This window comes from Chiloscyllium punctatum, chromosome 3 (genome assembly GCF_047496795.1).
Source record: "Chiloscyllium punctatum isolate Juve2018m chromosome 3, sChiPun1.3, whole genome shotgun sequence".
Taxonomy (NCBI): Eukaryota; Metazoa; Chordata; class Chondrichthyes; order Orectolobiformes; family Hemiscylliidae; genus Chiloscyllium; species Chiloscyllium punctatum.
Genome location: NC_092741.1, coordinates 159,827,580 through 160,404,295, shown reverse-complemented (window position 1 = coordinate 160,404,295; position 576,716 = coordinate 159,827,580). Strand labels below are relative to the sequence as shown.

General features: G+C 41.9%; 4 protein-coding genes and 1 pseudogene across 11 annotated transcripts in view; 1 reads left to right on the top strand and 4 right to left on the bottom strand.

Annotated features, from left to right (window-relative positions):
* The window catches only part of hadhb (hydroxyacyl-CoA dehydrogenase trifunctional multienzyme complex subunit beta), a 66,365-nt gene extending 64,593 nt beyond the window's left edge, over nucleotides 1–1,772 (bottom strand). Inside the window, exon 1 of one of the 3 annotated variants that reach the window (XM_072563414.1) lies at nucleotides 1,644–1,772. The gene's annotated coding sequence lies outside the window, so the exon portion shown is untranslated. Of the gene's footprint in view, nucleotides 1–983; nucleotides 1,185–1,349; nucleotides 1,481–1,643 lie in introns of those variants that run through there. The other 2 variants (XM_072563420.1, XM_072563430.1) reach the window with 2 other exon arrangements.
* A 12-nt stretch (nucleotides 1,773–1,784) lies between these two features.
* Nucleotides 1,785–127,754, top strand: LOC140467200 (trifunctional enzyme subunit alpha, mitochondrial-like). The gene is made up of 20 exons (XM_072563399.1): nucleotides 1,785–1,919; nucleotides 36,993–37,034; nucleotides 44,617–44,687; nucleotides 54,202–54,335; nucleotides 64,483–64,621; nucleotides 65,810–65,929; nucleotides 66,699–66,801; nucleotides 67,647–67,769; nucleotides 77,618–77,736; nucleotides 77,834–77,890; nucleotides 80,402–80,511; nucleotides 87,823–87,957; nucleotides 88,290–88,461; nucleotides 91,047–91,133; nucleotides 92,413–92,553; nucleotides 120,612–120,680; nucleotides 123,499–123,694; nucleotides 124,896–125,010; nucleotides 126,417–126,562; nucleotides 127,545–127,754. The coding sequence occupies exons 1-20, from the start codon at nucleotides 1,853–1,855 to the stop codon at nucleotides 127,688–127,690; spliced, it is 2,292 nt and encodes a 763-aa protein (XP_072419500.1). The 5' UTR covers nucleotides 1,785–1,852; the 3' UTR covers nucleotides 127,691–127,754.
* A 31,267-nt stretch (nucleotides 127,755–159,021) lies between these two features.
* gareml (GRB2 associated, regulator of MAPK1-like) lies at nucleotides 159,022–423,626 on the bottom strand. 6 transcript variants are annotated; one of them, XM_072563343.1, is made up of 6 exons: nucleotides 423,371–423,626; nucleotides 356,785–356,925; nucleotides 270,434–270,564; nucleotides 249,587–250,774; nucleotides 204,495–204,664; nucleotides 159,022–161,087 (listed from the first exon to the last, which is right to left on the bottom strand). In XM_072563343.1, the coding sequence occupies exons 1-6, from the start codon at nucleotides 423,477–423,479 to the stop codon at nucleotides 160,061–160,063; spliced, it is 2,766 nt and encodes a 921-aa protein (XP_072419444.1). In that variant the 5' UTR covers nucleotides 423,480–423,626; the 3' UTR covers nucleotides 159,022–160,060. The 6 variants fall into 6 exon arrangements, with proteins under 6 accessions (XP_072419444.1, XP_072419454.1, XP_072419461.1 ...); XM_072563353.1 differs by lacking the exon at nucleotides 423,371–423,626 and adding an exon at nucleotides 322,150–322,233 and having other exon boundaries at nucleotides 356,785–356,896; XM_072563360.1 differs by lacking the exon at nucleotides 423,371–423,626 and adding an exon at nucleotides 322,170–322,233 and having other exon boundaries at nucleotides 356,785–356,896.
* Nucleotides 257,204–258,203, bottom strand: LOC140453711 (malate dehydrogenase, mitochondrial pseudogene; annotated as a pseudogene).
* Nucleotides 423,627–444,862: 21,236 nt separating the features above from the next.
* Nucleotides 444,863–526,997, bottom strand: rab10 (RAB10, member RAS oncogene family). The gene is made up of 6 exons (XM_072563331.1): nucleotides 526,562–526,997; nucleotides 467,825–467,885; nucleotides 460,147–460,285; nucleotides 455,385–455,474; nucleotides 450,641–450,742; nucleotides 444,863–446,497 (listed from the first exon to the last, which is right to left on the bottom strand). Exons 1-6 carry the CDS (start codon nucleotides 526,686–526,688, stop codon nucleotides 446,414–446,416), a joined length of 603 nt encoding a protein of 200 aa, XP_072419432.1. The 5' UTR covers nucleotides 526,689–526,997; the 3' UTR covers nucleotides 444,863–446,413.
* Between the last annotated feature and the right edge of the window lie 49,719 nt (nucleotides 526,998–576,716).

Sequence of the window (576,716 nt, the reverse complement as noted above, 5' to 3'; positions counted from 1 at the left end):
AGTTTGGATCAGTATTGGTCCTTGGCTGTCTTAATGGCTCTGCAAAGGTCATACTTGTATTCCTTATATTTGAGTGGGTCTCCTGGCCCGAAAGGTCGATTCTCCTACTCCTCAGATGCTGCCTGACCTGCTGTGCTTTCCCAGCAACACACCTTCGGCTCTCACTGTCCACCCTATTTAATCCTCTGATCACCTTGAATGCATCAATTAAGCCACCTCTTAACCTTCTTCTCTCCAATGAAAACAACCTCCAGTTCCTCAGCCTTTCCTCATAAAATCTTCCCTCCATACCAGGCAACATCCTAGTAAATCTCCTCAGAAACTTTTCCAATGCTTCCACATCCTTCCTATAATGCAGTAATCAGAACTGTATGCAATCCTCCATTTTGTTTTGCGTAGCTGCAACATGACCTCCTGGCTCTGAAACTCAATCCGTCTACCAATAAAAGCTAACACACTGTACGCCTTCTCAACCACCCCATCAACCTGGGTGGCAACTTTCATGGATCTATGTACATGTACATCTCTCATCTCATCTCATCCACAATGCCAAGAGTCTTACCAATAGCCTGGTACTCCGTAGTCCTGTTACTCCTTCCAAAGTGAATCACCTCTCACTTTTCCACATTAAACTCCATTTGCCACCTCTCAGCCCAGCCCTGCAGCTTACCTACATCCCGCTGGAACCTGCGACATCCTTCAGCACTATCCACAACTTCACCGACCTTAGTGTCATCTGCAAACTTATTAACCCATCCTACTACGCCCTCATGCAGGTCATTTATAAAAGTGACAAACAGCAGTGGTCCCAAAACAGATCCTTTTGGTACACCAGTAGTAACTGAACTCCAGGACGAACATTTCCCATCAACCACCACCCCGTCATCTCTGAACTCGCCAATTTCTGATGAAAATCACTCGTTTACCCTCACCCCATACCTTCGTAAATTATGGAACAATGTAATTCATATGAACGTACTTACCACTGCCCTATTGATCAAATAGGAGAAAATTACAACACGTAATCGATTTTTAAAATTCTGGGTGAGAAAGTTGAGTGCAACGTTTTCGTTTCACAGAATCGTAGTTGTTATAAGACTCCGACAGTGACAAAAGGTTGACACATAACGTTCACTCACTGATGAAAGTATCAATACACTTGCTCAAAGACACTCTTCAGGCCCAGTTTAACAGTTTAACACAGTCACAGAGGCAGGGCCAGCAAACTGACGCAACAAGCAAAGTTTAAAAGACTTAAACTTGCAGCGTCGTTTGACGGCGCGGCCCTTCCTCCACATTGAGGAGGGGACGCCTCTCCATGACAGCCCACCCCACCCCACCCCACTCACCGAATACTGCCAGCCTCACTCTCCGTCCATAGACTGTTTCTCAACCGTCACCAACAGCTTCTCGCACTGTTTTTGAGCCGGGATTTCCACAACACCCCCCCGAACTCTGTACACCCTCCCGGTCCCCCTCCCTCTCCCGGTCCCTTCCCGGACTCTGGGCCTCTCCCCCTGCTCCAGGCTCCGAGAAAGTTCGAGCCCAGTAGCGCCCAAGCCCCGCCTTGATCACATTCCACACACGCCTGAACAAATACTATCTCCAGCCAAAAAAACCGATTAACGTAATAAATCTGTTACCAATTTGTAGTCAATAGAACCAGGTGTTTTTTTTGTTGTCGGCGGTAGGTATTTTGCTCAGGCAGGATGAGGGTTTCCCCCGGCCGTCGATAAGCCCACAGCCGAGTCGGGCCGGGCCGGGCCGGGTTGGGTTGAGCCGGGTTGGGCCGGGCCTGTGAGGGGCGTGGTCCTGATTGAGGGCGGCTCTTTGGCTGGAGCTGCGAGTGGAAATGGCGGTGTTTCGGGCGAAGGGTATCCTGAAGCGGTTTTCGCTGTTTAACCAGTTCTGTTATTCAGGTACTTTGTTGTAAAATATTTCTTGGTGTTAATTTCAAACTTCCGGTGGCGGGAGATAAATAACTTTCTGTCCTGAGTTACTCTTGTGTAACTTTTTGGTAACGAAGTTAGTGGTTTCTAGAAACAGGCCCGTTCACTGCTGGTGATGTACGCTTTGTGCCACCTAATTCACTTCATGTCGTTTAGATAGTGAACAGTAGGGCTGCATTGTTAGCTGGGAGTCTGGAATAAAAATACACACACGCACATACGTTTAATAATCCATGTGGCTAAATTACTTCCGTAAGGCAAACCCTCAAATAAAAATAAACGCTAAGTATTTTGATTTAGAATAAACCTGATTGTTGTCGGCCATAAAAGTAAACATTTATGGTACTAAAAATAAGCTGCTGGAAAGATTCAATAAATATGGTAGTACTTGTCGAGAGAGATCAGAGTTAAAATTTCGAACCTCATATGACTTTGGAATCCACTTATGGTATGTGTCTTAAAGGAATGAGTCTTATTTTGTTTTCATCTCTAGTGTTCTATTTAGTCAAGGCGTGCTTCGTACTAAGCAGACAGATGGCCCAAAGTGAAGGATGAATATTTCTTCTTATGTTCTTAGAGACTATATCTCTGTAGAATTAGTGTATATGCAGAATGAAAAATGCAGTTTTCAATGCCACCTGAGAATGAGTTTAATTGTTGGGTTAGTTCCATTAGTGCTTAAAAATGTGTTGCTGGAAAACTGCAGCAGGTCAGGCAGCATCCAAGGAGAAGGAGAATTGACATTTCAGGCTTATGCCTTCTCCTTGGATGCTGCCTGACCTGCTGTGCTTTTCCAGCAACACATTTTTAAGCTCTGATCTCCAGCATCTGCAGTCCTCACTTTCTCTTAGTTCCATTAGTAGCAACATTTGAGTCAGAAAGTTCTGGATTCAAACACTGATCAAATGATGCCCAAAATGAATGAATAACTCACTTTTGACATGCATTATTTATGAATTAGGTCTGAAATTAAAGACTCGCCTGGTTCATTTGGCTGTTACAGCCATATTTGAAAAGAGTAGGAACTATTCTCCACCTTTTGCTGACCTTGGATTTCAGGATGATTTCTGCTCAGGGCTGAGAGTTCCTGTCTTCTCAACCTGTCTTCTCAGCCAACCTCAACCTGCAGATCTGTGAGCACATAGGACAGGATGCTCGACAAGGTTCCCCATGGGAGACTGATTAGCAAGGTTAGATCTCATGGAATACAGGGAGAACTAGCCATTTGGTTACAGAACTGGCTCAAAGGTAGACGACAGATGGTGGTGGTGGAGGGTTGTTTCTTAGACTGGAGGCCTGTGACCAGTGGAATGTCACAAGGATCAGTGCAGGGCCCTCTACGTTTTGTCATTTACATAAATGATTTGGATGCGAGCATAAGAGGTCTAGTTAGTAAGTTTGCAGATGAAAGCAAAATTGGAGGGCGTCCTCCAATTACAACAGGATCTCGACCAGATGGGCCAATGGGTTGAGTAGTGGCAGATGGAGTTTAATTCAGATAAATGCGGGATGCTGCATTTTGGGAAAGCAAATCTTAGCAGAAACTTATTCGCTTAATGGTAAGGTCTTAGGGAATGTTGCTGAACAAAGAGACCTTGGAGTGCAGGTTCATAGCTCCTTGAAAGTGGAGTCGCAGATAGATAGGATAGTGAAGAAGGTGTTTAGTATGCTTTCCTTTATTGGTCAGCGTATTGAGTACAGGAGTTGGGAGGTCATGTTGCGGCTGTACAGGACATTGGTTAGGCCACTGTTGGAATATTGCGTGCAATTCTGATCTCCTTCCTATCGGAAAGATGTTGTGAAACTTGAAAGGGTTCAGAAAAGATTTACAAGGATGCTGCCAGGGTTGGAGGATCTGAGCTACAGGGAGAGGCTGAACAGGCTGTTTTCCCTGGAACGTCGGAAGCTGAGGAGTGACCTTGTAGTGGTTTACAAAATTATGAGGGGCATGGATAGGATAAATAGACCAAGTCTTTTCTCTGGGGTCACGGCATCCAGAACTAGAGGGCATAGGTTTAGGGTGAGAGGGGAAAGATATAAAAGAGACTTATCGGGGCAGCTTTTTCACACAGAGGGTGATACGTGTATGGAATGAGCTGCCACAGGATATGGTGGAGGCTGGTACAGTTGCAACATTTAAGAGGCATTTGGATGGATATATGAATGGGAAGAATTTGGAGGGATACGGGCCGGGTGCTGGCAGATGGGACTAGATTGGGTTGGGATATCTGGTCGGCATGGACGGGTTGGACCGAAGGGTCTGTTTCCATGCTGTACATCTCTATGACTCTAAGTGTTGAAATTGGGAATGTAGGAACTGCTTCTGTTTTTCTTTTCTAACACAATGGTACCTCTGCAGCTTGATGGACAAGCTGCCATTTTGACTGATTAGTGGCAGACTCCTGTCATTTTTTACTTGGAGTGTTGCCACACTTGATGGAGAGTTTGAGTAAATTGTAGCATTTTTTATTCTCCCCACAATGCTAGCCATCTAAGAATTGAGAGAGCGGGAGCTGCGGAGGAAGGTGCTTTTCAGTCATCCCAACATGCTGTCTGGTCCATTATACTTTGATGTTTGAATAAGTTTTGTCAGAATGTTTCAAGTAGGATTCTCATGTTTGTTCACTATTTTCACACTTGAATCAAGAGTATAATGGTGGCATTGCTGATGGAATTTTTTTTATATTATGTGTTGCTCATATAAATATGGGTGACACAGTGGCTCAGTGGTTAGCACTGCTGCCTCACATTGCCAAGGATCTGGGTTCAATTTCAGCCTCTGGCAACTGTCTGTGTGGAGTTTGCACATTCTTCCCGTATTTGCGTGGGTTTCCTCCGGGTGCTCCAGTTTCCTCTCACAAGCCTAAGATGTGCATATCAGGTGAATTGGCGTCGTGTTAGGTACATTAGTCAGGGTAAAAATGTTGGAGACCTGAATGAAAAACAGAAGTGCTGGAGAAATGATCCCTTTAGCTGCGTATGTTGAGAGCTAAACAGATTCAAGACTGGTTGTGTGTCTTCTATACAGAATTGATGAGATGAATGGTTTGAGTGTGTTGTGGAGTGAGCAACAACATTATACTCATCTGGACATCGTAGGTCCCGTATGTCTATGGTGGTTTAATCTTGGCACACTGGCAGATGAGGTTAAAGAGTTTTAATTTCAGTGGTATTTAATGCTCACACCAGAAATGTTCTCAAGGGTTGTAAATCTCTGAAACTTTTGCTGAAAAGGTTGTGGAAGCAGAATCTTTGGATATGTTTAATGGAGAGGTGGGATATACTCATGGTAAGTGAAGATTGAAAAGTTATTAGAGGTTGGTCGCAATGTAGAGTTGAGGTTACAGTTAGATCAGTCATGATATAACTAATGGTGGAGTAGGCTGGAGGAGCTGAAAGGTAAAAACAATGACTGCAGATGCTGAAAATCAAATACTGGATTAGTGGTGCTGGAAGAGCACAGCAGTTCAGGCAGCATCCAACGAGCAGCTGAAAGACTTAGTCCTGCTCCTTGTTTTTAAACATTCCTGAAATTGTTCTTAACAGTTTTCATGAATTTATTTGGGAACAAGGCCCACGTCAGAGGTTCCTCTGGAAGGTTTAAAGCCACACTCTTTCTGAAATCCATGATGTGGAGGTACTGGTGTTGGACTGCGGTGGGCAAAATTAAAAATCTCACGACATCAGGTTACAATCAAGCAGGTTTATTTGTAAGTACAAGCTTTCGGAGTGCCGCTCTTTTACCAAGTAGCGAGAGGGGCAGGATCATAGAATTGTGTCCTACGATCCTGCCCTACTAACTACCTGACGAAGGGGCAGTGCTCCGAAAGCTTGTACTTGCAAATAAACCTGTTGGGTTATAACCTGGTATTGTGAATTTTTTTTTTGTTTCTGGGATGTCCTGAAGAGGATCATTCAATCAGAAATGTTGCTGCCCAGAAGTGCCTCTGGCCCAACAGAAGTGTTCCACAACATTGCATCTGTCACCTGGTGTGCAGATTCTTGATTCGGGATTAGCCAGATTCATAGCCCTGTAACTGTTGCCAGTTGCATAGATTTTGCCATTACATATTTAGCATAATGCCTCACTCGATCTGTCATACTTATTTCCTTTAAAATGTGAATTGGCTAGAAGATCTGAAAATTGTCTTGACTTTGTATTTAAAAGTCCTAGATTTTAATCAAACATATATAGAGCTCTTGTGATCAGATTTAGTACTGAAAAAGTTTTGTCTATTTGTGACTTTTTATTATAGACCATTGACTGAGGATTTTGTGATAGATTATACACCAAAGTAGTTTCGTAAAGGGCGAAGTCCTAAAATATGTAAATTATTCACTCATGGTGAAGCCTTTGGAATTACTCCTGTGTGATCAGACAACTGAATACAATGTCACAGAAATTTACAATAAGGATATAAGAGTAAAATAGTATTCTAATATTTAGCATGAATACTTGTATCAATGTTAAATATCTCCAGAAACAAATGAGGTTTTAAAACATGAGGGGATCTGGTGAATGCCGTTTTTGTTCTGCTTTGGAGTGCAGTTCTTTGCATTTGTTTGTGGATTGTCACAATCTGCAGGATACACCTTTATGTTGAGTGCAATGATCTTTTTAAAATATAGTTCTTGTGCATGGCCAAATCTTTTCAGTGTGTGATATCTTTAAACTTTACAGTGGCTGTGCTTGCACTAGCATCAGCATAGAATAAGGCCTGCATGGAAGCCCTGGACTGTTACTTGGCTGCAACTTGTGTAGAAAGTGAGGACTGCAGATGCTGGAGATCAGAGCTGAAAATGTGTTGCTGGAAAAGCGCAGCAGGTCAGGCAGCATCCAAGGAACAGGAGAATCGGCGTTTCGGGCATAAGCCCTTTTTCAGGATATGCTTATACCCGAAACGTCGATTCTCCTGTTCCTTGGATGCTGCCTGACCTGCTGCGCTTTTCCAGCAACACATTTTCAGCTCTGCAACTTGTGTAGCTTAGAAAAGCATTGGTTAAATGCTTCTCTTTTTAGCCCAGTTTAAACAATATGGTCATGAGTTCAAAATTCATGAATGACGACATTATTAGAGCTTTTGAGGAAGTCTCAACAAGAGTGGATAGAGGGAAGCAGCAGATATATTGTATTTGGACTTCTAAAAGCTATTCGACAAGGTAGCTCACAAAATATTAAGTCATTAGATAAAAGCCCATGGTATCGAAGATAACATTTTGGCATGGATTAGCTAATGGACAGGGAGCAGCAAATGAAGATAAGAGGTTCTTTTTCAGGTTGGGGACTTGTAATCACGTTGTATCCAGGTGAGCTAGCCATTTGGGTACAAAATTGGTAGGAGACAGAGGATGGTGGTAAAAGGTTGTTTTACCTAAGAACGGTTGGTGCGGGCAGAATTGAAAAAAGTCAGTTTTTGTTTGTTTATTTGGTTTTCTTTTTCCAGAGTCACTGGAATTTAATTTTTTGGCTCAAAAGGCAGGGAAGCCTTTTTACTTTCCTGTTTTGAAAGAGTATAACGAGCTGGGCTGAACCTGGTGCTGCCGTCATCCCAGGGAGGGAATGGGGGTTGACCTTTTTGTTTAAAAGAGTGGAGGATTGTTGTTCCGGCTGGAGCTTAGAACCAGCGGTGTGTAGCAAGAATCGTTGCTAGGTCCACTGCTTTTGATCATTTATGTAAATGATTTGGTTGTGAATATGGAAAGAATGTTTAGTAAGTTTTCAGATGACACCAAAATTGATGGTGTTATGGGCAATAAATAAGATCACCTCAGTGTAAACAGGACCTTGATCAGATGCGCCGATGGGCTGAGGATTGGCAGATGTCGTTTAATTTTGATAAATGTCAAGTGTTGCTTATTGGTAAGGCAAATCGCCACAGGACTTTGATTGACTTAATGATCAGGTCCTGGGGAGTGCTGCCTAACACAGACCTTAGGGTGTAGGTTCATAGTTCCTTGAAGGTGGAATCATAGGTACACAGTAGCAAAGAAGGCATTTGGTACACTTGCTTTTATTGGTCAATGCACTGAGTATAGGAATTGGGATGTCACGTTGCAGCTGTGCAGGACATCGGTTAGGCTACTATTGCAATAATGTGTTCAGTTCTGGTCTCCCTGTTAGAGGAAAGATATTAAACTCAAAAGGGTGCAGAAAAGATTTGGAAGGATGATATGGAGTTGAAGGGTTTGAGCTAGAGCGAGAGGCTGAAAAGGCTGGGACTATTTTCCCTCAAGCATTGGAGGCTGAGGGGTGACGATATAGAGGTTTATAAAATCATGAGGCGCATGGATAGGGTGAATACCTCAAGTCCTTTTTCCCAGGGTAGGAGAGTCCAAAACTCTGACATCTGTTTAAGGTGAGGAGGGGAAGATGTAAAGGGGACCTAAGGGGCAACTTTTTCACGCAGAGGGTGGTGTGTGTATGGAATGAGCTGTCAGAGGAAGTGATGGAGGCTGGTACGATGGCAACATTTAAAAGGCATCTGGATGGGTATATGAATAGGAAGTGTTTAGGGGGGTATGGATTAGAGTTGCATTGGAAAGGCATAGCAGGGCAGACAGCATCCGAGGATGCAGCCTGACCTGCTGTGCTTTTCCAGCACCAGTCTAATCTAGACTCTGGTTTTCAGCATCTGCAGTCCTTGTTTTTACTTAGAGGGTTATGGTCCAATTGCAGGCAAATGGATCAAGATTAATTTAGGAATCTGGTTGCATGGATGAGTTGGACTGAAGGGATTGTTTTTGTGCTTACATCTCTATGACTCTAACCATTGGGATTCCACAGAAATCAGTATTGAGATTGCAACTGTTTACAATATACGTTACTGACTTGGGGGAAGAAAGCAAATATACTGCAGTCCGATTTGCATATGACACAAAATTAGCTGGAAAGCTAAATTTTGAGAGAGAGATGCAGATAATTAAGAGGGCGATATCTATAGGTTAACATAGAGCAGTGATGCACAGTAAGGCCCTTCAGCTTTTCCAGCAACATCAGCTCCAAGTCAAATTGGGAGATGTGATCAGATGACCAAAAGCTTTGTCAGTGGGGTGGATGGATTTTAATGAGCACCTTTTAAAGAAGGAAAGTGCAAAAGAGGGGTGAAGAAGAAAGCTATTCCCAAAGTTGACGCAAGACCTTAACGGAGTGGACTCCGGATTAGTTTCAGATGGTTGTGGGGCTGGAAAGGATTAGGGAGAGGTGAAATGAAGCCTCAGAGGGCTTTGAAAACTAGCGTAAGACTTTTAAAATCAGTTATTTTATTGACCATGAGACAACTTAGATAATCAGTTATTGACTGTGAAAGGTTTTGGGTTTCTTGAGAACATGCACATGAAAGGCTCTGTTCCTTTTTGGTCTTTCTCTTTCTTTAACCATGCTTTTGCTTTTGATTCAGATGTGTTTGACCACAGTAAATTATGTCTTCCCAGTTCAAGCTCTGAGTCAGTTTGGAGCCATTGGATATGTGTCCTGGGATTTTAAGAAAGGAACATTTTCTTATCCCATTTTGTTGTGCTAGATCAAGATGAGATTATTATATAAAATACTCAATACTGAAAATGGCCATTCAGCTCAACAAGTCTCTGCTGGTGTTTGTGCTCCACTTGCATTTCCTCTTTATTCTAGCGAGTTTTGAGAAGATGTAACACCCCACCAGCCAAAAGAATAGCAGGGCAGAAACGCTGCAGGATGAGTAAAGAAATGAATAACGATGCCCACAACATACTCCGTAAATACACCCAGGAAATTTTGCACCAAAAAACATGACTCACTAATGTGACAGACCATGAATGGACAGACTAAGTACAACAAGCCATAGACATCAGACTGTGGCAAACACAGAAAATGAAGCAACTAGACCTGCAGAAAAAAAACTAGACAAGCTTACACCAAATAATGGCACTGACAACACAGAAGCCTGGATTTAAAAAAAAGCCTATCAAACTGAACCTTAACTGACACTGAAAAAGCCGTCTTAGTAAGAGGATTAAATTACAACTTTCGGGATGTGAACAAGGATTTCTTAGTGGCATTAGAAATGAAACTGACACAACTAACTCTCAGAAGAAACCCAACAAACCATCAGACAGTCTCTCCAAAATTATCCAGAAAAAAGGAGGGATACACACTCAATACACAAGAAAGGAAGGCACTAGAAGGACCCAAGAAGATAAAAATATGTTATCCTATCTGCAGACAAAGGATGCTTGACAGTCATTTTAAATCGATCAGACTACATTGAGAAAGTGAGTGCACTGCTTGGAGAAACCAACACTTAGCAACAGGTGGCGATAGACCTGACTCCACAACTAGAGAACCGAATTACAATCTTACTCAAGAAAATTCAGAAATCTGGAGAATTAAACAAGGCAGACTCCCAAAATACGAAATCCGATGTATCCAACATACCATGCTTCTGTGGATTACCTGAAATCCACAAACCAGGTGTCCCTCCTTTAAACCCATAGTCTTACTGCCTGGAACACCAATGTACAGACTAGCCAAGGAACAATATCAGAGACTAAAACACTGAATAGAAGACTCAAGCCACTGCATTCACATCACCCAAGAATTCCTGAACACCATCAAAGACACCAAGCTAGAAGAGGATGAAATAATGGTCTCCTTTGATGTAACAGCCCTGTTCACATCCATCAACAACACCCTGGCCAAGAAACACTGACTATACTACTAGAAGAACCAAAGAGACAATACACCAGCCATCACCAACTTCAACTTCATCAGCAAGGACAATGTTATCAAACTAGTGGACCTATGCCTTACCACCCACTTCACTTTCAATAACACAACTTACAGACAAACCAACAGTACAACAATGGGATCTCCAATATCAGGGTTCTTAGAGGGAGTAATGCAGAAATTCAAACAAACCGCTCTGTCAACCATCCAAGTGGGTCCACTACGTGATGACACCTTTGTCAGCACTAAATGAAACAAATTAGAGGAAGCCCATAACACCAATAATATGCTCACTGGCATTAAGTTCACAAAAGAAGTGAACAACAACAAACTGTCATTCCTAAATGCCACAGTAGAGTGAACAATCAATGGGGAACTTCAAACCTACGTCTACAGGAAAACAACACATACTGACCAAAGACTGAACTACACAAGCAATCGGCCCAACACACACAAATGAAGCTGCATTAGAACATTGTTTCAATGAGCCACCACACACTGCAGCACAGAGGAACTACAAAGAGCAGAGGAAAACTATCTAAACGGCGCATGCAAAAAGACCGGGTATCCAATGAATGCAATCCGCTGACTTCTTGGCAACAAATGCAAACAAGCAGACAAAATGTGTCCAGAAACCCTAGCCACTCTTCCCCTCCATCAAAGACATCTCTGAAGTGACTGTCAGACTACTCAGACTTTTTGGCATCATGGTAGCCCACAAGCCCCCAACACACTAAAACAGCAGATAATAGATGTAGAGAGATTGAAGATCTCGTAGGCGGACAGATTCTGGAAAAATGCAAAAGTTGTTATGGGTGATTTCAACTTTTCCAATATCAACTGGAACCTCCTAAGTGCAGGTGGTTTGGATGGAGCTGTTTTTTGTCAGGTGTGTTTCCTTACTCAGTATGTAGACAGACCAATGAGGGGGGAGGCCATTTTAGATTTGGTGCTTGGCAACAAGCCAGGACAGGTGTCAGATCTCGCAGTAGGAGAGCACTTTGGTGACAGTGATCACAACTGCCTCACATTTAACATAGCCTCAGATAGGGAAAGGAGCAGTTACCAAGGGAAGATATTTAATTGGGGTAAAGGAAATTATGACACTATCAGACAGGAGCTGGCAAGTACAGACTGGGAGCAAATGTTCCACAGAAAAGGCACAGCAGACATGTGGAGACTATTTAAGGAGCAGTTGTTGCGAGTGTTCCTCTGAGACAAATCAGAACGGGTAAAATTTAAGGAACCTTGGATGACAAGAACTTCCTCTGTTCTCGTCAAAAGGAAGAAGGCAGCATACATAAGCTGGAGGAAGCAAGGATCTAGCACAGCTTTAGAGGATTACAGGCTTGCTAGACAGAAGCTCAAAAGTGGACTGAGGAGAGCCAGGAGGGGGCACGAAAAAGGTTTGGCAAGAAGGATTAGGGAAAAACTAAAGGCATTTTACTCAATCGTGAGGAATAAGAGAATGATCAGGGAGAAGGTAGGGCAGATCAGGGATAGCAGAGGAAACTTGTGCATGGAGGTTTTGCACTTTGGAAAAAAGAATACAAGCATGGACTACTTCCTAAACGGTGAAAACATTCATAAAGCCGAAGTACAGAGGGATCTGGGAGTGCTAGTTGAGGATTCTCTAAAGGTAAACATGCAGGTTGAGTCCGTGATTAAGAAAGCGAATGCAATGTTGTCACTTATCTCAAGAGGGTTGGAATATAAAAGCACCGTTGTGCTACTGAGACTTAATAAAGCTCTGGTTAGGCCCCATTTGGAGTACTGTGTCCAGTTTTGGTCCCCACACCTCAGGAAGGACATACTGGCACTGGAGCGTGTCCAGCGGAGATTCACACGGATGATCCCTGGAATGGGAGGTCTAACAGATGAGGAACGGCTGAGAATCCTGGGATTGTATTCATTGGAGTTTAGAAGATGAAGGGGAGATCTTTTAGAATCTTACAAGATAATACATGGCTTGGAGAGGGTGGACGCTAGGAAATTGATTCCGTTAGGCGAGGAGACTAGGACCCGTGGACACAGCCTTAGAATTAGAGGGGGTAAATTCAGAACAGAAATGCGGAGACATTTCTTCAGCCAGAGTGTGGTGGGCCTGTGGAATTCATTGCCGCAGAGTGCAGTGGATGCTGGGACGCTAAATGTCTTCAAGGCAGAGATTGATAACTTCTTGATGTCACAAGGAATTAAGGGCTACGGGGAGAATGCGGGTAAGTGGGAGTTGAAATGCCCATCAGCCATGATTGAATGGCGGAGTGGACTCGATGGGCCGAATGGCCTTACTTCTGCTCCTATGTCTTATGGAGTCTGAGCAGATAGGGGAAGCCCTAAATGAGTTTTTTGCTTTGGTTTTCACCAAGGAAAGGGAGCTTGTTGTGAATGAGAACTTTGAGGAGCTGGGATACAGTCTTGACCAGATCAAGATTGATGAAGTTGATGTGCTGGAAATTTTGGCAAGCATTAAGGTTGATAAGTCCCCAGGGCCAGACCAGATTTATCCTAGGCTGCTCCGGGAAGTGAGAAAGGAGGTTGCTAAGCCACTGGCGAGGATATTTGCCGCCTCACTTTCCACAGGAATCGTACCGGAGGATTGGAAGGAAGCCAATGTTGTTGCTCTTTTCAAGAAGGATAATAGGGAAATCCCTGGCAATTACAGACCAGTCAGTCTTACGTCTGTGGTCAGCAAAGTTTTGGAAATAATTGAGGGATAGGATTTATACTATCTGGCAAAGCATAGTGTGATTAAAGGCAGTCAGCATGGCTTTCTGAGGGGCAGGTCATGCCTCTCAAATCTTATTGAACTCTTCAAGGTGGTGTCAAGACAGGTTGACAGTCGAGCAGTGGATGTGGTGTATATGGACTTCAGCAAGGCTTTTGATTAGGGTTCCCCATGGTACACTCATTCATAAAGTCGAGGTAAAAAGGGGTACAGGGAGATTTTGCTATCTGGATTCAGAATTGGCTGGCTGACAGAAGGCAGAGAATGGTTGTAGATGGAAAGTATTCTGCCTGGAGATCTGTGTTGAGTGGGGTCCCACAAGACTCTGTTCTTGGGCCTCTGCTCTTTGCATTTTTTATGAATGACTTGGATGAGGAGGTTGCGGGGTGGGTTAGTAAATTTGCAGCTGACACAAAGGTTGGAGGTGTCGTCAATAGTATAGAGGGCAACTGTAGGCTGCAGCGGGATATAGACAGGATGCAGAGCTGGGCTGAGAAATGGCAGATGGAGTTCAACCTGGCTAAATTCGAAGTGATGCATTTTGGAAAGTCGAACTCGAATGCTGAATATAGGATTAAAGACAGGATTCTTGACAGAGTGGAGGAACAGAGGCTTTGGAGAGGGTGCAAAGAAGGTTTACCAGGATGCTGCCTGGACTGGAGGACATGCCTTATGAAGTGAGGTTGACTAAGCTTGGACTTTTCTCTCTGGAGAGAAGGAGGAAGAGAGGAGACCTGATTGAGGTGTACAAAATAATGAGAGGAATAGTTAGTCAATAGCCAGAGAATTTTCCCCGGGGCAGGATTGACTGGTACGAGGAGTCAATTTTTGAAGATATTAGGAGGAAGGTATAAAGGAGACATCAGAGGTAGGTTCTTTACTCAGAGAATTGTGAATGCATGGAATGTGTTGCCAGCTGTGGTGGAAGCAGAGTTATTGGGGACATTTCAGCAACTGCTCGGCATGCGCATGGATAGCAGTGAGTTGAGAGGTGCATAGTTTAAGATACCATATTTTACATTAGGATTAAATCTCGGCACAATGTTGTGGGCCAAAGGGCCTATTCTGTGCTGTACTTTTCCATGAACTTGAAAGACCCTATACAGCTGACGAGCAAAACGAATGTCATTGACAAAATACCTTGCAATAACTGTAACAAACACTACATTGGGCAAACAGGCAGAAGGCTAGCTACCAGGATACATGAACATTAACTAGCCACAAAAAGATGTGACGCACTATCACCTAGTATCCTTAGGTACAGACTAAAGAGGACACCACTTTGACTGGGACATCACATCCATCCTAGGACAAGTCCAACAGACACACACAAGAATTCCTAGAAACATGGCACTCCAACTGGAACTCTATCAGCAAACACATTGATTTGGACCCATCTACCACCCACTGAGAAAAAGAACCGGAAATGATGTCATCAACACAAGGAAACCTAAACACACAAATAGGGACATGCCACCAGTGCTTTTCTGGAGGCTCAATGATGTTACCTGGTATGGTGATGAAACATCTGAAAATGAACTTTCCAGCTCTGCAAGCAAACTTAGATTCAGATCCTCATATTCTATTTACCATCTCTGTCATACAATATATATTTCTATTTCTCTTATCTATTACAATACTGAGCAATGCGTAAGCATGTAAGTTAATGGCCTCATCTATGCTCTGTGATAGAGTTTCAAATTCAAACCAATCCCTGTAAAAAGAAATAACTTAATTTCTGTAAAGACACTATCATACCTGAAGATGCATCATGACTCTGCAGAGAAACGAAATTCCACTCCTTCTGAATTTGCACTTTATTCCAGATACCAACCGTTTATTAAGTTCTTTTTAATATTATGATGTTTACACCATTTGTCTATTAAAAATTCAGTCCATCATCTTAGCTGATTTTGTTGTCAAAATATTAGCCTTTGAAAAGAAAGCCGACGTTGATTTAAAAAATTGTGCTGCAAATTTATAACCGATGCAGCACGTGTAATTGGCACAATTGATGGGATGGTAGAGGAATGATAAGAGTTTTCATCTCATGGACAAGCATGATTCAGAGTATAAATGAGTTTAGTATTCTTTTACGCAAAGAATATTAAGGAATTGAAAGCAATTAAATATAAATAAAACACGTCAGTTATGATGGGTTACTGGATTTAAATTGACCTCCAGTGTATTGGCAACTGAGGTATCTTATGGATGAAATTTTTTGTTGGTATCCTGACCATTTCAATAGTTCATTTTTGTATCGAAGATTTTTTTTCCTCTGTAGATAGGTCCTCTGAATATTCACCATCAACTGTTTGTGAAAAGTTAGGTTGCAAAATGTCTGCTACACTTGACACTTCACATCCTAAACTCCATCCATTTCAGTCTTGAAAGATCTTAATTAAATCTTATAATGACTTAGATACATTTTTGTTCATACTTTTAGGACAGAATAACTTAATTGAATTTCATTGCTTCCGATTGCAAGAGGCAGCATCCCCAATTGACTTGTAAATAGCTCCCAGTTTGGGGTGTATATTTGTTATATATCTAAATGTATTCTGTAACTTGCACAAGTTTAGTATTTCAAAACGCAAGGGATGTTTAATTTTTGTAATTTTCCTCCTGAATGACTTAGCCAGAAAATGATACAGGGATAGCCCAATGGTTGTGGAATCCATCCTTTCCTTGTTGAGGAAAATAAAGCCTGATCTGAAAATGTATGAAAGTCTAGAACATCAATAGCTGTTAATTAATCGCACTGGACCAACTGGTCTTGGTTCTACATTTTTGTTTCCATTTTCTTTGCAAGCAGGATTTTATGGTACAAATTTAGAATTTAAATAATTTTGGTTTTGCCTCCACTTAGGACTTCAAGTGTAATTTCTGCCACCAGAGACTCTCTTTTTTTCACTTGGATTCAGGATGAATTTGGAGTGTGACTTCTTAACAGTAATGCTGTGGCTATTGCATAAATGCAGCCATAAAGGCAACTTTTTATTTTACTTTCTGCTGTTCTTGCTCAGTTCATCCTCATGCAATGAAAATGTTTTAGTTGTAAACAATATCTGACAATTAATTTTAAGTTGAGCAAAATCAGATTTGTGGGCGTATCAACTAACAAAAGGGCAGATGATTTAATCTGAAAACAAGTGTTCATGTGGAAGTAGGACAAAGGTTGTCCCTGCTGTCTTTTTACAGCTGTGTACGTGAAAGTGGAAAGAATCTGTGCCAAAGTTCAAATGTTCAAGTAGTATGATGGATCTAGCAGATAAGCATGATTCAGAGTTTTGACGAGTTTAATATTCCTTGCTGTCAGTACTTCGCATTGTACATTAATGCTCTTTTGTATATTTAGACCATCATTAGAATTTCTAGAAAAAAATAAATGCAACTTTATTTATTATGTTCAGTTATAGAATATAGTTTGGGAGGGGGAGAAAAAAATCCCTTAAGATATGATGTTTTTGTGATTTTAAAAAATACATCAAACTTAGTAAGTTAAACTTTTTTCTGTAGACACGAATACCCAAATACAACATTGCAAATCACTTCCTATTAGCTTGCTATGATTAAACAAACTTGGCGAGAATATCAGATATTTGTATTACATACTGTTTTCATGCTTCGTATATTCTCAGTGTTCTTGCTCAATGTACATGGCCTTCAGGCAAAAGACCAGAGGATTTAGCCTTTTTATCTTGTTTACTGTTGGTCCAAGATACTGTTCTTGCACAATTGATGTGATTGATGTAATTTACTTTGCTAACTGAACATTTGCATGGTTATTTAGTAACATCATTAAATGGGGAAAAGGTCATGCAGGAGAAAATATTAAATATGGCAGTCTCCTATTTTTCTTCAAATAATACTACATTATGCCTCTAAATTCCAGAAGTAACATTTTGTTTCAATAATTAAATAATAGGCTTTCTTTTGAAAATCGGCATGGTTGTAAGAGTCAAGTGTTACGATTTTTTTTCTGAGGTTCTTATGCACTTGATACAACTGCTATATGCCAACTTGTGTGACCAACCAAATTTTATTAAGCAAATACAGTACACACTTAGGTGAAACTCTTAACACGCTGATCCATGTTTGCGAAGCATGTCAAAAGGTCTCCCTGAGCAAAGGAAATAGGTCTTCATTTATACAAAATCTTTACATCGAGTCAGTAATGCCCAGAAGACAACCCCCAGCCACTCTGTCACAGTCACACGGCACTCAAGACAAAATGCAGTGACCTAATCATCGCCAAAACCATATAACGTAAATCATCCGTTCATGGTCAAATCTGTTGCAAGTCTTTTTTTTAAACTACAGAGAGTAATCCAAATTCCAGCTGCAATGTTCTTATTGATTTTCAATAGGATTAGATTAGATTAGATTAGATTAGATTACTTACAGTGTGGAAACAGGCCCTTCGGCCCAACAAGTCCACACCGCCCCGCCGAAGCGTAACCCACCCATACCCCTACATCTACATCTACCCCTTACCTAACACTATGGGCAATTTAGCATGGCCAATTCACCTGACCTGCACATCTTTGGAGTGTGGGAGGAAACCGGAGCACCCGGAGGAAACCCATGCAGACACTGGGAGAACGTGCAAACTCCACACAGTCAGTTCCCTGCGGCGGGAATTGAACCCAGGTCTCTGGCGCTGTGAGGCAGCAGTGCTAACCACTGTGCCACCGTGCCGCCACAATGATGATACAAATGTAAATTATCTTTGAATAATAGGAGATGGCCATGTAAATGGCTCTGAATGGCAAGGAATGGGAATGTAAGTTCACTTTCTACCTGTAGAACAGAAATATCCCATCCTGCCCCAGGCATTCAATTTCTTGCAGGTAAGCAGAACAAAGTTACTCCTTAATATCACAAAAGGGATTATGTTTAGAAACAAAATTATAGAAGAAGTTGGGATGCTGAGCGAAAAGCAGTGCTAGAAATTCTCAGGTCAGGTAGCATCCATGGATGTCAAAACAGAATAAATATTTCATTCAAACATTATGGAAAAAGACTAAGAAATCTTGAGTTAAAATAATTTCCATTTTCAATGGCATGATAACAGATCAATCTAGGTAAACTGGATTTGAAAACTAGAAAAGAAAAGAGTTTGCGTGCAGTTGAAGTGCCTGGTTAAATTAGGGGGATATAAGGTAAATACAGCTGGAATCAGCTGAATGACAAGGGAGAGAGTGTAAGATGAAGATTTAAGGAACTATTAACAAAATGAGTGTTGTCCTTTGCAAATTGAAGCTGGAGGACTAACAATGGAAATTGAAGAAATGGCAACTGAATTTAAGCAGTTAGTAAGCTTGCAGATGACACCAAAGTTGGAGATGTAGTAGACAGTGACGAAGGTTCCCTCCGTACAACGGGACCTTGATCAGATGGGCCAATGGCTGAGTGCAGATGGAGTTTAGCTCATATAAATGCGAGGTGCTGCATTTTGGAAAAGCAAATCAGGCAGGACTTATACACTTAATGGGAAGATCCTAGGAAGTGTTGCTGAACAGAGAGACCTTGGAGTGCAGGTTCATGGTTCCTTGAAAGTGAAGTTTGAGGTAGATAGGCGAGTGAAGAAGATGTTTGGTATGCTTTCCTATATTGGTCAGAGCATTGAGTATAAGAGTTGGGAGCGGCTGTCTAGGACATTGGTTAGGCCACTGTTGGAATATTGTATTCAGTTCGGGCCTCCTTCCTCTCTGAAGGATGTTGTGAAACCTGAAAGGGTTCTGCAAAGATTTACAAGGATGTTGCCAGGGTTGAAGGGTTTTGAGCCAGTAAAGGATTAATTTGCTTTGCTTACCTGCAGGAATTTGGAAATCCCAAGGGTAGGTTGGTATGTCTCTGTCTCACAAGTAGAATGTAAGGAATTTACTTTGTCATGTCTTGCCTTTCAGAGCCATTTGCATGGCCATTTCCTGTTTATTCAGAAGTAAATTTACTTTGTCATCTCCTGCCATTCAGGATCAATAAGAACGTCGCAATGAAAATTCTGACTAGACCCTGTAGTTAAAAATACGATTTGCAGCTGATCTTGCCCTTAAGGGATAATTTATATTACTTTGATTTCTGGAAATGATGTGATCACTACATTGTGGGGAAATAGCTGAGGCTTGTCTTGTGGGTGTTACTGACTGTAATGTGCAACTCTTGTATTGCATAAAGGAAGGACTGTTTCTTTTGTTCAGAGAGACATCTTGACACGGCTCTGCAAGCCCTGTGAAGTGTGTTAAGGGTTTCTCCAGAAAGCTAGTATGTGCTTTATAAAATCTTGGTTGTTCACCGAAGTTGCCGTATTGCAGTTGCATCAAGTGTCTAAGAATCTCAAAAAAAGAACTTCACTGTTTGAGCTGTAGGAAGAGGCTCAATAGGCTGGGACTGTTTTCCCTGGAGCGTCAGAGGCTGAGGGGTGATCTTATGGACGTTTATAAAATGATGAGGGGGATGGATAGGGGAAATAGACATAAAGTCTTCTCCCTGGGATGGGGAGTCCAGAACTTGAGGGCATAGGTTTAGGGTGAGAGGGGAAATATTTAAAAGGGACAACTTTTTCACAGACAAGTTGTGTATGTGTATGGAATGAGCTGCCAGCGGAAATGGTGGAGTCTGGTACAATTACCACTTTTAAAAAGCATCTGGGTGGGTATATGATTAGAAAAGGTTTGGAGGGATATGGGCCAAGCGCTGGCATATGGGACTAGATTGGGTTAGGATATCTGGTCGGTATGGACGAGTTGGACCGAAGGGTCTGTTTCTGTGCTGTACATCCTCTATGACTCAATATATTTGGCATCAGTCTTTAGATTACATTACTTACTTGCAGTGTGGAAACAGGCCCTTTGGCCCAACACGTCCACATCGACCCGCCGAAGCGCAACCCACCCAGACCCATTCCCCTACACCTAACACTATGTGGAATTTAGCATGGCCAATTCACCTAACCTGCACATTTTTGGATTGTGGGAGGAAACCAGAGCACCCGGAGGAAACCCATGCAGACAGGGGGAGAACGTGCAAACTCCACACAGAGTCACCTGAGGTGGGAATTGGGTTTCTGGCGCTGTGAGGCAGCAGTGCTAGCCACTGTGCCACCATGCCGCCCACTAAAAAAAAGGTTGGCTCGAGGGATGACTTTAAATAGATTGCAGTGAGGTAGCTTCTCTGTTACGAAACCCTGAGCCAGAATCGGGTCATCTACGAATGATTTAGCACCGGGTTCCCCATGAACATGAGGTGCAAGTAAAGGAGAGAGGCGGCGCCCATACGGCCACACTCCAGACCAGAATCGAATGGCGATACGCACCGACCTGAGTCGGTTATCCTAGGCCAACCAGTGATCCACGGTGCTAGGGTATCGTTACATTTAGGCAGGATTCTGACTTAGAGGCGTTCAGTCATAATCCCACAGATGGAAGCTTCGCACCATTGGCTCCTCAGCCAAGCACATACACCAAATGTCTGAATCTGCAGTTCCTCTTGTAGTGAGCAGGATTACTATTGCAACAACACAACATCCTTGTGGTAAAACTAACCTGTCTTCACGACGGTCTAAACCTAGCTCATGTCTTCTTTGTACAGCTTAGAAGTAACATTCGGAAGGGGTGGAAGAATTGCTAAGTACATTTTTGAAATATCAGGGAGTCGAGTATTATGAATGAGCTGGCATGAAAAAGGGAGTTGAGGCCCAAGGCTGATCAGCCATGATCTTGTTGAGTGGTGGGAGGACTGAGGAGCTAAATGACCTTGTACTACTACTACTACTACTATTTGTTATGTTTTATCTTCTCTGGAATAGCTCAATAACCAAAGAAGCAACACTTAATAAATTGTTGGAACTGCTGGCTGGCAAATGTTTGTTCATGATGAACATTAGATTAGATTAGATTAGTTACAGTGTGGAAACAGGCCCTTCGGCCCAACAAGTCCACACCGCCCCGCCGAAGCGCAACCCACCCATACCCCTACATCTACCCCTTACCTAGCACTACGGGCAATTTAGCATGGCCAATTCACCTGACCTGCACATCTTTGGACTGTGGGAGGAAACCGGAGCACCCGGAGGAAACCCACGCAGACACGGGGAGAACGTGCAAACTCCACACAGTCAGTCGCCTGAGGCGGGAATTGAACCCAGGTCTCTGGCGCTGTGAGGCAGCAGTGCTAACCACTGTGCCACCGTGCCGCCCATGTTCCTAATGTCTTAAAAGAGATGGCTAGTTGGATAGTTGATTCGTGTGGTTTTCATTTTCTCAAGCCCCCTTGATCTGGGGTGACCCTAATGTATTGGAAGATGGCAAATTTAATTCCTTTATTCAAAAAGCATGAAGAAAGCAGGAAACAGCAAATGTAGCTGAACGTGTTGTAGATTATTTTCATAAGTGTGGAAAGGCTTTGTAAATCTCAAGAGACTTAAAAATCCTAGTTCAGAATCCCCTTTGAGGTTCACTTGACAGGAAGGCAAATGCAGTGTTAACATTCATTTCAAGAGGACTAGAATACAAGAGTAGGGATATACTGCTGAGGCCGTATAAGCCTTTGATCAGACTGCAGTTGGAATAATGTGAGCAATTTTGGGCCCCAAATCTAAGGAAGGATGTGCTGGTGTAGGAGGGGCTCCAGAGGAGTTGTCAAGAACGATATAAGGAGTGAAGAGCTTGTGAGGAATGGTCGAGGAATGGTCCACACTTAGAGTTCAGAAGGACGAGGGCGGGATCTGTTTGAAACTTACAGATTACTAAGGGGCCTGATTAGAGTTGATTGTCGAGAAGATATTTCCATTAGTATGAGAGACTAGGACCCACGGGTATAGCCTCAATGTAGGGACAACACTTCAGAATTGAAGTGAGGATCTTTCTCAACCAGAGAGTAGTCAATCTGTGGAATGCAGTCTTTTAGAAGGTTGTGGAGGTAAAGTCATTGAGTGCATTTAAAACTGAAATACGTTCTTGATCAGTAAGGGGATAATGGGAGAAGACAGGAGAATGGGGTTGAGAAGCTTATCAGTTATGGTTGAGTGAGTGGTAGAGCAGACTGAATGGGCAGAATGGTCTAATTCTGCTCTTATATCTTGTGGTCATAGGGGAACTACTGCTCATTAAGTGAGAGGCAGGCGTCTTGATAAGTTTAAGGTAATCTGGCAATGCCAACATGATTTTTGCAAACTAAATCATGTTTGACCAACGACTTTTGAGGAGGTCACACTTCCTGTGGGTGAAAGGTGCGTGTACTATATTTATATTTTCAGAAGACCCTTAATAAAGTGCATTATCAAAAGTTGTTGCAGAAGATACAAGTGTAGAGGCTAATATATTAACACAGAAGATTGACTGGCTAACAGAGAACAAAGGCATAAATGGATCTTCAGCCTGGCAAGATGTAATGAGTGATGTGTCACAGAGAGCTGTGCTGATGGTCAACTGTTTTCATCTGTGATTTACAGTAGTCTGACACCCCCGTCCCCAACCCTGGTATACATGGGGGAATAGGACCTACCACGGAAGCCTGAAATCACAGATGGGAGCAAAACATCTTGTTGCATTGGGAGGGGTGGGGTTCAAGGGTGGTGGTGTGTGAAGTGGAGATGAGCTGGAGGGCATTGTCAACTACATGGGTAGGGAAGTTACAATCATGACAAAAGGAGGCCATCTGGGACTTTCTGAGGTGGAATTAGTCATCCTGGGAACCGATGCAGTGGTGGTGGAGGAATTGGGAATAAGGGATGGCCATAAGGAACATCACCTGCTCCTCAACATGGCATCATCCTCTGCCATTTCCCTCCCCTCCAAACTGATCCGACCACCAAAGATATATTTTCCTCTCTACCCCTATCAGCGTTCTGGAGAGTCCATTCCCTCCCCGACTCCCCCATCAGGTCCACACCAACCCCCCCCCCCCCCAGCCCACGCCCCACTCCTGGCACCTTTCCCTACCATCGCAGAAAGTGTAAAACTTGCGCCCACACCACTACCCTCACCTCATCAAGGCCTCAAGGGATCCTTCCACATCCATCAGAAATTTACCTGTACCTTTCCCAATGTCATCTACATCCATTGCACCCCGTGTGGTCTCCTGTACATCGGGGAGACAGGATGCCGCCTTGTAGATCATTTCAGTGAAGGTCTCTGGGACACACGCACACACCAACCCCACCGCCCCATGGCTGAACACTTCAACTCTCCCTCCCACTCTGTCAAGGACATGCAGGTCTTGTGCCACCTCCACCACCAAACAGTTATCACCCGACACCTGGAGGAAGAACGCCTCCTATTCCACCTTGGGACCCTGCGACCACATGGAATAAATGTTGATTTCAGCAGCTTCCTCATTTCCCGTTGCACCACGTTATCCCAGTCCAAAGCCATCCAACTCAGCACCGCCCTCTGGACCTGTCCATCACTCCCCCTCTGACCTTATCACCTTCTCCCTCACCTTCATCCACCTATCGCTTTCTTAGCTACCTTCCCCTAACCCCATCCCCTCCCATTTATCACTCAGCCCCTGGCCCACAAACCTTATTCCTGATGAAGGGCTTATGTCCGAAATGTTGATTCTTCTGTTCCTTGAATGCTGCCTTACCCACAGTGCTTTCCCAGCAACACACACTCAACTGCAGAGGGTTATTTACAAGATAAGTGAGTATTTGAAGATGTGGTAAATGGAGTATGATCTGGGAAAATGCAAACTTGTTTATTTGGCAGGACGAGTAAAAAGGGAGCAAAAACAAAACCCGAGAACTGTGGATGCTGGAAATGAGGGGAAAAAAATCAGTGCAGGAGGATTTCAGCAGGTCAGGTGGTATCTGCGCAGAGAAAGCAGAGTTAGCATTTCAGGTCTAGTTGTCATCCTGTTTCTCTATTCTCGGTATCAGTCGAAGCAAACTCTGAGACTCGGCGTAGTTTTACTTCCTTCATCTTTATTCTGTGTCCTGGAGGGAAAGAGAACTGTCTCAATCTGTTGCCCAATTCCTAAGCATCTCTATCCCTCTGCTCTCCACCTACTCATGCATCCTACCACCCTCTCTGTAAAGTACTTGCCGCGTGGCCCATGTGCACAGAGACGTGAGTTCTCTGTCCTCTCTCGAATGGCAGATTCTCTTTTGTAGTGATATGAAATTGGCTGAGTGATAGCAACTGGAGAATAGTAGAGAGAAGTGGAAGAACTGAATATTACTTAAATAGGTGAAGCTGCAGGACCGAGGAATTTGGGGTCCATGTGCTCGAATCACAAAATGTAACATCCAAGTTCAACAGGTTATAGAGAAGGCAAACCGAACATTGGCCTGCATTTCAAATGGAATGGAGTGATTAAAAATAGGGAAGTCTTGCTAAACCTGTGCAAGGAACTAGTCAAATCAAACCTGGAAGACTGAACAGTTTTGGTTTCCTTATCTAAAGAGAGATGCTGGCATTGGAGGTAGTCTAGAGAGTGTTCATTGTTTGATTTCTGAGGAATTTTCTGAGCAGTTGAGTATGTTGGACCTGAACTCATTAGTTAAGAAGAAAAGAGGCAATCTTATCAAAATATACAAGATCCTTAGAAGCCTTCACAGGATAGAAGTCGAAAGGTTGTTTCGCTGTCGAAGAGTTGAGGACCAGAGGGCATAACCTCAGGTTAAGGGGTTGCTCACTTAGGAGAGAGATGACAAATAATTCTTCCGAGGATCTTGAATCTTTTGGAATTGTTTGCTGCAGAGAACTGCCAAGCCTGGGTTGTTAAGTACATTCAACTTGGAGGTATAGTTTTTTTCTGACAGTAAATCAAGAGGCATGGGGAAAAGGCAGGAAAGTGGACACTATAATCTCATTGAGTAGTCAAGCAGACTAAATGGACCTTTTTTTGCTCCTACAATTTATGGATTTTATGGCTTAAATTAATAGTGTAGGTCCAAGCAGCCATATGACCTAGTGTTGCTCCTGTTTATGGTGTTGAAGTGTAAATGGGAATAGCTAATAATTTACCAATAGCAATCATCTGCCAAAAAATAACCAGGGCAGAGATTTTGACTTGAAATTGTTAAAATCAGTATTGAATTGGGAAGAATGTGAAGTGACTAATCAAAAGATGCTTCTGTACCTTTTTATGTTGAGTTCCATTAAAACAGTTGGGAACCTGAGCCTCAAGTGGCACAGAGAATGACAGGTGACTAGGAAATCAGGTTCTTCATGTGGAAGGAGTGGCAATGTTCTGCAAAGTAGTCACCCCATTGGTATTTGGTCTCACTAGTTGAAGTACAACTCTCATAACAGTGTAGTAAAAATGGGAACAGTAAATCAGTGTACTAAACTGAGTGGGGGAATAAAACAAGCAATATGCTGTTTCACTGTAAAGAATCTTGGGGAACTTGAGGAGGCAGGAGAAAAAAAGGCAGGGATTGCACCTTGAGCATGTGTTTGTTGGGAAAATGGAGGGAGTTTTAAGGTTGATAGCGATGTGTAGGAACACCCTGGTCCACAATGTTGAAAGGGGATTGTGGATGGATGGCAGATTCAGGGGATGTTTGGTAGTGCAGACATGTGGTGGATGATCCATTTGACATGAAGGCTGCCAGGGCTTGAAGGCCAAGGAACCCCAGGTGATTTTCTTTACTTAGACCACATTTCATACCCCATCCATCAATAATTAGAAACTACATTTGTATGTTGTTCAAAAACTTAAGGAATGAAATTTGATTTTTGCTAATTGACAAATGACTTCTGTCATCAGGCTGAACTATAAGATCATTAGTCTTTTTGACAAATTTGCCAATAAAAAAAAAAACTGTTAGTGTCAAAATATGAATTATATTGTGTTTTTTTTTGTCAAGTACCAATTCCATAGGTGGATGACTAGTTCAGTTGCCTGGATGGATAACATGTAGGTCAGAGTAACATCAACAACAGAGGTTTCAATCTTTATGTTGGTTGAGGTAGACTCATGACTTACCACCTAACCCCATCCTTCGTAAAGTGAAGTAATTCTCTTGTGGTGCTCATGATAAGGTCACAAGATGTAGGAGTAGAAGTAGAAGTAGTCTCTTCAGCTCATTGAATCCTCACCATTCAATGAGCTCATAGCTGATCAGATGATCCTCGACACCATTTTCCTGTTTTATCTCCGTCTTGATGAATGAACATGTTGTTTTCTTGATGGGTTTGTTATTGCAGAGGGATAATGAATATATTTGTGAGAAAAAGTTGTAAAGGCATTTTTAAATCACTCAAAAGAGTGGTCCATAATGAAAAGAGGCTCTTCAGCCGATCATATCCAAGCATTTCATCAAACGCCTCTCTACTCTATTTTCCAGTATTTGGCCCATACCTTTTATGCTATGGTCCTTTTAAGTGTTTGTCTGGATAATTTTTAAATGTTATGTCAATTCTTGCTTCTATCACTTTTTCCGGAATTGAGTTTCAGATATCCACCACCTTCTGGGTGAAATAATTATTTCTTAACTCCTCTCGGAACTTCCTACTCCATGGCCTTCCGGCTGTTGACACTTGTAGTCAGTGGAAGGGTTCTTACTATCTATTTCCCTCAATTTTATAAACCTCAATCAGGTCAACCCTCAGCCTTCTTTGTCATGAGGAATATATCCCCAGTCTATCTCTTTTTTTCTACACAGCTGAAAGATTCTGGCCTGGGCAACATTCTGGTGAACCTCCCCTGCGCCATCTCAAGTGCAATCACTTGTTTTCTATAGTGCAGTGACCAAGAGTGCACATAGTATTCCAAGTTGTGGCTTAACTAAATCTTGTAAAGTTTTATTATAACCTCATCACTTCAGTATTCCTTTTGCCTTCCTAACCATCTTATTCACGTATCCTGTTGCTTTCAAGGTTCGATTATCATGTGCACAGTTACCCCTGTATTTCCAGGGGTCCTACCATTTATCGTCTACTCCCTTGTCTTGTTAGTCGCACTAAAATGCATCATTTCCAACTTGTCAGGATTAAATTCAATTATCACTGTTCTGCCCATCTGACTAGACCAACTATATTAGTCTGTATTCTCAGGCCTTTCTTCCCCTCATTTATGCCTTTACTTTTTGTGTTATTTATGAATTTCTTGATCAAGCCTCTTAGACTCATGCTTAGATCACTAATGTACACTACAAACAGCAAAAGATCCAGCACTCATGTTACGGTACAAGACATCTGTTTCCACTTGGAAGAACTGCCTTCAGTTGCCACCCTTTGCATCCTAACACTAAACTAATTTTTTAGATCCAATTTGCTAAATTGCTTTGTATACCATGGAGTCTCATCTTCTTGACCAGTCTCGTTCAAAACCTTGAAGTCAGTATGAAGTGCATCATCTGCACTACGCTCATCCTCATGCTGAGTCACCTCCTCAAAATAACCTCAATCTAACTTGTCAGACATAATCTACTCCTGGCAAAGCCATGTTAACTATCATTGATGAATCCCTACTTCTCCAATTGGAGATTAATTTTGTATCTCAGAAAGTTTTCCAAAAAAGTCCCTCATTAGTCTATAATTTTAATCCCTACCACCTTTGAAAAATGGTACGACACGAACTGTCCTCTAGTCCTTGTTCAGTATCCAGAAAGTATTGTAAAATTAACCTCCGCACTCCTGCAGTCTTGCCCCCTAAACAGCCCAAGTTGCATCTCATTTGGGTTTGGTGATTTATTAAATTTTAAAGCCCACTTAATACCTCCTCCCTCTCAATTGTAATTTGTTCAAGTACATCACAGTCCTGATTTCCATACTGACACAATGTTTCTCTACAGTGAATACAGATGCAAATTACTCATATAAAACCTACCAACATCTTGTGTCTCCACATAGTTTGCCACTTTGATCCTTAATGGGCCCTGCTCTTTCCTTGGTTATCCTCTTGCCCTTAATGAACTTGCTTCTGGACTTTATTTTATCCGTGAGTGTTTCTTCATGTGCCCTCTTTGCTTTCTTAATTTGTTCTTTCAGTACCTCCTTCACTTTCAATCAACATCTTTGGCTTCAGGTATTTTGAAGCCTCGGTATCTACCATAAGCTTTCTTTCATTTCCTTATCCAGTCTTGTATAATCAACATCCAGGGTTCTGTGAACTTGTTTCTTCTATCCTTCATCTTCATAGAAACATGTTGACCCTACAGTTGCACTCTTTCCTATTTGAATGACTCCCATTGCCCGGGCGGCACGGTGGCACAGTGGTTAGCACTACTACCTCACAGCACCAGAGACCTGGGTTCAATTCCCGCCTCAGGCGACTGACTGTGTGGAGTTTGCACATTCTCCCCGTGTCTGCGTGGGTTTCCTCCGGGTGCTCCGGTTTCTTCCCACAGTCCAAAGATGTGCAGGTCAGGTGAATTGGCCATCCTAAATTGCCCGTAGTATAGGTAAGGGGTAGATGTAGAGGTATGGGTGGGTTGCGCTTCGGCGGGGCGGTGTGGACTTGTTGGGCCGAAGGGCCTGTTTCCAATCTGTAAGTAATCTAATCTAATCTAATCAATTTTCATCCAAGTTGTTGCTCCGAATCCACTTTTAGTCAGGATCAGTTTTATCACAATGAAATTGGCCTTTCCCTAATACAGAACCTTTATTTCAGGTTCATTTGATTGTACTAATTAAAAGTACTCTAAAGGTTTAAAGCTTTTTGTCCAATTACCAATGAAGGTTGTGAAAAGTAACAGCCTAACACTATCCCTGTGGAACTCCATGATTGTGTGATATTAATTCCTTGTATAACTAAAATCTACCAGTAATTCTACCATACTCAGTTAAAATATTTAACTGTATTTTGAGAAGTAAATAGAAACATTTTGGTAAAATAGTACCTTTTGTGGAAGCCTTGTTGATATTTGATGGGAAACATTTTCTTGAATTATTTTTAATCAACCTGTTCAGATATATAATGACATAGGTTTGGGCAAGTGAAACTTGAACCTGGCCCAGAAGTAGGGATACTGTCACTGCATCACTAGAGCCCTGAAACTTTTTCCCTATCCAGATGATCATAGAATTTGTAAAAGAGGGAGAAGGGCTATTGAAGTTGTAGTATCATTAGAATAGTAATGTAGAGGCCCAGGTAATGTTCTGGGGGCACAGATTTGAATTTCAGCAGATGGTTACATTTGAAATCAATAAAAATCAGGAATTAAAAGTCTAACGTTGATTGCACTTTTCTGACAAGGATACAGGCACATTGCTGGACAGCTGGGTCTGCAGACAGTGGTGAGAGAACCAACCAGGAACTTGTGCTGCAGATGCACTTGTCCATGATAGCGACCACCTCTGTCCTTTATAGTAACTAAGTCTTTATACCACATTGAGAATACCTTATCATGGAATATGGCACTATTAACCTGCTAAATGGCGTAAACCTCAAATGGATATAGGTGACCAAGACTTTGCTTCCATGAGATGCTGTAGTTCAACAGAATTAGAATTGTACGACAATACAATCTGCAACGTCATAGTTTGGTATATTCCACACACTCTACCATTGCTATCAAGCTGGGCAATAAAGCCTGGTTCAATGAAGATTGTAAAAGGGCATGCCAGGAGCAGAACCAGGCACAAGGTAAGATCTCATGGAATACAGGGGGAACGAGCCATTTGGATACAGAACTGTCTCAAAGGTAGAAGACAGAGGGTGGTGATGGAGGGTTGTTTTTCAGACTGGAGGCCTGTGACCAGTGGAGTACCACAAGGATCAGTGCTGGGTCCTCTATGTTTTGTCATTTACATAAATGATTTGGAAGCGAGCATAAGAGGTCCAGTTAGTAAGTTTGCAGATGAAAGCAAAATTGGAGATGTAGTGGACAGCGAAGAGGGTTACCTCAGATTACAACAGGATCTTGACCAGATGGGCCAATGGGCTGAGGAGTGACAGATAGAGTTTAATTCAGATAAATGCGAAGTGCAGCATTTTGGGAAAGCAAATCTTAGCAGGAGTTATATACTTCATGGTTAGGTCCAAGGGAGTATTGCTGAACAAAGAGACCTTGGAGTGCAGATTCATAGCTCCTTGAAAGTGGAATCGCAGGTAGATAGGATAGTGAAGAAGTCGTTTGGTATGCTTGCTTTCATTGGTTAGCGTATTGAGTACAGGAGTTGGGAGGTCATGTTGCAGCTGTACAGGACATTGGTTAGGCCACTGTTGGAATATTGCGTCCAATTCTGGTCTCCTTCCTATCAGAAAGATGTTGTGAAACTTGAAAGGGTTCAGAAAAGATTTACAAGGATGTTGCCAGGGTTGGAGGATTTGAGCTGTAGGGAGTGGCTGAACAGACTGGGGCTGTTTTCCCTGGAGCGTCGAAGGTTGAGAGGTGACGTTATAGAGGTTTATAAAATCATGAGGGGCATGGATAGGATAAATAGACCAAGTCTTTTCACTGGGGTCAGGGAGTCCAGAACGAGAGGGCATAGGTTTAGGGTGAGAGGGGAAAGATATAAAAGAGGCCTAAGGGGCAACCTTTTCACACAGAGTGGTGCGTGTATGCAATAAGCTGCCAGAGGATGTGGTGGAGGCTGGTACAGTTGCAACATTTAAGAGGTATTTGGATGGGTATATGAATAGCAAGGGTTTGGAGGGATATGTGCCGGTTGCTGGCAGGTGGGACTGGATTGGGTTGGGATATCTGGTCGGCATGGATGGGTTGGACCGAAAGGGGAAAAAGTGAGGACTGCAGATGCTGGAAACCAGAGAAGAAATGAAGGGCTTTTGCCCGAAACGTCGATTTTCCTGCTCCTCGGCTGCCTGACCTGCTGTGCTTTTCCAGCACCACTCTGACATCTACTCGGGTTGGACCGAAGAGTCTGTTTCCATGCTGTGTACATCTCTTGTCTCTACTTAAAAATGAGGTATGAAGTCGGCAAGACACATGAAATGGGGCATCTTGTGTGCCTTAAGCAGCAAATTATAGACAGACCTAAATGGTAACTGAACCAACAGATCAGATACGAGCTCAGCAGCCCTGACACACGTAGCTGTGAATGGTATTTGCCGATATAACAACTGTCAGGGGGAGGAGGCTCCATGTACATCCTGATCCCCACTGATGGGAAAGAGAGGAAGCTGAAGATCGATGCAAAGGCTGAACAGTTTGCAGCAATCTTCAGCCAGAAGTGCCCAGTGGATGATCCATCTCAGTCCAGTTTAGAGGTCCCCACAATCACAGTTGCTAGTCTTCAGCCAATTTGATTCACTTCATGTGATCAAGAAACAGCTGAAAGCACTGAATATTACAAAGGCTATGGGCCCTGACAACTTTGTACAATAAGTGGGCGTGCTCCATGAGCAAAGCTGTGTTAGTACAGCTGCAACACTGGCATCTATCGGACAGTGTGGAAGATTGCACATAAATCAGGATAAATCCAACCTGGCCAATTATCATCCCATCAGTTTACTGTCCATTATCAGTAATTGCTGGGAGATGTCATCAATACTACTATCAAGCTACACTTAATAAGCAATAAACTACTGACTGCCACACTTTTGGGTTCTATCTTGGCCCCTCCAGCTCAGTAAAGCCTCAGTTCAAGATAGATAAAAGAACTGAATTTTAGAGGTAAGATGAGTGTGTCTGCTCTTGACATCAAAGACACGTTTGTTCATGTGGAATGTCAAGGAGCCCTAACAAAATTGGAGCCATAGGAAGTCAGATATGACTCTCTGCTGTTAGGATCATAGTGCACTTTGTTGATACTATCTGCAAGATACACTGCTGAAATTCATGAAGGGTCCTCCGATAGCACCTTCTAAACTCCATCCATTTTGAAGGACAAAGGCCACGGATACATGGGAACACCCACATCTAAGCATTCCCTTCCAAGCCATTCACCACCCTGAATTGGAAATGTCTTGCAGTTCATTTTAGCGTTGTTGGGTCAGAGTCCTGGGACTTCCTCCCTAATGGCATCGTGAGTCTAACTGTAGTATATGGACCACAGCGGTTTGAGGGCAGCTCACCACAGCCTTCAGAAGGGCATCTAGAAATGGGTGCTGACATGGCCAATGACTCCCACTTAGAGTCATAGAGGTGTTCAGAAAAAGATGTCTGCTAATTTCTGATTAATAAAGTTAATGAATCTGTAATGACCTAATTCTGACTTTGTGCTCTTTTGTAATTATTGACAGCACGTGAATCCCTGCAACCAATCCAAGACCCTGTGGATATGAAGATGTAGCTCTTGTGAAAGCAGCTGCCATTTGTCCCTTACTGTTTGAAAACTGTGAAATCCAGCAGCCTGAGATTTTTTAGAAATCTGTCGAATATATGGGCTTCAATAAGGCATTCAACAAGGTTTCTCATGGTTGACTGGTTAGCAAAATTAGATCACACGGAATACAGGGAGCACTAACTATTTGGATACAGAACCAGCTTGAAGGTAAAAGACGGGAGGGGTAGAGGTGAAGGGTTGCCTTTCAAACTGGAGGCCTGTGACCAGTGGTGTGCCACAAGGATCGGTGCTGGGTCCCTTGCTTTTGGTCATTATATAAATGATTTGGATGTGAACGTAGGAGATACAGTTCGTAAGTTGGCAGTTGACACCAAAATTGGAGGTGTAGTGGACAGCGACCGAGATTAGTTCTGAGTACAATGGGATCTTGATCAGATGGGCCAATGGGCTGAGGAATGGCAGACAATTTAACTGAGATAAATGTGAGCTGCTGCATTTTGAATAGGCAAATCAGGGCAGGACTTATACACTTAATGGTAAGGTCCTGGGGAGTGTTGCTGAACAAAGAGACCTTGAGTTGCAGGTTCGTGGTTCCTTGAAAGTGGAATTTCAGGTAGATAGGATAGTGAAGATGCTGTTTGGTCTGCTTTCCTTGATTGGTCAGTGCATTGAGTATAGGAGTTGGGAGGTGATGCTGCAGCAGTACAGGATATTGGTTAGGTGGTTTCTGCAATATTGTGTGCAATTCGGCTCTCCCTCCTATAGGAAGGATGTTGTGAAACTTGAAAGGGTTCAGCAAAGATTTACAAGAATGTTGCCAGGGTTGGGGTGTTTCAGCTGTTGGGAGAGGTTGAATAGGCTGGGGCTGTTTTCCCTGGAGTGTCAGAGGCTGAGGGGTGACCTTATAGAGGTTTATAAAATCATAAAAGGCATGGATAGGGTAAATAGACAAGGTATTTTCCCTGGGGTGGGGGGAGTCCAGAACTAGAAGGCATAGGTTTTGGGTGAAAGGGGAAAGATTTAAAAGGGACCTGAAGGGCAATTTTTTCATGCAGAAAATGGTGTGTATATGGAATGAGCTGCCAGAGGAAGTAATGGAGGCTGGTACAATTACAGCATTTAAAAGGTATCTGGATGGGTATATGAATCGGAAAGGTTTTAGGGGGATATGTGCCAAATGCAGGCAAAGGGGACTAGATTAGGTCTGTTTCTGGGCTGTATATCTCTATGGCTCAAAGTTAATCATCAAATTATTGACCTGCCTGCACCCAAATTTAATTTTTTAAAAACTGGTGTTAAAACTGGAATTTGTAGTGCATCTATCGTCCTTGAACTTGGCAGACCTTTAAAAAAAGGTTAGGTAAGGAGATGTATACGCTTAATGGTAATGTCACTGAATTAGTAATTGAGAGGCCGAGACTGACTGATGGGGGCACAGACTGAAAAAAGTTGATGGAATTTAAATTCATTTATTAAAATTAGGAATTCAGCTAATGTCCTTCAGCAAAGAAAATTGGCCAACCTTATCTGATTTGGCCTGCATGTGAGTTACAACCCTCAATAATACGGTGGTAAATTCTTTCCGTCTCTGACGTGCTCTAGTAAAGCACTGAGTTCAAGGGTATTTGGGGATAGGCAGCAAATTCTGGCTTTACCTGAAACCTATGAAAATTTTTTTTAAAAGCCTATAAAGGGATGGTTTCTCTTTTTAGTTGCCTCTTCATGATGGTTCAGCTGAATTAGTAGTTAGTTATCTTTTGATTATCATAAACTCAGTGAGCCCAAATGCATTTGATTAATTTGAAGGGAGAAAATAGACTTTTGCATAGATTTTTAGTCAATTATTTTACATATATCTTGACTTTATAGAGTATAGTATTATAGAATTAACATCTGCATCAACTTAGTTTGTGAAAAGTAAATTCTTAACAATCTGAGGAGCCTCTTCTGCTAATATGCATAATTCATGTTTTTCTTGTCAAGAATTGACTTGTCAAGACATATAAATTCATTAAGGTAATAAGAAATAGGAAGACCAACTGGCCACTTTGGAAATCTGGACCCTTGAGAGGGGCCTCTCGGTTCTTCGATCAGTCAAATAAACATTAGCAGCTCGGTCTGATTTCAGTAAGATTTAACAATTATGACACCGGGCATAAGTTATCCAGCAATGCAGGGGCTAAGCACCTCTGTGTACTCTGGAAAAGCTGTGCACAATCTTAAAACACAGACAACTTTTATAGATTTCTTAACAAACAGAACAGTCTTAATTACAAAATGAATCCAATAAAATGACAAATAAATATAAAATTAAGCCAATGTTTTTTCCTGGGAACTGATTTGTTTTGCACTTCTTTATCTCTGGGACACCTGGTTTCCAAGGTCAATTAGGATACTTTAATAACGTCATATACTATGAACAGGGCATTGTTTGCTAATCTCTTTCAATTAGTTCAGGACTGCAGTTTTCAGCAGAGTTTGATGCCGTTGATCCTAGAAGCCATTTTGTTATGTTGTTTTAGAACATAGAACATAGAACAATACAGCACAGAACAGGCCCTTCGGCCCACGATGTTGTGCCGAACTTCTAACCTAGATTAAGCACCCATCCATGTACCTATCCAAATGCCGCTTAAAGGTCGCCAATGATTCTGACTCTACCACTCCCACGGGCAGCGCATTCCATGCCCTCACCACTCTCTGGGTAAAGAACCCACCCCTGACATCTCCCCTGTACCTTCCACCCTTCACCTTAAATTTATGTCCCCTTGTAACACTCTGTTGTACCCGGGGAAAAAGTTTCTGACTGTCTACTGTATCTATTCCTCTGATCATCTTATAAACCTCTATCAAGTCACCCCTCATCCTTCGCCGTTCCAACGAGAAAAGGCCGAGAACTCTCAACCTATCCTCGTACGACCTACTCTCCATTCCAGGCAACATCCTGGTAAATCTTCTCTGCACCCTCTCCAAAGCTTCCACATCTTTCCTAAAGTGAGGCGACCAGAACTGCACACAGTACTCCAACTGTGGCCTAACCAAAGTCCTGTACAGCTGCAACATCACTTCACGACTCTTGAATTCAATCCCTCTGCTAATGAACGATAATACTCCATAGGCCTTCTTACAAACTCTTTTTTTTAATGTCCTGATTCTAGAGTCCTTAGGTTTGAAAAGGAAGAGTTATCATCCTGAGAAAACAAAACGCTACAAATTAGCACACTAGTTCCCTTGACGAGTACGACCACAAAACCCTATTTCCTGTAGAAACACCCAGCGACAAGGCATTTAAGACAACAAATCATGAACCCAATGTGGACTTCTCAGGCAAAGGAATCTTTTGTGGGTTGAAAGGACAAGAAAGGAGCTACTGGCAATTTCTTGGTTGAACCACACAGCCACTAATTGTGAATACTAGACAATTATCAGGTCACAGACCTTAAAAATGAATCGTGTCTTACCACAGACCCTGCCAGACTTGTTGAGTATTTCCAGTATTTTGTATGTTTATTAGTACACAGTACCATCCAAATATATTTGCTAAAATATTCCCCCGTGTCGAAATCGGATATCGTTGAAATGTATAAAAAATTGCATGCCACCATTAACACAAGATCACAGCTCATGCCATGGTAAAACCTGTTAAAATTTAATTGAGCCTAATTCACTCCATCTTCCACTAGTTTTGTAAAATTATATTTCACGCATTTGATGAAGGGTCCACCTATTCAACATTCTTAAATGAGTTATCCTCTATTTTTACACTGCATTACGTAATGTAGTACGAAGCTTCTCTGGGTGTAAACCGACCCCGCAAACTTCATCAACTTGGGCCTGGAAAACATGATCTCAGGAGGCCCGACCTGCTTGCGAGGCCGTGAACTGAGAGCGACGTTCAGCAATGGAGCGGCCAGACTGTGAAGACCGGACCCATTGGGAAAGCCGAAGGCGGCAACTCGAGCTGTATCGTTTATCAGGAAGCGAAGTCCGTTCGCAGGAATTGAAAATGAAACTCGAAAGAAAATGTTTTTTTTTAATCGAGTAATATGATGGATGAGAAACTGGCACGCGAACCGTCGAAATGGCATTCGGATTTTTCTTTGTTTAATGGAAAGGGTGGCAATGTTACTTGCATTAAGAAGCCATGTTGTAGTTAGTAAAAGTATGCATTAAATGGTTGTTCCTGACAACAGCCTAAATCCAGACTTTAGATCCTCAACTTGATTTATTAAGATTATCACTGATGTGATTGTGGCCTTGTGGACTTTATTGCCAGCCCGCGAATAATTCTTGACTTTATTGCAAATATAGACTCTGGAAACATTTGAGTAGCAGAGGTGTTGTTCAAAACAGTTGGATTGTTTGAAATTAACTTTGCCTTTTTGAAAATGAAATCCATGTTTTAAAAAATAACTTGAACCTGCATTCCTAATTTTTAAAACATTGTAATTACAATGTTATTTTTCTCACAGGCAATGGCCGTCGGCATTTTGCAGTTTCTTCAATTATGATGGGTATGTATTTTTAACAGAGTCAAACTAACTGTATGCAACTTGTTTTTGCTTTTCTAATGTTCAAACTTGGGGACACATGACTATTTGCAAACTAAAATATTGCCTCCTGTAAATAGCCAGTTTAGGAAAATGTTTCATATTATTCCATGTAAAATAATCATGTATATGAGGGGCAAAATGCTGTGCTAAAATCTACAAAACTGGATTCTCATTTAAAATGCTGAAAAACAAAAACTGTGGTGAGCAGAAGTTGTTTTCGATATGATTTGGAGATGCCGGTTTTGGACTGGGGTGTACAAAGTTAAAAATCACACAACACTAGGTTATAGTCCAACAGGTTTAATTGGAAGCACATTAGCTTTCGGAGTGCCGCTCCTTCATCAGGTGATTGTGGAGGACACAATTGTAAGGCACAGAATTTATAACAAAAATTTACAATAGACAATAGGTGCAGGAGTAGGCCATTCAGCCCTTCGAGCCTGCACCGCCATTCAATATGATCATGGCTGATCATTCCTAATCAGTATCCTCTTCCTACCTTCTCTCCATAACCCTTGATTCCACCATCTTTGAGAGCTCTATCCAACTCTTTCTTACATGAATCCAGAGACTGGGCCTTACAGTGTGATGTAACTGAAATTATACATTGAAAAATACCTTGATTGTCTGTTGAGTCTTTCATCTGTTCGAATACCTTGATAGTTTCACTTCTTTCTTGAGTACATCACAAAACCTTTTTTTAAAAGTTGCATTCTCAGGTTAGCTGTAACAATTGGTGTTAACTTGACAATATGTTGAAGGTGTTAGCCCCCTGTGTTCTCTGTCTATGCCATGATGTTTGGATTGATTCTGTTGAAGGAGTGGCGCTCCAAACTCTAGTGTGCTTCCAATTAAACCTGTTGGACTATAACCTGGTGTTGTGATTTTTAACTTTGTTTTTGATAGTTATTAGAACACAGTCTAAAATAGTAATTAGTCATTGGATTTAAATATGAATTGGATGAATTTGACTATTTTCTCACAATTAAACAAACAGATAACTTGCAGAAGCCAAAAAAGGTTAGTCTAATGTCATGTAAAGGATTATAAGTTTAAAAAAAGTTTGCATTTATACAATACCTTTCACAACCACAAAACATTCCAAAATATTTTATGGTCAATGAAAAGCAAAAGAAATCAGTGAAGTATTCTCCAGACGTTTTGTTTTAATGTAATCAAGCAGTTTACGGTTTCAGAATGAAATATGAATCTTGTCTTTCCATAGATGCAACACAGTCTTACTACAGATGCTTCACTGAAAAAGTGCAACAAATGTAATATGTGCAATGTATCCAAATGACTCAGCCATAATGAAAGAACTGAAAGACAGAGCTAAGATAGTCCTAGTTTAGTTGTATCAGAAATCAATTTGAAAAAGAAAAGTAGCCATCCATATTAATAATTCCATTATTTTCAGTTATATTGTAATGAATTATATTTTGTGATGGTTTATTCCTCCTCCACACTTTTCATTTTACAGGCATTTGACTTGGATAAAGGGAAAGAAGGCTCTGTTGTCAAATCTATGGATGACGCAAAAATAGGCGGGACAGTAAATTGCAATGAGGAATTTAAAAACCTTACAAATGGACCTAAGTTAGAGTGGGCCAAAATGTGGCAGTTGGCGTTTAACGTGGATAAGTATGCGATCATGCATTTTGGTTGGAATAGTGGGGAAGGTGACCTATTCTCTAAATGGAGAAAAACTTTGGGGTGCTCTGGTGCAGAGGGATCTGGGTGTCCTTGTTCATGAGTCACAGAAAATTAGCATGCAAGTATAGCAAATAGTAAAGAAAGCAAATGGAGTGTTGGCTTTTTATGGCCAAAGAAATAGAAAATAAAGGTGAGGAACTGTTGTTGCAACTATACAAGACTTTGGTGAGATTGTACCTGGACTATTCTATGCAGTTTTGGTCCCCTTATTTCAGGAAAGATGTAGTGGCATTGGAGGTTCACTAGATTGATCCCAGAGATGACGAGTTTATATGAAGAGAGTGTGAACGGTTTAGGCCTATACACTCTGGAATTTAGAAGAATGAGAGGAGATCAAATTGAGGTATTCAATAAAAGGTGTGGATGAAATAGATGTGGACCAGATGCTTCCTCCTGTAGGGCATTTATGGATGCAAGGTCATAGTCATAGGTTAAGGGGTAGAAAACTTAAAACAAAAACTGCTTCTCCCAAAGGGTTTTGAATCTGTGGAATTGGATACCCCAAAGTGCAGTGCAAGTTGGGTCAGTGAGTAAATTTAAGGTGGAGTGAGACATTATTTAAATTGGTAATCGGTTGAAGGGTTATGGAGAGAAGGCAGGAAAATGGGTTTGAGGAGTATATTAGCCGTGATCTGTTAGGTTCTTTTTCCTCTGATTCTTACATGCTTGATGCAACTGCAACACGCCAACTTATGTGAACAAAAATTTTAATAAGCACAGTACAGGAGAAGCTTTGGAGAAGCCCTGAAAACTGTTCGCCATGCTTACGATGAGTGTCCAGGGAAGGTCTCTCTGAACCAAGGAAACAGTCTTCCCTTTGTACAAAATCTTTACACCACAATCAATAATGCTCACAAGACAGCCCCCAGCCACACTCCTGCAGTCACATGCCACTCAAGACACAATGCAGTGACCACATAGAACAATAAAAGCGCAGAACAGGCCCTCGTGTTGTTGTACTGACCTGTGAACTAATCGTAATGTCTACCCTATCTAATCCTCTGATCATCTTGTATGTCTCTACTAAATTCCTTCTTATCCTCCTCCTTTCCAATGAGAACAGACCCAAGTCTCTCAGCCTTTCCTCATAAGACCTTCCTTCCAGACCAGGCAACATCCTCTGCACCTTTTCCAATGCTTCCATGTCCTCCCTGTAATGGGGCGACCAGAACTGTACACAATATTCCCAGTGATGCCGCACTAGTGTTATGTACAGTTGTAGCATGACATTATGGCTTTGGAACTCAATCCCTCTACCAATAAAACCTAACACACCATATGCCTTCTTAACAGCACTGTCAAGCTGGGTGGCAACTCTCAGGGATCTGTGTATGTGGACTCCAAGATTCCTCTGCACATCCACACCACCAAGAATCTTTCCATTGACCCAGTGTTCTACCTTCCTGTTGGGGTTCTTCCCAAAAAGCATCACCTCACATTTAGCTGCATTGAACTTCATTTGTCACCCCTCAGCCCAATTCTGCAATTTATCCATGCCCCCCTGCAATCTGCAACATTCTTCCACACTGTCCACTACTCCACCAAAGTTTGTGTCATCTGCAAACTCTCTAACCCATCCACCTATGCTTGCGTCCAAGTCGTTCATAAAAATGACAAACAGCAGTGGTCCCAAAACAGATCCTTGTGGCACACCACCAGTAACTGAACTCCAGGTTGAATATTTTCCATCAACCACCACTCGCTGCCTTCTTACAGAAAGCAAGTTTCTAATCCAAACTGCTAAATCACTCTCAATCCCATGCCTCTGCATTTTCTCCAACAGCCTACCGTGTGGAACCTTATCAAAGGCCTTACTGAAGTCCATGCATGCCACGTCAACTGCCCTACCCTCATCCAACTATTTGGTGATCTCCTCAAAAAACTCAATGAGGTTTATGAGGCATGACCTGCCCTTGACCAAACCATGTTGACTATCTCCAATCAAGTTGTTGCTTGCTAGATGATTATAAATCCGATCTCTCATAATCCTTTCCAAAACTTACCCTATATCATCTCTGGAAACCATGTAATGCAAATCATCCTTGAATGGCCAGATCTGGTGTGAATTGAATTTTTTAACTGTAGGGTGCGGTCAGAATTTCAACTGTAATGTTATAGAATATAGAACAGCACAGAACAGGCCCTTCAGCCCACTGTTGTGCCGACCATTGATCCTCATGTAAGGTAAACTTAATGTACAAACCCTCAAATTTCTGTGACCATATGCATGTCCAGCAGTCTCTTAAATATCCCCAATGACCTCGCTTTCACAACTGCTGCTGGCAACGCATTCCATGTTCCCACAACTCTCTGCGTAAAGAGCCCGCCTCTGACATCCCCTCTATACTTTCTGCCAAACAGCTTAAAACTATGACTCCTCGTGTTAACAGTTTCTGTCCTGGGAAAAAGTCTTTGGCAATCAACTGTATCTATGTCTCTCATTATCTTGTACACTTCAATTAGGTCCCCTCTCTTCCTTCTTTTTTCCAATGAAAAAAGTCCGAGCTCCGTCAACCTCTCTTCGTAAGATAAGCCCTCCATTCCAGGCAGCATCCTGGTAAACCTCCTCTGAGCCCTCTCCAAAGCCTCCACATCTTTCCTATAATAGGGCGACCAGAACTCGACACAGTATTCCAAGTGCGGTCTAACCAAAGTTTTATACAGCTGCAACAAGATCTCACGACTCTTAAACTCAATCCCCCTGTTAATGAAAGCCAGAACACCATCTGTTTTCTTAACAACCCTGTCCACTTGGGTGGCAATTTTAAGGGATCTCTGTACCTGCACACCAAGATCCTGTTGTTCCTCCACACTACCAAGAATCCTGTACTCCACTTTTAAGTTCGACCTTCCAAAATGCATCACCTCGCATTTTTCCAGATTGAACTCCATCTGCCACCTCTCAGCCCATCTCTGCATCCTGTCAATGTCCTTCTGCAGCCTACAACAGTCCTCTATACTGTCAACGACACCTCCAACCTTTGTGTCGTCTGCAAACTTGCTGACCCATCCTTCAATCTCCTCATCCAAGTCATGAATAAAAATTACAAACAGTAGAGGCCCAAGGGCAGAGCCCTGTGGAACACCACTCACCACAGACTTCCAGGCAGAATATTTTTTTTCTACTACCACTCGCAGTCTTCTGTTGGCCAGCCAGTTCTGTATCCAGACAGCTAAATTTCCCTGTATCCAATTCCTCCTGACCGTCTGAACGAGCCTACCATGGGGAACCTTATCAAATGCCTTGCTGAAGTGCATAAACACCACATCCACCGCTCGACCCTCAACAACTTGTCTAGTAACATCCTCAAAGAACTCAATGAGATTTGTGAGGCATGACCTGCCCCCCTTGAAGTTGTACTAACTGCATTTAATCAAGCCATGCTCTTCCAGATGGTCATAAATCCTTTCTAACACCTTGCAGATGACAGATATGAGACTGACTGACTGACTGGTCTGTAATTGCTGGGGATTTCCCTATTTCCTTTCTTGAAGGGACGAATTACATTTGCCTCCCTCCAGTCCTCCTGTACGACTCCGGTGGAGAGCGAGGATGCAAAGATCTTCGCAAGCGGCAAAGCAATCACATTTCCCACTTCCCAAAGCAGCTGAGGGCAAATCTGGTCTGGCCCTGGCGACTTGTCAATCTTAATGTTTGTCAAAATTTTCAGCACATCAGCTTCCTCAATCTCTATCCGTTCCAGCATGCTTACCTGCTCCTCAATGGTTTCATTCACTACAAGGTCCTTTTCTTTAGTAAAGACAGAAGTAAAAAACTCATTTAGGGCCTCCCCTACTTCCTCAGACTCTATACGCAAGTTCCCTATGCTATCCCTGATCAGCCCTACTCTTTCTTTGATCATTCTCTTATTCCTCACATACGTGTAAAATGCTTTTGGATTCTCCCTAAACCTTCCTGCCAACCTTTTCTCGTGCCCCCTCCTGGCTCTCCTCAGACCATTTTTGAGCTCCTTCCTCGCCTGCCTGTAATCCTCTAGAGCTGAGCAAGACCCTTGGTCCCTCCACCTTAGGTAAGCTGCCTTCTTTCTATTGATGAGAAGCTCCTCCACTCTCGTCATCCGAGGTTCCTTTATCTTACTCCTCTTTGCCTGTCTCAGAGGAACACATTTATGCATCACTTGCAACAACTGTTCCTTAAACAGTCTCCACGTGTCCGTGATGCCCTTTCCATGGAACAATTGCTCCCAGGCCATGCTTCCCAACTCATGTCTGATAGCATCATAGTTTCTTTTTCCCCAATTAAATATCCTCCCATTGTGCCTGCTTCTCTCCTTCTCCATAGCTATGTAGAATGTGAGGCAGTTGTGGTCACTATCACCAAGATGCTCTCCCACCGCAAGATCTGACACCTGCCCCGGCTCATTGCCAAGCACCAAATCCAAAATGGTCCCTCCCCTCGTCGGCCTGTCAACATACTGAGTTAGGAAACCCTCCTGAACGCACCTTACAAATACAGCTCCTTCCAAACCATCTGCTCGAAGGAGGTTCCAATCAATATTGGGAAAGTTAAAGTCACCCATTACAACAACCCTACTACGTCCACACTTTTCCAAAATCTGCTGACCTATGCTATAATTTCAATAGAATCCCTACACTGTGGAAGCTAGCTGTTTGGCCCATCCACTCCACACTGACCCTCTGAAGGGCATTTCACCCAAATCAAACTGTGTAACCCTACATTTGGCACAGTTAATCCACCCAGTCTGCACATCCCTGAACACTATGGGCAATTTAGCATGGCCAATGCACCCAGTCTGCACATCTTTGAACTGTGGGAGGAAACTGGACCACCTGGAGTAAACCCATATAGACATGGGGGAAAGCGTACAAACTCTACAGAAACAGCCGCCTGAGAGTGCAATCGAACCTAGGTCCTTGGTGCTGTGAGGCAGCAATGCTAACCACTAAGCCATCTTGCTGCCTTATTGATTTCTGAATAGGGGGTGAAAATGTAAATAGTAGGAGATAACCATGTAAATTACTCTTAATGGTAAGGAAATGGCCATGTAAATGACTCTGAATAATTGGAGATGATCATGTAAATTTCTTACAATCTATCTGTAAGTCAGAGGCCTCCTACCCTAGTCTCGGGACATCAGATTTCCTGCAGGTCAGCAGAGCAAGTTTAACTTTTTAATATCACAGATCGAATGGGCCAAATGACTTAATTCTGCCCCAATATCTTGAACTTCGGAATTTATGAACTGATGGTGATTGGAAATTTAACTTGCATTGTCTGGAAACCACCCATTCCAATATGTATATTATGGCTGGATTGTAATCCACCAATCTACGACTATATCTTAATCGTATTGAAGAATATCATGATTGTGGTACATTCCTCATCAGCAAACTGGTAGAAGTTGAGCCCATGACTATTCTTCTGTTTGAAAATCCAGGAAGAATATATTGATCGTATCCAAAAATGAATAGCCCTGACAAATTTCACAGTGATTGAAAATTACGTTTCATAATTTGGATGGGGTTGCAGTTGCCAAAAATTCCTCTTGGTCATAAGGACTCTTAACTGTGATTCTGGTTCCAATATTATTGTAATTTGTTCATAAAAATCCACACTTTGCTGTTCTGGACTTAGTAGTAAGTGTATCTGCAATTGTTCATACTGCTTGCTTCAGGGAAACATTTACACTTTCATCACACTGTGCTCTGGGCATCCCTTTGGCTCAAAAGACCGTGATAAATCCCGAGTATACTTGAAATTGCATCACGCAAGGTACCGAATTGATTGTATTTTGCGTTTTTAATAAAAACGCTCCTGCTTTTTGTAAACTTTCTATATTTCTTATAGAACGGACTCATGTCAACTGTGAAATTAAAGGTGATGTTGCAGTTGTGCGATTTAATACTCCAGATTCTAAGGTAATAGCTAATTTTGCCTTTTTAATATCATTTATTTAGTGCTAATATTGAATGAGTATCATAATCAATTTGTTCGTTCTAATAAAAAAATGAAATTTGCATTTCATTTAGCAAGTTGCATGTTGCTGAATCAGAAAATATATTTCAGTGATATACATCATTTATGCAGAATATTGATTCTGATTTCAAAAAGGCAATTCCTTTCAAGTTACAGTGGTATTTGAGGTAATGCAAAATTTACAGCCTGTGACATAAACCTAACATTTGCTTGAATGTTGCGTCAAGGGACCTTGACAAAATTGAAATCAGTGGGGAATCGGGGAGGAGGGGAAGTCCTCCACTGCATACAGTCATACCAAATATGAAGAAGATAGTTGGTCTCCAATAAGCGCAACCATTCCAGCCCCATGAGTTCTTTAGGATCATTACCTTGGCTCAGCTATCTTCAGATCAATAATATTATATCAAACTTCACATCAGAAGTGGAGTGTTCTTTGACTATTGCACATTCACAACTCTTTCTGTCCTTGGCAGCAAGACTTGTACAACATTGAGACAAGGACTGATAATGGAAAGTAGCGTTTTGTACTAACCAAAAAAAATCTCCAGTGGAGACAATCTCTGATTTCTCTTGAACATGGCATTGGTGAATTCCTCCATCAACATCCTCAGCATTATCATTGACTGGAAACTGAATTAGACCAGTCACCTAAATACTGTGTCTACAAGATATTTCACAGTTGCTCATTCAAACTCTTATGCGATTCTAATAGTTTTGGGCAGGTGCCTGGGCCACACTTACTGCAGAAGCTCAAGGACATTTAGGGCCATGGAGTCATACAGCACAAAGAGATCCTTTAATCCAATTCATCCATGACAACCAGATATCCCAGTCACACCTACTCTTATTTGCCAGCATTTTGCCCACATCATTCTAAATTCTTCCTCAACAGGTACTCATCCATGTTGTAATTGTACCTGCCTCCACCACCTGCTCTGGTAGCACTTTTCATACACATGCCATCCACTCCATGAAAACATTACCCATCGCATCCTTTTTAAGCATTTCTTCTCTCACCTTAAACCTATGCCCTCTAGTTTTGGACTCCCTCACCCTATCTTGGTATTGAACGTAATCATGATCCTCATGATTTTATAAACTTCTATAAAGTCACCCATCAGTCTCCAACGCTTCAGAGAAGAAAAACACCAGACCTAGTCTTGAACAAGGACAAGAGTAGTCCTCGGGTGAAAATGCTTAATTGGGCAAGGGCCAATTGCATCCTTAACCTTTTTACCTCTCACCTTGAATGCGTGACCTCTTGTTATTGAATCCTTCATCCTGGGAAAAAGCTGATCTCTATCTACCCTTTCTGTATCCTTCATGATTCTGTAGACCTCAATCAGGTCCCCCCTCAATCTCCTTTTTTCTAATGAAAACAATCCTAACCTACTCAACCTCTCTTCATAGCTTGCACCTTCCGTACTAGGCAACATTCTTGTAAACCTTCTCTGCACCCTCTCCAAAGCGTCCACATCCTTATGGTAATGTGGCAACCAGAACTGTACACCGTATTCTAAATGCAGTCGAACCAATGTCTTGTACAATTTTAACATGACCTGCCAGTTCTTAGACTCAATAGCCCGTCCGATGAAGACAAGCATACCATATGCCTCCTTGACTACTCTATCTGCCTGTGCAGCAACCTTCAAAGTACAATGGACATGAACTCTTAGATCTCTCTGCTCATCAACTTTTCCAAGGCTCTTTCGTTCATTGTATAATTCGTTCTAGAATTAGATTTCCCAAAATGCATCACCTCACATTTGCCTGGATTGAACTCCATCTGCCACTTCTCCACCCAACTCTCCAGTCTATCTGTATCCTCCTGTATTCTTTGACAGTCCCCTATGCTTTCTGCTACTCTACTAATCTTTGTGTCATCTGCAAACTTACTGATCATACCAACAGTGCCCTCTTCCAGATTATTTATGTATATTACAAACAACGGTGGCCCCAGCACTGATCCCTGTGGAACACCACTGGTCACCTTTCTCCATTTCAAGAAACTCCCTTCAGAGACTACTACTCTGTCTCCTGTTGCTCAACCAGTTCTTTATCCACCTAGCTAGAACACCCTGCACACCATATGACTTCACTTTCTCCATTAGTCTACCATGGGGAACCTTATCAAACATCTTACTAAAGTCCATGTATATGACCTCAACAGCCCTTCCTTCATCTATCAACTTGATCACTTCCTCAAAGAACTCTATTAAGTTGATAAGGCATGATCTCCCCCGCACAAAACCATGTTGCCTATCACTGATGGGACCATTCTTTTCCAAATATAAATAGATTTTATCCTTCAGTACCTTCCCCCGCAACTTTCCCACCATTGACATTAGGCTCACTGGTCTGTAGTTACCCAGAATATCCCTAATACCCTTTGGGTGGGGGAAGAAACAATATGAGCAACTCTCCAGTCCTCCAGCACCTCACCTATGTTTAAGGATGCTGCAAAGATGTCTGTCAGGGCCCTAGCTATTTTCCCCCTCACCTCCCTCAGCAACCTGGGATAGATCCCATCCGGTCCTGGGGTTTTGTCCACCTTAATAACCTCTAGCCTACCCAACACATCTTCCCTACTTACGTCAACGTGATCCAGAGTAATCAAACTTCTATCTCTAATCTCAAGATTCATCATGTCCCTCTCCTCAGTGAACACTGATGCAAAATAATCATTCAGAATCTCACCCATTTTCTCAGGTTCGATACACAGCCTTCCTTGCTTATCCTTACTGGACCAATCCTTTCTCTAGTTACCTGCTTGCTTCTTATATAAGAATAAAAGGCTTTGGGATTCCCCTTAATTCTGCTTGCTAAAGCTATTTCATGACCCCTTTTAACCCGCTTGATTCCTTGTTTAAAAGTGGTCCTATCCTCCTGATATTCTTCCAGGGCCCATTCTGTTCTTAGCTGCCTAGATCTTATGTACGCTTCCCTTTTCCTCTTGGATGTGGATTGAGAGCAGTTATTTGAGGGCAAATCCTCGTCTGGCATGTGGGAGGCTTTCAAAGACCAGTTTACTAAACTGGAGGATGTGCATGTCTTTGCAAAACTGAAGGTTAGGAAAGGCAGGTTTCAGAAACCATGGATGATAACGGAAATTTTAAGCTCAGTTAAAAGGAAAAAGGAAGCATATGATAGGTCTAGGCAGCTCCAAAGTGACAAAGTCCTTGAGTATCGAGAACTTAGGAAGGAAATTAAATGTGGTATTAGGAAGACTAAAAGGGGCCATGAAATGTTTTTAGTAAACAGGGTCAAGGAGAATCCCAAGGATTTTTATGCATAAATTAGAAGAAAGAGGGTAGCAAGGGAAAGAATAAGCCCACTCAAGGACTAAGGAGTAGGATTATGCATGGAGCCACAGGCAGTGGGAGAGATCCTGAATGAATACTTTGTATAGGCATGCAGAAGGACATGATTGATGCTGAGGTTAGGGACGAGTGTGTGAATATTCTAGAGAATGACACTACATTGAAGGAGGAAGTTTTGAGTATCCTAAATTGCATTAAGGTAGATAAGTCTTCAGGGCTAGATGGGAACTATGCACCTGGACTCCAAGGTCTCTTTGGACTACACTCGCCAGGACCCTACATTAAATTGTGAGAGGATAGGGTAAATAGGCAAAGTCTTTTCCCTGGCGTGGGGGAGTCCATAATTAGAGGGCATAGGTTTAGGGTGAGAGGGGAAAGATATAAAAGAGACCTAAGGGGCAACTTTTTCACGCAGAGGGTGGTACGTATATGGAATGAGCTGTCAGAGGATGTGGTGGAGGCTGGTACAATTGCAACATTCAAGAGGCATTTGGATGGGTATATGAATAGGAAGGGTTTGAAGGGATATGGGCCAGGTGCTGGCAGGTGGGACTAGATTGGGTTGGGATACCTGGTCGGCATGGACAGGTTGGACCGAAGGGTCTGTTTCCATGCTGTACATCTCTCTGACCTGTCCTAGTTTGTCTTAACATTATCATAGATCACAGAATTCCTACAGTGTGGAAACAGGCCCTTCGGCCAAATAAGTCCACACTGACCCTCTAGTGAGTAACCCACACAAACCCATTCCTCTACCCTATTACTCTACAATTATGCCTAACCAACACATCCCTGAACACTATGGGCAATTTAGCTTGGCCAAATCACCTAACCTGCACATGTTTGGATTGTGGGAGGAAACTAGAGCACCCGGAGGAAACCCAAACAGACATGGCGAGAATGTGCAAACTTCACACAAACGGTCACCTGAAGCTGGAATTGAACCTGGTTCACTGGTGCTATGAGGCAGAAATGCTAGCCACTGTAATGTCCTAAATGCAAACATTTTTCATTTATCTAAATTGAACCCCATCTGATCAAGTTTCATTGTATTGAGCTAACATTTGCTGTCCTCCACACCACCATTTTTGGTCACATTTGCAAACTTAGCAATCATTCCTCCCATATTCGCGTTCAAATCCTTTTCATAAATGATGAAGAGCTGTGGACCTAGTTTCAATCTTTATGTACACAGCTGGTCATAGGCTTCCAGTCCAAAAAGCAACCCTCTTTCTCCTACCCTCAAGACAATTCTGTATCCAATTGAATATCACTTTACTGGCCAGTCTACCTTGCGGAACGTTGTCAAACACTTTGCTGAAGTCCATATTGACAAAATCTACTGCTCTGCCTTCATCAGTCATCTTGTCACCTCTTCAAAAAGCTCAATCCGGTTGAGACACAATTTCCTACCACAAGCCAGTTGACTATCCATATTTAGTCCCTGCTTTTCCAAATGCATGTAAATCTTATCCCTCAGAATTCCTTCCAACACCTTACCTACCAAAGACTAAAATACTTAGTAGAAGACTCACGCCACTCCAACCACTCAACCCAAGAATTCCTGAAGACCGTCAAAGACACTAAGATAGAAGAGGATGAAATAATGCTCTCCTTTCATGTAACAGCCCTGATTCCAACAATCAACATTAACCAGGCCAAGGAAACACTGACTATTCTATTAGAAGACCCAAAGACACATACACCAAACACCACCAACTTCATGAGCAAGGACAGTATCGTCAAGCTACTGGACCTAAGCCTTACCACATGCTTCACTTTCAACAACAAAACATACAGACAAACCAGTGGAATGCCCATGGGATCTCCGATATCAGGGTTATTAGCAGAGGCAGTAATGCAGAGACTCTACCAAACAGTTCTGCCAACCATCCAACCCAAGCTTTGGGTCCACTACATGGATGACATCTTTGTTATCACTAAACAAAACAAATTAGAGGAAAGACCATCAATAATACCCTTGTTGGCATAAAATTCACTCGAGGAGGAAAACAACAAACTGCCATTCCTAGATGTCACAGTAGAGTGAACAGCTAAATGGGGAACTTCAAACCAGCGTCTACAGGAAAATAACACACAGACCAAATATTGAACTACAGAAACCATCATCCCAACATCCACAAACAAAGCTGCATCAGAACATTATTTCAACGAGCCAACACACACTGCAGCACAGAGGAACTATGCAGAGCAGAAGAAAATCGCCCAAACCATATGTTCAAAAAGAATGGGTACCCAATGAACACAATCCACTGATATCTCAGCAATAACCCCAAGCAAGCAGACAAAACATGTCCAGAAACCCTAACCACTTTCCACTATATCAAAGACATCTCTGAAATGACTGCCAGACTACTCAGCCCCCTTGGCATCACGGTAGCCCACAAACCCACCAACATGCTAAAACAGCAAGTAATGAACTTGAAAGACCCTAAACAGGCAACAAGCAAAACTAATGTCATCTGTAAAATAACGTGCAAGAATTGTAACAAACACTACATTGGACAAACAGGCAGAAAACTAGCCACCAGGAGACATGAACACCAACTAGCCACAAAACGACATGACCCTCTCTCACTGGTATCCTTACATACAGATAAGGAAGGACACCACTTCGACTGGGACAACACCTCCATCTTAGTCAAGTCAAACAGGGACACGCACGAGAATTCCTAGAAGCATGGCGTTCCAACCGGAACTCTATCAACAAACGTATTGTGTTAGACAAAATCTACCACCCCCTGAGAAAAAGAACAGGAATTGACATCACCAACCCAAAGAAACCCAAACATATGAATAGAAAGCAAGAATCATGTACAGTACTTCGCCTGAGGCACACTGAAGATGTTACCTAATAGGGTGATGAAACATCTGGAAATGAACCTTCCAGCTCAGTGAGCAAACCTACATCCAGAACCTTACCTACTACTGACATAAGCCTCATTGGTCTATAGTTTCCTGCATTTTCTTTCCAACCTTTAAATAATGGCAGCATATTAGCCAACCTCTCGTCTTCCAGCACCTCATCCTTGTTTGCCACTGATGCAGATAACTCAGCAAGGGGGCCAGCCATCTTTCCCCTAACTTCTCACAATGTTTTTGAAATACCTGAATTCCTGGTGATTTATCCACCTTTATGCATTTTAAAACCTCTAGCACCTCTTCTGTAATATGAATTCTTTTTTTTTCAAAACATCACTATTTATTTCCTCAGGTTTCGTAACTTTCTATGGCCTTTTGCACAGTGAATACTGACACTAAATATTCATTTAGTATCTCACCCATTTCCTATGGTTCCACACACATTCTGTGCCTAGTTACTCTTTTGCCCTTCATGTGCTTATAAAATCTCTTTAAATTCTCCTTCACTCAATTTGCCAAAGCTATCTCCTGTCTCCTTTTTGTCCTCTTGATTTCCCTCTTAAGTGTACTGCCTTTATGCTCCTCTAGCTGTTAAATTGATCCCAGCTGCCCATACCTGACACATGCCTCTGTTTTGACTGTAGCTTCAATTTCTCTGGTAATCCAGCATTCCCTACACCTAGCATTAAAGTGGATACTAAATGCTAGCCTTACCAGTGACTGACTCCCTCTTTGGATAGCTTGTCCCCTTTCTCCTGTCCCATGTTTTTTTTTGTTACTAGGGTTTTAAAACAACAGGTTTTTTTTCTTCAAGACTTTTACCTGGAGAGGCACCAGTACCCTCTGTCACTGTTTTCTCGTTAGTTTCAATCCAAAAATGAGAAAAATATGAGTGGAAGTTGAGATTTGAACTTTGTCCACCAGCTTCCTTGTAAAACAAAGGAGAATAAACAAACAAACTGATGTTCTCATATGGAACTGTTCTGGAAAGATAATTACAAGTTCGTTACTTTTCTAAGAACATTTCAGACATATTGGCACCTTCAAGATTTGCTATCTTGAAGGATTGGCAGTTGGTTGGATATTGCATTGGTTCATCAAGGGGATGATGGTGCTGCCAGCCAACCAGTCATAGAGAATATGGATAAAAACAAGCAAAACTATAGATTTGTTTCTTTTTGGTCAATGCTTAAAATCAGTGGAGAGACAACAAGCTAATGTTTTGAGTGTAGATGACTTCTTCAGAAGTGTGATGATGATCAGAGCCATAGATTGAACTGGTTTTCACTGGGTTTTTAGGCAGAAGGCTGTGTGCTTGGAAACTGTTGGGCTGGAAAACTATGTTCTTGACCTTTACACTGTGTAGTTCATATCCCGTTCAAGAATTGTTGAATGTTCTGAGAAACAAATGCTAATTTATATAAAATAAGTGAATATTCCTCAGAGCCTGTTGGAAGATGTATGCATTGACCAGTGTGACTTCAGAATTTCAGCAACATATTTACCTGCATACAATGCATTGTACTAGGCTTCTACAAAGAACTGGTACTTGGCGAATTTTGAGAAGATTTTGTAGCTCAGGGTGAAGTTCTGGATGTAGGTTTGCTCGCTGAGCTGGAAGGTTCGTTTTCAGATGTTTGGCCACCATACTAAGTAACATCTTCAGTAAGCCTCCGGATGAAGCACTGCTGCTGTTTCCTGCTTTCTATTTATATGTTTGGGTTTCCTTGGGTTGGTGATGTCATTTCCTGATCTTTTTCTCAAGGGGTGGTAAATGGGATCCAAGTCAATGTGTTTGTTGATAGAGTTTTGGTTGGAATGCCATGCATCTAGGAATTCTCGTGCATGTTTCTGTTTGACTCATCTGAAGATGGATGTGTTGTCCCAGCCAAAGTGGTGTCTTTCTTTTTCTCCTCGTAAGGATACTAGTGAGAGAGGGTCATGTGAGGGAAACATATAAATAGAAAGCTGGAAACACCTGCAGTGCTTTGTCCGGAGGCTCACTGAAGATGTTATCTAGTGTGGTGATGAAACGTCTGAAAATGAACGTTCCAGCTCTGCAAGCAAACCTATATCCAGAACCGGTACTCATCATTGAAACAATGAATAAACTGGCAAATTTACTGCTCTTTTACTTGATTTGTAATTTATTCTTTTTACTATGTACATGTGTGTGTCACTGTGTGGGTGTTATGATCAAAAAAGACTGGGTCTTACAGCAAGTTATGGGGAAATTTGTAGAGGTTTTTAAATTACTAAGGAGTTTGTTAGGTAATTGAATAAAAAATGTTTCATTTTAGAGAATTATTGGTAACCATAGGATGCAGGTTTAACATAATTGCCAAGCTAGCTAGAAGCGGCATGAAGAAAAGTAAGATTTATTCACTGGATCATGATCTGGAATCTGATGGAAATAAATTCTATAGCAAATTGAGTAACTACTTCTGAAAATAGTGCAGGACTATAGGGTAAAAGTATTGCATTAGAACTATTTGAATAGCTTCGTTAATGAACTTTAACAGGCCCAACAGGTAAAATAATCTCCATGTGCTTTGCAATTCTATGACATTCCTATTTATTGTACATTGAACAATCTATGACAGATCTGACTTGAACATATCAAGTTCTATTGGGCTTTACTGTCCTGTCTCAAAGCAGCTGGTGTCTTACTCCAGAATCCTCCTGGGAAACAGACTTGATTATACTCCCAAATTCAACCCAATACTCACTGAGCAAAATAGGGTTTGAGCTTCTAGTGGTCCAATCCTCCCTGGTCAAGCTCTTTCCCCATTTCTATAACTTTCTCCAGCGCTGAATCTTTGCGTTCTTCCAAATCTGGTCTCTCATTCTCTTCCCACTCTCAGTTTTTTCAATCCGGTTAAGTTGTAAAATACATTGACACACAGTAAAATTACTTTCAAAAGTGCTGGTAAAAGTCTTGTGTAATATTTGATATGTTTCCACGTTATGTAACTCCTACATTGAAGGGTCATGGGATAAATCTGCTGGTTAAATGCATCTTAATTCTCAGATGTGTTATTGGCAGAAGACCAACAAATATTTTTTACCTGTGATGAACGTCCTTCACTAAAGATGGATGGATGGATGGATGAATGAATGAATTGATGTTTATGGGGATATATTGTTCTTTCGCTGTCTCAAACAAGAACTAATGAAGTGTGTATTGGAAATTAAGGATTGTGTTTTTCAAAGAAAGTGATGTATTTGGATTCCTTTTGATGCTGTATAGGTCAACACCCTATCTAAAAAGCTACAATCGGAATTCACTGAGGTGATGAATGAAGTTTGGGCAAATGATGGTGTTCGAAGTGCTGTTCTTATTTCATCGAAGCCAGGCTGTTTCATTGCTGGTGCTGACATCAAGTAGGTTGCATTTTGAAATCTAGTTTCAGAAATGAGATTCAGTTTAAAATATGCTTTATAATGAACATTATTTGTGTATGATTCTCCTTATTTTAAAGGAGATGCAGAAGCAAAGGTGTTTAGGTTCACAAATCTTTATTTGCTGTGAAGGTTTTCATTTCTTAGGATCTTCTCAATTGTCCCTTGGTCAAAGTGACTTGTGAGGACCACTTTAGAAGGCAGTTAAGAGTCAACCACATTGCTGCAGGTCTGAAAGACTGTAACTTGGATGTGAGCAGCAGAGGTATGGTTAGTAAGTTTGCAGATGACACCAAAATTGGAAGTGTAGTGGACAGCAAAGAAGGTGGCCTCAGAGTACAACAGGATCTTGAGCAGATGAACCAAGAGATGTGGAGAGGTAGATAGTGTTCAATTTAGATAAATGTGAGGTGCTGCATTTTGGAAAGGCGAATCAGAGGAGGATTTGTAGACTTAATGTTGAGGTCCTAGGAGTGTTGCTGAACAAAGAGACCTTGGAGTGTATGTTCATAGCTCCTTGAAAGTGAAGTTACAGGGGATTGGATAGTGAAGAAGGCATTTGGTATGCTTTCATTTATTGATCAGGGCATTGAGTATAGGAGTTAGGAAGTCATGTTGCAGCTGTACAGGACATTGATTCAGCCTCTATTGGAACATTGTGTGCAATTCAGGTCTCTCTGCTATCAAAACGATTTTGTGAAACTTGAAAGGGTTCAGAAAAAATTTACAAGGATGTTGCCAGAGTTGGAGGGTTTGAGCTAAAGGGAGAGGCTAAATAGACTGTGGCCATTTTTTCTGCACCATTGGAGGCTGAGGGGGTGACCGTAGAAGTTTATAATGTTGTAAGGGGCATGGGATAGGTCTTTTCTCCAGGGTGGGGAGAGTCCAAACCTAGAGGGCATAGATTTGAGGTGAGAGGGAAAGATTTAAAAGGAACCCGAGGGGTGGTAATTTCCATGCAGAGGTGTTATGTGTATGGAATGAGCTGCCAGAGGCAGTGTTGGAGGCTGGTATGACTGCAACATTTAAAAGGCATCTGGATGAATATATGAACAAAGTGTTTAGAGGAATATGGGACGAGATTTACCTTTTGATATGTGATCAGCATGGACGAGTTGGACCCAAGGGTCTGTTTCCGTGCTGTATATCTCTTATCAGTCTAGAACTGTATGACTGATCTGATTACTCCACATTCTTGCCTATCCCTGATAAAGTAATTTCCAGAATTTTGCTAGTGTAGCTGCCCTTCAGAACCAACAAGCATGGGTAAAATAAGTTGTGATCATATGGTGATCCTACCTCTTTGGGGAAGGCTAGTGATTAAGAGGGTATAAAGCTGACTTTCAAGTTGACCCTTTCCCATACCTATTTCATCTCTTGACTCATTGCACATAGTTGTTCTTGGTAAATGATATAGTGATGTAGTTGATTTCACGAGGCACTGATTTGAGCATTTGTCTGACAAATCATCTGTGCATCACTGTCATTGCAGGAGCTTTATCAGTTGACAGACTACAAAATTTGTCCTCTGAAAGATTGAATTTCACCAGCATGTGTCACTTTGTTGAAAAGGTCTTGCCTATTTGGTGTACCATTTTTGATTGGGCAGCGATCAAGAACTGCTGAATAGTTTCTAATGTTCTTTTAACTCTTATAGGCCAATTAGCCTAACCTCGGTTGTTGGTAAAATTTTAGAATCCATCATTAAGGATGAGGTTTCTAAATTCTTGGAAGAGCAGGGTCGGATTAGAACAAGTCAACATGGATTTAGTAAGGGGAGGTCGTGCCTGACAAACCTGTTGGAATTCTTTGAAGAGGTGACAAGTAGGTTAGACCAGGGAAACCCAGTGGATGTGGTCTGCCTAGACTTCCAAAAGGCCTTTGATAAGGTGCTACACGGGAGACTGCTGAGCAAGGTGAGGGCCCATGGTGTTCGAGGTGAGCTACTGGTTTGGATTGAGGATTGGCTGTCTGACAGAAGGCAGAGAGTTGGGATAAAAGGTTCTTTTTCAGAATGGCAGCCGGTGATGAGCGGTGTCCCGCAGGGTTCAGTGTTGGGGCCGCAGCTGTTCATATTGTATATAAATGATCTGGATGAAGGGACTGGGGGCATTCTAGCGAAGTTTGCCGATGATACAAAGTTAGGTGGACAGGCGGATAGTACCGAGGAAGTGGGGGAGGCTGCAGAAGGATCTAGACAGTTTGGAAGAGTGGTCCAGGAAATGGCGAATGGAATTCAGTGTGAGCAAATGCGAGGTTTTGCACTTTGGAAAAAAGAATACAAGCATGGACTACTTTCTAAACGGTGAGAAAATTCGTAAAGCCAAAGTACAAAGGGATCTGGGAGTGCTAGTTGAGGATTCTCTAAAGGTAAACATGCAGGTTGAGTTTGTGATTAAGAAAGCGAATGCAATGTTGTCACTTATCTCAAGAGGGTTGGAATATAAAAGCACCGTTGTGCTACTGAGACTTAATAAAGCTCTGGTTAGGCCCCATTTGGAGTACTGTGTCCAGTTTTGGTCCCCACACCTCAGGAAGGACATACTGGCACTGGAGCGTGTCCAGCGGAGATTCACACGGATGATCCCTGGAATGGTAGGTCTAACATATGAGGAACGGCTGAGAATCCTGGGATTGTATTCATTGGAGTTTAGAAGATGAAGGGGAGATCTTTTAGAAACTTACAAGATAATACATGGCTTGGAGAGAGTGGAAGCTAGGAAATTGTTTCCGTTAGGTGAGGAGACTAGGACCCGTGGACACAGCCTTAGAATTAGAGGCGGTAAATTCAGAACAGAAATGCGGGGACATTTCTTCAGCCAGAGAGTGGTGGGCCTGTGGAATTCATCGCCGCAGAGTGCAGTGGAGGCTGGGACGCTAAATGTCTTCAAGGCAGAGATTGATAAATTCTTGATTGATATCACAAGGAATTAAGGGCTACGGGGAGAATGCGGGTAAGTGGGAGTTGAAATGCCCATCAGCCATGATTGAATGGCGGAGTGGACTCGATGGGCCGAATGGCCTTACTTCCGCTCCTATGTCTTAGAACATAGAACAACATAGAACAATACAGCACAGAACAGGCCCTTCGGCCCACGATGTTGTGCCGAACTTCTATCCTAGATTAAGCACCCATCCATGTACCTATCCAAATGCCGCTTAAAGGTCGCCAATGAATCTGACTCTACCACTCCCACGGGCAGCGCATTCCATGCCCCCACCACTCTCTGGGTAAAGAACCCACCCCTGACATCTCCCCTATACCTTCCACCCTTCACCTTAAATTTATGTCCCCTTGTAACACTCTGTTGTACCCGGGGAAAAAGTTTCTGACTGTCTACTCTATCTATTCCTCTGATCATCTTATAAACCTCTATCAAGTCACCCCTCATCCTTCGCCGTTCCAACGAGAAAAGGCCGAGAACTCTCAACCTATCCTCGTACGACCTACTCTCCATTCCAGGCAACATCCTGGTAAATCTTCTCTGCACCCTCTCCAAAGCTTCCACATCTTTCCTAAAGTGAGGCGACCAGAACTGCACACAGTACTCCAACTGTGGCCTAACCAAAGTCCTGTACAGCTGCAACATCACCTCACGACTCTTGAATTCAATCCCTCTGCTAATGAACGATAATACTCCATAGGCCTTCTTACAAACTCTATCCACCTGAGTGGCAACCTTCAAAGATCTATGTACATAGACCCCAAGATCCCTCTGTTCCTCCACCTGACCAAGAACCCTACCATTAACCCTGTATTCCGCATTCTTATTTGTCCTTCCAAAATGGACAACCTCACACTTGGCAGGGTTGAACTCCATCTGCCATTCCTCAGCCCAGCTCTGCATCATATCTAAGTCCCTCTGCAGCCGATAACAGCCCTCCTCACTGTCCACAACTCCACCTATCTTCGTATCATCTGCAAATTTACTGACCCACCCTTCGACTCCCTCATCTAAGTCATTAATAAAAATTACAAACAGCAGAGGACCTAGAACTGATCCCTGCGGAACTCCACTTGTAACTGGACTCCATGCTGAATATTTACCATCTACCACCACTCTCTGACTTCGACCGGTTAGCCAGTTTTCTATCCAATTGGCCAAATTTCCCTCTATCCCATGCCTCCTGACTTTCCGCATAAGCCTACCATGGGGAACCTTATCAAATGCCTTACTAAAATCCATGTACACTACATCCACTGCTCTACCCTCATCCACATGCTTGGTCACCTCCTCGAAGAATTCAATAAGACTTGTAAGGCAAGACCTACCCTTCACAAATCCGTGCTGGCTGTCCCTAATCAAGCAGTGTCTTTCCAGATACTCGTAAATCCTATCCCTCAGTACCCTTTCCATTACTTTGCCTACCACAGAAGTAAGACTAACTGGCCTGTAATTCCCGGGGTTATCCCTATTCCCTTTTTTGAACAGGGGCACAACATTCGCTACTCTCCAGTCCCCTGGTACCACCCCCGTTGCCAGTGAAGACGAGAAGATCATTGCCAACGGTACTGCAATTTCCTCTCTTGCTTCCCACATAATCCTAGGATATATCCCGTCAGGCCCGGGGGACTTGTCTATCCTCAAGTTGTTCAAAATGTCCAACACATCTTCCTTCCTAACAGGTATCTCTTCTAGCTTATCAGTCCGTTTCACACTCTCCTCTTCAACAATACGGTCCCTCTCGTTCGTAAATACTGAAGAGAAGTACTTGTTCAAGACCTCTCCTATCTCTTCCAACTCAATACACAGTCTCCCACCACTGTCCTTGATCGGACCTACCCTCGTTCTCGTCATTCTCAGGTTTCTCACATACGCATAGAATGCCTTGGGGTTATCCTTGATCCTATCCGCCAAGGATTTTTCATGCCCTCTCTTAGCTCTCCTAATCCCTTTCTTCAGGTCCCTTCTGGCTATCCTGTATCCCTCCACTGCTCTGTCTGAACCCTGTTTCCTCAACCTTATGTAAGCCTCCTTCTTCCTCTTTACTAGACATTCAACCTCCCTCGTCAACCAAGGCTCCCTCACACGACCATTTCTTTCCTGCCTGATCGGTACATACATATCAAGGACACGTCGTATCTGCTCCTTGAAAAAGTTCCACATTTCCACCACATCCTTCCCTGACAGCCTATGCTCCCAACGTATGCTCCTCAAATCCTGTCTTACAGCATCGTAATTTCCCTTCCCCCAATTGTAAAAACTTCCTTGTTGTGCGCACCTATCTCTCTCCATAACCAAGGTGAAAGTCACAGAATTGTGGTCGCCATCACCAAAATGTTCACCCACTAACAAGCCCACCACTTGTCCCGGTTCATTACCGAGTACCAAATCCAATATGGCCTCCCCTCTGGTTGGACAATCTACATACTGCGTTAGAAAAGCTTCCTGGACACACTGCACAAACACCGCCCCATCCAATCTACTTGATCTAAAGAGCTTCCAATCAATATTTGGGAAGTTGAAGTCGCCCATGTTTCCCAATCTGTTTCTCCACATCTCTGCTGCTATTGGGGGGGCCTATAATAAACACCCAACAAGGTGACTGCACCTTTCCTATTTCTGACTTCAGCCCATACTACCTCCAGAGGCAGATCCCCCTCAAACTTCCTTTCTGCAGCCGTTATACCATTTCTAATTAGCAATGCCACCCCCCCCTCCTTTTTTACCACCCTCCCTAATCTTACTGAAACATATGTAACCAGGAACCTCCAACAGCCATTCCTGTCCCTCATCTATCCATGTTTCCGTGATGGCCACAACATCGTAGTCCCAGGTACCGATCCATGCCTTAAGTTCACCCACCTTATTTCTGATACTCCTTGCATTGAAGTATACGCACTTGAGCCCATCTCTGTGTCCGCAAGTAGTCCCTGTCAGTGCTACCTTCTCCACAGCCTCCCTACAGTCTTGGACATCCTGACACTCAGCTAGCTTACTTGCCGGACTACAAGTCCGGATCCCATCCCCCTGCCAAATTAGTTTAAACCCCCCCGAAGAGTGCTAGCAAACCTACCCCCCAGGATATTGGTGCCCTTCTGGTTCAGGTGCAACCCGTCCTGTTTATACAGGTCCCACCTTCCCCAGAATGCAGTCCAATTGTCCAAATATCTGAAGCCCTCCCTCCTACACCATCCTTGCAGCCACGTGTTCAACTGCACTCTCTCCCTATTCTTTGCCTCTCTGTCACGTGGCACCGGCAACAACCCAGGGATGACGACTCTGTCTGTCCTAGCTTTTAGCTTCCAGCCTAACTCCTTGAGCTCTTGAATGACCTCCCCACCCCTCTTCCTACCTATGTCGTTGGTGCCAATGTGTACCACGACTGGTCTAGAACACACCCACTCAAATACTAATCACTTACCTTCCCGCCCAGCTATGCGCTCCAACCTCACTTCCGCTGCCCGCTACAGGTAAGTAATTTTGAAACAAACTGTCTTACCTTAGCTGTAGTCTCCCGGGTTCGTTTTTCCTCGGCCGCTGCTCCCACTCAAATGACCGTTGGTGATTAAAGGGTGAGTATTTATACTCACCGTTCTCCTTCCCGGCTGCCCCTCTGTTTACCGTCACTTCCTCTGCTGCTCCCGCTCTTTTTGTGAAGAGAGAAAAAAAAACCGCTGCCCGCTACAGGTAAGTAATTTTGAAACAAACTGTCTTACCTTAGCTGTAGTCTCCCGGGTTCGTTTTTCCTCGGCCGCTGCTCCCACTCAAATGGAGTCTTATGGTCTTAACTCTTCATATGAAGACTGACAGTTGGGTTGTATCATATGTCTGTGCTGCTTTCAACTCCTAAACTATAAAAATGACGTAAATGAAGTTTTGCAATCAGGGCGCCAAACGTTGGATGCTAGGTCCTCTACTTTCCGAGTGATTGATGTCAAAAGTTGATTTTTTTTTGTACTATCTCCTTTTTCCCAGAGCATGCCACAAATATAAATGTGCCTTTCCTAAATTTCTCATCAGACGGTGGCTTCCCTGTTTTTGCTGTTATTTCAGCTTTTAGGAGACTGATCTTGATTCTCAAAACTCTCATTTGCAGCTTTGAAGAAAGATTGTTAGCACACAAGGTGCTGTTAGTGAGTATTGATTCTCACCTGACCTCTGAGACTGTCATAATTGCCAGCATACTTTATGCAATAATGCCATTTGGTATTGTACTCCTTAGAAACTTTCTTTTTCCTGACTTATGAAATGCAATTGGGTTTCATTGTGCTCCATAACAAAATAGTAATTGTTCCAAGAGCCTTTGAAGACTGGGCTTTCAGTGTAAATTTTCTTGAGACTAGGGGGAAAGGGTCAGTATCTTTGTGTTTCAGTGTACTAGATTAGATTCCCTACAGTATGGAAACAGGCCATTTGGCCCAAAACGTCCACACTGATCCTCTAAACAGTAACCCACCCAGACCCATTTCCCTACCTATATTTACCCCTGACTAATATGCCTAACATTATGGGCAATTTAGCATGGCCAATTCACCTGACCTGCACATCTTTGGATTGTGGGAGGAAACCGGAGCACCCGGAGGAAACCCACACAGATAGTCACCTGAGGTGGGAGTCCAACCCGGGTCCCTGGTGCTGTGAGGCAGCAGTGCTAACCATTGAGCCACCGTGCTGCCATGGGCACTACTACAATGAGTAGTAAATCTGAAATTTTCCAGAGGAAGAATTTTCCTGTCATAGGCATGATTTCATTAAAGATAGTCAGCTTTCTCAGAGGGAGGTCATGCCTAACAAATTTGTTAGAATTTTTTGAAAATGTGATCAAGTGTGTGGATGTGGAAAGTTCAGTTGCTAAAATCCATATAAACTATATCAAGGCTTTTAATAAGGTCTCATGTGAGACTGAGAAGATTAAAGCACATGGAATTGAGGGAAACATGGCACGATGAATTAGAAACTGTCTTAGTAATAGGACAGTGTCAGGAGTCTCTCAACACCAGGATTTAGTCCAATGGGTTTATTTGAAATCACAAACTTTGAAGCACTGCTCCTTTGTCCGGTGAAGATTGCGATTATCACAGCATTATAAGATATGGGACAAGTTCAGGGAATTGGGATTCGCATGCCTTTAATGGTATTGATGTCAGTGGTGACTTGATGGGCCAAAGGGCCTTTTTTGCACTCTATGACTAGAAACATCACATAACTGAATTGCTCTTTCCACCAACTGTAATTGAGTGAGTGCAATAATGTAAGCTTTGTAAAGGCTAGAAAGAGTGCAGCAATGACTTTTCCAAGGCATTCCACCTGTCTGTTAGCAATATGGACAGATTCTTCCTGGCTGTTATTCGACTTATATACGGGCCTCTCCTATATTAGAGTTGATCTTTCTCTGCACCTCTGTAGCTGTAACACTATATTCTGCATTTTGTCCTTTAACACTGATGTACTAATGTAAGGTGCAATTGATCTGCGTAGCAAGTAATACTGTACTTTTCACTGTCTCGGTGCATATGCCAATCCAATCAGATCAAATATATGTAGCTATCTTTGCAGATGAAGGCTGCCTCCTCCAGTACCTCTGACTGCCATCACTCCCTCTCCGTACCTGCACAAGCAGCTCTACGTACACACTTGCATTCCAGGGTGGAGCATTGGACCTGGGCCTTGAAATCTGCTACCCTCCCTCCACTTCAGAATTTCACCCAATTCGGACCTGAGCCTGCACCACTGCTAACCATTGCCTTCCCCCACCCCATTTATTCATCGCAAACATTCAGTTCTATGAAATTGAATGTGGTTAGCATTTTCATTTTCTTATCTATTCATTGATTGAGGTTCTTGCAGTCAGGGGCTTCTTCTCAACTATTTTTGCTGTGGACTCACCAGTAACCTGACAGTAGCGGATGCTGGTAGGGAGAAATAAAAGATAAGATTAACTGAGCAACTTTGCAGCGTTTACCAAAGACAAATTTCTCTTTTAGTCCACTTACATCTGGGGCTTAGACAAGGGCTCTTGTATGGGCCAGATCCGTAGCTTGTTGGGCAATACTGGTTTAGAAGGTTTTGGAAAATTTAACATAACTTTTCAGAGTTTTGCAACATTTTGGGAAAGAAAAATTATGCCCAACTAATGGAGCGCTAAACAGCTGGAAGACTTGGAGTTTAGCAAAATAACCAAGGCAATGAGGCGGTTAAAGTTGAACAGTTTAATTATACAGCAAATTATGCACCGCCTGAAATGGTTTCAGAAACTGATTCAATGGCGACTCAAATGGAATTTGCAATCCACACCATAAGATGATTTACAAGGTTAAGGGAGAGCAGGTACGTGAGACTAAATGATAAGATGTTTCAAAGCATAATGCAGGCAAAATAAGCCATTTCTCGTGAGGTGCAATTTTATAACTTGCCATTTTGTTTTAAATACAACTGCATTCAAAGTATCAGATTTTTGTTTTGGTGTTTCTAACTTAATGAATTACTTCTGACCTCGAACCCTGATTTTTTTCACTGGTGGTGACTTCAACAAACTTGTGAAATTTACTTCAACTTTTCTGATAAGATTAACCTGTAAGGCAATTTTCATGGGGGAGCCTTCTTTGCTTGTTGCACAATTTCCAGAACTGGAGAAAAATCAAAAGATTTTTCTCGACTATAACGGAGGGATCATGAATCTGGATTAAACACTTGGTCACAAAGTCAAAAAGACAGCTTCTTATTTGATCATAATGAGTCTATTATGATTTTGTAAATGTCCATTGGATTATTGCACTCCATGTCCACTGAACAAATGAGCAAGTGAATAGTGCAAGTGGTGAATGATGTACCAGGATGGAGTTGTCTAATTTGTTAAATTCCTGCCACTGCAGTTATTATTTATACTTTTCATGACTAATATAAGTAGCTACAGTATGTACTGCAACAATTTTCCAAGCTTACTTTGTCAATATCTCCCAGTATCTATTATTGAGGAGAACTGACAAAGTCCTCCCTTCACATTTTCTTTTCAAGTCACACATTTACTGAACTGTTCAGTCATTGCACCTGAAACAAAGTTGTGGGATTTTTAAATAACATGGGATCCTATCAGTCCAGTACTACATTGACTGCGGCATTGTCATGTGCCATGGGAAAGGGCCATGCCAGCTTTACAAATTGTCATACATGAACTTTATTTTCAGTATGATAGGAGAATGTAAATCTGTGGAGGAAGTGATACGATTATCTCAGGAGGGGCAGAAAATATTTCAGAAGATTCAAGAATCGCCCAAACCTGTTGTAGCTGCTATCAATGGTTCCTGCCTTGGAGGTGGTCTTGAGGTATGGGATATATTCCAACTTGAAATGCGTAGCCTAAGTCATTTATAGAGAAATATGTAGCTAGCGATTGAGGCTAAAAACCAGCATATTTCCAATGTTGAAAAACTCACTTTTATTTGTATTGGGTGTCTATGAATGTTTAAAAATCTCCTTTTATTCTATCTGCTACATTTAAAATTTGCCTGAGCTGAAATTTTGAGCCCTTATGTAGTGTCTTTTCTGGAGCAATTTCTTTTCATAATGTTAAAAATAAGTCCGGTGAGGACCTTTTTCACTATGGAAACGGAGTTGGAAACAATTTCTGGGCTTTTTCTCATGAATTCCAACTGGCTGAATTTATCATTGTTTTTTCCTCAAAGGAATCATTATGTTATCCTATTAATTTTAACACTGCATTTTCAAATTGGGACTCAACACTTTGCAACACAATGTGTGATTCTTTTTAAGAAGGAGTATTTTTTTGAAGATTGTCCTCTTCAAGTCATTTACCTTCTGCATTTACAATACTAACAATGTCTGACAAGTAACTGCAATGTATATTGCACGTGGGGAAGTGCGTGCGATTGTGGTGGGGAGTGGGAAAAATCCCCCAACATGAGAATAGGAGTGTGAGTGTCGTGAAGGGCAGGATCCAGGAAGCCCTCTTTCGCCTTTGTCTGTCTTTCTCCCCATGATCCCCTAGCTCTCTTCCTGACCTCCAGTTCTCTCCTGGGTCTCAATATCTCTACTCCTCAATTCTAGTTTGTGTCATCTCGCCTAATAATTTGACCCTTAGAATCTATAATTTGGCACCTATTCAAGATCTTTCATTTTACTATGAGGACATGATTAGATAGCATGTTTGGAATATGAATGTAAGACTTTTACGCTGGTAGAAGAATTGCTTTCATGGATAAGACACAAAGGAATGAAGACAATGTTTAATATGTATTCAAAATATTGAAAAGCTTAATGTATTCTTTTTCGAGATGTGCAAAGAGATGAAGTTGGCTCCTATAAACTAAATTTTTAGATTTTATTGTATAATCGTTAACTGAATTATAAATCCTTTTGTGTATAATAGAGTTGGTGCAAAGCTTTCACTGTAGGATGAAGTACATAATCAAAACCATTTGTGTCATTTAATCAAACAAGTATAATTATTTTTGTACTCTGTCACAGAAGCTAAGTTCTTGCATGTGTTTGTAGGTTGCCATTGCCTGCCATTACAGGATAGCAACAAAGGACAGAAAGACAATATTGGGCACTCCGGAAGTCATGCTTGGTTTACTGCCAGGAGCTGGTGGTACTCAGAGGCTACCAAAGATGGTGATTTATTTTGAATATTTAAATTCAGTTGTAATGCAAACTGCAATGACTGCATTTTTTTTAATCATCAAACTTAGCTCAAATTTCAAGCATTAACACAAGTGGAATCAGTATAATTTTTAGAAAAATACTATTGTAAACATAATGGACCAGAGGGCCTTTGATTGAAGTGCAGTATATAATTGTGTCACAAACTTTAGATGGTGTTCTGGTGATACCTTAGAAAGTGTGTTGCTAACTAGGAGAAATACTTGTGTTTGATTGGTTGAACATGAATTCAGGAGATTTGATCAGTAGGTTGATTCTTGAGTTTGTAAAGAGTTTACAGCAAGAACAATCTTGGCCACAGTACATACGCATCAAAAATTAATGAAGAGGTGCCAAGACATAACTTTACACACTAAATAAAGTATATGTCGGAGGACTGATTCAGGCTCGTGCTACTCCTGTATCTAATGATGGAGATAAAACAAGTCTCAAGGATAATAGATCGTTTGCTTGTTTGTGTTGGGAAAATGATGGAATCGTTACTTCCCAGCACAAGGGATACCTGAGAGAAATAGCACTGAGATATGAAACTGCTAGCAAAACACATGGAGGAGTAAGGATTAACAGCATCTGCTTCTTGGGATAAAAGGAGTAGGTTTGGTGAACACTAGTGTGGAACTTTAAATACTGGTATAGATTATTTGAGTTGAATGACCCATTTCTGTGTTATAACTCTAGTATGTCAGTGACCTGATTTTCCCTTTGAATTGTTTACCGTCAGGTTGGTCTTCCTAATGCTTTTGATATGATGTTGACTGGGAAAAATATCCGTGCAGATAAAGCTAAGAAGATGGGTTTGGTTGACCAACTTGTTTCTCCCCTTGGTAAGCTTCTCCTCTTCAAAACAAAATTTGTGAATAATTATTCCTGTTTAGTAACTTCAAAAGTGCATTAAATTACCCATTGATAATTTTGCTTATCCCGAGCTAAGTTCGACAATATTTAAAACAAGCCGCCTCATAAAGCTATCAGGTTTTCTTTCCAGATTTTGTGTAACAATAATTTGATATTGCATTGATCCTTGTAATTATATTTCACATGATGGTATTTAAAAAGATCTTCAAAATGTTTTATATCTAAAACGAACTTTTTTAAAATTGAGAGTTATCTAGAGAATTAGAGGCCTGCACTGGACAGAGTAAATGGGAAGAAGCTGATGCTACTCATGAAATGATCAGCAACAAAGGTGCACAGACTTAGTTATTGGGAAAAGAAGCAAAAGCAATATTATAAGTTAAATATTTTACGTGCAGCAAATTGTTAGGCTGTGCATCCTTTTGCACTCTATTAGATCTGCACCGGCATTATGATTTATTAATTCACTTCGTGCTATTCTCCTGTCTTCTCTCCGTAATCCTGCACATTCTTTGTTTTCAGAGAATAATCTTTTTGAATCCTTCAATGGAATCTGCCTTCACCATGCTATCAGGCCCCCTAACCACTTGTTGCATGGAAATCTCCTTTCTCATATTACCCTGGCTTCTTTTGCCAATTAATCCCATAAAGTTTGAGCAATATTTAGCAAAGTCCAAAAGTCGATGAGGCATGATTAAAATGTTTTGGCAAAAAACATTTGTATTCATGCTAGAACTCATCTTGTGGTGGTTTCTTAGAATGTGAATAGTTTCTTCAAATAGAACAATATGCAATATTTTGTAAATTTCTATAGGGCCTGGCCTGAAGAATCCAGAGGAGAGAACAATAGAATACTTGGAAGAAGTAGCAATTGGTTATGCTAGAGGAATAGTAAATAAGCAGATCTCCCTTCAAAAGAAGAAAACGCTTGTTGACAGTAAGTATTTGCGACTACAAGGCAGTACTTTTTTTTGCGTGCCTCATAGTTTTGTTATACTTATGTTGATTTCTAACTGTTCTCGCATGCTAAGTCTAACAAGCTCCTATAAAACGTTTCTGGTTTGCAAAATGGGGTGCTTCACTGTGTTTAATTTTGAAATCCTTGTGGTCATGTATTTGAGGTTTTAGCGCCAAGCTGATGTAGGTCTAATTTTTAAATGAATCAAACCCCATCCACCCCCCCACCACCCCACATACACCTTTCCTTCATAGTTCAAAATCAAGTCCTGTCTCCATATTGCAGTTTCCCATGAAAGCTGGTTTCTTAACAAAACTGAAAAGACACTAAATATATTATAATAATAAATAAGTTCTTCTGTTGAAGTTTTAATCCTGTTTGCTGTTCTGAAGGCTGACTTAATGCATCTTTCCAGTGAGTAGCTGAACTATAAAGATCAAAAATATTTGAGGCTTAACTCCTTTGCTGAGTTGAAAAAGAAAATGAAGTTATCATGACAATAGGAAATCTGTCTGAGCCACTGAGTTAGAAATGAACTTGAATCAACCAGAGACTCTGTTCTTGGTACTTATTTGTTGATCCTTGTTAGAATTGGTTGCTTGTGTAAGTTTTTAGCCAGAATTTTTCAAGTTGAGCCTTAGTTGCAATTTTCTTTTTTTTACTTCCTGGTCCAACTACCTGTTAGATAAATTCACTTTAACACTTAACTTATTTTTTGCTCAGTTCAAATTGTTTGGTTATTTGTATGTAACATTGTTAGAACATGAATTGGGAAGTACTTTATTCATTCTCAGATGTGTCATTGACAAATCTACCATTTATTTCTCATCCTTGAGTGTCTTTGAGAAGATAGTGTTATATTGGTGCTTTTGAACTCCTGCTATCTGTGTTCTCAGTACAGTTTAATAGAAAGTTTGAGAATTTTGAGAGGGAATAGCAAAGTATTTCCAAATCAGGATAATGTATGGTTTGAAGTTGGTATTATTCCCATGCATTTGCTCCTCTTGTTTAAATAGTTGTTTGATTTGGTAATGACATGAAGTTAAGTTAGAGCCGTGCATTGCATACTTAAGTCACAGTATGCCAGGAGTAGTCATGCTGGTGATTATGGTAACTGCGTTTTGTTCTCAGTTTATTTCACAGTACATTGTATGTTTGTTTTATACTTGAGATTTGTACTCTATCCGCCAGGCTTAAAACCTTACCTTCTTCATCACTAGGACACTGATTATAAATACATACTGTCGACATGTTACCTTACAACATCTCACTGTGCAAGTTTGAATAGCAATCTCTCTCATGCAGGATGAGGGCAAGAGTTGCATAGAAGGACCACTACCTCCAAATTTCCACCCAAAGTTGCATTACCATCTAGACTTCAAAGTATGTTATCATTCTTTCATTATTGATAGGACAAAGTTGTAGAACTCTTTAACTGTGCTCTGTAGGATTGCCTTCGTCTCACAGACTGCAGTAGTTCAAGAAAACAATTCACCATCACCTTGATGACATTTGGGGATGGACATTGTGTTTGCCTTGCTAATGTCACCTGCAACCAATTCATATATAAACTTTAAAAAATTCAGTTTGTGCATATGAGGATACCAGAATGGTGATCAGGAGAAAGTATTGGTCCATTAAATCTGTTTTGTGCAGTTGTCATTCGTAAGTGATCACTATATACGTGTGAGGGGTCTAGATTGAGTGAAAGCAAAAGTCAAATCCCAGTAAGCTGAGAGTGTTGGCTCGGGGTAAGGAATAGGAAATTTAAAGGCATTTCAAGGAGGCTATTTTTAATTCAGGAGAGAATTTTTCAAGTTGAGCCGTAATTGCAATTTTCTTTTTTTATTTCCTGGTCCAACTACCTGTTAGATAAATTCACTTTTACACTTAATTTATTTTTTGTTGAGTTGTAACTGTTTGGTTATTTGTATGTTACATTGTTAGAACATGAATTGGGAAGTACTTTATTCATTCTCAGATGTGTGTGTCTTTGACAAATCCACCATGTATTTCTCATCCTTGAGTGTCTTTGAGAAGATAGTGGTATGCTGGTGCCTTTTGAACTCCTGCTCTAAGGATAGTCGAGGCAGAAACTCTCTTGCTATTTGAAAAACGTTTAGGTGTACCCTTGAAGTGCAGTAATTTACTGATGAAGTCTAGAAGGGGGAATTGGGCTCGATCAGCTGGCAGCAGTATGATGCGCTGAACTGCCTCTTTCCATGCTGTAAATCTCTGATATATTCCCCACTAATTTTGAGCCACGTAATCTCAGGAAATGGAAATAAATATAAAAACCCCAGGAAAAGTGGAAATTCCTTTGCCACTCACTTCAGTAATCAAAGCTCATCCAGAAGATTGCATTGTCCATTATTTGCTTTCCAGGAAACCTTTCTGTTTCAGGAAGTGATCCCAACCAAGTCAGCAATTGGTTTGGATCTCCCGAAAAAGGATACAATGCATTTGTGTTCTTCATGCAATTCTCAACCTGTTTTACAATCTACTATACTCTGTGAATAGAAAAGAGCATCCAATCCAGTTCTACCCTTACTTCATAAAAGTGAGTCGAGAGTGTGGTGCTTGAACAGCACAGCAGGTCATGCAGCATCCAAGGAGCAGTAGAGTCGACTTGTCAGGCAAAAACCCTTCATCAGGAATTCATAAATGTGACCCTAGTCCTCCATAATCAATTTATTTGAAGTCTTAGAATAGTTGCAATTCAGAAGAGGGCTTTATGTCTATGCCAGTTCTGCAAGAGCAATTCAACTAGTCCCACTTGCCTGCTCGTTCCCGTATCTCTGGCAATGTTTCTGTTCATACATTTGTCTCATTAACAAATGATCCGCAATAGTTGATCCTCGTGCACATTCCTGTTCCTTCATTACTTTATAAATTTTGATCAAGCCATTCGAAGTAAGTCAGCTTTATTGAAGCGAAATGACCCAGTTCTTTTTGAGCCCATTTAGGATACTGAACTGTTTTAAATTTGCAATTAACCTTGTGGCACTGTTTTGGATCCTTTCCAAAGCTCAATATCCATCATCACCTAGCAAGACTTAAACAGGGTAAACCTTTTAACTTTGGCCTAACTTGACAAATATTTTGTTTTGCAGAGGTTGTGATACCAGTGATGTGCTAGTAGAATTTTCCAGTGTTATTTTATTTGGATTGTATTATAGACCCTCTAATAGTCAGAGGGAAATTGAGAAACAAACTTGTAAGGAGATCTCCGCTATCTGTAAGAATAATAGGGTGGTTATGGTAGGGGATTTTAACTTTCCAAACATAGACTGGGACAGCCATAGTGTTAAAGGTTTAGGTGAAGAGGAATTTGTTAAGTGCGTACAAGACAATGTTCTGATTCAGTATGTGGATGTATTTACTAGAGAAGGTGCAAACCTTGACCTACTCTTGGGAAATAAGGCAGGGCAGGTGACTGAGGTGTCAGTGGGGGAGCACTTTGGGGCCAGTGACCATAATTCTATTAGATTTAAAATAGTGATGGAAAAGGATAGGCCAGATCTAAACGTTGAAGTTCTAAATTCTAATTTTGACGATATTAGGCAAGAGCTTTCAAAAGCTGATTGGGGGCAAATTTTTGCAGATAAAGGGACGGCTGGAAAATGGGAAGCCTTCAGAAATGAGATAACAAGAATCCAGAAAAAGTGTATTCCTGTTAGGGTGAAAGGAAAGACTGGTAGGTACAGGGAATGCTGGATGACTAAAGAAATTGAGGGTTTGGTTAAGAAAAAGAAGGAAGCATATGTAGGGTATAGACAGGATAGATCGAGTGAACCCTTAGGAGAGTAGAAAGGAAGTAGGAGTGTACGTAAGAGGGAAATCAGGAGGGCAAAAAGGCGACATGAGATAGCTTTGGCAAATAGAATTAAGGAGAACCCAAATGGTTTTACAAATATATGAAGGACAAAAGGGTAACTAGGGAGAGAATAGGGCCCCTCAAAGATCAGTAAGGTGACATTTGTGTGGAGCTGCAGAAAGTAGGGGAGATACTAAGTGAGTATTTTGCATCAGTATTTACTGTGGAAAAGGATATGGAAGATATAGACTGTAGGGAAATAGATGGTGACACCTTACAAAATGTCCATATTACAGAGGAGGAAGTGCTGGATGTCTTGAAACGGTTAAAGGTGGATAAATCCCCAGGACCTGATCAGGTGTACCCGAGTACTCTGTGGGAAGCTAGAGAAGTGATTGCTGGGCCTCTTGCTGAGGTATTTGTATCATCAATAGTCACAGGTGAGGTGCCGGAAGATTGGAGGTTGGCAAACGTGGTGCCACTGTTTAAGAAGGGTGGTAAGGACAAGCCAGGGAACTACAGACCAGTGACCTGATGTCAGTGGTGGGCAAGTTGTTGGAGGGAATCCTGAGGGACAGGATGTACATGTATTTGGAAAGGCAAGGACTGATTTAGGGATAGTCAACATGGCTTTGTGCGTGGGAAATCATGTCTCACACACTTGATTGAGTTTTTTGAAAAAGTAACAAAGATGATTGATGAGGGCAGAGCAATAGATGTGATCTATATGGACTTCAGCAAGACGTTTGACAAGGTTCCCCATGGGAGACTGATTAGCAAGGTTAGATCTCATGGAATACAGTGAGAACTAGCCATTTGGATACAGAACTGGCTCAAAGGTCGAAGACAGAGGGTGGTGGTGGAGGTTTGTTTTTCAGACCGGAGGCCTGTGACCAGTGGAGTGCCACAAGGATTGGTGCTGGGTCCTCTACTTTTTATCATTTACATAAATGATTTGGAAGCGAGCATAAGAGGTGAGGTTAGTAAGTTTGCAGATGAAAGCAAAATTAGAGGTGTAGTGGACAGCGAAGAGGGTTACCTCAGATTACGACAGGATCTGGACCAGATGGGTCAATGGGCTGAGAAGTTTAATTCAGATAAATGCGAGGTGCTGCATTTTAGGAAAGCAAATCTTAGCAGGACTTATTCACTTAATGGTAAGGTCCAAGGGAGTGTTGCTGAACAAAGAGACCTTGGAGTGCAGGTTCATAGCTCCTTGAAATTGGAGTTGCAGGTCGATAGGATAGTGAAGATAGCATTTGGTATGCTTTCCTTTATTGGTCAGAGTATTGAGTACAGGAGTTGGGAGGTCATGTTGCAGCTGTACAGGGCATTGGATAGGCCACTGTTGGAATATTGCAACTTGAATAGTACAATTCTGGTCTCCTTCCTATCAGAAAGATGTTGTGAAACTTGAAAGGGTTCAGAAAAGATTTACAAGGATGTTGCCAGGGTTGGAGGATTTGCACTATAGGGAGAGGCTGAACAGGCTAGGGCTATTTTCCCTGGAGCGTCGGAGGCTGAGGAGTGACCTTATAGAGGTTTACAAAATTGAGGGGCATGGATAGGGTAAATAGGCAAGGTCTTTTCGCTGGGGTTGGGGAGTCCAGAACTAGAGGGCATAGGTTTAGGGTGAGAGGGGAAAGATATAGAAGAGACCTAAGGGACAACTTTTTCATGCAGAGGGTGGTGTATGTGCAATGAGCTACCAGAGGAAGTGGTGGAGGCTGGTACAATTGCAACATTTAAGAGGCATTTGGATGGGTATATGAATAGGAAGGGTTTGGAGGGATATGGGCCGGGTGCTGGCAGGTGGGACTAGATTGGGTTAGGACATGTGGTCGGCATGGACGGGTTGGACCGAAGGGTCTGTTTCTGTGCTGCACATCTCTTATAACTCTGACTCTTAAAGAACCAGAGCTGGGTTAAGTGTGTTTTTGAATGTTAAAGATGCCATGAAATTCATGAATGAGTTGCCTGAAAACAAGGGCAATTAGAGATGGGCTACAAGTGCCAGTCATCGTCAGTGGTGCTCACAAATTTAAAAGTGAAACCGATAATAATTTTCAAAAAGAAATTTGATAAATACTTCAGACAGAGAAGGAGGGCTTAGGCCATCTGTGTGGGGGTGGGTGGAGAGTGGAACTAATTGGCAGACAACCCTTTCAAAGAGTCCACATGGGCTTATTTTTATTTTGGAGTGTTACTTTTTTGACTTTGTATGGAGTGCCAGGTTATGGCAGTCTGGAAATTCTGTAAAGCAGTTTTCAAGTCCTGTTTTCATTCTTAATTAAGTACTCTTTTGTATAATATTTAGCTTATTCTCGTAGTTCACTCATAATTACTAATATTCTAGTAATTAGCTTCGGGTACCCTTGGTTGTCCATTTCTTCCCAGGAACGGAGAAACTACTCCGTGTTCTTCGCAGCCTGCAACACATTATTGATGAGGATGAGCACCTCACCAGGACGTTCCCGACACCTCCATCTCTCATATTTCAAACAATTGCCACACCTTAAACAGACGATTGTTCGCAGCAAACTATCCCACCTTCAGGGCAATATCAACTACAACACCGAACAACCCTGTCAGGGCAACCGCTACAAGTCGTGTCAGAGTGTTGCCATGAGTACCACCATTACACATGGGTACACCACCCACCACATACGTGGCAGGTACTAATGTGACTTGCCAATCGTTGTCTATCTCATATGGTGTAAACAAGAATGCCCGAGGCATGGTACATAGGCGAGACCAAGTAGACACCACACCATCGGGTGAATGGACACCGTGCAACAATAGTCAGATGGGGATGTTCCTTCCCAGTTGGGGAACGTTTCAGCAGTCAAGGACATTGAGCCTCAGATCTTCAGGTCACCATCCTCCAAGATGGTCTTAGGGATACACAACAACGCAGCTTGGCTGGACAGAGGCTGATAGCCAAGTTCTGTACCGATGAAGATGACCTCAACTGGGACCTTGGGTTCATGACCCCACTACACTATACAGTCTTACACGCATACTTTCACACGTATACACAAAAACGCGCACATACACACTCATGCAAAACCTTTGTCAGACACCTGCTCTCGCTCTCTCCCTTCTCTCCCCACCCCCATCATCCCCTGACTTCCCACCTCCACCCTCGCATGCAGACAAACGCACATGTAAGTCTATGGGGCACATTTCCAGAATTGTAATTGCAGATACGTTCTACTTTGTTCAAAAAACGCACAATCTACAGGCAGTCAATCAGTGTAATATTTTATAAATTCCTACATTAGAAAGTTATCTCGAGAATCTGATTTGAAAGAAGTTCTGGTCATATTAATGAAGTGAAACTTGCAATCCTTTCTAAAAGATGAAAGACTTAACAGCAAACTAGTTTTGTTCAATATATTAGATCAGTTGTATGCATGACACTCTGATGTTTTGCTATAAATTCTGTCTTATGATCCTGTTCCATAGTTACCTGATGAAGGTGTAGCGCTCTGAAAGCTAGTGCTTACAAATAAACCTTTTGGACTGTAACCAATAAAAGTAGTGTATTTGATTTGCAGAAGACATTGGATACTGTGCCATATGAAACGTTAGTACACAAATGAGTGGTTAGGTCAGTGTGTGATTTTTAGCTTATTCTAATATCCAATATTTATACCAAATAGTTTGTTTTTCTGCACCTTCCAGTTGTGGCCCTAAATCAAGGCTGTCCATGAAACAAAACATCCTCTCAACATCTAACCCGTTAAGCTCTGTTGAAACATTTTAGATGTTTAATTACGATGACCTCTCACTCTACTAAACTCCCACATTTATTAGTCCATCCTTTCCTCATAAAACAACTCCTTCATCCCAGGAACTAACTACATTAAACTTTGCTGAACTGCTTTCAACACAAGTATATCCCTCAAGGGGACCAGAACTGTACAGTCTCCAAAGTGCAGTCTCACCAATGCCTGTACGATTTTGGCTAAATTTCCCTCATTTTATACTTTATTACCCTTGCAAATAAGGCCAGTATTCCATTTGCCTTCGTAATTAGCTGCTGAGCCCACCTGCTAATCCTTGTGTTTTAAAGTACAAGAACAGCCAATCTCTTTACTGTAGCATTCTGCAAATATTTCTTCATTTGAAATTGTTTTTCTTTGTAATTAACCATGTCAAAGTGAACAAGCCTGTATTTTCTGACCTTGTACTCCATCTGCTAATTTTGTTCCAACTCACTTACCCTACCTGTATTTATGCAAATTATGTCATCCTCGCAACTTTCTTACCTATATTTGAACATGAGCAAGTTTGGCTGCATTATAGTCCATCTTTCCACCAAGCTGTTAATACAGATCTTAAGTGTCTGCGTGGGTTTCCTCCGGGTGCTCCGGTTTCCTCCCACAGTCCAAAGATGTGCAGGTCAGGTGAATTGGCCATGTTAAATTGCCTGTAGTGTTAGGTAAGGGGTAAATGCAGGGGTATGGGTGGGTTGCGCTTCGGCGGATCGGTGTGGACTTGTTGGGCCGAAGGGCCTGTTTCCACACTGTAAGTAATCTAATCTATTCTAATAAATGGTTGTGGCACCTGCAATCTGTGGCACTCGATTAGATAGAGTTTGCCAAACTGAAAATGACCCATGTATTCCAACTCTGCTTCCTGTTACGTAGTCAATCCTCCATCTATGCTATTGTCCCTCAACAACATAACCACTCACTTGTGTACTAACATTTTATGTGGCACTGTATCCAATGTCTTCTGCAATTCACATACACTACTTTTATTGGATTTCATATGTCCATTCTGCTAAGTTACATCCTCAAAGTACCCTAGTAAATTTGTTAAATGTTACATTGTTTTGTGAAAAGGAAATTGATTCTGCCTGAAACAAAAAACAGAAATTGCTGAAGAAACTCCTGCAAATCTGGCAAAATCTGGGGCGAAAAAGCAAAGATAACATTTTGGATTCGGTGAAATCTGCTTTCTCTGTGTAGATACAGTCAGATCTACTGAGTTGTCCAGCAATTTCTGATTTTTAAAAATATTTTCAGTATCTGCAGTTCTTTGTTCTTTGACTTTGTCTGATTGTCTTATGAATTTCTAAATGACCTGGTATTCCTTCCTTCAAATGGATGCTAGCATTTTGCCAATGTCGATTAGGTCACCTAGCTCAGAGTTCCTAGCTTTCTGTCTCCCTCCTTTCTTGAATAGTGCTGTTACATTTTCAGTTTTCCAACCCTGTGAAACCTTTTCACAATCTAGGAAATTTTGGGTGATTATAAACAATGCGTGTACAACCTCCTCAGTCATTTATTTCAAGTACCTCGGATACTAGCCATCAGGTCCAGATTTCACAATTGGGCAAGTGTCTATGAATGGTTTATGAAATCACATAGAAGAGATTAGTGAGGTAGCAAGCAGGATGGATGATCGTGGTTGTGAGAGGTAATTCTCTGGTCATAGTGCTGTCCCAACAAGTCCCCAGTGAAGCTTTTTTTAATCAAATATAATAGCTTTTTAATTTTTTTTATTTTTTGTACTCCGTACTTATCATTTTGTCATATAAAACCATTTCCATTCATATTCACCAATCCAATGTTCCGTTATTCCCATGCCAACCCTCTTATAACAAGTCCATGTCATTTCCAAACCCTCTTGCCACCTGCTCCTAATCTGTATCTGAAAGTATCTATAAAACTAGGCTTCTCTGCAACAATCCTTGCAAAGTGCTTGTTGGGAATTGTTCATGTAGTGGCAGAATCTTGACCATTTGGATTCAAGTACTTCTAACTCCCTACCTAAATTGCAGCCTTATTTTGACCCTTTTTCTCTCCCCTTTTAACAGCGTCCTCAAGAATTCCTTTTAGTTAGCCCTTATTCAAATTCTGTTTCATCTGTTCTTTTCTAAAGCATTATGTGATATTTTAAAATTACTATGTCAATACAAATTGCAGACTATCATGAAGGTTTGTATTCTGAGTCATAAAAAGAATTTCTTTTCTAAGCTTTATTTTATTTGTTGCAGCGGTGCAGTCGTGGGCATTTAAGTTCCCTATAATCAGGGAGCAAATTTATAAAATGGTAAGAAAAAAAGTGATGGCACAATCCAAAGGACTTTATCCTGCCCCACTGAAGATCATTGAGGTAGGTTTAGGTCAATATTTCTTGAGATTTGTTAAGCTTGGACAAGTAAATGATTATGCAATTCAAATCAGTCATTTAACATATCACTTTATTTAAGGTTGTGAAAACTGGATTAGAGCAGGGATCGAATGCCGGTTATCTAATTGAGTCACAGGTAAGGTAAAAATGCATTGCACATATAAAATCATGGGATTCAGGAAAAGTATTTGAGTGATTAGAACCAAGTTATGTCAAGAAGATCTCTGTGGTTCATAGAACGTGGAACATTTACAGTGCCCTTCGGCCCGCAAGGTTGCACCAACCTAATGTATTCTACACTATTGCACTTTCATCCATATGTCTATCCAATGACCATTTAAATGCCCTTAAAGTTGGTGAGTCTATTACTGTTTCAGGCTTTGCATTCCATGCCCCTACTATTCTGAGTAAAGAAAGTACCTCTGACGTCTGTCCTATATCTATCACCCCTCAATTTAAAGCTATGTCCCCTCATGCTAGGCATTGCTATCCAAGGAAAAAGGCTCTCACTGTCCAACCTATTTAACCCTCTGATTATCTTGTGTCTCAATTAAGTCACCTCTTAATCATCATTTCTCTTATGAAAACAGCCTCCAGGCCCTCATCCTTTCCTCATAAGACTTTCCCTCCATACCAGGCAACATCCTAATAAATCTCCTCTGAACCCTTTCCAAAGCTTCCACGTCCTCCTTATAATGCAGTGTCCAGAACTGTACACAATACTCCAAATGTGGCCATACCAGAGTTTTGTACAGCTGCAGCATGACTTCATGGTTCCGAAACTCAATCCGTCTATCAATAAAAGCTCACTCACAGTATTCCTCCTTAACAACCCTAAAAATCACACTGCAAATGTGCTGTAGAAATGTAATGAAAATTGAAGGAGATTTAAAAACCAGTGCTAGGATACTCAATGTCAATATGTCTGTCCCTGACCAAGCGCAGCAGGTCAGGCAGCATCCAAGGAACAGGAGAATCGACGTTTCGGGCATCAGCTCTTCTTCAGGAATGAGGAAAGTGTGTCCAGCAGGCTAAGATAAAAGGTAGGGAGGAGGGACTTGGGGGAGGGGCGTTGGGAATGCGAGAGGTGGAGGGAGGTCAAGGTGAGGGTGATAGGCCGGAGTGGGGTGGGGGCAGAGAGGTCAGGAAGAAGATTGCAGGTTAGGAAGGCGGTGCTGAGTTCGAGGGATTTGACTGGGACAAGGTGGGGGGAGGGGAAATGAGGAAACTGGAGAAATCTGAGTTCATCCCTTGTGGTTGGAGGGTTCCTAGGCGGAAGATGAGGCGCTCTTCCTCCAACTGTCGTGTTGCCATGGTCTGGCGATGGAGGAGTCCAAGGACCTGCATGTCCTTGGTGGAGTGGGAGGGGGGGTTGAAGTGTTGGGCTATGGGGTGGTTGGGTTGGTTGGTCCGGGTGTCCCAGAGGTGTTCTCTGGCTACGGGTGGTTGGGTTGGTGGTCCGGGTGTCCCAGAGGTGTCCACCCCGTAGCCAGAGAACACCTCTGGGACACCCGGACCAACCAACTCAACCACCCCATAGCCCAACACTTCAACCCCCCCTCCCACTCCACCAAGGACATGCAGGTCCTTGGACTCCTCCATCGCCAGACCATGGCAACACGACGGTTGGAGGAAGAGCGCCTCATCTTCCACCTGGCAACCCTCCAACCACAAGGGATGAACTCAGATTTCTCCAGTTTCCTCATTTCCCCTCCCCCCACCTTGTCTCAGTCAAATCCCTCGAACTCAGCACCGCCTTCCTAACCTGCAATCTTCTTCCTGACCTCTCCGCCCCCACCCCACTCCGGCCTATCACCCTCACCTTGACCTCCCTCCGCCTCTCGCATTCCCAACGCCCCTCCCCTAAGTCCCTCCTCCCTACCTTTTATCTTAGCCTGCTGGACACACTTTCCTCATTCCTGAAGAAGGGCTTATGCCCGAAACGTCGATTCTCCTGGTCCTTGGATGCTGCCTGACCTGCTGCGCTTTTCCAGCAACACATTTTCAGCTCTGATCTCCAGCATCTGCAGTCCTCACTTTCTCCTGTCCCTGATCAAAACTTGTATCTGCAACTTCTGTCAGTAAGGCTTTGCGAAGATTCTCATATTATTCCTCCATTCTTACTCAGTATTTTGCAATATAGCAATGTGTCAAATGTTGCATCTGCTTCCGGAATGGGTATTTTATAATGAATATAACTTAATACAAATTCATGAGTTATTTTGTTTCATAGATTTAACACTTTGCAATAAATCAGTGACTGCAGCAAATGTGCTACAAGTGAACTATACCTTGTAACAAGAGATAGTTTATCTGGAACATCTCTTTTCGACTCATTGCGACTACCTTAGTTGCAGTATTATAGAAACTTGATGCCTATAGTTGCAGATAATTAGTGGAATAAAATAGGCCTTTATCACATCGAAGGTATGTCGCCATACTCCAGCGGTGGTGACAACCTGAGGGGCACCATGCCTCAGGCAAGGGGCAAGTTTGAGAAGGCCAGACTGACGTGGTATGATTATCGTGTGAGAGGTTATCATACGTATTGTTGAAGTTGTTAATAACCTGCAACAGAAATTCTTGATATTGCTGGTAGTATTTTTATTTATCGGGACCCTGTGAATGTGTTTCATATTTTGTCTAGAAATTTGGAGAACTGGCAATGACAAATGAATCAAAAGCACTTACTGGCCTTTATCATGGTCAAGTGGCATGCAAGAAGAACAAATTTGGAAAACCGCAGAAGGAAACTGAGTATGTATATTTCTTAAATTACATGGATATCTAGTGTTCTATTCTTCTAATCTTTTAAGGAACGTTCATACCTGGGCAATTTTTGCATTGAAGGGTAGATGCTAATGGTTTAGATAATCAGAAAATGAGATCATGGGCTTCATTTGAAGGAGAAACCGGTCCTGTGGATAAAGGGAATCAGTGGTATGCCTCCGGGATCAGTGTTGGGCCTACAACTGTTGGCAATTTACATAGATGGTTTGGAGTTTGGGGACCAAGTGTAGTGTGTCAAAGTTCGCAGATGACAAGAAGATGAGTAAATGACAAAGTGTGTCGAGGACACAAAGTCTGTGGAGAGGTATAGATGGGTTGAACATAGAACAATACAGCGCAGAACAGGCCCCTCAGCCCTCAATGTTGCGCAAACCTGTGAACTATTCTTAGCTCATCCCCCTACACTATCCCAAACTCATCCATGTGCTTAGCTAAGGATTGTTTAAATCTCCCCAATGTGGCTGAGTTGACTACATTAGCAGGTAGGGCATTCCACACCCTTAGCACTCTCCACGTAAAAAACCTCCCTCTGACATCTGTCTTAAATCTTTCACCCCATAATTTGTAGTTATGCCTTCTCGTATAGGCTGAGTGAGTGGGCAAACGTCTGGCAGATGGAGTATGATATTGGTAACTGTGAGGTCATCCATTTTGGTTGGAATAACAGAAACATAGGCTATTATTAAATGCTGGGAAAATTGCAGCATGCTACTGTGTAGAGGACCTGGTAGTGCTTGTGCAAGTATCGCAAAAAGTTGGTTTGCAGGTGCAGCAGGTAATTAAGGCAAATGGAATATTGATTTTCATTGTTAGAGGGATGGAGTTTAAAATGGAGATTATGCTGCAGCTGTACAAGGTACTGATGAGGCTGCACCTGGAGTACTGCATGCAGTTTTGGTCTCTTTACTTAAGAAAGGATGGACTGGCTTTGGAGGGGATGCAGACGAAGTTCACTAGATTGATTCCAGAGTTGAGGGGTTTGGCTTATGAGAGATTGACTAGACTGGTATTATGCTCATTAGAATTTAGAAGAAAGTGAGGGTTATCTTACCTCTTCCCTTCATATTGTATATATTTCTGTAAGAGAGAAGCAGAGAGGTTGTTTCCACTGGCAGGTGAAACTAGAACTAGGAGGTAGATTTTTGAACAGAAAGGAATTCAGGGTTATGGTGAGTGGGTGGGTAGACAATAGACAATAGACAATAGATGCAGGAGTAGGCCATTCAGCCCTTCGAGCCTGCACTGCCATTCAATATGATCATGGCTGATCATTCCCAATCAGTATCCTGTTCCAGCCTTATCTCCATAACCCTTGACTCCACTATCTTTAAGAGCTCTATCCAATTCTTTCTTAAATGAATCCAGAGACTGGGCCTCCACTGCCCTCTGGGGCAGAGCATTCCACACAGCCACCACTCTCTGGGTGAAGTAGGTTCTCCTTATCTCTATCCTAAATGGTCTACCCCGTATTTTTAAGTTGTGTCCTCTGGTTCGGCACTCCCCCATCAGCGGAAATATGTTTCCTCCTGCCAGAGTGTCCAATCCTTTCATAATCCTATACGTTTCAATCAGATCCCCTCTCAGTCTTCTAAACTCAAGGGTATACAAGCCCAGTCGCTTCAGTCTTTCCGTGTCAGGCAATCCTGCCATTCCAGGAATTGACCTCGTGAACACTGCACTCCCTCAATAGCCAGAATGTCTTTCCTCAAATTTGGAGACCAGAACTGTACACAGTACTCCAGGTGTGGTCTCACCAGGGCCCTGTACAGCTGCAGAAGCACCTCTTTGCTTCTATACTCAATTCCTCTTGTTATGAAGGCCAGCATGCTATTAGCCTTCTTCACGACCTGCTGTACCTGCATGCTTGCCTTCATTGACTGGTGGACAAGAACACCCAGATCTCTCTGAACAGCCCCTTTACCGAATTTGATACCATTGAGGTAGTAATCTGCCTTCCTGTTCTTGCCACCAAAGTGGATAACCAGACATTTATCCACATTAAACTGCACCTGCCATGCATCTACCCACTCACCTAACTTGTCCAGGTCACCCTGTAATCTCCTAACATCCTCATCACATTTCACCCTACCACCCAGCTTTGTATCATCAGCAAATTTGCTAATGTTATTGCTGATACCATCTTCTATATCATTTACATATATTGCAAAAAGCTGTGGTCCCAGCATGGATCCCTGCGGTAGTGGAGTTGAGTCTACGAAAAGATCTACCATGATTTTATTGAATGGTGGATCAGGCTCAAGAGGCCAGGTGGCCAATCCTCCAATTTCTTATGTTTTTATATCTATATATATATTAAATTGCCCGATTGGCAGGATTTGATATGTGGAATCCAAACTATTCGTGTGGGACTTAGTTCTTAACTGAAATCGTTAGAAAGTTTAGATGGGGTTATCAAAGGCATGATAGCCACATTCGCAGAAGGATATAAATGGGTTGAGTGAGTAGATAACAATCTGCCAGATTGAGCATAATGTAGGAAATATAAAGGTACTTGCTTTGACAGGACAAATGAAGGAAACATACTACCTAATTTGAGAATGATTGTGAAATTTGTAGGTGTAGTGGGATTTAGATGTTTTAATGTATGAGTCACTAAAGATTAGCTTGCAGTTATTGGATGTAATCAAGAAGGTTAGTGGTTTGAGAAGCTGGGCTTGTTTCCATTGTAGTTTAGAAGAGTGAGGAGCGACTTAATGAGCAGAAACTTGCAAAAGATCATGGAATTGGTATCTTGAACTGGGGGCCACTGTTTTAAAAAATTAGTGGTTGTTCTTTTAGGCCATAGGTGAGGAGAATTTTGTTTTCTTTTGAGGTTTGTGAAACTTTGGAATTCTCTGCCTTAGAAAATTGTGAAATCAGGGTCTTTGAATATTGATAAGGCAACAGTAAATAGTTTTTTTTGTTAGCAGGCGAATCAAAGCTTACTGGGAATATGGAATTTGAAACACAAACAGCTGAGACACTACCTTATTGAATAGGAAACAGGCTTGAGGGCTGAATAGTCTATTTCTTATTTCATATGTTCCTGTGACCTGTTTGTTTGCTTACTCAGAGTTGGTACATTGGTATCAAAAATGAGGGAAAATGAAGGATGAACCCCTTAAGCAATTGGGGCGAAATTTAACTGAATGTTGTATGTTACTCAAGTCTAGATGCTATTTCCATAGTTGCGCTCTGTCTGATTTATATACTGAAATGTCCAATTATTTTGTTAAGTCACCTTTCTTAGACCTTCTTTTGGATGTAAAACATTTGTTTTTGAACTTCTTGCATTATGCACTTTTTAAAAATTAACTGTTTAATTAATATATCTCAACAATTAACAGTAAGTGACTGTGACTAATCATGGATTAAGTTAAAAATCACAACACCAGGTTATATTCCAGCTAGTTTATTTGGAAGCACTAGCTTTCGAAGCACAACTTCTTCACGTAGTTGTGAAGCAGAACTGTAAGGCGCAGACTTTGTAGCAAAAGATCCTAAAAATCATCAAAAACACCAAAATAAAGGAAGACGAAGCAATGATCTCACTTGATGTAGCGGCACTGTTCACCTCCATCAACATCGACCTGGCAAAGGAAACACTTACCACACTTTTAGAAGAGACCATCACACACACCAACCACCATCAATCACATTACCAACGAAAACATCATGAAGCTAGTGGAGCTGTGCCTCACCACCCACTTCACTTTCAACAACATAGTCTACAAACAAACCAACGGCACACCCATGGGATCTCCGCTCTCAGGATTCATAGCAGAAGCGGTAATGCAAAGACTAGAACAAAAGGCCCTACCAACCATCAAATCAAAACTCTGGGTCCGCTACGTAGATGACACATTTGTCATCACAAAACGAAACAAGATAGAAGAGACATTTAACATCATCAACAACACCCTCACAGGCATAAAGTTCACCAAGGAGGAAGAAACCGACAACAAACTCGCATTCCTGGACGTCACAGTCGAAAGAAAGGACAATGGAGAACTACAAACCTGCGTATACAGAAAACCGACAAACACTGACCAAATACTCAACTACACCAGCAACCATCCCAACGCACACAAACAAAGCTGTATCAGAACACTATTCCAATGAGCCACCACACACTGCAGCACAGACGGACTACGCAAAACAGAGGAGAACCACCTATACAACGTATTCAAGAAGAACGGATACTCAAAAAATACAGTGCGCAGATTCCTCAAGAACAAACCACGACAAGCAGGCCAAACACAGCCAGAAACCCTAACCACCTTACCCATACATCAAAGAAGTTTCAGAAATGACAGCCAGACTACTAAGACCCCTCAGAATCCTAGTAGCACACAAACCCACCAACACTCTCAAACAAAACTAACAAACTTAAAAGACACAGTACATCCCATGGACAAAACCAACGTCATCTACAAAATTCCATGCAAGGACTGCCACAAACACTACATAGGACAAACAGGAAGAAAGTTAGCCACCAGGATACACGGACACCAGCTAGCCACAAAAAGACACTACCCTCTCTCCCTCGTAGCCCTACACACGGATGAAAAAAGCCACCATTTTGACTGGGACAACACATCTATCCTGGGACAGGCTAAGCAAAGGCATGCCAGAGAATCCCTCGAGGCCTGGCACTCCAACCACAACGCCATAAACAAACACGTAGATCTAGATACCATCTATCAACCCCTCAGCAAACGAACAGGAAATGACATCACCACAAACCCCAGGAACCCCATCCAGGAGAAAGTCCTAATTAGAAAACAGGAGACAACAGCTTCACTTCGCTTGGAGGTCGCCACTGATGATGTTACCTAGCCAGGTAACGAAACGTCTGGATATCAAACCGACAGCTCAGCAAGCAAACCTACACCCTAAATCTCAACCTGAGCTACAAACCTTCACAAACCTTGCAAACATTGGTGTCATGCAACTGAAATGATGTATTGAACAAACCCTGGTTAAGTCTGTCATCTTCTAGAATGGATTTGCTGGTTTTGGTTCTTTAATATGTAAATTCCAGAACTACATTCAAGTCACATTCTCATGATAACTTAAGGTTTTATAACAAAAGGTGACACCTCAGCTCACACAATGCCTTAAAGATGTGAGGTTAGAGTCTGTCAGTATCCCAATCTTGAGTCATATTGGTTCTATTTCCAAAGTGGAATTTACAAAATATTACATGCCTACATTGACTGCCTGCAGGTTCTGCATTTTTTGAGCAAAATAGAACATATCTGCAAATAAAATTCAGCAAATACAAATTAACTCCATAAATTTGTGTGTGCGTATGCAGGAAAGAGAGACTGTGTGCGTGTCCGTGTGTGTGTGTGAGTGAGTGAGAGAGAGAGATGAGGTATAAGTTAGTGTGAATGCAGGGAGCTGTATGTGTGTGCATATGAGAGGGGGTTTGTGTGTGTGTGTGAGAGACAGAGTGTGGTCATCTGTAGTGTGACATGAGCCACAGGTCCTGGTTGTGGCCACCCTCATGGGCACCGAACCTGGCTATCGGTCTCTGCTCGGCCACCTTGCATTGTTGCCTGTCCCAAAGCCCAACTCTTTTACTACAAATTCTGTGTCTTATGGTCCTGCTTCACAACCACCTGATGAAGAAACAGTGCTTAGAAAACTAGTGCTTCCAAATACACCTGTTGAACTATAACTTCACGTTGTGTGATTTTTAACTTTGTCCATCCCAGTCCAACACCGGCTCGTCTAAAACATAATTATGGATTATTCACTTTTAATTCATACCAGAAGTGTCATGACAACTAGATCTGTCCATGAACTACAGTTTAAGAGCTTGTGTCGACCCCTCTTTAATTAGCAATGATTTGAGTTAAAGCAGGTGAGCAGTCAAGCTTTTATTTAAAGGGCTAGCTTATTCCAAATTATTACTGAATGTAAATTCCAGCTAAATTCTTTTAGGGTTGAAGAGAGCAAGTTACATATACCAAGAATAAAACAAGCACAAACAAGACACCAAAGAATGTTTGTAAGAAAAACATTGCTGAATTAAAGAGATTAATACAGTACTTGGAGTCAGATCCAGCAACTGTGTTGGCCTCTAGTTGAATTGTTAATACACTCTTAACCAGTGAACAAAAGAACAGCAGATTTTAAGGGAGAAAGTTTTTATTCCACACTACCTCACTTTGTTTCAGCAGAATAGTGTTTGATTTCCTCCTAACTCTTATTGTGCTCCTAAAGTCAAAATATTCAGCTGTACCGGTGGTTCTCAAACCCACCTTCTGAGTGCCACAAAACAAACAGTCCATTATCCTGAGTCTCAAGTTTTTCTTGCTTTCTGCTGTTCTCTGCAGGTCGAATTCACACATCTCCATAGTCTGTTTGTAAGCTGATATTTCAGTAGTCTTTACAAGTTTTGGCATATCTCTAAATAATTTTGAAACTTGCAGCTATATACTCAAGTAATTCACAGTCACCAGTATTTGTTTTAGATGCTTGGGACTGAATCAGATTAGTTTATAATAACAAAAATCTATAATGTGACAACTCCATAGTTCATGGTGAGGAAAGATCAATTTTATTTCTTGTGCAAAATGATCCAATGGAATTTAGCTACCATCTTTGACCTCTAAAGTGCCTTTGGATATAAACAAAGATCCATATTTTACAACAAACAAACAGCCATTCAGTATTATTTATGCTTATTGATTCATTTATTCACAGAGGTTCAGTCCCTGTAAAGGGCTTCTGGACTTTGTGTTTAGAACAGTTTCCTGTCAGAGCAAACTCATGTTTCAGTGCCTTCTGTTGGGAATATTGAAATTTCATCAATAAAGCAAACAGAAGTATGTCTTCTTCAATCAGATTGGAACCATGAAGAATCTGAACCAAGTGTCAGTTAAGTATATTTAATTCCATGTCAATTCATGTGCAGGAAGCCAACTAGAGAGAAAGAAAAAGTTCTAAGAAAGGGGGGGGGGGTGCGCAGAAAGGACAAACAAAAAAGCAAAAAATTTGTTAATTAAAAACATTTCATCAATAATTAAAAACTAAAAGAATGCCACTTCATAATTGTACAATTACTACTGGCAGAGAGGTTTCACAGTAATTGAAAATTTGATGCCGGTACCTACACTGGAAGCTTTTAATGAGTACTGCAGACTCACTCTATTCCATTTGTTTTGATGCCTACAAGCTAAAGAAATACCAGATCCGTTTTTATTTACAATTTCATTAACTTGTTAATGGATTAATTGACCTATTGCAATTTTCTGTTTTCTTCAGGACAGTTGCCATTTTGGGTGCTGGTCTAATGGGTGCTGGTATAGCACAAGTCACAATAGACAAAGGTATTTTAACTGTCTTAAAAGATACAACAATGGAAGGCCTTGATAGAGGTCAACAACAAATCTATAAAGGGTATGTGATCTATTGATTATGATACTCTCTAATTCATAGTTTTGGTAAATATCTTTTGAATTCAGATGATGTAAATGCTATTGCATGTACTAATAGTTTTATTTGTCATGCTGATTTGAACGATCAGTTCAAAAAATAGGAATGTTTCTCCAAGAACATTTTCTTGTTTTTCTATAACCCTGTCATATTGAATTGTAGAATCACTGCATATTTTTAGCCTTTTTGGTGCAGAACTGCAGCAGTTCTCCAGTGCTTAATGTAACATGAGTTATATCATTATTTACTTTGGGTTATAGTTTTGCTCTAATCATGTCCTTGTGGAATCCTAACAGATTGAATGATAAAGTAAAGAGAAAGAATTTAACATCATTTGAGCGCGATAGACTGTTATCAAACTTGATTGGTCAGTTAGACTACAAAGGATTTGAGAAAGCTGACATAGTAATTGAAGCAGTTTTTGAAGATATGAAAATCAAGCATACTGTACTGAAGGAAGTTGAAGCTGTAAGTACTTTTTAAAAAAAAATCAAACTATATTGAATATTATGTATTTCACAATAATTGAATTGAAATTGAACAAGACTTTTCTAGATTTGGATTCTGACATTTTGAACTTTGACCTATTAGGCTGATGTTTAAATTTCATCTGTGACAATACTATAGCTTTAAGAGATGTGTTTTGTCATTTTTTTTGAAGACCAGTTTTGAGACAAAGATGACAAGTTGTGCCTTCCAAGACGATAAAGTAAACCGTTTGTGAGGCCCTGATTTTTTTTTAGGTAGAACAATAGAAGCAACATGAGTGGGTAGAATCAGGCTCCCACAGAACCAGAGTTTTAGTTGTTAGGGTTTTGAAGTTTGTTGTGGAAGCTGCTGCACATGGCAAAACGTTTGAATTCTCTTTCCCTGCCAGAATTTTATCTTGGTGTTCTTTTCTCCTAGACTGGAGGATAGAGCACATAAGAACATTTATTTTACTGATTTTGCTTTTATCAAAGGTGTGTTTATGCAATATTACCACATTGGAACAGTTGCTGCTTAGTGGTTAAATAATCTATTATTCTTCTAAGTTCTTCAATAGAGTTAAAGTTAGACCAATTCTTCTTTCTTTTTGTTTGTATTTTAACTGGGTGTAAGAATAAAATGTATTTTGTTTAAAACTAAGTAGCATGACTATTCAAATTACATTTGGAACGCGGTAGCTATATTTGCCTGAAAGTAAGAAAGAAGGTGGATCTAGGCTACCTCCTTCATTTATTTGAAGGGGGTTTGCTCTGGTCTATAACAAATTGGGGGCTGTTGACAGAATCAAAATCTTTAATTCCAGGTTGGGTTGAGGATTATTGGACTCAAAAGTGGTATGTTGTATTCAGTTGGTTTCGGGAGGGAGAATGGCCTAGCAATATTATTGCTGGAATGTTAGTCAAGGGAGTCAGATTATATTTAAATCTACCATGACAGATGGCTGAATTTGAGTTGAAGGGAAAAACAAATCTGAAATTGAGTCTAATGACGACCATGAACCTATTGTTGATTATTGGCAAAGCCCATCTGGTTCACAAATGTCCTTTAGGGAAGGAAACTGTTATCCTTACCTGGTCTGGCCTAAATGTAACTCCCAGATCCACAGCAATGTGGTTGATTCTTAACTGCCCTCTGGGCAATTATGGATGGGCAATATAGGCTGGCCGAGCTAGTGATACCCTTTTCCCCGAACGATAAGGGGATAAGAGCATCACTTACATTTTCCAGGAATGCAGTCAAAAGCATTGGAAATTGCTAAAATTGAATTGAAAATGCAATGGGTTCAATTAGAGGCAATGGCATCAGAAAAAGAAAAAGAAAGAATAGCCCTTTCTTTAGTGGGAAGGGCCTGGGTGTGATATTGCTGCTACGGCTTTAAGAGGTGTATTTTGTTTTTTGTTTGAAGAGAGGTTTTAAGACAGAGGCGCAGAGTTGTCTCTCCTAAGCCTTTTACATAAACAGCTTGTGCAGCCCTTGGTTTTTTTTTTAAAGTTAAAAAAAAGAAGCAACATGAGTGGGTTGAGTCAGGCTCCCACAGAAAGATGGTTTTAATTTAACTTCCAGTTGTTGGTTGTGGAAGCTGCTACACATCTGTCTGCCAGAGAGAAAATGCTTGAGTATTCTGTCTGTGCTAGAATTTTCTCTTGGTGTTGTTTTCTACTGGACTGGAGAAACCTCACATGTGAGACAATTTGTTTTACTGAGTTTGCATTTGCCGAAGTGTATTTATAGGATGTTACTGTACTGGAACAGTTGTTGAGTGGTTAAATAATCTGTTATTCCATAGAATTAAAGTTTATCCAATTAGCTTTTTTTTTTGTTTGTATTTTCACTGGGTGTAAGAATAAAATGTATTTGCTTAAAAGTTGAATAGCATTACCAATCAAATTACTTCTGGAACACAGCACCTTACACTTGCCTGTAAATAAGATGGAAGTTGGGCTTCAGGCAACCTCCTTTGATATAATTGTCCATAACATACTAGACGAAAACCTGGTATGAAATTGCACAGCATGTTTTGCTATTAAGAAACCAGTTCCACAGCTGTCTTAGTACTGGTTGAGCAGTCAAAAGTGTCCGCATCAAAAATCTATTATGCAGCAACATTGCTGAGGCAATTTTGCCATCCACTTAATTTGACTCGAATGCTCCAATCAATAAAACCTGCCGGCAGATGTTGGTGTCCCCAAACCAAAAAGTAGAAAATGTATTGCTGCCTTGTAGCAGCTTTCCACCTGGCAATTTAAGTTCCTGTTATTTTGTTATATGATAATCAGTTCTAAGTAATTTAACTTAATCGCACTTCAGATTGAGAAGTAGATTTTTATAAATAAATAAGAGTCTGTTTTGTGTTGCCTTCTCTGATTTTTCTTCCTCATTTGTGAAACATTAACCTGCTCTGTGAAGTTGGCGAGAACTCTTAATGTGTTTATCTATAAACACTTAATCATGTTCAGATGAATTTGATTGTAGATCATACAGATTTTTAAATACAGGATTTATTGATTACTGACACCTTATTTTGTTTTTTTTAATTGAAGTCCTGTATTATATTTTTCTGACAGGTGGTAGCTCCTCATTGTATATTTGCTAGTAACACATCAGCTCTTCCAATTTCTGAAATTGCTACTGTCAGTAAAAGACCAGAGAAGGTATGTTGTGAATACTTGAATGTTTGTTCACTAATATGTTATGAAATACTTAAGCACTAAAAGTTCAAGAGAGCAAGAAAATGCAAAATATAAGCCAACATTTGCAAATTATGGTTCCTTATTGAGAGAAATAGAAATTTAGCAATCTTTGAAATGAGCTTTGTAATAAGTTAATCCATTAAATATATTTAGAATATCAGTGAATATTTTTTGTGCAATTGTTTCAGATTTATAAAGACTTTGTTTTAGAAAGTTAAAATTGGGCAAAGGAAATAATAAATTGCATCTGAAAACATGCTGAATTATATTGCAGTAGTATCTATTTTGAGATATGACTTAGTGCATATCCTACACCAGAACTGCTTCACAATGGATCTGTATGATCAGAGTAACTTGTCCTGATTTATAATCCAGTACCTTCAAATTCACTTAAGTACCTGAGTAATTATCTCTCCTTGGAGTTTAGAAGCCTATATACTTCCCAATTTCCAATCTGCTAATGGATTTTCTTAATGTAAGTAGAATTTACTGTTGAAAATATGTTGCTGGAAAAGCGCAGCAGGTCAGGCAGCATCCAAGGAACAGGAGAATCGACGTTTCAGGCATAAGCCCTTCTTCAGGAATCCTGTCCAAGTCCTTCTGCTGCCTCCTTAACGCTACCTGTCCCTCTACCTATTTTTGTATTGTCTGCAGATATAGCCAGAATGCCCTCAGTTCCTTCATCTAGATGGTTAATGTATGAAGTGAAAAGTTGTGATTCCAACATTGAACAATTAATAATAACAAAGTTCTGTATGCTGGACAACTTGTAAATCAATGTCCATGGCATAATTTATATATTTCTTGAATGGCTTGAGAATTAGTTTGCATCCTAATCAAACACATGTGATGGGTTCAAGTTCTAGTAAACCTCCCATTCTGGGGTCACCCAGGACGTTAGTTGCCCCGCTAAAGAATTTCTGTAGAATTTTGAGCAATTACTCATAAAACCATGCTGACTACTCTCAATGATGCCAGTATGTTCAGATTGTTCATTATTATTATCAACACAATACCTTCCAACATTTCTACATCATGGCTATTAAGTGAACTGCCCTGTAATGATCAAGTTTATGTCCCCATATTTCAGAATGTTGGAAATAGATTGACAACAACTCGATATTTATAAACCTGAAAAAAGTTAGCTGATGGAATCTCTATCATATTTGGGGATTAATGTGGTTTTTGATCTTATTGCTAAGAGCTAATGAATATGTTTCCATTATCATTTGGTTTCTAGGTAATTGGAATGCACTATTTCTCACCTGTAGACAGGATGCAGTTACTGGAAATTATCACCACAGATAAAACCTCCAAGGATACAACTGCAGCTGCTGTAGCACTTGGCCTTAAGCAGGGAAAAGTCATAATTGTAGTCAAGGTAATTTACTTCGAACACTTTTATATTTCACTTGAGCTACATTTTCAAAATCGATTTCTGTGCTTTTAAGCAATAGCTTATTGTCAACTATGTAAAGATAAAATTATTCATATGTGGCTAAATCTGTCAAGTTGTAATTGTTATTTTAACCACAAATTAGCTAAAAAAGGCTCTTTTTAAACTTATGATACTGGGATTTTATAGAATATCAAATCCATTTTGTAAATTTTCTTTTTCCTCTACACTATTGCACTTTCATCTAATATCATAGTAGTTTCTGTCATCACTTCATTTTAATGTGTGTATAGCCTTTTAAATATTTAGCAACCATGTAATGATAGTTGAGCATCTGCTGTTTTAACTTTACAGATACTGGACAAAGTTAATGAGCGACTTGTTGATAAGTGGTGAGGGAAAGAAGCTGGCTTTATAATATTAGGTTAGGAAAAAAGTTTATTCTACTCTGAATCCATGGATAAAGTTCCACTTCTTTTCTGTAAATCGTTCTTTACTTAGACCATGCAATAGATTTACAAGAAAGATAGCTGGACTTCAATGATTGAGTTCTGAGAAGAAAGTTTACAAATTAGGCTTGTTTTCTCGGAAGTTTAGAAAGCTAAAAGGTAGTCTAATCAAAGTCTTCAAGATTTTAACAGGAAAAGACAGGGTAGATAAACATGAACAATTTCTGCTAGTTGAGGATTCTAAAACCGGGGGCGTAGTCTGAGAATTACAGCCAGACCGTTCAGGAGAGATAGTAGGAAGCACATCTATACAGGGAGAAAGTGAGGACTGCAGATGCTGGAGATCAGAATTTAAAAATGTGTTGCAGGATTCCTGAAGAAGGGCTTATGCCCGAAACGTCAATTCTCCTGTTCCTTTGATGCTGCCTGACCTGCTGCACTTTTCCAGCAACACATTTTAAAGTACTTCTATACACAAAGGTTTGGGATGTTTGAAACACTCTCCCACAAACAGCAGCGGATACTGGATCTGTAGTTAATTATAAGCTTGAGATAGACATATTTTACAGCTTTTTCACTGTTGCCATTTAAAATAGGTTAAGAATTTTTCAAAAATATATAGCTTAAAGACAGTCCATCAATCCTGACCCAGCTCATCAGTGAAGCCTATGCCACATTTCCTCTTCCTCTGCCCAGCTGCCATCTGCAACTGGACCAAACAGGACTGAAGTCACCACTCTTCAGGTGCCATCTTTTGCCACTGGGCTGTGGGGAGGGCCCTGGGGAGCATTGTTGAACAGAGAGACTATGGGGTTCAGGTACATAATTCCTTGAAAATGGTGTCAGAGGTAGATAAGGTGGTGAAGAAGGCATTTTGCATGCTTGCCTTCATCGATCAAAGCATTAAATATGAGTTGGGACATCATGTTGTGGCTGCACAGGAGATTGAGACCACTTTTGGAGTATTGCATGCAATTCTAATTGCCCTGCTACAGGAATGATATTATTCAATTGAAAAATGTACAGAAAACATTTAAAGATGTTACTGGGCTTGGAGGCTTTGAGTAATAATGAGAGGCAGGGTAGTCTGGGACTTCTTTTCCCTGGAGAATAGGAGTTTAGTGGTAACCTTCTCAAGGTTTTTAAAATCATGAGAGGCATGGATAAGTTGAATAGCAAAGGTCTTTTCCCTAGGTAGGGGAGTTCAAAACTAGCGGACATAGATTTAAGATGAGAGGTGAAAGATTTAAAAGGAACCTGGAGGAGCAAATGTTTCACGCAGAGGATGATGTACATACAGAAAAAACTGCCAGAAGAAGTGTTTTTTAAAATTCAGTCACGGGATAAGGGCATCGCTGGTCAAGTCAGCGCTTATTGCTCATACCTAATTGCCCAGAGGGCAGTTAAGAATTAACCACTTTGCTGTGGGTCAGGAGTCACATGTAGGCCAGACCAGGTAAGGATGGCAGATTCCTTCCCTAAAGTGCATAAGTGAACCAGATGTGTTTTTTCCAACAATCGACAATGAATTCATGGTCATCATTAGACTCTTAATTCCAGATTTTACTGAGTTCAAATTACAACATCAGCTGTGGTGGCATATGAACCCAGGTCTCCAGAACATTACTTGGGTCTCTGGATTAACAGTCCAGTGATAATACCACTCTGCCATTGCCTCCACTTATGCAGATACAATTACACTGTTAAAAAGACATTTGGACAGGTACATAAATAGGAAAGGTTAAGAGGGATGTGGGCCAATGAGACTAGTTTAGTTTGAGAAACCTGGTTGACCTGGATGAGTTGGACCAAAGGGTCAGTTTCCGTACTATATGACTGTATGTAAAACTTCAATCTCGGTTTCCATTTATACAATCCTTGCTGCAGGGCGAAAGAAATTTTGCCTTAGACTTAATGTGAATCTGATATGATAGCAACTGAGTCTCAGAGTGAAGGATTTCCAATCAAATGTCTGATCGCAATTTGTATTTGCATTGTTTTTCACTCTTTAATTACACCTTTATAGATTTGCAAAATAGTGGAGCATTGTTATGTCTTAGTCTTGCAATACTGAACAGTTTTCTGTCATGTACATTTATAGTGTTAGTAGGCCTAACTTTTGACAAGTGCTATGGGGCTGATTACTTTGATATGTTTTGACTAGTGCTTTGGATTGGATTGGCAAAATAATTACTGGATTTTGCCCGAAACGTCGATTTCGCTGCTCGTTGGATGCTGCCTGAACTGCTGTGCTCTTCCAGCACCATTAATCCAGTATTTGCTTTCCAGCATCTGCAGTCATTGTTTTTATCTCATTGGCAAAATAATTGTAGAGTGCTGCAGATTCCTAATGAAGAGTAATTCCTGTTAATTACTAACCTGTAGTGCGGTTTAGTGTGTTAGTCTACTTTTAAATCTTGTCATCAGCAAGACGTTTGATAAGGTTCCCCACAGTAGGCTATTATACAAAATATGGAGGAATGGGATTTTGGGAGACATAGCAGTTTGGATCAGTAATTGGCCTGCTGAAAGAAAACAGAGGGTTGTAGTTGATGGAACATGTTCATCTTGGTGTCCAGTTACTAGTGGCGTACCGCAAGGGTCGGTATTGGGTCCACTGCTGTTCGTCATTTTTATAAATGACCTGGATGAGGGCTTAAAAGGGTGGGTTAGTAAATTTGCAGACGACACTAAGGTTAGTGGAGTTGTGGATAGTGACGAAGGATGGAGTAGTTTGCAGAGAGACATAGATAGGATGCAGAGCTGGGCTGAGAGGTGGCAAATGGAGTTTAGTGTGGACAAGTGTGAGGTGATACACTTTGGACGTAGTAATCGGAATGCAAAGTACTGGGCTAATGGTAGGATTCTTGGGAGTGCAGATGAGCAGAGAGATCTGTGTCCATGTACACAGATCCCTGAACGTTGCCACCCAGATTGACAGGGTTGTTAAGAAGGCATACAGTGTTTTAGCTTTTATTAGTAGAGGGATCGAATTCTGGAACCATGAAGTTATGCTGCAGATGTACAAAGCTCTGGTACGGCTACACTTGGAGTATTGTATACAGTTCTGGTCACCGCATTATAAGGAGGATGTGGAAGCTTTGGAAAGGGTGTAAAGGAGATTTACTAGGATGTTGCCTGGTATGGAAGGAATGTCTTACGGGGAAAGGCTGAGGGCCTTGAGGCTGTTCTTGTTAGAGAGAAGAAGGTTGAGAGTTGACTTAATACAGACATACAAGATAATCAGAGGGTCAGATAGGGTGGACAGGGAGAGCCTTTTTCCAAGTATGGGGACGGCAAACACGAGGGGACACAACTTTAAAGTGAGGGGAGATAGGTATAAGACAGATGTCAGAGATAGTTTCTTTAATCAGAGTAGTAAGGATATGGAATGCATTGCCTGCAACGGTAGTAGATTTGCCAAGTTTAAGTGCGTTTGTCGTCATTGGACAGGCATATGGACGTACATGGAAGAGCGTAGGTGGAATGGGCTTCAAATTAGTATGACAGGGTGACGCAACATCGAGGGCCGAAGGGCCTGTACGGTGCTGTTATGTTCTATGTTCTATCTAATCAGTTTAGGTGCATCCAGAAACACTGTTACATTGGTTCTGTTAAATATGTGGCTGGCAAACAAATAAAAACAATGTAATTGCAGCAATCTGTAATTTAACACGCTGAAAAGTTGATTCGAAACAATCTAGAGAGCAGTTTTTAGCTTTAAGTAACCAAACGTGAAAAATATGATCCCTTCAACTTTGTGACAGTAATTGAAACTTAAGCCAAAATGAACAGTAGTTGTCTGTAATCTGTTTAGGAATATACAGAAACATAAAACACAGGTGCAGGTGCAGACCTTTAGATATGATCATGGCTGATCAAGTAATTGCAGTATCCCATTCCTGCTTGCTGTCCATACCCATTGATCCCTTTAGCCAGAAGGGCCATGCACAGCTCCCTTTTGAATATATCTAATGAACTGCCCCCAAAAGCTTCCTGTGGGAGAGAATTCCACAGGTTCATCACATTGAAGAAATTCTTCCTCATCTCAGTCTTGAATGGCTTACCCCTTATTCTTTGACTATGAACTCTAGTTCAGTTCTCCAACATCATGATCAGTCTTTGCACATCAGGATTTTAGATCCTGCTATGAAATTCCTTCCCCAGCTCCCAATCATTAATTCGTCTAAATTTCAGTGAATACAGGCCCAGTTGATCCAGTCATTTCTCATATGTCAGTCCTGCCACCCTGGGAATCAGTCTGTTGAACCTTTGCTGGACTCCCTCAATAGTAAGATTGTCCTTCTTCAGACTAGATATGGCCTCACCAAAGCTCTGTATAACAGCAGCAAGACATCCTTACTCTGCACAAATCCATTCACTTAAAGGCCATCATGTCATTAGCTTTCCTCACTGCCTGCTGCACTAGCATGTCAACCTTCAGCAACTGTTTCACCATGACACCAAGGTCTCGTTGTACCTCAACATTTCCTAAATTGCTTCCATTCTGACAATAATTTGCCTTCCTATTTTCATGACCAAAGTGAATAATCTCACATTTATCTACATTATATTGTATATGCCCACTCAGCCAGTCTGTCCAAGTCACCCTGCGGCCTCTTAGCATCCTCCTCACAGCACACACTGCAACCCAGCTTACTGTTCTGTGCAAAACTGGAGATATGGCATTCATTTCTTCCATCCAAATCGTTAATGTATATTGTGAACAGCTGGAGTCCCAGCACTGAACCTGTGGTACCACTCTTGTCACGGCCTGCAATTCTGTAAAGGACCCATTTATTCCAAATCTCTGCTTCCTGTCTGCCAACCGTTTCTCTATCCATGTCAATACATTGCCTTCCATACCATGAGGTTTAAATTTGCTTACTATTCTCTCATGTGAAAATATGTCAAAAGTTTTTTTGAAAGTCCCGATACACAACATCTACTGATTCACCCTTGTCCACTCAACTGGTCAGGTTCTCAAAACATTCCAGATGATTTATGAAGCATGATTTCCCTTTAGTGAGTTCATGCTGTCTAGGACATTGACCACCTCAACCTGTCCACCCCTCTCACCCACTCCAACCTCTCATCCTCGCAACGTGCAGCCCTCCACTCCCTCCGCTCCGACCCCAACCTCACTATCAAACCGGCAGACAAGGGAGGCGCGGTGGTAGTTTGGCGCACCGATCTTTACATTGCTGAGGCTTAAACGCCAGCTCGCGAACACTACCTCCTACTGCCCCCTTGATCATGACCCCACCTCCCACCACCAAACCATCATCTCCCAGACCATCCATCTCCTCATCACCTCAGGGGATCTCCCATCCACCGCCTCCAACCTCATAGTCCCACATCCCCGCACCGCCTGTTTCTACCTCCTGCCCAAAATCCACAAACCTGACTGCCCCGGCGACCCATTGTCTCAGCCTGCTCCTTCCCCACCAAACTCATCTCTGCATACCTCGACACGGTCCTGTCCCCCTTAGTCCAAGAACTCCCCACCTACGTTCGGGACACCACCCACACCCTCCACCTCCTCCATGATTTTCGCTTCCCCGGCCCCCAACGCCTTATCTTCACCATGAACACCAAGTCCCTATACACCTCCATCCCTCATCACGAAGGCCTCAAAGCTGTCCACTTCTTCCTTTCCCGCCAAACCAACCAGTACCCTTCCACTGACACCCTCCTTCGACTGACTGAACTGGTCCTCACTCTGAACAACTTCTCTTTCCAATCCTCCCACTTCCTCCAAACCAAAGGAGTAGCCATGGGCACCTGCATGGGCCCCAGCTATGCCTGCCTCTTCGTAGGATATGTGGAACAGTCCATCTTCCGCAGCTACACTGACACCACCCCCACCTTTTCCTCCGCTACATCGATGACTGTATCGGCGCTATGTCGTGCTCCCACGAGGAGGTTGAACCGTTCATCCACTTTCCTTACACCTTCCACCCCCCTCAAATTTACCTGGACCGTCTCAGACTCCTCCCTCCCCTTCCGAGACCTCTCCATTTCTATCTCAGGTGACCGATTCAACACGGACATTTACTATAAACTGACCGACTCCCACAGCTACCTAGAAACGCCGCCTCCCAGCCTGCTCCCTGTAAAAATGCCATCCCATTTTCCCAATTCCTTCGCCTCCGCTGCACCTGCTCCCAGGAGGATCACTTCCAATACCGAACAACCCAGATGGCCTCCTCCTTCAAAGACCGCAATTTCCCCTCCGACGTGGTTGACTATGCTCTCCACCGCAAGTCCTCCACTTCCCGCTCCTCCGCCCTTGAACCCCGCCACTCCAATCGCCACCAGGACAGAACCCCACTGGTCCACACCTACCACCCCACCAACCTCCAGATACATCGTATCATCCTTTGTCATTTCCGCCACCTCCAAACAGACCCCACCACCAAGGATATATTTCCCTCCCCTCCCCTATCAGCGATCCGGAAAGACCACTCCCTCCGTGACTCCCTCGTCAGGTCCACACCCCCCACCAACCCAACCTCCACTCCAGGCACCTTCCCCTGCAACCGCAAGAAACGCAAAACTTGCGCCCACATCTCCCCCCTCACTTCCCTCCAAGGCCCCAAGGGACCCTTCCATATCCGTCAGAAATTCACCTGCACCTCCACACGCACCATTTACTGCATCCGCTGCACCCAATGTGGCCTCCTCTACATTGGGGAGACAGGCCGCCTACTTGCGAAACGTTTCTGGGACACCTGGACCGACCAACCAACCCAACCACCCCGTGGCTGAACACTTTAACTCCCCCTCCCACTCCGCCAAGGACATGCAGGTCCTTGGCCTCCTCCATCGCCAGACCATGGCAACACGACGCCTGGAGGAAGAGCGCCTCATCTTTTGCTGAGGAACCCTCCAACCACAAGGGATGAATGCAGATTTCTCTAGCTTCCTCATTTCCCCTCCACCCACCTTATCTCAGTCCCAACCCTCAGACTCAGCACCGCCTTCTTGACCTGCAATCTTCTTCCCAACCTGTCCACCCCCACCCCTTCTTCGGCCTATCACCCTCACCTTAATCTCCTTCCACCTATCGCATTCCCAAAGGCCCTCCCACAAGTCCCTCCTCCCTATCTTTTATATTAGCCTGCTTGGCACACCCTCTTCATTCCTGAAGAAGGGCTTATGCCCGAAACGTCGATTCTCCTGCTCCTTGGATGCTGCCTGACCTGCTGCGCTTTTCCAGCAACTCATTTTTCAGCTCTGATCTCCAGCATCTGCAGTTCTGACTTTCTCCTAGGACTGATTCTGTCACTGTTTTCCAAATGCTCAGTTATTTCCTTCTCAATAATTGACTCAAGCATTTTCCTCACCGCTGTCAAGCTAACCCGATCTATAATTCCCCATTTTCTCGCTCCCTCCTTTTTTAAAGAGTGCCAGATCTAATAGCATTTTCCCTTGTGTATTTAGGTTTTGTGTAAAGTTGCTGAAAACAGGAGCTGCTAATGTATAATGAAGGAAATGAGGTATCTGGGACATGATTTGAAGTACCCTATTAGATTGGAAATGATTGTGAAATGAGCAACACAAGGAATTGGAGGGAAGTGTAAATTAGAATAGGTGAATTGAATGCTAAGTTATTTATAAAAAGATAAAGATAGAAAAAGATGAAGAGAAAATTTAAAAAAATCAAATTTTATTTTCCAATACTCAATAAGTAATTGCTTAAGGAATGAGACTCCATCCTTGTACCGTTAATATTTGGGACCAGAGAGGTTTTTTGGCAGTTTTCATCATTTGGTATGTCACTTAGAATAATTTCTTACAACTAATTCAAGTTTACTGAAACATTTGACTCCATAACAGACTATTTGCATCACTTCAGTCCAGATCTTTCTCTGGCAAATTTAGTCTAGGTCTATTGTATAATAATAGCAACTATTTGTTTCATTTTAAACTGTGCATTTTTTTAGGAAATTAGTGGTAGAGCTGCCCATCATGGACAGTAGCGTTTTAAAATCCGGTTTTAACCACAAATCTGCCTTGCCTAAAGTTATGACTTGGGGATGCGGTGTTGGACTGGGGTGGACAAAGTTAAAAATCACGCAACACCAGGTTATAGTCCAACAGTTTATTTTGAAGCACTAGCTTTCAGAGCGCTGGTCTTTCATCAGGTGGTTGTGTGGAATAAGCAACAGCGCTTCGAAAGCTAGTGTTTCCAAATAAACCTGTTGGGCTATAATCTGGTGTTGTGATTTTTAACTTTGGTCTAAAGTAGTACAGCATTTTCACATAAGTAAAAAGCACTGTTACTCTTGCTTATACATCAATAGCAAAACTACAGGCAATTATATTTGTTCTTTAAACTCCTAACATTAGCATTAATGTAAAATGGTACGTGAGTAATTTGGATAATAGTTGCTACATGGAGGGTATCATGTATATGGAGCGAACTGTCAGTTGAAGTGGTAGAGGCAAGTACAAATACATTATTTAAAAGACCTTTAGATGGATACATGGCTAGGAAAGATTGAGAGGAATATGGATTAAAATCAACCAGGCAGAAGTGGGTACTGCAGATGCTGGAGATTTAGTCAAGATTAGAGTGGTATTGGAAAAGCGCCTTTCCTGATGAAAGGCTTTTGTCCGAAAAGTCGATTTTAAAAAAAAAATTTTTTTCTCTGCTCCTCGGATGCTGCCTGACCTGCTCTGCTTTTCCAGCACCACTCTAATCTTGACTCTAATCTCCAGCAACTGCAGTACCCACTTCTGCCTTAGAGGGATATGGTCCAAATACAGGCAAATTGGATTAGTTCAGTTGAGGAAACCTGGTCGTCATGGGCAAATTGCGCCGAAGGTTCACTAGACTGATTCCCGGGATGGCAGGACTGACATATGAAGAAGGATTGAGTTGACTGGGCTTGTCTGCACTGGAATTTAGAAGAATGAGAGAAATTTGAGAGATAAATGGAAATATATATAAAATCCTGATGGCACTGGACACACACACTGTGGGAAGAATGTTTCTGATGTCTGGCAAGTCCAGAACTAGGGGTCACCGTCTAAGGAATAAGGGGTAAGCCATTCGGATAAGGAAGAATTTCTTTACTCAGAGTTGTTGGGAAGCTGTTGGGACCAGTTTGTTAAATATATTAAAGCGGGAATTAAATGTGACCCTTGTTTCTAGAGGTATCACAGGCTATGTATAGAAAGTGGGAAGGGGGTACTGAGATTGCATGATCATATTGAATGGTGTTGCAAGCTCCAAGGGCTGAATAGCCTACTCCTGCATCTGTCTTCTATGAAGGGCATGTTTTCGTGCTGTATACTTCTATGACTCTATATCTGTTTATGTCACATGTCAGCATGAAAACCAAACTGTTGGTTTATCCATAAATGTATTGTGTGTATAGTCTTTGAAACTATTATAGTTTACACACTAGAATGGGGGGCACTTATTTTTTGACTTCTCATTCAGTTTTATTTATTTTTTATAAGCCTTTTTATGTTTCTAGTTTTAAAGAATGCTCTATCAAAAATCATAGCTTATATGTGGCTTGTTTTATGCATTATTGAGCCAGAATTTTGTTCATCTATTCATTCATGGAGTGTGAGCATCACTCATTAGTGAGTATCTTCTCAAAACTTGCCATCACTTATTAGACCAGCATTTCCTGTCCATTCCTTATTGCCTTTGGGAAGGTGATGTTCCGTTCTGAATTGCTGTGGTCCATAAAGAGTAGTTGCACATGGAACTCTCTTAGGAAGGGAATTGCAGATTATGGCCAGGTGAAGGAACAACAATGTTGTTCTAATCCAGGATGTTGTATGGTTTGGATGGGAATAATTGGGTGGTATGATCCCATGCTTGTGTTGCCCTTGTCCTTCTGGGTAGTAAAGATGCTGTTGAAGGAATTTTGATTTACTACAGTATGTTTTGTAGATCAAATACACTGCTGTCACTATGCATTTTGGTGGTAAATGGAATGACTTTTGAAGGTGGTTATCAAGATGCCCTCCCAGCATTTACCCTGTCAAGGGATTTAAGAATCCTATAGGTTTCAATGAGATTGTGTCTCTTTCTTCTCAATTCCAGTGAGTCAAGTCCCAATTTGTTGAGCCCTTGCTAATAAGACAATCCCTCCATACCAGGAATCATTTTAGTGAGCCTTTTCTGCACTACCTCCAATGAAATGATATATTTCCTTAATTAAGGGGATCAAACTGCTCGCAGTACTCCAGATGAGACCTTACCAGGACCTTGTGCGGTATGACTTCCCTACTCTTTTCGGGAATAAAAGAATGACTAGGGTAGGAATAGATCCAGTCAAGGATAGTAGTGGGAAGTTGCGTGTGGAGGCTGAAGAGATTGGGGAGACACTGAATGAATACTTTTCGTCAGTATTCACTCAGGAACAGGACATTGTTGCCGATGTGAATACTGAGTCACAATTAATTAGAATGGACGACTTTGAGGTATGTAGGGAAGAGGTGTTGGAAATTCTGGAAAGGGTGAAAATAGATAAGTCCCCTGGGCCTGATGGCATTTATCCTAGGATTCTCTGGGAAGCAAGGGAGGAGATTGCAGAGCCATTGGCCTTGATTTTTATGTCCTCGTTGTCTACAGGAATAGTGCCAGAAGACTGGAGGATAGCAAATGTGGTTTCCTTGTTCAAGAAGGGGAGTAGGGATAACACTAGTAACTATAGGCCGGTGAGCCTCACTTCTGTTGTGGGCAAAGTCTTAGAGAGATTTGTAAGGGATAGGATTTATGAACATCTGGATAGGAATAATGTGATCAAGGATAGTCAGCATGGTTTTGTGAAGGGCAGGTCATGCCTCACAAACCTTATTGAATTCTTTGAGAAGGTGACTAAGGAGGTGGATGAGGGTAAAGCTGTAGATGTGATGTATGTGGATTTTAGTAAGGCATTTGATAAGGTTCTCCATGGTAGGCTACTGAAAAAAATACGGAGGTATGGCATTGAGGGTGAGTTGGAGGTTTGTATTAGGAATTGGCTGGCTGGAAGAAGACAGAGGGTAGTAGTTGATGGTAAAGGTTCATCTTGGAGTGCAGTTACTAGCGGTGTTCAGCAAGGATCTGTTTTGGGACCATTGCCGTTTGTCATTTTCATAAATGACCTGGAGGAGGGGCTAGAAGGTTGGGTGAGCAAGTTTGCGGATGATACGAAAGTCGGTGGAGTTGTTGACAGTGAGGAAGGATGTTCAGGTTACAGCGGGATATAGATAAGCTGCAGAGCTGGGCAGAAAGGTGGCAAATGGAGTTCAATGTGGGTAAGTGTGAGGTGATTCACTTTGGTATGAGTAACAAAACGATGGGGTACTGGGCTAATGGTCGGCTACTTGGTAGTGTGGATGAGCAGAGGGGTCTTGGTGTCCATGTACACAGATCTCTGAAAGTTGCCACCCAGGTAAATAGTGCGGTGAAGAAGGCCTATGGCGTACTGGCTTTTATTGGTAGAGGAATTGAGTTCCGGAATCCTGAGGTCATATTGCAGTTGTATAAGACTCTGGTGCGGCCGCATCCGGAGTATTGTGTGCAGTTTTGGTCGCCATACTATAGGAAGGATGTGGAGGCACTGGAACGGGTGCAGAAGAGGTTTACCAGGATGTTGCCTGGTATGGTAGGAAGATCATATGAGGAAAGGCTAAGGCACTTGGGGCTGTTTTCATTGGAGAAAAGAAGGTTTAGGGGTGACTTGATAGAGGTGTACAAGATGATTAGGGGTTTAGATAGGGTTGACCATGAGAACCTTTTTCCACATATGGAGTCAGCTATTACGAGAGGGCATAGCTTTAAATTAAGGGGTGGTAGGTTTAGGACCGATGTTAGGGGTAGATTCTTGGATAGGCATATGGAGAATAGTGGGCTAGTGTAGGTTAGGTGGGCTTGGATCGGCGCAACATCGAGGGCCAAAGGGCCTGTTCTGCGCTGTATTTTTCTATGTTCTATGTTCTCTTATATCCATGGGAGACTGATTAGCAAGGTTAGATCTCAAGGGGAGAATGAGCCATTTGGATACAGAACTGGCTCAAAGGTAGGGAAGACAGAGGGTGGTGGTGGAGGGTTGTTTTTCAGACTGGAGGCCTGTGACCAGTGGAGTGCCACAAGAATCGGTGCTGGGACCTCTACTTTTTGTCATTTGCATAAATGACTTGAATGCGAGCATAAGAGGTACAGTTAGTAAGTTTGCAGATGACATCAAAATTGGAGGTGTAGTGGGCAGCGAAGAGGGTTTCCTCCGATTACAACAGGATGGATAGGGTAAATAGGCAAAGTCTTTTCCCTGGGGTCGGGGAGTCCAGAACTAGAGGGCATAGGTTTAGGGTGAGAGGGGAAAGATATAAAGGAGACCTACGGGGCAACATTTTCATGCAGAGGGTGGTATGTGTATGGAATGAGCTGCAAGAGGACGTGGTGGAGGCTGTTCCAATTGCAACATTTAGGAGGTATTTGGATGAGTATATGAATAGGAAGGGTTTGGAGGGATATGGGCCAGGTGCTGGCAGGTGGGACTAGATTTGGTTGGGATATCTGGTCGCCATGGACGGATTGGACCGAAGGGTCTGTTTCCATGCTTTACATCTCTTTGACTCACTTGAAATGAGGGCCAACATTCCGTTAGCCTTCCTGACTATCTGCTGCACATGTGTGCTGGTTTTGTGTTTCATTCACAAGTCCCTCCATCCTGGAACAAGTCTGGTGAATCTTCATTGCCATTATGATGATGATACCTTTCTTAGGGTAAGGAGACCAGAACTACACACACTAACCCAGGTGCAGTCAAAGCCTTTATACAATTGAAACAAATGGGCGGCATGGTGGCACAGCAGCTAGCACTGTTGCCTTGCAGCGCTAGAGACCCGGGTTCAATTCCCACCTCAGGCGACTGTGAGGAGTTTGCACATTCTCCCCACCTGGGGGCTTTCTCCAGGTGCTCTGGTTTCCTCCCACAATCCAAAAATGTGCATGTTAGGTGAATTGGCCTTGCTAAATTGCCCGTAGTGCTAGGGGAATGGGTCTGGGTGGGTTGCGCTTTGGCGGGTCGGTGTGGACTCGTTGGGCCGAAGGGCTTGTTTCCACACTAAATAATCTAAAAGACTTCACTGCCCTGTACTCAAATTCTCCTGCAATAAAGGCTAACATTCCACCCGCCTTCCTAATAGTTTGCTGAACCTGCATGTTAACCTGCAGGAGACAGAGGGTAGAGGTGGAAGGGTGCTTTTTGAAATGGAGGGCTGTGTCTAGTGATATTCCACAGGGGTCAGTGCTGAGACCTCTGTTCGTGATCTACATCAAAGATTGGGAGGAAAGTGTTGTGGAAAGCGGGGAGGATTGTCAAAGGATACAGCAGGACATTGATCAGAAATGGCTGGTACATTGGGTCCAGGTCGATGTGTTTGTTGATGGCATGGCACTCATCCACCGATTCTATTAACAAACACATCGACCTGGACCCAATATACCGGCCACTGCAGCGGACAGCTGGAACTGACAACCGGAAGCGGCAGATTCAAACCACTACAAATGCCGGAGGAAACAACACAGAAGTGCTTCACAGGAGGCTCCCAAGCACTGAGGATGTCACCTAGACAGGGGACGAAACGTCTGCAACACAAATTCCCAGCTCGGCGAACAGAACCACAACAACAAGCATCCGAGCTACAAATCTTCTCACAAATTTGTACTACTTAGGCCACACTTGGAATATTGCCTACATTTATGGTCACCACGCTACCAGAAGGATGTAGATAATTTGGAGTGGGTACAGAAAAGGTTTACCAGGATGTTGCTTGGTTTGGGGGGAATGTTAGCTATGAAGGTTGGATAGACTGAGTTTGTTTTCACTGGAACACAGGAGGTTGAGGGGGCGACCTGATAAACGTTTATAAGATTGTGAATGGCATAGATAGAGTGGAAAGTATGTGGCTTTTTCAGTGGGGTGGGGTTAATTACGAGGGGGCACAGGTTTACGGTGCAATGGAGCATGTTTTCAAGAGAGATTTTTCACACGAAAGATGATACTGGGGTGGTGATGGCCTCGTGGCATTATCGCTGGACCGTTAATTCAAGGATGCACATAATGTTCTGGGGATCTGCTTTCGAATCTCAGCACAGCAGATGGTGGAATTTGAATTCAATAAAAATGAAAATCTGGAATTAAGAGTTTAATGATGACCACAGATCCATTGTCAATTGTTAGGAAAAACCCATCTGGTTTACCAATGTCCCTTAGGGAAGGAAACTGCTATCCTTGCCTGGTCTGGCTTACATGTGACTCCAGTGCCAAAGCAATGTGGTTGACTCTTAACTGCCCTCTGGGCAATTAGGGATAGGCAATAAATGCTGGGCCTAGCCAGTGACGCCCTCATCCCGTGACTGAATTTAAAAAAAGAATGAAAGGTGCCTGGAATGCATTGCCACAGGGCATGGTGGAAGCATGACAGCAGCATTCAAGAAGCACTTGGACAAATACATGAATAGGAAGGGAATAGAGGAATATCGATTTGTGTAAGTGAAGTCAGTTTTAGTATGAAAGGGCAAAATATGGTGGCACAAGCTTAGAGGGCTGAAGAGTCTGTTCCTGGTTTATATTGTTCTTTGTTCAGTGACATATTGACATGGACAGCCTTTGTACATTTACATTTTCTAACCTCTTACCATATTTTTAAAAAAATTCTCTGCACATCTGTTTCTCCAACCAAAGTGAATAACCACCTGTTTTTCTCCAGTATGTTCCATCTGTCATGTTCTTGCCGATTCAAGCACTGTAGGTCAATCCACAATGCCGTTGGGAAGGGAATTCAAAGATCAAAACCTTGGAATTCCCTTCCCAACGGCATTGTGGATTGACCTATAGCACTTGGACTGCAGCAGTTCAAGAGGTCAGTGCACCACCACTTTCACAAAAGCAACTAGGAAAGGGCAATAAATACTAGCCCAGCCAGTGATACCCACATCCCACAAATGAATTTTTAAAAAAACACTTTAAATCTTTCTCTCAATGCACTTTCCTGCTTAGCTTTGTATCACCTGCAAATTTGATGATGATTTATTGTCAACTGTACCAAAGTACGGTGAAAAGCTTTGTTTGTGAGCAGTAAAGGCAGATCATAGTGAGCAAGGACATACAGATCATAGGGTGAAAAAAACTTGAACAAAGTAAGACATAGAAGTTATACCTTGTGCTCGGCAAGATCAACATTAATAAGACCATAAGACACTACAACAGATAGTGAGGACAACTGAGAGGGTCGTCGCGGTCTCTCTTCCCTCTATTACAGACATTTACACCACGCTGCATCTGACAGGCTAAGAGCATTGTGGAAGACCCCACACACCCCTCACTCAAACTCGTCTCCCTCCTGCCATCTGGCAGTATCTGTGCAACAGTTTCTTCCCCTGAGCCATCAGGCTCCTTAACACTATGATCAGACTCTATTCCATCGAAAACTCTTTACACAATTTGGAATTGCTGCTAGAATAATGTTTTATTAATTATCTTTCTTTTATTACACTGCAAGTTGCACACCACTGTATCTATTGTCTTGAATTAATGTGCTCTGTGTTTCGCACTGTTTATGCACTTTATACCACCCTTTGTATGATTGTGTAGTTTGTGCTGTCCAGGTAGCGCCATCCTGGAGGAACGCTGCCTTGTTTTTACTGTATCAGTTGTACATGGTAGAAATGACAAATAATGTTACTCCTGACTCATCAGTCTAATAATGGCAGGGAAGAAGCTGTTATTGAACTTGCTGGTATGTGGGTTCAAGCTTCTGTATCTTCTGCCTGACAGAAGGGATTGTAGGAGAGCATTACTAGGATGGGATAGTTCTTTGATGTTGACAGCCTTTCTGTGACAACAAGACATGTAAATTGAGACCATGGATGGAAGGTTGGCTTGGGCTGTGTACACAAACTTCTGTAGTTTCTTAGGATTTGAAAATACTCTCACCTACAAATAATTGATGTGATATTTATGTTGAGCTTCTTGGCTATTGCTGGAGCTGCACCCATTCAGGCAATAGACAATAGGTGCAGGAGTAGGCCATTCTTCCCTTCGAGCCTGCACCACCATTCAATATGATCATGGCTGATCATCCTTAATCAGTATCCTGTTCCTGCCTTATCTCCATAACCCTTGATTCCACTATCCTTGAGAGCTCTATCCAACTCTTTCTTAAATGAATCCAGAGACTGGGCCTCCACTGCCCTCTGGGGAAGAGCATTCCACACAGCCACCACTCTCTCTCTGGGTGAAGAAGTTTCTCCTCATCTCTGTCCTAAATGGTCTACCCCGTATTTTTAAGCTGTGTCCTCTGGCTCGGCACTCACCCATCAGCGGAAACATGTTTCCTGCCGCCAGAGTGTCCTTTAATAATCTTATATGTCTTAATCAGATCCCCTCTCAGTCTTCTAAACTCAAGGGTACACAAGCCCACTCGCTCCAGTCTTTCAGTGTAAGGTAATCCCGTCATTCCAGGAATTGACCTCGTGAACCTATGCTGCACTCCCTCAATAGCCAGAATGTCTTTCCTCAAATTTGGAGACCAGAACTGCACACAGTATTCCAGGTGTGGTCTCACCAGGTCCCTGTACAACTGCAGGAGAACCTCTTTGTTTCTATACTCAATTCATCTTGTTATGAAGGCCAGCATGCTATTAGCCTTCTTCACTACCTGAAAGTTTGGGAGAAGATCTGTAGCTCAGGCACTTGTTGTTGTGGTTCTGTTTGCCGAGCTGGGAATTTGTGTTGCAAACGTTTCGTCCCCTGTCTAGGTGACATCCTCAGTGTTTGGGAGCCTCCTGTGAAGCGCTTCTGTGATATTTCCTCCAGCATTTATAGTGGCTTGTCTCTGCCGCTTCCGGTTGTCAGTTCCAGCTGTCCGCTGCAGTGGCTGGTATATTGGGTCCAGGTCGATGTGTTTGTTAATAGAATCTGTGGATGAGTGCCATGCCATCAACAAACACATCGACCTGGACCCAATATACCGGCCACTGCAGCGGACAGCTGGAACTGACAACCGGAAGTGGCAGAGACAAGCCACTGTAAATGCTGGAGGAAATATCACAGAAGCGCTTCACAGGAGGCTCCCAAGCACTGAGGATTCTTCACTACGTGCTATACCTGCATGCTTACCTTCATTGACTGGTGTACAAGAACACCCAGATCTCTCTGTAATGCCACTTTACCTAAATTGATTCCATTGAGGTAGTAATCTGCCTTCCTGTTCTTGCCACCAAAGTGGATAACCATACATTTATCCACATTAAAGTGCATCTGCCATGCATCTGCCCACTCACCTAACTTGTCCAGGTCACCCTCTAATCTCCTAACATCCTCATCACATTTCACCCTGCCACCCAGCTTTGTATCGCCAGCTTTGTGGGCGGCACGGTGGCACAGTGGTTAGCACTGCTGCCTCACAGCGCCAGAGACCCGGGTTCAATTCCCGCCTCAGGCAACTGACTGTGTGGAGTTTGCACATTCTCCCCGTGTCTACGTGGGTTTCCTCCGGGTGCTCCGGTTTCCTCCCACAGTCACAAAGATGTGCAGGTCAGGTGAATTGGCCATGCTAAATTGCCCGTAGTGTTAGGTAAGGGGTAGATATAGGGGTATGGGTGGGTTGCGCTTCGGCAGGGCGGTGTGGACTTGTTGGGCCGAAGGGCCTGTTTCCACACTGTAAGTAATCTAATCTAATCTAATCTAATCTAATCAAATTTACTAATGTTATTGCTAATACCATCTTCTATATCATTAACATATATTGTAAAAAGCTGCGGTTCTAGTACTGATCCCTGTGGTACCCCACTGGTCACTGCCTGCCATTCCGAAATGGAGCCGTTTATCACTACTCTTTGTTTCCTATCAGCCAACAACTTTCAATCCAAGTTAGTACTTTGCCCCATGCGCCCTAATTTTGCTCACTAACCTCCTATGTGGGACTTTATTAAAAGCTTTCTGAAAGTCCAGGTACACCACATCTACTGGATCTCCCTCGTCCATCTTCAGAGTTACATCCTCAAAAAGTTCCAGAAGATTAGTCAAGCATGATTTCCCCTTCATAAATCCATGCTGACTCTGACCTATCCTGTTACTACTATCCAGATGTGTCGTAATTTCATCCTTTATAATAGACTCCAGCATCTTTCCCACCACTGAGGTCAGACTAACTGGTCTATAATTTCCTGCTTTCTCTCTCCCACCTTTCTTAAAAAGTGGTATACATTAGCCACCCTCCAATCCTCAGGAACCAACCCCGAATGTATCGAACTCTGGAAAATAATCACCAACGCATCTACGATTTCTCGAGCCACCTCCTTCAGTACCCTGGGACGTAGACCATCAGGCCCCGGAGACTTATCAACCTTCAGACCTAACAGTCTCTCCAACACCAATTCCTAGTAAATATAAATTCCCTTAAGTTTGGGTCCTTCAGTCACTGTTACCTCAGGGAGATTGCTTGTATCTTCCCCAGTGAACACCGATCTGAAGTACCAATTAAATTCTTCTGCCATTTCTTTGTTCCCCGTAATATATTCCCCTGTTTCTGCCTTCAAGGGCCCAATTTTAGTCTTCACTATTTTTTTTGTTTTTCACATACCTAAAAAAGCTTTTACTATCCTCCTTTATATTTTGGCCAGTTTATCTTCGTACCTCATTTTTTTCTTTGCGTATTTCCTTCTTAGTAATCCGCTGTTCTTTAAAAGCTTCCCAGTCCTCAGTTTTCCCACTTATCTTTGCTATGTTATACTTTTTCTCTTTTAACTTTATATGTTTCTTAACTTCCCTCGTCAGCCACAGCCACCCATGCCTCCTCCTAGGATCTTTCTTCCTTTTTGGAATGAACTGATCCTGCAACTTCTGCATTATACACAGAAATATCCACCATTGTTCCTCCACTGTCATCCCTGCTATGGTATTGCACCATTGAACTTTGGCTAGCTCCTCCCTCATAGCTCCACAGTTCCCTTTATTCAACAGAAATCTTGTCACTTCTGATTGTACCCTCTCCCTCTCAAATTGCAGATTGAAACTTATTGTATTATGGTCACTACTTCCCAATGGCTCCTTCACTTTGAGGTCCCTGACCAATTCTGGTTTGTTGCACAATACCAGATCCAGAATTGCCTTCTCCCTGGTGGGCTCCAGCACCAGCTGTCCTAAGAATCCATCTCTGAGGCACTCCACAAAGTCTCTCTTGATGTCCAATACCATCCTGATTCTCCCAGTCTACCTGCATGTTGAAATCTCCCATAACAACTGTGGTAACATCTTTGCGACAGGCCAATTTCAGCTCCTCATTCAACTTACATCCGACATCCAGACTACTGTTTGGGGGCCTGGAGATGACTCCCAAGAAGGTCTTTTTACCCTTAGTATTTCTCAGCTCTATCCACACTGGGTCTACATCCCCTGAGTCTAGGTCCCCCCCGTGCAAGGGACTGAATACCCTCCCTTACCAACATGGCCACCTCACCCCCTCTGCCCGTCAGTCTGTCCTTACGATAGCACGTGTAGCCTTGAATATTCATTTCCCAGGCCCTGTCCACTTGAAGCCACGTCTTAGTTATCCCCACAATATCGTATCTGCCAATTTCCAAAAGAGCCTCAAGCTCATCCATCTTATTTCTAATGCTTCGTGCATTCACATATAGTATTTTTAATTTGTTACTGCCCTCACCCTTCCCATCATCTCCTATTTCACTCAACCTTACAGCATGATCCCTTTCTGAGTTTTCTGCCTCATTGATACAGTTGTCTTTCTTGACTTCCCTTGTTCTAACTTTCCCTTCAATTTCCTTCTTAAACATCCAGTTCGTTCCCCCGCTACTTAGTTTAAACGTAACTGTGTTGCAATAGCAAACCTGCCTGCCAAAATGCTGGTCCCTAACCCATTAAGGTGCAAACCGTCTCTCTTGTAGAATTTATGCTTACCACAAAACATACCCCAGTGATCCAAGAATTTAAGGTTCAGGAAACAAGGTTCAGACAGAGTGTTGGAGGGATACAGGATAGCCAGAAGGGAGCTGAAGAAAGGGATTAGGAGAGCTAATAGAGGGCATGAAAAATCTTTGGCAGGTAGGATCAAGGATAACCCCAAGGCCTTTTATGCATATGTGAGAAACGTGAGAATGTCGAGAACAAGGGTAGGTCCGATCAAAGACAGTAGTGGGAGACTGTGTATTGAGTCGGAAGAGATAGGAGAGGTCTTGAATGAGTACTTTTCTTCAGTATTTACAAATGAGAGGGACTGTATTGTTGAAGCGGAGAGTATGAAACGGACTGGTAAGCTAGAGGAGATACTTGTTAGGAAGGAAGATGTGTTGGGCATTTTGAACAACTTGAGGATAGACAAGTCCCCCGGGCCTGACGGGATATATCCTAGGATTATGTGGGAAGCAAGAGAGGAAATTGCAGAACCGTTGGCAATGATCTTTTCGTCTTCACTGTCAATGGGGGTGGTGCCAGGGGACTGGAGAGTGGCGAATATGGTGCCCTTGTTCAAAAAAGGGAATAGGGATAACCCCGGGAATTACAGGCCAGTTAGTCTTACTTCGGTGGGAGGCAAAGTAATGGAAAGGGTACTGAGGGATAGGATTTATGAGTTTCTGGAAAGACACTGCTTGATTAGGGACAGCCAGCACAGATTTGTGAGGGGTAGGTCTTGCCTTACAAGTCTTATTGAATTCTTTGGGGAGGTGACCAAGGATGTGGATGAGGGTAGAGCAGTGGCTGTAGTGTATATGGATTTTAGTAAGGCATTTGATAAGGTTCCCCATGGTAGGCTTATACGGAAAGTAATGAGGCATGGGATAGTGGGAATTTTTTCCAGTTGGATAGAGAACTGGCTAACCGGTCGAAGTCAGAGAGTGGTGATACATGGTAAATATTCAGCCTGGAGCCCAGTTACAAGTGGAGTTCTGCAGGGATCAGTTCTGGGTCCTCTGCTGTTTGTAATTTTTATTAATGACTTGGAAGAGGGAGTCGAAGGGTGGGTCAGTAAATTTGCAGATGATACGAAGATTGGTGGAGTTGTGGATAGTGAGAAGGGCTGTTGTCGGCTGCAAAGGGACTTAGATATGATGCAGAGCTGGGCTGAGGAGTGGCAGATGGAGTTCAACCCTGTCAAGTGTGAGGTTGTCCATTTTGGAAGGACAAATAAGAATGTGGAATACGGGGTTAACGGTAGGGTTCTTAGTAAGGTGGAGGAGCAGAGGGATGTTGGGGTCTATGTTCATAGATCTTTGAAAGTTGCCACTCAGGTGGATACAGCTTGTAAGAGGGCCTATGATCTATTAGCGTTCATTAGCAGAGGGACTGAATTCAAGAGTCGTGAGGTGATGTTGCAGTTGTACAGGACTTTGGTAAGGCCACATTTGGAGTACTGTGTGCAGTTCTGGTTGCTTCATTTTAGGAAAGATGTGGAAGCTTTGGAGAGGGTACAGATGAGATTTACCAGGATGTTGCCTGGAATGGAGAATAGGTCATACGAGGATAGGTTGAGAGTGTTAGGCCTTTTCTCATTGGAACGGCGAAGGATGAGGCGTGACTTGATAGAGGTTTATAAGATGATCAGGGAATAGATAGAGTAGACAGTCAGAGACTTTTTCTCTGGGTACAACAGAGTGTTACAAGGGGACATAAATTTAAGGTGAAGGGTGGAAGGTATAGGGAGGATGTCAGGGGTAGGTTCTTTACCCAGAGAGTGGTGGGGGCATGGAATGCGCTGCCTGTGGGAGTGGCAGAGTCAGAATCATTGGTGACCTTTAAGCGGCAATTGATAGGTACATGGATAGGTGCTTAAGCTAGGACAAATGTTCGGCACAACATTGTGGGCCGAAGGGCCTGTTCTGTGCTGTATTGTTCTATGTTTTAAATCCTTGCTTCCTGCACCAGTTCCCCAGCCACACGTTCAAGTCCATTATTTCCCTGTTTTTGGCCTCACCAGCCCGAGGAACTGGAAGCAAACTGGAGATAACCACCCTGGACATCCTGTTTTTCAGCCTTCTTCCTAGTTCTCCGAAGTTCCGCTGTAGTATGTTCCTCCTCCTCTTCCCGACATCATTTGTGCCGACATGTACCACCACCTCTGGCTCTTCACCTTCGTCCTTGAGGATTTCCTGCACTCTGTCTGTGATGTCATTAACCCTGGCACCAGGAAGGCTACACCCCATCCTTAAGTCCCGTCTGCTGCCACAAAAATCCGGGAAGTTTTTCCATCTCACATGTTCCTGACTTGTGTCCTGTGAAGGATGGACAGACATTGGGGAGACAGGAGGTCAGTGGTGCAGAATGCCTAGCCTCTGATCTCCTTTCATAGCCAAATTATTTATGGGACTTCTTTAGTTTCTGATCAATGGTAACTCCTAGGATGTTGATAGGTGGCGTTCCCATCACACAATATCGCACTGTCAGAGATACAAATGTTGTTTGGTTTAGTTAACTTTTTTTTAAACAACACCATTCATCTAATTATTAAGGCTATTATTCAAGAATATTGGTGCTTACATTGGCGACTTTTTGGATTCTGTTTGTCTACATCAATAAAGACTCAATGTCATTTTATCTTGATTTGTTTTTAAACAAATCATTGTTTAGTTCTATTCTGAATGATAGGTATGGACTTATGCAATCATAAATGTCAGTGATCGATCAGCTAATTGTTTGAGATTTTATATTAATTCTTGCATTAGAGCTAACAAGGTTATAAGTCTAACAGTTTTAAATGTAATTTTTAATTAGTCATAAAGATGTACAGCACGGAAACAGACCCTACGGTCCAACTCGTCTATGCTGACCAGATATCCCAACCTAATCTAGTCCCACTTGCCAGCACCTAGCTCATATCCCTCCAAACCCTTCCCATTCATATACCCATCCAAATGCCTTTAAATGTCGCAATTGTACCAGCCTCCATCACTTCCATATACGTACCACCCTCTGCGTGAAAAGGTTGGCCCTTCGGTCTCTTTTATATCTTTCCCCCTCACCCTAAACCTATGCCCTCTAGTTCTGAACTCCCCCCACCCTCAGGGAAAAGACTTTGTCTATTTATCCTAACTATGCCATTCATGATTTTATAAACCTCTATGAGGTCACCCCTCGGCCTCTGACGCTCCAGAGAAAATAGTCACAGTCTATTCAACCTCTCCCTATAGCTCAAATCCTCCAACCCTGGCAACATCCTTGTAAATCTTTTCTGAGCCCTTTCAAGTTTCACAACATCCTTCCGATAGGAAGGAGATCAGAATTGAACTCCATATTCCAAAAGTGGCCTAACCAATGTCCTGTATCACCACAACATGACTTTACAACTCCTGTACTCCATGCTCTGATCAATAAAAGAAAGCATGTCAAATGTCGCCTTCACTATCCTATCTACTAGTGACTCTACTTTCAAAGAGCTATGAACCTGCACTCCAAGGTCTCTTTGTTCAGCAACATTCTCTCGGACCTTACCATTAAGTGTGTAATACCTGCTAAGATTCTAATACCTGCTTTTCCAAAATGCAGCACCTTGAATTTATCTGAATTAAACTCCATCTGCCACTTCTCAGCCCATTGACCCATCAGGTCAAGATCCTGTTGTAATCTGAGGTAACCCTCTTCACTGTCCACTACACCCCAATTTTAGTGTCATCTGCAAACTTACTAACTATACCTCTTATGCTCGCATCCAAATCATTTATGTAAATGATAAAAAGTAGTGGACCCAAGGCCAGTCCTGTGGCACTCCAGTAGTCACAGGCCTCCAGTCTGAAAAACAACGCTCTACCACCACCCTCTGTCTTCCACCTTCAAGCCATTTCTGCATCCAGATGGCTAGGTCTCCCTGTATTCCTTGAGATCTAACTTTGCTAACCAGTCTCCCAGGGGAACCTTGTTGAACGCCTTACTGAAGTCCATATAGATCAGACCTACCGCTCTGCCCTCATCAATCCTCTTTGTTACTTCAAAAGAACTCAATCAAATTCGTGAGACATGATTTCCCAAGCACTGTCTTGTTGATTATCCCTAATCAGTCCTTGCCTTTCCAAATACGTGTACATCCTGTCCCTCAGGGTTCCCTCCAACAACCTGCCCACCACCGATGTTAGGCTCACCGGTCGAAAGTTCCCTGGCTTGTCCTTACTACCTTTCTTAAATAGTGGCACCATGTTAGCCAACCTCCACTCTTCTGGCACCTCACCTGTGACTATTGATGATACAAATACCTCAGCAAGGGGTCCAACAATCACTTCCCGAACTTCCCATAGACTTCTAGGGTACAGCTGATCAGGTCCTGGGGGTTTATCCACTTCATTGATTCTCGAGACATCCATCACTTCCTTCTCTCTAATATGGACATTTTTCAAGATGTTACCATCTATTTCCCTACATTCTATATCTTCCATGTCCTTTTCCACAGTAAACACTGATGCAAAATACTCATTTAGGATCCCCACCACAAACCTCCCCCCTTTCTCCCCCCCCCCCCCCCCCCCCGCCCCTCCACCCCCAACCCATCTCTTGCAGCAGCTCCAAACAAAAGCTGGCTTGCTGAAATTTGAGGGGCTCTATTCTCTCCCTAGTTACCCTTTTATAATGTATTTGCAAAAACCCTTTGGATTCTCCTTTAACTTTCATTTGCCAGAGCTATTTCATGTCCCCTTTTTCCCTTCTGATTTCTCTGTTAAGTATACTCCTACTGCCTTTATACTCTTCTAAGGATTTATTTGATCTATCTAGTCTGTACCTTACATATGCTTCCTTATTTTTCTTAACCAAACCCTCAAATTCTTTCATGATCCATCATTCCCTACACCTACCAGCCTTTCCTTTCACCCCAACAGGAATATACTGTCTCTGGACTCTCGTTATCTCATTTCTGAAGGCTTCCCATTTTCCAGCTGCCCCTATACCTGCAAACATCTGCCCTGAGTCAGCTTTTGAAAGTTCTTGCATAATACTGTCAAAATTAGCCTTCCTCCAATTTAGAACTTCAACTTCTGGATCTGGTCTATCCTTTTCCATCACTATTTTAAATCTAATATTATAATGGTTGCTGGCCCCAAAATGCTCCCCTGCCCTGCCTTATTTCCCAAGAGTAGGTCAATTTTTGCACCTTCTCTAGTAGGTGCATCCACATACTGAATCAGAAATGTTCTTGTGCATGCTTAACAAATTCCTCTCCATCTAAACCCTATGGCAGTCCCAGTCTATTTCCCAGTTTGGAAAGTTAAAATCCCATAACCACTCTGTAAGAATAATAGATAACTGCAATCTCCTTAAGTCTGTTTCTCAATTTCCTGCTGACTATTGGGGGGGGGGGGGGGTCTATAATATGATCCCAATAAGGTGATCATCCCTTTCTCATTTCTCAGTTCTACCCAAATAACTTCCCTGGATGTATTTCCAGGGATCGCCTCCCTCAGTACAGCTGTAAAATTATCCCTTATCAAAAACACCACTCCCCTCCTCTCTTGCCTCCCTTTCTGTCTTTCCAGTAGCACTTGTATCTTGGAACATTAAGCTTCCAGACCTGATCATCCTTGAGCCACATTTCTGTAATTGCTATGATATCCCAGTTCTATGTTCCTAACCATGCCCTGAGTTCATCTGCCTTCTCTGTTAGGCCTTGTGCTTTGAAATAAATGCAGTTTAATTTATCAGTCCTGCTTTGTCCCTGCCTGCCCTGACTGTTTGACTTTCTTCTGTTCTCAAGTGTACCAGTCTCAGATTGGTCTCTTCCTTCACTATCTCCGATTCCCACCACCTCCTTTCCCCCCAAAAAAACCTATTAGAGCAAATCTCCCTGCCAGTATATTAGTCCCTTCCAATTCAGGTGCAATCCGTCAATGTCCTGCTCCTTTATTTCAAAACAGAATTGCTCTAAATGGCAAGAGTACATTTATTGATGAAGCTCCTTAATGTCACACTGTCACCTGCAGATTTGATGTCAAGTTCAGTCCCTCTCACCTCACCTCACCTCACCTCTTGGAGTTTAGCTTTTTAATCATGTTTAAACCAAAGTTGTATTGCAGTTAAGAGCTGAGTGACTCTGGTTAAATCGGAACACAGCAACAGTGAGCAGGTTAATACTTAGCAAGTGCTCTGTTTTTAGCACTGTCGATGACCCCTTTGGTTACTCATTACTGAGACTACACTGATGGGGCAATAATTTGACCTGGATGGTTTTCTTTTTCAGGTAGATAACAATGTTGGAGCAATAATGCAACAGCTTGCAACATGGTCTGAAGCAGTGCCTGCAGTAGTATTGGCACATGTTGTCAGGGCTGCTACCCTTTGCAGTATCTAGTGACACAAGTCATTTCTTGGTGTCTTGTGGATTGAATCAAGTTAGCTGAAACCCAGCATCACAGATGCCAGTCATCTATGGAGAAACCAGTTTGGGAGCATCAACCTGGCACCTCTGGCTGAAGATTGTTTCAAATTATTCAACCTTCCTTTTACATTGAAGTGCTGGGCTACCTCACCATTGATAATGGGGTTATTTGAGGAGCCACCTGCTTCAAAGAATTGGTAATTGTCCACTGCCATTCAGGGCTCAATGTGGCAGGACTGCACATCCTTGTGTGCCAAATAGCATAAGCAATGATTCCACACTCTAGATCTTATTTATTGGTTGTGGAATCATTTAGCCTTGTCTGTCTCTCCTTGCTTAGGCTATTTGGCACACAAGTAGTCATTGTTTTGTTCATTCAACAGGTTGATATCTCATTTTTAGATATAACTACTGCTTCTGGCATGTCCTCCTACAGTTTTTATTGAACTAATGTTTAGCCTCTGGCTTGATGATAATGTTAGAGTAGGAATTGACTAGTCTGTGAAACAGCTCTCTCAATTTTGGGACTAGTTTACAGATATTAGTAAGCAGCACTTTAAAGGGTCGATTGGGCTCAGTTTGCTCACTTCCACAACCTAGGTCAAGATCAGGTGTTTGGTCCAGTCTTTTTTTTTTCAGGCTTTCTCGTGATTAATGAAATGGAGTGGCTTGCTAGGCCTTTTCAGAGGGCATTTAAGATTCAACCACATTGCTGTGAGTCTCTAGTTACATATAAGCAAGATCAAGTAAGAACAAGTTTTCCTTCCCTAAAAGGAATGAGAAACCAGAAGAGTTGTTATAGCAATGGTTTCGCAGTCATTGTTAGACTTTTCCAGATTTTGGTTGATGTTAAATTCTGCCATTTGGGATTTGAACACAGGTCCTGAGAGCATTGCCTGTGTCTTTGGATTACAAGTCCACCAAATGTAACACTTTGATTCCTGTGTACCCTGTTTAGTTTTAATCAAAGCTTCTTAATTCAAATCATCTTCTACATTGATTTAACTTCGACCACATCACTCAAGTCAGAGACCTATCACAATTTATAAGATTAACCACCGTGTCTAAGTACTGCTTTGAAGATTTGTATAAGTTTTTGAAACTTCAAGGGCTTTTCATTCACTCCAAAATTTTCCCGATTTATGGAAGAATATGTTCTGGTTAGAGGCCTTGAAGCATCTGTTTCAAGTGTTTGTTTTTATGTGATCAAGAGACTTTTGACCCTCAAATATTTGAATTAAACGATAACTTTACCTTCATTAGGATGGCCCTGGCTTTTATACAACAAGATGTCTTGCACCTACATTGGCAGAAGCACTCAGAGTCTTGCAGGTAAGTTTCTTTAAAACATTTTAGATTGAATTAAAAATGTTGTCTGCCATAAAGGTTTTCCTTTTTATTTATTGAAAAATTGTTTAACATGTAATTTTAGCTTTTCGTGAACGTAATCTTTTTCAAGACATTCCAAACAAAAATGCAGCATTGTATTAAAAGTGTGCAGTGTTTCTGCTATAATCCTTGTAAATTTTACACTGCGAAAGAAACTTACTCTGTTCAATCATAGTTTATTCATTAATTATTATAAACTCTGCTCAAAGCCATAGAGTTATACAGCTGAGAAACAGGCCTTTCGGCCCACCATGTCTGTGCTGACTGACAAAAGCCAAACTACACTAATCTCATTTACCTGCACTTGGTCCATAGTCTGTGGTCTAGTTCCTGACATTTTAAGTGTTCATCCAGATGCTTCTCAAATGTTGCAAGAGTACCTACCTTCAACACCCTCTCAGGCAGCATGTTCCATATTTCTATCACACTTTGGATTTTTTTTTTCCCTCAACTCTCATCCAAACTAAATGCTGCTTACCTTAAACCTCTGCACCAGTCTTAGACTCATTTGCCATGGGGAAAAGATTCTCATGATCTATTCTGTCAATGCCTTTCATGATTTTGTACACCTCAGTCAGATTTCCTCCTTCAGCCTCCTTTGCTCCGGGGACTCAGTCAATTAGTCTCTCCTTATAACTGACACTTTTCAGCCTAGGCAACATCCTAGGGAATGTCCTCTGCAATACAATCGTGTCCTTCCAATAGGGTGCAGCCAGAACTGCACGCAGTATTCCATCTTTGGTTTAACCATTATTGCTCCTATATTCTATGTAATCTGTCTGCTACCTTCATCACCCTGTGTATCTGTGCTGATACCTTCAGAGGTCTGTGGATTTGTGAACCAAGGCCCCTTTGTTCCTTAGTCCTCGAGAAGCAGAGAGACCTACCATTGCCTTATTAGATTTCCAAAAATGCATCTCCTCTCATTTGTCAGCATTAAATTCCATCTGCGATAGCTCTGCCCAGTTTATCAGCTGATGAATATCAGACTGTGACCTGAAACCATCCTCATTATCAACACCACCACCAATTTCTGTGTCATCTGCAAGCTTCTAATTGTACCTTCTACATTGGCATCCAAGCTATTAATACCTATAACAAGAGTCCCAACAACAATCACTGTGGTACATTGCTTATCACAAGCCTCCAATCACAAAAACATTCTTCCACCATAACCCTTGCCTCCTATTTGCGAGCCAATTTTGGTTCCAGTTTACAAACTTGAGTTGGATTCCATCGACTCTTACCTTTTGGATCAGCCTTCCACATGGGACATTGTCAAAGACTGTTAACACCAGTCTAGAATACCATGGTTCTGGATGTAGGTATGCTCGCTGAGCTAGAATACTGTAGTTCTGCTAGTGAAAATTTAAAGTCCAGAAGACACAGGAACAGAAGTAGACCATTCAGCCCATTGAGTCTGCAGCACCATTCAGTGACATCATGGATAATTGTGATGATGCTGTCACTTTAAGAAGGTTATTTTGTCCTTGGGCTTTGTTCAAGAGAGGTCATAAAGGCAGAGGTGTCGAAATGTCTACTTTAACAATGACATGGGAGTGACCAGTTTTTCCTGTCCCATTTATTTTCTAGTTTGGCATAGTTGGAGCAGTGAGAAACTGCTGCAGTACAGAAAGGTTCCATGCTTCAGCTGTTTCCTGGCTGACTTGTCTCTCTGAAATCTGTCCTGCCTGTAAGAACTTGTGTTGAATTTAACTTTTGCCAAGGGGTGTGTTTATGGGACATTATGAGAATCGGAACAGCTCCTTAGTTAAATTGCTGTGTCGGGTCAGTTAAGTTTTCCAAGAGTTAAGTGATTCTAAATTCCGTTTTCTTTTGTTCGTGTTTCAACTGTAGTGTAAAAACTGTTTTAAAAATAATGGATAGGCAATTTTGAACAGAGTTGAGGAGCAACCTCTTCACCCAGAGAGTGGTGGATATATGGAATGCTCTGCCCCAGAAGGCATTGGAGGCCAAGTCTCTGGATACTTTCAAAAAAGAGATGAATAGAGCTCTTAGAACTAGTGGAATCAAGGGTCATGGGGATAAGGCAGGAACAGGATACTGATTGTGGATTACCATGATCATAATGAATGGTGGTAATGGCTCGAAGGGCCGAATGGCCTACTTCTGCACCTATTGTCTATTGTTTAAATAAACTCTGTTTTGCTTAAAGCCAAGTGGTTTGACCAGCTGCATCAACCTGGAATATCCACTTCACATCTGCCTTTAAAATAATAAAAAGTTAGGCTCTGGGCTGCCTCCTTAAAATATTCTGAGAGGGTCTGGCCTGGTCCACAACATAATCTAATCATATACTTTCTTTTGATACCTCTTACAATCTTTTCCCATCTTTTGCAATCACAAGTCACAGTTTAAGTGAACAACTTCATTTGTCATAGTGTAGCTACAAATGCTGTAAACATTGCTTTAATAATAATGTCATGAAATTTTGTGGACAATTTAAAATTTGGGCTCTGCATGAGCTTTCATTTTGACAATTTTTCAGAAGGGTTCTGTTTAGGCTTTTCCATGTTCATTTTACCATTGCCAATTTATTTTGAATTTAAGAGGGCTATTTGTCTCTCACTCCATTAAAATTCTCCTAGCTGTACTTCACATTAGTTATACAGTACACTTCTTCATATTTAATATGACATTTTCTGTTAATGTTTTGAGGTATTTGGATGATGTTTGTGAGCAAAATGCACTTTTGTTTATTGGAATTTGCACCTAAGATACTAATTACTTGCATTTCAAGGAGCATGCTGATCCAAAGAAACTAGATGCAGTTACAACTGGTTATGGGTTTCCTGTCGGCACTGCCACACTGATTGATGAAGTTGGTATTGATGTCGCAGCACACGTTGCAGAAGATTTGGGAAAAGTTTTTGGCTCTCGAATGGCAGGTGGAAGTGCTGAACTTTTAAAGGAGATGGTGGCAAAGGGATTTTTAGGTAAGCAAATTCAACTGTGGTGTGAAAAAAAAACTATAGATACCATTATGGAGAAAATTCTTTATTAACAATACGACTGAATAGGATGTTGTCCCCAAATATTTGGAGTCACCTACAAGTTGTTTCCTCAAACCATGTGCTATTTGTTTTCACCTAGCTCTGGTGCAGTACACAGTCAGATTCTAGAGCTGCAGCTCAGCTGTGTTTCACAGTAAGAATAAATTCAGCTCTTTATTTATCAATGGACTGCTTTACAATCCGTTATCTAGCTGTCTTCAAGTTTTCCTTGCTCTTGCTTTCGTAGCTGATTCAATACTGCTGCTCCTGTTTTATGCATTAAATTCCTTTGTCAATTTGTGTTGTTGCATCCAAATCTTACACAGCATCTCATATGAGTTGATTGATCAGAAGAATTTCACTTGCCTATTTTTCATCTAGCCTGTTCTAGCTGATTCCGTGTAATTGTCCATAATTTGTCTTAAGTGTTCAGTTTATTCCTAATTCTTTTCTTGACTATCCAAAAAAACCTATTGCAAAACTAATTCTGAATGATTTGGTGTTACTCAATTTTCCACCGTTTTGTGGGCTTAGTCTCTGCAGTTGAGTACCTTCCATTGTTATGTACATGATGTAACAATCTCTGCTTCAGTAGTTACTTGTGATGGAAGCATTTTGTGCCAGAGCCTTCTATTCTTCTACCCTCCCACTATAGTTACTTTCAGTGAGGTTACATGATCTCCATTATTCCCATGGTAGTAACAATCTTTCACATTTTTTTTATCAAAGTCCTCAGATTTCACTTGATTCTTCATTGTTGATTTCTGAATATTGTTTCCACTCACCCCATTCTGCAGTCTGCATGAAATTCTGGACACCGTATAGTAGCCATTACCAAACGTTCGCCTGCATCCCTGATGTGCATTGCAAAATAAGCAGAAATCAACTGAACAAGGAGTAGATTGTCAACCCTTTCATAATCATCTCTCGAACTTGGTTCAGGGAAATTATTCACAACGGTAGGGATTTCAAATACCAGTGAACCCAACTTAAATTTCATTAGTTTTGTATTCCTATTTTCATTTTTATCGCTGCTGAAACAGTTAGATGTTACTCTAACAATTGAGAGTTGTTGGCCTCTGATTCCAATTTACCAGAATTTTTTTTAAAAAGTCGATTTCAGTTTTAATGCCTTCAATTTCAGGTCGTAAGACAGGGAAAGGTTGCTTCATTTATCAGGCAGGTGTGAAAGGCAAAACTTTGAATCCAGGTGCGAAGGAAATTTTCGAACGTTTTAAGCTGCCTGCTAACCTTGAAGTGTAAGTAAAATGCAAAATACTTTACAAATATAGTTTAATCTGTATTCACTGTAATCTGTATTCCATAGTTCATGATAACCCTGGCCAACAAATAGCTGCTAATAAATAGTTCAGTAACTTCTTTTGAAGTCAGCATTTCTAAAGCATCTTTGTCCTCAGAATGTTCTAATGGGCTTTTACAGCCAATGAATTATGTTTGAAATGCTGTCACCATTGTTTAGAACCAGATCTGTGTAGGGGGCCTGTCTGCCTGATGTGAGGAGATCAAGGATAAAGAAATAAGTGGCTTGCATTTATGTAATGACTTTCATAACTAAAGGATTTTCACAAATATTTAGCAACCAGTGACATATTTTTTGTGAGCATCAGTTAGCTCAGGTAACTGGATGGCTGGTTTGTGATACAGATTAGTACCAACAGCGTGGGTTCAGTTCCCACAGTGAGGTTACCATCTCATCATCTCCCTTCTCCTGAGGCATGATGACCTTCAGGTTAAACCACCACCTGAGAGAGCAGCCCTATGATCTGGTAAGACTTTTACCTTATTTTTGAAGACTATATATATTGTAACTATACCCTCTAAACTGTATTGTTGAGCATCTGGTAGAAATCCACACAGTACCACACATGGCACAAATAAGGATAAAAACAAAAAATGAAGGATCACTTAAGAACTACTTCCCACCTGGGCTGCAGGTGGGACAAAAAGATCTTGCCTGATCAGTTGGTAAATAGTTCAGGCTGATCTGCACTGATCTGCACACGATTTGGTCGTGAAGAGAATACGGGACTGCTTGAGAGCCACCCTTGTTTCACCCTATGACTCCCAATCAACAATGCTCGCCTGTTCCTGAATGGCTTTCCATTCTGCAGATTTGGGGATGCTGTACCAGCATCAGCCACAGCCACCTCCACATTGCTGTCGAATGATGGAGCTGCTACTCTGGCAGGAAATTCTTGGTGGGCAAACTACCTCATTTCAGGTCCTGATCCTAGTCTGAAGGCTGCTGGCAATCAATTAGGTGCCTGAGATGACTAGAAGATCTGGTGACAGGGTGTGGGTTTTTCTCTGGCAAAAGTGAGGACTGCAGATGCTGGAGATTAGAGTTGTGTGGTGCTGGAAAAGCACCGCAGGTCAGGCAGCATCCGAGGACCAGGAGAATCGACATTTCAGGCAAAGCCCTTCATCAGGAATGAGGATTCTTGTGGGTTTCTCCTACTAATCTCATCATGTTATTGGACCAAGTCTGAAAGCCATATGTTCCATGCATAGTGTACTTTGATTTTGTGGGGAAAATGTGCAGATTTGTTGGCATGCAATTTTTGGACCAACAATTTGTAGTACTGTATTCTATATTCTGTTTGTTTAGATCGAGAATTTATTGACTCATTTTCTTCATTTTCAGTTCATCAGATGAAGATATTCAGTTGCGACTGGTGTCAAGATTTGTGAACGAGGCAGTATTGTGCCTGCAAGATGGAATATTAAATGACCCCACTGAGGGAGACATTGGTGCTGTTTTTGGACTAGGGTTCCCACCTTGCCTTGGAGGTAAACTAGTTGCTGCAGTGGAAAGGATCCATTACTCTGCATGAGCTAATTTGGGGTTGCTCAGTGGCTAACACTGCTGCCTCACAGCACCAGGGACCTGGGTTCAATTCCCATATTGGGTGACTGCCTGTGTGAAGTTTGTACATTCTCCCCACATCTGCATGGGTTTCCTACAAGGTGCTCCAGTTTCCCCTCTCAATCCACAGATGTGCTTGTCAGGTGAATTGGCCATGCTAAATTGCCTATAGTGTTAGGTGCATTAGTCAGGGGTAAATATAGGGTAGGGGAATGGGTCTGGGTGGGTTACTCTTCGGTCGGTGTGGATGTGTTAGGCCGAAAAACCTGTTTCCATACTGTAGGGAATGTAATCTAATCAAATCAGCCATTGTGTTTTTCTAGAACTGAAAACTTAAATAGCAATTTGTTTTTTTACATTGTGTCAAATGCTCCCAATGGATCGTTTAAAGCATGTTCACCTTAATTTCGATAGAAAATTCCATGAAATTTTATCTAAGGAAATAGTTTGTAATTGTACAAAATTGCTAAACTTATTTGTCCTTTTATTCTCTTCAAGTTCTAAACACTTTTCTGAAGTGAAGTAATAATTGCAAGAGACCAATTGTTTTCATTTGTTACATTTTCTACTTAAAAATATAGTGTTAGAAATACATTGATTAGAATGACACTTGCAAAACTTTTTCTCAATATGGCCCCACTTTGAGTCTCAAATTGTGATAACCCCTCAGTGAGAATTGAGAAAGCATGGGCCTGTTACAGTGGTAGCACTGTGCTGCCTCAGATTACAATCTTAAAATTTCAGATCGTGACCTCAAATGGTTTCCAAACCCCAATTTTAAAGAAGCCTTGGTCTAAAATATCAAAGGTCCTAACAAAGTGGCCAGCCCAGTGGTAATGATTTTACTTTTAAATTAAATGGAAATAGAATGCAACTAATTTTTAAATGGGGTTTTTTCTACTTTAGGACCATTCAAATTTTTGGATGCCTATGGAGCAAACAAACTAGTTGACAAAATGAAAAAATATGAAAGTGTTTACGGCAGTGAATTCTCACCTTGCCAGATGTTGCTGGATTATGCGAAGGACACAAGCAAAAAATTCCGTCACTAAGATGAAGATGAAACGTGTACCTAACTCCAGGACAAATCTAATAAAAATATATATAAATGCTGAATGTGATTATTTTCAAAAGTTTGCAATCACGGTTCTTGTATACATGAGAGTTTTATCGAAACATTTGATTAACATCAAATGAGATCCAGTCTGAGTATAGCCATTTTTAATACAAGATATTTTAGCTTTAGTCCGTGCCTTTAATCACAACTTATTTGCCATCACTCCTGCATAATTTTTAATACTGTTCAATGTTCTTAATATTTTTAAAGATTTGTTTCCTGCAATTTGTTTGTGAAGTCTGGGAAGTTCATATCAAATTTGCCTACTCCTCGTGAGTAGCAGTAAGGCCATTCCAATGCAATATTTTAGACATTTAAAAAATTATCATACTTTTACCATTATTTAACAATGCTAAACTGCCATTGTTTTTTACCATGTTTTAAAGAAATGTGGGTTGGCAGTTGAGCACTAAAATCTTTTGTAAGTGGAGGAAGGACTCCTTAAATTTGTTTACCATTGGATTTAACAGTTGAACATCGGTTTTAAATGAAGCAATTTAATGATTTAACTAGAGAGAAATTGTTGTTGTGTTTCCAAAGCTGTTGTCCAGATTTAGCATTAATTTTCTATTGATCAGCTAAAGACATACCAAACACTACTTATAACATTATTTCATTTTTAAAAAATTGATACCTGCTGCAAGGCTGCTCTTTCATGATTGGGCTAATGGAGCTGTCACACAGTTTAGTTAGTATCACTAATAATGATTTTGCTAAGGCACATGAACAAGGACAGTCTAGCTTCTGATGGGAAAATAGCTAATGCTCTTTTGCCAATTTCCCTATTTGTATTTGAAATACACTGGAAACTGCACATAAGGTGTGGCTTTGATGTTGCCATGTTTAGGCGACTGACTGTGTGGAGTTTGTACATTCTCCCGTGTCTGCGTGGGTTTCCTCCTGGTGCTCCGGTTTCCTCCCACTGTCCAAAGATGTGCAGGTCAGGTGAATTGGCCATGCTAAATTGCCCGTAGTGTTAGGTAAGGGGTAAATGTAGGGGAATGGGTGGGTTACGCTTTGGTGGGTCAGTGTGGACTTGTTGGGCCGAAGGGCCTGTTTCCACACTGTGTAAGTAATCTAATCTAATGGAAGCATGGCGGACATAGTCTTCTAGGCTTACACATGAAGACTTGAAGATTGTAGGGTGGTCTGCAGTTTGTGATGTCCAGCCAGGAGGGCTGTCCCTCAACAGAATCTTAATATGAATCTTCATAACGTGTGATTTTTTTTTTAAACAAAAAAATTAATCAGCTTCTAGACTAGGTAGTCTGATTATGGTATATTTAAATATTTGGGGAATCATTTACCTCAGTGTAGATTTTGCATTGGTAGAATTCCTGAATATCAAAATACATTTGGAAAAATGCACATATAATATGTGAATCATTCCATGACATTGGTTATATTTTTGTTTTGTACTTATCAGGTGGAATTTAAAATTCCATCTGATCCAATTTACTTGCAAGGTATTTAGCCGAATTGTTTATAAGATGTTTTCAGTTAGTATGTGTCAAAATAAAGAAACGATCCTGGCTAAAACAGATTTGAGAGTCAAAATAATTTACATTACATTAACAATGTAAATCAATTTTTATTTGCCACTAAAGATAAGTAATTCTGATTCAATATGTTGATGACCTAATTTTAATGGCAGGAGTCCTTCTTATCAAGCCATTTCCTTCACATTTGTAAATTGAATAATATTGGATCTCTCCTTATTGACGTATTAGACATGTACTTTTATTCAGTTTGAATTATTTGTAAGTTAGTTGAATAACAATTAACTCTTGACAATGCGCTGACTTTCCTTTTCTGGTCCTGATGTAAGCTGATAGTGAATTGTTCCTTCCCCTTTGGTCCTGTGCTCCCTTTAAAAACTACCATCATTGCCCTCTTGCTATTGTTTAATAATCATCTTGTGTTGAACATACCTCTCCCCTCAAGTCCTTGAGCGTGTTGTTGCTTCCCTCAGCTCACCTTTCCTGTTTAAGGCTTGAATCCTGTTTCTGTTCCTGTCACAGCAGAAATATGAAAGTCACTAATTACACCCTTTGTATTTTTGCCATGTTAATTTCATTTTGTACTCTCAGTAGACATGCAACCTTGGTATAATGCACCATACTGTTGCTTTGATTACTAGTTTAGTGGGATTGCTTGGTTTTGCTCATACTTATCCACTTGTACCTAGGTCATGTTCTGCAATGGCTCTTTCACGCCACATCTCTGCTCCTGGAGTCTGGAGGACCTATCCTCATCTCATAGATGAAAATGCTGGAGATTGCAGCAGCATCCATGGAGAGAGAGCAAACTAATGTTTTGAGTCAAGATGACCCTTCATTAGACCCTCCATCTGACGAAGGGTCACCTAGACTCAAAACGTTAGCTTGCTCTCAGTCCATGGATGCTGCCTGACCTGCAGTGATCTCCAGCAATTTTTGTTTTCGGTAAAGATTCCAGCTTCTGCAGTAATTTGCTCCCTCAACTTATTTTCTAATTACATTATTACGCACCTTTGTAACGAATGGGAGCTTAGAGACAAAGGCAGTATCAGTGCTCGACAAAACTGTACCACAAGAGTGCTGCAAAACCACCTGCAGCTGTGGGTTCACGTATGCCAAGTTCTACTTCTCCCAGCACTTCTTTGATCCTTTCACTGCTTTTACTCTAATATTCAGATGTGGGTGAGCCCTAATTTCTTCTGGCTAGCCATATGGTTGATTGTAGCCTCTGTCGTTTGGTCCCTTGCTGTTGATTCTGGCTGGATAAGATTTAATGCAACCTTGGCATTCTATTCAACTCCAAACAGAGTGTCTAACCTCAAATTTGCTCTGTCACAAACACCACCAACTTTCACTGCAAAGTAATTCCCAGCTCTACTATTCCCGTGCTGTCTTGGTGCAGCATTGAACTTGAGTTTATGCAAAATTCTTCTGACAGGTACTACTGTAAGTTCCTGCAGCAGTCATTTCACTTAAAATTCTTGTTAGTGGCATACATTGTCTCCCAGTATTCCTAATAGATCTAACTTTAAATTCATATACCCATGATTAATTTTTTTTAAAATTGCTTGACCTTCATTTTGTTCAAATCCACCCCCTGCTATTGGCAACTATGCCCTCAACTGTTGAGACTCCAAACTGGAATTCTGTCCCCAGACTGCTCTTTCTTCCCTTAACAACCATCAAAACTTCTTTGATTGAGCCTTTAACTGCATTTCTAGTATCTGAATGTCCATTGAATACTTCTATGAAGCAATTTGGCTTTTTGTTTCCCCTGTGAGCAACCGCAGAGAACTGCAAGGCTTGGATCCAAAGCCCTTGATAGAAAACAAAGTTGACACCATCCAGATAATGTTTTTTCTTAGCTTGCTGAATTCTAAAAGCAGGCTTCAATGATAGTAATATTGGGATTACTGTCAGTACTGCGCACGAGCGAGGATAGCACAGATGCATGTGTGGCTGGAAAAATGAGATAGGGTTCTCGTTTTGTGAAATATTAGGACTTGGCCATCTGTGTCTGCAGTCATACATGTGGCAATATGACATAGTGGTAATAACTGAAAACTGGCTCAAAAAAGGGCCAGACTGAGTACTAAATGTTCCTGGATGCAAAGTGCTCAGGAAAGGAAGGTGATGAGGTGGTATTGCTGATTAAGGAGTATATTTTAATGCTGGAGATAAATTGTCCTGATGGAGCACGGACAGGATCCATTTGATTAGATTTAAGAAACAACCGAGAGAGCTATGGGTATTCTGTAGGCCATCAACAAGTAGAAAAGGTATAGAGGAATAAGTTTGAAAGGAAAGCATGGTGATACAAGAATTTGAATGGTTATAATACCGCAGACTGGGATAGTAATGGTATAAAATGTTAAGAGGGCAAAAGTTTCTCAAATGTGTTCAAGAGACTTTTCTATATAACTATTTCCTGTTCAATAAGGAAAGAGGCATTGCTAGACTATTTATGAGAGTAAGGTGAATCTGGTATCATAAGGGATAGATTAGCTACAGTAAAGGAGAAAACAAATTTAGAGAAAGATCAACATCACCGGATTGAGAACAAATCTGGCACAGAAGTGGTGGTGGTGTCCCAAGCCTGTTGTTTTGGATGACTAGTCCCATCTAAACAAAGCGAGCTCATGGTGATTGTCAATTGTTAAAAACCTGTCTGGTTTACCTTTTAGAGAAGGAAATCTGCTTGGTCTGGTTGCGTGTGACTTGAGACACACACTGCAAAATGATTTAACTCGTAAGTGGCCTCATGGATGCTCAATAAATGGTGGCCTTGCTCATGATGCCCATAATCCCATGAACAAATGAAAAGGAATCAAAGTTTGTCAGGCAAAAATACAGAAAAAAAGGCTGCCTTGAAAGAGAAGATGGTTTGGGTACAGTTAAGGTACATTCTGAAGAAAATTAAACAGAAGGCATATCAGTCCACAACTCCCCCGCTGAAGAAAAAGAGAGCGACGATAAAGAAGTAGGAAAAGGACAAGTAGAAAATAGTACACATCAGTTGGATAATACATTTGAAAACCAGGCTGAATATGGAAGGTTCATATCTAAAAAGGCTTTTATAGGCATGTAAATGGGTAGTAAAATGACTAAGCCAATTAAAACCTAAAAGCAGAGGAACTAAGGTGGCGAGGTGAGAGCAGATATGTGCACAAATCCTTGGGAGATAGAAGGTAAGCTAAGAAACTGGTCAGTGAAACAAAGAATGGACTGTTAAAATTGAGACATGAGCCACAGGAGCAAGGAAGGTATAAATCTGACTAAAATACTGGTTCAACTTGAACTGGACAGATTCAAGAACCTCAGCCTCTCTCAAAACACTTTCATATATAATTGATTCCAGAGAGTGCTTCAAACTAGTCTTGAGCATACAATTCTGGTGTTTTAGTGGCTTTTATCCTCCTGTCTGGGTAAAATGCTGATAGCCTAGAATAGTGTCTTTACCGTTTCCAGAAGAACTTTTCACTCATTCATATTCATTACATCTCTGATGCAACTTTACCACTATAAGATGCTGAATATTTTTTCCACTTTAATCTTGAAACAATATCATGTTCTAGAATCTATATTAGCAACATTGTATGGTATTGGTGGGTAGGTGGGAGAGAAGGAGTGCGAAAATCAACTTCCTGCTGGGTAACATTATGCGATGTTTAATGTTTGTAACCATTCTGATTATATTTGAGTTTGCGCTCTATTATCTGCATTTGGTCAACATTAACACTGCAAAAACGTTACAAATTCTTCCTTATTCAAGCAATTAAAGGGGACATGTTTTTCCAAAACCTTTTAAACTTAGGGTGGGAAGTCAGGTTGTGTACCATGTTTTCTTTTTAATTTTGGCGACTGTTGTGGATCCTGTTTAGAGTCATAGAGATGTACAGCATGGAAACAGACCCTTCGGTCCAACCCGTCCACGCCGACCAGATATCCCAGCCCAATCTAGTCCCACCTGCCAGCACCCGGCCCATATCCCTCCAAACCCTTCCTATTCATATACCCATCCAAATACCTCTTAACTGTTGCAATTGTACCAGCCTCCACCACATCCTCTGACAGCTCATTCCATACACATACCACCCTCTGTGTGAAAAAGTTGCCCTTTAGGTCTCTTTTATATCTTTCCCCTCTCACTCTAAACCTATGCCCTCTAGTTCTGGACTCCCCAACCCCAGCGAAAAGACCTTGCCTATTTACCTTATCCATGCCCCTCATAATTTTGTAAACCTCTATAAGGTCACCCCTCAGCCTCCGACGCTTCAGGGAAAACAGCCCCAGCCTGTTCAGCCTCTCCCTGTAGCTCAAATCCTTCAACCCTGGCAACATGTTTGTAAATCTTTTCTGAACCCTTTCAAGTTTCGCAACATCTTTCCGATAGGAAGGAGACCAGAATTGCATGCAATATTTCAACAGTGGCCTAACCAATGTCCTGTACAGCTGCAACATGACCTCCCAACTCCTGTACTCAATACTCTGACCAATAAAGGAAAGCGTATCAAACGCCTTCTTCACGATCCTACCTACCTGCGACTCCACTTTCAAGGAGCTATGAATCTGCACTCCAAAGTCTCTTTTAGATTAGATTAGATTAGATTACTTACAGTGTGGAAACAGGCCCTTCGGCCCAACAAGTCCACACCGCCCCGCCGAAGCGTAACCCACCCATACCCCTACATCTACATCTACCCCTTACCTAACACTACGGGCAATTTAGCATGGCCAATTCACCTGACCTGCACATCTTTGGACTGTGGGAGGAAACCGGAGCACTCGGAGGAAACCCACGCAGACACTGGGAGAACGTGCAAACTCCACACAGTCAATCGCCTGAGGCGGGAATTGAACCCGGGTCTCTTGGTTGTGGTTCTGTTCGCTGAGCTGGGAATTTGTGTTGCAGACGTTTCTTCCCCTGTCTCGGGGACATCCTCAGTGCTTTGGAGCCTCCTGTGAAGCACTTCTGTGTTGTTTCCTCCAGCATTTATAGTGGTTTATCCCTGCCGCTTCCGGTTGTCAGTTCCAGCTGTCTGCTGCAGTGGTCGGTATATTGGGTTCAGGTTGTTTGTTGATTGAATCTGTGGATGAGTGCCATGCCTCTAGGAATTCCCTGACTGTTCTCTGTTTGGCTTGTCCTATAATAGTAGTGTTGTCCCAGTCGAACTCATGTTGCTTGTCATCTACATGTGTGGCTACTAAGGATAGCTGGTCGTGTCATTTCATGGCTAGTTGGTGCTCATGGATACAGATCATTAGCTGTCTTCCTGTTTGTCCTATGTAGTGTTTTGTGCAGTCCTTGCATGGGACTTTGTACACTACATTGGTTTTGCTCATGCTGGGTATCGGGTCCTTTGTCCTGGTGAGTTGTCTGAGAGTGGCTGTTGGTTTGTGTGCTGTTATGAGTCCTAGTGGTCGTAGTAGTCTGGCTGTCAGTTCAGAAATGTTCTTGATGTATCGTAGTGTGGCTAGTCCTTTGGGTTGTGGCATGTCCTCATTCCGTTGTCTTTCCCTTAGGCATCTGTTGATGAAATTGCGCGGGTATCTGTTTTTGGCGAATACATTGTAGAGGTGGTGTTCTTCCTCTTTTTGTGGTGCTGGTGTGCTGCAGTGTGTTGTGGCCCTTTTGAACAGTGTCTTACAAAATCCAATGCAAGGACTGCACAAAACACTACACAGGACAAACAGGAAGACAGCTAACGATCCGCATCCATGAACACCAACTAGCCACGAAACGACACGACCAGCTATCCTTAGTAGCCACACATGCAGATGACAAGCAACATGAATTCGACTGGGACAACACTACTATTATAGGACAAGCCAAACGGAGAACAGCCAGGGAATTCCTAGAGCATGGCATTCATCCACAGATTCTATCAACAAACATATCGACCTGGTCCCAATATACCGACCACTGCAGCAGACAGCTGGAACTGACAACCAGAAGTGGCAGAGACAAGCCAATATATATGCCGGAGGAAACAACACAGAAGTGCTTCACAGGAGGCTCCAAAGCATTGAGGATGTCCCCTTGACAGGGGACGAAACGTCTGCAACACAAATTCCAAGCTCAGCGAACAGAACCACAACAACGTGCACCCGAGCTACAAATCTTCTAACAAACTTTGAAGGTCTCTTTGTATAGCAACACTCCCTAGGATCTTGCCATTAAATGTATAAGTCCGACTAAGATTTGCTTTCCCAAAATGCAGCACATCACATTCATCTGAGCTAAAATCCATCTGCCACTTCTCAGCCCATTGGTCCATCTGGTTAAGAGCCTGAGGTAACCCTGTTTGCTGTCCACGACATCTCCAATTTTGGTGTCACCTGCAAACTTACTAACTATACCTCTTATGCTCGCATCCAAATCACTGATGTAAATGACAAAAAGTAGAGGACCCAGCATCTATCCTTGTGGCACTCCACTGGTCACAGGCTTCCAGTCTGAGAAACATCCCTCCACCACCACCCTCTGTCTTCTACCTTTGAGCCAGTTCTGTATCCAAATGGCTAGTTCTCCCTGTATTCCATGAGATCTAACCTTGCTAATCAGTCTCCCATGGGGAACCTTGTCGAACACCTTACTGAAGTCCATATAGATCACATCTACTGCTCTGCCTCATCAATCTTCTTCGTTACTTCTTCAAAGAACTCAACCAAGTTTGTGAGACATGATTTCCCACACACAAAGCCATGTTGACTATCCCTAATCAGTCCTTGCCTTTCCAAATACATGTACATCCTGTCCATCAGGATTCCCTCCGACAACTTGCCCACCACTGAGGTCAGTCTCACCGGTCTATAGTTCCCTGGCTTGTCCTTACCACCCTTCTTAAACAGTGGCACCACGTTTGCCAACCTCCAATCTTCCGGCATCTCACCTGTGACTATCGATGATACAAATATCTCAGCAAGAGGCCCAGCAATCACTTCTTTAGCTTCCCACAGAGTTCTTGGGTATACCTGATCAGGTCCTGGGGATTTATCCATCTTTAACTGTTTCAAGACATCCAGCACTTCCTCCTCTGATCTGGGCATTTTGCAAGATGTCACCATCTATTTCCCTACAGTCTATAACTTCCCTATGCTTTTCCACTGTAAATACTGATGCAAAATACTTATTTATATCTCCCCCATTTTCTGCGGCTCCACACAAAGGCCGCCTTGCTGATCTTTGAGGGGCCCTATTCTCTCCCTAGTTACCCTTTTGTACTTCATATATTTGTAAAAACTCTTTGGATCCCCCTTAATTCTATTTGCCAAAGCTATCTTGTGTCCCCTTTTTGCCCTCCTGATTTCCCTCTTAAGTCTACTCCTACTTCCTTTCTACTCTTCTAAGGATTCACTCGCGCTATCCTGTCTATACCTTACATATGCGTCCTTTTTCTTAACCAAATCCTCAATTTCTTTAGTCATCCAGCATTCCCTGTACCTACCAGCCTTTCCTTTCACCCTGACAGGAATATACTTTTTCTGGATTCTTGTTATCTCATTTCTGAAGGCTTCCCATTTTCCAGCTGTCCCTTTACCTGCGAACATCTGCCCCTAATCAGCTTTTGAAAGTTCTTGCCTAATATCGTCAAATTTAGAACTTCAACGTTTAGATCTGGTCTATCCTTTTCCATCGCTATTCTAAATCTAATAGAATTATGGTCGCTGGCCCCAAAGTTCTCCCCCGCTCACCTGCCCTGCCTTATTTCCCAAGAGTAGGTCAGGTTTTGCACCTTCTCTAGTAGGTACATCTACATACTGAATCAGAAAATTGTCTTGTACTCACTTAACAAATTCCTCTCCATCTAAACCTTTAACACTATGGCAGTCCCAGTCAATGCCTGGAAAGTTAAAATCCCCTACCGTAACCACCCTATTATTCTTACAGATAGCTGAGTTCTCCTTCCAAGTTTGTTTCTCAATTTCCCTCTGACTATTGGGGGGGGGGGGGGGGGGGTCTATAATATAATCCCAATAAGGTGATTATCCCTTTCTTATTTCTCAGTTCTACCCAAATAACTTCCCTGTATGTATTTCTGGAAATGTCTTCCCTCAGCACAGCTATAATGCTATCCCTTATCAAAAATGCAAACTCCCCCTCCTCTCATGTCTCCCTTTCTATCCTTCCTGTAGCATTTGTATCCTGAATATTAAGCTGCCAGTCCTGCCCATCCCTGAGCCATGTTTCTGTAATTGCTATGATATCCCAGTCCTACCTTGTCCCCTGACTGTTTGACTCGCTTCTTTTCTCAGCTGTACTAGTCTCAGATTGATCTCCCTCACTGTCTCCCTGGGTCCCCCCACCCCCGAATCTTACTAGTTTAAATTCTCCCAAGCAGTTCTAGCAAATTTCCCTGCCAGTATATTAGTCCCCTTCCAATTTAGGTGCAATCTGTCCTTCTTGAACAGGTTGCTTCTACCCCAACAGAGATTCCAATGATCCAAAAATATGAATCCTTCTCCCATACACCAGCTCCTCAGCCATGCATTCATCTGCTCTATCCTCCTACTCCTGCCCTCACTAGCTTGTAGCACTGGGAGTAATCCAGGTATTACTACCCTTGAGGGCCTCCTTTTTAAATTTCTACCTAAAATTTCTGTAATCTTCCTTCAGAATCTCAACCTTTTTCCCTTCCTATGTCATTGTTTCCAGTGTAGACATGGACCTCTTGCTGGCCCCTCTCCCCAGTGAAAACATGCTGCACCCTCTCTGAGCCATCCTTGATCCTGGCACCAGGGAAACAAGGCACCATTCTGCATTTTTGCTGCTGGGCACAGAAACATCTGTCTATACCTCAGACTGCAGAATCCCCTAACACAATTGATCTCTTGGCACCCGACATACCCCTCGTTGCATTAGAGCCAGTAACCCTTAAACCCTGACAAGAAGTGCACATCACTGTACTAAAGGCCATTTTTGCTCCTTCACAATCTACAGACCCAGAAAATAACACCATCTTATTCCTCCACCAAACACTGCCCCAGGTTAAGTTAATAGTTATGGCTTATGTTTTAAGTTTAATGAAGAGACATATCTCCAAAAACATATAATCAAGAAAGAACCCACTCTACTCACAACTGCAGCCTTTCTGTTGGACATACTTAAAACAGCCATTAACTTGTCTGATTCTGTGCTGTGAGTTCAAAAATAGGGACGTTAAGCTGCAGCACTGTAGAATGCTGGTGAGGCCACAGCTGGAGTACTGTGTGCACTTTTGATCTCCTTAGTTGAGAAAGGATGGACTGGCACTGGCGGGGGTGCAGAGGAAGTTCATGAGGTTGTTTCCTGGCTTTGGAACTGAAAGCATTATTTTTAAATTTTCACATCGTAATAAATTGTAGGTGAGAAGGTGAGGTGATGTTGAGGAGTACCGCAACAAATTACAAGAAAATATTAATAACCTACAGAATAGTCAAATAATTAGCAAATGGCATTCAATACAAGTAAATGTACTTTAAGACCATAAATTTAGGCTACCAATAAGAGTTCCACAAAAGCGAGTAAGGAATTCAAAATAAATCAAATGTTTTTTCTTCAAGGTGTCATGAAATGAATGGAACTCAAAGTCTCAGGGAGTGGTTGAAGCAAATATGTACTTATGAAGAAAAAATTGAAAAAGCACACAAGCAACAAACAGTAAAGGATTATAGTGATAGATTTAGAGGAGGAAAATTGGGAGGAAGTTTGATCAAAGCAGAAACTCTGGCATAGAATGGTTGAGCTGGAAGACTTGATTCTCTGCAGCTAATCCTATGTAAATAGCCTAAAAGATTCCATTCCATAATACATATATCCTGACTGATAAATGTAATTGCAATTGCTGAACCAAAATTCTGGGATTCCTGAAGACCAGTGTAAGTGCTGTGCCACCATAAGGATGATAGTCACCTTAAGGTCCATAAGAGATAGGCAACAAATACTGCTGTTAGTAATCCATGATTAAAACTTTAAGATGGAGTATATGTTCTTACAATGAGTGATCTAACTTTATGTCCAATACACAATTTACTAAGTGAACCTTTTTTCTCGTGAACTCCTTTTAAAGATGATATTGACCAAATAATGCTTAGTTATCTTGCTTTAATCTAGGCTCCCAATTGAGTCTAGGACCAGTGCATATCATATAGTTGGTTCCTGGAGGGAATTCCCACAATTCTCTATTGATTGCTTATGGTCATCTATGTTCTTGCTCCCACCCATCAGCCAAAAAGTTTCTACTGAGACTAAGTATGGAGTTAAAATCCCTTTGGGAATGCCCAAGCGAAATTCACTAACCTCACTTCTTGAAAACTCCTCCCACAATACAATTCTCCATATTAAATGCCTGTCTCCTCATGGAATTTTACTGCCTAGATTATCTTCAAATCTATGTCCTTTGTACCCAAGTCCTGATTCGTAATATAGTATAAGGGGCTAACTCTGATTGTGACATGCTAATGAGACAAGATAAACCATTACAAGAAGGCTTTTTCTCTTGCTTGCAACCTTGTGGCAAAATGAATTGTCGGGCATTTCAACTGAGCAGACAAGCATTTCTGTTGCAGAAAAAGGGACTTTAGAGTGGCTGTTAGTTCCCTGATACCTTAATCAATGATGGCTTGGAGAGGCTGCAGAGTGGAGATGGTGAATAGCTAGTGCTTCCCTTACTGCCCCGGCCGACCCATTGTCTCAGCCTGCTCTTGCCCCACCGAACTCATCTCTGTATACCTCGACACCGTCCTATCCCCCTTAGTCCAAGAACTCCCCACCTACATTCGGGACACCACCAACACCCTCCACCTCCTCCAAGATTTTCGCTTCCCCGGCCCCCAATGCCTTATCTTCACGATGGACATCCAGTCCCTACACACTTCCTTCTGCCATCACGAAGCCCTCAAAGCCCTCTGCTTCTTCCTCTCCCGCCGACCCAACCAGTACCTTTCCACTAACACCCTCCTTCAACTGACTGAACTGGTCCTCACTCTTAACAACTTCTCCTTCCAATCCTCCCACTTCCTCCAAACCAAAGGAGTAGCCATGGGCACCCACATGGGCCCCAACTATGTCTGCCTCTTCATCGGATATGTGGAACAGTCCATCTTCCACAGCTACACTTGGCACCATCCCCCACCTTTTCCTCCGCTACGTCGATGATTGTATTGGTGCTACCTTGTGCTCCCATGAGGAGGTTGAACAGTTCATCCACTTTACTAACACCTTTCAGCCCGACCTCAAATTTACCTGGACCGTCTCAGATTCCTCCCTCCCTTTCCTAGACCTCTCCATTTCTATCTTGGGCGACTGACTCAACATAGACATTTACTACAAACTGACCGACTCCCACAGCTACCTAGATTACACCTCCTCCCACCCTGGCCCCTGTAAAAACGCCATCCCATATTCCCAATTTCTTCGCCTCTGCCGCATCTGCTCCCAGGAGGACCAATTCCACTACTGAACTACCCAAATGGTCTTCTTCTTCAAAGACTGCAATTTCCCCTCCGACGTGGTCGAAGATGCAGTGGAGAGCATCACCTCCACTTCCCGCACCTCCGCCCTTGAGCCCCGCCCCTCCAATCGCCACCAGGACAGAACACCACTGGTCCTCACCTTCCACCCCACCAACCTCCAGATACATCGTATCATCCTCCGTCATTTCTGCCACCTCCAAACAGATCCCACCACCAGGGATATATTTCCCTCCCCACCCCATCAGCATTCTGGAGAGACCACTCCCTCCGCGACTCCCATCGTCAGGTCCACACCCCCCACCAACCCAACCTCCACTCCCGGCACCTTCCCCTGCAACAGCCAGAAGTGCAAAACCTGCGCCCACACCTCCCCCATCACCTCCCTCCAAGGCCCAATGGATCCTTCTATATCCGTTGCAAATTCACCGGCACCTCCACACACATCATTTACTGTATCCGCTGCACCCGATGTGGTCTCCTCTACATTGGGGAGACAGGCCGTCTACTTGTGGAACATTTCAGGGAACACCTCTGGGACACCTGCACCAACCAACCCAACCGCCCCATGGCTGAACACTTTAACTCCCCCTCCCACTCCACCAAGGACATGCAGATCCTTGGACTCCTCCATCGCCAGACCCTGGCCACACGACGCCTGGAGGAAGAGCGCCTCATCTTCCGCCTAGGAACCCTCTAACCACACAATATGAATGTAGATTTCTCCAGCTTCCTAGTTTCCCCTCCCTCCACCTTATCTCAGTCCCAAGCCCCGGATTCAGCATCGCCCTCTTGACCTGCAATCTTCTTCCTGATCTCTCCGCCCCCACCCCCTCTCCGGCTTATCACCCTCACCCTCACCTTCTTCCACCTATCGTATTCCCAGCGCCCCCGCAACCCCCACCTTTTATCTCAGCCAGCTTGGCACACCAGCTTCATTCCTGAAGAAGGGCTTATGCCCAAAACATCGATTCTCCTGCTCCTTGGATGCTGCCTGGCCTGCTGCACTTTTCCAGCACCACACTTTTCAATTCTTCCCTTACGTATTGGTAACCAAGAAAAAGGGATGAGGTCCTACAATACAAAATCTCAGGATTACTACCAGTGCTATGTGCCAGCAAACACAGAAATGACAGGATATATCAGATGAATACGTGGTTGAGGAAATGTCATTGGTAGGTATTCCGATTTCTGGGATGTTGGGATCTCTTCTCATAGGACAATCCTGCAATCCCTGGTATAGCTTATTCTACCTTCACTGCACCTCATCCATAGCAAGTATCAAAAGAAACCGGTTTAGTTGCATCTAGTAGGACTAGGAGCAGGGTCCTCATGGAGGAGATCTTTTTCCAGTTGGCAGACAGTGACTACTGGTGATCCCCAGGGATCAGTGCTAGGACCCCACTATTATTCACAATATATGATTTAGGTAAGGGAGTTAATCTGATATCTTTAAATATGGAGGTAATACAAAGCTGGGTGGGAGGTGAACTGTGAGGAGGATGCAGAGCAGAGATGCTTCAGTGTGATTTGGACAAGCTGAGTGAGTGGGCAAATGCAATATAAAGTGGATAAATGTGAGATTTGAGAATTGTAATTTGAGAGGAGAGAATGACTGATGAGACCTATGTGTCCTTTTATACCAACAACTTAAGGTAAGTATGTAGCTGCAGCCAGCAATGAAGGTGACAAATAATATGTTAGCCTTCAAAGTGAGAGAATTTGAGTTCAGAAGTGTTTTTTTTAATTACAAGGCTCTGATGAGACTGCACCTGGAGTATTGTTTGCAGTTTCAGCCTGCCTCAGAGACAATATACTTGTTATGGATGGGGTGCAGTGAAGGTAGAATAAGCTATACCAGGGATTGCAGGATTGTCCTATGAGAAGAGATTAGTTTGACTGGGCCTGAATGCACCAGAGTTTAGAAGGATGAAAGAGGATCCAATTGAAATATAAAATTCTAACAAGGCTAGAAGATTGCATGTAGGTAAAACGTATTCCCCCCTTTGGGGAGAGGGAGGAAGGTTTAGAACAGGGGTCACAATCTCAGGATATGTTAGAATTGAGATGAAGAAACATTTTTTCACTCACAGGGTGGTCATCCTGTTGAATTTGTTACCATACAAGACTGGGACCCTGAGATATTCAAGAAAGAATTATTAATTTTTAGATATTAGAAGTATCAAACTGCACAGGGAGAAAGCAGGACTATGGAACATACTTTCAACTGTATGATCATTTTGAGTGGTGGAGCAGAATCAAAGAACTGAATGACCTACTTCTGCTTCTAGTTTCTATGAAGCTACAGTAAGATGTTTCTAAAATAATTATATTCTCCTAACCTCAACAGACTCTGTAGATATTTAACAGCACAATGACACCAAGAATATTACAGTTAAAATACATGAAATGAGCAGTGGTCTTGTGACTGACTCCTGGAGACACCAGTTTACTTCCCTTTTGTGAAGAAAACTATCATTTAATACTGCTCTCTGCTTTAAGATAAATGGAAATGCTTAAATCTCTTGTTGATACAAATATATGATTTATACTGAAGCAAACAAGTGTCAAAAATATTCATAAATATGGGTTAACACAAAGTTCTTGAGAAAATTGTGATTGTTATTTATTGACAACTTTATTGGAATTTGAACACTGCAAGAATATAAACAGCATTCAATTTATTGGTCAGAAATTCAATTCCTACTCATTATGTAGAATTTTTCCGAAGGGAGAATTTGCCTTCACACAGCTTGTCAAAAGATAAGCAGCTTAGTTCTAACTCCCAGAGAGAATCCGCATATCATTGAAACAGATTTCTTAGAAATTGAAGTTTTTCTAGTCAAGGATTGCAGTCAAATCTAACATTATTTTAGAAACTGTAGTCTGAGTATCCAGCAGATGGTGCTCATCTCATACTTCTTTTTCTGTCTTGCACTCAATGAAATTTATATGCTTCAAAAACCATTTCTTCAGAATAGTGATTGCTGATTTTAATGCTGTCAGATATTTAAATAGCATGGATCCTAGTGAGTTTTGAGAAGATTTGTGGCTCAGGTTGAGGTTCTGGATGTAAGGTTGCTCGCTGAGTTGGAAGGTTCATTTTCAGACATTTCATCACCATACTAGGTTCACTAATGATGTTACCTGGTATGGTGACAAAATGTCTGAAAACAAACCTTCCAGTTCAGCGAGCAAATTTACATCCAGCATGGATCCTATTTGAAGTTTTAAACTAATTATAACTTGAGTTTTGAATTAATGGTTAAACAATAAAACAATATTACCTCACTCCCATTTCCCTTGCTTACAAAACACTAATAATCATTTTACCTGTGGAAAATAAAGAATGACATTCAATGAATGTATTGAAGAAGATTTTCAAACTGTTGAGATTACCTCAATACCATTAAAGGATGCTCATCTGACAAATAAAAAGCAAAAGAACGGAGAGATTCAAGATGGCGGCAACCCAGTAGGTCTGAGTCTGCTAAAGTGGGCTTCCTACCCTCCCCTCACTTTTTAAACTGCTAAAAATACCTTTTTCTCCCTGCAGCTGTAGTATTTCTGCATCAAACTTTAGCAGTTTGATACATTTTAAAATTACCAAAATAAAGGACAACAGAATTCGCAACAGGCAGGAACCCCTCCACCGCCCCCGCAGCAGATGTGTCCGCAGCCACCCCAGGGGACTTACCTCCAGAGGCGAGCCTGATCTCAAGAGTTTGTTAAGCTCCAAGAGAAGATTGACTCATCGAAGAGACCCAGTCCAGGTGGGAGTCGATCTTGGTCATGCTGCGGCCTCCAAGACCGATGCTAAATCTTCTGTGGGTCAGGTCTGGGGTCTGGGTTCTGGGCTCTGGAACATCAAGTCCGGGTCTTAGAAGAGAATATCAATGACTTTTAAAATCGAGGTCATTGGAAAATTACTCATTTGCTGGGCCTTCCCAAATGGGTGGAGGAAGGCCAGCTTCTTGGCTTTTTGGAGCAATGGCTCCCACAACTACTGAAGCTGAAGTCTGATTTAGGCCAGGTGCGGGTTGAGCAGGCCCACTCGGTCCCAGTGCAACTCCAGCACTACAGGGAAAAACATGTTGCTGGAGGCCTCCAGAGTTTTGGTATACAAGTCATGGTATACAAGGGATCCAAAATAATGCTGTTCCAGGACTTTTCTTCGGTCGTAGCATCTGAGGGATTTAAATATTTAGTATTCCATGTGATACCTGGCAATGCTGCGCTTCAGTCATGAAGGGTCTGTGTATAACTTTGGATCACTGGAAAATGTAAAAGAATTTTTGGATGCTCTCAAATAGACTGATAGACTTGAACTATATGGACAATGACTTTATTTTAGCCACTTTTTTCTCTCCTCCTCCCCTTTTCTCTTTTCCATCCTTCCTTGGGGAGGGTTCTTTCTTTTAACTCTTATCTATAACTCGCTTGGTTTATCTGGCTGTTGGGGGATGTTTCTGAGGTTTTATTTTCCTTAATATTTGCTGGGATTGTAATTTTATATATTTTATTTTACATTGCTGTTTTGTTAAGAGTGCTGAGGTAATAATATGGAGGGGGCGAGTTGGTGGTCCACTTCTAATTCTTGTACTATAAGACATTGGCATTTGTTTATTTTACTCTGTAATGTCTGGGTCAAGGGCATGGCTCTAGCTGTGAGGTGTTATGGTGGGATTATTGGAAGGTGGGAATGCCACCTGTGGACAAGGGGGAAAGTCTCCTTTTAACTTTAAAAGAGAGAAAATGCTGGAAAATCTCAGCAAGTCTTGCAGCATCTGTAAGGAGAGAAAAGAGCTGATGTTTCGAGTCTAACTGACCCTTTGTCAAAGCTCTTAAGTCGGAGGCGAAGACAGTCACTGAGGAAGGAAATATGGCTGTGGAAGCGAGTCTTAGTAAATACCTTGTCTAACACTGAGAGAGAAAAGGAAAGCGGTGAAGCTGGACAGAGAGAGAGAGAGAGAGAGAGACAAATGAAAATCCTGTCGGAGATAAGAGCAGTACTTCTTCAGGGTAGGCATTCCTGGAAGAGAGGTGGCGATGGGTTAAACACTTGGATAAAAGCAAATTACTGTCGATGCTGGAATCTGAAACCAAAAAAGAGAAAATGCTGGAAAATCTCAGCAAGTCTTGGAGCATCTGTAAGGAGAGAAAAGAGCTGACGCTTCGAGTCTAACTGACCCTTTGTCAAAGCACAATAACCATCATGGCTAGTCATTCGTTTAAATGGTGCACCTGAAATGTCAAAGTGAACCACTCGTCAATTAAAAGGAAAAAGATACTTTCAAGTCTTAAAAAAGAGAAGGTTGATTTAGCCCTTTTACAGGAAACACACCTACTTGATAAGGAGCATTCGAAGCTGCAGCAGGAGGATTTGGTCAGGTGTTCTTTTCATCTTTTAGTTCAAAAGGTCGGGGAGTGGCCGTTCTTATCCGGAAGAACCTTCCCTCCCAAATGTTAAGCCAGATCAAAGACAAGTCCAGATGGTATATATTACTTAAAGCCCTAATATATGGAGAGGAGTACAGAATTTTAAATGTATATTGCTCCCGACACATTCTTTTAAATTTCTATCAGATACGGTCTCCAAGTCGATGGCTCTCTGGGTGCGCAACATAATTATAGGAGGAGATTTTCATTGTGTTATCGACCCTGAGGTGGACAGGATATCTAGGAGCTTTGTGGGTATATCTTTGAGATCTAGGCAGTTGATTGATCTGAATAGAGAGTTGGTTCGGGTAGATGCGTGCAGGTGTTTTCAGCCTGAGGGTAGAAAGTTTACTTTTTATTCTAACCCACTCAAGTGTCATACCAGAATCGATATGCTTTTTGTCCCCTCAACCTTTCTGAATTTGATGTTGTCTTGTAAAATAGGGAATAAAACTATTTCTGACCATGCAGCAGTGTATATGGACTAGTGATGACAAGATGTGTTCCAGACATTGGCGTATGGACCCTTTCCTATTGAAGGATAGTAAGTTCATAGAATATTTCTCGCAGGAATTTAAAACTTTCTGGGGTATCAATTCAAGTACAGCCTGTAGCTAATCGGTGATGTGGGAGACTGCTCAGGCATATGTGCGCAGCTTGGTTATCTCATATTCTACCCGGAAAAGACAAAAGGGAGAACAATAACATCTGCTTGAGGCTCACCTGAAGGCAGCTGAGTCAACGTATGTAGATAGGCCATCCATTACTAAATTACAGTGAACTACAGCCCTCAGGGCTACTTTGAATACCGCACTTAAACAGCAAAGAGGGAGTTACTAGGTGCGAAGCAGAGATTATTTGAGCAAGGCGATAAGCCAAGCAGGTATCTAGCATACCTTGCCAGAAAGAAAAAGGCTCCCCAATTCATTACACCTATTAGAGAAGGTGCTGGTACTTTGACTTCTGATCCTAAAATGATCAATGCAGCCTTTAGAAAATTCTACTTCGAGTTGTTTAAGTCGGAGGGCTTGGAGGATAGAGAAGGAAGACAGAGTATGTTTTTTAAGAATCTGGTCCTTTCAAGCTTAACCTCGGAGCAGGTGTCAGGTTGAGTTCTATAAAGAGTTTATAGATTAATTCATCAGACCACTTATAGATATGTATAACTATTCATATAGTCAGGGTAGTCTCCCACCCTCTCTAAGAGAAGCAAATATCTGTCTCATTCTTAAGAAAGGAAAAGCCCCAGATGACTGTACTTCGTACAGACCTATATTCTTATTGAATGTGGACTTTAAAATCCTCTCATAAATGCTGGCATTAAGACTGGAGAGGGTTTTACCATTTATTATTGTGTCAGAACTTCGGGTTGCCTAGCAAGGACCTTTTTCGATATTTTCAAGTACGAGATTTCATACAAAAAAAGATTGAGGAACATCAAGTTGACTTGAGATGTTAGTGACTGTTGGAGATTTGGAGGAAAAAGTAACAAGCTGGATCATCAGGTAACTATCCTGAATTTCAGGTTGAGAATTTTTGCTGTCCAGTTTCCATCTGGCAGGGGGGGGAAGTGAAGTAAACAGCACATCAACATCAATGAGATGACGAAATAATAACATGTGAATACAGCTGCAGATCCTAATGGATGAAGTGTCTTAGCTGCTGCACAGTTTGTATGTCAAAGAGACAGAGGTAGTAGGAACACTCTCTGATAGCCAAAGTGGCTGCAGTTTCCTACTGAGCCCTTAGCCTGTCTCTCTATATAAATTCCACTCCAGTCTTGTCATGTTAGAGACCAAAAGGAACAGCAACGATTGCCCACTAGTGAAAGTAGGCTGTTTGTTTACTGGCCTTCAAAGTCCTCAGCATTAGTTGTTAAAGTTTGACAACACTGCCTTCTGACTCCAATGCCTTTACAACACTTCTTTAATAACAATGAACATAATACCTCAATGCACATTGTAGCAACAAAGAAAAGTCATATGCAGCTTACCTGAAAGTCCCATGCTGATATCTTTAAATTGAATTACTGTAGTAGTAGGTCCCAGATACAGATGAAGAAACATATGGTCAATAGGAAGTATTTGAGAGGACAACTAAAGGGCTAGCAAGGTGCAAAATGGCAGATCCAGCATCCAACCAGCCATTTGATGTGGAGTGATTTTTATAGTTCTAATGTGCTAGCACCCCTAGTAAGCATGCTTTGCCATGTCAGAGCATGGATAGGGTAAATAGGCAAAGTCTTTTCCCTGGGGGAGGGGAGTCCAAAACTAGAGGGCATAGGTTTAGGGTGAGAGGGGAAAGATATGTTTGACTTGAAAGTAGGTGAGCACTTTGGTGATAGCGATCACAATTCTGTTATGTTTACTTTAATGATAGAAAGGGATAGGTGTATACCACTGGGCAAGAGTTACAGCTGAGGGAAAGGCAATTACGATGCGATTAGGCAAGATTTAGGAAGAATAGGATGGGGAAGGAAACTGCAGGGGATGGGCACATTAGAAATATGGAGCTTTTTCAAGGAAAAGCTACTGTGTGTCCTAGATAAGTATGTACCTGACAGGCAGGGAGGAAGCTGTAGAGCGTGGGAGCCGAGGTTTACGAAGGAAGTGGAATCTCTGGTTAAGAGGAAGAAGAAGGCTTTTGTTCGGATGAGATGTGAAGGCTCAGTTTGGGTGCTTGAGGGTTACAAGGTAGCCAGGAAAGACCTAAAGAGAGAGCTCAGAAGAGCCAGGAGGAGACATGAGAAGTTGTTGCCAGATAGGATCAGGGTAAACCCTAAGGCTTTCTATAGGTATTTAAGGAATAAAAGAATGACAAGAGTAAGATTAGAGGGAAGTTGTGTGTGGAGTCAGAGGAGATAGGGGAAGCACTAAATGAATATTTTTCGACAGTATTCACTCTAGAAAATGACAATATTGTCGAGGAGAATACTGAGATACAGGCTACTAGACTAGGTGGGATTGAGGTCCACAAGGAAGAGATATTAGAAATCCTGCAGAGTGTGAAAATAGATAAGTACCCTGGGTCAGATGGGATTTATCCTCTGATCTCTGGGAAGCCAGGGAGGAGATTGCCGAGACTTTGGCATTGATCTTTAAATCATCATTGTCTACAGGAATAGTGCCAGAAGACTGGAGGATAGCAAATGTGGGGTTCCCCTGTTCAAGAAGAGGAGTAGAGACAACCCTGGTAATTATAGACCAGTGAGCTTTACTTCAGTTGTTGGTAAAGTGTTGGAAAAGGTTATAAGAGATTTTATAAGATGATTTATAATCATCTAGAAAAGAATAATTTGATTAGGGATAGCCAGCACGGTTTTGTGAAGGGTAGGTCATGCCTCACAAACCTTATTGAGTTCTTTGAGAAGGTGACCAAACAGGTAGATGAGAGTAAACCGGTTGATGTAATGTATAAGGATTTCAGCAAGTCATTCGATCAGATTCCCCACAGTAGGCTATTGTGCAAAATGTGGAGAAATGGGATTGTGGGAGATATAGCAGTTTGGATCAGTAATTGGCTTGCTGAAAGAAGACAGAGGGTGGTGGTTGATGGGAAATGTTCATCCTGGAGTCCAGTTACTAGTGATATACCGCAAGGGTCGGTGTTGGGTCCACTCCTGTTTGTTATTTTTATAAACGATCTGGATGACGGTGTAGAAGGGTGGGTTAGTAAATTTGACAACACTAAGGTCAGTGGAGTTGGAGATAGTGATGAAGGATGTTGTAGGTTACAGAGAGACATAGATAAGTTGCAGAGCTGGACTGAGAGGTAGTAAATGGAGTTTAATGCGGACAAGTGTGAGGTGATTCACTTTGTTCGGAGTAACCGGAATGCAAAGTAGTGGGCTAATGGTAAGATTCTTGGTAGTTTAGATGAGTAGAGAGATCTCGGTGTCCAGGTACACAGATCCTTGACAGTTGCCACTCAGGTTGACAGGGTTGTTAAGAAGGCATACAGTGTTTTAGCTTTTATTAATAGAGGGATCAAGTTCTGGAACCATGAGGTTACGCTATAGCTGTACAAAACTTTGGTGCGGTCACACTTGGAGTATTGTGTACAGTTCTGGTCTCCGCATTATAAGAAGGATGTGGAAGCTTTGGAAAGGGTGCAGAGGAGATTTACTAGGATGTTGCCTGGTATGGAGGGAAGGTCTTACGAGGAAAGGCTGAGGGACCTGAGGCTGTTTTTGTTAGAGAGAAGAAGGTTGAGAGGTGACTTAATAGAGACATATAAGATAATCAGATGGTTAGATAGGGTGGACAGGGAGAGCCTTTCACCAAGTATGGTGATGGTGAGCACGAGGGGGCATAGCTTTAAATTGAGGGGTGATAGATATAGGACAGATGTCAGAGGTAGTTTCTTTACTCAGAGTAGTAAGGGTATGGAATGCTTTGCCTTCAATGGTAGTAGATTCACTGACTTTAAGTACATTTAAGTCGTCATTGGACAAGCAAATGGATGTACATGGAATCGTGTAGGTTAGATGGGCTTCAGATTGGTATGACAGGTTGGCGCAACATCGAGGGCTGAAGGGCCTGTGCTGCACTATAATGTTCTATGTTCTACATAAAAGAGACCTATGGGGCAACTTTATCACTCAGAGGGTGGTACGTGTATGGAATGAGCTGCCAGAGGAAGTGGTGGAGGCTGGTATAATTGCAACATTTAAGAGGCATTTGGATGGGTATATGAATAGGAAGGGTTCAGAGGGATATGGACCAGGTGCTGGCAGGTGGGTCTAGACTGGGTTGGGATATCTGGTTGGCATGGACGGGTTGGACCGAAGGGTCTGTTTCCATGCTGTACATCTCTATGACTCTATAAGTGGGAGAATGAGTTTTATTTGTCATTTGGATCTCTTCAAAATTCCACAAACATGACATCCTTTTCATAGATGTCTACTGACTGTGCCTGAACATATCCTATCTATCTAAATACCCAATACGATGTCCCTAATATCAATATGAGAGCACTCTGGGGCCAGAGACCATAGTTCTAATAGTTTTAAAATAGTGATGGAAAAGGGTAGGCTGGATCTAAAAGTTAAAGTTCAAAATTGGAGAAAGGCCAATTTTGATGGTATTAGGCAAGAACTTTCAAACGTTGATTGGGGACAGATGTTTGCAGGTAAAGGGGTGATTAGAAAATGGGAAGGCTTCTAAAATGAGATTACGAGAGTACGGAGAGTATATATAATCTGGTTGGGTAAAGGGCAAGGCTGGCAGATGTAGAGAATGCTGGATGACTAAAGAAATTGAGGTTTTGCTTAAGAAAAAAAGAAAACATTTGTCAGGTATAACCAGCAGAGATCGAGTGAATCCTTAGAAGAGTACAAAGGCAGTAGGAGTATACTTATGAGGGAAATCAGGAGGGCAAAAAGGTGACATGAGGTGTTTTGGCAAATAGGGTTAAGGAGAATCCAAAAAGAATTTTATAAACATATTAAGGACAAAAGGGCAACTAGGGAGAGAATATATGCTCTCAAAGATCAGCAAGGCAGCCTATGTGTGGAACCACAGGAGATGGGGGAGATACAAAATGAGTATTTTGCATCAGTGTTTAATGTGGAAAAGGACATGGAAGATCTAGAATGTGGGGAAATAGATGGTGACATCTTGAAAAATGTCCATATTACAGAGGAGGAAGTTCTGGATGTCTTGAAACACATAAAAGCAGATAAATCCCCAGGATCTGATCAGGTGTATCCGAGAACTCTGTGGGAAGATGAGGCAGTGGTTGCTGGACCCCTTGCTGAGGTATTTTTATCATCGACAGTCATAGATGAAGTGCCGGAAGACTGGTGGTTGGCTAATGTGATGCCACTATTTAAGAAAGGAAAAGCCAGAGAACTATAGGCCAGTGAGCCTGACGTTGGTAGTGGGCATGTTGTTGGAGGGAATCCTGAGGGACAGGATGTACATATATTTGAATAAGCAAGGACTGATTAGGGATAATCGACATGGCTTTGTGCATGGGAAGTCATGTCTCACAAACTTGATTGAGTTTTTTGAAGAAATAACAAAGAGGACTAATGAGGGCAGAGTGGTGGACATGATCTATACAGACTTCAGAAAGGTGTTCAACAAGGTTTCTCATGGTAAACTGGTTAGCATAGTTAGATGACATGGAATACATTTGGATGCAGAACTGGCTCAAAGGTAGAAGAAAGAGAATGGTGGTGGAGGGTTGCTTTTCAGACTGGAGGCCTATGATCAGTGGTGTACCACAAGCATCAATACTGGGTCCACTGCTTTTCATCATTTACATAAATGATTTGGATGTGAACTTAGAAGGTACAGTTAGTACATTTGCAGATGACACCAAAATTGAAGGTAACCTCAGAGTACAATGGGATCCTGATCAGATGGCCAATGGGCTGAGGAGTGGCAGATGGAATTTAATTTAGATAAATGTGAGGAGCTGCATTTTGGAAAAGCAAATCAGGAGTTGGGAGATCATGTTGTGGCTCTACAGGATGTTGGTTAGGCCACTTTTGGAATATTATGTGCAGTTCTGGTCTCCCTCCTGTAGGAAGGATGTTGCAAAACTTGAAAGTGTTCAGAAAAGATTCACAAGGATGTTGCCAAGGTTGGATGGTTCGAGGTATAGGGAGAGGTTGAATAGACTGGGGCTGTTTTCCCTGGAGCATTGGAGGCTAAGGGGTGACCTTGTAGAGGTTTATAAAATCATAGAGGTTCGTGGATAGGGTAAATAGACAAGGTCTTTTCCCTGGGTTCAGGGAGTCCAGAACTAGAAGGCATGTTTAGGGTGGGAGGGGAAACATTTAAAAGAGACCTAAGGGGCAACTTTTTCACTCAAAGGATGGTGCGTGTATGGAATGAGCTGCCAGTGGAAGTGGTGGAGGCTGGTACAAATGCAACATTTAAAAAGGTGCTTGGATGGGTATATGAATATAAAGGGGGTTTTGAGAAGATTTGTAGCTCAGGTTGAGGTTCTGGATGTAAGTTTGCTCACTGAGCTGTAAGGTTCACATCTCGTCACCATACTAGGTAACATTAGCAGTGAGCTTCCGGTGAAGCACTGTTGTTAATGACCCGCTTTCTATTTAAGTGTTTAGGTTTTGTTAGGTTGGTGGTGTCATTTCATGTGGTGATGCCAGTTTCTGTGGGGATGTCATTTCCTGTTCTTTTTCTCAGAGGATGGTAAATGGGGTCCAAGTCAATGTATTTGTTGATAGATTTCCAATTGGAATTCCAATGCCTCCAATGTATCCTTGTTTCCGTGCTGTAAGTCTCTGAGTCTATGATTCTAAGTAATGAAATCAAGCAACAGTTAGCCAACTAATGGCTATTCCACAGGAAGTAGGCAAATTACACTTGAACTTAGCCAAAAGGCCGAGAAGTAAATTAATGGCACAAACAGAGATCTGCATCTAAACTGGTGTCTAAGCTAAGATGTCCTGTGGCAGAGGGGGGATATGCCATGAACAGCAAGTCCTCCACAGGAAGAATGGCATGATGGCTCAGTGGTTAACATTGCTACCTCACAGCACCAGGTTTGATTCCAGCCTTGGATAATTGTCTGTGTGGAGTGTGTACATTCTCCCTGTGTTCGCATGTGTTTCCTCTGGGTGTTCCAGTTTCCTCCCACAGTCCAACAGTGCAGGTTAGGTGGATTGGACATGCTACGTTGCCCATAGTGTCCAGGGTTGTGCAGGCTAGCTGGATTGGCCATGAGAAATACAGGGTTACAGAGATAGCATGGCCTCTATCTACACTGTAGGGATTCTCTTTTTTTCCCTCTATGGCAGGCTGAAAAATTTAACCAATAAGTCCAAAAATACCCAGTTGTTACGAGCTTCAGCAGCAGAATATGCTGCTACATGCAGCCACATTCCCAGTGGTAGATATTTCACTCTGTCCTTGTTGCATTGCTTAATACCTATCATCTTTTTTTTATATACAGGTATATGGTTAAAAGCAAAGTCCCATGCAGGCGAACTGAAATAAAAACAGAAAATGCTGTAGAAACTCAACAGGTCAGACTTCATCTTTGGAAAGTGAAAGAGAGTTAATGTTTCAAGTCAAATATGACCCTTTTTTGGAATTTTGGCACTTTCAAATTTTACTTAAGTGGTTGCTTCAAAAATTAGGGGAGACCTTCCAATTTTGGCACCCAGTAACATCTGAGACTGTTGTGAAGGACTGATTGGCAATTTTACCTCATCACATCATTTTGTTTTGTCTCATTACATGTGGGAGCACCCAATTCTTTGCCATAAAATCCAGCCCTATAACAAATGATAAGATTCTGGAGGACCAGTTGAAACAGAAGGACTGGAAAGTATAAGTGCATAAGCCAATGAAAGTGGCAGGACAGGTTGAGGGATGGGTTAATAAAAAATATGATATTCTGGGCTTTAACAAGAAGGACACACAAGTTAAACACTGATTTGGTTTCAACTTGAGTACTATGTCCAGTGGAGAAAGTGAGGACTGCAGATGCTGGAGATCAGAGCTGAAAATGTGTTGCTGGAAAAGCGCAGCATGTCTGCAGCATCCAAGGAACAGGAGAATCGACGTTTTGGGCATTCCTGAAGAAGGGCTGATGCCCGAAACATCGATTCTCCTGTTCCTTGGATGCTGCCTGACCTGCTGCGCTTTTCCAGCAACACATTTTCAGCTCTACTATGTCCAGTACCAGGCATCAGACTTTACAAAGGATTGGGAAGCATCAGAGAGAGTCAGAAAGGATTTCCGAGAATGGTTCCAGGAATGAAAAATGCCAATTATGTAGAAAGATTGGAGAAGCTGGCACTGCCTTCTTTGGAGAAAAGGTTGAGGAGATTTGATAGAGGCTGTCAAAATCATAGGGTGCCTGGAATAAATAGGATGAAACTGACCCTGTGATGAAAGGATCAAGAAACAAGGGATACCAATTAAGGTACTTGGCAAAAAAAATCAACGGTGACATGAGGAAGATCATTTTTATACAGAATGATAAAAATCTGGAAAGCAGAATCTGAGAGAGTGGTGGAGGCTGGTAAAGGGAAATTGGATCACAATCTGAAAAAGAAGCATTTGAAGCACTAAGCTTAAAAACAGGTGTGTAGCACTAACTGAATTGTTCCTTCATAGGAACCATTACCACCATTACCCTCTAGGGAAGAGTGTTCCAAAGACATGTGAGACTTGCACCCTCAAATAAAAATAATGACTTCTCCATTGTAAGTAGTAGACTCCTTATTTTTAAGGTAAAAACAATGACTGCAGATGCTGAAAACCAAATACTGGATTAGTGGTGCTGGAAGAGGACAGCAGTTCAGGCAGCATCCAACGAGCAGCGAAATCGACGTTTCGGGCAAAAGCCCTTCATCAGGAAAAAAGGCAGTGAGCCTGAAGCATGGAGAGATAAGCTAGAGGAGGGTGGGGGTGGGGAGAGAGTAGCATAGAGTACAATGGGTGAGTGGGGGAGGAGATGAAGGTGATAGGTCAAGGAGGAGAGGGTGGAGTGGATAGGTGGAAAAGAAGATAGGCAGGTCGGACAAGTCAAGGAGACAGTAACTGAGCTGGAAGTTTGAAACTAGGATGAGGTGGGGGAAGGGGAAATGAGGAAGCTGTTGAAGTCCACATTGATGCCCTGGGGTTGAAGTGTTCCGATGCGGAAGATGAGGCGTTCTTCCTCCAGGCGTCTGGTGGTGAGGGAGCGGCGGTGAAGGAGGCCCAGGACCTCCATGTCCTCGGCAGAGTGGGAGGGGGAGTTGAAATGTTGGGCCACGGGGCAGTTTGGTTGATTGGTGCGGGTGTCTCGGAGATATTCCCTAAAGCGCTCTGCTAGGAGGCGCCCAGTCTCCCCAATGTAGAGGAGATCACATCGGGAGCAACGGATACAATAAATGATATTGGTGGATGTGCAGGTGTAACTTTGATGGATGTGGAAGGCTCCTTTAGGGCCTTGGATAGAGGTGAGGGAGGAGGTGTGGGCACAGGTTTTACAGTTCCTGCGGTGGCAGGGGAAAGTGCCAGAATGGGAGGGTGGGTCGTAGGGGGGTGTGGACCTGACCAGGTAGTCACGGAGGGAACGGTCTTTGCGGAAGGCGGAAAGGAGTGGGGAGGGAAAGATATCCCTGGTGGTGGGGTCTTTTTGGAGGTGGCGGAAATGTCGGTGGATGATTTGGTTGATGCGAAGGTTTGTAGGGTGGAAGGTGAGCACCAGGGGCGTTCTGTCCTTGTTACGGTTGGAGGGGTGGGGTCTGAGGGCGGAGGTGCGGGATGTGGACGAGATGCGTTGGAGGGCATCTTTAACCATGTGGGAAGGGAAATTGTGATCTCTAAAGAAGGAGGCCATCTGGTGTGTCCTATGGTGGAGCTGGTCCTCCTGGGAGCAGATACGGCGGAGGCGGAGAAATTGGGAATACGGGATGGCATTTTTGCAAGAGATAGGGTGGGAAGAGGTGTAATCCAGGTAGCTATGGGAGTCAGTGGGTTTGTAAAAAATGTCAGTGTCAAGTCGGTTGTCACTAATGGAGATGGAGAGGTCCAGGAAGGAGAGCGAGGTGTCAGAGATAGTCCAGGTAAATTTAAGGTCAGGGTGGAATGTGTTGGTGAAGTTGATGAATTGCTCAACCTCCTCGCGGGAGCATGAGGTGGCGCCAATGCAGTCATCAATGTAGCGGAGGAAGAGGTGGGGAGTGGTGCCGGTGTAATTACGGAAGATCAACTGTTCTACATAGCCAACAAAGAGACAGGCATAGCTGGGGCCCATATGTGTGCCCATGGCTACGCCTTTGGTCTGGAGGAAGTGGGAGGATTCAAAGGAGAAATTGTTAAGGGTGAGGACCAGTTAGGCCAAACGAATGAGAGTGTCAGTGGAAGGGTACTGTTGGGGACGTCTGGAGAGGAAAAAATGGAGGGCTAGGAGGCCCTGGTCATGGCGAATGGAGGTGTAGAGGGATTGGATATCCATGGTGAAGATAAGGCGTTGGGGGCCGGGGAAACGGAAGTCTTGGAGGAGGTGGAGGGCGTGGGTGGTGTCTCGAACGTATGTGGGGAGTTCCTGGACTAGGGGGGATAGGACAGTGTCAAGGTAGGTAGAGATGAGTTCAGTGGGGCAGGAGCATGCTGAGACAATGGGTCGGCCAGGGTGGTCAGGCTTGTGGATCTTGGGAAGGAGGTAGAACCAGGCAGTGCGGGGTTCCCGGACTATGAGGTTGGAAGCTGTGGGTGGGAGATCTCCTGAGGTGATGAGGTTCTGTATGGTCTGGGAGATGATGGTTTGGTGATGGGGGGTGGGGTCATGGTCGAGGGAGCAGTAGGAAGAGGTGTCCTCGAGTTGGCGTTTGGCTTCAGCGGTGTAGAGGTCAGTGCGCCAGACTACCACTGCGCCCCCTTTATCCGCTGGCTTGATGGTGAGGTTGGGATTTGAGCAGAGGGATTGGAGGGCTGCGCGTTGTGAGGGTGAGAGGTTGGAGTGGGGGAGGGGGGACGACAGGTTGAGACGGTTAATGTCCCGGCGGCAGTTGGAAATGAAGAGGTCGAGGGCAGGTAATAGGCCAGCGCGGGGTGTCCAGGTGGATGCAGTGTGTTGGAGGTGGGCGAAGAGTCCCCTTGTTCTAGTCTGTTGTGAAATCCTTTCAGCATTCACCCTGTTAAGTCCTTTCAGGATCTTGTATGTTTTAATAAGATCATCTCTTGTTGTCAAGACCCCAATAGATTCAGGTCCATCTTGAAATCATGAGGTGATCCCTCAATGCCATGTCAAGTGAAACATCTTTGAACTGCTTTTATATCCTTTCTTAAATAATGAGACCAAAATTTTATACAGTACTCCAGATGGTTGTCATAGATACATGAAATATTTACCTTTAACCTATTCCCATCCCTCTGTATGATACATTGATTTCACAATCAGATGCTCAATGCCTTTGTTCCCTTTTCAAACTGTTGCTATTCCATGTTCCTGTTTTTTTTAAGAAATAGCTGCTGATGCCTGTCCTCCATTTTCAAACTCTTCAAAACAAAGGACTCCAATTTATATGGCTGTTTTTAACTATTTTTCTGGTAATTGTAGAATACTTCCCAGCCACTGAAGTTACATGCTCCAGGAGTCGGTAGTTGCATAACCTGCAGAGACCTGGCACTTCACCCATGTTTCAAGAATGATCTGGACTCTTAAGCAATCACACCTGACTAGCATCAAATTGAACTGCTCATGGTGATAGGTGCCCCATTCTCATGAACATTAGTGAACCAATTGCGAAAACGATATGCCAGCACTTTTAATGGTTACTTTTTTGATGACATAAAGTTTAAAATAAGTTGAATTTAGTTTAATAATTGGCCATAGTGAGACGGCATGCCAACCATAGCTTCTAGCTTGGTCGTTCAATACCAGAACAATAGGCTTTTGTACTGATATTTTGGCTATATCTGCAACTGGGAGAAAGTGAGGACTGCAGATGCTGGAGATCAGAGCTGAAAAATGTGTTGCTGGAAAAGCGCAGCAGGTCAGGCAGCATCCAAGGAGCAGGAGAATCGATGTTTCGGGCATAAGCCCTTCTTCAGGAATCATCGATTCTCCTGCTCCTTGGATGCTGCCTAACCTGCTGTGCTCTATATCTAAAACTGGTTTACTTCTGGAGCAGCAGAAAGCACAGCTAGTTGTGCAGAAAATATTAACTATTATATTAATCTGTGGCCATTACCACAAGCTATAATGACACTACCTTCTCAGTAAGTGAACTACAATGAAATTGGAGATTGCAAGATTGCTAACACTGATTGAAGAGAAATGTTTCCAATCACATGTACTTCTATGAGAAAAGCAAAGCCTATCCCATGCAAATAGAGAGGTTTAAACAAAAAATGCTAAAATCATACATTGATGCTTTTTCTTATTTGTGTTCTATTCTCTATTGATTTGTTTAGATTAAATTATGCATAAATTTAGGCATTTCAGTACAATTATAGTATTATCAACATTCAATGTTAAAAAAGAAAATTATATCAACATGAGCATCTGTACTGAGAAGAGATGCTTGTTCATAAATATACATACACAGAAATTTTCCAAAAAGTAGTTGGAAAAACCACAGCCATTAAACTGCATAATGTAGAGTTGTCTTCTACAAATAATAGACTAACAGTTTTTTAAGACAGTAGTGATTAGTACAGTACATTTTTAGATCAAATTACTGGCTAAAACAATGTGCTAAATTATAGGTATATTCAATGTACTATGGAAAAGGCCAACTGTATATTTGCTCCCAGATGTGTACTTAAAATTTTCTTCTAGCTGTCACAATAACCACATGCTGCACAAGAATTATTTTACTTTGATCATTTTCTTGTGTTTGCTATTTTTGTTTGGTGGAATCTGCAAGTACAGGAAAACAGTATGGGTAATAAAATGTATTTAAAATTGGAGTTCCACAGTTTTATTAATAGAAGAGTTTAGCTATCAATAATCTAGTTCACCTTGGTAACAGTAGCAGTTATCTACTGAAAATGAAATTTGCATTTCAGTTTCCACTTTTGTAGCACATTAAACATTAATGAAAATGTACTGAATTTGACTAAGAACCATTATGCTGGCATAACCTGAAGACTATTCTACTCCAATAAGGCATCAACAGCAATTCAAAAATAATTTAACTCTTTAACTCACATTTATCTCTAAAATAATTCAATCTATTGTGCATTTAAATTTTTCTATAACGGGAAAAGAAATATAGCAATTTTAAAGCATGCAATGTTATCAACAATGGAAATAACAAGTTGATAACAGCTCTCCTTCATACCAATCTACATTCCTGTTATTTTCTATGGCAAAAGAAGATCTGAGACATGTTAAACATCTGGAGGTGTTTTTTTTAAAGAAAACCACACAAATTACCATAATGTTCAATGAATTAAAGCTACCCCTTAATTGACTTGACTAAAAATAGTATCAGGTTAAATCTTCGGTCTCCATCCTTTAATAAATTGCATGATCTTTTTGACTTGCAACTTTGTCAGTTTAAAATCATCAGATAGGATTTCCTCAGTCAACTGAACAAAAATGTTTCCATCAATTCGCTCACGAACAAAGAACGTTAACACATCTTCTGAAAGGCCTATGAACCGTAGGCATTTGGAAACTTCCTCCACAGAAAGAGTAGATAGATCAGATGGTGGGTACCAGTATAAAACACTATCATTTAATTTGGGCACACTTGGGGTATTAGATGAAGAGACAGAAACTGGTATATCTGTAGTACTTCTTGATGACACTGGAGGAACCTCTATAACTCCTTGTGTGAGATAGACCCTTGTGACTCCACCTTCAGCACCTCTCACAATAGTAGGAGAAAGAGAAGCTGTACTTCTTATGATGATGTTGTTGTCCGAATCACAGACTTTTGGTGGCCGGGATGATGGGACAGGACAAGATATGCTTTCATTCTGTTTATATAATGAATCCTGTACACAGTTTCTAAATTCCTGCTTGTACCTTAGCTCTCCAGAAACACTGACGGAGCCTGGATCAGGAGAAGTACTACGACTGACTGTAGGATCAAAAGGATCAAATTGCTCTGACGCAGTGGTTGGAGACTTATTATGATCAGAAGATTCCAACCAATTTCTTGCTGATGAACTAGATGAGTAACTAGGATTAGAAAAAGGATTTAGTGCTCCAAAAGGAGCAAACCGTTTTTGAGAACTTGGAGGTTTCAGTCGAGGACAACTGTAGTAACTTTTGTGAACAGCATCTCCTGATAATTGGGATATAGATCGCCCACTGGTCGTGCTTTGAACATTGTCTGAATATGCCCATGGATTTGACCAGGAGGTTTGTACATTCTGGATATTTGTTAAAATATTCCCTGATATTGGACGGTTGGAAGAATCTGTAGCCTTGCAGTCTCCCCATGTGCATGGGTAACAGTAAAGTGAATACGAGTCTGGGGATGGTGAACAGCTGCCACTGTGGGTTCCAGAACTGCAAACAGGAGGAAATAAATACAGTATTATAGTCATGGTTGGTAATGTGGAATACTTCTCTGAAATATCATTACCAAACTGAAAGAAGCCTCTTCAATGGAACTATCATTTCTAATCACAAAGAAGGAACATGCACACAATTCTTAGTGAGCAAAGGTGGCATGAAATTAGGCAGGTAAATTCAACTCAAAATGAGAAGTTGCTGCAACATCCCAGGAGAGAATAAAATTTCTATGCTCTCAAATAAACTGCTTAATTTTGAGCAATTTAACTGGCAAAATTGTATTCTATTCACAAATCATCTCTTTCTCACCCAACCTGCTGGACAATTTACATTATTGAAGGTATCACATCACTCACATTATTACTTCTTTAGCAAATTCCAGCCTAATAGTTAAAGCACAAACTCATGAAGTGAGAAGTTCTGTAAGATATTAGTTGTGTCAATTAATGCAATAAACCATTGAGATTGCATTATCTCTTTCAGTCAAAAACACTCACACTGTTTAACAACTTTGCCTCCTTGGTGGATCTCCAATCCTATCAAAATTAAACTGATCTCCATTTCAAGAATTACCAGGCATTCAGGATCACTTGAAAATTGTCAGATTTTTGATATATCAGCAATTGATGGGAATTCCAGAGATACACAAGGAACTGTTTGACCTTTATACTGAAAGGCCTAGTGGTATTATTGCTAGACTGTTAATCAAAAGACCCAGTAATGTTCTGGGAACCTGGGTTCAAACCCCACAATGGCAGATTGTGTAATTTGAACTCAGTAAAATGTGAGATTAAGAGTCCAATGATGATTGTGAATCCATTGTCCATTGTTGGAAAAACCCACCTGGTTCACTAATGTCCTTTAGGGAAGGAAGCTGCCATCCTTACTCGGTCTGGCCTACACGTGACTCCAGACCCACAGAATGTGGTTGACTCTTAACTGCCCTCTAGGTAATTAAGGATGGGCAATAAATGCTGAGCCAGCCAGTGCTGTCCTCATCCCATGAATGAATAAATAAAACAGTTAGATTGCTTGATCGCATTACGGGAAGCATTAAAGGGTCATTATTACACATGCATTCGGAATGATTTCTCTTTCTTTATATTCGCCAGATCTGAAATGACATGAAAGCCAAATCTCCATTTCACTTTCTTTAAACATGGGAATCTTGACTCATAATATAATACAAAGAAAGTCTAATAATTGGATTAACTCCCCAGTGGCTGACTATAGCAAAGCAATATGCTATCTGTGTAGAAAGAAAGAAGTTGGCTTTCTAAACATGACAGAATCTCTGAACTAGAAAAAGCCACCAAATGGTTTGTATTATTAAACTACTGTGCTCTAAGTGGTGGGAAGTCAGCATTACAATTAGCATTGGGTGGGAAATAATCCTCTATACCCTATTAGTGAAAATTCTGACAGTAATTACAAAAGATTAAAATGTCCATAGGCATCCAGACAAATTGCCTGCCATACTAAAGCACTAAAAAAAAAATCATTGAACACAACAGGAAGCAAGAATTCAGAAAACACAAGTCATAAGCTTTTCAAAATTGAATTTGCAATATTAAGGAAAATATATTTGTCATTCAATTGGCCATTCATAATAGCATCAACTGACACAAATGCCCTTTACATTACTCAGTATTAGTGTTTTGTCAATTGGGCTTTAACAATATATTTATTGTAGATTCTCATGCACATAAACTGGAATAAAAGTGTGTTCTTCAATAGGGTATGGTTCCACAGAAATTCAGAGACATTTCAATTACAAATCCCTTCAAAGACATTTAAAGGGTCTTCACATTATGACATATATTATTTTGGATGGCCTCAGTTACTGTAACACAAAAAAACTGTGAAACCCATACCACAAGCATAGTATCAATGCCAGACTTAACTTATTCAGATCTTCAGCAGTATTAAAATCGACTCCAACTGTTACAATCAGAGATATAAACATTGTAGTTGTGGTTCCTTTAAACATCTTGACCTAAATAGGTAGGTCATTAAATATCTTACACCACTGAGTATTCATGTGTGGTTCGTTGAAAAGATTTACAAGGATGTTGCCAGGGTTGGAGGATTTGAGCTATAGGGAGAGGCTGAACAGGCTGTTTTCCCTAGAGCATCAGAGGCCGAGGGGTGACCTTATAGAGGTTTACAAAATCATGAAAGGCATAGATAGGATAAATAGATAAAGTCTTTTCCCTGAGGTGGGGGGAGTTCATAACGAGAGGGCATAGGTTTAGGGTGAGAGGGGAAAGATATAAAAGAGACCTAAGGGGCAACTTTTTCACACACAAGGTGGTATGTGAGGATGTGGTGGAGGCTGGTACAATGGCAATATTTAAGAGGCATTTGGGTGGGGATATGAATAGGAAGGATTTGGATGGATATAGCTCTGGAATACCAACCCTGTCAACCCTGATAAATGCTCCTTGCTTATTTCTGGATGCTAGTGTCAAAATTGGCAGAGCAGTCTCATATACCAGTTAGGCAGTAACCTGGCATAATCCTACTCAGAGAATCATACTTCACAACAAATGTCCCAGACAACATCACCATTCCTGATGCACCACAGACCCACAGAGGTAGCAGTACAGAAACATGAGTCGCGTTGGTGTCTCAATACTGTGAACCCCAAGAAGTCTCATGGCATCAGCTCAAACATGGGCAAGGAAACCTCCTGTTTTACTATGAACCACTTAACCCCTTCTCAGCTGATGAGTCAGAACTCCTCAATGTTGAACATTATTACCAAGAGTGGCTTGACAGCACCACTACTAATCTGGTTGAGTCCAACAATACCTACACCTCATGAGTATATTATAAAATGTCAGAGTTGATCACCTTTTATATAAAAATACGGGGCAGCACGATGGTTAGTCCTACTGACTGACTTGCTAGACAACTTCAGATGTTCTGAAACAGACATGACCCATACAAGATTGATGGGTTGCTCCTAGTAGGACTGGGACTAATATCCTGCACCTTAATTGGCCAGAACTGCTGGGGAGGATTTAAACTAGTTTGCTGGTGGGATGATAACCTAGAAAGGAATTCAGACAGAATAAAACCAAAAGCTGGCAAAGGAAAGTGGAAGTAGCGACTGGGTGACCAAAACTGGACAATTAATATTAAAGGATATTTGACTTTTAGAGGGGATAGGTATAAAGGTAAATGAGGTAGGTGGTGGTGCTGATAATAAAGGGACAGAATTAGTACATTAATAGTAGATAACCTCTGATCAGAACAACAGGATGTAAAATTTGTTTGGTTGAGGTAACTTAGTGAAGGTATAATCATTACACCAACAGTACTGAATAAAGTGATGGAACTGTAAACTGACAAGTCCTCAGGTCCTGATGGACTTCATCCTAGGGTTTTAAAATAGGTTGTTAATGGGGTAACAGGTGAAATGGTGTTAAGTTTCCAAATTTCATAGACTCTGGAAAGGTTCCAAAAACCAGAAGGCAGCAAATACAACTCCTCAATTCCAAAAGGGACAGAAGATAACAAATAAGAAATGATCGGCCAGTTAGCTAGCCGATGGCAGGTTTGCATAGATATTTATTATATGGAAGGTGGAGGCACTTTGAAAAACTTGAGGTAATCAGGAAACATTAGCTTGCTTTTGTAAAAGGGAAAATCAAGTCTTAACCAACTTATTGGAGCTCTTTAAAGGAGTAACATGCATGGAGGTTAAAAGGAAGCCTGTAGATGTACTGTGCTTAATTTAAGAATAGCACTCCATTAGTTTTCTTATGACAAGAGAACTAAACATAAAAGTAAGGGTTTTACGGTTCAGTTACACAGGGCATTGCTGAGAACGCATCTCAAATACTGCATGCAGTTTTGGTCTCCTTATTTAAGAAAAGATGCTATTATTCCAAAGGCATTTCAGAGAAGGGGTATGAGATTGATATCTAGAATAAGCAGGTGGTTTTATGAGGAAAGGTTGGATAGACTACTTGTTTCACCAAAGGCTTATAAGAATAATGGGTGTCTGGAAATAAAGTACACAAGAACCTGTTGGGAAGCAATGGCCTAGTGGTATTATCACTGGACTATTAATCCAGAAACTCAGCTCATGTAGCTGGGGGCCTGGTTCAAATCCAGGTGGAAGATGGTAGAATTTCAATTCAACAAAGAAACTGGAATTAAGGGTCTAACAGTGACCATGAGTAGGGAAGGAAACTGCCACTCTCACCTGGTTGGGCCTACATATGACTGCAGACACACAGCACTGTGGTTGATGCCCACATTCAATGAATGAATAAACAAAAATCTAGCACCCAGTTTGGAAGCACCACAATGCTGTAGGAGCAGAAGTAGACCATTCACCCGAATGAGTCCATCGTTCAATGAGATCGTGGAAGATCTTATCATACACAATTCCATCTTCCTGACATTTTCCCATAACCCTCTATTCCCTTACTGCTTAAAAATCTATCTCAACCTTGAATGTTCTTAACTATCCAGCCTCGACAGTTCTGAGAGGTGTCCTTCCTCTTTGCTTCTATCTTAATGTTTGAAGAAAATATTTCTACAAAATCAGCAATTGCTGGAAAAGCTCAGCAGATCTGGCAACATCCATGAAGAGTGAACAGTTCGGCTCCACTGACCCTTCCTCAGAACTGATGGTAGCGAGGAAAACATTGGTGTATATGCAGAATATAGGGTGGGGGGAGGGGTTAAGGCATAAAGTGGGGATAGAGCCCAAAGAGAGAGAAGAACAATTGGACAGACAAAGGAGTGGATAACGATCTGTCCAGGAGGGTGAATAACTGTTAATGGAGACTGTTAATGACTATCAATAGGCAATGTGTAATGGCAGACTATGTGATAATGCCTGGTGTAAGAGGTAGGGAACCAGGACATGGGAGAGTTCAGTCCCCAAAATCATTGAACTCAATATTGAATCTGGAGCACTGCAGGTGGAAAGTGAGATATTGTTCTTCCAGTTTGTGTTGAGCTTCACTGAAACACTGCAGCAAGCCTGAGACAGAAATGTTGGCCAGGGAACATGATGGGGTATTAAAGTGGCAGGCAACTGGAAGCTCAGGGCCTTTTTTGCAGACAGAACATAGATGACCCTGTCTACACTTCATATCCTCAATGTAGAGGAGACCACATTCTGAGCAGCAAATGCAGTAGGCTAGATTGTGACAAGTGCAGGTAAAGTGCTGCTTCACCTGGAAGGTGTGTTTGGTCCCTTGAATATTGAGGAGGGAGGAGGTAAATGGACAGGTGTTACACCTTCAATGGTGGCAGGGAAAAGTACCTTTGGTCTGTGGAGGTGTGTTGGGAGTGAAGAAAGAGGGAACGGTGCCAGTAAAAGGGAGAGGAGGGGAATTTGTGTGTGATGGTGGCATCTCACTGGAGGTGGCAGAAATGGCGGCTAATGATCTTCTGGATGTGGATGCTGGTAGGATGGTTGATAAGGACAAGGCAACCCCTATCACTGTTGTGGGAGGAAGAGAGAGAGTGAGGACTGAAGGAGATAGGTTGGACCCTGTTGAGGGTCCTACTGAAATGGTGCTAGGGAACCCTCAGTTGAGGAAGGTGGACATTTCAAAGGTTCCCTTGCTGATGTTGGCCTCATCAGAACATGTGTGATGCAGACAGTGGAACTGTGAGAATGGAAACGAGTCTTTCAGGAAGCAGGGTGTGAGGATTTATATTCCAGGTAGCTGTGGGAGTCACTGAGTTTATAGTGGATATAATGGCCAGTTTATCCCCAAAAATGGAAACAGAGATGTCAAGGAAGGGAACGGAGGAGTCAGAGGTAGACCAGTGAGGGCAGGGTGGAAATTGAAAGCAAAATCGATGAATCATACTTACCCCACAAAGAGACAGGCATAAACTGGGGCCCATGCTGGTACCCATGGCCACCCCTCTGACCTGAAGAAAATGAGAGGAGTTAAAAGAGAAGCAGTTGAGGGAGAGAACGAGCTCAGCCAAGGGGAGGAAGGTGCTGGTGGAAGGGGACATTTCAGGCCATTGCTCCAGGAGGAAGTGGGAGCCCTGAGACCATCCTGGTGGGGGATGGACGTGCAAATGGATTATCTATTGTTAGTCACTGACAATCTTCTTTAACAGCAATTCATCCTCCCAATCAGATCCACTTCTTTGCCTGTCCAACTGTTTTTATCTCTCTTTGGGCTCTATCCCCATCTCTCATTTATTCCTTACACTACTGCATCCACCCATCTTATCTTCTGAATAAAAACTGACATTTTCCTCGCTACCATCAGTTCTGAGGAAGGGTCATCAGACCCAAAATGTTGACTCTGACTTCTCTTCACAGATGCTGTCAGAACTGCTCATCTTTTTCAGCAATTTGTGCTTTTGTTTCTGATTTACAGCATTCATAGTTCTTTCGGTTTTTATTTATACACATGAGATCAACATAATGAACCTTCTCGGAATTGTCTCCAACGTCAGCAAATCTTTTGTTGGACAAAGGGAGTAAAATTGGTTACAGCATTCTAGATATGATCTATCACCTTGTACAGTTTCAGCAAAACATCCCTATTTTTATGTTCTTTGGAATAAAGGCTAACATTCTATTTGCCTTCCCTATTACACACTGAACTTGGACACTAACCTTTTGTGATTCATCTACAAGAACTCCAGATTCCTTCATTGTAGCTTCCTGCTATCTGCCTCTATTTAAATAATATTTAGCTCCTTTATTCTTCTTCCCATACTCTATTCCATCTACTGAGATTTTGCCCATTCACTTACTTTTATATCTCTCTGTAGACTCTGTGCATCATCATCATTATTTACTTCCCTACCTATTTGTGTACCATCCACAATCCTGGTTATAATATATTCACTTTTCTGATCCAAGTCAATAATAAAGATCATAAATAATTGTGGATCCAGCACTGATGCCTTTGGCACTCTATTAATTACAGATTACCATCCTAAAAATGCTCCTTTTTTTCTTTTGCTAGTTAAGTCAATCCTCTATCTATGTTAATATACCACTACAACAAACTTTTTATTAACTGGCACCTTTGGGACCAGGAATGTACTGTTTGATCAAATATTTCGGTTGATCAAGAGATCCACATAATCAATGTAAAAAAAACCACTAAGTAATAGAAAATTAAGATTGGAAGCATACACATCATTGTTCACGGTTATCATTTATTTATAGCATAAATCACTTAAATAATAATACAGCTTTACCTTAAATAAAATTTATCAGCAGAGATGCTTCTTACTCATACCTTCAACTCACTAATCAAACATTGTGGAGATTGTGATAATACAGTATGCTTCCAGTATTTCAGGTATATACATTTTGCCGCTTTATCAAGAGCCCCACTTCATGCCAGGGGCAAAACAAAGTTTTCTATCTTATCTTATTAGGTAGTCTAATGTGCAGCATCTTGTCAAACACCTTTTGGAAATCCAAACATATTGCATCTATTTGTTCCTCTTTTGCTATCCTGCTTGGTAAGTCCTTACAATTACTTTGACCAGAGGGTAAATTAAATTCTTGAAAAAAAGCAAAACTTAACAAAAATGTTCAGCATCTAGGAGAATACACAGATAATTTCAAAAATGATCTTTACAGATTAGTAGAAAAATGTGAATATCAACCCTGGAAATCAGAATTCCATAAGATAAGGATTATTGGAATTGTTGGAATTACTCAAAAGTCTTTGACAGTTTTATTACAGTCCAAAGAAGATTTGACTTTGAAGAAAGCTATTCTGTACTATCTACAAAATGCATTGCAGAAATTCACCATAGCTCCTCAGGCAACTCCTTCCAAATCCAGGACTATTATCATCTAGAAGAACAAGAGCATCAGGAACATGGGAACACCACCACCTGCACTCCAGTCATCACCCTACCTTGGAAAAAATCCTTTAGCATAATGGGGTGCAAATCTTAGAATTCCCACCCTAATAGGATTGTGGGTCTACCTACACAAAATGAACTGCAACGGTTCAAGAAGACAGCTTACCACCATCTTCTTCAGGGCATTTAAGGATGCAAAATAATGCTGGTTCATTAAGTGACACCCATTTCCCATGAATGTAGAACAATAAAATTGAGATAGAATCATTGAGATGTACGGACAGAAACAGACCCTTCAGTCTAATTTGTCCATGCTGACCAGATATTCGAAATTAATCTAGTCCCATTTGCCAGCACTTGCCCTGCATCCCTCTAAATCCTTCCTATTCATATACTCATCCAGAAGCCTTTCAAATGTTGTATTCTGACAGCTCATTCCATACATGCACCACGCTTTGAGTGAAAAAGTTGTCCCTTAGGTCCATTGTAAATCTTTCCCCTCTCGCCCTAAACTTCTGCCTTCTAGTCCTGGACTCCCGCAACCCAAGAAAAAGGCCTTGTTTATTTACCCAATCCAGATTCAGCTATAGAAACGATCAATCTTATCACAGGAGATCTTCAGAATCCATTCACTTCATTCGGTATAAAAACCCCAAAAACATGTAATAATCCAGTACAGAGAGTAAATGAGACAGTAGATATTAAGAGTCACTCACAATGCTGCAGATTCAGGAAACCTCACAGGCACAAATAGTGCCCAACAATAAAAAAAAGCTATATCTGCAAAACAGTAGGTTACTTCCAAAAGATATACAAAATAGGGTGTGGTTATCAGGCAGCAGGGAGTCAAATAACTACTTACAAAGATGTTCATGCAATACAGCAATCTGCAATAAAGGAGACATCTAATATATTTCTGGAGGAACTGGTAATCCATCCAATTCATTTTGTCAAGAGGAATTTCTATAAATGGATATCTCATTTATTTTCAGCCTGATACAGGGGCAAATATCAGTATTTATCAGATTGTACACAACGGGTGAAGAAACATAGGTTATAGTGCATAACAGTGAAATGACATGGTCCAGGAGCTGTAGGCATCATGTTTAAATGTATGTGACAAACAGCTCCACTACACGAGAGATGTCAGAGAATAGAGAATGTATACTTCACAATTTCTGACCTTTGCATCAGAATTTGTCTTGACCTTAACTTAATCAAATGGAAGAAAGAGTTCAACTAGTCATAATCAATAGTGAACAGGTCAAACTGCAGCCAATTATACTGTCTGTTCAGAGATGCCAGTCAAGCAACAAATGGTCAAGAGTAACCAGTTAGGGAATCATTTGTTTTAATTTGATTTATTATTGTCATGTATTGAGATACAGTGGAAAGTATGGTTTTGCATACTATCCAGACAAATCATACCTTACACAGGCAAATCAGTGTAATAGAACAGAATGCAAAATATAGTATTACAGCTACAGAGAATGCTCAAAGAAAGATCAACTCTAATATATGTGGCGTCCATTCATAAGTCTGAAAACAGCAGGGAAGAAGCTGTACTTGAATCTGTTGGTACATGTTTTCAAACTTTTGTATCTTCTGCCTGATGGAAGTGTTTGGAAGAGAATATATCTGGGGTGAGACAGATGCACCAGGCCAGATTGTTGGTGATATTTACTCCTAGGAACCTGAAGCTCTCAACTATCTCCATCTCAGCACCATTGATACAGGTAGCGTGTCCTGTACTCAACTTCCTGATATCGATGATGAGCTCCTTTGTTTTGCTGACACTGAGGGAGAAATTGTTGCCTCTAAGCTCTCTATCTCTTTCTTGCACTCTGTCTTGCTGTTTGAGATCCAACTTTCTACTGTGATGATCAGCAAATTTATAAATCAATTTGGCCACACAATCATGACTATGTAATGAGTACAGTAAGGGGCTGAGTATGTAGCCTTGCATGGCACCAGTGTTAGGAAGAGGTTTTGTCCCTATCCTTACTAATTACGGTCTGTGGGTTAAGAAATTGAGGATCCAGTTGCAGAGGGAAAAGCTGAAACATAGGTCTTGGAGTTTGGAAATGACTTTGGTTGGAATTGTGGTGTTGAAAGTGGAGCTAAGTCAATAAATAGGAGTTTAACATTTTCCAGACTTTCTTTGGCATCAGATGTTTCAGAGATGAGTGTAGGGTCAGTGATATGGCATCTGCCATGGACCTATTGTGATGGTAGGCAAATTGTAGTGGATCAAGGTCTGGGAGGCTGGCGTTGATGGGTGCCATTACTAACTCTCAAAACACTTCATAATGATGGATGTCAGAGCCACTGGGTCATTAAGGTATATTGCCTGATTTTCCTTGTGCTCTGGGATGCCGATTGTTTTCTTGATAGACAGGCAGGAGGCTGGTGAGATGCTAAAAGGTTAATTTGTATTGTTGACTTGTAAGCAATTGGTTGTCCCGGGGTGGGGTGGGGGAGCGGTGGGATGTTTCTATGTCTTAAAGGCAGAATGTAAAAATTTACATTGCCAATTCCTGCAATTCAGAAACAACTTACATAGCCATCTCCTGCAGTTAAGACAGAATAAGAACAATGCAGTTAAGAATCTAACCACATCCCGCAGTTAAGGAATGATCTAATCACATTGTGTTTGGAAATAATCAAATCATTGCATTGTGTCTTGAGTGGCATGTGACTGTGGGGAGTGGCAGGGGGTTGTCTTGTGGGCATTACTGATGGCGATGTAAAAGGGAGGACTGTTCCCCTGTTCAGAGAGATCTCTTGACACAGCTCTGCAAGCCCCACAAAGAGTAAGGGTCCCTCCAAACCTGTGCTGTACCGGGCAGGAAGATCGCTGAGAGTCTCGTACTTCTCAGGGATACGATCGCTTACGTGCAGGACAGAGGGTTGGACACCTGCCTCATCAGCCTGGACCAGGCGAAAGCCTTTGACAGGATATCACACATGTATATGAGAGATGTTCTCTCCAAAATGGGCTTTGGGGAGGGAATCTGCAACTGGATCAGACTGCTCTACACCAACATTGTCAGTCCAGTCTCAGTCAATGGGTGGGAATCAGATAGCTTCCCAGTCAGATCTGGAGTCAGGCAGGGCTGCCCTCTCTCTCCCGCCTTGTTTGTGTGCTGCATAGAGCCATTTGTCGAGTCCATCAGGAAGGATGCGACCCTGAGAGAGGTGACTATTCCTGGCAGCGGGGGCCTGCAGGTTAAGGCCTCCCTGTACATGGATGACGTCGCCGTTTTCTGCTCGAATCTGCTGTCTGTGCACAGACTCATGTGCATATGTGACCAGTTCGAACGGGCCTCGGGGGCCAAGGTAAACCAAGGCAAGAGCGAGGCCATGCTCTTCGGGAACTGGGCCGACCAATCCTCCATCCCCTTCACCGTCAGGGCCGACCACCTGAAGGTGCTGGGTATTTGGTTCGGGGGGGCTGGGACGTGCGCCAAGTCTTGGGAGGAGCGTATCAGCAAAGTGAGGCAGAACCTGGGCAGATGGAAGCTACGGGCGCTCTCCATTGTGGGAAAAAACCTGGTCATCAGGTGTGAGGCACTGTCATTGCTATTATATGTGGCACAGGTCTGGCCTATTCCCAGAACCTGTGCCACTGCAGTCACCCAGGCCATCTTCCAGTTTATATGGAGGTCAAAGATGGACTGGGTCCGAAGGGACTCGATGTATAAAGATCTGGGCAATAGGGGAAAAAACACACCCAATGCCACCCTCACCCTGATGGCCACCTTTGTGTGTGGCTGCATCAAGCTGTGCGTGGATCCCCGGTACGCAAACACCAAGTGTCACTAAATACTGAGGTTCTATCTGCCCCCGGTGTTGCGAAGGATGGGCCTGGCCTCGCTGCTGTGGAAAGCTCCAAGTAGTTGGACCGTTCGTATCACCTGTTCTTCATGTAGAAGTTTATGAAGAAAAACACCTTTGACCACAAGTCCATCAGGAAGTGGTCAGCACGTAGCGTCCTTGAGACCCTTCGGGAAAAGGAGAGGGCGGATCCTGTCGAGCGGTTCCCTGAGCAGACTGTCAACGTCATTTGGCAGAATACCTCATCGCCAGAACTTTCCAACAAGGACCAAGACATGGCTTGGCTGGTGGTGAGAAAGGCTCTGCCTGTGAGATCCTTTATGTACGCCCGGACTCTCAGCTGCACCACACGCTGCCCTCGAAGCGGATGCGGGGGGGACGAGACTGTCACACACCTCCTTCTGGAATGTGCCTATGCAGAGGAAGTCTGGAGAGGAATGCAGTGGTGTTTGTCAAGGTTCGTCCCGAGCAGCTCCGTGACGCGGGACTCCGTGCTCTACGGTCTGTTCCCCGGGATTCACACCGAGACGAACATCAACTGTGCCTGGAGGATCATCAACTCGGTGAAGGACGCTCTCTGGGCGGTCCGAAACCTGTTGATCTTCCAGCTGAAGGAGTTGACTGCTTCAGTTAAAGGAAGTTAAAGGTCCCTCCAGAAGCTTGTACTTGCTCAACAAATTTTGGCTGTTCCCAGAAATTGGCATATTGCAGTTGCATCAAATGTGTATGAATCTCAAGAAAAAGAACCTAACACTGGGAGAACAGTGTTGCAGACAGGCACATTCCAAGGTCCAGGACTACTACGTGCTGAGGGACGCACTGAAGCCTGGGGCAGCTGCCGCCAAGGCGCGGTGGGGAAACACCACCGTGTAACGTCTGTCTGCCTAAGCACAGGGATCTGATGCAGTAAGGGGGCTCTGCTGACCCCCCAGCTAAATATGTGGATAGTAATTGTACAGACCTGTATATATGAATGATTACTCTGTCTCTGTATGCCAAGAAATGGAATGTTTACGTATGTATGGCATGACCAATTGTACAGATCATCAAAATATTTTATGAATAAAGTGTATTTTTGAAATTAAAAAGGAAGTTAAAGGTCCCTCCAGAAGCTTGTACTTGCTCAACAAATTTTGGCTGTTCCCAGAAATTGGCATATTGCAGTTGCATCAAATGTGTATGAATCTCAAGAAAAAGAACCTAACACTGGGAGAACACAACAAACCAGGCAACATCAGGTGGTGGAGAAGTCGACATTTTGGATGTAAACCTTTCTTCAGGTGCTCTTCTTGAAACAGGTGGGAACCTTGCATCAAAGTAAGGAGAGGTTAAAGATGTCTGCAAATACTCTTGCCTGCCGATCTACACAGGATCTGAGTTCATATAAACCATAAGAACCGTAGAAAAAATGAAGGAAATAGTAGTATTGAACAATCTGGTTCAGGGGTAATTGGTAGAAAATTTCATTGGGCTTCCTAGAGTCAATCAGCTGCCCAACAAGAGGCCAGAATCCACTAGATTACATACATTGGCAGAAGGGAATTATTTCATTCTGTTAACAGATGAAAATATGTGACTATGCAGGATTTGCAGAAATATCTTCCAGTCCTTTCTCCTACCAAAACTGAGTAGAGTTCACGTGACCCATGGTACAGGCGGAAATGTGGCACAGTACTTAGTACTGCCACCTCACAGCGCCAGGGACCCAGGTTCAATTTCAACTTTGGGTGACTGTCTCTGTGGAATTTGCATATTCTCCCTGTGTCTGGTTTCCTCCAGATGCTCTAGTTTCCCCCCACAGTCCAGAGATGTTCAGGTTAGATGGATTGTCCATGCTCCAGAGTCTGCAGTCCTTGTTTTTACCATGCTCCATTGCCTATAGTGTTCAGGGATGTACAGGCTGGGTGGGTTAGCCATGGAAACTGCAGGGTTACAGTAATAGTGTTGAGCAGTGGGTCTGGCTAGGATGCTCCTCAGAAGGTCAGTGTAGATTCAATGGGCCAAATGGTCTGTCTCCATGGTGTAGGGATTCTATGATCTGAACTCATTAATAGTTCATTCAGGAACCTAGCCTGATGAACAAATAATTACAATAGATTTGAATTTAAAGTCAGATGATGAGACAATATGTTTTAAAAGAAACATTTCAGTTCTTTATTTTCAGGGAATGACCTTCAACACCTGTGACAGGGATAATGCTAAGTAAGAAAGTATTGTCAAGTATCATGACTGAGGAAGTGCACATGCTGGGTTCAGCAGTAAAGTAGCCAAAGTGGGGGAATTCAAGCATTCAATCTTACCGGAGAAAGTGAGGGCTGCAGATGCTGGAGATCAGAGCTAAAAATGTGTTGCTGTAAAAGCACAGCAGGTCAGGCAGCATCCAAGGAGCAAGAGAATCGACATTTCGGGCATGAGCCCTTCTTCAGGAATGAGAAGAGTATGCCAAGCAGGCTAAGATAAAAGGTAGGGAGGAGGGACTTTGGGGGAGGGGCGTTGGAAATGTGATAGGTGAAAGGAGGTCAAGGTGAGGGTGATAGGCCGGAGTGGGGGTGGGGGCAGAGAGGTCAGGAAGAAGATTGCAGGTTAGGAAGGTGGTGCTGAGTTCGAGTGTTGGGACTGAGATAAGGTGGGGAGAGGGGAAATGAGGAAACTGGAGAAATCTGAGTTCATCCCTTGTGGTTGGAGGGTTCCTAGACGGAAGATGAGGCGCTCTTCCTCCAGCCGTTGTGTTGGTATGGTCTGGCGATGGAGGAGTCCAAGGACCTGCATGTCCTTGATGGAGTGGGAGGGGGAGTTGAAGTGTTGAGCCATGGATTGGTTGGGTTGGTTGGTCCGGGTGTCCCAGAGGTGTACTCTGAAACGTTCCGCAAGTAGGCGGCCTGTCTCCCCAATATAGAGGAGGCCATGTCGGGTGCAGCGGATGCAGTAAATGATGTGTGTGGAGATGCAGGTGAATTTGTGGTGGATATGGAAGAATCCCTTGGGACCTTGGAGGGAAGTGAGGGGGGAGGTGTGGGCAGAAGTTTTGCATTTCTTGCAGTTGCAGGGGAAGGTGCCGGAAGTGGAGGTTGGGTTGGTGGGGGATGTGGACCCAACAAGGGAGTCATGGAGGGAGTGGTCTTTTCGGAATGCTGATAGGGAGGGGAGGGAAATATATCCCTGGTGGTGGGGTCCGTTTGGAGGTGGCGGAAATGACGACGGATGATATGATGTATATGGAGGTTGGTGGGGTGGTAGGTGAGGACCAGTGGGGTTCTGTCCTGGTGGCGATTGGAGGGGCGGGACTCAAGGGCAGAGGAACGGGAAGTGGAGGAGATGCAGTGGAGAGCATCATCGACCACGTCTGGGGGAAATTGCGGTCTTTGAAGGAGGCCATCTGGGTTGTACGGTATTGGAACTGGTCCTCCTGGGAGCAGATGCGGCAGAGACGAAGGAATTGGGAATATGGGATGGCGTTTTTTCAGGGGGCAGGGTGGTGTCCCGAATATACGTGGGGAGTTCTTGGACTAAGGGGGACAGGACCGTGTCGATGTATGCAGAGATGAGTTCGGTGGGGCAGGAGCAGGCTGAGACAATGGGTCGGCTGGGGCAGTCAGGTTTGTGGATTTTGGGCAGGAGGTAGAAACGGACGGTGCAGAGTTGTGGGACTATGAGGTTGGAGGCGGTGGATGGGAGATCCCCTGAGGTGATGAGGTTATGGATGGTCTGGGAAATGATGGTTTGGTGGTGGGAGGTGGGGTCATGGTCAAGGGGGCAGTAGGAGGTGGTGTCCGCGAGCTGGCGTTTAGCCTCAGCAATGTAAAGATCGGTGCGCCAAACTACCATCGTGTCTCCCTTGTCTGCCGGTTTGATAGTGAGGTTGGGGTTGGAGCGGAGGGAGTGGAGGGCTGCACGTTCCGAGGATGAGAGGTTGGCGTGGGTGAGACGGGTGGACAGGTTGAGGCAGTTAATGTCGCGGCGGCAGTTGGCTATGAAGAGATCGAGGGTGGGTAAGAGGCCAGCACGGGGTGTCCAGGTGGATGGGGTGTTTTGGAGGTGGGAGAAGGGGTCGACAGAGGGTGGGCGAGAATCCTGGTTGAAGAAGTAGGCGCGGAGGCGAAGGCGGCGGAAGAATTGTTCGATGTCTTGCCGTGTTTGAACTCGTTAATCCGAGAGCGTAGGGGAATGAAGGTGAGGCCTCTGCTGAGGACTGATCTTTCATCCTCAGAGAGGGGTAGTTCTGGAGGGATGGTGAAAATACTGCAGGGCTGGGAGCTAGGACCTGGTATGGGGCTGGAGCTGGGAGTGGGGGTGGGGTTCAGCGTGGGGACGGAGATCGGCGTGGGGGCGGGGTTGGGCATGTGAATGGAGCTTGGCGTGGGAGCGGGGTTTGGTGTGCAGATGGAGATCAGCGTGGGGGCGGGGTTAGGCGTGGTGATGGAGATCGGCGTGGGGGCGGGGTTAGGTGTGGTTTCGGAGATCGGCGTGGGGGCGGAGACACATGCGGCGTGGTCGTTGTGCAGGTGAGTGATGTCACTGGGGGGCGGAAGTGGCTGCGGCAATGGCAGAAACGGTGTTGTCTCAGCCTGCTCCTGCCCCACCGAACTCATCTCTACATGCCTCTACACGGTCCTGTCCCCCTTAGTCCAAGAACTCCCCACCTACGTTCGGGACATCACCCACACCCTCCACCTCCTCCATGATTTTCGCTTCCCCAGCCCCCAACGCCTTATCTTCACCATGAACACCAAGTCCCTATACACCTCCATCCCCCATCACGAAGGCCTCAAAGCTGTCCACTTCTTCCTTTCCCACTGTACCAACCAGTACCCTTCCACTGACACCCTCCTTCCACTGACTGAACTGGTCCTCACTCTGAACAACTTCTCTTTCCAATCCTCCCACTTCCTCCAAACCAAAGGAGTAGCCATGGGCACCCACATGGGCCCCAGCTATGCCTGCCTCTTCGTAGGATATGTCCATTTTCCGCAGCTACACTGGCACCACCTCCCACCTTTTCCTCCCATACATCGATGATTGTATTGGCATTGCATCGTGCTCCCACGAGGAGGTTGAACAGTTCATCCACTTTACTAACACTTTCCACCCTGACCTCAAATTTACCTGGACCACCTCAGACTCCTCCCTCCCCTTCCTAGACCTCTCCATTTCTATCTCGGGCGACCGAATCAACACGGACATTTAGTATAAACCAACCGACTCCCACAGCTACCTAGACCACACCTTCACCCACCCGGCCCCCTGTAAAAACGCCATCCCATATTCCCAATTCCTTCGTCTCTGCTGCATCTGCTCCCAGGAGGACCAGTTCCAATACCGAACAACCCAGATGGCCTCCTTCTTCAAAGACCACAATTTCCCCCCAGACTTGATCGACGATGCTCTCCACTGTATCTCCTCCACTTCCCGCTCCTCTGCCCTTAAGCCCCACCCCTCCAACCGCCACCAGGACAGAACCCCACTGGTCCTCACCTACCACCCCACCAACCTCCATATACATCGTATCATCCGTTATCATTTCCGCCACCTCCAAACGGACCCCACCACCAGGGATATATTTCCCTCCCCTCCCCTATCAGCATTCCGAAAAGACCACTCCCTCCGTGACTCCCTTGTCAGGTCCACACCCCCCACCAACCCAACCTCCACTCCTGGCACCTTCCCCTGTAACTGCAAGAAATGCAAAACTTGCGCCCACACCTCCCTCCTTACTTCCCTCCAAAGTCCCAAGGGATTCTTCCATATCCACCACAAATGGGCGGCACGGTGGCACAGTGGTTAGCACTGCTGCCTCACAGCGCCAGAGACCCGGGTTCAATTCCCGCCTCAGGCGACTAACTGTGTGGAGTTTGCAGGTTCTCCCCGTGTCTGCGTGGGTTTCCTCCGGGTGCTCCGGTTTCCTCCCACAGTCCAAAGATGTGCAGGTCAGGTGAATTGGCCATGCTAAATTGCCCGTAGTATTAGGAAGGGGTAGATGTAGGGGTATGGGTGGGTTGCGCTTCGGCGGGGCGGTGTGGACTTGTTGGGCCGAAGGGCCTGTTTCCACGCTGTAAGTAATCTAATCTAATCTAAAAAAATTCACCTGCACCTCCACACACATCATCTATTGCATCCGCTGCACCCGATGTGGCCTCCTCTATATTGGGGAGACAGGCCGCCTACTTGCAGAACGTTTCAGAGAATACCTCTGGGACACCCGGACCAACCAACCCAACCGCCCCGTGGCTCAACACTTCAACTCCCCCTCCCACTCCATCAAGGACATGCAGGTCCTTGGACTCCTCCATCGCCAGACCATAGCAACACGACGGTTGGAGGAAGAGCGCCTCATCTTCCGTCTAGGAACCCTCCAACCACAAGGGATGAACTCAGATTTCTCCAGTTTCCTCATTTCCCCTCTCTCCACCTTGTCTCAGTCACAACCCCCAAACTCAGCACCACCTTCCTAACCTGCAATCTTCTTCCTGACCTCTCTGCCCCCACCCCCACTCCGGCCTATCACCCTCACCTTGACCTCCTTCCACCTATCGCATTTCCAATGCCCCTCCCCCAAGTCCCTCCTGCCTACCTTTTACCTTAGCCTGCTTGGCACACTTTCCTCATTCCTGAAGAAGGGCTCATGCCCGAAACATCGATTCAATCGTACCAACAAGTTGAAATAGTCTACATACTTAGGAGGGTTATGAATAAAGATTTGTTTGCACAGATGGAAGATGGGTTGCAAAAGACTCCATGGAAGGCATCACATGATTCAGGACAATGTCTGATATAAATATCAAGGAAACTACTAAGAAGGAATTGCCTGGCTTGGAATTACAGGTTTCTGCTAAAATAGAAAATATTTATTTCATCAGGTCTGCTGTCTTTCAAGAAGGATATTCATAAAATTAAAGATCCTATCGCCACTCTCAGATAATGTAATAGGTAAATTATCTGTTTCAGTAAGAAGAATTTCTTTGTAAAGGAAATTCAAAAGATCAAAAGTCTCTCTTTAGTGCAGTGAAACATTTCAGATCTTGAACAGAATGAAGGACAATAGCCCTCAAGCCAAAGTCCGAATAATCTTCAAAGTTGGAAAAGAACAAGTTCAGAAAGAATTGAGAAACTTTTAGGCTGTCTCAAACTATGAAGCTGGGAGATGTGGTCATGGTGATAGAACTGTAAACTGTCTATGGGAAAAATATTGAGAGGGAAACGTTGCATAAAGTTACGGTTCTGAAAAGGTTGATGCTAAAAACTATGTTAAGCTCTACCTAATCTGATAACATCACAATTACTTGAGTGGGGAAAGGCAGACTATCTTAGGATCTTGAAAGGGGAAGTTATCCTGTTCCTTCCTGCAGTCGAGTTACAATGTCTATCTTATAATATAACTTGTATCTGATTGCTATCAAGCAATAAACTTTGTTTGCTGAGTAAGACTTAGGGATGTACAACACAGAAAGAGGCCCTTGATTCTAACTCATCCACTCCGACCAGATTTCCTAAATTACTCCAGTCCCATTTGCCAGCACTTGGCCCATATCATCCCTCAAAACCCTTGCTATTCATATACCTATCCAGATGCCTTTTAAATGTTGTAATTGTACCAGCTTCTACCAATTCTTCTGGTTGCTCATTCCATATAGGCACCACCCTCTGTGTGAAAAAGTTGCCTTTAGGTCCCTTTTAAATCTTTCCCACTCACCCTAAGTCAAAAGCATCTTCTTAGAACATAGAACAATACAACGCAGAACAAGGTCCTTTGGCCTCGATGTTGCGCCGACCTGTGAACTATTCTCAGCTTGTCCCCCTACACTATCCCATCATCATCCATGTGCTTATCCAAGGATTGTTTAAATCTCCCTAATGCGGCTGAGTTGACTATGGAGGCAGGTAGGGCATCCCACGCCCTTACCACCCTCTGAGTAAAGAACCTGCCTCTGACATCTGTCTTAAATCTATCATCTCTCAATTTGTAGTTATGCCCCCTCGTACAAGCTGACGTCATCGTCCTAGGAAAAAGACTTTCATTGTCTACCCTATCCAAATCCTCTGATCATCTTGTATGTCTCTATCAAATCCCCTCATAGCCTTCTTCTTTCCAATGAGAACAGACCCAAGTCTGTCAGCCTTTCCTCATAAGACCTTCCCTCCAGACCAGGCAACATCCTGGTAAATCTCCTCTGTACCTTTTCCAATGTTTCCACATCCTTCCCAAAATATGGCGACCAGAACTGTACACAATATTCCAAACGTGGCCGCACTAACGTTCTGTATAGTTGCAGCATAATATTGCGGCTCCAGAACTCAATCCCTCTACAAATGAAACCTAACACACCGTATGCCTTCTTAACAGCACTATCAATCTGGGTGGCAACTTTCAGGGATCTATGTACATGGACACCAAGATCCCTCTGCACATCCACACTACCAAGAATCTTTCCATTGACACAGTACTTCCATAGTCCAAAAATGTGCAGGCTAGGTGAATTGGCCATGCTAATATTGCCCGTAGTGTTAGGTGAAGGGATAAATGTAGGGGAATGGGTCTGGGTGGGTTGCTATTGGGAGGGTTGGTGTGGACTTGTTGGGCTGAAGGGCCTGTTTCCACACTGTAAGTAATCTAATCTACTCTGCCTTCCTGTTATTCTTCCTAAAGTGTATCACCTCACAGTTAGCTGCATTGAACTCCATTTGCCACACCTCAGCCCAATCCTGCAGTTTCTCCAAGTCCCCCTGCAATCTGTAACATTCTTCTAAACTGTCCATTATCCACCGACTTTAGTGTCATCTGCAAATTTACTAATCCATCCACCTATGCCTGCATTAAAGTCATTTATAAAAATGACAAACAGCAGTGGTCCCAAAACAGATCCTTGTGGCAGACCACTAGTAACTGGACTCCAGGCTGAATATTTTCCATCAACCACCACTCACTGCCTTCTTTCAGAAAGCCAGTTTTTAATCCAAACTGCTAAATAACCCTTAATTCTATGCCTCTGCATTTTCTCCAACAGCCTACCATGTGGAACCTTATCAAAGGCTTTACTGAAGTCCATATATACCACGTCAACTGCCCTACCCTCATCTACATGCTTGGTCACCTTCTCAAAAAACTCAGTGTGGTTTGTGAGACATGACCTGCCCTTGATGAAACCATGTTGACTATCTGAAATCAAATTGTTGCTTACTAGATGATTATAAATCTCATCTCTTATAATCTTTTCCAAAACCTTTCCTACAACAGAAGTAAGGCTCTCTGGTCGATAATTACCTGGGTCATCTCTACTGCCCTTCTTGAACAAGGGCACAACATTTGCAATCATCCAGTCCTCTGACACTAAACCTGTAGACAATGATGACTCAAGTATCAAAGCCAAAGGCTCTGCTATCTCCTCCTTAGCTTCCCAGACATTCCTCAGATAGATCCCATCCGACCCAGGGGACTTGTCTACTTTCACTCCTTCTAGAATTGACAACACCTGTTCGTAACTTACCTCAATCCTTTCTAGTCTAATATCTCATACCTCATTCTTCTCCTCTACAATATTCTCCTATTCCTGAGTGAAAACCGATAAGAAATATTTGTTTAGCACCACTCCAATCTCCACAGGGTCCACCTTCAACTTCCCACTTCTGTCTTTGACTGGCCCTATTCCTACCCTCGTCATCCTCTTATTCCTCACATACCTATAGAAAGCTTTAGCGTTCTCCTTTATTCTATTTGCTAAAGACTGCTCGTGTTCTCTCTTTGCACTTCTTAACTCTCTCTTTAAATCCTTCCTAGCTGATCTGTAACTCTCCATTGCCTCATCTGTACCATCTTGCCTCATCAACACATAAGCCTCCTTCTTCTGCTTAACAAGAGATTCAATTTCTGTAGCAAACCATGGTTCCCTTACCTTATCACTTCCTCTCTGCCTGACAGGGACATACCAATCAAGGACATGCAACATCTGTTCCTTAAACCAGCTCCATATTTCCATTGTCTGCATCCCCTGCATTTTTCTACCCCATTCTATCCATCCTAATTCTGCCTAATCACATTATAATTGCCCTTGTCCCATCGATAACTCTTGACCTGTGGCATGTACCTATCCCTTTCCATCACTAAACTAAATGTAACTGAATTATGGTCACTCTCTCCAAAGTGCTCACCCACAACTAAATCAAACACCTAGCCTGGTTCATTACCAAGCACCAGATCCACTGTGGCCTCCCCTCTTGTTGGCCCTTAGACATACTGTGTCAGGAAACCCTCCTGTACACATTGGACAAAAACTGATCCATCCGACGTACTAGAGTCATAGCATTTCCAGTCAATGTTGGGGAAGTTAAAGTCCTCCATAATGACCACCCTGTTCCTTTCACTCCTACCCAGAATAATGTTGCTAATCCTCTCTTCCATCTCCCTGGAACTCTGCGGAGGCCTATAAAAACCTCCAAGCAGTGTGCCCTCTCCTCTCCTGTTTCTAACCTCAGCCCACACTACCTCAGTAGAGGAGTCCTTGTCAAAAGTTCTTTCAGCCACTGTTATATTATCCTTGACTAACAAGGCCACACCTCCCCCTCTTTTACCGCCTTGCCTGTTCTTAATGAAAGATCTATACCATGGAACCTGCAACATCCATTCCTCATCCTGCTCTATCCATGTGTCCGAAATGGCCACAACATCGAAGTCCCAGGTACCTATCCATGCTGCAAGTTCACCTACCTTATTTCGGACACTTCTGGTGTTGAACTAAACACAATTCAAACCAGTTTGCTGTCTGCCAGCACATTCCTGTGACCCTGAAATCCTGTCCCTGTCCTCCCTACTTTCATTCTCCTTTGCATTGCAACTACACCTCCGGTTCCCATCCCCCTGCTGAGCTAGTTTAAACCCACCGAATAGCACCAGCAAATTTTCCACCCAGGATATTAGTACCCCTCTGATTCAAGTGAAGACCATCCTGTTTGTAGAGGTCCCACCTTCCCCAGAATGAGCCCCAATTATCCATATACCTGAAACCCTCCCTCCTGCACCATCCTTGCAGCCACATGTTCAGCTGATATCTCTCCCTATTCCTTGCCTCGCTATCATGTGGCACAGGTAACAATCCAGAGATAACAACTCTGTTTGTTTTAGCTCTCAGCTTCCACCCTGCTCCCTAAAGTCTTGTCTTACATCCCTATCCCTCTTTCTACCTATGTCGTTGGTACCTACATCGACCACGACTTGGGGCTGGTCACCCTCTCCCTTCAAGACCCCAAAGGTACGATCCGAGACATCACAGACCCTGGCACCTGGGAGGCAACACACCAACCGCGAGTCTCGTTTGTTCCCAACAAACCTTCTGTCTGACCCTCTAACTATTGAGTCCCCAATGACTAACATTCTCCTCCTTTCCCTCCTTCCCTTCTGTGCAACAGGGACAGGCTCTGTGCCACAGATCTGGGCCCCACTGCATACCCCTGGTAAGTTGTCCCCCTCAACAGTATCCAAAACGGTATACATGTTTTTCAGGGGAACGACCAAGGGGATCCCTCCACTGACTGTTTTTTCTCCCTTCGAACAGCCACCCAGCTTTCTTCATGCCTAGGAATAACTACATCTCTGTAACTCCTATCTATCACAGCCTCTGCCTCCCGAGTGGTCCAAAGTTCATCCAGCTCCTGCTCCAGTTCCCTAACACAGTCTTGGAGGAGCGAGAGTTGGGTGCACCTCCTGCAGATGTACTTGGATGGGACACTAATGGCGTCCCTGACCTCAAACATCCTTCAGGAGGAACATTGCTCTCCCAGCACTGCCATCCCTGCTAGTCCCCTAGTCACAAAGTAAAAAAGAGACGCTTACCTGATATGTCCCTGGTCTTTAAGGTTAGAGGAGGTGGTTGGGTGGGAGGCCCTACAAAGGTAGGGTCTCGGGTTGAGGAAACACTGACTTATATAGCTGGACGGAAATAAAAGGAAGAAGTCCCTCCTTTCCCAGAAACCTCTGCTCTTTGATTTCAAATATAAAAGTTCAAATCAGTGACTCAGTGCTCCCAGCAGGCCCCTGGTGCAAGCTCCTGCCCTTCGAGTCGCTGCTGCCGCTGAAAAACATTCATGCCAACAATCTATCTAACCACATCTTGACAGTGTTTATATTGCATGCTCATACAAAAGAAAAATCTTTCAATTGCACTTTGAAGGGACCAGGTCTGATCCTGTGACAACGCTCGTTGCTCATATACTCTGCAAGTCGGAGAAATACCTTCTTCCGATCTACAGTAATTGTTCTCCTTAATATCTTGAAAGTACCAAATCATCCTTTAACTTTCCAAATTCAAATGAAATACAACCAATTTATATGATCTCTTCTTGTAATTCAATTCTTGATGTCTACATACCTTCCTATAAACTCACATTACAATATATCTTTCTTAAGGTGCAGTGCCCAGAATGGAGCTTAGTAAAAATTTTGGCTTATCCAAACACTTATATGAAGCATGAAAATGTACAGCTATTGAATAACAATAGCCTATATCCTCAAGAATAATGAAAATTAAGATGTTGAAAAATTCCCAAATCTGGTAATAACAATGAACTAAAAGCTCTGGATTGCAAATTAGTGTTTGTAATATTACTGAGAGAAGGCCGAACTTCTTGCGATCAAATATTTTGTCCACATTGTTATGACACTGTGGTGAACCCTCTGTTAAATAAAACACCAAGAAAAGCTCACCTCACCTCGTAATCTGTTAAACTATGAGTGACAGAGAACTCCCAAATTCCAATATTTAAAGAAAACAATACCAATTTATTCTTTAAGTCTAAAAGTGAACATTAAACAACAGCTATTCACAATTCTAATCCCCCATTTCTCTTAACTGCTTATTACTTGCCTCCAACTCTATAACAATATACTGTTCCAATAGAACTCTTATTAAAATTACATCAACCTAATTTCAAAACCATACATTGGCTGTTGTCTTTGGTATCTTCCTTCTTTCATCTGAAGATCTTCCTGGGTTGTCTGCTTTCTTTTTACTGTGAAGATGTTTCATATGAAAAGATACCTTTGATAGAGAATGTTTCAATGTCTTGGGTCTCTCTCAATGGCAGTTGCTCTATTTGATTTTCAAACTGCTGCCTTTTTTTGTGCCCTCAACATCAGATTATCTCATTGGTTTGATGTTGGCAAAACAATAAATTTGAACCTGATTGGGTTTTAGTATCCTGGGGCATACATTGAACCAATTGGTTAAATTTGAATTGTTGTCAAAACAGCAACCAACTCAGGTATCTATTTCACAGCCAAATGTTACATATTTTCAATTTTCCAGTAGACTCAGATTGCTTTTGTAAGCTCTCAGTGCAGAACAGCATTCACTCTCTCTTAAAGGTACAGTACATGCCTTCAGCTTCATAACAATATTTTAATGGAGGGGCACATACATTTGTTTTTTTTTAAGTTTATTACCAGTTTTGCTTCTTGTAATCGTTAAAAGAGCTCTGCCAACTGTACCATGTGATCTTTCCATGACTCATTAGACATTAGTACATCATCCAGATAAACTGCACAGTTTATTAATCCAGCCACAACTCTGTTCATGAGTCTTTGGGATATAGCTGATGTGTTCTTCTTTCCAAAAGGCATCACTTTGAATTGATTTAGCTCATTTGGGGTTATAAACACAGAAACATCTTTTGCTTTCTCTGATAAGGGTACCTCCCAATAACCACACATCAAAAGTCCAACTTTGTGATGTAAGAGTCCAACTTGCTCTATACAGTCCTCCAATCTTGGTATTGGGTATGAATCTGATTTTGTTATAGTGTCCAACAGTCCACACAAAATCATTGAGTCCTGTTAGTTTGGAAATTAACACAATCAGTGAACTCCACTGATATCTTCATTGAGCATCGTATTCACTTCCTTCTGGACCCGTGAGCCTTTGAGAGGATTAAGTCCACAGGGGTGTAGTTTTATTGGAATAGTAATCCCTACTTCTACTTCAGGCACAATAGTATTAGTCCTCCTCATCTTATTCCTGCATATGTCCTTGTACTGCTGCAACAAACCTTTCAACTGGGTTCTTTGCTCCTGATAGATAGTTCACTAACCTAGCCCACTCTTCAAGGACTTCCTCATTATTTAATATATTTTGAGGCATATCAAACTACACAACATCTGGGTTTGATTCCTCACCCTTCAGGGCAGTAACCAACATTTGTTTCTCCAGTTCTCTGTCTCTATTATAATAAGATTTCAATATATTCACATGACACACTCAATACAGTTTTTTTTCTATCTAGCATCTTTACTTGACAGTTTACCTAACTTAGCCTTTTCTCAATTTGATAGGAACCACTAAACTTGGCTTTGAAGGGATCTCCTACAACTGGTAACAATACTAATGCATCATCCCCTTTGGGAAAATGTCTGAAATTTAGAGTTTTTATCTGCCACCTGCTTCATCCTATCCTGTGCCCTCTTCAGGCGCTGTTTAACTAACTCACCTACCTGATTTAATCTCTCCCTCACCTCAGATACATAATCCAAATGTGAGATCTCCGACTTCGATTCTGTCAACTTTTCTTTAATTAATTTCAAAGGCCCACTCACTTCATGTCCGAATATTAACTTAAAGGGAGTGAACTGAGCAGATTTGTTTGAAAACAATACAAATGGGATTCCCTCATCCGAATCATGTGGGTAATCCTGACAGTATGCTCTTAACATGGACTTCAGGGTCTGATACCACCTTCTCAAAGCTCCCTGGGATTCAGGATGGTAGACAAAAACAGAGGTTAAAAACAATGACTGCAGATGCTGGAAACCAGATTCTGGATTAGTGGTGCTGGAAGAGCACAGCAGTTCAGGCAGCATCCAAGTAGCTTCGAAATCGACATTCCTGATGAAGGGCTTTTGCCCAAAACGTCGATTTCAAAGCTACTTGGATGCTGCCTGAACTGCTGTGCTCTTCAGGATGGTAAGCACTTGATTTAAAGTGCTGTTTGGTTAAGCTATCCATGACTTCCTTAAACAGTCTAGCAGTAAAATGTGAGCCTTGATCCGACTGATCTCTCTGGGTAGCCCATACCCAGAAGAAAGCTATTAACTCCTCTATCACCTTTTTTGCCTTAATACTCCATAATGGAATTGCCTCTAGAAATCTGGTCGACATATCCATTACGGTTAGCAAGTACTGGTTCACACTCCTAGGTTTAGGAAGGGGACCGACACAATTAATCACAACCCACATAAAAGATTCTTCAAATGTGGGAATTGGCAACTAAGGGGCTGGTTTTAGTAACGCCTGTGGCTTACCTACCATTTGGCATGTATGACATGCAGGGCAAAATTTAACCATATTCCTGTGCAGTCCAGGCCAATAGAAGTGCTTTTGTACTTTTGCCTGAGACTTCCTTATCCCTAGGTGACCTCCTACAGGTAGTTCATATGCTAATCACAACACTTGTTGTCTGTCTGCTACCGGCAACACAATCTGGTGCACTTCTGCCTATTTCTCCTCTGCACTAACCTGCCATGGTCTCTATTTTTGTCTTAAGCTTCTATCTTTAAGATAATAACCCTCAGGAACACATTTTAATTCCTTTTCTGAGTATGCATCAATGTATACATCTTTTATCATCTCACCTTTCTGTTGTAAGTCCATTAGTCTTTCAGGAGTAAACACTTCTATCTGACCCTCTGCCTGTTCAGGTTTTTCCTGCACCATTACATCAAACAGGGTGTCTGCTAACTGAACCTCAACCCCTTTGTCTCCCTCTTTAGTTTTTGCTTCTTGCTGTGTCTTATGCTAGTGGGATCTTGTTACTAAACAGTCTGGAAAAATTGAAGGGGTATTTTTCTTTTAACTCCTCAGTTCCCTGGTCTTCGTTTGGCTTCTCCACAACAAGGGGTGTCACTCCCAACTTAGATCCTGTTAAATCATACCCAAGAACAAACTGTATTCCTGAAACTGACACTCTGTCAATCACTCCTATTGTTGCTTCCCCAATCTTCATTTGGATCTCCAACCTGAAAAAATTCCAGAAGATTTGTCAAGCATGTTTTCCCTTTAGTAAATCCATGCTGACAAGGACTGATTATGTCACTGCTTTCAAAATGCTCAGTTATTACATCTTTAATAGTTGACTCCAGCATTTTCCTCACCACTGTCAGGCTATCTGGCTTATAAATCCCAGTTTTCCCTCTCCCTCCTGTTATAAAGTATGGAGTTACATTAGCCATCCTCCAATCCATTGGAACTCTTCCAGAATCTCAAGAATGCTGGAAAATGATCATAAATGCATCTGCTATTTCTAGGGTCACTGCCTTAAGTACACTGGGATGCAATGCATCAGGCCTTGGGGACTTGCCAGATTTTAATTCCAACAAGATGCACTGCAGAAATTCATCAATGCTCCTTAGATAGTACCTTCCAAACCCACAAACAATTCAATCTAGAAGGACAAGGACAGCAGGTACATGGGAACATCACCCCCTGGAAATCCCCTTCCAAGCCATTCACCGTCCTGACTTGGAAATTTATCACCGTTCCTTCACTATCACTGGGTCAAAATCCTGAATGCCCTCCCTAAGGGCATTGTGGGTGAACCTACAGCACATGGATAGCATTTCACTACCACCTTCTCAAGGGCAGCTAGAGACAGGTAATAAATGCTGGCCAGCCAGTGACCATCCAGTTTAAATACCATTTTAATAATGTGTAAAATCTTAATTACTGCTGTTAATCTCTCCGTCCATTGAAAATTAGCTATTCAGGTGGGTGTTGAATTCCTTCAGAAACTAATTGCTGTTGAAGAAATTAAAAACATAAAATGTAATTGAAATTTCTGTCTCACCTCCTCTATCATTCCAATCCTTTTAATTCCTTCTATCTCTGTATTTGTATCTGATTTGGCATTGAATCCCACAAGGTTAATTTACACTTTGTTTTAATATTTGTGATTCTTAGTTCTTAATCCTTCAATCTGAATGGTTAAGTAAATCTGCAGCTGACTGTCCTGTGTTCTTTCAAGGCAACATTTTTAAAATTTGCGCATGAGCATCTCACTGCCAAAAACAAATCCGAAATTAAAAGTTAATTGGATGGAACATTTTCTTCAAAGATCTAGTGTGACTTCTAAATCCCCAATGATTTCCCAAAGTCAGAGGAAGCAAGTGATTGATTTTCACAACTTCATAAAATGCTATTGTGTGCAAAATAATATAATTGTTTCAAAAAGAAAAACAATTGGAGGAAATTTGAATTGTCTGTAAGAATTTCCCTCAGACACAATTTCCTATGATTAAACAAGAGCAACAGAAGAAAGATAGAGCATAAGAACAAACACATTATAGGCCCAGGAATGCATAATTTTCATTCTGTGGCTAGGAGGTTGGGAATGCCTCGTGTGCAAAATGCAACACCATACTGAAGAAAGTCAGATGCCCCATTTTAAATGATGAATAGAAACCACCTTCCATACATCATTTTCACCTGTCAGTGTGGGCTTTTGGAAACCTATTGAAAACATCCTGGGTCTGTATCTTTGTGAAGAAAGAGGAAAGCCCACTGAGGAGTCACAAACAGGCAAGTGTAAAATGTTTCAAATGTCACTATGATGTATGGTATTGAAATGTTTATGTGTTTAAAATGTAGTGATTCATCATCGATATTTATCTTTTAAAGGTAAATTGACCTGTTAGTGTCTGGTTGAAAAGAAAGTTAGTTTTGAAGATAAAAATAGTTGACCTTTTGCTCCCTTACATTCATTGACAGGTTGAAGGATGACCTTATACACATTGATTTAATCATGAGTGGCATAGATAGTGTAAATTAGAACATAGAACATAGAAAAGTACAGCACAGAACAGGCCCTTCAATCCACAATGTTGTGTCGAGGATTATTCTGAATCTACACAGAAAATAACCGAACCCATGCACCCCTCAATTCTCTGCTATCCATGTGTATGTCCAGCAGTCGCTTAAATGTCCCCAATGACTCTGCTTCCACCACCAACGCTGGCAATGCATTCCATGCATTCACAACTCTCTGCGTAAAGAACCTACCTCTGACATCTCCTCTATACCTTCCTCCTAATATCTTAAAACTATGACCCCTCATGCCAGTCAATCCTGCCCTGGGGAAAATTCTCTGACTATTGACTCTATCCATACCTCTCATTACCTTATATACCTCGATCATGTCACCTCGCTTCCTCCCTCTTTCCAGAGAGAAAAGTCCAAACTTAGTCAACCTCTCTTCATAAGACAAGCCCTCTAGTCCAAGCAGCATCCTGGTAAACCTTCTTTGCACCGTCTCCAAAGCCCCTGCATTTTTCCTATAATACAGTGACCAGAACTGGACACAATATTCCAAGTGTGGTCTCACCAGGGTCTTGTAGAGCTGCAGCAAAACCTAGCAGCTCTTAAACTTGATCCCCCTGTTAATGAAAGCCAAGACACCATGTGCTTTCTTAACAACCCTATCCACTGGGGTGGCAACTTTGAGGGATCTATGCACTTGAACACCAAGATCCCCCTGTTCCTCCTCACTGCCAAGAATCATGTCTTTAAGCCTAGACCTTCCAAAATGCATCACTTCATTTTTATCCAGGTTGAACTCCATCTGCCATTTCTCAGCCCAGCTCTGCATCCTGTCTATGTCGTGCTGCAGCCTGCAATAGCCCTTGATACTATCAACGGCACCTCCAATCTTTGTGTCATCTGCAAATTTACTAACCTACCCCTCAACCTCCTCATCCAAGTCATTCATAAAAACTACAAAGAGCAGAGGCTCAAGAACACAGCTCTGTGGGACCCCACTCACCACTGACTTCCAGGCAGAATACTTTCCATCTACAACTACTCTCTGCCTTCTGTCAGCCAACCAATTCTGAATCCAGATAGCCAAATCTCCCTGTATCCCATACCTCCTAACTTTATGAATGAGCCTACCATGGGAACCTTATCAAATGCCTTGATGAAGTCCATATTCACCAAATCCACTGCTCGACTTTCGTTTACCTGTCTTGTCACGTCCTCAAAGAACTCAATAAGATTTGTGAGGCGTGACCTGCCTCTCACAAAGTCTAGTTGACTGCCTTTAATCACACTATGTAAAACAATGACTGCAGACGCTGGAAACCAGATTCTGGATTAGTGGTGCTGGAAGAGGACAGCAGTTCAGGCAGCATCACCTTTAATCACACTATGCTTTTCCAAATAGTCATAAATCCTATCCCTCAGAATTCTTTCCAAAACTTTGCTGAGCACAGACTGACTGGTCTGTAATTGCCAGGGATTTCCCTATTACCCTTCTTGAAAAGAGGAACAACATTTGCCTCCCTCCAATCCACCAGTACAACTCCCGTGGAGAGTGAGGAAGCAAATATCTTCACCAGCAGCTTAGCAATCTCCTTTCTCACTTCCCGGAGCAGCCTAGGATAAATCTGGTCTGGCCCTGGGGACTTATCAATCTTAATGTTTGCCAAAATTTCCAGCACATCAACTTCAACGCAAGGAGTATCAGAAATAAGGTGGGTGAACTTAAGGCGTGGATCGGTACCTGGGACTATGATGTTGTGGCCATCACGGAAACATGGATAGATGAGGGACAGGAATGGCTGTTGGAGGTTCCTGGTTACAGATGTTTCAGTAAGATTAGGGAGGGTGGTAAAAAAGGAGAGGGGGTGGCATTGCTAATTAGAAATGGTATAACGGCTGCAGAAAGGAAGTTTGAGGGGGATCTGCCTCTGGAGGTAGTATGGGCTGAAGTCAGAAATAGGAAAGGTGCAGTCACCTTGTTGGGTGTTTATTATAGGCCCCCCAATAGCAGCAGAGATGTGGAGAAACAGATTGGGAAACAGATTTTGGAAAGGTGCAGAAGCCACAGGGTCGTAGTCATGGGCGACTTCAACTTCCCAAATATTGATTGGAAACTCTTTAGATCAAGTAGATTGGATGGGGCGGTGTTTGTGCAGTGTGTCCAGGAAGCTTTTCTAACGCAGTATGTAGATTGTCCAACCAGAGGGGAGGCCATATTGGATTTGGTACTCGGTAATGAACCGGGACAAGTGGTGGGCTTGTTAGTGGGTGAACATTTTGGTAGGTCCGATCAAGGACAGTAGTGGGAGACTGTGTATTGAGTCAGAAGAGATAGGAGAGGTCTTGAACAAGTACTTCTCTTCAGTATTTACAAACGAGAGGGACCGTATTGTTGAAGAGGAGAGTGTGAAACGGACTGTTAAGCTAGAAGAGATACTTGTTAGGAAGGAAGATGTGTTGGACATTTTGAACAACTTGAGGATAGACAAGTCCCCCGGGCCTGACGGGATATATCCTAGGATTATGTGGGAAGCAAGAGAGGAAATTGCAGTACCGTTGGCAATGATCTTCTCGTCTTCACTGGCAACGGGGGTGGTACCAGGGGACTGGAGAGTAGCGAATGTTGTGCCCCTGTTCAAAAAAGGGAATAGGGATAACCCCGGGAATTACAGGCCAGTTAGTCTTACTTCTGTGGTAGGCAAAGTAATGGAAAGGGTACTGAGGGATAGGATTTACGAGTATCTGGAAAGACACTGCTTGATTAGGGACAGCCAGCACGGATTTGTGAAGGGTAGGTCTTGCCTTACAAGTCTTATTGAATTCTTCGAGGAGGTGACCAAGCATGTGGATGAGGGTAGAGCAGTGGATGTAGTGTACATGGATTTTAGTAAGGCATTTGATAAGGTTCCCCATGGTAGGCTTATGCGGAAAGTCAGGAGGCATGGGATAGAGGGAAATTTGGCCAATTGGATAGAAAACTGGCTAACCAGTCGAAGGCAGAGAGTGGTGGTAGATGGTAAATATTCAGCCTGGAGCCCAGTTACAAGTGGAGTTCCGCAGGGTTCAGTTCTGGGTCCTCTGCTGTTTGTAATTTTTATTAATGACTTAGATGAGGGAGTCGAAGGGTGGGTCAGTAAATTTGCAGATGATACGAAGATAGGTGGAGTTGTGGACAGTGAGGAGGGCTGTTGTCGGCTGCAGAGGGACTTAGATATGATGCAGAGCTGGGCTGAGGAGTGGCAGATGGAGTTCAACCCTGCCAAGTGTGAGGTTGTCCATTTTGGAAGAACAAATAAGAATGCGGAATACAGGGTTAATGGTAGGGTTCTTAGTCAGGTGGAGGAACAGAGGGATCTTGGGGTCTATGTACATAGATCTTTGAAGGTTGCCACTCAGGTGGATAGAGTTTGTAAGAAGGCCTATGGAGTATTATCGTTCATTAGCAGAGGGATTGAATTCAAGAGTCGTGAAGTGATGTTGCAGCTGTACAGGACTTTGGTTAGGCCACAGTTGGAGTACTGTGTGCAGTTCTGGTTGCCTCACTTTAGGAAAGATGTGGAAGCTTTGGAGAGGGTGCAGAGAAGATTTACCAGGATGTTGCCTGGAATGGAGAGTAGGTCGTACGAGGATAGGTTGAGAGTTCTCGGCCTTTTCTCGTTGGAACGGCAAAGGATGAGGGGTGACTTGATAGAGGTTTATAAGATGATCAGAGGAATAGATACAATAGACAGTCAGAAACTTTTTCCCCGGGTACAACAGAGTGTTACAAGGGGACATAAATTTAAGGTGAAGGGTGGAAGGTATAGGGGAGATGTCAGGGGTGGGTTCTTTACCCAGAGAGTGGTGGGGGCATGGAATGCGCTGCCCGTGGGAGTGGTAGAGTCAGAATCATTGGCGACCTTTAAGCGGCATTTGGATAGGTACATGGATGGGTGCTTAATCTAGGTTAGAAGTTCGGCACAACATCGTGGGCCGAAGGGCCTGTTCTGTGCTGCATTGTTCTATGTTCTATGTTCTATGTTCATCAATCTTGATCTGGTCAAGACTGTTTCCCAGCTCCTTAAAGTTCTCATTCACAACAAGGTCCCTTTCCTTAGTAAAAACTGAAGCAAAAACTCATTAAGGGCTTCCCCTATCTGTTCAGTCTCCATGCATAAGCTCCCTCCACTATCCCTGACCGGCCCTATCTTCTCCCTGATCATTCTCTTATGCCTCACGTATGAGTAAAATGTCTTTGTGTTCTCCCAAATCCTTCCTGCCAAGCCTTTTTCATGCCCCCTCCTACCTTTCCTCAGTTCATTTCTAAGGACCTTTCAAGTAAGCCTGTAATCCTCTAAAGCTGTGCTAGACCCTTGCTTCTGCCACCTTATGTAAGCTGCCTTCTTTCTTTTGATAAGAAACTCCTCTGTTCTTACCATCCAAGGCTCTTTAATCTTACCCCTTCTTGCCTGTCTCAGGGGAACAAATTTGTGCATCACTCACAACAACAGCTCTTTGAACAGTCTCCACATGTCTATTGTGCCTTTTCTGTGGAACAATTGCTCCCAGTCTGTACTTCCCAGCTCCTATCTGATAGCGTCATAATTTCCTTTTCCCTAATTAAATATCTACCCTCGGTAACTGCTCCTTTCCCTATCTGAGGCTATGTTAAATGTTAGGCAGCTGTAATCACTGTCACCAAGTGTTCTCCCACCTGAGATTTGACACCTGTCCTGGCTCATTGTCGAGCACCAAATCCAAAATGACCTCTGCCCTCGTCGGCCTGTCTACATACTGAGTAAGGAAACCCTCCTGAACACACCTGACAAAAACGGCTCCACCCAAACCATCTGCACTAAGGAGGTTCCAGTCGATATTGGGAAAGTTGAGGTCACCCATAACTACAACCCTGCTACCTCTGCATTTTTCCAAAGTCTGCCGGCCCATGAGCTCTTCAATCTCCCTACTGCTATTAGGGGGTCTGGAGAAAACCCCCAATGTGGTGGCTGTTCCCTTGCTGTTCCTGACTTCCATCTGTACTGACTCAGTAGACAAACCTTCCTCAACAACCTTCATTTCTGTAGCTGTGATGCACTCTCTGATTAGCAATGCTGCACCCCCTTCTCTTTTTCTACCCTCTCTATTCTTTTTAATTGTTTTAAAACCTGAAACATCTAGCAACCACTCCTGCTTCTGTGAAACCCACGTCTCTGTTATGGCCACAACATCATAGTCCCAAGTACTGATCCATGCACTAAGTTCATCACTCTTATTTCTGAGGCTCCTAGCGTGAAAGCAGACATACTTTAACCGATCCCTTTGTTTCATCACGTGAAAAAACCTTCCTGATAGATTCACTACATCTTGTCACTGCCCCATCTACAAATACCTCCCCCCCCCCCTCTCAGATATGTAAATCTGGTTCCCACCCCCTTGCCAAACTAGTTTAAACCTTCCCGAACCACAGGAACAAATCTCCCACCCAGGACATTTATGCCCCCCTAGTTCAGGTGCAACCCATTCTTCATGTACAAGTCCCGCCTTCCCCAGAAGGCATCCCAATGGTCTAAGTATCTGAAGCCCTCCCTCCTGCACCAGCCTCACAGCCATGTTTTAAGCTGCATTTGCTGACTGTTCCTCACCTCACTGTCATGTGGCACCGGCAGCAAACCTGAGATCACTACTCTACTCATCCTGCTCTTCAGCTTCCAACCTAGCTCTCATAGTTACTTTTCAGATCCTCAATCGCTTTCCAGGCTATATCATTGGTGCCAATATGTACCATGATTTCTGGCTGCTCACCCTCCCCCTTCAGAATCTTGTAAACCCGACTGGTGTCATCCCGGACCCTGGTACTGGGGAGGCAGCATACTTTCCAGGAGTCCCGTTCCTGACCACAAAATCTCCTGTTAATCCATCTAAGTATTGAGTCCCCTACCACTAGCGCTTTTCTATTCTCCCCCATTTCCTTTCTGAGCCACAGTGCCAGGCTCAGTACCAGAGACCTGACAACTATGGCTTTCCCCTAGTAGGCTGTCCCCACCAGCAGTATCCAAAATGGTATACTTATTGCCAAGGTACTTTTCCCAGGGTAGGGGAGTTCAAAACTAGAGGCCATAGGTTTAAGGTGAGTGGGAAAACGTTTAAAAGGGAGTCCAGGGACAATGTTTCACTCAGAGGGTGGTGCATGTATGGAATGAATTGCTGCAGGAAGTGATGAATATGGGTACAATTACACTGTTTAAAAGACAGCTGGATAGGTAGATGAATAGGAAAGGTTTTGAGGGATATGGGCCAAACACAGGCAATTAGGACTGGGTTAGTTTGGGAAACTTGGTCAGCATGGATGTGTTGGATTGAAGGGCTTGTTTCTGTGCTTTATGACTCTATGACTCTCACAAATTTAAATGAGCACCTTTTACTATTTCCTGTCTGAACAGCAGTCTATCATTTGACAACTATGACCATTATCAATACTTGAATGAGTTTCAGGTTCTAATGGATTCCAGCACAGCAGTTATTTCATTCATGTGAGGATGAATGACAGTTTCAAGAGACTCTAATAACGAATGTACATTTTCCTTTTAAAAAATGCAAAATAACAGATTGCAAGCATTACAAGCTTGTTTAAGAGTATGGTCAAAGTGAGGGAGACTTGGTCAAAGTGATTAAGATGGTAAATAATTATTAATAAATAATGCTTTAATAATCAAGTAACTGAGAATTTAGGTAAAAGTGGGAGTTTGGGGCAGATGGGGGAAACTGCTGTCTTAATTGAGTCTTTCTCCATGAAATAAATTCTCTAGGGTGGGAGGTGAGCAGGAAAGGGAGATAAGGCTCTGATCAAAGGACCTTGCTGTCCTGAGACCAATGGTGCATGATACCTCATGTGCAGGGAAAGCAGTTGGTTGGGAAGTAGGTTTCATTTCTGATCTTTAAAATGGAAGTTGCTTAGTTATTTTTGTTTATATTTCTAGAGCTTTTTCTCTTTTTCTGAGAAATAACTAGTTAAGTTTTCATATATGCTATACTTATCTTAAAGGTAATGAATAGTTTCTAAAGTTGCAGGATGGCAAGTCAGAAGGGCCAAGTGGAATGAATGTCCTGCACTATGTGGGGCATCGCTCTCGGTATGGTCTCCTCTACACTGGGGAGACAGGACGCTAACATGTGGAACATTTCAGAGAATATCTCTGGGACACACACACAAAACAATCCCACTGTCCTGTAGCCAAACACCTCAACTTTCCCCTCCACTCTGCCAAGGATATACAAGTCCCTGGGACTCCTTCAGCACCAAACTCTAGCCACCTGACGCCCGGAGGAAGAACGCCTCATCTTCCGCCTTGGGACCCTCCAACCACATGGGATTAAGGTAGGTTTCACAAGTTTCTTCATTCTCCTCCTCCCAACTCAGTACTGCCTTCTTGAACTGTCCTACCTGTTCATCTTCCTTCCCACCTATCCATTCAACCCTCCTTTCTGACCTATCACCATCACCCCCACCTCCATGCACTTATCGCATTCCAAGCTACCTTCCCCCTAGCCCTAACCCCTCCCATTTATCACTCAGCCCCCTTGGCCACCCCTTTATTCCTGATGAAGAGCTTATGCTCAACTCTCGTGCTCTTAGGATGCTGCCTGACCAGATGTGCTTTTCCAGCACCACACCTTTTGACTCTGATCGCCAACATCTGCAGTCCTCACTTCCTCCCCATACTAACCAAGAACCTATCTGTCTTAAATACACTCAATGATTTGGCCTCCACAACTCTCTGTTGCAATGAGTTCACCATAATCTGGCGAAAGAAATTCCTCTTCACCTCAGTTCTAAAGGGTTGCTCTTCATTCTGAGGTAATGCCTTCTGGCTCCAGTCTTTCCTGCTCATGGAAACATCTTCTCCATTTCCACTCCATCCAGGCCTCTCAGTATTCTGTAAGTTTCAGTCAAATTCCCCATCATCCTTCTAAACACCATTGAGCACATACCCAGAGTGGTAAAAACAATGACTGCAGATGCTAGAAACCAAATACTGGATTAGTGGTGCTGGAAGAGCACAGCAGTTCAGGCAGCATCCAACGAGCAGCGAAATCGATGTTTTGGGCAAAAGCCAGGGCTCACATACCCAGAGTCCTGAACCGCTCCTCAAAAGACAAGCCTTTCATCTCCAGGATCAATCTTGTGAAGTTCCTCTGGATCCCCTTCAAGGCCAGCACATCCTTCCTTAGATAAGGGGCTGAAACTGCTCACAATATTCCAAATGCAGTCTAACCAGTCTTAATTTGGAGATGCTGTTGTTGGACTGGGATGTAAAAAGTTAAAAATCACACAACACCAGGTTATAGTCCAACAGGTTTAATTGGAAGCACACTAGCTTTCGGAGTGCTGCTCCTTCATCAGGTGATTGCCTAACCAGTCTTACTCTTGTATTCTAGCCCTCTCAAAATAAATGCTAACATTGCAGTTACCTTTTTAACTGCAAATTGAACTTGGAGGTGAGTGCTTTGACCCCAGTTAACCTGCCTCAACAATCCTTACAAATATACCTATACTCTCAACTTCCCCAGATGGCATACGATTCTCCCACCAACCTCCCCATCATAAAGATATGTTTTTCTTTTATTTGCTTGTGGGATTTATTGCCCTTCCCTAATTGCCCTTCAGAAGGCAATGATGGATTTGCTCCACCCCATGTCAACCTCAGCCTCTGACATTGCCAGGCTTCCAAAGCATATGCAAATCTCAAGCCACTGAACACTGTGCCACCACTCCCCAATTCCATACCTTCTATAGCCCTCAAAGGCTCCTAATTTCAGTTTGGTCAGAAAGTAAAATTCCAAACCTCTCTTTGTCACCCTAAGTCTGTGCAGGTCCGATTGAATGTCATTAATTGCATTGTCATTAACTAGAGTATTTATATTGTCTAACTATAAGGAAAGCACAGGAGAGATTAGTTTAATCCTGTGCATTAAAGTTGCACAGTTTCCTTCTTATCCACCAAGTGCTACATGAAGGAGAACAAGGGCACCAGGTACATGGGAATACCATTATCTGTAAGTTCCCCTCCAAATCATTCACCATCCTAACTTGGAAATATATCACCGTTCCTTCAGTCCACTGGGTCAAAATCCTGGAACTTCCTTCCTCTCAGCATTGTGGCTATTTCTACACCCAAAGAGCTGCAGCAGTTCACCATCACCTTCTCCATGACAAAGTTAAAAATCAGACAACACCAGGTTAGAGTCCAACAGGTTTATTTGGAAGCGCTAGCTTTGGGAGCACTGCTCCTTCATCAGGTGAATTCTCCTCCATAAGTCACAGAATTTATAGTAAAAGTTTCAGTGTCATGTAACTGAAAAGATATACAGAGAAACCTTGATTATCCAAATGTCAATTATCCGAATTTCGAACAAAATCGCAAGGACCTGATGCTTGGCTAAACTGTGTTATCTGACATTTGATTATCCGAATAAAATACTTCCTGCCTGAGACATTTGGATAATTGAAGTCCCTTTGTATTGAACAAACCTAGATTGCTGTCAAGTCTTTCATCTTTTAGAAATGTTTGAAGGTTTTGGTTCATTAATATGTAAATCCAAGAACTTCTTTTAAGTCACATTCTTGAGATAACTTAAAGTTTTATTTTTTAAAAAATGACGTCAGCTCAGTCAATGCATTAAAGGACCATATCATGTTCTCAGGGACAATGTGGGATGGGTAATAAATGCTTGCCTAGCCAGTTAAATACACATTCCTCAACAATAGAAAAACAGAGAACAAAGAACAATACAGCATAGGAACAACCCTCCAAGCCTGTGCTGACACATTTTGCCCTTCCATATTAAAACTGTCTTCACTTATAGGATCCATATCCTTCTATTCCTTTCCTATTCATGTATTCATCCAGGTGCTTATTGAACTTTGCTATTGTGTCTGCTTCCACCACCTCCTCAAGCAGTGATTTCCAGGCCCTCACCATGCTTTGTGTGATTCGCACATCTCTTTTAAATATCCCCCCTCGTATCTTGAACCTGTGTCCGGTAGTAATTGACCTCTCCACCCTGGGAAAAGCCTTAATCATTTCCACCCTATCCATGCCATTCACAATCTTACAAACTTCTATCAGGTCACCTCACAACCTCCTGTGTTCTAGTGAAAACAAACCCAGTCTATCCAATCTTTCTGCATAGGCAAAATTCCCCATACCAGGGGAAGACACAAGCAATCTCCCTGAGGTAACAGTGGCTGAAGGACCTGAACTTAAGGGAATTTCTATTTGCCAGGATTTGGTGTTGGAGAGACTGTTAGGTCTGAAGGTTGATAAGTCTCCGGGACCTGATGGCCTGCATCCCAGGGTACTGAAGGAGGTGGCTCGGGAAATCGTGGATGCGCTGGTGATTATTTTCCAGAGTTCAATAGAATCGGGGTCGGTTCCTGAGGATTGGAGGGCGGCTAATGTTGTGCCACTTTTTAAGAAGGGTGGGCGGGAGAAAGCAGGAAATTATAGACCAGTTAGTCTGACCTCAGTGGTGGGAAAGATGCTGGAGTCTATTATAAAGGATGAAATTACGGCACATCTGGATAATAGTAACAGGATAGGACAGAGTCAGCATGGATTTATGAAGGGGAAATCATGCTTGACTAATCTTCTTGAATTTTTTGAGGATGTAACTCGGAAGATGGACGAGGGAGATCCAGTGGATGTACTGTACCTGGACTTTCAGAAAGCTTTTGATAAAGTCCCACACAAGAGGTTAGTGAGTAAAATTAGGGCACACGGGATTGGGGGCAAAGTACTAGATTGGATAGAGAATTGGTTGGCTAATAGGAAACAAAGGGTAGTGATTAACGGCTCCATTTCGGAATGGCAGGCAGTGACCAGTGGGGTACCGCAGGGATCCGTGCTGGGACCGCAGCTTTTTACAATATATGTAAATAATATAGAAGATGGTATCAGCAATAACATTAGCAAATTTGCTGATGACACAAAGCTAGGTGGTAGGGTGAAATGTGATGAGGATGTTAGGGGATTACAGGGTGACCTGGACAAGTTAGGTGAGTGGGCAGATGCATGGCAGATGCAGTTTAATGTGGATAAATGTCTGGTTATCCACTTTGGTGGCAAGAACAGGAAGGCAGATTACTACCTCAATGGTATCAAATTAGGTAAAGGGGCTGTTCAGAGAGATCTGGGTGTTCTTGTCCACCAGTCAATGAAGGCAAGCATGCAGGTATAGCAGGTCGTGAAGAAGGCTAATAGCATGCTGGCCTTCATAACAAGAGGGATTGAGTATAGAAGCAAAGAGGTGCTTCTGCAGCTGTACAGGGCCCTGGTGAGACCACACCTGGAGTACTGTGTACAGTTCTGGTCTCCAAATTTGAGGAAAGACATTCTGGCTATTGAGGGAGTGCAGCGTAGGTTCACGAGGTCAATTCCTGGAATGGCAGGATTGCCTTACACGGAAAGACTGAAGTGACTGGGCTTGTATACCCTTGAGTTTAGAAGACAGAGAGGGGATCTGATTGAAACGTATAGGATTATGAAAGGACTGGACACTCTGGCAGGAGGGAACATATTTCCGTTGATGGGGGAATGCCGAACCAGAGGACACAACTTAAAAATACGGGGTAGACCATTTAGGACAGAGATGAGGAGAAACTACTTCACCCAGAGAGTGGTGGCTGTGTGGAATGCTCTGCCCCAGAGGGCAGTGGAGGCCCAGTCTCTGGATTCACTTAAGAAAGAATTGGATAGAGCTCTTTAAGATAGTGGAGTCAAGGGGTATGGAGATAAGGCTGGAACAGGATACTGATTAGGAATGATCAGCCATGATCATATTGAATGGCGGTGCAGGCTCGAAGGGCAGAATGGCCTACTCCTGCATCTATTGTCTATTGTCTATTGTCTAACAGCCTGGTAAACCTTTTCTGTAACATCACCAAAGTCCATATCCTTCTGGTAGCGTGGAGACCAGAACTGCTTTGCAGGCAATATTCCAAGTGTGACCAAACAAAAGTTCTATAAAACTGCAGCAATAACTTGTCTATCCTTGTACTTAATGCCCCTTCCAATGAAGGCAAGCATGCCACAGGCCTTTTTTACTACCTTATCACCTTCAGTGATCTATGGACTTGCACACCTAGATCCCTCTGCATATAAACACTCCTAAGGATTCTGCCAGTCATTGTATAATTTCCACCTGTACTTGACTTTCCAAAATGCATCATCTTGCATTTGTCTGGATTAAAGTCTATCTGCCATTTTTCTGATCATGCCTCCAAATGATCTATATCCTACTGTATCCTCTGACAATCCTCCTCACTATCCACAATTCCACCAATCTTTGTATTGCCTGCAAACTTACTAATTAGATAAGGTATGGTCCAAATTATTTGTGTGGATCATGAACTGTAGAGGTCCCAGCACTGATCCCTGTGGAATATCATTAGTCACAGCCCTCCATTCTGAAAAGCATCATTCCACTGCTTCCCTCGGTCTACTATGACTCCACCCATCTTGCCAGCTCACTCCTGAAACCACGTGACTTCATCTTTTGTATCAGTCTGCCAAGAGGGACCTTTGCTGCATGTAGACTACATCAACCACTTTTTTCCTCATCAATCATCTTCATCACCTTCTCAAAAAAACTCAATCAAATTAGTGAGGTATGACCTCCCCTACACAAAACCATGCTGTCTATCACTAATCAGTCCATTTGCTCTTAAATGTGTATGGATCTTGTCCCTGAGAATTTTTTCCAATAATTTCTCTATCATCGACATGAGACTCACAGGCCTGTAATGTCCTGGAATATCCCTATTATCATTCTTAAACAATGGGACTACATTGGCTATTCTTCAGTCCTCTGGGACCTCACTTGTGACCAAAGAGAATACAAAGATGTCTGTCAATGCTACAGCAATTGGTTCTCTTGCCTTCCTCAACATTCTGGGATATATCCTATCAGGAGCCAGGGACTTATCTACCTTCATACTTTTCAAGATGCACAACATCCCTTCCTTTTTAATAACAATTTGGCTGAGAAATTCGACACTCCCGTCCCGGAGATCATCCTCCACCAATTCCTTCTCTTTGGTGAATACTGATACAAAGTACTCATTGACCTCACCCACCTTTTCTGGCTCCACACATGAATCTTCTCCTTTGCCCTTTAGTGGACTAATCCTTTCCCGGCTACCCTCTTGCTTTTTATAAATGCATAAAAACCTTTTGGATTTTCTTTAATCCTGTTTGCTAATTACTTTTCATGACCCCTTTTAGCCCTTCTAATTCCTTGCTTAAGTTCTTTCCTATCTTAGAGGCTACATTTTTCAACGCTGAAATGTACTAATGTACTTTAGGGAATTCTGCAAGCTGTGCTCGCTCAGAACACTTCTGCCAAATTTTCAGGAAAAGTAGTCCAGATAAAGTTCAAACTTGGAGGCATGTTGAGGCTTAGGAGTAAAAATGTGAAAGGAGGGAATAAAAGACACAGAAAAATGTAACTAATTAATGATTTAATTGTGAAATATGCATTTTTTTCTGGATTTTATCTAAAATCTATCTTCAGAAATCTCAATTATGCAAAAGTGGACTTTTTCTCAAAAAAGCATTTTAAATTCCTTGGTGGCTTATTGGTAAACAGTGAAAACTGATAATTATATGGAGAAATACCATCAAAAAGTCATTACATTGGTACCTTCAGTTTTAAACATTGACAAAATTAATTAGCTAAAATGATGCCAAAAAGATATTAGGTTCATGGACAGGACACGTGAAAGATTTTTGAATAATATATGGATGGTTAGGAAGATAACATATGTATATATTAATGCTTTATTAATGAAGGGAAGGGGGAATTCATTTCCTGAATGATGATGGATTAAACTTTTTTTTAATTAAGAAAAATCAATGACCCACAAAATCCTACAAAGTTTTCATTCATTATTTATAGCTATTTCACTTACATCTCATGAAGACCAGATGAGTAATAGGACAGACTAGGGCTTGGTGAATGAGCTTGCTGGAGCTGGGTCTTTGCAAATCGAGGAGGTACCGGTGGGCTTGGAGTAGGAACACTTTTAGCACCCCTTGGAGGAATAGGAGGAGCATTTAGAAGACGGCATTCCTCCTTCACCTAACAAAAGAAAACAGTGAAACATGGCATATATCAAGATTTAAACACAGTGCAGAAAAGTTTCTGTTGATCTGTGTTTGAATGCTACTATTTTGCTAATTCAATTATACAATGAAATCAGAAGTCTTCACATAAGGCAATCAGACCATTTCAGCTGACTTGACACATTCTAACTGTCAAATTAATAGCATTAGTTTGTTAGGAAGATGAGGAAGTCATTCAGTTGCTCAAACATACTCTACCATTTCAGATCATGACCTTAGCAATATATTTCCACACTATTCACAATATTGAATGACAAGGAAGCACTTGTGTTGAAGAGAGGTTTAAAATGCAGAGCTTCAACATGACATGTCAAAATATGTATTTAATGATCTTACAGAGCTAACCCCTGTATGTTATCAACTTACATTTGAAAATACAAATCAGCCAAGATTATAAAACTTGCAATATTCATAACTAGCAATAAATAGGCACATAAATCAATGCTGTAAAATGAATCAAAGCCATTGATTAACACAGCAATTATGGTCAATTACTGTTACTTGAACAACCTATATGATTTTCTGAAATAAATGTGCTAAAAACTACACTGCTACAGGACCCCAAATCAGAATCACATGAGAATTATTTACAGATGATGCTAAATTATGAGGCATTTATTGGCTGGGTATTAATTCCTGGAAAGGTTTGGAAGATTGTGTACTTTTGAATGGATTCAAAGGACACCTAATTAAGCAGCTGAGAGAGAAAGAAATAGAAGGCTATTTTTGATAGAGTGAGATCAAGTAAAATGTAAGCAGATATAAGTGGAACACAGCATTGACATGGATCTGTTAGATTGAATGGCCTCTTTCTGTGCTGCAAATTTTTAGACACTTCCATGGAAGTGTTAGGGTGAGATGTGAAGGCTCAGTTAGGGTGATTGAGAGTTACAAGGTAGCCAAGAAAGACCAAAAGAGAGAGCTATGACGAGCGAGGAAGGGACATGAGAAGTTGTTGGTGGATAGGATCAGGGAAACTCTAAAGCTTTCTATAGGTATATAAGGGAGAAAAGAATGATGAGAGCAAGATTAGGGCCAATCAAGGACAGTGGTGGGAAGTTGTGTGTGGAGTCAGAAGAGATAAGGGAAGCACTAAATGAATATCTTTCATCAGTATTTGCAATGGAAAAAGACAATGTTGTCGAGCAGAATACTGAGAAACAGGCTATTGGGCTAGATGGGATTGAAGTTCACCAGGAGGTGGTGTTGAAAATTCTGGAAAGTGTGAAGATAGATAAATCCCCTGGGATGGATGGGATTTATCCTAGGATTCTCTGGGAAGCCAAGGAGGAGATTGCTGAGCCTTTGGCTTTGATCTTTATGTTGTCATTGTCAACAGGAATAGTACCAGAAGACTGGAGGATAGCAAATATTGTTCCCGCGTTCAAGAAGGGCAGTAGCGACAACCCTGGTAATTATAGACCAGTGAGCCTTACTTCAGGTGTAGGTAAAGTGTTGGAGAAATGTTTATAATCATCTCAATAGGAATAAGTTGATGAGGGATAGTCAACACAGTTTTGTAAAGGGTAGGTCGTGCCTCACAAACCTTATTGAGTTATTTGAGAAGGAGACTAAACAGGTGGATGAAGGTAAAGCCGTCGATGTGGTGTATATGGATTTCAGTATGGTGTTTGATAAGGTTCCTCATGGTAGGCTACTGCACAAAATACGGAGACATGGGATTGAGGGTGATTTGGCGGTTTGGATCAGAAATTGGCTAGATGAAAGAAGACAGAGGGTTGTGGTTGATGAGAAATGTTAATCCTGGAGTTCAGTTACTAGTGGTGTTCCGCAAGGATCTGTTTTGGGTCCACAGCTGTTTGTCATTTTTATAAACAACCTGGATGAGGGTGTAAAAGGATGGGTTAATAAATTTGTGGATGACACTAAGGTCGGTGGAATTATGGACAGTGCAGATGGATATTGCAGGTTACAGAGGGACACAGACAAGCTGCAGAGCTGGGCTGAGAGGTGGCAAATTGAGTTTAATGCAGAAAAGTGTGAGGTGATTCACTTTGGAAGCAGTAACAGGAATACAGAGTACTGGGCTAATGGTAAGATTCTTGGTAGTATAGATGAGCAGAGAGATCTCGGTATCCATATTCATAGATCCCTCAAAGTTGCCACCCAGTTTGATAGAGCTGTTAAGAAGCTATAGGGTGTGTTAGGTTTTATTAGTAGAAGGATCGAGTTTCGGAGCCACGAGGTCATGCTGCAGCTGTACTAGACTCTGGTCTAGCCGTACTTGAAATATTGCGTGCAGTTCAGGTGCATTATAGGAAGATGTGGAAGCTTTAGAAAGAGTTCAGAGGAGATTTACAGGATGTTGCCTGGTATGGAGGGAATGTCTTATGAGGAAAGGCTGAGGGACTTGAGGATGTTTTTGTTAGAGACAAGAAGGTTGAGAGGTGACTTAATAGAGACATATAAGATAATCAGATGGTTAGATAGGGTGGTCAGGGAGAGCCTTTTTCCTTGGATGGTGATAGCTAGCATGAGGTGGCATAGCTTTAAATTGAGGGGTGATAGATATAGGACAGATGTCAGAGGTAGTTTCATTACTCAGAGAGTAGTAGGGACGTAGAATGCACTGCCTGCAACAGGTGCACACTCGTCAACTTTAGGGGCATTTCAATGGTCATTAGATAGACATATGGACGAGAATGGAATAGTGTAGGTCCGATGGGCTTCAGATTGGTTCCACAGGGTGGCGCAACATCGAGGGCCAAAGAGCCTGTACTCCGCTGTTCTATGTTCTATGTTCTATGGAATCCAGTACAGTTCAAAATGACAGCTGCAGTACCAGTGCCAAACTCCAGTTTCTATAAAATAGATCACGTTACAGCTGAGGGAGGAAGAAGACCTTATTTGATGAATGACAAGTTGTTGTAAGGATGGTAATTACTTATATGTAAGTAAAAACATGAAAATAACAACTGCAATATTCTATTCAGAATGCCATGTCAATCAACTCTGTCATGGAATGATCATTCTTGGTCCAAATCACACTGTATCCACTTTGCCCCTCTCACAATCAGTGTAAACTAAGTTATTCTTGGTCTACTGTCTCTTCTCCAGAAATTCCCTCCCAACAAGAACCAAGTCTGTCAATTAGGTTGGCTCTCACACAGGGAAGCCCTTTTTAAAAAAAAAACTGCACTGCTTTGGGTTAAAGCTCCATAAATGCAGTTGAATGCCAGGCATAAATTTCTCTCCCAGGCTTGTATCAGGGCCAACATTTCTGTGAAATAAAAATTGTAATTGAAAACAATATGAGGAGTAGTTGAGGACTCTGGGGTTGACACAGTTTAGAAAGATGAGTGGTTGTCTCATGGAAGCTTCAGAATACTGAGAGGCGTGGATAGAATGAACATGGAGTTGATTTTTCCACTTGTAGGAGAGACTAGGACCCGAGGGCACAGCCTCAGAGCGAAGGCAAGACTGCTTAGGACTGAGGAATTTCTTATCCAGAAGGTGGTAAATCTGTGTAATTCACTTCCACATCAATGAGTGCTTTTAAGACAGAGATTGATAGATTCTTGATTAGTAAGGGGATAAAAAGTCATGGGAAAAGGGAGAAGAATGGGATTGAGAAACATATCAGAGTAAGAGTGTGGTGCTTTTCCAGCATCTGCAGTCCTTGTTTTCGCCTTGAGAAACATATCAGCCATAATTGAATGATGGAGCTGACTCAAAGGGCTGAATAGCCTAATTCTGCTTATTGAAGTTGATCATTACATGCCTTTGAACTTCAAATGCAATACAGTCACTTTTTAATGCAACTTTGAGAAACATCTTCATGTCTTCCCAGAGCTTCTTGACTGGCTAGTGCTGAGCCTGAGATTAATTTCTCTTCCCTTTCTATCATCAAATTGGTGCTCCATGGCAACTATACATTGCGTAGCAGGTGATCATTGAGATATCGTGACTGCCTAAGGGATAAGCACACTTCACTCTCTGTTTTGCCTTCTTTGAATGTCCTCTTGCTTATCCAGAGCCAACAAACACAGTAATTTCAGCAACAGCATACCCATTATCAGAATGGGTTGCATTCCATCAAGTACTTCTGGACAAACACCTATGAATAGAAAATGGGGAAGGGGGAGGGAAGGAAAATACGGAGTCTACTAGAAAAGTTATGGTAAGGAAAGTTGCCTGAATGTGAAACATAACAATTTCAGGTAGTAAGACTAAGTTTAATTCAGTAAAACGTATAAGGGAGATTTGCATTTGCCATCTGGGGATAAAAACAATAGCGCAAATCAATTAACCCTTCACAATATTAACTCATTTTTAATATCCTCTGAAATTACACAATGCTCATATTACTTTGGACTCTTAAGTTGAAATTTAGTCTCATATTTCCAATTAAGATTTGAAGTCCCAATACTTTTTAAACAGTTGTGAGTCAAATAATGTAGGTTTGCAGCATTTTCCTGGTACTGAGCATAGGTTATGAGTAATAAATTATTTTGATAAATTTGGCATGTTTAACAAGGTAATTGCAATTCATATGCACTTGTCTTCTGATCACTTGCCCTTGGGACAGGATGTTATAGTTTGTCTTCTACTTTGAGGTATCGACTGATCAATTGCATACAGACATATCAATGCACAGCATGTATTCTGATTGTTATCTGCATTTCCAGTGCATATCTTAATGGAATCAGCCCTAGCATCAATAGTGCATGAACTAAAGTAGTGGTGCAGACTTGGTTCAAATTTTGTTGGGTTCAGGTCAGCGACTCTGCACCTGATTGCCATTAGCAAGACAAAAACTTTCATAAGATACTTCCACTCACTGTGATCCTTAGCATTGCTGAATATGTCTCTCATATTCCTGTTTTGATGTGAATTGCATTACATATATTTAATACACAATTTATTGTAGGTGCCTTCTCATCACTCAGGTTTGACTAAACTGGGAAAACAAAATTTTTGTACCCTCTGCTTATGAAGCCTACTACAACAATCGATAGAAGTTCCTTCATTTACTTCAGGTTTGTACCAACTGATGAAAGCATGAACACTAGGTAAAGCCTACTCACCTAGTTCAAATAAGGAAACAATAATCTGGGAAATAATAACCTAATATCCTATTCTGTACGTTGATATTTTTAAATCCCTTACAAAAATAAATTGCATCCTCATCAATTTGTGCTGCTTGTGTTTGCTTTCTGACTACAATAGGTAAGAAAGTAAATCAACATTACAATGCTTGGGAACTATTTGTACATATATTAAAATATTAATACCTTTACTAATGAGTGAATAGATATTTGAACAATTCATGCAACTAGGAAATGCAGACAAGCCTAAAAGGAGATTACAGCCACTTATGGTTTTTTGGTGAGAGACTGGATTACATTTCCGTTTCTTGTTACTGGTATTAAAAACAATGAAAGTGGCATAAATTATTTAACATGCCGGATACAGAAAGCAATTTGTCAGTGGGCAGAGATAGTCCTATCTTACAGCTGCAAGTTAAGTACTTCCCACAGGAACAGCTTCTGTACTCACAACTGTTAACTGGCAGCTTAAATGTTGCACATGACCAAAATGCTTAAACCTTGTATTCCTTAAACAATGTTGTCCTCCATCTTTGTTTGCCAATCATTTATGAAGGTCAATATTTACAGACAAATATTCTCCTTCTTTCCTTTAGCACTTTGTGTGAAGCTTTAAATATACTCCATCAAACTAATACCAAAGCAAATACTGCAGATGGTGAATATGAAATAAAAATAAAAGGTCATTGACTAGAGACATTAATTCTTTCTTCTTCCACCAATGCTACCCAACCTACAGAGAATTTCCTGTATTTTCTGTTTTCACTCCATGTAATCTATTTTGAATACACCAAATTTTCCACTGTTCAATAGTCCAATTCAGAAATCAAGTCTTCCTCCACCAGTCAGATGAGAGATTGGGAAAACCAGATATATTTGTATCCAGAAACTGCACTTACCTATATTCTTAAGTGTACATGAAAGATTGACTGACTTCTTCTAAATAAAAACAGAATATTAGTTTAAATGTTACAATGCCAATGTATGTCATTTGTAGTTTAAAATTTATTAAGTAGCATTTGTTGCATGTTGGGTTGCTGATAACTTAGTAATATGGTTTTGCAATGGTTTAAATCTCATCCCATCCCCAGTCAATTTCTGTTTCTTTAGGTCTATAGCCAAATCATAGCCAAAACTGTCTAGTTCCACATGTTAAAATGGTAAATTAAGTTCTTTTGGTTCTACAATATTTCAGCATCTTCACAAGTGAGGGAGAGAAAAAAAAGACCTCACTAAATTCTTATCTTCATCAACACTGCTGGTAAAGATCTGGGAGTAGGCAACCTGCCTATATTCTTCACTTTGGAAATGTGGGGCATTAAAGCTCAAAAATAGCCCAAATATTCCAGGATCTATTTTTCAGAGGGTTAAATCTGTAGAAAGTTTATCTATTTAGCTTCAGTAAAGTCATCTCTTAAAGTTTCCTGTGGTGAACACCCTACAACATATTGAGGTTGAGACAGTCATGTCTTCCTTTGTATTCTATAAGAATCTATGTTACTCCTCCACCACCAGGTAGCATCACTGACATGATATACCACACTACTAGGCTAATAAGAGGCATGATATTTTCATACAGACAAAATTATTTGCAAAGTCACATTTACTGTGTATCTCCAGTTATTTTGAGAAGGGGTGATAAAATTCTTACATCAGCAATCTTAATAATTATGCTCTGATGATGATGCTAAGTAGGGAATGTTAGGATTTTTATGAATTACCAAATATACAACGCAAAGTCAAGGATTTTCAGCTGTCTGTATCATAAATGTTGCAATTTCCTCCAAAAACCTCTCTGTCCTTCTTCCCTTCATTAAGATGCTCCTTGAAACCGACCTTTTCCTAGTCTCAATATCTCTTATGGCTGGGTGCCACATTGAACATAAGAATACAAGAACTAGGAGCAGGAGTAGGCCATCTGGCCCTTCAACCCTGCTCCGCCATTCAATAAAATCATGGCTCATCTTTTCGTGGGCTCAGCCCACTCGCCGGAACCCTTAATTCCTTTATTGTTCAAAGAATTATCTATCTTCGCTTTAAAAACATCTACTGAAGTAGTGTCAACAACTTCACTGAATGAGGAATTCCATAGATTCACAACCCTCTGGGCAAAGATGTTCCTTCTCAATTCAGCCCTAAATCTACTCCCCCTAATTTTGAGGATACACCCTCTCGTCCTAGTTTCTCCTGCCAGTGGAAACATCCTCTCTACTTCTATCTTATCTATTCCTGCCATTATTTTATATGTTTCTGCCAGATCCCTCCTCATTCTTCTAAATTCTAATGAATATAATCCCACTCTACTAGGTCTCTCCTCATAAACCAACCCTCCCTTCCCAACTATGGAATAAACTTAGTGAACATCCTCAGGACCTACTCTATTGCCAGTACTTCCTTTCTCAAGTAAGGAGACCAAAACTGCACACAGTACTCCAGGTGTGGCCTCCCCAGCACCTTATGCAGCTGTAACATTACCTCCCTGCTTTTAAACTCAATCCATTTAGCAATGCAAGACAAATTTTCATTTGCCTCCCTACTTACTTGTTAAGACCATAAGACCAGAAGACATAGGAGTGGAAGTAAGGCCATTTGGCCCATCGTGTCCACTCCGCCATTCAATCATGGCTGATGGGCATTTCAACTCCCCTTACCCGCATTCTCCCCGTAGCCCTTAATTCCTCGAGACAACAAGAATCTATCATTCTCTGCCTTGAAGACATTTAGCGTCCCGGCCTCCATTCTGCGGCAATGAATTCCAAAGGCCCACCATCCTCTGGCTGAAGAAATGTCTCTGCATTTCTGTTCTGAATTTATCTCCTCTAATTCTAAGGCTGTGTCCACGGGTCCTAGTCTCCTCACCTAATGGAAACAATTTCCTAGCGTCCACCCTTTCCAAGCCATGTATTATCTTGCACGTCTCTATTAAGTCTCCCCTTAATCTTCTAAACTCCAATGAATACAATCCCAGGATCCGTAGCCGTTCCTCATATGTTAGACCTGCCATTCCAGGGATCATCCGTGTGAATCTCCGCTGGACACGTTCCAGTGCCAGTATGTCCTTCCTGAGGTGTGGGGACCAAAACTGGACACAGTACTCCAAATGGGGCCTAACCAGAGCTTTATAAAGTCTCAGTAGCACAACGGTGCTTTTATATTCCAACCCTCTTGAGATAAGTGACAACATCGCATTCGCTTTCTTAATCACAGACTCAACCTTCATGTTGACCTTTAGAGAATCCTTGACTAGCACTCCCAGATCCCTTTGTACTTTGGCTATACGAATTTTCTCACCGTTTAGAAGTAGTCTGTGCTTTTATTCTTTTTGCCAAAGTGCAAGACCTCGCATTTGTTCACGTTGAATTCCATCAGCTATTTCCTGGACCACTCTCCCAAACTGTCTAGATCCTTCTGCAGCCTCCCCCACTTCCTCAGTACTACCTGCCTGTCCACTAACTTCGTATCATCTGCAAACTTAGCTAGAATCCCCCAGTCCCTTCATCCAGGTCATTAATATATAATGTGAACAGCTGTGGCCCCAACACTGAACCCTGCAGGACACCGCTCATCACCGGCTGCCATTCTGAAAAAGAACCTTTTATCCCAACTCTCTGCCTTCTGTCAGATAGCCAATCCTCAATCCATCCCAGTAGCTCACCTCGAACACCATGGGCCCTCACCTTGCTCAGCAGCCTCCCGTGTGGCACCTTATCAAAGGCCTTTTGGAAGTCTAGACAGACCACATCCACTGGGTTTCCCTGGTCTAACCTACTTGTCACCTCTTCAAAGAATTCCAACAGGTTTGTCAGGCATGACCTCCCCTTACTAAATCCATGTTGACTTGTTCTAATCAGACTCTGCTCTTCTAAGAATTTAGAAACCTCATCCTTAATGATGGATTCTAGAATTTTACCAACAACTGAGGTTAGGCTAATTAGCCTATAATTTTCCATCTTTTGTCTTGATCCTTTCTTGAACAATGGGGTTACAACAGCGATCTTCCAATCATCCGGGATTTTCCCTGACTCCAGTGACTTTTGAAAGATCTCAACCAATGCCTCCGCTATTTCCTCAGCCACCTCTCTCAGAACTCTAGGATGTATCCCATCGGGGCCAGGAGATTTATCAATTTTAAGACTTTTTAGCTTTTCTAGCACTATCTCTTTTTTAATGGCAACCATACTCAACTCAGCCTCCTGACTCCCTTTAATTGTTGGGATATTACTCATGTCTTCCACTGTGAAAACTGATGCAAAGTACTTGTTAAGTTCTCCTGCTATTTCCTTATCTCCCATCACTAGGCTTCCAGCATCAGTTTGAAGTGGCCCAATGTCTACTTTTGCCTGTCGTTTGTTTCTTATGTATTGAAAGAAACTTTTACTATCATTTCTAATATTACTGGCTAGTCTACCTTCATATTTGATCCTCTCCTTTCTTATTATTCTCTTTGTTATCCTCTGTTTGTTTTTGTAGCCTTCCCAATCTTCTGATTTCCCAGTGCTCTTGGCCACTTTATAGGATCTCTCTTTTTCTTTAATACATTTCCTGACTTCCTTTGTCAGCCATGGCTGTCTAATCCCTCCCTGGATAATCTTTCTTTTCTTGGGGATGAACATCTGTACAGTGTCCTTAATTATACCCACAAACTCCTGCCATTTTTGCTCTACTGTCTTCCCCGCAAGCCTCTGCTTCCAGTCTATTTTTGTCAGTTCCGCTCTCATGCCCTCATAATTACCTTTATTTAACTGTAACACCATTACATCAGATTTTGCCTTCTCTCTTTCAAACTGCAGACTGAACTCTACCATATTATGATCGCTGCTTCCTAGGGGTTCCCTTACTTTAAGATCTTTTATAAAGTCTGGTTCATTGCAAAGCACTAGGTCCAGAATAACCTGCTCCATTGTGGGCACCATGACAAGCTGTTCCAAAAAGCCATCCTGTAGGCATTCCATGAATTCCCTTTCTTTGGATCCACTGGCAACATTATTTACCCAGTCCACCTGCATATTGAAGTCCCCCATGATTACTGTGACCTTGCCTTTCTGACATGCCTTCTCTATTTCCCGGTACATATTGCACCCCTGGTCCTGACCACTGTTAGGAGGTCTATACACAACTCCAATTATGGTTTTTTTGCCTTTGTGGTTCCTCAATTCCACCCACACAGACTCCACATCATCTGACGCTATGTCATTCAGTGCCATAAATTTAATTTTGTTCTGAACTAACAAGGCAACCCCACCCCCTCTGCCGAACTCCCTGTCTTTTCGATAAGTTGAAAATCCTTGGAGGTTTAACTGCCAGTCCTGACCCCCCTGTAACCAAGTCTCTGTGATGCCTACCACATCATAATCATTCACTATGATCTGTGCTATTAGTTCATCTGCTTTGTTATGAATGCTACGAGCATTCAGGTAAAGTGCCTTAATGGTAACTTTCTTATCGTTAGAGATATTGGAAGTCATATGATATCCTAAGTTATCCTTGCTTTTTTCTCCATTCCCAGTCTGCCTCAATTTTAAATCCGCCTGGACACTTGCTATCCTGCTTCTTATCTTTCCATTTAACGCCATACTCCCTGTCGCTTTCACTTTCCCTTCCCCCCAACTCAGAAGTTGTACCTGCAGACTAACCTTTTGTGATTCATGCACAAGGACACCCAGGTCCCTCTGCATAGCAGCTTGCTGCAACTTTATACCATTCAAGTAATAATCCTTTATACTGTCACACCTACCAAAATGGATTGTTTCACATTTATTAACATTGTACTCCATCTGCCAGACATTTGTCCACTCATTTAAATTGCCTATGTTCCTCTGCAAAGTCTCACAGTCCTCTGCACTGTCACTCATCTTAGTGTCATCCGCAAACTTTGACACACTACACATGGTCCAACTCCAAATCATCTATATAAATTGTGAATAATTGTGATCCCTGAGGTACACCACTAGATACTGATTGCCAACCAGAATAACACTCATTTATCCCCATTCTTTGCTTCTTGTTTGTCAACCAATCCTCTATCCATGCAAATACTTCACCCGTAATGCCATGCATCTTTATCTTATGCAGCTGCCTCTTGTGTGGCACCTTGTTGAAAGCCTTTTGGAAATCTAGGTAGACGCATCTACTGGTTCCTCGTTAACCACCTTGCTCGTAATGTCTTCATGGAATTCCAAAAGATTAGTTAAACATGACCTGTCCTTCTTGAACCCATGCTGCGACTGCCCAAGGGGACAATTTCTATCAAGATACCTTGTTATTTATTCCTTGATAGTAGACTCAAGCATCTTCCCCACTACCGAAGTTAAGCTAACTGGTCGAGAATTCCCCATCTTTTGTCTACCTCCCTTTTTAAACAGTGGCGTCATATTTACTGTTTTCCAATCTGCTGGAACTGCTCCAGAGTCCAGTGAATTTTGGAAAATTATCACAAGTACACTTGCTATTTTGCCCACCATCTCTTTTGGTACAGCACCACCCTGATGTTGTCTTGAATATCAGAGCTACTCCATCCCCCTTACCTTCCTGTCTGTCCTTCCGAATAGTCTGATACCCCTGGATATTTAACTCCCAATTGTGACTATCCTGTAACCATGTCTTCTTAATGGCTACTAAATCATATTCAGTCACGATGATTTGTGCCATTAACTCATCAATCTTGTTACCTGAATGCTATGAGCTCTTATGCTAGTTTTCATACCCTCATGATTTTCAGCATCTCTAATAATATCTCCTGAGTTATCCTTCCTTTTTACTTCTTTCATAGTCTGCCTTGTAGTTAAACCCTCCTGTATACTCCTGAAGGGAGGCAAGGCCTCATGGTATTATCACTGGACTGTTAATCCAGACCCAGATAATGTTCTGGGGACCCAGGATTGAATCCCTTCATGGCAGATGGTGGAATTTGAATGCGATAAAAAATCTGGAATTAAGAGTCGAATGAAGACTATGAATCCATTGTTGTAAAAAGCCCATCTGGTTCACCAATGCCCTTTATGGAAGGAAACTGTCATCCTTACCTGGTCTGGCTTACATGTGATTCCAGACCCACAGCAATGTGGTTGACTCTCAACTGCCCCCTGGGCAATTAGGGATGGGCAATAAATGCTAGGCTAGCCAGCGACGCACTCATCCTGTGAATGAATAAAAGAAAACACATGCTAACCTGCTGCTTACCTTTTAAATTTACCATCATACTTCCTGTCATTTTCCCCTTTCCTTCCCCCGACTGACTCATTTAAAATCCTAGTCACCATCCTATTTATCCTTTTCACTAGAACACTGGTTCCAGATCGGTTCAGGTGGACACTGTCCCATTGGTACAGATCCCTCCTGTTCCAAAACTGATGCCAATACCCCATGACATGGAACTCCTCTTTCCCACACCACTCCCTTAGCTACATGTTTACTTCTCTAACTTTCTTATCCCTAAACCAATTTGCATGAGGATCTGGCAGTAATCTGGAGATTATAACCCTTTAGCACCTGTTCCTTAATTTCATTCTTAGTGCTTAATAATCCTCCACCCTAGCTTTGCCTATGTTGTTAGTCCCAAAGTGGACCACAACAACTGGATCCTCCCCCTCCTGCTCCAATATCCTTTCAAGCCGGTCAGAGATAACATTTTGCTCCCTTGCTGAACAATACATCTATCCACCTCTGCTTTAAAAATATTGAAAGATTTTACTTTCACCACTTTATAGAATTACTGACTCTGGTCGGGTATATTCTTGGAGTTATAATGTAACTTCCAGCCTTTTTCCATTTACCAATATTTTAATTTTGTTAAAAGGAAATTGTGAAGCTGTTTGTCTTGCATCAGGAAAATTTATAAGAAACAAAGTAATACAGTAAATTATACACAGGCGTTAATACCATAAAAATTGCTTTCCTTTTACATTAGAATTTTGCTTGTAAATTGTCCTGATGAGGAGACAGATGTTGGGGTCTGCAGATGCTGGAGAAGTCAGAATTGATAAAGTATGGCACTGGAAAAGGCACAGCAGGTCAAGCAGCATCTAAGGAGCAAGATAGTCAGCATTTCAGATGGGACCCTTCTTCAGGACACAGATCTTGCCCGAAATGTCAACGCTCTTGTTAATTGTCCTGATGAGTACAAAATGAAAAATTTCAACAAAAATGTGACCTTTTCCAGAAATACTCAAGTCCTAAACTGTTATGATTATTTTCTGTTCAAGTTTTTACTTTGGGACTGCTAAAGTAGTAATCTGTTTAAACAAAATTCCCAGGAGCTCCTGGAATTTCCTGGAGGGTTGGGAACCCAAATTGAAAATGCCGAAAACTCTGCGCATAATGATGAGTTGGAGGAAAGGAGCAATGCATTGGAAACTAAAATTAAAATAAAGAGCATGCATCTCAGATATTTTAACCCTTTGCAGTTTTGTCCCATTAATATTTCACCCCTAAAACTTCTTCCAATCGTATGTCGTAACTTAGTTCATTTTAAGAACTATAAAGACAAAATATGAGGGAAACAGCTCCAAAGTAAAAATGGATGCAATAGAATGCGACGGCAGAAACTGGCAGGAAAAAGGAGACAGTTAAGTTCAAGGAATTACTAAAGTCAGCTCTCAGGCTAGTGGGATTTAATGTGTACAGGAGACAGACAGTTAGTTAGGTTACAGTCACCAATTTCATAATCACAGTGTGAAGGTGTTTTACATTGCTTGATTTGGAGCTACAATCCTAACATTGACTCCACAACTCACTCTGAGTCCAGTATCTTACTAAGACAAATTCACTGATCCTCTGTTCCTATGTTCATGAGGTACTTGAATGAAGCATGTACACACAGAAGATATGAAGGATTTTAAAAAATCATTCTGTGAATACTTCGGAATTATGTTAAGAAATCTTTAAGTAACATATTTCCAAACATGAGGTCAGATGTTGATCAGCTAAAAATTTATTTTCTCATTTCCAGCACAACATAAATTATACAGAATAACTCATAAGAATGAGGACATTTCAAAAGAATATACTCTTTGGATGTGGCTTTGAAAATGACCTATAGGTCTTTTTTCTTGCTTCTGGACAGCATCTTTGTATTCAAGAAGTGCATTCAGAACTGTGATTTAGAAAGAGGCAAACAAATAGGTTTCACATTGTAAGATGTGGGAGAGTTTTACAGATCCATGCTGAGAGTATTCCAAATTCTGACACTGATAAATTATATAGCTGGTTCAAAGCTTTGTGTACACGTCACTGAAAGATATAATTTTCACTGTTGGCTCTATCAACAATCATGTCTAACAAAATGCTGTTCTTTTAGGTTTCACAACTTTGAAAGTTCATTGGCCAATCAGATATGTGGAAATGGCAATGAACTTGTTCTTTTTTTTAAACATGGTTTATTACAGGAACAGTTCTTTTGAGACCTTCTCCGTTAAGTCATCCTTTATGCACTCGTGGTGCTTTTGAAAAATCTTTGCACTTCACAGAGCCTGCTAAGAAACCTTGCCCAAACAGACGTGACTAGAACTTTAAGTAAAATGATGCATATGCAGTGGGTTCTTTCACAATGTGTCCTTAGGATTGTTCATTGTGAGTAAGGCTAAACTTACTCTGGCATTAACGGTTTCAATAATGTGACCTGTTCATTGAAGCATCGATTAAATAGGGTACAAAGACAAGTCTGAGTTCATGTCCCTGGTCGAGGCTACAAAATAACATATACCTTAATAAACTTTAATTTTAAAAACAAAAATGCTTGGAACCAAGAAATACTGAGATAATTTAGTGTTGCCAGTCCAAAGCAGATTTTGTAGGAGGTTGTGTAAAATTTTGAGTCTACAGACTACACAAACATCCATAAAAACATACATTTATTCAAAAACTTTAAAATATTTCCAGCAGCATCACAGGTTCACTAATAAACAAAATGTCATCACAAGGAGATATTAGGACACACAATAAAAGTTCAAAGGAACAAGCTTTATTGACTTCAGGCTTAGGAAGGCAATTTCAGAGCTTGTGACCGAGACACAGTCACCAAGAGATGAACAAGGTAATGGGTTTGTGTAAAAGTCCATTCCAATCATCTGGATCACAAAGACTGTATTCTGTGGGGGATTTTCAGGAATGCTCCAAGTCAGAATATTGGCAACCTGGTGAAGAGGGCGAAATGAGGTTCAATGGGGGTTACAATTTTTAAAGGCATGCAGGAGCAAAGGAACCCATGTGCATATGTGCACAAATCATTATAGGTGCCAGAAAAGGTGGAGAGATGAGTAAATAAAGCATTCAGTGTTTTTGAGACATAGAGTGCAATACCAAAAGAGTAATGTTGAACTTGCACAACACAGTTGTTAGATCTTGGCTGGAGTATTGTCTATAGTTGAGCGCACCATATTATAGGAAAGATGTGAAGGCACTGAAGAGAATGCAGAAGCAATTTACTAGCGTTGTTCCAGTAATGAGAAATTTCAGCTATGAAGATAGATTGAAGAAATTGAGACTACTTTCCCTGAAGAGCAGGTCAAGAGGAGATCTGACTGAGCTTTTCAAAATCATGAGTGATTTAGACAAAGTAGATAGAGTGTAGATTTATCTGCTCGTAAAAGAAACAAGAACACAAACATAAACTTAACATGATCTACAAATGAAACAAGTGTGACGTGAGAAAACAAATCTTTTACACAGAAATGGAAACAGAAATGTCGAGGAAGAGAAGGGAGGAGTCAGATGGACAAGGAGAAGGTGAGAGCGGAGTGGGAATTGGAAGAAAAACTGATTCCAATTCAGGATGAGAGAGGAAGCAGCATTGATGATAAAAGACTCTATTCCATTCCCACTGTTCCTCCGTCACTGCTGAATCTGTTCTGAAGTTATGAAGATGTGGGTGCACTGTACCTTTAAGACAGTTAAGAGCTAGTGAGTATTGAGAAGATTTGTAGCTCAGGTTGAGGTTCTGGATGTAGGTTTGCTTGCTGTGCTGGAAGGTTCATTTTCAGACGTTTTGTCACCATACGAGGTAACATCGTCAGTGAGCCTCTGAATGAAGCACTGGTGATGTAGCCCGCTTTCTATTTATATGTTTGAGTTTCCTTGGGTTAGCGAAGTCATTTTCTGTAGTGATATCATTTCCTGTGTTGATGTCATTTTCTGTTCTTTTTCTCAAGGGGTGGTAGATAAGATCCAAGTTAATGTGTTTGTTGATAGAGTTCTGGTTAGAATGCCATGCTTCTAGAAATTCTCATGCATGTCTCTGTTTGGCTTGTCCTAGGTTAGATGTGCTATCCCAGTCAAAGTGGTGCCCTTCCTCATCTGTATGTAAGGATACTAATGAGAGTGGGTCATGTTGTTTTGTGGCTAATTGATGTTCATGTATGCTGGTGGCTAGTTTTCTGCCTCTTTGTCCAATGTAGTGTGTGTTACAGTTCTTGCACGCTATTTTGTAAATGACATTAGTTTTTTTTGTTGTCTGTATAGAGTCTTTCAAGTTCATTAACTGTTGTTTTAGTGTGTTAGTGGGTCTGTGGGCCTCCATGATGCTAAGGGGTCTGAGTAGTCCAGCATCCACATCCAATGGAACATTAGATACCAATTCCACCATCTCCAGTGGGATGCCATCACCAGACACATAGTCCCCTCCCCTGTCAGTTTTCCACAGGGACTGTTCCCTCCTGGTCCACTCTTCCTCCACTCCCAACACCCCCACAGTTTCACAACACCTCCCCATGCAACAACAGTCGGTGTGACACCTGCTTGTTTACTTCCTCGCTCCCCAGTATCCAAGGGCCCAAACACACCATCCAGCTGAAGTAGCAATTTACCTGCACTTCTCACAATTTAGTCTACTGCATTCGCTGCTCACAATGTGGTCTCCTCTGCATTAGGGAAATGAAACGTAGGCTGGTTGATCACTTCACAGAAAACTACGTTCTGTCCACAAAAAAAGCTTTCAGTTGCCTGCAACTTGAACACATCTCCTTGTTCCCTGGCCAACATCTCTGTCATGTGCTTGCTGCAGTGCTCCAGTGAAGCTCAGTGCAAGCTAGAAGAATAGCTTGGGAACTCTATAGCCTTCTAGACACATTATCAAGTTCAACAACTTGAGGGCTTGAAGCACCTTCTCCCATGTCCTTACCCCAACCCTCATATACCAGGTGATGTTATAACATATCTGCTATTACACACTATCCTTTGTTAGCCAATAATAGTTCCCATGATGTGGAGGTATTGGACTGGGGTGGACAAGGTCAGAAGTCACATGACACACATCTAAATGACTGAAATAACATGCTAGGTATAAGAGTTGCATGCCAAGGATTCAATTAAAGTAACAAGAAATCCAAAACTGTATAAACTAATTAAGGTAGAGAGACCTTTACAGGTTATCAAGCTGATGGTGTCAAAATGTAAGGAAGGTGTAAGGAAGACTTTACAAATACAGAACAGTATGGTGGGTTTACACTGAGCACGACATGAACCCAAGATTACAGTTGAGCCCGTCTTCATGGGTACGGAACTTGGCTATTAGTTTCTGCTTATGGATTAGTGGTGCTGAAAGAGCACAGCAGTTCAGGCAGCATCCGAGGAGCAGTAAAATCGATGCTCTGGGCAAAAGCCCTTCATCAGGAATACAGGCAGAGAGCCTGAAGGGTGGAGAGATAAGTGAGAGGAGGGTGGGGGTGGGGAGAAAGTAGCATAGAGTACAATAGGTGAGTGGGGGAGGAAATGAACGTGATAGGTCGGGGGGGGGGGGAGGGTGGAGTGAATAGGTGGAAAAGAAGATAGGCAGGTAGGACAAGTCATGGGGACAGTGCTGAACTGGAAGTTTGGAACTGGGGTGAGGTGGGGGAAGGGGAAATGAGGAAACTGTTGAAGTCCACATTGATGCCCTGGGGTTGAAGTGTTCCGAGGCGGAAGATGAGGTGTTCTTCCTCCGGGCGTCTGGTGGTGAGGGAGCGGCGGTGAAGGAGGCCCAGGACCTCCATGTCCTCGGCAGAGTGGGAGGGGGAGTTGAAATGTTGGGCCACGGGGCGGTGTGGTTAATTGGTGCGGGTGTCTCGGAGATGTTCCCTAAAGCACTCTGCTAGGAGGTGCCCAGTCTCCCCAATGTAGAGGAGACCACATCGGGAACAACAGATACAATAAATGATATTGGTGGATGTGCAGGTGAAACTTTGATGGATGTGGAAGGCTCCTTTAGGACCTTGGATGGAGGTGAGGGAGGAGGTGTGGGCACAGGTTTTACAGTTCCTGCGGTGGCAGGGGAAAGTGCCAGAATGGGAGGGTGGGTCGTAGGGGGGTGTGGACCTGACCAGGTAGTCGCGGAGGGAACGGTCTTTGCGTAAGGCGGAAAGGGGTGGGGAGGGAAATATATCCCTGGTAGTGGGGTCTGTTTGGAGGTGGTGGAAATGTCGGTGGATGATTTGGTTTATGCGAAGGTTGGTAGGGTGGAAGGTGAGCACCAGGGGCGTTCTGTCCTTGTTACGGTTGGAGGGGTGGGGTCTGAGGGCGGAGGTACAGGATGTGGACGAGATGCGTTGGAGGGCATCTTTAACCATGTGGGAAGAGAAATTGCGATCTCTAAAGAAGGAGGCCATCTGGTGTGTTCTGTGGTGGAACTGGTCCTCCTGGGAGCAGATACAGTGGAGGCGAAGAAATTGGGAATACGGGATGGCATTTTTGCAGGAGGTAGGGTGGGAAGAGGTTTAATCCAGATAGCTGTGGGAGTCAGTGGGTTTGTAAAAAATGTCGGTATCAAGTCGGTCGTCATTAATGGAGATGGTCCAGGAAGGAGATGGAGGTGTCAGAGATGGTCCAGGTAAATTTAAGGTCAGGGTGGAATGTGTTGGTGAAGTTGATGAATTACTCAACCTCCTCGCGGGAGCACGAGGTGGCGCCAATGCAGTCATCAATGTAGCGGAGGAAGAGGTGGGGAGTAGTGCCGGTGTAACTACAGAAGATGGACTGTTCTACGTAGCCAACAAAGAGACAGGCATAGCTGGGGCCCATGGCTACCCCTTTGGTCTGGATGAAGTGGGAGGATTCGAAGGAGAAATTGTTAAGGGTGAGGACCAGTTCGGCCAAACGAATGAGAGTGTCGGTGGAAGGGTACTGTTGGGGACGTCTGGAGAGGAAGAAATGGAGGGCTTGGAGGCCCTGGTCATGGCGGATGGAGATGTAGAGGGATTGGATATCCATGGTGAAGATAAGGCGTTGGGGGCCAGGGAAACGGAAGTCTTGAGGAGGTGGAGGTCGTGGGTGGTGTCTCGAACGTATGTGGGGAGTTCCTGGACTAGGGGGGATAGGACAGTGTCGAGGTAGGTAGAAATGAGTTCAGTGGGGCAGGAGCATGCTGAGACAATGGGTCGGCCAGGGTGGTCAGGCTTGTGGATCTTGGGAAGGAGGTAGAACCGGGCAGTGCGGGGCTCCCGGACTATGAGGTTGGAAGCTGTGGGTGGGAGATCTCCTGAGGTGATGAGGTTCTGTATGGTCTGGGAGATGATGGTTTGGTGATGAGGGCTGGGGTGATGGTCGAGGGGGCGATAGGAAGAGGTGTCCTCGAGTTGGTGTTTGGCTTCAGCGGTGTAGAGGTTAGTGCGCCAGACTACCACTGCGCCCCCTTTATCCGCTGGCTTGATGGTGAGGTCAGGATTGGAGCAGAGGGATTGGAGGACTGCGCGTTGTGAGGATGAGAGGTTGGAGTGGGGGAGGGGGGTAGACAGGTTAAGGTGGTTAATGTCCCGGCGGCAATTGGAAATGAAGAGGTTGAGGGCGGGTTTAGGCCAGCACGGGGTGTCCAGGTGGATGCAGTGAGTTGGAGATGGGCGAAGAGGTCCTCGGAAGGTGGGCGGGAGTCCTGATTGTGAAAATAAGCTCGGAGGCGGAGGCGGTGGAAGAAGTGTTCGACGTCACGGCGTGTATTAAATTCATTGATGCGTGGACGGAGGGGGATGAAGGTGAGGCCTTTGCTGAGGACTGATCGTTCATCCTCAGTGAGTGGGAGGTCTGGAGGGATGGTGAAAACTCGGCAGGGCTGGGAGCTGGGATCTGGTGTGGGTGTAGAGCTGAGAGTGGGGGCGGAACCTGTAACTGGAGTGGGTGTGATGGTGGGGGGAACGGGGGTGGAGTCATGAGCAGGGGTAGTGTTCCCCTCGGGGTTCTGGGGGGTAGGGATAGTGACAGTGGGGTCTGTGGGGGGCGTGTCAGAAGAATACAGGTGAGTGGCGTTGGTAGGGGGTGGAAGTGGTGGCAAACACGGCAGTGGGGGGGGGGGGGGGGCGGAAGTCACTGAGCATGTGACATCAGCGATGATGTGAGGGGCGGAAGTGATGTCACGTGTGGTGCATGAGGAATTGTGAGGGGCAGAAGTGGTTGTGGGAGTGGCCATGATGGGAGCGGAAGTGACATCATCAATCAGCATGGTGGTGGCAGCTGCACCAGCCGCATTGCTAATGGCGTCTGAGCAGTTCCAGAGGCTGGGGGAATCTACTGGAATGTTTGAGGAGCACTGTTTATGGAGGTGGGTAGATAAAAGTTTGTTGTACTTACAATTTTTGATGTTTGAGATGGAATTGAAATACTGTTTGTTGAGAGTATGAATTCTCCTGAGGATGTAGTACAGAGTGGGTCCTTTGCAATTCTGAGAGAGTGTGGCCCTCAGCTGAGATAGGCATGTCTTTAGAGAGGTTAGGTGCTGGCGCATTGCTGCGAGCGTGGAGCGGAGGATCTTGAAGGAGAACTGTTGCTGGTGTTTTTGAATCTGTAGTCTGTACTGTTTGTCCTGTTCAGGTCTGAACTCTGCTGGTTTAAAGGTGGTCCGGAATCCGTGTGGGATGAGTTGGTTACGGAGGCAGGCACTGAGGAAGCAAATGTGGCTGTGGTGCTGAAACAAACTTGAAGTCATTTCCTCTGCCCTGAAGCTCTTCAGCCAAGTCCTGAAACAAACTTGCTGCCTGCCTTGAAGAAGTTTTCCTCCTCTCTGTACAAGAATCTCAGGGAGTCCCTCTCCCACTGCAACACCCAGGACATTTCCTCTGCCCAAAGCTTGTCCTGAAAAAAAATTCAGCCCTTTTATTCATATTTGAACCAAGGCTGTAATGAGGTCAGGAGCTGAGTGGCCTTAGCATAACCGAAATTGGGCGTCACTGAGCAGGTTATTGCTGAGCAGTTGCTGCTTGATAGCTCTGTTGATGTCACCTTCCATCAATTTACTGAGTAGACTGATGGGCCAGTAATGGGCTGAGTTGAATTAGTCTTGCTTTTTTTGTACATATGTGAGCAATTTTCCACATTGTTGGGTAGACGCCAGTGTTACCATATTGGAAGAGCTTATGTAGGAGGGCAGAAGGTTCTGGATCAGAGCTCTTTATTATTATTGCCAGAATATTGTCAGGGCACATATACTTTGCAGCATCCAGTACCTCCAATTGTTTCTTAAACATCACATGGAGTGAATTAAAATGCCTGAAGGCTGGTACCCGTGACGCTGGGGACCACTGGAGGAGGCTGAGATGGATCATCCACTGACGATTGTTGCAAATGCTTCTGCCTTATCTTTTGCACTGATGTGTTAGGCTCTTCCACTATTGAGGATGGGGATATTTGTGGAGCCACCTCCTCTAGTGAATGGTTTAATGTCCACCTCCATTCAAGGCTGGATGTGACAGAACTTTGATCTAATCCATTAGTTCTGGAATTGCTTGGCTCTGCCTATCACTTGCTGCTTATACTGTTTGATATGCAAGTAGTCCTGTACTGTAGAATCACCATGTTTACACTTAATCTTTAGGCATGCCCTTGGCACTCTCCATTGAACCAGAGTTAATCCCCTGGCTTGTTGGTAATGGTTTAGTGGGGGGTGGGGGAATATGCCGGGCTGTTAGATTGCAGATTGCAATGGAGTATGACCCTGATGTTGCTAATAGCTCATAGTGCCTCATGGACACAAGTCCTGGGGTTGCTAGATCTGCTTGAAGTTTGACATTTGAACCCTACGTAATAAAAGGTATTTTCAATGTGAAGTCATGGACAAATGTATATGTGACAGAGAGATTACTGAGGATGAGGTCAAGTATGATTTTCCACTTGTTGGTTCTATCACCAGCTGCTGCAGGCGCATTCTAGTAGAAATTTCTTTACCTTGGACTTGAGCTCAGTAAGTTGTGGTGCTGAAGTCACTCCTTCTAGTGGACACTGAGGTGCCCAACTCAAAGTACGTTCTGCACCCATGTCACACTCAATGCTTCATCCATGTGCTGTTTAAAATGGAGGAGCACTGATTCATTAGCCAAGGGATGTGGCACATGGTAATCATAGAATCCCTATGGCATGGAAGCAAGCCATTCGGTCCATCAAGTTCACATACCCCTCCCACCCGAAAAGCATTCCACCCACCAACACCCACCCACTGACCCCCACCCCCCAAACTTATCTATGCATTTCCCATAACCCTGCATTTCCCATGGCTAACCCACCTAGCCTGCACATCCCTGGACACTATGGACAATTTAGCCTGGCCAATCCACCTCACCTGAACATCTTTGGACTGTGGGAGGAAACTGGAACACCCAGAGGAAACCCATGCAGACATGAGGAGAATGTTCAAACTCACAGAGTGGAATTGAACCCAGCCCCTGAGGTACTGTGAGGCAGCAGTGCTCACCACTGAGCCACCATGCCACCAGCAAACCTAGGAGGAGGTTTCCTAGCTCATGTCTGACATGATACCATAAGACTTCATGGAGTCTGGAGTCAATTTTGAGGACTGCAAGGGCAACTAAGAACTGTATACCTCTGTTGTCAATATCACAAGTTCCTGATTCTTCCAAACTACACATAGGTGGCTCCACTGAAGCGTCACAATAGAGACCAACAAAACTTAAAGCACCTTCCAAGAATATGATAACAAGAACTAGTTTATAGTCCACTCAGCTTGTATTCCTTTAATCCCAGTTACAGAATTTAGTGACATGAAATCTACATTGATCATTTTAATTTAGACAGTGAAAATTCATAAATATACTTTGTTCATAAAACTATGCTTCCTTCTCTGTTGGATAATAGACAATAGACAATAGGTGCAGGAGTAGGCCATTCAGCCCTTCGAGCCTGCACCACCATTCAATATGATCATTGCTGATCATCCTCAATCAGTATCCTCTTCCTGCCTTATCTCCATAACCCTTGATTCCACTATCCAACTCTTTCTTAAAAGAATCCAGAGACTGGGCCTCCACTGCCCTCTGGGGCAGAGCATTCCACACAGCCACCACTCTCTGAGTGAAGAAGTTTCTCCTCATCTCTGTCCTAAATGGTCGATCCCGTATTTTTAAGCTGTGTCCTCTGGTTCGGCACTCACCCATCAGCGGAAACATGTTTCCTGCTGCCAGAGTGTCCAATCCTTTCATAATCTTATATGTCTCAATCTTATATGTCTCAATCAGATCCCCTCTCAGTCTTCTAAACTCAAGGGTAAGGAGGAGAAAGTGAGGAATGCAGATGCTGAAGATCAGAGCTGAAAGTGTGTTGCTGGAAAAGCACAGCAGGTCAGGCAGCATCCAAGGAACAGGAGAATCGACGTTTCGGGCATAAGCCCCTCTTCAGGTCATCCCTGAAGAAGGGCTGATGCCCAAAACGTCGATTCTCCTGTTGCTTGGATGCTGCCTGACCTGCTGCGCTTATCCAGCCACACATTTTCAGCTCTAAACTCAAGCGTATACAAGCCCAGTCGCTTCAGTCTTTCAGTGTAAGGTAATCCCGCCATTCCAGGAATTGACCTTGTGAACCTACGCTGCACTCCCTCAGTAGCCAGAACGTCTTTCCTCAAATTTGGAGACCTGAACTGCACACAGTACTCCAGGTGTGGTCTCACCAGGGCCCTGTATAGCTGCAGAAGAACCTCTTTGCTTCTATATTCAATTCCTCTTGTTATGAAGGCCAGCATGCTATTAGCCTTCTTCACGACCTGCTGTACCTGCATGCTTACCTTCATTGACTGGTGTACAAGAACACCCAGATCTCTCTGTACTGCCCCTTTACCTAAATTGATTCCATTGAGGTAGTAATCTGCCTTCCTGTTCTTGCCACCAAAGTGGATAACCATACATTTATCCACATTATACTGCATCTGCCATGCATCTGCCCACTCACTTAACTTGTCCAGGTCACCCTGTAATCTCCTAACATCCTCATCACATTTCACCCTGCCACCCAGCTTTGTATCATCAGCAAATTTGCTAATATTATTGCTGATACCATCTTCTATATCATTAACATATATTGTAAAAAGCTGCGGTCCCAGGACGGATCCCTACGGTACCCCACTGGTCACTGCTTGCCATTCCGAAATGGAGCCGTTTATCACTACCCTTTGTTTCCTATCAGCCAACCAATTTTCAATCCAATCTAGTACTTTGCCCCCAATACCATGCACCCTAATTTTACTCACCAACCTCCTGTGTGGGACTTTATCAAAAGCTTCCTGAAAGTCCAGGTACACTACATCCACTGGATCTCCCTCGTCCATCTTCAGAGTTACACCCTCAAAAAATTCCAGAAGATTAGTCAAGCATGATTTCCCCTTCATAAATCCATGCTGACTCTCACTTATCCTGTTACTACTATCCAGATGTGCCATAATTTCATCCTTTATAATAGACTCCAGCATCTTTCCTACCACTGAGGTCAGACTAACTGGTCTATAACTTCCTGCTTTCTCTCTCCCACCTTTCTTAAAAAGTGGTATAACATTAGCCACCCTCCAATCCTCAGGAACCGACCCCGAATCTATCGAACTCTGGAAAATAATCACCAACGCATCCACGATTTCCCGAGCCACCTCCTTCAGTACCCTGGGATGTAGACCATCAGGCCCCGGAGACTTATCAACCTTCAGACCGAGCAGTCTCTCCAACACCAAATCCTGGCAAATATAGATTCCCATAAGTTCAGGTCCTTCAGCCACTGTTACCTCAGGGATATTGCTTGTGTCTTCCCCAGTGAACACAGATCTGAAGTACCCATTTAATTCTTCTGCCATTTCTTTGTTCCTCATAATATATTCCCTTGTTTCTGCCTTCAAGGGCCCAATTTTAGACCTAACCATTTTTTTTGCCTTGCACATACTTAAAAAAGCTTTTACTATCCCCCTTTATATTATTGGTCAGTTTACCTTCGTACCTCATTTTTCCTCTGCGTATTTCCTTCTTAGTAATCCTTTGTTGCTCTTTAAAAGCTTCCCAGTGCTCGGTTTTCCCACTTATCTTTGCTATGTTATACTTTTTCTCTTTTAACTTTATATGTTTCTTAACTTCCCTCATCAGCCACGGCCGCCCATGCCTCCTCCTGGGATCTTTCTTCCTTTTAAGAATGAACTAATCCTGCAACTTCTGCATTATACACAGAAATATCCGCCATTGTTCCTCCATGGTCATCCCTGCTAAGGTATTGCACCATTGGACTTTGGCCAGCTCCTCCCTCATAGCTCCATAGTTCCCTTTATTCAACAGAAGAACTGTCACTTCCGACTGTACCTCTCAAATTGCAGATTGAAGCTTAATGTATTATGGTCACTACTTCCCAATGGCTCCTTCACTTCGAGGTCTCTGACCAATTCTGGTTCATTACACAATACCAGATCCAGAATTGCCTTCTCCCTGGTCGGCTCCAGCACCAGCTGCTCTAAGAATCCATCTCTGAGGCACTCCACAAAGTCTCTTTCTTGAGGTCCAATACCATCCTGATTCTCCCAGTCTACCTGCATGTTAAAATCCCCCATAACAACTGTAGTAACGTCTTTGCGACAGGCCAATTTCAGCTCCTGATTCAACTTACATCCGACATCCAGACTACTGTTTGGGGGCCTGTAGATGACTCCCAAGAGGGTCTTTTTACCCTTAGTATTTCGCAGCTCTATCCACACTGACTCTACATCCCCTGACTCTAGGTCCCCCCGCACAAGGGACTGAATATCATCCCTTACCAACAAGGCTAACCCACCCCCTCTGCCCGTCAGTCTGTCCTTACGATAGCACGTGTAGCCTTGAATATTCATTTCCCAGGCCCTGTCCACTTGAAGCCACGTCTCAGTTATCCCCACAATATCGTATCTGCCAATTTCCAAAAGAGCCTCAAGCTCATCCATCTTATGTCTAATGCTTCGTGCATTCATGTATAGTATTTTTAATTTGTTACTGCCCTCACCCTTCCCATCATCTCCTATTTCACTCAACCTGACAGCATGATCCCTTTCTGAGTTTTCTGCCTCATTGATACAGTTGTCTTTCTTGACTGCTCTTGTTCTAACTTTCCCTTCAATTTCCTTTTTAAACATCTAGTTTATCCCCTCCCCCCCGCTACTTAGTTTAAATGCAGCTGTGTTGCAGTAGAAAACCTGCCTGCCAGAATGCTGGTCCCTAACCTAATAAGGTGCAAACCGTCTCTCTTGTAGAATTTATGCTTACCACAAAATATACCCCAGTGATCCAAGAACTTAAATCCTTGCTTCCTGCACCAGTTCCCCAACCATACGTTCAAGTCCATTAAATCCCTGTTTCTGGCCACACCAGCCCGAGGAACTGGAAGCAAACCGGAGATAACCACCTTGGACGTCCTGCTTTTCAGCCTTCTTCCTAGTTCTCCAAAGTCCCGCTGTAGTATGTTCCTCCTCTTCTTCCTGACATCATTTGTGCTGACATGTACCACCACCTCTGGCTCTTCACCCTTGTCCTTGAGGATTTCCTGCACTCTGTCCACGATGTCTTTCACCCTGGTACCAGGAAGGCAACACACCATCCTTAAATCCCGTCTGCTGCCACAAAAACCCCGGTCAGTTCCTCTCACGATGGAGTCCCCTATTCCCATGGCTCTGTGCGATGTCCGACTCTTCTGCTCTGCCTCTGCGCCAACTTTTGGTTGACAGACCTGGCCACTTTGCGAACTGGCAGTGTCATCAGTCTCTACTGTTTCCAAAAGCTTCAACTTGTTCCTGACAGGTACTTCTCCCAGGGTCTCTTGCACCTGTCTCCTCTCTGCCTTCCTCATTGTTTGCTCTCTTCTGCTCTCTTCTGGCATGATTGATCTCTCCTATCGTCTGGATAGTTGGTAATGGTGTTTTCTGGGACATCTGGTGTACCGAGACTCATACCAAGTATGATTCCAAGCATGTGACGATATCACATTGTTTACGGAACTAGTCTCTGAAACAGTTCTCCTGTTTTTGGCACCAGCCCTAAGATACTAATAACTATACTAATAGACTATGAGTGCCATTTTGTATCTTAAGTCTTAGCTGATGGTGCCACATGGTTCAACTGTTTTCATTCATTCCATTTGACTTTGTAACAATAGATACAACTAAGCAACTTAGTAGACCATTTCAGAGGGTATACGGACACATGTAGACCAGGTGAGGTAAGAATGGCAGTGTCCTCCCTAAATGTGTTTTTATAACAATCATTTGACTTTTAACTCCAGATTTGTATTTAATTCAAATTACACCATCTCCTGTGATTGGATTTGAGCCTGGGTCCCCAAAACATTACCTGGGTGACAATACCACTAGTCTAGGAGAAAGTGAGGACTGCAGATGCTGGAGATCAGAGCTGAAAAATGTGTTGCTGGAAAAGCGCAGCAGGTCAGGCAGCATCCAAGGAGCAGGAGAATCGACATTTTGGGCATTCCTGAAGAAGGGCTTATGCCCGAAACGTCGATTCTCCTGCTCCTTGGATGCTGCCTGACTTGCTGCGCTTTTCCAGCAACACATTTTTCAGCTCCAATACCACTAGTCTATCAACTTCCCTATTAACCAAGTAACTAATTGTAAATGCAGTGGGACACATCAATGAAGCATATACTTACCTGCTTTGCACTTAGTGTAATATTAACTTGGTATAGTCTGTTATGGACAGATCAAAGCCCCTTAAAATATATTAAGAAGGTAGCCTAGACCCTAACTTTTTCACATTTTATAGGCAAGTGCCAGTCATTCAGTTCCAGCTGCAATATAATTGGTCAAACTACCAGTCTTGAAGGAAAACACACTTTATTTATACACTATGGTTAAACTACAATAACAAAGAAGAAGAAATTGGAATAACTTAAGTCTATTGGAAAACTTAACAGATTTAACTACTAAACAGTAAATGTTCCAATATAGTAACATCCTATAAATATACCCTTAGCAAAGGCAAATTCAGTAAAATAGATTGCCTCACATTCAATTCTCCAGCCCAGGAGGAAAAACATCAAGAGAAAACTCAGAGAGTAGTAGGGTGGGATATACTGCAGCTTCCAAACCCAGCTTCAAGACCTCAGCAACTAAAACTAAAAATTCTGGTTCTGTGGGAGCTTGACTCTACCCAATTCAGGCTGCTTCCATTGTTCTAACTTTTTAATAAAATCCCAAGGCCTCAGAAACTGTTTATTTTATTGGGTCTGAGTAAACCAATCATTACCTGCCTTAACCTCTCTTCATAAAAAATGGACAAAATATACCTCTTAGAGCCATAGTATCATCACAAGTCATGCCTTTATAAATTTTATGAGTAAAGTATATTTTCAAAACTAAGGAGAAAAGACTAGAATCACAGCTACTCAAGAGACTAAAATTACAGGAGTGCAGAGATCTTAGAGCACTGCAGGCCTAGAGGAGATTGCAAGAAGGATGACAGTGAAGAACAAAATCATGAAGAAATTTGAAAACAAACATGAGAATTTTACAACTAAGACATTGCCAGACCAGCAGCCAACATCAGTCAGGGATCTGGTGGAAGTGCTGTATCCCTTCTCCTGGGATTGTTTAATTGCTGAGTCATCTGTTATGCTTAACTCTGGAATTTACAAATTTTGGATTAGTGGTGCTGGAAGAGCACAGCAGTTCAGGCAACATCCAATGAGCAGCGAAATCGACGTTTCGGGCAAAAGCCCTTTTTACCTCAATTTACAAATTTTGACTGCTTAAAATAAAACCAGCTCATGTCACTAATTACACAACTGAGATTAAAGTAATACAAGCTGAACAGACTATGTTATCATATTCTTGGAAGCTTCTTTAAGTTTTGTTGTTCTCTGATAGGATGAAGACCAACCCCACATATTGACACACTTCAGTGGAGCCATCCCAGTGTTGTTTGGAGCCAGAATCAGGAACTCACTTCATTGCGACATTGACAGCAGTAATTTTAAGAGCAGTTGGACATTGATTTGATGATAAAAATCTGTTTAGATTTCAGGAAAGATCAAGATGATGTTGAGATCTTTAAATATTTGCAGACAGATTGATAGATGATTGAAACGCTACTGACCCTATGGTTTTGTGTGTATATTTAGAATTTATATTCAATATTCCAACTGAATAAATCAGAAAATAAAGTTACTGCAAGTGAACTGGTCACCTGGATGTATCAGGATATGACTGAGACAATGTGCCTGTACCAAGAGGCTTCTCCAATCTAGAATTTCTTTCTATGAAACACTTGGCCAAATTGACAGTCTTTTCTGGTTCTGTAGGTTACTATCTTACAATGGCCATTGATTAGTAACTGTTTAAAGAGTTAATAATTGGAAGAGTAAATAGCAATAAATAAGTTAGAAGTTAGTCACAAAAACGTTATGTTGTAATGGGAAGCAGATACCAGAGGTGGCGATAGGTCCATTGATGCACCATTTTGCAGTATGTTGACATTATAATGCCCATAAAGAATGAATCTAACTTCAAGTATTATCTGGTCAATCTTAAGAGCTCTGGAAATGAGCAGCACATTGGGAGTCACAGTACTAACTTGGAAATGGAAAATCCATGAAGCATTAATACCAAGATCCTGTTCAAAGCTGATCTTGTCGAAGTTCACACATTCATGGAGAGATCCCATTTCTTTGGCATGTTAGAGATGCACCAGCAGATCAGATCCATCTGCAGCCCTCAACCCCCATGCCTCCCATCCACCACAATCAACCTACTAATCCCCAACAAGCCATCAGAATGTCAGAAAATTGCAGGGCAGTGAGCCTCACATCAGCGGTAGTGACATTATTGGAGAAGATTCTTTGGGATAGTCTTTACTCACATTTGGAAAATATGGATTTATATGTGATAAATGGCATGACTTTGTACAGGGGAGGTTGTGTCTTTCGAATTTGAATTTTTGAGAAAATAACAAAGATGACTGATGAGGGGAGGTTGGTAGAAACTATCTATGTGAACTGGGTCAAGAGTGTAGTGATGGAAAAGCACAACAGGTCAGGCACTATCTGAGGAGCAGGAGATTCGATGTTTTGGGCAAAGTCCCTTCATCAGGAATGAGGCTGGGAGCCTCAGGTAGTGGAGAGACCTGATGAAGCGCTTTTGCCCAAAGTGTCGATTTTCCTATTCCTTGGATGCTGCCTGACCTGCTGTGCTTTTCCAGCACCACACTCCTGACTCTAATCTCCAAGATTTGCAGTACTCACTTTGGCCTGTATGAACTGTGGCAAGGCCTTTGACAAGGTTCCTCATGGCAGGCTGATACAGAACGTGAAGTCACATGGGATCTGTGGTGAGCTGGTAAGATGGATACAGAACTGGGTTAGTCATTGAAGACAGAAAATCATGGTGAAAAGGAGTTTTTTTGGCTGGAGAGCTGTGACCAGAGGTGTTCCACAGGGATCAGTGCTGGGACCCCTGTTGCTTGTAATATATAATAATGATTTGGAGATAAATATAGGTGGCCTGATTAGTAAGTTTGCAGATGACACCAAAATTGGGGGAACTGTGGATAGTGAGAAAAATTGCCAGATGAATCCGAAGGATATAGATAGGCTGGAGTTTTGGGCAGAGACACGGTAGATGGACTTTCATCTGGACAAATGCAAGGTGATGCATATTGGAAGATTTAATGTAGGAAGGCCGACCGCCGTATCCACAGAATCGGTTTCTGCGGTTTCAGTTACCTGCAGTTTACCGCGCCCTGAACATATTACAGGGAACATTCTGGAAACAGAGACCAGGGGGCTGCCGGGAAGGTAAATTTCCCATTTAAATGAATGGGTTCACACTTATCTGCAGTTTTGGGCTTCCACGATAGATTTGGAATATATCCCCTGTGGAACGAGGGGGACTACTGTGTATAGTAAATGGCAGAACCTTTAGTGATGAAGAGCTTATGCTTGAAACATGGCCTCTCCTGCTCCTTGGATGCTGCCTGACCGGCTCTGCTTTTCTAGCGCCATACATCTTGATCCTGAGTTTCAGCATCTGCAGTCCTCACTTTCTCCTAGAACCTTTAGTAGCATCAATATACAGAGGGATCTTGCTGCGCAGGTCCAGAGTTCCCCTAAGTGGCAACACCAGTGGTTAAGATGATCAAGGTGGCGTATGGCATGCTTGACTTCATCGGTCAGGACTTAGAATATGGAAATTGGCAAGTCATGTTGCAGCTGTATAGAACCTTAGTTCAGCCACATTTGGAATATTGTGTACAGTTCTGGTCGCGATATTTCGGGAAGGATGTGGAAATATTGGTAAAGGTACAGGGGAGATTTACCAGGATGTTGCCTGGTCTGGAGGGAAGGTCTTATGAGGAAAGGCTGAGAGACTTGAACCTGTTCTCATTGGCAAGAAGAAGACTAAGAGGGGATTTGATAGAGACATCCAAGATGATCAGAGGATTAGATAGGGTAGACAGTGAAAGTCTTTTTCCTAGGATGATGACGTCAGCTTGTATGAGGGAGCATAACTACAAATTGAGAGGTGATAGATTTAAGATAAATGTCAGAGGCAGGTTCTTTACACAGAGAGTGGTAAGGGCGTAGTCAACTCAGCCACATTAGGGAGACTTAAACATTCCTTAGATAAGCCCATGGATGATTTTGGGTTAGTGTAGGGGGACGAGCTGAGAATAGTTCACAGGTCGGCACAACATCGAGTGCCAAAGGGCCTGTTCTGCGCTGTATTGTTCTATGTTCTATGTTCTAAGAGTCATTGCTGTGGGTCTGGAATCATATGTAGACCAGATCAGGTAAGGATGGCAGTTTCCTTCCCTAAAGGACATTAGTGAACCAGATGGGTTTTTCTGACAAATGACAATGGATTGTTGGTCATCATTAGATTCTTAATTCCAAATTTCTACTAAAATTAAATTCCACCATCTGCCTTGGCAGGAGTTGAACCCATGTCCCCAGAACATTACCTGGGTCTCTGGATTAACAGTCCAGCAATAATACCATCACCTTCCCCCTGTGTATGGTGTGTGTGGGGATCAAGCTGCCAGAGGAAGTGATGGAGATGTGTATAATTACAACATTTGGCATCTGGATGGGAATATGAATAGGAAGGTTTTAGAATGATATGGGCCAAATGCTGCTAAGTCAGATTGGGAAGTCTGATCAGGGTGGATGAGTTGGATTGAAGGGTCTGTTTCCCTGTTGTATACATAAGGCATTTTAACAGGCAATTTAGTGTCTGGATATGGTGGAGGATCTGGATGAAGGGGATGGCGTTTGGAAAGAACAGGCTTGGACATTTCAGCCTCCACCTCACCCAAGCCTGGTACTCCCAGAGCACAAATAGACACCAACACTCCTGCTACCTATGACGATCACTGACACTGTGTATGTATGAGGGCCTTTTAGATGTTATTGATAATCACATCATGTTGAAGCATATAAGAAGTTTAGAGGACATGACAGAGTAGATGTTGAAAGGAGGCTTCAGTTTGTGGGAGAGACTACAACTGAGGTTGTGTGTTGCTGAAAACGCGCAGCTAGTCAGGCAGCATCCGAGGAGCAGGTGAATCGATGTTTCAGGCATAAGCCCTTCAGCAGGAATCATCGAAACATCGATTCTCCTGCTCCTCGGATGCTGCCTAACCTGCTGTGCTTTTCCAGCAACACACTCTCAACTCTGATCTCCAGCATCTGCAGACCTCACTTCCTCCTAGAACTAAAGTAGTTTCAAATTAACTCCTAAATTTTAATAATCTCCAATTTAAGGTGGTGAAGAGGAAGAATGCTTTATCTCAGAATGTCATGGATATTTGTAACTCTCTTCCCGAGGAACAGTGGATGCAGGGTCAATGGAGACATTTAAGGCAATTCTTGAATAGAAAAGAAGTCAAAGGTTATTGGGGATTGACAGCAATGTGGAGTTGAGACCACAATCAGATCATTTATGATCTTATTGAATGGTAGAGCAGGATAGAGGGCCAGCATTATCCATAGAGAATACTGTTTCTGCTCCTAATTTGTATATTAATAAGACACTGTATACAATTTTGCCTAGATAACACTGCTTGATACAAATGCAATGGAATTTTTATGAACTCCTGAGGAGAAGTGTTTTACACTAAAGTTTATATCTGGGTGTGTGTCTCTAGATGTTGTAATGATACTGTGATTTTACTCCCTTTCTATTATGAAGAGAGGTTGAGGCAGAGGTGAAAAGCTGTCTGATCCAAGCCAATAAAGTAAACTACTTGTGAGGCCTTGGTTTTTTTTAAAAGTCTGAACAATAGAAGCAGCCTGAATGGGTGTTGTTAGGCTCCCACAGAACTAGGGTTTTAGTTTAGCTTACAGCAGTTGTTGAAGTTTTGAAATTGAGTTTGGAAACTTCCATACCTCCCTCTGCCAGAATTTTCTGGCGATGTTCTCTCCTCCTGGACTAGAGACACATTGCATATGAAACAATCTATTTTACTGACTTTGCCTTTGCCAAGAATGTGTTTATGGGATGTTACTATATTGTAACAGTTATTGTTTAGTAGTTAAAAAATCTATTATTCTGTTAATCTTTCCAACAGAGTTAAAGTTAGACCAATTCATAGAATTCCTACAGTGTGAAAGCAGGCCATTCATCCCATGACCCTCCAAAGAGCAATCTGCCAAGTCCCATTCCCCCTTTCCTATCCCTGTAACCCGCAATTTCCCATGGCTAAGCCACCTACCTATACATCACTGGATACTGTGGGCAATCAGTATTGCCAATCTCACTTGCACATCTTTTGGCTGAGAGAAGAAACTGGAGCACCTCAATGAAACCCATGCAGACACGGGGAGAATGTGCAAACTCCACACAGTTGCCCATGAGTGGAATTGAATCTAAGTGCAGCAGTGCTAACCATTGACCCACCGTACCACCCATGATTCTTCTTTCATTTGTTTGTATTTTAACTATAGAATAAGAATAAAGTATGTTTTGCTTAAAGCTGAACAGTGTACCAATCAAATTATAATTGGAACACAGTATCCTACACTTTCCTTTAAATAAGAAAAAGTTGGGGTCCAGGCTATCTCCTTGATATATTTGAAGGAGGTTCGGTCTGGTCCGTAACAAGCTGGAGACTCTTGTCAGGATCAAAATCTGTAATTCTAGGTTGGGTTTAAGATTATTGGACTCAAAGACAATGAGTAGTGAATATTGATAGTTTTTTTTTTCAAATATTATGTTTGTTTGGCTTAAACAGGGTGTGCCTTGTGTAGTAATGGTCGCTAAGGGTTTCCTGGGGATGAAAGAAGTTACTTCTAGAGTTTTACGAAAGTGAGCAAGACAAAGCTTTTGGAATTAGCAAACAAGTTGGAGCTGGAGTTCCCTGTCTTTGAAGAAAGGGGAAATAATTGCAGCAATTGTGCAGCATTTACAATTGCCAGATTGCAAACAGAATATTTGGAAATGGCTAAAATTCAATTGCAAATGAAACAGCTTGAATATGAAAAGGAAATTAAACGGTTTGAGTTACGATTAAAAGCAGAGGAAAAAGAAAAAGTAAGGAAGGCTCTAGCAGAAGAAACAGAGAAAGAGAGAGGTTTTGAACTTGAGTGGTTGGCAATGAAAGAGAAAATTTGACTTAAAATGGTGAAGGCAGAAAGTAGATGTAGTGATGCGGACATTGGTGAAGAGTGAATCCATTGTAGATAAAAGCTTGGTGGGGATCTGTTTAAATATGGCATTCCACCCTGACCTTAAATTTACCTGGACCATCTCTGACACCTCCCTCCCCTTCCTGGACCTCTCCATCTCCATTAGTGACGACCGACTTGACACTGACATTATTTACAAACCCACCAACTCCCACAGCTAGCTGAATTACACCTCTTCCCACTCTATCTCTTGCAAAAATGCCATCCCGTATTCCCAATTCCTCTGCCTCCACCGTATCTGCTCCCAGGAGGACCAGTTCCACCATAGAACACACCAGATGGCCTCCTTCTTTAGAGACCGCAAATTCCCTTCCCACGTGGTTAAAGATGCCCTCCAACGCATTTCGTCCACATCCCGCACCTCCGCCCTCAGACCCCACCCCTCCAACCGTAACAAGGACAGAACGCCCCTGGTGCTCACCTTCCACCCTACAAACCTTCGCATAAACCAAATCATCCGCCGACATTTCCGCCACCTCCAAAAAGACCCCACCACCAGGGATATATTTCCCTCCCCACCCCTTTCCACCTTCCGCAAAGACCGTTCCCTCCGTGACTACCTGGTCAGGTCCACACCCCCCTACGACCCACCCTCCCATTCTGGCACTTTCCCCTGCCACCGCAGGAACTGTAAAACCTGTGCCCACACCTCCTCCCTCACCTCTATCCAAGGCCCTAAAGGAGCCTTTCACATCCATCAAAGTTTTACCTGCACATCCACCAATATCATTTATTGTATCCGTTGCTCCCGATGTGGTCTTCTCTACATTGGGGAGACTGTGCGCCTCCTAGCAGAGTGCTTTAGGGAACATCTCCGAGTCACCCGCACCAATCAACCAAACCGCCCTGTGGCCCAACATTTCAACTCCCCCTCCCACTCAGTCGAGGACATGGAGGTCCTGGGCCTCCTTCACCGCCACTCTCTCACCACCAGACGCCTGGAGGAAGAACGCCTCATCTTCCGCCTCGGAACACTTCAACCCCAGGTCATCAATGTGGACTCCAACAGCTTCCTCATTTCCCCTTCCCCCACCTCATCCTAGTTTCAAACTTCCAGCTCAGCACTGTCCCCTTGATTTGTCCGGACTTGTCTGACCTGCCTAGCTCCTTTTCCACCTATCCACTCCCCCCTCCCCTCCCTGACCTATCACCTTCATCTCCTCCTCCACTCACCCATTGTACTCTATGCTACTCTCTCCCCATCCCCAACCTCCTCTAGCTTATATCTCCACGCTTCAGGCTCACTGCCTTTATTCCTGATGAAGGGCTTTTGCCCGAAACATCGATTTCGCTGCTCGTTGGATGCTGCCTGAACTGCTGTGCTCTTCCAGCACCACTAATCCAGAATCTGTTTAAATATGTCCAAGTGTTATCAAAGTTTGATGAGAAGGACGTAGGAGGCCTTTTCATTACATTTGAGAAAGTGGCTAAACAAATGAAATGGCCGCTGACCATGTGGGTTTTGTTGATCCAAACAAAGTTGGTAGATAGAGCTAGTGAGGTATTTGCATCACTATCAGGGGTACCTGGATGGTATGATGAGGTGAAAAAAAATTCTTAAGTGCATATGAATTGGTCCCAGCAGCCTACAATCAATGTTTTAGGAATCTAAGGAGGTAACCTGGTCATACTATATTGCATGTGAATGAATCAAACAAAGTAACTGTAATAGGCAGATAAGGGCACTGAAAATAGATCTGATATATGATGGTCTTAGAGACACTGTTATTTTGGAGAAGTTTAAAAAATCACTCCTGTAAATAGTGAGAACTCATGTGGAAAAGCAGAGTTCAAACTGCAAAATTAGCAGCAGAAATGGCAGATGATTATGAATTAGTTCACAAATCAAAGTTTGGCTTCCAACATTAATATCAATCTGTGAGGGATAGAAATTGGGGAATTTAGTTAAAAGAGGGAAAGTAGATATTTTTGAAGATAATAAAAGTAGTTTACCACAGGGTAAAATGAAAATCTATGAGGGAGGGCAAGCGAAGTAAAAAAAAAACTCAGGAGCTTTTGCTTCAATAAAGTAGGCCATATGAAGTTGCAGTGTTGGTAGTTTAAGAAAAGCACAGGGAAGACAGATGTGGCAAAACAGGATAAGCCAGTAGGGTTTATTAAAGTAGTGGAAGCTAAACAGCTACAACAGAATATACAGCCTGATCGGGGTTGGTTAGTAGAAACTACCAGATCTTTTTAAAGAATTTAGCTTGTGGTTAAGGTTTACTCATGTATCCCAGGAGTAGGTAAAGAAATTAAAGTTTTAAGAGATCCAGGAGCAAGTCAATCTTTGATGGTGAGAGGTGAGGAGGTATGTGTTTGGAAGGAGTAATGCCAGAAAAGGTGCTAATATGTAGAATTCATTGGTGAGGTTGGAGAGTCCGGTGAAAAGTTGGAATAACAGAGAAATTCTCTGTTCTGGAGTTACAGTTTGTCCTCAGGAATTGGTTGAGAGTGATGCCTACTTTGGTTGAAAAGCCAGAGGAAGGTAAGGCAACTGAGATGTTATCTGAAGTATATCCTGAGGTTTATCCTGATTGTGTGGTAACAAGGTTTTTCATTGGAGAAAAGGAGAAGGATTGAGGAATACCTAATTGAGGTATACAAGATAATGAGAGGCATAGATACAGTCAATAGCCAGAGACTATTTCCCAGGGCAGAAATGGCTAACACGAGGGGTCATAGTTTTAAGCTGGTTGGAGGAAAGTATAGAGGGGATGTCAGAGGTGGATTCTTTACACAGAGAGTTGTGAGAGCATGGAATGCGTTGCCAGCAGCAGTTGTGAAAGCGAGGTCATTGGGGATATTTAAGAGACTGCTGGACATGCATATGGTCACAGAAATTTGAGGGTGCATACATGAGGATCAGTGGTCAGCACAACACCGTGGGCTGAAGGGCCTGTTCTGTGCTGTACTGTTCTATGTTCTTCTATGTTCCAAGGTTACAAAGCCACAGGTTGAAACAGGAGGAGAAATCAAAGAATAAAGATGATGAATTTGAACTTCAATTCTCAGAACCTATGTTTGATCAAATGTTTGAGAGAAAACAAGAAGAGGCGGTGGACGAAGTGGATATTTTTATTTCAGAGAGTTTACTTGAAACATAACAAAAAAACAAAGAAATAAATTAGTTGTATCAAAAAGCGTACACAGAAGCTGAGTGTATCACAGAATACTACCACCTTAAAAACAAAGTCATGATGTGAAAATGGAGAATTAGAATTGAACTAGAATTATGAATTAGAATTAGAATTAGAATCCCTTCAGCCCAACACATCCACAATGACCCTCCGAAGAGTAACCCACCCAGACCCATTCCCCATACAGGTATTTGCCTAATGCACTTAACCTACACATCCCTGAACACTATGGGCAATTTAGCATGGCCAATCCACCTAATCTGCACATCTTTGGACTGTGAGAGGAAACTAGAGCATCTAGAGGAAACCCATGCAGACTTGGGAAAAATGTGCAAATTTCACACAGTCGCCCGACAGTGGAATCGAACCCAAGTTCCTGGCGTTGTGAGGCAACACTACTAACTGCTAAGCTGCTGTAGCATCAAACTTTAAAAACAACGTTTTGTTTTTAACCATTAAATATTCAGGCAGATGAAAAATGGGCAGAAGTTCATCAAATTGTACTACTGGTGGGTTGCAGAAAGGAGGTCCTATGGGTAGCTCATGAATTACCAGTAAGGGATCATTTGAGAGAAAGGAAAACTCAACCCAAAATACAAAAACATTTTAATTAGCCTGGACAGCATAGATGGAGTTGGATTTTGTTGGACATGTCATACATGTCAGATAATTGGCAAACCTCAGGCAGTGATAAAACCAGCACTGGTAATACTTATTCCAGCCTTTGAGGAACCTTTAACAAGAGTCTTGATTGAGTAGGACCCCTCCTTAAAACAAAAACATAGGAATCAAAATCTGTTGACATAATGGATGTGTCTGCTTGATTTCCATTGGCCATTCCATTCTGCAATATCACAGCTAGAAGGATTGTAGAAGAGTTACTCAACTTTTTTAATAATATATAGACTACTCATAGGGATACAATCTGATCAAGGGTCAAATTTTACATCCAAAATTATTCAAGGAAGTTATGGATAGCTTAGAAATAATACAATTTAAATCAACTGCATATCATCCAAAATCACAAGGAGCATTAGAATCACAGATTCCTACAGTGTAGAAGCAGACCATTCGGCCCATTGAGACCACACCAACCCTCCATGGGCATCTCATCCAGACTCAACTTACCCCTGTAACCCTGCATTTCCAATGGCTAACCCATCTAGTCTGCACATGCCTGGACACAATGGGCAATTTAGCATGGCCAATCCACCTAATCTGCAATTCTTTGGACTGTGAGAGGAAACCCACGCAGCCATGGGAAAAATGTGCAAATTTTACACAGTCACCCAACAGTGGAATTGAACCCAGGTCCCTGGCATTGTGAGGCAACAGCGCAAACTACTGAGCTGCTGGAGCACCAAACTTTAAAAACAATGTTGAGCAGTGACAGTCAAGATTGACAGTATTAGGCAAGACCTTTCGAAAGCTGATTGGGGGCAGATGTTCGCAGGTAAAGGGACGGCTGGAAAATGGGAAGCCTTCAGAAATGAGATAACAAGAATCCAGAGAAAGTATATTCCTGTCAGGGTGAAAGGGATGGCTGGTAGGTATAGGGAATGCTGGATGACGATAGAAATTGAGTGTTTGGTTAAGAAAAAGAAGGAAGCATATGTAAGATATAGACAGGATAGATCGAATGAATCCTTAGAAGAGTATAAAGGAAGTAGAGTATACTTAAAAGGGAAATCAGGAGGGCAAAAATGGGACATGAGATAACTTTGGCAAATAGAATTAAGGAGTATCCAAAGAGTTTATACAAATACATTAAGTACAAAAGGGTAACTAGGGAGAGAATAGGGCCCCTCAAAGATCAGCAAGGTGGCCTTTATGTGGAGCCACAGAAAATGGGGGTGTTAATAAATGAGTATTTTACATCAGTATTTACTGTGAAAAAATGATATGGAAGATATAGACTGTAGGGAAATAGATGGTGATATCTTGCAAAATGTCCATAATATAGAAAAGGAAGTGCTGGATGTCTTGAAACGCATAAAGGTGGATAAACTCCCAGGACCTGATCAGGTGTACCCAAGAACTCTGTGGGAAGCTAGAGAAGTGATTGCTGGGTCTCTTCCTGAGATATTTGTATCATCGATAGTCACAGGTGAGGTGCTGGAAGACTGGAGGTTGGCAAACATGGTGCCACTATTTAAGAAGGGTGGTAAGGACAAGTCAGGGAACTATAGACCGGTGAGCCTGACCTCGGTGGTAGGCAAGTTGTTGGAGGGAATCCAGAGGGACAGAATGTACATGTATTTGGAAAGGCAAAGACTGATTAGGGATAGTCAACATGGTTTTGTGTGTGTGAAATCATGTCTCACAAACTTGATTGAGTTTTTTGAGGAAGTAACAAAGACGATTGATGAGGGCAAAGGGGTAGATGTGATCTATATGGACTTCAGTAAGGCGTTCGACAAGGTTACCCATGGGAGACTGATTAGCAAGGTTAGATCTCTTGGAATACAGGGAGAACTAACCATTTGGACACAGAACTGGTTCAAAGGTAGAAGACAGAGGGTGGTGGTGGAGGGTTGTTTTTCAGACTGGAGGCCTGTGACCAGTGGAGTGCCATAAGGATCAGTGCTGGGTCCTCTACTTTTTGTCATTTACATAAATGATTTGGATGCGAGCATAAGAAGTGAGCTATAGGGAGAGGCTGAACAGGCTGGGGCTGTTTTCCCTGGAGTATTGGAGGCTGAGGGGTGACCTTATAGAGGTTTATAAAATTATGAGGGGCATGGATAGGGTAAATAGGCAAAGTCTTTTCCCTGGGGTCGGGGAGTCCAGAACTAGAGGGCATAGGTTTAGGGTGAGAGGGGAAATATATAAAAGAGACCTACGGGGCATATTTTCACACAGAGGGTGGTACGTGTATGGAATGAGCTGCCAGGGAAGTGATGAAGGCTGGTACAATTGCAACATTTAAGAGGCATTTGGATGGGTATATGAATAGGATGGGTTTGGAGGGATATGGGCCAGGTACTGGCAGGTGGGACTAGATTGGGTTGGGATATCTGGTCGGCATGGACGAGTTGGACCAAAGAGTCTGTACATCTCTATTACTCTATGACTCTATTTGATATCATGTGGAGTGAATCAAATTGACTGAAGACTGGTATCTGTAATGCCGGGGATCACTGGAGGAGACTGATATGAATCATCCACTCAGTACCTCTGCTGACTATCTTTAACCAGACTATGTTTTTCCAAATAGTCATAAATCATATATCTCAGAATCATTTTCAATACCTTGCTTACCACAGACATAAGACTGACTGGTCTGTAATTCCCAGGGATTTCCCTATTCCCTTTCTTGAACAGAGGACCAACATTCTTCTCCCTCCAATCATCCGGTACTACTCCAATGGAGAGTGAGGATGCAAACATCACCTCCAGAGGTGCAGCAATCTCATTCATTGCTTCCTCTAGTAACCTTGGATATATCTGGTCTGGCCCTAGGGACTTGTCTATTTTGATCCTCCCAGAATTTCCAACACACCCACCTTCTTAATATCAATCTGTTCAAGCCTATTAACCTGGTCCATGGTGTTCTCACTGTCAACAAAGTCCCTCTCCCTAGTGAATACTGAAGGAAAAAAACTCATTTAACATCACCCCTACCTAGTCAGACTCCAAGCACAAGTTTCCTCCACTATCCCTGATCAGTCCTACCCTCTCTCTGATCATTCACTTATTCCTCACGTAAGTGTAAATCACCGAATTAGGGTTTTCCCTAATCCTTCCCACCAAGGCTTTTTTGTGCCCCTTCCTACCTCTCCTCAGTCCATTTTTGAGTTTTTTTCCTAGCTACTCTGTAACCCCCCAAAGCTGTGCCAGATACTTGCTTCCCCAAACTTATGTAAGCTTCTTTTTTCTGGCAAGAGTTGGGTATTTTTGCAAGTAGGTGAATATTCATCAACAGAAATATTCCACAATTGAGAAGGAGACTTTGACTTTGGTGTTGGCATTTCAACATTTAGTTGTCAGTAATGTGTCTAAGGCAATTAATTGTATGTGTGAGTGAGTGAGTGAGGTCCGTTTCGGTCATTGCTGACCATGTGTTGCTTGTTGTTCTAGCTTTCTGCTTCCCTGAAGCAAGGTCCCAGTTGCAGAGGTCACATTTGGATATACTGATCATAACCCTTTAACATTTCTAGAAAAAAAAGATAAAAATACCAGCCTGCTTTGATGGAGTTTATTGCTACAGCCACTTAATTTGCAAATTATAAACATGGCAGGATGAGAGAATGTAATTGCCAAGGTGTTGTCACGACTTTAATGAAGGAAGAATAAGGTGCATGGTGGCAGAAGAAATGGATTGAAATGGATAGTAGTATTGAATGCTTAGAGTCATTGTACTGTATATGTATTGTAGTGTACTAATAGCTTAAGACTAAGGGATTTTACAAATGAAGCCATCTTTATATATTAAGGGTTTTTTTTGAGGGGGCGGGGGAAGATGTGATGATACTGTGGCTTGAAGAGGTGTATTTTGTCCTTTTTTAAAGAAAATAAGTTGAGGTAGAGGTTCAGAGCGGTCTGATCCAAGACAATAAAGTAAACAAGTTGTGAGGCCTTGGGGTATTCTTAAAAGTTAGAACAATAGAAGCAGCATGAATGGGTGGAGTCAGGCTACCACAGAACCAGAGTGTTAGTTTAACTTTCAGTAGTTCTTGGGGTTTTGAAGTTGACCATGAAAGCTGTCATACCTCTCTCTGCCAGAATTTGCTCTTGATGTATTTTCTTCCTGGAGTGGAGAATTGCATGTGAGGCAATCAATTTTACTGAATTTGCCTTTGCCAAGGATATGTTTATGAGATATTACTACATTGGAACAGCTGCTGTTTAGTAGTTTATTATGTTAAGTTTTCCAATAGAGTTAAAGTTAGACCAATTCCTCTTTTTTTTGTTTATATTTTCACTATAGTGTAAGAATAAAGTGTGTTTTGCTTAAAGCTGAATAGTGTAACCAATTAAATTACATCTTACACTTGCATTCAAATAAGATAAAAGTTAGGGTCTAGGCTATCTCTTGATATATTTGAAGATAAGATAAATAGACAAGGCATTTTCCCAGGGATGGAGAGATCAGAATGAGACAGCATAGGTTTAAGGGTGAGAGGGGAAAGATTTAAAAGGGACCTAAGGGGCAATGTTTTTACGCAGAGGGTGGTACGTGTATGGAATGAGTTGCCAGAGGAAGTAGTGAAGGTTGGTATAATTATAACATATAAAAACCATTTCAATGAGTATATGAATAGAAAGGGTTTAGGGGAATATGGGCCAAGTGCTGGCAAATGGGACTAGATTAATTTATGATATTTGCTTGGCATCAGGATGAGTTAGACTGAAAGGTCTATTTCTGTGCTGTATGTATCAAGAGGGTTTGGTCTGGTCTGTAACAGAATGTCCATGTTGGGTGAAGCTGTGGTTTAGGGGTAGCCAAATCAGTCTTAGCTATGACGACTCCATCCTCCCCTACCCCCCTCTCCTTGGTATAGAACCTGCAACGTACACTTATTTCCTAAGTTTATTTTGTTTCTTGGACAGGCACTTGTACAGAATGTTCAGGAAGCTGACCACTACTTGTGAAATCAAGTCAAACATGACGCATTTGTAACTTCAGGAAATATTAATTTAAAGGGTAATTTTGAAAATACAGTAAGATAAGGTTTTGTATTTTGTTTACATATTAATCACATCTCCAAAAAGACATTGGCAAAACAGATTTACACAAAATGAAATTAAGAATAAATTACAGGATCAATTTACACATGTTGGACAAGAGGCAGTCTTTCTTTGCCAAAGTGAAAGTCTGATTAATGGGTACTAAGATTTAAAAGCTACTGTAAAAGCTCATACACCATTCACATTAAACTGTGGTAAGGGGTTTGACACAAAACTGTTCCAGTAAGACACATTTTTATAACAAAATGAAACATTTTAGATAACATGAATGTAGAAAATGCAGATATTTATAAAACTAAAAGCATCTACAACCTGTGCTATTTATATAAGTTAAGTGTTTATTCATCAAATTGATGAATCTAATCTGTAGTTTTGCAAACATTACTGCATTGAAGTTAAACTGTGATATCATCAATTTTAAAATTCATTCAAAATTTTTTTCAATATTTTAAATGGACTAGAATACAAAAATAACATACAGAGATACTGAATATTAATATTAAAACTGTCTAATCTACATATAATCCATTGAAATACCACAGTTGATAAATTGCTATCAGGTGTCTTGTTGGTTCTTGATAAAACAGCATAGATTTTTGTATAATGCCTGACATAGAAATGGCATCAGAAATTGAAATAACTGGAGCCTGTCAGGAATGAATTTTGGTGACCATTTCAGCAACTAGAATGCTGACAGTCTAGAAAAATGAACAACCAGAGAAATTAAGGTATCAGACAGATATACTAGGAAACAGATTTCTGCGAACGTTGCAGGAGTTTTAGCCCATTAGTTATTTGTAAATAGACATATAATTCCATGCAGACCATTAGCTTCTGTGCCTGAAATCTAGGTATTGCATGCCCAGCATGCCCAGCTCCATGCCAAGATGATGAATTAATAACACCTATATTGTCAACGCCACTTTGTGTCTCCTGCACAACTTAGACAGAAAACTAGTTCTTTGAGAATTGCTGGAATGAACCCATCTTTTATTATCCCTTAGCACAATGTGTTGCAGGATTAGTACACAATGCACCATCCCTCAATTATGTCCCTTGCAGTTAAACATTAAAGAAAAGACTTACACTTGACCCATTTGCTATGATACTCACAGCTTCTGATTTTGGAGGGACAGGAGGTGGGCTTGGCATTCTCGATTCTCCCATTTTTAAGACAGTCAGATGAGTTGATAGAACAGGATCTTCTTTGGGGGATATAGAAGAATGAGAGTAGAAAGAGATGGAGCTTTGCTGTGTCTTGATCTCACTTTCTGTGACCACACAGCAGGAATCCTTTGAATTATCAGTTGGTTGATTGGTCCATAGTTCCTCATAGGGAATTTCAGGCTGCTCTTGAGTCCTAAAGTAATTTTCTGTCCAATCAGGTGTCATATACTCTCTGTCCATGTCAGCCACCTCTGGAGGAGTCAGTAATTCATGTGGCATAATTTGCTGCTCCCCAATTGAATCCCTGCAACTCTGGAAGGTAACCTCCCCACTGCTGTGCAACATAGCACCGCTAAAAGCACACAGAGAGAGCCTTTGAAATGATTGGGTCAGCTCATTCTGGGCATAGTTCAGTGAATTAGTTGTATATCCTTGCAAGCAAAGTCTAATTCTTCTTGGACTAGTGCAATCATCAGTAAAGTCTGTTTTAACCTCCCGGACTGCCTTTGAGTACTCATCAGCATTGAAATGCTCCTGGCTAAACAACATTATTTCTTGCACTAACCTCTCATAAAGGGGGTTGCCTCGGATTAACCCTTCAGGGAGCACAAACCTGGGCATATCTGACAGCAGCAGAAAGTGCAAAGGGATAATAGCATCCTTACGAATGATGCAGCACAAGACTACAGTCTTTGATATAATACTGACAAGTTTATAGCGATGTCCTTCACGAATGCAATGGAGGTCGTAAGAGTTGCGGGGTGGACGAGAAGGAACGGTGACATTGACTGGCAGTCGAACCTTTTCGATAATACTGCGGATGGTATGCTCTCCTTCCTGCATCTGTATCTCAAGGGGACTGCGAGTGCTGAATTTTCCCCGGCACTGGAAGGGAAGGCTAAGACTCTCGTTGGTCCTGTGGTTCATACAGATAAGACATGGCATCTTGCCTTTGACCTGTTTGCTTAGAGTGCTAGTTTTGCCCAGTTTTCGCAATAGGGTGTTGAAGCGGGATTTCTCTTTTACTGTCTTGGCACAGAGGATCTCAGCCTGGCCCATCAGTGTCAGCTCATCACCAGCATGCAATGTGAAGTTGTAGACCTCACTATCTTCGCTGAATTCACCAGAGACCACCTGAAAGAAATAATAAATTTAAAACTGTTCAAGAAGGCCAAATTAACTATGAATACATTTAAATGTCAAAATATCATTTAACACATAAAAACAATCTGTCACATACCCTCAATTTTTAATAATTAGGTAAATTTCACATGGTAAATAAACAATCCTAACATTGTTGCAACAATGAGGCTAAACCAGTCCCATTGGCGGTGCTTGTCTTGGAATGACACCTATATTTATTAGGCAATGAACACCTGAGATCTGATCTCAGCAATCACACATGCCATTGTGTTGTATGAGGCAGGTAGTACCTGAAAGGATTAGCTTGCATCATGAAGTAAGCTCCACCCATCAGAATAGCAAGAATTGCTCCTGGGAGGAGTCAACCAGTTATTACAAATCCCAAATTCCATATAGCTAAACAGTCATATATTCTTCCTTTTGAGTGTAGCCTAAGGTTTTATAAGAGGCTCAAGGTAGTTATGCACAGTAGGTATATGCAGACACTCAATGGACTGAATGTCCTACTCCTGCTCCTACGTACTATGGTCTTAGGTACCATAATGCAACTCATGTAATGTAATGAGCTACTATGTACTATGTAATAAATCTATTCTGTTCTTCTTCTCTTCTCCTGAAGAATTCGCAATGGCATCATTCCCCACTTGGGATCAGTAACTTAAACTAATCCCAATAAGGATGATGAATTTAACCAAGATATCTAATTGATTCCAGTGGATATAACCAGAACATATACCATATTGACTCAGAGGCTTGTAATGTAATGCTTTCAGAATCCTCTGTACAACTCTTAAATTGAGTTTAAAGAAACTAATAAGCAAACAGCCAGCTGAACCAACAGAGAGAGAAACATGAAAAATAAAAATTAAGTGAAATCCTTGGGGTCAGTTGTTTTCGGAATTCAGAATTTTTTGGATTTCGGAATAAATGACATTTTCACAGTGAAATAAAAATAATTACCTAACAGAAGATGCACATGTGAATAGTATGAGCGCCTGAGACAAACTGATGCCTACCAGTGCTGGCCCATGCCACAACGTCACAACTGAATGACATAGTTCAAGTGGATGTGGAGTTGGGTCACTTGTCCAGAGGCCAAAATGACATTCCACATTCCACGAAATGAATTTCAGATTTCAGAGCTTTTCGGATTTTGGAATTTTGGATAAAGGATTGAGTATCTGTATTCTATACATTTATGGATGGCCTTATTGAACACGAGCCAATCTCTAAAGATATTGCAAGAAATCAAGACTAAGTGCGCTCTAAATATCAAGCAGTGCAGAATATAATTGGACAGGTCAATGGAAGACTGCAATGATTGAGGCCAAAAGAAATCAAAATGGAGATTTATTGTGAAAGAGAGAGGAAGGATCCAGTGAGGATAATTGAGAGGGCAAAAGAGAAAGAGTATGACAGGGTTGAAGGCCGAGGGAGAGATTATGATAGAACATTATAAAACTCTTCATTGAAAACCGAAACAGGCTCAGAAGTATAAATGATCTACTCTTGATCATATGTTCTGTTGAAAGTTGGAGGCCTAAGATAGTGGTGAAAGGAGAGAACCAGGAAGATCTATAAGATTTTGGTGTAAGGCTGAGTGTACTGAGCAGCTGCAACACGCAACATCAAGGAGCCTGCTGGATTTGACCATAAGACCATAAGACATAGCAGTGGAAGCAAGGCCATTTGCCCCATCGAGTCCACTACACCAATCAGTCATGGCTGATGGGCATTTCAAATCAACGTACCCGCACTTTCCCCGTAGCCCTTAATTCCTTGCGTGATCAAGAATTGATCAATCTCTGCCTTGAAGACATTTAATGTCCCAGCCTCCACTGCGCTCCGTGGCAATGAATTCCACTGGCCCACCACTCTCTGGCTAAAGAAGTGTCTCCTCATTTCCGTTCTAAATTAACCCCCTCTGATTCTAAGGCTGTGCCCATAGGTCCGAATCTCCCCACTTAACGGAAACAATTTCCCAGCATCCACCCTTTCTAAGCCATGCATTATCTTTTAAGTTTCTATTAGACCTCCCCTCATCCTTCTAAACTCGAATGAATACTTTAGATTACTTACTTACAGTGTGGAAACAGGCCCTCCGGCCCAACAAGTCCACACCGACCTGCTGAAGCGTAACCCACCCAGACCCATTCCCCTGCATTTACCCCTTCACCTAACACTACAGGCAATTTAGCAAGGCCAATTCACCTAAACTGCACATTTTTGGATTGCGGGAGGAAACCAGAGCATCCGGAGAAAACCCATGCAGACACAGGAGAATGTGCAAACTCCACACAGAGGCGGGAATTGAACCAGGGTCTCTGGTGCTGTGAGGCAGCAGTGCTAACCACTCTGCCACCGTGCTGCCCAGGATACAATCCCAGGTTCCTCAGCCAATCATCGTATGTTCAGCCGACCATTCCAGGGATCGTCAGTGTGAATCTCTGCTGGACACACCCCAGTGCCAGTATGTCCTCCCTGAGGTGTGCGACTCAAAATTGGACACAGTGTTCTAAATGGGGCCTAACTACAGCTTTACAAATTCTCAGAAGCACATTGCTGCTTTTATATTCCAACCCTCTTGAGATAAATGACAGCATTACATTTGCTTTCTTAACCACAGACTTAACCTGCAAGTTAACTTTAGAGAATCCTGGACTACCACTCCCAGATCCCTTTGTACTTTGGCTTTATGAATTTTCTCACTATTTAGAAAATAGTCCATGCCTGTGTTCCTTTTTCCGAAGTGCAAGACCTCGCACTTGCTCACGTTGAATTTCATCAGCCATTTCCTGGACCACTCTCCTAAACTGTCTAAATCTTTCTGCAGCCTCCCCACCACCTCAGTACTACCTGCCTGTCCACCTAACTTTGTATCATCGGTGAACTTTGCCAGAATGCCCCCAGTCCCTTCATCCAGGTCATTAATATATAAACAGTTGCAGCCCCATCCCTGAACCCTGTGGGACACCATTTGTCAACAGCTGCCATTCCAAGAAAGAATCTTTTATCCCAACTCTCTGCCTTCTGTCAGATAGTCAATCCCCAATCCATGCCAATAGCTCACCTCGAACACCATGGGCCCTCACCTTACTTAGCAGCCTCTCGTGTGGCACCTTATCAAAGGCCTTTTGGAAGTCTAGATAGACCACATCCACTGGGTTTCCCTGGTCTAACCTACTTTATCACTTCAAAGAATTCTAACAGGTTTGTCAGGCACGACCTCCCCTTACTAAATCCGTGCTGACTTGACGTTGAACCTGCACTTCCAAGAATGTAGAAATCTTATCCTTAACAATGGATTCTAGAATTTTACCTACAATCATGGTTAGGCTAATAGGCCCGTAATTTTCCATCTTTTGTCTTGATCCTTTCTTGAACAAGGGGGTTACAACAGCGATTTTCCAAACATCTGGGACTTTCCGTGATTCCAGTGACTTTTCAAATTTCACAACCAACACTTCCGCTATTTCCTCAGCCACCTCCCTCAGAACTCTAGGATGTAGCCCATCAGAGCCAGGAGATTTATCGATTTTTAGACCTTTTAGCTTTTCTAGCACTTCCTTTTTTGTAATGGCTACCATACTCAACTCTGACCCGGATACTCCTTGGAGTATTTTCTGGGGTGGAGGTAGCATAGGGAAGAAGCAAATGATATTAGCTGAGAGTAAGTCAGTACATTTAGTGGGAGAGAGCTGACAGTGTGGTGATATGAAACCTACACTCGTGAATGAACAGCAAAAGGCAATAGTTATTTACAGCAAAAGATAAGAGAAGACATCTTACTTGAAGCTCTATAGACCTTGGCTCCAAGTCCATGTGATCTGATGTCACGATGACATCTCTCCTTTAACACATGCTTAGTTGGTATACTTAGAATAAAAATTCAAGTTCCCTTACTGTGCAGAAAGTGGCAGCAAGATCAACATGAGCTGAGCTTATTACTGACCAATGAGAGCACGAGGCCAGAACATCAATTTGGAAGAGAAGTGAATAAAACTGTTTGGTCTATAATAATAAGTAATTTATGTCATTTGACATGTGAATTTTTCTAAATGCAGATTTAAGAAAGTTAAAGCATTTTCTTTGGAGACCAGATATTTATGGTAGCTGAGAGATGAAGCAGAAAGTGGAAGTGTTCTGTAGTGTCACCTGGGCAGCCGAAGCATGAAGATGAAAACCACGCTCTCACCACAAAGTTGCCCCATTTTGCCACATGGAGAGGTTGTTTTCTCTTATGGGAAAGTCTAGACAAGAAGGTATAATCTCCTAGTCTATCGATATCTATCAGTAAACTCTTTATTTCCTCATCACAGTCTGCGTTCCCACTTATCTTTACATAATTTTTGTTTTATTACACTCTATCTCTGCTTACAGATCATTTATAGAGATTGTAAATAGTTGAGGTCTGAGAACTGAGACCTGCAGTACCCCACTAGTTACAGTTCACTATCTAGCAAAAGACCCATTTATTCCCAACTCTCTGCTTTCTGTCAATCAGCCAATCCTCCATCCAAGCCAATACTCTAACCTTAACCCCCTGAGATCTAATTTTCAGATCAGTCTTTTATGCAACACCTTGTCAAATGCCTTCTGGATATCTAGATATACCACATCCACCAGATTCCCACTATCCACGTTGCTGGTTACATCCTCAAAGAACTCCAGCAAGTTTGTCAAACATGACTTACACTTCATAAAACCATGCTGACACTGGCGAATTGAGCTTTTTTCCCCAAAGTGTTCAGTTTTGTGCTCCTTTATGATTGACTCCAGCAACTTCCCAACTACAGAGGTCAAACTAACTGGTCGACAGAAAATTATTAAAAATAGCTCAGAACTCAGTGTTCAATTTTCATTTATTCCAGCTTTGGAAATCCTATCAGACAAAATTGTTCTAGCCACAGAACACATTTACATAAGTCAAGCTGCAGGTGTCCTGTTGCTTACTTAAGTCTTGAAAATCTAATATGCATTCTAAGATTAAAAATCACACAACACCAGGTTATAGTCCAACAGGTTTATTTGGAGTATAAGCTTTCGGAGCGCTGGACATTTGTTCAGGTAGTTTGCAGGGCAGGATCATAGGACACAGAATTTATCATAAAAGATCAAAGTCACATACAACTGAAGCAACATTGAATAAACCTAGATTGCTTTAAGCCTTTAATCACTTCGAACCAGGATCTTGGGTTCATGTCACACTACAGGTGATCTCACTGTACACACTCTCATTCACACACACACACACACACACACACACTTACACAGACTCACACAGACTCACACACACACACGCCCAAACTCTCACTCACATGCATACCCTCCCACAGCTATATACTCCATCATGCTCGTGCAAACACTCTTTCAAGCACGCACACACACCCTCCCTTACACACATGCACACACACATATAGTCTAAGGGGTGAATTTACATTTGCAGATACATTCTATTTTGTTCAAAAAGCGTACACTCTGAAGGCAGTCAGTCCATGTGTGACATTTTATCAACTCCTACTTTGGAAATAGAATCAGTCTGACTCAAGATTGGAATAAGGCTCTAACCTCACATCTTTAATGCATTGTTTGAGATGCAATGTCATTTTTAAAAATTAAACCTTAAGTTGTCTCGGGAATGTGACTTGAAAAAAGCTCTGGGATTTACATAGAACAAAAGCACAGGAACAGGCCGCGCCGCGCCCCCCCCCACCTCACGCCCCACCCCCCCCCCAACCCCATCCCCCCACCCAAGCCTACACCAATCCATATCCTTCATCTAAATCTGCTGCCTGTTTTCTAAGGATCTGTATCCCTTTGCTCCCTGCCCATTCATGCATCTTCGAGATACATCTTAAATGACATTATTGTTCTGGCCCCTACCACTTCCACTGGCATTGCATTCCAGGCAGCCACCACCCTCTGCATGAAGAACTTTCCATAAATATCTCCCCTAAACCTTTCTCCTCTCACTTTGAACTCGTGACCCCTGGTAATTGAGTCCTCCACTCTGGGAAAACATTTCTAGGTATCTCTTAATGAATCAAAACTTGCATCCCCATTCTAAGTGATTAAAGACTTAACAGCAATCTCGGTTTGTTCAATACATTGCTTCAGTTATATGACACTTTGATCTTTTACTATAAATTCTGTGACCTATGAACCTGTCTTACTAGCTACCTGACGAAGGAGCAACGCTCCAAAAGCTTGTACTTCCAAATTAACCTATTGGACTATAACCTGTTGTTGTGTGATTTTCAACCTTGTCCATCCCAGTCCAACAATGGCATCTCCACATCATAAGACAAGATTGACTGGTCTTCATTGGAAGAAATGAAATCTGTATATGATGTTGAAAAACAGCACTAGTAATATAATGAGCTTAGAGATCTGTTATGGCAAACTGAGGTTTGAAAACTGCTAGCAAACAGACAGGCATGTGGCAGTGACCAGAGCCACTTGTGTTGAGATGTTTATAACAGGTTGGAGTCTTCCTGTTCTGTACACATCAATGCAACCACTCATCCACTTCCTGTTCTTCACAATGTCCTCTTCTTTCTTGATTGAGCCTGCTAATACACCCATAGACTCAGCTCTAAGCTTCTTTTCAAAAGCCAATAGTTTTCCTCTTCCAAGATCCTTCTCAATACCATTTTTCCTGAGCAGCAGAGGTACAGAGAAATACAGCATTTCAGTTTCTTCAGATCTGACTAACGAACATTCTGCCACTCCTTCTTTAACATTCATAGCATCAGTAAGAAGATAAATCTCACACCAGCAGAACCTGCTGCGGCATTGGCTATAACTACCTCTGCCCCAGCCTCCTGAATATTGCCAGTTGGGGCATCCAGCTGGTCCTGGGAAATTCCACTTTAGGATTACACTGTGTGGAGTTTGCACATTCTCCCCGTGTCTGCGTGGGTTTCCTCCGGGTGCTCCAGTTTCCTCCCACAGTCCAAAAATGTGCAGGTTAGGTGAATTGGCCATGCTAAATTGCCCGTAGTGTTAGATGTAGGGGTAAATGTAGGGGAAGGGGTATGGGTGGGTGCGCTTTGGCGGGTCGGTGTGGACTTGTTGGGCCGAAGGGCCTGTTTCCACACTGTAAGTAATCTAATCTAATCTAGATCAGAGAAAGGATGGTCTGTCCAGCATGGACTCCAACTACTGGGACAGACACACGTGCTGAGGTGCAAAGTCTTTCAGTTCACCAATTAATGTGCTGGATCTGACCACATCCAGGCTTGTCATGCCAAAGATTTTGTTTGTGTTGTAGACACCAAATTTTTGAAAACGTCTGATATGGTTAGTCTGCTAGAGATCACAGGATTGGAGATGATACAGATTGTGGCCTCTAGGCACAAGCCTCTTTTAAAACTACAACTATTGTAGCATTAATATTTAATAGATCATCTCAAGTCATGCCACATTTCCGAGGTGCTGTTTTTCAACATCATATGCAAATGAACACCAGCTCTCATCCTTCCAAGGCATCAGCCAGCTGTTTGGCACCCAATTAACAGTAACCTTTGCCCTGATCTCAGTGTGACCAAGATAAGCTGCAATATCAGGTGTGAGAGCAATATTATAGAGCAAGAAGTCACTCACAAGAAGGCTGTTCTTCTGTAGCAAAGAAAAAGGCCATGCAATGCAACCTGAGGGTCTAGATACTGTTGCCTTGTCACTGTTCTGCAAGGAAACAGAGTAAGTCCAGCTAAATGCCACAGCAGCAGGTCTTGTGACAGAGCAGAACATATAGAGCAGCAGCCAATCCCACAATAATGGAGACTTCAATAAACTCCAGCCAATGAACTCTCCGTAGGGCAGACCCTAACCTACTGGGCCCAGACCATCTGCCAATCCTTGAATAACCTCCTTCTGTTCCGTATGGTCTACATGCATCAACCAACAGATCAGTTCTACACAGAACACCATTACAAGAGCATCATCTAAAGGCATGACATGGAAAAAGTTGACACAGCTATTGGATTTGAATTAAAATAATGTTTCTGTACTTACATGTTGAATGCAAATGTTACATTATCAGGATCTTGCATCCAGACAATAAAAAAATGGGCTTTAGACTCTGATTTAATTCATCTTGGAATGATCCATTTTTACAATAAGCAGCAAAAAGAACTTTAAACAAGCAAAGATAGGAAAAGAATATTTGCAGTTAGTGAATACTAAAACAAAGTTGACAGCAGCACCAAAGAGATCTTCAGGAACATTTAATTTATTGCAAATTGGAAGAATCTTCAAACCAGCTTGTCTTCTGTAGTACAGCAAAGAAAGAGGTCTTTGACTTATTTTTCCCCGTGTCAGCTCTCCAATTAATCCCACACCCCTGTTCTTTCTACATAGACTCAAACAACTTTCCCCTTCATCTCCTTTTCAATTACTCAATTTTCATTTGGAAATTACAGAGCCTACTTTCCCACTTTGCAAGTCATGCATATCACATAACAAGAAATTATTGTTTTAATCTTTATCTTCATTCCAACTCTTTATCTTCATTAATTATTTTAAATCTGTAACCCCTGGCCATTTACCCTCCTACCACATTCTCCTTCTTTATTTGGTCCTTCTTGATTTTGAGTACCTTTAACAAACCTCCTCTTCTCTGGTCTAAGAGTGACAATCACAGTTCCTGTAATTATTGAAGTTTTTCATTTTGAGTTTCATTCCAGTATATCTCCACTGCAATCTCCTTGACACCCTTTCAATGGTATGGTGGGCAGAATTCGCCACAATCCTCCAGCTGAGGCCTAACCTGGGTTTTACATCATAATGATGTTTATTTGTACTCTACCTGGTGTATTGTTCTCTGGTTGCAGCAGTACATGTCTGTCTGCGAATAGCCACACTTTTATTTTTAATGAAGTAAATTGATTCTAATATAGATAAGTGTGAGGTCTTGCATTTTGGAAAGTCACTTCAAGGTAGGAGTTTCATGGTGAATGAGAGGGCCTTAAGGAGTGTAGTAGAACAGAAGGATCTTGGAGTTCAGGTTCATAGTTCTCTGAAAGTGGAGTCATAGGTAGACAGGCCAGTGAAGGCAGCTTTTGGCACACTGGCCTTCATTGGCCAGGGCATTGAATATAGAAGTTGGGTAGTTATGTTGCAGTTACAGAGGACTTTGGTCAGGCCACAGTTGGAATACTGTGTTCAATTTTGGTCACCTTACTATAAGAAGGATATTATTAAACTGGAAAGAGGCAGAAGAATTTTACAAGGATGTTGCCAGGACTCAACCGTCTGAATTATCGGGAAAGGTTGGATAGGTGAGGACATTTTTCTTTAGAGTGTAGGTGACCTTGTGGAAGTGTAGAGGCATGGATAGGGTGAATGCACTCAGTCTTTTTCCCAGGGTTGGGGAATTAAGGACGAGAGGGTATCAGTTTAAGGTTAGAGGGGAAAGAACAAAAGGAAAGCGGAGGGGCAACTTTTTTTTTATACAAGAGGGTGGTATGCAAATGAAATGAACTGCTAGAGGAAGTGGTTGCGGCAGGTACATTAACAACACTTAAAAGACACTTGGACAAATACATAGATAGGAAAGGATTAGAAGGATATGGGCGAAGTGCAGGGAAATGGGGTTAGTGTGGATGGACATTTTGGTCAGTACGGACCAATTTGGGCCAAAGACTGTGTCTCCCTGCTGTAGTACTGTATGACTTGAACAATGATCAACATTATGCAACAGTTCACAAGTATTACAATATGTTTCCAACAGAGAAAATGGCATAATGTATAAATGCATGCTCTCTGCTGTCACATTTTTAGAACATAGAACTTAGAACAATACAGCACAGAACAGGCCCTTTGGCCCTTGATGTTGCGCGGACCTGTGAACTAACTAAGCCCATCATACACTATCCCATCATCATCCATGTGCTTGTCCAAGAATTGTTTAAATCTCCCTAATGTGGAGTTGACTATGTTGGCAAGTAGGCATTCCACGCCCTTACCACTCTCTGAGTAAAGAACCTGCCTCTGACGTCTGTCTTAAATCTATCATCCCTCAATTTGCAGCTATGTCACCTCTTACAATTCAACATCATCATCCTATGAGAAAGGATGGACAGTGCGAGTCTATCTAATCCTCTGATCATCGTGTATGTCTCTATTAAATTCCCTCTTAGCCTTCTTCTCTCGAATGAGAACAGACCCAAGTCCCTCAGCCTTTCCTCATTAGACCTTCCCTCCAGACCAGGCAACATCCTGGTAAATCTCTTTTGCACCTTTTCCAATGCTTCCACATCCTTCCTGTAATGGGGCAACCAGAACTGTACACTATATACCAAGTGTGACCACACTAGCGTTTTGTATAGTTGCAGCATGACATCATGGCTCTGGAACTCAATCCCTCTACCAATGAAACCTAACACACTGTATGCCTTCTTAACAGCACTATCAACCTGGGTGGCAACTTTCAGGGATCTGTGTACATGGACACCAAGATCCCTCTGCACATCCACACTACCAAGAATCTTTCCATTGACCCAGTATTCTGCCTTCCTGTTATTCTTCCCAAAGTGCATCACCTCACATTTAGTTGCATTGAACTCCATTTGCCACCTCTCAGCTCAATTCTGCAGTTTATCCAAGTGTCCTTGCAACCTGCTACATTCTTCCACACTGTCCACTACTCTACCCATGTTAGTGTCATCTGCAAACTTACTAACCCATCCACCTATGCCTGCATCCAAGTCATTTATAGCAGTGGTTAAACAGTGGACAAACAGCAGTGGTCCAAAAACAGATCCTGTGGTATACCACTAGTAACCGGACTCCAGGCTGAATATTTTCCATCAGCCACCACTCGCTGCCTTCTTACAGAAAGCCAGTTTCTAATCCAAACTGCTAAATCACCGTCAATCCCGTGCCTCCGCATTTTCTCCAAAAGCCTACCATGTGGAACCTTATCAAAGGCTTTACTGAAGTCCATGTATACCACGTCAACTGCCTTATCCTCATCTACATGCTTGGTCACCTTCTCAAAAAACTCAATGAGGTTTGAGACATGGCCTGCCCTTGACGAACCCATGTTGACTATCTCCAATCAAATCTTTTGCTTGCTAGATGATTATCTCTTATAATCCTTTCCAAAACTTTTCCTCCAACAGATGTAAGGCTCACTGGTCTATAATTATTTGGGTCATCTCCACTGCCTTTCTTGATCAAGGGCACAATATTTACAATCCTCCAGTTCTCTGGTACTAAATCTATTGACAATGACGACTCAGAGATCAAGGTCAAAGGCTCTGCTATCTCCTCCACAGCTTCCTACAGAATCCTCGATAAATCCCATCCAGCTCAAAGGACTTATCTACTTTCAGACCTTCTAGAATTGATAACACCTCCTCCTTACTAACTTCAATCCTTTCTAGTCTAATAGCCCTTATCTGAGTCTGCTCCTCCACAATATTCTCTTTTTCCTGAGTGAAAGCAGATAAGAAATATTTGTTTAGTATCTCTCCAATCTCCACAGGGTCCACACACAACTTCCCACTTTTGTCTTTGACTGGCCCTATTCCTGCCCCAGTCATCCATTTATTCTTCACAAACCTATAGAAACTTTAGGGTTCTCCTTTATTCTATTTGCTAAAGACTGCTCGTGAGCTCTCTTTGCTCTTCTTAACTCTCTCTTTAAATCCTTCCTAGCTGATCTGTAACACTCCATCGCCTCACCTGAACCATCTTGCCTCGTCGACACATAAGCCTCCTTCTTCTGCTTAAGAGATACAATTTCTTTAGTAAAGCACGGTTCCCTTACCTTATTACTTCCTCCCTGCCTGACAGGGACATACCTATCAAGGAATTGCAATATCTGTTCCTTAAACCAGCTCCACATTTCAATTGTCCCCATCCCCTGTATTTTCTACTCCATTCTATGCACCCTAAGTCTTGCCTAATTGCATTACAATTGCCCTTGCTCCATCTATAACTCTTACCCTGTGGCACATACCTATCCCTTTCCATTGTTAAACTGAACGTAATTGAATTATGGTCACTCTCTCCAAAGTGCTCACCTACCATTAAATCAAACACCTGGCCTGGTTCATTACCAAGTACCAGATCCACTGTGACCTCCCCTCTTGTTATCCCTTCGACATACTGTGTCAGGAAACCCTCCTGTACACATTGGACAAAAACCGATCCATCCAACGTACTAGAGTTATGGCATTTCCAGTCAATGTCAGGGAAGTTAAAGTCCCCCATAATAACCACCCTGTTCCTTTCACTCCTACCCAGAATCGTTTTGCCAATCATCTCCTCCACATCGGCATGGTGGCACAGTGGTTAGCACTGCTGCCTCACAGCGCCAGAGACCTGGGTTCAATTCCCGCCTCAGGCGACTGACTGTGTGGAGTTTGCACATTCTCCCCGTGTCTGCGTGGGTTTCCTCCAGGTGCTCCGGTTTCCTCCCACAGTCCAAAGATGTGCAGGTCAGGTGAATTGGCCATGCTAAATTGCCCGTAGTGTTAGGTAAGGGGTAGATGTAGGGGTATGGGTGGGTTGCGCTTCGGCGGGGCGGTGTGGACTTGTTGGGCCGAAGGGCCTGTTTCCACACTGTAAGTAATCGAATCGAATCTAATGTAATCCCTGGAACTTTGCAGAGGCCTATAAAAAACTCCCAGTAGTATCTTCTCCTTTTCGGTTTATAACCTCAGTCCATACCACTTCAGTAGACAAATCCTCATCAAAAGTTCTTTCAACCACCGTTATACTGTCCTTGACTAACAAAGCCACCTTCCCTGATCTTAATGAAAGATCTAAACCCTGGAACCTAAAACATCCAGTCCTGACCCTGCTCTATCCACGTCTCTGAAATGGCCACAGCATCAAAGCCCCAGGTACCCATCCATGCTGCAAACTCAGCTACCTTATTCTGGATACTCCTGGCGTTGGAGTAGATGCACATCAAACCAGCTTGCTGTCTGCCAGCATGTGACTATTGAAATCCTGTCCCTGTACATCCCACTCACATCCTTCTGTGCACTGGAACTACACCACAGGTTCCCATTCCCCTGCTGAGCTCGTTTAAACCCACCTGAATTTTGTATTGCAAAATTAATGAGACAGTAGATTGGACTGATTCATTTCAAGGAAACTTGCTCCTGAAGATAGAAAAGAAATAATGTGCATCTGCTGCCCCTCTATTGATTGGCAGGTACTCTTCTTTGAAATAGAGGAAATAGTTATCTGTATGTCAGCGAAAACAGAAGTAGTCCATTCTAACAGCAGGTCTATTACGAATGTGTGATTAGGTTTCAAAAGCTTCATTATAGGTTATCTATTGCTCCAAGAATGGACAAAACTTTTAGAAACTGAAAATTATAGATTATAACTTTGATGTGGTGTTTTGTTTGCTTACATATGTAATATATGTCGAATCAGCAGTAAAATGTTATTAGGCTAGTGAGAGTTTGAATCTCACTATGATAGATGGTGAACTTTGAATTCAATAAAAGTTTAAAATAAAAACTAACCTAATGTTCAGTTCAGAGAATGTTCACTAGATTAATTCCAGAAATGAAAGGCTTGTCTTATGAACAGAGACTGAGCAGTGTAGGTCTATACTCACTGTCAGAAGTCACATGACACCCGGTTATAGTCCAACAGGTTATCTTGAAATCACAAGCTATTGAAGCACTGACCGTTTGTCAGGTGAAGTGGCTCCAAGAGCTTGTGATTTCAAATAAACCTGATGGACTATAACCTGGTGTCCTGCGTCTTCAGATCTTGTCCACCCCAGTCCAACATTAGCACCTGCACATCATGGCTAAACTCACCCCAGTTTATAAGAAAGAGAGGAAATATAATTGAGGTATATATGATGCTAAAGGGGATTAACAAATTAGATGTTGAGTGGATGGTTCCCCTTGTGAAGAAATCTAGAACGTGAAGTCATAGGTTTCGACTATGGAGTTGCAGAATCAAAGAAAAAAGTATTGTGAACCTGTGGAATTCACTCCCTCGGAGTATGGTGGATGTCAACACACTGAATAAATTTAAGGAGGAGATAGATTTTTTAACTAGTAATGGTTTAAAGGAAGTGGGCAGGAAAGTTGAAGCCAAGGTCAGATTAGCCATGACCGTATTAAATGGCAGAGCAAGCTCAAGGGGCTGAATAGCCTGCTCCTGCTCCTAGTCATTATGGACTTATAACAACCATGTAACCACGTTTGGTTGTTTTTTTGCAACAATCTGGTTCACTAATGTCTTTTATGGAAATAAATTCACTATCTTTACAGAAAGAAATTCACTATCTTTACCTGGTAATGGACTGGTCTGTGAATCTAGACCCATAGTAAAGTGGTTGACTCTAAATTACTCTATAGGCAGTGAGGAATGAGCAATAAATACTAAGCTTGCTGGCGAAACCCATATCCCATGAATGATTAAAAGACTCTCTCACTATTCACAAAGTGCATTGTGAATCCATTAAGTGACAAATCTCCCATTTTCACAAAAACACATGGGTCAGGTGTGCATTTGGCAAACTGCCAAGGTGTGTGGATCAGGTTTCCCTGAACTCAAATGGACATTTGGCCCTATGCATCTACTTACAATGCTGATGATCTCGAAAGCCTTTTAACAGCCTTCTCAATTTGTCTCAGATTCAAAGCTGAGTGAGGTAATCTCCCATGTGTTTGCTTATCAGACCTCTTCTAAAATTGTCCTGTTTAGTTTATCTTGTCCCTCCTTATTCTACCTGCCAAAATGAATCGCTTCTCTACTGAGATTGTACAGGATTGACAGTAAATTAGTGTGATACTGAATGAAATCCATAGATTATATATGCATGAGGGACAATTGGTGTATCATGTGTTCCCAGACAAGGGCTGTGCTTGAAGAAAGCACAGGCCTGAGAATTGGCACTATGGTGCGATCTCCAATTCCACTCTTGTTCAGTGTTCTTCTTTCCCCTCAGCTCAGGATTAACAAACTTACCCTTGGGTTCAAAGTTGGATAAAGAAAATTCTTCTCTGAATAATAAAGATCATGTGGACTCATTTGTCGGATTAAACCTGTGTCTATTATTAACAATTTTTATTTATTCAGAGTAATGTGGGCATTATTAGCTAAGTAAGCATTTATTGCGCATTGGGTAAAAACAATGACTGCAGATGCTGAAAACCAAATTCTGGATTAGTGGTGCTGGAAGAGCACAGCAGTTCAGGCAGCATCCTCTGCTCGTTGGATGCTGCCTGAACTGCTGTGCTCTTCCAGCACCACTAATCCATTTATTGCCCATTGCCAATTGTCCCTGAGAAGGTGATGTTGAGTTGTCTTCTCAAATCACTGTGGTTCTTGAGCGTACTTACATCCAGAGTGCAAGGAATGGAATTTCATAGTTCCAATTCAGGATAGTGTGGGCTTGGAGATGAAGTCACAGGTCATGGTGTTCTCATGCATCTGCTATCCTTGTCCTTCTGGTTGGTAAAGGTCACATGTTTGAAAGGCACTTTCTCAGGAGCATCAAGGAAGGGGCTGTGGTTCTCCTTGTAAATGGTACACACAGCTGACACCATGCATCACTGGTGGAGGAAGTGAATATTTAAGGTAGTAGATCAACTTCATTGTCCTTGATGGCGTCAAGCTCCTTAAATATTGTTGGAGCTGCATTCAGCCATTCAAATGCACAGTTTTCTATCATACTCCTGACTTATACTTTGTAGGCAGTGGACAATCTTTGTGTAGCTAAGACATGAGTTGTTAACCACAGAATTCTCAGCTTCTGATCTGCTCTAGTGACCTCAGTATTATGTAGGTAGCCCAGTTCAGTTTTGGGTTTATGGAAATTTTCAAAATATTGATGGGGCACTCAGTAATAGCAATATCACAGAATGTCATCAATGTAAATTCCTGTATTTTAACTATATTTTAAAAAGTACAAATAAACTAGTCACTTAGCTGGCTAAACAAAAACTCCAACCAGATTCATGGGAAATGGGTACTTCATATTGCTTCACTATTATTTAAAACTGTACTCATCATCACAATCATTGAAAAGGTTGTCTGTATTATTTAATTTTAAAGCATCATTTCTGTAATATTCTAGTTTTGTTTTGCTTTACAATATGACCTTCATTTTCTAATATAGCATACAAAAATAAGGAGGAATTGTACGTACATCCATTGAACAACACACAGGAACATAAAGACTCATGGGAATACCATGTAGATTTACATACGTACTCAGATGTGTATCGCTACAAGAGCAAACACATATATACAGGGATACAAAGGGGAGTATCAGTAATCCATGGGTTTGGTCACTGTTACTTACTATAAATAAAATACTGATGGCATTTTTAAAAAAAAATCCTTTAAATCTTGGCAAGATTTCAATAGGATTTCTGTAATGACTGAATAACTTTGAAGGAATTTTTCTTTGTTTATAACCATCTCCACACTTCACACACAATGTTCACATGCTAATATATTTGAGAAAATGTATTCAATCCAACATACAAAGTTTTGAAAACTTGACAATTCAAAAATAAAACAACCAATACCAACTTTGGCCACAATGTGGAAGGTGTATGAAGAGATTATATTTATTTATATTTCATTGATTTCTAGGATAGTTATGAGTGGATGGGATCATTTTTCAAAGTTCAGCTTGTAATAGGCTCACATGACATAGGACAAGAATGGTTACAATGGGAAGGCAAAAGATACACGAATGTGACATGACATGGAGAAAACAAGGCATACTTACAGGAAGGCAGACACTAAAATTTGTTTGTGTGTAGAAGAGGCAAATTACTTTCTAGAAACACTTAGGGTGAGTGAAAATGTTTGAAGGCACTACATGCATGCAATAAACAAGGGTAAAAAAATGCAAACTGCCCAATCTGAACACGAATAGTTAGCAAAATGTAGCTACGTCTTATTTTTAATTATTTAAGAGCACAATTGGGAGGATATAATACACCAACCACCAAAAAAACTTTGGTACAGCATCTAATTGCACTGGTGAAGAGACAGATTGTATGATAAGTACACAGTCACTCAAACCCTTACTTAACCCCTTTTTTTCACTTTTTGTATTAACTTGAAAAAGAAGTGTCTGTCAACTTCTGAATTATTATGGGATTTAGAAGCTCTTTGTAGAAAAAATATTTACGTGAGGACATGTGCAGGAGTTTGAATGACTTCTTGATAAATACGTTGAATACTGTATACTCATTAAATTGAAACTGACTACCCTGCATAGACTATAAATATGGCCCACAACTCAGTCTGTGCACTTACTGCAAAACAAAAACACAACTCAGCCTTTTTCAAAAAACATTTAGATTTTTCAATAAATGGTACAAAGGATTCTACACAGAGACTGGCATCTTAATGAGAGAGTTCTGTGGAGTTTTGCTAATGTGGCTTTTCATTCTGTACTCCAGCAATGAAAAGACTCCTGTATTCATGAGCAAAGAGTGGGATATCCTCTTAAAGTGGTAACAGTAAATATATCATTCTCAAAACTAATTTAGAGGAAACTAATCAACAACAGAGCCAGCATGTGCTATTTGTCCAAATATTCACTCATCATCCTCAAAGTATTCGAATTGTTAAATGAATAGGAAAAGAAAAATCTTTGACAGGTTGATTTTAATGGAGAATAACTGACACAACCAAAACTAATCAACATTACTTTGCCATTTCACAAGTTGTTAAAACTAATCCTTAATGGGGTGTGGGCAATGCAGCCAAGGCTGGCATGTGCAGTTCATCCCTAATCACCCTTGAGAAGGTGATAATGAAATGTGTCCTTGAATCACTGCAGTCCATCTAGTGTAAGTACACCACAATGCTGTTAGGAAAGGAGTTTCAGGATTTTGATCCAGCAACAATGAAAAGTAGTTTCAAACAAGGATGGTATAATGACTTGGAGGGGAACTGCAGGAACGTGGTGGTGTTCCAATGTGTCTGCCACTCTGTCCTTCCAGCAGATGGTAGCAGTTATGGGTTTAAAAGATACTTTTGAGAGAGCCTGGGTGAATTATTGCCATACATCTTGTAAATAATACACACTGCTGCCTCTGTAGTTTTCAATTTCAAGTCAACAGTAACCTCTAGGATATTGATTGGGGATTTAATGATGACAATAACATTGAATATCAAGGAGAGATAGTTAGATTCCCACCTGTTGGAGGTCATTGCCTGGTGCTTGTGTAGCTTGAATGCCACTTGCAACTAATCTACTCAAGTCTGAATGTTGTCTCAGTCTTGATGTATATTGAAAAGATTACTGTAATATCTGAGAATTATAGATGGAGCTGACTGTAGTACAATCATCAATGAGTATCCCACTTCAAACTTTATAATGGAGTAGCTGATGAAGGAGTTGAAAATGGCTGGATAGGACACTACACTGAGAACCACCAATAGCCACAACCACCTTCCTTTGTGCTCATTATGACTCTAAGCTGTGGATAGATTTCCCTCCAACTCCCACTGCTTCCTCTAAAAGATAATTTAAAATACTCAAACAGAATGCATCCAGGATAAACATGAATTGGTCTTGTGTTTAGTCTGTATAAAATAACACAACTATCTGTACAATAATATCATCATTGGTTGTCCCTCGAAGACGAGGGTGACGCTCTTCCACTATCAGGGTGAGTCCGTGAATGGCAGTACAGACCAATGTGGCTACCGCAGGCTCTGTTACACTTGGGGCAGAAGGTGGTTGTGAGAAGTGGTGGGTAGAGTATTGATGTGGTAGCGCACTCCTTATGCTGTTTGTGCCCGACTTCCACTTATTCCTGACCGCAAATCTCGAGGTGCACGACAGATGCTTCTCCTCCACTTTGGAAAGTCTTTGGCCAGTGATTCCCAAGTGTCTGTGGGAATGCCGCCTTTTGCCACTTAGGAACATGGATTCAAATGGGAGAGATTTTGACTATTGTGGAGGAACAGAGACAAGCTCTCAAAGCTTTTTGACTTACAAATGCAGGAATGCCACATTTTAAATGTAACAACAATTTATAGTACATGAGAAAAGGATGCACATTGATGACAAAGTTGACATTGATTTGTTAAATTGAAACAAATATACCTGAACATGTTCCTTTTATTTCATGAGGAGAGGTTTCTGTGTGGACAATTCCAAAGTAATTAATTGGGAATGTGTTCTCCAAGAAGCGAGTTTGTGTAATAATTGCAATAGCTTCAAAGACAATGCCATAAAGAAGAAATGACCAAACTTACAGTCAAGCTTAACACTTCCATTTTTCTTATCCCCTCTATGAAACCCCATCAATTAGCTAAAAGGGTGTTATTAGCCGATAATAACTAATTGCTAATAACTGTATGTTGGGCTAATTTTACCTCCAGTCTCCTCTTTCTTTATGTGCATGGAAGGAAACTACAACTTAATCAGAATATCTACTCTTCCAGCATTTCCAGTAATATGCTGATTGTTTACGTGCATCTTTTCAGTTTGCAATCAAGACAGAAGTTTAGGCATTGAAATTGATCAATTTAATATAGGCTTCTATTATTTACAAGAAAAAAAGATGCTTTCCAGTAATAAGATATATTGTTTTTAGCACTATTTTCTCTCATGATTAAACACACATAAAATCCCAAATCATTCTTCCTGAAAAGATAAATCTCACTTTTCACATCACTGACCTTTACGCTGAATGTTATTGCCTCCATAACGAAAACACGGTCTGGAAAAACATTGGCCACTTCCTCAACACTGTTAAAATACTGCACAGGCTCCCTGACATCTCGATCCTGATCCAGCAATTTAAACTTTCCTAGGAACAGAACCACAAAGGTTGAGTGAAAATATGAAATTAGAATCACATTGCTGATAAATTTCACTGATATCTTTCAAAACCAAGATGTGGTTTTTGACAATAGCTGGGGATTAGTTATGCAATAATAAAAATTATGAAAAGGTATTGATAGATTAGGGGACAGAAGTAAGGGAGTTCAATGTTGCTAAATGTGAAAATTAAAGGGATCAAACAGGATATTTTCAAAATAGCAAATATAACTAGAAACAGTGCAAGTCTGAAGAGACTTGGGCTTCAAGGACATAAATAATTAAACAGGCACAGAAAATAATCACAAAAGGCTAATAGAATGCAGAGCTATATAAAAGGAGAATGGAATACAAGGAAATAGAAGTCATATTCAGTGAAGCAAAGCCCTGGTTAGATGACAGCTGCAGTAAAGTGACCAGTTCTATGTACCATTTCTTATAAAGCAGATTTTGGAGGCACTGCAATGCAAGTTGAACAGAATAAAACCTGGGTTGCAAAGGAGAGATTCTACAAACTAAGGTGCATCTCCTGAAATTTTACTTTAAATGTTGATTGATCAAAACCTTCAAGATATTAAAGGGAACAGGTAGGGTAGTGTGGGTGAAAAGTTAGGAGGCTGTGTCAAAATTTAGATTTGTAAAAATTTAGAAAATAGAACATAGAACATAGAACAGTACAGCACAGAACAGGCCCTTCAGCCCACAACGTTGTGCCCACCACTGATCCTCATGTATGCACCCTCAAATTTCTGTGACCATATGCATGTCCAGTAGTCTCTTAAATATCCCCAATGACCCTGCTTCCACAACTGCTGCTGGCAACGCATTCCATGCTCTCTCAACTCTCTGTGTAAAGAACACGTCTCTGACATCCCCTCTATACTTTCCTCCAACCAGCTTAAAACTATGACCGCTCGTGTTAGTCATTTCTGCCCTGGGAAATAGTCTCTGGCTATCGACTCTATCTATGCCTCTCATTATCTTGTATACCGCAATTAGGTCCCCTCTCCTCCTCCTTTTCTCCAATGAAAAAAGTCCGAGCTCAGTCAACCTCTCTTCGTAAGATAAGCCCTCCAGTCCAGACAGCATCCTTGTAAACCTCCTCTGAACCCTCTCCAAAGCATCCACATCTTTCCTATAATAGGGCAACCAGAACTGGACGCAGTATTCCAAGTGCAGTCTAACCAAAGTTTTATAGAGCTGCAACAAGATCTCACGACTCTTAAACACAATTCCCCTGTTAATGAAAGCCAAAACACCATATGCTTTCTTAACAACCCTGTCCACTTGGGTGGCCATTTTATGGGATCTATGTACCTGCACACCAAGATCCCTCTGTTCCTCCACACTACCAAGAATCCTATCCTTAATCCTGTACTCAACTTTCAAATTCGACCTTCCAAAATACATCACCTCGCATTTATCCAGGTTGAACTCCATCTGCCACCTCTCAGCCTATCTCTGCATCCTGTCAATGTCCCGCTGCAGCCTACAACAGCCTACATACTGTCAACGACACCTCCAACCTTTGTGTCATCTGCAAACTTGCTGACCCATCCTTCAATCCCCTCATCCAAGTCATTAATAAAAATTACAATCAGTAGAGGTCCAAGGACAGAGCCCTGTGGAACACCACTCACCACAGACGTCCAGGCAGAATATTTTCCTTCTACTACCACTCGCTGACTTCTGTTGGCCAGCCAATTCTGTATCCAGACAGCTAAGTTCCCTTGTATCCCATTCCTCCTAATCTTCTGAATGAGCCTACCATGGGGAACCTTATCAAATGCCTTGCTGAAGTCCATATACACCACATCCACAGCTCGACTCTCATCAACGTTTCTAGTCACATCCTCAAAGAACTCGATAAGGTTGTGAGGCATGACCTGCCCCTCACAAAGCCGTGTTGACTGCATTTAATCAAGCCATGCTGTTCCAGATGGTCATAAATCCTATCCCTCAGAATCCTTTCTAACACCTTGCAGACGACAGATGTGAGACTTACTGGTCTGTAATTGTCGGGGATTTCCCTATTTCCTTCCTTGAAGAGAGGAATTACATTTGCCTCTCTTCAGTCCTCAGGTAGGACTCCAGTGGAGAGCGAGGATGCAAAGACCTTCGCAAGTAGTGAAGCAACTGCATTTCTCGTTTCCCAAAGCAGCCGAGGACAAATCTGGTCCAGGCCTGGCGACTTGTTAATCTTAATGGTTGACAAAATTTTCAGCACATCAGCTTCCTCTATCTCTATCCATTCCAGCATGCACACTTGCTCTTCAACAGTTTCATTCACTACAAAGTTCGTTTCTTTCGTAAAGACAGAGCAACAAACTCATTTAGGGCTTCCCCTACCTCCTCAGACTCCACACACAAATTCTCTGTGCTATCCCTGATCGGCCCTACTCTTTCTTTGACCATTCTCTTATTCCTCACATTAGTGTAAAATGCCTTTGTGTTCTCCCTAGTCCGTTCTGCCAAGCCTTTCTCGTGCCCCCTCCTGGCTCTCCTCAGACCATTTTTGAGCTCCTTCCTCGCCTGCCTGTAATCCTCTAGAGCTGAGCTTGACCCTAGCTTCCTCCACCTTATGTAAGCTACCTTCTTCCTTTTGACGAGAAGCTCCACCACTCTTGTCATCCAAGGTTCCTTTATCTTACCACTTCTTGCCTGTCTCAGAGGGACATATTTATTCATCACTTGCAACAACTGTTCCTTAAACAGTCTCCACATGTCTATAGTGCCTTTACCATGGTACAATTGCTCCCAATCCATGCTTCCTAACTCATGTCTAATCGCATCATAGTTTCCTCTTCCCCAATTAAATATCCTCCCATTTTGCCTAATCCTCTCCTTCTCCATAGCTATGTAGAATGTGAGGTAGTTGTGGTCACTATCACCAAAATGCTCTCCCACCACAAGATCTGATACCTGCCCCGGCTCGTTTCCGAGCACCAAGTCTAGAATGGCCTCTCCCCTCATCGGCCTGTCAATATACTGAGTTAGGAAACCCTCCTGAACACACCTTACAAAAACAGCTCCATTCAAATCTTCTGCTCGAACGACGTTCCAATCAGTATTGGGAAAGTTAAAGTCACCCATTACAACAACCCTACTACGTTCACACTTTTCCAAAATCTGCTGACCTATGCTTTATTCCATCACCCTGCTGCTATTGGGGGGCCTGTAGTAAACCCCTAACAAGGTGACTGCTCCCTTGCTGTTCCTAATTTCCACCCATACTGACTCGGTAGGCAGATCTTCCTTGACAATGGAAGCTTCTGTAGCTGTGATACCCTCTCTGTTCAGTAGTGCTACACCCCCTCCTCCTTTCCCCCCTCCCTATTCTTTTTAAATGTTCTAAACCCTGGACCATCCACCAACCATTCCTGCCCCTGAGAAACCCATGTCCCTGTTATGGCCACAACATCATAGCACCAGGTACTGATCCACGCTCTAAGTTCATCACTTTTATTCCTCATACTCCTTGTATTAAAGCAAACACACTTTAACTGATCCCTTGGTTCCTTCCCAGGAAAATCCTTCCCACTAGCTGGTCTACCTCTTGCTATTGCCTCACCTGCATCAACTCTCACCTCCAGTATACAGCTCAGGTTCCCACCCCCCTACCATACTAGTTCTAACCCTCTCGAACTACTCGAGCAAACCTTCCACCCAGGACATTGGTCCCCTTCCAGTTCAGATGCAACCCGTCCTTCTTGTACAGGTCCCACCTTCCCCAGAAGGCATCCCAATTATCTACATATCTGAAGCCCTCCCTCCTACACCAGCTGTGCAGCCACGTATTAAGCTGCGCCCACTCCCTGTTCCTTGCCTCGCTATCTCGTGGCACCGGTAGTAAACTAGAGAACACTACTCTGTTCGTCCTGCTTTGCAGCTTCCATCCAAACTCCCTGAAATCACTTTTTATATCCTCGATCCTTTTCCTGGCTATATCATTACTGCCAATATGTAACACGATTTCTGGCTGTTCGCCCTCCCCTTTTAGAACTCTTGCACAAAAAACAATTTGTGTGAGATTAATAGTTTTTAAATAGAGTTTGATAGATTCTTGTTAATTAAAGTTATTAATAGATATGGAACAAAGGCAGACACATGGAATAAGCCCACAGTTCAGCCAAGGGCCTCCCTGGTGGTACATGTACAAGGAGCTAAATGGCTTGATCTGTCATTATGTTTCCATATTTCTAAATTAGTTGTTTGATGGAAAAACATCATACTTATGGAATATATATTTATTGCTATACACATGCTCTAATGTAGACTTCTGATCTAGAACCTTATTTATTGCTTTATAGTTCAATATTGCTTGAATCCATCACAAGAAGAGTTTTTCCTAATCTCAAAATTAAACACTCCAAAACTTGCAAACAAAGCAATATTAATCTACCAGACATAATCCATGTAAATATCAAATCTATGAGACACACTTTTTAAACAAAATGTTAAGTAGTTAACTTTTACAGGAGTAAGGTGTCAACAGCTCGCTTTCAGATTGAACATATCTGCCTAGTGAAACCTAACATGGCTGTCAAAAGAATTCACAAGATAATGGGAGAAATGGCATCTATTTCAGCCATTTACTATTCCTCTTTTTTTAAATTAAGGAGCCTCCATTAATTCACAGAGCATAAGAGAGGAAATAACAGCCTCGGCTGTCCAGATGTTAAGGAAAGAGTGGTGTCATTGAAAAATATCTTGTTGATAGCTCGCAGCACTTGACCTACAGTTACATGGTTTGCATGGAAGAGGTATTTTCCAGCCCTCTATTGGCAAAGCCTGAGCCTCCATTGTCAAGGGTATTGGTTATAGAGTCATAGAGTCCTACAGCACGGAGACAGGTCCTTTGGCTGACAAAATTGTCCACCTGTGCTAACCCCATTTCCTTGCTCTTGGCTCATTCTTTCCTATCCATGTATTTGTCCAAATGTATTTCAAATGTTGATAAAGTACCTGCCTCAACAGCTTCCAACAGCAACTCATTCCACATGTGTACCACCTTCTATGTAAAAGAATAGCCCCTCAGGTTCCCTTTTATTCTTTGCCCTCTAACCTTAAACTGATGCCCTCTAGTCTTCAATTCCCCACCCCTGGGAAAAAGACTGAGTGCATTCACTGTATCTATTCCTTTCATGATCTTATACACTTCTATAAGATCACCCCCCCCCCCCACCCCCCCACCCCAGTCTCCTATACTCTAAAGAAAAAAGTCCAGGCTTGTCCAACCTCTCCCCATAACTCAGATGGTTGAGTCCTGGCAACATCCTTGTAAATGTCTTCTGCACTCTTTCCAGTTTAATAATATCCTTCCTATAACAAGGTTACCAAAATTGAATACAATACTCGAAATGCGGCCTTGCCATCGTCCTGTACAACTATAACATACCTTCCCAACTTCTATACTCAATGCCCTGACTGATGAAGGCCAGTGTGCCAAAAGCCTTCTTCACTGCCCTGTCTCCCTGTGACTCCACTTTCAAAGAACTGTGCACCTGAACTCAAAGGTTCCTCAATTCCACTACTCTTCTTAAGGCTCTACCATTCATCATGAAACTCCTACCTTAATTTGACTTTCCAAAATGCAAGACCTCACATGTATCTATATTAAGCTCCATTTGCCATTTCTCAGCCCACTTCCCCAGTTGATCAAGGTCCTGCTGCAATTTCTGAAAACTTTTCTTACTGTCCACAATACCACCTATTTTAATGTGATCTGCAAACTTACTAATCATGCCTTGCACATTCTCATCCATTGATATAGATAACAAACAGCAATGGGCCCAGCACAGACCCCCCTCAGACACTCCACTAGGGAGAGGACATATATTGAAATAGTGTTGTGGAAGTTGGGCCTTACACCCTGCTTCAATGTGCTCTGTTCGTTACTCCTCTATACAATCTTATTTTGATTTTTGTGGGTGAAAATAGAGTCATAGAGATGTACAGCACAGAAACAGACCCTTCAGTCCAACTTGTCCACATCAATCGATACCATAACTAATCTAGTCCCATTTTGTCTCTTATCTCAAGAGGGTTGGAATATAAAAGCAGAGATGTACTACTAAGACTTTATAAAGCTCTGGTTAGGCCCCATTTGGAGTACTGTGTCCAGTTTTGGTCCCCACACCTCAGGAAGGACATACTGGCACTGGAACGTGTCCAGCGGAGATTCACACGGATGATCCCTGGAATGACAGGTCTAGCATATGAGGAACGGCTGAGGATACTGGGGTTGTATTCGTTGGAGTTTAGAAGATTAAGGGGACACTTAATAGAGACATACAAAATAATACATGGCTTGGAAAAGGTGGATGCTAGAAAATTGTTTCTGTTAGGCGAGGAGACTAGGACCCGTGGACACAGCCTTAGAATTAGAGGGGGTCATTTCAGAACAGAAATGCGGAGACATTTCTTCAGCCAGAGAGTGGTGGGCCTGTGGAATTCATTGCCACGGAGTGCAGTGGAAGCCGGGACGCTAAATGTCTTCAAGGCCGAGATTGATAGGTTCTTGTTGTCTAGAGGGATTAAGGGCTACGGGGAGTATGCGGGCAAGTGGAGCTGAAATGCGCATCAGCCATGATTGAATGGCGGAGTGGACTCGATGGGCCGAATGGCCTTACTTCCACTCCTATGTCTTATGGTCTTATTTTCCAGCACTTGGCCCATATCCCTCTCAACCCTTCCTATTCATATACCCATCCAGATGCCTTTTAAATGTTGTAACTGTAACAGCCTCCAACACTTCCTCTGGCAGCCCAATCCATGCACGCACTATCTTCAGCATTTAAAAGTTGCCCCTTAGGTTCTTTTTAAATCTTTCCCCTCTCATCCTAAACCTATGCCCTCTAGATTAGATTAGATTAGATTACTTACAGTGTGGAAACAGGCCCTTCGGCCCAACAAGATACACCGCCCCGCCGAAGCGTAACCCACCCATACCCCTACATCTACATTTACCCCTTACCTAACACTATGGGCAATTTAGCATGGCCAATTCACCTGGCCTGCACATCTTTGGACTGTGGGAGGAAACCGGAGCACCCGGAGGAAACCCACACAGACACGGGGAGAACGTGCAAACTCCACACAGTCAGCCTGAGGCGGGAATTGAACCCGGGTCTCAGGTGCTGTGAGGCAGCAGTGCTGACCACTGTGCCACCGTGCCGCCCTCTAGTTTGGAACTCCCCCACCCTAGGGAAAACAACTTGTCTATTTATCCTATCAATGTCCCTCACGATTTTATAAACCTCTATGAGGTCACCCCTCAGCCTCCGATGCTCCGAAATCAATTCATATTTTTATTGCCTTAATTAACAAGCATGAACTGGAGGAATTATGCTACGTGGAACAATTTTAATGAATAATCATTGTTTTTGATGAGATTGTAGAGAACAAAGTGGTATTTTGAAGCTACATTTGAACTTTGTACACCCAGACCAACACTGGCACCTTCAAATTGTGTTTTGAAGTGGCAGGCAGCTGGAACCTTAGGGTCACCATGTTCCCTGGCCAACATCTTTGTCGAGGGCCTGTTGCAGTACTCCAGTGAAGCTCAATGCAAACTGGAAGAATAATATTTCATTTTTTGCTTGGGATCTTGTAACCTTTAAGACTCAACATTGAGTTCAATAATTTTCGGGCACCTTATCCCACCACCATACACCAGGCCATGTGCTACTGCCACAACTATCCCATTGTCAACCACTAATGGGGGGTCTCCACGGGCAGTTATTAATTCTCCCAGGTTGACCATTACCTATTCCTTTGTCTGTCTGACTGTTGTTCTCTCTCTCTGGGCTCCATGTCCATTTATTCCTCCCCCTCCCCTACCCCATCTTCAACATATATACCAAACCTTTCCTAGCTACATCTGTTGTGAAGGGTCACTGGACACAAAACGTCAACTCTTCTCTCTCGCCACAGATGCTGTCAGACCTGCTGAGGTTATCCAGTAATTTTGTTTCCAAGTATTTTCAACATCCACAGTTCTTTGTTTAATTTTATGTAGAGTATACTTAGAATTACATTTGTTTTTAATCATTCATAAGATATGGATGTCACTAGCCAACATTTATTATCCAGCTTCACTGGCCTTTCAGAAAGTAGTAGTGAGCTGTTTTCTGTGCTATTAGGTCAGAGAATAATCATGGCTGTGGGGGTAGGATTTTGACACAGTAATGATGTCAGAATGAGTCAAGATGGTGGCAATGACAGGCTATCTGTATATTGATGCAATGTGCACATTACATCTGCATACATGCTTTCACTGCCAGGGAGTGCTGCTAGCTTAGAAATGGGTATGCGCTGTATTTAGTAGTAGTAGAGATTGGTGGTCTGGCGGATGGATGATGTCATGTCAAGATACATTCACTAATGATGACCATCTGGTGAGCTCATTACAGAGTCATAGTCATAGAGATGTACAGCATGGAAACAGACCCTTCGGTTCCATGCCGACCAGATATTGAATTGAATTGAATTTATTGTCATGTGTACTGAGGCACAGTGAAAAGCTTTGTCTTGCGAGCCAACCCAACCCAATCTAATCCCACCTGCCAGCACCTGGCCCATATCCCTCCAAACCCTTCCTGTTCTTTTCCCATCCAGGTGTCTCTTAAATGTTGCAATCGTACTAGCCTCCACCGCTTCCTCTGGCAGCTTATTCCATACACATATCACCCTCTGCATGAAAATGTTGCCCCTTAGGTCTCTTTTATACCTTTCCCCTCACACCCTAAGCCTATGCCCTCTAGTTCCGGACATCCCCACCCCAGGGAAGAGACTTAATCTATTTATCCTATGCATGTTCCTCATGATTTTATAAATGTCTATATGGTCACCTCTTAGCCTCTGACGCTCCACAGAAAATAGCCCCAGCCTGTTCAGCCTCTTCCTACAGCTCAAATCCTCCAACCCTGGCAACATCATTGTAAGTCTTTTCTGAATCCTTTCAAGTTTCACAACAGCCTTCCGATAGGAAGGAGACCAGAATTGCATGCAATATTCCAAAAGTGGCCTAATCAATATCCTGTACAGCTGCAACATGACCTCCCAACTCCTGTACGCAATACTCTGACCAATAAAGGAAAGAATACCAAATGCTTTCATCACTATCCTATCTACCTGCGACTCCACTTTCAAGGTGCTATGAACCTGCGCTCCAAGGTCTCTTTGTTCAGCATCAAGTCCTGCTAAGATTTGCTTTCCCAAAATGCAGCACCTCACATTTATCTGAATTAAACTCCATCTGCCACTTCTCAGCCCATTGGCCCATCTGGTCAAGATCCTGTTGTAATCTGAGGTAACCTTCTTCGCTGTCCACTACACCTCCAATTTCGGTGTCTAACTGTACCTCTTATGCTCGCATCCAAATCATTTATGTAAATGATAATAGTAGTGGACACAGCAATGATCCTTGTGGCACTCCATTGGTCACAGGCCTCCAGTTTGAAAAAAATACAACCCTCCACCATCACCCTCCGTCTTCCACAAACCACAAATGGCTTGGTTTGGCACTGTGCCCCAGGTCCTTGAGGCTGGAAGCTGGGAAATGGCCAATCAGCTGCTTCCAATTCCTAAAGATTGTCCGAGGGTCCCCTAATCCACTTAGTACCATGATGTTTCTCTGCCTGTCCATCTCCATCTCGTTAAAGTTTCCAGCATCTCCTTCTACACGTGGAATCCTCTTTCTGCCCTGGCTTTCCATTTCCCCCTTTATAAATATAGCAATAATATTCAGCAGTGACCTTCTGTTATTCAGATAGAGGCTAACTTTGAAAAGATTGGCTGCACCACCTACAATTGGCAAATACTGCTCAGCTCTCAGCCAGCATGGAAATATTCAGCTCAAAACTACATTGAGAAAAACAAAGTGGCAGCAATAAATTTTCTTGGGTGCAACCTGATCATGAAATGCAACCCCTTGCAGTCAAAGTCCAGGACAGTCACATTTTTAGTCTCATCTCAATGTGAATAAATTAGAATGTTTAGTTCCACCAATACAAACAATTTTTATTACCCTTTTCTAACTGCCAACAAAACCCAGGTCAGTTAATTGGTTGATTGGCTTCAAAACACAAATTCTTTAAATGCAAATCTAACTATTCAAGTACCCTCTCCTATTTTGCTCATTTTTTCTATTCCTCTCTCACCTCCTCTCAACCCTATGGCAAGTTTCTCTCACTTAATCTCTCTAACCTTAGTAACTGTCATTCACTCAGAAGGAATATTTTTTATAGAATTTACACGACCTAAAGCAGAAGCAATATCAGGTATGTCATCAAAACACACTTTTCTCTTCAAAAAAATACATAGACAAAGCTTACATTTCTTTAAATAAAATATTTAATGTTAATTCTACCTCATCGTCCTCTTTACAAAACCATTTGAAATAAAGCTAATGAGTTCAAAATGTGGGTTTCTAAAGGAAATTATTCTAACTATGCAGTTAATAAAACAGTATTATTACATTCTGAGAAGTTAGCTTTATTGCATATGTTGGAAGTGTGAAACTAAATTCAATTTATTTTGGATGAAACATGGAAGATAGGAACAGGAGGAGGCCATTCAGCCCTTTGAGTAAAAGTATTCGGTTCAAGCCCATCATTTTTGAAAAGGTTAATATTTTCACTAAAATGGGTGTGCTTCACTCAAAGTCACAAAACCTGAGTCAATGAATTAGGTCAGCACGGTGATTCAGTGGTTAACACTGCTACCTCACAGCATCAAGGACCCAGGTTCGATTCCACTCTCAGGTGACTGTGCGTGGAGTTTGCACATTCACCCTGTGTTTGTGTAGGTTTCCTTTGGATGCTCCGGTTTTCTCCCACAGACAAAAGATATGCAGGTCAGGTGGATTGGCGATGCTAAATTGCCCCTAGTATTCAGGGAATGTGCAAGTTAGGTGGATTAGCCATGGGAAATGCAGGGTTACAGGGTGGGGCGGGTGGATGGGTCTGGTTGGATGCTCTTCGGCAGGGTGATAGGACTTAATGGGTGGAATGGCCTGCTTCCACACTGTAGAGATTCTATGATTTATTCAAGTGCACGATTTTGAAATTCTAGGTAGGACAGACAAACTCGAGAGATAGCCTGGGAACCTTGGAAGAAAACAGTAGAAGCCAAAACCAAAAACAGTCTACCAACCAACCACACTGTATCTAGAAGAAGTACTGTTGCCACTGCATTTGCACTACCTCCACAGCACTATGCAGTGCACCAGACTGTCAAAGGTCAACATATGCACATGTTGTAGTCACTCAGTTAAATGCAACAATGTAATCATAATAGGAGCTCTCCTCAAGTTTCCTGTCCTTGCAAACATCAACCCTCCATACACATGCTGACTGACAAAAACTACAAGCAGGTTGAAATTACCTTGCTGCACCTCTCCTACCGCTGCATGATCACCGTTCAACTTACTGTGTGCTTTTCACCTTGGCATCCCGTATGCAGCAACCTTTCTGAGCAAGATCTACCAGTGCACAGCCTTTGAATCAAGGAAAGGGAAATATAGAAAGTTACTAACAAGGACTTTCCAATGAGCCTCATCTGTCAAATGACCACAGTGAGAGTGGTCCTCACCAAAGAGTTTCAGGACAGATCAATTTTGTTCCCTGTACAAGCTACCCTCCACTGCCATGGTCTCAATATGTTTCCTTATGCTCTTGTGGAGAGATACAAACACACCATCACACAGTCTGTGAATGGGATACTCCTCAGTAATAAGGAGTAGACTAATCATCTTAACCTCAGCAAATGGGAAGACTATCGCTTGACTTTGGGGATTTGCATTCACTGAATTTTAAAAAAATTAAACTAGTAATCATGTGCATCTTTAATTTTAAGTGATTATTTGTGGGCGGCACAGTGGTTTGCACTGCTGCCACACAGCGTCAAAGACCCAGGTTCATTTCCCGCTTCAGGCGACTGACTGTGTGGAGTTTGCACGTTCTCCCATGTCTGCGTGGGTTTCCTCCAGGTGCTCCAGTTTCCTCCCACAGTCCAAAAAATGTGGAGGTTAGGTGAATTGGCCACGCTAAATTGCCATAGTGTTAGGTGAAGGGGTAAATGCAGGGGAATGGGTCTGAGTGGGTTGCGCTTCAGCGGGTCGGTGTGGACTTGTTGGGCCAAAGGGCCTGTTTCCACACTATAAGTAATCTAATCTAATTAAATATTCAGGACAGTAAAATTTCCAGTTACTGAGAAAAAAATGCTATTTGCAAATAATTTCAGAAGTATTCCAAGCAACTTGTATGTAGCTAACATAGAACCACAGAAATGATACTGCACAAAAGGAGCCATTTGGCCCATATCGCCCATTCTGATCCCTTCCCCAGATCCCCTTTCTAATCCCATCTTCCTGTACCCAGCCCATAGCCCTGCAGCTTTTACAGCACTTAAAATGCAGATCCTGGTACTTCTTAAAAGAGTTTAGGACCTCTGCCTCCATTACCAACTCAGGTAGCGAATTCCAGGCACTCACCACCCTCTGTGTAAAATATTTTTCCTCACAGTCCCTTGAATCCTTCTGCCACTTCACTTGAATCTCTCACCCCTGGCTTTTGAACTCTCTGCCAAGGGAAACAGGTTCCTTCTGTCTATTCTATTTCTATCCCTTACAATTCTGGATACGTCAATCATATCACCCCTCAGTCTTTTCTTTTCCGAGGAAGACAACCCCAATCGCTCCAATCTCTCTTTATAGCTACATTCTAGTACATTTTCTCAACATCCTCTCAAAAGTAATTATGTTTTTCCTGTAATGTGGTGACCAGAACTGCACACAATATTCCAGTTGTGGCCTCACCAGTGTCTTCAATTTCATTATTATATCCCTACTTTTGTATTTTATACAAAATAAAAACCGAAAGAAGTGTGGTAAATCAGAGACAAAAATAAAACTTGCTGGAAAAACGCAGCAAGTCTGGCAGCATCTGTGGAGAGAAATCAGAGTTAACATTTCAGTTCAAGTGACTCTTCCTCAGAACTCAGCAATTTCTATTTTTGTCTTTGCATTCTATAGCTCTGCTAATGAAGGAGAGTATTCCATATGCCTTCTTTACAACCTTATCTACTTGTACTGGTATCTTTAGGGACCCATGCACTTGTACACCAAGATCTCTTGCTTCATCTACCCCTCTCAGTATATTCCCATTTATTGTGTATTCCCTTTTATTATTTGACCTCCTTAAATGCATTACCCCACACTTATCAGAGTGGAACTCCATTTGTCACTTTCCTACCCACTCCACCAACCCACCTATATCATGTTGGAGCTTACAGCTATCCTCTACGTTATCCACTACACAAGCACTTTTTGTGCGGTCTGCAAATTTCCTAATTGTGTCCCCTTGTGTTAAAGTCTACATCGTTACTGTATAGTCCAGTTTATAGTCCAACAGGTTTATTTGAAATCACAAGCTTTCGGAGCACTACTCCTTCGTCAGATGAAGTGGAGGGAAACACACAGGCACAGAATTTATAGACGAAAACGTGTGCCCTTCCCTCTATTTCACCTGAAAGAGCAGTGGTCCGAAAGCTGGTGTTTCCAAAACACCTGTTGAACTATAACTTGGTGTCTGTGACTCCTGTCTTTGTCCACCCCAGTCCAGTACTGGAACCTCCACATGTTAAAACAACAGCAGCAGTCCCAACACCGAGCCTTGCAGGACACTATTTGGAATTGCTTTCCACATGCAAGGACAGCTAATGACCATTTCCCATTGTTTTCTGTTACTAAGCCAACTTTGTATCCCATGGTGTTTCACTTTTTGACCAGTTTGCCATGTGGGACCTTATCAAGTGCCTTACTAAAATTCATGTAGACAACATCCACAACATTGCTCTCATCGATCCTGCTTGTCACTTCTCCACAGAAGTCAATTAAGTTTTACCTTTCCTTAACTCACCATACTGACTATTCCTGACCAGCCCATTCATTTCTAAGTGATGGTTTATCCAATTTCTCAGGATTGATTCTGACCAATTTTTTGTTATTTATATAAATGATTTGGATACGAACATAAGAGGTAGAGTTAGTAAGTTTGCAGATGACACCAAAATTGGTGATGTAGTGGACAGCAAAGTAGGTTACTTCAGATTACATCAGGATCTTGATCAGATGGGCCAATGGGTTGAGAAGTGGCAGATGGAGTTTAATTCAGATAAATGCGAGGTGCTGCATTTTGGGAAAGCAAATCTTAGCAGGACTTATACACTTAATGGTAAGGTCCTAGGGAGTGTTGCTGAACAAAGAGACCCTGGAGCGCAGGTTCATAGCTCCTTGAAAGTGGAGTCGCAGGTAGATAGGGTAGCGAAGAAGGCATTTGGTATGCTTTCCTTTATTGGTCAGAGTATTGAGTACAGGAGTTGGTAGGTCATGTTGTGGCTATATAGGACATTGGTTAGCCACTGTTGGAATATTGCATGAAATTCTGGTCTCCTTCCTATCGGAAAGATGTTGTGAAACTTGAAAGGGTTCAGAAAAGATTTACAAGGATGTTGCCAGGGTTGGAGGATTTGAGCTATAGGGAGAGGCTGAACAGGCTGGGGCTATTTTCCCTGGATCATTGGAGGCTGAGGGATAGGATAAATAGACAAAGTCTTTTCCCTGGGGTGGGTCCAGAATTGGTTTCAGGTGAGAGGGGAAAGATATAAAAGGGACCTACAGGGCGACTTTTTCACACAGAGGGTGGTACATGTGTGGAATGAGCTGCCAGAGGATGTGGTGGAGGCTGGTACCTTCCAGTTGTTTACCACTTCAACACATGACTGTATTCCCTGCTATTTTAGGCTTGCTGCAGTGCTCCAGCAAAGTTTAGCACAAGCTAGAAGAAGAGCATCTCATTTCTGCTCAGGGAACTTGAAGTCTTCCGGACTCAACATCAAGTTCAATAATCTGAGAATCTAACACCTTCTTATCTGTCGTTTACACACTTCAGGCCCTGTCATAACATGGACTGCTTTAAGCACAGCCTGTCCTTTTTCACCTACTTATGGCCCTGTTATCAGTTTATCTTTCTCCTGACCATGCGATTATTCATCACTTTGTCCCCCTAACTGTTGGTTTTTTTCTCTCTCTCTCTGGATTTGATTTCTGTCTATCCACTCAATCCTTCCCCATTCCACTCACACCACTGTAATGACACACCCCACCCCACCACCTGTATTCAGCAATATATACCACCTTTTCCTAGCTACTATCAGCTCTAAAGAAAGCTCATCAGAGTAGAAACATTAACTCTGTTTCTCTCTGCAGGTGCTGCCAAATCTGCTGAGTTTTCCAGCAATTTCTGTTTTTGTTTCTAATTTTCAGCATCCATAATTCTTTGTTTTATTTTATAGAAGGGAACACAATTTTGTACAGGATAAGAAATTGTCCATTGATTTGGAGATACAACAGAACTTGTTAACTGTTAATTTTAGTTCACTGAAAACATAGACCAGGCTGATCAACTTGATAGATCAGACCTTTCAGTTGTTGTGGTATGTTCGCCGAGCTGTGAATGTGGCTTGCACATGTTTTGCCTCCTTTCTGGGTGACATCTGCAGTGCTAAGGAGCCTCCTGTGAAGCTCTGCTGTACTGTGTTGGTTGGAACTTATTTGGTTTTGTTCCCCCTGCTTCCAGTTGCCCGTTCCAGTTGTCCATTACAGTGGTCGCTGTATTGGGTGTAAGTCAATGTGTTTATTGATGGAGTCCGTGAATGACTGCCAAACTTCTAGGAATTTTCTGGCAGTTCTGTTTGGCTTGTCCTATTATTGTTAAGTTGTCCATTGTCTGTGTGCATAGCTACTAAGGATGGCTGGTCATAGCGTTCAGTAGCTAGTTGAGTGTATGAATGTAGATCATTAGTTGTCTGCCGTTTGTCCTATATCATGTTTTGTGCAGTCTCCGTATGGAATCTTGTACACGTTTGTCCTGCACATAATAGGTATTGGGTCTTTTGTTCTGTAGAGTTGTTGTCTGAACATGGCAGTCGGTTAATGTGCTGTTATAAATCTGAGTGGTCAGAGGAATCTGGCTGTTTCGAGACATTTTTTATATAAGGTAGAGTGGTTAGTGTGTTGGGTGTGGTATGTCCTCATTGTGTTGTTTGTCTGCCAGGCATCTGCGGATGAAGTTATAGGATATCTGTTCTTGACAAAGACTGTGTAAAGACCATAAGACCATAAGACATAGGAGTGGAAGTAAGGCCATTCGGCCCATCGAGTCCACTCCGCCATTCAATCATGGCTGATGCGCATTTCAGCTCCACTTACCAGCATTCTCCCCGTAGCCCTTAATTCCTCTAGACAACAAGAACCTATCAATCTCGGCCTTGAAGACATTTAGCGTCCCGGCTTCCACTGCACTCCGTGGCAATGAATTCCACAGGCCCACCACTCTCTGGCTGAAGAAATGTCTCCGCATTTCTGTTCTGAAATGACCCCCTCTAATTCTAAGGCTGTGTCCACGGGTCCTAGTCTCTCTAAGGCTGTGTCCACAGGTCCTAGTAAAGGTGTACTACTACTTCTCTTCGTAGGTTGGAGTGCTGTAGGGTGTTGTAGCCCTTTTGAACAGGGTCCTAATGCAGCTTCTCTTGTGTGTGTTTGGGTGGTTGCTGTTATAATTCAGGATCTGGTATGGCTTTTCTGTACACTTTTGTTGTGCATTCCCCCTTCTGTGTTCTTTCTACTAACACATTCAGGAACGGGAGTTGGTTGTTAATTTCCTCCTTTCTTGTAAATTTGATTCCTGTGGGCGTGGTTGTTGATAATCCAGTGTATGCTCTCGTTCACTGTTCTTTTAATTATTACAAAAGTGTTGTACATGTATCTGATCTGGGTTGGATTTGTGGGAGGGCTGTTTGTTCTGGTCTTTGCATCACTGCTTCTGCTATGAGCCCAGAGATGGGTGAGCCCATAGGTATCCCATTGATCTTTTCATATATTTGATTGTTAAATATGAAGTGTGCCATCAAGCGCAGGTCCAGTAGTTTGAGTATGCAGTCCATGTTGATTGGCTCTGTTCTGTTTGTCCAGGAGGTTGGCTTATTGCCTCTTTCACTAAGGTTATGTCAATTGAGGTAAACAGCACCTTTGCTATGGGGAATGCAAGAAGGTTTGGCAGCTCTTGAGCTCTTCCTTAATGAAAAAGGTGGTTAAATTCCTTTTGCCTGCAAACAATAGTGTGTTAATATAAGTAGCTCCAAGCAAGCACAAATGAATTATATTGTCAGCCTGACTGATAATCAGAAATTGACTTGCAGTATAATTCTTAGCGTAGTTAGGATTAATTTGTAAACTCTGTTGCATGAGACTGTCTGAAATATAGTTCACCATTTGGTTAGTTTGCTACATCTAACCTCTTTTAGGATTGGGACCTAGTCTAAAGAAGAGAGGCTATTACCTTAAACAAGATATAATTTATGACATGATAGCAACTAAATACAAATTATCCTGATATGGTAGACATGGTAGCAGAGACTAGGTAAAAACAATGACTGCAGATGCTGGAAACCAGATTCTGGATTAGTGGTGCTGGAAGAGCACAGCAGTTCAGGCAGCATCCGAGGAGCAGCAAAATCGACGTTTCGGGCAAAAGCCCTTCATCAGGAATAAAGGCAGAGAGCCTGAAGCGTGGAGAGATAAGTTAGAGGATGGTGGGGGTGGGGAGAAAGTAGCATGCAGTATAATAGGTGAGTGGGGGAGGGGATGAAGGTGATAGGTCAGGGAGGAAGGTGGAGTGGATAGGTGGAAAAGAAGATAGGAAGGTAGGATAAGTCATGGGGACAGTGCTGAGCTGGAAGTTTGGTCATGGTAGCAGAGACAATGAGGAAGAGCTGAATGGTAGGTCTCACCACTTCAATGGAAGAGTAACAGAGTTAAAATCAAGTGATTAACCAACAATCCGCTTTAAACTCCAATTCAATTTTAAATTGGACCTTCTACCAGGTGGTTCTGTAACAATTGCATCATGTGAGAGTCTCAGCAATCTATGTAAATCAGAATTGTGATTTGACCAGACCCCAATATAATTTTGAGCGCTCATTCAGGGAGATGTCTGAAAATGATAGGCATAAAATTGTTGGGTCATGGCAAACAAGACTGCCTTTCCAAACTCTACAAGATTAATGTGGGCAGATTTTTCCTCCATATACTCAGCATCTGACCCATACCTTCCACCTCCATAACCACTTGTGAGGAGGTCAGCTTCCTGATTTTGCATCAGTCTGGAATGTGCATTTTGCAGCTGGATGTCCATTTTGAATTGTATAGTCTGCCAAAGGAAACTTAATTAACTAATTTCCTTAAAACATTGCAGACAAGATGAATGCTTCCAGCATTATCTACTTTTAATTCAGATGTCAGTAAATTTGCAGATGATACGAAGATAGGTGGAGTTGTGGACAGTGAGGAGGGCTGTTGTCGGCTGCAGAGGGACTTAGATATGATGCAGAGCTGGACTGAGGAGTGGCAGATGGAGTTCAACCCTGCCAAGTGTGAGGTTGTCCATTTTGGAAGAACAAATAAGAATGCGGAATACAGGGTTAATGGTAGGGTTCTTAGTCAGGTGGAGGAACAGAGGGATCTTGGGGTCTATGTACATAGATCTTTGAAGGTTGCCACTCAGGTGGATAGAGTTTGTAAGAAGGCCTATGGAGTATTATCGTTCATTAGCAGAGGGATTGAATTCATGAGTCGTGAAGTGATGTTGCAGCTGTACAGGACTTTGGTTAGGCCACAGTTGGAGTACTGTGTGCAGTTCTGGTCGCCTCACTTTAGGAAAGATGTGGAAGCTTTGGAGAGGGTGCAGAGATGATTTACCAGGATGTTGCCTGGAATGGAGAGTAGGTCGTACGAGGATAGGTTGAGAGTTCTCGGCCTTTTCTCGTTGAAACGGCGAAGGATGAGGGGTGACTTGATAGAGGTTTATAAGATGATCAGAGGAATAGATAGAGTAGACTGTCAGAAACTTTGTCCCCGGGTACAACAGAGTGTTACAAGGGGACATAAATTTAAGGTGAAGGGTGGAAGGTATAGGGGAGATGTCAGGGGTGGGTTCTTTACCCAGAGAGTGGTGGGGGCATGGAATGCGCTGCCCGTGGGAGTGGTAGAGTCAGAATCATTGGCGACCTTTAAGCGGCATTTGGATAGGTACATGGAAGGGTGCTTAATCTAGGTTAGAAGTTCGGCACAACATCGTGGGCCGAAGGGCCTGTTCTGTGCTGTATTGTTCTATGTTCTATGTTCTATGTCCAAAATTTGCAGTATTTTGTTTTGACATTATCTAGATATGCATCTTGGGAAACACCAACCTGCAGTATATACGAAGATTTTAAAGTGATGAAATGTACAAAGTACTTCACAGGAGTATTACAAAATAAAATTTGACAAGAGAAGGGGATTGCAAAACTTAGGACCAAGTTAGCTGTTGCCGTGGCCCCCAGTGGTGGAAAGATTATGAGTAGAACTACTCAAACAGCCTGAGGTGGAAGAATATAGGTATGTCCAAATATTGCGGTACTGAAGGAACTGAGAAAATAAGGAGTTAGCTGCAGCAAATACTGGAGCTAAACAGATTTTAATTGCAGGAGCAACTCCTCAAAGATTCTTCCATTTATGGGGGCCGGGGTAAATGATTTTTCTCTGGTTGATGTCCTTCATGACTGATTTTCCGGGTTTTTTTGTCAGATATTGGTGTATATTCAACTGCTGCCCTGTGTATTTTGAACAGTACATGGATTCAAACTAATTTGCACAGGCTTTAAGGAATTGTGCATGCACCCCGAACCGGACCTGAACAAGGGATGAGAGTTGATTAAGATTTCTCCATTGAGAAAATGACTCTTTTGATGCAGTGATAGTGTGCCTGTCTCTGAGCTAGGAGGCGTAGGCTCAAGTCCGACTTGTATAGGTTGATTAGAAAATATCTACTCTACTGAGAAAAATGGAAAACGTATTCAATTTATAAACATTTTCTGCTGCCAGTTAAGTATATCTGCAAAATCATTTTTCTTCCTTTTCCACCCTTGACAAAAATATTTTGTCCAAGAACCAGTCCATCTTCAATAGCTCTGTATTGCAATGTTCAGGTATCTTATATAAAATGTATATTCTAAACGTGTGTGTAACCGACATTAAGCACAACACCGTTTCTTGGCACGGTGGCTTTGTGGTTAGCACTACTGCCTCACAGCGGCAAGGACCTGGGTTCAATTCCTGCCTTGGACAACTGTCTGTGTGGCGTTTGCACATTCGCCCTGTGTCTTTGTGGGTTTCCTCCTACAGTCCAAAGATGTGTACGTTAAATGGATTGGCTGTGGGAAATTGCCCATAGTGTTCAGGGATTAGGTGCATTAGTCAGGGGTAAATTTAGAGAGGATAGGGTACGGGGAATGGGTCTGGGTGGGTTATTCTTCAGAAGGTCGGTGTGGACTTGTTGAGCTGAACGGCCTGTTTCCACACTGTAAGGACTGTATGGCACTGTTTAACAGTGAAAACCAGCTCTCTTGTTAGTTCATTATTAACATTAAAATAGAGATGAAACCTGAACTTTACAAAACTCGCTCCTTGATGTGGTGTCACGTGCTTGCCAGAATATGGAATGCTGTTAAGCTGATGTCAAGTACACTGTATTTTTCTTGCAGAGTGTAACATGAAAAGAATGTGGCATCAGTACAATATTGACAATACCTGTGTGACAAATCATTTCATGAAAACATAAGAGCCAAGTAAGTCCTTTTGATTTCTTGGAATTTAAGAATTCAAATTAATTTGAATTAAAATTATCAGACTTAGTAATATATTGCTGCATCTTATTTTAGAATGTTAAAGTGTCATATTTTCTTCTGATTTTATATTTCAAATTTTAAATGTTATCTTAACCTCTGCCAATTATCCTGAGCCAGGAGACTGATAAAATGGCTGTGAATCGGTCAACTATCGAGAAATAAACTCGCTGGTAGCAAAATCTCTTGATACTGAGAACAAGAGAATTGAAAGTGTTCATAAAATTACTTTGCGTTTCGGGGCAACAATGGGCCTTCAAACACCCATCTAATGAAACACCCAACTACGTGTATTTCTATCTTTTCGAGTAATAGCTTTTTCCAAATTATAATTTCGCATTTATCAGTCTTTTGTAAATGCCACTCAACTAAGAGACTGTCAAAGTGTTATGTCGACGCAATCAGCAGCACAAGGCACAATTTGAGTTTACTTTTCCAGCGATGTTCAGAAACTGAACGTGTTTTTATCTCATCATCTCATAGACCCCCTTTCTTTCCCCCTGACCACTCCCTGGGTATTATATTGCCATGGAAACCAAAAACTCGAAAAGAAAGATTCGAACCATTCAATTCTTCTGCGTCTTCTCACACATTCCCTGTGTCCGCATGCCCACACGGTGACCAATCAGAATACAGAACCAGGCTGCAGACTTGTTGTTGAAACTTTAGGTAGAAAAGGATTTAATCCTGTCCATGAGAGTGACTCCCTGTACACTGACTGTCCGCGGTTTCCATTCGCTCTACTGCTGCTGGAGCGATTGTCCTTATGTTAATATTTTCATTCACTGTGGTTTCCCTCTCTTTTGTAATTCTTGGATCACAAATTCTCTGGTGTAATGGACTATTTAATCTAAACTCAGGTTGCATTCTTGTCTTGTTGGCAATTCAGCAACAAATTAGACAACATTTAGCAACCAGCACTGTTTGTAACACCTCGACCGTGTCAGTTACTGATTTATTATTGGCACATTGTATCTTTCTCAAGTCCTGCCCACTCTGCTCTAGGTTTGGAGATTTGCGTAGCAATTTCACAGAGAGATTAAACTAAATTCTGCAATTTTCATGAGCAATGACAGAATTTGGAACACGGCACAAAAACATCCTTTTCTGTAGCAAAGTGATCAAAACGCTTCTCAAGTTTTATTTAAGTTGCATTTGTTATGGCAAGGTCTCAGCAAACAATCTTACCAAAAAAATTAAAATGTCCAAATTTACTATAAAATCTGACATTAAAAATCCCAGAATTTTTTTTCAATCTCACTCCATCAATGTCCAGCAGCGAACAAGTTCAACCACGAATGAAATTATTCCACTGTCCTTCTAAGAGGAGCTCGACTTTTTTTTGCAGTTCCCATAACAACCCGTTGTCTTGCTGAAGAAGCTGCGACTTCATTTAATATCAATTTTGAAATCCAATACCAGTAGCAGTAGCCCAGAAAATACATTTTAAAGGTCGAATTTGTGTTTACTTATTAAAATTACGGTTTTTTTTGTCTCTGAGCAATTTTCTGCAGAACAGGCTCTCAAACAATTGGATACCATCAATTCAGTTTTGGCGTTGGCATTCAGGTCTACTATTACGTTTTGGGGACATTTTCTATCTTCTTCCTCATAATTATTTCAGCTTTTGAATATTAAATAGCTCTCTTGGGTAAGCTCCAACTCTCCCACATCTTTTTGGAATATATCTGTCCTTTCTTTGAGATAGAGATAAGACTGCCAAAGCCAGATCAGATTTTGCTAAGTGCCTTTGTTACTGGAGTTATGTACTTATCCACAAACATTGGTTTCAAAGCAGCAGAGTAAATTTTGAGTTAAAAAAATTAAAATAGAGAGCATTTGTTTTACAGTAGATGAACAAAGGTATATGATTATAAAATATAGTTGTATCTTTACACTTAATCTCCTGTTGGATTGTCAAAACAATTGTGAATTTAGCAGCAACCAGTAAAATTGACTCTAAAAGTTGACTAGGAAGGTTAATGTGCAAGAATTAACATTAAATTAAATGAAAGGAAAATACTGCAGATTTTGGAAATCTGTAATACAAATAGTGATGGAGAAACTCAGCATGTCTGGCAGCATTTATCTCAAGAGAAACTGATTTAACATTCCAAATCATTTCGGATTCCACTGATGGTGCCAGACCTGATAGTTTCTCCAGTGCTTTCTGTTTTTATTTTACATTAATTTATGATGGCCTCAGATTTTGATGTTTTAAAGTTGGGTGGTATTTTTAATGAGGAAATCAAAACAAATATTGAAGGCAAAGTTAAAAAACAAATTAAAATGCAATTGCCATTTGCTTATTACAATATGTAACTATAATTTATGTCCAGCAATAAAACAGAGCCATTAAAAGAGAATGGTTTCACCAACCGCATCAGTAAAAGAAATAAATTGCAAATTACTATGTCAGTCAGTTAAAATTTAACTTCTGAGCAGTAAGAGGAGCATCATAGTATTTATTTTGTTGAGAGTTCAGGACTGCCATGTTCCAGGAAGGAGGAAGGATATGGATGGCAAGTAAGGGACACTTGGATAACGAGGGAGGTTGTGAATTTGGTCAGTAGGAAAAAAGAAGCATATGTAAGGTTTAGGGAGCTAAAACCGGACAGGGCTTGTGAGGAATATAAAGAAAGCAGGACAGATCTCAAGCATGGATTTAGGAGAACAAGAAGGGCCTGTGAAATGACCTTGGCAAGTTGGATTAAAGAGAACCCCAAGGCATTCTATACATACATTAAAAACAAAAGGATAACTAGGGAGAAGGTAGGGCCATCAAAGATAAAGAGAACTTGTCTTGGAGGCACAGGATGTGAGAGAGATCCTAGATGAGTACTTTGTGTCAGTAGTCACTCAGGTGAAGGATATAGAGAATAGTGAGATTTGTGTGGAGCATGCTAATATGCTCGGGTATTTTGAGATCAAGAAAGATGTGGTGTTTGGTCTCTTGAAGAGTATTAGAGTGGATAAGACCCCAGGGCCTGTGGTATCTACCTCAGATTATTGAAAGAGGCAAGAGAGGAGATTGCTGGGGCCTTGACCAAGATCTTTGTATCCTTGTTAGACACTGGAGAGGTCCCAGAGACTGGCAAATAGCTAATGTTGTTCCTCTGTTCAAGAAGGGAAGTAGGCATAATCCAGGAAACTATAGACCGGTGAGTCTCACATCGGTGGTTGGGAAATTATTGGACAGAATTCTTGGCAATAGGATTTATGCATATTTGGAAAACTATGGTCTAATGAGGGACAGTTAGATTGGCTTTGTGTGGGGTAGGTCATGTCTTACTAACTTGATTGAATTTTTCGAGGAGGTGATGAAGGTAGTCAACATTAAAAATCACGCAACACCAGGTCATAGTCTGACATAGTACTAGCTTTCAGCTACTTGATGAAGGAGCTGCACTCTGAAAGCTATTACTTCCAAATAAACCTGTTGGACTATAACCTGCTGTTGTGTGATTTTTAACTTTGTCCACCCCAGTCCACCTCCACATCATGATGAACGTAGAGCAGTGGATGTTGTCTACATGGATTTTAATAAGGCTTTCAACAAGGTCCCTCATGAGGTGAGCACTTCGGGGGCAGTGACCACAACTCAGTGACTTTTACTCTAGTGATGGAGAGGGATAAGTGTGCACTGCAGGGCAACAGTTATAGCTGGGGGCAGGGAAATTATGATGCGGTGAGGCATGACTTCGGATGCGTGGATTGGAAAAATAGGCTTCAAGGGAAGAACACAAATGATATGTGGAGATTGTTCAAGGAACAGCTAATGGGCGTCCTTGATAAGTATGTACCAGTCAGGCAGGGAGGAAAGGGTCTTGTGAGGGAGCCGTGGTTTAATAAGGAATTGGAATCCCTTGTGAAAGGGAAGAGGGCGGCCTATGTAAAGATGAGGCGTGAAGGTTCAGTTGGGGCGATTGAGAGTTATAAGGTAGCCAGGAAGGATCTAAAGAGAGAGCTAAGAGCAGCGAGAAGGGGACATGAAAAGTCCTTAGTTGGTAGGATTAGGGAAAACCCAAAGGCTTTCTATAGTATGTCAGGAATAAAAGGATGACTAGGGTAGGTATCGGTCCAGTCAAGGATAGTAGTGGGAAGTTGTGTGTGGAGGCGGAGGAGATTGGTGAGACACTAAATCAATACTTTTCGTCAGTATTCACTCAGGAACAGGACACTGTTGCTGATGTGAATATTGAGTCACAAGTGATTAGAATGGATGGCCTTGAGGTACGTAGGGAAGAAGTCTGGGGAATACTGGAAAGGATGAAAATAGATAAGTCCCCTGGACCTGATGGCATTTATCCTAGGATCCTCTGGGAAGCTAGGGAGGAGATAGCGGAGCGATTGGCCTTGATTTTTTGGTCGTCGTTGTCTACGGGAATAGTGCCAGAAGACTGGAGGATAGCGAATATGGTCCCCTTGTTCAAGAAGGGTAGCAGGGATAGCCCGAGTAACTATAGGCCAGTGAGTCTCACTTCTGTTGTGGGCAAAGTCTTAGAGAGAATTGTAAGGGATAGGATTTATGAACATTGGGATAGGAATAACGTGATCAAGGATAGTCAGCATGGTATGTGAAGGGCAGGTCGTGCCTCACAAACCTTATTGAATTCTTTGAGAAGGTGACCAAGGAAGTAGACGAGGGTAAAGCAGTAGATGTGGTGTATATGGATTTTAGTAAGGCGTTCGATAAGATACCCCATGGCAGGCTAATGCAAAAACTACGGAGGTATGGCATTGAGGGTGCATTAGAGATTTGGATTAGGAATTGGCTGGCTGGAAGGAGACAGAGAGTAGTAGTTAATGGTATAGGTTCATCTTGGAGCGCAGTTACTAGCGGTGTTCCACAAGGATCTGTTTTGGGACCATTGCTGTTTGTCATTTTTATAAATGACCTGGAGGAGGGGCTTGAAGGCTGGGTGAGCAAGTTTGCGGATGACACGAAAGTCGGTGGAGTTGTGGACAGCGAAGAAGGATGTGGCAGGTTACAGCCCGATATAGATAAGTTGCAGAGCTGGGCAGTAAGGTGGCAAATGGAGTTCAATGTAGCTAAGTGTGAAGTCATTCACTTTGGTAGGAGTAACAAGAAGATGGATTACTGGGCTAATGGTAGACTACTTGGTAGTGTGGATGAGCAGAGGGATCTTGGTGTCCATGTACACAGATGCTGTGAAGAAGGCATATGGTGTACTGGGCTTTATTGGTAGAGGAATTGAGTTCCGGAGTCCTGAGGTCATGTTGCAGTTGTATAAGACTCTGGTGCGGCCGCATCTGGAGTATTGTGTGCAGTTTTGGTTGCCATACTATAGGAAGGATGTGGAGGCATTGGAACGAGTGCAGAGGAGGTTTACCAGGATGTTGCCTGGTATGGTAGGAAGATCGTATGAGGAAAGGCTGAGGCACTTGGGGCTGTTTTCATTGGAGAAAAGAAGGTTTAGGGGAGATTTGATAGAGGTGTACAAGATGATTAGGGGTTTAGATAGGGTTGACAGTGAGAACCTTTTTCCACGTATGGAGTCAGCTATTACTAGGGGACACAGCTTTAAATTAAGGGGTGGTAGGTATAGGACAGATGTTAGGGGTAGATTTTTTACTCAGCGGTTTGTGAGTTCATGGAATGCCCTGCCAGTAGAAGTGGTGGACTCTCCCTCTTTATGGGCATTTAAACGGGCATTGGATAGGCATAAGGAGGTTATTGGGCTAGTGTAGGTTCGGTAGGCTTCGGTCGGTGTAACATCGAGGGCCGAAGGGCCTGTACTGCGCTGTACTGTTCTATGTTATATGTTCTATGTTCTATGGGTCTGCAGCATGATAGGGAGAGAGAGCAGAATATGACAAGCAAACATGACACCATGCCTTCTGCCAACTTGGAACTGAACTCATTTATGCACCCTGACTGAGGCAGAAGGCTGTCTGGCAGGGCAGCCAATGCATCCAGCATTTTAGCACATGCATCCATTCTGTGCTGTCCATTATAGGGCTCCACCTCAAGGGCTCTGCAGCAGAACTCATTTGTCCTGCAAGAAGCTGCAAACAAACTACCCTTCAGCTGGATAGGTGATAGCCTGTAGCCTATTTGTGTCAGGCAATATGCCGCATCCAAATCCAACCTCGCTGGTATTCGCTGGTGGCCATGTGACTGTTGGATCATATGACAGGATCTCTTCATAAATGATGTGATTTTGCACTTTTTCTTCCCTCTTGGACATCTGTAGTTGGACAAATAGCATGTTCTCAAGTGGTTGAAAGCAGTAAATTTGAAAGGGAAAGTCAATGTGAGGGAAGGCTGTGGTGGAAGGCAAGAGTGCTTCATGGTCATATCATCTGCAGCTTGTCATTTATCAGGCAGTAGGATGTACAAGATCAAGAGCGGAGAAGAAACACAACACAGAAATGTACCATCATCCTTAATTTTCTCAGCAACATAGAACGATGGAGCTCTGCACCTGCTGATCCTATGACTCTGAGAATCATCTCTTGCACAGGGCTCAGGAGATCCAGGCATCCAGCAATCTCAGCTGCCATAGAGTGTGTCTCCAAGGGAGAGGGCAGAATGTCAGTGATTGTGTCAAATCGTGTTTGGACAATGTGTCTGAATGAGCTGGAGGTATGTGCACACAGTGACAGACCATTAGGAAGCATGTAGAATGGTTAGGCATGTTATTGTAACATGGAAGGTCTGGCTGTTATATGAATACAGTTTTGGATGAGTGATGTGGTTATGTACATTACCTTGCACCACAAACCTCACACACTGTGCATTGAGGAGGGGGTTTATTTTTTAAAGTTATTCACTGGCCTTGACTGCCCACGTGAGATCCCTAGATCTTGTGGCCCTGTTCTCTCACTCCCTTCTCATACTGCTCTTTGAGGGCTTCCTAACTTTATGAGAAACCACAGTGTATCTGCTTGAGCATCTCCAACCGTTAGGTACACATCTACAACCCTGCATGAACATTCCTTTTACCCTGGTGTTTCCTTTTTCAGATTTAAATTGCAGGAACATTACACAGAGCAGCTTCTCCTTTAAAAAGACATCCTGCCTTGAATAAGAGTAGACTAATTGCATCTCATTCTCTCTGCAGAATGTTATTCACCATCCACCCTTGCCTATGTTGTGCACAGTGTCGGCTGACAGTGTGGAATTTTTTTGGTATTCCTGTGAGACATTGGTGTCAGTGGCTGGCCAGCATTTATTGTCTGTCCCTAGTTGCCCTTGAGAATGGTGTGAGCTATCTTCTTGAACCCGTTGCAGTCCATGTACTGTCGGTTGACCCACAATGCCTGAGGGAGGGAACTCCAGAATTTTGATCTAGCGACATTGAAGAAATTACAAGTTATTTTCAAGGTTAGTGACTTGAAACAGAACTTGCTGGCGGTGGTATCTCATGTAACTGCTGTCCTTATCCTTGAAGGTGCAAGTGGATGTGGGTTTGGAAGGTGCTGTCTGAGGAATTTTGGTGAATTTCTGTTCTGCATCTTGTAGCCGGTACATACCGTTGATACTGAACATTGGTGGTGGAGGATGTAAATGCTTGTGGATGTGGTACCAGTCAAGCAGTCTGCTTTGTCCTGGATGATATCAAGCTTCTGAATGTTGTGAGTAATTTTCCATCACACTCCTGACTCGTGCCTTGCAGACAGGGTTTGGGGATTCAGGTTACTCGCCACTGTATTCCTAGCTTCTGACCTGGTCTTATATCCATCGTGTTTATATAGAACATAGAAGAATACAGTGCAGTACAGCCCTTTGGCCCTCGATGTTGCGCCGATCCAAGCCCACCTAACCTACACTAGCCCACTATCCTCCATATGCCTATCCAATGCCCGTTTAAATGCCCATAAAGAGGGAGAGTCCACCACTGCTACTGGCAGAGCATTCCATGAACTCACGACTCGCTGAGCAAAGAATCTACCCCTAACATCTGTCCTATATCTACCCCCCCTTAATTTAAAGCTATGCCCTCTCGTAATAGCTGACTCCATACGTGGAAAAAGGTTCTCATGGTCAACCCTTTCTAAACCCCTAATCATCTTGTACACCTCTATCAAGTCACCCCTAAACCTTCTTTTCTCCAATGAAAACAGCCCCAAGTGCCTCAGCCTTTCCTCATACGATCTTCCTACCATACCAGGCAACATCCTGGTAAACCTCCTCTACACCCATTCCAGTGCCTCCACATCCTTCCTATAGTATGGCGACCAAAACTGCACACAATACTCCAGATGCGGCCGCACCAGAGTCTTATACAACCGCAATGTGACTCAGGACTCCGGAACTCAATTCCTCTACCAATAAAAGCCAGTACGCCATATGCCTTCTTCACTGCACTATTTACCTGGGTGGCAACTTTCAGAGATCTGTGTACATGAACACCAAGATCCCTCTGCTCATCCACACTACCAAGTATCCGACCATAAGTACAGTACCCCATCTTCTTGTTACTCTTACCAAAGTGAATCACCTCACACTTAGCTACATTGAACTCCATTTGCCACCTTTCTGCCCAGCTCTGCAGCTTATCTATATCCCGCCATAACCTGACACATCCTTCCTCACTGTCAACAACTCCACCGACTTTCGTATCATCCTCACTTGCTCACCCAACCTTCTAGCCCCTCCTCTAGGTCATTTATAAAAATGACAAACAGCATTGGTCCCAAAACAGATCCTTGCGGAACACCACTAGTGACTGCACTCCAAGTTGAACCTTTACCATCAACTACTATCCTCTGTCTTCTTCCAGCCAGCCAATTCCTAATCCAAACCTCCAACTCACCCTCAATGCCATACCTCCGTATTTTCTGCAGTAGCCTACCATGGGGAACCTTATCAAACGCCTTACTAAAATCCATATACACCACATCTACCGCTTTACCCTCGTCCACCTCCTTAGTCACCTTCTCAAAGAATTCAATAAGGTTTGTGAGGCACGATTTGCCCTTCACAAACCATGCTGACTATCCTTGATCACATTATTCCTATCCCAATGTTCATAAATCCTATCCCTTACAATTCTCTCTAAGACTTTGCCCACAACAGAAGTGAGGCTCACCAGCCTATAGTTACTAGGGTTATCTCTACTCCCCTTCTTGAAAAGGGAACACCATTTGCTATCCTCCAGTCTTCTGGCACTATTCCTGTAGACAACGAGGACATAAAAATCAAGGTTAATGGCTCTGCAATCTCCGCCTTTGCTTCCCAGAGAATCCTAGGATAAATGCCATCAGGTCCAGGGGACTTATCTATTTTCACCCTTTCCAGAATTTCCAACACCTCTCCCCTACATACCTCAAAGCCGTACATTCTAATTAATTGTGACTCAGTATTCACATCAGCACCCAGCCCATATCCCTCCAAACCCTTCCTATTCATATACCCATCCAAATGCCTCTTAAATGTTGCAATTGTATCAGCCTCCACCACATCCTCTGGCAGCTCATTCCATACACGTACCACCCTCTGCGTGAAAACGTTGCCCCTTAGGTCTCTTTTATATCTTTCCCCTCTCACCCTAAACCTATGCCTTCTAGTTCTGGACTCCCCGAACCCAGGGGAAAGACTTTGTCTATTTATCCTTTCCATGCCCTTCATAATTTTGTAAACCTCTATAAGGTCACCCCTCAGCCTCCGATGCTCCAGGGAAAACAGCCCCAGCCTGTTCAGCCTCTCCCTGTAGCTCAAGTCCTCCAACCCTGGCAACATCCTTGAAAGTGTTCAGAAAAGATTTACAAGTTTCACAACATCTTTCCGATAGGAAGGAGACCAGAATTGCATGCAATATTCCAACAGTGGCTTAACCAATGTCCTGTACAGCCACAACATGACCTCCCAACTCCTGTACTCAATACTCTGACCAATAAATGAAAGCATACCAAACGGTTTCTTCACTATCCTATCTACCTGTGACTCCACTTTCAAGGTGCTAAGAACCTGCACTCCAAGGTCTCTTTGTTCAGCAACACTCCCTAGGACTTTACCATTAAGTGTATAAGTCCTGCTAAAATTTGCTTTCCCAAAATGCAGCACCTCGCAATTATCTGGATTAAACTCCATCTGCCACTTCTCAGCCCATTGGCCCATCTGGTCAAGATCCTGTTGTAATCTGATGTAACCCTCTTCGCTGTCCACTACACCTCCAATTTTGCTGTCATCTGCAAACTTGCAAACTGTACCTCTTATGCTCGCTTCCAAATCATTTATGTAAATGACAAAAAGTAGAGGACCCAGCACTGATCCTTGTGGCACTCCACTGGTCACAGGCCTCCAGTCTGAAAAACAATTCTCCACTACCACCCTCTGTCTTCTACCTTTGAGCCAGTTCTGTATCCAAATGGCTAGTTCTCCCTGTATTCCAAAGATCTAACCTTGCTAATCATCTCCCATGGGGAACCTTGTCGAACACCTTACTGAAGTCCATATAGATCACATCTACTGCTCTGCCCTCATCAATCGTCTTTGTTACTTCTCCAAAAAACTCATTCAAGTTTGTGAGACATGATTTCCCATGCACAAAGCCATGTTGACTATCCCTAATCAGTCTTTGCCTTTACAAATACATGTACATCCCGTCCCGCAGGATTCCCTCCAACAACTTGCCCACCACTGAGGTCAGGCTCACCGGTCTATAGTTCCCTGGTTTGTCTTTACTGCCCTTCTTAAATAGTGGCATCACGTTTGCCAATCTCCAGTCTTCCGGCACCTCACCTGTGACTATCGATGATACAAATATCTCAGCAAGAGGCCCAGCAATCACTTCTCTAGCTTCCCACAGAGTTCTCGGGTACACCTGATTAGGTCCTGGGGATTTATCCACCTTTAACCGTTTTAAGACATCCAGCACTTCCTCCTCTGTAATCTGGATATTTTGCAAGATGTCACCATCTATTTCCCTATAGTCTATATCTTCCATATCCTTTTCCACAGTAAATACTGATGCAAAATATTCATTTGGTATCTCCCCCATTTTCTGTGGCTCCACACAGAGGCCGCTTTGCTGATCTTTGAGGGGCCCTATTTTCTCCCTAGTTACCCTTTTGTCCTCATTCTACTTGTAAAAACCCTTTGGATTCTCCTTAATTCTATTTGCCAAAGCTATCTCATGTTCCCGTTTGCCCTCCTGATTTCCCTCTTAAGTATACTCCTACTTCCTTTATACTCTTCTAAGGATTCACTCAATCTATCTTGTCTGTACCTGACATGTACTTCCTTCCTTTTCTTAACCAAACACTCAATTTCTTTAGTCATCCAGCATTCCCTATACCTACCAGCCTTTCCTTTCACCCTGACAGGAATATACTTTATCTGGATTCTTGTTATCTCAGTTCTGAAGGCTTCCCATTTTCCAGCCGTCCCTTTACCTGCGAACATCCGCCTCCAATCAGCTTTTGAAAGTTCTTGGCTAATACCGTCAAAATTGGCCTTTCTCCAATTTACATAGAACATAGAACATAGAACAATACAGCACAGAACAGGCCTTTCAGCCCACGATGTTGTGCCCACCACTGATCCTCATGTATGCACCCTCAAATTTCTGTGAACATCTGCATGTCCAGTAGTCTCTTAAATGTTCCCAATGACCTTGCTTCCACAACTGCTGCTGGCAATGCATTCCATGCTCTCACAACTCTCTGTGTAAAGAACCCGCCTCTGACAACCCCTCTATACTTTCCTCCAACCAGCTTAAAACTATGACCCCTCATGTTAGTCATTTCTGCCCTGGGAAATAGTCTCTGGCTATCGACTCTATCTATGCCTCTCATTATCTTGTATACCTCAATTAGGTCCCCTCTCCTCCTCCTTTTCTCCAATGACAAAGGTCCGAGCTCAGTCCACCTCTCCATGAGATAAGCCCTCCGGTCTAGGCAGCATCCTTGTAAACCTCCTCTGAACCCTCTCCAAAGCATCCACATCTTTCCTATAATAGGGCAACCAGAACTGGACGCAGTATTCCAAGTGCAGTCTAACCAAAGTTTGATACAGCTGCAACAAGATCTCACAACTCTTAAACTCAATTCCCCTGTTAATGAAACTCAAAACACCATATGCTTTCTTAACAACCCTGTCCACTTGGGTGGCCATTTTAAGGGATCCCTCTGTTCCTCCACACTGCCAAGAATCCTATCCTTAATCCTGTACTCAGCTTTCAAATTCGACCTTCCAAAATACATCACCTCGCATTTATCCAGGTTGGACTCAATCTGCCACCTCTCAGCCTATCTCTGCATCCTGTCAATGTCCCTCTGCAGCCTACAACAGTCCTCTATACTGTCAATGACACCTCCAACCTTTGTGTCATCTCCAAACTTGCTGACCCATCCTTCAATCCCCTCATCCAAGTCATTAATAAAAACAGTAGAGGTTCAAGGACAGAGCCCTGTGGAACACCACTCACCACAGACGTCCAGGCAGAATATTTTCCTTCTACTACCACTCGCTGTCTTCTGTTGGCCAGCCAATTCTGTATCCACACAGCTAAGTTCCCCTGTATCCCATTCCTCCTAATCTTCTGAATGAGCCTACCATGGGGAACCTTATCAAATGCCTTGCTGAAGTCCATATACACCACATCCACAGCTCGACCCTCATCAACTTTTCTAGTCACATCCTCAAAGAACTCGATAAGGTTGTGAGGCATGACCTGCCCCTCACAAAGCCGTGTTGACTGCATTTAATCAAGCCATGCTGTTCCAGATGGTCATAAATCCTATCCCTCAGAATCCTTTCTAACACCTTGCAAACGACAGACGTGAGACTTACTGGTCTGTAATTGTCGGGGATGTCCCTATTTCCTTTCTTGAAGAGAGGAATTACATTTGCCTCTCTCCAGTCCTCAGGTACGACTCCAGCGGAGAGCGAGGATGCAAAGATCTTCGCAAGTGGCAAAGCAAATGCAATTCTCGATTCCCAAAGCAGCCGAGGACAAATCTTGTCTGGGCCTGGCGACTTGTCAATCTTAATTTTTGACAAAATTTTCAGCACATCAGCTTCTTCTATCTCTATCCATTCCAGCATGCACACTTGCTCTTCAACAGTTTCATTCACTACAAAGTTCGTTTCTTTCATAAAGACAGAGCAACAAACTCATTTAGGGCTTCCCCTACCTCCTCAGACTCCACACACAAATTCTCTGTGCTATCCCTGATCGGCCCTCCTCTTTCTTTGACCATTCTCTTATTCCTCACATAAGTGTAAAATAAGTGTTCTCCCTAATCCGTTCTGCCAAGCCTTTCTCGTGTCCCCTCCTGGCTCTCCTCAGACCATTTTTGAGCTCCTTCCTCGCCTGCCTGTAATCCTCTAGAGCTGAATTTGACCCTTGCTTCCTCCAACTTATGTAAGCTACCTTCTTCCTTTTGACGAGAAGCTCCACCGCTCTTGTCATTCAAGGTTCCTTTATCTTACCACTTCTTGCCTGTCTCAGAGGGACATATTTATTCATCACTTGCAACAACTGTTCCTTAAACAGTCTCCACATGTCTATGGTGCCTTTACCATGGTACAATTGCTCCCAATCCATGCTTCCGAACTCATGTCTAATTGTATCATAGTTTCCTCTTCCCCAATTAAATATCCTCCCATTTTGCCTAATCCTCTTCTTCTCCATAGCTATGTAGAATGTGAGGCAGTTGTGGTCGCTATCACCAAAATGCTCTCCCACCACAAGATCTGATACCTGCCCTGGCTCGTTTCCGAGCACAAAGTCTAGAATGGCCTCTTCCCTCGTCAGCCAGCAATGTACTGATTTAGAACTTCACCTTTTAGATCTGGTCTATCCTTTTCCATCACTGTTTTAAATCTAATAGAATTATGGTCGCTGGCCCCAAAGTGCTCCTCCACTGACACCACAGTCACCTGCCCTGCCTTATTTCCCAAGAGTAGGTCAAGTTTTGCACCTTCTCGAGTAGACACATCCACAGACTGAATCAGAAAATTGTCTTGTAAGCACTTAATAAATTCCTCTCCAGCTAAAACTTTTAACACTATGGCAGTCCCAGTCTATGTTTGGAAAGTTAAAATCCCCTCCCATAACTACTCTATTATTCTTACAGATAACTGAGATCTCCTTACAAGTTTGTTTCTCAATTTCCCTCTGACTATTAGGGGGTCTATAATACAATCCCAATAAGATGATCATCCCTTTCTTATTTCTCAGTTCCACCCAAATAACTTCCCTGGATGTATTTCCGGGAACATCCTCCCTCAGTACAGCTGTAATGCTATCCCTTATCAAAAATGCCACTCCCCCTCCTCTCTTGCCTCCCTTTCTATCCTTCCTGTACCATTTGTATCCTGGAACATTAAGCTGCCAGTCGGGCTTTTGCCCGAAACGTTGATTTCAAAGCTGCTTGGAAGCTGCCTGAACTGCTGTGCTCTTCCAGCACCACTAATCCAGAATCTGGTTTCCAGCATCTGCAGTCATTGTTTTTACCTCGTTGATTTTAACCCTACTGTGAATCCTCTTGCAAGGATGCCTGCCTTGAAGAAGTTTTCCTGCTCTCTCTACAAGAAGCTCAGGGAGTCCCTCTCCCACTGCAACTCCCAGGTCATTTCCTCTGCCCTGAAGCTCTTCAACCACCGCTCCCTCACCACTAGACGCCTGGAGGAAGAACGCCTCATCTTCCGCCTCGGAACACTTCGACCCCAAGGCATCAATGTGGACTTCAACACTTTCCTCATTTCCCCTTCCCCCACCTCACCCTCGTTCTAAACTTCCAGCTCAGTAACTGTCCCCATGACTTGTCCGGACTTGTCCTACCTGCCTATCTCCTTTTCCACCTATCCCTCCACCCTCTCCTCCTTGACCTATCACCTTCATCCCCTCCCCCACTCACCCATTGTACTCTATGCTACTTTCTCCCCACCCCCACCTTCCTCTAGCTTATCTCTCCACTCTTCAGGCTCACTGCCTTTATTCCTGATGAAGGGCTTTTGTCCGAAACGTCGATTTCGAAGCTACTTGGATGCTGCCTGAACTGCTGTGGTCTTCCAGCACCACTAATCCAGAAGCTGCCAGTCTTGCCCATCCCTGAGCCATGTTTCTGTAATTGCTATGATATCCCAGTCCCATTTTCCTAACCATGTCCTGAGTTCATCTGCCTTCCCTGTTAGGCCCCTTGCATTGAAATAAATGAAGTTTAATTTATTAGTCCTACCTTGTCCCTGCCTGCCCTGACTGTTTGACTCACTTCTGTTCTCAGCTATACCAGTTTCAGATCGATCTCTTTCCTCACTATCTCCCTGGGTGCCAACCCCACCTTACTAGTTTAAATCCTCCCAAGCAGTTCTAGCAAATTTCCCTGCCAGTATATTAGTCCCCTTCCGATTTAGGTGCAATCCGTCCTTCTTGTACAGGTCAGTTCTACCCCAGTAGAGATTCCAATGATCCAAAAATATGAATCCTTCTCCCATACACCAGCTCCTCAGCCATGCATTCATCTGCTCTATCCTCCTATTCCTGCCCTCACTAGCTCGTAGCACTGGGAGTAATCCAGATATTACTACCCTTGAGGACCTCCTTTTTAAATTTCTGCCTAACTCTCTGTAATCTCCCTTCAGAATTTCAACCATTTTCTTTCCTATGTCGTTGGTTCCAATGTGGACAATGACCTCTTGCTGGCCCCTCTCCCCCGTGAGAACATTCTGCACCCTCTCTGAGACATCCTTGATCCTGGCACCAGGGAAACAACACACCATTCTGCTTTTTCTCTGCTGGCCACAGAAACGTCTGTCTGTACCTCAGACGACAGAATCCCCTAACACAATTGATCTCTTGGAAGCCGACGTACCCCTTGTTGCATTAGAGCCAGTCTCAATACCAGAAACTTGGCTGTTCGTGCTACGTTCCCCTGAAAATCCATCACCCCCTATATTTTCCAAAACCGCATACCTGTTTGAAATGGATATATCCACAAATGACTCCTGCACTAGGTGCCTACCTCTCTTACTCTTCCTGGAGTTAACCGATCTATTGACTGTATCTGAGACCTCCCCCCTTCCCATAACTGCCATCCATCACATACTGTTGCTGTTGCAAATTCCTCATCGCTTCTGTCTGTCTCTCCAACTGATCCACTCGATCTGATAAGATGCACATCCAACAGCATTTATGGCAGATATAATCCTCAGTAACCCTTAAACTCTCTTTAAACTCCCACATCTGACAAGAAGTGCATATCACTGCAAAGGCCATTTTTGCTCCTTCACAATCTGCAGGCCCAGAAAATAACACTGTCTTATTCCTCTACAAAACACTGCCCCAGGTTAAATTAATAGTTATGGCTTATAATTTAAGTTTAATCAAGAGACTTATCTCCAAAAACATATAATCAAGAAAGAACCTACTGTAGTCACTAATACAGCCTTTCTCTTGAACAGACTTAAAACAACAATTAACTTATCTGATTCTGTGTTGTGAACTTCACCCAACAGTTCCTCCAAGATTAGTTGCGAAATTCACTGTTTGTTCATTTTCCCAGATGCACGCTGATGTCCAGCGACACACGAATTCAAACAGAAAGGCAGTAACTGTGCAGATTCTCTCTCTCTCTCCTGCACTGTCCTCACCATGTGCTTCCTTTGTCTGCTCTTCTCCATTTTTAAACAGCTGTTGTTTCGACTTTTTTTTTCCAAAGTTCCAAAACAATGCAACAGTAATTGCTGCTCCTGGAATTTGAGGAAATCACCAACACCTAAAGTACCTCAAAAAAAGAAGCAGCTCTTACAGCCAGAAATTTTTCCCATCCTCCATCTTGGATTACCCAGTGAGAATAAAAGCAACGTCCACCAGGTTCAGTTGTTTTGATATTTTTCACAAGACTTCATAGTTAAAGTCTACTTCTCAAGGGACAACTTCCTTTAAACTAATGCCTTCTGCAGCAATATTAGCATGAGAGTAATGATCACAAATAAAGACTTCCCTAAGAATTTGATTAAACCATTTTCTCTTTTTGTTTTACTAATCTTTTTCATCAGTATTTTCCGTCATTATTTACATTCCCTCAGTGACAGCAGTTTGTGCTGTTATGTATGCCACCCTCTTTCAGACCTTTTCGTTAATCACACTGCAGTCATGCTGCTGAATGGCAAAATCTCTTTCTCAAAGAAAAGGTCCCATCAAGCAAAAATCAGGCCCAAACCATTTGGGAAATCTTTATTAGAATTAGTTACAGTACACAAAACAGGGTGTTGTAAACCTTAAATCCAGAAAGGTTGGCACAGATGTTTTCTGTGCTGTGTTCATTCTATACCAACAGTTAACATTAACTAACACCAATGACAATCTTCAGGTAGAAGATACACAGTCAAAGTATTTGAGGAACATTTGGATGCATTTGCTTTTAAAAAGAAAGAGGCTGAAATGAAACATGAGGAGGACTGAAGATAATTGGGGCTTTGACATATCGCCCTTCACAGCAGTAGGAGCAGATTTAATCCCATAAATTTCCAAACAGCCACTTGACAGCTTAGTGGCTTGTAATTGTTAGCCTCAAAAACCAGTCAGTTCTCTAAAGAAACAGGAAGAAAACTGAAGGACAATGAGATGTGAAATAAAATTTAGATTTTCTTTCTGGGATGGCAAGATGAATTGGGAGCTGAACCTGATACCCCCAGGAAGTATTCAGGGGCTGCCGGGTGCAGAGAAAGGTTATGGAAAAGGTCTGGCTCAGTGCCCAAGCACCAGAAAAAAAGGTCTTCCAGCTCTCAACTCATTTACAGTGCTTCTGTCCGAACCATGCCAGTCCATGCAGCCTCATGCCAGGGCCTAAAATAGCCCCTTTATCAACCTAGTGCTGAGCCGTGAACCACCCCCACCTCACAAAAACAACAATGCACAACCTTTATCTTTACATCCTCCAGGTCAACTAACCAGTATAGAGCATGGGCAGGCCTCAGGTCCCATGCTGCATTAAAAACATTCTTTGTGTCTTTTGATGAATTTGGTATCTCAACAAAAAAAGAACTGACGAAAACCCATTCACAACATTCAACTTTCGGAATCCCTTCTAAAAACAAGCATTAGAATTCCTCGGGGAGAAGGTGGGGACTACAGATACTGGAGATCAGAGTTGAAGAGTGTAGTGCTGAAGGGCTTCTGCCCGAAATGTTGATTCTCCTGCTTTTCAGATGCTGCCTGACTGTCTGTGCTTTTCCAATACCACACTCTTCGATTAGAGTTCATCATCCAACTTAAAAGGCATTGCAAGCACTTGGAGCTATCAAAGTGTGGACTGAGAAGCACTCCACTGCCATAACAATATAAAGAACAAAGAACAAAGAACAAAGAAAATTTATAGCCCACGAACAGGCCTTTCGGCCCTCAAAGCCTGAGCCGATCTAAACTCACTGTCTAAACATATCACCTAATTCCTAAGGATCTGTATCCCTCTGCTCCCCACCTACTCATGCAGCTGTCCAGACGCACCTTATATGAATCTACCGTGCCTGCCTCTACCACCTCTGCTGGCAACGTGCTCCAGGCATCTACCATCTTCTGTGTAAAGTATTTTCCACATGTATTCCCCTTAAATTTTTCACCTCTCACCTTGAACACGTGACCTCTTGTTATTAAATCCCTCATCCTGGGAAAAAAGCTTATCTCTATTCCCCCTGTCTATACCCTTCATGATTTTGTGAACCTCAATCAGGTCCCACTCAATATCCTTTTTTCTAATGAAAACTATCCTAACCTACTCAACATCTCTTCATTGCTAGCACTTTTCATACTAGGCAACATCCTCGTAAACCTCTGCATTCTCTCCAAAGCGTCCACATCGTTTCGGTAGTGTGGCGACCAGGACTGTAAACAGTATTCTAAATGGGTCCGAACCAATATCTTGTACAATTTTAACATGACTTGCCAGCTCTTATATCAATATCCTGTCCAATGAAGGCAAACATACCATATGCCTTCTTAACCACTCTATCCACCTGTGTAGCAACCTTCAGGGTACAATGGATCTGAACTCCCCAGATCTCTCTGCTCATCCACTTTTCCCAAGGATCTTCTGTTTAAAGTATAGTTTGCTCTAGAATTAGACTTGCCTAAATGCATCACCTCACATTTGCCTGGATTGAACTCCTTCTGCCACGTCTCCACCCAACTCCACAGCCTATCTATATTCTCCTGTATTCTTTGACAGTCCCCTATGCTTTCTGCTACTCCACCAATCTTCGTGTCATCTGCAAACTTACTGATCAGATCACCAATGCCCTCTTCCAGATCGTTTATATATATCACAAACAACACAGTGGCCCCAGCAGTAGTCCATGTGGAACACCATTGGTCACCTTTCTCCATTTTGAGAAACTCCCTTCAACTACTACTCTCTGTCTCCTGTTACTCAACCAGTTCTTTATCCACCTAGCTAGAACACCTTGCGAATTTACTTTCTCCATTGGTTTACTATGGGGAGTCTTATCAAACACCTTACTAAAGTCCTTGAATGACATCTACAGCCCTTCCTTCTTCTATCAACTTTGTCACTTCCTCAAAGAACTCTATTAAGTTGGTAAGGCACAGCTCCCCTGCACAAAACCATGTTGCCTATCACTGATAAGCCCATTCTCTTCCAAATATAAATAGATCCTATCCCTCAGTACCCACTCCAGAAACTTTCCCACCACTGACATCAGGCTCACTGATCTGTAGTTACCTGGAATATCCCTGCTACCCTTCTTGAACAGGGGAACAACATGAGCAACTCTCCAGTCCTCCATCACTTCTCCTGTGTTTAAGGATGTCACAAAAATATCTGTCAAGGCCTCAGCTATTTTCTCTCTCACCTCCCTCAGCAATCTGGGATAGTCCTGGGGATTTGTCCACTTAATAGCCTCTAGCTTACCCAACACGTCTTCCCTACTTATGATAATGTGATCCAGAGTAAACAAATTTCTATTTCTAATCTCAACATTCATCATGTCCATCTCCTCAATGAACACCGATACAATGTAATCATTTAGAATCTCACCCATTTTCTCAGGTTCAACACACAATCTTCCTTCCTTATCCTTTGGTGGACCAACCCTTTCTGTTGTTACCCTCTTGCTTCTTAAATGTGTATAAAAGGCCTTGGGATTCTCCTTAATTCTGCTCGCTAAAGTATTTCATGACCCCTTTTAGCCCGCTTGATTCCTCAATGAGGATTGGTCCTACTCTCCCGATATTTGCCCAAAGCCCGTTCTGTTCTTAGCTGCCTGGACCACAATGTACGCTTTCCTTTTCCTCTTGGCCAGTCGCACGTTTTCTTCTGTCATCCACAGTTCATGAATCTTGCCTTTCCTATCCCTTGTTTTCAAAGGGACATTCCTATCCTGCTCTATCTTCAACCTATCTTTGAAAGCCTCCCACATATAAAATGTGGACTTCCTTTCAAATAGTTGCCCCCAATCCACATTTCCCAGCTCCTTTGAATTTTGATATAATTGGCCTTGGCCCAGTTTAGTATTCTTACCTCATCTTTGTCTATGAGTATTCTAAAACATACAGAATTGTGGTCACTATTCCCAAAGAAATCCCCCACTGCAGCTTCTACCACCTGGCCTTGCTCATTCCCCAACATCAGGTCCAATATGGCCCCTTCCCTAGTTGGCCTATTGATACACTGCTCTAGAAAACTTCCCTGGATGCTCCTTACAAATTCTTCCCCATCCAGACCTCAGAAACTAGGTGTATCCCAGTCAACGTAGGGAAAATTAAAATCTTCCATCATCACCTCTACATCTTTCCATAATCTGTTTACCTATTTGTTCTTCTACCTCACGCTCACTGTTTGGAGGCCTGTAGTACAGCCCCAACAGTGTGACTGCAGCCTTATTTCTCAGCTCTACCCATAATGCCTCATAGCTCAAGCCCTCCATAGTGTCCTCCTTTAGTATAGCCATGATATCATCCTGACCAGCAATGCAACTCCTCCCCCACATCTACTTCCCTCCCTGTCCTGTCTGAAGCATCTATCTCCTGGAACATTTAGTTGCCAATCATGCCTTTGCTTCAACCAAGTCTTTGTGATCGCAATAATGTCATATTCCCAGGCACCAATCCAAGCCCTAAGTTCGTCTGCCTTACCCACTATATTCCTTGCATTAAAGCATATGCACTTCAGACCAGTTCCTTTGTGTTCATCTGCTCTCTGCCTACTCTTCTCCTTGGTAATGCTAACTTCATGATCCTGTTCCTTACAGTTTCTAGTTTCCACCTCATTGTCTACTAGTCTTCTCTTTTGGTTCCCACCCCTCTGCCATATTAGTTTAAACCCTCCCCAACAGCAGTTGCAAAAACCCCCCCAAAGACATTAGTTCCAGTCTGGTTCAGGTGTAGAGACCATTCAATTTGTAATAGTCCCACCTTCCCCAGCACTGGTCCCAATGTCTCACAAATCTGAACACCTCCCTCCTACACCATCCCTCAAGCCATGTGTTCATCCTGCCTATTTTCTCATTTCTAACCAGCTAACACATGGCACTGGTAACAATCCTGAAATCACTACCTTTGAGGTCCTCCTCTTTAACTTCTCTCCTAGCTCCCTGATTTCTGCTTTCAGGACCTCATCTCATTTTTTACTTATATCATTGGTGCCTATATGCACCACAACAACTGGCTGTTCATCCTCCCCTTTCAGAATGCTCTGCAGCCCATCGGTGACATCCCTGACCTGAGCACCTGGGAGGCAACATACCATCTGGGAGTCTCGTTTTCGGCCACAGAACCGCCTATCTACTCCCCTTATAACAGAATCCCCTGTGACTATGGCCCTATGAGTCCTTTTCCTGCCCTTCTGAACAGCAGTGCCCACCACGGTGCCATGATCCTGGCAACTGCTGCCCTCCCCTGGTGAGCCATCTCCTCCAACAGTGTCCAAAATGGTATACCTGTTTTGGAGGGAGATGACCACAGGGGACACCTGCACTGCCTTCCTACTCTTTCTCTGCCTTTTGGTCACGCATTCGCTGTTTCCCTCAGCAATTCTAACCTGCGGTGTGACCAGTTCACTAAATGTGATATCCACGACCTCCTCAGCATCACGGATGCTCCACAGTGAGTCCATCCGTAGCTCCAGAGCCGTCATCCGGTCAAACAAGAGCTGCAGCTGGACACACTTCTTGCAAGTGTAAGAGTCAGGGATGTCAACCATGTCCCTGAGCTCCCACATCAAGCAAGAGGCACATGCCACAGGTCTGAGGTCCCCTGCCATTGTAAGCCTTAGCTTTAACTCAACTAACTAAAACCAAACAATGCACTTAAATATATAAAAGGAAAGAAAATATCTTACCTTACAGAGTCCTTTTCTTCTGTTTGGGGGGTGGGGAGGGAGATGCTACATGTGTAGTATGTTGGGTTTAGCCACTGCCCAAATATATATTAGGTCCTTACCTTCCCGACAACCTCCTGGTCCCAACATCACCTCTGCATGTTTGGCATTCTAACTGGAACTCCATCAATAAACACATTGATTTAGACCCCATTTACCTGCCCTTGAAAAAAAGAACTGGAAATAACATCACCAACCTTAATAAATTAAGATCTCTTTATAGAGAAGTGGGATATACCACCAGCGTTTCACCGAAGACTCTCAACGATGATGTTACCTACTCATGGTGACGAAACGTATGAAAGCAAACCTTCCAGCTCAGCCAGCTAATTTACATCCATATCATCAACCTGGGCTACAAATCTTCTCAAAAATTGCTAATATGTGGTAAAATCAAGCTTGCAGCACTAACATAAGGATGATCACCTTCAGGTTTACGTTGACAGACAGGTTGAAATAGAAAGCACTGCTAAAACAGTACAGATAGGTTTTAATAAATATTTAAAGTTCAGGAGATTTCAATGCCTTGATAGTTTTCCAGCTCCCTTTAGTAATTCCAGTGAGTTTATATATATTTCACACGCATTCTTAACTCCTTCTTCAAAATTCTGAGGAAGACTCACAGGGGATTCAAAACGTTAACTCTGCTTCTTCTTCACAGATGCTACCAGACCTATAGAGGTCTAAAAAGTGCAAAGGTTGTGTTTCTGATATCCCACTGAAGGCAACTGCACTTTAACATGTGCAGCTGCTTCCCTGAATAAGAGATATGCAAGCCACAACCCACCACTTGTCTTTCCCCAAGAAAATGATGGGGGCCAGGCTAGGGGATGGGAGTTCTGGATACAAGCCTCCAGTGCCATTTTCACCACAACAAATCATATTCTTTACCCACCATTAGATACAACCAGAGATTCTGGATGCAAATGCATCAGCTGTGAAAAACAGAAGTTTAGTAAGTCAACCACTGAAACCCATAATGGAGTCAAGGCATTAAACCACTCAAAAATAAAAATCATAATTTCCTAAGAGATATGAACATATGCCTTAGTACAGAATTGCATTTCACCATTTCAATAATGTGACTTTAGAAAGGTGTTTTGTTTCACATCCTTTTAGTTTAAAGTTATGCTCTCATGTGATAAAAACCATCTTCCTGCCTGTCAGTCTTATATTTCTGACCTTAACCTATCTTTCTGAGGTGTAAAGATCATCAGAAAAAAAAACTTTGTGAATTTCATGTTTCATTAGAAGACACATTGTATTCCTGAATATTTCTCTCATGTATTAACAACATCAAGTGGTTTTGCGCATGCAAAATGCGTTTTAAAGATATGGTTTCAAAAAGTGTTTCATGACCTTCCCCTCTCCTTTGCCAATTCTGGTCCCGAAATAAACCCTTACAATCTTTTGAAAGCAGCCACTAGAAGTTGTGTTAATGTGCCACTGTAGTCATTTTTTTCCATTCTATGCTTCCTATATGCTGAATAATGCCATTAAATGCTGAATATTGCAGGATATATGGATCATAATGCACTTTCATGGCAATTTTTAAAAAATGCTATTTCAAGTCAATTGTGTGTTACATTGTGACAAAATCAAATCTCTAGTTTTCCACCTTCCTCAAAAAAGGTTTTCCAGGCAGTTTTCTGGTAGTCACTGATTCTTTTTAATTTTAAAATAAAACAAAATGCAGCGGATGAAAGTTAACGCAGTATGCTGAATGTGTTTGTAATCCTAATATTTCTCCTAATAAGGCAGGAACATGATACTGATTAAGGATGATCAGCCATGATCATATTGAATGGCGGTGCAGGCTCGAAGGACAGAATGTCCTACTCCTGCACCTATTGTCTATTGTCTATTGTCAGTGACAGAGATTGATTGACACTCGCTACCTGAAGCAAAGGCAAGAACATTGTGGATGCTGACATTTCTCTCCCCCTTCATATGTTTGCACAGATTCCAGACTGGAGCTTATTGGTGGCCGAAGTTCTCAATGATTAGCTGTGTATGAGTCGCCAAAGGTTTTGGTGCTGGGTCAGTGCAATGCAGCAGATGGTTCTGTGTACACATAGCAGGTTGCAGAAGCAACTGGGGACTTGCCTGCTAGCTCTGGATACTTCTCAAATAACATCCATATCCTGAGGAGTTTCAGATAACATAATTAAAGAAGCTATGAATCATCATCTTCTTGTCTAAATATATCACTTAGTTTACCTCCATTCATGAGCAGAATGCAGTGCATTAACTAAGACAATATTGCAGCTTACAAGGCCATCTGCACCTAACATTTCAGAGCCTGGTACAGACCTGCCGAGTGTATGTTCAGTTATCATTTCTTGAATGCTGAAGATGCCTAAGCTATGGGTTCATTCCCAATTTCATAATTTGAAACCTAGACAATGCTAATCCTGCAAAGCAATTCTAAATCTTTAGACTAGAGGGGCATCAGGTTGATGAAAAAACAAAATGCTTTAAAAAAAAACTTCATAAACCTCGCAGCATGGGATATTGTATGGAAGGAGTAGTTTTATCTCTCCACTATGTTGTCATAAAAATAATAAAAATAATAGGGTTTTATTTGGAAATTCTCACTTCCCCCCCGACCATGAAATGTTTCTCAACCCCATTCTTCTGCCTTCTCCCCATAACCCTTGACCCCTTAGTAATCAAGAACCTATCTATCTCGGTTTTAAATACACTCATTGACTTGGCTTCCACAGCTCTCTGTAGCGATGAGTTCCACAGATTCACCACCCTCTGGCTGAAGAAATTCCTCCTCATCTCAGTTCTAAAAGGCCATCCCTTCATTCTGAAGTTGTGCCCTCAGGTCATGGTTTCTCATCTTTCCACCCACTCTATCCAGACCTCTTATTGTTCTGTAAGTTTCAATCAGATCATCCCTCTTCCTTCTAAACTCCATTGAGTACAGACCCAAAGTTCTCAACCTCTCCTGGTATGACAAAGTCAAAATCACACAACAGCAGGTTATAGTCCAACAGGCTTATTTGGAAGCACTAGCTTTCGGAGCGCTGCTCTTTCATCAGGTGGTTATGGAGTATAAGACTGTAACACAGAATTTATAGCAAAAGTTTAGTGTGATGCAACTGAAATTATATATTAAAAAATATTAGATTGTTAAGTTTCTCATCTTTTAGAACTGAAACCAACCTGATCATTCTAAAATATGAGACTTAACAAACAATCCAGGTCTTTTTCAATATATCATTTCAGTTACATCACACTGAAAACCTTTGCTATAAATTCTGTGTCTTACAATCTTATACTCCCAACCACCTGATGAAAGTGCAGCACTTCAAAAGCTAGTGCTTCCAAATAAACCTGTTGGACTATAACCTGGTGTTGCGTGGTTTCTAACTTTGTACACCCCAGTCCAACACCGGTGTCTCTAAATACTGATATGACAAGCCCTTAATTCCTGGGATCATTATTGATACTTCCTCTGGATTACCTCCAACATCAGCACATCTTTAAATTCTCCAACTTAGTAAAGAAGGCACCAAATATAGCAATGTTATCCAGAATAAATTAACATTTTATTTGATGTCTTAAATCAGAGATCAAAAAGAGAACTTAGGATTTAAAAAAAAAAGGACCGAATACTCGAAGCGTCCAAAAATGGCCATGTCACATGTGCAGATGGGGCCAACAATTCCATTTGTCTGTGACAGGCTTCAGGATTCATCTATGCAGGTCATCACCACATTCCCATATGTCGTGACATCAATATGTTCACAGGCTGTCCCACCTGCATTTCACAACAAATGGTTTTTAAAAGCAACAACCAAAGTTGAGCCAGTAATGATCAAATCAATTTGATTATTTTGGATATATTTTATTGTTCCAATAAGACAAGCATGACCACATTACTGGGAGGGAAATATAAAATTATATGCGTTTACTCGACAGCCAAACAGATAAGATAAAGGTAACTGGGTAGTGATGTCACACTGCACCACCATTTCCTGCATATATGTACTCGTTATTCCACCTGATGGTGCTGGCCTTCACATTATACACAGACTTTTATAAAAGATAATATTACATTTTGAATACAATTGTAACTTGACAATGAAAATATAGAGTTGTACACAAAGGAAAAATTCAGTTAAAGATTCTATATTGACAAAATTATCATTGCAGATGCAGCAGGGTGGTGCCAGTGAAAAACAGCAAGTTAATAAGCTTCATTACCTGGGCCTTGATGGAAAACACTGGTTTGAAGGAACTTCCACAGTCAAAAATCACCCCTTGGTTCTCTTTAGCAGCTATAGCTCAGCAGGGTGACACATTTTCATTTTAAAATCATGCACACTGAGTTAAAAATTACACTCCTGCTATATTAGAAAGCTCCTGCAGAGGTATTCAAGAGGGGCAGCTTGAATGCATGGAATTGATGGAGACTGGAATTGAGGGAGAAATGTATGGTACTACACTATGCACATTTTTTATGATGTCCACAACAAGCAACATGAAACTCTCATCCAAACCTTTATTATCTCGAGGTTCAATTACTTCAATACTCATCTCACCTGCCTTCCATTCTTCACGTTTACTGGTTATCCATGAATTAAATGAATCGATATTCAGTAAGTGTGAGGAATGGAAGGCTGGTGAAGTGAGTATTGAACTAATAGGATCTAGAGATAATAAAGGTTTGGATGAGAGTTTAGGGAACAGCTGAGCTGAATCAAGAAATGTGATGGATAATACAATGGATGCCAGAGGAGAGGGACTTTTGGAGAAGTTATGAGGTTGCTAGCTTAGCTTTGGATCAGATAGATTGAACCTTGATTGTGATCAAGGTTGAGTTCAGCCTAAGACAATAGCCAAGATAGGGGATAGAATCTCTGCTCAGGGTGTGGAGTTTTTGGTGAGGACCAGTCTATGATTTCAGTCTTCAGAATGTATAACTGAAGGATATACATGATATAATGATAAGAAAGTTAGCATTAAGGCACTTTACCTGAATGCCCGTAGCATTTGTATCAAAGCAGATGAACTAATGGCACAGATCATCGTGAATGATTATGATGTGGTAGGCATCACAGAGACATGGTTGCATGGGAGTCAGGACTGGCAGTTAAACTTCCAAGGATTTTCAACTTATCGAAAAGACAGGGAGGTGGGCAGAGGGGGCAGGGTTGCCTTGTTAATTAAGAACAAAATTAAATGTATGGCACTGAATGACATAGCGTCGGATGATGTGGGGTCTGTGTGGGTGGAATTGAGGAACCACAAAGGCAAAAAAACCATAATGGGAGTTATGTACAGACCTCCCACAGTAGTCAGTACCAGGGGCGCAACATGTACCAGGAAATAGAGAAGGCATGTCAGAAAGGCAAGGTCACGGTGATCATGGGGGACTTCAATATGCAGGTGGACTGGGTAAATAATGTTGCCAGGTGGATCCAAGGAAAGGGAATTCATGGAATGCTTACAGGATGGCTTTTTGGAACCCACATGGGAGCAGGCTATTCTGGACCTAGTGCTATGTAATGAACCAGACTTTATAAAAAATCTTAAAGTAAGGGAACCCCTAGGAAGCAGCGATCATAATATGGTAGAGTTCAGTCTGCAGTTTGAAAAAGAGAAGGCAAAATCGGATGTAATGGTGTTACAGTTAAATAAAGGTAATTATGAGGGCATGAGAGAGGCACTGACAAAAATAGACTGGAAGCAGAGGCTCGCAGGGAAGACAGTAGAGCAAAAATGGCAGGAGTTTGTGGGTATAATTGAGGACACAGTACAGAGGTTCATCCCCAAGAAGAGAAAGAATATCCGGGAGGGATTAGACAGCCATGGCTGACAAAGGAAGTCAGGAAATGTATTAAAGAAAAAGAGAGATCCTATAAAGTGGCCAAGAACACTGGGAGATCAGAAGCTTGGGAAGGCTACAAAAACAAACAGAGGATAACAAAGAGAGAAATAAGGAAGGAGAGGATCAAATATGAAGGTAGGCTAGCCAGTAATATTAGAAAGATAGTAAAAGTTTCTTTCAATACATAAGAAACAAATGACAGGCAAAAGTAGACATTGGGCCACTTCAAACTGATGCTGGAAGCCTAGTGATGGGAGAGAAGGAAATTGCTGGAGAACTTAATAAGTACTTTGCATCAGTCTTCACAGTGGAAGACATGAGTAATAACCCAACAATTAAAGGGAGTCGGGGGCTGAGTTGAGTATGGTTGCCATTACAAAAGAGAAAGTGCTAGAAGAGCTAAAAGGTCTTAAAATTGATAAATCTGCTGGCCCCGATGGGCTACATCCTAGAGTTCTGAGGGAGGTGGCTGAAGAAATAGCGGAGGCATTGGTTGAGATCTTTCAAAAGTCACTGGAGTCAGGGAAAGTCCCGGATGATTGGAAGACTGCTGTTGTAACCCTCTTGTTCAAGAAAGGATCAAGATAAAAGATGGAAAATTATAGGCTAATTAGCCTAACCTCAGTTGTTGGTAAAATTCTAGAATCCATCATTAAGGATGAGGTTTCTAAATTCTTGGAAGAGCAGGGTCGGATTAGAACAAGTCAACATGGATTTAGTAAGGGGAGGTCATGCCTGACAAACCTGTTGGAATTCTTTGAAGAGGTGACAAGTAGGTTAGACCAGGGAAACCCAGTAGATGTGGTCTGTCTAGACTTCCAAAAGGCCTTTGATAAGGTGCCACACGGGAGGTTGCTGAGCAAGGTGAGGGCCCATGGTGTTCGAGGTGAGCTACTGGTATGGATTGAGGATTGGCTGTCTGACAGAAGGCAGAGAGTTGGGATAAAAGATTCTTTTTCGGAATGGCAGCCAGTGACAAGCGGTGTCCTGCAGGGTTCAGTGTTGGGGCCACAGCTGTTCGCATTATATATTAATGATCCGGATGAAGGGACTGGGGGCATTCTAGCGAAGTTTGCCGATGATACGAAGTTAGGTGGACAGCAGGTAGTACTGAGGAAGTGGGGAGTCTGCAGAAGGATCTGGACAGTTTGGGAGAGTGGTCCAGGAAATGGCTGATGGAATTCAATGTGAGCAAATTGCGAGGTCTTGCACTTTGGAAAAAAGAATACAAGCATGGACTACTTTCTAAATGGTGAGAAAATTCATAAAGCCAAAGTACAAAGGGATCTGGGAGTGCTGGTCGAGGATTCTCTAAAGGTAAACATGCAGGTTTAGTCCGTGATTAAGAAAGCGAATGCAATGTTGTCATTTATCTCAAGAGGGTTGGAATACAAAAGCACCGTTGTGCTACTGAGTCTTTATAAAGCTCTGGTTAGGGTCCATTTGGAGTCCAGTTTTGGTCCCCACACCTCAGGAAGGACATACTGGCACTGGAGCGTGTCCAGCGGAGATTCACACGGATGATCCCTGGAATGGTAGGTCTAACATACGAGGAACGGCTGAGGATCCTGGGATTGTATTCATTGGAGTTTAGAAGATGAAGGGGAGATCTAATAGAAACTTACAAGATAATACATGGCTTGGAAAGGGTGGACGCTAAGAAATTGTTTCTGTTAGGTGAGGAGACTAGGACCTGTGGACACAGCCTTAGAATTAGAGGGGGTAAATTCAGAACAGAAACGCAGAGACATTTCTTCAGCCAGAGAATGGTGGGCCTGTGGAATTCATTGCCGCAGAGTGCAGTGGAGGCTGGGACGCTAAACGTCTTCAAGGCAGAGATTGATAAATTCTTGATGTCACAAGGAATTAAGGGCTATGGGGAGAATGCGGGTAAGTGGAGTTGAAATGCCCATCATCCATGATTGAATGGCAGAGTGGACTCAATGGGCCAAATGGCCTTACTTCCGCTCCTATGTCTTATGGTTTTTGGTCTTATGGAAACTGCAGAATTGAAAGTCATACAAGCAACTTGAAAACATAGGCAGCAGAGACTCTGGAGAGGAGGAGAGATAGAGTTTTGCTGTTGTTTGCAAACAATAAAATAAATAACTATAAGCTGTTTCACAAACTCTTGCACATACACACAGACATAGAAGCCCTTTTCTAAATCCTCAAAGGAAATTAAACTTCCATCAAATTATTATATTTGAAGTTACTTTCTTCCTATCTTTCTTGAGTACTATGGGAATCTCAGTTATGACTCTGAAAAATTCCAAATTAATTCTTAGACCCTAACGTTAAGCCGTTGTCTGGCAGAAATTATACAGAGAGCAAGTTAAAATATGGACAATGGCACGTGCTCTCCTGCCTTCTTGGTGCCAGTATTAATTTCAGCTTTTGAGCAGGGAAGCAGGACCCCACAGAAAAGCAGCATGGCCCTGATTTGAGCACAGATCATTCAACAAAGTCAGAATCCAAATGCAGTTTTAGATATTGATTTGAGCGGGTGCCTCCCCTAAGGTTTTAAACAAAAAGCAATAGGTTTCTGGCCATGAAGAACAGGTGAGCTTTTTTGCCCCAGACTTCCCTTGCTGCGCCTCAGTGGCTCCCTTCATCACCCTCCGATAAACCTACCTCTCAACATTCAGTCTCACCAGCTCAACTGTGTTCTTCTACTGCCAAAGTCCCAGTTTCATCCATTGATCAGATAATAGGAATCTGAGAAGATTCAAATTAAAATAAGCTTCATTTTGATGCTAACTAGAAATTATTTTCTAAGCAATTATTTTAAATATATAAAGAAGCACAAGTGACCAGTTTATTTTTAAACAAGGAATGAAATATTTCTTTTCTCTGCATTTATGTCCAGCATTTAGTAATCTGTGGCTTATTTGTCCTTTTATTGCCTGTCATGATTGAAAGCAAAAGCACAAAGATCAATCAATGTAACCATGGGATTTGTCACGTGCACGGAGTGCAATGGAAGATCAATCGATCAAGTCCACAAACTGAGACAGACAATCCGATCAAAGCTCCAAAGTGAGAAAAAGAAAAATGTGTGGACTTTACAAATAGCTTTTCTCTCATAACGTGTCTTAGCTTGTTTCAACACTTACAAAGATTGCCATAAGGATTAAAAATCACTCTCCTTTTAACTCCATTCGTACAGCTATCAACCAATTACAAAACATGGGTATGAAAAGCTGTTTAAAGCTTGCTCTGTTAGCTATTGAAACAGTTCATTTGTCAATGTTTGCAGTAAGGTTACGATGTTTTCCCCGCTTCAATTATTTTTCATGTATTTCCAATTTTTGTGAAACATACCAATTTACAGACAGGAGAGCATGTGCCGCTGTCCATATTTTGACTTGCTGTATATAATTTCTGCCAGAAGAGGACTTAATGTTAGGGCCTGAAAGTTGGTTTGGAATTTTTAAGAATTATAACTGCGGTTCCCATAGTATTCACAGTGTAGAATTATTTCATGTGATCTCTTGGCTCTGTCACTCTGTGCTTACAAAGTGCTTACGATATCAGGGACTTTTGTTGCACACAATTAACATACCACATTACAGAATCAAAGTTAATGTCGATGAGTTAAATTTACGAAGAAGGAGAACCACAAATTACAAGAATTTTACAATGAACTAAGGGAACGTGGATAGATCGGGCTAACAATTGGCAGATGCTGTTACTACAAATGTAAACATAAACTAAAAAGATTGGATAAGGGGAATAAACAATTGGAACAAAAATGTGAATGCATGAATAATGCAGATAATGGATAGAAGAGAAATATAAGCTTCTGCTGGCTTTGAGTCAATGCAAACAAGAGCTGAAAGTGTACCATCCTAAAACATAAAGCTCAGAGATAGCAATGGAGAAATCCTGCTTTGAGGATAGTGCAGATAAAAGCAATTATACTTAAAGCAGAGAGTAGACAGTTGAACAACAAGGACTAAAAAAAACTTTGAAGATCACAATGAAGGCAAACCAAACTCGGTAAGGTCATGAATCTTTTTCCAATAATAATAGTTCATTCGGTAAGTGGCAGAATGGATGAGAAGTGACGAAAAATGGGACCAGTAGATGGTCACTTCTCAGGTCCAATTTCAACATTGTTAGATTTTGCAGGGTTCTTTGAAACTCATCCTGGGAAATCCACTTAAATTTGTCAGGTAACACATCACAATATCCTGCAAGCTCAGTGGACCAAGTGAATATATGAAATATCTGTAGCTTTCTGAGGAGTTGCAATATCTACTTCCTTGGTATTGTCAGCATTTGAACCGGCTTCTTTTCTGTAGAAATAGCTATTGTTTACATTTGTTCATGGTATTTCTCATTCTTAAGAAGAGCTATGATTTTGTGCACTTCGGTAACATCATAAACACACTCTCACTCTTTACATGGCTATTTTCTGAGATCTGCATTGTATGTCTGACCATAGAACATAGAAGAATACAGCGCAGTACAGGCCCTTTGGCCTTCGATGTTGCGCCAATCCAAGCCCACCTAACCTACACTAGCCCACTATCCTCCATATGCCTATCCAATGCCCGTTTAAATGCCCATAAAGAGGGAGAGTCCACCACTGCTACTGGCAGGGCATTCCATGAACTCACGACTCGCTGAGTAAAGAATCTACCCCTAACATCTGTCCTATACCTACCACCCCTTAATTTAAAGCTATGCCCCCTCGTAATAGCTGACTCCATACGTGGAAAAAGGTTCTCATGGTCAACCCTATCTAAACCCCTAATCATCTTGTACACCTCTATCAATCACCCCTAAACCTTCTTTTCTCCAATGAAAACAGCCCCAAGTGCCTCAGCCTTTCCTCATACGATCTTCCTACCATACCAGGCAACATCCTGGTAAACCTCTTCTGCACCCGTTCCAGTGCCTCCACATCCTTCCTCTAGTATGGCGACCAAAAATGCACACAATACTCCGGATGCGGCCGCACCAGAGTCTTATACAACTGCAACATGACCTCAGGACTCCGGAACTCAATTCCTCTACCGATAAAAGCCAGTACGCCATATGCCTTCTTCACCGCACTATTTACCTGGGTGGCAACTTTCAGAGATCTGTGTACATGGGCACCAAGATCTCTCTGCTCATCCACACTACCAAGTATCCAACCATTAGCCCAGTACCCCATCTTCTTGTTACTCATACCAAAGTGAATCACCTCACACTTACCCACATTGAACTCCATTTGACACCTTTCTGCCCAGCTCTGCAGCTTATCTCTATCCCGCTGTAACCTGAACATCCTTCCTCACTGTCAACAACTCCACCGACTTTCGTATCATCCGCAAACTTGCTCACCCAACCTTCCAGCTCCTCCTCCAGGACATTTATAAAAATGACAAACAGCAATGGTCCCAAAACAGATCCTTGCGGAACACCGCTAGTAACTGCACTCCAAGATGAACCTTTACCATCAACTACTACCCTCTGTCTTCTTCCAGCCAGCTAATTCCTAATCCAAACCTCCAACTCACCCTCAATGCCATACTTCCGTATTTTTTGCAGTAGCCTACCATGGGGAACCTTATCAAACGCCTTACTAAAATCCATATGCACCACATCTACCGCTTTACCCTCGTCTACCTCGTTAGTCACCTTTTCAAAGAATTCAATAAGGTTTGTGAGGCACGATCTGCCCTTCACAAAACCATGCTGACTATCCTTGATCACATTATTCCTATCCAGATGTTCATAAATCCTATCCCTTACAATTCTCTCTAAGACTTCGCCCATAACAGAAGTGAGGCTCACCGACCTATAGTTACTAGGGTTATCCCTACTCCCCTTCTTGAACAAGGGAACCACATTTGCTATCCTCCAGTCTTCTGGCATTATTCCTGTAGACAACGAGGACATAAAAATCAAGGCCAATGGCTCTGCAATCTCCTCCCTTGCTTCCCAGAGAATCCTAGGATAAATGCCATCAGGCCCAGGGGACTTATCTATTTTCACCCTTTCCAGAATTTCCAACACCTCTTCCGTACATACCTCAAAGCCGTCCATTCTAATTAATTATGACTCAGTATTCACATCGGTAACAATGTCCTGTTCCTGAGTGAATACTGACGAAAAGTATTCATTCAGTGTCTCCCCAATCTCTTTAGCCTCCACACGCAACTTCCCACTACTATCCTTGACTGGACCTATTCCTACCCTAGTCATTCTTTTATTCCTGACATACCTATAGAAAGCCTTTGGGTTTTCCCTAATCATACCAACTAAGGACTTTTCATGTCCCCTCCTTGCTGCTCTTAGCTCTCTCTTCAGATCCTTCCTGGCTACCTTATAACTCTCAATCGTCTCAATTGAACCTTCACGCCTCATCTTTACATAGGCTGCCCTATTCCCTTTAACAAGGCATTCCAAATCCTTATTAAACCACGGCTTCCTCACACGACCCTTTCCTCCCTGCCTGACAGGTACATACTTATCAAGGACACTCAATAGTTGCTCCTTGAACAAGCTCCACATATCGATTGTGCCCTTCCCTTGAAGCCTACTTTTCCAAGCCACGAATCCTAAGTCGTGCCTCACTGCATCATAATTTCCCTGCCCCCAGCTATAACTCTTGCCCTGCAGTGCACACTTATCCTTTCCATCACTAGAGTAAAACTCACCGAATTGTGGTCACTGTCCCCAAAGTGCTCACCTACCTCCAATTCTAATACCTGGCCTGGTTCGTTACCCAGAACCAAATCCAGTATGGCCTCACCTCTTGTTGGCCTGTCTACATATTGTGTCAGGAAACCCTCCTGCACACATTGGACAAACACCGACCCATCTAACGAACTCGAGCTATAGCTTTCCCAGTCAATATCAGGAAAGTTAAAGTCCCCCATAACAACCACCCTGTTACTTTCACTCTTCTCCTGAATCTTCCTCGCAATCCTTTCTTCTACGTTTCTCGGACTATTAGGAGGCCTGTAGAAAACTCCTAACAGGGTGACCTCACCTTTCCTATTCCTAACCTCAGCCCAAACTACCCCAGATGGAGAGTCTTCATCCATCGTCCTTTCCACCGCTGTAATACTATCTTTGACAAGCAATGCCACACCTACCCCTCTTTTCCCCCCACCTCTGACCCTACTAAAATACTTCAACCCTGGAACCTGCAACAGCCAATCCTGTCCCTGTTCTACCCCAAAGACAACACAGATGAAAATTGGGACATGTTCTTAAATGGTTTGTCATTGTTTTAGTTTGTTCATAGTAATCTAGTTAAGGATATTCTTAAGAACAATGGCGGAATTTTCTCAAGCTTTGAATAACGTGGGCAATGTTTTGCCAGAAAATAATCAACAGTAAATAATCAAATAATCTCACACAACACCAGGTTATGGTCCACCAAGTTTATTTGGAAGCACTAGCTTTCAAACTAGCCTCTGCTTCCAAATAAACCTGCTGGACTATAACCTGGTGTTATTTGATTTTTAACTTTGTCCAACCCAGGCCAACACTGTCACCTCCAAGTTAAATAATCTCAATATTGAGAATCCTATTTCAACATTCTGGAGAAAATATAAAATTTGATTTTCCACAGAGGGTGGTGCATGTGTGGAACGAGCTGTCAGAAGAAATGGTAGAGGCTGGTACAATTAAAACATTTAAAAGATATTTGGACAGATACATGAATAGGAAGAGTTTTACAGAGAAATGGTACTAGATCAGTTTAGGCCACCTGGTCGGCACAGATGAGTTTAACTAAAGGGTCTGCTTCGGTGACTCAATGGTTCTATTTACAACAATTCAGCCAAGTATTGAATCAATTAGAAAGAGCGACTTTGATCATAAAATTGTCAAAAAATGAATTTGCCAAAACAAAAGTAATTTATTTTGACTACACTATAGGACAAGGTCAAGCTGTGCCTAGAGATCTTGGTATTTCCAGTGCCTAAAACAAATTGAAAGATTTTGTGGTATGTAAGCATAAATGAGTTCTATAGGAAGTGTGTTCTGAATTTTAGCATTGTAGTGGCTCTCTGTACAAGTTTATGAAAGAAAGGCATGAAATGTCTATGGATAGAGATGTGTCAAAAGTGCCTTTGACAGCTTGACAGCTGACTGACTACTGCACTGACTTTAGTAGCACCAAGTTATACCAAGTCATTTAAACTGGCTGTTGATGCTAGTGATGCCATTATGAGTGTGATTTTATTCACAGCAGACAAGATGGGGATTGAATAACCAATTAGCTTTTTTCTTCCAAGTTGAATTCATGCCAGTAAAAATATTGAACTAGTAAAAAGAGATTGAGCTTGTGTTGGCTCTACAACATTTTGAAGTTGATATATCCAACAACTCTGCAGAGACTATTATTTGCATAAACATAATCCATAAGCTTTCCTATCAAAATTCCATTCTAGGAATTTGAGACCATTTCATTGGAGTTTATTGTCACAAATATATGATATGAAAATCATTCATCTTGCAGAAAGAGACAGTATTCATAACAGTGCTTTATTATGGTGATATTGTGGAACTCATATTGTGATCAAAATGGACACGTGTAGAACATGACTTCTGCGCTAAGTCACTGTGTATTTCATATAAATACATTGTTGCTGCTAGAATAAAATCTAAATGAAGAGAGATGGGGCATTGTAATAGAAAAATAAAAATGCTTCAAAGATTAATTTTCTTTTTTTCTGCACAGCATGAAGAAAAATGTATAACATTAAACTGAATTTATATCTTGCATTTTATGGGTTAAGGAGAAGCAGTTTCATTTGTGAAGTCGGAGGCTGTGATGCCAAGAAGTCTGGAGTTCTGTTTTATTTGAAGGGGTTATCAACCATTGAAGGGAACAGCTCAGTGCATTACAAAAGTTTGAGAAGAAAACTGCATTTGCTTAGTGACAGTAGTTTAATAACATACCAAGAAAGGCAGAACAAACATGAAAGTTACTCAATCAAAATAGAATGATAGAAGATATGAGCAAGATTAAGCCATTCTCCCTGTAGAGTCTAGAGTGTGGTGCTGGAAAAGCATAGCAGGTCAGACAGCATCCAAGGAGCAGGAAAATCAACATTTTGGGCAAAAGCCTTTCCTGATGAAGGGCTTTTGCTCAAAACGTCAATTGTGCTGCTCCTCGGATGCTGCCTGACCTGCTGTGTTTTCCCAGCACCACACCATCAACTCTAACCTCCAGCATCTACAGTCCTCACTTCCGCCCATTCTCCCTGTACAGTCTGGTCCATCATTGAATACAATCATGGCTAATCATTCAGTCTCCTGTTCCCACTTTCTCCCCACACCTATTGGTTCCTTTAATCCTAAAAACTATACCTAACTCCTTCTTAAAAAAGTCAATGTTTTGGCCTCAACCTCTGTGGCAGAGAATTCCTCAGGCTCAACACTCTCTGAGAGAAGAAACTTTTCTTCATTCAGTCCAAAATAGCCGACCGTGTATCCTTACACTGTGACCATATGTATACCATAGAATGAAGGACTGCTATACACTGGTTTTAGGAAACTCAGAGTTGCTCTGGAATTTAAGTCATAGTGAACTTAGTTTGCAATTTATTTCAGATGTCTCAGGGAGGGACATCAGATAAAGAGAAGAAAATATGAAGTGGCTACACAGACAAATGCTGCGAATAAACTGATTGCAGGTTTTATGCAAGGCAACTTTATGAGGAAACAATGATAGCTCTTTATTGAGATTTGATTGATTATTGTTGGAATATAGGGAAGTGTATGAATCTTGACAAGCTTCTGTTTTGCCTAATATTATCTAGTACATATTTTTAAGGCCATAAAATGTAGGAGCTGAAGTAAGTCATTCAGCCCATCAAGTCAGTTCCAGAATTCAGCAAGATTGTAGCTGATCTGATAATGTTCAATTTACTTTCTTGCTTTTTTTAGCCTTCATTTCTTTTAAAAATCTCCCTAACTCAGCCTTGAATATATTTGATGACCCAGCCCCATTCACCCTCTACAGTAAAGAATTCCACAGAATGTCCAGATTACAGAGGAGGAAGTGCTGGATGTCTTAAAACGCAAAAAGGTAGATAAATCCCCAGGACCTTATCAGGTGTCCCCTAGAATTCTGTGGGAAGTGAGTGAGTGAGTGATGTGATTTCTGGGCCCCTTGCTGAGATATTTGTATCTTTGATAGTCACAGGTGAGGTGCCGGAAGACTGGAGATTGCCTAACGTTGTGTCACTATTTAAGAAAGGTGGTAAGGACAAGCCAGGGAATTATAGACAGGTGAGCCTGACAATGGTGGTGGGCAAGTTGTTGGAGGGAATCCTGAGGGACAGGATTTACATGTATTTGGAAAGGCAAGGACTGATTAGGGATAGTCAACATGGCTTTGTGCGTGGGAAATCATGTCTCACAAACTTGATTGAGTTTTTTGAAGAAGGATTGTTGAGGCCAGAGTGGTGGACATGATCTATATTGACTTCAGTAAGGCGTTTAACAAGATTCCCCACGGAACACTGGTTAGCAAGGTTAGATCTCATGGAATACAGGGAGAACTAGCCATTTGGATACAGAACTGGCTCAAAGGTAGAAGACAGAAGGTGATGGTGGAGGATTGTTTTTCAGACTGGAGGCCTCTGACCAGTGGAGTGCCACAAGGATCATTGCTGGGTCCTCTACTTTTCGTCATTTATATAAATGATCTGGATGAGAACATAGGAGGTATAGTTAGTAAATTTGCAGACAACACCAAAATTGGAGGTGTAGTAGACAGCAAGGAAGGTGACCTTAGATTATAACGGGATCATGATCAGATGGGCCAATGGGCTGAGGAGTGGCAGATGGAGTTTAATTTAGATAAATGTGAGGTGCTGCATTGAGAAAGCAAATCAGAGCAGGACTTATACACTTAATGGTAAGGTCCTAGGGAGTGTTGCTGAACAAAGAGACCTTGGAGCGCAGGTTCATAGCTCCTTGAAAGTGGAGCCACAGGTAGATAGGATCGTGAAGAAGGCGTTTGGTATGCTTTCCTTTATTGGTCAGAGTATTGAGTACAGGAGTTGGGAGGTCATATTGCAGCTGTACAGGATGTTAGTTAGGTCACTTTTGCAATATTGTGTGCAATTCTGGTCTCCTTCCAATCGGAAAGATGTTGTGAAACTTGAAAGGGTTCAGAAAAGATTTACAAGGACGTTGCCAGGGTTGGAGGATTTGAGCTACAGGGAGAGGCTGAACAGGCTGGGGCTGTTTTCCCCGGAGCGTCGGAGGCTAACGGGTGACCTTATAGAGGTTTATAAAATCATGAGGGACACGGATAGGATAAATAGGCAAAGTCTTTTCCCTGGGGTCGGGGAGTCCAGAACTAGAGGGCATAGGTTTAGGGTGAGAGGGGAAAGATATAAAAGAGACCTACAAGGCAACTTTTTGACACAGAGGGTGGTACGTGTATGGAATGAGCTGCTAGAGGAAGTGGTGGAGGCTGGTACAATTGCAACAGTTAAAAGGCATCTGGATGGGTATATGAATAGGAAGGGTTTGGAGGGATATGGGCCAGGCGCTGGCAAGTGGGACTAGATTGGGTTTGGATATTTGGATGGCATGGAAGGGTTGGACCGAAGGGTCTGTTTCCGTGCTGTACATCTCTGTGGCTCAATGATCCATTACCCTATGAGAAGAAATTCCTTATTTCTATCTGAAGAGTAAGGGATGGCAATGGCTACATGGTACTATCGCTGGACTGGTAATCCTGACTGGCTGACGGTAGAATTTGAATTCAACAAATATCTGGTATTCAGAGTCTAATGATGACCATGAATCCATTGTTGGTTGTTAGGAAACACCCTTCTGGTTCATAAATGTCATTTAGGGAAGGAAACTGCCATCCTTACCTGGTCTGGCCAATTTGTGACTCCAGACTCACAGCAATGTGGTTGACTCTTAACAATTAGGGATAGGTAATAAATCCTGGCCTGGCCAGTGATGCCCTCATCACATGAATTAATGTTTTTAAAAAAAGTGTAATCTCTTATTCTGAGAATATGTCCTCTGGCCATAGACACACCCACAAAGGAATCTATCTTTCCGAATGTGACACAATGGGATAGCATTGTAGTGAGAATGTGGTTTTAAAACAATGACTGGCTTCCATTTCCATTGTGACACTTCCACTTTTCTGCTTCAACTCTCAGCCACTTGTATATCTGGTCTACAAGAAAGGTAATGTTCCCTATAAACTTCCATCACTCTCATGGTGTCAGTGTAGTTAGTCAGTTGTATGTGTAATGTACAGTAACATCAATAGGAAGCAGAACCTAGACTGTGCGTAAATCTGTGATAATGTAGCTGTGTAAGTACTTAGTTTTGTTAATAAGTAATATATTTGTCTCAAAAGAACACAACTCTCTGTGATACGTTGTGTGGACTGATGTATAGAAAACCATAGACTGCGTCATGGCAGCAGTAAGTGGGTACTAAAAGCCAGTTGTGACAGCCAGCTAGTGGCAGTAATTAGTTGAAAAGGCTGAAAAGCAGCATGGCAGCTGTAAAAAGTCTTTCTCCTTATACTCATCCATCAAATCTTTCCAAGTTCAAAGCTGTAGATACAACTCCAAACAAGAAAAAAAGAGCTACCTGCAAGCATAGAATAACAGTGAGTATTCCACTCATTTCTCTCTTTTAAAAGGAAATAAACACAAGAGACTGCAGATCCTATTTAAATGAGGGCAACTTAAAGTTAAAAGGACAACTCCAACTTAAGAAAACAATTATTTCGCAAATACAGCTTAAAACTATAGAAAAATCCATTTTCTATACTAAAGACCTTATCCTAGCTGCAGATGTTGGTCGAGTCCACCATTTTCTTCTTCTGCAATGGGACAAAACTAAAAAAGGCACAATCATGTTATGATTGTTTATTTTAGGCACAAACACCACAACTTTTTAAAAGCGAGCAATTTTAAAGTTCCATTAATGAAACCAAAATAGAGAAGCAAACAAAACACAGAATAGCAATACATTTTGTCATGGAAATTAAATCAACTCAACTCAAATGCTAGCAAAAGCAAAGTAAAAGCTATATTGTAACCTCTGTAGGGGGCCCAATATGCTTGGCAAAAATGCTGAACAACTTTCACATATTCTCTCTATACTATATTTCACTTCTCCTTATCACACGCTCAAGGACAAGAACTGGGAATATTCTAGCTTCTTTCCACATATGGAGTTGTTTTTCTCATTCATTTGCTGTTGATATAATTGCTTATTGCCCTTATGATTTCCCTGACTCTTGCTGAATCTGACAGTTTGGAAGACTTGCAAGACTAAGCTGTCTGTTTGCAAAATCCAGCAAAGTCAGGCTGTCTACTTAAAAAAATAGCAAAGTGTTAGATTTAGCAAAGTATTCTCTTTCAGATTTCATAGTAAATGTTAATTTTGTTAATTTTCCATTACATATTCCAATACAGGTTCTTACAAAGGCATCAACAAGTGAAAAGATGAAAAACAAAGATATCCCCTTGGATTGTCAATCCATTGACATTCTTTAAATAACTGAATTTCAGACAGAAAGAACCAATTGTTACTTTGTAAATCAGCAAATATCTGACAAAGAATGACAGACAGTAAAACTTCTCATTTTGGACACTGAAGGATTAAGAATAAAATCTTTGATCATTTCTGACAGTGACAGCAAAGATTTAAGCAGAACTTCAGATTAAAGATTAGAGACATACAAGATGATCAGAGGATTAGATAGGGTAGACAGTGAAAGTCTTTTTCCTGGGATGATGACGTTAGCGTGTATGAGGGGGGGTAGCTACAAATTGAGGGGTGATAGATTTAAGGCAGATATCAGAGGCAGGTTCTTTACTCAGAGAGTGATAAGGGAGTGGAATGCCCTACCTGCTAATGTAGTCAACTCAGCCACATTAGGGAGATTTAAGCAATCCTTAAGCACATGGATGATGATGGGATAGTGTAGGGGGACGAGCTGAGAATAGTTCACAGGTTGGCACAACAGCGAGGGCCGAAGGGCCTGTTCTGCGCTGTATTGTTCTATGTTCTAAAATGCAGTATGAGTAATGGCCTGAATAAGGTAAAAACAATGACTGCAGGTGCTGAAAACCAAATACTGGATTAGTGGTGCTGGAAGAGCACAGCAGTTCAGGCGCGATTTCGCTGCTCGTTGGATGCTGCCTGAACTGCTGTGCTCTTCCAGCACCACTAATCCAGTAATGGCCTGAATAGCCTGTTGTAGGGATTCTATGATTCTATGATTTCAGGATACATACTCATGTCATGTTTACACCAGCCAGCTGAACCTATCAACCAATTCATAGGTGACTGTTGAGACAAAAGTGTATAATGTGATTTCATCAAAACTAGTGTAACTGAAAGTCTTGTTGACTTGGTCATTGCATCTACACTCATCAAATCCTCAGGAAACAACTTCTAGACAAACCTAAACAACATATTATTGATGATGAATGAGAAGAAGGACTTAAGTTTCAAACAATTGTCATAAGCCAGCAGCATCTGCAAATGTTTGACTATGGAGCAATAATTGCAACTGTCAACAGTTTTAATGAAACATCTCAACCTTTTGGATCAGGTCCTCTTGTGGCATAGTGGTGGTGTCTCTACCCCAGGACTGAGAGACCTGAGTTCACGTCCTACCTGCTCCAGAGGTGTGTAATATAACATATCTGAGCAGACTGATTCGAAAAATAAGTAAATAAAAAAGCCTTTTTGATGTATTTCGTCTCACCTGCCACGGTAGTGTTCCAATTTGTGATGCAGGTAGTTCTGGTGTAGTGTGTGTTTTGTCAACACAAATTCATTATAATGTGATTGATGAATAGGGGCGCTGTTTCTAAAGCACAATTTTTTAAAACATATGTTGGCTATAGCGCGATTGCCTCCCCAACACTTTAAATGTGTTTTGTTTAGTGCAATTTTTGTATAGCGTGGGGAGTGCAACTACTGCTTAATAGCAGAACTACCTGAATGTACAAGCTCTGTTCTGCAACAAGACAACGTGCTACAAAGTGTAGGAAGTCCAAACATCCAGAGAAATCCAAACAAATCTGCAGAACCATTCAAAGAAGAGCCAACCAAGAAACAATGCTAAAGAAGTTTTCAAAGTTCCATCCATGATACCCAAGCATGCCAACAAAGTCCAAAAATAACTGAACGTAACAGCTTGTAGACTCCAGTCACACAGTATACAGACAGAACATGTGGGTCAGAAACAAACAGAAAATGGTGGAGAAACTCAGAAGGACTGGCATCTTCTGTGAAGAGAGAAATTCAGTAAATGAGTCCAGTATGACTTCTTCAGATTACTGATTGGACTCAAAATGTTAACCCTGCTTTTCACTCCACAGATGCTGCAAAACCTTTTGCATTTCTCCAGCATTTTCAATGTTTGTTGAAAATTTCCAGCATCTGCAGTATTCTACTTTTATTGGACAGTTATCCCAATTTAAACCAGGACAATTTTCAAGAGTCTGAGATTTTCTTACGAATGCATGGATTCATGGAATGATACATGCCATTATATCCATCATTATAATGACGATGTTCCAATCCTATGAAGTTACAATCAAACGACATATCAGCAAGCACCCACACAAGATGATAGTTCAGACACTGAAGCTATCAAGTCAAATAATAATCACCATCCATAACAATTAAACACAACATAGAGTGAAGCTACAACTCCAAATGGTGATAACTGCATAAGGACTGGATCTGGTCATATTTCCATCAAGGCACTGTCAGAAACAATATATCTATTTGCATCCTTGTACATGTAATTAGAAAAGATTCCTGTTGTTTAAAAGGAAAAAGGGGGGGATATTGTTTTATGGTATATATTCCAGACTGGATAGATTTCTACCTTTAAAACAGTTACATGATGTGTGACATTTAGGTTAAAAGGTACCAACCTTGCCCTCAGTTACTTTCTGTGTCATGGAGTTGGTTTAGTGCTGTCATCAGTGAGATATGTGTATTTAATGTCATGTACAGTAACATCAGTAAACACAAAAGCTAGACTGTGTAAGTCTGTGATATTGTAGCCGTGTACACAGCATTGTTATTGATCTTCAAGACATCAGTCCAAAAATGAAACCAACTGTCTGTGGTAACATATAAAAACACAAAGTACATCACTCACAGCAACTACATGTTCAAGCAGCTGCTGATTTGCTTGATCTTTGAGCATACACTTTAGTAGGTTTAACAATGGTTGAAAGGAGACTAATAATCAAAGAAGTTATTAGAATTAGAATATTTTAGGTTTATTCCAACAAATACCCTCCTAGTGAGATCAGACTGGGGGCAGGTTGAATCATAATGGAGACTGACTGCAGAAAGCAACAACAAAGAGGGATGTGGGGTCTTTGTGACCTAATCTCAAAAACAAATTTACCTATATTTTCACACATGTCATCTATTGTGTCCATTGCTCCCAATGTAGTCTCCTCTACATTAGGGAGACAGGACACCAACTTGCGGAATATTTCAGACAACATCTCTGGGACACACACTAAACAACTCCACCACCCCATAGCTGAATATTTAACTGCCACTCCTACTCCATCAAAGACATGCAAGACCTGGGCGCCCTCCATCGCCAAACCCTAACCACCCGATGCCTGGAGGAAGAATGCCTCATCTTCCGCCTTGGGACTCTCCAACCACACAGGATCAATGTGGATTTCACCAGTTTCCCCATTTCCCTCCCCCCACCTTATTCCAGATCCAACCTTCCAACTCAGCACTGCCCTCTTGAAGTTTGACCTATCCATCTTCCTTCCCATCTCTCTGCACCTCCCTCTTCTCCGACCTATCACCTCAACCCCCCTACCTATCACATTCGTAGCTACCATCCCCCCAGCCCCACTCCCCTCCCATTTATCTCTCAGCCACCTTGGACCGTCCCTCATGATTCTCCTGCTCCTTGGATACTGCCTGACTGGCTGTGCTTTTCTAGCATTATATTCTTTGACTGCATTCATATTCAGTAGAGTAATAAAGCAGGAAAATAGAACAGAGTATAAAAATAAGTAGGCCTTGATAAAACTGTATAACACACTAGTCAGACTGCAGGTGGAATATAGTAAATAGTTTTGGTCCCCTTTTCTAAGGAAATATATGCTGGCATTGGAGGCAGCGTGAACAGCCTACTTCTGCTTTGACGTCTAATGATCTTATAATAATCTGAGAGATGTTTGATTTGCTACACATGAGGATAGATCACTTGGTTTCTATCTCAGGTTTCTCATTGACAATCCAGTTTCTGTTACGTCAGCACCAATGTACTGCTGTTGAACCTGTGGTAAGACTGACGACCTACTTTTCTTTTTTCTGCCTTCAGTCTAGCAGCTCGTGCTGATTTCCAGCATTGCTTGGCCAAAAGGTCTGGTTCTGTGCAAATGTGGATTTTAACATTCTTAACAATAAATCAGTCTAGAGAATTATTTATTTGACCACATATCTGATGTGGTTTCCTGAGTTAGAAGCTGTTGGAAACTGAGGCCTATTAATCAGGCCTATAAATGTGCTTGGCAACACTTTCCACCCGAGGTGCTAGTTCAAGAACTCTAGCAGACAGTTTGTTAAAAGTGAGAAACATTTTCATCATCGCTTCTCCTAGTCTGGCTAAACCAAACAGCTCCACAACGGCTGAAAACAGGTGTTTTCAGAATTAGATATTCTTTATTGTTTTTAGCAATAGACAATCATTATTTATCTTGAAGTTAAGCAGGGATACTCAGTCTCAATTGCAAGTCATTCTAAAACTTTGTTCAAGCTTGAACCCATGTTTTTTACAGCCTAATAACTAAGATGACACAAAGAAAGATGGTTGTGATTGTTAAAGACTTGTCCCCACAGCCCTAAGGACTCTACCACAGAACTTCCTCAGGAAAATGTCGTCAGCTCAACACTGTGATGCTTCACTGGAGTACTGCACTGGAAATCAAGCCCTCTCTTTCCAGAGTCATCAATTCCCCAATTTCTCCATCTTTTACAAATTCACAGAAAGGGCAGATCAGATTTCTGTGCTTAACAAGAATTACTATTTATTACACATGAATTGACTCTCTACAGGTAAACAATCACGACTTGTCAACTTATAACTTCACTAGTCACACCTCTATCCCCTTGAGTGGAGTCCCCTTTACACACAGACACACACACACAGACACAGACACAGACACACAGACAGACACAGACACACACACACACACAGACACAGACACACACACAGACACACACAGACACAGACAGACACAGACAGACACACAGAGACACAGACAGACACACAGACACAGACAGAGACACAGACAGACAGACAGACACAGACACACAGACAGACACAGACACACACACACAGACAGACACACACACAGACAGACACACAGACATAGACACACAGACACAGACAGACACACAGACACAGACACACACACACACAGACACACAGACACACAGACAGAGACACACAGACAGACACAGACACAGACACAGACACACAGACAGACAGACACAGACACAGACAGACACACAGACAGACACAGACAGACACACAGACACACAGACACAGACACAGACGGGGCAAACAAAGGGAAAGACTGGAAAAGTAGTTCAGTGAGTCCCTGTTCACAAGATCTGTTCAGATGACTCTTTTGCTGATCAGAATACTGCTTTCAATCCTCCTTTGCCAGATGTTTTCACTTATTTTCAGTAAATGCAGGATGACTGATTCATTCTTATTAATTAAAAGTCTTAGCTTGCAGCATGTGAAGGAAAAATAAGCTGGTTTTCTTCAGCTATGAAGTTGTTTTCACTGCAGGAACAGAATAAGCTGTGAGATCAGATGGCTCCTCTCTGTCTTATTCACAGCTCTAAGCTGTTCAGCTACTTGAGAACCAATCACACAGCTGTTGGCCAGTTACTGGTCATTAGTCCACAGCCCAATCAGCTGCTTGTTGCTAGCTGAATCCCCACTTGTACACACACTCTACTACTACTAAGTGAACCAGCAGCTATATAAACTATATTTACAATACTCCTTCAGCAATTCTTGTTTCTTTTTCAAACAGTTATTTTCCCATTTCAGTCCACAATGAAATACAGTAAAATAAAGAGACTCCATTTTATGACGACTTTACCTGTATGCTGAGTTTATAGTAATGCAATACTAAAAATGTTTATACTAAGTTAAAAATTGCACAACACCAAGTTATAGTCCAACAGGTTTATTTGGAAGTGCAGAGGAACTTTGATTATCCAAAGGACATGGGTAGCGAGCATTATGTTCCGTTAATCGAATTCTGGATAATTGAATGCTGGATAACATAGTTTAGCCTTGCATCATGGCCTTGCAATCTTGCTGAATAATCTGATATTCAGATAATGGAATGCTGGATAATTGAGGTAGCTCTATACAAGCTTTTGTAGCACTGCTCCTTCATCAGGTAGCAGTACTCTAAAAGCTAGTCTTTCAAATAAACCTGTTGGACTATAAACTGGTGTGTGATTTTTAACTTTGCCCACCCCAGTCCAACACCTGCACATAATGTTTTTACTGATATTAGGATACTGGTTACCAGACATTGAAAAAGGACTGGTGAAATTAAACCTGGAGTATAGAGGTGCCGTTAAAGAAATCCTAGAAGTCACTTTCTTCTTCAGCCCTGGTGTTAACCACGGTTTGGTTCTATCACCATAAGATCAGACATGGGGCTATTCACTGATGATTCAAGACTCCTGCTTCATTCTTAACACAGCCAATAATCAGTTTACCTAAGACAGCCTACAATAGCACCCAGATAATACCTAGATTTTGGCTTCAAGTGGCAGTAATAAATACTTGCACCACCCAACTCCTAGACAAAAACTATCTCCAGGAAGAGAGAGGTTAACCACCGATAATGATATTGCCATCAACACCTCTACTAATTGGTAGCTTAGTGGTCACTATTTAACTGAATAAGCCATATCAATATTGTGACAACAAAAGCATGTCAGAAGACTATTCAGAGAGCACCCTTTTCTTCATTTACACCCATTTTCCATCTCTGTTTTTCCTTTACCACCATAATGCTGCACTGGTCTTTTGTTCTGGCACCCTCTGTTCTACTCCTCTTCGTTTCTCTCCATCATTATCATGAAAACTGGCATTTCCCAGCCCCTGGCAGTTCTAAAGAGGAGTCATATTGGATATGAAACCTAACTGCTTCTCTCTCCACAGAATTGCCAAGTTTCTCAAGCACTTTTTTTTAATTTCAGATGTCTATAAACCACCTACAAGACTCATGTTAAGAGTATTATTTAACATTGACCGATCATCGAGATAGATAAAACCACAACAATACTTAAGAAACTCAACACCATCCAAGGTGAAACAATTCAGTGAATCAATGCCCTTGTCATAGTACTTACTTTCTGTCTTCACTACTAGTGCTGTATGTCTGGAGTAGATGGAACCTAAGAACTCATTACAGTATTTCACCGTAAGACGTAGGAGCAAAAGTAGGCCATTTAGTCCGCCAAGACTGCTCCACCCTTCAATGAAATTATGGCTGATCTGATATAATTAATTTCACTAAAATGAGTTGACAGGACCACCCTCCCAGTGACCTTAACCACAAATACCATGAGCTACAATAGCATGAGAACATTCCCACCTCTTGACTTCTACTCACATTATATACCACATTGATGAACAAAAATTGCTGTACCTTCAACTCAGCTGGTCAAAGTTTTGGACTATTTCATGACAGATAGTTGTCTTAGTTTCCACTATTTTCTATTCCATCCATTTGAGAAGGAGCGAAGAGTTTTTGAGTATTAATTTGGCGTGACATGTATTCCTTTTTTAAATTTCCATTTTAAATTCATTCAAGCATGCGGGCATTGTCAGCTCAGCATTTATTGCCCAGAGGGCAGTTAAGAATCAACCACATTGCTGTGAATCTGGAGTCAGATGTAGACCAGGCCAGGTAAGTAGACATTAGGACATTAGTGAACCAAACTGGCAATGAATTCATGGCCATCATTAGACTTTCAGCTTTTTTAAAATTGAATTCAAATTCCATCATCTGCTGTGGCGGAATTTCAACCTAAAGCATTACCTGAGTCTCTGGATTGATAGTCCAGTTTTAATACCACTAGACTGTTACCTCCCCTTTAACAGCAGTTTTACCATGCCAACTAGGAAACTCCATTCTGAATCCCACTTTTCCAGGATGTAAACCAAGCTTCATGCACACATACAGTGCACCGAGGCAAAGGACTTAGGAATTCTGACAAGCAGCACACTTCTATTTCCTTTAGTGACCTTACAATTTGGGAGGACATGCATAGGAAATGCCTGCACCTCAGTCAAGCTGGAATGTATCATCTGACAAAAAAAAAGCTAGAAACCCAGCAAATACTTCTCAGGACTGCTCTGACCCATCGGTATGGCCCTTAGTCAGTAATTTCAGAAGTTTGTGAAAACAGGTTTTTTAAACATGATTACAAAAAAAAGGTTCTCAAAGTTATTTAGCGTAATTAGTTATCCTAAGAGTTGGTTCATAGCAACAAAAAAGAATACTTTGACACTTGCTTTTTTAAACAAAGAGCAATTTTTAATTCTGTGGGTGACAGATTTTGTATTAAAAAATTCTCTTTCATTTATATGATGAGGTTGCCAAGTGAGACTAACAATAAAATACTGGTGTAAATCAAATTATTCATCCCCTTGTCAACAAAAAGGTCTGGACTATAACTTGCAAAATCTTTTGAAGTTTTATAGAATAAGCAATGAACCTTCCTTATGTGACAATATATATGTTGGCATTTACTGACTAACAGCCCTCTTGGCTTACAATTTGGGTTTTTGATGAAAAATGTATTTGATTCTTTATCCAATAAAAATAATTATCCTTGAAGAAATTTCAAAACAAATACTTACCCTTCTCCACTTTATAATCTCCACCCATCCTACAACCCCAAGATGTCAATATGCTACAAATTCAACATCACACATTTTCTGTTTTAATCACATTACCACTGATGACAACCTCATCAGCTGCCTGGGTCCTAGCTCTGTGAAGACCTGCCTAAATCTCTAATTTCTTTACTTCTCATTCTGTTTTCTATCTTTGTGGCCTGTATATTTCATTACTTTCCCACAAGTAATTTATATCGAAGTTCTGATGTGAGAAAGGAAAGTACTTAGACCTGAGCAAAGAATAGCGTGGGTTGTACAAGCTGACAAGATGTAAAACACTAACAATCACATAATATCAATGAGATACTGAATTCATTTTATCTTTCCCTGGTTACAAACGGGTACATCCATTTTTGAAGTGAGTAGATTCATGTTGAAATATTGTTGATTAATTTAGAAAGGATTATGACTCATGAAGGAGGTTAATTCAGTAGCCATTACCCTTGGAAAAATGGGCAAAAACATTCTTCCAAGCCCAAATGTTACTCACAAGAACCCTCCCCCAGCTTGTTGGTTGTCTACTTCAAGTACAATAATTGTGAGAGATGGCTCCATGTTAGACATTACCTATTTATTAGGAAGCATCAGCTCCAGAGTAAGCAGCACTCAGACCATTAACAGCACTATGGTGGTTAAATGACCTCATTCTCTCAAAATAAAACTAAAAATCATGCCATCACCATCTGCTGTTAACGAATGTTACAATGCTATTTGTTGCACGGATGTTACCTTTCACCAGTGAATTCTACACTATAGTTTGACAGAGTTAATGTAGCCAAATGGATTAGTTTACATAATACATAGATATTCAATGAATATCTATTCAACCCTTTTCCTGAAACTCTAAGCTCAAGAGCACAGGAAAACGGAACAACAGAAACTCATCCTTCTAAATTCCAAAATAATTAAGACAAAAAATATTGATATTCAGATTCAGAGACAGAAAGAGAATGTAAGTTCAAATATGCTGTTTTAAAATTTTAATCTTTGTGATTATATCCATGATGGAATTAATTGCATTTTTGTTATTGTAGCATATATATTTGAGAATTCTGAGTCACATTGAATTGAAGCATTAACTCTGTTTCTCTCTCCACAGATGCTGCCAGACCTGCTGAGTTTCTCCAGCATTCTGTATTTGTTTCAAATATTCAGTATCCATAGTATTTCTCTTTTATTCTGAGTTTATGAATTGTGAAACCACAACAGTTAAATACTGTGCGGGGAGAGATACTGATGTGGTTGCCATTGTATAACCAAAAGCCAAAAACATTTCTCAAACCGTAATGCTGCAGGAAGCCCATCAGCAATTCACAGAGGAGCGACTCATCAGCAAGTTCCTCCAATTGAAAAAGGAGCTGTCTACTCAGTAATAAGTCGGTAATAACAGCTGAAGAAAGCATGGAAATAGAAGGCAGTCACAAAAAGATTTCATGGTAAATTGTCCAAGAATATAGTTATGTGATGGGGGAGAAATCCTTTATGTGGGGAGGTGCCCTCCACAGAATCAGCACAGGTCAAAGAGATATTATGCGGTTTGAATTTTATTATTTCTTTTATGTGTTGTAACTCAAATGTTCAAAAGTACAATTTTAGAATATAGTGCAAAAGTAGCTCACACATTATTTCTCTAGCCCACACTGCATAGTTCCGGAGAGTAGTTTGTGCTACCTTGCAAAATATGAAACCACCAAATACTGTGAGCAATTGACATCTCACTTGTGTCTGTGGGGAACCTAACTAATATCTATGAAAGTGAGGCATTTTTGTTTTTGTTTCTACTCCCCGTTCCACCCAGAAAAAGATAAAGTACATTTTCTCCCTTCAAATCTGACACTTGGATGAAAAGCACCAGAAAACACCTGGAACTATATGCACAAGCATTCGATACCCCTATGTGCACTGCTGCTTCCATCCAGCCTGGTAAAGCAGCATAAGTATATTCAGAGGAAGGTACATTAAAATAAATGAGGCGTACAAACAAATTAATTATTTTAGCTTCAGTGAAACAAGAATTATTCCCTCAATCTCAAACATGTGAGCATGGGAAACACTGTAACTCCTCTCTCAGAAACCATTCACTGAACAGAACATCACTTGAGTGACTGTTGGCATCCAAATGGGCTCCAAGGATGCCTCCCTTGGCAAAGGCCCGATCTACCTCAAGTACGATTTAAGTGCATGGCATCTCTACAATTTTTAGTGTCCACTAATAAGATGCTGCCATCATGCCAAAAGAATGTTGTGCTGACCACACAAATGGGTAATGTGATGTATGAATTTCAGGTTGGTGAGATGTCAGGGATGTAAGTCATATGTACCAGTGACTGGTGGATAGAATCAAATAGCATGTCCCCTGTGGCTGCTCACAATTGATCGAACTCGGGCCACCATGTTGAACCAGCCTATGCTTGCAAACCTCAGAATATAATATATAACATTAGTTGTGAGTCTGCAAATGGACAGCACTTGGTGGACAATCCCAAACATTACTGTCAGCTACATATTTATACACGGCACTATACTCCACAGGAAAACAAAACATGTCGAGACATTTCACCTTTTTTGAATTAAAAGATGAACAGCAACATGGAGGACAATCAATTCCTGGTACACTTGCTATTGCAATACCACAATCAATCACAGCCAACTTGCTAACTAATAACACAGTTTTTTCATACAGTATGAATTGCTGCTCCCTGTCCTGATGAGTGCAAGACAAAAAACTTTGATAGAATGTCTCTATCATCAACAATATTTCCATTTTGTACTATCTGGTGACTATTTAAATACACCTCATATCGAAGACATTTCCAGATTTTTATCAAAAAAGAAGGTAACCAAATACCAGCAGAGTCTTCATGTGTGTTGCCAACCATATTACACCAGGAACTCAATTCCCTGAATTTTGTGAAGAATTTTGACAATCTTGAAATGGTTCACAATTGAGGTCATCACAATTTATAGTTCTGGCAAGCATTGAAAAGAAATAGATGCATCATTCTGGATTAAGCTTCTTGAACATTAGTTTTGTAAAAAAGTCAAATTGAAATAAGCTATTAAGTTTGGACTGATTCTTGCCTGCTCTCTTCCATCTCTTAAAAAAAATTGCACACTTAACCAACAAATGCATGTATCAAGACATGGATATGGGGTTACATGATGTCAACAGCAATTAATGGGATTCAATGTTCAACTTTAAATCAGTATTAAGTCAGTTTAATTTTTATCCTACAAGACACCCCATAAATTACAGAATTATGACAGCACAGAAAGATGTGATTCAGTTTGTCATGTCTGCACTAGTATGGGCATTCATGCTCCTGCTTTCTTTATGTAACCCTGCATATTCTTGCTTTATAGATAGCAGTTTAATTTCCTTTTGAATGTTTCAGTTAAACCTACTGCCTCCACAGTCTCAGGCAGTGAATTCCAGATATTGGCCACTCACTGCATGGGAAAGCTTCTATCTCAAGTTGCTTTTGTTTCCTTTACCATTGACTTTAAATTTGTGTCACTTGTTCTTAATCCCCTCACAAGAGAGAATCATTTCTCCTTCTCTGATCTTTCTGGATCCTCATGATTTTGAATATCTCTATCAGACCTTCCCTGAGTCTTTTCTTCTCCAAGGTAAACTGTCCTGACTTTTCCGATCTATCTTCGTAACTGAAGTTCCTCACTGATTGCAGGCTGGTCTCTGATGCTCATTTCATTGCTTGTCAGCAAGATGTGCTGGTACAAAACTACATGAGTTTAATTTCAATTCATTTCAACAAGAAATCACTGTGTTCACCATACAATAAAATGTTTTGGGGTGATGGGTGTCTCTAAGCTTTGTCTGATAGATCAGCAGACTATGGTGCCAACTTTAATGTAACCAGCCAAATGGGAACGGGACAGATTCAGCTCAAGTCATTTGGTTTACATTCTATCTAAATATTGCTCTCTATTAAAGTCAATATAAAAAATTGGTGGCAATCAAAACTGGTACTGCTTCCACTGCCCTGTTCCTGCAAGGGAACTTGTGTTAAAATTAAGGTCTACCAGCCAAAAGTGGTGTAAATCAGAGTGGGGACACATTTGATCTGGTGCTGACATCTGGGACTCCACAGCTCTCTAAAAATAATTAAAATTGTTATTTAAATTTCAGAGCCAGAGAGATGGAAACAGGAAATGCTTCTCGTTTGTGTCATTCTGGTAGTGTGGAGAATTTTCTGCTGAGTTCCCTAATTTTCCTCAGGAATTTAGCCCACAATAATCCTGCCAGGTCAGATCTGTTGAAAGTAGATTGCCTACAGTGTGGAAACTGGCCCTTCGTCCCAACCAGTCCACACCGACCCTCTGAAGAGTAACCCACCCAGACCCATTTCCCTCTGACTAACACACCTAATGGTGTGGGCAATTTACCAAGGCCAATTCACCTGACCTGCACATATTTGGACTGTGGGAGGAAACCCAAGCAGACATGGGGAGAATGTGCAAACTCCACACAGACAGTCGTCCATGGCTGGAATAGAATCTGGGATCCTGGTGGTGTGAGGCAGCAGTGCTAACCACTGTGCCACCCAGGTATGGGTTCCACTGAAGGATCACATGTGAAGATGACAAACAACAATTAATTCAAGGAGGATTGCATGGCATTAGGCAAAAAAGTTTGAAAGAATTAAAAATTATACACTTCGCCAGAAAAAACCTGTAAACAGCATACAGCCTTTTCCCTAATGCAGCCATTGGGTTCAATATTTTATAACAGTATGTTCCTTATCTGCCTTTGTGGATTGCAGCCATCTCTATTATGACTGCCATGGATGTCCCTGAACATTTAAATAGCTCTATTCCTGCGATTTGGGATGGGGTTCTATGACAGAAGAAAGTGGCAGTTGAGGGTTACACCCTGCTACATTTGTACCACAGCCACAAATACAATATTTCTGATTTGTAAGTGTAACAAGATCAACTTTGTAAAAGGAATTATTTATTTTAACTTATTGGTGGTCCAGCCAGCGATGCCCACAGCCCACGAGTGAATACAATAAATGCAAATGCCGATAACAAACATCTGATCAATCCCACAAATGGTGACAAGGAATTTCACTGAACAAACTTTGCAATTATTTCCAATTTTCATTTTGGTCAAGGATACATAATCCACTCATATTAACCCACATTCTCAGAGCACTCTAGCTGCTTGGTCAAGCTTATTTGTATCCTTGCCAAGAGAATTTGCTGTGATTGAAGACTTACTGATATAAGATATAAAGCAATGGCACTTGCTATATGTCTCTTATTTGTCTGATTCGAAGTCAACTGTATCCATATATAGTTGGAATAATCCCCCTCTAATGTTGCTGTGTCCACAAAACCATAAGATCATTAGAAACAGGAGTGAAAACAGTGCATTTGACCCCTTGCATCTACTCCATCATCCAATAAACATTTGACTGATCTGATTGTGGCATTAAGTTTTTCCATTTGTCTGCCTGTAAGTCATTCTGCCCCTATCCGTCAGAAATCCTACACTCTTTTGGATGTTGAAAGTCTATCTAACACTTTGAATATTTTAGTTTCCATTCTTCTCTATTCAAGAGAATTCCAAAAACTGACAACTCTCAAAACAAATTGCTTGTCCTCTCTGTTTTAAACTGGGAAACCCCTCATTTTTAAACTCTTTCAGTCCTAGATTCTTTCAGCTCCTCAGAATATTATGTATTTCAATACAATAAGTTGTTTTTCGTATAAACTTCAATGAGCACTGCCCCAACTTGCAAACCACAAGCGCATAGGATCTAGGAACAGAAGTAGGCTATTTGCCCTATTGAAATGACTCAGCTATTCAACAAGATGATGGCTGATCTGATAATCCTCAGCTTTGCTTTCCTGCTTTCTCCTCCAGTGAGTTAACTGCTTGCCAGAATTCACAACTAAATGTGGTAAGAAGGCAAAGCTTACATTTGATCTGTTCATTGTGAAATTGCTTAACTCTGTCCATCTGTATGTCACTTGCTGCTAATGCTGTTTGGCACATGAAGGATTCTGTTTGGTAGCTTCACCAGGTGGACAATTCATTTATAGATTCGTCTGGTGTTAGTCCCGACATGCCCTCCTGCACACTCCATTGAACCAGGTTTGATCCCTTAGCTTGATAGCCATGGGGGTGTACCAAACTATGAGGTTGCAGATTGTGTTCGAGAATAATTCTGCTGCTGAAAATGGCCCACAGTGCCTCATGGATCCCTAGTTTTGGATTGTTCAATCAGTTCAAAGTCAATCTGATTTTGCAACACAATGGAGAGTATCTTCAATGTAAAGACATAACTTTGTCTCCATGAAGACAGTGCAATAGTCATTTCTACCAATACTATCATGGACAGATGCAACAGTAACAGGCACGTAATGTGGTTAAGTGTATTTATTAGATTCAGTCCATGCTTTGTCCTTTAAGACTCAACTAACTCGGTCAGCACTTTTAAGTCAGTCAATGAAAATGCTTTCAATTGTTTATTAAGAAATCTCAAACAATCAAATAGTTATTTAAACCCTAATGCATGTCACAACCAAAATAAGACATCTCAAGTGAGCAAGTTAGGCTTCACAATGCAACTTGGCTATTTCCTGGTTAATGGTGGAATTTAGCTATCATTCCAACCAACTGTGTTGGTCTCTGGATATCCAGGGTTCAAGTCTCATGCAGTATTGTTTTCCAGAGTTCTGCTACTGAAGAATCCTGGAGTTGAATTCTTATAGTATTTTCTAGTTTATAGTGCAAAATTATTGATATCCTTTAGATTCTTTCATCCACAGTATTGCAAGTCTACAACTTGCTTTCACACCAAAACTGTTCCTTGTTAATTTGATATTGAAGGCACAATTTTCCTGTAATTACCACCTTAAATTCTTCTGTAGGGCAATCAATTGTCCTTGTGGTGTAAGGCAGACAGTTTTCAAGCAGTTGTTAATAGAGTTTGTTTATGTAGCTTTAACGTCTTCTTTTCCCAGGAATGGCTAATTGTTTCCAGTTCCTGTAGAACAGCTTGTCCTTGTCCCTTAACCATTTATTCCAGACAGAGTTATTGCTGATTCTTTCAATCTATGAACAGTTATTAAAATTCTGAAGTTTACAGTATCACAAAATAATACTTTTTATCTATTTTTTTCTGTTTAAGTGGACAACTTCACATTAATCTATTTTTTGACAGCACATTCAATGTATTTATATCCCTTTGCAGAGTCTTTATGTCCTCCTCACAACTTGCTTTCCATAATTATCTTAATATCAACAACAAATGTGGCTATAATAGAATCAGAATTTAGAAAAATGTCTAAGAGGCATCATTTAAGGCATAGTCTCCATCGCTGTACTCCCACCACCCCCCCACCCATTGACTAGAGTTGGAAGTGAAATTACAGATGCAGGCCAATTCAAAATACAAACCAAGTAGCACTGAGAGGACATGACCAAAATATTAAATGATGTCACCCCTTACGAAGTTGGCAACGCTGAGCTGCCTCTATGTATAAGATAATTGGAATGTAAGGAATGTTAGCAATTAGTTTGATTTTTTTTGCTCGCTTTCCTCTCTTATCCCCCTTCCCCCCCACTTTCTTTCTCAAAATTCTTCCTCAATTCTCCTTGTCTTCTCATTACTAGACTGTTTTCTCCCCCTTTTATCCTGCTGTTTATTTTTGCTGTCTTGTTTTTCTTTTCACTTTCATAATCTGCTGCAATGTTCTAAACAGAAGCTGCTTTTAGTCATTTTAGAATTGGCCATGGAGGGATTGAGTTCTCTGTCTGAATCACCATGTAACACTGCAGTTCTCATCAATAATGGGAATCTCCATGGGAACAGGAATGAAAGCATACAAAACAGATGCAGCTTGATTTTCAATACTAAACAGTTTAGGGAAAGTTAGGAAAAGCCTGTTCTGACTCATATCAGCCAATACTTCACTCGACATCAAGAATCTTTCACTGATCATTTATTAATCTAGAGATTAACATAGCTGTTCTTCCTTCATCGATAGTATTCAGTTATGTTAGACTTTTTGCTAAAATATAGTAATCACATAACAAACAAAACCAGGGATCAAATTTCTGCAAATATTAACTCAAATACAGCAATTCTTTTTAATGCTTTCTTTGGAAACTTTGGAGGCATTTTTAGTTATAATGTACTGATTCTGCAATTTAATTCAAGTTGATTAAGAAAAATGTGTGCTTCTCTTAATATTCCTAATAACTCTACCAAGGGAAATTATACAGAAATCTTACATAGTCTAAACCTGAAAAAAAAATTAGATAGCTATAGCGTGAGGAGAAATAAAATCAGTAAAGGGATATAGAAGCACCTTTAATAATGTAGAAGAGATGAATAATAATTTGTTGAAGCATTTGGCAGCACAGCCAAACTATAAAAGGATACTGTTGTTTATTGCTTGTGATTTAACTTTGTTTTGCTGTCATGTTTTGGAGAAAAATCAATTAAAAAAAAATGTTTTCCATGTCTGTTGGTCCATTTTCATGGCTAGAATATACCATTATTATAGCACAGAGCAAGACAGCTGCATCATTTGTGTTTTACCAAAATTAGACCTTATGGGCTGTTTCTTTTGAAGAACAGTTTGGGGTCCAGACACATTCAGGGAGCCACACAATTTGGCACTACAACCACCTGATCCCTCAACACCAGCTCGATAGCCAAGAAAGCCTAGCAACTTCTCTACTTTCAGTGTAGACTGAGGAAAGCCCATCTCCCACCCCGCATTCCTCATCACGTTCTAATGAGGGTTCATTGAGAGTACCCTGAGCTGCTGTATCACTGCTTTGTTCGGGAATTGCACCATTTCGGATCGTAAGACCTTACAACGGATAGTGAGGACAGCTCAGAAGATCATTGGGATCTCTCTCCCCTCCATTCAGACATTTACACTACATCCAAAAGGCTTACAGCATTGTGGAAGACCACACACATTCCTCACTCAAACTCTTCTCCATCCTGACATCTGGCAGAAGATATTGGAGGATTCAGTCTCGCACAGACTGTGCAACAGTTTCTTCCCACAAGCCATCAGCCTCATTAACACTGTATGATTGGACTAGTTTCCATCTGAAATTCTTTGCATGACTTCAAATTGCTGCTAGAAAAATGAGTATTAATTACCATTCTTTTATTATACTGTAGCTTGCATGTTTTGCACTTCTTATGCAGTTAATGCTGCCCTGTGTACGATTGTGTAGCTTGTGCTGTCCTTGGTCCTGGAGGAATGCTTTCTTGTTTTTTTATGTATCAGTTGTATATGGTAGAAATGACAAATAAATCTACTCTAGTCTACCTTGGCAGGCAGCCAATTGACATTAGAACATTAGAACATATAAAACATTACAATGCAGTATAGGCCCTTTGGCCCTCAATGTTGTGCCATCCTGTGAAAGCAATCTGAAGCCTATCTAATCTATACTATTCCATTCGCGTCCATATGCCTACCTAATAATACTTAAATGCTCGTAAAGTTGCGAGTCTACAACTGTTGCAAGCAGTGCGTTCCACATCCCTACTACTCTCTGAGTAAAGAAACTACCTCTGACATCTGTCCTATATCTATCATCTCTCAAGCTAGCCATCATCAACCAAGGATAAAAGCTCTAACTGCCCACCCGATCTAACCCTCTGTTTATCTTGTATGTCTCAATTAAGTCACCTCTCAACCTTCTGTCTAATGTAAACAGCCTCAAGTCCCTCAACCTTTCTTCATAAGCCTTTCCCTCCATACCAGCAGTGGTGGAAGATACTGTGACATTCCATTAATACTAAAGAGTATAGGTAGAGGAATTAAGCACCATCGCCATCACTAGAGAAGTAGCATTGGACAAACTAATGGGTATATAGGCAGATACGTCCCCTGGCTCTGATGGCTTTAAGTTTAGGATTCTACAATAAGTAGCTACCATATAATGGATGCATTGATTGTAATTTTCCAAAAGTTGTTGCATTCTGGAGAAGCACTAGAGGATTAGAAAGTTGCTTAATGTGACTCTCATATTCAAAAATAGAGAGAGACAAAATGTGGGTAATTATAGGCCGATTAACCCTAACACCTATTGTTGGAAAAGTATTGGGATCAATTATGTAATAGCAGAACATTTAGAAAATCATAATCTAATCAAGCAGAGTCAGAATGGCTTCATGAAAAGGAAATCATGTCTAAATAATCTATTTGATCTTTTTGAGTAAGTCTCAACCAGAGTGGATAAAGGAGAACCAGTAGATATATTTGGACTCCAAAAGGTGTTCAACAAGGTACCTCGCAAAAGGTTATGTCCTAAGTCGAGCGACAATGGTATTGGACATAATGTCCGGACAGGGAATTGGTTCTGCGCAGGAAACAGCAAGTGGGGATAAGGGGTTCCTGGCAAATTGGCAATCCATGACTAATGGGGTTCCACAGGGATCAGTGCTGGGACCACAAGTGTTTATAATATACATTAATGACTTGCAAAAAGGAAGTGATTATATTGTCGCCAAATTTGCAGATGACACTAAAATAGATGGAAAGACAGACTTTAAGAGGGATACAAACAGTTAACAGAGAGATATTGATTGGTTAAGTAGGCAAACGTATGGCAAATAGAGTATATTGTGGGAAAATGTGAAGTTTTTCATTTTGATAGGGAGAACAGAAGAACAGGGTATTATTTAACTGGAGAAAAACTGCAGAAAGCTGCAATACAAAAGGACTTGGGGGAATTTGTTCACAAAACACAGAAAGCTGGTACACAGGTGCAGCAGATAATCAGAATATCTGATGGAGTATTGGCCCTTATTTCAAGGGGTTTGGCATGTACAAGTAGAGAAGTCTTACTGCAACTGAACAAGATTTGGAGACCACATCAGGAGGGCTGTGAGCAGCTTTGCTCCCCTTATTTAAGGAAAGGCATTGTTTTATTAGAGGCAGTGCAGAGAAGGTTGACTCTGGTGATCCCCTGTATGGATGGATTGATTACAAGCAAAGGATAAACATGTTTGGACTCTACTCACTGGAGTTTAGAAGAATGAGAGGTGATCTCATTGAAATGTATGGGATTCTTAATGGGCTTGACAGGGTAAATGCTGAGAGGGTGTTTCCCCTACATGGGAAAGTCTAGAACGCGAGGGCATAGTCTCAGAATAAAGGGGCACCAATTTCAGACTGAGATGAAGAGGAAATTCTTCTCTCAGAGGGTTGAGAGTCTTTGGAACTCCTTGCTGTGGAGAGCAGTGCAGGCAGAGCCCTTGAGTAGATTTAAGACTGAGATCAATAGATTTTTGATTAGCTGGAGAAATAGTAGTTATGGGGAAAATGCAGGAAGTAGACATGAGGAATATCATATCAGCCATGATCCTATTGAATGGGAGAGCAGGCATGAAGGGCTGAATGGCTTCTTGTGTTCCTATCTTACAGTTCCTGATCCATAAATGAACATAAGCCCTCTGAGTGAAATATTCCACAATAGCATCCTTAGTAATGGACTCTAAAATTTTACCAATGACCAAGGTCAGGCTAACTGTTCTTTAACTTCCCATCTTCCGCCTCCATCCCTTCTTAAACAGGGGCGTTACAGAAGCCATTTTCCAGTCCTCTGGGACCATCCCTGATTGAAGGATCACTACTAATTCCTCAATGATGTCTCCTTCAGAACCCTGGGGGTTAGTTCATCTGATCCAAGTGATTTATCCACCTTCATACCATTCAGCTTCCCCAGCACCACCTTCTTAGTGATGGCCACTACATTCACCTCACCCCCGATTCTCTTTAAGTTCTGGTATGTTACTGGTGTCTTCCATTGTGAAGACTGATGAAAAATACCTCTTCTGTTCCTCTGCCCTTTCTTTGTTTCCCCATTACGAGGTCTTCAGCATCATTTTCTAGCAGTCCAATGTCCACTTTTGCCTTTCTCACTCACCCCTTCCCTTTTATATTTCTAAAGTAACTCTTGTAATTTTATTTTATATGACTAGCTAGCTTACCCTTATTTCATCTTCTCCTCCCTTATTTTTTTTTTAAGTTATTCCCTCTGCTGGATTTTTAGGGCTTCCCAATCCTCTGGCTTCCCACTAATCTTCACTACATTGCTTTTACCTTTGATTTTATACTGTCCCTGATTTCCCTTGTCAACAATGGTTACCTATCCTCCCCCTTGAAATTTTCTTTCTCCTCAAGATGAATTTCTATTGTGCCTTACAAATTACCCCAGAAACTCCTGCCATTGATACTCCACTATCATCCCTGCTAGACGTCCCTTCCAATCATCTCTGGTCAACTGCTTCCTCATGTCTTTGTAGTTACCATTAATCGATTCCAGTTTCGCCCTCTCAAACTGCAGGGTGAATTTGATCATATCATGGTCACTGGCCCCTGCAGGTTCCTTCAGCTTAATATCCTGCAACTCTAGTGTCCCTCCTATAGGAAGGATGTTGTGAAACTTGAAAGGGTTCAGAATAGATTTACAAGAATATTGTCTGGGTTGGAGGCTTTCTGCTAAAGGAGAGGCTGAATAGGCTGGGAATGTTTTCCCTAAAATGTCAGAGGCTGAGGGGTGACCTTATAGAAGATTAGAAAATCACGAGGGCCATGGATAGGGTAAATAAACAAGGTCTTTTCCCTGGGGTGGGGGAGTCCAGAACTAGAAGGCATAGGTTGAGGATGGGAGTGGAAAGATTTGAAAGGGACCTAAGGGCAATATTTTCACGCAAAGGGTGGTGTGTATATGGAATGAGCTGCCATAGGAAGTGATGGAGGCCAGTACAATTACAGCACTTAAAAGGCATCTGGACAGATATATGAATAGGAGGGGTTTAGAGGGGTATGGGCCAAGTGCTGGAAAATGGAACTAGATTAATTTAGGATATCTGATCGACATGGACAAGTTGAACTGAAGGGTCCATTTCCATGCTGTACATCTCTATGACTCTACTACACATCACTCAATCCAGAATTGCCGGTTCCCGAATGGGTTCTACCAAAGTTGCTCCAAAAACCATCTTGTAGACATTCTACAAATTCCTTTTCTTGGAATCCAGTACTAACCTGATTTTCCCAGTCCATCTGCATTTTGAAGCCCCCATGATTACAATAATAGTGTCTTACTTACATGACTTTGCTATCTTCTATTTTATTTTCTGCCCCATATCCTGAGCACTGTTAGGAAGCCTGTGCACAACTCCCAGAGTCTTTTTTTCCTTCGCGGTTTCTCAACTCTATTCACACATATACACCTTCTAAATCACTTCTTGCTATCAATTTAACTTCATAGCTTATTAACAAGGCAAACCCGTCCCTGTACTTCACTTCCCCCTTCAGCCTGTCCAACTATAAGTCATGTATCCCTGGATATTTAGTTCCCTGATGTCCATGCAACCACATCTCTATGCTATCCATAACATCATACACACCAATTTCAAACTGTACTACAAGCTCACTTACCTTGTTTTGTAAGCAGTGTGCATTTAAGCACAACACCCTCAATCCTGTATGGACCACTGCCCCTAACTTGGTTGCCCTTTATCTGTTATGCCTGAAGTTGAACCCTTTCCATTCTCTCTCTACTGTTACTTATTCTGGAAACTTTCACAACCTCTCCTGAACCCAACCCCCATTTAACTAGTCTAAAGTCCCGTGACCTCAATGTATCTTGATTTGTGCCACCAGTTCATCTAACTTATTCTGAATGCTCATGCATCAAGATGAAAAGATCTTAAGTTTATTCTATTATTGATTTTCCCAACAGTTTCATGGTTCCTTGGTTCAATATGACATTCACACATTCTGTCCCTTCCTTTTCTTCCTGGTAACAATCAATCCCATCATGAATCAATAATCCTACCTGCTCCTTTACTATTAATTTTATAATCTTCCATGCAACTGGAACCATCTCGCCTACTATGTGATTTAAATTCCATGGAAGTTTTATTACAACGTAACTGTTCATTTGGACATAAGGATAGAGGGACTAGTTTTAGTTCACATATTTACCTCAATGTTGTTAAAGCTATTGGTCATTATTCATTGCTTATCACCAATTGTTTGACCTAGGAAATACTCTTTTGCTGAGACCTTGGATTGCAGGTTCATAGCTCCTTGAAAGTGGAGTCGCAGGTAGATAGAATAGTGAAGAAGGCGTTTGGTATGCTTTCCTTTATTGGTCAGAGTATTGAGTACAGGGGTTGGGAGGTCATGTTGCAGCTGTACAGGTCATTAGTTAGGTCACTGTTGGAATATTGCGTGCAATCTGGTCTCCTTCCTATCGGAAAGATGTTGTGAAACTTGAAAAGGTTCAGAAAAGATTTACAAGGATATTGCCAGGGTTGGAGGATTTGAGCTATAGGGAGAGGCTGAACAGGCTGGGGCTGTTTTCCCTGGAGTGTCGGAGGCTGAGGGGTGACCTTATAGAGGTTTACAAAATTATGAGGGGCATGGACAGGGTAAATAGACAAAGTCTTTTCCCTGGGGTCGGGGAGTCCAGAATTAGAGGGCATAGGTTTAGGGTGAGAGGGGAAAGATAAAAAAAAGAGACCTAAGGGACAACTTTTTCATGCAGAGGGTGGCACGTATATGGTATGAGCTGCCAGAGGAAGTGGTGGAGGCTGGTACAATTGCAACATTTAAGAAGCATTTGGATGGGTATATGAATAGGAAGGGTTTGGAGGGATATGGGCCAGATGCTGGCAGGTGGGAGTAGATTGGGTTGGATATCTGGTCGGCATGGACAGGTTGGACCGAAGGGTCTGTTTCCATGCTGTACATCTCTATGACTCTATGACGCTATAATAGCAACAGAAGAGGTTGTATTGTTATTTATCATTGCATTCTTTCATCCACAAATAACCAGATCAATTCAATCAGAAACAAGTCAGCAGTGAGTGATGATCTGATTAAGCGAAACATTGTTATGAATTTACTAAATGCAAATACCATTTGGAGATATTGAACTGCATTCTGGGTCTATTGGGGTTAGGGTTAGGGCCTTTCAGAATAACATGCATGCAGTAGGCTGCATAATCAATTGAGGTAAACATTGAAACTTTTTTATGATCCTGTTAAGCTAAGAATTACTTACTATTTCACATTCAATACTTAATTCTTAATTGACTTTGACAACATGGGTTGATACAAGGTAGAAACCTAATTCAATGATCATCAGGCTGCATGGCATTCAACTGCAAAGATTTAGCTGATTAATTACCCAGATCCATAAAGTGAAGGTGACCTCTACACTTTTCCCAAATTTGGAAACATCATTGCTTTCATCTTATTGCTTTCCTTACCAAGGTATTGCAGTGGGATGTCAATCTTCGGTCCAATCACATAGTGGCCCTCCTCTAAGCTGTGTGCAGTCACTGTAGTCCACTGCCTGCATGAATGGATTAGTAATAGATCCTGGTCGGTCAATCCCTCTATATATTCCCCTGAAAAACAATCCAAAGAATACATGTAGATGGATTCTGATAGAATATCCACAGACTTGTTTAAATTTCAGGTTATTATTCAATTTAGAGCTAAATGTTTAATGAAAGCATTAGTGATATATTAAGTGAGTTGGGATTTTACGTGATTTAAATGATGCATTATGGCACAAATAGGATGAAAGGGAGACATAACTACAAACAGTGTAAGACAAGGACAGATGTCCTGACAGATATGGTAAGGCTGAAGCATACTCAAGAGAGTTTAGAAGATGCCACATACCATAAGAATGTCATCAATCATGGCAATGAAATCTAGACAAACACAATCAGTATTGTAGCTTTGTGTCCCTCTTAAAGCAACTGTTATCATGTTGCAGGAAGAAAAGCAATAAAATCAGCAGAACTCACCATTGCTATGCAGTAAGAACAAATATGAACTAGGAGCAGGAGTAGGCAAAGCGGCCCATTGACCCTGCTCCACTATTCAATCAGATCATGGCTGATCTTTTCATGGACTCAACTTCACTTATCTGTCTGCTCACTATCGCCCTTACCTCCTTTACTGTTCAAAATTTTGTCTTTGCCTTAAAAACATTTAACAAGGCAGCCTCAACAGTTTTACTGGGCAGGGAATTCCACAGATTTACAATAACTTTGGTTAAGAGGTTCCTCCTCATCTCAGTCCTAAATCTGCTCCCCCTTATTTTGAGGCTATGCCCCTAGTTCTAGTTTCACCTGCCAGTGGAAACAACCTCCCTGCTTCTATCTTATCTATTCCCATCATAATTTTATGTTTTTATGTGAACTCCCCTTTTCTTCTAACTTCCAATGAACATAGTCCCAGTCTATTCAAAACTCCAGAATCAACTTAGTGAACTCCCCTGCACCCCCTCCAGTGCCAATACATCCTTTCACAAGTACAGAAACCAAAACTGTACACAGTAAATCAGATTGCAACTTCTGAACTTGTGCAGCCAAATGTGTAATTCAGGAAGTTGCTTTTTAATGTATCTTGACCTTTCACAAATTTTCACGTCAACAAGAGCTCACCAAACAAATTAAAACAAATTTAAAAATTAAACATATTTATTGGAGAGTGAGAAACCAAAGACAGCAGAGCACAGCACAAGGTTGAAGAAGAAAGCAAATACTTTTTTTAGATTAGATTCCCTACAGTATGGAACCAGGCCCTTCGGCCCAATCAGTTCACACCGACCCTCAGAAGAGAAACCCACAAAGATCTATTTCCCTCTGACTAATGCACCTAACACGATGGGCAATTTAGCATGGCCAATTCACCTGGCCTGCGAGAGGAAACCGGAGCAAACCCATGCAGACACGGGGAGAACGTGTAAACTCCACACAGACAGTCGTCCGAGGCTGGAATCGAACCTGGGACCCTGTGCTGTGAGGCTGCAGTGCTAACCACAGTGCCGCCGTGTCACACTTAGTGAAACATGGAGTGCTATAGATTCAATAAAGCATGCACAGGAGGAGGTCAACAAGAATGAACTGGAGTTTAAATTTGACATTGTAATGGGTTCTTGATCTTTCTAAAACTGTCAGGGCAGACATTGATCTCTCTGCACCTTCTCTGTAGCTGTAACACTGTTTTTCTACCCTGATGCACTTGGTATGGAATGATCTGCCTGTATAACATACAAAACAACGCCTTTCACTGTACCTCGGTACATGTGACAACACATCAACCTCAGGTTGATTTGGGGATTCATGTGGAAGGTTTGAGTGATAAGGAGAGCGTGTATAGACTGGAACGTTTGTTTCCGGAGCATAGGAGGCTGAGGGGTGACCTTATAGAGGTTTATAATATCATGAGGGGCATAGATAAGGTGAATAAACAAGGTTTATTTCCCAGGATAGGGGAATCTGAAACTAGAGGGCATAGGTTTAAGGTAAAATGGGAAAGATCTAAAAGGTAACTTTTTACATAGAGGGTGGTGTATATATGGAACAAGCTTCCAGAGTCAGTGGTAGAGGCAGGTACAATTACAACATTTAAAAGACATTTGGGCAGGTACATGGATAGGAAAGGTTTCGAGGGATATGGGCCAAATGCAGTGAAATAGGACTAGTTCCATTTGGAAAACCTGGTTGACTTGGTCGAGTTGGGCCAAAGGGACTATTTCCATGTGGTATGACTCTATGACTCATTAAAACAGATGAAGGATTTGAAGTTGTTGCACATAGCTACTGGCCACTCACTAACCATACCAAATAAGATCAGATGTTAGCCTTTCAGATGTAAGTATATTTTCAGTGGTATGAACTGGTCATAAAAACTGGTATACAAACTTTCTAGTTTGAAAATGTCCTTTTACCTGTGTGGAGTCACATTCCTTTAGACCTTAGATATCATTGGACATTTTTATTTGACTTATTACTGTCTTATTTATCTTGCCCTTTCTGTCTTAACTTCATCTTTCTTTCTTTTGCTTTGTTTTACTTTCTGGGCATGCTGTTACATTGAATTAAATATTATAACTTACAGTTTCTCATTCAGAGTCTGTGGATCACATTTTAACCTATTCACTTGAGGGAGTGAATTCAAGCCCTCAATGAGGACTCTTCAATCTCATTGATTTGTGAGACAATCCTATTCATATAGATCCAGAACCCTGAAGAGGGCAAATACTGAAATGACTAATTATTCTAATTTGCAGCACAATGCCCATGAAATGTCTGTGGACAAGAATATCAGTAAAGAAGGGCAAGTACCATTCCTCTGTTGCTAACGGTGGAATCTGGGTCAATAATTGCTGTATTTATGGTTGCTACGACACGGCATAAACCCTTCTGCTCATTTAAAAGATGCACACAGAAGAGTTCACCTCTATCATAATCTGTTAAAGTATGAATGACAAAGAACTACCAAATTCCCTCAATGTAAAGAAAAATTAACAATTTATTCTTTAACTCTAAGAAACACAAAAACATTAAACAACACCCATCGACATAGTAATCCTCTTTTGTCGGGGTCAATTTGCCTACCTCCCACTCTATAACAATATACTGATCTGATAAAACCCCTTGATTGAGTTTAACCAAAAAAAACAAATTTTGAAACCAGCCAGTTGTCACTTTTCCCTTGATATCTTCTTCTGTACTTTACTGGGTTCCTTCGGTCTTCTGCTTCATAAATTTCATATGAAAACGTACCTTTCAGAGAGAGGCTCTGCAAGCCGTATTTTGTTGGTGCTTTTTGCTGCACTGGCTAACTGTTCAAAATGCCCAACTTTATATACTCAAAACATTGGACCAGATCATTGGTTTGATGTCTTCAAAACATTAACATTCAAATTCAATTGGACTTTGGTAGCTTGGGGCATAATTTAAACTAATTGGCTAAATTCCAATTTGTTGTGTACCATGGCAACTCAGCTCCAGCTATCTGTCTTCACAACCAAATATTACATTTTTAAATTTTTCAGCACACTTTGTGCCTCTCTAGCTCCATGCCAGCTTCCACACACCTACACCTTCATAATACCTCCTCCCTTAAGAAAACAAATGAACCATCATCATGAAAAGATGGCTTCTTTTTTTTCTCTATTCCTTAATCACATTACCATGACATACATATGACTTTCACCTAAGTTCATATTAATTTCTCCCCTCATATATATATAACATTGAATAGATACCAATCTCATCTATACTTTATCAGTTATATCCGCGATAACACATCTGCTATTACATTCTTATGACCTGAAACATGTACGACCTGCAAATTCTATATCTGCAACATAAGACTCCAATGAAATAGTCTCGTATTCTTGTATTTAAAGCATTCCAATTATATAAGAGGATTGTGATCCGTGTACACAACCATCTCTGACACTTTGTGACACACACATTAAAATGTTGTAAGGCTAGTACCAAATGCAATAGCTCTTTTTCGATCGTACAGTATTTTCTCTGCTCGGTGTTGAGTTTCTTTGAAAAGTAGCTGACTGGCAGTTCAATTCCATCATAATCTTTCTGTAGCAGTACAGCTCCAACTCCTATGTCACTAGCATCATGGCAACCTTGAAAGGTTTCAAAAGGTTTGGTGTAGCTAAAACTGGTGCAGTGGTTAATATTGCTTTTAAACTGTTGAATGCCTCCTGGCATTGTTCTGTCCCCTGAAACTTTGTGTTCTTCTTCTGCAAATTGGTTAATGGTGCGACTACACTGCTAAAGTTTGGAACAAACTTCCGATAGAATCCACTTAGTCCTAAAAATCGAAGCACTTCTCTCTTCGAGATTGGTCATGGAAATTCCTCGATGCCCTTTGTCTTTGCATTCCACGGGGTCAACCTTCCATGACTAATGTTATGTCCCAAGAACATCACTTCTGCTTTCACGAATTCAGTTTTGTTTACGTTTATAACCAGTTTTACTTCTCTTAATCAGTCAAAGAGCTCTGCCAACTGTACCATATGATCTTTACAGGGCTCACTAAAGATCATTATGTTGTTTAAACAGACTGCACAGTTTGTTAACCCAGCCACAACTTTGTTCATGAAGCTTTGGAATGTGGTGCATGTGTTCTTCATTCCAAAGGGCTCACTTTTAATTCATATAGCCCCTCTGGGGTTACAAAATGCAGAAATTCCTTTCACCCTCTCTGACAAACATACCTGCCAATAACCACGTGGTGAGTCCGACTTTTGGCTTGTCCAACTTTCTCGATAAAATCCTCCAATCTCGGGATTATGTATGAGTTTGATTTCATCACAGCGTTGACCTTCTGATAATTCATGCAAAATCGTTGAGTTCCATCAGTTTTGGGAACCAAGATGACTGGCGAACTCCACTCACTCTGACTTGGTTTGAAGATATCTTCGTTGAGCATGGCCTCCACTTCTTTCTGGACCTATCTGGCTTTGACAGGTGTTGTTTTATTGGAACAGTATTTCCTATGTCTCCCTCATGCACAATAGCATTAGTCTTCCATATCTTATTCCTACATATGTCTTCATACTGCTGTAACAAACTTTTCAACTGCGTTTTTTGCTCATGAGACAGATAGTTTACTCCCTTATCCCATTCCTCAAGAACTTCCTCATTGTTTAACGTATTTTGAGACACATCAAATTCCACATCATCTGGATTTGATTCCGCACTCTGCGGGGCAGTAACTAATACATGTTTCTTCAGTTTTTTCAGATAATAACCCTCATGAATATCCTCTGCTTCCTTTTCAGAGTACGTATTAACATATACATACTTTATTGTCTCGTCTTTCTGTTGCTAGTCAATTAGCCTTTCAGGGCTAAACACCTTTGTCTGACCCTCTGCCTGTTCAGGTTTTTCCGGCACCATTATTTCAAACAGGGTACTGCTAACTGAACCTCAACTTCAGCATGGGGGGCATAGCTTTAAGTTGAAGGGTGATAGATACAAGATAGATGTCAGAGGTAATTTCTTTACTCAGAGTAGTAGGGGCATGGAATGCACTGCCTGCAACAGTTATACACTCGCCAATTTTAAGGGCATTTAAATGGTCATTGGATAGACATATGGATGAAAATGGAATAGTGTAGGTTGGATGGGGTTTCAGATTGGTTTCACAGATCGGTGCAACATAGAGAGCCAAAGGGCCTCTACTGCACTGTAATGTTCTATGTTCTGAACGCCTTCATCTTTCTCTTTAGTTTTTGCTTCGTGCTGTGACTTATGATAGTGGGAAGGGCTTATGCCCGAAACGTCAATTCTCCTGTTCCTTGGATGCTGCCTGATCTGCTGAGCTTTTCAAGCAACACATTTTCAGCCCTGCTTAAACTTTGCACTCCCCTGCAGCTCGTTGACTTTTCTTGGAGTCTCCTCTACTACCTTCACTAATGCCACAGGCTTAACTTCTTTTACCACATCTTTTCCCACAGTGCCTTTCTTTAATGACCAGCTCTATGATTTTTTTGTGTCCCATTTTACCACAATGGAAACACCTGAGACCTTTCACCTCCTTTCCACCCTCTTGGGCTTCTTTTTTAACCTGTAGTGAACTCTTACCTGTGTTTCATAGTATAGAATCTCCTCTTCTCCCAAGTTCTACCCCTCACAGGATGAAATCTTTGCCGGAAGCTTATCTTAAGCACCAACATGTATTCATCTGCGAATTCTTCTGTCGTTGGTTAAACCCAATTCTAACCCTATTTGCTTATTCCAAAAGTAAGGTCTTTTTCTTTCCTTCTAAACTTTCTTGGCAAACTTGGGAATTATCTTCAAACCCCAGAACCTCTTCAGCAATTTTAAGAACCATTTCTCTCACTTTTAATTTTATCAACCACAAGTCCCACAAGAAATTAAACAAATTGTCTTACCTATGTTTTATTTTAGGACCTAGGGCACTAACCTGCAAATGTTTAAATCTACTGGGTTTTGTTTTGTATCCCAAACCTATTCAAATCTGTCCAAATCTCAGACTGGATCTGTCTAAGCGGTTCAAATCACGGATACTGCCAGGAAGGGTAAGTTTTCCCACTTAAAAAGGGACTTACCTCGGGAGTCGGGCCTCCATTTTGACAGAGCGGCGAAGAGAGAAGGTGGAGTGAGGCGAGGGCTGCCAGGAAGGGAAGGGCTTAATTTACATTTGGGCAGTGGCTATCCCCCTCCCGCCCCCCTCTTCTAACCGAAAGAAAAAGACTCTGCAAGGTAAGGCTTTTATTTTTTCTTTATCTTTCTTTTTCATATATTTAAGTGCATTGTTTGGGTTTAGTTAGTTCACATAAAGCTCAGCTTACGATGGCAGGGGACCTCAGGCCTGTTGCATGTGACTCTTGCTTGATGTCGGAGCTTAGGAATGTGTCTGACATTCCTGACTCTTAGATTTGTAAGAAGTGTGTCCAGCTGCAGCTCGTGTTTGACCACATGACGGTTCTGGAGCTGTGGATGGACTCACTGTGGAGCATCCGTGATGCTGAGGTGGTCGTGGATAGCATGTTTAGTGAACTCGCCACACCACAGGTTAGGATTGCTGAGGGAGACAGTGAATGCGTGACCAAAAAACAGAAAAACAGGAGAAAGGCAGTGCAGGTGTCCCCTGCGGACATCTCCCTCCAAAACAGACATACCGTTCTGGATAGTGTTGGGGGAGATGGTTCACCAGGGGAGGGCAGCAGTTGTCAAGATCATGGCACTGTGGCAGGCCCTGCTGTTCAGAAGGGCGGGAAAAAGACTTGTAGGGCCATAGTCATAGAGGACTCTATTGTGAGGGGAGTGGATAGGCGGTTCTGTGGCTGAAAACGGGACTCCTGTACGGTATGTTGCCTCCCAGGTGCTCAGGTCAGGGACGTCACCGATCAGCTACAGAGCATTCTGAAAGGGGAGGGTGAACAGCCAGTTGTCGTGGTGCATATAGGCACCAATGATATAAGTAGAAAATGAGATGAGGTCCTGAAAGAAGAATTCAGGAAACTAGGAGAGAAGTTAAAGAGAAGGACCTCAAAGGTAATGATCTCGGGATTACTACCAGTGCCATGTGCTAGCCAGCGTAGAAATGAAAAAATAGGCAGGATGAACACATGGCTTGAGAGATGGTCATTGAGTCATAGAGTCATAGAGATGTACAGCATGGAAACAGATCCTTTGGTCCAACCCGTCCATGCCAACCAGATATCCCAAATCAATCTAGTCCCATCTGCCAGCATCCAGCCCATATCCCTCCAAACCCTCCCTATTCATATACCCATCCAAATGCCTCTTAAATGTTGCAATTGTACCAGCCTCCACCACTTCCTCTGGCAACTCATTCCATACACGTACCACCCTCTGCGTGAAAAAGTTGTCCCTTAGGTCTCTTTTATATCTTTCCCCTCTCACCCTAAACCTATGCCCTCTACTTCTGGACACCCCGAACCCAGGGAAAAGACTTTGTCTATTTATCCTATCCATGCCCCTCATAATTTTGTAAACCTCTATAAGGTCACCCCTCAGCCTCTGACGCTTCAGGGAAAACAGCCCCAGCCTGTTCAGCCTCTCCCTATAGCTCAAATCCTCCAACCCTGGCAACATCCTTGTAAATCTTTTCTGAACCCTTTCAAGTTTCACAACATCTTTCCAATAGGAAGGAGACCAGAATTACACACAGAATTCCAACAGCAGCCTAACCAATGACCTGTAGAGCCACAACATGACCTCCCAACTCCTGTACTCAATACTCTGACCAATAAAGGAAAGTATACCAAATGCTTCCTTCACTATCCTATCTACCTGTGACTCCACTTTCAAGGAGCTATGAACCTGCACTCCAAGGTCTCTTTGTTCAGCAACACTCCCTAGGACCTTACCATTAAGTGTATAAGTCCTGCTAAGATTTGCTTTCCCAAAATGCAGCACCTTGCATTTATCTGAATTAAACTCCATCTTCCACCTCTCAGCCCATTGGCCCATCCCATCCAGATCCTGTTGTAATCCTGTTGTAACCCTCTTCGCTGTCCACTACACCTTCAATTTTGGTGTCATCTGCAAACTTACTAACTGTACCCTTTATGCTCGCATCCAAATCATTAATGTAAATGACAAAAAGTAGAGGGCCCAGCAGCGATCCTTGTAGCACTCCACTGGTCACAGGCCTCCAGTCTGAAAAACAACCATCCATCACCACCCTCCTCTCTGTCTTCTACCTTTGAGTCAGTTCTGTATCCAAATGGCTAGTTCTTCCTGTATTCCAAAGATCTAACCTTGCTAATCAGTCTCCCATGGGGAACCTTGTCGAACACCTTACTGAAGTCCGTATAGATCACATCTACTGCTCTGCCCTCATCAATCTTCTTTGTTACTTCTTCAAAAACCTCAATCAAGTGTGTGAGACATGATTTCCCACGCACAAAGCCATGTTGACTATCCCAATTCAGTCCTTCCCTTTCCAAATACATGTACATCCTGTCCCTCAGGATTCCCTCCAACAACTTGCCCACCACCGAGGTCAGGCTCACCGGTCTATAGTTCCCTGGCTTGTCTTTACTGCCCTTCTTAAACAGTGGCATCATGTTTGCCAACCTCACCTGTGACTATCGATGATACAAATATCTCAGCAAAAGGCTCAGCAATCACTTCTCCAGCTTCCCAAAGAGTTCTCGGGTACACCTGATCAGGTCCTGGGGATTTATCCAACTTTCACCGTTTCAAGACATCCAGCACTTCCCCCTTTGTAATCTGGACATTTTGCAAGATGTCACCATCTATTTCCCTATAGTCTATATCTTCCATATCCTTTTCCACAGTAAATACTGATGCAAAATATTCATTTAGTATCTCCCCCATTTTCTGTGGCTCCACACAAAGGCCGCTTTGCTGATCTTTGAGGGGCCCTATTCTCTCCCTAGTTACCCTTTTGTCCTTAATATATTTGTAAAAACCTTTTGGAATCTGCTTAATTCTATTTGCCAAAGCTATCTCATGTTCCCATTTTGCTCTTCTGATTTCCCTCTTAAGTATACTCCTACTTCCTTTATACTCTTCTAAGGATTCATTTGATCTACCCGGTCTATACCTGACATATGCTTCCTTCTTTTTCTTAACCAAACCCTCAATTTCTTTACTCATCCAGCATTCCCTATACCTACCAGCCTTCCCTTTCACCCTGACAGGAGTATACTTTCTCTGGATTCTTGTTATCTCATTTCTGAAGGCTTCCCATTTTCCAGCTGTCCCTTTACCTGCGAACATCTGCCTCCAATCAGCTTTCGAAAGTTCTTGCCGAATACAGTTCAAAATTGGCCTTTCTCCAATTTAGAACTTCAACTTTTAGATCTGGTCTATCCTTTTCCATCACCGTTTTAAAACAAATGGTCACTGGCTCCAAAGTGCTCCCCCACTGACACCTCAGTCACCTGCCCTGCCTTATTTCCCAAGAGTAGGTCAGGTTTTGCACCTTCTCTAGTAGGTACATCCACATACTGAATCAGAAAATTGTCTTGTACACACTTAAGAAATTCCTCTCCATCTAAACCTTTAACACTATGGCAGTCCCAGTTGATATTTGGAAAATTAAAATCCCAACATCCCATGAACAAAACTAATAAGTTATATTGCTTGTGAAAAGGAAGATTAATGTTTTAACTTTTAAATATATGGATTGAAATTAGAAAAACAGAAAGGGATGATCACCTTGATGGATCGTACTATAGGTGCCCAAATGTCAGAAAGAAATTGAGAAGCAGATATATAGAGATATCTCAGATACATGTAAGACTAATAGGGCTGTAATTGGAGGGCATTTTCATTCTCCAAACATTGATTGGTAGTGTTAAAGGTTTGAATGGTGAGGAGTTTGTTAAATGTGTTCAAGAAAATCTTCTTTATCAAGTTACAAATGCCCCTAGCAGGGAAAGTGCAAAATCTGGCCTGGTCTTGGGAAATAAGCCAGGGCCAGTGACTGAAGTGTTAACAGGGGAACACTTTGGGACTAGCGATCATATTACTCTTTGTTTTAAAATTGTTATGGAAAAGGATAAGTCTTCCATAAAAATTCAAGCTTTTAATTTGAGTAAGACAAATTTTAAGAGTGTGAAACAAGAACTTTCACAAGTTGATAGGAGTAGACTGTTCAGAGGTAAAGAGATGACTGACAAGTTGGTGGCTTTCAAAAGTGTGACAATGAGAGTTGAGGCACATGCTAAAATTGGGGAATAATGGATGAATAAAGATCTTGAAGTTCTAGTCAAGAATAAGAAAGGATTATACATTAGATATAGACAACTGAAATCAACTAAATCTCTTTAAGAGAATAAAGAATGAAGGGTTATCTTAAGGAAATCAGAAAGGTAACGAGGGGATATGAGATCATTTGGACAGATAAGGTTAAAGATAATCCAAAAAGATTCGACAAATACATTGAGAGCAAGAAATCAATTAGAGAAAGAGTAGGACATCTTAAAGGTTTTCTTTATGTTGGACCCCCGGAGATAGAAGTGATATTAAATGAACATTTCACATCAGTTTTTATTGTTGAGAAAGAAGTGGAGACTAGCGAACTCAGGGAAATAAATGTTTTAAAAACAGTTCACGTTAGAAAAGAGGAACTTCTGGGGTCTTAGAAAACCTAAAAGTAGATAAATCTCCAGGACCTGATCAAGTGAATCCCAGGACATTGTGGGATGTTAGAGAGGAAATTGTGGGGCCCTAACGGAGATATTTGTGTCATCTGTAAACACGGCTGACGTACCAGAGGACAAGAGGGTGGCTAATGTTGTGTCATTAAGAAAGGAGATGCCTGGGAACTATGGATCCGTGAGTATGACATGGGTGGGGGGGTAAGTTATTGGAGGTGATTCTGAAAGATCGGATTTACAGGCATTTGGAGAGGCAAGGATTGATTTGGGATAGTCAGCATGGTTTTGTGCAAGAAAAATCGTGTCTCACAAACTTGACTGAGTCTTTTTAATGAAGTAATCAAAAAGTTTGATGAGAGCAAAGCTGTAGACACTGTTTACTTGAACTTTAGTAAAGCCTTTGACAAGATTCCACATGGTAGGTCAATTAATAAAGTTAGATCACATGGGATTCAGAGTAAGCTTGTCAATTGGACACAAAATTGGCTTGGTGGCAGGACACAGAATGTGGTGGTGGAGAGTTCTTTTTCAGACTGGAGGCCTGCAACCAGTGGAGTGCCACAGGCATTGATGCTGGTGCTGGGTCCACCTTTCTTTGTCATTTATATAGATGATTCAGATAAGAACATAGAAGGCATGGTGAGTAAGTTTGCAGATGACACCAAATTGGTGGTATATTGGAGAGTGAAGAAGGTTATCCAAGATTAGAAAGAGATCTTCGTCAATTGGGTCAATGGTCTGAGGAGTGGTAGATGGGGTTTAATTTGAATAAATGCAAGGTATTGCATTTCTGACAATAAAACAAGGTCAGGACTTATACAATTAAAAGTGGGCCCTGAGTAGTGTTATAGAACAGAGAGATCTAGGGGTTCAGGTACATAATTCTTTGAAATTTGCATCACAAGTAGGCAGGGCAGTTAAGAATGCAATCAGTACGCTTGCCTTCATTTCTCAGACCTTTGAGTACAAGAGTTGGGAGTTCATGAGGTTGTACAGGCATTGGTGAAGTCTCTTCTGCAGTACTGTGTGCATTTCTGATCATCCTGTTACAGGAAGAATATTATTAAACTGGTGAGGGTTCAGAAAAGATTTATCAGGATGTTGCTGGGAATGGAGGGTTTGAGATATAAAAATAGACCGGAAAACTTGAAACTTTTTTCACTGGAGCAGAGGAGCTTGAGAGGTAACCTTATTAAGATTTGTAAAATAATGAAGGGTATAGATAATGCCAATTACAAGGGTCTCTTCCCTAAGTTGGGGGATTTCAGGACTGAGGGCATATTTTAAAGTAAGTGAAGAAAGATTTAAAAAGGACATGAGAGGCAATTTTTTTATATAGAGAGTGGTTCTCAAAATCAAAATAATTCTAATGCCCCAGTGCTTCCTCTGACACATGTTCAACATGGGTTACCAACAAGAGGTTTCCTTTCCCAGTGTTTGACCCAATGTCCTGAGATGTCCATGGGGTCTAGAGGCATTGTTCAGGACTCCCAGAACAACTCCCTCCTGGTGTTATACCACTGTGTGACCACCTCTGCTGGGTCTGTTCTGCCCGTGGGACAGAACAGATTGATAAATTCTTGATGTCACAAGGAATTAAGGGCTACAGGGAGAATGCGGGTAAGTGGAGTTGAAATGCCCACCAGCCGTGATTGAATGGCGGAGTGGATCTGATGGGCCGAATGGCCTTACTTCCACTCCTATGTCTTATGGTCTTATGGTCTTAACAGATCCCGTGATGGTGATTGAAATTTCTGGGACATTGGTTGTAAGTTGGATTCCAAGAGATTGATTATGTCTGACTGTGGTTCGATTAATCTGAGGGAGAGCTCTCCCAAATTCATTACAAGAGTCTAAATGTTAGTAAGGAAGACTTTGTCAGGCAGTTGGTGCTGAGTTTGCTATTGTTGATTCTGATGCTTTGTTTGGGTAGTCTGTGCGGTTTCATTTCTTTGAATTTAAATTATCGAGATCACAATTCTATAGATTTTAAGTCAGAAAGAGGAGGTATTGAAGATTATGCTCCTGATGTTGCAGGACTCCATCCACAAATGACACGACCAGCTATCCTTAGTAGCCACACACTCAGATGACAAGCAACATGAATTCGACTGGGACAACACTACTATTATAGGACAAGCCAAACAGAGAACAGCCAGGGAATTCCTAGAGGCATGGCACTCATCCACAGATTCAATCAATAAGCACATCGACCTGGACCCAATATACCGGCCACTGCAGTGGACAGCTGGAACTGACAACCGGAAGCGGCAGAGACAAACCACTATAAATGCCGGAGGAAACATCACAGAAACGCTTCACAGGAGGCTCCCAAGCACTGAGGATGTCACCTAGACAGGGGACGAAACATCTGCAACACAAATTCCCAGCTCGGTGAACAGAACCACAACAAGATAATGCCTTTCCATTTTCTTATTGTGTGTGTGTTTAACCACAGTGACAGCACTCCAGCCTCAGAGTTAGAAGATGTAGTTTGAGAAGCATTCCAGAACCATCATCCATTGGTCCTCAATTCACTGACATATATTTGGCTTCCAGTCCAGCTGCATCTTAATTTTAAAATCCTCATCTTTATGTTTAAATTCTTTTATCCTTCCTTTATCTTATTCTATCTGTGCAACCTCCTCCAGTCCTATAATCCTCAGAGGACAATTGTGTTTCTTTTATTCTGGTCTCTCATGTATTCCTCATATTATGCCTCTATTGGCAGTCTGCCATCAGCCCTAAGTCTCAAATTCCTTCACCAAATATTCCCTTCCATTTATCTTATTCCCTGGCTTTAAGATATTCCTTCTGCTTTTTTTCCACTTTGACCAAGATACTCTATTTTGTCGTTTAAAGTCATATCCTTTCTGTGAACATTCCTGTGAAATGACTTGGCACACTGCAGTAACTTAAAACCATTGCTATATAAAGGAACTTTATAGTTGATCTAATCCCATAGTGCAACATAATAATGATGGAGTCCTGCAACATCAGGGGTATCACCTGATCAACTAACACTCCATTTGTCCATTACATAGACATACAAGATCCCATGCCTTTACTTGGAGCAGAATCCTGGCCAGTATTCTTATCTCTCAACCAATATCCCCAAAAATACTTAACTAGTCATCAATCATATTGCTTTAATGCAGGAAATGTGGCAGCCAATTTGGACAATGCATCACTAACTGCTTAATGGCTATGAAGCACTTTCGGACATCGTAAGCATGTGCAAGCTGCTAAATAAATGCAATGTTTTTCTCTTTTCTTTTTCTTACCATGGCAATAATGTTTGTCAAGAAAAATTAGAACATGCTATTTCCAACATTTGACCCAAATCAGATTGTGAACTACTTTCCAGAAAATCATTGGCAACACATGCAGAAGTAAAATCAATAAGAAGCATCAGCTGTCAGAGAGAAAACAAATCACTCGATTTGACTGCCAGAGGCAGTTAAAGCAAAGCATTTTAAACACAATGTTTCATGTGAGTGAAAATGAAATCATGTGGAGTACGATTTGCCTTAGAATCAGTGCGCATCATTTGGGAAGAAGGAACAAGCAAATTAATGCAGTATTAGAATCCTTAAATTGATTTAAAAAGACTGGGTTCCCAGTAAAATATGTATACTAGGATACAGAGTTAATAATCCTTTCTATTAGAGGGCAGAGTTCTCTGTGGCTGTACTGCACTCAAGATAATGGGTGGAATTTCCCCAGGCTGGTGCAGGCATGTATAGAGGCAGGACAATTACTGAAAATGACTTGCAGTCCCAATTTGAGCTCTGCTCTGAAGGTGCTTTCATTATTAAAATGGCAATTCAGCTGCTGAATACTTCATTTACCATTAGCTGCAGTTCCCCGCAGCTATCCTGCAGTACAGCATGAGAGCAAGCTAAATCTGATGAGGCTCAGAAGTAGGGGTTCAGTATTATCAACAAGTTAGGCAGCAGTAAAAGCAATACTAGCAACAGTACTAGCTGACTTCTTTTATGTTATTTACCCCTATATAGGGCAGATAGATACCAAGATTACTTTGGAAGGGTCTGGGTACCCAATTCAGCAGAGGACCAGCTCTCTCGAACAGTTTGAGCATCACTACATCAAGACCCTCTAGCTCTTGAAGCTGGTTGCTGATGTTTACAGCCTCCTCAAACAAGATCACCCTCCCTCATCATTCAGGCCATTGAGCATAGGAGTTGGGATGTCCTGTTGACGTTGTACAGGACGCTGGTGAGGCATCTTCTGGGGTACTGTCAAAAAGTGCTGCTGGAAAAGTACAGCCAGTCAGGCCACATCTGTGTTAATGTTTCGAGCATAAGCTCTTCATCAGGAACTGGGGGTGGGGTTGTGGTGGGGGGGAGGTGCAGCTGGTGATGCAAGGGGGTTGAGAGATAGATGGGAGGGTGAGGACCATGGGATTCTATCCTTGTGTGTGATTGGACAAGGACAGAACCCTCTCTGGTCCTCACCTTCCACCCCACCAAACTCCAGATAGCATCATTATCTGCCACTTCCACCATCTACAAACAGACCCCATCACCAGAGATATATTTCCCTGCCTAGCCCTGTATTCTGAAGAGACCATTCCCTCAGTGACTCCCTGTTAGGTCCATGCCCTCACCAACCCACCTTCCACTACTGGCACCTTCCCTATTCACCACAAGTCATGCAAAACCTGCATCCACACCTCCCCCTCACCTCCATCCAAGACCCCAAAGGATCCTTCCACATCCAGCAGAGATTTTCCTGCCATCTCCAAGCATCTTATCCACTATGTTTGCTGCTCCCGATGCGGTCTCTACTTTGGGGACGTAGGACGCCAACTTGTGGAACATTTCAGAGAATATCTCTGGGACACACACACTAACCAACCCCACTGCTCTGTGGCCAAACACTTCAATCCCCCTCCACTCCGCCAAGGACATGCAATTCCTGGGCCTCCACCTTTGCCAAATTCTAGCCACCTGATGTCTGGAGGAAGAACACCTCATCTTCCATCTTGGGACCCTCCAACCACACGGGATCAATGTCGATTTCACCAGTTTCCTCATTTCCCGTCCCCCTACTTTATCCCAGATCCAACCCTCCAACTCAGCACCATCCTCATGACCTGTCCTACCTGTCCATCTTCCTTCCTACCTACCTATCCGCTCCACCCTCCTCTCTGACCTATCACCATCACCCCCCCCCACCTACATCTACCTATCGCATTCCCAGCTACCTTTTCCCAGCCCAACCCCCCTCCCATTTATCACTCAGACCCCTTGGGCCCTCCAACATTCCTGATGAAGACTTTATGCTCGAAATGTTGAATCTCCCTTTCCTCGGATGCTGCCTGACTGGTTGTGCTTTTCCAACACCATACGCTTTGACTAGGATCTCCAGCATTTGCAGTCTTCACTTTCTCCTCTTCTGGAGTACTGTGTCCAGTTCTGGATTCCCTGTTATATGAAAGATATTATTAAGCTGGAGGAGGTTCAATAAATATTTACCAGGATGCTGTCTGGAATGGAGGGTTTGAGTTATAAGGAGTGGCTGGATAGGCTGGGACTATCTTCACTGGAGTGTAGGAGGTTAAGAGGCAACTTTATAGAGGGTTTATAAAATAATGAGGAATATAGATATGGTGAATGGCACGTGTCTTTTCCCTAGGGTGAGGAATTTCTAGATTACAGGCATATTTTTAAGGTGAGAGGAGAAAGATCTTAAAAAGACATTAGGAGCAATTTTTATTCAAGAACGGTTCTTGTATGGAATGAACTTCCAGAGTAAGAGCTGGATGTGGGTACAGTTACAACATATAAAAGACAATTAGATAAATACATGAATAAAAAATGTTAGGGGATATGGGCCGAGTGCAGGCAGGTGGAATTAGTTTAGTTTGGGATTATGGTTGGCATGAATTGATTCGACCAAAGGATTTATGTCCGTGTGGTATGACTCGGACTGGATCAGGTTAGCACACATTGCTAGAAGTCAAGGTTAAAGTTGACCAATCCCCATTCATGTCTCTGCCCCTCACCAAACTGTCTGCTTCTTCTTATCCTGCAAAGGCAGATCACATAGAGGTGTGAGCTGATGCTGGCTTGTGTGCAGAGCAGGGAGGCTCATTATTTATGGAAGATCACTTTGGAGCAAAAGTATGACATGACAATAGCTGAGAGCAAACCCAAGCCAACAGCCTGTGGAGAGAGAAGTTAGAATATAGGGCATAGCACTTGAGAGAGTGTTGCACCACTCACCCACCCTGCACTTCCAAAGTCTAGGATCCTCTCAAAACACTGTCTCCGGCTGGAGAGAATATTGGGTCTAAATCAGTAAGATTCCATCCAATGAGAGGATGATGGAAAACAAAACAGTGCAGAGTTCCAAGCAGAACAGCTTCGAGGCAACAGAAGAAGACATTAAATTCAGAACTGTTCTGAAGAAGAGTCACTGGAACATAGAACATAGAAAAGTATAGCACAAAATAGGCCCTTTGGCCCACGATGTTATGCCAAGGACTAATCCTAATGTAAAATAAAATAACTTAACCTACACACCCCTCAACTCACTGCTATCCATGTGCATGTCCAGCGGTCGCTTAAATGTCCCTAATGACTCCATCACCATCGCTGGCAACACATTCCAAGCATTCACAATTCTCTGCATAAAGAACCTACCTCTGATGTCTCCTTTATACATTTATTTCTTCTAATATCTTAAAACTATGATCCCTCATGCCAGTCAAACCTGCCCTGGGGAAAAGTCTCTGGCTATTGACTCTATCCATGCCTCTCATTATCTTGTATACTTCGGTCAGGTTGCCTCTCTTCCTCCGCTCCAGAGAGAAAAGTCCGAGCTTACTCAACCTTTCTTCATAAGGCAAGCTCTCTAGTCCAGGCAACATCCTGGTTAAGATGGACCTGAAATGCTCACTCTGCCTTCTCTCCAGAGATGCTGTCAGACCTGCAGAGTTTTTTTCCAGCAATTTCAGTTTCTGTAGCAGTTTCAGACTTTGAGTTTGGAGTTTATACTCTACACCCATGGGAGTGCACTATTTACCTAAATCTGAACTTAGGGACATGTTAACATTCCAGTCACTCAATCAACTACAACTGTAAAGCACACAACAAATAATAGAAAACATACCACTGAATGTCCAATTCAATACCATTATCAGGTGATTAATTGGCAGGATGATTTATAACATCCATGACTTCCACCCTTTCAAATTACATTAGTGCGTGTTTGGCTAATCAGTCTCCAAAGAGCTATGGATCTGCTGAGCTACTGCCTCAGGGAGTGTCAGGTCACAACATATGTACATTTCTCATCAAACATCATCTTGCAACTACTTTAACCTTGCACTGAGCATGTCAAATTCCTTTCTCCCAATTAGAGTCATAGTGTCATAGAGATGTACAGCACGGAAACAGATCCTTTGGTCCAACTTGTCCATGCCGACTAGATATCCCAACCCAATCTAGTCCCACCTGCCAGCACCCGGCCCATATCCCTCCAAACTCTTCCTATTCATATACCCATCCAGATCCTGTTAAATGTTGCAGTTGTACCAGCCTCCACCACTTCCTCTGGCAGCTTATTCCATATACGTACCACCCTCTGCGTGAAAGAGTTACTCCTTAGGTGTCTTTTATATCTTTACCCTCTCACCCTAAACCTATGCCCTCTAGTTCTGGACTTCCCCACCCCAGGGAAAAGACTTCGCCTATTTACCCTGTCCATGCCCCTCAAGGTTTTATAAACCTCTATAAGATCACCCCTCAGCCTCCACCGCTGCAGAAAAAACAGCCCAAGCCTATTAACTAACAGAAATTTGCATTTGGGGAGGTGATGTCACAGTACTAATAATCCAAAGATCTGGATAATGATTGGGAACCAGGGTTCAGAACCTACCAGGGTATACAGTAGAATTTGAATTCAGTTAGAAAATAAAATCTGAAATTCTAATGATAACCAGTGTCATATTTGGTTCCCTAAGGTCCTTTAGGGAAGGAAATCTACCATCCTTATTGTGTCGACATGTGACTGCAGACTCCCAGCAATGTGAATGACTCTTACCTGTCCTCTAAATAGGCTAACAGTTTTATCAGAACCACTAAGAAATCTCAAAAGACTGAAACCAAAAAAATCACTGGCATTGACCTAGGCACTGAAAGCACAACAGTAATAGCAGACCTGTCCACCTTACAATATCTTCCTCACCAACATCTAGGGGTAAGCACCAAAAATGGAGAGCTGTCTTACAGACTAATCAAGCAACAGCCTAACATTGCCATATTCACGGCACCTTTTACAGACAATGCCCCAGACATCACCATCATGAGGTGGCACGGTGGCTTAGTGGTTAGAACTGCTGCCTCACACCTCGGTTCAATTCCACCCATGGGCAATTGACTCTGTGGAATTTGCACATTCTCTCAGTGTCTGTGTGGGCTTCCTGTGAATGCTCCGGTTTCCTCCCATGGTCCAAAGATGTACAGGTTAGTTGAATTGGCCATGGGAAATTGCCCATAGTGTCCAGAGATATGCAGGCTAGGTAGATTAGCCATGGGAAATGTGGGGATAGGGTAGGCAGTTGGATCTGGATGGGATGCTCTTCAGAGAATCAGTGTGGACTCTTTCTACACTGTTGGATTCTATGATCGCCATAGGTGGCAACACAATGGTATACAATCAGGAGGGAGTTAGCTTAGAGCCTTGAACATTGACTCTGGACCCTGTGGAAGTCTCATGGTATCAAGTCAAACATGGACAAAGAAACCCCCAGCTGATTACCATCCACCACTACCTTCTTACCTTCAGTGAATCAATAGTCCTCCCAATGGAGACGAAACAAGCAAGAGAGAGAAACCTACTTGACTTCATCATCAATTGGCCTGCTGCAGATGCATCTGACCATACGACCATGAGGCATAGGAACATTAATTAGGCCATTCAGCCCATTGAGTCTGCTCTGCCATTCAATCATGGCTGATAAGTTTCTCAACCCCATTCTCCTGCTTTCTCCCTTGATCCACTTGATACTCAAGAACCTATCAATCTCAATCTTAAATATATTCAATAAGCTGGCCTCCACAGACTTCTGTGACAATGAATCCCATAGATTCACCACTCTCTCGCTTTCTCCTTATCTCCGTTCTGAAAGGTAAGAAAAATGACTGCAGATGCTGTAAACCAGAGTCTAGATTAGAGTGGTGCTGGAAAAGCACAGCAGTTCAGGCAGCATCTGAGGAGCAGGAAAATCGACATTTCAGGCAAAAGCCCTTCATCAGGTATTCCTGACCTGCTGTGCTTTTCCAGCACCACTCTAATCTAGACTCTGTTCTAAAAGGTCTTCCCTTTTCTCTAAGGCCGTGATGATATCAGTGAAGTAACCGCTACATAATCCTTCAGGAGGCAAAGTCAGATCTTTAATTGGTGGTTAGAGTCTATCATGTTGCGTGGCACTACCGCTGTACTAAATGGGATAGCTTTCAAACAAATCTAGCAACGCAAGTCTGAGCAATAGTGAGATGCTGTGGCAGCAGCAGCAGAATGGTACTGAACTGCAATCTATAATATCATGCCTGGCACTGTATCACTACCATCAAGCCAGGGTATTAACCATGGTTCAATGGAGAACGCAGGAGGGCATGCCAGGAGCAGCACCAGGCGTACCTAAAAAAGCCGAACAATGGAAGCAGTATGCAATAGACAGGGCTATGTGATCACACAACAAACCAATCCATTCTAAGCTCTGGAGTCATGCCAGATCAAATTGTAGTGGACAATTTGTTAAAAAAAACACATCATTTCATCTTCTGTATTTTTGACTATGAACCAAAATGGCAAAAAAAAGTTTTACAACAAAGGATGGATGAAGGAATTGCTGGCACTTAAAACAGGTTACTGAGACTCATTGTCAGCCAGTTTTACGCTGTTACTTTATAAGTAGTGAAGAAAGGGATACGAGACAACAGCCTGGCACTGTGGCTTGTACAGAAAGTAAGCCTCACCCAGTGACAGGTTACTTTGAGGAATTATGAATGGATGAGGATGCCCAAGGTCATCAGCTGGATTACAAATCTCAGTTTGGTCCTGGGTAACTGAATAGTTTGGGGATCTAACTGATAGTGAAAATCCTACAATCCCCTGGAAGACGAAGTGGCCTAACCCTAACCCGCACATCTTTGGGAGAAACTCAGAGCGCCTGGAGAAAACCAATGCAGACACGGAAAATCAGACAGTGACCTGAGGCTGTGCACAGGAGTGCTAACCACTGACCTCCCATGCCGCACTATGGTTTCCTACCAAAGCAGATAACCTAAAATTTTCTACATTATATTCTATGTTCTTTGCCATTCACTAAGAATTTTCCTTATGACTGATATAAAACTAGTGGGTCTGTAGCTCCTGATTTTCTGTCTTGCTCCCTTCTTCAATTGTGGGAGGATATTGCTAGCTTCCAGTCTGCAGAAAACATTCCAGAATCTACAAAGTTTTTGAAGATAATAAACTTGTGCTTTAATTAGCTCTATAGCTACTTCCTTCAATATTCTGGGATGTAGACTATCAGCTGCTGGGATAGTATCAACTGTTAGTACTATTAATTTCTCCAGTAGAATCTTCTTACCAATATTGATATTTTTTAACATATCTCTAATTCTGGGAGAGTCCTTGTATTTTTCTCACTGAAAACAGACACAAAGTAACCAATTAACTTATTGCCCATTATAAATTCTCTTGACTCTATCTTTAATGGATCGAGATCTGTTTTAGCCAATTGCTTCATTCAGCTTTTACAGACCTTAAGTTGGTTGTTAGGCTGCATTCATTCTATTTTCCTTTTCATTATCAGTTTATGGTGCTTCTCTGCTCTATTCTAAACATCTCCAAAATCTCAGATTTACTGTTATTTCCAGTTATTTTACAGGTCTTTTTCTTTAATTTTATACAGTCCTTTTTCTTTGTTAGCCAGAGTTGAATGATCTTTGAGCTTTTAAATTTGAAGGAATGTATAATTGTTGTAAGTTGGATAATAGATATTTAAAAGACCAGTCAGAGTCTGTGGATTGATGCATTTTAATATATTTTCCCAGTCCACCACAGTCAATTTGTGCCTTTAGCCTTCATAACTTTTCTTATTCAAATCTAACACCTTGCTTCTGACTGAACTACCTCATTTAACATTATGTAACACAATGTAACATAATGTAAAATTCTATCATATTGTTAATTCCAGATCTAAAACAGCACATGCTCCACTTGACTCTTCAACATTTTACTTGAGAAAACCATCTCTAACACAGGCTAGACAATATTCTTCCACTACTTCAGTGTTCATTCTCTGCTTCCCCTCAGCATGAGGGTATTTACCCTCATGTTCTAATTCGTAATCTCTTTGTATAACTCCATATCTCAGTTCCCACTTCTAAAATTGTGAGGTGATTCTTCCCACTCCCTAACCCTAATCCTAGGGATTAATCAATTGGTCGAATCTTTACTGTAAGCAAAAAATGCTGGCGATCACAGTGGGTCAGGCAGCATTCAAGTTAGATCACTCTTCATCGGAGCTGTAGTGAAGTGTGAAATGGACAGCATTTATGCAATACAGAGGAAGATTCTTCGGCATTCAATTATCCAAAATTCGGATTATCCAGACAAGATCACAAGGTTCTGATGCTTGGCTAAACTGTGTTATCTGGCATTCCATTATCTGAACAAAATACTCCCCACCCGTGTCGTTTGGATAATCAAGGTTCCTCTGTTGCAGAAAGGCTCAAGTGCTGGGGGTGAAAGAATGTTGATCATTCAGATTAAGTGACTTTAATGTGAAAATGGTGTATCTAACTGCCAGACTGGGAAGGACAGTCCCCCTGGGGTGGATTATGTCAAGGAAAACCCTGGTGGTGACATCGCTTCAATATTCTAGGGAGGTGGGATAGAAATCTATTCCCACTACAGATGACAGAGCAGCTTCAAAGTACAAGGTCCTTCACTGCATTCTCTCAATTGAAGAACAAGAGGGAGCTAAACTAGATAGTGGGCCAACTCACACTGAGGAAGGAATATCAGAATTGGAATTTGTGAATCAGGGATTTGCTTACTGTATATCTATTTAAGCAGTTGATGTGGTGCATATTGATTTCAGTAAGGTTCCCCACAGTAGGCTATTGCACAAAATACAGAGGCATGGGATTGAGGGTGATTTAGCGATTTGGTTCAGAAATTGGCTAGCTGAAAGAAGACAGAGGGTGGTGGTTGATGGGAAATACTCACCCAGGCGTTCAGTAACGAGTGGGGTACCGCAAGGATCTACAGTAGCACCTCGATTTACGAACTTAATCTGTTCCAGGACCCGGTTCACGAACTGAATCAATTTTCCCATTGTTCGGATATTTCCAGAGTCTTTTCTCTTTTTTGTCTCTTGGAGGTAGGTGATGCCACAAGAAAACGATCCAGAGAAACTTGTTTTTTTCTTTGTTGCAGAATTTTCCAAAAATGAGACATCACATTGTCAATTTAAAATGTTCACTGCTCTGTTGGTCACAGTTTTTTTAGGGTGATGCCTCTCAACAAAAGCCTGCACTTCACTCCATTTGCTACAAATGTCTTTAATTTGAACACTTGATGCATCTTCCCTCTCTTCTTCCTCCTCTCCAGAATGCTCCTGCTGCATAACCTTCACCTGCTCCTGTTGCAATTCAACAAGATCTTCTGTGCTGAGTTCTTGTCTGTGGTCCTCCACCAGCTCTGCCACATCATCCTCATCGACCTCCAAGCCTATATTTTGGCCCAGGGTCACAATCTCGTTCACTACATTTACTGATGTCTCCTCCTCAAAACCCTCGAAGTCTCTTTCAGGTTCACAATCTGGCCAAAGTTTCCTCCAGGCCGACTGCAACGTACGGAAAGAGACCTCGTTCCATGCCTTATCAATAAGGCTTATGCAGTGGAGGATATTGAAGTGGTCCTTCCAGTACTGACCAAGGGTCAAACCTGTGTCGTTGGTGACCTGGAAACACCTGGCGAACAGAGCCTTCGTATATAATTTTTTGAAATTTGCAATGACATTCTAGTCCATGGGTTGGATGAGAGGAGTGGTGTTGGGAGGAAGGAACTTTACTTTTATGAAGTCGTATTCAATGTCCAAGTCTTCTTCCAAATTTGGAGGATGGGCAGGAGCATTGTCCATTACTAGAAGACACTTCAGTGGCAAATTATTTGTTTCAAGATATTCTTTTGACAGCTGGTGCAAAAATTTCCGTCAACCATTCCATAAAAATCATTTGCGTGACCCAGGCCTTGCTATTCGCCCTCCACATTACCGGGAGTTTAGTCTTCAACACATTATTGCGTTTAAAAACGTGAGGATTTTCAGAGTGGTAGACTAATAGGAGGCTTAATCTTGCAATCCCCACTTGTATTCGTGCACAATAAAAGCGTTAACCTGTCCTTCAGTGGTTTGTGGCCTGGTAGTGCCTTCTCCTCTTGGGTTATGTAGGTCCTTTTGGGCATTATTTCCAGAAAAGTCCAGTTTCATCACAGTTAAAAAGTTGATGTGAGACATAACCTTCATCTTCGACAAACTTATTGAAATCCTTCACAAAGTCCTCCGCTGCCTTTTTGTCCGAACTAACCGCTTCTCCATGCCTTATTACACTATGGATTCCAGTTCATCGACGAAATTTATCAAAGCAGCCTCTGCTGGCTTTAAATTCTTCAACACTAGCAGTACTTGTACTCGGCGGTGTCGCCAACAAATCACGGTGTATGTGTAGAGCCTTCTCGCAGATTATACTCTCGTTAACACTATCTCCAGCAAGCTCTTTTTGATTTATCCAAACTAATAATAATTTTTCAACCTTGTCTAACAAGTTAGGCTGCTTTGTTAAAATAGTCACTCCTTTAGCCACATCAGCTGCCTTTAGTGCCTCTTTGTTCTTTAGGAGAGTACAGATAGTCGATTTCACCATGTCATACTGCATAGCGAGATCAGATACGTGAGCACCATTCTCATGTTTAGCTATTATTTCCTTCTTAGTTTCTACAGTAATTATATTTAGGCTTCTTAACACCACTATCACTACCACTTTTCACTTTCTTGGGAGCCATAATGAGGGCTAATTTAAAGCAAAAAAACAAAAAAAAGCATAAGAGTGCTTGGACGTTGGATGTTCACAGCGCGCACGCCAAAGACGAACTGAATGAGATCACGCGGGGCCCGAGAACTTTTGCATCCAAAGCATGCGTAGAAAAGCAGAACAATTACAATGAAACCACGGGCCTTTTGCGTTCGTACCTTGAGTTTCGTACATATGTTGAAGCAAAATTTTACTTACAATCCTGTTAGTAAACCGATCTGTTCGTGAATGGGGTAGTTCATATGTCGAGGCGCTACTGTACTTTGGATCCACTGTTGTTTGTCATTTTTATAAATGACCTGGATGAGGCCATAGAAGGATGGGTTAGTACATTTGCGGATGACACTAAGGTCGGTAGAATTGTGGATAGTGACAATGGATGTTGTAGGTGACAGGGGGACATAGATAAGCTGCAGGGCTGGGCTGAGAGGTGGCAAATGGAGTTTAATGCGGACAAGTGTGAGGTGATTCACTTTGGAAGGAATAACAGGAATGCAGAGAACTGAGCTAATGATAAGATTCTTGGTGGTGTCGTTGAGCTCAGTGTCCATGTACATAGATCCTTGAAAGTTACCACCCAGGTTGACAGGGTTGTTAAGAAGGTATACAGTGTGTTTGCTTTTATTGGTAGAGGGATTGAGTTTCAGAACCGTGAGGTCATGCTGCAGCTATACAAAAAGGTAAAAACAATGACTGCAGATACTGGAAACTAGATTCTGGATTAGTGGTGCTGGAAGAGCACAGCAGTTCAGGCAGCATCAAGGAGCAGCAAAATCGACGTTTCGGGCAAAAGCCCTTCATCAGGAATAAAGGCAGTGAGCCTGAAGCGTGGAGAGATAAGCTAGAGGAGGGTGGGGGTGGGGAGAAAGTAGCATAGAGTACAATGGGTGAGTGGGGGAGCGGATGAAGGTGATAGGTCGGGAGCAGTGGGTGGAGTAGATATGTGGAAAAGGAGATAGGCAGGTAGGACAAGTCCGGACAAGTCATGGGGACAGTGCTGAGCTGGAAGTTTGGAACTAGGGTGAGGTGAGGGAAGGGGAAATGAGGAAACTGTTGAAATCCACATTGATGCCCTGGGGTTGAAGTGTTGCGAGGCAGAAGATGAGGTGTTCTCACGCCTGGAGGAAGAACGCCTCATCTTCCGCCTCGGAACATTTCAACCCCAGGGCATCAATGTGGACTTCAACAGTTTCCTCATTTCCCCTTCCCCCACCTCACCCTAGTTCCAAACTTCCAGCGCAGCACTGTCCCCATGACTTGTCCGGACTTGTCCTACCTGCCTATCTCCTTTTCCACCTATCCACTCCACCCTCTCCTCCTTGACCTATCACCTTCATCTCCTCCCCCACTCACCCATTGTACTCTATGCTACTTTCTCCCCACCCCCACCCTCCTCTAGCTTATCTCTCCACGCTTCAGGCTCACTGCCTTTATTCCTGATGAAGGGCTTTTGCCCGAAACGTCGATTTCGCTGCTCCTTGGATGCTGCCTGAACTGCTGTGCTCTTCCAGCACCACTAATCCAGAATGCAGCTATACAAAACTCTGGTGCAGCTGCACTTGGAGTTGTGCGTACAGTTCTGCTTACTGCATTATAGGAAGGATGTGGAAGCTTTGGAAAGGGTTCAGAAGAGATTTACCAGGATGTTGCCTGGTACAGAGGGATGGTCTTATGAGGAAAGGCTGAGGGACTTGAGGCTGTTTACGTTCGAGAGAAGAAGGTTTAAAGGTGACTTAATTGAGACATAAGATAATCAGAGGGTTAAATCGGGTGGACAGTGAGAGCTGTTTCTTTGGATGGCAATGGCTAGCACGAGGCGATATAGCTTTAAACTGAGGGGTAATAGATGTAGGACAGATGTCAGAGTTAGTTTCTTTACTCAGAGAGTAGTAGGGGCACGGAATGCACTGCCTGCAACAGTCATAGACTCGCCAACTTTAAGGGCATTTAAATGGTCATTGGATAGGTATATGGACGAGAATGGAATAGTGTAGGTTAGATGGGCTTCAGATTGGTTCCACAGGTTAGCGCAACATCGAGGGCTGAAGGGCCTGTACTGCATTGTAATGTTCTATGTTCTATTCAACACCAACAAAGGGAGAAGGTAGATGATACTATTATGCAAAACAAATCAGGACAAGTAATGGGTTATTGTGGATTTATTATTGTTTCCACACAATGTGTATGATCACACTAAATTGCAATTTTTGGGGAAAAATAAACAACTAGGTGTTAATTTTCTAATAAGGCAGGAATTGGCATCTCCTCACCCTTTCATAAGTCCCCCTATAGGATTTTGAATCCATGGTCAATATTTGGCAATCATGGTTGGAAACTCAAGACTAAGTTATTTAAAAACAGTTAATAAAACAGACAGAGAGTAAAACTCAAATGGCTGGTCAATTAACATAAAAAAGGGCTTGAGCATTTCAGGAATAATCAAGTGATGCGGTGGATGGGGGGGGGGGGGGGGGGATCTCTGTCACGACAGCTGTGGCCCATGTGGTGAACATTTTCCATAACAATGGGATAGCCATTTTCAGATTTGGACTCAGCAAAGGAACAGTCAAATGTAAGTTGAAGACTGGATGATGAGACACTGTGAGGGGATCTTGGGTATGATCCCTTGCACCTTACCACCCTTGTTCTTCTAGGTGAAGGCTTTCATTGGTTTGAGAAGTGAAGTAGCCTTGGTGACTTATTATAACGTATTCTATAGATAGTTAACAATGCAGCCAGGGTGAAAGGAAGATATTTTGATATCGGTACTGGTGAGATATTGATCAGATAGCTTTGTGTGAGTGTTGTCACAGCTGCCCCCAGAGTATTTCATCATACCTCTAAGTATGATTTAAGTAGAGGAGAGAATTTGAGGCGACAGGAAGGGAGCCACTCACTGTCAAATGCCCCGTCAGAAGTAGGCTAGAATAATGGCATTTATGTGTTTGATCAAATTAAGTTTCTGGACAATAGCAACCCCAAGATATTAAGAGTGGGGGATCTCAGTAATAGCAGATGGTAAAGCTCTCTCTTCTTGGAGATGCTCAGTTGTTGGGCACTGGTTGGTGTTACTGTTACTTGTCACTTATCAACCCAAGTCTTGATGGTCTCTTCCAAAGCCAACCTATGTTGTACCTTATCTAACAATCTTACAAATCTTTAATCAGCAGAATAGGTTTAGTGGAAGATCACATTGCAGTAGAGCCCACTTGTGTTGGTAAGGAAGTTGCGCTAAAACACTTTAGATTTTAAATGCCCTGTCCTGGCACTAACCATAGGACAAAACCAATTCTCAAAAATATCAGCCAATGACTAACAAGCCAATCAGACATTCCCACATTTTAAAAAGATCTGTTAATAGTTGTTTCTGATCATAACCTCTAATCTGCAGTCAACATATAAATTGCAGCCCATATGGATCTGTATTGCATTTCAAAGAGATAAGAGATCAGGAGATGAGGAGGAAATTGAGATGTGGAAGCTTTCAAAAAGGTCAGATTCTTTCTATAGATTTTTGGTCAAGACAAATTAATTTTAAACAAACATTTAAATAAATCCTGTGAATGAATTAAAAAAAACACACTTAAGGAAAGAAACTCTCCAAATATAAAACAACACCTGCCTCCCTGAGCTATCCTTTAACAGAAAGTCCCCATCGAGGAATATTAAATTACCAGCCAGGAGATACAATCTCATTAAGGTTGATGCTTAGAAATGCTGCATGATCTGGAAAGATCCAAGTATGAGGCAAAACAAGGAGAGAATTAGTCCACAATGCATTCTGCTTTGGTTGCCTCTCTTGTCTTTCTATATCTAAATTGCTAAATTGTATAAAATGCATTGAAGTCTTTCTTGGCATTGACTGTCAGCCAAATTCTAGTTTTGAACTGTTTGCACCAAAATATCATGAGAAAAATATACACACGGGTCATTACTAGAGGCTAAACTAAATGACCTTTGTAAAGAAATATAAAATTCTGTTTCTTTATTTAATAATATACAAAAAGGACCATAAATTTTGTGAAAGGTCTGTCACAACACTAGGTGCAATAGGGTGAGTGGTGCTCCTGAAGTACTTTAAGCAATTTGTATATTTAATAAAGAATGTGAAAAAAGATCAGATTTCTTGTGCTGATCACTCACTCAGAGAGTAAATTCAATTATCAACGAGGTTATGTCCAGCACAGTGTTCAGAAGCTATAATTGTTAGAGAAAGACCAAAAAATGTTGGAAATGCATGGTGTGTTAGATACACGAATGTGTTTTTCTTTTAATTGTGAATTGAAAGCAATTGACAATTCATTTTTAGAAACAGTGCATAATTAGTTGTCTAACATCAGTGCAGATGTTACACATTGTATAACTTGGAGCAGAAGGAGGAGAATTCCTCTTCTATATAACAAATCAATTAAAAGGGATTTGAGGGGTAAAATTTTCACACAGACGGTGGTGCATATGTAGAATGAACAGCATGAGGAAATAATAGAGGTGGGTACAATTTTAACAGTTAAAATATATTTGGATATGTACATGGATAAGGAAGGTTTATTGGGATTTGCTCCAAATGCAGGTAAGTGGGATATAGTTCAATTTAGGAAATCTAGTTGGCACAGACAAGTTAGGCTGAAAAGTCTGTTTAGGTGCTGTATGACTCTTTGGTACTCCAAATGCCATACTTTGATAATAAAGGAATATTATGAGGAATGTCACTGTAGTTATTTTTGATCAACCTATTTGTATGTGTCAAGAAACTCCTCATAGACAGATAGGACAGGGCATTACAAGTTCTGCATTAGTAAATAACTAACGTTGAGCTAACTCATACTGTTAGCTGTTACTTTATGATCGCTCACACCCTCCACCTCCTCCAAGACTTTCATTTCCCTGGACCCCAGTGCCTCATCTTCACCATTGAGATCCAGTCCCTATACACTTCCATCCGCTATGACCAGGACCTCCAAGCACTCCTTTTCTTCCTCTCCCGACGTCCCCACTGGTACCCTTCCACTGACACTCAAATCTGTTTGGCTGGTCCTCACCCTCCCATTTATCTCTCCACCCCAGAGGCTCCCAGCTTCATTCCTGATGAAAGGCTTTTGCCCGAAATGTTGCTTTTCCTGCCAAGAGTACAACAGGTGGATAGAGGTGGGGATGAAAGTGATAGGTCAGAGAGAAGAGTGGAGCAGATAGGTGCCTTGGCTACCTTCTCCCTTCATCCTCACCTCCATCCACCTATTGTACTCGTGGCTACCCTCTCTCACAACCTGCCAGCTCAGCATCATCCTCATGACCTGTCCTACCTGCCAATTTTCCCTCCCACCTTTCCGCTCTACCCTCCTCTCTGATCTATCACCTTCATCCCCACCTCCATCCACCTATTGTACTCGTGGCTACCTTCTTCCCAGTCCCACCCCTCTCCCATTTGTCTCTCCACCTGGAGGCTTCCTGCCTCATTCCTGACGAAGGACTTTTGCCCGAAACATCGATTTTCCTGCTCCTCGGATGCTACCTGAACTGCTGTGCTTTTCCAGCACCACTAATATTCCTCTGGCTGTTAGATATCCCTCGGTCATCTTCGGTACTTTGCTGCAAAGGTGTTTCATATGAAAACGTTACCTTTGATTAGATTAGATTAGATTCCCTACAGTGTGGAAAAAGACCCTTCAGCCCAACCAGTCCACACCGACTCTCCGAAGAGTAATTCACCCAGTCCCATTTCCATCTGAGTAATGGACCTAAACTATGGGCAAATTAGCATGGCCGATTCACCTGACCTGCACATCTTTGGACTGTGGGAGGAAACTGCAGCACCCGGAGGAAACCAACGCAGATACAGGAAGAATGTGCAAACTCCACACAGACAGTCATCAGAGGCTGGAATCAAACCTGGGTCCCTGGTGCTGTGAGAAAGCAGTGCTAACCAATGAACCACTGGCCGCCCTTGATAGAGATTGTTTTGCTGGCAGTTACTCTGGTGATGGCAATTCGTCTCACCGACTAACTCTCAAAATGTCTGCTTCTTTACAACCCAGACATCAGATTGTCTCATTGATTTCATGTTGGCAAAACCGTAAATTCATTATCAATCAGGTTTTAGTATCCTGGAGCATTATTGAAACGAATTGGTTGTCAACATAGCAATCAAAACTCAGGTATTTGTTTCACAGCCAAATGTTACATATTTTCAATTTCCCAGAACAATCTGAGACTGCTATTCAGTCACATGACAGGTACCTGCAAGCTCTCAGTGCAAAACAGCTTTCACTCTCTCAAAGGTACAGTACACACCTTCAACTACATAATATATCACCTTTAAGAAAAACTGAACCAGCATAATGAAAAGATGGTTTCATTTTTTAATCCTAATTCTTAACACCATTACAAGGAAATAGACAGTACTTTAATCTAAGTTCATTTTAATTTCTGCACACATACACATTATATATATATATATAAACAAAACTTTGATATCTGTTCAATCTAATCAATACTTTATCCATTAAATCTGCAATAACAAATCTACTATCACATTCTTATGACCTGTAACATGTACAATTTGTAAATTAAAAGTCTGTAACTAAAGACTCCAACAAAATAATCTCATATTCTAGTCTTTAAATCAGTCCAAGAATTTCAGAGGATTGTGATCCGTGTATACAACTGTCTCTGACACATTGTTCGTCTCATAACCATTAAAATGTTGTAAGGCCAGTCCCAAACTCAATAATTCCTTTTCGATAGTAGAGTATTTTCTCTGGTGGTTGTTGAATTTCTTTGAAAAGTAACTAGCTGGTTGTTCAATTCCATCATCTTCCTGTAGCAGTACAACTCCAACTCCCATATCACTAGCATTGATTGGAACTTTGACAAGTTTCAAAAAAATTGGTGTAGCTAAAACTGGTGCAGTGGTTAATACTGTCTCTTGGCAATGTGTTCTTCTTTAGTAAATCTGTTAGCAGTGGCCCTCCACTGCTGAGGTTTGGAACAAACTTCTGATAGAATCCGCTTAGTCCTAAAAATCAAAGCACCTCTTTCTTTGAGGTTGGTCATAGAAATTCCTCAAAGGCCTTCATCTTTGCATTCCTTGGGGTCACCCTTCCACGACTGATGTTACGTTCCAAGATCGTCACCTCTTTCACAATTCACAAATTCTGTTTACTTTAAGTTTATTATCAGTTTTGCTTTTCAATTGTTCAAAGAGCTCTGCCAACTGTATCATGTGACTCACTAAAAATCACTGCATTATCCAGATAGACTGCACAGCTTCTTAACCCAGCCACAACTGTGACCATGAGCCTTTGGAATGTGCTGTTGCATTCTTCATTCCAAAAGGCATCACTTTGTATTGATATAGCCCCTTTGGAGTTACAAACACAGAAATTTCTTCCACTTTCTCTGACAAAGATACCTGCCAGTAATCACGCAGTAAGTTCCACTTTGTGATGTAAGTGGCTTGTCCAACTTTCTCCAAACAGTCCTCTGATCTTGGTATTGGATGAGTCCAATTTCATTACGGCATTGACCTTCCGATAGTCCACACAAAACTGTTGAGTCCTGTCAGGTTTGGGAGCTAACATGATTGGTGAACTCTGCTCGCTCTGACTATGTTCAATGATATCCTCATTGAGCATTGCATCCACTTCCTTCTAGACCTCTCTGGCTTTGAAAGGATAAAGCCTGTAGGGATGTAGTTTTATTGGAACAGCATTCCCTACTTCTACCTCATGCATAATAGCATTAGCCCTCCCCATCTTATTCCTACATATGTCTTCACACTGTGGCAACATACCTTCAAACTGTGTTCTTTGCTCCTGAGACAGTTAGTTGACTAACCTATCCCACTCCTCAAGAACTTCCTCATTGTTTATGTATTTTGAGGTACATCAAACTCCACGACATCTGGATTGATTCCTCATTCTGCAGGGCAGTGACTAACACCTCCAGTTCCTACTCTCTATAATAATGTTTTCAACTTATTCAGGTGACATATCTGATACAGTTTTTTTCTATCCAGCATCTTTACCAGATAGCTTAACTGACTCAACTTTTTCTCAATTTGATGGGAACTATTAAACCTGGCTTTGAAGGGATCTCCTACCACTGGTTACAATACTAATACATCATTCCCACAGGAAAACAACCGAATTTCAGAGCTTTTATCTGCCACCTGCTTCATTCTATGCTGTGTCCTTTTTAGGTGCTGTTTAGGTACCTCACCTACCCAATTTAATCTCACCCTCACCTCTGATACATAATCCAAGTGTGAGATCTCCCACTTTGGTCCTGTCAATTTCTCTGTAATTAATTTCAAAGAGCCACTCAAAGGAGTAAACAGAGTGGATTCATCTGGGTGCTTCGAATGGCAAACAATACAAATGGGATTCCTTTATCCCAATCATGCGGGTAATCCTGACCTAACACGGCCTTCAGGGCCTCATGCCACTTTTCCAAAGCTCCCTGGGATTCAGGATAATACTGCCTAGATTTAAAGTTCCGAATGCCTAAGCTATCCATGACTTCCTTAAACAGTCTAGAAGTAAAATTAGAACCTTGGTCTGACCAAATTTCTTTGGTAACCCAAACCACTTGAAGAAAGCTACTAACTCCTCTACCACCCTTTTTGCCTTAATACTCTGTAATAGAATTGCCTCCAGAAATTTGGTAGACACATCCATTATGGTTAGCAAGTACTGGTTCCCATTTTTATTTCTTGGGAGGGGATCTACACAGTCAATCATAGCCCGTGTAAAAGGTTCTTCAAATGTGGAAATTGGCAACAAAGGGGCTGGTTTTATTACTGCCTGTGGCTTACCTACCATTTGGCATGTGTGACACATACGGCAAAAGTTAACCACATCCTTGTGCAGTCCAGGTCAATAGAAGTTATTTTGTACCTTAGCCTGAGTCTTCCATATGCCGAGATAGTTCAGGTGCTACCCGTAACACTTCCAGTCTGTACGCTACCAGCAACACAATTTCGTGCACTTCTGCCCATTTCTCCTCTGCACTAACCTGCTGTGGTCTCCATTTTTGTCTTAGGATTCTATCTTTTTGATAATAGCCTTCAGGAATATTTTCTGACTCCTTTTCTCAGTATGCATCGACATATATATCTTTTATTGTCTTGTCTTTCTATTAGTTTTTCAAGACTAAACACTTTTTGCCTTATCCGTTTTTTTCTGCACCATTACAGCTAATAGGATGTCCGCTAACCGAACCTCAACTCCTTTGTCTTTGTCTTTGTCTTTAGTTTTTGCTTTGTGCTGTGACTTATGATAGTGGGATCTTGTTACTGCACAGTCTGAGAAAATTCCAGGGTATTTATCTTTTAACTTCTCAGATCCCTGGTCTTCTCCACAACAAGGGGTGTCACTTCTAACTTGGATCCTGCTAAATTGCACCAAAGAATAACCTGTATTCCTGGAACTGAAACTATCAATCACTCCCACTGTTACTTCCCCAGTCTTGAGTTGGCACTCCAACCGGATCTTACATAGGGGAATGCTAAATTCCTGTCCACCTATCCTACAGGTTACCACTATCTCAGGTAACAGGTCAGAAAAAGTGCAAATATGTTAATCTCTTGCTATTAGACACTGATTAGATCCTGTATCTCTCAAAATTATAACATCTTTCCCTACTCCCCCTGTTCTTTCTGAGTAAACTTTACCCACAGAGGCGAATTACTTAGGATTATTTTGAGATCAGGCTCTAGCTCCATATCCAGCCCCTGCCTCGGCTGTGCACTTTCCTGCAGCTCCTCAATTTTTCTTGGGGTTTCCAATGCTACTTTCACTAATGCCACTGGCTTTGCCTCTTTTACCACATCTTTGCCCACGGTTCCTTTCTTTAACAACCAGCACTGTGACTTTATGTGACCAACCTTCTGGCAGTGAATATACCTTTTCCCAGTGCCCTTCTGAAACCACCAGCACACTGTAATTTTCTGTGTCCCACTCCATTACAGTGAAAACACGTGAGGCCTTTCACCTCCTGTCCACCCTTTTGGGCTTATTTTTTTAACCTGTGGTAAACTATTACCAGTGTGCTCTACTCTTTGTTTTGTAGTGTAGGATCTCCCCTCCTCCCAATTTCTATTCCCCACAAGATAAAACTCTTGCCTGAAGCTGAACTTTGCCTTTTGAACCAATGCATGTTCTCTGCTGCACTTCTCACTTCTCGAACTTTCTGTTCATCCACATGAATACTTATCATCTCTGGAAGTGAGTTTTTAAACTCCTCTGGTAGAATAATCTCTCTTAGAGCCTCATAGATCTAATCTATTTTTAAGGCCTGCACCCATTTCTCAAATTCTTTTGAACTCAACATACGCTTGACCTGGTTCCTTCTTTGTGCTTCTGAACTGCTGTCTACACACTTCTGGTACCAATTCAGAAGCACTCAAAATAGTCTGTTTGACATCTTCATAATCTCTTGACCCCTCATCTGACAGCGCTGCAAATACCTCACTAGCTCTGCTGACCAGTTTAGTCTGAACTAGCATCACCCACAAGTCCTCTGACCACTCCATCTGCCTAACCAATTTTTCAAATGAAATAAACATCTTTCTCATCAAAATGTGGCAATGTTTTAACATATTTGTATATATCACTACCTTCTCTCTTCATCTCCATCCTGTTTACTTGACTTTCCTGACGAAGTTGCAACTTCTCAAGTTCAAATTCTCTCTCTCTTCCTTCTCCCTCTCTTTGCTCAGCTAAGAACCTTCTCTCTCTCTCCCTTTCTTTATCTTCTAACTCCATTTTCCTCAATTTTAATTTAAGTTTATCTAACTCTACTGTACTAATCTGTTTCTCTGATGCACCTAAATGCTTGAATAATTCCCTTAGAATTTCGGCTTTACTTTTGACTTTGGTGAAACCCAAATCTAACCTCTTTTCTAATTCTAAAAATATGACCTTCTAAACTTTCTTGGCAAATTTGGAAATCATCTTTAAACCCTAGAAGTTTGTTAGCAATTTTAAGAGCTAGTCTCTCAATTTTAATTTCATCAACCACAAATAATTGAAATTAAACAAATTGTCTCATCAATGTTTTTATTTAAAGATTAGGACACCAATCATAGAACATAGATAGAACATAGAAAAGTACAGCACAGAACAGGCCCTTAGGCCCACGATGTTGTGCCGAGACTTAATCCTAATGTAAAATATAATAATTTAACCTATGCACCCCTCAACTCACTGCTATCCATGTGCATGTCCAGCAGTCGCTTAAATGTCCCCAATGACTTTGCGTCCACCATCTCAACTGGCTTTGTATTCCATGCATTCACAATTCTCTGTGTAAAGAACCTACCTCGGATGTCTCCTTTATACCTTCCTCCTAATATCTTCAAACTATGACTTCTCGTACCAGTCAACCCTGTCCTGGGGAAAAGTCTCTGGCTCTTGACTCCATCTATTCCTCTCATTATTTTGCACACCTCGATCAGGTCTCCTCACTTCCTCCTTCTCTCCAGAGAGAAAAGTCTGAGCTTATTCAACCTCTCTTAATAAGACAAGCCTTCCAGTCCAGGCAGCATCCAGGTAAACCTTCTTTGAACCCTCTCCAAAGCCTCTGTATCTTTCCTATAGTAAGGCAATCAGAACTGGACACAATATTCCAAGTGTGGTCTCACCAGGGACTTGTACAGCTGCAGCAAAACCTCGGAGCTCTTAAACTCGATCCCCCTGATAATGAAAGCTAAAACACCATATGCTTTCTTAACAATCCTATCCACTTGGGTGGCAACTTTGAGGGATCTATGTACTTGCACACCCAGATCCCTCTGTTCCTCCACTCTGCCAAGAATCCTGTCTTTAATCCTATATTCAGCATTCGAGTTCGACCTTCCAAAATGCATCACTTCGCACTTACCCACGTTGAACTCCATCTGCCATTTCTCAGCCCAGCTCTGCATCCTGTCTATGTCACGCTGCAGCCTGCAGTAGCCCTCTATACTATCAATGACACCTCCAATCTTTATGTCATCCACAAATTTACTACCCCCTTAACCTCCTCATCCAAGTCATTTATAAAAACGACAGAGAGCAAAGGCCCAAGAACAGAGCCCTGTGGAACCCCACTCAACAATGACCTCCAGGCAGAATACTTTCCATCTACAACCACTCTCTGCCTTCTGTCAGCCAGCCAATTCTGAATCCAAATAGCCAAATCTCCCTGTATCCCATACTTCCTGACTTTATGAATGAGCCTACCATGGGGAACCCTATCAAATGCCTTGCTGAAATCCATATAAACCACATCCACTGTTCTACCATCGTCGACCTGTCTTGACACCTTGGCAAGTGTTAATAACTGCTGGGATCGTTCATACCCCAAGTCGATTCAAATCTGGCCAAATCTCAGACTGGATCTGTCTAAATCAGTCCTGACCCGAACCCTCAAACTGTTATGACACCGTGGTAAACCTTTTTGCTAATTAAACCAAATACACAGAAAAGTTCACCTTGCCTCATAATCTGTTAACGTATGAGTGACAGAGAACTCCCAAATTTCTCTATTTAAAGAAAAAGTATCAATTTATTCTTTAACTCTAAAAATGAACAATAAAACGACAATTACCTCCAACTCTAAGCCTGCTTTCTCTGAACTGCTTGTTATCTGCTTCTGGTGCAGGTGACTGAGGTGTCAGTGGGGGAGCACTTTGGGGCCGGCGACCATAATTCTATTAGATTTACAAAAGTGGTGGGACAGGATAGACCAGATCTAAATGCTGAAGTTCTAAATTGGAGAAAGGCCAATTTTGATGGTATTAGGCAAGAACTTTCAAAAGCTGATTGGAGGCAGATGTTCACAGGTAAAGGGACGGCTGGAAAATGGGAAGCCTTCAAACATGAGCTAACGAGAATCCAGAAAAAAATTATTTCTGTCAGGGTGAAAGGGAAGGCTGGTAGATATAGGGAATGCTGGATGACTAAAGAAATTGAGGGCTTGGTTAAGAAAAAGAAGGAAGCATATGTCAGGTATAGACAGGATCGATCGAGTGAATCCTTAGAAGAGTATAAAGGCAGTAGGAGTATACTTAAGAGGGAAATCAGGAGGGTAAAACGGGAACATGAGATAGCTTTGGCAAATAGAATTAAGGAGAATCCAAAGGGTTTTTACAAATATATTAGAGACAAAAGAGTAACCAAGGAGAGAATAGGGCCCCTCAAAGATCAGCAAGGCGGCCTTTGTGTGGAGCCACAGAAAATGGGGGAGATACTAAATTAATATTTTGCATCAGTATTTACTGTGGAAAAGGATATGGAAGATATAGACTGCAGGGAAATAGATGGAGACATCTTGCAAGATGTCCAGATTACAGAGGAGGAAGTGCTGGATGTCTTGGAACAGTTAAAGGTGGATAAATCCCCAGGACCTGATTAGGTGTACCCAAGAACTCTGTGGGAAGCTAGAAAAGTGATTGCTGGGCCTCTTGCTGAGATATTTGTATCATCGATAGTCACAGGTGAGGTGCCGGAAGACTGGAGGTTGGCAAACGTGGTGCCACTGTTTAAGGGCGGTAAAGACAAGCCAGGGAACTATAGACCGGTGAGCCTGAAAAGATATAAAAGAGACCTAAGGGGCAACTTTTTCATGAAGAGGGTGGTACGTGTATGGAATGAGCTGCCAGAGGATGTGGTGGAGGCTGGTACAATTGCAACATTTATGAGGCATTTGGATGGGTATATGCATAGGAAGGGTTTGGAGGGATATGGGCCGGGTACTGGCAGGTGGGACTAGATTGGATTCGGATATCTGGTTGGCATGGACGGGTTGGACTGAAGGGTCTGTTTCCATGCTATACATCTCTATGACTCCATGACTCTAACTCTATAACAATATACTGTTTCAATAACCACCTGTATTAAAATTACATCAACTTAATTTCAAAACCACACAGCAGCTGTTGTTTCCGGTGTCTGCCTTCCTCTGGCTGTAGATCTCCCTGGGTTGTCTTTGGTTTTTTGCTGCAAAGGTGTTTCATATGAAAATGTTACCTTTAATAGACAGTGTTTTTCTGATGATGGCAATTGGTCTCACTGGCTAACTCTCAAAATGTCTGCTTCTTTATAACCCAAACATCGGATTATCTCATTGGTTTCATGGTGGCAAAACAGTAAGTTCAATATCAATCAGGTTTTAGTATCCTAGGGCATTATTTAAATGGATTGCTATGTTGACAACCATTCAAATTTAACCAAATCAAAACTCAGGTATTTGTTTCACAGCCAAATGTCACATGACAGATGCCTGCAAGCTCTCAGTGCAAAATAGCTTTCACTGTCTTAAAAGATACAGTACACACCTTCAACTTCATAACAATTTTCAATTATGGAGCCCAGAGGAGGAATGTGTGTGCTTTGAAAATGGTTTGTCTGTGTTGCACGCCTCCAGAATGCATTTGAATTTCCAAAGTGTGGCAATGGACAAGAACTTGTTCACGTCTAATTAACAGCTTGCAAAGACACCTTTACTGGTTCTTAATAAAGGGAGCGCATGAAAAGGATTTTCAATTTGTAAACTCCAAATCCAAACAAACAGTCTGCTACATGTTGATACACAATTGTCAAGGTCAATGTGGGCAAGGCAGAAACAAAGAAATTTTTTTAAAATATTGTAAACCTTAAAAGCTGAAGAGAGTTTGCTCTGAATCAGGCCTAGTATCTTTCAGTGGTCAATGTGGTCACTTCTGTGCACCATGAGGCTGTGTGGTCTCCAGTACTGAAGAACAGTCATATTCTACTTGAAATATTAACTGTGTTTCTCTCACAGATGCTTCCAGACTTGAATATTTATAGCACATGTTTTATTATTTTAAGATTTCCAGAATCTGCAATATTTTTTATATTATAATGTGATAACCATCCTGCAGAGATCTGATTGGTTCTCTGTCTCAGCAATATAATTTCTGTTCACATTAAATTTATTGTCTTCCTCTATTTAGATACCAATCTAAATGGAAATCAGTGTAATGTAAGATGAAATAAATCTTCAACATATTTGTGTATCACACTCTCCACTAACTTCTATTTAATAAGCAAGAACAAAACGCTAGTGCTAGTACAAGCTTTGTTTATCAACATGGATCAGAACTAAGACATCATTGGACAAATTTAGTAGAATGAGCAAAAATTAACACCCACCCAATTACTGCCAAATCACAAATACATGAGCTCCAACCCACACGCCAAATTAAATCCCGAAGTAAAACTATTCAGCTCTCTAGCACTAACATCTCTCAGCTAGATAAGCGCAAGGTAAATTGAAATGCAAGCTGCAAAATAATAATCAAAATACTCCTACTTTACAAAAGTGATTGCAGCTCAAAGTACTTCTTTGGCTTCTAACTTGTTTGAGAATGCTAATGGTTGTGAACAATGTTAAGTAAATACAAAACTTTGTTTTCTGCCTTCGGTGAGATTCTAAGTCTGAATGGTGATAAGAAACTTGTCAAGCATAACAACTTGCCAATATTATCGTAAGAATTTACCCATTGAAAGTTAATGTGCATATCGCAGAGTTATAGAGCCAGAGAGAGATGTACAGCACGGAAACAGACCCTTTGGTCCAACTTGTCCAGACCGAGCAGATATCCCAACCGAATCCAGTCACATTTCGTACCACTTGGCCCATATCCCTCTAAACCCTTCCTATTCATAGACCCAACTAAATGCCTTTTAAATGCTGTAATTGTACTAGCCTCCACCACTTCCTCTGGCAGCTCACTCCGTACACAGAGCACCTTCTGCATGAAAAGGTTGTTCATTAGGTCCCTTTTATATCTTTCTCCTCTCACCCTCTAGTTCTGGACTTCCCCGCCCCAGGGAAAAAGACTTCGTCTATTTATCCTATCCATGCCCCTCATGATTTCACAAACCTTGAAAGTCACCCCTCAGCCTCCGACACTCCAGGGAAAACAGCCCCAGCCTATACAACCTCTCCCTATAGATCAAATTCTCCAACCCCGGCAACATCCTTGTAAATCTTTTCTGAACTCTTTCAAGTTTCATAAAATCCTCATGAACTCCCAACTCTTATACTCAAAGGTCTGAGAAATGAAGGCAAGCGTACTTATTGCATTCTTAACTGCCCTGCCTACTTGTGATGCAAATTTCAAAGAATTATGTACCTGAACCCCTAGATCTCTCTGTTCTATAACACTACTCAGGGCCCACTTTTAATTGTATAAGTCCTGACCTTGTTTTATTGTCAGAAATGCAATACCTTGCATTTATTCAAATTAAACCCCATCTACCACTCCTCAGACCATTGACCCAATTGACGAAGATCTCTTTCTAATCTTGGATAACCTTCTTCATTCTCCACTATACCACCAATTTGGTGTCATCTGCAAACTTACTCACCATGCCTTCTATGTTCTTATCTGAATCATCTATATAAATGACAAAGAAAGGTGGACCCAGCACCAGCATCAATGCCTGTGGCACTCCACTGGTTGCAGGCCTCCAGTCTGAAAAAGAACTCTCCACCACCACATTCTGTGTCCTGCCACCAAGCCAATTTTGTGTCCAATTGACAAGCTTACTCTGAATCCCATGTGATCTAACTTTATTAATTGACCTACCATGTGGAATCTTGTCAAAGGCTTTACTAAAGTTCAAGTAAACAGTGTCTACAGCTTTGCTCTCATCAAACTTTTTGATTAGTTCATTAAAAAGAACTCAGTCAAGTTTGTGAGACACGATTTTTCTTGCACAAAACCATGCTGACTATCCCAAATCAATCCTTGCCTCTCCAAATGCCTGTAAATCCGATCTTTCAGAATCACCTCCAATAACTTAGCCCCCCACCCATGTCATACTCATGGATCCATAGTTCCCAGGCATCTCCTTTCTTAATGACACAACATTAGCCACCCTCTTGTCCTCTGGTACGTCAGCCGTGTTTACAGATGACAGAAATATCTCCGTTAGGGCCCCACAATTTCCTCTCTAACATCCCACAATGTCCTGGGATACACTTGATCAGGTCCTGGAGATTTATCTACTTTTAGGTTTTCTAAGACCCCAGAAGTTCCTCTTTTCTAACGTGAACTGTTTTTAAAACATTTATTTCCCTGAGTTCGCTAGTCTCCACTTCTTTCTCAACAATAAAAACTGATGTGAAATGTTCATTTAATATCACTTCTATCTCCGGGGGTCCAACATAAAGACAGTCTTTAAGATGTCCTACTCTTTCTCTAATTGATTTCTTGCTCTCAATGTATTTGTCGAATCTTTTTGGATTATCTTTAACCTTATCTGTCCAAACGATCTCATACACCTCTTTACCTTTCTGATTTCCTTAAGATAACCCTTCATTCTTTATTCTCTTAAAGAGATTTAGTTGATTTCAGTTGTCTATATCTAATGTATAATTCTTTCTTATTCTTGACTAGAACTTCAAAAGCTTTATTCAGCCATTATTCCCCAATTTTAGCAGCCTCGCCTTTCACCCGAATAAGAATATAGTGCCTCAACTCTCATTATCACACTTTGAAGGCCACCCACTTGTCAGTCTCCCCTTTACTTCTGAACAGTCTACTCCAATCAAGTTCTGAAAGTCCTTGTTTCATCCACTTAAAATTTGTCTTGCTCCAATTAAAAATGAATTTTTATGGAAGACTTATCCTTTTCCATAACAATTTTAAAACTGAGTATTATGATCGCTAGCATTGTGATTTTCTTTTTGAGTGCGAGCAGCAGCGGAGGTAAGATGAACCCGAAAGACTGCAGCTAAGGTAAGGCAGTTTTTAAAAATTACTTACCGGTAGCGGACAGCTGTGTTTTCCCTTTCAAAGAAGGAGTGGGAGCAGCGGGGGAAGTGACGAAGACCAGAGGGGCAGCCGGGAAGGAAAGCAGTGAGTATAAATTCTCACCCTTCATGGCACATGTCTCCGCTGGCTACATCTGCGGGAAGTGCACCCAACTCCAGCTCCTTGAAAACCGTGTTAGGGAATTGGAGCTGGAGCTGGATGAAGTACGGATCATTCGGGAGGATGAGGGGGTAATTGAGAGGAGTTACCGGGAGTTGGTCACTCCTAAGGCTCAGGACAAGGATAGATGGGTTACAAGGTAAAAACAATGACTGCAGATGCTGAAAACCAAATACTGGATTAGTGGTGCTGGAAGAGCACAGCAGTTCAGGCAGTTGAACTGCTGTGCTCTTCCAGCACCACTAATCCAGTAGATGGGTTACAGTCAGGGGGAGGAAAGGGGACAGACAGACAGTGCAGAGATCCCCTGTGGACATTCCCCTCAGCAATAAGTATACCGTTTTGGATACTGCTGGGGGGATGACCTACCAGAGGAAAGCCATAGCAGTCAGTTCTCTGGCACTGAGCCTGACACTGTGGCAAAGAAGGGAAGGGGGCAGAATAGAAAAGTACTCGTGGTAGGGGATTCGATAGTTAGGGGAATCGACAGGAGATTTTGCGGTCAGGATCGGGATTCCCAGAAGGTATGTTGCCTCCCTGGTGCCAGGGTCCGGGACGTCTCCGATCGGGTATATAAGGTTCTAAAAGGGGAGGGCAAATAGCCAGAAATCGTGTTACATATTGGCACTAATGATATAGCCAGGAAAAGGATCGAGGATATAAAAAATGATTTCAGGGAGTTAGGGTGGAAGCTGCAAAGCAGGACAAACAGAGTAGTGTTCTCTAGTTTACTACCGGTGCCACGAGATAGCGAGGCGAGGAACAGAACCGGGCGCAGCTTAACATGTGGCTGCGCAACTGGTGTAGGAGGGAGGACTTCAGATATGTAGATAATTGGGATGCCTTCTGGGGAAGGTGGGACCTGTACAAGAAGGACGGGTTGCATCTGAACTGGAAGGGGACCAATGTCCTGGGTGGAAGGTTTGCTCAAGTAGTTCGAGAGGGTTAGAACTAGTATGGCAGGGGGGTGGGAACCTGAGCTGTATATCGGAGGGGAGAGTTGATGCAGGTGAGGCAATAGCAAGAGGTAGACCAGCTAGTGGGAAGGATTTTCCTGGGAAGGAACCAAGGGATCAGTTAAAGTGTGTTTGCTTTAACGCAAGGAGTATCAGGAATAAAAGTGATGAACTTAGAGCATGGATCAGTACCTGGTGCTATGATGTTGTGGCCATAACAGAGACATGGGTTTCTCAGGGGCAGGAATGGTTGGTGGATGGTCCAGGGTTTAGAGCATTCAAAAAGAATAGGGAGGGGGGGGGGAAAGAGGAGGGGGTGTAGCATTACTAATCAGAGAGGGTATCACAGCTACAGAAGCTTCCATTGTCAAGGAAGATCTGTATGGGTAGAAATTAGGAACAGCAAGGGAGCAGTCACCTCGTTAGGGGTTTACTACAGGCCCCCCAATAGCAGCAGAGAGATGGAAGAAAGCATAGGTCAGCAGATTTTGGAAAAGTGTGAACGTAGTAGGGTTGTTGTAATGGGTGAGTTTAACTTTCCCAATATTGATTGGAACGTCCTTCGAGCAGAAGATTTGAATGGAGCTGTTTTTGTAAGGTGTGTTCAGGAGGGTTTCCTAACTCAGTATATTGACAGGCCGATGAGGGGAGAGGCCATTCTAGACTTGGTGCTCGGAAACGAGCCGGGGCAGGTATCAGATCTTGTGGTGGGAGAGCATTTTGGTGATAGTGACCACAACTGCCTCACATTCTACATAGCTATGGAGAAGGAGAGGATTAGGCAAAATGGGAGGATATTTAATTGGGGAAGAGGAAACTATGATGTGATTAGACATGAGTTAGGAAGCATGGATTGGGAGCAATTGTACCATGGTAAAGGCACTATAGACATGTGGAGACTGTTTAAGGAACAGTTGTTGCAAGTGATGAATAAATATGTCCCTCTGAGACAGGCAAGAAGTGGTAAGATAAAGGAACCTTGGATGACGAGAGTGGTGGAGCTTCTTGTCAAAAGGAAGAAGGTAGCTTACATAAGGTGGAGGAAGCTAGGGTCAAGCTCAGTTCTTGAGGATTACAGGCAGGCGAGGATGGAGCTCAAAAATGGTCTGAGGAGAGCCAGGAGGGGGCACGAGAAAGGCTTGGCAGAACGGATTAGGGAGAACACAAAGGCATTTTACACTTATGTGAGGAATAAGAGAATGGTCAAAGAAAGAGTAGGGCCGATAAGGGATAGCATAGGGAACTTGTCTGTGGAGTCTGAGGAGGTAGGGGAAGCCCTAAATGAGTTTGTTGCTCTGTCTTTATGAAAGAAACGAACCTTGTAGTGAATGAAACCTTTGAAGAGCAGGTGTGCATGCTGGAATGGATAGAGATAGAGGAAGCTGATGTGCTGAAAATTTTGTCAAACATTAAGATTGACAAGTCGCCAGGCCCAGACAAGATTTGTCCTCAGCTGCTTTGGGAATCGAGAAATGCATTTGCTTTGCCACTTGCGAAGATCTTTGCATCCTCGCTCTCTACTGGAGTCGTACCTGAGGACTGGAGAGAGGCAAATGTAATTCCTCTCTTCAAGAAAGGAAATAGGGAAATCCCCGACAATTACAGACCAGTAGGTCTCACGTCTGTCGTCTGCAAGGTGTTAGAAAGGATTCTGAGGGATAGGATTTATGACCATCTGGAACAGCATGGCTTGATTAAACACGGCTTTGTGAGGGGTAGGTCATGCCTCACAAACCTTATCGAGTTCTTTGAGGATGTGACTAGAAACGTTGATGAGGGTCGAGCTGTGGATGTGGTGTATATGGACTTCAGCAAGGCATTTGATAAGGTTCCCCATGGTAGGCTCATTCAGAAGGTCAGGAGGAATGGGATACAGGGGAACATAGCTGTCTGGATTCAGAATTGGCTGGCCAACAGAAGACTGCGAGTGGTAGTAGAAAAAAAATATTCTGCCTGGAAGTCTGTGGTGAGTGGTGTTCCACAGGGCTCTGTCCTTGGACCTCTACTGTTTGTAATTTTTATTAGTGACTTGGATGAGGGAATTGAAGGATGGATTAGCAAGTTTGCAGACAACACAAAGGTTGGAGGTGTTGTTGACAGTATAGAGGGCTGTTGTAGGCTGCAGCGGGACATTGACAGGATGTAGAGATGGGCTGAGAGGTGGCAGATGGAGTCCAACCTGGATAAATGCGAGGTGATGCATTTTTGAAGGTCGAATTTGAAAGCTGAGTACAGGATTAAGGACAGGATTCTTGGCAGTGTGGAGGAACAGAGGGATCTTGGTGTGCAGGTACATAGATCCCTTAAAATGGCCACCCAAGTGGACAGGGTTGTCAAGAAAGCATATGGTGTTTTGGCTTTCATTAACAGGGGGATTGAGTTTAAGAGTCATGAGATCTTGTTGCAGCTCTATAAAACTTTGGTTAGACTGCACTTGGAATACTGCGTCCAGTTCTGGTCGCCCTATTATAGGAAAGATGTGGATGCTTTGGAGAAGGTTCAGAGGAGGTTTACCAGGATGCTGCCTGGACTGGAGGGCTTATCTTATGAAGAGAGGTTGACTGAGCTCGGACTTTTTTCATTGGAGAAAAGGAGGAGGAGAGGGGACCTAATTGAGGTGTACAAGATAATGAGAGGCATAGATAGAGTCGATAGCCTGAGACTATTTCCCAGGGCAGAAATGACTAACATGAGGGGTCATAGTTTTAAGCTGGTTGGAGGAAAGTATAGAGGGGATGTCAGAGGTGGGTTCTTTACACAGAGAGTTGTGAGAGCATGGAATGCGTTGCCAGCAGCAGTTGTGGAAGCAAGGTCATTGGGAACATTTAAGAGACTACTGGACATGCATATGGTCACAGAAATTTGAGGGTGCATACATGAGGATCAGTGGTGGGCACAACGTTGTGGGCTGAAGGGCCTGTTCTGTGCTGTACTGTTCTATGTTCTATGTTCTAGTCCCAAAGTGTTCTCCAGTTAAAACTTCAGTCACTGGCCCTGGCTTATTTCCCAAGAGAAGGTCAAGTTTTGCTCCTTCACTAGTGGGGACATTTGCAACTTGATAAAGAAGATTTTCTTGAATACATTTAACAAGCTCTTCACTATTACAAACCTTTAACATTACCGGTCAATATTTGGAGAATGAAAATGCCCTATAATTACAGCCTTATTATTCTTACGTATATCTGAGATATCTCGACATTTTTGCTTCTCAATTTCCTTCTGACTTATGGGCGCCTATAGTACAATCCATCAAGGTGATCATCCCTTTATTTTTTCTAATTTTGATCCATAATATTTAAAAGTTAAAACATTAATCTGAAGTTTCATGCAAAATCTTCCTTTTCACAAGCAAAATGACAAAGAACAAAGAAAATTTACAGCCCAGGAACAGGCCCTTCCACCCTCCAAGCCTGAGCCGATCCAAATCCTCTGTCTAAATCTGTCGCCCAATCCCTAACCATCTGTATCCCTCTGCTCCCCACCTGCTCATGCATCTGTCCAGACGCATCTTAAATGAATCTACCGTGCCTGCCTCTACCACCTCTGCTAGCAACACCTTCCAGGCACCTACCACCCTCTGTGTAAAGTACTTGCTGTGTATATCCCCCTTAAACTTTCCACCTCTCACCTTGAAAGTGTGACCACTCCTTATTGAATCCTTCATCCTGGGAAAAAGCTTGTCTCTATTCACCCTGTCTATACCCTTCATGATTTTGTAGGCCTCAATCAGGTCCCCCCTCAATCTCCTTTTATCTAATGAAAACAATTCTAACCCAGTCAACCTCTCTTCATAGCTAGCACCTTCCATACCAGATAAACATCCTTGTAAACCTTCTCTGCACCCTCTCCAAAACGTCCACATCCTTTTTGTAATGTGGCAACCAGAACTGTACACAGTATTTTAAATGCAGCCGAACCAATGTCTTCTACAATTTTAACATGACCTGCTAGTTCTTATACTCAATACCCTGTCCTAGAAGGCAAGCATACCATATGCCTTCTTGACTACTGTATCCACCTGTGCAGAAACCTTCAGGGTACAATGGACCTACACTCCCAGATCTCTCTGCCTATCAACTTTTCCCAAAGCACTTCCGCTCATTGTATAATTCACTCTAGAATTAGACTTGCCTAAATGCATCACCTCACATTTGCCTGGATTGAACTCCATTAGCCACTTCTCTGCCCAACTCTCCAGTCTATCTATATCCTCCTGTATTTTTTGACAGTCCCTTATGCTTTCTGCTACTCCATCAATCTTGGTGTCATCTGCCAACTTACTGATCATACCACAGTGCCCTCTTCCAGATCATTTATGTACATTACAAACAACAGTGGCTCCAGCACTGACCCCTGTGGAACACCACTGGTCACCTTTCTCCATTTTGAAAAAACTCCCTTCAACTACTACTCTCTGTCTCCTGTTGCTCAACCAGTTCTTTATCCACCTAGCTAGAGCACCCTGTACACCATGTGACTTCACTTTCTCCATTAGTTTACCATGGGAACCTTATCAAATGCCTTACTAAAGTCCATGTATATGACATCAACAGCCCTTCCTTCATCTATCAACTTGATCACTTCCTCAAAGAACTCTATTAAGTTGATAAGACACGATCTCCCCCGCACAAAACCATGTTGCCTATCACTGAGAAGCCCATTCTTTTCCAAATATAAATACATTTTATCCTTCAGTACCTTTTCCAGCAACGTTCCCACCACTGATGTCAGGCTCACTGGTCTGTAGTTACCTGGAATATCCCTACTACCCTTCTTGTCTGGGGGACAACAACATGAACAACCTTCCAGTCCTCCGGCACCTTATCTCTGTTTAAGGATATCTGTTAGGGCCCCAGCTATTTCCTCTCTCGCCTCTCTCAGCAACCTGGGATAGATCCCATCCGGTCCTGGGGATTTGTCCACCTTAATAACCTCTAGCCTATCCAACACATCGTCCCTACTTACGTCAACGTGATCCAGACTAATCAAACTTCTATCCCTAATCTCAAGATTCATCATGTTCCTCTCCTCAGTGAGCACTGATGCAAAATAATCATTCAGATTCTCACCCATTCTCTCAGGTTCGACACACAGCCTTCCTTCGTTATCCTTTAGTGGACCAATCCTTTCTCTAGTTACCCACTTGCTTCTTATATAAGAATAAAAGGCTTTGGGATTCCCCTTAATTCTGCTTGCTTGATTCCTCATTTAAGTCTGGTCCTACTCTCCTGATATTTCTCCAGGGCCCATTCTGTTCTTAGCTGCCTGAAATCAGTTTTGAGAGACATGATTTCCCATGCACAAAGCCATGCTGACTATCCCTAAACAGTCCTTGTCCCTCAGGACTCCCTCCAACATCTTGCCCACCATTGATGTCAGGCTCACCAGTCTATAGTTCCCTGGCTTTTACTTACCACCTTTCTTAAATAGTGGCACCATGTTAGCCAACCTCACCTGTGACTATCGATGATACAAATATCTCAGCAAGGGGCCCAGCAATTACTTCTCTAGCTTCCCACAGAGTTCTTCGGTACACCTGATCAGGTCCTGGAGATTTATCCACTTTTATACATTTCAAGACATCTAGCACCTCCTCTTCTGTAGTGACATTTTTCATGATGTCACCATCTATTTTCCTACATTCTGTGTCTTCCATGTCCTTCTCCATGGTAAACACTGATGCAAAATACCCACTTAGTATCTCCCCCATCGCCTGCAGCTCCACACAAAGGCCGCCTTGCTGATCTTTGAGGGGCCCTATTCTCTGAGGAGAAAGTGAGGACTGCAGATGCTGGAGATCATCGGGCATCGATTCTCCTGTTCCTTGGATGCTGCCTGACCTGCTGCGCTTTTCCAGCAACACATTTTCAACTCGGGCCCTATTCTCTTCCTAGTTACCCTTTTGTCCTTAATGTATGTTTAAAACCCTTTGGATTCTCCTTAACCTTATTTTCCAAAGCTACCTCATGCCCCCTTTTTGCCCTCCTGATTTCCCTCTGAAGTATACTTCTATTGCCTTTATACTCTTCCAAGGATTCACTCGATCTGATGACGTTAGAAACACACCACCCAGATATCATTGTTTAAACTGGGAAAAATGGGGTTGAGCTTGTATTGAACTTCAACTGAGAATAAGTCTGATTTTGGAGATTGACTGTATGTTCTGTAATGAATGGCATGAAACCTCATCTTCTCTGAATTTAAATCAGTGGATATAACAAAATCAGACAGTTTCTCTAAAAGGGGAGTTGATCACCATTTACAGATTTGTGCTTGGACAGTAAATTGAAAAATAAAAGATAGCCACAAAGTCTTAGGTTATCTGGGCAAGAAGTAGAAAGATATTTTTTTACTTGCTTTGGAGGGATCTGGGCCAAATGCAGACAGATGGGAATAGTTTAGTTTGGGAACATGGTCAGTGTGGACCAGTTGGACAAAGGGTTTGTTTTCATATTGTTTGACTCTGACTTCACAGAGGAGAAGCCAGGGAAACTAAAGAGAGTTCGGAAAATAGAAATAGGAAAATGGGAATTATCATTAACAGGTTAGGGATTCTAAAAAGCAGTCAGGAATTTAACAGTTGGGCATCTTATCCGGGAGAGATATCAAAACATTTTGTTCATTAGTCTGATCAACTGTTTGATGGTTTACCTGAGAGGGAAGAAACCAAAAAAAATTGCTGAACATATCTGATATAAAGCACCAAGTACAGTGAAAAGAATTAAAGTGTCAAGATTTCATAAAATCTCATATTTGAATATCTGCAAATCTTTGAGGAAAGATTGTTGTGGAAGAACCCAAAGGGTCAAAAATGTGCCAAAGTCCCACTATTCCTTTCCAAACTCTAACTGATGATTATCCTCAATGTTGCACTTTATTTTAAAACAGAAAATGTCACTCAGATTTTCAGTCAGAAGCATTATCTAATTTCTTTACAGTTCTGATGTATTTAAGAATTGCAATGCTCTTTACATTAGGTGTAATAAGCTGTAAGGTTGCATCACCTATTTACTGTATTAATATTTTGACAACAAAATAAGCTTAAAATGACAATAAAAATAATGCATAGTCCTTACTTCAAAATTCATAGTTTAGGCCCAAAGTCAAGAATATTGTACTTTCAAAAATATTCATTGAATTCAGAATTTGCCAATAAGGTTCAAAATGTATCATTGTCTCAAGCATATAGGAATCACTGTGGTCTGATAATGTATTTTTTCAATATTGGAAGAATGAACATCTAACATATTGAGCAGCATTAAAGCATAAGTACTGCAAAGGCCTAACAAATATTTGGTAAATATTTAATGAGTTAGGCAGCCAGCTCAGATTCTTTCCTAAATAATCAATATTAAACACTTACAATAGATTTAGAAATTACCATCTTGCCAAATTTATAAATCAGTAAAGACTCTCTTTGCTCCCTTGGTTATATCTTGTAGATTTGTAATGCAATATAGCATTGTTAATGAAAGTCTGTCTGGCGACGTACACAGAACATACTCTAACCCTAAACCACAGAGAATAACGAATGCCAGGCTACTCTGGGAAAGATGTTGGATACTGTCATTAAATTTAACTACAGAAAGCCAATGCATTAAAAGTTAAACAAGAGGCAATGTATCTGTAATATTTTAAACTTGCAATATATGTTACATGGAGAAAGTGAGGACTGCAGATGCTGGAGACCAGAGCTGAAAAATTTGGTGCTGGAAAAACACAGCAGGCCAGGCAGCATCCAAGAATATATGTTACATGTTTATTTGGATATCAGATGCAACCCTCAACCACTGAACTAAATTTCATAAAGTCCAGAGGGGACGAATGCACTTTGGGGTATAGCTGGTCAAAAGCATGTAATAATCTCTTGGTATTGAAAAGCACAATGTGAGAGGCGTGATCAAATGATTCATTAATGAAAATAGGCAAACTGTTAGCATTTCTCGTGCTTTTGATAAGCAGTTTGCCTAATGGGGGTGTAGCAGGTGATTTTACTTGGGCAATGGCATAGGAAGTCACACATCCAAATTTTGGCAATATTGTAGACAGTATAAATGATAGCATAAAGTTAAAAGTAATATTGATAGGCTAGGTATATGAGCAAAACTATTGCAGGTGGAATTCAATACAAGCAAGTGAGGGATTATCCATTTTGGATTAAACAAAAGGATAGGTCAGGGTATTTTCTCGATGGTTTAAATATAACTACAACGGATGCCCAAAGAGGCTCATGGTTCAGGTGCACAGACCTTAAAGAATTTAAGAACAAGTGCAGAAAAATCACCAAGAAAGCCAACAGAATGTTGGACCTTATATTCAAAGGACTACAATATAAGGAAGCAGAAGTTATGTTGCAGTTAAACAAAATCCTGGTTAGACCCCAATTGGAATACTGTGATCAGATTCGGACACCGCACCTTAGGAAGGATATAGTGACCTTGGCCGGAATTGCTCACTGCTCTAGCTGAGTTTCTGGTAATACCAAGGATATGGATAGTGGGGGTTCAAAGATGGTAGCATCATTGAGTGTCAAGGGGATCTTATTGGTGATGGTCATAGCCTGACATTTGTGTGGCACTAATGTTACTTGTGACCTGGAAGGTGCTGTCTAAGGGTCTTTGGTGAATTTTTGCAATGTATCTTGTAGATAGTACTGCTGCTACTGAGTGCCAGTTCGGGACGGATTGAATGTTTGTAGATATGGTGCCAATCAAGCAGTTTGCTTTGTCCTGGATGGTGTCGAGCTTCTTGAGTGTTGTTGGGGCTGCACCCATCCAGGCAAGTGGGGAGTATTCCATTGTACTCCTGACTTGTGCCTTGTAGATGGTGGATAGACTTTGGGGTGTCAGGAGGTGAATTAGTCACTACAATATCCCTAGTCTCTGACCTGATCTTATAGCCAGCATGTTTATGTGGTGAGTCCAATTGAGTTTCTGGTCAATGGTAACCCCAAGGATGTTGACAGTGGGAGATTCAGTAATGGTAATACCATTGAATGTCAAGGGGTGGTGGTTAGAGTGTCCCTTATTGGTGATGGTCATGGTCTGGCATTTGTGTGGCACAAATGTTACTTGCCACTTGTTGACCCAAGCCTGCATGTTGTCCAGATCTTGTTGCCTTTGAGCATGGTCTGCTTCAGTATCTGAGGAGTTGTGAATGGTGCTGAACAGTGCGCAATCATCGGTGAACATCCCCACTTCTGACCTTATGACAGAGGGAAGATCATTGATGAAACAGCTGAAGATGGTTGGACCCATGACACTACCCTGAGGGACTCCTGCAGAGATGTCCTGGAGCTGAGATGACTGACCCTCCACAACTACAACCATCTTCCTTTGTGCCAGGTATGACTCTAACCAGCAGAGTGTTTGCCCCCGATACTCATTGACATCAGTTTTGCCAGGGCTCTTTGATGCTATACTTGGTCAAATGTGGCCTTGATGTCAAGGGCTGTCACTCTGACCTCCCCTCTGGAATTCAGCTCTTTTGTCCATGTTTGAACCAAGGCTGTGATGAGGTCAGGAGCTGAGTGACCCTGGCAAAACCCAAACTGGGCATCACTGAGCAGGTTGTTGCTGTGCAGGTGCTGCTTGATAGCACTGTTGATGACCCCTTCCATCACTTTACTGATGACGGAGAGTAGACTGATTAGGCAGTAATTGGCCAGGTTGGATTTGTCCTGCTTTTTGTGTACAGGACATACCTGAACAATTTTCCACATTGTTGGGTAGATGCCAGTGTTGTAACTGTACTGGAAGAGCTTAGCTAGGGGAGCAGCAACTTCTGGAGCACGCATCTTCAGTACTTTTGCTGGAATGTTATCAGGGCCCATTGCCTTTAGCACAAGATATGCTAAAAAAAAGAACTGGCAGATGGAAGGGAAAAAACACAGGGCTTGGCATGAGTCTGGCATCAATAACAGCAATGACTGAGAAATCAGATATTATGATATACATATTCCATCAACTCAACAATTGAGAACCGTTCTCCTTCGAAAGTGTAATGTTAAAAGATTAAATGGGATTCTCTCTCTGGACATTAATGTAATATTAAAAGAGTTAAACTGCACTGAGTGAACATTCTGGAAGTGAGTGGGGATGATATTCATGCAGGAATGCGAATGATTCCCACTCCATTTAGACAGTCATTTGCTACCAACCCCCCTTCCCTCCACTATTATCAAATTAAAACATCGTTTAATCTCTTCCATTCAAAAATGCTTTCTAACCATCCCGTGAAGCTAGGTATACCACACCTACATTGTCTTTGGGAATCACAAAGTCAGGAAATCATCTGCATAACGATTCCCCAGGAGTACTGCATTTACATTATCTCCAAGGATGATCTCATCCTGCCATTGTACCTGGGGTAACATGTGGTTTTAGGGGAGAGGGGAGGAAGGGGGGTGCCCGTAGTACCTGTAGGCCTTACCAACTGACCTGTATAAAGGGGATGTGCTTCATTTATTCGGGGTTGTTTTGACTCGACTTCGCACGCTTGCGAAGAGGGTCAATGGGCTCACTCAGCTTGTACAAGCTTTAATAAGCTTTAACTGTTCACAGAAGTTGGTGTGCGTGAATTGCATCTCATGTGTGAAACCTCAGGAAAAGATCCTAACATAGGGAGGCAGCAGTGAGAATCCAACATTACACGGAACTTCCAGGGGGACTGAATAAACAATCGTCTGAGTGGCGGTTGCATGAGACAGATGGGCCCACAAGGTAAGCTTCACCTTGATCTCACTCTCTGTAAACTTAACACTCAGTTGACCCCTCATTTTCTGGAACTCTGTGGTAACGGAATCTTTGAGGTAACCCACGCATTTGCACACCAACGGGTCGCTTTGCACAAATAGGGTTAAAGCGGGGTTAGAATCTCCAGGGCTAAAACAGGGTTAGAGTCCCTGTGAGACGTAAAGTGAAAAAGGAGTTTTAAGTTCTACAGACATGAGGTTTGAAGCTCCAGAGCATTAAAAAGAAATTAGATTTACTATTTAAAGTTATTGCCTTTATCCCTCACACCTCCCCTGAGAAGTACTTTTGGGATGGCATGGCATCACCAGGAAAAGGGGGAGAAAGTGGAGCCAGTCCGCTTGATTCCTGACAGTAAAGTGCATTGACTGCCAGGGAAGCTTTGTCTGGGTTTTTGTTGTGTGAATCTTAGTTTCTGGGCTGTGAACTTGACTCTGAGAGTCTTTGTTCTGGAGGCAGGGGAGTGGTTTGGACTGTGGCACTGTGTGGTCTGCTGCAAGGGTTTTTTTTCTTTGTGGGTGTGATTTTGCTTGGAGGGTACGGCTGGTCTTGCTTTCCTTTGCAGCCTCGTCTGGTGATGGGGTAGTATTCCTCGGCCCAGTTTCCACCGAGGTGAGGATGTTTTAGTGATCCTACTGTGAGAGCATGCCAGGCACTGTGGGGTTTGCGTAGCTTTGGGAATCTTGGTCCAATGCTGTTTCAGTTCTGTCAATTATTGTTAAGACTTCATTAGCCTCCTTCATATTGCACATTCAAAGAATGTTGATCTCTACCAAAGTTGCCACTGTAAATCTGACTGGGCAAGTTTCATTTGGAGAACATATTTTAAAATATTCTGCATTTGTTTCCCACAAGCATTTGAGATTTAAATCTGAACTGAACCATCTCTTTAATGGCTAAGAACAGGAAGCATTTTGATGTTTTCTACTGTTCCAGATAACTGGTAACACCTAAACCATGATTCCACATCCAATTGTTGGTATTCAATGAGGCTGATGAACCTAATCTTTTCAAAGTTTCTTAATTCCTGCATTAGTCACACGAACCTTTTAAAAGTTAGTAGTTATTTTCATTTCATTGGAGCAGTGCATTCAGCACACAGCCAGATTCTCCATTTTTCTAGCCTAAAACCAATAACGTAAGTGGAACACACATCTCAGGTTGGAAGGTGTGAGGCAATTGCAGAAACAGTTAGTTTGTTCCATTAATCTGCTTGCCTTATCTGCAGCACCTGAAGGAAACCCCAGAAGAGAAATATAAGAACAAAAAGGTAGTTTTGGACTGGCAATTGTTCTAGGGACTGTTGTGGAACTAGGTGGTGAACACTTGTACTTCTGGGACTACATCAACTCCAAAAATGTTTTGGGAAAAAGCTCTAAGCAAAGCTGCATCTTAGAGGAGGCTCAATGTCTCAGGTTCTCTCAATTTTCAAGAGAAGTCTGACAAGAGGTAGAAGCCCTTAATTAGCATACACAAACTTAAAACCTGTTTTTGACAGCCTACCAGCATGTCTCAGAAACAGACAATCTGATATTGGACCAGGCTTCATGCGATGCAAGCGATTGGTCCCTGAAGTTAGCTTTTATTTTATTGTTATACTTGTAAACTTCAGAGGTCATCGAATTGATACCACTGTTTATGTGGCAAACAAATTTAGAAGACCAATCAAATTTTGTAGCTGTTGAAAATATGAAATAAAAACATTAAATTGAAATACTCTTCAGAACACTCATTGCCTTGACAGGAAACCAGAGTTAGCCATTCATAGAATCATATGGTGGAGAAGAAACTCTTCAGCCCATCAAGACTACACTCACACATATTAAATACCTGACCTTCAACCTAATCCCATTTACAAGCACTAGGCCCAAGCCTGGAATGTTATGACGTACCAAGTGCTCATCCAAAGGATGTGAGGCAATTTGTCTCTACCACCTTTCCAGGCAGTGAATTCTAGACCATCACCACCCTCTGGGTAAAAAGATTTTTCATCTCATCCCCCCAAACCTCCTGCCCCTCACCTTGAACCTGTGTCCTCTCGTGACTGACCCTTCAACTAAGGGGAACATCTGTTCCTTATCCACTCTGTCCATGCTCCTTGTAACCTTGTACACCTCAATCAGGTCATCGCCGTCTTCTCTGCTCCAACGAAACCACTCTGCCAAGGACATGCAGGTCCTGGGCTTCCTCCATCACCAAACACTAACCACCTGACACCTGGAGGAAGAATGCCTCATCTCCTGCCTTGGGACCCTCCAACCACATGGGATCAATGTGAATTTCACCAATTTTCCCACTTCCTTTCCCCCCACCTTATTCCCAGTCCCAGCCTTCCAACTCGGCACCTCCTTCTTAAACGGTCCTACCTATCCACATCCACTCCACCATCCTCTCCGACCTATTGCCATCACCTCCACCTTCATCTACCTATCACACCCCCTGCTACTTACCACCCCCCCCAGCTCCACCCCTCTCCCATTTGTGTCTCAGCCCCCTCAGCCCACAAGCCTCATTCTTGATGAAGAGCTTTTGCCCGAACTTCAGTCTCCTGCTCCTCAGATGCTGCCTGACCTGCTGTGCTTTTCCAGCACCACACTCTTCGACTCTGATATCCAGCATCTGTAGTGCTCACTTTCTCCAACAAAACCAACCCAAAGTTATCCAACCTAGGAAGTTCTATACAGCTCAGTCCTGACTTTCCCTGACTTTATAATCTAGGTATAATTAAGAATTTTCCAGCAAGATCCATACCTGTCTGGATGTTTGCAGACTCGCCAGCAGTTTTCTGTTGTAAAATTTCAGAAATAATTGAGAGGAAGTGATCTAAGATCTTGTGTCCACTATATTATTACAGAATGAACTACACAATCAGGAAATGAACTGAACATGAACAGTCACTGGACTTGAAATCTTCTCTCCACAGATACTGTCAGACCCACGCAGTATCTCCAGCAATTTCTGTTCTTGTTTCAGATTTCCATCATCTGTACATCTTTATTTTATGAAGAAGTTAGTCAGGCAGGAGGCTGGAAGAACTCAGCAAGCCACCAAGAGGTGGAGAAGTCAACATTTCAGACATATTCCTAAAGAAGGATTATACAACTTTTTGATTCCAGCATCTGCAGTTTTTTTTTAGTCATAGAGTCATAGAGATGTACAGCATGGAAACAGACCCTTCGGTCCAACCCGTCCAGGCCGACCAGATATCCCAACCCAATCCAGTCCCACCTGCCAGCACCCAGCCCATATCCCTCCAAACCCTCCCTATTCATTTACCCATCCAAATGCCTCTTAACTGTTGCAATTGTACCAGCCTCCACCATTTCCTCTGGCAGCTCATTCCATACACGTACCACCCTCTGCGTGAAAACGTTACGCCTTAGGTCTCTTTTATATATTTCCCCTCTCACCCTAAACCTATGCCCTCCAATTCTGGACTCCCCAACCCCAGGGAAAAGACTTGGTCTATTTATCCTATCCATGCCCCTCATAATTTTGTAAACCTCTAATAAGGTCGCCCCTCAGTCTCTGACGCTCCAGTGAAAACAGCCCCAGCCTGTTCAGCCTCTCCCTATAGCTCAAATCCTCCATCCCTGGCAACATCCTTGTAAATCTTTTCTGAACCCTTTCAAGTTTCACAACATCTTTCTGATAGGAAGGAGACCAGAATTGCACGCAATATTCCAACAGTGGCCTAACCAATGTCCTGTACAGCCGCAACATGACTTCCCAACTCCTGTACTCAATACTCTGACCAATAAAGGAAAGTACACCAAACGCCTTCTTCACTATCCTATCTACCTGCGACTCCACTTTCAAGGAGCTATGAACCTGCACTTCAAGGTTTCTTTGTTCAGCAACATTCCCTAGGACCTTACCATTAAGTGTATAAGTCCTGCTAAGATTTGCTTTCCCAAAATGCAGCACTTCACATTTATCTGAATTAAACTCCACCTGCCACTTCTCAGCCCATTGGCCCATCTGGTCCAGATCCTGTTGTAATCTGAGGTAACCCTCTTCGCTGTCCACTACACCTCCAACTTTGGTGTCATCTGCAAACTTACTAACTGTACCTCTCGTGCTCACATCCAAATCATTTATGTAAATGACAAAAGGTAGAGGACCCAGCACCGATCCTTGTGGCACTCCACTGGTCACAGACCTCCAGTCTGAAAAACAATCCTCCACCACCACCCTCTGTCTTCTACCTTTGAGCCAGTTCTGTATCCAAATGGCTAGTTCTCCCTGTATTCCAAAGATCTAACCTTGCTAATCATCTCCCATGGGGAACCTTGTCGAACACCTATTGAAGTCCATATAGATCACATCTACTGCTCTACCCTCATCAATCGTCTTTGTTACTTCTTAAAAAAGTCAATCAGGTTTGTGAGACATGATTTCCCACTCACAAAGCCGTGTTGACTATCCCAAATCAGTCCTTGCCTTTCCAAATGCATGTACATCCTGTCCCTCAGGATTCCCTCCAACAACTTGCCCACCACTGAGGTCAGGCTCACCGGTCTATAGTTCCCTGGCTTGTCTTTACTGCCCTTCTTAAAACAGTGGCACCACGTTTGCCAACCTCCAGTCTTCCGGCACCTCACCTGTGACTATCAATGATACAAATATCTCAGCAAGAGGCCCAGCAATCACTTCTCTTGCTTCCCACAGAGTTCTCGGGTACACCTGATCAGGTCCTGGGGATTTATCCACCTTTAACTGTTTCAAGACATCCAGCACTTCCTCCTCTGTAATCTGGACATTTTGCAAGATGTCACCACCTATTTCCCTGCAGTCTATATCTTCCATATCCTTTTCCACAGTAAATACTGATGCAAAATATTCATTTAGAATCTCCCTCATTTCCTGTGGGTCCACACAAAGGCCGCCTTGCTGATCTTTGACGGGCAATATTCTCTCCCTAGTTACCCTTTTGTCCTTAATATATTTGTAAAACCCCTTTGGATTCTCCTTAATTCTATTTGCCAAAGCTATGTCATGTCCCCTTTTTGCCCTCCTGATTTCCCTCATAAGTATACTCCTGCTTCCTTTATACTCTTCTAAGGATTCACTCAATCTATCTTGTCTATACCTTACATATGCTTCCTTTTTCTTAACCAAACCCTCAATTTCTTTAGTCATCCAGCATTCCCTATACCTACCAGCCTTCCCTTTCACCCTGACAGGAATATACTTTCTCTGGATTCTTGTTATCTCATTTCTGAAGGCTTCCCATTTTCCAGCCGTCCCTTTGCCTGCGAACATCTGCCTCCAATCAGCTTTCGAAAGTTCTTGCCTAAAACCGTCAAAATTGGCCTTTCTCCAATTTAGAACTTCAAATTTTAGATCTGGTCTATCCTTTTCCATCACTATTTTAAAATGAATAGAATTATGATTGCTGGCCCCAAAGTGCTCCCCCACTGACACCTCAGTCACCTGCCCTGCCTTATTTCCCAAGAGTAGGTCAGGTTTTGCACCTTCTCTAGTAGGTACATCTACATACTGAATCAGAGCACTTAAATTCCTCTCCATCTAAACCTTTAACACTATGGCAGTCCCAGTCGATGTTTGGAAAGTTAAAATCCCCTACCGTAACCACCCTATTATTCTTACAGATAGCTGAGATCTCCTTCCAAGTTTGCTTCTCAATTTCCCTCTGACTATTAGGGGTGTCTATAATACAATCCCAATAAGGTGATCATCCCTTTCTTATTTCTCAGTTCCACCCAAATAACTTCCCTGGATGTATTTCTGGGAATATCCTCCCTCAACACAGCTGTAATGCTATCCCTTATCAAAAATGCCACTCCCCCTCCTCTCTTGCCTCCCTTTCTATCCTTCCTGTAGCATTTGTATCCTGGAACATTAAACTGCCAGTCCTGCCCATCCCTGAGCCATGTTTCTGTAATTGCTATGATATCCTAGTCCCATGTTCCTAACCATGCCCTGAGTTCATATAAAATAATCAGAGGGTCAGATAGGGTGAACAGGGAGAGCCTTTTTCCAAGTATAGTGACGGTGAGCATGAGAGGGCATAGCTTTAAATTGAGGGGTGATAGATATAGGGCAGATGTCAGAGATAGTTTCATTACTCAGGGTGTAGTAAGGGTATGGAATGCTTTTCCTGCAATGTTAGTAGATTTGCCAACTTTAAGTACATTTAAGTCGTCATTGGGTAAGCATATGGACGTACATGGAATAGTGTAGGTTAGATGGGCTTCAGATTAGTATGACAGGTCGGCACAACATCGAGGGCTGAAGGGCCTGTACAGCGCTGTAATGTTCTACGTTCTGTGTTCTGTGTTCATCTACCTTCCCTGTTAGGCCCCTTGCATTGAAATAAATGCAGTTTCAATTATTAGTCCTACCTTGTCCCTGCCTGCCCTGACTGTTTGACTCACTTCTGTTCTCAACTGTACCAGTCTCAGATTGATCTCCCTCACTATCTCCCTGGGTCCCACCCCCCCCAAATTACTAGTTTAAATCCTCCCAAGCAGTTCTAGCAAATTTCCCTGCCAGTATATTAGTCCCCTTCCGATTTAGGTGCAATCCGTCCTTCTTGTACAGGTCACTTCCACCCCAAAAGAGATTACAATGATCCAAAAATGTGAATCCTTCTCCCATACACCAGCTCCTCAGCCATGCATTCATCTGCTCTATTCTCCTATTCCTGCCCTAACTAGCTCGTAGCACTGGAAGTAATCCAGATATTACTACCCTTGAGGACCTCCTTCTTAAATTTCTGCCTAACTCTCTGTAATCTCCCTTCAGAATCTAAACCTTTTCCCTTCCTATATCGTTGGTTCCAAATTGGACAATGACCTCTTGCTGGCCCCTCTCCCCCATGAGAACATTCTGCACCCTCTCTGAGACATCCTTGATCCTGGCACCAGGGAAACAACACACCATTCTGCTTTTTCTCTACTGGCCACAGAAACGTCTGTCTGTACCTCAGACAACAGAATTCCCTAACACAATTGATCTCTTAGAAGCTGACGTACTCCTCGTTGCATTAGAGCCAGTCTCAATATGAGAAACTTGGCTGTTCATGCTATGTTCCCCTGAGAATCCATCACCCCCTATATTTTCCAAAACTCTCACATATCACTGCAAAGGCCATTTTCGCTCCTTCACAATCTACAGACCCAGAAAATAACACCGTCTTATTCCTCTACAAAACACTGCACCAGGTGAAATTAATAGTTATGGCTTATATTTTAAGTTTAATCAAGAGACTTATCTCCAAAAACATATAATCAAGAAAGAACCCACTGTACTCACTAATACAGCCTTTCTCTTGGACACACTTAAAATAACAATTAACTTATCTGATTCTGTGTTGTGAACTTCACCCAAACCGGGTCCTCCAAGATTAGTTGTGAAATTCACTGTTTGTTAATTTTCCCAGATGCACTCTGATGTCCAGCGACACATGAATTCAAAAACAGCAAAGGCAGTAACTGTGCAGGTTGTCTCTCTCTCCTGCACTTCTAATGAACAAGCTAGAAGTTTTTTAAAAGTCAAGGTCCTACAAATTTAACACCTAATTTACAAAAACATATTCTGACTATAACTATTCCTAATGCTAATTGGAGCATACTTGTTAAGATAGTGGCATTATTAAAATCTTCATCTGTTTGCTACTTGTTCGTAATAACACATTTACCAACTTGAAAGAAAATATGCAAAAATTAACTCGTGAGTTACACCGTGCTTGGGGTTAAAAATCAACTGTTTCATTTTGAAGTACAATTAATGAATGCAATACAGATTGACAGATTAATGATCATGATTATTAGGGACTAGGAGGGGGAAGATTTTTTCTGCCATTAATTGGTCAACCTTTTTATAAAGTCATTTACAATTTCACTTTGTATAGCACACAGAGGAAACTTTCCTCTGAACAGAGTTATTCTCATCAGAAATGTTATCATGGAGTACCATAGAAGGAAATCAAATACTTAGTAGAGATAAGGATGAAAAGCAAACTGAAGGTAACTGAAGAAAAGAGCATACCATCTTCGTGATATACATTTTCTAGTTACCATATACAACTAACACTCGCAGAAGTTCAAGCCACTTCCATCGTACTTTGTTCACAAATGGATATACAAGAAATCCAGTGGAAGACAAGAAAATTAACCCTTAATTTTTACTTTAGGAGCAGATGCAATATACCTTATCTATACGATTGGTTTCTAGATATATGCTACTTGCACACAGTTGTTGGGAAATCACAGGCAAACCCACAATGCCCAATATGCACAGCTGACAAGGGCAGCATACCACTGATAGTGCACATTCTGAAAATTAGTTATATTGTGTTTGGTTTAGTAGAAATCAAATCAAATTTGCAAATTCAACTGCTGCCATTCAAAAATTCAAAACCTTATTTGTTGGAGGGCGATTTTAAAAAATATTATTGTTTATTTTCACAAGGGAATGTCAAATCAGATTTTACTGCAGTTGAAAGATGATAATTAAACTGTGAGATCCTGCCAGAGTTGCAGAAGTTTGTAAGTTGCAGAAGTTGCAGAAGTTCACACATCTCCTGTGTGAAATCACTCCACATAAGAAAAACATGTCAAGACTTTGAAGAGAGTTTAAAAGGGATTTGTATGGTAATAACTGGGAAGAGAACCTAGAGAAACTGTAAATTTTCATTTAATCGTACAAAGTCAAGAATGTCCTAAACAGAATTCAATCTGTTATGGACTAGGCCAGACCACTCAAAACATTCCTAAGCAGACAGCCCCAGACCATAACTTTGCAATTTGTTTCAGTAAGTGTACAGTGAAAATTACCCGGCATAAACTCGCTAAGTTGACTACTAGATTTTAAAACAGACAAAAATTTATTCACAAAATTGCACAATGAAACACAAAGAACAGAACAGAATAACAACACTTACAGAACTCAGTCTATCCAACTAGACTTAATTATGCTGTTCCAAATATACACATCAGTCCCAATAAGCAAACCCCCTTTAAAACCCAGTATTAATGGAACACATGCTTACAAGTCGAAGTCGAAGTCGAAGGGCAGAAAAGAGAGAGTTTCCACACAGCTCCCTCAAGACTGAACTAAAACCGCTCAGCTCAGCTAGCTAGATAGCTGACCACTCCCCTTTTATTATACAGGTCACTGCTAAAACATGACCACTTTGGCCTGAAGTTACAACTGTTTACATATAAACCAAAGGCCACTCAAAACCCTTTTCATCTCTGTACTAAGTCAGACTGTTTGGAGCCTGATCTGGTTTATTACCCTCTGAAAAACATCAAGGACAGAGTCTCCTTGAGCCAAGGATCAGCTTTGGAAAGAAAGGGACCAGCTTTGTGACCAAGATTATAGGGAATTTTGAGAAGATAAACTTGAATAAATAGTTAGTGGGTTAGAGCAAAGGACAGAGCTGATAATGTGTTGCTGAAAAAGCACAGCAGGTCAGGCAGCATCTAAGGAACAGGAGATTTGACGTTTTGGGCATCAGCTCTTCTTCAGGAAAGCCCAAAACGTCGATTCTCCTGCTCCTTGGATGCTGCCTGACCTGCTGCGCTTTTCCAGCAACACATTTTCAGCTCTGATCTCCAGCATCTGCAGTCCTCACTTTCTCCCCAGAGCAAAGGACAGTAATGTAAAAGAATGAAAGAGCAGCAGGTTGTGACATCAATCATCTCACCAGAAATAATGGGGGAAGTAAAATCATAACTTTTGGCAGTAAAATTAATCAATCTTTGGAAAAATGTTTGACAAAGATATAGGCGAGGGCAATGGGGTGGGACGATGAATAATTCTTTTAGCTACTCAGCACAAGCAGAATAGGTTAGCTACCTTCCAGTTAAGAGTTAAATTCTGAGATTCAACGACATACATACCCCTTTAACAAAACAAGTGCAGAAAACTATATGAATTGATATCAGAAGAAGGGACACATAGGGAATTAGGGTTAGAGCAAGTGCTCTCATTGAAATACAATCATCAATATTGACATAAGCGGCCTATCTACAATAAGAAGCAGGTTCCTGGACCAGGGCCAGAAAGACGCAATACTGAAATATTAGGTAGTGGAGAACTTCAACAAGTTTCAGTTTTTGAAGAGTGAATCATTTATCGTCACTTCCTTATCCAAGGTTTATTGAACAATCTGAGATTATTATTCAACCTTTTTAAATCACACCATGATTCTCACTGATTTTTGTGAATCATAGGAATGGACCCCATCCAATCAAACAAACTGCAACTACATTTGTGCAAATATTCTATTCAAAGTATTGGAAGAACCGTTAACAGTTCAGACAAAAGACTGAGATGAGCAGTTTAATACTGCAGTTACGTTAGATCTCCATATTACTAGAAGATGGTAAACATTGAACATTTTGATAAGGTTGCAATGCATTGAAATGGTTTTGAAGAATTTAAAACCAATAATGAACTCAGCAAGAAGCAAAACTCAAACTCAATGGTATGTTGAACATTATCCGTAAATAGGATCCAAAAAGGTACACCTTTGCAATTCCTGAGATTTCCAATTTAAACTGATTTTCCCCTCTGGTGGTATCCTTGGTATGGAATGCATTTTTAAAAGATTAAGTCTATTATAATCATAACCAGGCTTGAGGGGAATCAACTGAATATTACTGCAATTGATTTGATTTATATCGTCACAATGAAAAGTACTGTTTTGTGTGCTAACCATATCTTACATAAATACATCAGGATAATGGAACAGATTGCAGAAAATAGTGTTACAGTTACAGAGAAGGTGCAGAGAAAGATCAACTCTAATGGAGAAGGGGGGTGGGGATGGGAGAGTTCATCAGTAAATTGTGGGGTTTAGCCCCATCTCAGGAAAGGCAGCTCTGAGTTTCGGATCTCACCCAAAGGTCGGTTCGCTCACCACCACAGGAGCTTTGTGAGGTAACAGCTGGTACCGCAGAGCACTGTCTGTGAGACTATGAACTAAATTAAACTTTCAGATCAAACTTCAAAGTATGAAAAATCAATGTCAAAATCCGCGCTGCTTCAAAGGGGGAGCCTTATAAACATATTTGTCTCTTTTCAGCACAATGACTAGAGATGGCTGGAGTAAAATCTCCAGCTACAACTGCCCTCCAGTTTGGACATGACACTGGGGGCTATCCCTGAGTGCGGCCCTTCGGCTCTCGGGCTAGAATCAGGTGCAGAGTTTCCCCATTGATTCTGTTACAGAGAGTGACATGGAACATTGCAGCAGTTAGTGGCTGGAACTTGGACAGCTCCAAGTTCCATCGTTTCTGATGTTAATGTAATCGAGAAATAATAATATTTTTAGTAAATTTCTTCCAAATTGCGATGTGTTTCGCGGGTTTAACCGCTAGCTGTGCAGTTACTAAAGCCGCTGTATTAACGGAGAAAGTTTCCGCTGGGGACCGAGAAATCAAAGCAGCATCTGCACTGGCAGTCTGCGCCAAGGTTTATTTAGTTTATAGTTTGGAATGAAACAGTTTATTGAATTCCGTGGCCAGTCCTGACTTTCTTTATTAAAATAACTTGGCACCGTTGCGAGCAGAGCCCCGCTGTCCCTCCTGGCCCTGAGTGATAGACAATACCTGCTCCTTACCTGAGCTCAGCCGGGCCAGGGTGGGTAAGCGGAATTTGCCCACGATCAGATCCAGGGGTAAAGAGACCGAGCTCCAGCGGAGGTCAGCACTGCCCGGAGCCTTCTCCATGTTCCAGCATCACCGCGTGAGCCGCCGGGAGCAGCGGGAACCGGGAGCCCCGGCCCGGAGCGCACAGCAGCCCGGCCACGCCATCAGCAGCCCGGGCCAGGAGACAGGAGAGCGCCGCAGCTCCCACACTGCTACCTCCTCCTCCTCCAGCTCCCAGCTCCCAGTCCCCAGTCCCCAGTCCCTCCTACTCCCAGTGTTTCCGCCGGGGTGATTGATTACGGAATTCCCCCCGGAGCTCCACATTGAGCAGGATACGTAAGCGTTCAGGGACATTACCGTTATTTCCTCATGTCAGAAATAAGATGCATTCACACCAGACGAAATACTGATTAACAACTCTGACATCACGAACTTAGTTAATTTTCCAGGGCTCTACAAAAAGAAAACTGCTTCAGAATATTTCAGTTTAAAAAAAGGCACCGGGATATCTGCTGCTGTAGAACTGAGTTTAGGGGATGTATTTTGGGAAAACTTTAACTACCTGCTTTTGCAATTTCAGTAGGCTTGATGGTCTAGGAGGTGGAATAATTTATCATAAACCCAGTCACAATACTTTGCTGAGTTTCAAAATACACAATCACTTATTCTCAAAAATAAACTGTAAACAAATTTTGATTGGCAGTTTTAAAAGGTGGTTAAAAATTATCTGTCTTTGGTGTATTTAGTGAAACGTATTTTCTTTAATATTAAATTAATCTCTTATGGGAACTTTTTTTCTGGAATGACTTTCTTTGATGGAGAGGTTTTCACATGGTGTGTTTGAATAATGGCTTTATTACGTTATTTCAAAATATCTCCAGCTTAGAATCCATCTACCAGGCTCATTGTCGAGGAAAGGCCGCAGCATTCCCAAAGATCCATCCCACCCTGACAATGTTTTTCTACCATCGGGGAGAAGGTACAGAAACCTGAACACAGCAGCAGCCCGTTTCAAAACAGTTTCTACTCTACTGTTGTTAGAATACTGAATGGACTCTCAAACTCTTGGTATTCACCTGTACCGGTGTTTTTGTTTTGCCACTGTTTACCTATTATTTATTTATCCATGCTATTTAACTCTGTGATCTGCCTGTAGTGCTTGCAAGACAAAGCTTTTCACTGTGCCTTGATACACATGACAATAAACTCAAGTTTCCATACAGCTGAGTGGTTATGAAGGATTCATTGGAGGTATAGGGCTCAAGGAGGGATCATGGTGACGTGAAGGATCATAGAGGTGTGAGGGAGGAGAGCAGGAACTGGAGAACTGGTGGACAGTGTGGAGATGAGTGTGTAGCAGTGAGTAGGGACAGAGGTGATTGTTTGGGGGGGGGTTAGAGATAATGGGCTTTATGAATGGCAGCCATTATTAAACAAAAGAACAAAGAAAATTTACAGCCCAGGAACAGGCCCATGGGCCTTCCAAGCCTGAGCTGATTAAAATGTACTGTCTAAATCTGTCGGTCAATTCCTAACCATCTGTATCCTTCGGCTCCGTGCCTGCTCACGCATCTGTCCAGACACATCTTAAATGAATCTACCGTGCCTGCCTCTACCACCTCTGCTGGCAATGCGTTCCAGATGCCTACCACCCTCTGTGTGAAGTACGTGCCACGTGTATCCCCTTATACTTTCCACCTCTCACCTTGAAAGCGTGACCACTCACTATGGAATCCTTCACCCTGGGAAAAAGCTCATCTCTATTCACCCTGTCTATGCTCTTCATGATTTTGTGAACCTCAATTAGGACCCCCTCAATCTCCTTTTTTCTAATGAAAATAAACCTAACCCACTCAACCTCTCTTCATAGCGAGCACCTTCCATACCAGGCAACATCCTCGTAAACACTTTCTGCATCCTCTCCAAAGTACCCACATCCTTTTGGTAATTAGATTCCCTATAGTGTGTAAACAGACCCTTTGGCCCAACAAGTCCACACCGACCTTCCGAAGAGCAACCCACCCAGATCCATTCCCCTACATTTACCCCTGACTAATACACCTAACACTACGGGCAATTTAGCATGGCCAATTCACCTAACCTGCACATCTTTTAGACCAGAGTAGCCAGAGGAAACCCACGCAGACATGGGGAGAATGTGCAAACTCCACACAGATAGTTGTCAGAGATGGGAATTGAACCCGGGTCCCTGGCACTGTGCTAACCACTGAGTCATTGTGCGGCTCAAATGTGGCAACCAGAACTGTACACAGTATTCCAAATGCAGCTGAACCAACTTCCTGTACAATTTTAACATGACTTTTCTGCTCTTATACTCAATACCCCATCCAGTGAAGGCAAGCAAACTACATGCCTTCTTTACCATTCTATGCACCTGTCCAGCAACCTTCAGGGTACAATGGACCTGAACTTCCAGATCTCTCTGCTCATCAACTTTTCCCAAGGCTCTTCTGTTCATTGTATAATTTGCTCTAGAATTAGTCTTGCCTAAATGCATCACCTCACATTTGTCTGGATTGAAAACCATCTGCCACATTTCCGCCCAACTCTCCAGTCTATCTATATCCTCCTGTATTCTTTGACAGTCCCTTATGCTTTCTGCTACTCCACCAATCTTACAGTCATCTGCAAACTTGCTGATCATACCAACAGTGCCCTCTTCCAGATCATTTATGTATATCACATACAACAGTGGCCCCAGCACTGACCCCTGTGGAACACCACTGGTCACCTTTCTCCATTTCGAGAAACTACCTTCAACTACTACTCTCTATCTCCTGTTGCTCAACCAGTTCTTTATCCACCTAGCTAGAGCACCCTGTACACCATGTGACTTCACTTTCTCCATTAGTTTACCATGGGGAACCTTGTCAAATGCCTTACTAAAGTCCATGTATATGACATCAACAGCCCTTCCATCATCTATCAACTTGGTCACTCCCTCGAAGAACTCTTAAGTTGGTAAGGCACAATCTGCCCGCACAAAACCATGTTGCCTATCACTGAGAAGCCCATTCTTTTCTAAATATAAATAGATCCTATCCCTCAGTACCCCACCACTGACGTCAGGCTCATTGGTCTGTAGTTACCCGGAATATCCCTACTACCCTTCTTGTACAGGGGGAAAACATGAGCAACCTTCCAGTCCTCCGGCACCTCCCCTGTATTTAAGGATGCCACAAAGTTATCTTCAGGGCCCCAGCTATTTCCTCTCTCACCTCCCTCAGCAACCGGGGATTGATCCCATCTGGTCCTGGGGATTTGTCCACCTTAATAACCTCTAACCTACCCAATACATCTTCCCTACTTATGTCAATGTGATCCAGACTAATCAAACTTCTATCCCTAATCTCAAGATTCATCATGTTCCTCTCCTCAGTGAACACTGATGCAAAGTAATCATTGAGAATCTCACCCACTTCCTCAGGTTTGACACACAGCCTTCCTTCCTTATCCTCTAGTGGACCAATCCTTTCTCTAGTAACCCGCTTGCCTCTTATATAATAAAATACTTTGGGATTCTCCTTAATTCTGCTTGCTAAAGCTATTTCATGACCCCTTTTAGTCCGCTTGATTCCTCATTTGAGACTTGTCCTACTCTTCCGATATTCCTCCAGGGCCGTTCTGTTCTTAGCCGCCTAGACCTTAAGTATCCACCTTCCCTTTTCCTCTTGGCCAGTCGTACAATTTCTCCACTGTTTATGAATCTTGCCCTTCCTATCCTTTGCCTTCAACAGGACATGCCTATCCTACACTATCTTTGAAAGCCTCCCACATCTCAAATGTGGACTTCCCTTCAAATTGCTGTGTGCAATCCACATTTCTGAGCTCCTGCCTAATTTTGATATAATTGGCCTTGGCCCAGTTTAGTACTCTTCCCTTAGGACCACTCTCCTCTTTATCTAAGAGTATTCTAAAACTTACATAATTGTGGTCACTGTTCCCAAAGAAATCCCCCACCACAACTTCTACCACCTGTCCTGGCTCATTCCCAGTACCAGGTCCAATATGGCCCCTTCCCTCGTCGGTCTATTGACATACTGCTCTAAAAAACTCTCCTGGACACTTCTTACAAATTCTACCCCATCCAGACCTCTGACACTAAGTGTACCCCAGTCAATATTGGGAAAATTAAAATCTCCCATCATCACTACCCTATTGCCTCTACATCTTTCCATAATCTTTTACCTATTTGTTCTTCTACCTCACGCTCACTATTGGGAGGCCTGTAATACAGCCCCAACAGTGTGACTGCACCCTTCTTATTTCTCAGCTCCACCCATAATGCCTCACTACCCAAGACCTCCATAGTGTCCTCCTTTAGCACAGCTGTGATATCATCCCTGACCAGCAATGCAACTCCTCCCCCACCTTTTACTTCCCTCCCTGTCCAAAGTGTCTATATTGTGAATATATTGCTGCCAATCATCATGCCCTTCCTTCACCCAAGTCTCTTATTGCAATAACATCATATTCCCAGGCACCAATCCAAGCCCTAAGTTCATCTGCCTTACACACTATACTCCTTGCATTAAAGTAGATGCTTTTCAGGCCACCAGTTCTTTTGCGCTTATCCACTTTGCCTACTCTTCCCTTTATTAATACCATCCTCATGATTCTTACAGTCTCCAGTCTCCACCTCACTGCCTACTTGTTTTCTCTTCTGGTTCCCAGTCCCCTGCCGCATTAGTTAAAAACCTTCCCAACAGCAAAAGCAAAAATTCCCCCAAGGCCATTGGTTCCGGTTTGGTTCAGATGTAGACCGTCGATTTTGTAATAGTCCCACCTTCCCCTGAACCAGTCCCAATGTCCAACAAACCTGAACCCAATGAATGGAAGTTGGCATTTTAGCCCAGAAGGCTGACCAATGCTGCCTTGGTCCTACCTCTCGAGTAAGCAGGCCTGATTCTATTTCACACATCAGGCACAGCCTCTTTCAAAGGAGGAGCAGATAAAGAGTGGAACGGGGAACAACACAGCAGGTCAAGTAGTAGCAGAGGAGAAAGGGAACCTGAAACATTGACTCCCCTTCTCCTCTGATGCTGCTTGATCTGCTGTGCTTTTCCCAGCTCCACTCTTTATAGACTCTGACTCTCTATCTCCTCTTTTATAGAAAACCAGTTTGCCCTTTCGGGAAGTTTCCCAACTCAACCTTCCTGCCCAGTGTCACACAAATTTGGCAACTACATATTCTGCAAGCGGGTGGTTGGGTACATTTTGAAAAACAGAAAACTGAAAGTGGACACAGGAACCCTGACAATATGGGCTTATATTTATGTTTAGATAAAGGACATTGGCTTGGACGAGCAGGAAGTAGAATGACTGAAGACACTCAACATAGAAGGATTAGAAAATGGTAGCAGGAATCACATACAGCACACCTCAGTAATTATGACATAGTGACATGAATGTTGGAGAACTATAAACTGTGAGGACATTGTGGAATTCCAAATGGACATTCACAGGTTGGTGGAGTGGTTGGGCAGGTAGCAGATGAGGTTCAATGCAGAGAAGTGTACGGTGACACACTTTGGCCAGAAAAATTTTGAAAGCCATTATAAAATAAGGGTACATTTCTGAAGAAGGTACAGAAGTAGAAGGACCTGCAGAGATACGGGAACAGATCACTGAAGGTGGCATGGTAGATGGAGAGAGCAGTTAATAAAGTATACAGTGTTCTCAGTTTTACTAATTCCCTTTGAAGGAAGGGCAGACAATTCATTTTTCTTTCATGTTAGCCACTGAACTTGGGTGCAAGCTTTCTGTGATTCATGCCTGAGAACTCCCAAATCCCTCTATGCTTCAGCTTTTGACATTTCTCCCTATTTAAATAATATTCAGTCCAATCTATTCTTCCTGCCAAAGTGCATAACCTCAGAGTAGGAAGTAGTAACTAAAACTGATTGCACAGGTATGCAGGGCCCTGATAACTACAGAGATTGGAAAATAGCTGCTAAAACAATGAACAAGCAATTGTGAACATTTGAAGAAATGTTTCATAATTCTAAATTAATTATTATTCTATTGAGAAACAAAAGCTCAAATGGCAAAAGTGATCTATTGTGAGTGATTAAAAAAAAAACTAAATATTGTATTAGGGTAGAAGAAGAGGCTTATAATATTACCAAGAGTAGTAAGATTGCAGATTGGAAATTTTTTCAAAAACCAAAAACGTGAAAAGGGGGAGAAAATAGAAACCAAGTCCAAACCAGTATGAAATGTAAAGCTCATCAGCTTCTGCACATAGATATGAAAGATTATTAGTGATATAAATGTAGGTTCCTTAAAAAGACAGGACAAATTATAATTGTGAATAAAGAAATGGCAGAAAATATATTTTGTATTTCTTTAAAATAGAACATGCAAAAAACATGTCAGAAATAGCAGAGAACCAAGGATTAAGAAGAATTTGGGATACTTGGCAATGTCTTATGTACAGCATGTGCTAGCATTCTGAACATGCTTCAAGCAAATGGCTATGTCACAAAGACTAAGGGAAGTCACAATTGCAGTCTAACTGCAATTAGTTCAAGGGGGACTGGCATTAGTTAGGGGTCCTGCCACAATCAGTCATTCTGATCTCAGTCCAGAGGTTTGGACATGATCAGTTGGCTCTGCTGGGGCAGGGTTAGAGTTCCATTTCACTGCAGTCAAAGAGTAGATCTCAGTCAATTCTGCACATCCACTGCAAACAGTCCATGAATTCTGTCAGTCAGTCAGGGAGTAGCACACAACTCAGTACAAGCCTGGTCCTCTTCAGCCAGGGCTGTACTTTCAAGTTGATCAGGGTCAGTTCTGGAGAGAAGCCATTACCAAATTCAAAATGTTGACTGTTTTATTCTGTCCACAGACACAGCATTCCCTGCATTTTTATAAGATTCAAAGAAGCCTGTTTCACCAGCTGGAGAGTTGAGAAGGTTATGTTAGATTACTTACAGTGTGGAAACAGGCCCTTCGGCCCAACAAGTCCACATCAACCCTCTGAAGAGCAACCCACCCAGACCCATTCCCCTACATTTAACACTACAGGCATTTTAGCATGGCCAATTCACCTAACCTGCACATTTTTGGACTGTGGGAGGAAACCGGAGCACCCGGAGGAAATCCACACAGACACTGGGAGAACGTGCAAACTCCACACAGTTGCCTGAAGCATGAATTGAACCCGGGTCTCTGGTGCTGTGAGGCAGCAGTGTTAACCACTGAGCCACCGTGCTGCCATGAGAACTGGGGACATGTCTCAGGATAAGGATTTGGTCAGTTAGAACAGAGAGGAGGAGAAAACGTTTTCATTCAGAGGGCGGTCTCTCTGCAATTTTCTACCTTTAGATGCTGTTGAACTCAGGCAATCCAGTGATAGCTGAACAGGTGGAAAGGCAGAATTGTGTTTGATGATCAAGTTCAAAAGAAAATAGAAAAACAGGCTTGAGAGGCTGTGCAGTGCAGTCCTGCTTTGATTTCTTATTTGAATTCTTACCATATGCTTTTAAATATCTTAATCATATTTCCTTTTACCAGAGGGCAAAGGTCCAAAATGTTGATCAAATTTAGTCAGTGCAATATGAGAGCTTGCTACTTTAAAAAGTGTGTAGTTGTTTGATCTATGTACAGAATACTTTGTATTGTTTTGTACCCATTTTGAAAAAAAAATTAAATTTGTGGAGCTTATAATACTATTTAATATGTAAATAATGAGCCACTATTTGTTCCAACTATTGCTGATTACATTAGGAAACAGATTATTTTTGAAAAAACAAAAGCAGTCATCATTTTGTTTGAATTTTAAGATGTTTGTCCTGCAACACCACATATTTGACGGAAACTTTTATAAGCAAAGGGTAATTAGACTTGCCTCTGCAAATTTAACTATTTCATTTTTTTGTGCAGCAAATTGTTTAAAGTACAAGTTGATAAAATCATATCAAAAAGAGGATTGGGAAATAAGTGATCAGGGCAAACAACTGCGCATCTCCTTAACTAATCAAATTGAAGGACTGAAATTAAAATCACAAGGACTGAACAGGAGGTATAGATTAGAGTGGATGAGTGGAATGTCAAATCAGGTACAAAAAGAGAAACAAAGATAGGGATTAAACAAATTGAATCTTTTTCTTAATCCAGTGAGGAAGTGTTAATTACAATTTAAAAATGAAACTCCATACAGTTAATTTTTATTGCTAGAGAAGATGATTGGCAATGTTTGTTAACACTTAATAAAGAGATACCAGGGATAACAACATTGTGATTTTTATTTCTTATCTATTCTGCAAAACAACCTTTTCATGCTGTTCAAAGCATTTCAATGGAGTCAAAAAGCCTTTTTTTTAAAAAAAAAGAGCTAATGGTGGAGCAATGCACCTCAAACTGCAACTTTTGTATTTCCACATTTAAGTGTGCATCGCCCCTCTTGAGAAACTGCACAACAATTTCTCATCAATAATGCTGAGCAACATTACCAGTGTAGATAGCAGATAATTTTATGGATTTTTCTAGCTCATGGGCGATGAAACATTTTTATTCTACTTCATAAGAGGGGATATATTTATTCACTAACTTATTGTCAAAGTAATAGGACATAGCTTCATAATGTTAGACAAGATGGGAATAAGAAGTTACTCAATACTGTAACTAAGCAACTAAACCAGAAGGGCTGCAAAGATTTGGAAGTAATTGTTCAGTTTACAGTTTAAAGCAAATACATTAGTGACATACAGTGGCAACTAACCAGTACTGCACGAAAGATACAATTTTAAAAAATAAATCACAAGGGGTGCAGGTATCCAAGTGATGTGAACTATTGTGTGATGTGTGGTAGAAGCAGGTGAGAAGTCCAGTGACGTCTATCAAACGTTGGGAGCATCTTGTTGCATCTTTTATGCTTCTGCCACATGATGAGGTGAGTTTAAGAATCCCTGTATGGAAACAGGCCATTTGGCCCAACAAGACCACACTGAACCTCCAAAGAATAACCTATTCCCCTACCCTATTACTCTATATTTGCCCTGACTAATGCATCGCGTCTACACATCCCTGAACACTATGGGCAATTTAGCATGGCTAATTCACCTGACCTGCACATACAGAGGGTGAATGTGCATACTCCACACAGACTGAGGCTGGAATCAAACCCAAGTCCCTGGCACTGTGAGGCAGCAGTGCTAACCACTTAGTCACTCTAGTTTCTCACTAGTTATTGGCAAGTAGCCCATTTAAGGGGATTATTTCCACTACAATTCATCTTATAGTATTCCACTTCCTATCTTATCAAATGCACCACAGGCGAGATATAAATAAATGTCAAAGTCAGAACATGTACCTGGAGATTTCAGCTCCCTGCTGGCCCTGAGGAGCTCCATGTTGCACAGCACCTAACAGCATATCAGAGCATGATGCCAGGACACCAGCCACACATCCACAAAAACAGGCACTTGCCAACCCTTCAGCAATATTACAACATCTCTCTGACACAAATGCAGGATGCTCAGGTAGCTGACATTTGCATTATGGCAGGACACACCAGCAACTAGCATTTGGAGGCTGCAACATGGAGACTTATGAGCTCATGAATTGGACCAGGCAATCCCAGAGCTGGTCACTTGCGCTCTTACCACTAATTCACAATGTGGGAATCTGGGACTTTTATAGAAATGGGACATGGATAGTTACAGGATGAATTTCAAGGTCCAAGGTTTCAAGTCCTCATGGCAGAGGGCTATGTGGAACGGTAAAAATGAGGACTGCAGATACTGGAGATCAGAGCTAGATTAGAGTGGTGCTGGAAAAGCACAGCCGGTCAGGCAGCATCTGAGGAGCAGGAAAATTATGTGGAATAGCATCATTGGCAGCGATTATCACTGCACCTTCGCAGGGGGAGCAGAAGATACCAGGGTGGCAATCGTGAAGGTGTGATATGGAATTCAGGTGGAAGTGGGTCATTTTTTGATGGAGAATTGATTGAACCTCTGGAAAGGAAGGAGCTATAAAGCATTTCAAACTTGAAGATAGAAATTGAATTGAATTTTTTCCTCAGTATTTGCTGTAAGCTGTGGCTTAACCAGTATGCCAGCAATTTTATCCTGAGAACTAGGGCCCCTGTACTCTCTGCAAGCAAGTATCTGGAGAATCAACACACCCTGACAAGCCAAAAAGACCAATCTCTCAAAAGAACCCTGTGACATTTCCTTCCCACTTTTCCCCTCTGCCCATAACATCAGTATTTTTTAAAAATGTGTTTGTATATGTAGAAACTTCTAAGGGGATTAGAGTTTTAACTAAGAATGCAAGAACTAGGAAGAATAGGATGTACAGCCCTTTGATCCTGCTCCACCATTCAGTTTGATCTCATCTTGGCCTCAACTCTAATTTCCTGCCCAATCTCCATAACCCTTCAACAATTACTAACTACAACTGTGTCTCTCTCTTACATTTGGAGAGTTAGCAGAGTTATATGTCAACGATCTACAAGTGTTCATTTGCAGCTGTAATTTACTTGTAGTAAACACTCATTATTCTAAAGTGCAAAAAACAGGTCTGTGCTTCAACCTGAGCCAAAAGGTTAGTTAGAGAATTGTGCATTCTTTTATGACGGTTCTGGGAACAGCAGGGCTTCATTTTCCATTTGCTACCCCAATCAGGTGTAACAAAGCTTGGGCGTTCAACCAAGATTGATTTGAAATAGCAGTGAGTAATTGAGCAGGGTACTAGTAAGTAATAAAACTCAACAATTTATCAGTCTTACCAGACTGTAGAACTGCTCACTCATTAGAGAGTTGACTGTTGTCAGTACAACCTGAGGGTCACCACATCTCAGCAGGGGACAGGTTAATAAGGAGAATCCTTCATTGAAACTTTGACCAGTACAGGAATTGAACAAATGCTGTCAGTACAACTTTGCATTACACCCAGCTGTCCAGTCAACTGAGCTAACCAACATTCATTCATAAAATGATACAGGTAGAGGAAAATGCCACATTCTGCACTGAAGACAGTGCTGTAAATGACAATGGATTTCCTGCAGGTGGCAGTCTTCAGGGAAATGTCAAGGAAGGGCAGTAGAGATATTCCAGGAAATTGCAAGGCAGCGAGCCATGCATCAGTCAGAAGAGAAATTATTGGAGAAGGTTCTTAGGAACAGGCTTAACTCCTATTTGGAAACACATGGATGTTGTTGTGGTTCTATTTGCCGAGCTGGGAATTTGTGTTGCAGATGTTTCGTCCCCTGTCTAGGTGACACCCTCAGGGCTTGGGAGCCTCCTGTGAAGAGTTTCTGTGATGTTTCCTCTGGCATTTATAGTGGTTTGTCTCTGCCACTTCCGGTTGTCAGTTCCAGCTGTCCGCTGCAGTGGTCGGTATATTGGGTCCAGGTCGATGTGCTTATTGATTGAATCTGTGGATGAGTGCCATGCCTCTAGGAATTCCCTGGCTGTTCTCTGTTTGGCTTGTCCTATAATAGTAGTGTTGTCCCAGTCGAATTCATGTTGCTTGTCATCTGAGTGTGTGGCTACTAAGGATAGCTGGTCGTGTCGTTTTGTGGCTAGTTGGTGTTCATGGATGCGGATCGTTAGCTGTCTTCCTGTTTGTCTTATGTAGTGTTTTGTGCAGTCCTTGCATGGGATTGAGGACATGAGGACATGCGGATATGCCACAACCCAAAGGACTAGCCACACTACCATACATCAAGAGCATTTCCAAACTGACAGCCAGACTACTGCGACCACTAGGACTCATAACAGCACACAAACCAACAGCCACTCTCAGACAACAACTCACCAGGACAAAGGACCCGATACCCAGCATGAGCAAAACCAGCGTAGTGTACAAAATCCCATGCAAGGACTGCACAAAACACTACATAGGACAAACAGGAAGTCAGCTAATGATCTGTATCCATGGGCGGCACGGTGGCACAGTGGTTAGCACTGCTGCCTCACAGCGCCAGAGACCCGGGTTCAATTCCTGCCTCAGGCGACTGACTGTGTGGAGTTTGCACATTCTCCCAGTGTCTGCGTGGGTTTCCTCCGGGTGCTCCGGTTTCCTCCCACTGTCCAAAGATGTGCAGGTCAGGTGAATTGGCCATGCTAAATTGCCCGTAGTGTTAGGCAAGGGGTAGATGTAGGGGTATGGGTGGGTTGCGCTTCGGCGGGTCGGTGTGGACTTGTTGGGCCGAAGGGCCTGTTTCCACACTGTAAGTAATCTAATCTAATCTAACACCAACTAGCCATGAAATGACACGACCAGCTATCCTTAGTAGCCACACACGCAGATGACAAGATACATTAATTCGATTGGGACACTACTATTATAGGACAAGCCAAACAGAGAATAGTCAGGGAATTCCTAGAGACATGGCACTCATCCACAGATTCTAACAACAAACACATCGACCTGAACCCAATATACGGGTCACTGCAACGGACAGCTGGAACTGACAACCGGAAGCGGCAGAGACAAACCACTATAAATGCTGGAGGAAACACAGAAGTGCTTCACAGGAGGTTCCCAAGCACTGAGGATGTCACCTAGACAGGGGACAAAATGTCTGCAACACAAATTCCCAGCTCGGTGAACAGAACCACAACAACGAGCACCCGAGCTACAAATCTTCTCTCAGACTTTGAACACATGGATGTATTTGGGGCAGCACAGTGGTTAGCACTGATGCTTCACAGTGCCAGGGACCTGGGTTTGATTCCCGCCTTGGGTGATTGTCTGTGTGGAGTTTGCACATTGTCTCTGTGTCTGCGTGGGTTTCCTCAAAGTGCTCTGGTTGGCCCATAGGGTCAGTATGGACTTGTTGGGCCAAATGGCCAGTTTCCCTACTGTAGGGAATCTAACGTAATCTATTTGCAACATGGCTTTGTACAGGAAGGTCTCTCAAACTTGAGGAAGTGACAAAAATGATTGAAGGCGGCAGGACAGTAGATGTTGACTAGATAGACTTTAGGAAAGCCTTTGACAAAATCACTCTTGTCAGGCTGAAACAGGTGAGGTCACACAGGATCTGCAGTGAGCTGGTAACATGGATACAGAGCTAGCTTAGTAATAGAAGACAGTAGCAATGGAAAAGTGATTTTCTGACTAGAGATCTTAGACTAGTGGCATTCCACAAGAATCAATGCTGGGATCCCTTACCATGTTTTGTCATATACAACTGATTTGGAGGAGAATATCAGTGGCCTGATTAGTGAGTTTGCACATTACACAAAGACTGCAGGAGTTGCAGATAGTGAAGATTGCCAGAGGATACAGCAAGATATAAACTGGAGACTTTGGTGGATAAATGGCAGGTGGAGTTTAATCTAGACAAATGAGAGGTGATGCTTTTTTGGAAGGTCTAATGCAAAAGTGAAATATACAATAAATGGCAAAACTTTCAGAAGCATTAACATAGACAGATCCAAGTGTACATGTCCACAATTCCCAGAAAGTGGCAAGATGTGGATAATGTGGTCACAAAAGTGTATGTTATGCTGGTCTTCATTGATCGGGGAATAGAATATAAGAGCTGGCAATTATCTTTCAGCTGTATAGAACTTTATTTAAGCCACATTTGGAATATTGTGTACAGTTCTTGTCACCACACTACCAGAAGGATATGAAGGCTCTGGAGAGGGTACAGAAATAGCTTAGCAGGATGTTGCTTGGATTGAAGAGTATTAGCTATGAGGAGAGATTGAATAATCTCAACAGCAAGATCAGATTACAATATACAGGTTAGAGTGGATGAGGGAAATAGATAAATTGTGGTGGCTAATATCACACTGACATTTCTGAGAAAAGAGTTTAACAGAGAAAGAGACTGGGGGTAGCGGGGGAGTTAGATTGGAGATGGATTAATTTATCTCTGGAAAAGGGAGAAGTGAGCACAGGACAAAGATGAAGAAAAAAAGTTAAGCTTGCCTGTTAGTTACAGAGAGGTGATAGCATCAGGAATGCCTGCAGGATGGAATAACACACAAGCCTCTCAAGTATTTTTTTCAAACTCATACCCTATCACTGTCACAAACTGGAGCAGAGATAAAGATTTTTTTAAAAAAAGGAGCTTCAGATTATTTAGCACTCACTCTGGAAACACTCAGGTTATAATTTCAATTGGCTATGAAAATCACTCGCATCAGCCATCAGAACACAATTCCTTTTACATATAGATTTAAACGCATTCAATTCCAACGATCCACCTCAGCCTGTAACGTGTTTGTATGCTTAGATGTATGTGTCTCAGGATACTGGGATGAGTTTCATCTTTTAATAATCACCAGTGAGTTTTCAAAAAAATGACAAGCTTCTTGATAACTTCAGGTCTGACTGGCTTATTTCCTCTTGGCTGTGCAGTGTCAAGAAGATATTGAATTCGAGGGGAAGGTGTGTGGGGGAGCCGGGGAGGGGTTTGTGGAAGAAAGTGTACATATTTTCAAATTTCAAACTGTTATCCTAACTCAGAAGTGAAAGAGAAATTTATTCACCCCCTCAGACCTGATTGTAGAAAAATATACTGTTTCAACACAATTATTCAAGACTTCTGGTATTTGACAGCAATTTTACTTTTAAAATACTCTGCTATGTGTGGAACTTGATCAAAGTGTTAATTCCACACAGCTTTTTACCCATTGTCACCCTACCCAATTCCAGACCACCATGTGTTTTGCAGGATTAAACATTTGAATGGCCTTCCCAATAGCTATACCATAATCTGCATGATAGCAGAAAGATAAGCAATAGAGGCAAGCTCAGTGCAAAGCAAAATGGCAAAGGACAAGTTACATTTGTATTTAAACAATTCTGAGATGTTAGGTTCACATTACATGAAGAAAGAGCGGAATTCATATAACAAAGGCTAAAAGGCCTTCACAGCATCCCCATGTTGCTCTGAATATTTGTGTTCTAGATGATTTCTAATCAACCTGTTCAGAGATGCTATGATACATGTTGAGCAAGTGGGATTTAAACGTAGGCCTCCTGATCCTGAGGAAGGGAAGGATACTATCACTGGACCAAAAGAGCCCAATACTTGCATACTAAAATGAGCTGCATCCCCAAAACAAAGTTGTACAGGATCGAATACAATATCGACATCAACCTGACAAGATGAAAAAAATTGCCCAGTTTGTCCTTCCTTAAAATGCAGGACAAATCCAATTATCAACCCATCAGTCCACTTTGAATTATCAGCAATGTAATAGAAAGTATGGTCAATGGTGCTCAGGTAACACTCCACAATAAGCTGCTCACCTAGCAATCTGCTAGGAACTCTGAACTTCAGTCTTCATTACAGCCCTGGTCAAAACACAGATTAAAAAGTCCAGATATGAAGGAAGAGCCAGGCTTGACAAGCCAGAAAGTGACCAAAAGTGGCTTAAGGGAACTGACATAAAATATAAAATGGGAAATGGGGGAAAGCTCTGCACTGTTTGAACTCCTACTAGCACAAAGATAGATGGTTGTTACTGGAGGTCAATCATCTCAACTCTAGGAAATTGCTGTAGACGTTTCTCTTGGCAGTGCCTAGGTTCCACAATTTTCAGTTGCTTAACTAATGATCTGGGGAAGGGCATATGTTTAGAAGTGGGCAAGCTTGCATGTGATTGCACAATATTCAATACCCTTCGCAAATCTTCACAATGAAGCAGTTTATATCCAACTGTAGCAAAGCCTGAAACAATGCAAGTGGCAAGTAATATCCCCTTGAAATTTAATAATATTGGCATCAAGGAGACCTAGGTAGCCGAGAGATTACCTGCTAATAATGCACTGTGCCCTGCACAGGAGAGTTTAAATCTTTAATGCTCTAGATACTAAGGAAATATCCCTACCTTTATTTCAGAAAGTCTGTACTTAAGTTGTACCTGTGTCTGTTGTAACACATCTAAAAATTATGACCTTGAACGTTTTGTTTTCATGCTAACTTACATACTCATCAACAACCTGAGCTACAAAATCTTCTCAAAAAATCAATATTTTTAGAGGCTAGTGATTTAAAAGTATCCATCACCATTGTTGAATCTGCTCTGAGGCAGTGAGTTTGTGGTAATGGAACGGAACACCTATTTGGATGCTGCCTGAACTGCTGTGCTCTTCCAGCACCACTCATCCAGAATCTGGTTTCCAGCATCTGCAGTCATTGTTTTTACCTTTTTAACTAGTCCAGAGGCCTACCCTAATGCACTGTAGCACACAGGTTGACATCTACTACAGCAGCTGGTTGTGCATAAATTAATAAACCTGGAATTAAAAGCTAGTCTAGTGGTGACCATTCTCAATTATCATAAAAATCCACGTGGTTCAGTAATGTCCTTCAAGAAGAGCAATCTGCCATCCTTACTTGGTTTGGTCTGCATGACTCCACACCTACAATATGGTTGACTCTTAAATCACCTTCAGAGATGGCCTCACAAACCTCTCAGCTCAAAAGTAATTTGGGATTGGCAATAAATACTGGCCTTGCCATTAACACCCACACACAACGTGGAAACAGACCCTTTGGTCCAACTCATCCATGCTGCCCAGACATTCTAACCCAATCTTGTCCCATTTGCCAGCACTTGATCCATATCCCTCTGAACCCTTCCTATTCACTTACCCATCCAGATACCTTTTAAATGCTGGATTGTACCAGCCTCCACCATTTCCTCTGGTAGCTCATTCCATACACTACTGTTTGTGTGGGAAAAATTCCCCCTTTTATATCTTTCTCCTCTCACCCTGAACCTATGCCCTCTAATTCTGAACTCCCCCAGCCGAAGAAAAAGACCTTGTCTGTTTATCCTATCCATACCCCTTATGATTTTATAAAAACCTTATAAAAAGGTCACCTCTCAGCCTCTGACACTTCAGGGAAAACAGCCCTAGCCTATTCAGCCTCTCCCTTTAGCTCAAATCCTCCAACCCCAGCAGCATCTTTGTAAATCTTTTCTGAACCCACCCAAGTTTCACAACACCCTTCCGATAGGAAGAACACCAGAATTGAACGCAATATCCCAAATGTGGCCTAACCAATGTCCTGTACAGCTACAACATGACCTCCCAACTCCTGTACTCAATTCTCTGACCAATAAAGGAAAGCATACCAAATCTCGTCTGCACAATCCCAGCTACCTGTGACTCTACTTTAAAGGAGCTACAAACTTGCACCCCAAGGTCTCTTTGTTCAGCAACACTCTCTAGGACCTTACCATTAAGTGCATAAGTCCTGCTGATTTGCTTTTCCAAAATGCAGCATCTCACATTTATCTAAATTAAACTCCATCTGCTACTCCTCAGCCCATTGGCCCATCTGATCAAGATCCCATTGTAATCTGACCACTACATCTTCAATTTTGGTGTTCTCTGTAAACTTACTAACTATATCTCCTTTGTTCGCATCCAAATTATTTACATAAACGAAGAGCAGTAGACCCAGCATCGATCCTTGTATTACACCACTGGTCACAGGCCTCCAGTCCGAAAAGCAACCCTCCACCACCTTTAAGTCAATTCTGTATCCAAATGGCTACTTCTCTCTGTATTCCATGAAAACTAACCTTACTAACCAGTCTCCCATGAGGGACCTTGTCGAATGCCTTACCAAATCTCATATAGATCTCTCCACCCTCTCAGGTCACAATCCACACTCTTGATGAAGGGCTCTTGCCTGAAATGTTTATTCTCCTACTTCTCAGATGCTACCTGAGCGGCGGTGCTTTTCCAGCACCATACATCCAACTCCATATAGATCACCTCTACTGCTCTGCCCTCATCATTCCTCTTTGTTAATTCAAAAAACTCAACCAAGCTTGTGAGTCATGATTTCTAGTTTCTACCCTGCTGTTGTTAGAATACTGAATGTACTCTCAAACTCTTAACGACTGCCTGTACCTGTGTTTTTGTTTTTGCCGCTGTTTACCTTTTACTATCTATGCTACTTAACTCTGATCTGCCTGTATTGTTCGCAAGACAAAGCTTTTCATTGTGCCTCGGTACACGTGACAATAAATTCAATTCAATTCAAAGCCATGCTGACTATCCCATATCAATCCTTGCCTTTCCAAATACATGTAAATCCTATCCCTCAGAATTCCCTGCCATGTCTTTACTATTCCCCCAAACCTCCCCCTCACTGAGGATGAACGTTTAGTCCTCAGCAAAGGCCTCACCTTCATCCCGCTACATTCCCGGATCAATGAGTTAGACACGCATCACAACTTTAAACATTTCCTCTGTCACCTCCGCGCCCGCTTTTTCAATTAAATCTCCTGCCCCAGAGAACCTTTTCTCTCACTATTCCCCACACCTCCGTCCAAGGTCCCAAAGGGATCCTTCCACATCTGAGAAATTTACCCGTACCTCCACCAAATGTCATCTACTGTTGTACCCGATGTGGTCTCCTCTACATTGGGGAGACAGGACACCTACTTGTGGATCATTTCAGAGAACATCTCTGGGACATCCGCACTAACCAATCCCACCGCCTCATGGGAGAACACTTCACATGCAGGTCATGTGCCTCCTCCATCGCCAAACCCTTATCACGGGACCCTGGAGAAAGAACATCTCATCTTCTGCCTTGGGACCCTACAACCACAGCGGATCAATGTGAATTTCATCAGTTTCCTCATTTTCCCTCCCCCCACATTATCCCAGTCCCAAGCCTCCAACTTTGCACCGCCCTCATAACCTGTCCATCACCTTTCCCCTCCTCCCTGATCTATCACCTCCTCCCTCACCTTCATCTACTTAACGTATTCTCAGCTACCTTATCCCTCAACTCAATTCCCCTCCCATTTAACTCTCAGCTCCCCTGCCCAGAAGCCTCATTCCTGAAAGGCTTATGCCCGAAACGTCAATTCTCCTGCTCCTCTGATGCTGCCTGACCTGCTGTGCTTTTCCAGCCAGACATTCTCGACTAATATCCAGCAACTGCAGTCCTCACTTTCTCCTCAGGATTCCCTCCAACAACTTTCCCACCACCGATGTCAGGCTCACCGGTTTATCATTTCCTGCCTTTTCCTTACCACCTTTCTTAAACAGTGGCATCACGTTAGCCACAGTCCAGTCTTCCGGCTCCTCACCTGTGACTATCAGTGATACAAATACCTCAGTAAGGGACCCACTTCCCTAGCTTACCAGAGTTCTAGAGTACTCCTGATCAGGTCCTGGGTACTTATCCACTTTTATGCGCTTCAAGACACCCACAGCACCTCCATTTCAGTAATATGGACATTTTTCAAGATGTCCTACAAATAAGAATTAACATTCTGCGGCTAACCACTGTCTACAAACTAGGCTGAACCAATTACAGAATTCTGGAGGCTGAAAATTATATGGTTATTCACATTTTGACTCTACAAAGCCTGACCACTGTCAAGAAGGCACACATTAGGATTACAATGGTATACTTCCCAATTACCTGGATAAGTGTAAGTCCAACAATACTCAAGCAGCTCTAACTGCACAAAAAAAAAATCTTCATTCACACACACCTGCTTCCACATTGTTGGGATTCTATGAGGACAATGATGAAGAAGTTCAAGTGCAGCATTAATGGACTGTACGGGCTGGTTAGATTCACTGACCGGTTCCTGTGCTGCAAATCCAGTATAAACATGAAGTCATCCATTTTGGTAGGAATAACAGTAAAAAAAATTGCAGCATTCTGCTGTGCAGAGGGACCTGGGTATCCTTGCGCATAAATTGCAGAAGGTTGGTTTGCAGGTGCAACAGGTAACTAAGGCAAATGGAATTTTGTCCATCATTGCTCAAGGGGTTGAGTTTAAAAGCAGGGAGGTTATGTTACAGCTGTAGGGCGCTGGTGACGCCATATCTGGAGCACTGCATGCAGTTTTGGTCTCCTTACTTGAGAAAAGATGTACTGGCACTAGAGGGGGTGCAGAAGAAGTTCACTAGGTTGATTCCAGAGTTATGAGGGTTGGCTTATGAGGAGAGACTGAGTAGACTGGGATTATATTCATTGGAATTTAGAAGAATGAGGAGGAATCTTATTGAAACATAAAATTATGAACTGAATAGATAAAGTAGAAGCAGGGAGGTTGTTTCCACTGGTAGGTGAAACTAGAACAAGAGGGCATAGCCTCAAAATAAGGGGGAGCAGATTTAGGACTGAATTGAGGAGGAACTTCTTCACAAAAAGGATTGTGAATCTGTGGAATTCCCTGCCCAGTGAAGCTGTTGAAGTTTTCTCATTGAACGTTTTTAAAGCCAAGATAGATAACTGTTAATTCCTTTACTGCTCAAAACGTTATGGTAAGAGGATGGGTAAGTGGAACTGAGTCCACAAAAAAGATCAGCCATGATCTTATTGAAAAGGCAGAGCAGTTTCAAAAGCCAGATGGCCTACTCCTACTATATTAATTCCATATTCTCAAATCCTCTAATTGGACATACACATCATAAATTAAAAGGGAGGAAATTAGACTCAACTTCTGGTACAACTGGATATTTGTCTGCGATACTAGTAGATAAGTTCAAGTAAGATAATGACAAAGTCTGTTGGTTTTTGTCTAAGCTCATGACTAAATGACCACTTGGATGAGGGGCTCAGAGCACTTCTCTCCAAAGAATTGTAATAGTTCTTTGGAAAAGGGGAAGAAAAAAAACTGACGCGAAAACACCATTCACCTCTGCAAAAACGTTCATGAAATGCTCAGTTATTGCTGTCTCCACCTATTACAATTCCATTAGCAAACATCTGCCACAAAGCTAATCCAAAATTCTGTTTAACAAAAGCTTCAGCACATAAGTCACATTAACTCAGAAAAATAGATTATCATTTCATATAATAGGTATCACACAAAGTTTAAAAAGCTTACAAATAAATAAAACTAAAGATAGAAATATTGCAAAAAGTGAAACATACTGGCATAGTTTTATCATCTTACAGGAATCACCAGCCCAAATATCAAGCACAACATTAAACGCATTTTAGGCTGAATGGCAATATTTTAAAATTCTGGTCACCTACACATGACAGAACTAAAAATTAACCATTGGCACAAATGACAAAGCAAATTAAATCAGAAAATTATTTTGAACTTCGCAAACTACAAACTTTATCCTAGCAACATGGTCAGGTACAACTTGACGTGGCTGATGATTTCTCCAAACTGCAATTTAAATTGGATCATAATAAATGGAGAGAGAAATGGACAGTCCCAAAATAACAATGGACTCAAGAAATCTCAACTACCTACACGTGCATTAAAAACAAAACAGAATGCTTAAAACATAAATATTGGTGTAAAGTGGTACTTAACAGCAATTCAATCATTATAGAGCTTCTTACTCTATTTCAAGCAGTTTAATATTTCCTCAAGTTAAATTAGCAATTTCAACATTCCAATTTCAAATGACTTTAATTAATTGCCTTTAGTATTTCTTGATTTACCAGCATAATATGGGTAAATATACAAGCCAACAATATTCTATTTTCCCAAGATTCAGTAACATAACAGTAAACATCTAGAAATATTTTATTGACAATTTTAGTAATTAGAAGTATTAAACTACAGTCTCCCGTGCAGGAATGGACTGCTAATGAGATTTATTCAATTCTGTGTTGGTCATCACAAGGTTTACAAATGATCCCAAAGAACTGTACATAAAGGCTAAGCACCACTATATTAGGCAACAGCCCATCAGCGTAAACAAATAACTGATTACATTGGTTACTTTGTATATTCCCTTATGTTCAGTGTGGGATAAAAAAATTAGGGTGAAAGCAATGCACAATACAAGAGGACTGGGGTCAATATATTAGAAACATAACCATTTCAGTATTGCCAAAGATTTAAAATTGGTTTTATCAATTTGAAAAGCACTGACCAATCCAGTAAAGGCTGTAAATGTACCGCTTGAAACATACATTTCATGTCCAAATGACATTACATAACCTGTAATCCCCACATTTAAGTTTCTCATCTATTTCAAATGGAAAGCAGCCTTTCAAAAATGTTAAAACCATACTGCTTAAAAAAATCCCAAGAAAGTTTAAGCAGAAACCACCACCTGAAGGGTAGAGAAAGAAAGTGACAAAAAATTGCAATGAAGTGACAAGAAAACATATTTTGCTATTTGGAAGCTGCACAACATATAGCAAAGCTTAACAAAACTTAACTGTTAGTGGCTTAGAAAACACAGATTACCAACAGGCCAATCACATGATACCTACTGTGATATGCCAATGTTGGCAGCAGACAAAAGAACATGTTTCAGGTTGCAGAACTGCTAACTCATCAGGATACAGTCTACTATCTTTAAGAAATTAACTGAAAGACAGTTATCCCACAGAATTTTCGTTGGTGCCCCAAATTATGGAAAATTGCACATTTAAAGAAATGAGAACCACATCACCCTAAATAAAAAAAGTAGTACTATTACATGCATTCATAAATTTCCAATTTTCTCCTCAATAGCATAAAAACCAAGTCTGCATAAACAGCAAATATTGACCAAGAAATACTGGAGTTTACCACAAAAAATTGTGTTCAGACATTGGCAGCTATAATGTATTAATATCACAGCAAGTAGATATTAAAACAGCCAAGTCTGAAAAATGGTCTTCTACCTCTAGTCGTTCAGTTACGCCTGTTTCCAAATAAGGCACAAGACAAAATTAATCCAACCTATAAAGGAAAGCAGTCTACACGGGTGTCTCATATCCCACTTTTTGCACAAATGTACAAATTAAGAAGTACATTATACACAAGAGAAAATTCCACTGTTGTACAAAAATTTGTTAATTCTAACTTTTATTCTTATACAATTTGCTGAGTTGAAACCATTGTTACTTCGATAATGAATTTTAACTATAATACAACCAAATGTAGTGAGTTGAGCACGCACATTTAAAATGAGACAATAAGTCACAGACATGATTTTATACAGGTTTTCAAAATTGTGTGTGTCAAGCAGGCAAGATGTAAGAAGGGTAATGAGAATTTTGTTTGTTTTAATGGGAAAGAACATTTTAGATAGAATGAATAAAGTGGATTTTCACATAGCGTTCAGCTACAGCATTTCTTCAGTCCTGTTCCACCACCTGTGGTGCTGATATCTACATTTTCCCTGTCGGGTTCTTTTACAGGGGTCTGCAGAATAAAAACAAAAAGAATAAAAGGAACCTTTTAAAAGGAGTCATCTTGAACCATGCAGGTCATATTACACTGAAAATCTGAACAAGACGATACACAATACCGCACACTCAAACATGAGATAATTACAGTTTGCTTCATCTTAATTAATACAGACATCTCTGACAGTTCATCCAATGTTGCAGCCATTTGGTTAAAAGTTGAGGAGAATATGGCTCCACTTGTCTACTTGGACATTCATTATCAAGACTGATCATTATTCAAAGAATTCACATTAAATCAGTAATAAAATGTACCTTTCAACAGCTTGAACCATAGTAAATTCTTCTAAATTTATTTTCAAGCAATATTCTTGAATGATCAAATCTGTAATCCTAATGATCTTAAATATCCTACTAAAATTAATAATATTCCTTCTCCCTAGGCCATAAAGTTAAAAATTCTGCAACCTTCCCACCAGTGGTCAGTAAGGATCAATACTGCGGTCTTTCTCTGCACTGCATCTATTGTTTAAATGTTTCTCTTGAGTTAATGACAAGAATCAAATGTAATATTTAGGTGGTGTATTGTGGACACTAGTTTCTCTAACAAACACTCTGCAGTTGAAGCTACTTGTGTTCAACATTTATGGTTCTTTGAATGCTGCCCTGCATATCTTAAAAGTAACGAGGATATAACTTCCACTCGATTGCCAATTCTGCCAAATTGTTTTACATAGCAGGGTAAGGTTAAATAGGTGGAGGAACGGCATTGCCAATTAGGGATAGTATCACAGCTGCAGAAAGGGAGATTGTCGAGGTGGGCTTGTTTGTCTACAGAGTCAGTATGGGTGGATGCCAGAAACAGCAAAGAAGCAGTCACTTTATTAGGAATCTTCTACTGGCCCCCCAATAGCAACAGACACACTGAGGAGCAGATTGGGAGGCAGATTTTGGAAATGTGCAGAAGTAACAGGGTTGTTGTCATGGGTGATTTTAACTTCCCTCATATTGATTGGAAGTCTACTTCGTTCAAATAGTTTGCATGGAGCAGTGTTTTTTCAGGTGTGTCCAAGAAACGTTCCTGATGCAATATGTAGATAGGCCAACTAGACTAGAGGCCATATTGGACATGGTGCTTTGCAACAAACCATTGCAGTGGTCAGATCTCTTGGTGGTAGTGCATTTTGGTGATAGTGATCACAACTCCCTGACCTTTACCATAGTCATGGAGAGGGATAGGAGCAGATGGTATGGGCAAGAATTAATTGGGGGATGGGGGATTACATTACTATTAGGCAGAAACTGAGGCATCTAAATTGGGAACAGAGGTTCGCAGGGAAATGCATTACAAATGTGGAGGGTGTTTAGGAAGCACCTGCTGATAGTACTGGACAGGCTTATCCCACTGGCAAGGAGAGAATGGTAGATTGGAAGAATCTTGGATGACAAGGGATGTGGAACATCTCTTCAAGAAAGAGAAGGAAGCTTATTTAAGGTTGAGGAGGCAAGGATCAGACAGGGCTTCAAAGAGTTACAAGGTAGCCAAGACGGAAATGAAGAATGGACTTGAGGAGAGCTAGAAGAGGGCATGAAAAAGCTTCAGTGGGTAGGATTAAGGAAAACTCTAGTGTGTTCTACACTTATGTGAGGAACAAGAGGGTGGTCAGAGTGAGGGTAGGACTGATTAGAATAGTGGAGAGTACCTGCGCTTGTAGTCAGAGGAAGCAGGGGAGGTCCTCAATTAATAATTTACTTCAGTATTCACTACTGAGAGGGACCTTGACATTTCTGAGGACAGCGTGAAACAGACTATTATGCTCGAACAGGTTGATGTTAGGAAGGAGGATGTGCTGAAAAGTTTGCAAAATGTAAGGATAGATAAATCCCCTGGGCCAGACAGGGTATACTCTAGATTACACCAGGAAGTGAAGCAAGAGATTGCTGCGCCTTTGGTGATGATCTTTGCTTCCTCACTGTCCACTGGAGCTGTACCAGATGACTGGACGGTGGCAAATGTTACTCCCTTATTCAAAAAAGGGAATAGGGATAATCCTGGGAATTACAGACCAGTCTGAAATCGGTGGTGGGCAAATTATTGGAGAGGATTCTGAGAGACAGGATTTATAATTACTTGGAAAAAAAAGTCTGATTGGAGAAACTCAGCATGGATTTGAGAGGAGCAGGTCATGCCTCATAAGCCTTACTGAATTCTTTAAGGGTGTGACAAAACACACTGATGAAGGTACAGCAGTGGATGTGGTGTACACAGATTTCAGCAAGGTGTTTGATGAGGCTCCCCCTGTCTGGTTCATTGAGAAAGTAAGGAGGCATGGGATACAGGGAAGCCTTTGTGTCTGGCTACAGAATTAGCTGGCCCATAGAAGACAGAGGGTGGTGGTAGTTGGAAAGTATTCAGCCTGGGACATTCATAGGATCAGTTCTGGGATCTCTGCTCCGTGTGATTTTTTTGAATCCTCCTTGGACGAGGAAGTGGGAAGGTGGGTTAATAAGTTTGCTGATGACATGAAGGTTGGAGGAGTTGTGGATTCTGTGAAAGGCTGTTGTAGATTGCAATGAGACATTGACAGGATGCATAAATGGCAGTTGAAGTTCAACCTGGAAAAGTGTGAAGTCATTCATTTTGGAAGATTGAATTTGAATGCAGAATACAGGGTTAAAGGCAGGGTTCTGGGTAGTGTGGAGGAACAGAGGGATCTTGAGGTCCATGGCCATAGATTCCTCAAAGCTGCTACCAGAGTTGATAGGGTTGTTAAGAAGGCATATGATGTGTTGGCTTTCATTAGCAAGGGGATTGAGTTGAAGAGCCGTGAGGTAAACTGCAGCTTATAAAGTCCTGATTAGAGAACACTTGGAATATTCCCTGTTCAGTTCTGGTTGCCTCATTATCGAAAAGATGTGGAAGCTTTAGAGGGGATGCACAGGAGATCTACCATTATGCTGCCTGGACGAGAGGACATGTCTTACGAAGAAAGGTTGAGGGTGTTAGGGCTTCTCTCATTGGAGTGAAGAAGAATGAGAGGTGACTTGATAGAGGTGTACAAGATATTGAGAGGCATAGATAGAGGGGGCATACAGAAAATCTTTCCCATGGCTGAAATGTCTATCACGAGGGGGCATAATTTTAAAAGGTAACTGGAGGAAAGTTTGGGGAGATTTCAGAGGTAGGTTCTTTACACAGGTGGGTGTGGAATGCACTGCCAGCAACGGTCATAGAGTCAGATACATTAGGGACATTTAACTGACTCTTGGATAGGCACATGGAAGCTTGTACAATGAAGGCTATGTAGGTTAGTCGCATCTTAGAGTGGGAGAAGAGGCTGGCACAACATCGAGGACCGAAGGGCGATACTGTTCTACGTTCTATAATCAAATGAGAAGCTCCCTGAACCAGTGCAATAGAACAGTTAACACAACACAGTTGCATTAAAAGGTACTTTTAAGAGTGGTAATTAGATGTAGTTTTATTACCAAAGCAGAAATCACAATGAAGTTTTGTGTACCATCAAAACTTTTGAAAAATTATGTCCACCATCTCATAGCAACCCAAACTTTAATTAAAAAAACACTGAAAATGTTTACAATAAATTATATTGAGCAAATTTCATTTGTACATTGTTGTCAGTAAAGTAACAAAATGTAAAACCTCCAATAACCTGACTTCTTACTGTCTGTCTACAAACAAGCTTAATTTCAACACAGTCTTTTCAATCTGTCATGCATTGGTGGAATAATCAGAAACTTATGCTCATTGTTTTGACCTGCAGGCACAGCTAATTTTGCACCCTAGACCAAGTTCCAGAGCAAATTTTTCAAACCATTTACAAACCTGAAGTTTGTTGAATCTGTGTGATTGGCACACTTACATCTAAAATTCCCAATTTTTACATTGGTTTAGCTGATTTTATTCAAATCTCTGTATAAGTTAACAGGCATTTGACAGTAGTATTGCCACAACCAATACATGACAATTCTAGAACTGTCAGAAATAGATGAGTACAGAATATTAATTGCTTAATAAGATTATGTGGACCATATAAATAAATCCTGAACTTTTAAACAAAAGACACTTTGTTGAAGTGGTGCAAAAAATCAGGAAACCTGCGTGAAGTGAAACACAAATCAGCTCATCAATAGTTACCTTTCGAAGTATGTCTTCTGCTAATGTGAGGAATGCTTTCTCAATGTTGATATTAGCTTTCGCACTTGTCTCGAAAAACCTAATCCCATGTTCTCTGGCAATCTAGAATGAAACACATTCGCCAAATCAGATGGGATATTAAAGTATACATTAAAAGAATAAACCATCCAGCTGCTTTCAGTGATATTAAGCCATCTTAAAATATTGCATTATGCATTTACACTTGACAAACTCAGCAATATTGGCAAGTATGAGATATGGTGCAAAAAGGTGCAACAGTGGCACAGATTCAATGATCAGTTGATATTATTAACAAGAGGTAAAGTTCAATTACTCTATTCAAATCTGATTATAGGGTTATTTTGCCCCAGAAGTCTCCATAAGCAAAACACCTGACAATTGTTTAGAAATACTTCAGTCATAATCACACAATGATTGATCTGAGTGTTGGCGCTGTAATATTATTAAAACAGTATGGCAGACAGCATTTCCCAGTGTCATTCCAATTGGATACTTGGAACATAAATGTTATTGCTCCACTGCCGTAACCCTATTTTAATTTCCAGATTTCTCTTTCTGTCCCAGAGCAAGTAAGCTCATAAGCCTTAGATCACGAAGAATCATAGCATCTTTCTCCACAAGAGATATAATTGATTATATATAGCCTGAACAGAATCACACTCTATCCATGGGATAAGGTGAAATGACACACCTCCATGAACTACTACAGCTAGTAAAAGAATTGAATCAATGGCATTGAACTTTTTTTTTTCATCATTCGTTCGTGGAAGAGGACATCACTGGCTAGGCCAGCATTTACTGCCCATCCCTAATTGCCCAGAGGGCAGTTTAAAAGTCAACCACATTGCTGCGGGTCTGGAAACACATGTAGGCCAGACCAGGTAAGGATGGTAATCTTCCTTCCCTAAAGGACATTAGTGAACCAGATGGAATTTTCTGACAACAGACAATGAATTTATGGTCATCATTACACTCTTAATTCCAGATTCTTTTCTCACTGAACTCAAGTTCCACCAACTGCAATGGCGGGATTCGAAGCCTGGTCCCCAGGACATTACTGGGGTCTCTGGATTAATAGCCCAGTAATAATACCACCACCAGGCTACTGCCTTTCATAAACGTTCCACTTCTTAAATGTTGTTGGAGCTGCATTTATCCAGGCAAGTTGATAACATTTCATCAGACTCCTGATGGGTGCCTTAAATCTATTAGTAGTAGGAACAGGGGTAAGTTGTTCAGTCCCTCAAATCTGCTCCACCATTCAATAAGGTGGTGGCTAATCCTTGCAAATGGTGCTCAGACTTTGGACAATCAGGAGACGAGTTACTCACTATAGTATTCCCACTTCTGAATTTTTCTTGTAGTTATTTATAAGGCTGGTTCAGTGCAGTTTCTGGTCAGTGGTAACCCAGAGGATTTTGATAGCAGGGGATCCAACAGTGGCAATGGTCTCTTGTTGGAGAAGGTCACAATCTTAAGTTTGGGTGGCACAATATTAGACCCCACTTATCAACAAAAGCTTGAATGCTATCTGGGTCTTGCAGCATATGTAGATAGACCACTTTAACATCTGATAGGTTTTTAATTGTCCTGAACATTGTGTAATCAGCATCCTTACTATTGATCTTGTGATAGAGAAAAGGCCATTGATAAAGCAGCTGACAATGATTGGGACTAGGACACTATCCAGAGCAATCCTTGCAGTAGTATTCTGGGACTAAATTGATTGGTGTCCAACAACCAACTTCTTTTTCTTTTATAGAGGCATAGGCATAGCCATAGCCATAGCCATAGCCATAGCCATAAAAACAACCCATCGACAGAGTTAAAATACAGCTTTTTTCCAGGTGGAGAGGCGAGGAAACCAAAGCAAACAAAATGCTTCACAAATGTTTAAAAAAAAGCTATGTTGACAAACAAAGCATCCATCCTGCTCCAGTTAATTAGTATCCAATCTTAAGCATTTGAAATGCGGCGCAGGGGGAAGAAAGAAAATGCATCAGAACGGATGCAAAAAGACAAAATGAACACAATCCTAAAATTAGTACCATTGCTACTAGGAGTTTAGCAAAAATATTTATATATTTGTTTTAGGCCAGCAGTCTTTATAATTAATGGAGTAATTTAAATATGATAATTTGTTCCAACACAAAAAACTCAACAACCAATTTACACACAGTATGACTCAATAAACAGCAGCAAGATGATATAAAAATTATGGTCAAGAAATAAATTATGGTTAGCACAGCAACAATGGTTCCCTTGGGTTTTAAAAACATTTAGAGGTGCTACTTTAAAATTTGCAAGAGGTGATGGAAAGTGCCTTGGTTTAACACTGCATCATGAAGACAAAAATTCAAACTCTGTAGATGTAATACTGGTGAGATAACTAGCAAGCTAAAAGATCCTAGAAAGGATATAGATTTCATACACCTGACAGGCATCCTTGCAGCCAAATTAAGTACGCAAAGGTGGTAACTGCAGTGTGTATTTCTGAATTATGAATTAAAACAAAACAGCTTCAGCCAGCATCATGATTGAAGGCAGTACAGAGTGATTCCCCCAAAGAACATACTAAATTGAAGCCATGCTTAATTTCCTGACAACACTTGCTCAGCCCATCAGTGCTCATGTTCTAATCATAAATGACCCTTCCACCTTCTCAACACCTCAACAGTCACAGTTAAACTGTATTCCAGCTTCTACTTTCAGCTAACATTTGATCTTTCTCCAATATAACATGCTGGACCTGCCTCTCGTCCGAGTTGGGTCACAGTTCGGAATTGTGCGTAGGAGGGGCACCCAGATCAAAAATACTTTTCTCCCAAGAGTACACAACTCTAAGCAGTGATTGATGGAAAAGTGACTTGAGAAAGGGAGCAAAGACGGTATGGAACAAAGAAAGTATGGAACAAAACCCAAAATGCTTAAACAAAGACATGGGCAGGGAACAAACATGAGGGCTGTAAAAGGTCACGAAGGCCATATTTGGATTGGATGCTGTAAATTAAGCAAAGTAAGCATAAGCAAACTTAAAATCAGAGATTGAGGGGAAAGAAAATAAAAATCAGCATGCATTGAGGGGTGGATAGGAAAGGAAATTTAAAAATCACTATTTATTTGGACTGCCTGCACAGAAATCTTAAAGTGGTTCTGGACAAATGTTTGCTCACTGAGCTGGAAGGTTCGCTTTTAGACATTTCATCACCATACTAGGTAACATCAGTCAACTGTTGGTGAAGTATGGTGACAAAATGTTTGAAAACGAACCTTCCAGCTCAGTGAGCAAACTTACATCCAGAACCTCAACCCGAGCTACAAATCTTTTCAAAACTCACTATCTTAAAGTGGTATAAATTTTGAAATAAAGTAATCACTTCCAGTTATTTAAGTCGCTAGCGCAATAAGAGATTTAAAGAGTAATTACTTAAAAACTGAATTAAATACAACATTTGATCCATATTGCATGACTTCATAGAAATTAGGGAAATTCAAACGAAGAGAGCTCCAACCACGCAGTGCTTCTTTAGAAGCATTTCAGATTTAGCATTTAGAAGCGTTCAAGAACGGCTTCTTGCCAGCTATTGTTAGACTTCTGAATGGATCTCTTAAATTTTAAATCTAATGTTGATCTTGCTTTTGGTGAACTTCTTTGCAGATGTAACACTGTATTCCTCGCTCTGTTCAATCAATCTACAATCTTGGTATGTTATGATCTGCCTGTACTACACGGAAAACAAAACATTTCATAAAGGAAAATGGAGGACAGGTATTTTCAGATAGAAATTTTAAGAAATGGATTCATCCCTGGGATGTTTCACATATTACCTATCAGTAAGTTGACAATGGCACAATCAGGGTTTTGAGCTGATGTACACGTACTAAACACTAAATTGGGGAAAGTGCGAGATACATTACAAAGGAAGGAAATAATTGTGTCAAATATAAGATCACTGTTTATTTCATCAATTCAAAAATGAATACTTCAAATGAAGAGGAAACTGTACAAAGCCAAAATCCCATAATAGTTTTCTTCCTAATATGTGCCTACTTATTATTTGTACCAAGACATGACAAACATTCTCTTCAATCAGAAACCTTTACAGCTTGATCTTAGGTAAAGTTATGGTCATGGACTTAAGCCCCCAAAAGGTTTCAATGCAAGATGAAGAACTGAATGGAATGTTGAAAATACAGTCATTGTTGCAATGTAGGGAAACCGTAAACAATGAGTGTACTCAAAGTTCTGAGAAACAGCAAGATGATGAACTGTTAGGTTTATTATTTTAGGTTTTGTGAGCTAAGCAATTAAACTTTAGCCAGGACACTGTCTTCATTTTTTGAAACGTGGCAGGCATCTCTTGTGAACTAAGAGGTGAAATGGGGTCTTGAATTAATACTTTAATGAAAACACAGCACCTCAGAGTGCATCATTTTCTCAGAACTGCAATGAAGTATCAGACTCCATTAAGGAGCATCAAGTCTATGAAGGAGGTCATGACACAGCCTTCCATGTCAGAAAGAAGTGTTACTAGAGAGCTAAAACCAATATTTCAAGAAGGAATACAAAAGCAGGTGACATTCAACTAAATCATGTTAGATTGTGCAGATCTGTCTGCAGCCCTCAGATCTTGCAATTACACACTTTATCAAAGAATGGTTGTTGCAAAAGTCCATAAAGAACATTAATATGTTAAAACAACAATACTGGACAAGCAATTACCTGCTCTCCTTTTGATTTTTGCACCACTCGCTTGTCTTCCATGTCACATTTGTTGCCTAGCAACATTCTCTCTACATCTTCATTTGCATGCTGAAAAATAGGTTTTGGTTGTCAGTTTACAAGCACTTCTCTAATTAAAGTCTGATTCAGCATATATCAATATCGCACCAAACAGTTGTCCATCCTGTAAATGAGCAAATTGTTTAAGGACTATTTGGTTTGCAAATTATTAAACCATCCATATTATTTTCCAAATTCCACATCTGGAAAAAAACGATTAAAGTTGCTACAACAGATTTAAATTACCATTTCTTCTCAATTAGAAGAACAAATGAGGCAAAGGAAGTAAAGTCATATAGTCATAGAGCCATACAGCATGGAAACATGTCCTTCAGCCCAACTTATCCATGCCAATCAGGTTTCTTAAACTGAACTAATCCCATTTGCTTGCATGTTAGTTTTCAAAATGGTACTTGGATTCATTTGCAAAACGAACCTTTTATTAACAATCTTTCCTCAATTATGTTTGATGTCATAAACTAATTCTTATTTACATAGAAACATAGAAGATAGGAGCAGGCCACTCAATGCCTCAAAACTGTTGCATCATCCAATACGATTACAGCTGATCTTCAAGCTCAATACCTTAATCCTGCCCTCCTTCATATTCCTTGATGCTTCTAGTCACAGAAGCTATACATATCTACTTCCTTCTTGAAAACACAATGTTTTGGTCTTAACCAGTACTGCGGCAGAGAATTCCACCGTCTCATCTCAGTCCTAAAAGGTTTGTCCCTGAAACTCCTTAAACTATGACCCTGGTTTTAGTCACCACTGGTAACTTATTAGAATGAATTATTGATTAAATAAACCTGACAAACTGCTTCTGATGCTAAACTAAATACAGCTTCATATCTATATAAGTGACAATATCATTGCCCTTTTCAAAATTCAAATTTTGTTAATGGCCAGTGTAGGAGTAGAACCAGGAAAAGAATTAGTTTGCCCCTCCAATTTCAGTCCTAAAATTCTTTTGTTGGAGACAGCTAACACGGCGTCTGTGTAACATGGTTGTTACTTGCTACTTATTATGTTCCCTACAGTGTGGTAACAGGCCATTTGGCCCAACCAGTCCACACTGACCCTCCAAAACCACCCAGCCCCATTCCCCTACATTTACCCCTGACTAATGAACCAAACACTATGGGTAATTTACCATTGCCAATTCACCTGACCTGCACATCATTTTGACTGTGGGAGGAAACCGGAGCACCTGGAGGAAACCTATGCAGACATGTGAGAATGTGCAAACTCCACACAGACAGTGGCCCAAGGTGTGAATAGATCCCGGGTCCCTGGCGCTGTGAGGCAGCAGTGCTAACCACTGAGCTATGGTGCCACCCAAGCGTATGAGCTCAAGGTTTAATGTTCTTTAGATCTTTTACATGAAGGCACAGACTGCTGATGTGCAGAGTTGCCAACAGAACAAAATAATTTGAGACTCATGAGACTCGGGGAAAATATACTCAAAGTTGAAGGCGGTCAATCCTTTAGGGCACTGCTCAGTTAACCTGCAATCATGCCCTTCAACGAAGAACAACAGTCTCCAACACCTGCCATTTTCCTTTATATTAGGTACAAGTTTAGCAATTAAAGAGAATTAAGAACAGTTCACTACATCTAGTAACTCCCACTGACCTTAAATCTCATTTTAGCTCCTTTGTGACAAGAGTAGTCAATCTCAATTCTGGAATTCAGCCCCTTCCCTCCAATTTTTGATCAGAAGATTCAAACACTTGTAAGCCTCTGTCGTTAACTTTATCAATTCCACTCTTCCTAACATACCACTATTCCATTCAAATTCTACAACTCTTCCCACAAGTCGGCTTCACTTTCTGCCGAGCAAGTCACTGATATTGACTAGTCAATTGTCCATTCACACGAAAGTTATTAAATTTTGGAATCACAAAAAGTAGGAAAAGGGAACATCGGTTAATTTAATGCCACTACCAAGAACTTGTTTCTCAGTGATAATTACAGACAGTTCTGCTCTGACGCATTAGTTCCGTTCCTGCAACCGTGTTATAAGAAAATCACATAATAGCAGCAGCATTTAAACTAATGGGGCAAGAATCGCATTAAAAATCAAGAATCACATAGCGAATTCACATTAACTAAACACACTTTATAGAGGAATAACCTGCATACAAAACACATTTCCAAGATACTGCAGTGGAGGCAAAAAACAATAAAAATGTTTTAAATGGATAAGAAAAATTTCTGGCTGTAACAGCTGCTCCTTTTTTTGAGTCATTTTAGGTGTTGGAGGTGCTTTCCTTGAAGTCCAGGAGCAGCAATTACTGTTTCATATGTTGTTGCATTTTTTTTCCCGAAGTTCCAAAACAAAGTCAACACAACAGCAGTTTTAAAAAGGAAGATGTACAGACAAAGGAAACACATGGTGAGGTCAGTGTGAGAGAGAGCGTGAAACTGACACCACAGTGAATCTAAACATTTACTGCTTTTGCTGTTTGAATTCATGTATCACTGGACATCGGAGTATGTCTGGGAAAATCAATAATCAGTGAAATTCACACCTGACCTTACAGGAACTGTTTGGGTGAAGTCACAGCACAGAAACAGATAAGTGAATTGTTTGAACCTGGAGCTGTGTTTTGTAGAGGAAAAAGACGGTGTTATTTTCTGGGTCTGTAGATTGTGAAGGAGCAAAAATGGCCTTTGCAGTGATATGTACTTCTTGTCAGATGTGGGAGTTTCAAAGAGAATTTACGGGTTACTGTCGATTATATCTGCAATAAATGCAGTTGGTTGCAAATCCTATCAGATTGAATGGATCGGTTGAAGAGACAGTTAGAGACAATGAGGAATTTACAACAGCAATGGTATGTAATGGATGGCAGATTTGGAAGGGTGGGGTGGAGTCGCAGATACAGTCACAAAGATAGATTAAATCCAGGAAAGGTAAGCAAGGCAGGCAGTTAGTGCAGGAGTCTTCTGTGGCTATCCCCATTTCAAACAAGTATGCTGTTTTGGAAAATGCAGGGGGTGATGGATTCTCAGGGAAACGTAGCACTAACAGCCAAAATTCCGGTATGGAGATTGGCTTAATGTAATGAGAGGTAAGTCGGGTTCCAAGCTAACAACTGTGCTAGGAGACTCTCTAGTCTGAGGTACAGACAGACGTTTCTGTGGCCAGCAGTGAAAAATCAGAATGATGTGTTGCTTCCCTGGTGCCAGGATCAAGATATAGAGAGGGTGCAGAATGTTCTCAAGGGGGAAGAGGGGCCAGCAAGAGGCCATTGCCCACACTGGAACCAACAACAGAGGAAGGGAAAAGGTTGCGATTCTGAAGGCAGATGAGAGAGTTAGGCAAGAATTTAAAAAGGAGATCCTCGAGAGCAATAATATCTGGATTACTCCTGGTGCGACAAGCTAGTGAGGGCAGGTATAGGAGGATAGAGCAGATGAATGCTTGGCTGAGGAGCTGGTGTATGGGAGAAGTATTCATATTTGGGATCATTGGAATCTCTACTGGGGTAGAAGTGACCTGCACAAGGAGGACGGATTGCACCTAAATTGGAAGGGGACTAATATACTGGCAGGGAGATTTGTTAGAGCTGCTCAGGAGGATTAAACTAGTAAGGTGAGGGGGGGGAGGAGACTCGGGAAATAGTGAGGAAAGAGATCAATCTGAGACTGGTACAGTTGAGAACACAAGCAAGTCAAACAGTCAGGGCAGGCAGGGACAAGGTAGGACTAATAAATTAAACTTCATTTATTTCAACGCAAGGGGCCTAAAAGGGAAGGCAGATGAACTCAGGGCATGGTTAGAAACATGAGACTGGGATATCATAGCAATTACAGAAACATGGCTCAGGGATAGACAGGACTGGCAGCTTAATGTTCCATGATACAAATGCTACAGGAAGGATAGAAAGGGAGGCAAGAAAGGAGGGAAAGTGCTTAGTCCCAGTTGGGGCAAGTTGCTAATCAAATTGCCAAGTTTCTACCAGAATGTATCTCAAATATGAAAATCTGTTAAGCAAATTATGATTCAGTGCCAATTAGTTCAAACAATTGTTTTGACAACGTGGATTTATGTATCACCTTTAATGCAGCGAGACGTCAAATCAGTTGAAGATATTTGTCTATATAACTTTCGTTGAAGTTCAGATAAACACATGTATTAAACAAAATTACATTTTCCTGCTGCTTCCTTAAAGTATGCATTTTGAAGATTTGTTACTTGTACCCAAAATGGTGTCAGGCTTCCAAGTCCCAATACCGATATATAGGAACTTTCCAAAATCCATTATCCTTCCTAAAAATGGCTGATTAAGTAACATTTGCAATTTAATTTATCAAAAGATAAAACTTTGTTTTTATATCAATTATCTCACTTATAGCTATTTATCATGCCAGTTTTCATTTTGAAAATGAAGTTTCGCTTATATTTTGAAGGAGATACTATGTTTAAATTTACATCGCTTTTGGAGTTGTTTTTTGTTGGTTAAGATTGTATTGGCTGTGTCAGTGCACCAATTTTGTAAAAGATGAATTAGTTTGTTGAGTTAGCACCAACTCAATCAGAAAAATCAACTTTGCATTCAAAATCAAAACATTGCAGAAACTCTTAAACATGCAAGGACTTAAACTAACTCACCAGACAAGACCATCCATAGCAAAAGACCCTCGTTCCTAAAACAATATATTTGTGATAAAATTGCAACAGTATTCTTACCTCATCTATGTTCCTCAGCCATTTGCTGATATTTTCAAAGCTTTTGGCATTTGTGATGTCATAGACTAGCATGATTCCCATAGCTCCCCTATAGTAGGAAGTGGTGATGGTATGAAATCGTTCCTGTCCTGCGGTGTCCCTTCAAAATGAGTAAAATCAACGATCAAGACTTTTTTGAAAAATCGCACACATTTTTATTCAGTCAATGCAACCTATTATGATGGATCTTTTAGAAAAGTAAAAGTGTCACATAAACACAGACTTAAAACTAGAACACTGAGGTAACTGTGGCTTTTGCTTGTACTTTAAAATCATGCAGTTGCAATTAAAGTTTAAACTAAGATTCCTCGAGTCAGTACGTCAGCCAAAAATTTAAGCGCTTGTCAGGAAAAGGGGCCTGGTCCCCAAGCATTTAATATATTAACACTGGAGCAATTATCCATAGACAGCAATGCTAGTCCAAGTACAGCACAGTAGACAGGAGCAGAGTAGTTTTTCTTTTAAAACCCTAACAGCTTCCATCTGACTATTTACATCAGAAAAGGACAATGCTTCGGATGTTGTCCTCTTACTGAAGGGCAATAATACAATGGGAAGAACTCAAGATAAATGCCAAAATTAATGATGCACTTCCTGCCAGTTAGAGTCTAAAAAAAACAAATCCAGATTGAGTTACAATACTAATGTAATTATTTTATTCTTTTACAATTGCCAACATGGAGAGCGTATTAACAACATTTTTAAATTTCCAACAGCATTTTTGACACTGAATTAGAAGGCATTAGTTATTGCACATGATAACTTTCCTGACCTCCAGCTTCCTTTTTTATAGTATACAATTGAACTTCCTTATCAAATGTAGCAACACACGTTGAAATTTTTACAACTGTTCATTTATAGAAGGGAATGTAGTGATCCTGAGCAGTTTAATCACGTTACATGGAAATAAAAGAACTGATAAACAAGCAAAGCAAATACATTGGGAGAGGAAGAAACAGCTATAATACCTGCCAAAAGTAAAATGAACGCTATGAATATAAAATGAATAATGAATAACTATTAAGATAGACCAAGGAGTTAATTAAAATTGTGTTTTTATATACTCTGCCAATAAAATAGATGACTGGCCCAAAGGTGGTCAGATGGAAAATTACACAGTCAAACTATTAGTCATCCTTAATAACTAAAAAGAAACTGGTTTCAAAAAGTTACATTTAATTGTACATTGTATAGAAGTAGTTAGTGTCATGGAATTGCAGTGTGGAAATAGATCCGTCAGTCTAACTCATCCATGCTAACCAAATACCCTAAATTATTCTAGTCCCATTTGTCAGCTACTGCAACGCAGGTGTGTTTAAACTAAGTAGTTGGGGGGAAACAAACTGGAAATTTAAGAAGGACGTTAAAAGGAAAGTGAGAATAAGTGAAGACAGACAACAGAATCAATGGAGCAGAAAATTCACGAAGGGACCATACAGTATGGTCAAGTGAAATAGGGATTGATAGGAAGAGGGAGGGGAGTAACAAATTAAGATTATTATATATATGAATGCACGAAGCATAAGAAATAAGGTGGATGATCTTGAGGCTCAGTTGGAAATTGGCAGGTACGATGTGGGGATAACTGAGACATGGCCTGGGAAATGAATATTCAAGGCTATACACACTATTGAAAGGACAGACCAATGGGCAGAGGGGGTAGGGTGGCCCTGTTGGTGAGCAATGGTATTCAGTCCCTTGCGAGGGGGGACATAGAATCAGGAGATGTAGTGTCGGTATGGATAGAGCTGAGAAATTCTAAGGGTAGAAAGACCCGAATGGGAGCTATCTACAGGCTTCCAAACAGTAGCTTGGATGTAGGGTGTACATTGAATAATGAGTTGAAATGGGCCTGTCGCAAAGGTATTACTACAGTTGTTATGGGGGATTTCATCATGCAGGTAAACTGGGAGAATCAGGATGGTACTGGATCCCAAGAGAGGGAGATGGATTCTTAGAACAGCTAGTACCAGGGAGAAGGCAATTCTGGATCTGGTGTTGTGCAACAAACCGGATTTGATCAGGGACCTCGAAGTAAAGGAGCCATTAGGAGGTCGTGACCATAATATGACAAGTTTTAATTTCCAACTTGAGAGGGAGAAGGGAGAAGGGAGAATCGGGAGTGTCAGTATTGTGGTTGAACAAAGGCAACTATGGAGCTATAAGAGAGGAGCTGGCCAAAGTTGAATGGTTCAATACCCTACCAGAGATGACAGTGGAACAACAATGGCAGGTATTTCTGGATATAATGCAGAAGGTGCAGGATTGGTTCATTCCAAAGAGGAAGAAAGATCCTAAGGAGAGGCAGGGACAGCCGTGGCTGACGAGGGAAGTAAGCATATCATAGCAAAGATGAGCAGGAAGCTGAAGGACTGGGAAACTTTTAAAGAGCAACAGAGGATAACTAAAAGGCAATACATGGAGAAAAAAAATGAGGTATGAAGGTAAACTGGCCAAAAATATAAAAGGAGGATAGTAAAAGCTTTTTTAGGAATGTGAAAAGAAAAAGAATGGTTAAAACTAAAATTGGGTCCTTGAATATAGAAATGGGTGAATTAATTAAGGGGAACAAGGAAATGGCAGAAGAGTTGAATAGGTACTTTGGATTTGTCTTCACCGGGGAAGACACAAGCAATCTCCCAGATGTAATAGGAGCTGAAGGATCTAGGGTAATGGATGAACTGAAGGGAATTTATATTCGGCAGGAAATGGCACTGGATAGACTGTTAGGTCTGAAGGCTGACAGGTCCCTGGGACCTAATGGTCTACATCCCAGGTTACTTAAGGAGGTAGCTCTAGAAATCGTGGACACATTGGAAAATGATTACCAATGTTCTATCGATTCCGGATCAGTTCCTGCGGATTGAAGAGTGGCTAATGTTGTCCCACTTTTCCAGAAGGGAGGGAGAAAGAAAACATAATTATAGACCGGTTAGCTTGACGTCAGTGGTGGGAAAGATTCTGAAGTCAATTCTAAAAGATGAAATTACGACGCAGTAATAGGATAGGTCAGAGTCAGCATAGATTTACGAAGGGGAAATTGTGCTTGACTAATCTTCTGGAATTTTTTGAGGATGTAACTATGAAGATGGACAAAGGAGAGCCAGTGGATGTAGTGTACCTGGACTTTGTGAAAGCCTTTGATAAGGTCCCATATCGGAGATTAGTGAGCAAAGTTAGGGCACATTGTATTGGGGGCAAGGTTTTGACTTGGATTGAAAATTGGCTGACTGACAGGAAGCAAAGAGTAGTGATAAATGGGTCCCTTTCAAAATAACCGAAACCAGTGGGGTACCACAAGGTTCAGTGCTGGGACCGCAGCTGTTTACAATAAATCAATGATATAGATGAAGGCATTAAAAGTAATATTAGCAAGTTTGCTGATGACACACAGCTGGGTGGTAGGAAGAAATGTGAGGAGGATGTTATGAGAATACAGGGTGACTTGGACAGGCTAGGTGAGTGGACGGATGCATGGCAGATGCAGTTTAACGTGGATAAATGTGTGGTTATCCACTTTGGTGACAAGAACAGTGAGGTAGATTACTATCTAAATGGAGTCAAGTTAGGTGAAGGGGAAGTACAACGAAATCTAGGTGTTCTTGTACATCAGCCAATGAAGGCAAGCATGCAGGTACAGCAGGCAGTGAAGAAAGCTAATGGCATGCTGGCCTTCATAACAAGAGGAAGTGTGTATGGGAGCGAAGAGGTCATTCTGCAGCTGTACAGGGCCTCGGTGAGACCGCACCTAGAGTATTGTGTGCAGTTTTGGTCTCCAAATTTGAGGAAGGACATTCTGGCTATTGAGGGAGTGCAGCGTAGATTCACGAGGTCAATTCCCGGAATGGCGGGACTATCATATGTTGAAAGATTGTAGCGACTGGGCTTGTATACAGTTTAGAAAGACGAGAGGGGATCAGATTGAGATGTATAAAATTATTAATAGATTGGACTCTCTGGAGGCAGGAAGCATGTTTCCGCTGATGGGTGAGTCCAGAACCAGATGACACAGTTTAAAAATAACAGCCAGGCCATTTAGAACAGAGTTGAGGAGAAACATCTTCACCCAGAGAGTAGTGGTTATATGGAATGCTCTGTCCCACAAGGCAGTGGAGGCCAAGTATCTGGATACTTTCAAGAAAGAGATGATAGAGCTCTTAGAGATAGTGGAATCAAGGCTTATGGGGATAAGGCAGGAACAGGATACAGATTGTGAATGATCAGCCATGATCATAATGAATGGTGGTGCTGGCTCGAAGGACCGAATGGCCTACTCCTGCACCTATTGTCTATTGTTATTTGGCTCATATTGTTCTAAACCTATCCTATTCAGGTACCCATTCTTTTAATTGTTGTAATTTCATACATGCACTAATCTCTGTATGAAAATATTGTCTCTTAGGTCCCTTTTAAATCTTTCCCCTCTCACTTTAAACCTATTCCCTCTAGTTTTGGATTCCCCTATGCTGAGAAAAAGACCCTGACTATTTACTCTCTCCATGCTCCTCATGATTTTATAAATCTCTATGGAGGTCATCCATTACCCTCTGATGCTCAAGGTAAAATACAGCCAGCCTATTCAGCCACTCCCTATAGCTCAAGCCCGTCAACCTGGCATTATCCTTGTAAATCTTTTCTGAACCCTTTTCAAGTTTAACACTACCTTTCCTATAGCAGGGAGAGCAGACTTGCACGCATTATTCCAAAAGTGGCCGAATCATTGTCCTGTACATCCACAACATGGCCTCCGAATTCGATACACTGACCGAAAAAGGCAAGTGTACCAAATGCCTTCTTCACTACCCTATCTACGTGTGACTCCACCTTCAAGGAATTATGAACCTGCACCCCAAGGTCTCTTTGTTCGCAACAACAATCTCCAGGACCCCATCATTAAGTGTATAAATCCTGCCCAGATTTGCCTTAGCAAAATGCAACACCTCACATTTATCTAAATTAAGCTCTACCTGCCACTCCTTGGCCCAGCAGCTCATCTGAGGTAACCTTCTTCACTGGGAGAAAGTGAGGACTGCAGCTGCTGGAGATCAGCATCAAGAGTACGGTGCTGGAGAAGCATCAGACAGTATCAGAGGAGGAGAATTCACATTTCAGGCAAAAGCCCTTCATCAGGAATGAGGCTGAGAGCCAAGGGGGTGGTGAGGCTGGGGGTGAAGGTAGCTAACAGCGCAATAAGTAGATGGGGGTGGCGGCAATGGTGATAGGTCAGAGGGGAGGGTGAAGCGGATAGGTAGGAAGGAAGATGGACAGGTAGGACAGGTCATGAGGGCAGTAACGAGTTGGAAGATTGGATCTTGGATAAGGTGGGGGACATGAGGAAACTGGTGAAATCCACATTGATGCCATGGGGTTGGAGGGTCCTCATTTCCCTTCTCCCCACCTTATCAAAGATCCAAATCTTCCAACTTGTTACCGCCCTCATGAACTGGCAATCTTCCTTCCCAACTATTCTGCTCCACCCTCCTCTCTGACCTATCACCATTACCCCATCCACCTATCTTCCCCTGCCCCAACCCCTCCCATTTATCTCACCACTCCCTCAGCTCAAATCATCTTTACTGTCCACTACGTCACCAATTCTGGTGTCATCTGCAAACTTAATAACCATCCCTACTGTATTCATAGTCAAATCATTTATATGAATGTCAAAAACGTGGACCCCACACTGATCCTTTTGACACATCACTGACCACAGGCCTCCGGTCCAAAAAACAATCCTCCAGCACTTCCTTCCATTTCCTACCTTCAAACCAATTTTGTATCCAAACGGCTAGCTCTCCTGGATTCAATGTGATCTAACCTTGCTAAATCAGTTCACTAAGCTGAACCTTATTGAATGCCTCGAAGTCCATGGAGACAATATCCATTGCTCTGCCTTCATCAATCTTTTGTCATCGCTTCAAAAACTCAATCACGTTAGCGAGACATAATTTCCCATGCACACAGCCACATTGACAATCCCTAATCAGTCCTTGCCTTTCCAAATACATGTAAATCCTGTCCCTCAGAATCGCCTCCACAACTTACTCACTATTAACATCAGACTTAGCGGTCTATAGCTCCCTGGCCTTTCCTTAACACCTTTCTTTTTGTAAAGCTAACAGAATTATGGTCATTGGCCCCAAAGTGCCCCCCCAATGACACCTCAGTCACTTGCTCTGCCTTATTTCTCAAAAGAAGGTCAAGTTTTGCTCATTCTCTAGTAGGTTCATCCACATACTGAATAAGAAAAACTCTTTTTTTTACACACAAATCCCTCTCCATCCAAGCCCAGTCCCAGTCTAGTTTGAAAAGTTAAAATCACCTAACATGAGAACACTATCATTCTTACAGATGTCTAAGATCTTCTTACAAATTTGCTTCTCAATCTCCCACTGATCATTGGGGGGCTTATAGCACTTTAATATTTCTGATGGCTCTTAAAAGAAAAAGGGAGTGATCTGATTATTACTCAAGGGGAAGCTGGAGGTGTACTTATGGACAAAGGAACCTCGATTATCCGAATACCAATTATACAAAAATCAGATTATCCGAGGGAGATCTCTGGGTCCCAACAGAAACATTACAAAGATGTGTCCAATACTGATCGCGTCTTTTGTTTACAGTGATTAAAAGCACTGCCGAGAACAGTCCTGGACTGATGGGAGCGCAGGCACCATCTCTAAATGACTGACCTCCCACTCCCTCTTTCTCTCTTCCCACACTTTCCCTGGAGTGCTACACAGGCGTGTACCCTAAACCCCTATTATCTCTCTAATATTGTCCTGTACAGGGCAGAGGTGGAACCTGTCAAAAAGATGCAGTAAAAAGTTGTATGTGAGGCTGTGCGCGCGTGCTATTTGAAGACTCAACCCCCAAAAGGCAGTAGCAGTAGTCTTGCTGTTGGTGTCCAGTCCAGCTGGCCCGGAGAGGTTGGGTATGGGGGCGGGCGGGAGGGGCAGTGTTGGATGGGTTTAGGGAGGTGGGTATGTGGGGCAGGGCCTCATGCGCTATGATGCTGCCTTATCTCCTGAACAGGGAGCAGATTTTACAGAAATCTCCTAGCTCTAAATGAAAGGCATTGAATCAATTCACCAAATAATCAATTATCTGAATGAAATCGTGCCAGCCCATCTCATTCGGATAATCAAGGTTCCTCTGTATATGAGGGACATATAAAGGAGACTTACTCTTTGGGAGTTTTGCTGTGTGCATGTGGGCCAAATGGTTAGTTTGTGTAATGCAAAATTGTATATCATGAGTATTACCATCAAATTTGATTGAGCACTATAGTAACAGATCTTAAGTACTGACATAGTTGAGAAACAGAATGAGAATGACACACAAAATATAGAGAAGAGGTGAAGTACAGTACAAGTCAGTGGTTGGAGGTGGAAAAGGAGTCACAGAAAGTGGGTTTCCAGAATTACAGTTTAGATCAAGTTTGTGGTTTAATATGGTATAATTGCAATAACCTTCTGATCACTTAAAATAAAGTTGGTTTTCAAATCTATTGCATTTCTCAGAAAACTAAACCAATTGGGCAGTCACTTACCGTTTTCTTTCTTTACCCTTACATGTATCGCTCCAGCCACAAAACTATCATCCCTTGATAGACAATTAGCAAAAGTTCACCACTTACCATATCTGCAGTTTGATCTTCTTTCCCTGTAGTTCAACGGTTTTGATTTTAAAATCAATTCCTGTAATTGCAAAAACAACATTTTAAAATACTTTATAATGCACGATATATTTTCAATTAGTTAGGACTCAGATTGACTAACACCTTAAACTCATCTTAAGATGGACTTGGTTCTATCTATATGGTTTCACAGGAGAATGGACTCTGACTTGAGAATGCTAAAATAGGAGAATTACTACTATTTAATAACCTCACTATTTCCCAATAAATAACAAACTTACAAATAATGATTTAAAAACTTATTTCATAAATCATATGCTATCATTTTCTTTAGAAAACAAGTTCTCAATTAGAGTTTAAAGCTGCTAGCAGAAAAGATTACAAGAAAAAAGTTGATAAATTGGAAAAAAAAATTAACACGAAAGTACATGATTCTAAAAACTGCCAATTTCTTCCCAAAAGCCTTTGATAAGCTACAATTTTACTGCAAGCCTACAGGAATACTGTAGTTAAAAAATCTTGGCAATGAGGTTATGAATTTGGCCTTTCAAAACAAATAAAAAGCTAAAAGGGTCTATGCAATATAATATTTCAGGTGTTTCTTGAAAATTTTCCAAAACCAAGCTTGTAAAGTTTCTGAAAGTAAAAATGCAATGTCATCCAGATATTTCAAATCACTTGCAGAACAGAGTAAGCTAATACAACACAAAATTCCCTCATTTGAATTTTGGGTACTTTCTCTCAAAGAAAATATTCAGATGCTTGAATAATTTCACAGCTAATAGAGAAGAATGACAGAAAATTCCCTAAGATCAACAGCTAATTTGTCACCTGGTCCTGATCCACCTATCAGGAAACACTAAACAAAAAAGGAAATCCATGCAAATTATATTACTGACAATACCTTCCTTTTAAAAGGAAAGATAGAATAGTTCTATCCACCAATTACTTCAGCACTAGTTACAAATAAGGTTTGTTGGTACATTTATTACAGTAAGAAATCATTTGGATTCAACCCATACGAAAAAGTCTGAAATCAAAGCAATGCTCTAATTAATTAGACTAAGTAATTATACAGATTTAATTCAGAATGACAGCACCCTATCGATATGTACAAATAATAAAAATGTATATTTGGACCACTTTTAAGGTACAAAAGCCAACTAAGTTTTTTCTGAAGTGCAACAGTAAAATCAAGAATTGTAGCAGCTAATTTACATAGAAAATCCAGATGATCAATGGACGCAGTAAATGAGGTGGGTGAATATGCAGGAAAAACTCCACTAGATTTGAAATGATCCTTTAGAGCCTTGTTTAGAGATTGGTGAATGCAGGTTTTACACCTCTTGCAGCAGCAAGGGAAAGTGTCAGGTGGGTTGGTTGGCAAGGAAATCGGAGGGGGAGTGGTCTCTGCAGAACACAGAAAGGGATGCGGAGGGAAATATATCAATTTCACCGGTTTCCAAATCTCCCCTCGTCCCACCTCATCCCAGATCCAAACCTCCAACCTGACACTGTCCTCTTGACTTGTCCTACCTATCCATCTTCCTTCCTACCTACCTATCCGCTCCACCCTCCCTACCAACCTATCACAATTTCCTCCCACTTGCATCCACCTATCGCCTTCCCATCTACCAACCCCCAGTCCTAGCTACACCCCCCTTTCCCTCACCACATAGCTGATGAAGGGTTTATGCCCGAAACGTGGACTCTCCTGCTCCTCAGATGCTACCTGACCTGCTGTGGTTTTCCAATGCCAAACGTTTTGACTCTGACTCTCCAGCATCTACAGTCCTCACTTTCTCCAATTATACAATAGCTGTTTGGTAGAACATTACTGAAAATGGATATTTTGCTGAAGCTTTTCTTCTATTAGAATAACTTTCCTAGAAATACCAATGTAAAAGGAAAAATAACATTTATACTACAAGAATGCACTGACTGGTTGGCAAGTGCGCCCTCTTGATAGAGATATTCTCTCTCAAAGCACCAGTTAGATGATATTGACTGTTGTTAACTGACAAGCATTGTTCAAGCTTTAAGACTAGGCAAGTTGATTTTAATTGAATAATTTTCCAGTGTAATGCCCTGACAAGAGCCTGGCTCCCACCTGTTGAGTTGAAACAATAGGATTGTCTGAAAAGTTTGCATTGTCAGAAGTCACATCACTAGGTTGCAGACCAACAGGTTTATTTGAAATCAGAGTTTCGGAACACTCAAATAAACCTGTTGGAGAGTTTTGAAAAGATTTGCAGCTCAGGTTGAGGTTCTGGATGTAGGTTTGCTCACTGAGCTGGAAGGTTCATTTTCAGATGTTTTGTCACCATACTAGGTAACATCTTCAGTGAGCCTCCGAATGAAGCACTGGTGGTGTAGCCTGCTTTCTATTTATACGTTTGAGTTTCCTAGGGTTGGTGGTATCATTTTTTGTGGTGACATTTCCTATAGCGATGTCATTTCCTTTTTTTTCTCAGAGGGTGGTAAATGGCACTTTGACTGGGCAACACATCCACCTTAGGAGGAGCCAAACAGAGACACACAAGAGAATTCCTAGAAGCACGGCATTTCAACCGGAACTCTATCAACACACACACAGTGACTTGGATCCCAATTACCACCTCCTGAGAAAAAGAACAGGAAATAATGTCACCAACCCTAGGAAACACAAACATATAAATATAAAGCGGGCTGCACCACCAGTGCTTCATTCGGAGGCTCACTGAAGATGGTATCTAGTATGGTGACGCAACATCTGAAAACCTTCCAGCTCAGTGAGCAAACCTACATCCAAAACCTACTGGACGACAACCTGGTGTCATCTGACTTTGTCTGCCCCAGTCAACACCAGCATCGCCAGATCAGGTTTGCATTGTGATTCACTTGTGTTCTGGAAGCTGCATATATTAATATAAAAGGCCCCTTTCAAACCGAAAAGGTACAATATGCATATACTTTCTATTTTAATTCAACAAAATAGTGGCAGTCACACTCCAATTAGTCCCTCAGATCAGAGTGAATCTTTCAAAGTTAGGTTGCCAATTGTTAATCATCACCTAACTAGTGCATTCCCCATGGCATCACATCTACCAGAGTCCACTGGCCAACCAATTTGTATTCTCAGCGTATGATATCAATGTCTTCACTTTATATTGGGACAATTTGTGAGAAATATCCATAAATTCAAGAGAAAAAACTTTGACAAAACACGTTTGCAGCAATACTCCAGTTTGATTATGTTAGCCGAAGAATAGTTGGATAGATAGAAACTTAGGGGCAGAATAGGCTATATAGGCACCTGCAATCCTTTTGCCATTCTCATCATGACTGATCATCTTCCTCAATGTCATTTTCTTGCAATATTCTTGCCATATTCATCCAAATATCCCAAGATGTCATTTGGTATGACAAATCTATTAACCTCGGTCTTAAACTTAATGACTGAACTTTCAAATCCCTCTGGAGGTGGAGAATTCCAAACAGTCACCACTAAGTAACAATGCTCCTACTCACCTCTACCCTAAATGATATTTTGATACTGAGCCCCCGGTTCTAGACACACACCAAAGTAGCCATCCTTCCTGGATGTATGCAGTTAAAGGAAGCTCAATATCACTTTTACCCACATTGCATAAATGGACAAAGATTCAGATGATACCAGAAAGCGTTCTTCCAACTTGTGAAAAAAAAACTCACTTAAGCAGAGGCTGGAACAATTCCCAATTGCAAGTTATCGGCATTCATCAGAAACTCGCAATCACCATTATTGCTTAATATGTCAAGTAAATGGCAACCAAGTTTCTCCACTCCATTTTCAGCAGTTTCAGGACATGTCAAATATACTTGAAATTGTACTCATGTATACAAGTTACTCATGGAGCTAGAATAATGACAATAAGACAAACCTAGTTTAAATAAGCACAAGGAGAATGGAATACATTCCGCCTGCAACACAATTAAGAGGGGCAAGTTATAGATGGGTGGCAGCTTGTTAAAAAGGTTTTGTGTACAGGTATAATATGTGCTGGAGGATTCAAAGGCAGAAGTAATTTGGTTTGAATTAGAAACAAACATATTAGTAACTTATGGTATACCAACAAATGAAAAGCAATTTGAGGATACAATTTCTAATATTTGGAAATTGTAAAACAGCAGAGTTAACATCAGACTTGCACTTTCCTAATATAGACCAGAAAAAAAAAAGCAAGGGCAAGGGAGCTAAATAACTTTGGAAAATTTCTCGGTTACTTTCTTGGTCATTTTACTTTCACACAATTGAGAACAGAAACAGATCTAACTCTTAGGAATGGAATAGGGCAAGTGAAAAATTTTCATGGACCAAAAATTGGCAGATCAAGATACAATTGCGGGGTCTTCAATAAGAGATCACTTGGTAGAAGATGAAACAGCTCCTCGAGAAAAGCGTCATTTAGCTTTATGGATGGTTTTTTAAAGCTGATATTAGAGTGCAAAGGGAGAGTTTCAAACACATAATACAGTACAGAAGCAAGTACATTACAGGTACACAAGAGAACGGAATGTGGAAAGGACTAAGCTGATTGACAAAAGATTAATTTATAAAAGAAACACCAAAGTATTTTGAACACATGTTAGGGAGGCAGGACAGATCTAAAGAAATATTTCAAAACTGTCAAAGATTTGCTCCATTGGGAAACATGAGGAGATGCCGGTGAAGGAGCACCACTCTGAAAGCTTGCAATTTTAAATAAACCTGTTGGACTATAGCCTGGTGTCATGTGACTTCTGACTTGTCCACTGGGAAAGGAAGACAAAAAAAAGGATGCACAATCTGCAACGAATGAAGGAAGTTAAGGAATGGTAACAAATTAAAATAAGAACACACAAGGCTACAAGGATCAGTGGTAGGCCATTAGACCATAATATACAGGAGTAGAATTAGGTCATTTGGCCTGTCGAGACTGCTCAAATCATTCGATCATGGCTGATAGGTTTCTCAAACACATTCTCCTCCATTCTCTCGATAACCCATCATATAAATGATACAGAAGAGGGACATTTGTTCACCTTGATCAAGGTGAACAAAGACACCCAGACCCCCTTTCTACCTTCCCACACAAAGCCCATAGCCCTGTGGCTTACAACACTTGAGATGCAGAATGTAGTACTTTTTAAAAAGAGTTTTGCGTCTCTCCCACTACATCCAACACAGGTAATGAATTCCAGACACCCACCACCCTCTGCATAAAAAAGGTTTTCCTTATCGTCTTGTTTCCCCCCACCTCAGTCAAAGCAAAATGCTCAGAAACAGAGTTTGGCTTGACCTCCTCTATTTTTATTCCGGGCCCTGGAGGGAGAAAGAATGATCACCCATGTGCACAGGAACATGAGTTTTCAGTCTTCTCTGGACAAGCAGTTTCTTAATGAATTATATAGTCATTTTACAGGGAGAATCATCCAGATAAGGCAACATACATATTGATTGGGTGACTGTTACACTCAGCGAGTGTCGATAGGAGAGATTAAGCCTTCTGCTGTTATACAATGAATGCTCTTAAACTGGTTAACTGGCTTGACATAATGGATACTTTTCCCCTTGTTAAGTGACCTTACATACTGAATGCTTCCAATATTGTTAAATGGCTCTACATAACAAATACTTTTCCACCTTGTTAACCCATTATCCTTGTCTCCAGCATCCCATTGTTAACGAAGACCTCGTCTGATCTGAGGCATGCTCAGCTGAACCTCTTGTTTCACAAAACTCAGAAGTTAACTCTTTCCCTGCTTGCTTATACCCGATACACATTCTCATTCCCTCAGTTTATCATTTCAGGATAACCACCAAGATCGCACTGCCAGCTTTCATAAGACTGACAGCCAGCATCCAAGCAAGACATTGACACACAGCATTCAACGATTATAACAAAAAGTACTAGTCCACTACAGTAAATGGAGTTTGAAGAATGCTCCATGTGGAAAAAAAATTCACCAGTAAAGTTCTTAAATCCACAGTCCTTAGCGACCACTCCATCCCCTCCAAGTCGTGGAAACAAGCCAGCTCTCCAAAATCTCCTTTTGTAAAGTCCAACCTAGAAACAAAATTCTTTCTGCTCTTGCATCACTCCTCCGAGAAATCTAACTTATTGGATAATGGCAGTTAAATAATTAACAAAACTGAAAACACTTCCGTCCTTGCAGAGATGCTTCAGATGGAGGATACCAGCGCATGCGAGTGTGCAGTGCAGCAGCAGGCTAAGTGAATGCAGCATTCTTTGCTGCTTCTGCTCCCACTCGGTGCTGAATACTGCTGTTTAAAATGTAATAAAACCAAAAGACTGTTGTGATATTAGCTTAGACAATAGACAATAGGTGCAGGAGTAGGCCATTCAGCCCTTTGAGCCTGGACCACCATTCAATATGATCATTCCTAATCAGTATCCTCTTCCTGCCTTATCTCCATAACCCTTGATTCCACTATCCTTGAGAGCTCTGTCCAACTCTTTCGTAAATGAATCCAGAGACTGGGCCTCCAATGCCCTCTGGGGCAGAGCATTCCACACAGCCAGCCCTCTCTGGGTGAAGACATTTCTCCTCATCTCTGTCCTAAATGGTCGACCCCATATTTTTAAGCTGTGTCCTCTGATTCGGCACTCACCCATCAGCGGAAACATGTTTCCTGATGCCAGAGAGTGTCCAATCCTTTCATAATCTTATATGTCTCAATCAGATCCCCTCTCAGTCTTCTAAACTCAAGGGTATACAAGCACAGTCGCTTCAGTCTTTCAGTGTAAGGTAATCCCGCCATTCCAGGAATTGACCTTGTGAACCTACGCTGCACTCCCTCAATAACCAGAATGTCTTTCCTCAAATTTGGAGACCAGAACTGCACACAGTACTCCAGGTGTGGTCTCACCAGGGCCCTATACAGCTGCAGAAGCACCTCTTTGCTTCTATACTCAATTCCTCTTGTTATGAAGGCCAGCATGCTATTAGCCTTCTTCACTATCTGCTGTACCTGCATGCTTGCCTTCATTGACTGGTGTACAAGAGCAACAAGATCTCTCTGTACTGCCCCTTTACCTAAATTGATTCCATTTAGGTAGGAATCTGCCTTCCTGTTCTTGCCACCAAAGTGGATAACCATACATTTATCCACATTAAACTGCATCTGCCACGCATCTACCCACTCACCTAACTTGCCCAGGTCACCCTGTAATCTGCAAACATTCTCATCACATTTCACCCTGCCACCCAGCTTAGTATCATCAGCAAATTTGCTAATGTTATTGCTGATACCATCTTCTCTATCATTTACATATATTGTAAAAAGCTGCGGTCCCAGCACGGATCCCTGTGGTACCCCACTGACTATTGCCTGCCATTCCGAAATGGAGCCGTTTATCACTATCCTTTGTTTCCTATCAGCCAACCAATTTTCAGTCCAATCTATTACTTTGCTCCCAATACCATGCGCCCTAATTTTACTCACTAACCTCCTGTGTGGGACTTTATCAAAAGCTTCCTGAAAGTCCAGGTACACTACATCTACTGGATCTCCCTCGTCCATCTTCAGAGTTACATCCTCAAAAAATTCCAGAAGATTAGTCAAACACGATTTCCCCTTCATAAATCCATGCTGACTCTGACTTATCCTGTTAGTACTATCCAGATGTGTCGTAATTTCATCCTTTATAATAGACTCCAGCATCTTTCCTACCACTGAGGTCAGACTAACTGGTCTATAACTTCCTGCTTTCTCTCTCCCACCTTTCTTAAAAAGTGATATAACATTAGCCACCCTCCAATCCTCAGGAACCGACCCCGAATCTATCGAACTCTGGAAAATAATCACCAACGCATCCACGATTTCCCGAGCCACCTCCTTCAGTACCCTGGGATGTAGACCATCAGGCCCCGGAGACTTATCAACCTTCAGACCGAGCAGTCTCTCCAACACCAAATCCTGGCAAATATAGATTCCCATAAGTTCAGGTCCTTCAGCCACTGTTACCTCAGGGATATTGCTTGTGTCTTCCCCAGTGAACACAGATCTGAAGTACCCATTTAATTCTTCTGCCATTTCTTTGTTCCTCGTAATATATTCCCTTGTTTCTGTCTTCAAGGGCCCAATTTTAGACCTAACCATTTTTTTTGCCTTGCACATACTTAAAAAAGCTTTTACTATCCCCCTTTATATTATTGGTCAGTTTACCTTCGTACCTCATTTTTCCTCTGCGTATTTCCTTCTTAGTAATCCTTTGTTGCTCTTTAAAAGCTTCCCAGTGCTCGGTTTTCCCACTTATCTTTGCTATATTATACTTTTTCTCTTTTAACTTTATATGTTTCTTAACTTCCCTCATCAGCCACAGCCGCCCATGCCTCCTCCTGGGATTTTTCTTCCTTTTAGGAATGAACTAATCCTGCAACTTCTGCATTATACACAGAAATATCCGCCATTGTTCCTCCATGGTCATCCCTGCTAAGGTATTGCACCATTGGACTTTGGCCAGCTCCTCCCTCATAGCTCCATAGTTCCCTTTATTCAACAGAAGAACTGTCACTTCCGACTGTACCCTCTCCCTCTCAAATTGCAGATTGAAGCTTAATGTATTGTGGTCACTACTTCCCAATGGCTCCTTCACTGACCAATTCTGGTTCATTACACAATACCAGATCCAGAATTGCCTTCTCCCTGGTCGGCTCCAGCACCAGCTGCTCTAAGAATCCATCTCTGAGGCACTCCACAAAGTCTCCTTCTTGAGGTCCAATACCATCCTGATTCTCCCAGTCTACCTGCATGTTGAAATCTCCCATAACAACTGTGGTAACATCTTTGCGGCAGGCCAATTTCAGCTCCTGATTCAACTTACATCCGACATCCAGACTACTGTTTGGGGGCCTGTAGATGACTCCCAAGAGGGTCTTTTTACCCTTAGTATTTCGCAGCTCTATCCACACTGACTCTACATCCCCTGACTCTAGGTCCCCCCGCACAAGGGACTGAATATCCTCCCTTGCCAACAAGGCTACCCCACCCCCTCTGCCCGTCAGTCTGTCCTTACGATAGCACATGTAGCCTTGAATATTCATTTCCCAGGCCCTGTCCACTTGAAGCCACGTCTCAGTTATCCCCACAATATCGTATCTGCCAATTTCCAAAAGAGCCTCAAGCTCATCCATCTTACGTCTAATGCTTCGTGCATTCATGTATAGTATTTTTGATCAGTGAACGTTCATATCCCTTAAATGGTGGAAAGACAAGGTAAAACTCACGTGGTTAAATGCCCATAGGAAAGTCCCTGACAAAAGCCTACTGATGTCCTCTTCACCGTTGTTAGTTTCTTCACTTTTCATTCTCATGACTGGGAAGCTGATTGAATCAGTTAGATCAGGTTGAGGAAGGGTGGGCAGTGGTCTACAGAACATAGGACAATACAGCACAGTACAGGTCCTTCGGCCCTCGATGTTGCGCCGACCTGTCATACCAATCTGAAGCCCATCTAACCTACATTATTCCATGTATGGACAAGTATATGGACAATGACGGCTTAAATGTACTTAAAGTCGGCGAATCTACTACCTTTGCAGGCAAAGCATTCCATACTTTTAATACTCTGAGTAAAGAAACTACCTCTGACACCTGTCCTATATCTATCACCCTTCAATATAAAGCTATGCCCCCTCATGCTCACCATCACCATACTTGGTGAAAGGCTCTCCCTGTCCACCCTATCGAACCATCTGATTATCTTATATGTCTCTATTAAGTCACCTCTCAACCTTCTTCTCTCTAACGTAAACAGCCTCAAGTCCCTCAGCCTTTCCTCATAAGACCTTCCCTCCATACCAGGCAACATCCTAGTAAATCTCCTCTGCACCCTTTCCAAAGCTTCCACATCCTCCTTATAATGCGGAGACCAGAACTGTACACAATACTCCAAGTGTGGCCGCACCAAAGTTTTTTTACAGCTGTAGCATAACCTCATGGTTCCAGAACGCGATCCCTCGATTAATAAAAGCTAAAAAAAAAACTGTATGCCTTCTTAGCAACCCTGTCAACCTGGGTGGCAACTTTCAAGAATGTGTACGTGGACACTGAGATCCCTCTGCTCATCTACACTACCAAGAATCTTACCATTAGCCCAGTACTTTGCATTCCGGTTACTCCGACCGAAGTGAATCACCTCACACTTGTCCGCATTAAACTCCATTTACCACCTCTCCGGCCAGCTCTGCAGCTTATCTGTGTCTCTCTGTAACCTACAACATCCTTCGTCACTATCCCCAACTCCACCGACCTTAGTGTAGTCTGCAAATTTACTAACCCACCCTTCTACGCCCTCATCCAGGTTGCTTATAAAAATACAAACAGCAGTGGACCGACCCTTGTGGTACACCACTGGTAACTGCACTCCAGGATGAACATTTCCCATCAACCACCACCCTGTGTCTTTTTTCAGCAAGCCAAATTACTGGTCCATACTGCTATATCATCCACAATCCCATTCCTCCACATTTTGTCCAAAAGCCTACTGTGGTGAACCTTATCAAATGCCGTGCTGAAATCCATAAACACCACATAACCAGTTTACTCTCATCTACCTGTTTGGTCACCTTCTCGAAGAACTCAATAAGGTTTGTGAGGCACGACCTACCCTTCACAAAACTGTGCTGATTATCCCTAATAAATGATTATTTTCCAGATGATTATATTTCCTCTCTCTTATAACCTTTTCCAATACTTTACCAACAACTGAAGTAAAGCTCACTGGTCTATAATTACCAGGTTTGTCTCTACTCCCCTTGTTGAGTAGGGAACCACATTTGCTATCCTCCAGTCTTCTGGCACTATTCCTGTAGACAATGACGATTTAAAGACCAATGCCAAAGGCTTGACAATCTCCTCCCTGGCTTCCCAGAGGATCAGAGGATAAATCCCATCCGACCCAGGGGACTTATCTATTTTCACACTCTGCAGGATTTCTAATACCTCTTCCTTGTGGACCTCAATCCCACCTAGTCTAGTAGCCTGTATCTCAGTATTCTCCTCGACAATATTGTCGTTTTCTAGAGTGAATACTGTTGAAAAATATTCATTTAGTGCTTCCCTATCTCCTCTCACTCCACACACAACTTCCCACTAATCTTACTCTTGTCATTCTTTTATTCCTTAAATACCTATAGAAAGCTTTAAGGTTTACCCTGATCCTATCTGGCAACAACTTCTCATGTCTCCTTCTGAGCTCTCTCTTTAGGTTTTTCCTGGCTACCTTGTAACCCTCAAGCACCCAAACTGAGCCTTCACATCTCATCCGAACAAAAGCCGCCTTCTTCCTCTTGACCAGAGATTCCACTTCCTTCGTAAACCTCAGCTCCCGCGCTCTACAGCTTCCTCTCTGCCTGTCAGGTACATACTTATCTAGGACACACAGTAGCTTTTCCTTGAATAAGCTCCATATTTCTAATGTGCCCATCTCCTGCAGTTTCCTTCCCCATCCTATGCTTCCTAAATCTTGCCTAATCGCATCGTAATTGCCTTTCCCCCAGCTGTAACTCTTGCCCAGTGGTATACACCAATCCCTTTCTATCACTAAAGTAAACTAACAGAATTGTGATCACTATCACTAAAGTGCTCACCTACCTCCAAGTCTAACACCTGGCCAGGCTCATTACCCAGTACCAAATCTAATGTGGCTTCGCCCCTTGTTGGTCTGTCTACATACTATGTCAGGAAGCCCTCCTGCACACACTGGACAAAAACTGACCCATCTGTAGTAGTCATACTATAGTACTCCCAGTCAAAGGTGTGCTTTACCTGCGAATAGAAGAACTCCAGAGCAAATGTTAGCTGCTAAAAGTATCTTTGCATTCCCTCGCTCCTTTCTTCCTTGGCAAGGTGGTTATCAGTACGAAGACAGTCACACATTTAACTATACTAAATTGTGTCTGCCTACTTCAACATTTTAGTTCTTGAAGTCTGTTAACTTTGTTCACTATTTGTAACATTATCAGGTTTTATACAATCCATAAACTTATAAATTGTACTGCCTAAGTTTTCAGTCAATTATAAACAACAATGGTCCTAAAATCAAACCCTCGGGGAGCCCCATTCATGTTATTCAAAAATTATGTTTCTTTAATAAATTGAGACTTGGCTAATGCGAAAGCTGTCAGAAAAAGTATTTCCAAAACAGAGAACAGCAAGAAAAAAAAAGTTTCCTGTACTTTAGCAATTGAAGTAACAGTTTTAGTTGAGATTTAAATTTCAAATACTCACGGGAAACAAATGCAGAATATTTTAAAATACATTCTCCAAATGAAACGTCCCCAGTCAGAGTTACAGTGGCAACTTTGGTAGAGATCAATATTCTTTGAATTTGCAATATGAAGGAGGCCAATGAAGTCTTAACAGTAATTAACAGAACTGAAATAGCGCAGATTCAAGTTCTAATATTCTCTAAACTCCTAACAGAACATCAAACTCAAAATGCTCTCTTTTTGTGAACACTCTGCATTAAAAAAAACAAAAAGATATCATAATACAATACTCTCATCTGGTTAAAGCATAACCTCTGACAACTTTTTTTGAAAAACAGGCATTGTAGAATTTCTAACAAATCAGGGGCTCAAGGTTTTAAGGTTACAAGAGTGATAATTTTAAAAGGGACATAATGTTGTACAATTTCAATGTAAAAACAAAATCTGCCCCATTACATAGCGCATGAAACACCTCTGAATTGAGATCCTGATTCAAACAAGGCAAAACAGTTACTTAAAAAGGATTTTATGAACCAGTATTTTAACACCCAAAACTTTTAAACATCAAACACTCACAGCATGGCACAATTTACATTGAAACCTTCCTTTGTCAACCCAAGCATTCATACAACCTTACTTTCAGCATTTCTAATTTTAAAATTTTTGCATCCTCTCACTGAAATTAGATTTATAACAAGAGAAAGCCCTCACAGCAGACCACATGGCGTCGCAGTCCAAGCTACTCTCTTTCCCCCCCCTCAAATGAAGACTCGCAGAGCCTCAAATTTTGTAACTAGGGGACTTCAACCCCTTTCTCACTTTACTCCTCAAGAAGCTCGAACCCCAATTAATCACAGATAACCCGATTCCAATTAAACACACAAAACTCGAATCCAAGCACAGCGCAGAGGATTTGAACCTCAATTATCCAGCCAAGGGGACTCGAATCCCAGTACCGCACAGAGGAGTCTAACCTCAATTACACCCACTCAATATGTTGCTAGACTGGGGGACTAAGTTTAAGAACCATGAGATCTTGTTGCAGCTCTATAAAACTTTGGTTAGACTGCACTTGGAATACTGTGTCCAGTTCTGGTCGCCCTATTATAGGAAAGACGTGGATGCTTTGGAGAGGGTTCAGAGGAGGTTGACCAGGATGCTGCCTGGAACGGAGGGGTTTATCTTATAAGGAGAGGTTGACTGAGCTCGGACTCTTTTCATTGAAAAAAAAAGGAAGAGCGGAGACCTAATGGAGGTGTACAAGATAATGAGAGGCATAGATAGAGTCGATAGCCAGATACTTTTTCCCCAGGGTAGAAATTGTTAAAACGAGGGGTCATAGTTTTAAGCTGTTTGGCGGAAAGTATAGAGGGGATGTCAGAGACAGGTTCTTCATGCAGAGTGTTGTGGGAACATGGAAGGCATTGCCAGCAGCAGTCGTGGAAGCGAGGTCATTGGGGATATTTAAGAGTCTGCTGGACATGAGGGTTCGTACATTAGGTTTACCTTACATGAGGAATAAAGGCAGTGAGCCTGAAGCGTGGAGAGATAAGCTAGAGGAGGGTGGGGGTGGAGAGAAAGTAGCGTAGAGTACAATGGGTGAGTGGGGGAGGGGATGAAGGTCATAGGTCAAGGAGGAGAGGGTGGAGTGGATAGGTGGAAAAGAAGATAGGCAGGTAGGACAAGTCCGGACAAGTCATGGGGACAGTTACTGAGCTGGAAGTTTAGAACTAGGGTGAGGTGGGGGAAGGGGAAATGAGGAAACTGTTGAAGTCCACATTGATGCCCTGGGGTTGAAGTGTTCCGAGGCGGAAGATGAGGTGTTCTTCCTCCAGGCGTCTGGTGGTGAGGGAGCGGCGGTGAAGGAGGCCCAGGACCTCCATGTCCTCGGCAGAGTGGGAGGGGGAGTTGACATGTTGGGCCACGGGGCGGTGTGGTTAATTGGTGTGGGTGTCCCGGAGATGTTCCCTAAAGCGCTCTGCTAGGAGGCGCCCAGTCTCCCCAATGTAGAGGAGACCGCATCGGGAGCAACGGATACAATAAATGATATTAGTGGATGTGCAAGTAAAACTGTGATGGATGTGGAAGGCTCCTTTAGGGCCTTGGATAGAGGTGAGGGAGGAGGTGTGGGCGCAGGTTTTACAGTTTCTGCGGTGGCAGGGGAAAGTGCCAGGATTGGAGGGTGGGTTGTTTGGGGGCGTGGACCTGACCAGGTAGTCGCGGAGGGAACGGCCTTTGCGGAAGGCGGAAAGGGGTGGGGAGGGAAATATATCCCTGGTCGTGGGGTCTTACCTGGACCATCTCTGACACCTCCCTCCCCTTCCTGGACCTCTCCATCTCCATTAATGACGACCGACTTGACACTGACATTTTTTTTTTACAAACCCACCGACTCCCACAGCTACCTGGATTACACCTCTTCCCACCCTACCTCTTGCAAAAATGCCATCCTGTATTCCCAATTACTCCGCCTCCGCCGGATCTGCTCCCAGGAGGACCAGTTCCACCACAGAACACACCAGATGGCCTCCTTCTTTAGAGACCGCAATTTCCCTTCCCCCGTGGTTAAAGATGCCCTCCAACGCATCTCATCCACATCCCGCACCTCCGCCCTCAGACCCCACCCCTCCAACCATAACAAGGACAGAACGCCTCTGGGTGCTCACCTTCCACCCTACCAACCTTCGCATAAACCAAATCATCCGCCGACATTTCCGCCACCTCCAAAAAGACCCCACCACCAGGGATATATTTCCCTCCCCACCCCTTTCCGCCTTCCGCAAAGACCGTTCCCTCCGCGACTACCTGGTCAGGTCCACGCCCCCAAACAACCCACCCTCCAATCCTGGCACTTTCCCCTGCCACCGCAGGAACTGTAAAACCTGCGCCCACACCTCCTCCCTCACCTCTATCCAAGGCCCTAAAGGAGCCTTCCACATCCACAGTTTTACTTGCACATCCACTAATATCATTTATTGTATCCGTTGCTCCCGATGCGGTCTCCTCTACATTGGGGAGACTGGGCGCCTCCTAGCAGAGCGCTTTAGGGAACATCTCTGGGACACCCGCACCAATTAACCACACCGCCCCATGGCCCAACATTTCAACTCCCCCTTCCACTCTGCTGAGGACATGGAGGTCCTGGGCCTCCTTCACCGCCGCTCCCTCACCACCAGACGCCTGGGAGGAAGAACACCTCATCTTCCGCCTCGGAACTCTTCAACCCCAGGGCATCAATGTGGACTTCAACAGTTTCCTCATTTCCCCTTCCCCCACCTCAACCTAGTTCTAAACTTCCAGCTCAGTAACTATCCCCTTGACTTGTCCGGACTTGTCCTACCTGCCTATCTTCTTTTCCACCTATCCACTCCACCCTCTCCTCCTTAACCTATGACCTTCATCCCCTCCCCCACTCACCCATTGTACTCTATGCTACTTTCTCCCCACCCTCCTCTAACTTATCTCTCCACGCTTCAGGGTCACTGCCTTTATTCCTGATGAAGGGCTTTTGCCCGAAACGTCGATTTCACTGCTCGTTGGATGCTGCCTGAACTGCTGTGCTCTTCCAGCACCACTAATCCAGAATCTGGTTTCCAGCATCTGCAGTCATTGTTTTTACCTTACATGAGGATCAATGGTCGGCACGACAGTGGGCTGAAGGGCCTGTTCTGTGCTGTACTGTTCTATGTTCCACGGTAATCCCAAGACCCACTTAATGCTTTGGGTTCCAGGCTCAAATTCCACCACAGCAAAGGACGGAATTTGAATTCAATGAAAGACTAATGATTACCATGAAATCATTGTCGCTAAAAACCCACCTTGTCTATTATGCCCTTAAATGGAAAGAAACCTGCAGCCTTTTCCTGGTCTGATCTACAGGTGGCATCACACGCACAGCAATGTGGCTGACTCTGAAATTCCCTTAATGGCCTAGGAAGCCATTCCGTTTAATTAATGGCTTTAAGAGTCAAAAAAGAACAGAATAAAACCTGAGAAACAACTTGACTACAGCAAAAATATTGCACACCCCCCATAATCAACATCTGGACACTATTGCTAAAATTGGGAAAGCTGTCTCATAGGCTAGTCAAGCAACAGCCAGTCATACATACAGAATCCTATTTCACAGACATCATCATCTGTCCCATTTGCGGGACAGACTGAGTTGAGGTGGTGATACAGTCAAGAGGGAATTGCATTAAGGTCCTCAACATTGACACTAGCCCCCAAGAACTCTCATGGCATCACGGTCAAAGAAACCTGCTCACTACGGCATACTGCATCACATCCCTTTCCCCTCATGAATCAATGCTGCCCTATGTTGAACACCACTTGGAGGAAGCATTGAGGCCGGCAAGGGCCCAGAATGTATTCTGGATGGGGCCTTTAATGCCATCACTAACAATGGCAAGGTAACACCGTTACTGACCAAGGTGCGCGATTTCTGTAGGTCTACAACAGATGGAGAGGGAATCAACTAGGAAGAAAATAAATCGTACTTGCCCGTATCCCCAACAATCTGCCGACTGTATTTACATCAGTCCATGACTGTATTAATAAGAATGCCCACTCCACTACCTTTGTGGAGACAAAGTCCCATCATCACACTGTATGGCACCATCGCATGCTAAATGGGATAGACTTCAAACAAATCTAGCAACCCAAAACTGGGCAGCCATAAGGAATTATGGGCCAATAGCAGAATTAAACTCAAACACAATTTGCAACCTCACAGTCTGACATAGATGCCCTTGGCCATGATAATTCAACCTGAGGATTTTGGTTCAAGGAAGATTGCACAAGGCCATGCTATAAGCAGCACCAGACAGACCTTAAAATAAGGTGTCAACCTGCTGAAACCAGAAAACAGGATGACTTGCAATATAAACAGCAAATGAGAAACAGAGCTAAGGGATACCACAACCAACAGATAAAATCAAGGCTCTGTTGCTGTAGTCTTGCAACATCCATTTGTTAATGGTGGAGGACAATTAGGCTTCACATCCTGAATGATATGGGAACACAGCGTACCATTGCAAAAGGCTAAAGCATTCACAACAATCTTCAGTCAGAACTGCCGAGTGGACGATCCATCTTGGACTCCTTCAGAGGTCCCCAGCAGGTCCCCTGCAAAGACTGTGATCCGTGAAAACATTCCAGCAATAGTACTGAAGATTGGAGTTCCAAAACCTGCCACACTCCTGGTCAAGCTATTCCAGTATAGCTACATTTAGCCCATCTTGGCTATACTAGTGAGTGTGACATCAACATTAATGTAAGAACATGAACATAGAAAAATACAGCGCAGTACAGGCCCTTCAGCCCTCGATGTTGCGCCGACCAAAGTCTACCTAACCTACACTAGCCCAATAACCTCCATATGCTTGTCCAATGCCCGCTTAAATGACCATAAAGAGGGAGAGTCCACCACTGCTACTGGCAGGGCATTCCATGAACTCACAACCCGCTGAGTAAAAAATCTACCCCTAACATCTGTCCTATACCTACCACCCCTTAATTTAAAGCTGTGTCCCCTAGTAACAGCTGACTCCATATGTGGAAAAAGGTTCTCACTGTCAACCCTATCTAAACCCCGAATCATCTTGTACTAATGAACTGTCAATTAACAGAAGCAGGACCCCAGTTTTACAATTTAGAACTGCTCTAAATTGCAATACTGTAGTTTGTGACCAAGGTTCACAAACAGAAGGTTAAACTCAATTTAAGTTGAAACATCACATCCAGAAAATTTAGACTTTAAAATTTTTCAGACCACAGTTAAGAGCTTACATTGGGTGTTGCGTACATGACTCCATATTTCAATTCAGCAATTACAGGAGAGGCCAGCAGATTTTACATCTAACTCATTTTGAAACTTCATCTGTGAACCATTATAAATACTGTATAGTAGTGTAATTAATTTGTAAATGCAATGCTATCTCAAGACATATTGGAAGATTTTATTTAAAATAGAAACCCATGGAATAGAATTGCATTTCAAAAAGCACACGGTATCCACATGTATAATGTGCTTTATGACATTTCATTTTATAAAGTCAAGGTCAGGAAATCCAATCAGTCATGAATCTTGCGCTCAAAGAATTTGAGATAAATGATTTAAGATTAATTGAGAAGCACAGCATGGAAATAGCCCCTTCAGTCAAACTCGCCCCTGCTGATCAGATATCCTAAATAAATTTTGTCCCATTTGCCAACATTTGGCCCATATCCCTGTAAACCCTTCCTATTCATATATCCATCCAGATGCCTTTTAAATATTGTAATTGTACCAGCCTCCACTACTTTCTCCCACAGCTTGGTCCACACACACGCCAACCTCTGAGATGAAACGGTTGCTCTTTTTAAATCTTCCCCTCCTATCTTAAGTCTATGTCTTCCAGTTTTGGGCACCCCTACCTTGGGGAAAAGACCTTAACTATTCATCTTATCCTTGCCAGTCATGATTTTATAAACCTCTATAAAGTCACACCTCAGCCTCCAAAGCTCCAGGAAAAATAGCCCCAGCCTATTCAGCCACTCCCTATTCATTCAAACCTTCCAAATCTAGCAACACCCTTCTAAATCTTTTCTGAACCACCTCATATTTCACCAGCACTGCACAAGGTATTCCATAGGTGGAAGTGCTGTTCTGTTCCAACCCTCCGTCAAAGCAAAACGCTCAGAAACACAGCATAGTTTTACCTCCTCCCTTTTTATTCCGGGCCCTGGAGGGAGAGAGAACGATCGCCCAAGTGCACAGGGGGATGAGCTTTCTGTCTTCTTGAACAGCCATTTCTTAATGAATTATATAGTCATCTTACAGGGGGGAGCATCCAGATAAGGCAACATACATATTGATTGGGTGACTGTTACAATCAGCGAGTGTCGATAGGAGAGATTAAGCCTTCTGCTGTTATACAATGAATGCTCTTAAACTGGTTAACTGGCTTGACATAATGGATACTTTTCCCCTTGTTAAGTGACCTTACATACTGAATGCTTCCAATATTGTTAAATGGCTCTACATAACAAATGCTTTTCCACCTTGTTAACCCATTATCCTTGTCTCCAGCATCCCATTGTTAACGAAGACCTCGTCTGATCTGAGGCATGCTCAGCTGAACCTCTTGTTTCACAAAACTCAGAAGTTAACTCTTTCCCTGCTTGCTTATACCCGATACACATTCTCATTCCCTCAGTTTATCATTTCAGGATAACCACCAAGATCGCACTGCCAGCTTTCATAAGACTGACAGCCAGCATCCAAGCAAGACATTGACACACAGCATTCAATGATTATAACAAAAAGTACTAGTCCACTACAGTAAATGGAGTTTGAAGAATGCTCCATGTGGAAAAAAAAATTCACCAGTAAAGTTCTTAAATCCACAGTCCTTAGCGACCACTCCATCCCCTCCAAGTCGTGGAAACAAGCCAGCTCTCCAAAATCTCCTTTTGTAAAGTCCAACCTAGAAACAAAATTCTTTCTGCTCTTGCATCACTCCTCCGAGAAATCTGACTAATTGGATAATGGCAGTTAAATAATTAACAAAACTGAAAACACTTCCGTCCTTGCAGAGATGCTTCAGATGGAGGATATCAGCGCACGTGAGTGTGCAGTGCAGCAGCAGGCTAAGTGAATGCAGCATTCTTTGCTGCTTCTGCTCCCACTCGGTGTTGAATACTGCTGTTTAAAACGTAACAAAACCAACAGACTGTTCTGATATTAGCTTGATCAGTGAACCTTCATATCCCTGAAATGATCGAAAGACAAAGGCAAAGCTCGTGGTTTAATGTAGGAAGGCCACTGACACAAAACATACACACATCCTCTTCACTGTTGTTATTTTCTTTACTTTTCATGCTCATGACTGGGGAGCTGATTGAATCAGTTGGATCAGGTTGTGGAAGAGCAGGCCATGGTCCAAAGGTGCTCTTTACCTGTGAATGGAGAAATTCTAGAGACCATATCAGCTGCTGAAAACATCTTTACATTTCCACTCTCATTCCTTCCTTGCCAGGGTGGTTATCGGTATGAAGACAGTCATATATTTAACTACACTAAATTGCCTCTGCTTATTTCAACATTTTTTGAATTCTTGAAGTCTATTACTCTTCACTATTTATGTCATTATCAAGTTTTACACAATCCATTAACTTACAAAAATTGTACTGACTAAACAATTCAGTCATTTATAAACAATAATCAATTGTTCTAAAATCAAACACTTGAGTACCTCATTCAGGTTATTTAAAAATTATTTTCTTTAACAAATTGAAACTTGGCTAATGTGAAAGCTGTCAGGAAAACTATTTCCAAAATCAAGAACAGCAAGAGAACAAAAAAAAAAGTTTTGTGCTTTTGCAATTGAAGGGGCAGTTCAGTTCAGATTTAAATCTCAAATATTCGTTCTCCAAAATGAAACTTCCCAAATAAAAGTCAGAATTACAGTGGCAACTTTGATAGAGATCAACATTCTCTGAATTTGCAATATGAAGGAAGCCGATGAAGTCTTAATAATTAACAGAACTGAAACAGCTCAGACTCGAGTTCTAATATTCTCTAAAATCTTAAAACATCAAACTCAAAATGCTGTCTTCTTTTTGTGAACACATTGCATAAAAACAGAACAAAGATATTTTAATACAATACTCTCATCTGGTTAAAGCAAGACCACTGACCCAATTGTGCTATTTTTTAAAACAGGCATTGTAGAATTTCTAACAAATCAGAGGCTCAAGGCACTCAATTTGTTTTGAGGTTACAAGAGTGCTAATTTTAAAAAGGACATAATGTTGCCCAATTTCAATGTAAAAACAAAATCTGCCCCATTAGGTAACCCATAAAACATACTGAATTGAGATCCTGATTCAAACAATGCAAAATAGTTAACTTAAAAGGATTTTACGATCCAGTATTTTAACAAACCAAAAAACTTTTCAACATCAAACACTCTCTGCATGGTACAATTTACATTGAAACCTTCCTTTGTCAACCCAAGTATTAGCACAACCTTAATTTCAGCGTTTCTTTTCTTTGCATCCTCTCACCTGAAATTACACTTATAAAAAGAGAGCCCTTGCAGTGGACCACATGGTGCTGCAATCCAAGCCACTCTCTTCCCCCAAAACAAAGACTCGCACAGACTCAAATTTCGCCACTCAGGGATTTTAACTCCTTTGTCAAGTTACTTCCCACGGGGGCTCAAATCCCACTTAAACACAGAAAACCCGAATCCCACTTAAACAAGAGAAGCCAAATCCCACCCAAATGCAGAAAGCTTGAACCTGAATTAAACACAAAGCTTGGATCCTAGAGAGTCATAGAGTCATATAGATGTACAGCTCGGAAACAGACCCTTCGGTCCAACCTGTCCATGCCGACCAGATCAACCCAACCCAATCTAGACCCACCTGCCAGCACATGGCCCATATCCCTTCAAACCCTTCCTATGCATATATCCATACGAATGCCTCTTAAATGTTGCAATTGTACCAGCCTCCACAACTTCTGCTTGAACCTCAGCACAGTGATGAGGACTTGAACCTCAAATCAACGCACCCAGTCGAGTCAAACCCCAGTTCGATGCAGACATCGAACCTCAACCAAACCCAATCCAGGGGACGAACTTCAATCCTGTCCCTCAGGATTCCGTCCAACAACTTGGCCACCATCGATATCAGACTCAATGGCCTAATAGTTTCCTGGCTTTTCCTCATCGCTTTTCTTAAATAGTGGCACCATGTTAGCCAACCTCCAGTGTTTTGGCACCTTACCTGTGTCTATCAATGATACAAATATCTCAGCAAAGGTCCCAGCAATCACTTCCCTAGCTTCCTATAGAATCCTAGGGTACACCTGATTAGGTCCTGGAGATTTATCAACCTTTATGCATTTTAAGATGCCCACCACCACCACCCCTGCAACATGGACATTTTTCAACATGTTGCTATTTATTTCCCCACATTCTCTATCTTCCATATCCTTAGCCACCATAAATGCTGATCCAAAATATTTGTGTCGTATCTCCGACAACTCCTGCGGCTCCAGACATTAGCAGTCTTGCTGATCATTAAGGGGCTCTACTCTCTCCCTAGTTACTCTTTTATCCTTAATATATTTGTAGAATCCCTTTGGATTCTCCTTAACACTTTTGAAAAGTTAGAGGTTTTTCTCTACACACATTTCTCTCCTGAAATAGATGTTGATGCCAGCAAAAGAAACTGTACCTTACACTTACACAATCTGAATCCCAGCTGTCAAATCAAAACACTTTTGCAATGACTTCAATTAATAAGTACAGTGAGTAGAATTACTTGAGATTTTGAATGCCATTACAAATAAGTGACTTAATATACTTACATCAGTATTGCGTAGCTCAGTTTAATCTGTACAAACGACACTATGGATTGAAGACTGATTCAATTATGAGATAACTGCAACAAACTTAGCAGCAGCGTTGAATGGCATATGCAAAAGTGACAGGTACCAATGTGGAAGTCTTAGCTGCCAGAACAAGCCTTTATAAAAGTGCAATTTGGATATTAATGATCATGGCAAATCGACAAAGTGAGCCACAGTTCTACCAAACTTCTGAAAAAAAAGTGATCAAAATCTCAAACAATAGTTCAAATTCTCAACTTGTTTCTCTGCTGAATTGGCCAGCAATAAAACTGCAGAACAGAAGCAACCTGACAGTATAGATTACTAAATACTAAAACGTTACTCTCTCAGGTAAAAGGCAAAAGGTAAAACAACTGATCAGAGATTTTGCACTCTAAATGTCAGAAGAAACATTTATGTTCAGTAATTGGGCCACCCACACCCACAACTCTGCGCTCCCCCCGCACCAAACAAAATCAGATTAGCCAGTCAGATTTTACTTGGGGGGGGGAAAAAAAAGCTCATTTGGGAAGGAACAGAATGAAGGGATTTCATTGGAAGACACAGGGGTGAAAGAGCGGTATTGGACATCCAGCAACTCATCCATCCATCCTTTTAAACACCATCTGCCCTATAGCTGGCAGAATCTGTAATTCACACTTTGCAGTCACCTTAGAACCAGACATGCCAATGCAGAAGCAAGTTACTCTGAATCTCCAGGGACTGCTCAAGAAACTTAAGGTTATTACACTCTATTTTAAAATTCAATATCACAAGTCAGGACCATAAATATACAACATTTCTTCCATTTTTCTATTGAATATCTAGGTATATGTCCCAAGGATTCAAGCAAACAGCCCTTGCTCTATAAATGGATAATTTCTCTCAACGCAGGTAGGCCAAGTCTTATAAGCAATGGCTACTCACTGGAGTTTAGAAGAATGTAAGGTGATCGCTTTGAAACATATAGGATTCTGATGGGGTCTTACGGAGGAAAATGCTGAGAGTAAAGGGGTGCCAATTTAAGACTGAGATAAGAAGGAATTTCTTTTCTTTTCTTAGAGGATTGACCACCTTTGGAACTCCTTGCCACATGGAACTACGGAGGCAGAGTCCTTGTGTATATTTAAGGCTGAGCTAGCTAGATTCTTGATCAGTTGGGGAAATCAAAGAAGTGGGAGGAAAATGGGTCATGAGGAATGCTGGATCAGTCACAATTCTATTAAATGGCAGAGCAGACTCAAGGGGCCAAACTTATTTCTTATGATCTTATGGTTAAGTGCTTCTAATAGAAAACTCAAACTCACTCACTCCTTACTCCATAGAAAATTATTATTTGTAAATTAGTTCAGTTAATGCTGCCAATTGTTCAAAAAAACTGGACAACACAAAATTAGAAAGTGGCATTTCTGAAACCCTTGCTGTAGACTAACTACTGGACTACAATATCCAGTATAATCTGTAAATGGAGAGCTTGGGTCACCAAGGGTTAAATGAACTGCAGCCAATTGTCTTAAAAAAAGGTTTCAGATAGCATTCAGCCTATTCTTCAAAAAGGTATAGATGACACAGGACAGACTGTATTAATTAGCATCACTGGGTAATCTGGTCCACATAGGCGATAGTGATGATATCTGTACATGCGTGTAATACCATACTCAAATATTAACACTACTGGTAACAATAGATTGTATGTATTATATGCATTCCACTTTCTTGCTATCAAACTACCTAATCTTTTCAGTATGATCAGGACTGAATGTAATCAAATTCTTGATGCCTAGATGCAGGTTAATCTCAATAAAAATGAAAGCAAACGTACTACATATTAAGACTAAAATTCAAAGATATAGCAGTTTGGATCACTAATTGGCTTGTTGAAAGAAGACAGAGGGTGGTGGTTGATGGGAAATATTCATTGTAGAGTCCAGGTACTAGTGGTGTACCCAAGGGTCAGTGTTGGGTCCACTGCTGTTCGTCATTTTTATAAACGCCCTGGATGAGGGCGTAAAAGGGTGGGTTAGTAAATTTGTAGACGTCACTAAGGTCAGTGGAGTTCTGGATAGTAACGAAGGATGTTGTAGGCTACACAGAGACATGGATAAGCTGCAGAGCTGGACTGAAAGGTGGCAAATGGAATTTAATGCGGACAAGTGAGAGGTGATTCACTTTGGTCAGAGTAACCGTAATGCAAAGTACTGGGCTAATGGTAAGATTCTTGGTAGTGTGGATGAGCAGAGAGATCTCGGTGTCCAGGTACACAGAGCCTTGAAAGTTGACACCCAGGTTGACAGGGTTGTTAAGAAAGCATACAGTGTTTTAGCTTTTATTAATAGAGGGATCGAGTTCCGGAACCATGAGGTTATGCTACAGCTGTACAAAACTCGGCTGCGGCTACACTGCGGAGTATTGTGTACCGCATTATAAGGAGGATGTGGGAGCTTTGGAAAGGGTGCAGAGGAGATTTACTAGGATGTTGCCTAATGTGGAGGGAAGGTCTTACGAGGAAAGGCTGAGGGACTTGAGGCTGTTTTTGTTAGAGAGAAGAAGGTTGAGAGGTGATTTAATAGAGACGTATAAGATAATCAGAGGGTTAGATAGGGTGAACAGGGTGAGCCTTTTTCCAAGTATGGTGATGACGAGCACAAGGGGGCATAGCTTTAAATTGAGGGGTGATAGATATAGGGCAAATGTCAGAGGTAGTTTCTTTACTCAGAGAGTAGTAAGGGTATGGAATGCTTTGCCTGCAACGGTAGTAGATTCACTGACTTTAAGTACATTTAAGTCGTCATTGGACAAGCATATGGACGTACTTGGAATAGTGTAGGTTAGATGGGCTTCAGATTGGTATGACAGGTCGGCACAACATCGAGGGCCAAAGGGCCTGTACAGCGCTGTAATGTTCTATACCACTGTCCCCATTATAGGATAAAACGGGTACGTGGAGAATGTTAGTGGGATCCCTCTCAAAGTAATCATGCTCAATGAAAATTAGTTCAAAAGTTATGTTCTTATAAAGTTTGAGAATGTCTGTTTCACCCTAATGAATACAGAACTAAATTATGCTTTGTACATTAATAAATACTTCTGTGAAAATAAAATATAAGGATTGCACAGCAGGGGTCAAATTGGAATAAAAAGACAAATTGCTTATTCACGTTTCTTTGTCATGGATTGCAGCTATTCTAAGTGGCAATTTAAGGACAACTAGGGATATGCAGTAAATACTGACAAGCCAGTGCCACCTATGTCCCAGAGAATACATAAAAGAGATTTTTTGGAAAAGGTGAATCTTGTTACTTTAATGAGATGTTAATGGAATGGCGTTAAATAAACCAATATTTTTGTCACGAATTCAGCAGAAAAACAAGATCACTTTCACCAACAGCAAGCTGGCTTGTGCATTTAAGAATCATAGAATCCCTATAATGCAGATAAAGGCCATTCAGACCACGGAGTCTGCACTGACAATGCAAAGAGCATCCCACCCAGAACCACTCCCCCACCACATTTGCAATACTGCATTAGCCATGGCTAATCCACCTGACCTGCATATCTTTGAACTGTGGGAGAAAACCAGAGCACCCAGGCACAAACTCAAGAACGTGCCAACCCCACGGTCACTTGCATGAATCTGGAATCAAAACCAGGTCTACTGCTAACCACTGTGGCGTTGTGATGAATTCAAATGCACAAGTCCTACATATTGGGATTAAAAATAGAAGATAGAAGTGTTTCAGTAATAGGATAAAATTGATATTTGGGGAATATTAGTGAAGTCCCTCTCAAAGTAATAATCGCCACATGAAAATTAGTTCAAAAATGAATTGAATTCTATTTGGCACTTCTGCATAAGTAGTAGAACTAAAGGCATATTGCAAAGACAAGTACCAAACAATGATCATCTCCAACAAGAAAATCTATCCATCAGCCCTTCACATTTTGTGGAACACTAGTAAATCACGTTGGATTAGCAATCCAGATACCCAGACTAACGTGCCAGGACAAGGGTTCAAATCTGAGCACAACTCATGGAATTTAAATTCAATTTAAAAAACTGGAATTAAAAGCCAGCCCGCTGTAAGGATGACTTGTTGCTGGTCATAAAAACCCCTCACCCTTTGAGGAAAGGAAATCTGTATCACGAACTGTATGACATGTCATTCTTAAAATATCTTCTTGAAAGTGCTTAATAAACAAGTTGAAGAGCAACAGATGCTAGCCACACTGGAAGTGCCCACATTTTACAAAACAAAAAAAAACTGTGGTTATCACTACCATTCAGTAAGTAAGGTTTACCTTGAATTCTCTCACCTTTAGCAACAATTACTAATTTTTCTTAACTACCTGGAGGTAGCGTGACTCAGATCTGTGTCAAGGAGGAAAAAGTACTAATATTTAGATTACCTCAAGGAAGCAGAAAGGTTCAGAATCTCAGAACATCAATAAAGATGCAGTTTCAAAGTCAAGCTATTGCAACTGCTTAATGTCCAAATTGATGTATTCTAGTGGCATCTGGGTGTCATTAATTGAAGAACACAGGTAATGAAATATCAATATATAGTGATCTAATTAGGGTCTTGTGGCTCAGTGATGCATCCAAACAGGTTGATTAAAACAACTATTGGTCTCTCTACATCACATAATGCCATACTAAAATATACAATCTTAGACTAGACTTTATGCTTAATCTGGTTACTTCAGTTCCTCAAAAGCACACAGTCACTGACTACATTGGTAAACATGATAAATCAACTTAGGGCTTACCATTTCATTCCAAATGCTATAAACAAGTGTTTTACCATTAACATTCAAAAGCTTTCAGGCATGGAATGCACAGTGATCTTGGGATTTAAACAGGAGTGAAGTTTTAAATGTGCAAACCTGAAGAATGTAAAAATGTTACTTTAACTAAAGATCTCCGTCTGCAGGAGTATCTGCCCAGTACTGAAGTCTTCCTGAGATGAAATAATCAAGATGCTCCATCAACACTCTTCAGATACAAATCTGCCAACTTCTCACTAAAACACAGATGAAAAAAGGAGAATTGATTCTTTTAAAAGTTATTTATATAAGTTAAGGTCTTCTATGTACACTGTCATCACGATTAACATTTCAAAGCAGATTGAACTGCAAGGTTAGTGTAGAATTTCAAAGGAAGAGACAAGTTGCTGAAATGATGGATGAAATTCAATACAGTGAGGAGGGATCCATTTTGGTATTAAGTACTCAGAAAATATGAAATACAATGCACAATTCTAAAATGGGATACAGGGGCAGGGAGGTGCCATGACAGAGAGCAGGTAATATATCACAGTCCTCTACATTTTGTTAACAAGAACATAGAATTAGAATGTTACAATCAACTGGAATAAAACAGTACTCAAGTCTCAAGTGAACTTCTGCATCCAGTTTTAAGTGCTACTCTCTTAGAAGGATGTGAAGATATTCAAAAGGGTGATGATAATGGTTTCAGCAGCAAGGAAATTCAGTTACATAGATGCATGGGGAAATCTGAACAATTTTCCATGTAAAAGAGAAGGTTGAAAGGAGACTTGACAGAGGTAATCAAAATTACGAGAAGTCAGAATAGAATAGATAGGAGAAACCCATCCCTATGGTTGAAGGATTGCGGGTGAGGGCACAGATTAACAGGTAAGTTGTAAAATAAGCAATGGAGACACAAGAAACATTGCATACAGCAACTGGCAATGATCTGGAATGCACTTCCTTAAAGTATAGTGGAGGTAGGCTCAATCAAGGCAGTTGAAAGTAAAATTGACTGATCTTAAAAGGGAGAATATGCACGATTTAGAGTCATAGAGATGTATAGCATGGAAACAGACCCTTTCGGTCCAACACGTCCATGCCGACCAGATATCCTAACACAATCTAGTTCCACCTGCCAGCACCCGGCCCATATCCCTCCAAACCCTTGCTATGCATATACCCATCCAAATGCCTCTTAAATGTTGCATTTGTACCAGCCTCCACCACTTCCTCTGGCAGCTCAATCCATATACATTCCACCCTCTGTGTGAAAAAGTTGCCCGAGGTCTCTTTTATATCTTTCCCCTCTCACCCTAAACCTATGCCCTCTAGTTCTAGACTCCCAGACCCCAGGGAAAAGACTTGGTCCATTTATCCTATCCATGCCCCTCAATTTTGTAAACCTCTATAAGGTCACCCCTCAGCCTCCGGCGCTTCAGTGAAAACAGCCCCAGCCTGTTCAGCCTCTCCCTATAGCTCAGATCCTCCATCCCTGGCAACATCCTTGTAAATCTTTTCTGAACCCACCCAAGTTTCACAACATCTTTTTGATACGAAGGAGACCAGAATTGTATGCAATATTCCAACAGTGGCTGAATCAATATCCTGTACAGCCACAACATGAGCGCCCAACTCCTGTACTCAATACTCTGACCAATAAAGGAAAGTACACCAAACGCCTTCTGCACTATCCCATCTACCTGCGACTTCACTTTCAAGGAGCTATGAACCTGCACTCCAAGGTCTCTGTTCAGCAACATTCCCTAGGACCTTACCATTAAGTGTATAAGCCCTACTAGGATTTGCTTTCCCAAAATACAGCACCTCACATTTATCTGAATTAAACTCCATCTGCCACTTCTCAGCCCACTGGCCCATCTGGTCAAGATCCTGTTGTAGTCTGAGGTAACCTTCTTCACTGTCCACTATACCTTCAATTTTGGTGTCATCTGCAAACTTACTAACTGTACCTCTTATGGTCACATCCAAATCATTTATGCAAATGACAAAAAGTAGAGGGCCCAGCACCGATCCTTGTGGCACTCCACTGGTCACAGGCTTCCAGTCTGAAAAACAATCCTCCACCACCACCCTCTGTCTTCTACCTTTGAGACAGTTCGGCATCCAAATTGCTAGTTCTCCCTGTATTCCATGAGATCTAACTTTGCTAATCAGTCTCCTATGGGGAACCTTGTCGAACACCTTACTGAAGTCCATATAGATCACATCTACTGCTCTACCCTAAATCAATCTTTTTTGTTACTTCTTCAAAATAACTCAATCAAGCTTGAGAGACATGATTTCCCACGCACAAAGCCATGTTGACTATCCCAAATCAGTCCTTGCCTTTCCAAATACATGTACATCCTGTCCCTCCAACAACTTGCCCACCACCGATGTCAGGCTCACCGGTCTGTAGTTCCCTGGATTGTCTTTACCACCCTTCTTAAACAGTGGCACCACCGTTTTCCAGTCTTCCGGCATCTCATCTACGACTATCGATGATACAACTATCTCAGCAAGAGGCACAGCAATCACTTCTCTAGCTTCCCACAGAGTTCACGTGTACACCTGATCAGGTCCTGGGGATTTATCCACCTTTATCAGTTTCAAGACATCCAGCCCTTCCTCCTCTAATCTGGACATTTTGCAAGATGCCACCATCTAGTTCTCTACAGTCTATCTTCCATATCCTTTTCCACAGTAAATATGTGTAGATTTGAGGGAAAAAAAAGCGATGAATGATATTATGCAGATCACTTATTCAGAGCTAGAAACAGGGTTAGATGAATGGCATCCTTTGTGCTGCAACAATTCTGTGACAGAATGGTGAAACTTTTCAGCTAAACATTGATATTGGGACTTAGCCATTTGTAATTGCAAGCCTCACAACCCTAAACACTCTGATCTCTTTCTGCTATGAACAGTTCCTTGGCCATATTCCTCAATCACCAGTCCACTTCTGCTTTCTCATGGCTCCATTCTCCCAACTGTTTGAGTCAAAAGTTTTAGAAGTCGATATCTGGTCCTGACAAGAATGCATTTAATATTATTCAGGACTTGCTCCCCACGAAGTACAGTAAATCCTCTGTAGCCACAAGTTCATGACTTACGCGCCAAAAAGTAGCAACAAAATTCAAAATCCGCAGGCAAATTCACACATCTCCCGTCATTAACCTGTATTTTTTAATGAGCTCTGCACTCGAGTTTTGTGAGGCTTCTCAGAAATGGAACACTTATACATAAAGGAGGAATGACTTCTGGTACACACAGTCATTGAAACTACCTTTCAATACTATGCAAATAAATATTCAAAAGCCCAGTTTCTGATAAAGAACAGGAGTTACTTCTTAAATGTTAGTAAAGTAACTGAAGGAAATCCATTTTCCATGAATTCTCCTTAAGTGGAGACCAGGAAGGAAACCAAATAATCGCTCACTCTGCCTTATTCCGAGGAACTGTTTCTTTGCACATTAATTGATTGCCTCTCTCTTACCTGGAGACCTTATTACCTGATCTTTTTCTCGGGGATGGTAAATGGCATCTAAGTAAATGGGTTTGTTGATGGCATTCCAACCGGAACTCTATGGTTCTCGGAGTTCTCGTGCGTGTCTCTGTTTGGCTTGTCCTAGAATGGATGTGTTCACCCCAGTCGAAGTGGTGTCCTTCCTCATCTGTAAGGATACTAGTGAGAGTGGGTCATGTCCTTTTGTGGCTAGGTTTTTGCCTGTTGGTCCAATATAGTGTTTGTTACAGTCCTTGCATGTATTTTGACGTAACAGCCCTGTTCACATCAACCTGGCCAAGGAAACACTGACTACATTTACTAGAAGCACCAAAGACACATACACCAAACTTCATCAGCAAGGACAATATCATCAAGCTAGTGGACCTATATCTTACCACTCCCTTCACCTTCAACGACAAAACCTACAGACAAACCAATGGAACACCTATGGGATCTCCGATATCAAGGTTCTTAGCAGAGGCAGGAATGCAGAGATTCTAACAAACAGTTCTGCCAACCATCCAACCCAAACTTTGGGTCCACTACGTGGAGGACACCTTTGTCATCACTAAATGAAACAAATTAGAGGAAACCTTCAAGACCATAAATAATAACCTTACTGGCACAAAAATCACTAAAGAGGAGGAAAACAACAACAAACTGTCATTCCTAGATGTCGCAGTAGAGCGAACAGCCAATGGGGAAATTCAAACCAGTGACTACAAGAAAACCGCACATACTGACCATATACTGAACTACAGAAGCAATCATCCCAACATCCACAAACGAAGCTGCATTAGAACATTGTTTCAATGAGCCACCACACACTGCAGCACAGAGGAACTACGCAGAGCAGAGGAAAATCACTTATACAGTGTATTAAAAAAGAACGGGTACCCAAATGAACACATTCTGCTGATTTCTCAACAACAAACCCTGACAAGCAGGCAAAACACGTTCAGAAACCCTAGCCACTCTCCCCTATATCGAAGACATCTCTGAAATGACTGCCAGACTATTCAGACTTCTTGGCACCACGGTAGCCCACAAACCCACCAACACACTAAAACAGCAGCTAATGAACTTGAAAGACCCTACACAGACAACAAGCAAAGCTAATGTTATTTACAAAATACCATGCAAGGACTGTAACAAACACTATATTGGACCATCAGGCAAAAAAACTAGCCACCAGGATACATGAACATCAACTAGCCACAAAAGGACATGACCCACTCTCACTAGTATCCTTACAGATGAGGAAGGACACCACTTCGACTGGGGTGAACACATCCATTCTAGGACAAGCCAAACAGAGACACGCACGAGAACTCCGAGAACCATAGAGTTCCGGTTGGAATGCCATTAACAAACCCATTTACTTCGTTGCCATTTACCATCCCCGAGAAAAAGATCAGGTAATGATGTCTCCACAGGAAATGTCACCACCAACCCAAGGAAACGTAAGCATATAAATAGATAGCGGGCCATGCCACCAGTGGTTCATCTGGAGGCTCAATGATGATTTTACCGAGTATGGCGACGAAATGTCTGGAAATGAATCTTCCAGCTCAGCAAGCAAACTTACATCCAGAGAAAAAGGTAGTGTTATCAAGGTAGAAGTAGGTAGTCATGGTCATGGAGGGACCAGAATGTCAGCTTCACATCAAATAGGACATTATAAAGTTAAAGCGGATTTGTTTCGGATCACAAAGTGACAGGACACAGAATAGGTGGCAAGAATTTGTAGTGAAGGTCAAAGATAGCAGTTTTGTTCTCAACATTTAACTTAAAGAAAAACCGCCGCTTAACCAAGGCTAAACATCAGACAAGTACACCATTACTGAGTAGAGAGGGTGATGATGACTCATTTCTGAAAATGAACTAGCCCCAAAAATTACAACTTGTATGTTCTAGTGTAATGCATTTGCCAAGCTTTCACAACCATAAACTATTAAACCAGATAACTAAAACTTCGCAAAACTGCGTAAAGAATATTTTATAAAGGGGGTGAATTATAATATTTAGAACAAGGGCTGTCAGAGGCATGATTAAATTTGGAAACGCTCAGAAAGCAAGAATTGACAGATCAAAGATTCCAGGCAAAGGCAGAAGATTAGAGGGAAGGAAGAGCAGCCAGGGTGTGAGGGTGTGAAATCTTGGATGAGACTCTTTAAAAAAAAGACAGAGGCACTGCTTAACAGTGTTCAGCATAATTCAGCAAGCACAGAAGACACTTATTGCAAGTCAGGACATGAGCACAGATTTGAAAGGTGTCAAGTTTGCAGAGGATAGAACTAAGGCTGAGTCAGCTGATGGTTGAATTGGAAATAGTCTTAATGATTGTTCAAGATGTCACAGAATCTCATCACAGGACAAATATAACACTATGGTTTGAAAACAGTCAGCCTCAGATAGTTGCCAGGCAGAGTGAAGAAAAATAAATGAAATGGGTAACAGTTTGCCTTTTAGCATTTAGCTGAAGCTAGTTTCTTCTCATATTACTGGCTGTCTGAAAACCCAATCTAACAATTTAGGCGTTAGTGGAGAAATCATAAAGGGATGGCAGCAAGGTACAGCCGAGGGAGGGGTTTACAAAGGGTAGGTCATTCCTGATGAAGGGTTTATGCCCGAAATGGTGACTGGTCTGCTCTTTGGATGTTGCCTGATCCGCTGTGCTTTTCCAGTGCCACACTTTTCAACTGACTCTCCAACACGTGTGGTCCTCCCTTTCTCCAAAGGGTTGGAGATTTAGTAGAGATGAGGAAGTATTTCTTCACTCAGAGTGGGGGGCCTATAGAATTCTATTCTACAGAATAATTGTTGAGGCCAAAACATTGAATGTTTTCAAGAAGGAAATAAATATTGTTCTTAGGACGAGAGCAATCAAAGGGTATAGGCAGAAGGTGGGAACATGGCACGTGGACAGGCTGATGTCCTATTCCTGCTCCTATTTGTTATTATAACTCCTATATTAACCAGAATGGAAAAGTTCATACTCACAAGAACCTTTTGCATTGTACTGATAATTTACAACTAATGTACTAACACTGGTGTAACTGCCAATATACTGTTCACCACAGCAACTTTCTTTTAATTCTCTAGTGGGATGTGGGCACTGCTAACTGGCCGGCATTTTACTGGAATCGATGGGTACCAGAGGGCAAACTCTCCACTGGCTGGAGTCATATCTGGCACATAGGAAGATGGTCGCGGCTGCTGGAAGGTCAGACATCTCAGTTTCAGATTCTAGATTAGAGTGGTGCTGGAAAAACACAGCAGGTCAGGCAGGATCAGAGGAGCAGGAAAAATCGACGTTTCGGGCAAATGCCCTTCATCAGGAATGAGGAAGGGAGCCTTCGGGGTGGAGAGATAAATGGGAGGGGGGGGGTGAGACTTGGGAGGAGGTAGCCAAGAGTACAATAGGTGGCTGGAGGTGGGGATGAAGGTAATAAGTCGGAGAGGAGAGTGGAGCAGATTGGTGGAAAGGGAGATTGGCGGGGAGATTGGCAGATAGGACAGGTCATGAGGATGGTGCTGAGCTGGAAGTTTGGACCTGGAGTAAGGTGGGGGGGAGGAGAAATGGAAAAATGGGTGAAGTCCACATTGATACCCTGGAGTTGAAGTGTTCCGAGGCAGAAGATGAGGTGTTCTTCCTCCAGGCATCAGGTGGTGAGGGAGTGGTGGTGGAGGTGGCCCAGGATTTGCATGTTTTTGGCAGAGTGGGAGGGGGAGTTGAAATGTTGGGCCACTGGGCAGTGGGGTTGATTGGTGTGGGTGCCCTGGAAAAGTTCCCTAAAGCGCTTTGCGAGAAGGCATCCGGTCTCCCCAATGTAAAGGAGACCGCATCGGGAGCAACGGATACAATAAGTGACATTGGTGGATGTGCAGGTGAAACCTTGATGGATGTGGAAGGCTTCTTTGGGTCCTTGGATGGAGATGAGGGGGGAGGTGTGGGCACAGGTTTTGCAATTCCTGTGGAGGCAGGGGTAGGTGCCAGGAGGGGAGAGGGAGGGGGGGGGGGGGGGGGGGGCATGGACCTGACCAGGTAGTCACAGAGGTAATGGTCTTTGCGGAAAGTGGAAAGGGGTGGGGAGGGAAACATATCCCTGGTTGTGGGGTACGTTTGGAGGTGGTGGAAATGTCAGCGGATGATGCGGTTAATACGGAGGTTGGCAAGGTGGAAGGTGAGGATGGGGGGGGGGGGGTTCTATCCTTGTTGCGGTTGGAGGGGTGGGATTTGAGGCGGGACATGGATGAGATGCATTGGTAGGCATCTTCAACCATATGGGAAGGGAAATTATGGTCTTTAAAGAAGGGGGCCATCTGGTGTGTGCTGTGGTGGAACTGGTCCTCCTGGGAGCAGATACGATAGAGGAATGGGGAATACGGGATAGCATTTTAGCAGGAGGTAAGGTGGGAAGAGGTGTAATCCAGGTAGCTGTGGGAGTCAGTGGGTTTGTAAATAAAAAGTCAATCGTCATTGATGGAGATGGAGAGGTCCAGGAAGGGAAGGGAGGTGTCAGAGATGGTCCAGGTGAATTTAAGGAATGTGTTGGTGAAGTTGATGAACTGCTCAACCGCCTTGTGGGAGCACGAGGTGGTGCCGATTCAGTCATCAATGTAGAGGAGGAAGAAGTGGGGAGTGGGGCCGGTGTAACTAAGGAAAGTGGACTATTCTACGTAGCCGACAAAGAGACAGGCATAGTTGCGGCCCATGCAGGTGCCTATGGCTACCCCTTTCATCTGGAGGAAGTGGAAGGTTGATGGAGAAATTGTTAAGAGTGAGGACCATTTCAACCAAACGAATGAATGAGAGTTTCAGGACATTTCTGCAGGATTGCCCTCGGGTAGGCACAGCCGTTTTCAGCTGTTTCATCATTGACCTTCCCTCCATCACAAGGTCAGAACTGGGGATGTTTGCTGATGATTGCACAATGTTCAGAATTATATGTAGCTCCTCCGTTTCTGAAGTAGTCCATACTCAAATGCAACAGCATCTGGACAACATCCTGGCTTGGGTTGACAAGTGGCAAGAAACATTCACACCACATAAATGCCAGGCAATGACCATCTCCAATAAGACAATCTAAACACCACCCCTTGACATTCAATGGTGTTACCGTCACAGAAGCCCCCACTATCAAAATTCTTGGTGTTACCATTGACCAGAAACTGGACTCGCCACACAAAAACAATGGCTACAAGAGCAGGTCAGAGACGAGGAGTACTGCAGCAAGTAACTCACCTCCCCAAAAACCTGATGCGCTATCTAAAAAGGCACTCACCACCCTGACTTGGAAATATATCGCTGTTCTTTCACTGTTGCTGGGTCAAAATCCTGAAATTCCCTCAAGGGTCAACAGACAGCATGTGGACAGCAGCTGTTCAAGCCTGCACCCAAGCATGGGTAATAAAATGTTGGCCAGGCAGTGTCCCACAACTGAATAAAGAAAAAAAAATCCTTTCCAAGTCACATAATTTACAGATAACAACCCATGGACAAAACCAACGTCATTCATAAAATTCCATGCAAAGACTGCCACAAACACTACGTAGGACAAACAGGAAGCTAGCCAGCCACCAGGATACATGAACACCAGCTAGCCACAAAAAGACACAACCTTTTCTCCCTTGTAGCCCTACACAAGGATGAAAAAAAAAACACCATTTCGACTGGGACAGGCTAAGCAAAGACATGCCAGAGAATTCCTAGAGGCCTGGCACTCCAACCACAATGCCATAAACAGACATATAGATCTATATGCCATTAATCAACCCCTCAGAAAACAAACAGGAAATGACATCACCACAAACCCCAGGAACCCCATCCAGGAGAAAGATAGAAATAGAAAGCAGGAGACAACAGCTTCGCTTCACTTGGAGGTCACCACTGATGATGTTACCTAGTCAGGTAATGAAACGTCTGGATATCAAACCTACAGCTCAGAGAGCAAACCTACACCCTAAACACCGGCACCTACACAATGATGTGTAAAATCACCCAAATATCACAAAAAGGAAAAATGTAATCTGGTCAATTACCTCTTGATCATTAGTAAATTGATCGAAGATGTCATCAACAGTGCTATCAAGCAGCAGCTGCTTAGCAACAATCTAGTCACTGACTTCCATTTTGGGTTCCTGACCTCATTAGTGCTTTCGTTCAATCATGGACAAGACAGCTCAATGCCAGAGGTGAAGTGTGTGCTAGCTGTTGATATCAAAGCTGCATTTGACCAAGTGTGGCATCAAGCAAAACTGGAGTCAATGAGTATCAGAGAAAACTCTGATGATTGGAGACAAACCTCACATGTTGGAAAATGGTTCAGACGGTTGATGGGCAGTCATCTCAGCTCCAAAACTTTGCAGGAGTTCATCAGGCAGTGTCTAAGGACTGACCAGCTTCAGGTGTTTCAGCAATTACGTTCGCCCCTCATCATCAATTTAGAAATGGGAATGCTTGTTGATGATTGTACAATGCTCAGCACTGTGCACAACTCTTCAGTTACTGGAGCAGCACATATCCAAATGCAACAGATACCAGGAGATAGCAGAGAAAAATTAGGCCATTCGGCCCATGTAGTTTGTTCCACCAATCAATCATGGCTGATACTTTTATCTGCCTTCGCTCCATAACCCTTGATCCTCTTACCCATCAAGAGCCTGTCTCTGTTTTAATTACACTCAATAACTTGGCCTCCATAACCCTCTGGAGCAATGGATTCCACAGATTAATCCATCTATTGGCTGAAGAAATTTCTCATCTCTGTTCTAAAGGGTTGTCCCACCACTGAGGCTGTGTCCTTGGGTCCTAGTCTCTCTGACTAGTGGAAACATCTTCTCATGTCCACTCTATCCAGAGCTCTCAGTATTCTGTATGCTTCAATTAGATATCCGTCATCCTTCTAAACTCCATCAAGTATGGATGCAGAGTCCTCAACCACTCCACATATGACACGCCCTTCGTCCCCCTCAGAATACACTCTAATGTCAGCATATCCTTCCTTTGATACAAGGCACAAATCTGCTTTCAATATTGGAATGCAGTCTGACCAAAGCAATGTATAGCCTCAGCAGTACATTTCTTGTCTTGTATTCAAATCCTTTTGAAATTAATGCTAACATTGCATTTGCCTTCCAAAAAGCCAACTGAATCTGCATGCTAACCTTAAGAGAATCCTGAATGAGGACTCCCAAGACACTTTGTCCTCCAGATTTCCTAAGCCATTACCCAATTAGAAAATAGTCTACACTTCTATTCTTCCTACCAAAGTAGGTAACCTTGTTTCCACATTGTATTCTGTACACTGCCACTTCTTTGCTCATTCGCCTAAACTGTCCAAGTCCTTCTGCAGCCTCCCCACTTCCTGTCCCTTCACCTATCTTTATATCATCAGTAAACTGAGCAACAATGCCATCAGTTCCTTCCTCTAGATTGTTAGTGTATAACGTCGATAGTTGTGATCCCAATGTTGACCACTGCGGAACTCCACTCGGCATCGCAAAAAAGACCCCTTTATCCCGACTCTGTTTTCTGCCAGCATGCCAATCCGCCATCCATGCCAGGTAACTTGCCCTGAACACCATGGGCTCTTATTTAGCAATCTCCTGTGCGGCACTTTGTCAAAGGCCTTCTGGAAATCCAAAAACATTATATCCTTCTGGCTCTCCCTCGTCTAACTTGCTTGTTATTCACTCAAAGAATTCTAACAGATTTGAGGGGCATGACCTCCCCTTAAAGGTTTCTGACCCAGCCCAAATTTATCAAGCACTTCCAAGTACTCTGCAATCTCATCCTTAATAACAGACTCTAAAATCTTTCCAACGACCAAGGGCTGACTAACCAGCCAATGGCTTTCAGTCTTCTGCCTACCTTCCTTCTTATATAGAGGTGTTATATCATCTATTTCTCAGTCTTCTGGGACCCTCCCTGATTCCAGTGATTTCTGAGAAATCCTGAAAAGTATTGATTCCAAGTTAGAGGGGATTGTTAGGAAAAACAACAGTTTAGTTTCTATACATCCAATTCACCAGAGCTTCAAAGTACGAGAGGTAGTTTCAAGAGGCTTGATAATATGTTTTCCTCAAGTGAAGTCAAGAGCTAGAAATTAATCTCAAAAGAAAAGGGTGGCCCTTTAGGATTGCACGAGTAGAAATGTATTACTTCAAAATTCTCCGGTGGCAATTCCAGAGTCTGAGTTGTATGTACTCTAGTATATTGTGCTGAGATAGTATGCATGAAAATATTGGTACAAGATTGAATTAAGTCATATCTTATCGCTAAGTGTTTTACAACTGATGGATTATATTTTCCAAAGTGCAACCACTTATGTGAACAAACTGGCGACAAAATTACTCTGTAGGGAAAGGAGTAACTCTTCGCTTTAAGAAATCAGAGTTTGACAAATGCTTCCACATGTTAATATAGCTCTATCCAGCAATTTGCGAACGGTTGTGAAACATATCAGCTGGAGTGGAAATTCAAGTCTATTCCATCTACCAGTGAAACGCCTCCTGGACTCTTCAATTTAAACAAGACTGCCCCTGATCTAGGGGGCAGACCACCTTTTCTCAGCAGTTCTCGAGCAAACAATATGACGACAAAATTAGCAATATCCACTCCTGTTCCACATTAAATATAAAAAGTATTCAGATGCTGGAAATCTGAAACAAAAAGAAATAACTGGAGAATCTCAAGAGGTCTGGTAGCATCTGTGGACAGAAAGGAGAAAGTGAGGACTGCAGATGCTCGAGATCAGAGTCAGAGTGTTACACTGGAAAAGCACAGTAGGTCAGGCAGCATCCAAGGAGGACAGTCGACATTTTGTGCATAAGCCCCGTTGACTCTCCTGCACCTCTGATGCTGCGTGACCTGCTGGGCTTTTTCAGCACCACACTTTTTGACTCTGTGGACAGAAAGCAGTCTCAATGTTTTGGGTGCAGTCACCTTTCTTCAGTGCTGTTTTGGCTCCTGTTGCACATCATCCGTGTTCACACTGCCATGTCAAACAAAAACTTTGCAATAATCATGACTCATTCTTGATGAACATGAGATTTATCCCTGGAATCCTGGCCAACATTTTGGAAAATAAAAAGGTCATTGGACACAACCCCTGTTGAGAGTACAATACTGGAAATCACATCCTACAATCAATGTGAAATATGCCTCAAGGATGACATAATGCCTGATGATGACCAATATCCAAGAAAAAAGAAATTCACCAGTAAACAAAAACATATAACAAATCTATCCTTTGTGTGAAGAACAGATTAATTACCAATGTGCAAACAAACTATATGCCCTTTAAATTCAACTTTTGTTTCATTATACGACAGAAGAAAAACAGTCAATAAAGGAATAGAATGGGTAGCAGAAAGGAGAGAGGAATCAAGGCACAAAGCATGAATCAAAGCATTCTAAACCACCAAAAGGCGAATAGAGAGACTCTCAGCATTTGCAAAACCGAAAATAAAACTATCACAGTTGTCATCCAGAACAGACCTCAATTCAATAGCTGGTCAGCTGGACTTGTACCTCAGCTTGAGCTAGCAGTACTTTCTTTTAGCAAAGTCTGTGATGTTTCATGAGAGAGACAGAGAACGTGCTAGAGCCAGAGTGACAGAGCCAAAGCCAGAGAGAATGACAAACAGAGCGGGGGAAGGGACCAGAAAGACAGAAAGGAGGGGACAGAGAAATGTCCACCTTCTTTCTCAAGTTAGGATTTTTTGTCAATGTGTCTAACCCATTTCCCACACTTCACCCCTCACCCTTTTTCTTCCATCCCATGACACCAATAGCATCCCAGATCCTCACTTTCCACTCCACCAATACCTGCACACAAAAGGATCATTCCACCACTTCCAGCAGGATGTCACCAGACACCACAGTCTCTTCCCTTGGCAGCATTCTGCAGGGAATGTTCCCTCTGGTACACCCTGATCCATTCTTCTGTTGCCAGCACCTCCCCACATTCCCATACAATTGCAGAAGGTGTAACACCTGCCTCCTCACTATTCAATACTTCAGGTGAGGCAGCGATTTACCTGCAATTCACAATCTAGTCTATTGCATTCGCTGCTCATAATGTGGTCTCTATACTAGGGATATGGAATGCAGACTGGGCAACTGCGTTGCGGCAACACATTCAGTCTATAAAAATTACCCCAAGCTGCCAGTTGCTTACCACTTCAACACACTACCATGCTCCCTAGCCAACACTTCTGTCTCAGTCTTGCTGCAATGCTAGATTGAGGCTCAGTGCAAGCTGGAAGAACAGCATCATGGGTAACCAGCAACTTCAGGAGTCAATATCAAGTCCAATAATAATTTTAGAACTTGAACACCACCTTCCCTGTCCTTTACTCACCTTTACATCCCAGGCCCTGTCACAACATGGGGTGCTTTCAGCACAGGTCCTTATTATCATCCATTTCTTTGCCTAATCTCTCTCACTCTCGCCCCCCTGCCTCTCTGCCATATATACATTTTCCTAGTCCTAAAGAAAGGTCACAAAACATGAACTCTGCTTTCACTCCACTGATGCTGTCAGACCACAGTTTCTCTAGCAACATGTGCTTTTGTAAAATTCATGCTATCCTTACAAAGGCACATTATAAATTTGAGTGATTTATCCAAGTGAAGCTGCTAATCATAATGGTTACGAGTAGCCAGTGATAATTTCATTACAACTCTACACATAATATCAGAGAAACGTTTTAGACTAGAAGTCTTCATGTAAAGTATCAATGCATCAATGTGCTCAACAATTACAACATAAAATAATTTGTATTTCCAGTGATAAATGACATGGATTTCACAGTCAGTGACAATGAATGGCAATAGTCATTGAGTATATTTTCTCTAGGCCTTGGTACTGGAACTTGTATGGATTCGAAATTCAAAACAGTGCAGAGCCCTCAACAGTGGATATGGTACTAGTGAACAGGCCAAGCAACTGTATTTTCTTAACTCAGGAGACTGCATAATTCTTAGAGATGTGCAGTCTGAACCAGAAAATGGTTGGAATAGTTAATTCAATATAAAATAATGTACAGAAATCTAAAGGCCAGGAGAGGGAGCAATATTAAATTAATTCTCTATTATTAAATTTGAATAAACAGGGCTATAGTTGTAAAAGTTAACGTACAGTAGGAAAGTTTGGTTGGTAATGTTTGATGTCACAGACAATGCATTTACAGTCAAATAATGAAGTTCTAAAATTTTTCACAATGATTAGTGGGAATTTATTATGCGCTTCTTACACCAATTTATCAGCATATTGCAATGCTTCAGGAAAAGTACAGTAATTGACAGCAATTTTTGATTGCCAAGGTTTAGCTAAGCAAATGTGGTCACTGTAAATCTATTTACTCTCAAACCAGGCTGTTGATTGCAACACTTAGCAAAGCTAAGACTGGATTAAAGCAATTTTAATCCATAAAGAGGTTAATATCCCAAAACCAAATACAAATGTCACACAAGCACTGCCAATAGCAGAGTTGTTCAAATTACACATCACTTACAGCTGTGAAAACAAAATGTCACCTGTCACTCTTTGTTACGACTATAAGTAGTATATCAACATTAATTATACAACCACAGATTGATAATTATCTGATGTTATTTCAACTCTGGTTAAAAGAATGCTCACAAGAGTTGACAAACATAAAAACATAATGAAGAAAGATGGTTACATGCATCAACTATTGCTAATCTTAAAAGGCCCTCAACCCTACTTAATATTGCATCATCATGACAATATTTGATACATTTAGCTCCAGAAACAGTGGACCAGGGATGGTGGACTTCAGAGGCATCTAAGAAGAGACTCGATAGAGAAGTACGATAAAGCAGAAAGCATTTCGACTGCCAGCAACTGGTGCTACTGTTTAAGAAAGGTAGTAAGGACAAGCCTGAGACCTATAAACCAGTGAGCCTGACATCGGTAGTGGGCAAGTTGTTGGAGGGAATCTTGAGGGACAGGATGCACAAGCATTTGGAAAGGCAAGGACTGATTAGAGATAGTCAACATGGCTTTGTGCATGGGAAATCATATCTCACAAGCTTGATTGAGTTTTTTTGAAGTCGTAACAAAGAGGATTGTTGTGGGAAGAGCGGTAGATGTGATCTGTATGGACTTCAGTAAGGCATTTGACAATGTTCCCCATGGAAGACTGGTCAGCAAGGCTAGATCTCATGGAATACTGGGAGAACTAGCCATTTGGTCAGAACCCGCTCAAAAGGTAGAAGACAGATGGTGGTGGTGGTGGAGGGTTGTTTTGCAGACTGGAGGTATGGGACCAGTGGAGTGCCACAAGGATCGTTGCTGGATCCACTACTTTCCATCATTTATATAAATGATTTGGATGTGAGCCTAAGAGGTATAGTTAGTAACTTGGAGATGTAGTGGACAGGAAGAGGTTTACCTCGGATTATAACAGGATCTTGATCAGATGGGCCAATGGACTGAGGAGTGGCAGATGGAGATTGTTTTCAATAAATGTGAGGTGCTGCTTTTTGGAAAAGCAAATCTTAGCAGGACTCACACTTAATAAGGTCCTAGGGAATATTGCTGAACAAAGAGTCAGGTACATAGCTCCTTGAAAGTGGAGTCACAGGTAGATAGGATAGTGAAGTCGGCATTTGATATGCTTTTCTTTATCGGTCAGATTATTGAATACAGATGTTGGGAGGTCATATTGTGGCTGTACAGGACATTGATGAGACCACTGTTGGAACATTGCACGCAATTCTGGTCTCCTTCCTATTGGAAAGATGTTGTGAAACTTGAATGGGTTCAGAAAAGATTTATAAGGATGTTGCCAGGGTTGGAGCTATAGGGAGAGGTTGAATAGGCTGGGGCTATTTTCCCTGGAGCAGCAGAGGCTGTGGGGTGACCTTATAGAGGTTTATAAAATCATGAAGGGCATGGATGGGGTAAATAGACAATGTCTTTTCCCTGGGGTAGGGGAGTCCAGAATTAGAGGGCATAGGTTTAGGGTGAGAGGGAAAAGATATCAAAGAGACCTAAGGGGCAACTTTTTCACGCAGAGGGTGGTATGTATGTGGAATGAGCTGCCAAAGGAAGTGGTGGAGGCTAATACCCATCAAAAATGACTTTTAAATGTTGCAATGGTATGTGAATTGGAAGGGTTTGGAGGGATACGGGCCAGGTGCTGGCTGGTGGGACTAGAGTGGGTTAGGATACCTGGTCGGCATGGACGAGTTGGACCGAAGGGTCTGTTTCCGTGCTGTACGACTCTATTATAGTCAGCGAATACAGCAAACAGTTTTAAGCTAGTTGACAAAAAGAGCCACAGGGAACAGAGGGAAATTTTATATGAGTGATAAGGATTTTGAAAGTGTTGGCCAATTAAGGATGGTGGAAGCAGTTCAAGAGTAAGTCAGAAGAGAATTGGATGAACACTTGGGTGAAGGTGGGTACGAGAAAGCAGGATTAGATTACTTAGTATGGAAACAGGCCCTTCGGCCCAACAAGTCCACACCGAACTTCCAAAGAGCAACCCACGCAGACCCATTCCCCTACATTTACCCCTTCACCTAACACCATGGCCAATTCACCTAACCTCCACATTTTTGGACCGTGGAAGGAAACTGGAACACCCAGAGGAAACCCATGCAGACACAGGGAGAATGTGCAAACTCAAGGATCATGCGATTAATTTGATAACTTTACAAAAAGCCTGAGGGCCTTCTTGTATTGCAGTGGTAGTGTCCCTAGCTCTGGACCAAGAGGCCCAGGTGCAAGTCTTACCTGCTCCAGGAGGTGTATAATAAACATCTCTTAACAGGCTGATTAGAAAAACAGATTATAAAAAGCTAGCAGAGACCAGATGGCCACTTTTGATATAATGCTATTGACCACTTGAGAAAGAAATGCAATTATTGTCCAAGTCAGATCCTGGAAACAGGATGCTGATCAACCTTGGCAAATCTGAATATCCTACCATAACGTACAAACTTCAGCAACAATGCTTTCCCTCCAATTGTAAAATGTCAATTTAGGGAAATGAATGGATTTACATGTGACCTATTGGGATGAATGGGATGCCACACTAATCAGTCTGATAGATTGAAATGTAAAATGATATAAATAGAATGTAAACAAAGACATGACTTCAATTTTCATTCATTTATTATGTGCTCTGATTGAAAGCAAGTCCTTTGCCAACTGTCTGTAAATGCTCGTCCCATAGTCATTTCCCTTGGCAGTTACTCTTTCAGAAGCAAGACAAAGATGTGGTCCCATGTCTGCCCCAACCAGTACAAGAAGTGAATCTAAGTTGAAGGCATCTAAGCTAGCCAAACCCATATATTTGGGCCGATTAGTCAAAACAGCCAGTTATAATACATAGTAGACAAACAGGAGGCTGGAAGGAAGGGGGAGGGGCTGAGAAGGGAGGTTATTTGAAATTGGAGAACTCAATGTTGAGTCCCCTCCCCGCCCCACCCCCTCCCATTTCTCTGATCAACCCTTTCTTCCAGCTGGTAAAAACAATGACTGCAGATGCTGGAAAGCAAATACTGGATTAGTGGTGCTGGAAGAGCACAGCAGTTCAGGCAGCTTCGCTGCTCGTTGGATGCTGTCTGAACTGCTGTGCTCTTCCAGCACCACTAATCCAGCATAGTCCTTTCTTCCAGCTACCAATCTGATTCATTCCTCCAGTCGACAAACCAGGTCGTATTCTCTACCTATATTCATCTATCCCTACCTCACTACCCCACCCCCCACCACTTTTTATCTGCAGCTCCCCTTGCACCAATCCCCAGTCCTAAAGAAGGGTTACACCCACAACGTTGACTTCTCCACCTCCTAATGCTGCCTGGCTTGCTATGCTCCTCCAGCATCCTACTTGTCTACCTTGGATTCCAGCAACTGGTAGAAAATAATCATTTTCAACTGGTAGATGGTTTACTGAGTTTACACACTGAAGATTTTTTTTGTTTCGATATTAATAAAATTTACTTTATCAGAATTCCAGTGGTTTTCAATTGTGTCCTATGTTTTCCAAAAATGAAATGCAAATCCAGTTTAAACATGCCATACTAGTTCCTTTCCAGCAGTGGTTAAGAAGGTATCCAAACTGTAGCATTTCAAAATATTTTCCAAAATATTTTCTCACTGCAGTCACAGGATTTTGGAACTATACCTTCAGTACATTAACTCTTAGACATTCCAATAAGGCAGAGAGGAATTTCGAACTCACCTTTAAACCACAGACTTCTGCAACATTGAGTCCAGCTTACCAACTTCCATTCAAAAACATCCTACACATCCATGGCTCTTCACGGAACTGAAAATCTTCACCAGTACATATACAGCCACACCCAATCTCTCAAACAGCCTCAAACCTGTCACAGCCGAAAATGTGTTGCTCCAGCATCTGCAGTCCTCACTTTCTCCTCAAACCTGTCATAGTCATCTTTCTCCAGCAACAGCCAGAGACATGACTTCAATTTTCATTCATTTATTATGTGCGCTTATTGAAAGCAAGTCCTTTGCCAACTGTCTGCAAATGCTCATCCTATAGTCATTTTCCTTGGCAGTTACTCTCTCAGAAGCAAGACAAAGATGTGGGTCCCATAAACATTCACTAAGCAACAGAAGTTCACTGCAGCCAGAAAAGGCACCATACAGTCCTATGACAAACAACAACTGCATGGTGAGACAATAAAACGCTGAAAAAAAAAAGTGCTACACAAAGTAGCTAAAAAAAATCTCAAGTTTATTATCTCTTATTCACACTGTTTAAAACCTCAGACTGCACTGTCAATTCTCCAAACGCTCAAACTAATTTGTTCTGAAATGTGCCTCAAGTTCTCTTACAAGCATTCATTCAACAGAATCGAATACTGTTACAAAAGGAAACCACAAGAAAAGATTGCAGTTAATCCATGCATCAAGAAAAGAAAAATCCCAAGGTGGCTCTCCAGACAAAAGTTTCAGAATAGATTTCCCTTATTTACTAACTGGGCTACATTTTTTTTGTCTGAAACAACGACTTCGGTCATATTAGCAATTTTAGGGAGACAAATCAGAGATGGCAGTAACAGCTTGGAAAAACAAGATCCAAGTGCCCAAATCATCGTTTCATTGCAGACATACAAGTCAACAACATTTACTTCTTACCACCTCTGCGTTCACTGCCACAAGTCCTGTCAAATATCTTCTTTTCAGAGTCATAGAGATATACAGCATATAAACAGACCCTTCGGTCCAACCTGTCCATGCCGACCAGATATCCCAACCCAATATAGTCCCACCTGCCAGCACCCGGCCCATATCCCTCCAAACCCTCCCTATTCATTTACCCATCCAAATGCCTCTTAAAACGTTGCAATTGTACCAGCCTCCACCATTTCCTCTGGCAACTCATTCCATACACGTACCACCCTCTGCGTGAAAACGTTACCCCTTAGGTCTCTTTTATATCTTTCCCCTCTCACCCTAAACCTATGCCCTCCAATTCTGGACTCCCCGACTCCAGGGAAAATACTTTGCCTATTTATTCTATCCATGCTCCTCAATTTTGTAAACCTCTATGAGGTCACCCCTCAGTCTCTGACGCTCCAGGGAAAACAGCCCCAGCCTATTCAGCCTCTCCCTATAGCTCAGATCCTCCATCCCTGGCAACATCCTTGTAAATCTTTTCTGAACCCTTTCAAGTTTCACAACATCTTTCTGATACGAAGGAGACCAGAATTGCACGCCATATTCCAACAATGGCCTTTCGAATGTTCTGTACAGCCGCAACATGAGCTCCCAACTCCTGTACGCAATACTCTGACCAATAAAGGAAAGTACACCAAACGCCTTCTTCACTATCCTATCTACCTGCAACTCCACTTTCAAGGAGCTATAAACCTGCATTCCAAGGTCTCTTTGTTCAGCAACATTCCCTAGGACCTTACCATTAAGTGTATAAGTCCTACTAAGAGTTGCTTTCCCAAAATGCAGCACCTTGCATTTATCGGAATTAAACTCCATCTGCCGCTTCTCAGCCCATTGGCCCATCAGGTCAAGATCCTGTTGTAATCTGAGGTAACCCTCTTCACTGTCTACTACACCTTCAATTTTGGTGTCATCTGCAAACTTACTAACTGTACCTCTTTTGCTCGCATCCAAATCATTATGTAAATGACAAAAAGTATAGGACCCAGCACCAATCCTTGTGGCACTCCACTGGTTACAGGCCTCCAGCCTGAAAAACAACCCTCCACCACCACCCTCTGTCTTCTACTTTTGAGACAGTTCTGTAACCAAATGGCTAGTTCTCCCTGCATTCCATGAGATCCAACCTTGCTAATCATCTCCCATGGGGAACATTGTCGAATGCCTTACTGACGTCCATATAGATCATATCTACTGCTCTGCCCTCATCAATCGTCTTCTTCAAAAAGACTCACATCAAGTTTGTGAGGCAGGATTTCCCACGCACAAAGCCACGTTGACTATCCCTAATCAGTCCTTGCCTTTCCAAATACATGTACATCCTGGCCCTCAGGATTCACTCCAACAACTTGCCCACCACTGACGTCAGGCTCACCGGTCTATAATTCCCTGGCTTGTGTTTCCCGCCCTTCTTAAACAGTGGCACCAGGTTTGCCAACCTCCAGGTTTTCGGCACCTCACCTGTGACTATCAATGATACAAATATCTCAGCAAGAGACCCAGCAATCACTTCTCTAGCTTCCCACAGAGTTCTCGGGTACACCTGATCAGGTCCTGGGGATTTATCCACCTTTAACCGTTTCAAGACATCCAGCACTTCATCCTCTGTAATATGGACATTTTGCAAGATGTCCCAATCTATCCCGAGGGCAATTGTCTGTGTGGAGTTTGCACATTCTCCCAGTGTCTGCGTGGGTTTCCTCCGGGTGCTCCGGTTTCCTCCCACAGTCTAAAGAGGTGCAGGTTAGGTGAATTGGCCATGCTAAATTGCCCGTAGTGTTAGGTGAAGGGGTAAATGTAGGGGAATGGGTCTGGGTGGGTTGCTCTTCGGAGGGTTGGTGTGGACTTGTTGGGCCAAAGGGCCTGTTGCACAGTGTAAGCAATCTAATCTAATCTCCTTACAGTCTATATCTTCCATATCCCTTGCCACAGTAAATACTGAGGCAAAATATTCATTTTGCATCTCCCCCATTTTGTGTGGCTCCACACAAAGGCTGCCTTGCTGATCTTTTGAGGGGCACTATTCTCTCCCTAGTTACCCTTTTGTCCTTAATATATTTGTAAAAGCCCTTTGGATTCTCCTTAATTCTATTTGCCATATCCCCTATTTGCCCTCCTAATTTCCCTCTTAAGTATACTCCTACTGCCTTTATACTCTAAGGATTCATTCAATCCATCCTGTTTATACCTGACATACGCTTCCTTCTTTTTCTTAACCAAACCCTCAATTTCTTTAGTCATCCAGCATTCCCTATACCTACCAGCCTTTCCTTTCACCCTGACAGGAATATACTTTCTCTGGATTCTTGTTATCTCATTTCTGAAGGCTTCCCATTTTCCAGCTGTCCCTTTGCCTGCGAACATCTGCCTCCAATCAGCTTTCGAAAGTTCTTGCCTAAAACCGTCAAAATTGGCCTTTCTCCAATTTAGAACTTCAGCATTTAGATCTGGTCTATCCTTTCCCATCACTATTGTAAATCTAATAGAATTATGGTCGCTGGCCCCAAAGTGCTCCCCCACTGACACCTCAGTCACCTTCCCTACCTTATTTCCCCAAGAGTAGGTCAAGTTTTGCACCTTCTCTAGTAAATACATCCAAATACTGAATCAGAAAATTGTCTTGTACGCACTTTAGAAATTCCTCTCCATTTAAACCTTTAACACTATGGCAGTCTCAGTCAGTGTTTGGAAAGTTAAAATCCCCTACCATAACTACCCTATTATTCTTACAGATAACTGAGATCTCCTTACAAGTTTGTTTCTCATTTTCCCTCTGGACTATTAGGGGTCTATAATACAATCCCATTAAGGTGAGCTTCCCTTTCTTATTTCTCAGTTCCACACAAATAACGTCCCTGGATGTATTCTCAGGAATATCCTCCCTCAGCACAGCTGTAATACTATCCCTTATCAAAAATGCCACTCCCCCTCCTCTCTTGCCTCCCTTTCTATCCTTCCTGTAGCATTTGTATCCTGGAACATTAAGCTGCCAATTCTGCCCATCCCTGAGCCATGTTTCTATAATTGCTATAATATCCCAGTCCAATGTTTGGAACCATGCCCAGAGTTCATCTGCCTTCCCTGTTAGGCCCCTCACATTGAAATAAATGCAGTTTAATTTATTAGTCCTACCTTGTCCCTGTCTGCCCTGACTGTTTGACTCACTTCTGTTCTCAACTGTACCAGTCTCAGATTGATCTCTATCCTCACCATCTCCCTGGGTCCCACCACCACACACCCCACACCCTCAATCTAACTCGTTTAAATTCTCCCAAGCAGTTCTAGCAAATTTCCCTGCCAGTATATTTGTTCCCTTTCAATTTAGGTGCAATCCGTCCTTCTTGTACAGGTCACATCTATCCAAACAGAGATTGGATGGGGCGGTGTTTGTGCAGTGTGTCCAGGAAGCTTTTCTAACGCAGTATGTAGATTGTCCAACCAGAGGGGAGGCCATATTGGATTTGGTACTCGGTAATGAACCGGGACAAGTGGCGGGCTTGTTAGTGGGTGAACATTTTGGTGATGGCGACCACAATTCTGTGACTTTCACCTTGGTTATGGAGAGAGATAGGTGCGCACAACAAGGAAGTTTTTACAATTGGGGGAAGGGAAATTACGATGCTGTAAGACAGGATTTGAGGAGCATACGTTGGGAGCATAGGCTGTCAGGGAAGGATGTGGTGGAAATGTGGGACTTTTTCAAGGAGCAGATACGACGTGTCCTTGATATGTATGTACCGATCAGGCAGGAAAGAAATGGTCGTGTGAGGGAGCCTTGGTTGACGAGGGAGGTTGAATATCTAGTAAAGAGGAAGAAGGAGGCTTACATAAGGTTGAGGAAACAAGGTTCAGACAGAGCAGTGGAGGGATACAGGATAGCCAGAAGGGACCTGAAGAAAGGGATTAGGAGAGCTAAGAGAGGGCATGAAAAATCCCTGGCGGATAGGATCAAGGATAACCCCAAGGCATTCTATGCGTATGTGAGAAACCTGAGAATGACGAGAACGAGGGTAGGTCCGATCAAGGACAGTGGTGGGAGACTGTGTATTGAGTCGGAAGAGATAGGAGAGGTCTTGAACAAGTACTTCTCTTCAGTATTTACGAACGAGAGGGACCGTATTGTTGAAGAGGAGAGTGTGAAACGGACTGATAAGCTAGAAGAGATACCTGTTAGGAAGGAAGATGTGTTGGACATTTTGAACAACTTGCGGATAGACAAGTCCCCCGGGCCTGACGGGATATATCCTAGGATTATGTGGGAAGCAAGAGAGGAAATTGCAGTACCGTTGGCAATGATCTTCTCGTCTTCACTGGCAACTGGGGTGGTACCAGGGGACTGGAGAGTAGCGAATGTTGTGCCCCTGTTCAAAAAAGGGAATAGGGATAACCCCGGGAATTACAGGCCAGTTAGTCTTACTTCTGTGGTAGGCAAAGTAATGGAAAGGGTACTGAGGGATAGGATTTACGAGTATCTGGAAAGACACTGCTTGATTAGGGACAGCCAGCACGGATTTGTGAAGGGTAGGTCTTGCCTTACAAGTCTTATTGAATTCTTCGAGGAGGTGACCAAGCATGTGGATGAGGGTAGAGCAGTGGATGTAGTGTACATGGATTTTAGTAAGGCATTTGATAAGGTTCCCCATGGTAGGCTTATGCGGAAAGTCAGGAGGCATGGGATAGAGGGAAATTTGGCCAATTGGGATAGAAAACTGGCTAACCGGTCGAAGTCAGAGAGTGGTGGTAGATGGTAAATATTCAGCATGGAGTCCAGTTACAAGTGGAGTTCCGCAGGGATCAGTTCTGGGTCCTCTGCTGTTTGTAATTTTTATTAATGACTTAGAGGAGGGAGTCGAAGGGTGGGTCAGTAAATTTGCAGATGATACAAAGATAGGTGGAGTTGTGGACAGTGAGGAGGGCTGTTGTCGGCTGCAGAGGGACTTAGATATGATGCAGAGCTGGGCTGAGGAGTGGCAGATGGAGTTCAACCCTGCCAAGTGTGAGGTTGTCCATTTTGGAAGAACCAATAAGAATGCGGAATACAGGGTTAATGGTAGGGTTCTTGGTCAGGTGGAGGAACAGAGGGATCTTGGGGTCTATTGTACATAGATCTTTGAAGGTTGCCATTCAGGTGGATAGAGTTTGTAAGAAGGCCTATGGAGTATTATCGTTCATTAGCAGAGGGATTGAATTCAAGAGTCGTGAGGTGATGTTGCAGCTGTACAGGACTTTGGTTAGGCCACATTTGGAGTACTGTGTGCAGTTCTGGTCGCCTCACTTTAGGAAAGATGTGGAAGCTTTGGAAGCTTTGGAGAGGGTGCAGAGAAGATTTACCAGGATGTTGCCTGGAATGGAGAGTAGGTCGTACGAGGATAGGTTGAGAGTTCTCGGCCTTTTCTCGTTGGAACGGCGAAGGATGAGGGGTGACTTGATAGAGGTTTATAAGATGATCAGAGGAATAGATACAGTAGACAGTCAGAAACTTTTTCCCCGGGTACAACAGTGTGTTACAAGGGGACATAAATTTAAGGTGAAGGGTGGAAGGTATAGGGGAGATGTCAGGGGTGGGTTCTTTACCCAGAGAGTGGTGGGGGCATGGAATGCGCTGCCCATGGGAGTGGTAGAGTCAGATTCATTGGCGACCTTTAAGCGGCATTTGAATACGTACATGGATGGGTGCTTAATCTAGGATAGAAGTTCGGCACAACATCGTGGGCCGAAGGGCCTGTTCTGTGCTGTATTGTTCTATGTTCTATTCCAATGATCCAAAAATGTGAATCTTTCTCCCATACACCAGCTCTCAGCCATGCATTCATCTGCACTATCCTCCTATTCCTGCCCTAACAAGCTCGTAGCACTGGGAGTAATCCAGATATTACTACCCTTTTGAGGACCTCCTTCTTAAATTTCTGCCTAGCTCTCTGTAATCTCCCTTCAGAATCTAAACCTTTTCCCTTCCTATATTGTTGGTTCCAATGTGGACAATGACCTTTTACTGGGCCCTCTCCCCCGTGAGAACATTCGGCACCGTCTCGGAGATATCCTTGATCCTGGCACCAGGGAAACAACACACCGTTCTGCTTTTTCTCTGCTGGCCACAGAAACAGCTGTCTGTACGTCGGACCACAGAATGTCCCAACACAATTGATCTCTTGGAAGCTGACGTACCCCTCGTTGCATTAGAGCCAGTCTCAATACCAGAAACTTGGCTGTTCGTGCTACATTCCCCTGAGAATCCATCACCCCCTACATTTTCCAAAACAGCATACCTGTTTGAAATGGGTATATCCACAAAAGACTCCTGCACTAGCTGCCTACATCTCTTACCCTTCCTGGAGTTAACCCATCTATGTGACTGCATCTGAGACTTTCCTCCCTTCCTATAACTGCCATCCATCACATACTGTTGCTGTTGCAAATTCCTCATCGCTTCTATCTGTCTCTCCAACTGATCCACTCGATCTGATAAGATTCACATCCAACAGCATTTATGGCAGATATAATCTGCAGTAACCCTTAAACTCTCTTTAAACTCCCACAGCTGACAAGAAGTACATATCATTGCAAAGGCCATTTTTGCTCCTTCACAATCTACAGACCCAGAAAATAACACCGTCTTATTCCTCTACAAAACTCTGCACCAGTTAAAATATAAGCCATAGCTATTAATTTAAGTTTAATCAAGAGACTTATCTCCAAAAACATATAATCAAGAAAGAACCCACTGTACTCACTAATACATCCTCTCTCTTGGATAGACTTAAAACAACAATTAACTTATCTGATTCTGTGTTGTGAACTTCGCCCAAACCGGTTCCTCCAAGATTAGTTGCGAAATTCACTGTTTGTTCATTTTCCCAGATGCACTCTGATGTCCAGCGACAAATGAATTCAATCAAAGGCAGGAACTGTGCAGGTTCTCGCTCTCTCTCGTGCACTGTCCTCATCATGTGCTTCCTTGGTCGGTTCTTCTCCCTTTTAAAACTGTTGTTTTTTTCCCCAAAGTTGCAAAACAGTGCAACAGCATATAAACAGTAACTGCTGCTCCTGGAATTTGAGGAAATCACCTCCAGCACCCAAAATACCTCAAAATAAAAGGAACAGCTCTTACAGCCAAAAATTTTTCCCGTCCTCCATCTTGGATTACCCAGAATCCCTTTGTGCACTATATCCAATTTGATCTGTTGTTGATTAAAACAAGCTAGGAAAAGCCCAATTTTTATAGTCAGATTATACACTGAAATGTTAATCACAGTGTGGCCAAAGACTTGCAGCATCAGAAATTTGTTCAAAGTGCATTCATCCACATATGCTCAGAATTGCATGGAACGCCTCCACAGCCTACAGGTTCAAAAGGAATCCTCTTAGCCAAAGCCATTGCCTGACAAATGCAGAGGTCAACAAGCTAAGGGCATCTAAAAGAAAACACATCAACAGCATTGTTCTTACATAAAATGGGTCTAAAATGCAACTCTGCAGATACAGAATGCTTTAATTGAGCAGTTTTTAATAAAATGCAGTAGGCTCTGCGCCATTTCTTGAACTAATAGTATGGTTGTTTGAATTTTTAAATAGCGGCATTAAAAGAAGTTAAAAATGGCAGTCACTTTCAATGCCAAGAACCAGCAACTAACCTTGAAGCTATTCTAAAAGGTGACTAATGGGATCTCATTCCACTGTGCTGACTCCACGTATTCTCGAATGCAAATACGTTTCTACCCACAAGGGGATTCTCTTGAGATTAAAAACCATTAAAGAACCTGGCATTAGTTGTTCATCAGGTTATTTTACATTTGCATGCTGCAAGGCTCAAGTGCTGGAAATCACACCGTAAGTGTAATAGCCTCAATTTCACCAAAATGAGATAACCAAAGAATTCATGTTGGCCACCATGCAAATTGTCCTATGTTCCAATCCAGACCTTTAGGTTGGCAGACTCCTGGATTGTGAATTAGAAAATCAATATAATTGATGTCCACTTTAGCTCATCCATAAATAAAAGCTGTGTTCTTGTCCCATTAAAAACAACGGAATTCCACAGTTTTTAACCACATACCCCATTTGGGAGTCTATTTTCTTTAATAATCATATTAGATGCGAAGGACATCCATGACATGATACTCATCACAATAAAGAAGAATGTAACTGGAAATAAATGTTGCAGCTCATTTGACCAGTCATGAGAAAACCTTTAATTAAAAACTTTGACTATTGAATCATTTACTTAACTAATTTCTATTAAACGTTCTTAATACAATCCCCACACACTGTTACCTTAGCGGTGTGCAAACTTGTCACCAATATATAGAAATTAGTTCAAACCCCAGACAATTGATCCTACTTGAGATTTTTTGTTTGACTCTACTACTTATTAACATTTATAACCTTATTCACCACCAAAAAGAAATTCCAATTATAAAGCACCTATTTACAATGTCAATGCCCAAAGCATTTTGCAGCCAATTAAGTAGCACTGAAGAGAAGTCACCATTTTAATGTATAATATACAGCAGCAACAGCAGTAAGAGAATAAAGATCAGTTAATTACCATGGCAAAAATATTAGTCAGGACCTAAGACACAAATGCCTGCTTGTGGGATTTTTCACATCTACCAAAAAGGACAGATTCAGCCTCAGTTAAGATTATTTCAAGTCCCAAGGGAGAAACATAACTTTTCCTTTCTTCAAAACTCAAATTGTGACACAACAGAATAATTCTGTGGCTCTTTAGGAATTGAGCTAGATTAGCAAATTACACCATCACATCATGACTACAATTAGTCGGTATTCTGGTCTGTTTACATCCAAGATACAAATTCAAGGTTTCAGGTGAACATATCGTTAGATGGAGAATCAGTATTCTCTTTTTTACAAATCACAGTTGCACAAGAACAGATTCAAAGCATCTGCATGTACGCAATCCACTGGCATCACATTCACCTAAACAATGGGTTAAGCAGTGGCATTAGGCAACCATAGATGTTTGAGACGGGAATTCAGGTGTGTGATTGGCTTTATTACACCTTTTACTTTTCAATAGGGCTGTGGTCTCCTGAATCAGACCTTAGTTCATTTGTTAAATCCTCCACCAATTCACCTGCCTAAAAATTACATGTTTAACTTTGCAAAACACTCAAACATCGTCAACTTCAAATACAAACTTCACCTCCTCATACAGATATTGCTAAAGTATTTACAGCATTCTGTTTGGTTTCATGTTTCCAACATTTGTTGTACTCCTGTCACCTTTGTGGTCTCTGTATATGAAATAGAACCGTTATCTCTAAGATTTGCAAACAAACTTTTGCTCGATTTATGGAAAATCATGCAAGCATTTGCAAGAACTAAGGACTCCAAACCAGATTAGCTTGACACTTAGCAACTTTGAGAAAATTCTAGACCCCATGATTAGCACTCTGTTCATTCAAACCCTTGCCTGAAGCAGTGGAATCACAAGTGAAGCACTACAAGCAATCTGGACACTAAATCTCAGGAAGAATTTACTAACTAAAAAGGAACTATTGTTTGACGAGCCTAGGAAGAGGTGGGAGAATCAAAAATTAGAGCCAGACCTTTCAGGAATGAAATTAGGAAACATTTCCTCACACAAAAGATTGCTAATGCTTGACATTCTCTTCTGCCATTCTTGATCAGTTGTTAATTCTGTACTTAAGACTGAAAGCTTAGATTATTAAAGTCTGGCAAAGAACATGACATCAGATATGTGATCAATCATGATCTCATTCAGGGTCAGAACCGGCACAAGGAGCTAAACAGCAAACTGTGGAGATGATCTGTAGTACTCTGACTGCAGCTGACCCCACTCATAAAAATTAACAATTTAGCTGAAGTAACTGGATTGCATCCCATAAGAATGTATCACTTCCTCTGATTAGGCCATGTTAGTCAACTGAAAAGTTAAAATACAAACTATATTTAAACAAAATGTATTTAATTATAATGACTTGGGGAATACTCAGCAGTCATTGAAATATTTATCTGTACAGATTCAAAGATTAAGTCTCCAAACAAACTATGACTAATATTTAGTTACTTGACCTTTTTTTTTCAAACTAATGGACCCAAAAAGGTTCAAAAGAAATTAAATCAATAAAATAATCCTTTTTTTTAAATATACTGAAAGCACATTTAAAAAACAGAAAGAGAAGAATAAACTCAATTTCTTAAGCCTGCTCCACTGAACAAAATCTCCAGCAATGCAATTTCCCCACACAAACTCCTTATCCCTTGTCTTTAAGAATCTAAAAATGTATTGAAGTCAGTCTCAAAACACACTCCAAACAAGTCATTCACATCCTCTTGGGTACAGAATTTCAAAGGTTCACGGCTCGCAATGACGAAATCCACCCCCCCCCCCTCACCTCAGCCCTAACTGATCCAACATCTACAGTGAGACTGTGTTCACTAGTTTTAGACACTGCAAGCTGAAAGAAACACCCTTCTTACATTTGTCTTGACAAGGCCTTCAGGAACCTTCGATTATGTCACCTTTATGTACAACAGACCCAGTCTCTCATCAGACAATCCTAACATCACAGGGATCAATTTAATGAATGTTGCACTCCCTCTCTGGTAAATACATTTTTCCTTTCAAAGATACCTGAACTGTACATAATACTATTCCACGTACAGTGTCACCCAGATTCCAAAGGTTTGAAGCAAGGCCTTTTTGCTCCTTTACTCAAATGCTTTTACATTAAAAGGTCAACATACCATTTGCCTTCCTAACAGCCTGCTGTATTTGTTATTGTGATTTTTGCACATCAGTACTTCCTAGTCTCTCATAATTTAAGAGATTTTAGATTTCATTTGCCATGTTACTGTTCATTCACTTAGTTTGCCTAAATCTCCTGTATGCTCTTTCCATCCTCCTCACAATATACGCTCCCATCAAGTTTTGCAGTATCTACAAACTTGGAAATGTCACATTTAGTCCCCAAATTCTTGAAATATATGACGAAGTTAGGACCTCGAGTACTGATCTTAGCGGTAGCGCACTACTGACAGCCAACCAACCAACCAACCTGAGAATAAGCCATTTATTACGACTATTTTCCCTTGTTAACCAGTTTTCTGTCCAAATCAGAATGTATTGTTTTAGTATTGTCATAAAGTAGACAAACGCTCAATCGGAAGCTCTAACCATTTTAAAAAGGTGTTTCCAAAAGGCCGAAATACCATTAACCAAGTTTAGCAAAAAAATGGCAGCTTGGTTTAAAAAATGCAACCCGCACTTCAGAAAGAAATGATCAATCACGGTTTGTAAAAAAAAATGAAAAAGGTCCAAAAGCTGTTCCGACACGAATATCAACCTCAGTAGGTTTAATTGAACATCCTGCCTTCAGGAATAAAAGAAACGCTGAGGGACACAGACATTATCAGTTTAAAAAATATAACACTCCCCCTGGCCGAGGCTTCACTGCATTACACTGGGCAATCCTGTTATTTACAACAAAAAAAAGGCTGTAAGATCAGGCGCAAGGCCCAAGCTGTGGCTCGGACAGCCGCCCGGAGCCTCCACCCAGGGCGGCGGTGGGGGCGGCGGGGGCTGAATGAGAGTGTGGGCCGGAGGCACTGCCCGCCCGCCTTCCCTCCCTCCCTCCCTCCCTCCCTCACTCACTCACCTATTGTGGAGATAAAAGTGGTATTAAAGGCGTCATCCGAGAACCTGAAAAGCACGCAGGTCTTGCCCACTCCGGAGTCTCCGATCAGCAGCAACTTGAAGAGTAAATCGTAGGTTTTCTTCGCCATAATCCCTCCCTCCCTTGGGCTGATGAACTGGGGCGAGGAGAGTTTTTTTTTAAAAAAAGGAACAAAATGGCGCCTCTGTCTCTTTCACTTTAACAGCGTTCCGGCCGCAACAAGTTACATTCCATGAATTTCCATTGATCTGCCTTCTTCAAAATCAAAATGCAAACACCGGCCAGTAACCGTCCCCTTGGTTAAACTTTCTTTTTTCTTTCTCCCTTTCTTTTCACTTCGCTAAGACATTCGGGAACCGCATCACCAATTTCATTCAACGTCGACGTCAGTCCATCCCCGCTCCCCGCGGTCAAACCAAACACAGCCACATGGAGGGGGGAACCCACTCCAAACACCAACACCCCCTACATTCTACACCGGTGGAATAAGCCATTCCGCCCTCCTGCCCGCCCACTAACGTCACGACGCGCACGTTCATTGGCCAGGCGGAAGAGGGGCTAGGCCCCTAACTGCTGTCAATCACCGACCGCCAGCTCCAACAAAACATGTCATCGGGTGATAAGGTTCACAGGCGCGGCCTGTTGACAGCTCCCCTTCCTCTGCGGAAAAGGCTGTGTATATCTATCGATATAGATATGTCTGCATATGTGTGTATGCATTTTTATTTATATATATAGACATGTCTATATGCGTAAGCATATGTATATGTGTGTGCATATTTCTCTCAAGATATGTTATGAATATATGTGTACAGTACATATGTTGTGCATGCAGAATATATATGTATGTGTGTATACATACATGTGCCTATGTGTGTGTGTAATTTGTGTTTGTGCATGTGCATTGTGTACATATGTATGTTTGTGCATACATAAGTCTACACACATTTGTATACATACTAGTGTGTACATATGCATACATATGTATATGTCTGAATATGTGTGTGTATGTCAGAGTGTGTGCTTATATATAGGAGTGTGCATTTATGAGTGAGTATGGGTGTGTATGTGCGTGTATATGAGTATGTGTATATACGAGTGTGTGATTGCGTATATATGTGTATATACAAGCTTGCGTGTCTGTTCATATATGAGTATGTATGTCTGCATATATATGTGTGTATATACATGTGTCTGCATATATATGAGTGTGTATGTGTGTGTGCGTAAATGTGTATGTTTCTGTGTATATGTGTGTTTATGAGTGTGGATGTCTGAGTGTACGTATGAATGCGCGTGTATGTATGCATGTGCGTGTGAATGGATATGAGTGTATGTGTGAGTGCGCGTGTGTGGATATCTGTATGTGTGTCGGTACGTATGAGTGTGTGTGTATATGTATGAGGGGGTGTATATCTGTATGGGGGGAGTGTTTATATATGTATGTGTGTGTGTATGTCTATGTATCAGTGTGTGTGTTTTTGAGTAGGTGTATTTTTGAGTGTACGTATGAGTGTGCTTGTATATTTAAGTGTGTGTGCATGTGAGTGTATTTGAGTGTATGTATGCGTGTGAGTGGATGTATGAGTATGTGTGTGTATATATATATATATGAGTGGATGTATGACTGTGTATATGTGAATGGATGTATCACTGTGTGTATGTGTGAGTGTGTGAGTGTGTGTATATGAGTGTGTACATGTATGAGTATGTGTTTTTGAGTGGATGTATGAGTGTGTCTATATTTTGGTGTATGAGTGAGTGTGTATCTTTAAGTATATTTATGCGTGTGTATGTGTACATTTGAGTGTATGAGTGTGTATATATGAGTGTATGAGTGTGTGTGTATATATGAGTGGATGTACGAGTGTGTGTGTGTGTATATATGAGTGGATGTATGAGTGCGTGTGTATATGAGTGGATGTACGAGTGTGTATGTATATAAATGAGTGGATGTATGAGTGCGTGTGTATATGAGTGGATGTACGAGTGTGTGTGTATATATATGAGTGGATGTATGAATGTGTGTGTATATATATGAGTGGATGTATGAGTGTGCGTGTGTATATATATGAGTGGATGTATGAATGTGTGTGTATATATATGAGTGGGTGTGTGTATATATATGAGTGGGTGTATGAGTGTGTGCGTGTGTATATATATGAGTGGATGTATGAATGTGTGTGTATATATATATATATATATGAGTGTGCGTGTGTATATATATGAGTGGATGTATGAATGTGTGTGTATGTATATGAGTGGGTGTATGAGTGTGCGTGTGTATGTATATGAGTGGGTGTATGAGTGTGCGTGTGTATGTATATGAGTGGGTGTATGAGTGTGCGTGTGTATGTATATGAGTGGGTGTATGAGTGTGCGTGTGTATGTATATGAGTGGGTGTATGAGTGTGCGTGTGTATGTATATGAGTGGGTGTATGAGTGTGCGTGTGTATGTATATGAGTGGATGTATGAATGTGTGTGTATATATATGAGTGGGTGTATGAGTGTGTGTGTGTATATATATGAGTGGATGTATGAGTGTGTGCGTGTGTCTATATATGAGTGGGTGCATGAGTGTGTGTGTGTATATATATGAGTGGATGTATGAGTGTGTGCGTGTGTCTATATATGAGTGGGTGCATGAGTGTGTGTGTGTATATATATGAGTGGATGTATGAGTGTGTGCGTGTGTCTATATATGAGTGGGTGCATGAGTGTGTGTGTGTATATATATGAGTGGGTGCATGAGTGTGTGTGTGTATATATATGAGTGGGTGCATGAGTGTGTGCGTGTGTATATATATGAGTGGATGTATGAATGTGTGTGTATATATATGAGTGGGTGGTATGAGTGCGTGTGTATTTCTATGAGTGGGTGCTATGAGTGCGTGTGTATTTCTATGAGTGGGTGCTATGAGTGCGTGTGTATATATATGAGTGGATGTATGAGTGTGTGCGTGTGTCTATATATGAGTGGGTGCATGAGTGTGTGTGTGTATATATATGAGTGGGTGCATGAGTGTGTGTGTGTATATATATGAGTGGGTGCATGAGTGTGTGTGTGTCTATATATGAGTGGGTGCATGAGTGTGTGTGTGTATATATATGAGTGGGTGTATGAGTGTGTGTGTATATATATATATATATGAGTGTGCGTGTGTATATATATGAGTGGATGTATGAATGTGTGTGTATATATATGAGTGGGTGTATGAGTGTGTGAGTGTATATATATGAGTGGATGTATGAATGTGTGTGTATGTATATGAGTGGGTGTATGAGTGTGCGTGTGTATGTATATGAGTGGGTGTATGAGTGTGCGTGTGTATGTATATGAGTGGGTGTATGAGTGTGCGTGTGTATGTATATGAGTGGGTGTATGAGTGTGCGTGTGTATGTATATGAGTGGGTGTATGAGTGTGCGTGTGTATGTATATGAGTGGGTGCTATGAGTGTGTGTGTGTCTATATATGAGTGGGTGTATGAGTGTGCGTGTGTATATATATGAGTGGGTGGTATGAGTGCGTGTGTATTTCTATGAGTGGGTGCTATGAGCGCGTGTGTATTTCTATGAGTGGGTGCTATGAGTGCGTGTGTATTTCTATGAGTGGGTGCTATGAGTGTGTGTGTGTCTATATATGGGTGGGTGCATGAGTGTGTGTGTGTCTATATATGAGTGGGTGCATGAGTGTGTGTGTGTCTATATATGAGTGGGTGCATGAGTGTGTGTGTGTCTATATATGAGTGGGTGCATGAGTGTGTGTGTGTCTATATATGAGTGGGTGCATGAGTGTGTGTGTGTCTATATATGAGTGGGTGCATGAGTGTGTGTGTGTCTATATATGAGTGGGTGCATGAGTGTGTGTGTGTCTATATATGAGTGGGTGCATGAGTGTGTGTGTGTCTATATATGAGTGGGTGCATGAGTGTGTGTGTGTCTATATATGAGTGGGTGCATGAGTGTGTGTGTGTCTAAATATGAGTGGGTGCATGAGTGTGTGTGTGTCTACATATGAGTGGGTGCATGAGTGTGTGTGTGTCTACATATGAGTGGGTGCATGAGTGGGTGTGTGTCTACATATGAGTGGGTGCATGAGTGGGTGTGTGTCTACATATGAGTGGGTGCATGAGTGGGTGTGTGTCTACATATGAGTGGGTGCATGAGTGGGTGTGTGTCTACATATGAGTGGGTGCATGAGTGGGTGTGTGTCTACATATGAGTGGGTGCATGAGTGGGTGTGTGTCTACATATGAGTGGGTGCATGAGTGGGTGTGTGTCTACATATGAGTGGGTGCATGAGTGGGTGTGTGTCTATACATGAGTGGGTGTGTGTGTATATACATGAGTGGGTGTATGAGTGTGTGTGTGTCTATATATGAGTGGGTGCATGAGTGTGTGTGTGTCTATATATGAGTGGGTGCATGAGTGTGTGTGTGTCTATGTATGAGTGGGTGTATGAGTGTGTGTGTGTCTATATATGAGTGGGTGTATGAGTGTGTGTGTGTCTATATATGAGTGGGTGCATGAGTGTGTGTGTGTCTATATATGAGTGGGTGCATGAGTGTGTGTGTGTCTATGTATGAGTGGGTGTATGAGTGTGTGTGTGTCTATGTATGAGTGGGTGTATGAGTGTGTGTGTGTATATATGAGTGGATGTACGAATGTGTGTGTATATATATGAGTGTGTGTGTGTATATATATGAGTGGATGCATGAGTGTGCGTGTGTATATATATGAGTGGGTGCATGAGTGTGTGTGTGTCTATATATGAGTGGGTGCATGAGTGGGTGTGTGTCTATATATGAGTGGGTGCATGAGTGGGTGTGTGTCTATATATGAGTGGGTGCATGAGTGGGTGTGTGTCTATATATGAGTGGGTGCATGAGTGGGTGTGTGTCTATATATGAGTGGGTGCATGAGTGGGTGTGTGTCTATATATGAGTGGGTGCATGAGTGGGTGTGTGTCTATATATGAGTGGGTGCATGAGTGGGTGTGTGTCTATATATGAGTGGGTGCATGAGTGGGTGTGTGTCTATATATGAGTGGGTGCATGAGTGGGTGTGTGTCTATATATGAGTGGGTGCATGAGTGGGTGCGTGTCTATATATGAGTGGGTGCATGAGTGGGTGCGTGTCTATATATGAGTGGGTGCATGAGTGGGTGCGTGTCTATATATGAGTGGGTGCATGAGTGGGTGCGTGTCTATATATGAGTGGGTGCATGAGTGGGTGCGTGTCTATATATGAGTGGGTGCATGAGTGGGTGCGTGTCTATATATGAGTGGGTGCATGAGTGGGTGCGTGTCTATATATGAGTGGGTGCATGAGTGGGTGCGTGTCTATATATGAGTGGGTGCATGAGTGGGTGCGTGTCTATATATGAGTGGGTGCATGAGTGGGTGCGTGTCTATATATGAGTGGGTGCATGAGTGGGTGCGTGTCTATATATGAGTGGGTGCATGAGTGGGTGCGTGTCTATATATGAGTGGGTGCATGAGTGGGTGCGTGTCTATATATGAGTGGGTGCATGAGTGGGTGCGTGTCTATATATGAGTGGGTGCATGAGTGGGTGCGTGTCTATATATGAGTGGGTGTGTGTCTATATATGAGTGGGTGCATGAGTGGGTGTGTGTCTATATATGAGTGGGTGCATGAGTGGGTGCGTGTCTATATATGAGTGGGTGCATGAGTGGGTGCGTGTCTATATATGAGTGGGTGTGTGTCTATATATGAGTGGGTGCATGAGTGGGTGTGTGTCTATATATGAGTGGGTGCATGAGTGGGTGTGTGTCTATATATGAGTGGGTGCATGAGTGGGTGTGTGTCTATATATGAGTGGGTGCATGAGTGGGTGTGTGTCTATATATGAGTGGGTGCATGAGTGGGTGTGTGTCTATATATGAGTGGGTGCATGAGTGTGTGTGTGTATATATATGAGTGGATGTATGAGTGTGTGTATATATATATATATATGAGTGGGTGTATGAATGTGTGTGTGTATATATGAGTGGGTGTATGAGTGTGTGTGTATATATATGAGTGGGTGTATGAGTGTGTGTGTGTATATATATGAGTGGATGTATGAGTGTGTGTATATATATATATATATATGAGTGGGTGTATGAATGTGTGTGTGTATATATGAGTGGGTGTATGAGTGTGTGTGTATATATATGAGTGGGTGTATGAGTGTGCGTGTGTATATATATGAGTGGGTGTATGAGTGTGTGTGTGTATATATATATGAGTGGGTGTATGAGTGTGTGTGTATATATATATGAGTGGGTGTATGAGTGTGTGTGTGTATATATATGAGTGGGTGTATGAGTGTGTGTGTGTATGTATATGAGTGGGTGTATGAGTGTGTGTGTGTATATATATGAGTGGGTGTATGAGTGTGTGTGTGTATATATATGAGTGGGTGTATGAGTGTGTGTGTGTGTATATATATGAGTGGATGTATGAGTGTGTGTGTGTGTATATATATGAGTGGGTGTATGAGTGTGTGTGTGTGTATATATATGAGTGGGTGTATGAGTGTGTGTGTGTGTATATATATGAGTGGGTGTATGAGTGTGTGTGTGTATATATATGAGTGGGTGTATGAGTGTGTGTGTGTATGTATATGAGTGGGTGTATGAGTGTGTGTGTGTATGTATATGAGTGGGTGTATGAGTGTGTGTGTGTATGTATATGAGTGGGTGTATGAGTGTGTGTGTATATATATATATATATATATGAGTGGATGTATGAGTGTGTGTGTATATATATATATATATATGAGTGGATGTATGAGTGTGTGTGTATATATATATGAGTGTGTGTGTGTATATATATGAGTGGATGTATGAGTGTGTGTGTATATATATATGAGTGGGTGTATGAGTGTGTGTGTGTGTATATATTTGAGTGGGTGTATGAGTGTGTGTGTGTATATATTTGAGTGGATGTATGAGTGTGTGTGTGTATAAAATGAGTGGATGTATGAGTGTGTGTGTGTATATATATGAGTGGATGTATGAGTGTGTGTGTGTGTATATATATGAGTGGGTGTATGAGTGTGTGTGTGTATATATATGAGTGGGTGTATGAATGTGTGTGTGTATATATATGAGTGGGTGTATGAGTGTGTGTGTGTATATATATGAGTGGGTGTATGAGTGTGTGTGTGTGTATATATATGAGTGGGTGTATGAGTGTGTGTGTGTATATATATGAGTGGGTGTATGAGTGTGTGTGTGTATATATATATATGAGTGGATGTATGAGTGTGTGTGTATATATATGAGTGTGTGTGTATATATATGAGTGGATGTATGAGTGTGTGTGTATATATATATGAGTGGATGTATGAGTGTGTGTGTGTATATATTTGAGTGGATGTATGAGTGTGTGTATATATATTTGAGTGGATGTATGAGTGTGTGTGTATATATATGAGTGGGTGGTATGAGTGTGTGTGTATTTCTATGAGTGGGTGTATGAGTGTGTGTGTCTATATATGAGTGGGTGTATGAGTGTGTGTGTGTATATATATGAGTGTGTGTGTGTGTATATATATGAGTGGGTGTATGAGTGTGTGTGTGTATATATATGAGTGGGTGTATGAGTGTGTGTGTGTATATATTTGAGTGGGTGTATGAGTGTGTGTGTGTATATATTTGAGTGGGTGTATGAGTGTGTGTGTGTATATATTTGAGTGGGTGTATGAGTGTGTGTGTGTATAAAATGAGTGGATGTATGAGTGTGTGTGTGTGTATATATATATGAGTGGGTGTATGAGTGTGTGTGTGTATATATATGAGTGGGTGTATGAGTGTGTGTGTGTATATATTTGAGTGGGTGTATGAGTGTGTGTGTATATATATATGAGTGGATGTATGAGTGTGTGTGTGTATATATTTGAGTGGATGTATGAGTGTGTGTATATATATTTGAGTGGATGTATGAGTGTGTGTGTATATATATGAGTGGGTGGTATGAGTGTGTGTGTATTTCTATGAGTGGGTGTATGAGTGTGTGTGTCTATATATGAGTGGGTGTATGAGTGTGTGTGTGTATATATATGAGTGTGTGTGTGTGTCTATATATGAGTGGGTGTATGAGTGTGTGTGTGTATATATATGAGTGTGTGTGTGTGTATATATATGAGTGGGTGTATGAGTGTGTGTGTGTATATATATGAGTGGGTGTATGAGTGTGTGTGTGTATATATTTGAGTGGGTGTATGAGTGTGTGTGTGTATATATTTGAGTGGGTGTATGAGTGTGTGTGTGTATATATTTGAGTGGGTGTATGAGTGTGTGTGTGTATATATTTGAGTGGGTGTATGAGTGTGTGTGTGTATAAAATGAGTGGATGTATGAGTGTGTGTGTGTGTATATATATATGAGTGGATGTATGAGTGTGTGTGTGTATATATATGAGTGTGTGTGTGTATATATATGAGTGGGTGTATGAGTGTGTGTGTGTATATATATGAGTGGGTGTATGAGTGTGTGTGTGTATATATATGAGTGGGTGTATGAGTGTGTGTGTGTATATATATGAGTGGGTGTATGAGTGTGTGTGTGTATATATATGAGTGGGTGTATGAGTGTGTGTGTGTATATATATGAGTGGGTGTATGAGTGTGTGTGTGTATATATATGAGTGGGTGTATGAGTGTGTGTGTGTATATATATGAGTGGGTGTATGAGTGTGTGTGTGTATATATATGAGTGGGTGTATGAGTGTGTGTATATATATATATATATGAGTGGATGTATGAGTGTGTGTGTATATATATGAGTGTGTGTGTATATATATGAGTGGATGTATGAGTGTGTGTGTATATATATATGAGTGGATGTATGAGTGTGTGTGTATATATATGAGTGGGTGGTATGAGTGTGTGTGTATTTCTATGAGTGGGTGTATGAGTGTGTGTGTCTATATATGACACTCACACTCATACACCCACTCATATATATACACACACACACTCATACACCCACTCATATATATACACACACACACTCATACACCCACTCATATATATATATATATGTATATACACACACACTCATACACCCACTTATATATAGACACACACACTCTCATACACCCACTCATAGAAATACGCACACACACTCATACATCCACTCATATATATATATATATATATATACACACACTCATACATCCACTCAAATATATACACACACACACTCATACATCCACTCATATATATACACACACACTCATACATCCACTCATATATATACACACACACTCATACATCCACTCATATATATACACACACACTCATACATCCACTCATATATATACACACACACACTCATACACCCACTCATATATATACACACACACTCATACATCCACTCATATATATACACACACATTCATACATCCACTCATATATATACACACGCACACTCATACATCCACTCATATATATACACACACACACACTCATACATCCACTCATATATATACACACACACACTCATACACCCACTCATATATATACACACACACTCATACATCCACTCATATATATACACACACATTCATACATCCACTCATATATATACACACACACACTCATACATCCACTCAAATATATACACACACACACTCGTACATCCACTCATATATATACACACACACTCGTACATCCACTCATATACACACGCACTCATACATCCACTCATATATACACACACACACTCGTACATCCACTCATATATACACACACACACTCATACACCCACTCATATATAGACACACACACACTCATACACCCACTCATATATAGACACACACACTCTCATACATAGACACACACACACTCATACACCCACTCATAGAAATACACACACACTCATACACCCACTCATAGAAATACACACACACTCATACACCCACTCATAGAAATACACACACACTCATACACCCACTCATATATATACACACACACTCATACACCCACTCATATATATACACACGCGCACTCATACACCCACTCATATATATACACACGCGCACTCATACACCCACTCATATATATACACACACACACTCATACACCCACTCATATATATGTGTATATGAGTGTGTATATATGAGTGGATGTTTGCGTGTGTGTGTATATATATGAGTGGATGTATGAGTGTGTGTGTATTTCTGAGTGGGTGTATGAGTGTGTGTGTGTCTATATATGAGTGGGTGTATGAGTGTGTGTGTGTCTATATATGAGTGGGTGTATGAGTGTGTGTGTGTCTATATATGAGTGGGTGTATGAGTGTGTGTGTGTCTATATATGAGTGGGTGTATGAGTGTGTGTGTGTCTATATATGAGTGGGTGTATGAGTGTGTGTGTGTCTATATATGAGTGGGTGTATGAGTGTGTGTGTGTCTATATATGAGTGGGTGTATGAGTGTGTGTGTGTCTATATATGAGTGGGTGTATGAGTGTGTGTGTGTCTATATATGAGTGGGTGTATGAGTGTGTGTGTGTCTATATATGAGTGGGTGTATGAGTGTGTGTGTGTCTATATATGAGTGGGTGTATGAGTGTGTGTGTGTCTATATATGAGTGGGTGTATGAGTGTGTGTGTGTCTATATATGAGTGGGTGTATGAGTGTGTGTGTGTCTATATATGAGTGGGTGTATGAGTGTGTGTGTGTCTATATATGAGTGGGTGTATGAGTGTGTGTGTGTCTATATATGAGTGGGTGTATGAGTGTGTGTGTGTCTATATATGAGTGGATGTATGAGAGTGTGTGTATATATATATGAGTGGATGTATGAGTGTGTGTGTGTATATATATATGAGTGGATGTATGAGTGTGTGTGTGTATATATATATGAGTGGATGTATGAGTGTGTGTGTGTATATATATATGAGTGGATGTATGAGTGTGTGTGTGTATATATATATGAGTGGATGTATGAGTGTGTGTGTGTATATATATATGAGTGGATGTATGAGTGTGTGTGTGTATATATATATGAGTGGATGTATGAGTGTGTGTGTGTATATATATATGAGTGGATGTATGAGTGTGTGTGTGTATATATATATGAGTGGATGTATGAGTGTGTGTGTGTGTATATATATATATGAGTGGATGTATGAGTGTGTGTGTGTATATATATATATGAGTGGATGTATGAGTGTGTGTGTGTATATATATATATGAGTGGATGTATGAGTGTGTGTGTGTATATATATATATGAGTGGATGTATGAGTGTGTGTGTATATATATATGAGTGGATGTATGAGTGTGTGTGTGTATATATATATGAGTGGATGTATGAGTGTGTGTGTGTATATATATATGAGTGGATGTATGAGTGTGTGTGTGTATATATATATGAGTGGATGTATGAGTGTGTGTGTGTATATATATATGAGTGGATGTATGAGTGTGTGTGTGTATATATATATGAGTGGATGTATGAGTGTGTGTGTGTATATATATATGAGTGGATGTATGAGTGTGTGTGTGTATATATATATGAGTGGATGTATGAGTGTGTGTGTGTATATATATATGAGTGGATGTATGAGTGTGTGTGTGTATATATATATGAGTGGATGTATGAGTGTGTGTGTGTATATATATATGAGTGGATGTATGAGTGTGTGTGTGTATATATATATGAGTGGATGTATGAGTGTGTGTGTGTATATATATATGAGTGGATGTATGAGTGTGTGTGTGTATATATATATGAGTGGATGTATGAGTGTGTGTGTGTGTATATATATATGAGTGGATGTATGAGTGTGTGTGTGTATATATATATGAGTGGATGTATGAGTGTGTGTGTGTATATATATATGAGTGGATGTATGAGTGTGTGTGTGTATATATATATATATGAGTGGATGTATGAGTGTGTGTGCATATATATGAGTGGGTGTATGAGTGTGTGTGTATATATATGAGTGGATGTATGAGTGTGTGTGTGTATATATATATATATGAGTGGATGTATGAGTGTGTGTGCATATATATGAGTGGGTGTATGAGTGTGTGTGTATATATATGAGTGGATGTATGAGTGTGTGTGTGTATATATTTGAGTGGATGTATGAGTGTGTGTGAGTATATATTTGAGTGGATGTATGAGTGGATGTATGAGTGTGTGTGTGTGTGTATATATTTGAGTGGATGTATGAGTGTGTGTGTGTGTGTATATATTTGAGTGGATGTATGAGTGTGTGTGAGTATATATTTGAGTGGATGTATGAGTGGATGTATGAGTGTGTATATATGAGTGGATGTATGAGTGTGTATATTTGAGTGGATGTATGAGTGTGTATATATGAGTGGATGTATGAGAGTGTATATATGAGTGGATGTATGAGAGTGTGTGTGTGTATATATGAGTGGATGTATGAGTATGTATATATGAGTGGATGTATGAGTGTGTGTGTATATATTTGATTTGATGTATGAGTGTGTGTGTATATATTTGAGTGGATGTATGAGTGTGTGTGTGTATATGAGTGGGTGTATGAGTGTGTATATATGAGTGGATGTATGAGTGTGTATATATGAGTGGATGTTTGCGTGTGTGTGTATATATGAGTGGGTGTATGAGTGTGTGTGTGTATATATGAGTGGGTGTATGAGTGTGTGTGTGTGTATATATGAGTGGGTGTATGAGTGTGTGTGTGTATATATATGAGTGGATGTATGAGTGTGTGTGTGTATGTATGAGTGGATGTATGAGTGTGTGTGTGTATATATTTGAGTGGATGTATGAGTGTGTGTGTATATATATATATGAGTGGATGTATGAGTGTGTTTCTATGAGTGGATGTTTGCATGTGTGTGTATATATATATATGAGTGGATGTATGAGTATGTATATATGAGTGGATGTATGAGTATGTATATATGAGTGGATGTATGAGTGTGTATATATGAGTGGATGTATGAGTGTGTATATATGAGTGGATGTATGAGTGTGTATATATGAGTGGATGTATGAGTGTGTATATATGAGTGGATGTTTGCGTGTGTGTGTATATATGAGTGGATGTATGAGTGTGTATATATGAGTGGATGTTTGCGTGTGTGTGTATATATGAGTGGATGTATGAGTGTGTGTGTGTATATGAGTGGATGTATGAGTGTGTGTGTGTACATGAGTGGATGTATGAGTGTGTATGTGTATATATATGAGTGGATGTATGAGTGTGTATGTATATATATATGAGTGGATGTATGAGTGTGTGTGTGTATATATGAGTGGATGTAGGAGTGTGTATATATGAGTGGATGTATGAGTGTGTATATATGAGTGGATGTTTGCGTGTGTGTGTATATATGAGTGGATGTATGAGTGTGTGTGTACATGAGTGGATGTATGAGTGTGTGTGTGTACATGAGTGGATGTATGAGTGTGTATGTGTATATATATGAGTGGATGTATGAGTGTGTATGTATATATATATGAGTGGATGTATGAGTGTGTGTGTGTATATATGAGTGGATGTAGGAGTGTGTGTGTACATGAGTGGATATATGAGTGTGTGTGTACATGAGTGGATGTATGAGTGTGTGTATATGAGTGGATGTATGAGTGTGTGTACAGGAGTGGATATATGCGTGTGTGTATATTTGAGTGTATGAGTGAGTGTGGATATTTGAGTGTATGTGTGTATGAGTGTGTGTGTATGAGTATGTATGAGTGTGTGTATATGTGTGTATATATATGTGTATGTATGAGTGTATATATATATGAGTGTGTGTATGTATGACTGTGTGTGTATATGTATGTATGAGTGTGTGTGTATGTATGTGTGCGTGTGTATATATATGTGTGTGTGTGTGTATGTATGAGTGTGTCTGAATATATATGAGTGTGTGTGCGTATATATACGTATGAGTGTATATATGAGTGGATGTATGAATGTATATGTGTGAGTAGATGTATGAGTGTGTATATATAGGAGTGTGTGTACATATGAGTGTGTGTCTATATGTGTATTTATGTATATATGTATGAGTGTATATATGAGTGGATGTATGAGTGTGTGTATATATATATATATGAGTATGTATATATATGTCTGTATGTATGAGTGTGTGTATATATATGTGTGTGTGTGTACATATGAGTGTGTATGTATGAGTGTATATATTTGTGTGTGTATGTATGAGTGTGTCTGAATATATATGAGTGTGTGTGTATATATATATATGTATGAGTGTGTATATATAGGAGTGTGTGCATGTATATGTGTGTATGTATGAGTGTATATATATGTGTGTGTGTATGAGTGTATGTAAGAGAGTGCATATAAGTGTGCATGTATGAGTGTGTGTATATGAGTGGATGTATGAGTGTATGTATATAAATGAGTGGATGTATGAGTGTGTGTGTATATATGAGTGGATATATGAGTGTATATATATGAGTGGATGTTTGCGTGTGTGTGTGTATATATGAGTGGATGTATGAGTGTGTGTGTACATGAGTGGATGTATGAGTGTGTGTGTACATGAGTGGATGTATGAGTGTGTGTGTACATGAGTGGATATATGAGTGTGTGTGTACATGAGTGGATATATGCGTGTGTGTATATATGAGTGGATGTGTGTGTATATTTGAGTGTATGAGTGAGTGTGGATATTTGAGTGTATGTATGCGTGTGTGTATGAGTATGTATTAGTGTGTGTATATGTATGTATGAGTGTGTATATATATGTGTGTGTGTATGAGTGTATATATGTGTGTATGTGTGTGTGTATATGTATGTATGAGTGTGTGTGTATATATCTATGTGTGTGTATATTTATATCTATGTGTGTGTGTATGTATGTGTTCGTGTGTATATATATATGTGTGTGTGTGTGCGCGTATGAGTGTATATATATGTGTGTGTGTATGTATGAGTGTGCCTGAATATATATGAGTGTATGTATGAGTGTGTGCATATATATATGTATGAGTGTATATATGAGTGGATGTATGAATGTATATGTGTGAGTAGATGTATGAGTGTATATATAGGAGTGTGTGCACGTATGAGTGTGTGTGTATATATGTGTATTTATGTATATATGTATGAGTGTATATATGAGTGGATGTATGAGTGTGTGTATATATATATGTCTGCATGTATGAGTGTGTGTGTGTGTATATATATATCTATGTGTGTGTACATATGAGTGTGTGTGTATGTATGAGTGTGTCTGAATATATATGAGTGTATGTATGAGTGTGTGTAAGAGAGTGTATATATGTGTGTGTGAATGAGTGTGCATGTATGAGTGTGTGTATATGAGTGGATGTATGAGTGTATGTATATAAATGAGTGGATGTATGAGTGTGTGTGTATATATATATATATATATGTGGATGTATGAGTGTGTGTGTGTGTATATGTATGAGTGGATGTATGAGTGTGTGTGTGTATATGTATGAGTGGATGTATGAGTGTGTGTGTATATATATATATGAGTGGATGTATGAGTGTGTGTGTATATATATATGAGTGGGTGTATGAGTGTGTGTGTGTGTATATATATGAGTGGATGTATGAGTGTGTGTATATATATGAGTGGATGTTTGCGTGTGTGGATGTATGAGTGTGTGTGTGTACATGAGTGGATGTATGAGTGTGTGTACATGAGTGGATGTATGAGTGTGTGTACATGAGTGGATATGTGTGTATATTTGAGTGTATGTATGTGTATATTTGAGTGTATGTATGCGTGTGTGTGTATATTTCAGTGTATGAGTGTGTGTATATGTATGTATGAGTGTGTGTGTATATATATATGTGTGTATGTATGACAGTGTGTGTGTATGTGTGTGTGTGTATGTATGAGTGTGTCTGAATATATATGAGTGTATGTATGAGTGTGTGTGTGTATATGTATGTATGAGTGTATATATGAGTGGATGTATGAATGTATATGTGTGAGTGGATGTATGAGTGTGTATATATAGGAGTGTGTGCATGTATGAGTGTGTATATATATCTATGTGTGTGTACATATGAGTGTGTGTGTATATATGTGTTTGTGTGTGTATATATGAGTGGATGTATGAGTGTACATATAGGAGTGTGTGTATATATGAGTGTATGTATATATATGTGTGTACATATGAGTGTGTGTGTGTATATGTGTGTGTATGTATGAGTGTATATATATGTATGTGTATGTATGAGTGTGTCTGAATATATATGAGTGTATGTATGAGTGTGTGTATATATATATAGGAGTGTGTGCATGTATGAGTGTGTATATATATGTGTGCATGTATGAGTGTGTGTATATATGTGTATATGAGTGTATGTAAGAGTGTATATATGTGTGCATGTATGAGTGTGTGTGTGTATATATATATGTGTGTGTGTGCATGTATATATGTGCATGTATGATTATGTGAATGAGTGCATGTAAATATATGTGCGTGTATATCTGTGTGCATGTATGAGTGTGTGTATATGAGTGGATGTATGAGTGTGTGTGTGTATGAGTGGATGTATGAGTGTGTGTGTGTATGAGTGGATGTATGAGTGCGTGTGTGTGTGTATATGAGTGGATGTATGTGTATGTGTGTGTGTGTGTATATATATGAGTGGATGTATGAGTGTGTGTGTGTATATAGTGGATGTATGTGTGTGTGTATATATATGAGTGGATGTATGTGTGTGTGTATATATATGAGTGGATGTATGAGTGTGTGTGTGTATGTGTATGTGTGTGTGTGTGTATATATATGAGCGGGTGTATGAGTGTGTGTGTGTATATATATGAGTGGATGTATGAGTGTGTGTGTATGTATATATATGAGTGGATGTACGAGTGTGTGTGTGTATATATATGAGTGGATGTACGAGTGTGTGTGTGTATATATATGAGTGGATGTATGAGTGTGTGTGTGTATATATATATATGAGTGGATGTATGAGTGTGTGTGTGTATATATGTATATATATATGAGTGGATGTATGAGTGTGTGTGTGTATATATGTATGAGTGTGTGTGTATATATATATATATATATATGAGTATGTATGAGTGTGTGTGTATATATATATATACATATATATGTGTATGAGTGTGTATATATGAATATGTGTATGAGTGTGTATATATGAATAGATGTATGAGTGTGTATATATGAATGGATGTATGAGTGTGTATATATGTGTACATGTGTGAGTGTGTATGTATGAGTGTGTATATATGGGTGTAAGTATATGTATGAGTGTCTGTGTATATGTATGAGTGTGTGTACATGTGTGTGTATGTGTCTGTATGAGTGTGTGTATATATGTGCGCATGTATATGTGTGTATGTTATGAGTGTGTATATTTAAGTGTATGTATGCGTGTGTGTGTATATTTGAGTGTATGAATGAGTGTGTGTGTATATATGTATGAGTGGGTGTGTATATATATGAGTGGATGTATGCGTGGATGAATGAGTGTGTATACATGAGTATGTATGGGTGTGTGTATATATTTGGATGTATGAGTGTGTGTATATATGAGTGGATGTATGAGCAAGTGTGTATATTTAAGCGTTTGTGTGTGTACATGTGAGTGTATGTCTGTGTATGTATGAGTGTCTATATATGTGTATGTATGAGTGTGTGCGTATATATATATGAGTGGATGTATGAGTGTGTATATATTATTGCATGTATAAGTGTGTGTATATATGAGTGGATGTATGAGTGTGTATATATCTATGAGTGAATGTATGAGTGTATATGCATGTGTGCATGTATCAGTATGTGTATATATGAGTGTATCTATGTATGAGTGTGTATATATGGGTGTGAGTATGTGTATGAGTGTCTGTGTATATGTATGAGTGTGTGTAGTTGTGTATGTGGCTGTATGAGTGTGTGTCTGAGTGTGTGTATATATGTGCGCATGTATATGTGTGTATGTTATGAGTCTGTATATATTTAAGTGTATGTATGAGTGTGTGTATATTTGAGTGTATGAGTGTGTGTGTATGTATATGAGTGTGTGTATATATGTATGAGTGTGTGTGTATATATGAGTGGATGTATGAGTTTGTATATATAAGTGTGAGTATATGTATGAGTGTATATATATATATATATGTGTGTGTGTGTATGTCTTTATGAAAGATGTGTGTCTGTATATATGAGTGTATGTATGTGTGTGTGTGTATATATGTGTGTGTATATTTGAGTGTATGTATGGGTGAGTGTATATTTGAGTATATGTATGCTTGTGTGTGTATATTTAAGTGTATGAGTGTGTGTGTATATGTGTGTATGTGTGAGTGGGAATGTAGGAGTGTGTGTGTATATATGTATGAGTGTGTGGATATATGTGTGTGTGTGTGTGTATATATGTGTGTATATGAGTGTGTGTGTATATGAGTGGATGTATGCGTGTATATATATGTGTATATGTATGAGTGTGTGTATGTATGTGTGCATGTATGAGTTTGTGTATATATGAGTGCATGTATGAGTGTGTATATATATGAGTATGTGTGTATGTATGAGTGTGTTTGTGTATATGTGTGTGTGGATATGTTTGTATGAGTGTGTGTGTATAAATATGTATATATGTATATGAGTGTGTGTATATAGATTCACACGTGTGTATACGTTTGTGTATATGTATAATCGTGTGTATATATGAGTGTGTGTGTGTATATGTAATTGTGTGTATATATGTGTGTGTATATATGTAATTGATTGTACATATGAGTGTGTGTGTCTATATATGAGTGTGCGTGTGTGTATATAATCGTGCGTATATATGAGTGTGCATTCGACCTTTCAAAATGCATCACTTCGCATTTATCCAGGTTGAACTCCATCTGCCATTTCTCAGCCCAGCTCTGCATCCTGTCTATGTCACATTGCAGCCTGCAATAGCCCTCGATACTATCGATGGCACCTCAACCTTTGTGTCATCTGAAAATTTACTAGCCCACCCCTCAACTTCCTCATCCAAATCATTTATAAAAACTACAAAGAGCAAGACCCCACTCAACACTGACCTCCAGGCAGAATACTTGCGATCTACACCTCTGCCTTCTGTCAGCCAGCCAATTCTGAATCCAGATAGCCAAATCTCCCTGTATCCCACACCTCCTGACTTTATGAATGAACCTACCATGGGGAAACTTATTAAGTGCCTTGCTGAAGTATATGAGCATATATATATATATGTGTGTGTGTGTGTGTATATATGAGTATGTGTATGTATGTATATGTATAATGAATGTGTGTGTTTATATATGAGTGTATGTATGTATGTGTGTATATAAGTGTATATATGAGTGTGTATGAATGTGTATATATGAGTGTGTGTGTGTGTGTGCGTGTGCGAGTGTGTGTGTGTAAATGGGTGACATGGTGACTCACTGCTGCCTCAAAGTGCCAGGGATCCAGGCTCTCTTCCAGCCTCGGGCGACTGTCTGTGTGGAGTTTGCACATTCTCCCCATGTCTGCATGTGTTTGCTCTGGGTGTTCTGGTTTCCTCCCACAATCAAAAGATGTGCAGGTTAGGGTGAATTGGCCATGCTAAATTGTCCATAGTGTTCAGAGATGTGTAGGTTAGGTGCATTCGTCAGGGGTAAATATAGGGTAGGGGAATGTGTCTGGGTGGGCTACTCTTTGGAGAGTTGGTGTGGACTTGTTGGGCCAAAGGGCCTGTTTCTATACTTCAGAGATTCTAATTCTAATGTATATGAGTGTGTGTATGTGTGTATATGAGTGAGTGTGTGTGTATTTTTAGGACTGTGTGTGTGATTATGTGTATATGTGAGTAAGTGTGGGTGTATATATGAGTGTGAGAATGTGTGTGTATATGCATGTGTGTACATGAATGTGCATACATGAATGTGCATGTGTATATGAGTGTGTGTATGAGTGTGAATGTTTGTGTATTTATGAGTGTTGTATGTATGTATGAATGTGCGCATTTGAGTGTGAACGTGTGTATATATGTGAGTGGGTGTAGAACATATGAGTAGAACATAGACCATTACAGCGTAGTACAGGCCCTTCGGCCCTCGATGTTGCGTCGACCTGTGAACTATTCTCAGCTCGTCCCCCTACACCATCCCAAAATCATCAGGCAGGTCAGGCAGCATCCAAGGAGCAGGAAAGTTGACGTTTCGGGCAGGAGCTTTTCATCAGGAATGAGGCTGGAAGCCTCGGGAGCAGAGAGATTAATGGAAGGGAGTGGGGCTGGGGAGAAGATGATTGAGAGTGTAATAGGTGGATGGAGATGGGGGTAATGGTGATAGGTCAGAGAGAAGGGTGAAGCAGATAGCTGGGAAGGAATCTGGACCAACATCCTCGTCCTATCTTGGTATGGTTTCATCACTAAAGAGATAAGGAGAGAATTGTGGAAGCTTCCAGAATCTAGGGGAAGAATCAGAAGGCCCTAATTTACGAGGGGTCTAAGATCATGTTCTTCTAGGACTTCTCAGCGATGGTGATCCAGAAAAGAAAATCCTATGATGGCATCAAGAGAATACCGAGGTAGCTTGGGATCCAGTACTCTCTGAGGTATCTGGCGATGCTTTGGATTACGTTAGATGAATCTGTACATCTCTTTGACATGTTAGAGAAGGCAAGAGATTTTGTGACAAATTTACCTAATCTGAACAATTTAGTGTGTACAAATAGTAGTGTTGTTTGGGTATGTCTCTGTTTCTCTTTTAAAAAAAAGAGGAAGTCTGGTTGGGACTTTCTTTTCCTATATTTTTTAATGGTCTAAACTGTATTCAGGGTGGTTGGGATATGTACTTTCAATTTCTAAGTTAAGTTATACCAAAGGATGGGTGGGGTACTTCACTATTTCAAAATCTCTTTGTTCACATTGTCAGTTCATGGTGTATTTTCTTTCTTTTTTGCTTGTGTTTGTGGTGGCCTCTCTAGGAGGAGGGAAAATGGTTGGGATAGTTAGACGCCTACTTACTGGCACTTTATGCTTGGTTCAGGTATTTAAATGCCTCACCTGCAGTATTGCCAGCAGGATGAGGAGTTGGGTTTTGGGATGTGTGGACACCCCCTTTGGGCAAGGTTTGAGTTCCCCTATTCAGCGCCATTGGCGTTTTATATGTCGGTTTGTTTTTTGGTTTTTGTTGTCTATAATCTTTGATAGCTTTGTAGTTTTGCTAACTGTAGTGGTTGATGTTCGATGGATTTTGCGACATAGGCTCGGCTATTTGTAATTTGAGTTTCTCCCTCTCTGGAATCTAAATGTTACTGCAGAAGTTTATGGCAAAGGACTTGATTAAATGGTGCACCTGGAATATAAAGGGGAGTCACTCTCCAATTAAGAGGAAAAAGGTACTCTCAAGTCTTAGAAAGTAAAATGGTGGATATTGCTTTATTACAGAAGACATTTGTATGATGGGGAGCATTTGAAACTACAGAATGGTTTTGATTGGGTTTACTTTTCATCTTTAAATACCAGAAGTGGGGGAGTGGCTATATTGGTTAGGAGAAACCTGCCATTTAAATTACTAGAGTGTGTTAAAGACACAGATGGGAGGTTTGTAATCCTCAAAACCCTAATAAAAGGGGGAAGAATATGGTGTTTTAAATGTTTACTGCCCTCCAGCCCATCCCCTCATATTTCTGGTGAACGTGATCTCAGTCGAGTCCCAGCATATCATTACAGGGGGAGATTTTAATTGTCTAATGAATCCCAGAGTAGACAGGTTGCCAAATGCCACCTCTCCCCACCAATATTCTCTGTACAAACTAAATAGTGAGTGGATCTGTGTGTGGAGTTAGAATTGGTGGACGTCTGGTGGCTCCTCCACTCAAAGGCAGGGATTTTACGTTTTTTTCCAATCCACACAGATGTCATGCCAGGATTGATTTTTTTTCTGACCCCAGTAGCAATTCTGGACTTGGTGGCATCTTGTACGATTGGTAATATTACCATCTCCGATCAAGCTCCAGTGTACCTGTTGGTTAAAATTAAGGATGCTATAATGTGCCCGAGGCACTGGCGAATGGATCCCTTTATTCTTAAGGATAATAAGTTTGTGCAGTACTTCTTTAAGAAATTTGGGGCATTCTTAGACATTAACTCAGGCCCGGTTAGTAGCCCATCTGTCCTTTGGGGAACTGCCAAAGCCAATGTTGGGGGTTAGTTACTTCCTACTTTGCCAGTAGGAAGCGGCAGAAGGATGAACAGCAACATCTCCTCAAAGCAAGGGCTTACTTTGAAAGGTCCTCGTTGGTCAAGCTACAGAGGATTCCAGCACCACTCTAATCGAGATTCTACAGAGGATTACGGTGCTGCGGTCTGCACTGAATTCTGTGTTCACACAGACAGCGAAGAAGGAGCTTACTTTTGCAGAAAGATGTTATATGAGCATGGTGGCAAACTGGGCAAGTACCTAGCGTATCTCACCAGGAAAAGGAGCACCCCTGAAGCCATGATATTGATTAGAGAAGGATCTGGAAACCTAACATGTGATTCCAAAAAATTTAATGTGGCATTCCAGAGATTTTACTCTGAATTATATCAACCTGAGTGTTGAGAGGAGGGTTGGACCAAGATGGAATCCTTTATCAAGGATCTGGAGCTTCCGGATGTGACCCCTGAACAAGAGTCTTTTCTCAATGCCCCCCATTCAGAGCAAGAGGTGCAGAAGCCATGAAGCAGCTTCAGTATGGAAAGGTGCCTGATCATGACTGATTTCCCAGCGAATTCTATAAGGAATTTATAAACATATTGTCAGGCCCAATGCTCAACAAGTTTAATGACTCGTACAGTCATGATTGTCTCCAGCCATCTCTGAGATAAGCCAATATTTCACTTATTCTTAAAAAAGGAAGGTCCCGGAGGGCTGGGATTCTTACAGGCCCATTTTACTCTTAAGTGTTGACTTTAAAATCTTCTCTAAGACTGTCGCGTTAAGGTTGGAGACTGTGTTACCTTCTATTGTTAAAAGGACCAGACGAGCTTCATAAAGATCCTCCAATAACGTTAGGAGGCTGCTTAATATAATTCAAGCATGTCAACAACAGTCAATACAGGGATTGGTGATTTCTCTAGATGCAGAGAAGGCATTTGACTGAGTTGAGTGGCCGTACCTTTTTTATATTCTGGAGTGGTTTGGCTTGGATGAAACCTTCATAAGATGGGTAAAGGTTCATAGGGATCCCAATATAACGGCTCCAGAAATGGGGTCAAAATTACATAAGAGTTTGTTGAACGTAGACGATGTTCTCATTTTTTTTGTCAAATCCAGCAGTTTTGGTGCCTTGCCTGATACAATACATCAGCACAATTGGCACCTTTTTCGGGGTACAAGATTAATTTTGCAAAATCAGAGGCTATGCCTATGCATGGTCTTACAAAGGTGCGAGGTCTTGACCGTGAGTATCGGTTCTCATTTAAGTGGTCACGGGGGTTTATGTATTTGAGCATATTCATCACTTCAGTTCTTGATTGGTTGTTTAAAGCTAATTTTGTTCAATTATTCAACCAAATCAAACAAGACCTTCAAAGATGAGAGGCGCTTCCAGTCCCATGGTTAGGTTGGATAGCGCTTATTAAGATGAATATTCTTCCCCGTTTTTTTGTACCCTGTACAGATGCTCCTCCTGATTTTCAATAAGCAAACATTCAGGAGACTGAATGGCTGATTCAACTCTATTGTTTGGCATCATAAGTGGCCCCTTATTAAATTAGCTAAACTGCAATTGCCTTACAGACTGGGGGGAGTTAATCTCCTGGGCATTAAAAACTATCAATTAAGTTTGCTTTTATCTTACGTGAGTGATTGTGCTTGTGGGGACCCCTTTTCAATATGGTTAGATATCAAAACCTCTCAGGCAAAGTGCCCCCTTACTAGTTTGTTGTTTTTGGACAAAATGGGGAAGTTGAGGAATATTGCCATAACCCAATAGTTATCAATACTGTTAAAGCATAGAGGGCGATTCAACAGAAGGAAGGCAATTTTGGCAAAACATCTTCACTGACACCCATTGTGGGTATGCCAGGTTTTCAACTAGGGATGATGATTCTGGATTCAAAGATTGGGCGGCTAGGGGTGTGTCTTGCATGGGTGATTTATTTGAGGGAGTCACAATGATGTCTTTTGATCAGTTAGCGCAGAAATATGAGCTATCTAACAGGGACCTCATTTTGTTTTCAAGTTAGGGGTTTTATTCAAAAAAAGACGACACTTTTGATCCCTACAAATCCGACAGAGAGAGGAGGGTGCTCAGTGCTAAGAGTACACTTTCTGTCAGCAATTTATATCACCAACTGGGGGACAGCTCCTCAGATGAGTTTGATAGGCTTTGCAGGGTTTGGGAGAAAGAGCTAGACGTTGAGGTCTCCTCAGAGGCATGGGAAGATATTTGGAAAATGCAAGAAAGATATCAATTTGCAATAGGACCCATGCTTTACAGTTGAAGATTCTCCACAGGGTCCATTTGGCTCCAAATCATTTGTCAAAATTTAAGCCAGGGGTATTGTTAACATGTCCCATGTGTAAAGTTAGTATGGGCACTCTTACCCATTATCTCTGGTCCTGTGGCAGGGTTCAAACATACTGGAGCACTGTGGTCGGTGCAATGGAGGGGATTTGGGGTGTAAGGGTGGAGAAGGACCCAATCTCTCCTCTTCTTGGCCTGCCCAGTGTATTCCCTGTAGATGCGCATAAGAAAAAGACTTTTCAACATCCTCACTTTCTGCGCAGGAAAGAATATCTTTTTAGGTTGGGTGTCTAAATCCCGCACCTCCACCCTCAGACCCCACCCCTCCAACCGTAACAAGGACAGAACCTCCCTGGTGCTCACCTTCCACCCTACCAACCTTCGCATAAACCAAATCATCCACCGACATTTCCGCCACCTCCAAACGGACCCCACCACCAGGGACATATTTCCCTCCCCACCCCTTTCCACCTTCCGCAAAGACCATTCCCTCCGTGACTACCTGGTCAGGTCCACGCCCCCCAACAACCCACCCTCCCTTCCTGGCACCTTCCCCTGCCACCGCAGGAACTGTAAAACCTGTGCCCACACCTCCTCCCTCACCTCCATCCAAGTCCCCAAAGGAACCTTCCACATCCATCAAAGTTTTACCTGCACATCCACTAATATCATTCATTGTATCCGTTGCTCCCGATGCGGTCTCCTCTACATTGGGGAGACTGGGCGCCTCCTGGCAGAGCACTTTAGGGAACAGCTCCGAGACACCCGCACCAATCAACCAAACCGCCCCGTGGCCCAACATTTCAACTCTCCCTCCCACTCAGCCGAGGACATGGAGGTCCTGGGCCTCCTTCACCACCGCTCCCTCACCACCAGACGTCTGGAGGAAGAACGCCTCATCTTCCGCCTTGGAACACTTCAACCCCAGGACATCAATGTGGACTTCACCAATTTCCTCATTTCCCCTTCCCCCACCTCACCGCAGCTCCAAACTTCCAGCTCAGCACTGTCCCCGTGACTTGTCCTACCTGTCTATCTTCCTTACCACCTATCCACTCCACCCTCCTCTCTAACCTATCATCTCCATCCCCACCCCCATTCACCTATTGTACTCTATGCTACTTTCTCCCCACCCTCACCCCCCCTCCCATTTATCTCTCCACCCCACAGGCACTCTGCCTCTATTCCTTTTGCCCAAAACGTTGATTTTCCTGCTCCTCGGATGCTGCCTGAACTGCTGTGCTTTTCCAGCACCACTCTAATCTAGACCCTATCTGAAAATCCCCCGGGTCCGTCAAGTTGGGGTAAAATTGTTATGCAGCATATCACCTTGGATTTCTTCTAAGTATGGTGCACCACAAAACTGAGAATTTCTATAAGCCATGGCAGCCCTTTTTGAACTATCTGGACACAGTCTGCCACACTAATAATGGCTTTTATATTGCCGTAACAATTGTGCGTTGCGAGTCTAATATCCAGAGAAGGGGACCTGCGAACGTATGAATATGTGAAAAGTTATGCTCTCAATATTCGAGAGTTAGTGTTTTGTTTGCTGAATTGTATTAGTATTATTTATTAGTTTGTTGTTAGTTATTGTTTATTTAGTTAAGTAGTTAGTTGGGATTTTAAAAATATATTTTTATATGTTTATACATTTGTACATTAGGGCAGTTTGGGTTTTTAAAAATTTCTTTGTTTTTTTGTATTGTTTTGTATTTGTTGTAATATTAAAAAATCTATTTTTTAATAAAAGTATATTTTTAAAAACTTAACCCTTTTTACCTGAAATATATGTCCCCTAGTAATTGACATTTCTACTACAGGAAAAAGACTCTGATTATCCAGTCAATCCATTGCCAGTCATAATTTTTAAAATTTCAACCTTCATCCTTTGACATTCAAGTAAAAACAAACCAAGTTTTTCTGAACTCTCCTCATAACTAAAACCCTCCAAACCAGGCAACATCCTTTAAACTGTTTCTGTATCCTTTCTAAATACGCCATATCCAAAAGTGGCGAAACTAAAGTTCTATAGAGCTGCAGCATGACTTGCCAAATTTTATATGCTACTTCATGACTGATGAAGGCAAGCATGCCATATACCTCCTTGACCATCTTATCCATTTGTGTTCCTACTTTCAGGGATTTGATGACCTGTATGCCTGGATTCCTCTGTATATTAATGCCTCTACTGTTCTGCCATTTACTGCATTAGATCTTCCAAAATGCATCACCTCACATTTGTCCAGATTAAATTCCATCTGCCATTTCCCTGCCCAAGTCTCCAGCCTATCTACATCCGACTGTATCCCCTGGCAATTCTCCTCACTATCCATAGCTCTGTAAACTTACTGATAAAGCCACAGACATTCTCCTCCAAATCATTTATATGTATTAAAACAACAGGAGTCCCAGCACCATTTCCTATGGAACACCACTGGTCACAAATCTCCAGTCAGAAAACACTATTGCTAATCTCTATTTTCTATAACTAGGCCAGTTCTGTAGCCATCGTACCAGCTCATCATGGACCCCATGTGACTTTACCTTTTGTATCAGCCTGTCACGAGGAACCTTGTCAAAGGCCTTGCTGAAGTCCAGATAGACAGCATCTGCTGCCCTGCCCTCATCAATCATCTTTGCCACTTATAGAATCATAGTGTTACAGCGATGTACAGTACAGAAACAGACCCTTCAGTTCAACCAATCCATGCCGACCAGATATCCCAACCCAATCTAGTCCCACCTACCAGCACCCGGCCCATATCCCTCCAAACCCTTCCTATTCATATACCCATCCACCACTTGCTCAAAAAATTCAATCAAGTTTTTAAAACACAATGTTGTACACACAAAAGCCATGCTGCCTATTGATAATAAGTCCAGATTTTTTTCAAATCTGAGTAAAAGCTGTCCCTAAGAATCTTCTCCAATAATTTCTCTACCACAGAGATAAGGCTCACAAAATGTATTTACCTGGATTATCCCTGTTGCTTTTCTTAAACAAGGAAAAATGTTGCTATTCTCCAGTTCGTTGTGACCTCTCCCATGACTGAAGAGGATACAAAGATTTCCCGCCTCTCTCAGTATTCTGGAATAGATTCCAACAGTCCTGGGGACTTGTCTGCCTTAAATTTAAAAAAAAGAACTGTGGATAATGGAGATCTGAAACAAAAACCGAAATTGCTGGATAAACTCAGCAGGTCTGGCAGCATTTATGGGAAGAAAACAGAGTTATTATTTTGAGTCTGGTGACTCTTCAGAACTTGTGTGACTTGTCTACCTTAATGCTTTTCAAAATACCCAAAACCTTTTTTATGTTAACATGTCCTAGGATATCTACATACTCCTCCCCAGGACTCACCATCCACCATGTCCTCCTTCTTTGTGAATACTGATGCAAAATATTCATTAAGTACCTCACCTACTTCCTCCAGTTCCACACATAAAATCTCTCCTTTGTCCTTGAGTGGACCTAGTCTTTCCCTTGCTACCCTCTTGCTCCTCACATATGTATAAATTGCATTGGTGTTTTACTAATCCTGGTTGTCAGGACATTTTATGCCCCCTTTTAGCTCTTCTCACTCCTACATTATTTACATTATTCAAGGGTCCTTTCTATCTTCAGTTTCCTAAACTTTACATATGTTTCTTTTTTTTCTCATTTTGACTGAGCTCACAATTTCACTTGTTATCCATGGTTCCCAAATTTTGTCATCCTTACCTTTCATTTTCACAGGAACATGCTGATCTTGCGCTCTAATCAACCGAACTTCAAAAGATTCCAACATGACATATATTGATTTAACCTCAAACAGCTGCACCCAATCTACATTCCCTAGTTCGTGCTTAAAATTGTGGTTTTCAACCTTCCCCCAGTTTTGTACTTTCACCCAAGGACTACTCTTATCCTGATCCATAAGTAATTATGGTCACTGTTCCCAAAATGCTCCCCCACCGAAACTTCAATCACCTAGCCAGGTTCATTCCCTAATACAACGTCTGGTACAGCCCATTCCCTATTTAGACTTTCACGTATTGCTTCAAGGGGGAATTGGTTTAGCTCAGTTGGCTGGATTGTTGGTGTACAGTGTAGTGTGATGGCAACAACATGGGTTCAATTCCCATCACCAGTTTGAGGTTACCATGAAGGACTCTCCTTCTCAATCTCTTTCCTCGCTTGAGGTCTGGTGGCCCTCAGGTTAAAACATCACCAGTCACTTCTTTCTCCAATAAGAGAGCAGCTCCTATGGTCTGGTAAGACGATGGCAACACAACAACATTGCTTCAAAAAACCCTCCTGGATACATCTAATCAAAGCCGCTGTCACTAATAGAGTCCAATCAACAAAGAGGAAGTTAAAATTACCCAAAACCACAACATCCCTGTTGTTTTCACATTTCCAAAAAACTGTCCATATCTCTGTTCGTCTGTCACCTGCTGGTTATTTAAAAGCCTGTAGTATAGTCCTATCAAAGTGACTGCACCCTTGAATAGCAGAGTCGGCTCAAACATTGAATTGTCTTCATTTGTACATTGAAGCCACAAGTTGATGTTGCCTCACTTGTTAGTGAAATTATTGGTTTGTTATCAATGATCTTTTTTGCTTTTACAGATTAGGTGCATGCCAAATTCGGATTCCGTTCCTTTTCACTTGCTTACAGGTTTTGGTCTCAATGATGAATGTATGATATTAGAATCTCTACTTCACCAACACCATCATAAAATCCCTATAGTTTGGAAGCAGGCCATTTAGCTCATCAAGGTCAGTTTTGCTGGGTTCAGGTTTCTACGATTAGATCCTTTACATCCATAATTTATCCTCGCAGTGACTCCAACAAGGATTAGATGTGCTTGTTAAAGTCTTGACCACCTGCTACCTGTGCATCAGTGAGTAGTTGTAACTTCCTGGTTGCAGTATTTCTTGTTTGACAAAGTTCTCTTATACCTTCTCCCATTGAGTAGCCCTGCAGATGATTCATTTCAGCCTCAAAAGTTAGAACTTGGATTGACAAAGAGGCAAGGTCTGACCTTCCCTGGGTTTTCAGCTTTTTATGAAGGTTCTTTTATATGGCTGGATGTATCTTCCAAGAGTAATGTGGTGATAAAAGTAACAAATTAAAAGCCACATAGTTTAGGAAATCTCTTAAACACTCTTATGGCACTTCATACAGATGGTAATTGTGATCTTTTTCAGTTACGCAATCTCTTCTGGGCATGAGTTTAAATCACACCATGTCTACCGCCATGTGCTTCTTGTGGCTTCCAGAAGTTTAAGATAATTATACTTGTCAACATGAAATGCTGGAGCGTTCTTCAAATGATTTCACTGATTTTATCATGGGTTGTCAAGTGATATATTGTTTGCATGATGCACAAATAATGGGACACTGCATACATTTGTTCACACATGAGATGTCTATCTCCTAAATTATGTTCTAATCATGTAAAATGTAGCACCAACAAAGACAAAATGTAAAATGCTGCAGAAACAGGAAATCTGAAATTCAGAAATTAAGGCTAATTAGCTTTTGTGAAGAATAAACACAGACACTTTGGTGACAGTGACCACAACTGCCTCACATTTACCATAGTCATGAAGAGTGAAAGGAGCAGTTACCAAGGGAAGATACTTAACTGGGCAAAAGGAAATAATGATGCTATCAGACAGGAGTTGGGAAGTACAGACTGGGAGCAATTGTTCCACAGAAAGGGCATAATAGACATGTGGCGACTTTTTAAGGAGCAATTGTTGTGAGTGATGCATAAATTTGTGCCTCTGAGACAGGCAAGAAGGGGTAAGATTAAAGAGCCTTGGATGATGAGAACAGAGGAGCTTCTCATCAAAAGGAAGAAGGAAGCTTACATAAGGTGGAGGAAGCAAGGGTCTAGCACAGCTTTAGAGGATTACAGGCTTACTAGAAAGGAGGTCAAAAATGGACTGAGGAGAGCCTGGAGGGAGCACAAAAACGGCTTGGCAAGAAGGATTAGGGAGAACCCAAAGGTATTTTACTCATACCTGAAGAATAAGAGAATGATCAGGGAGAAGGTAGGGCTGGTCAAGGATAGCGTAGGGAAGTTGTGTGTGGAGTCTGAGCAGATAGGGTAAGCCCTAAATGAGTTTTTTGCTTCGGTTTTCACGAAGGAAAGGGACCTTATTGTGAATGAGAACTTTGAGGAGCTGGGAAATAGGCTTGAACAGATCAAGATTGATGAAGTTGATGTGCTAGAAATTTTGGCAAAAATAAGATTGATAAATCCCCTGGGCCAAACCAGATCTATCCTCAGCTGCTCCAGGAAGCAAGAAAGGAGGTTGCTAAGCCGCTGGCGAAGATCTTTGCTTCCTCACTCTCCACAGGAGTTATACTGATGGACTGGAGGGAGGCGAATGTTGTTCCTCTTTTCAAGAAGCTTAACAGGGAAATTCCTGGCAATTACAGACCAGTCAGTCTTATATCTATGGTCAGCAAGCTTTTGGAAAGAATTCTGAGGGATAGGATTTATGACTATTTGGAAAAGCATAGCATGATTAAAGGCAGTCGGCATGGCTTTGTGAGGGGCAGGTCATGCCTCACAAACCTTATTGAGTTCTTTGAGGAGGTGATGAGACAGGTTGACAAAGGTCAGGAAGTGGATGTGGTGTATATGGACTTCAGCAAGGCATTTGATAAGGTTCCCCATGGTAGGCTCATTCCTAAAGTAAGGAGGTATAGTTGGCTGAAAGAAGACAGAGAGTAGTTATAGATGGAAAGTATTCTGCCTTGAGGTCAGTGTTGAGTGGGGTCCCACAGGGCTCTATTCTTGGGCCTGTGCGCTTTGTAGTTTTTATAGATGATTTTGATGAGGAGGCTGAGGGGTGGGCTAGTAAATTTGCCTATGACACAAAGGTTGGAGGTGCCATTGATAGGATTGAGGGCAACTGTAGGCTGCAGCATGACATTGACAGGATGCAGAGCTGGGCTGAGAAATGGCAGATGGAGTTCAACCTGAATAGAAGCGAAGTGATTTATTTTGGAAAGTCAAACTGGAATGCTGAATATAGGATTAAAGACAGGATTTTTGGCACTGTGGAGGAACAAAGGGATCTTGGTGTTCAAGTGCATAGATCCCTCAAAGTTGCCACACAAATGGATCGGGTTGTTAAGAAAGCATATGGTCTTTTAGCTTTCATTAACAGGGGGATTGAGTTTAAGAGCCATGAGGTTTTGCTACAGCTCTATAAGACCCTAGTGAGACCACACTTGGAATATGTCCAGTTCTGGTCGCCCCACTATAGGAAAGATACAGAGGCTTTGGAGAGGGTGCAAAGAAGGTTTACCAGGATGCTGCCTGAACTGGAAGATTTGTCTTACGAAGAGAGGTTGACTAAGCTCTGACTTTTCTCTCTGGAGAGAAGGAGGAAGAAGAGAGGTGATCTGATTGAGGCATACAAGGTAATGAGAGACATGGATAGAATCAATAGTCAGAGACTTTTCCCCCGGGCAGGATTGATTGGCATGAGGGGTCATAGTTTTAAGGTGTTCGGAGGAAGGTGTAGAGGGGATGTCAGAGATAGGTTCTTTACGCAGAGTTGTGAATGCATGGAAACCGTTGCCAGCGATGGTGGTGGAAGCGGAGTCATTAGGGACATTTAAGCGACTGCTGGACATGCACATGGCCAGCAGTGTATTGAGGGGTGCATAGGTTGGGTTATATTATTTTACATTAGGAATAATCACGGCATAATATCATGGGCTGAAGAGCCTGTACTGTGCTGTACATTTCCATGTTCTATGTTCTATAATGCAAATCTTTCATTCTAAACTGATAAAAAAATACATGAACTGAATTAAATAATAGAACAAAGGGAATGTGAAAAAAACCACATGTAATAGACACGAATGAAATGGAGCACACACTTGTGTTGTACCTTACAGAAAGAAAAACTTACATTTAATTGTGTCATCAGCATCTTACCAGACCATAAGGGCTGCTCTCTTATGAGAGAGAAGTGACAGGTGGTGATTTAACCAGAGGGCCACCAGACCTCAGGGAAGGGAGGAGAGCCCTTTATGGTATCCTCAAACCAGGGATGGGAATTGAACCCACACTTGGAGCATCACACTGCTTTGTGAACCAACAATCCAGCCAACTGAGCTAAACCAATTTCATAGTGCCTTTATAACCGCAGGATGTTTACAAAGTACTGCACATCCAAAGAAGTGTTATAATATAGGAAACATGACAGCGAATTTTTACATTGTTAAAAATCACACAACACCAGCTTATAGTCCAAAAGATGTTTTGGAAGCACTAGCTTTTGGAGCACTGCTCCTTCATCAGATAGCTTTGAAAGAGGATCATAAGGCATAGAATTTATAGCAAAAGATTACAGTGTCATGCAACTGAAATGATATATTGAACAAACCTGGATTGCTGTTAACAAAAAGGTTATATCTCGAGTCAGACTGGTTCGATTCCCAAAGTAAGAATTTATAAAATATTACATAGATTTACTGCCTGCAAATTGTGCACTTTTTGAGCAAAATAGAATGTATCTGCAAATGCAAATTCACCCCATAGATTTATATGTGAGAGAGAGAGAGAGAGAGAGAGAGAGAACGTGTGAACGTGTGCATGTGAGTGTGGGCATATGCTTGTGCACATGCTTGGTAAAGTGTGTGTGGGAGTGTGATGCCTGTGAGAGGGTGTGCGCATGGGTGTGAGTGTGGGAGGTGTGAATATGAGAGAGAGCATGTGTATGTCAGAGGGCTTGCGTAAGTTTGTGAGTATGTAACTCTGTGTGTGTGTGTGTGTGTGTGTGTGTATGTGCTTGTCTGCGCGCGTGTGTGTGTGTGTGAGTGGGTGAGAGTGACGGAGAGTGTATAGTGTAGTGGGGTCACCTGTAGTGTGACATGAACCCAAGGTCCCGGTTGAGGCCACCCCCATGGATACCGAACTTAGTTATCAGCTTCTACTTGGCTACTCTGCATCGTTATGTATTTTGAAGTCCACCTTGGAGGATGGTCACCCAAAGATCCAAAGCCAAATCTCCCTGACCGCTGAAGTGTTCTCCGACTGGGAGGGAACACCACTGTCTGGCAATTGTTGCAGTGCCCATTCATCCATTGTCATAGCGTCTGCTTGGTCTAGCCTATGTACCATACCTCAGGGCATCCTTGTCTGCAGTGTATGTGATAGACAACGTTGGCCGAATCACATGAGTATCTGCCGTGAATGTGGTGGGTGATGTGTTTCTCAACCACATTCTTCAGCAATTCTCCCCATTATACCCTTAATCCCATCACCAGTCAAGAATCTATCTATCTCTGTCTAAAATAACTCAATGAATTGACCTCCACTGCCCTCTGTGACAATGAGTCCCACAGCTTAACCACCTTCCAGCTGGAGACATTCCTCTTTATCTCAGCTTGAAAATGTCATCCCTTCATTTTGAGGCTGTGCCATCGGGTCCTAGTCTCTCTTACTGGTGGAAACATCTCCATGTCCACTCAATGTTCTGTAAGCATCAATTAGATTCCCCTCATCTTCATAAAACATAGAACAGTATAGCACAGTACAGGCCCTTTGACCCTCAATGTTGTGCCAGCCTTATCTCCTACTCTAAGATCAGACTAACCTACAAACCCTTCATTGTACGAACTTCTATGTGCCTATCCAAGAGTCACTTAAATGTCCCTGATGTATCTGACTCTACTATCACTGCTAGTAGTGCATTCCACGCACCCACCATTAGATTAGATTACTTACAATGTGGAAACAGGCCCTTCAGCCCAACAAGTTCACACCAACCCGCCGAAGCACAACCCACCCAGACCCATTCCCCTACATTTACCCCTTCATCTAACACTACGGGCAATTTAGCAAGGCCAATTCACCTAACCTGCAAAATTTTGGATTGTGGGAGGAAACCCATGCAGACATGGGGAGAATGTGCAAACTCCATGCAGTCAGTCGCCTGAGGCAGGAATTGAACCCGGGTCTCTCACGCTGTGAGGCAGCAGTGCTAATCACTGTACCACCATGCCGCCCTGTGTAAAATGCCTACCTCTGACATCTCCCCTAAATCTTCCTCCAATCACCTTAAAATGATACCCCCTCTTTGCAGAGATTTCCACCATAGGAAAAAGTCTATTGCTATCCACTCTAACTATGGCTCTCAACATCTTGTTCACCTCTATCAAGTCGCCTCTCATCCTTCTTCACTCCAGTCAGAAAAGCCCTAGCTCCCTCAACCTATCTTCATAAGACATGCCCTCCATTTCAGGCAGAATCCTGGTACATCTCCTCTGCACTCTCTCTAAAGCTTCCACATCTTTCCTATTATGAAGCGACCAGAACTGAACACAATATTCCAAGTGTGGTCTAACCAGGACTCTATAGAGCTGTAGCATAACCTCACGGCTCTTAAACTCAATCCCCCAGCTAATGAAAGCCAACACACCACATGCCTTAACAACCCTATCAACCTGGGTGGCAACTTTGAGGGATCTATGGACATAGAACATAGAACATAGAACATAGAAGAACACAGCGCAGTACAGGCCCTTCAGCCCTCGATGTTGCGCCGATCAAAGCCCACCTAACCTACACTAACCCACTATCCTCCATATACCTATCCAATGCCCGCTTAAATACCCATAAAGAGGGAGAGTCCACTACTGCTACTGGCAGGGCATTCCATGAACTTACGACTCGCTGAGTGAAGAACCTACCCCTAACATCAGTCCTATATCTACCCCCCCTTAATTTAAAGCTATGCCCCCTTGTAATAGCTGACTCCATACGTGGAAAAAGGTTCTCACTGTCAACCCTATCTAACCCCCTAATCATCTTGTACACCTCTATCAAATCACCCCTAAACCTTCTTTTCTCCAATGAAAACAACCCCAAGTGCCTCAGCCTTTCCTCATAGGATTTTCCTACCATACCAGGCAACATCCTGGTAAACTTCCTCTGCACCCGTTCCAGTGCCTCCACATCCTTCCTATAGTATGGCGACCAAAACTGCACACAATATTCCAGATGCGGCCGCACCAGAGTCTTATACAACTACAGCATGACCTCAGGACTCCGGAACTCAATTCCTCTACCAATAAAAGCCAGTACGCCATATGCCTTCTTCACTGCACTATTTACCTGGGTGGCAACTTTCAGAAATCTGTGTACATGGACACCAAGATCCCTCTGCTCATCCACACTACCAAGTAGTCTACCATTAGCCCAGTAATCCATCTTTTTATTACTCTTACCAAAGTGAATCACTTCACACTTAGCTACATTGAACTCCATTTGCCACCTTTCTGCCCAGCTCTGCAGCTTCTCTATATCCCGCTGTAACCTGCCATATCCTTCCTCACTGTCTACAACTCCTCCGACTTTCGTGTCATCCACAAACTTGCTCACCCAACCTTCTAACGCTTCCTCCAGGTCATTTATAAAAATGACAAACAGCAATGGTCCCAAAACAGATCCTTGCGGAACACCGCTAGTGACGGCACTCCAAGATGAACCTTTGCCATCAACTCTGTCTTCTTCCAGAGAGCCAATTCCTAATCCAAACCTCCAACTCACCCTCAATGCCATGGTCCCCAAGATCCCTCTGTTCCTCCACACTGCCTTTAATCCAGTATTCTTCATTCAAATTTGACCTTCCAAAGTAAATGACTTCACACTTTTCCAGGTTGAACTCCACCTGCCACTTATCAGCCCAGTTCTGCATTCTGTCAACGTCCTGTTGCAACCTACAATAGCTCTCCACTCTATCCACAATTCCACCAACTTTATGTCATTAGAAAACTTACTAACTCACCCTTCCACATTATCATCCAAGTTATTTATAAGAATCACAAAGAGCAAAAATCTCAGAACTGATCCCTGCGGAACATCCCTGCTCACCGAGCTCCAGGCAGAATACGTTCTATCTATCACCACTCTCTGTCTTTCTTGGGCCAGCCAATTCTGTATCCTAGCCTCCTTACTTTCTGAATGAGCCTAACATGGGGAACCTTATCAATCGCCTTGCTAAAATCCATGTACACCAAATCCACTGCTCTATCTTCATCAATGTGTTTTGTCACATCCTTAAAGAATTCAATAAGGTTTATAAAGCATGACCTGCCCCGCACAAAGCCATGCTGACTATCTACAATCAAACTATGTTTTTTTCAAGTAATCATACATCCTGTGTCTCAGAATCCTCTCCAATAATTTGCCCAAATTATGGAGAGGATTACAGACGTAAGACTGACTGGTCTCTAATTCCCAGGATTCCCTTTCTTGAACAAGCGAAAAACATTTGCCCCCCCCTCCAATCATCTGGAACTACGCCAGTGGACAGTGAGGATGGAAAGATCATCGTTAAAAGTGCAGGAAACTAGGGTATATCCCACCAGAGGATTTATTTTTCCTTACATTTTCAAAATTTTCAGCACACCCTCCTTCTTAACATCAACCTATTCGAGTATATCAGCCTGTTTCACACTGCCCTCATAAATGTCAAGATCTCTCTCAGTAGTGAATACTGAAGCAACTTTTTCATTCAGGACCTCCCCTATGTCCTCAGACTCCAGGCACACGTTCCCTCCACTATCCCTGATTGGCCCTACCCTCTCTCTGGCCATTCTTTTGTTTGTCAAATAAGTGTAGAACACCTTAGAGTTTTCCTTCATCCTACCCGCTAAAGCTTTTTCATGTCCCCTTCTGGCTCTCCAAAGTCCATTCTTCACTTCCTTCCCAGCTACCTTGTAACCCTTTAGAGCCCTGTCTGATCCTTGCCTCCTCAACCTTAACCAAGCTTCATTCTCATCCTTCCCTTCCCTGCCTCAGTGGGACAAACCTATCTAGTACTATCAGCAAGTGCTTCCTAAACACACTCCACATTTCTGTTATGCATTTCCCTGAGAATTTCTGTTCTCAATTTAAGTTCCCTAGCTTCTGCCTAATAGCATTGTTATTCCCCCTCCCCCAATTAAATACTTTTCCATACCATCTGTTCCTATACCTCTCCATGAGTATCGTAAAGGTCACTTTCACCAAAATGCTCTCCTACCAAGAGATCTGACACCTGGCATGGTTTGTTGCCAAGCTTCAAATCCAATATGGCCTCCCTCTTTGACTTATCTACATATTGCATCAGGAACCCTTCCTGGACACACCTGACAAAAATTGCTCCAACAAGACAATTTGAACTAAGAAGGCTCCAATCAATATTAGAGAAGTTAAAGTCACCCATGACAACAACCCTGTTACTTCTACACATTTCCAAAATCTGCCTCCTAATCTGCTCCTCTGTGTCTCTGTTGTTATTGGGGGGCCTGGAGAAAACTTCCAATAAAGTGACTGCTCCTTTCCGGTTTCTGACTTCCACCCATACTGACTCTGTAGACAAACCCTCCTCGACGACCTCCCTTTCTGCAGCTGTGATACTATCCCTGATTAGCAATACCACTCCCCCAGCTCTTTTAACATCTAAACCCTGGAACATCCAACAACCATTCCTGCCACTGTGATATCCAAGTCTCCGTAATAGCCACAACATCACCGTTCCAAATACTGATCCATGCTCTAACTTCATCACTCTTATTCCTGATGCTTCATGCATTAAAATAGACACACTTCAATCCATCACACTGGCTGCACCTTTGCCCTATCAAGTGCCTATCCATCCTCACAGACTTTCTGCATGCTGCATCTGGCTGTTTACTACCTACTCCATCATCTGATCAATAACTCAGGTCCCCACCCCCCTGCCAATCTAGTTTAAACCCTCCCAAAGAGCTCGAGCAAACTTCCCACCCAGGATATTGGTGCCCCTGCAGTTCAGATGGAACCCATCCTTCTTGTACAGGTCCCACTTTCCCCAGAAGGTATCCCAATGATTCACATATCTGAAGTCCGTCCTCTTACACCAGCTTTGCAGCCACGTGTTCATCTGCACTCACTCTCTATCCCTAGCCTCACTAGCACAGGGCACTGGTAGCAATACTGAGATTACTACTCTGCTCGTCCTCCCTTTTAGCTTCCAACCTAACTCCCGATATTCTCTTTTCAGGTCTTCCTCCCTGTCCTCTGTGACCCTTCCTGAAAGATCACTACCAATGCCTCTACAATCTCTTCAGTTAGCTCTTTCAGAACTTTGAGTGTAATCCATCTGCTCCAGGTGATGTATCCACCTTCAGACCATTCAGCTGTCCCAACACCTCCTCCTTAGTGATAGCCACTACACTCATCTCTGTCCCCTGACTCTCTTGAAGCTCTGGTACGTTACTGATGCAAAGTACCTATTCAGTTCTTCCATCATTTCCTTCTTCCCCATTACTACTTCTCCAGCCTCAATGTTCCAATGTCCACTTTTGCATCTCTCTTACCTTTCATCTAAAAAAAGTTGCAATATTCTTTTATATAACCAGTTAGCTTACCCTCATATTTCACCTTCTCCCCTGCTTAGTGCTTTTTAATTCTTACCTGATTTTTAAATGCTTCCCAATCCTCTGGCCGCACCAATCTTTACCACATTGTATGCTGTTTACTTTGCCTTCGTGCTGTCCCTGACTTCCCTTGCCAGCCATGGTTGCCTCATCTTCCCCTTAATATGTTTCCTCTTCCTTGAGATGGATTTCTGCTTTACCTCGTGAATTACCCCCAGAAACTCCTGCGTTGATGCTCCACTATCTTCCTTGCTAGGTTCCCCTTCCAATCAATTCCAGCTAGCTCCACCCCCATATATTTGTCGCTACCTTTACTCAATTGTAATATCATTATATCGGATTCCAGTTTCTCCCTCTCAAACTGCAGGGTAAATTCTATCATATAGTGGTCACTGCCCCCTTGGTATTCCTTCACCTTAAGCTGCCTAATCAAGTCTGCCTCATTACACATCTCCAAATCCAGAATAGCCTTTCCCTAGTGGGCTGTACCAAAAAAAAATTTCGTAGACATTCCACAAGCATCCCAAGGAGATCTTCCTACAGCTCTGCCATTCTTCCTTGAACCAATCGGCATTGGTGCAGCACTGTCACTGGGAATCAAGAAGTCAATGGAACAAGGACCTTGTGCGCATAGTACAAGGGAAACCCTGGGTGACCTCCTTGTAATTCAGTGACAATTCACTGTCAGGTCATCAGGATACTTAGGAAAACTAAATCTTTCTTCCTGCTCCCAGAGACAGGAACAGGAGACATTTCTACCTTACCAAGTAAGTCTAGACATAGCTCAGAGAGAATGCCATAGCTGTGGGCCCACCTAGGGAACATGGCTTTAGGGCTATATACAATCTTTTCTGTCCTGCCACTCTTGTGGCCATAAATTCTGCCTCTTATGATCTTATTCTCCACAACCACTTGATGAAGGAGCAGCACTTCAAAAGCTAGTGCTTTCAAATAAACCTGTTGGACTATCACCTGGTGTTGTGTGATTTTTAATTCTGCCTGGGTGAGTCATTTTCCTTTGGGAACACATGGAAAAAGAGTTAAGTTGTGCACATTTGGGAAGCAAATTCCATCATGTCATAGTGGCAATGGGGTGGGGGGGAAAAGGACCCACACAGCAGTATGTTCCTGTGTCCTCCACCTGCATGTGCATTGATCTGAGCACCACCTACTTCTGGTGGCTCATTTTGAAAGACAAAGCTTTTTGATCTTTGACGAACATAAGAACAGAGAGCTATCATCTCTGGGTACAAGCATCCACCTCTGAAAAACAGACGGGAGGATTAACAGAGGATGCAGTTTTAAAACATTCTGCCCATACTCTCCATCACCTTAATCATCTCAGATTCAGATCTAGCAACCCCGATGCATGTAACTAACAGTGTAGTCAAGTTCATTGACATTCAGCAAGGCGTGATAACCCAGGTCCATGCCATACTTCAGGCTGGTAAGTCTCCACTGGAATTGTCAGTAGTTCCAGATGCTAGAAGTTCAATGTGAGATGTAGGATGATCTGGCAGAATAAGGTCAATGGAACAAGGCACTTGTGAGCATGGCAGTGCCTCAGGTTGCCATGAAGAGAGAAGTCTCCTGCATGTGTACAGGATCCCCTCCACCTTCCATGGTCCTCCAGGCAATCAGAGGCCTGCTGCCAATGGGATGCGAGTCTACAGGACAGCCTGCCTTCACCTTGATTCACAATTGTTGTAGTAGGTTTAGGTAGCACTGGGCACTAGGCTCATGGTAACCATGCTGACCACTGTCAATTGGCATAAAAAGCCACCTGGATCACTAATGTCCTTGAGGGAAGGAATCTGCTATCATTGGTCTGACTTATATGTGACTCCAGGCCCACAGCAATGTAATTGAGCCCGAACTGCCTTCTAGTTAATTAAGGACAGGTAATAAGTGCTGGCTGAGCCAGTGACACCCAAATCCCCTGAATAACTTTAAACAGTTTTGCACATTTTTTGAAGAAGTAACAAAGAGGATTAATGAGGGCAGAACAGTAGATGTCATCTATTATGGACTTCAGTAAGGCGTTTGACAAGGTTCCTCCTTGGAGACTGGTTAGCAAGGTTAGATCTCATGGAATACAGGGAGAACTAGCCATTTGGAAACAGAACTGGCTCGAAGGTAGAAGACAGAGGGTGGTGGAAGAAGGTTGCCTTTCAGACTGGAGGCCTGTAACCAGCGGTGTGCCACAAGGATTGGTGCTGGGTCACTACTTTTCATCATTTATATAAATGATTTGGATGTGACGATAGGAGGTATAGTTAGTAAGTTTGCAGATGACACCAAAATTGGAGGTGTAGTGGACAGCGAAGAAGGTTACCTCAGAGTACAACGGGATCTTGACCAGATGGTCCAATGGGCTGAGAAGTGACAGATGGAGTTTAATTCAGATAAATGTGAGATACTGCATTTTGGGAAAGCAAATCTTAGCAGGACTTATACACTTCATGGTAAGGTCCTAGGGAGTGTTGCTGAACAAAGAGGCCTTGGAGTGCAGGTTCATAGCTCCTTGAAAGTGGAGTCACAAGTAGATAGGACAGTGAAGAAGGCGTTTGGTATGCTTTCCTTTATTGGTCAGAGTATTGAGTACAGGAGTTGGGAAGTCATGTTGCAGCTGTACAGGACGTTGGTTAGGCCACTGTTGGAATATTGCGTGCAATTCTGGTCTCCTTCCTATCGGAAAGATGTTGTGAAACTTGAAAGGGTTCAGAAAAGATTTACAAGGATGTTGCCAGGGTTGGAGGGTTTGAGCTACAGGGAGAGGCTGGGGCTGTTTTCCCTGGAGCGTCAGAGGCTGAGGGGTGACATTATTGAGGTTTATAAAATCATGAAGAGCATGGATAGGATAAATAGACAAAGTCTTTTCGCTGGGGTGAGGGAGTCCAGAACTAGAGGGCATAGGTTTAGGGTGAGAGGGGAAAAATATAGAAGGGACCTAAGGGGGAGCTTTTTTACACGGAGGGTAGCGTGTGTATGGAATGAGCTGCCAGAGGAAGTGGTGGTGGAGGCTGGTACAATTGCAACATTTAAAAGGCATCTGGATTGGTATGTGAATAGGAAGAGTTTGGAGGGATATGGCCCAAGTGCTAGCAAATGTCTGGTCGGGATGGATGAGTTGGACTGAAGGGTCTGTTTCCGTGCTGTACATTTCTATGACTCAATGTAACCAAGATAAACAGCAACTGTATAAGTTAAAGGTGGATCTTTATTTGTTTGGGAGGATGATGTGGGAAAGGTCATCTGAATTGAGTATGTTAAAGAGTAACTCTTGTCACAAAAAATCTGATCTTGGTAGCTCACAGAATGGGGGCTTTAAAGGTTTGAGTGTTTTGGAGTGGCAGCTCGATATATAGGTATTGTGGCTACATCCAAGGTACATTTCATGCACCTGTATGATCCACTGGTAGTGGTCACAGACAAGTGAATATTAATCATATGATCACAGCAATGTTAGAGGACAGAAGAAGGCCATTTGACCCATGCTGTCTTGCATCAGCTTTCCAAAGAACTTAATTCCCTAGTGCCATTCCTCTGCCTTTTTCCCAGAATCTTGCACATTGTTTCTTTCTGAATGCCCTCTTGAATGTCTCAATTGATTCTGCTTCCATCATATATCGTTAGAGACAAAAAAAACTGCAGCTGCTGGAATCCAAAATAGCCAAGCAGGAGGCTGGAAGAACACAGCAAACCAGGCAGCATCAGGAGGTGAAGAAGTCAATGTTTTGGGTATAACCCTTCTTCAGGAATGAAGGGAGGATAGAGAGGACTGTAGATTAAGACAGAGGGGGTTTGGGTGGCGAGAGGGGTGGAATGGTGAGACAGTAATAGTGGTTGGTAGGTGGAATAGAAAGGAGGAGGTGACCAGTTCATCCCTTCCCCACCCAAACCTTAGCCCAGAAGAATGACAGGCAGTGGTTCTGTGACATCCTTGACCCTGGCACATGCCATCCTGAACTCACGTCTGCACCCACAAAAAGGCCTGCCTGTTCACTTAGTTTAGAGTCATAGAGATGTACGGCATGGAAACAGACCCTTTGGTCCAACCCGTCCATGACGCCCAGATATCCCAACCCAATCCAATCCCACCTGCCAGCACCCGGCCCATATCCCTCCAAACCCTTCCTATTCATATACCCATCCAAATACCTCTTAAATGTTGCAATTGTACCAGCCTCCACCACATCACCTGGCAGCTCATTCCATACAGTTACCACCCTCGGTGTGAAAAAATTGCGCCTTAGATCTCTTTTATATCTTTCCCCTCTCGTCCTAAACCTATGCCCTCTAGTTCTGGACTCCCCGACCCCAGGGAAAAGACTTTGTCTATTTATCCTGTCCATGCCCCTCATAATTTTGAAAACCTCGATAAGGTCACCCCTCATTCCTTTCCTGCCTCCTGGCCCTCAAGCTGCAATGAGGGGATCTCTCTGAATGTGTTATCCATGTGAACGTCAGCCTCAATGAGACACCGCAGTGACTGACTCTCATTACTGCTTGAGATTTGAAATGTGAGCTCAAGTTTCTGCAGCTGGTAACACTTCCTGTGTATGTGGACATCTAGGACACCAGTAGGTCCATGACCGCCTACATATTACAGGCCACACATTCCACTTGATCAAGTTGAACAGCTTTATCTTAAAATGATTTCCATTACATTAACTGTACTTTCCTTTGGGTCACTTAATGCATTATGTTGGCCTTGACTTTCCCTTATTCCTGGTGTTTCTCAGTTAAATCCATGTATAACAACATCTTTAAAAGTCACCTGTTATTTCAACTTATAGCAACGTAGAGATAGTCCTTAATACCAGTTACTTAGCAACCAATGACTTTACAGCTGTACTGTGATGCCACCAATGTTTTCTCACTCCCCTTTCAAATTCAGCATGACCGAGTCTGAGTGGTTCGATGCTGTGCATCTCTGACCCCTAGGGAAGTGATGTAGGCATTGGGGATCACCCCAACTCTGGGGTACACCCTCACAAGTCCAATGCCAACTGACTCCCACGTGTCATGATACTGACCATCTTTGGGTGCAGCTTTTGCCTGAAATTAAATCTGTACCTGATAATGAAATCTGAGGGAACTTTAATGGATCTTGTGCAATCTACCACTCCTTGTACCCAGGGCATCGTACCCCAAATCCTGGACTCTCTGGGGCTGATTGTCTGGACCAGTGCAATAATGGATGTATTAGTCAACTTGCTGAAAAGCACAACCACCAGTATTTTGATCAAATAACATGTTGTTTATTGGGAAATGCCACATTTCTCTCCCAGAATACAGAGTTTAAGGCCGACTGTGGCTTTCCTCAATACAATGACATGGTGGCTCAGTGGTTAGCACTGCTGCCTCACAGCACCAGGGACCTGGATTTGATTCCAGCCTCGGATGACTGTCTGTGTTGAGTTTGCACATTCTCCCCGTGTCTGTGTGGGTTTCCTCTGTCTACTTCAGTTTCCTCCCACAATCCAAAGATGTGCAGGTTAGGTGAATTGGCCATGCTAAATTACCCATAGTGTTCAGGGATGTGTAGGTTAGGTGCATTAGTCAGGGGTAAATGTAGAGTAATGGGGAATGTGCCTGAGTGGGTTACTCTTCAAAATGTTGGTGTGGACTTGTTAGGCCTAATGGTCTATTTCCACACTGTAGGGGTTCTAAGATATTGATATCTGCTGTGCAACAATCCCAGTGGAGCTAAATTGTGCTGTCTTATGGCACAAAGACTTTTGACAGCTTCTCAGGTGAGGGGTACACCTTGACAGCATTGCTGCTCTGGTGTCTGTAGTTAATTCAACCTCTCTGTATGCCCTTATTACACAGTATTTGCTTTTCTGCTCTGGGGCTTGTTTTCAGTTCCCTCTGTGGCCTTCAACCACCATATCACCTTGGGGTTGTTTCTACAAATGGCCATGAAGTTGTTGCTTATCAGACTCTTGTGGCTCCTTGTTTTAGATGCTCCTCAGACCTACCCCTTGTGGACAATGCCTATGGCAGATGGGCACATCTGGTTACAAGGACCACTCTCCCAGGTGCTTCCTTTGGCAGTCTTACTTCATCCCTTTCAGCCTCCCTTCAATGTATTCAACTGCACTAGGAAGACTCAGCCCAAAGTCCTGCTTCTGAGCTCCCTTTCCGAATACAATAATGTTCTGGCCCAGCCTTCCTGTGATGGCCTGTTGCCTCCTTAAATTGTAATGAAATATGGCACAGATCTGCGCTCCTGTCTCACTGATATACCTGCTGGGACTCTCTTGCCTTATGATGCCATAGTCTTTCAGAAGATTAGAATATGCCCACAAAATCCTGATCAGTTACTGTTTTAATTTTATGAGCGCATTTTCTTCAGGACTGTATGCCATTCTCATTAGTTATCTCATTTTCTCCTTGTGAAATGTGAATATTACATGATGATTTTGGAACTCCATTCAGGTTTCATGCCATTCCATTCAAAGTCACCTCCCCACTTCGCACCTTCACCCCCACCTAAACTTCAAGGCCAACCACAAAGGCGCAGAAAAATCTCTGCTTTGCTGTGATCTAAAATGAAATCAAAAATCACAGGTGAAGATCCAGCCTATTCATTAGTAACACCTCAGCAACAAACCAATCTATTTTAAAAAGTTGCACAATAGTGCATTTGTCTGAAAAGATCCAGCGACTCTTGATCTTGTCCTTGCTTTGTATACAGTTACACCCCTGCCATATCTGCCAAAGTGTAAAATGGAGGAATAATCAAACTGCATTAGGTGTAATGCAGTTATTGACTATTCAGTACAGTACGGGATTCACAAGCCTGGGAGAAATACAATAAAAGCAAATAATGAAAGAATTGCAATGTCAGTAATTCTACCCACATGAAGAGTTATTTCAGGAGAAAAAGGAACTTTGCTTAGATTGCATTCTGCATTGCTGTCAGCAATTATATGATTCGACAACAAAATGACCAACATTTGAAAAGAAGAAAAAAAATTATATTAAGACTATGGTTATTAAACATCTGAAGACATTGAAACAAATCACATCACAGTGGGCAGTATGGTTATTAAAAAATGGATTTCATGGAAAGCCAAAATGTAGGAAAACTCAGAAATATTTCTTGTTCTGTTGAAACAAGTGGAAGACACTGGAAGCTTTGAAATTGTTCCCAGTGATGCTGATTAAGTAATGCAAAGAAAATTGCCTGAACACTGAGTGCCCATCAATAATTACGTTTATAAGTGGGTCATAAAGAATGCACATCCATAGCATGTGTCAGCTGAGACTCTGTTGGCCACCATCTTGCCACTGATTCAGAAAATGCCCAAGAATTGAGTATAATAATCAAGCCAGATAGTCTAATGCAATATGGGGAGGTGCTGCACTGTCAAAGATGCTGTCTTTTGAATGGGATATTAACTGAGACTAGTCTACACTCTCACGTAGTTGTGAATGATCCCCTGGTACTGGTTTAAAGAACAGAAGCAGAGTTATCTGTGTTTTTCTGGTCAACGGTTATTCTTTATATCCTTTTTATCCTAGTTAAGCTGACAATTTACGTGGTATGTTTTGGAAGTTGTGAAGTGGTGACTAATATTGTTATGCAATATTGGTCTTCATCAATTATGAGCTGAATGTTCACATTTGAAGAAAACACCCTGATTTTACAATGTGAATAAATTCAAAAGAATGTGTATGTGAAGCTGAGAAAACGTAGCTAGAAGGGTGGAGCAGGAAGCCTCAGGACTGCAGAACTTTTAAAAATTCTTAAATATGCAACCGTGATTAATAAAGTAAATAGATTGTGAGGGCGTATTACCTGAAGTGGAAGTTCAAAGTCCAAGTATTTGTTATTAACTAAGTAATTCATTGTTAAGATCACAATTTCACTGTTATATTGATGCTTAATCATAATTTCTCTCAAGAAAAATTAATTAGGAAAGACAGAGGACAAGAATAGTAATTCCGGTACTTCGATCTTCTATGTGGAAAAACTAGAGGAAGAACATTTTTGATAAAATGTTTTACTGAAGATAACGAAGTACAAGGTTGCATTTATTTTTACAGTTCATTAAAATATTAGAACCGAAGTAAGATCTTCAAAATTGCTATGGTGCTGGATAAGAAATAACAGAGATAAACGGTCTCACCTATTCATATTGATCTAATGTGCAAGAATAGATTACAAAATCATCTTAACTATTTGCTTAATTATTTGTTTACCAATAGAAAAATTCTATCTTCCCAGCATCTTGCTATATGACTGTGAAATATTTGCAACTTACTACTAACTTGAAAAGAAGTTCTATTTGAAATGCACCATGAATACATCCTGGCAGGACAAAATCACAAGTGGTGGCAGCTTTCCTAAAGAAAGAGGTCCCAATGCGTTAGCATGAATCTAAGGACCTTCTGCATGGTGAGGTAGTTAGAGCCAGACAACAGCTGTATCTCCCAATATTCCAAGGATTCTTATCAATATGATGTGGAGACAACTAACCACTATTGTACTTGGGAATCACCAGTTAGTAATAGAGGGAAATGGTAACACTCCCATGGGCTGACCAGCACTGCAATGGTGAGCAATGGCTATTGCAGCTCGACAGCAGGTGCCAAGTTAACAGGTTAACATGGTGGTTTCACGTGTGGTACTTGTGGCATAACCTGTTGCTCAAGGATTAAGTTTCACAACCATTGATCAAGGTGCACCAAGAGAAAACCCAAACTACCTCACTGGATAATTTGACGTTTGGCCATCATCACTCATAGATCAAATGCTCACAACTCAACTCAACAGAAAGAAAATAGGACATTGCTTATTTAAATTATAGGGATCTGAGTATGTTTTTTTTTAAAGTGTAACTTGCCATTTTCTCTCCTGCTCCAATGGTGGCTTCCAAGTATCATCTAAACCAAGTCAATAAATCAACAGACAAGATGGTGCAAGGCTTATTTTTGTGACTTCATACCAAACAGTAAAAGATGCATAAAACAGATTAAAATTCACAATGTTTGATCCTTCTCATCTTCCCCATAGACTGTACTTATTGTCAATGCAACACCTATGAAAACTGAGAGTGTATATGTCTTATAAGAATTGCAAGTGAAAACATGCATTCTGCTACACTGTGGTACACAGCAGCAAATCATCAATTGCTTAATCACTTTTTTTTAAATATACATGGCACTGTGGTTCCAGTGGTTAATACTACTGCCTCAAGGTGCCAAGGACCTGGGTTCGATTCCAGCCTCGGGCGACTGTGTGTGGAGTTTGCACATCCTCCACTAATCTGCGTGGGTTTCCTTCAGGTTCTCCGCTTTCCTCCCACTGTCCAAACAATGTGCAGGTTAAGGTGAATTGGCCATGCTAATTTGTCCATTGTGTTCAGGGATGTGTAGGTTAGGTGCATTAGTCAGAGGAAATAAAGAATATTAGAGTAGGGGAATGGGTTTGGGTGGGTTACTCTTCAGAGGGTCGGTGTGGACTTGTTGGGCCAAGTGGCCTGTATCCACACTGTAGGAATTATATCTATTTTATCTGTCTGTGCCTGATCACTTAGCTCAGTAAACTCCATTTCTACTATGTATTTCTGTTGAATATTTATTCAGTCACTGGGGTCTTGCATGATCTCTGTGTAAGATTTTACTGAAAGGGTGGGCATTTTAATTGTCTGTCAGATTATATTTTCATGGTGGTGTTTCTGGGTAATTCAAGGTTTGCAAGTTTTCCCATAGTTCTGTGTTCAGATTCCAAACTCCTGTTCTCACTGTGAAGAATACTGCTGAGGCTCTGATCAGACTGCATGTGCAATATTGTGAGCAGTTTTGGACGGCATATCTAAGGAAGGATATACTGGCATTGGAAGAGATCCAGAGGAGATTTACAAGAATGATCTTAGAATTAAGTGCTTGTTGTATGAGGAGAAATTGAGGACTCTGGGTCTGCACTTGATGGAGTTGAGAAGGATGGGGCGGGAGACTCTTATTGAAACTTACAGAATACTGAGATTCCTGGACAGGGTGGATATGGAGAAGAGTAGGAGAGATCAGGATTGAAAGGCACAGCCTCAGAGTGAAGGAACACCTCTTTAGAACTGAGATGAGGAGGAATTTCTTCAGCCAGAGGGTGATTAATCTGTTGAACTCATTGTAGCAGAGGGCTGTGGAGGCCAAGTCATTGGGTTTTTCATAAGACAGAAATCGATAGGTTCTTGGTTGGTAAGGGGATCAAGGGTTAAAGGGTGAAGGCAGCAGAATGACCTTGAGAAACATGTGACATAATTGAATGGTGGGGTAGACATAATGGGCTGAATGGCCTAATTCTGCTTCTTTATCTTATGATCTTATATCGTGTCTCTGACTTAATCAGCAGCAATATTCCTGTAATGGCTACTTAAGCACTGAGGTGAGAACAATTAATGAAGACAAAGAAAATTGACAGACATTGAAATGAGAAAATTTATATATTCTTTACAGACAGAACAACCAAGGCTGTGATTGGACTGCACTTAGTGCCACATATTGTAGTCTTCTCGTTGAATGAGGATTGAGCTTGGGGTTAGACTTATCCTTCTGCACTGTTGCTAAATTGCAGAATGTGGTAAGGAATTTTTTCACACATAGCTGAACATTGTGAAATATTGTTGATCAGTATTCTTTAATAATAATGTAAGTATAATTATAAACAAAGATGGAAAGGGTTGACAGTTCGGAGAGAGCTGAAGGGCCATTTCAGATGGGGCTAGTTAAAGTCCCAATGAAATGAATATAATAAATCACGATGACTGTAATCTCCTCTCGTTCCTGAGCACACATTGTTTAGTTGCTGTCTAAAATATTTGCAAGGTGGACTGCCATGGGAAAACTAGGTTGGGGAAGGATATTTCACTTTGTGGAATGTGTACATAGTACACAAGGAAATGTAGCAATGTCAATAAATATACAGTATTGGGCAGCTGTAGTTAATATCACATCATTGCTAAAGTATATAAGTACTAGTGACATGTAAATCTGTATGAGCTAAACCTTGTATTTTTCATATGCAAGGTGTGGACATTTTTAGCCTTCATAAAGGATGAAGGAAATTATTTCTGGAAATAGAACAATTCTTTGACCTCCCACTGTCAGTATCAAACATCAAGTCAAATATAACTCAACAGATATGCAGAGTAATGCTTCCTGTCCTTGGTTATAATCCTAACCTTGGAAAATTGGTCATAGAGTCACAAAGATCAATAGGACAGAAA

What these genes read in the sequence shown, in the direction of transcription:
- rab10 (XM_072563331.1), bottom strand. Translation starts at nt 526,688, where the DNA reads ATGGCGAAGAAAACCTACGATTTACTCTTCAAGTTGCTGCTGATCGGA. An exon ending in CACTTTTATCTCCACAATAG is followed by an intron (nt 467,886 to 526,561) that starts GTGAGTGAGTGA and finishes TTGCAATTACAG; the next exon opens with GAATTGATTTTAAAATCAAA. An exon ending in CAGAAGACATACTTCGAAAG is followed by an intron (nt 446,498 to 450,640) that starts GTAACTATTGAT and finishes TTTATTCTGCAG; the next exon opens with ACCCCTGTAAAAGAACCCGA.
- gareml (XM_072563343.1), bottom strand. Translation starts at nt 423,479, where the DNA reads ATGGAGAAGGCTCCGGGCAGTGCTGACCTCCGCTGGAGCTCGGTCTCT. An exon ending in CCTGGCCCGGCTGAGCTCAG is followed by an intron (nt 356,926 to 423,370) that starts GTAAGGAGCAGG and finishes ATTGTTTTTCAG; the next exon opens with GGGAATATATAGAGGGATTG. An exon ending in CATCCCACTGCAATACCTTG is followed by an intron (nt 270,565 to 356,784) that starts GTAAGGAAAGCA and finishes TTCTGTTCCTAG; the next exon opens with GAAAGTTTAAATTGCTGGAT.
- LOC140467200 (XM_072563399.1), top strand. Translation starts at nt 1,853, where the DNA reads ATGGCGGTGTTTCGGGCGAAGGGTATCCTGAAGCGGTTTTCGCTGTTT. An exon ending in CCCCACTGAAGATCATTGAG is followed by an intron (nt 77,737 to 77,833) that starts GTAGGTTTAGGT and finishes ACTTTATTTAAG; the next exon opens with GTTGTGAAAACTGGATTAGA. An exon ending in AAACCGCAGAAGGAAACTGA is followed by an intron (nt 80,512 to 87,822) that starts GTATGTATATTT and finishes TGTTTTCTTCAG; the next exon opens with GACAGTTGCCATTTTGGGTG.